Source organism: Diabrotica undecimpunctata, unplaced genomic scaffold, assembly GCF_040954645.1.
Source record: "Diabrotica undecimpunctata isolate CICGRU unplaced genomic scaffold, icDiaUnde3 ctg00000614.1, whole genome shotgun sequence".
Taxonomy (NCBI): Eukaryota; Metazoa; Arthropoda; class Insecta; order Coleoptera; family Chrysomelidae; genus Diabrotica; species Diabrotica undecimpunctata.
The window spans coordinates 6,815-583,530 of record NW_027311919.1 but is presented as its reverse complement, the minus strand read 5'-3'; the positions used below and the strand labels follow the sequence as shown (position 1 = coordinate 583,530).

The 576,716-nt window shown below is 32.6% G+C and overlaps 2 protein-coding genes across 3 annotated transcripts; one reads left to right on the top strand and one right to left on the bottom strand.

The window, feature by feature from the left end:
• Positions 1–164,644: 164,644 nt before the first annotated feature.
• Positions 164,645–217,259, top strand: LOC140431279 (uncharacterized). 2 transcript variants are annotated; one of them, XM_072519214.1, is made up of 2 exons: positions 164,645–165,515; positions 216,906–217,259. In XM_072519214.1, exons 1-2 carry the CDS (start codon positions 164,790–164,792, stop codon positions 217,194–217,196), a joined length of 1,017 nt encoding a protein of 338 aa, XP_072375315.1. In that variant the 5' UTR covers positions 164,645–164,789; the 3' UTR covers positions 217,197–217,259. The 2 variants fall into 2 exon arrangements, with proteins under 2 accessions (XP_072375315.1, XP_072375314.1); XM_072519213.1 differs by lacking the exon at positions 164,645–165,515 and adding an exon at positions 215,315–216,237.
• Positions 217,260–269,354: 52,095 nt separating this feature from the next.
• On the bottom strand, positions 269,355–518,375 carry LOC140431277 (uncharacterized). The gene is made up of 15 exons (XM_072519211.1): positions 518,357–518,375; positions 517,006–517,206; positions 475,174–475,372; positions 362,125–362,357; positions 345,886–346,093; positions 337,487–337,701; positions 329,510–330,808; positions 318,522–318,747; positions 310,367–310,560; positions 305,661–305,893; positions 297,485–297,494; positions 286,155–287,329; positions 283,906–285,372; positions 278,305–278,417; positions 269,355–269,713 (listed from the first exon to the last, which is right to left on the bottom strand). Exons 1-15 carry the CDS (start codon positions 518,373–518,375, stop codon positions 269,434–269,436), a joined length of 6,072 nt encoding a protein of 2,023 aa, XP_072375312.1. The 3' UTR covers positions 269,355–269,433.
• Positions 518,376–576,716: the final 58,341 nt, after the last annotated feature.

Genomic DNA, 576,716 nt, shown 5'->3' with positions numbered 1-576,716 from the left:
CGTTTAGTTTTAATGTGCGTTGTCCATGTAAGTTTTTCGTCCAGGTGCAATCCCAAGTATTTGACAACTAATTTTATAGGAATGGGAGTATTATTAATATAAATTTGTGAACATGTGGATTTTCTTGTTGTAAAAGTAATTTGTAATGATTTGCTAGCATTAACACTGATCTTCCATTTCTTAAGCCAATTTTGTAATTGATCTAAATGATTTTGTACCTTTTGTGATGCTACATTGGGGTCGATATCCACTGCCAAGATTCCCGTGTCATCGGCAAATGTAGCTAAGAAGGTATCATTGCTGATTGGAACGTCTGCTGTAAATATCAGATACAGAAATGGGCCCAAAACGGTACCCTGAGGTACGCCAGATTGTATGATGTGGTAATCTGAGTAGCTGTCTTCATTTTTGACTTGGAAGTAAAGGTCAGTAAGATATGATTTTAGTATAAAGTATAGTTGGTCTGTTAGGTGTAATTTCAATTTGTAGAGGAGACCTTTATGCCATACTCTATCAAATGCCTGTTGTATATCTAGAAACACTCCAACGCAAAATTTTTTCTCTTTGAGAGTTGTTTTAATTATATTTACTATTCTGTGGCATTGTTGGAAGTGTTCACATCTAAATCCGAATTGGTGTTGTGGTATAATTTCGTTTATGGGAACAACTTGCTCGATTTTATGTAATAGCAGCCTTTCTAATACTTTTGACATTATTGAGAGCAGGCTTATAGGGCGATATGAATTTGCTTGCGTTGCGGGCTTACCAGGTTTCGAAATCATAGTAACTTGAGCAAATTTCCATTGTATTGGAAAGTATCGAAGACTTAGTATGCTGTTGTATATTATTGTTAATAGCACCATTGCTTTTCTCGGTAGCTTCTGAAGTAATTCCCCTGTTATCAAATCATAGCCAGGAACTTTCTCAGGATTAAGCATTTTTATTTGTTGTAGAACCTCTGTCGGAGTAAATGTTGTCAGAGGAAGAGATAGTTGGCATGAAGTTTCGAGCTCTTCTTTTTTCTGCTACCAGTTCTCTTATATGAAGGGGGATATTATGGTTTTCTTGCATACTTGCATACTCTTGCAAAACTGTTGTTAAATAGTGTACTGCTTTCTCTACATCTTCGTTCAAGAGTTTGTATGAAATCATGATACTCTTCGCTTGAAATTGGATGTATAGGTGGGGCTGTAGACTGATGATACACCGAGGGAGGTGTTTGTTTCGATTTTAGTGATTGCTGCTTGAATTTTTTCCGTAATATAAGGTTGGACTGCATAGTATTTCATTTTTGATTTAATAATAACGGCAGAATGCTGGATGGTTTGCATAATACAAAGTATAGTAAGGTATCTTAATAACTGTTCTTTGTGTGGCATGGCTTTCAGATATTAATAAAATGTCTATATTATACATTTTTAAAAACAGTTATATCTCTAATATATGGTTTAAAATGCCATGAGCATTCCACGACGCAATTCGTAGTGACTTAAAAGGTATTTTGTTATTTTGTTAATGACTGTAGATAACATGGTTAAAATCATGCTATTTTGGTTTAAGAGTTGAGAGAACATATTTTTGAATTCGTTTAGGAAATTTGATAGTTTATCTGCTAATTAATTGTTGTTATTTTTGTTATCTGCATTTATGTTTCCAATGGAAGCATCTCTATAACTGATTCCGTTGAAATTATAAGCATGATGTTGGGTAGGTATATTTACATTGGAATTGTTGACAGGATTTTGAGCGGTGATTTGGTTTGATTTGTCATGGTATCTGACATTTAGTAGTTTACGATAAACAGAACATCCTCTGTAATTGGAAGGATGATCTCCATTGCAGATAGTGCAAGTTGGTGGCGTGTTTTTTGGTTTCTTGCTGTCCTTTGTGTTGTGTGATCCAGCGCATTTTACGCAATTATATGGTTTTGCACAGTACATTTTAGTGTGTCCATATTCTTGACATCGTGTACATTGTGGTATATTTCTTTTAATTCTCGGTGGTTTAACCCTCATTTTACAATGTTGTATATATTGTAGTTCTAATATTTCTTTGTTGTTCGTTTGAGGCCCGAGGTCGACAAAAAATAATGGTAATGGTTCACGGCTCAATCTGTGTCTTTCATCTATCGGAAAAGAGTGATGTAGATCTCGAATAACTGCTCTGTATGCTCTGTCTTCCTTAGGTTGGTATGTATGGTGGACGATATTTTCCTCTCGTACTTTTCTTGGTAAAATTTTTATTGTGTTGTTTGTTAAGGCTTTAGTGAAGTTAGTTTCTACTTCTACTGCTTGAGCTAAATTATTTATCATTTTACTATAGTCATTCACGTCATATATAAAAATTGGAGGGTGTTTTGAGATTGGAAGATTTTTATTCGTATTATTTACGGAGTATTCCTGTGGAAGTGGCTGAAACCTATTTGAGAGTGTTATTGGAGCTTCTTCTTCTCTTAAATCTGGACGTTTAAGCCTTTTTATTTTTGATCTTATTGTTTGCCATGAGTGTTTATTATTTTGAGAGGCTTCATGTTCTTCATCTGACATCGAATCATATTAATTCTGTGTTTCTGGATTGTTTTTTAAGTTTAAGTTAGCTTGAGAGTTTGCTGTAGAATGAGAAAAGTTGGTTTTCTGGGCAACTACTGACATGATATTGTTAATAATTATCAAAAGGTATCTTTTGGTTGACTGTTGGTTGATTTGAGCACACGGGTGGATCTTGAGTATTTATTTGACTTACTTGGTAATAAGGATGTATTAGATTTGTAGGCTCGTTCTGCATTACAGTTGGAAACTGCACTGTAGGGTACTGAAAATCATTTGATCCTGGTCCGTTCTCTGTTGGAAACATTTTCTCTTCACTTCTCACTTTAATTGCACATTAACTGGATAAATAAAAATTTATTTATTAACCAATACTCAATTTAAATATACCAAATTTCAAGAAGATTAATAATTAGTTGCACAATTACAATTATCTTCAGAAACCCGCCAAAAATTAATATTTTTCGGGGAGAATCCCATAACTCACATTAAGTTTGACAGTTTAATATTTTATAATGTACAAATTGTCATTATACTATATGAGTCTGGCTATAGTTCCGTCGAACAAAAACTTATTTGTATATTTACGAGATTACTTATTATTATAATTTTTAAGATATGCATGGAAAAACTTTAAATTCCCAAGTGCAGCAACTTGTGTTGAATTTATATGAATATTTTGAGTTATAAAGAAGTAATGGAGGGCCTTTGGAGCCTCTTACATCTGTTCAAGAGGTAAAATATCAAATTTATGTTTGTTAATCAGTTACTATTAAATAATTATTTTTTAAGAGAGTTGCCGCTGCTTTAAAAATATTACGGCGGGCAATATACTCGATAAAAAAGGAAAGAAAACAATCCCGTCCTTTCAAAACCAGGCAAACATAGACGTTGTCTTAAAAGTAGGACGATTGATATGCCGGAAGCATCAAAAATGGCAGTATGGAATACATTGTATGATATGTACCAACAGAGTAAGTATTGATTTCTTCAGTCAAAATCTTGAAAATGTATTTACAAGAGAAGTTGTTTTTTTAGATTAAACTTGGATTTACTTCAAAGAAAATACAACCTTTAATTCTTAGTAAGACCAAGTGGCACAAATAGTGCCAAAAGTGTCCGAAAACCAGGAGGTTATGCTGGTAAACGTTTTATAATTGTTCACTCTGGTTCACGCAAAGGATTTGTTTCGGGAGAAAATTTATTGTTTTGTTCAAAATCTAACGTAGCTGATTATCATGGAGAAATTAAGAACAAACTTTTTACTAAGTGAATAAGAACACAATTAATACCTAATTTAGAAGAGCGATCATTTGTTTTAATGGATAATGTTTCTTACCACAGTGTCCTTTTAAATAAACAAACTTCAACTACTCCAAAGAAAGATGAAATTATTAGTTGGTTGATAACAAATAATATTAAATATGGCATAATTTTCTAAAGCTAAATTGCTACAAATAGCCAAAAATAACAGAAAAGAAAATATATGTAATTGACGAGTTGCTCCGAGAATATGGCCATGAGGTGTTGAGACTGCCTCTTTATCACTGTGAATTTAACGCAATAGAAATAATTTGGGCAAATTGCAAGTCGTATTACAATAAGTATAGATGGGCATGGGCATTCTGATACTGCTGTTTTAAATATGTGGAATAAGGCACTGAAAAAGTGTAATGCAGTGGAGAAATGTGTCAGACATACTAATAAAATTATCAAAAAATGGTATATCCGAGACAACAGTATGGTGAATGTTGACATTCAATCAATTATAATAAATTCTGGTGATATCTCAGATTCAGACAGTGACGAGAAGTAAAATACATGAGTTTCTATTTCGGTTGGCATTCGGTTGGCAGTTTATTGTTATATAGTTACCCAATCTTTTATTTTAACCTTGTTTAAAGACAGGTTTGATACTTTCTCTAAGAATACGCTACGGCTTGGAGCGTTATATATTATAATTATTAGGAATGGTTCAGACAATTTTTTTAATAGTTGATTTTCAAACCACGATAAAAAATTTGCTTGATTCATTTCTTTATGGTAGTCCATTATAGCCGATTTAGAGGAAAATAGGCGCACCCTTAATGATCCCATTTTAATTTTAATTACCAGTATGAAGAATAATATATCTACAAAAAAAATAATTTCAACATCTTCATGTTTTCAATATGATTACGGTTATATATTATGGTGAATATAAATATATTACGGTTTTTTATGAGTTTTAATAGATTTTACACATACTTTATTCTCATTTTGCCATAAGCGACATACAGATCTATAGATCAAGTTTCATCTATAAAAACAAACTTGTACAGTTCTTCATGTTTATATTTTTTAAATAATCTCAAAAATTCTGCTCTCTTCCAAGCAATATGAGGTTGTTATATCCGTCCTCGCCTTGGATCATCTATTAGCCATTTAAAACCAATGTCTTTTAGTACAATATGAATATTGGGTGACATATGATAACCCCTAAGCAGATCTTTTTCCTTCAATTGTATCCATAAATGGGTTAAAGTCACATGAGTGACAATAGGAAGAGTTGCAATTCTGACTTTTGGGTCCCCAGACAAAGACGAGTATTAGTAAGTTTGTAGTGTTGATAACTCAATTTGTGAAAAATTTGTGTCTTTACTTAGTACGCACGTAAAAAGTTATACTTCTATTATATGATTTCAACGAAATAAATATATTTTAAACAGTATATTTGTATTTAGGGCCTGCGTAGCGCAAGCGGTAGGATGCTTGCCTCGCAAGCCGGTGGTCCGGGGTTCGAATCCTACCGCCGGCAAGAACATCTAGACATTTTAAAAATGTCTATAGGCCCCAGGTCGACTCAGCCTGAATAAAAATGAGTACCTTGGGTAAAACTAGGGGTAATAATAGACGGTTGAAGCGTAGCACTGGCCATGTTACCTTCCTTGTATACCGTAGGCCCTAGATATAGCAGACTACCCTGCTATACTCCCAAAGCTGCGACAGCGGTATAAAACGGGAGACTATTATTATATATTTGTATTTTTTTTAATATTGAACTAATTTTAATACTTACTATTTTCTAAAAAAGTTCTTAAAATAATACCAAGAATTAAAAAAAAAAGTAAGGCGAGGTGTTCCACAGCTACGTGGTTCCGTAGCGGCACCCATCCAAATCATAACCGCGTTCGACACTGCTGCTATGTGACAATAGAATGAAATTGATACAAAATTAATTATTTTGGCAGATTGTACAAATATTATTATTATTACTTTTTAATCTTCTTTTCATCATATTTTTATTAATCCTATTCCCTTCTTCTTCTTCTTCTTCTTCGGATTTTCCCATTATGAGTTCGCCGTTTTCGTCCTCCACAGCACTCTATTCTCCCAGTCACCTTCTCTGAGGTCTCTATCTATCATAACATTTCCGACGTATGTTTTCCATCTTGTAGCAGGTCTTCCCCTCCGTCTTCTTTCCGGCGGGTCCCAGTTTACTATTCTTTTCGGCCACCTATGCTCTGACATTCTTTGTACATGCCCATACCACTGCAGGGCTCTGTTTTCCAACTTTTTTGTAATTGAGCATTTTACTTCCATTCTGTTCCATATTTCTTCTGTTCTTATTCTATCCGCTCTTCTGATTTGTAGACATCTTCTCATAAAGTCCAGTTCAACTGTTCTTATTTTATTTCGTATTGTTGTTGTCATTGGCCATACTTCCGCTCCATATAGGGTAATATTCATCACTATGCTTTGAAAGATCCTCTTTTTGTTTTTTTTTGGTTACAGTGTTGTTCCATATCACTCCATGAAGTGCTCTTGTGGCTTGTTTTCCCCATGCTATTTTCATTTCTATATCTTTCATACAAGTACTATCTCGGCTAATCATTGACCCTAAATACTTTAAAGCCTTACAACTCTTAATAGTCTCTTCTTCTAAACTTAAGTTCAAATCTGCAACCTCGGGTCCAATACATAAGTATTCGGACTTGCACATATTTATCTTGAGTCCCCAAAGTTCATATTCTTCCTTTAATTTCCTTATCATATATTTCATATCCTCCCTGTCTTGTGCAAAAATGACTTGATCATCTGCGAAAAGTAGTGAATGTAATATATTCTCTTGTACTGGTATGCCCATTGTTCCGCATTTTCTATACCATCTTTTCAAATCCTGATCTATATATATGTTAAAAAGTGTAGGCGAGAGACCACATCCCTGTTTGAGGCATTTTGTTGCGGTGATTGTTTTTGTTATTTCATTACCTAACTTTATTTGCACTTGTGTTTCTTTATACAGTCTTTGTGTTATATTCACCCATTTCTCTCTAAAGCGCATTCTTCTCATTGCTTTCCATAGTTGTTTCCTGGGTACGCTATCGTATGCTTTCTTTAAGTCGATAAACATCATATGTGTTTCAATGTTTTTTTCTTTGTTCTTTTCAATCACCTGTCTCATAATAAATATATTATCTAAACATGATCTGGCTTTTCGGAATCCGGCTTGTTCTTCGCTATAATGGTCCATGTGTTGTTCTAGTTTTTCTTTTATAACTCATGAAAAGATTCTTGCTATCAAAAAGGCATTACACTGATCCCTCTGTAGTTATTTGGTGACCTTTTGTCACCTTTTTTGAAAATGGAGGACATGTATGATAAATTCCACTCATCGGGAATCTTCTCTCCTGCTTCTATTTTATTGAACAACATTCGGATAATCCTATTCCCGACGAATACTAATCCAAATACAGAAAAATTATAATTAATAATATATTTACTAAATTGAACTTTATAAAATACATCCACCGGAATAATAGCCATTTCGTTATTATTATATCGAGAGTAGTGGGTATAAATGATAATTATCTACACATCGACGTAAAGGCCCGTTTTCACACTACGTCTTATTGTACGTTTTGTGGGTCATATAAAACGTACGACAAAATGTACGTTTTGTCCAGTGTATACACACTACGTTTTTCCTTCCGTTTTCTACCTCATTTCTAATTCAGAGTCTTGAGTTGTGTGAAGTTTGTTTAGTGTTTTTTTTTATTATGGAGGAAACACGGCTGCTTTCTTTTATTTTTTCAACTATAAAGATACTACGACTGAGGAAAAAGGGGATGAAGAGGGAAAAGAAAAGATGGTCAAGAGAGTGGGCTTCTAAAAAGAAACCAGTATTCCCACGTCTCGTTACTAAAAGAGGCGAACCAGATGACTGGCGCAATTATTTGCGAATGGACACCTCAGCCTATTGTCAATTGCTAGAGTTGGTAACACCATACATATTAAAATAAGACACCTCATGAGAAAAGCCATTACACCCCATGAAAGACTCACAGCAACTCTCAGATATCTTACAACAGGACGCAGCGTCAAGGACTTGAAGTTCACAATCATAATATCCAAACCAGCGTCAAGCCAAATAATTCCTGAAACCTGTAATGCAATCTACTTGGTTTTAAAACATAACTACTTAAAAACTTTTATACAAATCAATAAATTCCCCGAGAAAATCGTGGGTGCATTGCCGCAAATCTGACATTATTAGGCTTTTTTGGGGAAAATGAAACGAACTGCAGTGGAACTAGTCGTCAAATAAGTCAAGATCGGACGACTTGTCTGAATATGTATTTTCACGTAACGTTTTATCCTATCAGTTCTCGCAAAACTATGCTTCTCCCATCATTTCTACGATCTGACCTTGGATTTCATTTCGATTCGACAAGACGTACGTTTTGCTGTTTACATGCCACGTTTTATTGTATAGGATTTGTCCTATCCAACAAAACGTACAATAAGACGTAGCGTGAAAACGGGCCTTTAGTTTCATTTAATATTTTGTTTTAAACTGTTTGAAAATGAATCATGACGCACAGGAAAAGATAGAGTGGACGTATTGTATTCTAACAGTGTTGACGATATGAAACATGCTAAGCCTTTTCTCAAATTCATTATTGATCATACTCGTTGTACAAAAAGGGTGTACATATGTGAAATTATAAATATAATTTCAGTAAATAAGGACTGTATTACATAGGGCTGGTTCAAATAAATTAGGATATGTGGTAAAAGGTTATACAGATTATAGCAAATTATGTTTATACAAAGTCTTACCAATTCTTCTGCTGCACATACACACACTCGCGGTATTTAGAGGCTTTCAGTCGCGGTTGTTCTTTATACGGGGAAACTGTCCGGTTACGGGTTTCTGAACACGTGTTTCGCGGTACTAACACTGAGATCACGAGATATAGCACATTTGCGTCTGTACACGATTTAAAATAGTACTTGCGGTATTATTCGCGTAACTATAAGCGAGAGAGATAATTAGAGTGGAGAAAAATCTTGGTAAGTCTGTACCAAGCGATAGAGAGATTATACGTCTGCCTAGTAGGACTCAGCAGACGAAAGAGAGGACGACTGTTTCTAGCAACAGTCAGCAGTCAAGAGAGAGTGTCCGTTATCATCGAGAGATAACAGGCAAGAGAGTGAGACTTTCTTTGCTATCTTACAACTGTCTGTATTTCTAATGGAGTGGGGTTAAAATGTGAGTAGGAAGGGTGGGAGAACGGGAAATAATTGTAAAATTGTGGTAGAATGGTAGCTAGTAATACAGCGAAAAAATGACATGATTTTTCGCATGTGAAAAAATTGAACATACTGGGGGCGGGCGAGAAGAGTTACGCCACTGGGATAGGGTATCAAATAGTTACTTCGAGAACGAGGGTAAACCAGTATACATTAGGGGTACTGTTAGAACTGTAATGAACTAAGATAACTAAAAACTATTTAAAATCTAGAGAAACTAAAGTCTAGAGAAAATATATACATATTTGGCAGAAAGTGCCTCTATTGGTTAAAGGGTAACCTAGCTACTTTCTTTATTGACCTAAGGTATTCGCCATTAGGTGTGGATACCCTAACAGTTCGAACAAGAGAGTCTTTGCCTGGGAGCACTTCGATAATCTTTGCCAGAGGCCAGAGGGGTGGGGAAGTCTCTTTATCTTTGATTACTACCACATCAACTATCTTTAAAAGATCAGTAGCGATGTTCCACTTAATCCTACTTTGTCGTAGTAGCATATCCGATACAAGCAGTGGGATCGTCAGGCATCTGGGAAATGGAATTTTAGATATTGATTGGAATGTATCCAATACTGATTTCCAGTCCGAGATCAATAGGTCATCCAGTATATCACTGTCCCAGTCCAAGGGCAATGACCAGATACGTTGTAAGAAAGATTTAGAGTGTACTCTAAAAGATAAGAGTTTTTCTAAGGAGTTATACATTCGAGAAACATAGCTACATAATTTTCTTTTTGTTAAGGGAGGCGCCTCTTCACAAATAGGCAACTTAAAAGAAAAATCGTGTTGATAAGGTGACCTGTTAATACCTAGGACCTTAGAGAAGCTATTAACTAAGTTAAGATTGACTTCTGAAGTGAAGATCATATTATGCTCATTTGAAAAGGCACGAGAATTTTTAAATATTTTATAGAGTTGGAAACCGTGAATGTTCAAAAGCGAGCGTAGTTGAGAATAAAGTATGTGTAACCTTTCCAAGTTATTGGCGCTGGTCACGAGATTGTCGATATTTGCATAATTTTTTATAGTATGAGAGGCTACTGAGTGTGTGGTTTGGTTAGCAAAATTTTGAACCTGAGGGACAGTAAACAACGGAGTAGGGCACGTTACATTAACGTTCACCATATCAGGAGGCGGCAATGCAGCCTGGGCCTCCAGTTACAGAATATTGTTGGACACTGCAGGAGCTGTTGTTACTTGGCCCTCTACGAATGGTAGGGCCACGGTAACAGAAGAAAAGGCAGGTTCTACTGAATCTAATGAATTAGATTGTGAGGTGGTATGTGTAAGAACAGTTTGTATTGAGAGAAATTTGATGACATCCGTGTCAATACGAGGCTGTGAGAGGAGTATTTGGTTTTCGTGTGTTAGTAGAGGAACAATGGATTTATTCCGAGAAGGGATAATTTTCAAAAAATTTACATGTACATCACCTTCACAAGGTGTTGCAATTAATAATAAATCAATAGATTTTTGTGTAGGAATTTTATTGAAATGTAAGAAAGTGGGAGTGAATATATTCTGAGCTTGAATAGAGAGTTTATTAACCTGTCGTATATTTAGAGCATTTAAAGTTTCGGGTTGAGAGATAATTTGTATTTGTATACGAGTTTGGGGAGGTATATTTGCCAATTCCGCTTGCACACCGCAAGAAGGCGGTACTTGAGTTAAGTTTTCAATAACCAATGGAGACAAATTGACAGTTTTTAGAATAGGAGCAGAGACTAAAACATTTTGTGTATGTAAAACTTGACTTGAAACCAAAGTATTGGATTCTTGTAATATTTGTGTTGGAGAAATATTAAGAAGCACGGGAGATGCAGATATTACAGTTTCAGTAATCATATTTTGTTCTGGAGTAGTTTGAAAAGTGACTGTTTGTGCTGGTAACACATTTTTTAAAAGAGGCTGGCCTATTACATCTTGAGTACTAATGTTATTAGAAGTGTTTTTATAAGTCGGCTTTTGAAGCTCTTGCGTCTGAGCTTGCCCAATTGCAGAACTAAACGAAGTACTTATGGTTATTTCTTTCATCTCTTTGAACTAATTGGGGAGGGAGTCAGAGTAAAATGTATTTTTAACTTCTTTTTGGCCATTTATATTCAAATCAGTACTTTTAACAATGTGTTTACTGGAAGTATTCGCCTTAAATTTTGTATCAAATTTAAAAGCCTGTTAGCTTCCAGTTTTTCTTCTAAGAAACATAAAGCATCCATATATTTTTCATAAGTAATATCTACTTCCTCACTTTCGAGAATAGTTTCGTCGTCAGCCAGGTTTTCCAAAGCATTCAAATACGATTTTTAAGCTGCCCTAAGCTGAGTAATATATTCCCTAATTCTACAATTAGAGAGGCCTAGTTCATTTGAACTAACAACGTTCGCAATTCTGGCGATATTTCTTTGTGAAACGTGCATTGCATAAAAATATTCTGCAATTTCTGCCATTTTGAATTGGAGTATATTATAGTTATATAGAGTGTAATAAAAGTGTACAAGTCAGAGATGAATGAGAAAGAAAATAAAACCTAGCGACTCTTGGAAAGAGTACAAAGAGCAGAGAGAAAAATATGTATATATAAGAGTGTAATCAGATTATCAACTTCTTGTTTTTTTGTGTGTGAAAATTATAATTGGTATCGTGAATTTAATTTAAATTGACACTAATAGAGATCATTTTCATTGATTTAATAAAGCAATTAATACGCAAATACTTTCTAAGAGCAGAGATTATTGTAAACATTTAGTTTGTTATTTGCTAGGGATTAATGACAATAACAGCGGAGAATTCTTGTAAAAATTTATTATTCAGAACAATAGGACAAAATCCCAAATTATTTACCTAGATATGTACCTCTGGCAAAACGTGTCAGAGAACAATAAAATTAGTTGGGATTATAATGAGTATTTTTTGTTGACAAAGGCTGGGATTTTTACTACGTCACAGGTATCTATCAATGGGTAATTTTACCTGACTTTCTAACGTCCTTTAACAATAGAATCATAAAATTGAAATTTACACAGATAAGAATTATTAAACAACGATCTATCAATATATCGATTTATCAATACATACGTATATACATATATATCAAAGAACATATACACATATATAGAAATACATAATTTCGAAGGACCAAATCTAATGAGATTTACAGCAGAGATAAGATTTATCTGAACCGAATTAGATCAAAATATGTTCAATCGAGCATGAGATAAAACAGAGAGAATGAGGATTTACATATGACTCAAAAGTGTACCAAACTATGTAGAATCAAGATGTGTGAGAGAGAGATAGAGAGTGAGAGAGAGATTATGATTTATATCCGTACAAAAAGAGTGTACATATGTGAAATTATAAATATAATTTCAGTAAATAAGGACTGTATTACATAGGGCTGGTTCAAATAAATTAGGATATGTGGTAAAAGGTTATACAGATTATAGCAAATTATGTTTATACAAAGTCTTACCAATTCTTCTGCTGCACATACACACACTCGCGGTATTTAAAGGCTTTCAGTCGCGGTTGTTCTTCATACGGGGAAACTGTCCGGTTACGGGTTTCTGAACACGTGTTTCGCGGTACTAACACTGAGATCACGAGATATAGCACATTTGCGTCTGTACACGATTTAAAATAGTACTTGCGGTATTATTCGCGTAACTATAAGCGAGAGAGATAATTAGAGTGGAGAAAAATCTTGGTAAGTCTGTACCAAGCGATAGAGAGATTATACGTCTGCCTAGTAGGACTCAGCAGACGAAAGAGAGGACGACTGTTTCTAGCAACAGTCAGCAGTCAAGAGAGAGTGTCCGTTATCATCGAGAGACAACAGGCAAGAGAGTGAGACTTTCTTTGCTATCTTACAACTGTCTGTATTTCTAATGGAGTGGGGTTAAAATGTGAGTAGGAAGGGTGGGAGAACGGGAAATAATTGTAAAATTGTGGTAGAATGGTAGCTAGTAATACAGCGAAAAAATGACATGATTTTTCGCATGTGAAAAAATTGAACACTCGTAACTATTCGAATGCCATTTTCATACAATGAATTGGTATAGTATCATAGTACAATGAATACACATTGTACCATGGTATAGTATTAGTCTTAATATGTTCGTAATTAAATTAGCCACATCGACAAAGTGATCTGCAAAATCTGCAGAATGTCGATATGGTTCGTGTCCGCCCATTTGATAATTCCTTATTTAATAACATATCTTCTGTTTCAGCCGAAAATCAAATGTTTTTAGATGAAAATCGATTAGTCTTGCTAAAATAATTTTATTGTAGCGACAACAATAAACGGAGGTATGGAGGGGATCAGAATTGTAAGACTTTAAATTCTGATAAGATATTTATTGTTTTGACTGTCCTAAAAATCTAAGATATTTAAGCGTAAGATACGCGTATTATGTTTTCCAAAAATCAAATCGCTTGTAATATGGGATTATCACTTTAAAAAACAAATGAAAAATAAAATAGTGTTAAAATAAATTATTGAAACAAACCATTCAATAGAAATTAATAAAAAAAATAATAGCTCTATCTGTCAATAATAAAGTCTAATGTTACAGAGTAATTTAATTTTATTATTTGTAGCTATTACCATTTATAAATCAATTACCTAATTGCGTAAGCAATTGGTGCACAACAATTTTATACACAAAATAACACGCAATAAAACAGTTTTATTGACTTGTCAAGAGTGTATTAGCTACATTTACACAGCAATGGCTATATATTATCAAAAATGTTTGTATAAGCTTATGTTATACTGCAGTATTTGTGGAATCACCAATAGTTTTCCTGATTCTGTACTTTTCAAAATCTACGCCACGCTTATGCTATGTCTTTCATTGGCTTTTTTCGGCATTGCTGCCGTTGCTAAAGAATCAGCTGAGTTCCGAGCGCATTTTAACGTCTTTATAAGACTCTCAGATCATATTTGCAGTTTTTTCCTGGTAGTAGCCACTGTAACAACTACTGTTGTAATGGTGTTCATGCACCCAAGGAAATTAACCGAAATTTTCATTGCTATAGAAGATTTAAAAAATAGTTTAGGAATTGACACTACGATCGGTGTTATGAAACTAGGTCTTTATTTGGTAGTTATTCATCTTATGGTAACTATTTTATGCACTTTTGATGCTTATGTGTGGATATTGGCCGAAAGCTTTGATATTTTTAAATACTACCTTGTAAGAATTGTTCAGTACCACCAAATGACAATAGTCATGTTTTTGCTATTTTGGTTGGTAAAACAATTGGCATATTGCTACAAAAATATAAACAAAGAATTACTTATGGTAAATAGTTCCAAAATTTCTGTGACACGTTTTCTTTTAGTATCTTCAAAAAGTACTAAGGTGTCAGCACAATATACTGTGTTGAACATTAAGAAATTTGGAAAGATCTATAACGATTTATGCGATATTGTGGATGTCATAAACGATTGTTTTGGATTGTCGTTATTATTTTACGTTTTGTATGTCATAGCCTTCGTGGTTCTTTACACATTGGTTTTAATACAAACCTCTTTACATGATAATAGTTCTGATGATGTATACGAGAAAAATATAAGAATTAATAGCATACTGTGGATTATGGACACTTTCGTAAGTACTTTTTTATACATATTGATTTTTTTGGAATAAAGTTTATTTAAAATCTACATCCTTATAGAGTGGATAAATTTCTGTAAGAAATGTATCCAAGTGTTGCTACGCCACTGGTAGCAATTAACTTATAATTCTTAACTTCTACCTAGGTAAATTCTGATGAAAGTCAAAAATATATTTAAAAGATATGTTTACCCGTAGATTAACTTTCTCAGACCAATTCCAAAAATTTCTCTGTTAGACAAGAATTCAAAAGGTCGGTTTTTACCTACCTCTGTATAGAAATATCGAAGTTGTCCCCCGCCGCTCTAAAATCGCTTGCAATAGTCAGGTATTAAAAATCGGAATTTTAAGTCAGTATAATGTTGTACCCCACCTTAGCTGGTCGCTCGCATATTAGTTAGTTTTTAGTTTCGAATTCGATATAATTTGACGCATTTTTGGTTTAAGAGTTTTTAGACTATCGCGTAATCGGTATCAAATTGTACCCCAGCTGAGCTGGTCGCTTCTTGTTTTTAGAGTTTTATCTCGCTCATTGTAGTTATCGCTACATAGTTTTGAGTACCAAGTAAATATATCATAGGTTTTAAGTCGTGAAGGAAAGCTATCCGTTGATGTTTCACCTTATTATCCGTTGGCTTAGTCGTAAAGTAGGTTTTGCAACACCAGGCTCTCTATAGTCGTCTTGTGACTATTTTTGTATACTTTCTAACTAGTTTATTTTCATGACGACTGATTTTATAGCTTTATAGGTCGCTAAATTTCATCTCTGATAAACTTACTTTACCATGGTGCGTTTACTGTCGACCTCATCACTTTAGGATAAAATCTTTGGATGATGTTTAGCGACGATTGTTTTGTATATCTCCATAGATGAAGCTACAGGACGAGATGATGTGCCCATCGAATTATTAAAACTCACTGATGAAGATATTATTGATGTAATAGTTGAACTCTTTAATCTAATATATCAGACTGCTACAATCCCCAGACAATGGCTGCAATCGACCTTTGTGGAAATACCCAAAAAATCAAGGGCAATATCCTGCTCAGATCACAGAACAATATCTGTAATGAGTAACACACTTAAAACATTTTTGAAAATAATACACAGCAGAATTGCTAAAACTCTTGAATACGACATTAGTGAAACACAGTTTGGCTTTAGAAATGGTATGTGCACAAGAGATGCTTTGTTCGGCTTAAATGTGCTGACATAGAGATACATGGATATGAGTCAGGACATTTACTTATGCCTTGTAGATTTTGAAAAGGCATTTGATAAGGTTTAATATAAAAAGCTTGCATAATTACAGAGAGAAATCCGCCAGGGTATGCGGGCTTGACTACTACTCTTTAAAATCTACAGTGAAGCGATATTTAAAGAAGCCCTCTCAGATCAATAGAAGGTATATCTATCAACGAATAAGTTTTGAATAACTTGCATTTTGCAGACGGTACAGTAATATTGACGGATAACAACAATGATCTACAAAACGTAATGCAACGACTAAATAAATGCTGTCATGAATACAAACTAAGGACGAATTAAAAAAAACTAAATGCATGATCATGACTAAATCAGCAGATGCAAACATCCAAATAATCATTGAGGATACTGCAATTGAGAGTGTGGATACCTATCAATACTTAGGAATATGGATAACATCTAATGTAGACCAAACCAAAGAAATTAAGACACGTATTCAAATAGGACGTGCATCACTCGTTAAACTTAAAAAGTTTCTTTGTTGTTGGGATATAAGGTTCGGACTACGCCTAAGAATTCTTTGATGTTACATATTCATTACTCTTCTTTATAGCTTAAAAGCATGGACATTAAAACAAGTGCATCTAAATAAGTTGGCCGTCTTTGAATTTTGGTAATACACAAGAATCCTACAAATATCATGGCCTCAAAGAATGTCAAACGCAGAAATTATTAGAAAAGTAGAAAATGGAGCTGAAAGAATATTGACTATCAAAAGAAGAAAACATGAGTACTTGGGCCATGTTATGAGAGAGCAAAGATACTCATTACTACTACTACTACTATTTGTCGATTTATAACGTTCTCCGCCGTTTTCCGACTTCCAATCGCCACTTAGACCGGTTGTTCCATAGATCTTATTTTATGGCCCTCTCTCAGTTCTTTATTTATTCCTTCGCTCCAACTTTTTCTCGGTCTACCTCGTTATCTCTTTCCTTCTGGTTGCCACTTTAGTATTTCTTTTGGCATTCGTTGTTCGTCCATTCTTTGTATGTGTCCGAACCAGATAAGTTGTTTTGTTGTTAGGTCATCTGTGATTGTTCGTTTGATTCCCATTATTTCTCTAATGCGTTCGTTGGTAATCCTTTCTCTTCTAGATCTTCCTGCGGCTCTTCTCCAAAAATCCATTTCCGTCGCTTTCAGCGTTGATAGTGTTTTTCCTTTAGTGGCCATACCTTACAGCTGTATAAAGTGATACTTTTTACTATAATTTCATATATCCACTTTTTATTTTCTTTGCTGATGGATTGGTCCCATAACATGGTGTTTAACATTGTGATGGCTATTCTCCCTGACGTATTTCTCTCTTGTATGGCTTTGTCTAATGTTCCATCTTGTGAAATAGTGATACCTAGGTATTTGTAGTCACAGCAGTGCTTTATCGTAGTGTTATCGTCTAATATGAGATCTTTTTGTTCTGCTCCAATGCACAGGTATTCGGTTTTCTTTTTATTTACTTCTAGACCCCATAATCATACTCTTCAATTAATTTTCGTGCCATATAGTTTAAATCGTCATAATCTTGAGCCATTATTACTAGATCGTCTGGAAAGTTAAGCGTATATACCATAGTATTGGTGAGCGGTATCCCCGATGTCCTGCATTTTTGTTTCCATCTTTTTAAAGCACTTTCGAGGTATATTTTAAATAAAGTGGGAGACAAGCAACATCCTTGCTATAATCCTTTTGATGTGATAAATCCTGTTGTTATTTGTGTCCCTGCTTTTATCTTTGTTATTGGTTGGTTGTATAGCACTTTGACGGCTTTTATTAATTCTATATTAATATTCGTGCTTTCCATTGATTGTAGCAGCTTCTTCAGTGGAACGCTGTCGTAGGCTTTCCGTAGGTCGACGAACAACATATGAATTTCTTGATTCCTTGCCATCTTTTTTTCTATTATCTGGGTTAAGGAGAAAATGTGGTCAATAGTGGATCGACTTGTACGAAATCCTGCTTGTTCTTCTGCTTCATAATCTAAGTATTCTCTCTCGATTCGGTTATTTAACACATTTCCATATATTCGACTCATAGATCCGGTTACAGCTATTCCTCGGTAATTTTCACAATTATTTTTATCACCCTTTTTATGTATAGTGCTGAGGTATGATATCTTCCATTCCGTAGGGATTTCACTTGTGTTTATGCATTCTTGAAAAAGTTGTCGAAGACATTCGTACAATTTGTTCGTTTTGTACTTTACTTTACTTTACTCCGGGTGCTTTGTTCCTCTTTAGCTGTTTACATTCATTTTTAATTTCCTCTGTTGTTAATCTTATTGGCGAGCCAACTATTGAAATTCTATCTTGGTTTTAAGTTCTATGTTCCTGAAATTCGACTCTATTCTCTACCAAAAGTCCTTTGAAATACTCTTCCCAGTCTTCAGGTTTTATGCTCTGTATTACTTCTTTATTCTTTTCTTTTGTCAATTTTTTTATCAGTTTCCAGCTTTCTGTGCTTCTGGTTCCTCCTAGATAAGTATTTATTCGTTGGCAGTTTCTTTACCAAGACTCGTTCTTCTTCTTAGAGATTTGCCTTCGTACTTCTGCTTGTTTTTCCTAATATTTTATTTTGTCTTGTAATGATTTAGAACTTAAATATTGTTGGTATAGTTGTCTTTTACATTTTATTTCTTCCTCTATTTCGCTATCCCACCAGTATGGTTTGTTTACCTTGGGTTTTATGTAGTATCCCAGCAAATGCTGCTTCGTGTAAATAGTTTTTTATATGTTTATATAGCTGGTCGATATTCTTGGGGGCGGGAATTTGTAGCTTCTCATCCAATCTATTTTTAAATAAGTCTTGGGTACTTTCTTCATCTAGGCTTCTGATGTTGTATCTTCGTTCCTGTATCTTTTCTGTTGTGTTTAGAGATACTCATAAAGATACTTATTATTGCAGCTTATTATGCAAGGCAAAATTCGAGAAAAGCGAAATGTGGGAAGACGGAAAATATCGTGGCTTAAGAACTTGACGGAATGCTTAGGCTTTGGTTAAAAACTTATAGAAAAAAGATAATAAACTGATAGATTCAGTTCATTTATAGAGTTCACATTCAGTTCACATAGAAGTTCATTTATCCGAGCATTCAACTTTATATCACCTTATAGAAGAAAGATAGACGAAGTTGCTATTATCAGATAGGTTTAAGTATTGCTTTTTAGACAATGATTTAATTTTGAATATAAAGTTTGTATTTTCGTCCTAGGAACTAGTATATTTGGTCAAATTATTTTGCGTCTGCAACTATGTATATGCGTACATTATTCGCAAAAAAAAAGAATGAAACAATCATATTAAAAGAATGGCGGACACAAGACTCGTTTAAATAGCAAGGGACAAATCACCAAATGGTAGAAGTATCGGCCGACCGCGCAAGAGATGGAGTGGGAATATTCTATAGAGGCAACAACCTACCAATGAACAAGCCAAATTGTTTATATAAAGGAAGAGACAGAAGACAAATGGCCACGGTTGGTAAATGTTATTTGAGTGGATTCTGCTTTATTTAATTTTCTTCGCATCTTGCGTACCAATCATAGTAGTTAATAAAAATGGGTTTAGATATTATTAGTTTCTGGTAAACTAGTTGGATCGGACGTTTAAAGACACTACCCTACAGGACACCGGAGTTAATAGAGCTTTGACAAGAAAAGTATTTATCTGATCTATAGGATTTAAGTGTGAGGAAAAAGTTCCTGAATAGTACGCATTTTAATTTGTAGAATATCGTTAATATCTTTTTTCTTTAATATTTTTTGAGGTAATAATAAAAATATTAAATCGACGTAAGATTCCACAACTCAGAAGATGTAGGTAGCGACTATATCCTAGTATGATGTAAAATAAGAATTATCATGAAATACTTCACACCTAAGAGAGCGGTGCCAACATGAACAAAAATCAGAATTAAAGGACTAAATACGGAATCCACAAAATTCTTATATAGAAAAAGAATATCAGAGAAGATTGCTAGGAATGAAATGTTAACGATAAGAAAATGATAACATCGAGGAAAGCTGGGAAAACTCAAAAATAACATAATTAACGCAGTAACATAATCGCCTGGAGGGAGGAAACTGACGAACACTACCATATCAAAAAAGAAGAGACGAGTTAGTTTGGCAAAGAATACGTCGACTAGCTGAAGTTAAGAATTAACGAAATTTACAACATTGATCGAAAACTTTCATCTATCAAATCTATCTATATAACTATCTATTATACATCTTCTTCTTCTTCTTCTTAAAGTGCCTATCCGTTCCGGATGTTGGCGATCATCACGGCTATCTTTACTTTATTTATTGCAGCGCGGAACAGTTCAGTGGTAGTCGTGTTATACCACTTTCGTAAATTTTGAAGCCAGGAAATGCGTCTTCTTCCCGGTCCTCTCTTACCATTTACTTTCCCTTGGAGAATCAGCTGGAGAAGGCCGTAACGTTCTTGATTTCTCATTACATGTCCTATATATTCCAACTTTTTAGTTTTGACGGTCATGAGAATTTCACATTCTTTCCCCATTCTACGCAGGACCTCCACATTAGTAACTCTGTCAACCCAGGATATACGTAAGATGCGCCTATAACACCACATTTCGAAAGCTTCGAGCCAATTCATAGATGCAACAGTCAGTGTCCATGCTTCCATTCCGTAGAGCAGAACTGTGAATATGTAGCAGTTCAATAGACGGCATTTTGTTTTTAATGATATGTCTCGACTGTTGAAAATGGTTCTCATTCTAACGAATGCTGCTTTTGCTTTTATTATTCGCTGTTTAATTTCTGTTGAGTGGTCCCATTGGCTATTTAAATTGGTGCCCAGATATGTATATTGCTCGACTCTTTCGATATTCAGTGGTTGATTGTAAGTTGAGCGTTTAGTATTGGTTTTTTACTAATTGTCATAAATTTGGTTTTCTTTATGTTAAGAGCTAGTCCGTATCTGTTGCTGACTTCTGTTATGCGATTTGTTAATATCTGTAAGTCATTCAGATTATCGGCAAAAACTATAGTGTCATCTGCATATCTAATGTTATTCAACCATTCACCGTTTATTAGTATTCCTTTCGCACAACCGTCTAAAGCTTCCTTAAATACCCATTCAGAATAAATGTTGAACAACAATGGAGACAAAATACAGTCCTGTCGTACTCCACGTTCTATTGCAATTTTATCAGGTAACTGGTCTTCTATTTTGATTTTGGCCGTTTGATTGTAGTAAATGTTTCTGATAATTCTAAGATCTTTGTTGTCAATTCCAATTTCTTGCATTAGAGTCATTAATTTGTCATGTTTTACTCTGTCAAATCCGAATTGTGTTCTTGTTAGTTATTCCTCACATTTTGTATATATTCTTTTGTGAATGACCTTTAGAAATGTTTTAAGTAAATGGCTCATAAGGCTTATAATTCTATAGTCTTCGCACTTTCTCGCATTGGGTTTTTTTGGAAGATGTATAAAAGTTGACACTAACCACTCTTGGGGAACCACGCCCGTATCATATATACTGTTAAATATATTTGTCAACCATTTTATGCCATCAGAGTCCATAAGTTTTAAGAATTCTGAGTGAAAATTATCAGGGCCTACTGCTTTACCATATTTGTTGCTTTTGATGGCATATTTTACTTCTTCGACTGTAAATGGTGGTCCAGATTCGCAATTGGTGTTTGTTGTAATACCAGTGTTACTTCGTATATCTTCAAAAGTTTTTTCTACGTATTTAATCCAAATATCTCTTTTATGCTCTATTTCCAGTACTATCTATCTATCTACTATCTATTATACATAGCCAGTATTAATATGTAAGATTAATATAATTCCCGATCTACGAATGGAAGCTGCAAAGTGGGTAATTTTGTCTATCTATACAATTCACAACGATGTCGAGGTCTGTTCCCTAAGCTTTAAAGCCAATGGGAAGGTTACATGTAAACTTAATTAAAAATAAAATAACTGCTGTGATATACTGTAAGAAGCTACCAGGAGGAAAACCAAAAGTTATCTACATAAATCGTATTGCCCTATACGCTAGCTTAAATTATGCATTTAGAAGAAATACAAGATTCGGTGTGACCATCGAAGTACAACAAGATGTGTCACTGTATCATCTAAGACCTCAACATAACTAAGGAAATCTCTTCAGTATTCAACAAAAAGTTTGGTCGTTTGGACGAGTTAAAAATCAGCAGCCCAGAGTTAGTAAACTGCTACTTGTAGAAGATGGCCGCCGATCGTTGCTTTAATTAGTGACCAAGAGATTCGCTACCTAAATAGCAAGCTATCAAGAATTAATTTAGTTTTACCGAAGATAGACAATGGGTTGGAAATAATAGAAAATTGTGAAAAGCATGGTTGAAGTTATTTTTTGAGAATATACCACGTTTTTGATTTACAAAACAAAAAATAAGGTCATCGATAGATTTTTATTTTTTCGGATCATTTTTGGTCGTAATCGTATTTATTTTATTATTTAAAATTGTACAACCATTATGCAACAAAAGTAAATTAATGACAGATCTCTACTGAGAAACAAAAATTTTGGAAGGAAAGGTGAATGTTAATTTGAGTCATTATCTCACCTTAATTCAGCCATTGATTTTTTTTATAAATAATACATTCAAATACAAAGTCTTATCGCCATAATTGATAAAAAGCCCTGAGCATACTCCGATTTAGTATAACGTAATTTTGTGTAATAAAGATTATTACCAATGCGATAAAAATGCCATCACGTTCAAATTACAAAACACAACACAGTGAAACTTCAGCAATCTCTTTATTAACTAATTGACAGTAAAACCGAAAATAGCGTCAAAAAAATGTCCGAATATGATAGTTTAAAATTTTTAAAGTTTCTTATTACCGGATGCTCCATTCTGGGTATCACTTCATATGATCCGAAATCAAAACTATTAAAAACATACCCTTTGATTCTGCTTTTATGTTCGGTACTTTGGTACTTCTATTGTGCTTATATGAAAGTTGTTGTGGGAAGATATGATATGCTTAGTATGATAGCCGATCAAGTGGCTGCATTCTTTATAACCTTGACAATTCTCACAGCCGTTATTGATACTACTCTCTTATATCCATCAAAAACAGCGCTTATTCTTGATAACATTGCAAACTTTGATAATCTACTGCCTTCGGAAAGAGACTTAAAATTTCTTAAGTACTACATGCTTGGAAGTATAGTCACTTTGCCTTTTGTTATATTATTTGATATATATGCCTGGATGCAAATGGGCAATTGGGATTTTGCAAAGTACTATCTACAAAGAGAATTTCAGTACTACCAGGTCACGTTTGGTAGTTTTTTGTGGATCTGGTTGGGCAATGAAATAAATGAAAGATTCCGACTTCTAAATAGTAAAATTTTAAGAATTTTTGAAAGTACAAACAGGGATGGTAATTTTATGGATATGAAAAATAAGTTATACCTTCAGATACACATTCATAAAGACTTAAAACATTTTGAAAAAATGTATCACGATTTATGTAATACTGTAGATTATGTAAACGATGTCTTTGGCTTATGCTTAGTGTTCTACATTATTTTTATTATTGCCTATGTTGTCTCCTACGTACTTAATTTATTGTACATTATTACTGGAAAAGAGCAACACTCTTATGGAAACTTTGAAATGTTTTTGATAATAGGGGGATGTTTCTGGGTTATGGAAAATTTCGTAAGTAGCTCCAATCTTTTTTTAACCTGTTACTGTATTGCTTTTTTTATCAACTTAAAAACTATAATATTTAAAAATAAAAATATTCCAGATTGTACGTCTGAACATTTACTTTTAGTCATAATTTAAATAATTCTCATATGTTAGGATATACAACTTTACGTTTAAGTTACTATGGTTAGATATATATTATTGCAGATTCTGTCTCTCTCTCTCTCTCTCTCTCTCAATCCTGAGATAGTGGTCATCGTGTTGTCGTGTGTTGTTCGTCTCCAAAGATCTCTGTCTCTTGTCATTTCTTTCACTCATGCATAGGTGTTTTGCATATGCTTGTAAATTGATCCATCCATCCTGTTGGAGATCTTCCTCGTGACCTTAGGCCTTTTACCCTTCCTTGGATAATAAGTCTTTCCATATTTTATGTGTCTGCTCTCATAAAATGTCCAAAGTATTTTGATTGTTCGAGATGGACTTTGCTCGATAGCCGTTTGTTGACTTTTGGCTCATTTAAAATTGAAATAATTATCCTGTGGTCCATCCACGAAATTCGTATCATACTTCTCCAACAGAATATTTCAGTGGCGTCTATAGTTCTTTATTCCGCTTGTCGTAGGGTCCAAGATTTACTTCTGTATGTCAGTATTAGGAATATTAATCAGTTGATCGACCTTATTTTTAGAGTTCGTTCTCATATAATAGATCACATCTACGTTTTAAGCAACCTACAAAACGTAGGTTGCGTATTTTTCGGCCATTTATTGAGATGCTCTTTTCCCATCCTTCAAGCGCTCATTTCATAATATGCTTCCCATATATATTAAATAATTGTGCGGACAGTATTCATCCTTGTCTGATACCTTATTCTGGATGGAATTCGTTTGAGAATGTGTCAAGCCCTTTAACTGTTCAAGTAGTGTGTTCGTATATTTCATTTATAAGCGAAATTAAGTGCAGTGGTATGAATACTTCTTTTAGTATCTGCCATAATTTGCGATAATCTATAAAACAAATGTATAGTGGGATATTGAGTTCCATAGATTTTTCTAGTATTTGTATTATGTTCAGAAGATGTTCTCGAGTACCTCTATCTTTTGTAAATCTAGTTTTGGTCTAAAGGCATTTCTCTTTTTAGGTCAGTCTTTTATTGATTATGTGTAGCATTATTTTGCTGGCATGCAAGATAAGAGAGATGGTTCTATAGTTGTCGCATTTATGTACTGTCGTTATTGTAGATTTTATCCAGTCGTCAGGCCATTGCTTGGAATGACATATTTTGTTACAGAGCAAGTGAAGCAATTTTATTCCGATGTCTTCTGTAGGTTTGACCATTTTTGCTGTTATTAAATCTGGACCTTAAGCTTTATTATACTTAAATTTTTTGACAGGAGGATACAGTATCGCCAAATACTTGGTTTCAATTGTTATAAGTTTCGATACTTTTCATTCTGGGTTCATTCCAATAAATCCTAGGTTACATCAGAAATGTTGGTTCATAAATGCCATAAATCTAAGTCATCTCCGTTTGGGTTCCACGAAAATAACACAATAATTGCTCCTGTGTTCTCAGAAATATTATAAAACTCTTATATTGTTGTATAGTGTCACAGAAGTCAGAGCTCTGCTTAAAAAACTAAAAGAGTTAACAGGCAAAAGCAGAATATACAGACAAAATATATTACAAGACTCTGGTGGTAGAATTTTAAGTGATATTAAAGAGCACTGTACCGAATGGGAAAATTACATAATAGAATTAAAATCCGTAAACCAATTTTCGAAACCAAATTCAAGATTTTTGCTATAATCTGTGCCTTCTAAGAATTGCAAGGCAAAACAGACGTTGATAAAGATGTTATTCGAGACATAGGAAATCTAAAAATTGCATTCCACAACATATCTCCTCAACTAGGCAAAAATATTTAGCGAATTGGTTCCTAGTACTCGTACAGAGTATATCCGAACAAAAGGAAAAAGACAGTTAAGATTTGATTTCACGTACAGTGCATCTATGTATGTACTTATACGTATTTCGCCCTAAATTTGCTTCCTAAGACAGAAAAGATTTATTTTCACGTTCAGAGCAACTGTAAATAGCCGTTCTAAAGAGCCCTTTTAGGGCGAAATACGTATAAGCGGATACACAGATGCACTGTACGTGAAATCAAATCTGTCTTTTTCGTTATAATAGAATTACTTAAAGATGACCAAAGAATCTACCAAGAAATAATATCTAACTAAGATACTGGCTCACTGATCCTGATCTCAGAAGTTCAGAAGGCCATCGACTTAGCGAAACGAAGGAAGGCTTCTGGTCCTGACGAAATATTTGCAGAATTGTTACAACGATTAGATAATAAGAGTATTGCGATTATCACCTCCTTTTTTAACAAGATATACAGCAGCGTTAAATTACCAGACAACTGGTAAAAATCAATAACATATATAATAACATAACATATATAATATAACAATTGTCAAGAAAAGGAATGCTAGACAGTGTCGCGATTATCGACTTGATCAATTTAATGAATCACACGCTCAAAGTTTTTATCATTATCGGATATATTATTATCTTTTTGAGGAGATATCTGGTAACGAATACTTTGGTTTACGGAACGATATGAGTATTTGAGAGGCTCTTGGTGCTTGTAAATTCTCTTAAAAAAGAGCATTAAGTTTAGAAAAATATTTACGTGTGTTTCATAGATTTCGAAAAAGCCTTTGATAGAGTACCACATACACTACTATTTCAATGCTTGAATTCAGTTGTTCTGGACACGTATGCCATTATAGATTGCTCAAAAATCTTTACCACAATCATATTGCTTGAATTAAGGTGGATCAAGAGGTTTCAATTAAAGTTACTATTAAGCGTGTTGTCAGACTGAACGAGGATGCCTACACTGAACCAGTTTTTGACATACCGTTAAATAATCGTAGAGAAGGTTTTAAAATCGTTAATGAAATTATTAATAGCATTAAATACGTAGATGACACTACCATAATAACAGAGAGTCTGGAACGCTGTAAACAACGAATGACCTTAAAACGCTTAACAATCAACGCAAAGAATACAAAATCATTCGTTATCGGAAAAATTAATATTGAAGACTCAGTACTAAAATTAGATAACTAATCCTGGAGACGGTAGAACACTTTAGATAATTGGGTAGTTAGATTGAATGCAGGGTTGGAAGTGGCGAGGAAATTTCGACCAGAATAGAACTTGCACGAAAAAGCTTTAATAACTGCCGTTCTGTATTGTGTAGTAGGAGTCTGTCATTGACCACACGTCATTGAAATTTCATCCGATACATAGTTATTATGGAACTTCGTGTTTAGTTGCAGTTTACAAGCCAATAGTTTTTTCGAATGTGGCCTTCTAACAAAGTATATCTTATATATTTTGTCAAACAGAATTGGTTTTATCGTTTGGACTATTTTTCTTATACATTATACTTTACATCTACTATTAGTTTTTTATTTAAAATTACCCTTGGTCATAAATGATCAATAAGATTTCGAACAAATTTTATTTCGTTTAGCCTAATTTTCAATTTTTTAGTCTTTTAGGAATGTATTTTGTTAACTGCTTTTTGCAGTTTATTTATTACCTCTTCGATAGTGTTACCTGCCGCTAAAATGACAGTATCGTCAGCAAAAGTGGCAGTGGTATTATGTTTTAATACAGGTATATCACACGTGTATAGTAAATAATGGACCGGGTCCAACACACTACCTTGTGGAACTGCTGCTCTAATTTCTTTTATGTCTAAATAGGTGTTTCCTAGTAATTTTAAAGTGTCTTTCAAATATACAAAACTGTAAAATATGCAAATATTGCTTGGGCATACATATATGCCATATATATGCCATACTTTATCGAAGGCTTGAACGATATCAAGACATATATTAAAACATAAAATATCCTCTTTCCTTCTAATGATTTTTCAATGATATTTATGATCTAAATTAATATGTTGGAATCAATTTGTTTGTGTCAAAAATTGTTTTCATTCTTTTGAGTAAGACAGTCTCGAATACTTTCGATATTACAGGACGTAGTGATATCGGTCTGTACAAATAAATTTCATTGGGACTTTTCCTGGTTTAGCAATCATTATGACTTCCGTTATTTTCCATAATCTGAGTACATACATTGACTTGAAAGCAGCATTAATAAGATAAGTTTCACATTAGCTATACGAGGTAGGTTTTTTAGTATCCCACCCGTGATTAAATTATAGCCCGGAGTTTTTGGGTTAATATTATTTTTTTTTGAGCATTACGTCTTCAAGAAATCTTGGTCTTATTACTTTCTCTACTTAAACCGGTTCTTCCCAATTTTGCTCATAATCTTGGCTTTCATTGGGTTTGATTGTTTTCAAGGTATTAAGCAAATCTGTCCGCTTTTTCTTCATTGCTCCTAGCCCAGAGCCATACAGATATTTTCTTTTATTTCAGTCACTACTTCTTTAGGAAATGTTGGTCTTATTACTTTCTCTACTTGAACTGATTTTTTCCAACTTTGGTTGTATTCTTAGCTTTCATTGGGTTTGATTGTCTTTTCAAGATGTTAAGCAAATCTGTCTGTTTGATTTTCATTGATACCGGCCCAGAGGCACACAGACAATCAATTCTATTATCATCCGTTAAATTTTTTAAGTATATATTAATTATTGTTTCATTCTTTAAGTTTTGGATTCATTGAACTTGCATTGATTAATCTTGTTTTATCTTGAGGAAAAACCTAGTTTGCTGCCATATTCTTCTTACTTTCCATTTATTGGTTATTAATTTTCTTATTTCTTCTTCTTCTACCTGGGAGGTAAATTGCCAACTATCCCTCCATCTTTTAGGTGGTCTTCCAGGAGGTCTTGAACTGGGCGGGTTGTTTTCTAGGGCAATTTTTGGGAGTCTATTCTCATCTATTCGTCTTACATGACTGTACCACATCCTTTTACGCTGCCTTACCCATCTTACAATATCTTGAATTTTGCACTGCTCTCTAACGTTTGTATTTCTCACCCTGTCTCTTCTTGTTTTGCCCACTATTGTTCTTAGGGTTTTCATCTCGGCAACCCTTAGCATCTGTTTTGTTTTGTTGGTATCTTCGAGTACTTCTATGCCATATGTCATGATCGGTCGTATGCAAGTCTTGTAGATTCTAATTTTACTATCTGTGCGCATATACGGATTTGACCAGACTATCTCCCGCAGACAGCCCAACAATGAGGATGCTTTGTTGATCTCACTCCTTAGGTCCTTTACTGGGTCGTGTCTGCTTGATATATCTATGCCCAGATATCTGAATTGCATCACCCGTTCTATGGGGTTGTTCTCAACCACTAACTTACATGATTTCCTTTGAATAATTCTTGTGAATGATTCTTATTTTCTTTGACTAATTAATTCGTTAGTTTATTAGTTAATGTTGTAATATTTTTTTTTAATAATCGTATCGCTTAGAGTTAATCCTATGGGTGAATGATCGAAGTTCATGTCCTAACCATGATCAGTGTCTAGGTAATTAACTAAAATATTTTTAATTAATAAGAAAGCTATTAGGTTGCGAATTTTACGACCAATAGGTTGGTCGGCCAGAAGATATTGATTCGCACCTATGTTCGTAGTTAGTAAATAGAAGTTCCTTTTTAATCGTAGTTAGTCTAGAACCCCAATGGGTATTCTTTGGATTAAAGTATCCTTCTACTATATATCTCTATCCGAAGGTTATATTGTTCTTTTTTAATGGAATGCCTAGGCGTACAATATATTGAACTAAAATTGATATCATAGTTTTTAGTTCTTACAAATATCATGTCGCTTGTAGATGTGCGGTTTTATACCCTAATTCTTCGTAATGAAGTATACTATTTTTATCACAATTAGACTATCTCTGACACACTTTATATTCTTTCAGTTTTATGTATGATTGATTTGTAAAATATGTCTCAGATATGAGGCAAACGTCAATTTTCTCAATGTCAACGATCGTACGAGTGGAGTAGGAGTTGTAGAGCCGAGTCTGATTCTTTCTCATTCTGGTTTTCCATTCGTAGATTTACATTGTTAGTTTTTAATGCATCGCTATATTTCTCATTTACAGTAGCTCTCCCTGTTTGTTTCCAATATGTATCATTTTCTTTATTTTAAGTTACACTTCTTTCTGGAGAATTTGGTCGGTTAAACTTTTTGTATTTCTGTTTTATATTTAATGCATCTCTTTTGTGACAACTCTGTAGTTAGCAGGATGCTTATCACCACAATGGACGTTTTGGACTTCTTCTCTGAAAATTTTTTAGAGAAGCATTTATTAGATTAGGACATTTTTATATTAATTATTTTTAAGATGTATTAGCAGCAATTTTTATTTACTAAACTAATTTTTATTTGGTAAGTTAACAAAAATTGTTTTTTCTTTCTAGTTCAACATTGTAAGATATTTTGTCTTTTTTAGCAGCTCTTGATAATAATTGTAAACACAATTGAAAGCTCGAGATATAAAAAATAGTTAACCAATAGCCCTTTTATTGACTCCAACCCATCCAAAACAGTTATATATTTTTTCCAAACGAGTCACAAGTACTTCTTTTTTCTTATTCTTATATATATATATATATATATATATATATATATATATATATATATATATATATATATATATATATATATAATATATTCATATAAGGTTTTATTTGTGTTGGAGGTGAAATGTTTTACAGTGGTCGGGTTTTTGGCATTTAAACACCGTGCTTGCCTAGCATGTTGGTGAGTATTCATATTTATTGCCACGAGTAGCTGGGGAACGTTGGTCGATTCCTGTAGAGCCCCGCGTACAGGAACAAGGCTAATATTCAATGGGATTTCGCCCGGTGTCCCAAGAGCATCGTTAGCGGCCGCGTGACGTGCAACCATTCAGTTTTTAGCACGATAGCTTCCACCTTAACTTACGGATTTTTTGCATCTGGTTTTCTCCATATTTTTGTTGGGTAGGATGGGGAGGGAAAGAAGGTGTGGATGGGAAGAATATATTAGAAAGAAATATAGTGACCCGTCTGCCTTCGGAAACCTAATCGCCATTCGGGGTCGGAAGAGGTCAAGAGTTAGCCAAGAGAGGCTGATAGAAAAGATTAAAGACATTTCACTCAAGACAAGTTGAAGAAGAGTAAAATGTGAAGGCTCTTATGATCCGCCAGGTGCGTTTCATAAGAGTATGAGTATTGATACATTTTGTGTTCCCGCTCATACTTCAGGGTGTTGACTACAGACTGTATGGCTCGTTCAGCATGCCATAGCATGGATGGATGGGGTGCACGCCATTTTACAATGTACACACCCCAAACTCCTTGGCCTGACAAAAAAAAATAGTTAATAGTAAGAATCACTTACCTTAACAAAAGCAGCAGCTACCAAACTGAGAGTCACGCAGAGAAGAATGGAGCGGTCCATGTTAGGAATAACTCTGCGAGACAGAATAACCAACGAAGACATCAGGAGAAGAACCGGAGTGACTGACATCATCGAGAAGATAGCCAGACTAAAATGGAGATGGGCAGGACACATAGCCAGAATGACAGATGGGCGATGGACAAAGAGGTTATTGGAATGGAGGCCAAGGGAAGACAAGGGAAGCGTCGGTCGACCACCTACAAGATGGACTGACGATTTAAGAAGACTCGATAAAAACTGGATGAGAGCGGCGCAAGATAGACGGGGTTAGAAACATGAGGAAGAGGCCTATGTTCAGCAGTGGATTCTTGAGGCTGGATGATGATGGAGGTGAAATGGACTTATTTTCGACGTATGGTGAATTGTGAAATTTAAAATATAAGGTAGAATTAAATTTTGTATGAATAGAAAAGTGTTTTGTTTCAACATTTAGGAGAAACCTTTTCAGATTGTTTTTTAATGATGGGATTATAAAACAGCGATTAACCGTATCCAGCTTTTATCTTGTCAAAAATGGGAAAGTTTGAAAATTTAATTTATGCAGATTCTATTGTTGGATATGTATCGAAAACACGAAATCTATAAATCTGATTCATTTCGAAGAAACGGAACTATCTGTTCAAAATACTAAAAGATTATTGGTTAAAAATAAAAAAAAAAATAAAGGTTAGGAGAAGTTACCTTTGATGGGATTTTGGAAGTTGAGGAAAAGACAATCTGAACTTGTTCGTAAAAATTAAATTATGTAGTTTAATAAGCCATTTTTGTTTTTGAAAGTGTTGGAAAAAGTGGTAGCAGTAGCGATTCCGTATATGCTGAATGGTAGCAGTGCAGAAGTTAATATTAAAAACATTTGTAAGTACTAAATTATCATTACATCAGGATAAGCTTAGGCTATGAGAATGTACTATCCAAGAGGAAATAGGGATTTTTGGTTAGAATGTGAGGTCGTGATTCATTTTTGAGAGCAGATCCAAAAGAGGAGTTAGCTAGCAAGTTGACAAGAGAGTATTCAGATCGATTTTAGAATTGAAAGAAATTAAAAGTTAAGCGGTTTATTAAAGTTTGAGAACAAGAGTACATAGATATAAAGTTTTGAAACAGAACAGTAACTTATTAAATTTATAAAGTTGTTTTTGTTTATAATTTCAATAAAGTAGTATAGGTATAGTAATGCGAATCAATATTGACTGCGCAGCTTTCAATTGTCAGGAAAGAGACGGACCGATATTTATATTTGGTTTGTTTTACATGTGTAATAAAAATGTTCAAGTTATTTTATCAATATATTTTAATTGCATCAAACATTTTGGCATTTCTTTTATTTGCTTCTATTTCTATTATATGTATTGAACATTATTAAAAGCCAAAGATTTTTTCAGCACTCACAAAAGAACTCTGGGATCAAATTTGAATAATTGATTTACAATTTGGCGTTGGAATTAAGGTGACTGAGAGATTTATTGAATAAAAAACTGAATAATTTATTCTCATTGTTTGTTTTATTAATTTTATTAAAATTCATAAAATCAGTAACTGTACTTACATCTAGAGAAAATTTTAATATCATTATCTATAAACGAAATATTTAAAAGTAATTCTAATTGAAAAAGATGAAGACGGAAAACAAAGAAAAATTTGTTAATTTTTTATAAATTTTCTCCATTATCTCCGGATTGATTATATTGTTATATACAAAATTAAATGTTATGATTATATATTTATTGATTTGTATTAATTGTAGTATTCATAATTGTAATAATTGTTTAATCTCAAAACACGCCATAGTATCATTATCAACACTACTTAAAATTAACTTCAAGTACATTTAAAAAGTCATTTTCAATCAAATAAGTTCTGTTATTTTTTGAGATCAAGAAAGAGCAAGAAAAAACGCCTTTATTATGGAAAATATAAAGCATTTAAAATTTCTCAGTTTTCTGTTATTCGGTTGCTGTATTTTGGGCATTACAACTTACGATTATAAGTCAAAACTGTTAAATATGTATCCATTAGTTATTCTATTTGTAAATGTAATAGTGTACATCTATTGTGCGTACATGAAATTTGTAGTCATGGTTATTCCCATAATGGCTTCTATAGCAGATCAAGCAGCCTCATTTTTCATTATACTAACAATTGGTGCATCTATCGTAAATACCGTACTGATGTATCCTGCAAAAGGAGCTCAGGTTCTTAAAATTATTTTGGATTTTGATTCCATACTGCCACCAGAAGATAATTCAAAGTTACTAAAATTTTACATACTATTTAGCATCTTGACTATACCAATTGTTATAGTTTTAGATTTTTATTCCTGGATTACAACAGAGACATGGGAGATTGCACAATACTTTTTACAAAGAGATGTACACTACTACCAGATCACATTTGGAAATTTTCTGTGGATTTGGATTGGCAAAGAAATCACAGACAGATTTAAGCTTATTAATGACAGTATAATCCAACACATTCACGATATCCATACAGATGGTAAATTTGCAAATACGAAGATTAAATACTACCTTGAGAAAAAAACTCACAAACAATTGAAGACTTTTTCAAAACTTTATTACGATCTGTGTGAGGTTGTGGAAACAGTCAATCAACTGTTTGGATTACCATTGCTGTTTTACGTTCTTTTTATTATTGCCTACATAGTTTCATACATGATATGTATACTATTCATAGTTTTCGACAAATATCAACAGTTAAATTATCATGTAGTTGACAACTCTTTGATAATATATGGCTGCTTTTGGCTCGTGGAAAATTTTGTAAGTACGTTTTCTTTTGTTAAAAGTAATTTGCCGGTATCGTTATAAATTTGCTATTTTTGAGATAAAAAGTCGGAAGCGATTTAAATTTTAATTAATTTTTAATTTAGATTTAAATTTAAATTCAATTTAAAATATTGCTACTGATAATGTGACGACTTTGTCTTTTTGTAGTTCTAATTTAATTCTAAAAATATTTAACTTTTTTAAATTCCAACTTTCAAAACAATTTAAATTAAGAATTAAAATTACCTATGAAATAGGGTAACGGGCACATTGATTGGCCACTTAAGGAATTGCCAATTGAATTAAAATTGTAAATTGGTATCTTTTAAAGTGAAATATTTTGTAAGGGTTTTTTAATACCAATGAAACATCAAATTTTATAAAAACTCAGGTTATTTTAATCAGAAATAATAATGTATATAAAAAATGAACACAAATTTAAAAACTTACAGAACTAAACAATTATTGGCCATACAAACATAGTTATTGGTATATAGAATTACAGTCATTAGCCATATATAATAATTCCTAATTTTCTTTTTTTGTTTGTGCAGGTAAGGAACACATAACTACTTATGTTTTCAATTTCTTATTATTTGTTTGAACAAGTACCGATATGGTAGCCTCTAACACAAAATAGACATTTTATTCCAACTTTTGATTTAGATATATTATAGGAACAAGAATAACACAATCATGTACATAAAAGGTTATTTACAGGTGGGCTGGTGTTGTCTGATTGTTTCAATATTATGTCGAGAGAATTTGTATTTTTTCGTGTTCTGGCTATCCCTCAGTTTCAAAAAATAACTTTCCTTTAGCCGACTCACCAGCACGTATTTCTTTGCGGTTTTCCAAATTTGTACATTTGCTTTGGGATACATTCTTCAAATTTGATGAATTCATATTGTTGCAGACATTATAAAATATGTTATCAATTGTGGGCAGATTAGTGTTGTTCTCTACAGAATTAGGAAATTAATTCCGTGACAAGTCTTGTTTTTGTTTAGGTTAATAACTTCTCGTATATGTACTCTAACTCAACTTTTCAATGTAGTGCTTTTACTTGTATGATCAATAAGTGCGTCTGCTTTCAAAATATTTGTATCCGCAATATCACCTGTATTTACTTTAACATTTTCTTTACTCTTCACAAAAGTGACATTTTTTGCTCCTTATGGCAATTTTTTTATTACTTTCATCTTGGTTTCCTTTTTTTTGACCTGTATTGTTTGCTTTTGCGTCAATTCGCTTTTGTTTTCGTTTTATTTTATTTTTTCTTGTTCTATTTTCTCTTCAATTTTACGCTTTTCTGCATTTTGACGAGCTGAAGAAGTGAGCACGAAAGGCAACCTTTCTGTTTGCTTTTTGCCCTTTTCTTTTGGGATTTTTGGCCAAAAAAAGAATTTATCGAATAAGAGGTCATTTCTTTAGATAATGAGTCTTGATTAACTAAAGCAGATTATTGAATGTATATTGAATATCTAAAGCCATTGTATTATCTGTGATATAACATCACCGTTTTCTGAATGTTAAACTCGAAAATCCGAAAGTAGATTTTTTTCTGTAATAACAGGAATATCTTGTACGTTGCATATGATACCATTGCCACCTACAGGGTTAAGTGTAATATCTGAAGATATATGAGTTTCTGTGATGATGGAGGTATCTTGTATATCATTTGTGATTCCACCTCTCTTCGTAGTCTGAATCGTGGGTATATTTATGGTATTTTGAAATATGTCAAGGAGAAATTTTGAATCTCCATTTAGTTCTTCGTAATTATCCAAACTTTGAAATTCTAATATTTTTGCGGCTCCAACTGTGTGATTAATACCTTTATTTGGGTCTTTGATCTTTCCTAAACATTTGGAATAGTCTATTGCTTCAGGGTTCCATTGATACATTCCAGATGCTTTGAAGCCATTACTTTTGGAATCTGATTTTAATTGACTAATGGCTGTGTTTAGGACCAATCCAAAATTCTCTTTGGCAACTACTGAGTTCAAGGTTTTCGCGTCTAAACTTTAATACTGCCCGGTTCCAATTTTCCTTTAATAGTTTAAATGCAGCAATAGCTGCAGGTTGTAGAATTCTGGTTATATTGGGATATTATCCCTTTAAAATAATTTGTCTTTTTGAACATGATTCACTGGTTTGAATGGTTAAGTGAGTTCTATTTTCATCAACGAACAAAATGACTGGAAATTTAGTGTTTTTCGCATTTAGATACTTTTATAAGACGTTTCCTATGTATTCATAGAAGGAATTTGTTTATAAGGGTAAATAATCATTGAAGCTGTTATTTCTTCAAATGCTGCAAAGCTAAACATAACCATCAAATTAACATTGGAATGATGCTCTATATGATATACATTTTTGCTTTCATTTACAGCCTACAGTCGTTTATTAAAAACCCTAAATTATAATAAATATTTTAATTTAAAGTAATTACAGCAATTGGACGGTAGGCCAATCATTATAACACAATTCTTTTCTATTCATGCCATTATTTTGCTTTCCTTTTTCCTGTCATAAAACCCTTGAGCCCTACGAAGATGAAGCTTTCTAAGTGCTTTTACTTTAATAATTTCAGTACGGTTTCTTTTCTGGTCTGTTTCAGCTGCTTTCATTTTTGCAGTAATTTTGTCACATTGACTGCAGGTATCCGATAGGGGATCTTCTTCTTCTTTCAGTGCCTACTCGTTCCGAATATTGGCAATCATTCTTGCTATAATTAATTATAGGGGATAACCGAAACTAATGTTTGTCTAAAAATTTCTCTAAGAAAACAGAAAAAACATTTTCATTATATTTTAAGTTTCAGGCAAGTAGGTTTTACCTTTATTATCATGTAAGCTATAGTGACTACTTCTTGATTTAAATGACTGGTTATGCTCGTGAACGCTATTAACGCTTCCGTTCCTTTTATCTTTAGGAGCCGTGCCAGACTGCTTTAACTCTTTCTCTAGATGTTGAAGTTTTGCCCCTGTAATACTATGAACTGCACGATCCTGCCTGCACGATGTTTAAACGTTGATGGCATTTCCTCCATCTATTGGGTAGGCTTGTCCATACTTCGAAAATGCGTCTATTATAGTTAGAAACTTCTGTCCATTGGCCCGAAATAAATCGATATGAATTATTTCTAGTGGTTTAGTAGGAGTTGGTTTAACCATACATTTTTGGCTTGGGAGTAAGTCTGTCATATTTATTTTCTTGGCATATATCGCAGAAGTTTATGACATACCTAATCTATGTCTTTTTTTCATTTTTTTTATTGGCCTTGGCATAGCCAATTGACCAGGTTTTTTTCATATTAGGCTAGTTATATTGATTTATTATTTGATTTTCTGTTTCAGCTATTCCTCTATGGTTAGTTTTTCCTTCATGATAGTTCCTTATAAGTTCCTTTTGTTTTTCTTTAAGTTACCATCTTCCAATAAAAGATTACATTTTACCAGGTCATATGCGTTGTTTTTAAACGTTTTTCTGATAATTTCGCAAATTTCTGCAAAGACTACTTTTTCTTCTTCGTCTTCGTCTTCGTTTTCAAATAAAATTGCATGCTTCTTTTTCAGGTTAAGGTGCTCATTAAAAATTTTTATCGGCTTGTAACTGGTGTTTCGATAGTTGAATAAGATATCGCTTTTTACTAGGTAAAGTTTGGGCAATATCTGGAGGCCTTGGGCTGTAGTGGGCGGTTTTGATAATTATTTGGTTATTGTAAAAGTTAAGGGGCTTTTCTGAAATAAGTATGCCAAGAACTGGATTTTCTGCTGCTGTATGTCTTATGTCATTTCCGTCTTCGTCTGTTTTGATCTTCTGTTTCAACCATATCGTCTGAGATATTTTCTGGGATTAATTGATTTTCGTTTTCCATTACAATCTCGTTGACTATCCGATATTCATCTGGATTATTATATGTTGACCATCCATCATCTTCCATATTGCCTAAATCATCAAAAACTTCCTTAATTTGTGAATCAATGTCCTTAATTTCTTTTGTGTGTATTTTAATTCGAGACAATGCATCTGCGTTGGTGTTAACTTTGCCTTTTTTGTAAATTATCTCGTAGTCAAATTACAATAAAAGAAAATAGGTATTGCAAGGGGCGATGATCTGAAAGTATTTTAAATTTCCTTTCAAATAAGTAGGGTCAAAAATACTTAGTTGCCACTTTGTGAGATTTACAATGTGTTATTGTAGTGATATTGAATACACGATTACATCGTCCATGTAGACGAGACATATCTCTCCTTGGAGTCCTTTTAATACGTTATCCATCATGCGTTGGAACGTAGACAAAGTATTCTAAAGTCCAAATGGCATTCTTACATATTCGTAATGTCCATTTTCCACATTAAATGCTGTTTTGGGAATGTCTTCTTCAGCCATCTCAATTTAATGAAATTCGCTCGGTAAGTCGAGGGTAGTACAATACTGACATCGTCCCAATTTGTCGAGATATCGGTAATATGAGGAATCTTATATAGGTCTTCTATTGTTTTCTCGTTGACCTTCCTATAATCTACCACTATTCTCTACATTATTTTACCAAACGAATCTAGTTTTTTTGGCACTATTCATATGGGTGACGACCATGGTGATTGGCTTGGTCTAATGATGCCTTGACCTAACATTAAAGATATTTGTTTCTTAACTTCTTCCTTATGTACATAAGGGTACCGGTATGATTTTGTATATACTGGCGTTTCATCTTTGGTTGTTCCTCTTCTTCTTGGTTAAGATATCTTGCCTGTATCTTGGTCCGGGGGTTGTTTTCATGGAATATATATGAAAATCTTTAATGTATATTTACTTAGTATCAAGTGGTTCCGCAAGGGAAAGATGAATAGGTTCTGACGTGAAGTTGGCAATTTTGGTCCAAGCGAGATGGTATTCGGCGTTGTTAAGACATTCTCGTACTACGACACCTTGCAAAATTTATCTGGGAATAATGATAATTCCATTTTTTTCTTTTACTGGAACTTTAACTTATCTAAGTAACTCTGGTTCCAAGTGAATGGAATACAATTGTGTTTTATTTGTTTCATAATATTTAACAGGGATTGTAGAATTTTTTGTGACTAGAAGTGATTGAGGAAAGTTTAATTGGGCTGGCTTCAAAGAGTATTAAATTGTCTCAAAAGTTTTGTGAAATTTAAATAGATAAAATTTTATTTAGTTGTCAGAATTAAATTCTGAAAATGAAGCAATTTCGGCACAATATTTTTGTGAATAATTTTGAAAAATCGATGTAACTACGAAAGGTTCATGCTTTACGTAATTTGGAAAATATGAAGAAACAATTTCTGGGTTAAGAAAAGATTTTGTGGATTCTGTATCGATAAGAAGTCGTAAAGAAGGCTTAGAAATTTCAATATAGGGGAGCTCCGTTTTATCTGAAAATGAATGGAGTTCTATTAGGTTTCAGCTGCTTCGCCTGGGTCCTCTGGAAAATGTACGTCTTCTTCGTACTCTGTTTGTTGATTGTCGTGAGCATCTTGGAAATTTTCGTAATCAGGTTCATAGTACTGGTATTTGGCATTATCTTCTTCCCTACCTGTTTGGCATTGTATATTGTATAATTCTTTGATGGTAAACTTTGGCTGTGGTTGGTAATTCGGTGTGAAGTTTTGGCGGCCCTTGTTTGAATTACCTGATATTCCACTCATAGGTGTCGGTCTAGGCTGCTGTTATTGTTATTATTGTTGCTGTTATTGGGTGCCCATACATTTGACTGGTTCTGAGATCTGAATGCTGGAGGGTTTGAGTGTTGTCTATATTTTTTAAAATTTGGCTGCCGGAGTGGCAGTTGGAACTGAGATTGGAACTGGTTCTGTGGGTAGAATTGCCTAACCGGTTGCTCCCATTGTAGAGATGCAAAATTTGGCTGTTGATAAAATGGTTTTGTGAATGATTACTTGATGAGTTGTTCTTTGCGGTCGACGTTCTTGGTAATTTTCGTTCGTTCCTGATGTTGTGGATTGAGTTATCTGACTTTTTTAAAGATATCGTACATTATTTTCTTCTTGCTTATACTGTATTGCTGTTGCTAAACTTCCTGGTCTCATTGCTCTAATAACCGAACTCATTGGTTCTCCTATCCCTGCTAGAAATGTAGTGAGAGCTTGTTGACGGAAAAATTCTTGTTTGCTTCTTTTTATATTAGCATTTACAGTATGAATTCTATATAATTGTTAATGCAGCTTAAAAGTCCCATTATTTTTTTGTAAAAATGCATGATAGATTCTGTTGAACCTTGTCTCAAATTTACTAGGTCCCTTGTATGCGAGTTTTCATCTCTCTGATCTCCAAAATTTTGAATTAATGCATTTTTTATTTCATTCCTAGTTTCACATCCATATAGATATTACTTCTTTTGCTCTACTTCTTAAGTTACTTATAATACCGTGAAGCAAAAATTTATTATGTATATTAGCTGGATTAAGTCTATCATAATAATAGTTTAGAAGTATTGTTGAAACTTAAATAAAATCATGTAGTTCATTCGGATTTACATCAAAATTTGGAAGAATACATAAGTTTTTTACGTCAAATTTTGGAACTGCCATATTTTTAAAATTGTTTATAGGTATAGGTGATATTCTTAAATTATCTTCAAAATTATTTATATTTATAGGTGATACCCTTAAATTATTTAATATTTCTATTAAATCTATCCCTTCGCAGTTATTTAATTTTTTTTCTTTAAATTAGCTTCTGAATAAAATAACCCAAAGTTATCTAAGGACTCAGAGGAGTCTGACATAAAATCTATTATCAAATTTATCAAAGAACACCCTGAGATATACATCGTCAGAAGTGATAAAGGAAATGTGACTGTTGCAATGTACAAAGATGATTACTATAATAAAAGTTATGAACTTTTAAATGATCCTAAATATTATAAAAAATTACAGAACAATCCCACAAGTACCTTGCAACAGAAAGCTAACAAAATAGTTACCGAATTGAAAAATAAAAAAATGATCACTAAAGAAGAATCCTCAACTCTCACTATGTATAACTCTGTCACACCACGCTTTTATGCATAACCAAAAGTACATAAACCTAACTTAACAATGAGACCAATTGTATCTTCAATTAATTCACCAAACAGTAAATTAGCAAAATTTTTGAATGATATTCTTACAAGGTCATATAACTTAGATAATACATAGTTTCTCTATACAAGATTCCTTTGAACTAAGTAATTTTATCAATAACTATCAACTACCAAATAATTATATAATAGTAAGCTTTGACGTTATATCTTTATTTACTAATTTAGCACTACATATTATTAATGATAGTATAAACAGACATTGGGATGAAATCAAAATAAATTGCAAAATTAACAAAAAAACGTTCTTAAGCACTTTAGAATTCATTTTTGATTCTAATGTATTGATTTTTGATAATGCATTCCATAAACAAATTTTTGGCACACCTATGGGCTCAAGTATATCGTGTATATTATGTAATTATGTACTAGACGATTTAATAAGAGATTCTTTAAATAAGTTACCTTTTCATATCCCATTTATCAAACGATTTGTGGATGACTTAATACTTGCTTTACCTGCAGACAAAATAAATGAAACTTTACAAACTTTTAATAATTATAGTGAACATTTCCAATTGACATGTGAAAAAGAGATAGAAAATAGCATCCCATATCTTGACATAAAAATCAAACGTAATGCACAAAATGTATTAAGCTCTGAATGGTACAGAAAACCTATATTTAGTAACAGATTTATTAATTATCATTCACAACATCCACCTCATATGAAAATAAATTTGATATTGGCTTTAAAAAACAGAATAGTCAAATTATCACACATCAATAACATCAACAAAAGTTTATTAGAACTTAAAGACATTTTATTAGAGAATTCATACCCAATTAAAATAATTAACAAATTTTTATTTAACAATCCTAATAATAGAATGATTGACATGAATCAAACAAGAGAACCAAATTAACAAATCGTGCAATTTCAATTTACTTTCACATCACTACCTTACATACCAACATTAACCCCCAAACTAACTAAAGTCTTTGCGCTAGCCATTCTGATATTAAAATTGCAACTAAAAATGTGAAAACATTAGCATCATTGTATACAAAAATTAAATCACCTATTAGCATTATGGAAAGCTCAAATGTAGTTTATATAATACCATGCGAAAATTGTGATAAGTCATACATCGGACACACATCTAGAAATCTAATAGGCAGACTAACATCACATAAAAGTGATCTTAGAAATAAAGGTATATAAATAAATGCATACCCCAATTGATAAAAATCATTCATTTAATTTCAATAAAACTAATATATTAAGACGTGAAAACCAATTAAATAAAAGAGAATTCTTAGAAATGGTATGCATAAATAAATATCAATGCATTAATAAAAAAACTGATACTGATAAACTAAGCAATATTTATAATTACATTCTGTGTGTAAAATTAATACTATAATTTTCAAATATTACATTTTCCGACTATAAATACTATAATTTTAAAAAATTTAAATATTCATATTTGGCGCCACTTTGTACGTAACCATAATAACAATCAAGAGCTAGTTATCAACAACAAAAAATATAATAAACAGAAACGAGTGTCTTTCTGACATAAATCAAACATCAACATAATCAATGTCATAATGAATTTGTACAAAATTAAATAAAATTAAAATATTGTACTTAGATAACTATATCATTTTAATAAGTTAAGTTTTAATGTTTTGTAAATCTTCTTAATTCTAAGTAATAAAGTTCGCTTACAAGACAAAGATGATGCTGCTGTGCATTCCTTCGATCTTAAAGACTTCTAACTTCTAATTCCCTTGGGTGAACTCTCTGCAGGCGGTTTTTACTGGGGCTGGTCCTTGGAATACTGGAGAAACACTTAAAAGTGACGAGGATCTTTAAAGACTCTTCCGCATCCTACTGACTGCGGCAATTATGAATGTTCTTTTGAAAAACACTTTTTTAAAAAGCACCAACACTCAAAATAAACTTTTATTTACACTAGCAAAGATTTTAGTTACAATTCCAAATATATTATTCAGACTTTAAATACAAATATAATAGATTATTATCACATTAATATTAGACTAAAAATGGTGGTTTTACAATGCTTTATTTATAATCATTACACTTAATGAATTTGCTTTCTTAGTAAGTCGCAATTGATGTTGCAAAGCTCTGGAATATTCGGTGCTGATAGGCGGTAACTTCTTATTGAATTCGTGTAGTCGAATATACTGGATTCTAGCGGTCATTTTACTATAACTCGCTACCCGTAACGTCTTCTCGTGGCGCTAGTTCCGTGACGATCGCCTTAACATTTTATTATAGAGAAAAAAGGTATACAAGTCGACGGTACAGTAGACTAGTGCGAAGCTTCATACTGTTTTCTGTATTTTTAAAATTAAATAAAGTAACTTTATTATTTATTTTGTTATTTATATTTTAAACAAATTATATGAGTATTACATTAAAATATTTTAATAAAGCATTATGTTTGCTCCTAACGCCACCTGCTTACGTATTAACAAAGTATACGTTGTTTACGCCTGACAGACCTGTCAAATATAGATGGGATATTTAATTAATAATAAAATTAAAATTAATATTATTTGATACTAAATTTAATTATTATATTAGATAAAATGTTTAAAAATAATAATGATATTCATATGAAATTGTCTTAAAAATGTAAACAGATGATTAAATATTTTTATTAAATGGATGACATTTATGAGTTTTGAATTTGAATAATCGTTAAGAATCTAATTTTTTATTGATGGGATATTGTTTTACTCTTTTACTTCTTTAGGTAGTTTTTATGCATTTTTTAATTGAAACCTACTTAAAATCAATATATAATGGCTACCGAGAGAAACAAATTGATGCGAAGAACCGCTATTTTATGACACTATCCGTGCCGCCTTCCCTTCGTGGCGCTAGTTTCGTGACGCTCCTCTCAGCATTTTACTGTAGAGAAAAACGTAATACAATGCCAGTATGGAAGCTTCTCTTTAAAAAAATCTTATATAGTAAGTATATTGGTCGGTAATTCTCGATGTTCGCTTTGTCTCGTTTCTTGAATAGTAGAATGACTAGTCTACTAGGTCTAGGATGTAGGTGGAGATAATTTAGAATAAGACAGGAAAGGATATAAGGACCTGACTCTCATAATAGGAAAAAGGGACGTCACCGGCTACCACAAGGCAGGGTCAGCAAGCTTTGCAGCTGCCGATCTCTACCGGGATCGTAGAGGAGTGCTATCTGCTATTTCTATCTGAATATCAGGTGAATATCAAATAAATTAAATATTAGGATATTAGCACATTGAGCCTTTCGTGCAGCGTATGTGCATTGGTACCATATAAAGTGAATATTATTGTCTTTACAATTATTAGTAGCTTATTATACCTGAATGACAGAGTCACTTATATGTACCGATATGCTGCACATAAGATTTTTTTTATTTAATAAAATCGTTCTTATTTTGTTAGGTACTCTAGAAATGTTTACAGTAAAATTATTGATTTGCCCCAAAATTGTCGTTGTTTTACAATCAAACGATTTATTTTATTATAAAATTACTAAATTAAATACTATTAAGTTAATATTTAATAATTATTAGTCAGAGATAAGATACCTATGTATGTAATCGTTTTAAGTGGGATTAAAGATTATTATTTAATCGTTAACACGCTATAACGTACTTAATATGAAATATAACGTTATTTATAATCAAATAAAACTGTAGTTGGAAATCATTAAGCAGTAATCAGTATACTAGGTTCCAGAACCAACAAATTATTAAGATTAGGAAATATTAACAGAAATGAAATTTAATACGAAAAACTTTAAACGTTTAAAAATTCTGAGATTTCTTTTCTTTAGTTGTTCCCTTCTGGGAGTAACATCTTATCATTATAAATCCAAACTAATGAAAATTTATCAATTGTTTCTACTTTTTATTTCTGTTTTATTCTACGTATATTGCTCATACAAGAAATCCGTAGTTATGAGTACACCCGTTATAGCTATCGTAGCAGATCAAGCGGCTTCACTATTTATGGTGCTTTCAATTATAACGTGTGTCGTAAATACCATATTTATTTATCCTACAAGACAAGCCCAGATACTTGGAAATATTTTAAATTTTGATACAATACTGCCATCTCAATATCACAAGTCAAAAGGAATGATATTGTACATTATGACAAATTTAATGATTGTACCATTAATTATCATTTCAAATTTTTCTACCTGGCACACTTCAGATGCGTGGAATATTATGAAATATTTTTTACAAAGAGATATACAGCTCTACCAAGTTACCTTTGGTATTTTTTTGTGGATTTGTATCAGTCTGGAGGTAATAAATAGATTTAAAATTCTTAATGACAGAATAGTCCAAGACTTCTGCGATATTAATACAGCTGACAAATTTTTAGACACGAAAATGAAGATCTACCTTGAAAAAAGATTTAAAAAAGAATTAATAGTTTTTTCAAAATTATATTACGATTTGTGTGAAGTTGTTGAAAAAATTAATGATTTATTTGGAATGCCATTATTGTTTTATGTACTTTTTATTATTGCCTACGTGGTTTCCTGTATAGTGTCTTTACTGTTTGTAGCTTTCGGTAAATTTGAAAAAATATATGAACTTGAAGGTAACAATCGCTTGATAGCAAACGCTTGTTTCTGGCTTGTCGAAAATTTGGTAAGTAAGAGTAAGTTATGTTTAAAGGCTATAAATATATATATATATATATATATATATATATATATATATATATATATATATATATATATATATATATATATATATATATATATATATATATATATATATCTGACACGTTTCCGCGGTTAGTACAATTAAACCTAGAACTAAGATTAATGCTATTAGAGGAATTAATATTAAACTAAACGGTCTTCCGGGTTGAACTTCGTCGATGATCATTGCGCCGAGATTTCGACATCCTCTTCGATGTCTTCTTTAGGGCTTCCGAGGTCTTAGTCTCCCGAGCCCCCAGACGCTACTACACTGATTACTAAGCAATGCATTACTGGTGCTGGAACTAGAGGACGGGTCATTTATACCGTCGATGGTGACGTGGTTTGGACGAAGGTTGGCTTGGGGGTTACGTAGGGAATGGCGCAAATATTTCTGACAGTAGGATTTTGATTGATGAATGGAGCATATGGTATTTTCTTTATGAGAGGTCTCTAAGTCGAAGGTAACCGTATGCCGTATTGATGGCACTCTATATACATTATGTGTACTATAAGCCTCACGTCGTTTGATTTGATGTGTTCTATGCTAGTATTAATCTAGTTATTTATTTTGTAATCAGTCAGAGGCCTTTTTCAGGTCAATAAAGCAAATTTACGTTATATTTACCTTATGCTTACCATATAAAGTAAATATGTCTATTATCATCTATAGTGTCATATGATATATAGTATGTCGGTATACGGTCATTTATAACGAAGACAATGTGTAACGAAGACCTTTTGGTAGTCTCTTTGTTTGTTTTTTATATCTGAGTATATTCTTTATATCCTCCACTTTCATTTGCTATGTCACATGTTAGGATTCGATCAGTTGTTTATTTTGTATTTAGTCAGAGGCCTTTTTAAAGTCAATAAATCAAAATTTGTCTTATATTAAATCTATTTGTATTCATCATATTCTATGATATCTCGTATATCGCTATAGGTTCGTTATTAATGAAGATACTGTGTAGTACCCTTTTGGTAGTCGCCTTGTTGGTTTTTTTCTGTCTTTATGTATTCGCAATAGCCTTCCCTTTTATTTAACTTATCAAAGGCTCCAATCGGACCAATAGCAAAGGAGATATGATGTAATGCCCTCTTAGCAATGCTGCAATGTATGATTTTTCTGTTTCAATATATTTGCTACCCTCTCTCATTTCCAATAATTATGTATTCACATTGCACAAAACGTTCAAAAAATGAGCAAATTGAACCTTAGCATTTTCTTATGAGATTTTAGATAGGAAATGAAGCAGAAACTGTATAGAAGCGTTCTTACTGGCATAATTTTTACTTAATTTTATTTAGTTTTACTTATTTTTATTAAATTATTATTTCATTATTATTTTTGTTATTTCATATTTTTTTTTAATTTTATTGTATTTTGGTAAAGCTTGTTTGTTAAACGTCATTTTATTTCTATGTTTAGTGTACTTTTATCTTACAAAATTTTACTCAATGACATATAATAAATATATTATAAGTCATTGATCTTAACTTAACAATTACAGTAATCTATATTTTTAGCAATTTTGCATAAAAAATAATAACTGCGAAGTAATCAAATTTCTGATTAACAATATTTGAATTATCAATTTGTAGAACAAATTAACACTAAAACAATCGTATTGATTCAAAAACAAAATATGATTGAAATGCCAAATGTTGGTAGTTCAGATGTCTTTTCTGGATGGCGTCTTTACCTTACTGGACAAATGGTGTGACTTGTCATCATAGCCTTTAATGTATATATATATATATATATATATATATATATATATATATATATATATATATACATCTAGCGGTTAATGTAAGCCCCGTTCTAAAACGGTATTATACTAACTCCAGTAAAATATACACCGTGTATACTATTATCTGAGTAGCGCTTTATGTAGACTCCGACCAACATGTAGGATTAAGTGGACTCCACAACAGTATAAATCATTTCTGGGATCCGTATTTACCATTCTGTGTACATTTCTAAACTCCTGCGATGTTGCCAATAATTGTATTAGTAGTAGATTTTTAAATTTGAGCAGGTACACTTTGGAACTTGAAATTTATTTAAATATCCATCAATTTAGTCATGGAGGAATTTCAGGATTATTTGGCTAATGAAGTTAAATATAAATTGTTAACCGACACATAACTTTATTTTACTTTTTAGTTTTAATAAACAAGGTGGTAATTTATATTACTTGCTTTATATATTTTCAAAAATAAAGTGTCTATTATAAACTTGGAAAAGTTAAGTTTCCATTTTTATTAATTAGTATTTTTTGTTAAAATGCATTGGCACTGAAACATTTAGTCCATAAATGTACGTACATCGGATAGAGTAATCGTGTAACAGTTTATGAAAGTAGAAGCCCCTTCGGTAGGATTATAATGTTTGTTACCCTATTAATTAAAGAAAACTGTACAACAGGAAGGTCTTTGTAATTTTTTGATTACTGCCGATTATGACATACAATATTTGTTTCATAGCGTAGTTGATTTTAAACTACAATAATTTATAAATCAATCTTTAATGACATAATTTTTTACTGTCTAATTTCAATAGGTATGTCGATTTTTAATTAAAATATTTAATGCATTAAAGTCGCGTAGAGATTTTCACTAAACATTTAATTTTAAAGATATTATTATAAAAGTCCAAAAAAAGTATAAAAGTCTAGGGAATTTAATATCCCACTATAGATTTGTTTTATAGATTATCGTAAAGCGTTCGACAGAGTCAAATGGATACACTTATGACTGATACTAAAAGAATTAGGTGTAGAACAACACCTAATTTTGCTTATAACTGAACTGTTCGAACACACTACTGGACCATTTAAACTAATATTAAAAGAAGATTGAACTTCAAATGGTAGATTAACTAACGAAATATAAGTATCTGGGAAAAATTTCTCAAACGATATTAATATTGAAAGAGACTTTAAAGAGCATCTGACACAGCATGCTAAACCGTAAGGAGCCTAAACCAAACAATATGGATATTTGAGAAAAATTACAGCTCGTTCCAGAAAGAATTGTAAATATAACATTAATCTAGATTAAGAAGAAACGCTGAAGAAAAAAACAGTAGCGGTTAGCCTATATAAAGAAAGGCAAAAATAGGTTATATTTGATGTTTTGAAAAAATCGATCCGAAAACCGTATGAAAAACATGTCATAGTATGGACATCGTGCGCGGCGATGCCTCTGCCGTCTGTCTATATCGGAAACTTTTACTACCATTTGACTATTTGTGTACGATTTTGTGTAAGGTTAAGTGGCACACCACAAAAAGTGTTTTTATTTTCTCTTTTGTTTAACAATTAAAATGTATTGCTATACTTTTAGATGTTCCAAAACAACAAAGGATAATAAACATAAATTATGAGGCACAAAATTCTATTATTTTCTATGCGTAAGTTATTATAGACACATAGGCTATCACACAGTTAAAAACTATGACCCCTATGAAAAAAATACAGTAGACTATGACTACATTTGTGTTTTAGCACTATAGTAAGAACAAGATAAAAATCTAAATACCTACATAATTATATTAACGAGAAGTTAATAAAACTTTTGATAGTTATCAGTAAGAGAAAGCCCATTTCAGAATAGATTATGAAAAATGTTGTTGGTTTTACAATATCAGGTACATTTATATAACGATAGGAATACAAAAATAAAAAAACAACTTGCTTTTTCAAAACAACAATCAATCACTTCATTTTATCACAAAAAATTTAAAAAATTTCAATGTAATTGAACCCATTTTGTGAGCTATAGCACTCTTATGCGCTTTAGGAGCACAACTATCAGCTAAATGTTCTTCATGTGGGAGTCCTGAGTAATGGTACTCCAACATGGTTCTCCTGTAAATTGTCAAACTTAGTCTTAGATAACAACGACAACCTTCTTAGTATTTATGTACAAGATACCGTCTACAATTATGTGATTATGTGTACGTGCCAATATTCTTTTAAAAGAGATTAATAAAATTCGCGGGTAGACACCGCGACATCGGTATGTCCCGTAGCGATAAATTTACCATTTTATTGTAATTAGCATTTAAAAATGAAATTTTCATCTTTCATACAAACATCGATAGTTTTTAGCTATGGATGTATTTGGGTCACACAGTCCTGTAGCAGATTTAGTCTAAAAAGTTTTATTTTACGCACAATTAGCACATTGGCTCTGGAAATGACCTATACATATACATTATTAATTATTTCCAATCAAGATTTTTAAGCAGCTCTGCACCTTTGGTTCATTTTTGTTGCTTTTTTTATTTGCCCTTTCTTTTTGTCGTCATTATTACATAGCGCTACAACACTGGGTGAGTCTTCGCTAACTACAACTTTTCTCCACGTTGATCGGTCTTCTATGAATCTGCAATCAAATGAAATATTAATTTTTTGAGATATCCGATTTTGTGTCCGATCTAACTTAGTCAATAAAATTAATTCTCCTGGACGTATAAGAGCTTTCTTCATTCAGTATCTGTTCTTAATCTATACGGATTTGTAGCAGTATAGTAATAAAACCTTATTTGTTTTAGTCATTCTTCATAATTCGCATCACTATATTAAAATAGGTCTGAAGTTTGTATTATGTTCTTTATTTCTTCAGTGGCTTTATTATTAACTGTGATTATTGATCCAATATATTTAAAGTCTTCCATATTTTAAAAAACGTAGTTGTTGACTTTAATGTTTTATCTAAATTCATTGAAATGGTCTCTTCTGTGTATTTGCTTGTATTTGGTTTTCACCTCGTTGATTTTAAGTGAAGCTTTTTTCATGCTCTCTGGACTTTGTTGAAGATGTCGTTTAGGATCGGGAGAGAGTTTCCTATGAAATCTATATCATAAGCATCATTCTAGGAGCTGCTTTGTTAATGGACCGTTAATGGATTACGTATTAAAAGGACGTTATTTCTATTTTGGTAAGCTGTTCGTTCATTTTTGATTTATTTGAATCAAGAATTTGTATTTTATTAGATCTCTGGTTTATTTATTTATATCTCTGGTGTTTTGTTTCCTGTATCGTTATTACAAGGAGTTTGCTGGATACCGAAATAGGGAATCCGGTGGTACGTACATGATCTTTTGATTACCAACATTAGAAAATTTGTCTTACTGTAAAATCGTGATGATTTTACTAGAAAATATAATGTTAGAGCGGCAGCGGAGTAATCGTCGGATTCACTCCCCGCCTCTTGACGCGTTAGTGTTCTGAGCTGTTGGACGTGAATCCCTGTCCTGGCATTTGGTTTTCACCTCTGGCTGCGTTAAGTAGTTGAGTTACTGTGACCAATTGCCCATCTTGGTAGTTAGTATTCGCCTCTGGTTGCGTTGAGTAACTGAGTTACCGTTGCTAACTACCCATCTTCCTGTCTTTTGTTTTTTTTTTCCTTTTTTTGTTCTCCTGAAGAAGCTACATACAATTGTAGCGAAACGTCGAGATGAACCCACTTTTGGGTCACTCACAAATGACACGGTCCAAACCCGGAAGACGAATAAACTATAATTCTGACTCTGGCCGTGGAAGCCTACGATTTCATTTAAATATAATGTTGTTTAATAATAATGAAGTTGTTTCGCTTTGCCTTCTCCATCGAGGTCGCAGTGAGACTGCTATCGTTATACCTTCTGGTATTTACTATTTTGCCGGTCAAGCAACAATTCCAAGAGTTATTAACTTGGTACTGATATCTCTGCTCCCCGATTTTAGCAAGCCATTAAAACTGCTACATTCATGCTTTCTATTATCCAACGACCAGCCAGACGATTATATATAATAGCCAAGGAAGGTTTTGGCAATTTAATAGGTTTTTTGTGTGTTAGAATATAATTTCTCCAAGAAAGTAAAGATTATCTATCCGCTATCCGGATTTAATCCATCGATTAAATATTAGAATACTATAGAGTAATGCTATTACATACCAGCAAAAAAAAACGGTATAATAGTCAGTAACGAGAAAACCAGATAAATGTTCATTAAAAGACAAAAGAGACGATGTAGAATAGGGCATATAACCCATAATAGACCATATAATTTTGAAAGGTTTGAAAGTTTAAATCCAGAAGTGTAATACAAACTACTAAAATCAGGATATAAAAAAACAATGTAAGTAAAACTCACAAGAAAAGCCCCAGAAATGTTTTACGACCGGGAACTAATGCTAAGGTCAAACAGGAAAATAAAGATTGGATTTAATTTTTTTGCTTAAAACTTAGCATTGCCAGCTTGTATTCTGTTATTCTCTTTTGGAGTGTTTTTGTTAAAAGTGCTCTTAAATCCCAAATATTTAGGCTGATGAACCATTTCAAAGTTGTACTGGTCTATTAAAATATTATGTCCTATTCTGTTTCGTAGTGCTCTTCTTATGATAGCCATATATTTTTTTTATTATCGTTGATTTGGAGGACCCTTTTCTGCGCTTTTTTTATTGAATGTATTAATGTTTTTTTGTTACTAATAATTATACTCGCTACTATATTAAACTCAACCTCGAAAGTCTGTATAATCTGAAGACCTTGATTATTAAACTGTGAGATTTTCTGTATTAGCTTTCTGGGCGATGCTCTCCAAAACGATCGTAAACACGATTGGAGATACGGCATCTTCCTGTTTGAGGTAACTGTACATTTGAAAGTAAGTTGACAGTTATTTCCTTAGGTATGCCTAGTTCTTCCATAGCATTTTAGTTACAATCTTATAATTATATCATATGTTTGTTTAAAATCTATAAATAACTAGCTTAATGTTTTTTTATTCCCATTTCATTTCCCATAACATTTTTCATTAAGTATATAATGTTCCTAACTTCACATTAATCTTTCCTGATTTCACATTTGTGGTTGCTGTATGTCAAAGAAGACACCATTTTCCATAGCGGGTGCTATGATTCCAATGGGATAAAGTACAACCTACATATTTATTGCCAAAATTACTTTGCTGCTGTATCGAGTACCGTTTACTGGTATATGAATTTTGTTACGAATTTATCTTGTGTGCTGAACTCTATTAAATCATTTACCGCGAATTGAAAAGCACCTTTATTTATAACATTTATTTTTAACGTTCTGTGGAATATTTTACGTTTATCTAAATAAGTATTTACTATAGTGTATAATAGTTGTAATTTTATTTTACTATTTGTATCTATATAGGTATAATTTATAATATATGAATTGTCTTATATTATACAAAATCATCCTATTTGCGTAAAGTGATATTTATGTGGCAATTAGTTGTAAAGTCATTAGTCTGTCCTGTCGTATCAAATTTTCCTGATAATTTTTGTAGACAAGCGGTTTAGTTTATGTAATATAATATCCCCAATTGTTCTCATAATATTTAGGTTTCAAAACAGCTGTTACCTACGCTAATTCATTCACCTTTTTAAAGCACTTTGTCCAGTTTTCTGTGAAAGCATATTTAATTTTACTTGTAGATTACTCCTTGTTAAAATTAATTTCTTAGGTAAGCCTTGTTCGGCATTAGTATTCTATGGTTTCATTCTTATGATTATATCATGTGTTTGTTTAAAATCTATAAATAACTAGTTTAATGTTTTTTCTGTATTCCCAACATTTCTCATTAACTGCCTAATAGTGAATAATTGATCAACGATTTATTAAGTTGTTCTAATTCCACACTAATGGTCTCCTATTTGATAGTTCACCTATTCACTCAATCGTTCCAGGTGTATTAGAAAAAATACTGTATATCCTAATTATTAATATATAGCTTATATATAGGTAGCTTTTACCGCTACAGTTTGTGCAGTACATTTTATCATCACTTTTGTGTATGGGTAGGTATACTTTTCAGAAAGTTGGTACTTGCTCTTACTTCTAAATTGACAGATCAGCTGTTTAACCGCCTGTACTGAACTTTCTTCTCCATTTTGCAAATATAAATAAAAATTAATAAATATCACTCTGAAATACCGTTGATTGAAATATTGGATACCCTATAATATTCAATCAACGGAAATATGTACTAAGATCACGGGGAGAATATTATGGGTTATTTCTGGTTTCGTCATAATTGACACTGGAATTACTAACAGGAAAGTGCTCTCACTTCCACATGTTGAAATTAATGTCAATTTCATTATAACACACCTGAAAAATATTGACAACAAATTAAAAATCGCTTATGCGTTAAAAAAATTAAAGAATTGTGAATAGAAATAGAGGAGACGTCCATAAAAGCAATATAGTAGCAAAGCTCACAGCATGAGAATATTGCCTCGTACTTTTATATAGCAATTTGCTATCACATATTTTGAGATATAAAATCTTAAATTTAGATATTAGACATTCTTATTAAATGTATAATCTAATATGTAAGTCTGTTTATGTTTTACATACTTGGAAAACACTGAACAGCCAAATATTTATTATTTTATGTACTAGGTTCTAAAAAAAAGTGTACTCAAAACGAATAAAGATTATCTACCAAGTATTTTATTCCAGTTTAATATGAAAGCATCAGATATAAAATATTATAAAAATTTCATCATAGGGGCAAATTTGAGATAAAAACCAAATGATAGAATATTTAGTGAAATCTAAATATCTTAGAATAGCTGTTTCGAGCTAGGATGAGGTTGTTGATGAGGAAAAAAAAGACCTATCGCTGGGGAAGTGAGAAAGCAATTGGCAAAAGCAAAGAGCATTTTAATTACAATAAATGAAATATGCATTACAACCTATCATGATACACATATATTCGTACCGCAGAAACAAGACAATTAATAAACACGTTAAGAGAATCTTAATAATAACCAAAATTTAAGTTTCAATACATAGAAGAAATAAAAATATACAGAAGATACACAAGATAAACAACATTAAAATAGCTGCAAGAAAGGGAAAATAATGAGTCAATCATATTAATATAGAATAGCAGAGGACAAAGTGTTTGTCATAGCATTGGACAAGTGCCCAATTGAAAAAAGAACACAGTCGTTCAAAAAAGACTGTACTCTAGAAAGAAGATAGAATAGATTATAAAAAATAAAGGCATAAACATGTATTTTCTTACCTTTTTAATATTAAAAATACGTAAATAAAACCTTGAATTAAAATGTGACCTTTGATAGCTGTGATAAACTCATCAATTGAACAATGGCGCTGATGTATGTAGTTGAAATTTTTTACACTTATTTTAACTGTTTATTTTCTTATTATCTATATATGAGTTGTGACCGTTATCACAAACTTATTTATTTTCCAAAAAGAGGCTCTTCAATACCTAAAATTATTATTACACAAATCTGATTCGAAATATCGTCAAAAAGTAATACACAGCATGTAAAATTTTAATTTTTAATAAAAAGTAAAAGATTAGGCATTACTTATGGGGTTCAAAGAACGAGCCTTTACGAAGATTGAAGTACTAATAAGACTACCGCAATCGGGCATACCCCGAGTAATGATTACTTAATTAATCGGCTAATTATTCAGTCACCACTTTAATATGATTTTGTTAAATTGGTCCTTTTTAGGACCATCTATTCTTATAACTATGTCTATAACTCTTAAGGGCATATCTAGAGATAAAGAAACTGTATTTTACTTAAACTTATCAGACATATGCGCTAAACACGAATCTGGCGAGTTTCTAGTGCAGAAGACAAATATAGGGCCTAACCTAGGGTATTTGGTATTAAGCTGATTGCTGAAAACCATATTATAGATATAGACATGCTATCTTTGTCGGAAAAAAAGCAAAGAAAAACTTAAAGCAAAACCAGTCAGCTGAGAGAACCTGTCAACGATATTGAGCTTGGATCCACCATCTACAAATTAAATGAAAAATAATGCAACTAGCGACATTGAGGATCTGAGCGTGAGCACAAAGCTAATTACGAAATCTGGAACAAAAACACTACAATGGATTATCCGGATGATGAACAACTATATTCAAATTATGCAGATACCCAAAGTCTATAGACAAGCCAAAGTTGTTACCTTGCTTAAAAGTGGCAAAAACTCCAACGACCACAAAAATTATCGGCGAATATATTTATTTTGTCAGCTATTCAAAATATTTTTACACAAGATCATTAATATTTCATCGATATTAGAAAAAAAACTTAAATTAAAAGACGAAAGTGGCTGTAGATAGTAAAGGTCATGTACATCACAAATATAAAATCTTACCCAACACAGCAAAGATGGGTACGAAAAATATCGGGTATCAGGGGTGGTATTTTTCAATAAAAATGCCGCTTACGACACCTTAAATTACAGGATATATCTCCAAAAACTATATGATATCCCCTTAGATAACTAACCCATTTGTATTATCTGCGTATGCCTACACAACAGAATATTTTTCATATCACTCAATGGTATTGTAAGAATAGCAGATGACGAACGGTCTCGCTTGGGGTAGCATAAAGACACCTACACTGTATAACATTTACACAAACGATCAACCCATACCACTAGATACTAGGACTTCTATTATATAGATGATACACCTATTATTGCACAATAAAAATAAACTATGAATCAATTTTCAGCCAAAGCCCCTGAAAAACTCATGTGTGCTCCTTCAATTTCCTTAACATAGACGTTTCACAAAACTGAACATGCAGTAATGTCATGAAATCATTGAACTATAGACTTCCTATAAATTCCTTGAAAATAGTTTGTATCGTACGTGGTCATTCACAGATCATTGTTTAAAACTAAAAGGTAAATTGAGGCAAAGAATTAGTATTCTTCGCAAGCTTTTTAGCTAAAAATAAGGCGCACGTCCTTTCGCCCTACAAATTTACCATTCTTTCTTGTTGTATATACTACTACCAATTTTTACACAAAAATATCTATTGTAGCACTTAACCATATTTATTTTGAGATAACCTTCTATCGAGATATCATATGTACTACACAAATAAGACCAGAACTAAAATAATAAAAAAACTTTATACAAGATATCGCAGAACATTGGATGAAATAAAAGCAGTTTCTATTAATCGGATGCTTACATAAAACGTACAAAGACACACTTACGTAAACAAAATATATTACGCAATTTCTATAATTAAGAAAACATCGACTTCGGCATTGAACTAATAAAATTATATTAAATAAAAAAAATAACGTTTTTAAAAATACAGAGAAAATAAAATTTTCTATTCAAGTGACCATTCCATTAAATAATAAGACAAGTTCTTTTGTATCTGTATACCTGTTTTTTAAAGAACCAGTTCTGTTCTATTAGTCCGTAGTAATACCAGGTAATCGGATATCCTCTGTTACACAGTGTAATGCTTATGACATTACACTGTCTACAAAGAGTAGATAAAAATAAGGAGCCCATATAAACCGTTTAGGGTATATGTTGAAAATATACGGTATAATCGCACAGTTGCCAAACTCTCAGAGCTTACTTAAACCGATAAACTTATGGTTCAAATATACAATGAAGAAGATCTGAACGACCCCTATAATATATACACATGAACTAAACGATATACATTTATTATATAGGGGTACTTATAAGCTCCAAAAAATTTTTATAAATTATTAAACTCTACATGTTGACGAACCGACAGAACCAATATTATGGAATGGTCAAGTGAGCTCCGTATATTGGTGTCCACTTGACCACTGAGCTCACTTGAACCTGAATTTTAACATGGGCGGAGTCCACTTTATGCCGTAGATATATATATATATATATATATATATATATATATATATATATATATATATATATATTGAAATGAATAGAATATAGGAGAAAGAAAAATAGTGTTTAAAAGGTTAATTTACAAGTTATATACTAGATAATATTAGATATTAAAAGTATTTGGTTATTTTAATAAGTTATATACTAGAGAATTTTATAAAAATTATTTATGTGAGGGCATTTGTAAGAAATTAGCATGTAATAAGTGTGAAAAGTTTTATTTTAATAATTATAATTTTGTAGATGTATTTAAGTGAGCCATGTGCATAGACAACCAACTATACATTTAAATGACATTTGAATAAGAATTTAGGAATATAAAGTGGGGTTATAATAATATGTTAGTTTAAAATGTGTAGTTTATTAAATTGTAGTGTTTAAGTTAATGATTTAAGTTTATATTCTGATCTGAAAAGCCTAAATGTCAATAAAATTCTCGATAGAAAAGTAAGGAATTCTCTAGATCACCGAAGATGGCCTTGTTTGCGAAATGGATTGTTCCAGAAAATTCAGACATGTAGGAGATGGAACAAATCGAACATGATTTCTTGCCAGATGATTCTGGAACATGGAAAAAGATATGAATACCCGGTGATTTGGATTCAAGGATCAGTTATCAGTTATCAGTTATCAGTTCAGTTACAGTTACTATGAGGCCAGTCAGTTAGTAAAAAAGTTTTAGTTAGTGAAGTCAATTGTTCAAGATAGTCAAGTGAGAAGGTCCAGATGTTCAATATAATAAGTTCAATGAAGATTAGTAAACAGTATAAAGATAAAATTATTGAAGATTAAAAATTATGTTATGTAAAAATGGTAATTGGATAATGGAAGAAAGTATCAATTGAAAATTAAAATTATATAATATTTGGTGATTGGATATTGGTGTATTAAAAAGAAGAATAAATGCTGTTACTAAGAAAAATATTTTAAATTGGTGGAAGCTGATAATTGGAAAAAGTAATTTCACAAAAACAAGGATAACTGAGGCTGAGAACGAAGACATTGAGTGGTGATTAAAAGCTTTATTTTGGGAGAACATTTTCATTTAGGCATTCAGTGAAAGAAAGGTACAAAATTTTGTTAATATAATTTAGTTAGTGTCACAATTATTTCAATTTTAAAGATAGTTTGTTTAAATTTCACATTGTCTATATTAGTTTCATAAGAATTTCAATTTAAAGATAGTTTATTTTAAATTTTGCATTGGTTATGTTAGATATATATGTGTGTTTCATAATAGATATAATAAAGATAATTTAAACAAGTGCTTACAAACTAGTTCTTTGAGAACCGCGATAAAAACCCTATATATATTATTAAAAAACACTCATTGCTCATCATTCACAAATAATACATCATCACAATATATATATATATATATATATATATATATATATATATATATATATATATATATATATATATATATATATATATATATATAGGGTTTTTTTCGCGGTTTTCAAAGAATTACTTTTTGAAATTATCTTTATTGTATCTACTATGAAACACACATATATATCTAACATAACCTATGTAAAATTTAAAATAAGCTATCTTTAAAATGAAACTAATTAAATTATATAGACAATGTAAATTTTAAACAAACTATCTTTAAAATTGAAATTGTTATGACACTAACTAAATTATATTAACAAAATTTTGTACCTTTCTGTCACTGAATGCATAAATGAAACTGTTCTCCACTACATAGATTTTAATCACCACTCAATGTCTTCGTTCTCAGCCTCAGTTATCCTTGTTTTTGTGAAATTCCTTTTTCCAATAATCAGCTTCCACCAATTTAAAATATTTTCTTCTTAATAGCATTTATATTTATTCTTCTTTTTAATATACCACTATCCAATCACCAAATATATTATATAATTTTAATTTTCAATTAATACTCTCTTCCATTATTCAATCACCATTTATACATAACATAATGTTTAATCTTTAATAATATTCTTCTTAAAATATTATACTTTCCAATACTATCAAATTTTAATACTAAATCACTGATTATTGCATACTTTATACTTTCTTCCTAATAACTAACTGTAACTAACTGTGTCTGTCTTCTTAATAACTAATTTTCTGACTGCTTACTGACTGACTGGCTCCGACTGAACTCTCTTGAATCCAAATCACCGAGTATTTATATCTTTTCATTGTTCCAGAATCATCTGGCAAGAAATCATATCCGAATTGTTCTATATATGAATGTTCTCGAAAAAGTATATCTTCGATCCACAGACATAACCATATTCGAGAAAGTTCTACCGTAAACAAAGGTTAAATTCTGTATTCTAGAGAATTCTTTACTATTCTATCGAGAATTTTATTGACATTTAGGCTTTTCAGATCAGAATATAAACTTATATGTAATTAAAACAACCTAAATTAATAAACTACACTACCTCAAATTCGTAACTATATGTAAACTAAACATTTTAAATAACAAATAACCTCACTTTATATTCGCAACCATCACTTGAATGTCATTTCAGAGTATTTTTGGTTGCCTATGCACATGGCTCACTTAAATATATTTACAATATTATATTTATTAAAAAAAAACTTTTTACACTTAATATATGCTAATTTCTTAAAAATGCCCTCACATAAATAATTTTTATAATATTCCCTAGTATATAACTTATTAAAATAACCAAATACTTTTTATATCTAATATTATCTAGTGTATAACTTATAAATTATTTTTTTAAACACTATTTTCTTTCTCCTATATTCATATCATTTCAATATATATATATATATATATATATATATATATATATATATATATATATATATATATATTGTATAACACCTGTATGGTGTTTGTATACCTACTATCTGGTCACAAATGACCAATTATCAGTTATTGTCTGACCTAACTTAATAAAGAGCAAATACTTAAATCTAACGGCTTACCTTATGGCTTACTCTTATTATATCTATCAACTAATGCACTACAACTACCATGCAATACTATCTTAGCACTATACTCTGTTTTTACACTAATCTGTTACACATTTTAACTTAACTCAAATGGATTTGTCCTTATGAGTCTTCTCTTTAGTTCAGTGTTGTCAAGAAGCTGGATTGCCTCGACATTCACATGACTATGCAGCCTCTGCTGGTGACTTGCTGCTGTTCTCTTGATTACTTCGGTCACAGTTTTCATACCCAGTCCTGGTGGGGGTTGCTATTACGGATATACCATGGAGCATTAACAATGTTTCTTGGTACTTTGTTCGCAAATCTCTAGATAATATGTAAATTACTAGCTTTGATAGAGCCCCAGAGTTGGCACCCATATACCCATACTGGACTCAGTACATTCTTGTAAATGGATAGTTTATTATGAATGGATAATATTGTTGTGTATAATTTTTTCCAATCAGCCAATACAATTTCTTATATCTAATATAAAGCTTCCCTCTTTCCTTTTTGACGTAGATTTTGTAACGCAGCCGCGCGTCTAGGGTAATACCCAAGTATTTTGCTGATGTTGCATAAGGAACTTGGGTATCGTTTATTCCAACTGGGGAATTTTCTAGGTTTACCTGGTTTGGTAATCATAATGACTTCGGCTACTTTCCAGAGTCTGGGAACATATCTCAATCTAAAAGCAGCATTTCTTAGGTATGTCAGCTGAACTATGGCTTTTCTTGGTATATTTTCTAATAGTTCTCTTGTTATGAGATTATATCCTGGAGCTTCTTTCTTAGGATTTGTATTGTCTTTTATCTCTGTTGATACTTCACTAAATGATGTCAACGTTATTCTTTCTTCGGTTTGGTTCAGTTTTTCCCATCTCAGTTCTCCCACCATCATTGTCGTTGAGTTTGAACGTGCTCTCTAAATTATCTGCAAATCGTTTTGCTTTCTGTTCCTTACTTTTAGCCCAGTTGCCGTTTTTCCAACTTGATGGAAGGAGATTGAATAATTGGTCTATTCATTTGTTTTGTTGCCTTCCATAACGAATAATCTATGTTATGGTCAGCTGTTAAAATACTTACTAAAAAGGATTAATTGTTAAATTTTTGATATTCTGTATCTCCTCAAAAAAAAGGGGATAAACGCAAATGCCTTAATTATAGGGGTATAACTGTTATCAGCTCAGTGGGGAGGTTGTACGGTCGAATAATAAAAGAAAGAATAGAATCAGAATACGAAGACATAAAAGAACAAAATGGATTTCGTGCAGGAAGATCGTACACCGATGGTATATTCGTTCTGAAATGAATCTATCTACCCACCTATTAGTTGTAGATTTAGAGAAGGCATACGATACGGTACCTTTGGAAAAACTGTTTCAAACATTGACGAAAGTAGGTCTCAGTAGAGAGTATGTGGATGCTATTGCCAATATATACAAAAATGCAAGAAGTGTCGTTAAAGAAGGTATATCTGAATCATTTCCAATAACAAAGGGGCTTAAACAAGGATGTTGTCTATCTCCGACCTTATTTAAAATATATATTTAATCATCGCTAAAGCAGTGGAGGAAACAAGTATCCGGAATAGAAATAGACATAGGCGGTGGTAAATGTCTGGCAATTTTATTTTTCGCAGATGATTAGGTAGTCGTAGCGAATGATGAGAAAGACATGGACTACATGTTAAGAAAACTAAAGAAATAATATAAAAAATGGGGCCTCAATATGCATATGTCAAAAACAGAGTATCTTAAAACAGAAGAGGATGAGGAAGAAGTTAGAAATTAGAAACACAAAAATATCTAAAGAGGGCACTACCAAAAGAGACATCGAAAACAGAACGCAGCAGGAAAAAAAAAACGGTAAACATTCTAAACTCTCTATTATTGTCTAAAGATCATTGACAAGAAACGAAATTAACAATCTATCGAACCTTTGTAGAGCCTATTATGACTTATGGGGCAGAATGATTCACGAAAAAAAAAAAATAGAAAAAAATAGAAGTAGTAGAAATGAATTTTCTAAGGAGAGCGTGTGATGTATCCAAAAAAGATCATATCAGGAATGAAGATATTAGAAGGAGGACAAATACTGTTATAACAATGTAGACAGATTTGAAACGAGACAACTAGTGTGGTATGGTCACGTGAAGCGAATGAATGAAGATAGATGGCCAAAGAAAGCTGTAAATTACATAACACAATAAAGAAGAAGAAGGGGAAGGCCTTCAGTTGGGAAGAAAATCTACGGCACATAATGAGAGATAGAGCCATCAAAGAAGACGAATGGATGGACAGAAAACGATGGCTGTCGAAATGCGAGAAGCGGTAGAGGCTATAGGAACCTCGCTTATATATATGTATATCTCCATTTTTAGTTTTTGTGTGGCATTATTTAGACTAGTTTTGTCTCGTGGAGCTCTGTATTGCTACCATTTTTTTTCTAAACTTCCTTTTTTCTACTATGGGTTCTCTGATTTCTTTTGGATAGTTGTTCCCTTTTGTTCTAGAAGTTATTGTGGAAGTACTTTCTCAAGCTACCTGTTGGATATTTTTCATAAAAACTTCTAATTCGTCATCAAGTTGCCTCGTGTTACTCAATGGCACAGCAAGGTCAATTTTGTCTCAAGCTATATTTTGAAGCTCTTCCAGACCCACTTACACTCCGTATCACTCCTTAATTTTTTTTTCAATTACTTCTACCTTTTTTTATTTGATATTTGGATTTTCCTCATTGTGCTGATTTCACATGTATAAATGCTTAAAGTGATTAGTTTATAGGAGAAATAAATACAAAAGCAAGAACTGTATTAAAAAAATTATTATTTTAACATTTTATTACAAATATTAAGAATGAACATTTCACTACCAAAAATTTTTACAATAATTGTTTAAATGACTCGCGATTTATTTTTCAATCTCGTCTATTTACTGCACAGCATCTACAGCGATGCTCCGACTTCTTTAACCTTTTCGCCCGGCGAGTACCTTTTTCAAGTTTGGAAACAAAAAGAAGTCACAAGGGGCCAAATCTAGAGAATATGGTGGATGAGACAACAGTTCGTAGCCCAATTCGATCAATTTCACCAACGCGACGGCGGAAGTATAAGCGAGTCCGTTGTCATGGTGAAGGAGCTCTTTTTCTTCGCTAAATGGGGTCATTTTTTTGCAATCGGGCGTAGAGTTGGCCCAGTAATTCAGCATAGAAGAGCCCTGTGACCGTATTGCCTTTTTAAAGTTATTCGACGCAAATCTGCCCTTGTGAATTCCAAAAAATGGTGGCCATCACCTTTCCGGCCAATAGGATAGTCTTCACCTCTTTCAGAGCACGTTCGCCAGGTGCTGCCACAATTAGAATATATTTGTCCACTGCTGAACGTAGGCCTCCCGTAAAATTTTCCACCTATTTCTCTCTTGAGCTTCTTGCATCCAGTTTGTGGTGATGCGCTTGATATCATTCGTCCATCTAGTTTGGATTACACTTAAATAGCGTCAAACACTGCTCTGAAGTGGTCTCACGATTAAGCTTGTTGTTTGGAGTGAATAAACGCGGAAATCATCGCACCAATGTCTTTCTCATGCCCAAAATTATATGCAAAATATGACATACGAGGTCTTTTGAGATACCTACTATCTCAACTATCTCGCGCAACTTCAGTTGGCGGTCTACCGATACGAGATTTTTGATTTTTGTCACGGTATCCTCCATGGTAGCCGATTTTGGGGCACCTGGGCGTGGCTCATTAAAAACCGAGGTGCAAGAACGTTAAAACTCGTTAAACCAATTTTTGAGGGTTGCCATTGAAAGAGAAGAGTCACCGTATACAGCATCCAAGGGCTCTTTGATTTCGTAACGCGATTTACCTTGGAGAAACAAGAGAATCGAATCATCGACCCATATTACTCTTTTTCCATTTTTCTAAAATCCGCGGACACGCCCTCTTTTACACGCGATCACAACAAAACTACGAGTTCAATTGGGCTGAAATTTTGACATTAGCAGTCTACGGAAATGTGTTACACGGTATCATATTACATATCTACACGATAGTAGATTTCTCTTGAGATAGTTTCGCCATCGAGCGGTGAGGCAAAGTACTTATCGGATGTACTACACCACCTATGTACTACACTTTTGTGTTTACACTATCGGTGGGCTTCTGTGGGTCGAACCCACAGTGAGTTAAGGGTCTGTGTTATCAACCGTTGTCCCTGTGGGTTCCGTTGTTCTCATTGTTGGTTCCATCAGGAGTTCCATAGATTGACTGGTCTGGATCGCCATATAATGGCTGTATAAAGATATTTAAAAGGCATAGCAGGGTCTCCATATAATGCAAGAATAAAGGTATGTCAGGATAACTTGGTAAACGTATCCTGCATCTCATCTTACCGCCATTGTATAAATCAGTTGATGTCACTTCTCTAATGTAACTACATAATTATTGCCTTGGATAATGGATAACAACCACATATTAATCGATGTATCTATATACTCGTATATTAATAACTACATATAGTATCGATGACATTACTTAATATATTCATGACAGCTTACGAATAATTATATTTTGAATAAATGAAGTATTATGATTGACTTAATGACTGAACTGAACGACTGAACTCTAACTCTGTTCTTAATTCATTGTTTTTTGTTTTTATATTCGTCCTTGCATTACGACGTGATCAAACAATATTGTGTATCTGTAAGAAAGGCCACCACGCTTGGATTACTTGTAACTATGCTATGAGGTGTTTGCTGAAGTTTTGTGTTTACTAGACTTAACTTAGTTAGGGTGTCCTCGATTTTAAATTAAAAACAATTTCAATACACAATACAATACACAATACACTATGAGAAATGTACAAATATATGACTAACATTATTTAAGAATTTTATTATACTACGAATAATATCATACCGGCATTTAGAAAAACAGTTATTCTCAATAAAAAGTACTGAATGACTTAAAACCTAGAATATAATCACCAGCTATTAGATTTTTTTAGTCATATACGCGGTTTGTTAAAAAATATTAACCATTTAATATTTACTGATTGTATTTTGTGATTGTAGGTTTTACGACATGCAGAATTTTTAAAAAGAATTTTTTGAAAAGAAACTTTTGTTCATAAAACTAAAAATAAAAAAATGTCCCATATGGTTCCGACTTAATTGGACACACAGTGTATAACTAGAAAACTATGGTGATAATTATTTTTCCATTTTCAATTAATTTGTGACACAACAATATATTGTTTTTTTTTAATTTGCTACATTTAATGTTTTCTCCAAAACAAAATTCGCTCTCCAACACTGCAGTAATAAAATTGATCGAGTGTAAAAGTGACAATGAAAAATACATCAACTATATATGTGCTTATCAGTGCATCAATATAATGGTAATATTTGATAATTTTTTAATACGTAATACCACAAAGCTGCAATGTATCAACCTAAAGGTTTCAAACAAACTTTGATATATTGTTCTCTTTTGGGAGTAACAACATTATATCCTAAAAGCAAGTGGATTAAGTGCTATGCTATAACTTTGTTAGTTTCATTAATAGTGGCTTACGTATACTCTTTATATTGGAAACTGTTTTTGAAATTTTTTGCACGAACACATTTTGTAATTAAACTGTGTCAGCAAACATCTGATTTGTTTCTTATGCTCGCTGTTTTCTTTACAATAATCAATACAATTATTTTAAAACCAAAGAGGTTCATTCACATTCTTAAGATATTAAAAAATGTGGATATATCAACAAGGGAAACTCAGAATAGAAACACCCTTGTTACTTTTCTGATGTTTGCTCAAATCGAAACTATTCTAATATTGACTGCTGATAATTATTCTTGGTTATTAGGTGAAACAATAGGAACTTACAGACTTTTTTATACAAGAAATATACAGTATTTCCAAATAACAACAGCAATGTTCATCTGGATATGGCTAGCTAAACAGATAATTAATAAATTCAATGGCTTGAATAAACTATTAACTCAAAACAATACCAACACTAAAACCATAGAACCATTTACGAATTTTGAACGCCAAAGAGATATTCAACGAATAAATAAGTATTATTGTAGTTTATGTGATTCTGTGGACTTACTTAATGATTTATTTGGCATTCCATTATTATTTTTTGTGCTTTTTATTATTACTATCTGTCTTACATGTATGATCTTTATGGTGTCGCTCATACTTTCGCAAGGGAAGATATTTGTTGATAAGGGGAGTAAGGAGATCAATTTAATATTGGTTTGTTTGATTTGGTTGTGTGACAATTTTGTAAGTATATATATTTTTCATACATTTTCTATTCATCGTACAATTATAATTATGTGTAATAATATTTGTATATAATTTAAATTTGTATTTAATAAATTTGAGGTACATTCACAGCTGATTGAATAAAAAATAGCAAAACCACATGATCTACATAATTGTTAACAACGCTATTGTTAGTTATGATTTTGATTTTAGGTTGGCTTTAACTTTACATTTCAACTGGAGAATCTTATCGTTCTTTGATGTTTTCAACTCGAATTCATGAAAGTACGATTAGATTGATAGTACCAGAAGCATGTAAAGTAATTTACCAAAGACTAAAAGACGAATACATGAAGATGCCTCATACTGTAAGTGAGTGGCAAAAGGTGGCAAGTGACTTTGAAAATTTGTGGTAATTTCCAATGTGTCTTGTAGTTCAGTTCAGTTCAGTACAGTACTGCTGGGAGTATCAAATGCTGAATATAACTTCCTATATATTAATGTAGGAGCGAATGGGAGAATGAGTGATGGTGGTGTATTCAGGGAATCCACACTAAAAAAGCCATGAATAGAAATATACTTAATTTTCCTCCAGAAAAAAATTTACCCCTGAGCAACATTGTGGTGCTCCATGTATTTGTTTTCGATAATGCATTTCCCTTCATCAGAACACATGATGAAACCTTATCCCGCAAGAAATTTATCAACTGATAAAAGAATTTTTAATTATCGTTTGTCTCGAGCATGGAGAGTTATTGAAAATGCATTTGGCATAATGGTTTAGAGTGCTTTTATCAACAATACATTTGAGCAAAGATAAGGTTGAAACAATCCCTCTTGCCTGTTGTGTCCTACACAATTTTTTAATTTAAAAAAAAATCAACATATACGGAAACTGAGACAATAGATGCACACTTAATAAATCTATCTCAACCACAAGGTCCTAATAGGCCTGCAGAAATTGCTTTATCTGTCAGAGATAAATTTAAAAACCATTTTATGAATGAAGGTTCTGCACTTTCGCAAAATAAATGTCTTATATAATTAAAATAGTATTGTACAGATTCATATTTAATAAAACACAATTGTTATTATTTTTTAACAACTAGATGTATAAATTATCTACTAATTTTTTATTCTAACTCTTCAAGTTGGGCTTCATACAAAATATTGTTAATTTTTTGTTTCACTTGTAACAATCTTTTTTATTTTTTTTTTGAAAATCTCTCTGTCACATATTTTCCATAAATGGAGTTTTCATCCTCATTTGATGTACTACTTATAGCACGTGCAAGGCTGTCTAAAGAATCTGACGCTTTATCTGTTAATGTTAATGGTGGTTCCACCTTCTTCTTTTTTTTTTATTTGGTGTCTCATACACTTCATCTGGAATTTCTTGAAGCTCATTTGAAAGAGGTGATAAAATGCCATCATCACCTACTTCATACACCATATCTAAATCGTTACTTGACGTATTAGCTGTTTCATTGATATCGAATGATGAGACTGCCTTTCTAATGGTAAGGAATTCATTTAAAAATTAAGGCTTTTTGTTGTACCATAGTTGTGGGACATATGTCTGCAAAAATATAATTGTGATTAATAAACATATTACTTACAAATTCTGTATTTTACCTCATTTACTCCAGCACCACTTTTTTGCGATACTAAAACTTTTCTTCTCTCTGCACTATACGTATTTCGGATTCCGTTCCACTTCCTTTGTATATCAAAAATTGACTTTTGAATAATTTAGCTTAACTAATTTAAAGCCACATTTCTTTTCTGTTTATTATGATAATCTTTATGTTTAACATTAAACAAACATGGATTTGATTCATACCCTTCTACCAACTGAATTATATTCTCCTTTGACCAAGACATTTTCATTAATTATGTATTTTAATGTAAATACAAAACACAACTTTTGGATCAAAACAAAAACAAGTTAACCTTAAGAAAACCAACGTGACATTATAACCAAATAATATAGACGCATGTGCGTCAATATTCATTGATATAACCAAAATAACCTAACTGCGCATGCGTGTGTACTAATAATTGGTATGAAATAGGGCATGTTCTAATTTTTATATCATTTTGTGTTATCCATTTTCTATTTTACATTGTGCCAAAACTTAGTATACCATTTTTTCATATCATTTTATAGTATAGTCTAAAACAGACTTTATACCATGAATTGTTCCAATTTGGTGAAAATCACGTTTTATTGCCATTATGCCACCAAATATTTTATGGTGATCTAAAAGTGGACTTTTACCTGGACAAAGTGCTAAAAATTGATCGTCAGAATATGTAAGAATTTCGGCAGTTTTTATTTTTTTGTACATACAAATGAGTTTTAATCGTGGTTACTACAAATGCTGCAAAATACTTGGTAGGTAATCAGTGTTCAGGATGTTATGATGTATTTGATACTTAGAAATAACTACATATTGCTCCACTTCAATGATGTTAACTTTGTTAATATTTTGGTTAATTTCAATGGCGTCGCGGTCGTTATTAGCCTCTTTTCCACACTAAGTGGACATTAAAACAGCATTTGCTATATATAAACACAAACACGTTTGCACAGAGAAAGGTCCGTTCTCTTTAATATATCTATTTACTTCTGCTGTAATAACTTCGTCACATTCCATGGACGTAAAAGCTGCATGAGATAGATACTGCAGATGAAGATCTACCTTGTTCATTGCCTTCTGTAGTAGAATGTACTTCATCCTGTATCAAAGTTAAACTCACCTTGGTAGTTTGATGTGATAATACATTTTACTTCATATCGTTGGTCGCAGTTCCTGGTAAAATATTGTCTTCAGTTGTAAAAAGTACATCGTCGGTGCTTAAAACCTCATTTTCTTCTGCAGGAATCTATTCGGACGATAACGTAATAATATAGTAGAGTCCAGTTCTTCAAGGAATGGATTTCTATTGTACGAATTATTTTCTTAATTTTGAGAACTTAAATTTGAGAGATTTTATATCCTGATGGAATGGATTTTTAATATATAAATCGTTTAGAAATGTAATGGATTAGTAGAATGTCCTAAATGCATTGCAGCTTCAGGTACTCACTCAGTAGATTGCGGTTTAGAGGTGGCTCGGTGATAATTTCTTCATCTGAAGATAATAAATCCAATAGAATGTTGTAAATCTTAAGTACCCGTTAAAAATCGTTCTCATCAACCAAATTGTTAATTACTTTATCTGGTATACTATATATACTGGTAATGATATGAAATGTATCCCAGTTTTTACGGCACCAAGTACAACCTTATATGGAGTTTTTTTGGATAACCCAAAGAACAGATCGATTTTTTGGCAGTGAAAATAAAAAATACATAAGTACTTAAATACGAGTATTAATTTTTTATTTTAAGTAATTTTAGATTAATGGAATTTAACGTTTAACCAGTTTTGTAAAATTTAAAATGATATTTTCTTTCCATGGCTTAAAAATATTAATAATAAGAGAAAAGTGACAAACGATTTTGGCTTGTTAGACAAATGATTTCCAAAACTTCTATAAAACTGGTTCGGTTTCAGCTTTATAGAAAAGAGGCGGGTTAATTATGTGACGCTAATGTAAGAAACTGAAGATTTTAGCATTATAGACTAAAAATTGTCTATAAAGTTAGATTTTTCAGCTTTATAGAAAAGAGGGCGAAGACATTGAATTTCATTAGTCTAAGAAGCACCACTTAGCTAAGTAGCCTATTTTTGAGCTTAAAAGCTGATTCTCCAAGAAACTACGACATATACAGTGAGGTCCTAAAGTAACGGATAAATTCATTTTATACAATACTATAAATACGAATGGAAAATCCTGACACAGGGTCAATATCTATATTTTTGAAAATACACTTTTCCAATGACATGATTAAAATGTATCTTGAACTCCCCGGAGGTAGTAGTTACCCCTAAAAAACTTTTAAATTGAAGCATGTTCATAATTTCTTTAAATTATTCCCTTTAGTAAATTATTTTTACGCCGCCCATGCCTGCATATCTTCCTCAAATAACCGACACTACCGAGCGATTCGTTACGCCTTTTTTTTAACAAAGAAATAACTTCGCCAAATGCTCCTTCTTCTTTTTATCTTGTTTTGGTACATAAAAATCTTTCCTAATAACAAAGGAAAAAGGACTTATTGTGAAATCTCCGAGCTACCTTCTCAGAAAAACAGAAGAGTTGTTTTTCGTAGAAAGTTTACTTTCCATTGGTAAAAGCTATGAAAATGAACCCCAGTAGCCCGGCTATTTAATGTCAATTTCGCGTGGCATCCTTCAGCCAATATCCCCTCCCTATTTTCAACCTTCGCTTGTCTAAGCCCTTCTAAGTTCACAATCCGATGTTCATTTCCAAGTTGGTTTCTGTGGCAAGCGGTCTTATCTTCGACAATCGGCGGTAAGTGGATTTTCAATTTACCCTTATTTATTTTTACACAGTGTGTCTTATATTAATTATTTTCTCTTTTGTCAAACAGACGTCTTTCAATTGAAGTCACTTCTGTTTGCCGTTCAGATTCTACGCCGTTCAGATTCTACGCCGTTCAGATTCTACACCGTTCAGATTTTACACCGATTCATATTCTACACCGTTCATATTCTACACCGTTCATAGTTTACACCGTTCATACGTGTACACTATTCAAATATTCACCGCTACGTTCGTTCACCTCGATCATCAGTCATCTTCATTTTATCTCAACTACCTGTACTACTCCGGTCTAGCTGCCTCTTTTCGTCGGCCTAAGACAATCTAAGGGATTACGTTAGGAAGACCGCAATTTATTGTGGGCGTGTCATCCCAACTACCTGTTGTACGGACCGAAGTCAAGTGCCTTATTGAGGGCGTAATACCATTATCTGAATACACCTGTTTCGTGAGTATAAGTTTTATTGACTAAACTGTGATAACAAAATCTTTAGGAGTTGATTTATGACTCCAGTTCAGTGTACCTTCTTATTTATGGAGGTTTAGTTTGACCGAGTATAAAAATACAGGATAATATATACGTATAAATAACGTACAATTTATTTTATATGTAGATTATATTTCTGATAAATTCTATTCTTAGATTTGAAGTGATCACGATCAAAAACCTAGTAACTTCATGTTTAGGTATCCTCAAGGCATAAAATTCACTTGCTTGCCAAATATTGACGTAGATATAATAATTATAATGTTCCTTGCCTTTTTCTAATTCTTGAAGATACTAAATTATTTATAACTATTTTTCAAAGAGATATTTTTTGTTTGTAATTAATAATCAGTTACGCAATAATCATGCCATTTAACTGTTCAATAAAATTTGGTATAGTAGATTTACTTTAACAAATATACCTAAATATAATTTTGTTAAAGAACTATTTGCTTTTTATTTCTTTTATATTTTTTTATATAATTTGAATTTATATTTTTGTGTTTCTCTTCCAGGCATTTTTTATTGAATTATATTATTATTTGTTTGATCGTATATTTTGAGTATATGTGTCGAAATATTAGGAGTGTACCGCATAATTCCGATACCTTTTCTCTCACGGTTTACTTTATTCTCGCGTGAGTTCTCTAGATGTACCTTACCTTTCTCGTCATCCTTTTCTATGTGCCTTAAGGTTTCCCTGTTCCTCTAAAAATAGGGTGGTGCCCAAATAACTTTTCTTCTCTTATCTCTTATCTTCTCTTCTAACTTCTTGTCTTTGTGTTGTAAGTACTTCTTTAATTGATCCTGATATTTGAGCTGTAACAAGAACCCCGACCAAGATACCTCTACCAGACTGAAGCCCGAGCCTAGTACCGTTCTTTGTGTAACCTCCAATCAATCATCTAGAGGGTACAAAATGAAAAGGGGTAGCATGTGATACAGCGCTTATAAGGGTTTTCAATGCTCTATTTAGCAATGTAAAATTTTTTTTTGTGTGGTCAAGAAAAAAGTTATTTTATTTCATTCCATTAAAAAGCCAACGAGTCGAATATCTTATGTTTGACTGGTCTATTGGTAGTTTTGTTGTCAAAAAAGTTATATCGAATCTTTTTATGACATTTACATATCAAAAAAAGATTAGAAGTATTTAAATTTAATATTTTAACTGAATCCAAGAGAATTGAAATATATATATTAATTGGAGGCAATGATAAAACAAGAACGCATTTTGAGATTTGCAGATTATTTAATGAAAAGTATCCTGACTGTCAAGTTTCCTAGTTTACGGTGAGTAGAATAGAGAAAAAATTCCGAGAATGTGGAACTGTCAAAGATCTTCCCAAACTTGTTAGATCAAAATTGAATGATTAAAAGATGAATGATAATGATATAAGTAAAACTTCTGTATTGAGAATTTTGAAAAGCAATAAATGCCATCCATATAAAATTTAACTACTTCAGGAACTAAATGAAGATGATCCAGATAGTAGATTACAATTTTGTAAAGTAATTACGAATAGATGCCAATGGAATACGATGTTTCCCACAAATATTCTTTTCTCAGATGAGGCAACATTTACCGTATATGGAACAGTCAACAAAAAAATTGTCAATATTGGAGTACGCAAAATCTGCACTGGATGAGGGAAGGATACATTTAGTATTCTAAAAAAGTGAACATTTAAGCTGGCATATTAACAGAATAGTTAGACCATACTTCTTTGAGGGTACAGTAACTGGTCCGAGTTAATTGAACTTTCTACAAAATTTTTTAGCACCTGATTTGCGACAACTCTTCCCAGATACTGTTAACCTAGCAGACATTAATAAAACATATGGTTTCAACAAGATTACCATATAACGCAGCAGTAGTATGAACATTTCTTGATCAAACATTTTCGCATCCATGGATCGGTAGACGTGGCGAAAATGAATGGCCATCCCGGGTTTGCGATCTTACTCCACTGGATTATTTCTTGTGAGACTATTTAAAAACAAAAATCTTCATGAAGAAACCAACCAATATTGATGATCTAAAGCATTGCAAGAAATTAATGAAATCACTGAGAGATGCTGCAGATTGTTATCGAAGGTTTTCAACACTATCTAATTTTCTGTTAAGAGATAAACGGTGATCATTTTGAGCCTATGATTTAGATTCAATTATTGTAATTATTATTAATTAACTTAAATTAATTCTATGGCACTATTAAATAAACAAAAAGATCCGATGTTACTTTTCTGACAACAAAACAACTAATAGACAAGCTAATACTTTTCTGACAACTAATAGACAACTAATAGACAAATAATAGACAAGACTTTGAAAAGGCATTTGATCGCGTAAACCATAATAAAATGTTAAATTCCTTGCAGAGCATCAACTTGGATAGCAAAGATCTCCGACTAATTAAGAACTTATATTGGAGGCAGAGTGCCAAGATTAGGATCGACGATCATACATCTAGAAATATTAGTATAAATAAAGGAGTAAGGCAAGGATGCATACTGTCCCCTATGCTGTTCAATCTTTACTCGGAACTACTATTCAAGCAAGCCTTGGAAAACCTTTCCACAGGAATAAAAATTAATGGAGAACCAATATCTAGCATAAGATATGCAGATGACACTGTCCTACTGGCTGATACAGACACAAACTTACAGAGGGTTATAGACCACCTTAAGGATGCTTGTCGAGAGTTTGGAATGAAGATCAACGAAAAAAAAACAAAAGTAATGGTGATCCAAAGAAAACAGAATATCCCCTTACCTATAAAAATAAATGGGAATATTTTAGAACAGGTAAACCAATACAAATACCTTGGCTGTTGGATTAATTGCAAGCTGGACCCAGAACAAGAAATTAAAGCGAGAATTGCTCAAGCTAGGGATAGTTTCTTTAAGATGCGCGTTCTATTCTGCGATACACATATAAATATTAAATTGAGATTAAAACTTGTAAAATGTTTTATCTGGTCTGTTCTTCTCTACGGAGTCGAAACATGGACTTTAAAAATAAAGAGCCTGAATAGAATCGAAGCATTTGAAATGTGGGTGTACCGTAGAATTTTAAAAATTCCTTGGACAGCACGAAAAACAAATGAAGAAGTACTAGCGAGACTCAATTTAGAAAAAGAACTATTGAGAACAGTCAAAAGAAGAAAAACCAGTTATTTAGGGCATTTGTTGCGCAACGAGAAATACTACATCCCTCAGTTGATAATAAAAGGCAAAATAGAAGGAAAGCGAGGAATTGGAAGAAAAAAATTGTCCTGGTTACGTAATATCAGAAACTGGACAGGACTTGGATTTGAGGAACTCTTAAGAACAGCTGAAGATAGACAAACGTTTGCCACCATAACCGCTAACCTCCATTGATGGAGACGGCACTTGAAGAAGAAGAAGAATAGACAAGCCAATCGTGAAAGATATTTGACTCGATGGCTTTTTGATGGAATAAAATAAAATAAATTTTTCCTTCACTATCCCTGTACAAAAAAGAAAAATATTTACATTGCTGAATAGAGCATTAAAAACCCTTTTAAATGCCGTATCACACTCTACCCCTTTTCATTTAAATTTTTTTCAGGGGTAACTAGTACCCCTAGGGAGTTCAAGATACATTTGAATAATCTCATTGGGGAAAGTGTATTTTCATATAAAATAAAACTTGAGCTGTTTCAGGATTTTTCATTGGTATCTATAATATATATATATATATATATATATATATATATATATATATATATAATATAAAAATTAATCGCAAAATGTGTTGGTAAGCGCATAACTCAACAACACATGGACCAATCTTAACAATTCTTTTTTTAAAATGTTCCTTGAAGTCTAAGGATGGTCTTTATGGCGAGAAAAATTCGAATAATTACCGGGAAAACCCTAAAACAGCCCTTTCCTTTTTCCCATACAAATATTTTCTAACTAAATGTAGAGTCAATTTGAACTTTATTGCTCTTCAATAAAGTTTATATTAAATTACAATCACACACTGTTGTCTAAATAATGTAGGTGTGTTCCCAACGTCGAAGAGTCGTTTGTGAGGCATTGAAATACAAAAATGAAGTCAATGGATTGTGTTGCGCAAATGGGAAAGTGAAATTGATACCATTGGATCCACCACCAAAGCCATTGTACTCATTGGTTTCAGGAATAGGACCACATTCCGTACACTTTTTGTCAAATATCCAACAATATAAAAAATGCTTTCAAATGACGACGTTGGGGGCGTCCATCCAATAGTTGCACCGATAAAAACTATATGATCTCAACACTTTGAAAGAATTAATTAAAAAAAATCTGCCACTATTGAATGAACAACAGAAGTATGTATTTAATACACTTAGGCAAGTAACAAATGATAAAACAGGAGGGATTTACTTCTTAGATGCACCTGGTGGCACAGGAAAAACTTTTTTGATTTCATTGATATTAGCAACAATTGCACTTGCACTCGCTTCATCGGAAATTGCAGCAACTTTGCTTGAAGGTGGTCAAACAGCCTATTCAGCACTAAAATTGCCATTAAACATGCTAAGCAATGAAACTCCAACCTGCAATATTTCGAAGAACTCTGCAATGGCAAAGGTTTTGCAGCAATGTGAATTGATTATTTGGGATGAATGCACGATGGCACATAAAAAAAACTTTGGAGGCTTTAGATAGAACCTTCCAAGATCTACAGAGCCATCATAACCCATTTGGTGGTGCAATGATTTTATTAGCAGGAGATTTTCGTAAAATAGTGCCGGTGATTCCACGATCAACGCCAGCTGATGAACTTAATGCATGTTTAAAGTCCTCCAATTTGTGGAAACATGTTAAAGTATTACAATTAAGCAAGAATATGCGTGTCGAGTTGCAAAATGACCATTCTGGAGACATATTCTCTGAACAACTCATTGACATTGGTAATGGCAAATTTCCTATAGACACCTTGACTGGTTGTATTAACTTTCCTCAAAGTTTTTGTCAGTTAACTCGATCAAAAGATGAACTTATTCAAGAGGTGTTACCAGATGTAGCTCAAAATTACAGAAACCATGATTGGGTTAGCGAACGGGCTATATTGGCTGCCAAAAACATATACAGATTGAACGAATTTAAAACGGAACATACAATTTAATATATGTCTGTTTGAACTGCATTTGAAATAGTGGACCAATATAAAACTTGGACAAAAATAAATCCATACCCGGTGATAGACATTGTATAAAATATCGTTCAACTATCTGTCTCCTTTAAAGGAAAGAGGAGCTTGCCTAATAGTCGGAGAGATAGAGCCGAAATTTTGAACTGATCAGTAATATGACATTTCTCTATTGGAATATATTCATTGTAACTGGGTTAAGACTTTGCCTTACAGGCGGACGCCCCTCGTGGTACAGGGGGTGGCTACACAGGGATGAAGTTGTAATTTTTTTCGGAAAAATTAACGATCGATAAAATGGCTGAAAATTTGCCCAGAGTAAGATCTTGGTATAACTAGACGAAATCCCAAAGGGCGGACGCGAGAGTGGATACATAAGGGGTGGCGGACAGGGATGAAATTGCAATTTTTTGGGGAAAAATTAACGATAATTAATATGTCTGCCATTTTCATGGCTCATTATTTAGCCCCTAAAAACTCTAAATCCAAAAGGGCGGTCAGCTGAGTTGGTACAGAGAGCCATAAAACGGGGTCAAATGTACCACTTGCCTGCGCATTTTAGGTCTCGGTAACAATTTTCAAACTGATTTTATTATATTTTTATACCGATTGATTTGAAAATTTGTATGCTCACTTCTGTTACTATTCTGAAAAGCGTCAAGTAGAGCTTTCCTCAAAATTTTTCAAAAAAATTTCCGTAAATGAAAATTTTCGTAATTTTTTGAGGTAAAATCTAATTTGTAGAATCCTTTCGATTTTCTGTCAGTTATACCATGAATTTTTCCAAAAATTTTCAAACGATTTTTCCGATAAGAAAAAAAAATTTAGAAAAACTTTAAAAATTTCGTCATTTTTCTCACTCTCACTGATGTCATCACATTCATCATCTTCGTCACTTTCACTTTCAATAATATCACATTCATTATCTGCTTCATTTTCAATCACTACTTCTCGAATTGATTCTGGCATCTGAGGTCCACTAAACCATTTGAATTTATATGTTTCATCTTCAAACTCCCAACCATGTTCTTCAACAATCAATTCTGTTGGTACTTTTTTATGAGCATTTGTCCAAATATTTGAAATATAATGGGCTCGCAGTAGATGTTGGTGTAATTCATCTTGACATGGTGGTAAGCTTGAAGTATCGAAATTTTTTAGTTTTTTTTTAAAAGGCTCGTTCCTATCATGCATCTTATACTGCCGGTTAAATAGTGAAAATCTGACATCGTTTACTTTTCTTTTTGGAATTGTTCTCGTCAGTCCTGTTCCATATAAGTGACATATATGAAAGTTTCTAATGTTTCAAAAACTTCATTACAATTGAAGTCAGTTTCACCAAGTTGGATAAAAGCATCCTGATACTTATTACATTTAGCGCATGCGTCTAGAATTACTGATCTAAATGGAACACGCATCATTATTATTTTAATATTTTAAAATAATAATGATGCAAAATTATTGTCCAAACAGAATTTGTAAAATTATAATTAACTAATGAAAAAAAAAATTCAATCAATTTGAAAGTTAAAAAAAATATTGAAAATATCTAAGTACAAAGTAAATTTCAAAACTTAAAAAATTGATAATTCCACTATTAAATTGATTTTTATTAATAATTATTTGTAAAATGTTAAAGGAATTCTACAAATTGAATTTTACCTATTGATAAACAGAAATAATATATTTGATTATTAATGTAATAATAAATCAAATTTTTCTTATATCTGAACAACCATTATTTATGCAATATAAATTTAAAAACCTTTTTATTGTAATAAAAAATAAGTAAAATTACTATTTGTTATACCAAAAATATTTAATAGTTAACATTATAAAATTACTTTAATTTAATAAAATATCAAATATCAAACATTTATTCAATTAAAAATGTAATTCGTAAAATATTTATATTTAAGAAAAAAATGTGATTTGTAAAGTAAATATGACTTTAGTTTGAAAAAAAAACATTATCATAATATCATTTTAAAACTACAAAATATTCTATAAAAGATTCGGACGATGACGTAGAGTTTTATCAAATGTTTTAGAAAAGTTTTTCTAATTTTTTTTTCTTATCGTACAAATCGTTTGAAAATTTTTGGAAAAAAATCATGGTATAACTTACAGAAAATCGAAAGGATTCTATAAATTAGATTTTACCTCAAAAAATTACGAAAATTTTCATTCACGGAAATTTTTTTGGAAAATTTTGAGGAAAACTCTACTTGACGCTTCTCAGAATAGTAACAGAAGTGAGCATACAAATTTTCAAATCAATCGGTTTAAAAATATCATAATAAACTCAGTTTGAAAATTGTTACCGAGACCTAAAATGCGCAGGCAAGTGGTACATTTGACCCCGTTTTATGGCTCTCTGTACCAACTCAGCTGACCGCCCTTTTGGATTTAGAGTTTTTAGGGGCTAAATAATGAGCCATGAAAATGGCGGACATACTACTTATCGTTAATTTTTTCCCAAAAAATTGCAATTTCACCCCTGTCCGCCACCCCTTATGTATCCACTCTCGCGTCCGCCGTTTGGGATTTCGTCTGGTTATACCAAGATCTTACTCTGTGCAAATTTTCAGCCATATTATCTATCGTTAATTTTTCTGAAAAAAATTACAACTTCATCCCTGTATAGCCACCCCCTGTACCACGAGGGGCGTCCGCCTGTAAGGCAAAGTCTTAACCCAGTTACAATGAATATATTCCAATAGAGAAATATTATAAATATATATTACTGATCAGTTCAAAATTTCGGCTCTATCTCTTGGACTATAAGGAAGCGATAAGTGGTTTGACAGCATAATAACTGCTTGTGTAGTCTAGTTTCCACAGTGAACTCGATGGATTCTAGGCAACCTATTTGGGTGGAGTTTTGACTTGTTCTTGAATGAATTCAGAATCCAGCAGCCCGCTGAAGTATTGGATTTTTATAATATAATTATTTGACAACCTTTTGTTGGCCAACCACCTAGAGCGGAATTGAGCCGAAATACATTGATTTCGTATGTTCCGTTTTAAATTCGTTCAATCTGTATGTAAATGAATTAAATTTCAAAATTCAAGAAGAAATTACAGGCGAATCGGGGATATATAAATCAGTTGATTCGGCTACTAACTAAGATGATGTCGTCAACTATCCGCCTGAATTTTTAAACTCGCTGGATTTACCAGGATTGCCACCTCACAATCTTCAATTAAAGATTGGATCGGTGTTGGAAAACCATCAGATTTGTTTGTATATTCACCAGGTAATCAAAACATTGTATATCATAAAGCACTACAATAAAAATAAAACAAATTTGTGTCAATAATTATAATTCACTTGATTTACAATAAAGCGATTACTGAAAATACTTATATACGTTTTATTTCATTATTCTTTATTACATCGGTTATTAACCGGATGTTAATAATAATAATAATAAATAATTAATTATCTCTATGTTTTGTCATTGAATTACCCACTTTATAAATACTTGTCACCTTTAGGTTCCCACTATTTCTTTAGATTATTTTTCAATCAGATTTGAACCTTAAGTTCCCCTCTTAGTTTGAAGCCCTCTGGCAGACATCCCAGTCGGGGTTTTTAGTGGGTCCAAAAGGGTGGCCAAAGTTTGTGGAAGCGAAGATACTTAGGTCACCCGAGTTGATCCTCACACACCACCCTATCATCATGGTGACGGTTCTCTTCAGAAGAATTAAAGAAATAAACTGCCACATTCCAAATCTATTTGACAGAACGAAGTCTGTCGGGTCCGCTAGTATTATATAAAATTAATTTATCCGTTATTTTAGGACCTCACTGTATACCTGAAAAGCTATAGTGGTAGCAATCTACTTTCCAATTTTTACCACGGCAGATAAATAAAATATGTAGATTGTTTCTCTTTTAAATTTTTAACATTTATTGTTGACTCTAAAACAAAATTCGCCCTCCAACACTGCAGTGATAAAATTGATCGAGTGTAAAAGTGACAATGAAAAGTAGTCGAGAGTGCATGATCCTATCAGTCCAGCAATGTAATCATAATATTTTATAATTCTGTTATACATACTACCACCGAGTTACGATGTATCAACCAAAGGGTTTCAAAGAAACTTTGATTTATTGTTCTCTTTTAGGAGTGACAACTTCATATCCTAAAAGCAAATGGATTAAGTGCTATGCTATAACTCTATTAGTTTTATTAATAATTGCTTACGTATACTCTTCATATGGGAAACTGTTCTTAAAAATTTTTGAAAGAACACATTTTATAATTAAATTGTGTGATCAAATTTCTTGTTTGTTTCTTATGCTCGCTGTTTTCTTTACAATAATCAATACAATTATTTTAAAACCAACCAAGTTCATTCAAATTCTTAAGATATTAACGAATGCGGATAAATTCGCGAAGAAAACTCAGAAGTGGAACACCCTTGTTACTTTTCTTATGATTGTTCAAGTCGAAGCTATTTTAGTATTGACTGTTGATAATTATTCTTGGATATTAATTGACACTATAGAAACTTACGGATTCTTTTATATAAGAAATATACAGTATTTACAAGTAACAACAGCAATGTTAGTCTGGATATGGCTATCTAAACAGATAATTAATAAATTCAGTGGCTTGAATAAACTATTATCCCAAAAAAATACCAACATCAAAACCATAGAATCATTTAAAAATTTTAAACGCCAAAGAGATATAAAACGAATAAATAGATAGGGGAGACCGGGGAGAGTTCGGACACAGGGAGACATCGGACACATTTGAATTTCGCACATTTTTGAAGATGCACTGTTGTCATTTGGTAAACACAACCTTATTTGTACATAATTATAGGTTATGTATTGACAGCTGTGATTTCGGTCGTAGTCACAGAGTTATCTATTGTGAAGTGTTTTGTCGAGTTTTGTTCTAAAAATATCGGTGCAATCCAGAAGATATATTTTAAAATACATAGACTTACCACGTATAAAACTTTGGTGCTGTAATCTACTATACTTATTTCATTAATTTGCGTTTATGTTGTTGCAATATTTAGGTAAGTTTTTTTATAAACCCATTGTATTACCAATGTTTGCATTAGGGGAGAGTTCGGACACAGTGTCCGAACTCTCCCCTGTGTGTCCGAAGTCTCCCCTGATCTGTAGTTATTCTATTTTTCTCTTACAGCTCATAATGCCCCGTACATATACAAGGGTAACAGAACGACAATTTTCTGCAGACACTATGAAAAATGCCACATCAGAGGTGCTTGACGGCAAATTGAGCATTCGGAATAGCGCCAAAACCTACGGCGTTCCTAAATCTAGTCTTCTAGATTACATAAAGAAAGCTAGAGCTGTGGGTATAGACAACGTAACATTCTCTCCAAATTTCAAGCAATCTCAAGTGTTTACCGATATAATGGAAAAAATGCTTGAAAAATATTTATTAGATTGTTCTTCCATGTTTCATGGACTAACGCCTAAAGCTGCAAGACGTTTAGCTTTTGAATTTGCCAAGAAAAACCATGTTAAAATGCCTACTACATGGAGCGAAAATGAAGAAGCTGGAACAGACTGGTTTTCAGGTTTCATGAAACGTCATCCTGTACTATCTATTAGAACACCTGAAGCCACTAGTCTCGCTAGAATGACGAGTTTTAACAAAGTTACTGTTGAGACGTTTCAAAATAAATTAGAAGAAGTTTTACGTCGTCATTCTTTTGGATCTTCAGCGATTTTCAATTTAGATGAAGTGAGTCAATTAACAATTTTGTTTAGTTATTTTGATAATTAATATCACTTATTTTTTAGACTGGGGTTACTACAGTTCAGCGTGTACCTAAAATAATTGGAAGAAAAGGTCAACATCAAATAGGGCAGGTGACCTCACGTGAACGTGGAGAATTAGTTACACAAGTGGGCATAATTTCTGCTGATGGAAAAGCATTGCCTCCTATATGGGTATTCCCACGGCAACGTTTTGATGAAAACCGCATGATGAAAGGGGTTCCTCAAGTTGCTTTAGGATTAGTATCTCCTTCAGGATGGATGACAAGTGATAATTTTTTGAAAGTACTTAAACATGTTGTCAAAAATACACTCTGCTCTGATACTAATAAAATTTTACTAATCATGGATAACCACGAGTCCCATCTCTCAGTGGAGGGACTTGATTACTGCAAAGAAAATGGAATTACTGTTTTGACACTACCACCTCATACTTCTAATAAGTTACAACCTTTGGACCGAACAGTGTTTGGTCCTTTCAAAAAGTTTTTTAATGATGGTGCTAATTCCTGGATGTTGTCTAATCCTGGTCAGACACTTTCTATATATGACTTGCCTGCTATTTGTTCTTCTGCTTGGGACAGAGCTGCCAATCCAGTTAATATTAAAAGTGGTTTCAAGTGTACAGGTATTTGGCCTTTTGACAGGAATATATTCGGAGAAGAAGAGTTCTTATCTTCTTACGTGACAGATAGACCAATGCCTACTACAGAACCGGAACTCGGAAAAAGAGATTTTGATAGCTTGTCCAAACCGGGGCCAAGCAAAGTTTTAGTTTCTCCGAGTCACTCAACTTCTCCAAACATCATTTCTCCAGAAATGGTTAGACCGTTTCCCAAGGCGCCAGAACGTAAAACATCAAATAGAGGGAGGCCTAAGGGCAAATGTATCATTGCCACGGATACTCCAGAAAAAGACGAAATTGCCAACAGGAAACTAAAACGATCTGTTACAAGGAAAGTAAATCCTAAAAAAAGACAGAAAGTCACTAAAAAAATTGTTGAAACATCTTCTTCTTCTTCCTCTGAAGACATAATGAGCAATGAAAAATCCTCTGACTTCATAGAGCAAGATGACGAAGTGGATACAGAAGAAACAAATATTGCAAATGGTCAGTTTATAATTGCCAGAGTTTATGGAAAAACACCAGCTACATTTCGGCACTATGTTGCAGAAATTCAGGAAAAACAGATAAAAGGATACGACGTAAAATTTTATAAAAAACATGCCACTTCTAATCGGTTTATCTCCACTGAAGAACATGCTTTTGTTATATTTGAAGACATAAAATGTATTTTACCGAAGCCCTTGAAAGATACACGTCAAAGATATGAAAATATGATCTATTTTAATACAGATTTAGAAGATTATTCATTGCATTAATTTTTTAATATCTAAACATGTCTATTTTTTTTAAATACATTTTTATAAGTAACATATGTTGTACTGTCCGAAGTCTCCCAGTACTGTCCGAAGTCTCCCAGTTCCTAGTCCGAAGTCTCCCCGTTTCTGGGGAGACTTCGGACAAATGACCCCCTGCAATATTTTTTATTTTTGTTGTTAATTTATTGATTTGATATATTCTGCTCTTGATTGGTTATGCCTGAACCTTGGAAGCTTAAGTTAACTACTTTAAAAGGTAAATATATCAATACACTTTTCTAATAAAAATTAATTTTTAAAAATGGTCCGAACTCTCCCCGGTCTCCCCTATTATTGTCGTTTATGTGATTCTGTTGACTTACTCAATGATTTGTTTGGTATGTCGTTATTATTTTTTGTGCTTTATATTATCACTATCTTCCTTACATATATGGTCTTATTGGTGTTAATCATGCTTTCGCAAGGGAAGATATTTGCTGATAAGGACAGCTATATAGTATTGGTTAGTTTGATGTGGTTATCGGAAAATTTTGTAAGTATATACGTTTTTAACACATTTTTTATTTATTGTACATTTATAGTTGTATGCAATAATATAACTAGCTCACACGGCGAACTTCGTACCGACTTAGTATTAAAAAAATGTATCTAAAAAATTATCATAACATAGAAGCAAAATAAAATGAAAAAAGTTGAATCAATTTAATGATTTCTGCTAAAATATTTTTATTTTTTTGCGTTGCATAAACATACAACGACGATGGTTATCCGACATGCGAATAATTTTCCATACCCTAAACATGGACATTCTGACATAAAAGTTAATCGTAAAATTCCAACGGTTAGCTTTGTGGCTTGTTTATTGTCATTGCAAAAGTCAAAAGCAGGCAAAATTGTAAACGTTTAAAATCAAATAGTACGTTCGTTGGAATCATCGGTATATGCAGAATCAATACATCCTCTTCTTTGTATTTTTCCTTGATGGTCGTTGCCTCAATGATTTTATTCATTATAGAGCAAGGGACCGTGAACTCCAGACCTTCGGTATCTTATAAAAATTTGTTAGCGCATGCTCCCAATGCAGGTATGAAAGATGGTACGATTATGAAATTTGGATTATCGTGGTCGTGGCGGGTAGATACACCCTAGAGTAGGAGGGGAGAAACTTTAAAATCTCAAATGGGAACCTCTGTTTCTTATTGCAGATATGGATTCCTCATAAAAAAGTAAGTACAGTTTATAAGGAACATTTCGAATTGTAGATAGATGGTGCTAGAATTGAAAAAAAAACGATTTATCTTGATACCCTAGGAAAATTATTGAAATGGTTTATCTCGAGAAATATACTTCTAAATAAAAAGCCAAAAAATATTTCTCTGATATTTTTCAAAAATTTACCGAATGGAGCTAAACACGACCCCGCACAAACACTCTCTGGAGCGGTGGACAACTTTGAAATCCTTATAACAGATTATCATTTGCTTAAAAAATTAAACAAGTTTTATTTGAATTTTTTTTTCGATTCGAGATAGATTGTGATGCAATCACAGAAAGACCCATACAGATTAGAAGTCCACAAGATAATTGTCATGGTACTGAATACAGCTATTTAAGAGTTTTTGGAGAATCAGAATCTGTAATAAAAAATAAAGGTTCCTATTTAAGATTTAAAGTTGCACCACGCCCACCCTCAGGGGTTGTGGTGCGGGGACGTGTTTGGTGACATTAGATAGAATTTTGAAGAAGATTACAACCTGTTTATTGGTTTTTCATTTGGAATTGTTTTTCTCGAGATATTAAACCGTTTTCATAATTTTCCGAGGTTTTCACGATAAATCATTTTTTTAGAGTCTAATGCCATTTATCAACAATTCAAAAACATGTTCCTATAAAAGATACTTATTTTTTATGTAGATTTCAAATTTGTAATAAAAAAAAATGGTAGTTCCCATTTTAAGATTTCAAATCCCAAAAATCTCAAAAATTTGAGGGATGTCTACCCGCCAAAGCCACGATAATCCATAATGGTACTTCATAATGGTTTCATATTTTATATCTGTATTTTGAGTTTGTGCTGACAAATTTTCATCTTTTATAAAATTAGAAAGATCTGGGGATCATGGGCTTTTACGTTATTAGTCTTTTCACAGTAAATCTCGTTCCACTGCACAGTCGAGTTTGATTAATGTTACGCGGCATAATGACAACTGATCCTACTTTTAATTTGTTGTATAGTTGACTACGTCATCCAGATTTATAACTGTCTCAACCGATTTGAATGAAAACATCTTTTCTGTTAGAAAATTCCGAGTGGTGTATTCAACCCAATATACATATAAAATTTCATAGAAATCAAGCCATTTCGAAGGAGTATAACAACTAACGCTTTGACACTAATGTGGCTTTTAAAAAATAGGGTTTGATGACAGAAGGGTGAAAATTAATGGTTGAATGTATTGTTTAATGCCACATAATAAAAAAAATATTTAAAAAATTTAAAACAAATGTTTGGGGTAGATCAGCCTTATCACTTTGTGGTGTTAAAAATATATTACGACCTATTCTTAGACCTACCAAATATACCTATAAAATTTCATAAAAAGAGGCCGAACTAACTATGTGATACTAATATTGCTATTAAAAACAGGACTTAGTGATGAAAGAATAAACATTAAGGCCTGTATATACAATATTTTAATTCTAGCTTTAAAGCTTTAATGCTTTTAATCATAAAAAAAGAAAAGTAAAAAACATTGGGCCAACCTTACCCTTTATGGGTATAAAAAATCGATTACGACTTATATTTACGATTTATTACAAAAAATTTTAACAAAAATCGGTGCAGCCGTTTTGGAGGAGTATCACAACTAACTATGTGACACAAATATGGTAATTAAAACATCTTCTTCTTCTTCCTTTGGTGCCTATCCTCTGTGGATGTTGGCAATTACGTTGGTCCATACAACTTTGTTGACAGCTACTCTAAATATATGTATGGTAGTCATTCCTGCCCACTGTGTGATGTTCTTCAACCACGATGTCCTTCTGTGCCCTTGAGATCTTTTGCCTTCTATCTTGAATTGTAAAATTACAGAAAATTCTGAGCACGCGGCGGTAGCACCACATTTCGAAGGCTTCTAACCGCTTGAATGTTGCCTCCGTCAAGGGCCAGGCTTCGATTCCATATAAAAGGGTAGAAAATACATAACATCTTAAGACTCGTGCTGCTAAAACATGGGGGTTAGTAATACAAAATAAAAATAAAAATTTTTGTAAAACAACGAAAAAAAGGTTTTGCGTCAATGATCCTCACCCCTTAGGGGATTGAAAAATATGTTATGAGCTATTCTCAGACTTACCGAATATATATGTAAAATTTCATAAACTTTGGTTCAGCTATTTCATAGGAGTATGGCAACTAACTATGTGACATTAATATGGCTATTAAAAAATAGGGGTTTCACCTAGTCCGATATTGTTCTTTTGCTTCGCTTCTTGATATGCCAACAAAAAGATTAGGACCTATACATGTTTCTTTTGTCCTTCCCCTGCAAGTAATTTAGCTGTTTCGTTCACTTCAATATAAGTATGTCCAGGTACTCAGAGCTAACTTACTTTGATACTTTTTCCATTTCGAATCAGATTCTGAACAGTTTCAAACTATCTTGGAGTTAATTCTATATCCTTTTGCCCTACTTCTTAGCCTACGCCTTCTAATTGCTCCTACGGGTTAACACATTAAATTACCATTTAATATCATTAGATTAAACAGAACAACAGAAACTAACAACAGAAAACAAGGATATGAGAAACCTAGAGATAGACGAGGGAAGACAAATAAATGGAACAGATAAATTCAAGTATTTAGGAACCATAATATCGAACCAGGGAACAACAGAAGAAGATATAAACAACAGACTGAGACAAACAAGAAACTGTATAAGACAACTAAACTCAGTGTTGTGGGATAAGAACATTACGATAAAGACAAAAAAGAGAATATATAATACCCTGACAAGAAGTATCCTGACATATATGGGTCCGAAAACTGGACAATAAACAAGAGAAATAGAGGTAGAATAAGAGCAGTAGAAATGGAGTTCCTGAGAAGAAGCTGTAGACTTACAAAAAGAGACAGAATTGAAAACGCAGAGATTAAGCGGAGAATGGGAGTGCAATCAGACATAATCGACTATATAGAGGAGAAGAGACTATCCTGGTACGGCCACGTCAGAAGAGCGGACAGAGGACGCTGGATAAACAAAATCACAGAATGGAGCCCGATTGGAAGAAGAAAGAGAGAAAGACCCCGAAGGTCATTCAGAGATGAAATCGACGAGGCTATGGAGAAAAGAACCCTGCGAGATGGAGACTGGAATGACAGGGAAAATTGGAGAAAACGGTTGAGTGAAGGAAGACAGTGAAAACTGTGGAAATCTTTAGTAGTAGTAGTAGATTAAATTAGCATCTGACATCATTGAAAAAGGTATTATTTTGACATCTTATCTGTAGATGTATATACACAGAAAACTATAGTTGTAGCAACCTACTTACCAATTTTTAAATAACTTATGTCAGATAAATAGATTGCGGTTAAACATTTTTAAAATTTAGTGTTTACTTTAAAATAAAATTCGTCCTCCAACACTGCAATGATAAAATTGATCGAGTATAAAAGTGACAATGAAAAGTAGTCGAGTATGTATGTGAATATCAGTCGATCAAGATGATGATCATATTTTACAATTTTGTAATACATACTACCACCGAGCTACGATGTATCAACCAAAAGGTTACAAAGAAACTTTGATATATTGTTCTCTTTTAGGAGTAATAACTACATATCCTAAAAGCAAATGGATTAAGTGCTATGTTATAACTCTATTAGTCTTATTATTAATTGCTTACGGATACTCTTCATATGGGAAAATGTTCTTAAAAATTTTTGAAAGAACACATTTTATAATTAAACTCTGTGAGCAAATTGCTGATTTGTTTCTTATGCTCGCTGTTTTCTTTACAATAATTAATACAATTATTTTAAAACCAAAGTTCATTCAAATTCTTAAGATATTAACGAATGTGGATAAATTCGCAAAGAATACTCAGAAGTGGAACACTCTTGGTATTTGTTTGATGATTGTTCAAGTCGAAGCTATTCTAATATTGACTGTTGATAATTACTTATGGTTATTAGTTGAGACAATAGAAACTTACGAACTATTTTATATAAGAAATATACAATATTTACAAATTACAACAGCAATGTTGGTCTGGATATGGCTATCTAAACAGATAATTAATAAATTCAGTGACTTGAATAAACTATTAACTCAAAAAAATACTAACATTAAAACCATAGAATCGTTTAAAAATTTTACACGCCAAAGAGATATTAAACGAATCAATAGGCACTATTGTAGTTTATGTGATTCTGTTGACTTACTCAATGATTTGTTTGGTATGCCGTTATTATTTTTTGTTCTTTATATTATTAGTGTCTTCCTTACATATATGGTTTTAATGGTGTTATTCATACTTTCGCAAGGAAAAATATTTGCTGATAAAGAGAGCTATATAATATTGCTTAGTTTGATGTGGTTATTGGACAACTTTGTAAGTACGTTGTTAAAACATTTTATATTTATTGTACATTTATAGTTGTATGCAATAATATTTATATATAATATAACTAGCTGATCCGGCGAACTTCGTACTGCCTTAGTTTTAAATATTATGTTTAAAAAATTAACAAAAAGTAAAAGCAAAATAAAACTCTCAAACATATGCACGAAAAAATTTGAATCAGTTTAATGCTTCCTGACAAAAATATTTTTATTTTTTTTTATTTTGCATAAATATACAAAGACGACGGTTTTCCGACACGCGTATAATTTTCTATTCGCGCAACATGGACACTCTAAGTTAATTCCGCAAACTTCCAACGGTTAGCTTTATGTTTTTTTGAAGTTATACTTCTATATGCGCGTTAGACGTTGGAAATTTGTACTTGAGTGAATTGGAAAAACCATTACATATGTAAGATATAGGTAAGAGAAAAACAGAAGATATATTTTCTCTCTCTTTCTCTCTCGAGAATAAAAATGTTCCTTTTGTAAATATATTTAATATTTATTAATATTATTATTATTTTATATTAATTCGGTAGATATATACATTTGGCCAAAGTCTTTTGCAAATAAATATTCTTCCTGGAACTTCTTTGGTTCGTAATAACCTTTCCATTTTTGGAATACAATAAATAAATAAACAATAAATAAACACAAACACAAAATACAACTAAAAAACTGACATAATGTTCTTATGACATTGATTAGCCAGCAGTGAGGCGCGGTATTTAGAACCAGAGTCTTAATGTGGGAATATATTTTTTTAATTGTTATGTTCTGATTTTTGTCACTTTGGTTTTAAAAATCAAAGAATGGAGAAATCATAATATATTTTTTAATATTGTTTCGCTAATTTTATACTTTATTTAATTTTCCACACTATTTGAATTATCATTGAATATTTAGTACATATAGTAGTCATGGGCGTATAGATGAAAGGGACAAATATATAATGATTGTTATTTTAAATTTCTTTTATCTATATGTTTATATGCATGACATAAATGTCAAAAAAGGTCGATTTTATTTTTAAATCATAATTTTTGGCATATATATGATACTAGTGACGTTATTCATCTGTTAAGAAAGAGTTATTCTTTCACTGAAAGTTAATTTAATAAGATTTTCACAATTAAGTGGGAATTTTGAAAGGGTGCCACAAAGAATCAAAAAATCCAGAGACCTTCTCCATGGTCCTATTTAAAAGTATCTTACAAAATGGCGCCAAGACGCTATTAATAAAACTGAGGCTTAGTTCAATGACCAAAAAAATTTAGGAATTTAAGTTTTAAGGTTCAGAAAAGAGTTGTTTGGGTGGGACTTATTTCGTTTTTGAAGTTATACTTCTATACGCGCGTTCAACGTTAAAAATTTGTATGGGAGTGAATCGGCATAATCATTACATATGTAAGATATAGGTAAGAGAGAGATAGAAGATATATTTTCTCTCTCCTCTCTCAAGAATAAAAATGTTCTTTTTGTAAATATATTTAATATTTATTAATACTATTATTATTTTTTTATTAATATTATTATCAAGGTAAATTAAACATATGCTTAAGTAAGTTATGCATATTGTCATTTTTAAATATTTATGAATGTTGCAGTGTATTGTATTGTATTTTTAAATTAATAACAAAATATACAATGAATTTTACTGCAGTGTATGTGTAAAAAAATTTTTTTGCATTCAACTTCTTTCATACATACCTATATGAAAATAAAAATATACATTTTCATCAAAATATTGATTTAATCCTTTATTTACTATACTCCTATTACAGGTCAAATGTTGTTTATATATAGCAAACGATGTACCATATACCTATATACATAATTCTATTTCTCTTTCTACTCTCTCTTACCTATAGCATTACATATGTGATGATTGTGCAGATGCAGTTAGCACATGCTTTTAATACAGGTACGAAAGATGGTATTATGAAGTTTGGGTTATCGCGGCCGTGGCGGGTATTTTTAGGGGGAAAATTTTAAAATCTTAAATGGAAACTTCCATTTTTATTGCCGATTTGGATTCCTCTTAGGAACATAAGTACCTTTTATTTTATTTATAAGAAATATTTTTTTAGAATTGTTGATAGATGGTGTTAAAATTAGAAAAAAAAACGATTTATCTTGATACCCCAGGAAAATTATGGAAACCGTTTAATATATTGAGAAATACATTTCCAAATAAAAACCAAAAAACTACTGCCTAAAAATTTTCAAAAATTTATCGAATGGCGCTAAACACGATCACGTACAAACACTCTCTAGTGGTTAAGATCGGGTCAACATTGAAATCCTTAATAGAAAACCACATTTTTATGGAAGATTAGGATTCTACGTAAAAAAGTAAACAAGTTTTATTTGAATTTTTTTTTATTCATGATAGATTGTGCTGCAATCACAGAAAGACATATACAGATTAAAAGTCTAGAAGATAATTTTCAGGGTAGTGAATACAGCTTTTTAAGAATTTTTTGTAAAATTAGAATCTGCAGTAAAAAATGGAGGTTCCTAAATATTAAATATCTGTTATTTGGTTTTTCGTTTGAAAGTTTATTTCTTGAGATATTAAATCGTTACCATAATTGTAAAATTTTATCATGACAAATCGTTTTTTCGATTCTAACGCCATTTATCAATAATTCAAAAACATGTTCCTTGTAAAAGATACTTATTTTTTTAGACGAATCCAAATTTGTAATATATAATGGGGTCCCCATTTGAGATTTCAAATCCCAAAAATCCCAAAAATTTTGGGATGTCTAGCCAAAGTCTGAATAATCCAAACTTCATAATATTCCTATCTTTCACATCTCGTAGGCTATTAGTATTTTCACTGTCAGTCTCGTTTCATTGCACAGTCGTGGTTGATGAATGTTACGCAACATAATGACAACTGATCCTACTTTTAATTTGTTGTATAACTTTGTTGCATAGTTGACTACATCATACAGATTTATCACTGTGTCAACTGATTTAAATAAAAACAAGTTTCCTGGAAGAAAATACAGAGTAGTATATTCAATGAATTATACGTATAAAATTTCACGAAAATCGGCCAAGCTATTTCTTTTATAATAGCGGTCGAATTATTTCTGTGATACTAATATTGCTATTAGAAATAAGAGTTAGTGATAGAAGGGTAAAAACTAAGGGCTGTCTATATTTTTTAAAGCTACATCATAAAAAAAGTAAAATTAAAATTATCTTTAAAATAAAAAAAATGTTTGGCATGGACCAACCTTAGTCCATGCCAAACAAAATAACAAAAATTTTTACAGAAACGCTCCTACAAATAAATACAATGACGGCTATGAAGCCAAATATGTTCAACAGACATTTGGGTTGGGTTTCAGTGGAATCGTGTCGGGTTTCTTTGATATTACACTATTTTATTACTTTATTAGGTACTACAAGTGTAATAAAAAGAAATAAACTATTTTTAATATAAATGAAAAGAAATTGTCCGAACGATGTTTCAGAAACCAGAAAAAGAATCTAATATTTCACTTTGTTAGTTTTAAATATTTGTTTGCTTTGAGTGGATGTACTCTTAAAAGTTCCGAAAGTAACTGGTATAACATACCGGCCATTGATAGTTAAAGTACCTAGTCGTTACAGATATTAAAAAGTAACGAAAATTTACATACAGTTTCATATATCGCCGACTGATTTTAGTTTTAAAAAACCGTCCGTCTAGAGGTTTCCGGTGAAGCGAGGTGTCCGTTAAGAAAGAGCTTAATGTAATGTAGTGTATTTGTTTATTGAAACCAAAAATGCTGAGACGTGTTTTAGATGTAGACAACTTTATATTTAATGTACTTTCTTATTTTACTGCTGAGAAAACCAACGGGCCGTTTGCGACCAGTTCAGTCCGTACATAAACGTGTGTATGATGCACTCTGTATTAGTGAAACAAAACTAAAGTCAGTTCTGCAAAAAGCAAAAAAAAAGTGGACAAAGTGAACAAAACGTTGCACGATATAAATCTCGCTGACAATCAAAGACTATAGATCTTCCCGAAGGTTGCAAATTTGAAATCCGTGAGACAATATATAAAATGCGCGAAAAGAAAGAACATGTTTCTTTAGATTCAGTACTACAAAAATTAAAACACAGAAATATAATTAAAATTTCCAGAACAAGTCTCTGGAGAGTTTTAAGACAGACTGGCTTTAAGCAAAAAGGAAGACAATAGAAAGGCTTTGTGTAAAAGAACTAGTGTCGTTCACAAAAGAAAAGAATTTTTAAGAAATTATAACAAATTTAAAAGAGAATGTTCTTTTTTTTCGTTTATTTAGACGAAACATGGATTTTTGCAAAAGGCGGTATCAAACGAATTTGGTAGGACAAGAGTATAAAATCCATAAAACTGATCGATAACGAGGAAAAGAGATATATATATTATAGTGCATGCAGGTGGAAAACATGGTTTTATTGAGGGAGCAGATCTTGTGTTTTCATCAAAATAAAAATCAGCCGATTATCATGACAATATGAATACGGAGATGTTTTTGAAATGGTTGAAAGAAAAACTGTTGAGAAGTTTACATGTACCATCCATTATAGTACTGGATAATGCTGCGTACCATTCGCAAATTTTAAATAAGCAACTAACAAACACCTGGACCGTCGATAAAAAAAAAGAATGGTTAACGAATAAAAATATTACATTTCCTCAATACTCTTTTAAGCCTCAATTACTAACGTTAGCTAAAAGTCATGCATAACCAAACATATATATGTATATATATATATATATATATATATATATATATATATATATATATGTATATATATTTATATATATATATATATATATATATATATATATATATATATATACATATATAGTAGACGAAATTATACATAGCTTTGGACATCGTGTGTTAAGACTACCGTCCTATCATTGCCAATTCAATCCAATTGAATATATTTGGGGAATATGCAAAACATATTATGATAACCATATTGGATACAAGGGTTAACAGTGACGAGGCAGTCTTGGAAACATGACAACAAGCATTGGATATTGCCACTCCTGAAATTTGGGAAAAAAGATATAATTTACATGGTTCATGGCAACCTGATAGTTGATGATAGTTTTAGGAGATTAGGAGCATAAGAGAATAAAAATTTTGTTTAAAAAATAAAAAAATATTGCAGATGATGAGAGAGCGAGAGAAACTAAAATGTAGAATTAACAATGAACACAAAAAGTTGCATAAGAATATACTAAGGGAAATAAAAAGAGCAAAAAAAGCATGCGTGATGGAGAAATATATGGTAATTTAAACATTACAACATAAACATGACGATTTCCATATGCACAAGAAGATTAAAGAGATAGAGAAAATATACAATTTGTATACATTCTACATACTATATTTGTATACATAAAAGCAATCAAAAATAAGAAAGCACTGGGACCTGGAGGCATCTCACCTGAGCTTATAAAATACGGATCAAAAAAATTACACCGGATGATACAATGGATATTTCAGAAAGCCATAAATGGAGAACAGCTCCCAAAGGAATGGACGGCGGCATATATGACATCTATATTTAAGAAAGGAGATAGAAAAAGATGCGAAAACTACAGAGGAATAAGCGTCATATCATCAATAGGAAGATTATATGGGAAGATACTACGAGAAAAGATAGAGCAAGCGATAAAAGGCAAAATCGGAGAGGATCAGGCAGGCTTCACGGCAGGAAGATCATGCATAGACCACATATACACACTGGAACAACTGTTGGAAAAGAAAAAAGCAAAAAATAGAGATATACACTTGGCATTTGTGGACCTGAGAAAGGCGTATGACTCTGTACCAAGGTCAGAACTATGGGAGGCAATGTACAAATTAGAAATACAGACGGAACTCATATAAGCTACAAAAGCTCTGTATAAAGAAAATAAAGTGTCCATTAAAATGGGAACAAGAATCATAGGAGACTTCACCACAACAAAAAGGCTCCTGCAGGGTTGTTCCACATCTCCAACCCTATTCAAAATATACTTAGAGAAAGCCTTGACTACATGGAAAAGAAAATGCGAAGGCATGGGAGTACCGGTACGGAACGAATACCTATATACATTAAGTTTTGCAGACGATCAAGTAGTGATTGCACAAGACCAAGACGACCTCAGCTACATGATGAAAAAACTACAAGAAGAATATACCAAGGCTGGCCTAGATATTAACCTCGCGAAAACAGAGTACCTATCTACAAGTGAAGAAGACATAGAAGATTTACAGATTGATGACAACGTAACAATCAAAGGAAAGGATAAATTCAAATACCTGGGGTTTATAATCACGAAAAAGGCAACAACAGAGGAAGAAATTACACAAAGATTAGGACAAACAAGAACAGCAATCCGACAACTTAACTCAGTATGGTGGGATAGACACCTAAATATGAAGACAAAAACGCAGATTTATAAAACATTAGTGTGAAGTATTATGACATATGGGGCTGAAAATTGGATCATAAACAAGAAAACCAGCAGTAAGATAGTAGCAACAGAGATGGAATGCCTGCGAAGATGCTGCAGAGTAACAAGAATGGATAGGAGAAGTAATGACGAAATAAAGCAAAGAACATCAATAGAAACAGACATACTAACATATATAGAACAAAAAAGACTAAAGTGGTATGGACATGTAAGAAGAACTAGCGACAGCAGATGGATAAAGAAAATAACCGAATGGAGCCCCATAGGAAGGAGGAAAAGAGGACGACCCCGAAAATCCTGGAGGAACGAAGTAGACGACGCCATGAGTAAGAGAGGACTGAACGATGGAGAATGGAACAACAGAGAGAGATGGAAACGGTTGAGCGAGGGAAGGCAGTGAATACTGTAGAATCCCTAAATATATATATATATATATATATATATATATATATATATATATATATATATATATATATATATATATATATATGTATACATCGAAGCAAAGATTTTAAATACAATTGAAGATAAATTAAGAATATAGAAAGAATACATGCAAGAATTATCCGGGGAAAAGCAAAAAAACCGACTGAAATCGACAACCCTTAAGGCTCAAAAATAACAAACGAAGAAGTAACTATGGCCATTAAGCGGATAAAAGTTGGGAAATCACCAGCAACTGATGAAGTGCATGGTAAATTTTTAAAGCTCTGAAGCACACTAAATCACAATGTATGTATATACATATTTATATATATATATATATATATATATATATATATATATATATATATATATATATATATATATATATATATATATATATATATATATATATAGAAAGAGGTAAGCGATCGACTTGAATGTACGAGTATATATACATATATATTAAGTTATTTACATAATAAAATTCCTCGTAGTTCACTTGATCATGCTTTTCAAAACCAGTTAATTCTACAATTATAGTTCTTCTACTAATTCTTCCGAATATAGGTTGAACAATAAGGAATCTTATTAAAAGATATAATATTGCTGTGATCTCATTTTATTGTAAAATGACTCAAAGAGAAATGAGAAAAAGAAAAAAGAAAAGTTCAAAAATTTTTAGTTATTTTTGCTAATAATTTCTTTATTTTCGATTTTACGATAAAAACTAATAAGAATAAAGTTGTACGTGGCGGCCGGAAGATAATTATGGCAACTCCACTAACTTAAACCTAAGCTTATATTTATTCTCCCAATATATTAAAAAAAAAAATTAATTTGCGTCCTCTAAGAAATGCACGCTAAGTCGTAAAAAAATGTAACATTTCAATGGACTAACGAGAGTTTTCAAAAACTAATAAATGCTAATAATATATACTTATTTTGAAGATTAATCACACTGTTACTATTATTTCAACTATAATCCTAAAAATGGTCTATCCTGGACTCTATCCAGTGTAGCAAAAGGGTAACTCTAAAATGTACCTTGATACACCAACAAACTAATATGTGGAATAACGGAAGATGGAAGGGGTTAGATAGAAATAAATTATGTAAAAGAAATAAATAAAGGGTAGATATGAATTTCAAAATATAGCAGAATTAAGTGTTGGCTAGCGACTATGCAGGAGAATGACCACTCGACACTCAAAGAAGGATTCGGCCAATTTGCATGCCCTACAGAGACCGTAAGATATAAGAACTAATGACAAGAAAACCACCAAGAAATAAACAGATGAAACATAAAAGTTGCTCTAATGAATGCTTGGGCGCCAGGAAGTTAAATGTTTTCTTCCGAGATATCTTGTATTGCTGAAATATGAAAGATAGGTACTAATTGAAATATTAAATTTTAACCACAACTTTAATAATTACCAAACTTAGGTACAAACTATATTAAATGCTTATATACTAAACCACCACCTCTTATGTACAGTTAACTATAGCTATATTTACAGTAAAATCCCTGAATATAATTATAAAACAATTTGCCCCTGATATACCCCTTAATTTCAAATCGTGACAAAAGTTATATCCAATAATAATGTATAAATAATAAATATAATTATATACTACTCAATAATAGTTTAGTTTTCGTTCAATAATTGTTTAGGGTTTTAAGTGAAAATTCTCCGGATATGTGTGCACACGATAACCTAACAAAGAGAAATTCAAGGGAGAGTTATAACCTCATCCCTTGGTAGACAATAAATAATTAAATTAAATTACAATGATAAATGTTTTAAAAAAAAAATTGAAGATATTTATTATTAAGGATATTTTTAAATTAAAGTGAAACCAAAAGTTAAAACCTTGAAGAGGACGTAGCAAAAGTTATTTAAAATCATTGAATGATAACAAAAATAAAAGTCAGTTCTTCCTGCTGGTTTCCGTAGGTTTCCCTCGAAGATGATCCGGTGGAGAACTAGACTCAGGTGGTAAAAAGATACCAAACCTGGATTCCCTGGATCAGGTACTATTGGACAAATAATTCCAACTAAAAATTCTTCTTAATTTCCATAAATAAACTTGAAATTTCTTCCCCTTGTCCTAAGTAAGGATAACCCCAAAACTAAAAAAAATTCTTCCCCTGACTTGCAACTGGATTCTTGGAGTAGGCTAAAAGGAACAATTGTGTTACTTCATGTTCTTTGTACATACAAAAGGTAAGGAAAAACACAAGGGTTATCAACCTCGAAAGGCGATACAAGAATTGTCAGCAAGTGACCTTAAATTGAAATAAAAACCTTAATATTTTTCGGTAAATAGTGACCTTCGAATGGTGTGACAATGTTTTTATAATGTATGGATATATTAAATAGATAATTTTAACGGGAAGCATGATCTTTATATATTATAGAATAGGAAAAAAAAGAAATATTAGCCGGTTTTAACGGTATGAAATTGAAATAAATAATTGTGTGCTTTCACTCTTGAAAGGAAATAAAAATTTGAGATATTGAATCTAATTCTTATAATTTATTTAGGTATAAAACTTTTCCTTAATGAAATAAGGTGAAATATGACATGTATAAAATATATGAAATACCTATCAAAGACGAAATTAAAATAGGTCTGAATTTTACTAACAATGGCGGATGATACAAAACAACAAAATAACTCAAATGATTTCTTCTAAAATAAACAGCTCTTCACAATAAAATGAACTTAAACTAAATTCGGGAAAAAGTGGCACTCCCAGCCGCAACTACTCTGATCGAATCGATCCTCTTTCGATCACATCCAGTTGACAAGTAAGCATTAAGGTCCTACACGTCTTAGAATGAATGTACTTTCAGAATCTTGCCACTGGGGGCGCAGTTTAATGCCAACCTTAGAAAATAAGATTTACTGGGAGTTATTGAAATATTTAGTTAAAGAATATTTCATTATGAATTTAATTTAGAATTAAATTAAAAGATTCCAGTCACAAAAAGAAGGTAAACGATTATTTAAGTAACGGACTCGTTACATTTTTTTTTGCTTTGGGGATGAATAGGTGACCAATCAAATTTAACAAAATTTTATCAATATTCACCCAAGCAAGTCGAGAAACAATTCTTATTTATGTATTTATCAAAAGCAAATAAGTAAAAGTAAGGATATATAATATTTTAAAGCAAATGGTAATTACTTTTTACAACTGAAATACTCTAAATATTAATTAAAAAGTGGATTCGGTAAAAATGACAAGATATATTTATTGAAAAGCTAGATAATTTAGAATTTAGAAACATTTCTATATAGAAATGGTAGTTTGTCAAAAGTTAATTATTATTAAAATCAAAAGATAATATTAAGGATTTAAAATTAATATTAAAAACTATAAAAATATTCGTAAAACATTTACATACTATATTAAAGAAACTATATATTTCTTATCGCTAGTTTTTTATATAAAATAAAAAACATAAGAAATATCCACAAAAATATGTACCTACTTACATAGCATAATCAGAAATAATGATCTTAGAATTTTCAAAGTTAAAATTATAAAAAGATTTTTAGACAACAGGTAGAATCAGGAAACCGATAAAATATATTATACTCTTACCTCCTAATCAGGAGACGACACAACAATTGGTTATTGTACTTTTACAGAAGTCATGAAGAAAATCGACATTTTTAGAAATAGAAGCAATTATATCGACTTTTGTATCGAACGGGAAGGGAGAAATGTCAACAAAAAGGAGTCTTTGTCACTAGCATTAAACTAAACAGAGAATAAAGATGGCACCTCTCGTTCCAAAGTAACAGAAATAGAGATGAAAATAAAATTCATTCTTTAGAAACTTGAGTAAAAGATAAAAATGATGATTATTAAGAAAATAGGAAAGGTAGATACTGAAATATATATATATATATATATATATATATATATATATATATATATATATATATATATATATATATATATATATATATAAAGAAGATAGATTTGGACGCCAACTGGTTTTTATACCAAATACCAGTAAAAATGAAAAGAGAATAATGAATCAATTAAGTAACGACATAATTCTGATACAATCTATATCTGAGAAAATATATAGAAAAATAAGAGATACAATGGAGGATAGAAGATAGAAGAATATGAATATGAATTATGACAGAAGATATGGAAATTGGAGAATAAAATTAACGAAATATATTAACATAAGAAAGAAAGCAGGCAATGTAGCAGTTATAACGCTACACCTCAACCACCTATTGTTCGGAGGACCATAGTTTACGTTAGTTATTCAAAATTATTTCCATATTAAATCTAGTGTCGTTATTGGTAAATTTATCCAGGGTACTGGGTGAGAAATGATCGTTTTGCATTATATGGACTGGAGGTAGGAGAATGGTTTCCTCGGTATGATATTTGGAGATAATCCTAGACTTGGTAGGAAGGTGCGAATCCCTAAGTAGATGTCACTCATCGGGATCATAGATGAGTATCTACCTGCTACCTTTGTCGCATCCCTGTCGCTCCCCTCTGCCAATTTTTATCTTCTCAATCATGCAATGAAGGTTTACAGCTGTGGCAGTATTTTTGTATATATCTCGAATAATATAATAATTGTATAACTGTGGTCTATTCTGCATTTTGATAGTGCTTTTAAGGTAGCAACTGCTTCCACTGTGTCAAGTGCTTTGTGGAAGTCAACAAAAAAATCAGAGGTCTATTATATTTGATAAACTTTCCGCGACGTTTCCACTACAATTTTAAGACTAATAATAAATAAATAAATAAATATAAAAAAATAAATAAATAAATAAAAATAAATCAAATAAGGTAAAACTTTTTACATTATTTGATTTACAGGATTTACGATCATTTAGTTATGAATATTGCTTCCGTTGAACTTAATAAACTCTCTCTGTCACTGCTTTGAGATATAAAATTGATTGTATATAAAAGCGACAAAGACAAGTCGTGAAATATATATCCACTTATCAGTTTAACATCAATATGATGTCAATAGTTTACTTTTTAATATAAACTCTACCATAAAGTTATCATGTATCAACCACAATATTTTAAAGAGACCATAATCTATTGTTCCCTTTTGGGGGTAACCACTTTACACCCCAAATGTAAATGGATTAAATGTTATGCTATAATTTTGTTATTTCTGGAAATAGTGGCCTACATATACTCTTCATACTGCAGGTTCTTTTTGAAATTATTTGAAAAGATACATTTTTTAGTGAAGTTATGTGATCAAATATCTGGTTTCTTTCTGATGCTAGCTGCATTGTTTACCATACTTAACACCATGATTTTACAACCAAAGAAGTTAGATACTATTCTTAAGACACTAAAAAATATGGATAAATTCTCTAAGAAAACCCAGAAGTGGAATACCCTTGGTACTTTTTTGATAGTTGCTCAAATTGAAGTTCTTACATTATTAACCGCTGACAATTACTATTGGGTATTAGCAAACAGCATAAAAATTTACCAATACTATTATATCAGAAATATACAGTATTTCCAAATAACAACCGCGATGTTCTTCTGGATATGGCTAGCCAAACAGATTAAAAATAAATTTAATGAATTAAATAAATTAATATCACAAAAAGATACCACCGTTTTACCCATAAATTCGTTTAACATTTTTCAACTTCAACGAGATTTACAACTGATAAATAGACAATATTGTAGTTTATGTAATTCCGTGGAATTAGTTAACGACTTATTTGGTTTACCATTATTGTTTTTCGTAATGTATATTATAAATGTCGTTCTTATAAATATGGTAATACTAGTAGTGATCATATTTTCCCAAGGAATTTTATTTGGTGACTTGGAGAACAATTTAAAATTACTTTGTTTGATGTGGTTTTCTGAAAATTTTGTAAGTATATAAACTTTTTACTCCTAGTACAGTTGTAATTATAGTGAACAATATCTATATTTTATGATTGACAAATGTGCATAAAGGTTTTGAAATCCAGAGAAGAAATTTTTGACAAAGATTGTACTTTTGGTATTTCTAGATATAGGCACAGATTAACAGACCATAGGTACGAAAGATACTCGATGGGAGTGGTGCAGAATTTGGTAACCTTGAAACTGAGGAAAACCGTTGTTGTGCTGGTGTTTGCACCAATACAATTAGCAACTTACATAATAATTCATTTGGTCTATAATAGTGACTTTTACATCTAATTTGATATTGATATTTAGTTTAACAACAGTAAAAATTAAGACAAACACAACTGGTTGGCATCCTTGAGATGATCAATATGAAATTCTGTATTGCTCCTTATTTTTATAAAGTTTACTTCGAATTTGGAAAATTAAATGCTAGATTTAGTGCAGTCCGGTGAAGTTTAATGTTGTGATTATTTTAAATCGCTTGGATTATGTTTTCAGTAGTAATATCCCTAGGACATTAATAACAGACGAGATAATTTCATGACAATCGAAAGCTCGTTCCTTGGTAACAGCACGAAGCCGAAGGCTGAGTCTTCGGCGAGCCTTTGGCTTCGTGCTGTTACCAAGCAACGAGCTTGAGAAATTTGTCATAAAATTATGAGGCATTCATCAATTATCAATATTCGGCGGATAATTTTTCGAAAAAAAAAATCATAACTCAACATAACGAAACATTTATTTAATAAAAGTACAGTTAGTGAAAGTACAATTATTAAAATTTTAGTTAACATTAGATTCGTTGCTGTTTTCTACTATAGAAGATCTATTACCACGCATAATATTTATAATCTTGTTGTGGTGTTCTTGATCGAGATTCAAGTATGGTTTTATAGAATTCTGATTGCCATGACCAGTAATTTTTAGCAATTGTTCTTCTATACCACTTTTTGCTAATTCGCTAACAACAGTTGATCTATTCGAGTGATTTTTTATCTTTTTCTCCTTTACATTCAAGCCAATTGCTTCAGCAGAAGATTTAGTCCATCCATTCATTGTATTTCTTCCAACAGGTACATTATCGTACCATTTGTCAGTTTCATTTTTCCAGTGTTGATTTGGTTTTAAGAACAGTCATGGTGAGGTAATATTGTCGCCTCGTTTTGATATCAGTTTATGAAAAAGACGTACAGGGCATCTTTGTCTCTCACTATTGATAACCAACCATTTACTACTTGCACAGCTTTTAGAACCACCTTGGCACGTTTTACTGAATACCGGATTGTATTCAATACGATTTGTTGGAGTCTCATCGTTATTTTTTTCGATTTGAAAAAAATCCACCAGACAAGCAACTGCCTCTCCTCCTCGCCACGCTAATTCTACAGCAGCAATATGGTAAAATTTACGCATAAGACCTTCAGGGGTATCTTCATCCCAAAGCACTATTATTTTGGTAATTTCAGACCAATTTAACGAAACTGAACTGGCCTTACGGCCTTACGTTTACATGGATCTGCTTGTAGTTTCTTCCTGATTGCATCGCGGGCATCTCAGGCTGGTTTAAACACTATATTGTTAAACGGGTCAATCATAATATTATAGTCATTATAGTACTTTTCTTGCAATAGTTTGCACGAAACGTTCCACATTGTCTTCACCGTTGCCTCTTTGAATTCGTCCCCGTTTTTCTTTCTCATATTGACGGCCCAATCTTTTAGTATCAACGCCAATTCTTCTAAGCTTCTATGTTCATTCAACTCATATTCTCGTCCGCAGCAAAATTCCATGAATATTCCCCAAATATATTTGTGACTGTAGATTGATTTCTGGGAATTTTTTCTTTGATTAGCGCATTTATACTTTGAACATTCTCATTGCCGAAACGTAACATTTCGAAATTTATTTGGATGAAGTTGTCCAACTCGATCGTGTTGTCATAGGGGTTGAAAATTGCACTGAATGCAATTATCAGTCTAATGTTGACATGATTGGGTGAAATTGTTCCACATGACACAAAATGACGAAATTTGAATGGTTGTTAGAACAGTCGAAAAATTATCAAGGTAATGATCAACTAATTATAAAAAACAAATATTTTAAGATTCCGTATCAGCTGATTTTACTGATAACCTGTTTACCAAATTTGAACACAACATCAATTTAAACTCAACACTGCAAAATTCACATATAGGCAGCACAAATTACAGGTTGTTTATTTATGTTATGGTGTGTCCGAATTTAAAACACAAGTTATTGTAATTACTACATACCCCACCTATATTTCTCAAGAGATAACTTAATGAATAATCGAAAAATAACTGATTTTTTTACTCCCAAGCCTAATCAAAAGAGACGAAAAAGTGAAAGTTCACCAAAATTAAATAATATGGAAATGGATAGTATTAATATAAATAAGGAGGAACTAAAATCAATTATTAAAGAACTTTTGTACAAAACATTAAACCCAGTTAACAAAAAATTGTCAAACGTATCTACTAGGGATGACGTAAACAGACATGAATGAGTCAGGACATTCAGTCATTGAGAGTAGAGAACCATCAATTAACATTAAAAGTTCAGATGTTAGAAGCTAAAGTTTCTGGGATATCTGATGAACTAGAAGAGTTGAAAAGGAGGGATACAGTTAGGGGGAAAATGCTAGATGATTAACAAGGAAGACAAAGGAGGAATAACCTTATTTTTAGAAGTGTTCGTAATTCTGGTAGAGAGCCTTGCGCTCTAGTGATTTCAGATTTTTGTACAAACTTTTTAGGTATTGAAGATCACTCTCTCTCCAATGGCGCTACAGCCTAAATCGGGCCTTGGCCTTCTCCAAACTATGCCTCCAACCTTGTCGGTCCCGCGCCGATCTTCTCCAGGTTCTCACGTCTAGCAAATTTTGCGCGTCCGCTGCCACTTCATCCTCCCATCTTTTCCGTGACCTTCCTTTTTGTCTTGCGCCCTGCATTTTACTATCAAGGGCTCTTTTCGGCAATCTTTCTATCCCCATTCTTACTACATGACCAGCCCAGCGAAGTTTCTGAAGTTTAACGAATTCTGAGATCGGTGTCTCTTTGAACAGTTGGTGAAGATCATTGAAAATCAAGTTATGATTAATCGAGCCACCCACTTGGACTTCCAAAGCCAAATGGACATTTAATAGCTCACGTACCGTGGGATACTGATATTTCTGAGATTCTGGGACAGACCAAAAAATTAAGAGGTACTGAAATTTACATTGACAGAGACTATATTAAAGAAGTCAGGGAAAAAAGAACGAGACAGAGTAAATATGAAGAAAATAAAAGAAAATAACAATGCGCTGAAAATGAAACTGGTCTTTGATTCTTTATTGGTGGAATCAGTTAAATACAGTTGGGACTGGAGGCATGGATTAAGATGTGGAAAATATAATGGTATGAATCGGTTGACGATGGACTGGAACATTGATTTAAATTTATTGTTTAATTCTCCAAGTAATAATAGTGATCAAGCAGAAGTGACGGATCATTCAGAGAACATAAATTAGGAAAACTACAATATCGAGTCGGGCGATCAGGGAGAGGGTTGGTGAACCAAATCTGATAGAGAGTGAAGATGATGATATCGTAGATTTGGAACATGGAATGGTAATTGGTAATGAGAGTTGGAACACAATGAAAATACTTATGTACAACATAGCAGGTTTAAAATCAAAACTCAATCAAATAGGATTTGTAAAATATGTAAGTAACTTTGAAATATTTAGATTATGTGAAACGCATGTAGAAACTGTATTTACTGATAAGGTTTTTAATAATAGGTATAAGTTATATGCACAGGCAGCTGTGAGATTTTTCAATTTTGGTAGAGCGAGTGAAGGGTGGTTGTGTGATGTTAATCATAAGATACAACATAAGCTGAGGGAAGTGGATGCTCAAATGATATAGATATAAAAGTAGGCGATGAAAAAATAAGCATTAATCCAGTGTATCTGAGGCCAGGAGAGTATTGAGAGAAGTGTTTTGAAAACGTTGAAAGGGTTTTAGTAGAAAATTTAGATCAAAATGTTGAAAATAGTTTAGTTGTAGGTGATTTTAATGCAAGGTTGGGGGAGGAAGGGATTCTAGGTAATAAGCTTGATGAAGATGATGTATACAGAAGGACAAACCTGAGTGAAAGGAGAGTTTCTAAAGATAAGTTGATTAATCATCATGGGAAAAAGGTAATAAGGCTGTGTAACGACTTTAATTTGGTTATTTTAAATGGAAGAACAAAAGGCGATATAGAGAGGGAGTACACATTCTTAAGGCCGTTAGGCAGTTCTGTCATAGATTTTGCATGTGTATTAAGACCGATGTTAAATTTAGTAGATAATTTTTTTTATAGGTTGTAAATATTATTCTAACCATATGCCTCTAATAGTGGAGTTGACCTTTGACGATGGCGGTCAGAGATCAACTAATAAAATTTTACCACTGCTTCCTAAAATTAGTTGGATCCCAACTGATTCGGTAAAACATAAACAAAGAATGTTTTGTGAAATTAATAGGGTAAATAAGTGGACTGATCAACCTGAGATAACTTTGAAGTTACTACAGCAATGTATAAAAAAGTCAACAAACAAAGGAGAATGTAAGATTTTTATGGCAAAGGAGGAGTGTCAACAAAGCCAGCAATGGTTTGATGGTAAGTGTGCAAGAAAGAGGAAGCAAGTAATGTCATATCTCAGAGTATCTAGAAAAATTGGCTAGACTTATGCAACGAACATATACAGGGATGTTAAACAGGAATAAAAGCGCCTTTGTGACTTTAAAAAGAAAGAATTTTATAAGAATGCTGCATTGAGTTTAATAAATACAAAAAATTCAAAAGAATTTTGGAAGGCTGTTGGACTGTATAACTTTGGAAGTTCGGCCATTGGGAAATGTGTTAACTTAAACAGTTTACTGCAACATTTTGAAAGACATTTGAACAGCGAAACATAACGGCGAATTCTGTGCTGTATGCAGAACCGTTTATCCTCAATGAACATCTAGATCGGCCGTTTAGTATGTAAGAATTTTAAATTGCATTGGATTCTTTAAAACCAAATAAAGTACTAAAGTAAAAGTAAAGTACTAAATACAGGATAGCATTGCTGCTGAGTTCTACAAGTTCCTTCTAGAAAACGGAAAAGTTGGGCTTGCTAATAATTTTTTCGTCAAACTGGACTTTTCTTAGGGTTTTTATGATGCAATAATTTTTCCTCTTTATAAGAAAGGAAACATGGAAAGTGCAGAAAATTATTGAGATATTAGCTACTTAAATGCAATAACCAAACTCATTGCTCATTGATTCTCTCGGACCTTTTCAACTCTTCATACAGCTAAACAGACGATCTTTTCTGAGCAGTAGCTATAGCGCGCTTTGCTTGCTTCCCTCTTTGCTACCCTGTATATATCCTTATCTTCTTCTCCTTTAAGTCTGTCATACCTTTTTCTTCTGTCGAACCTTCTGTTGCACTTTATCGTTTCACCACCAAATTTTTTTGTCTCTAGGAGGCTCTTTAGTAGATGCTTTTTCTAGTACTTCCTCCCCCACTCGCATCACAACTTTACTGTTAGCTTTTCAGCAGTCATTTACTGTATCTTTTTCTTCAAATTCTTGTAGCACTCTACTCATAGATTATTACCAAATCCTTATCCTATAATTTTCAACACTTTACTTACTGATGTCCTACTTACTTTTCTTTCCGCCTCACCTTCATCTCCGTATCCACTATCATCGATCAATGTTAACTAGCTACACACTCAATTTTTATCACTTTACAGTTGGTAACCTCTTTTAGCTGACTTCTTCTACACAGCACAACATCTATCTGACTTTTACTTTGCCCGTTACTATAGGTAATATACTGGCCTTTAGTTTTTATAAAGAACGTGATAATGACAGCCAAATCTCATGACACTGCAAAGTCAATCTCACTATTTCCTTCATCATTGCTTATTTCTATCCCGAAATCTTCATGAACTCTTTCTATTCGGGCTCTTTCTCTGCCAGGATGTTTATTTAAATCACCTCCAATAAAACACTCTTCGTCTACAGGAATCTCGAGCATCTTGCAATCGAGGGCCCTCCAAAATTTTTCCTTCTCCTGTTCTTCAGACTCTACCTGTGGGGCGTAAGCACACATGCGGTTCACGTTGGTATTGCCTGTATTCAGTTGGACACTCACTATTCTATCACTTCTTTGGGTTACCCTTACAAGATGTTCCTTCTATTCTTTGTTTAAAATAATACCTACTTAATTTCTGCCGTGACTACTTGAACTACTATAAATTAACTTGCATCCATCTCCAAAATGTCTTGACTTATTACCTTTTTAACAAGTTTCCTGCACACAAAATACACCAGTTCTTGTTCTTTATCCTCTCTTCCTCTCGCGACCTCTCTTCCTTTACCTCTCATGCTTTTGGCGTTGGGAGTTGCAACTCTCAGGATTAGCTACTGTGGCCTCTTCCGTCTTCTATTTATTTTTTATTCGACATCATCTTACATTATTAGTTTTTACACACCTGCTACGCTGTCAATTTTAAAATAACAACGTAGTTTATGCCACTTTCACAACTTCCAACGGTAAAAAAATGGTAATTTATTAACGCACGAAACATTTCACGAGTTAATTTTATCTTTTCACTGCAACTCAATTTTCGGGTCAGTGTAAATACATAAGTAGTAAAACATAACGAAAAAGGTTATTAAAAAAAAGAAAAAGTTTGAACTTAGTCCGAAGGCACCTAATAACACTCGGTGTTGCCAAGGCTTAAACCGTCGGCTTAATCGGCATAGTGCGTAACTCCTTTCATACATATTTTACAGGAGACACAAAAAACGATTTAAAAACGACTTTACCTTTAAATGTATTTACGTTGACCATAGTTATTGTTTTTTTTGATCAGAAAATATCATAAAGGTGGAAAGTATTAGATACTTTTCTAATATTTTAACTTAAATCGCAAAAATATAAAAAAAATGGAGATACGCAGTTTGCTTTTTTTATTTTAGCTTAAAAATTGGAGATACTTATTTTTCTTACCATTTAAAATGAAACATTATGCAACAAAAAATCAACATAAAAACATGTTTATTCATGAACGTATTAGATTTATGAACTTAAAAACTAAAAAGGATGAAACAGTAGAACATTAAGAAAACATAAAAACTAAAAAAAATTACCTAATGATGAGGTAAATTATTATAGAACTCGTGATAATCGCTTTCCATGCTCGTTTTAAGTTGTTGGGGGTGTGCATATTTTTCTGCTTTAATTTTTAGTTTTTGTTTGTGTAATGCCGGTATATTATCTGTATAAGTTGTTTCAATGCTGCTTATGTTCAGTCTTATTGGAAAAGTTTGTCAATCTTTCTCTGAATGTCGAAGTTTAGAAAACACTCCATCGTTAGAATATTTCAATGCTTCTAGGTCGGTTACCAATTGCCCAGAGATTTTTCCTGGTCGAATGGATTTAAAATATTTCAATTCATCATAATTTTTGAAGAAGTCGTGCATAGGGTATTCAACTCTGTAAGGAGCTTTTTGACATGCTGCTTTGCAGATAAATACGTAATCTGAGGGAATATTGATTTTCTTCTTTCGAATCTTTCTTTCGATAACGGAATGAACGCTGTTCACTTCAATTTGAGTATGGCCCTGAGTGCAAAATTAAATAGACCATTTGACAAAGTAATGTTTTGGTTTTGATAACCGCAGCCGTCACTCCATAGTATAATGTTAATGTTACTTTAATTTTCTAATTGATGTTCTTTCACATGTCCCTCCAAAAAATGAATTATTATACTTGTAAATTCGTTGCTTGTCAATCCGCCCTCACTCTCATTCCAAAGGTAACAGTAGCCTTGTTTCCGCTTAATGTCAAATAGTGTGAAATTATGGACGATAAGTTTGGTCTTGTAATAAAGCGCAGTAACATTGGATTTTGGAGAGAGCTTCATGTTGAGACTCCTTATCGGCACTCTTTTCATTTCTGGCTTCATTTTTTAGTGTTACGTGTTCATTGTATTTATCTTCTGTGGAATTGCCTGTTTGATAAGCGACACACTTGTCGCATAGATCCTTTTTCGGTTGATAAAGTGACAGCCGTTGCTTATCGAATTCATTGGAATGTGGCAATTAATACAGGTGTATGATTGTGTGTTTTGCAGTAGTCGTTTCTATAAACTTTATATAAATGGGCTTTAGAGTTCCAACTCGGTTCTAAATAGAGTTTACCGGTGGAAACTCTGCAGTAATGCAACTCTAATTTTGGTAGTGTTGTGAAAAAATCATGCAGCAAACGAACAGGTGGGTGGTTAATTTTATCAGTCATTTCAGTCTGATCTACATGAACTTGGTCATCTTTGTAGCTGTTTTCCAGACTATTTTTTGCCCATTTTTTTATAACCCTTTCTTTCACCCCTAATGTGTTAAGAAACATTAGCTTACACACCCTTAGTCGGGCCTTTCCCAAATAAAAGTTATTTAAGAACGATCTCCTAGAAATTTCCCTATTTCCCCTTTTTCTACTAGTAGTTTCTACTGACACGTGGTTTTTTACAAACATCTTTTTTTCTGTCCAATATATTTTTTCCAGAATTGTTTAAAGATGATTTATCTCTTATTTTGCGCTAGTTGTCTGCATTTCAACAAAGACTGTTGATTTGCACTCAACTTACAGTGACATGCACCTTTTTGTGATCTTGGTTCTTGTAGAATATCATATCTCCACTTTCCATTTTCCTTTCTTTTCCCTACATAGGATTCTCCTTTTTCTCTGCTGATTTAGTTTTTGTTTTCGTGCCATCTACTTTTATTTATTTCATACTTTGTTGAACGTTTTCCTTTTGGATTTTCATCCTCTGTTATATTGTCCGGTAACTTAGTTACAGAAATAGTGGCATCAGTTTCTGAGTCAGAGCTATGTAAAGTTGGATTGAAATCTGGATCGTTAATATCCGATTCTGCATCGATGTTTTCTTCAGTTGGTGTCTTGTAAACATCAACAGATGCCTTAATATCAGTAGACTGGGCTGCTGTATTTAACAGCGTCATGTTGGATGGTATTTCATCAAATAACTGGTCACATTCCATATTGAAGTTTATTGAGCATGTCATTCCTTTTAAACAAGAAAGTACATTGGTATTTAAATAGAACCTCTAAAAATATTGCTCCTACCAGTTCTGTCCCCATCCAGCATTTGAAATTCTTCCTTAGATGATTTAGGTTCAGAATTATTGAATTCAGTAACTATAATTTTGCTCATTTGTACGTCTACAAGTTGACTGTTAAAGCCCTCTGAAAAGGAATTACATAGGCAGTCAAATAATAACTTACATAATAATATAATATAGTTCCTACCTTTTGTGTCCTTGTCCAGCATTTGAACTCCTTGTTCAAAAAATGTAGATTCAAAATTATTAGACTCAGCAACCATAATTTTGCTCATTTATGCGTCTAACAAGTTACACTATTACACTCTTCTAAAAAAGAAAGGACATTGGTAGTCAAACATAAACTTTAAAAATATTGTGCGTAATACCACTTCTGTTCTTGTCCGGAATTTGAATTTCTTGTTCAGATGATTAAGGTTCAGAAGGTAATTTGAAGCATAATATTATAAAACAAAGTTAGTTAATTGTATGCCAGGCTTATCTTGTTACAGAGTTTTGATGATTACTTACCACCCTGGTTTAAAAATACGACCTCGGCTTCGCGAATAATTCTTGATAGATCTGAGTTATCATTATTCTTTAAAGCTAGCTAGCTGATATTTTATGAACGCTTTTTTTAACTGTCTCTTCCGTATTATTGCTTTTACGAACATCCAACGCTTCGAATATCCTATCAATTCGTCTTGCTAAGGTCTAGAATGAATAAACTCTATAAAAAGTTTGGAATATGTAGCTATATTTTACACGAATAGAAAAGCTTCGTCTCAGACCTGTCAGGCTAAAGTAACGGTCAGACTAACGTATTTTTTTTCCAAGAAAAATGCGATAAAACAATGCATGTCGCTGAATCGAATGTGTTTTTCTTAAAACGAAATGCATTTTAGGTCGTAATGTTTGCGTCTGCCAAATAGATGATATCCAACGAATTTCAACATGGAATGTTAATAGTCTTTACGAACCAGGAAAACTACACAACCTAATAAAGGAAATGAATCGGCTGAAAATAAATATAATGGGAGTCAGTGAAGTCCGATGGACTGGATCGGGACAGATTACGAAAGATAAAATTACTATGTATTACTCGTGTAGTGACCCAACAGATAGACATCACCGACATGGAGTGGCTATTGCTCTTGACAGGAAGACCAGTAAATCGGTGACAGAGTTTGTTCCAATTTCCAAACGAGTCATGTTAATCAAAATGACAGGCAAACCAGTCAACATAAATGTGACACAAGCAGATAAGTCAGAAGAATAAATAACTAAGTTCTATAAAGATCTGGAAAAAGCAATAAGACTAACAAAGAAAGAGGACATAAACATAATAATGGGCGACTTTAACGCCAAGGTGGGTAAAGGAAGATAGGAAGACATAATTGGAGAGTACGGCCTTGGAGTTAGAAATAAAAGAGGCGACCTGCTGTGTGAATTCTGCCAGGAGAACGGTTTTGTCGTCATGAAAACATGGTTTCAGCTCCCACCTCGTAAGTTATATACTTGGAAATCACCAGGAGATCGTCCAAATCGAATAACGAGAAACCAAATTGACTACGTTTTAATAAACAGAAGATTTCGTAACGCTATCAAAAGAATCGCAGCATATCCAGGTGCTGATATTGCATCCGATCATAATCCGCTAATAGCAGATGTGAGGTTAAAACTAGCAAAAATTAAGAGAACAAATACAAACACCAGCACGCCTATAAATACAAGAGAACTGATGAGAGGCGAAAATCTGTAGAAGAGCTATGCAAATCAAATTAATGAAAGAATGCGAATAACAGAACAAAATGATGATATCAAAGAGATGGTCAATGATATTAAAGGAACGATTCTGGCAGTAAAAAGGGAAGTTAAAACACAGATCAGAAAGAGAAAGCATAACGAATGGATGACGAACGAAATTATGGATCTAATGGAAAAGCGAAGGCAACATAAACAACAACGTAATCAAGACAAATACAAACAGATACTCAAAGAAATTCGCCAGAAAATTAAGAAAGCAAAAGAACGTTGGATGGTGGAAAGGTGCAACGAAATAGAACAATTCCAGGAAAAAGGAGATAGTTTTGGACTACATAAGAAGATCAAAGAAATATCGAATATACACAAAAGCCACCACAGAACAAGAATACGCAACGACAGAAACGAATACATAGAGTCAGAAGAGGAGATAGTAATGGCGTGGAAAGAATACGCAGAAAGACTTTTTAATGACGAAAGACCAACACAACCAACGCGTAAACTTCCTTCCGAAAACTTATCAGGGCCATCAATAATGCGAAGTGAAATAGAATATGCAGTTCGAACCACAAAGTTGCATAAAGCAACAGGTCCAGATAAAATTAATATAGAAGCAATAAAACTACTAGACGAGGAGAATATCGAAATCTTGGAAAAGCTGTTCAATACAATTTATGATACTGGTTACATTCCGCGAGAATGGCTGCAGTCATCCTTTGTGATGATCCCAAAAACAGCTAATGCCACAAAATGCAATGAACACCGCTTAATCAGTTTAATGAGTCACCTGCTGAAACTCTTCCTTAGGATATTACACTCAAGAATGTACAAGATACTAGAAGAACTTAGCGGGTTAACACAATTCGGTTTTAAGGGAGGACTAGGAACAAGAGAGGCAATTTTATGTTTGAACACTTTAATACAAAACTGTTTAGATCAACGAAAAGATGTCTACCTCACCTTCATCGACTACGAGAAGGCATTTGACAATATTAAACATGATATCATGATGGAACTACTACATAGGGCTAACATTGACCAGAAGGAGATCAGAATTATTCAGAATCTATACTGGAACCAAATGGCAAAGGTGAGGATTGATCAAGACCAATATACGGATGAATTTGAAATCCGGAAAGGTGTCCGCCAAGACTGCATACTCTCTCCGATGCTTTTTAATTTATATGTTGAAAATATATTTGCGGAAGCATTAGAAGACACGGAATTAGGCATTAAGGTGAACGGCATACCAACTAGCAACCTACACTATGCGGACGACAGAGTGATTATAACTGATAAATTGGAAGATCAGCAGTTATTAATTGATAGGGTGAATAGCATAGGTAAAAAATATGGCCTCAAAATCGACATTTTGAAAACGAAATATATGGTCATTAGCAGAAACCCTCCAGAAAACCCGATAATATGCATAGGTGACGATCGCATAAAACGCGTGAAAACTTTTAAATACCTTGGCACCACAATCAATGACCAACCGGATCCACAACAAGAGATAAAAACCCGAATACAAATGGCAAGACAAGCTTTTGTGAAATTCAGACCGCTCCTATGTAATCAAAACCTAAATTTCGAAATACGCTACAGAATGGTCAAGTGCTACATATGGTCCATCTTGCTTTATGGCATGGAAACGTGGACTTTGAAAAAAACATCTATCAACAAACTTGAAGCATTTGAAATGTGGTCATTAAGAAGAATGATGCGCATACCGTGGGTGGATAGAGTTCGAAACGATGACGTCCTTAAGAGAGCCGGCGTGGAAAGAGAACTCTTTAAATTAATTAAAAAACGCAATATTGGTTACCTTGGGCACATATTGAGAGGAGCAAAATATGAAATACCACAGTTAATCCTACAAGGGAAGATCGAAGGTAGGAGAGGAGCCGGCCGCAAACAATTATCCTGGTTAAGGAATATTAAAGAATGGACAGGAATACACAATACAGGCGAGCTGTGTCACGCCGCCAAGAACAGAATTCTAGTAATGAGATAGTCGCCTACGCACTTTGGTGTATGGCATGTTAAGAAGAAGAAGATAGAATTTTTTATGAAGAAAAGTACTTATCTCCTACACGAGAACACATTACTAAAGAATATATATAACACGAAAACTGCGTAACTCCATTGAATACAATATTTTACCCTACTGCCCTGTATAATTACTAATAAATAATTGAAAAAAGTTATGTTCCTTATATAATAAAAGTTAGTCTTACCTTATAACAGCTTGTTGTGTAAATTAAGCTAATATTATCACTGCATTTATGCTAATGATTCACTGTACACGTGCACAAATTGACACTTCGTAACAAACTGATGGATTTACGAAGTTTGCTGACTTAATTTGGCGGGAAAGGAGATACTCCGTTTTTTACTTAAGATATTGCAAGGCAAACAATTTAATCTTGGATTTATGGACTTTGCTAGTGTATGCGTTATAATATTTTCTACTAGATGGCACAAAAATGTAATTTTGTTAAAAAAGTGGAGTTACGCACTTTGCCGATTAAGCCGACGAAACTAAGTTATACCCCGTATATAATTTTTTTCCATTTTTTTGGGTTATTATAATTAAGATTGTATATCGCTTAGGTAATGAATACGATTATGTTCTAACGTTTAATTACTTAAGAGAGTTTTTATTTACTTTATTAGTATTAAAGAGTAGAGTATTAAAAAACAATCTTATCTGTATATGACTCGCTCAAATTATGGCTAAGGAAGTTAATATATCAAAATTTGTTCAAATCATATTTATATATCTCAATTTTTTTGGAATTTCTTATAAAAATTCAAAATTAATATGGAAAAAACTATATACTTTTATAATTTTAATTAGTTTAATCTCAACTTATGGGTACTGTACATACAGAAAATTTAATGAACCAGAATATCAAGATTATCATACTTTTACAATAATCATTGAACAAATCGTAAGTTTTTTGGTATTTGCGAATATGGTAACAACAACAATTGTAACTAATTTTATATACCCATCGCATATGGAAGATATCTTAAACAATTTCTTAGATTTTGATAAGAGGATAACACCGGAAAGGCCAAATAGAATTTTTTCTCTCTTCTGCCATTATTTTGTCGGATTTCATATATACTATTGTTTTCTCACAAGCATTGATATGTACTCCTGGATCAAGAGAGTATCGTTCAGAATATTTTGTATTTTTATTATTAAAGTGATTCACATAATTGTTGCAAATTACATGATGATTATTTGGTACTGCTGTGCTTTGGAAATAACTAGCAGGTTTCGAAGATTGAATGTTATATTACTACATTTTTCTAGCAATTTTCAAATAGTAAACAAAAAGAAGGTACCAGCTCTGGGTAGCACAGAGAAAGCTATTGGAAACGTACGGAACATAAGAAGAGCATACATCATATTATGTGATAATGTAAGTTTGGTTAATGATGTGTTGGGCTACTCGTTGCTATATTTTATATTTTTTATTATTGGAAGTGTTCTCTCCTATACCAATTTTATGATACAAGCATTATTGTCGACTTTACCGTCAGGTGATCAAAAACCAGGATTTTTTAAATTACTTGGATGTATTAATATTATAGATAATTTCGTAAGTAAAATTGATATTCTCTACTTATTTTTGTTAAAATTTTGTTTGTTGTTTAATGGTCTGTCAGGCTTTCCATTGGATAGGACTTTATCAAAAGAATAAATGATAATTACTATTTAAATGGGAATAAGCCACAATTAAAGGTTAAAGTAGGTTTATTGGCGTTTCAATTTCGACTTCGGAAATTGTTCTCAAACGTCAATAAACCTACTTTAACCTTTAATCGTGGCTTATTTCCATTTAAATGGTAATTACTTTAAAATACCACAAGAAAATAGCTTCAGAGCAATATTAAGAATAAATGATGTAACATTTATAAGTAATATTGTTCTAAAATAATTTCTAGATTTTAAACAATTGTATTAGAGTAGTAATTGTATTAAAAATAATGGAGCTGAGAGGATATATTTCAAAAAAGTTCATTTATCTCTTAAACCGAAACATATGTGTCTATAGTACATAATGGGACACATCCGGTCTTAGGGCCACGGCGCAGAAATATCTACATAGAAACATTTATTTTGATTTTGGATGCATAAATTTTATATTTTTACTCATAAAAGAAAATTCTGTTGCTACTATTGTAAAAATTTATTATTTAACACAGGGATATTTATAAAAATATTATAGGTAAAATTGATATCTACACAATAGGACAAACATGAAGAATGTCCTAAAATGAGATAGAGAGTAAAACATAGATTGCTGGTTACAAAATATGAGAGCTCTTACCTGTAATATTAGAATGTCTTAAACACTAACGGTTCAAAAAGCTATCCCAAGGTACAAAACGGTTTATTAAAGAGAAAAAGAGGGAAAAACAAATAGCATAAATAATATTAGTATAAATACATAAAGAACTAAACAAAATTCCTACTACTAAATACTACTTACTAGTTAACAAGTCTTTGAAAAGTGTATGTGCACTATTGTCTATCCAACCACTGTGTCTAAGGCTACCAATGCAAAATTTTTTAAAACTTATTATTAATTGCTTTTATACCATAAGCTGGACAAACCTTTTACAGATTCAGAGAGCACTGTATAAATGTGTCAGGAGTAAATCCTTGATGAGTTTTTTAAGGCTTCTTTCTGCAGAGATGTTGCACCGTGCGGGACTAAATTCGCTCTGAGGGTAGGCGGGGTGACTGATTTTTCGGTGAGTCTTTTTTGTAAGAGTTTTAAGCGCACAAAAAACTATATTTCTAAAAACTGTTGATATATGTTTCGACAATCGTTTGACATTTATGACATTTATAAAGTGGGTGCATTTGTGTCAAAAGTGGAGTTAAATACTAAATTAAAATATTTATAAATAGTTTTACATGTTCGAATGGATTTATTAGAACAAATATTAAAAAAACTTAGAACTATTTAAAGTTAACACACCGAATTTCAACAATTACTATTAACTATAAAGTTAGACTCCCATTATAGCACAATTATTGCACTGCAAGTAAATAGAATCGCTACATTTTATAAATTTGTATGATGTTTTTTTTCTTTGAGGTGGGCAGATAGAACCTGTTTTGCATTTCTGAAGTATACGTCAGATGGAAGTTCTTCGGTGGGATTTTCTAATTCTTCAGGAATGAGTTCACGTATAAGTGACCTTATATCTCTAGTAAGACTTAGAATTAATAGACATCTCCTCAGATGTGGTTCTATAACAGTCATAACCACACTTTAAATAAAGTGGATCCTTTTCATTGAGGGATTTTGACGGTTACACAAATATAATATGAAATTATTGACACAACTTACTTATATTGATTAAAGTGTAAAATATTACTAACGGCACCTGGTACTTATATTAGATGAATATAAGCAGTTTTTATATCCAAAATGTCTACACATTTTTAATAACAGACAATTTCCGGTTTATTTTTATAAGGGTCTGTTTCAATCCTATTATGCATGTACGATATAAGCACAACTGATCCGTTGATTTTCGAAACAATTGACAAGGGAGTTACAGGCATATTAGTAGCAAAGTGTTGATTCCACTTTGCCTTAAATTTTGGTGGTATATAAGTTTTATTTATTCTAATATTGCCGACATATTTTAGATACCGTAGATTGGGGATACTTTGAACTCGGGGGTTATTTTGATCAAAACTTTAAAAATTAGTTATATGCCTCAGGCGTGTGCGCTTAGCCACTGCCGATAACCGAATTTTGCCTAGTCGGCAGCAATGTTACTGTTATTTAGTATTTATGACCATTCGATACCGATATACACGCGTGTGCTAGAAGTACAAGCATTTTTTTGGAGTATTGAGTTTAACATCAATTTTGTTAAGTGAAAAACTTCGTACATATCACGGTAAGTATATTGTTTATACAACGTATTCTTTCATGTAGTGATTAGAAGTACTTTGATCATGAATCTCACTGAAAATAACGAAAGCAGGTTATGGGAGTGATTAAGAGTACGGCGTGAAATTACTGGGGGAGACATTGATCAATACAATGGGCAACATTGATCGTGTGATCAATGTTAACCCAGACGATCCGTATAATCGTTTTTTTCGAACAGATGAAAATATTAATCAAATAAATATTATTTAAACGTATTCTTTCTTGCAGGAAAATGCCCCGTAAGTATAAAAGATTACTTGGCAGCAGAAGTTACGCTGATTACCCTCCAGCAAATTTAGAAAGAGCCATTGAACGGGTAGTTGAAGGTACACTATCTATTAGAGAAGCATCAAGACAATATAAAATTCCCTTTGGTACCCTGTATAACAGATATAAAGGAAAACATATTGGCACCCCCGGACATCCTACTATTTTCACCAAAGGAGAAGAGGTAGCAATTTTAAAAGCAGCCGCTAAATGTGCTGACTGGGGCTTTCCTTTATCTATTCAGGACCTACGAATGATGGCAAAATGATATATGGATCAACAAGGAAAAAACGTGGCTATATTTCAAAATAATCTGCCTGGTATTGACTGGGCATACAGCCTACTTAATAGGCATAAGGATTCGTTTGGGCAACGACTAGCAATAAATATTAAACGTGCTAGAGCTGCTGTTTCAAAAGTTACACTAGAAGAGTTTTATAATAACTTGGAGCCAGTAATTAAAGATTTGCCCAGTTCCAACATTTTCAACCATGACGAATCTAATTTGTCAGACGATCCAGGGAAAAAACGTTGCATATACAAAAGAGGCATTAAGTACCCCGAAAAAGTGATATCACTCCAAAAGTTGTACCACTATTATGGTATGTTCTGCTGCAGACGGAACTCTTCTCCCTCCCTACGTCATTTATAAAAGCATTCACCTGTATGATACGTGGAAGGAAAATGGACCGCTTGGTTTACCTTGCTGCGATAAACCAAGCTGCAACCAAAGGACAAGGTATAATCGTACTCAAAGTGGATGGATAGATGGCGTAACTTTTAGAGACTGGTTCACAACTTGCTTTTTACCCCATGCACGACGTTTAGAAGGAAGAAAAGCTTTGATAGGAGATAATTTGTCGTCACACATGGATGTTGAAGTTCTTAAGATGTGTGCTGAACATGAAATTGACTTCATATGCTTAGTTCCAAATTCTACCCATTTGTGCCAACCACTGGACGTGGGCTTTTTCAGGCCAATGAAACAGGCTTGGAGGACGACGTTAACGGATTGGAAATTACAAAATTTGCGACTAAGTACAGTTCCAAAAGATATGTTTTCATCTCTTTTAAGGAAAACATTAAAAACTCTTGACGAAGTCACTCCTCGAGTTTCGAAAGGTGGTCCATCCCAACAAACGGATAAAATTGCGTCAGCAGTAAAGTAAAACTTAATTAGCTCCTTTCGTTCTACTGGTATTTATCCGTTTTGAACGGGTGAAGTTTATAAGAAATTGCCAACAGATGACGCTCCACAAAATGCATTAACTGCACTTCTAAAGGAGCAAAGATTTGGAGGACCAGAGAGACCAAAAATAAGAAAAAAGAAACTAGATGTAGCTCCCGGAGCTAGTGTGTCAACAGCAATAATTGAGCAGCAATCAGAAGATAGTTCAGATAAAGAAAGCCACATATTACAGTCAGATGAATCCGAGTCCGAAAATGAATCAGACTTGTTAGAAAATGAAGAAAACTACGAAGTGCAGTCTGAAGTAGATAAGGTTCAAGCAGGTAGATATATTTTAGCAAAATTCTTATCTCAGAGAGGAAAAAAAACTTATATCTATGTCTGTAAAATTTTGGAGGTAGAGCCGGAAGTAATAGTCATAGGCTATAAATCCTTAAAACCCAGCAAGACAGAATTTAAGATGATTGATGCCGACATATCCCAAATTAGTAAGGAGGATATAGTTGAATTTTTACCAAATCCCGCATCTATAGAGTGTTTAGATGGAAGCACCAAATGCATTTTTAAAAAAGACATTAAAGTAGTTGAAGTTTAGTTTAATTTGAAACACGTTAACATACCTTATTTTTCTGTAAAATTCGTAGTTTTTAAGTATTTGAAGTGCAGTTTCATTTCATTATCATCAAATACATTATTTTCTGTAAGTTTCATAATTTTTTTTTACCCTAAAAAGTCATAATAAAATAAGATTTGTCAAAATATGTTTTCAAAGTGAATAACATTGGGGATACTTTCATATTAAACTAAAATTACATGTGTGATCAAAATATCCCCATCTACAGTATATCTTTGATCAGGTCCTTTAATTTTTTTTTCTTGAAAAGTATCAAACATTTAGTGTTAATATTTATTGTGTGTCTTGATAAATGAAACCCGATTATTACTGATTTTTTTAGTCGATTTTAACTCTTAGATAAAAGTTTTGTTTAACATTAAAATTTAAAAATGATCAATGTATCCCCATTCTACCTATATGTTTGTCTATCAGCTTCAATGAAATGAACGTTCTCCTTCGGAAAGTCCAGTTTTGTCACTGTTAAATTTTTTCACATGCGAAAAATCATGTCATTTGTTAGCTGTATTACCAACTATCATTCTACCAAAATTCTACAATAATTACCTTATTACAACCCTTGATAATACCTTCTACTTCCATTTCCAACCCCCTTACTTTAGAAATACAGACAGTTGTAAGAGAGCAAATAAGAAGACGCTCCTCTTGCCTGTTGCCTATCATTAAGAACAGACGTACTCTCTCTTGCCTGTTACCTATCGTTGGGAACAGACGCTCTCTCTTCCCTGTTGACTTTTGCTAGTAACAGAGGTATTCTTTCTTCGGTTGACTATGCTAACAACAGATATTCTCTCTCTCCCGCTTATAGTTACGCGAAGATGCTGCTTGCCTGTTGCCTATCGTTAGGAACAGAGGTATTCTCTCTACTGTTGACTGCCGCTAACAACAGACATTCTCTCTCTGCCGCTTATAGTTACGCGAAAAATACCGCAAATACCGTTTTAAATTAATTACTATTTAAATGGGAATAAGCCACAATTAAAGGTTAGGGTAAGCTTATTGACGTTTCAATTTTCACTTCGGAAATCGTTCTCAAAATACAAACATTAGTAAATTAAACAAATTTTATTTTTTTTGTTAACAAAAAAACATAAATTAATATTGTGTTTCTTTTTGGTAATTAGCCAAAGTGCATCGATTATAGATGAGTGCATTTTTCCACGCCCCAGAAGTGGTTTCGGGCTAAAGACCAGCCTTACTATCACATTCTTTCTTTTATCTACTCCCGTCTATTTATTCACATTAACTATATCCACCATTTCGTCCTGGATTGTCTGTCGCATAATATTCGTTGCTGCTCTATCTCTAGAAACCTTCATCATTCAAGTAAGTTAATTCAGTTATCTGAACAGCTCATAGCAATGGTGTGGAACCTGTCTGGAATAACTTAAAAATAGTTTAAAAATCTAGTTTGAATTATTTTTTTATGGGACTTTAAAATATTGATTTGAAAAACTACAAAGCAAACAATGAACATAAATTAATAAAGAACTACAAGTATGAAATCTATATTGTCTACGACTGCAACATTATCCCCTTGATTATCTTTTACTCATTAAGTAATTGTATGAAATAAAAATAAAACATATTTCTAGTGGCACCCTTACAATGTAAAGCGTAATTAATATGCATTTAGAGTGAATTAGACAAACGCAGTAATAAAAAGTTGCCATTGACGATATATTAAATATCTTTTAAATTGTGCTGTTAGTATAATATGGCTCCTTTATCAAGTAAGAACTACTACACCTGTTTTAGATATACGTTTGTATACTTAAAACTTTGGGGCATTAAAATCCATCATTTGGACTCCAAATTTTACAGTTATTATGTTAAGTTGCTATTTCTATTTTTAACATTGGGATATGCAATTATCTCATATATCGTAGCAACAATTTTCAATCAAGAAAAGCTTATCGCTAGGATTGGAGACGTAGGTAAGAATGTTTGTCTGGCACTCACTGTGGCTGCTACCATATATATAACAAATTTCTCCAATGAAAAGCCTGAAAATCTTTTCGAATTTCTAAAAAATGTGGATGTGTTTCTTGGTGTCAGAATTTGACCAGTATATTCAAAGTTTCTCTTTGTTTTCAGTTTTGCAAACATACAGTCTCTTATTTTGTTGGTGTACTACGGTTATAGTTTAAAGCTAACCAATTCGTTTGAATTAAGCTTATATAATTTTGTAAAGGGTATTCAATATTTGCACGCAGTTATTTCAATTTCTACGACGATTTGGATAACTATGGAGATTTACTCAAGGTTTAAATCATTGAACCATGGGCTTGAACATATATTTAAAATAAGTAATTTTGACTCAATAACTGATATTACTTGCACAATACAAATAAAACCAAGTTACAGACCTCGAATAATAAGAGATTTAAGAATTACAATCAAATGCTATAACAGCCTTTGCAATGCATTGGACGTAGTTAACAGCATTTTTGGATTTACGATTTTGTTTTATGTGTTGTTCGCTATACCTGCTATTGTAGGATACACAACAAATTTGTTACTAAATGCACTATCTGGTTATCCAATAACTCAGTTATCTGAGAAAGAGATGATAAGCTATATTTGGATTATTGAGATTCTCGTAAGTATTTTCACTCTTTTACATCAAAAGTTTATATCAAAATGCTTTCAATTTTTTTAAATAAAATTTATGAAATAGTATTTATTATTTTCTTTTATTTATAATGTCTTGGAAAACGAAACAAATTATTTAATATAACTAGTAGTATACATTTTCCAAGGTAAATTCTGATTTTTATATTTATTATTATTTGTCTGTTTTTTCCTATATCCGAGGAAATGAAGCATTAAAAAGCACTAAACCTACCAGTTTTCCGCGTCAAGATGAATCGCTATGCAACTTTTTGCGTTTGATTCGGGTAAGAGTCAGGAAAGTTCGTGAAAAAAATTCATGGTCGTAACATGAAAATTTCATTTTGTGCATAAGGAAAATGCATTAAAAAAGTACATGAAAAATTTTTTAGCTTGGAAAGTAACGAGCGATCCACAATTATTTTCATGAAAGCTATCCAAGCAAGAAATTGCGTATGTCTTGCTTTAATCGAAATTTGTATCATTATTTTATAAATTAACTAGCTGGCCCGCAGAACTTCGTATTACCTTAAAGTTAAATAACGTATTATAATCAGTTCAATAAACTCCTCTTTCGAGTCTATTAAGTACCAGAAATCTCTGGGTAATAAAATAAATCCGGTCGAGGTGTCAATAGCGACTTTATCATTTCCAATATGTAAGAATTTTGATCTTGTTGCCAAAACACTAGCCTGTTATTTGTCTATTGGAGCGTCTTTATATACCACAACAAATTAGATGATGTTAGGTATGCGTTTAGTTTACCCGCCGCAGTTAATTGGGAAATAATTATTAATGTCGTCTCTGTCATCAAGTGCCACCAATCACGCACTTCGATGTTCATCGCCCTTCCTTCTGGAACAAATAATTAAATCTAATTGGTCGAGATACGAAAAGGTTTCATATAAAAGTTAATTTATCTTTAAATATGGGACATTTTCGGATCTCAACTCAGTCAAGTACAGTCAAGTGTTAGTGTGTGTTTTACCCGTGTAGGGTAGCTCCCTAGAGCACTTTGCTCGAAGGGCTCTGTTTCTTTCTAAGACTCTGAAGCTGAGTTTTTTTCTCCTTAGAAAGAATGTGTTTTATTTACCACCTTAATAAAACCACAAGGGCATTGACCTCCTCAAGGTCATGCCACAATAAGAGCGTACCGGCCAACTACGCAATATTACACCATATTGCGCAATAGTTGGACAAATTAATAAACATGGAAACTTGCACCAAGTTGCAATCAGTTTTTCCTACGTTTATTAATTCCCCCGGAGACGACATGGCGCCCAACCTTCAACGAACTCTACCACGACTCCGAGATGTCAGAGTTCTCATGCTCCGCGATCGAAAATCGCAAAAAGTTCCAACACGATGCCTGCATCAAAACCACTCAAGAAAACAGCGGGGAGAAGCATCGGATGTTAGTACACCACACTAACATGCCGATATCCACCTTCTGCAGCCCTGAAACCGTCGATGTGCCATATCTCCGACGAGCCAGCCTACTTGATGCTAAGTACCTGATGCAGTGGATGTCTCCGCAGTGGCCAGTCACTGCCTGCCCTACCATTATGTGGTCCAGAGCACCACGGAGGCTCAGGCAAACCCACCGGTGACATGCAGAGGGGAAATGTACAGCTAGAGAGGACGAAGCCGCCGTAGAACGAGCACGTCGCCGAGGATGGACCTGCAGATGCTGTCCACAACACCGATCACCGCCTGTGAGTGTTTTTGTGCAGTGTAAGTGCGCGCTACGCGAGTGTACGCGAGTGTAGTGTGTGTTAGAGGACTTGTAAGTAATTTGACAATATAGACATATTCATTTTGATATATTTCATCTTATATTTGATATAGTTTATGCATTTTTTTTCTTTCCTATATGTGATTTGTAAAAAAAAAATTGTTTTTTTAAGTTTTTTAATAAAAATCATCTTTTTTTTATCAGCCTCAGAGTCTCCAAAGCAGGGGGGATGTCATCAAGTGCCACCAATCACGCACTTCGATGTTCATCGCCCTTCCTTCTGGAACAAATAATTAAATCTAATTGGTCGAGAAACGAAAAGGTTTCATATAAAAGTTAATTTATCTTTAAATATGGGACATTTTCGGATCTCAACTCAGTCAAGTACAGTCAAGTGTTAGTGTGTGTTTTACCCGTGTAGGGTAGCTCCCTAGAGCACTTTGCTCGAAGGGCTCTGTTTCTTTCTAAGACTCTGAAGCTGAGTTTTTTTCTCCTTAGAAAGAATGTGTTTTATTTACCACCTTAATAAAACCACAAGGGCATTGACCTCCTCAAGGTCATGCCACAATAAGAGCGTACCGGCCAACTACGCAATATTACACCATATTGCGCAATAGTTGGACAAATTAATAAACATGGAAACTTGCACCAAGTTGCAATCAGTTTTTCCTAGGTTTATTAATTCCCCCGGAGACGACATCTCCGGTGTAATTAATAGACGTATGAAAATGTGTTAGCAACTTGGTGCAAGTTTCCATGTTTATTAATTGTTCTAACTATTGCGCAATAAGGTGTAATATTGCGTAGTTAGCCGGTACGCTCTTATTGTGGCATTGTCTTGAAGAGACAATGCCTTCATGGTTTTATTGGTGGTGGAAATAAAACACAGTCTTTCTAAGAAGAAAAAAACTCAGCTTCAGAGTCTTAGAAGTCAAAGTTTGCAGAGCCCTTCGAGCAAAGTGCTCTAGGGAGCTACCTACACGGGTAAAACTATACCATACACTACTGTACTGTACTCACTTGACTGACTTGAGATCCGAAAATGTCCCATATTTAAAGATAAATTAATTTTATATGAAACCTTTTCATTTCTCAACCATTTAAATGTAATTATAAGTTCCAGAAGGAAGGGCGATGCACAGCGAGGTGCGTGATTGGTGGCACCTGGATGACATCCCTCCTGCTTTGGAGACTCTGAGGCTGATAAAAAAAAGCTGATTTTATTAACAAACTTAAGAAAAACAATTTTTTTACAATTCACATATAGAAAAGAAAAAATGCATAAAATATATTAAAAATGTATATGTCCATATTGTCAAATTAACTTACAGTTCTCTAACACACACTACACTCGCGTACAATCGCGTAGCGCGCACTTGCACTGCACAAAAACACTCACAGGCGGTGGTCGGTGTTGTTGACAGCATCTGCAGGTCCATCCTCGGCGATGTGCTCGTTCTACGGCGGCTTCGTCCTCTCTAGCTATACGTTTCCCATCTGCATGTCGCCGGTGAGTTTGCCTGAGCCTCCGTGGTGACTCTGGACCACATAATGGTAGGCAGGCAGTGACTGGCTACTGCGGAGACATCCATCGCATCAGGTACTTAGCATCAAGTAGGCTGGCTCGTCGGAGATATGGCACATCGACGGTTTCAGGGCTGCAGAAGGTGGATATCGGCCTGTTAGTTTGGTGTACTAACATCCGATGCTTCTTCCCGCTGTTTTCTTGAATGGTTTTGATGCAGGCGTCGTGTTGGAACTTTTGCGATTTTCGATCGCGGAGCATGAGAACTCTGACATCTCGGAGTCGTGGTAGAGTTCGTTAAAAGGTTGGGCGCCATGTCGTCTCCGGTGTAATTAATAAACGTATGAAAATGTGTTTCCATGCAAGTTTCCATGTTTATTAATTCTTCTAACTATTGCGCAATATGCTGTAATATTGCATAGTTAGCCGGTACGCTCTTATTGTGGCATTGTCTTGAAGAGACAATGCCTTTATGATTTTGTTGGTGGTGGAAATAAAACACAGTATTTCTAAGAAAAAAAAACTCAGCTTCAGAGTCTTAGAAAGTTTGCAGAGCCCTTCGAGCAAAGTGCTCTAGGGAGCTACCCTACACGGGTAAAACTACACCATACACTGACTTGAGATCCGAAAATGTTCCATATTTAAAGATAAATTAACTTTTATATGAAACCTTTTCATTTCTCAACCAATTAAATTTAATTATAAGTTCCAGAAGGAAGGGCGATGCACATCGAGGTGCGTGATTGGTGGCACCTGGATGACATTAATTAAGGAACAGTCTGCAAATACAATTATGACATGTCCAAAAATGTTTTTGATTGTCACGAATATCTTTCAAAGTTTTGCCTAGTCCCTGTAATTACCTCTTGTGGGCGAATGTACAATAATCCCAAACGATTAATTTGCATACCTGTAAAATCTTCGCCATTTCTATATTTTTGGCAATGTTGCAATCTGGTATTTCAAAAATTTGCATCTCGTTCGCCTTCCAATTAAGTTGCAGATATTTCAGGTAAGGCCAACGCTAAGGTTACTGCGATCTGATCATTGCCAATAACACTAAAATTAGTAATGTCTTTTCTGTCCATCCCCAGCATCAAGGAAGTAAATTTCGCCAGATCCAATGTTCACAGCTTCTACCAAAGTATCGTGTTGAACTGTTGTTCTCTTTGTAACTGTTGTTCCCTTTCATAAAGTCACAAAGTAACTATTAGACAAATATAAATGGTGAATCATAAATTTTCTTTGAAAGATATAGTAAGATCCACTAAAAAAAATTTATTCTGTTTTATTCTATTTTATTCTATTTTATTTTGTATAATTTTATTTTATTTTATATTATTTTACTCTATGTATGGGTGCCGCTTGTGTATAAAAATTGAAAAAATAACTTTTTGTTTTGATTTTTTTTTATAATATAGAAGTAACCTATAAATGCCTATTTTACTTATATACCTAATCCAATAGTAAACATTAAAAAATCATTAAAAAGAGTAAACAGTTGAATTAAACTAAATTGTTATTTTAAGAATATTATGATCTATAAAACTCATCTTACAATATGAAAGAACTATTAGATACAGCTAGTTAAGCTGGCGCAAAAGATAAAGAAGATAGAGTGGTTAAAAATACTTACGAATATGATCGGTATGAAGTCAAATAATAATAATGAAGATTTACTAATTGAGAAAAAGATTAGTACTAACAATAATATTTATTAAATAAAACAAAACACACAACAAATTTGATTAAATACCTTTAAAAATATTTGTGAAGTGAAGTTAGACGACTTTTTTTCTTTCTACACGTAATTTGACAGGTTAAGTCAAAATGATGAATCTTTAAATTAAAAGTTTTCTAGTCTGTATTTAATTTAAATACAGGCGGCGTTTATTTTATTGAAGTACAGTCATAAAGGACGCACAACTGCCATGATTATGTTTCAAAATAAAAGTTTTATTCAAGCATTACGTTAAATACGTCTTTACTAACACTCTATTTATTTTGTTAATCATAGCTTCTTTAGTTATGGCCATCCATTGGTTATATTGCGATTTAAAGTGAGACAAAAACTGTTTTTAAGGTCTTTCCGTACAGTTTTTTGAAAATTATCTTTGACACAAACCATCTCCTGATGATATCGAACAACAAAAACAGAATTATCTAATTTGGTGCAGTCGTTCTGAAATGATGCCCGTACAAAAATTTTGGCGATTTATTTTTATTAATACATATAGATTTTGATTAGCATTGTAAAACATTAAAAAAATCAGCCAAAACCCTTAGCACAGAACTTTAATCAAAAATAAAAAAAATAACAAAAATTATAAGTAACAATTATAAATAAAATCAAAGAAGATGCTGTATATGTACACCATCCACATCTCTACATAACGTAACGCTTCTTCTCATTGCGTCTATATCTATAACTTTGTGAAGGAAGTATTATTTAATTATTTAATATGATTCTCTATTATTTGTCTAAGATCTTCCAAATTCGCTACAGGAGTTAAAAATCGAATGACCTTTTTGGTGGAAAAATTAATAATAAGGCTCAAATAATGTAGTGCTGTAAGAATTCCAGTCCCGTCTTACTGATTATGGCCAGAAAATAGATTTCGAAAACGCAAAAACCATCGCTCCCACTCGCTCCTTAAAATCGAGAATCATTCCTGAAACCATCGAAATTTAAAAACGACCTAACAGCTTAAACACGCGCAATGACAATAAAAGACTGCCGGCAACATGGCGACCGCTACTTCAGCGACCCCCGTCTCAACCCATCCCGCTCGCATGGACACTAAGGAGTAGGCAGATTGAGACCTCAGTACCCTCAGTACCCTCAGAGACCCCTAACTCGAACGGAACCGTATCCATTTTTATAATGGCTTCAAAATGGGTACCGAAACGTCGAGTTTTAAATTCTCAATGCAGTTCTTCCCGAGAACTTAGTAATTTTCATTTACCTGATCGCGGAAATTTATCCCACTATTGGTAATAGCCATGCCGGGATCAGACTCCGAAATCGAAAATACAAGTGGAAATACCGTCGCTCAGGCGAGTATAGCTGAAATTGTTCATACAGCGGTACAGGCAATCCTCGATTATGAAGAGAAAAAGAAAACTGCCGGTTCAGAAAATCAGACACCGACACATAACCCCATAGAAATTAGTAACAGTGAATTATCAACTTTAATGCCGGAATTTTCGAGCAGAGACAAAAGCCAGAATGTTTCAATGTCGTTAGAAAGAACTGAGAAAATCAAAACTGTGTATAATGTGCCAACTGATATTTTGCAACTGTTAGTCATTGGAAAATTAACCGGAAAAGCGAAGGAATGGTACCTCAGCAAACCAAATTTAATTTCCACAGATTGGACAGGTTTAAAAAATGAAATTAAGAGAATGTATGGGAGAACTTATATGATCCAGTGTTGTCGAGAACAAAGATGGAGTCTAGAAGATGGCAAAAGAGTGAAAAGTTTTGAGCATATTTCCATGACAAACTGTTACTGGGCAACAAAGCAAGAGTTGATGACGAAGATATGGTACATTATATGATTGATGGGTTTGATGATCGCCTACTTCAAAATCAAGCCAAAATGATGTTATCCACACTCAATAGCACTGAAGATTTATATAGGTTGATGGGGAGTGTTGTTAAAGACGAGTCATCGGGGAGTGGACAAAGGTTTGTTACAGCATCAAGTTATAAGGCAAGTGCCAACCAGAACCAAACTCATACCGCAACACAGGGTCGGATGCCAGTTCCTGTAAAATGTATAATTGTGGTCGTACCGGACATAAAGTGACGGAGTGTAGACAAGCCAAGCGTGATAGGGGATCATGCTTTAGATGTGGAAGCAAGGATCATATGGTAAGAGACTGTCCTAATAGAAACCAGCAACTGGTGCAACAAGTCGCAGATTCAACTACTAGAGATAGCAATGGAGCCATGGGTCTAGTGGAACGTCCTATGAGCCAAACGGATCCTTTTGTACTAAGTCTGGTTTTAGATAAGTATAGCATAACATTAAATGGTATAATAGATACAGGGAGTCCAATATCATTGATATCAGAAAATTTTGTAAAGGCAGAAGATATTATTTCTTCTACTAATACTGAATCTTATTCAGGTATAAATAAATCACCTTTGAAGGTTTTAGGGCTTTTTTATGACACAGTTACTTTGGATGACATATCAGTAAATCTAAAATTTTATGTTGTTGAGAAAGATTCTTTTAGTTGTAATTTACTTTTGCGTCCAGATTTTATAAACAATGAATCCATAGAAAATATAAATTTTTCAAATGGTTCTTTTAAAATAAATAAAAACTCTTGTGTACATAGAGAGGAAGACTATCAGTTTCCTTTTACAGATGTTTTGTTTATTAACGATATGGTAAATTTAGATGCAGACTTGAATATTAATTATTGTTTACCTTTTGAAATAACTACTAGTGTTCAAACTTTATTGAAGTCATATTACTTTGATTATGATAAACCATTAAAACCACAGTGTGATTTCAAAGCGCAGCTTGGTTTAACTAAAAATGAACCTTTATCAGACCACGTAGACTATCCTATGCAGAGAAAAAGTCATTGGATGAAATTCTTGCTAATTTATTAGAAAATAATGTTATTAGGGAAAGTGATTCACCTTTTTGTTCACCAGTAGTATTAACTAAAAAGAAGTCAACTGAATATCGAATGTGTGTAGAATATCGTAACAATCATTAAAAAATTCTATATTCTAGATTACAACTTTGCTGTAGACAGGCGTCCTCATTTTGCTAAAAAAAATTTTTACATATATACCGACGGTCCACTCTAATATATATATATATATATATATATATATATATATATATAAAATCTGCATATATGTGCTGGTAGTGTATCTTCAATTGCGTATATCACACACTGCTCTTCAGCAAGCATTCAATCTACCTACAGTTTGTTTCGTCTATTCCTTGTAGCCGAATAGCGCTTGTGATCACTTCGTACAATATGTTGCCGAATACTTCCTTTACATAAAACATTGCATACAGCCTGACCTCTTGGTTTTTCATAACATAATCTACCCTCTGTACGAGATGATGCAATGCCATTTAGGATACGAATCCAACTTTATACGTATAGTTTGCCTGATATATCGGACTTTCCATCAATACAGCATCCCTAATGTACTTATTGAGCAGTTTTTAGTAAAAGTTAAATCAGACGTACCGGTCTTAAGGACTTATGGTACCAGCCTTTATGCTGTTGGTGTATACCACAATCCACAATACCTTCTACTATATAATTTTACAGAAAGTTATTACCTTTCTATAATCCGGTGATTTGAATGGCTCAAATGAGCGTATTGTCCATTGAGAGTTAATAAGCCTTTTCAAGACTAAAAAATCTGATATAATTAATATCTAACCTTTAATTTACTCTCTATTAACTCTTATTTATCTTCTTTTTGAATAATTAATTGCCTTTATAACTTACAATTTTGATTAAAATTATCTTATATCTATTTCAATTTTTACCTCGGAAACCGACTGGGACATCCCATATACTGGTATATTTCCTCCCTGACTATTTTAAAAATAATATAAGTGTTTAATTATAGCTATATTTTTTATCCTAAATATTTTATTATGCGATTGATGATAATACACATTAAGCTCAAATGATTAAAAAAGGTTTAATGTTATTATTCCTACAAAATGAGTCTACAAACACGCAACAACAATTTTCATCATTTTCATAAAACGTTTCTGTATTTGTCATTTTGGGGAATCTCAACACATCGAAAAAATTTAAAAATTTATAAATCTTATCTGACAGTTTTGCTTATAATATCTACATTAGGATGTATTATTATAATATATAACAAATTGAACAACGTCAAAATGTCTTATGATGATCATTTTTTGGCAAAAATTGAAGAGGCTGCTACAAATATATTTCTGGCACTATCAGTAGTTGCCACCATTTGGATGACGAATTTTGGAGCAGTAAATCCTGGAATTTTTTTTGAATGTCTCAGAAATATAGATAAAATCCTTTTTATATCACCTGGACCAATATTTTCGAAGTTTCCTTTATTAATTATTGTAGTTCACTTACAAACATTGCTTATAATCGCATACGATAGCTATTCATGGATTGTGGTAGAATCATTAGAATTGTTCTTACATAATATTATAAGAAGTGCTCAATATGTGCACACGATTTTGTCATTGGGTCTCTTGGTTTGGATGACAATGGAAACTTCTGCAAGATATAAAAAACTGACTGAAAGAATAGAAGATATTTTCCAAGTAAATCGCTCGGAAATTATTACAGATATTACTTATAATATACAAATACAAGCAAATAATCAACTTAAACTCATAAAAGATATTAGGCTTATATCTAGAGTTTACAACATTCTTTGCAACGTAGTGGATACACTGAATAGTATATTTGGGGCAACCATATTATTTTATTGTTTATTTGTTGTATTTTTTGTGGTTGAGTATTTAACGCTCTTGATACTTTTTGGGCTTTCTGCTTATCATACCAGGTCCAATGACGAGACTATACTCAAGTGGGGTAGTTATATATGGATTGCTGAGAACTACGTAAGTCTTTTTATTTATATATTAGGTATTTTTTATATGCTCTAACGATTACAGTTATCCTTATAATATTAGCACAGATATATAATATTAGCATCAGATTGAGTATGTATTTAAAAATGTGAAGGTAATTAGCAAAGGTAGAGAATTAGGTTCTCATCGCAATGGTGTTTATGATGTTTTGACATATCTCTTGCAGTTACTTATACAGTAGAATAAAAGACTGGCAGCGGGCAGCATTCCACAGGTATAGCTTAAAATGTTATCCTTAAGTCGTTTAACATGTTGCTGCGAAAAATCCAAAAACAATAGTTTTTTTGGGAAAGTATTTAGTATTTATTTACATCTTTTACATTTAATATTTTTTTACTGTATTATAATATGATCTTGTTTAATGATATATTTTGACTACTTATTTACTTTAAAAGATTACAGTTAGTATATTATTTTTCTTCTATTCACTAAATACTCATAGTTAAACTGGCTAACACATGGTAATCTGTTTTTAAGTTCAAAGAAATTCACCTGTCTTTATTTGTTAACTGTCTCGAAGAAAACACAAAACCGCTACAAAATATCAAATATGAACCTTTTATTTAAATTATCGCCATTAAAAAGCGCAATACAATAGAGTTGCACTTAGGGATGCACTTGCTCCAATAACCTACGGACCACCATAGAAGAGTGGTCAGAGGATTTGTGCCTTTCTCATACCAAGGGTTTGGACATTTTTGAGATAAGACAGCGTGATGTAAACGTGTCCTCTAGTTTGACCAGTACGTATGCGTCCCTTTCATCGCGACGCACAGATGCCACTCTTCTGCTACTTGCTACAATTAATACACCATATTCAAAGGATTAGTGTTTTTTTCTTTGTACAGATAACAGCAATGAGTTAAGCAACGTATTTTCGTGATTTTTTAATCAATTGCTAATTTATTCACAATCAAAATATTGCATTTTCTTTGTTACTATTCTAATCATACTGGCCCAATAAACAAATTTGCCTCGCGGTACATTCCAAATCATTATAAAAAAGTAATTAATAATAGTGTTGCCTAAAAATTCCAATCTTTTTCCGTAGATTCCAAGAGAAATACATTCTTGTCAAAGGTTCTAAAATAATACAATTAATAAGAACATGCTGACCACTGAAAATATTATTTTACACAGCTAGATAGTAGTCACGGTAAGGGTCTGAAACTGTTTTTTTGTGGAATGTTTACGTAAATATTGTGTTTATAGGAGACTAAGCCACAATTGATCTAAATAATAATTACATTTTTAACTACAAAAAATTTGACTTTTCGACTTCCACCCTGAAATAGTTTTCAAATCAGCTGATTTAGAGTATTGTTAAAAAGAATATATAATCGCTAAAGTTGTTTAGGGGTTATGTCATTTTACACAATTAAAAAATTTAAGATTGACACACTTGGTCCCAGTTTTAGAGGCAATAGCCAAGCTTTGACTGAAAAGATATAAGGGTGGATTTTTGCCCAGTTGAACTTCAAATTTTGATTGTTCTAAGTTTTCTTCATTATTAATATGCAATATAAACATTTGTGTATGACTCGGGTTTCGTAAATTGCTCTTTAAAATATTTTATTATTGATATAAAGTACCTCGACAACTATGGTTGTCGAGGTATGTATGGTTCCCATAACAAGGTTCCCTTGTTATGGGAACAATAATATTAAATATATTATAAATAATAAAAACAAATTATAATTATATCCCTTTAACTTATGTCTATTAGGTTAAATCTTGTGGTATAGTTGAGCAGTTTTTAGAAACTGTATAGTTTTCGGGATCTATGTAGGATTGTTGAGCATTTTCATAAAAGTAGGTTTCAAGTCTTGTGCTTTATACAGGTTGGTGAATTGTTTGCAGTCGGTGAAGATGTGTTTCCAGTCAAGTAAACATTGTAATGGTGGCAAGTTGGACAAAATATTAAAGACATCAAGAAACCATAGGTGAGTTTGGTGTGGTTGTTTCGGAGTCTTCTAATAATCGATGCTTCTATTTTAGTTAAGAAATCCAGGGAGAGAAGAGCAATAAATGGTTGGAGTTCATGAAGTGTTGTTTTGCTCGTTTGCCATAAGTTTTGCCAAGTATCCTCTACTGACTTTTTAAAAATGAGTTTGAGATCGTTAGATAGTTGAATTGGTGAATTGTGGTGACTCTAGTACTATGGTTGGTAGCTTTTTGGCAAAATGATGCTGTTGCATTACCAGTAATTAGAGATTCCTATAATCACATCCATCTCTCGCTCACGTTGGAATCTAAAGAAAGCCGTTTGGGGCAGCTTTTCTGCGGAACTGGACAAGACTCTAGGCTGGATACCCCCTACCATCAGAAATTACAAAAGATTCATTGGAGCCGTAATAAACACTGCCAAAAATCATATACCAAGAGGCTACCGAAAAGAATACATTTCTGGTTGGTCCCATAACAGCGAAGAACTGTACCAAAATTTTCTTGAAAGCGGCGATCAAGAATTAGCCGATGAACTGCTCAATAGCCTAGATGCAGCGAGACAACAAAAATGGATGGAGACTCTAGAAAGTCTTAATTTGCAAACATCAAGTAGGCAAGCATGGACACTACTAAGAAAATTAGGAAGCGGAACTCCCATAACAAGGAACAAAACAATAATTAACCCAAACACTATTTCCTCACATCTGGTATCGACATCTAGGGCCCCGAAAGACAAGCCACACACAATCAAGGTAAAACGAGAGCTCAAAACTTTAAAATTTCAATCTGCAGAAACCGAATACTCTCGCCCTTTTACTTGCAAAGAAGTCACTATAGCTCTCAAGGATGTAAAGCCAGGTAAAGCCCCAGGTTTTGACAATATTCATCCCGAATTCTTAATTAACGGATGTTAAATATGCGAGAGAATGGATTGCCCACTTTTTCACAGATATTATGAAGACCGGTACCATACCACACGAACTTAAACGCTCAAAGATTATTGCCATATTAAAACCAGGGAAGCCAAATGATAACAACCCTAAGAACTACAGACCAATAGCCCTACTATCGGCAACGTTCAAGCTACTAGAACGACTTATCTATAACAGAATTAGTCCAAAGCTACTTGAATCAATACCGGTTGATCAGGCAGGTTTCCGACTGAAAAGAAGCTGCGCAGATCAGGTTCTTTCACTTCACCACATTTATTAAGGCAGGGTTCCAGAGAAAACTTAAAACTGCAGCCGCATTCATAGATCTAACAGCGGGCTACGATACAGTCTGGAGAGAAGGCATGATATACAAGCTCCTCCATACAATCTCCTGTAAATCCACCGCTCAAATAATCAACAGCATGCTAGCCGATCGAACTATTCAAGTAGTCATGGGAACCGACATCAGCACTCCAAGAAAACTGAAGAATAGACTGCCTCAGGGATCTGTCCTAGCTCCTCTTCTCTTTAGCCTGTACATCGCTGATATACCATAAACCAGATCAAGGAAGTTTGGTTATGCCGACGACTGGGTCCTTGCAACAAGGTGTAAGTCATTTGAACAAACAGAAGAAATCCTTACGGCAGACTTAGACACAGTGGAAAAGTATTTCCGTAAATGGAGGCTCCAACCAAACGCTACCAAAACAGAGGTTTCCAGTTTTCATCTAAATAACAAGCTTGTAGGAAGAACACTGAACATCCAATTCGAAAACACCACACTCGCTTACAATAAAACACCAAAGTACCTTGGGGTGACTCTTCACAGAACCCTATCTTTCAAGGAACATCTGTCAAAAACAGCGGAAAAACTGAAATCCAGAAACAACATCATCCAGAAGCTGTGCGACACAACATGGGGAGCATCGGCTTCCACCTTGCGATCATCTGCTCTGGGCCTTGTTTTCTCAACCGCAGAATACTGCTCTTCAACCTGGCTTAACAGCCCACATATACACAAAGTAGATGCCCAATTGAACAGTACAATGAGAATGATTGCTGGTGTTATCAAATCCACACCTACATAATGGCTCCCAGTATTGAGCCACATTCCACCACCCTAAACTACGGAGCATACACTCCCTCACTAGTGAGTACAAAAAGATACTTAGTAACGAGATCCTGCCAATTCATCAAGATATAGATGCTGCCAAGGGTAACCGATTACGCTCCAGACGACCGCCAATAAAAACAGCACAGATTGCTGTGGTAAATGAGTTCAACTTAGCGACCACTTGGACTAGAGAATGAATGGAACAACAAAATCATGTGTCACATTAAAAAACAGTGTCCCACAAGATCCTATCAAGGCAGGTCAGACGATTTCCTAATGGCGACTCCAGAGTCGATAGAATATATAAATAAGTTAGATGTTCGTTTGTAAACATATATGTAATGTTTTATACAAAATATATGTAAATTTAAATGTAAATGTGTCAAGTGCCATACGATAAATAAATAAAATACCAGTAATTCCAGTATGAGAAGGCAGCCATATGAGAAAGAGACTGATACATCGTGGGCAGAGAGATTTTGGTACATGTCATGAATGTTTTCCAACTAATGAGTGGTCACTGAAAATTGTATACCAACATAATACTGTATGTTTCACCTGTGTAAACGCTGCATGTTAAGGGTAACCGAGATGATCTTACAAGTTCATGTTTAGTGGTTACTGCACAGCCAACACCAGTGGTAGTTTTAAAAGCATGGATATAGAAAATTACATTATATGATTTTTTTGTCAGACTCGGAAAATACACAATACTAAAATTAACAACCAAAGTGTTAACAACCAAAGTGATAACAGATAAACTGAACGAAATCTATAAAATATAAAATATAAATTTAGAAATATATAAATATAATGAGGCAAGTGCAAGGGAAATCATTAGAATTCAACAAACCGGCATATCTATGTTTCGTGGACTTTAAAAAGGCATTTGACCGGGTCAAATTACATAATGTTATCCACTTATAGTATGCAAGAGGGATACCTTTAGGAATAATCAAAACGAAAATATCTAAAAAAAAATCCAATAAAAGTAAAAGTAGAAGAAAAACTGACTGACCCTATAAAAACAGGCAATAAAATAAAACAGGGAGATTCCCTGAGTCCTGTATTGTTCAACCTGATTATGGATGAAGTAATAAAAAAAGTAAGAACTAAAAAAGTATACATTATGGGGGAAAACAACTTAAACTAATCTGCTATGCAGACGACGCAATACTACAGATAATTTATAACGGCCAAAAAATTTTACATGTTAATTTTGCCAAAAAAAGACAAAATGCATATTTATAACAGCAAATTTACTGAGATGTAAATTGGAGCTGGAAGGTTAGATAATAGAACAAGTGATGGATTTTAAATATCTAGGCATCACATTATCTAGCTACGGAAATTTCGAAACAGAAATGGAAGATCAAGTGAACAAAGTAAATGGAGCCGCAGGTTGCCTCAATGAAACAATATGGAGAAATAAAAATATCGGGAAAGAAATAAAGGCCAGCATTTACAAAACAGTCATCAGACGAATCCTGAAATACGTGGCAGAAACACGACCTGACACAAAGAGAACAAAAATGATGTTAGGACCTGCAAAGCAGAGCAGAGATGAAAACACTTGTTAGAATTAATAGTAAAACACTATGGGATAGAGCTAGAAGTACTGATACTTGACGCAGATGCAAGGTGGAAAACATCAAGTACTGGGTAGGACATAGAAGAGTAGAATGGAACGATCATATAAGCCGAATGACAACAAATAGAGTGGTAAAGAAGGCAAGAGAAGTTTTCCCAATAGAAAGACGATCAGTAGAAAGACCACGAAATCGATGAAACAACAACTTACTGGAGGCATATTGAAAAAGAGACAGATTCATGTTTACATAAAAACAAAAAGAAGATTTTTTGTGTATAATTTTTAAAAATGCTTTCCTTATAAGAATGGTCCATATTTGTTAAAGATGGTGAGTGAGTAGTCTATTGATGGAAGATTTTTAGCCCAATGGGGAAGTAAAGCTAGAGTAAATTAACTAGTTAGAAGGAGTTCAATAGTTTTAAGTATTGTAGAAATTTATTAAGGTATAGGTTTTATGATAAGGTGTTGGATATTAATATTGGAAGAAGACGGCATTGTGGTAATTAGGGAATAAACGGAATTAAAGGGATTTGCGGATGTTAATGCAGCATACGAAAGTAGAAAAGATTGTCATCTTAAATAAGAGGAGATTCATTGAATTAACGGTATATGCTCTCGATAGGACTAGACCGAAAAGCATCTAGACATAGACAGAGAGCGCTATTATGAACAGATAAATAAATAAAATTTTTAAAACTTTTAGATCGATTGGTTATAAGCTTAGAAATGTAATTCGTTTAATTTAATCTGGTGTCAAATATCAAACCTAGAATTTTACATTGACTAAAGACAGATAGTAGAGAATTGTTAAATAAAATTTGGGGCTTGTCAGTTGAATCTAACTTAAAATAGAGTTACTATACTTTGTATAAGTTTACATGTAAGGGGGGCAGATTTAATATGTCAGTAAATGATTAGGTAATCAGCGTATTGGACATATTTGATGAGAGCGGGAAAGGACACCTGCAAATTTCGTTAATAGCAAGAATGAATAAGTTTGAGATTTATTGGAATTTTTTTTTAAATATATAAGGGATATCATCGGGACCAGGAGCAGACTTTCTACTCGAAGATAATGCAAATTTTGGTTTAAGTAGGGTAAACTGGGCGTTCTTTAACGTAACATCGTTTGGCGTGGACGAAAAAGTGGATAATTATTGATTGTGTTAAGGACTGGGAAGGAAAGTCATATTACTTTTATTGAATTATTATTTTTTTTTTGAATAATAAGCGAGTGCGTCGGAAATTAATTGGCTGTCAGAGATAATTGTATGGTTAAAGATGAGAGATTTTTATTGCCTTGGATTTGTGAAATTTTTGTCCATAGTTGAGTGGGGTTTGCATTGTGTTGTAACGATGCTCTGATCGTTTAACAGTTCGAACCGTGGGAGTGTCAATATTTGCGCATCCACTTCTACAACGTGAAGGCGAAGTGGGAATCAGAACGGCTATTTAAGGCGTGTGAATAGCGGAATTAGACAGTCTTGTAGCTAGCGCTCTAGGCTCCCTGACTCGCCGGTGTAGTGAACCAGCGAGCCATTCTGGACAGAGATAGTTCCGTATTGAGGATCATACTCTGTCCCTAACCAAGCGGAACCCATCGGTATTGCGTATTGAGCATTACCGTGGATCTGCACAGAACCAACCGGGACAGAGATTTCCGTATTGAGGATCATACTCTGTCCTTAGCCAAGCGGAACCCGTCGGCATTGTGTATTGAACATTGCCGCGGGTCTGCACAGCTAAATATTTTGTTTGCGAGCATATTCGGAGCTTTCGCTGAATTGAAGCGAAAGCGAGTATATTAGTAGTACTAATTAATTTCTTTTCTTTTATAGACGTTTGCCGGGGAATTCATTCATCGCGGGACCCAGACGGAAACGTAGAATTCATTTTATTTTTGTTTTATAAATATACAACGTAGAATTCCTTTTTTTAGTTTTTATTTATTGTATATATATACTTAATAGATTTATTTTTATTTCAAACCTGTGTTTTACTGAGTCTGTCGCCCCGAAAGAGCTACCCATCACAAACTGGCGCCCGAGCAAAAATTAATAACATGCCGACAGATAAAGACACAGACTCAGTAACAGGTACGTCGTGGATAAACCGACTTTGCAAAGAGGAATTGCAGAGCGAGGCCGAAAAATACGGCTTAGATCCCAAGGGAACCGTCGACGAATTGAGAGCACGACTCAGAACCTATTTTAAAAATCGTGAGGAAGCTACAGGAACAATCCCAAAAGAAAAAACTTCCAAGGGAACAGAATCCGACACACTGGCCCAGGAAATTTCGGGCATCTGAAGACAATTACAGGAATTAGCAATAACGAAACAAATGGGGCAACCAGAATTGCTAAATCAAGTACGAAAGTGGAACACACACTTCGACAAGAAACATTCGGATGCAATAAAATTCTTAGAGGATCGAGGATAGACGAATTAAGCTTGGCCTACGAGATCGATAAACAAGATCTACTAAGAGCATTACCAGAATTATTAGGAGACCACGCCTTGTTATGGTACAGAAACAATAACAAAAATTGGAAGTCATGGACAGATTTCAGCGAAGATTTTAAAAAAGCTTTCTATCCCAGGGGATATTTGCTACAACTAGAAGAGGAAATCCGAAACAGAAAACAGAGACAGAACGAACCAGTAGATAGATATATCACGGAGATTCAAACATTAATCAGACGAGAAGGATCTTTTTCTAAAAACCAAGAACTCGAAAGGATATACAAAAATTTGTTACCAGAATATAAGCTTTATGCTCGCCGCCGGGATTTCGGAAACTTAGCCGAATTACAGGATTTAGCCCAAGAATACGAAGCTCTAGAAGACGAAAAGACCCGAGCAAATCAGATTTGCCGTGGAAACTGGAGACGCACGGACCAAGCAGAGTACGATGCGAAAACGGCATGCTTTAGATGCAAGATGCCAGGTCACAGCCGTAAAAACTGCAAAAACCCATGGAAAAAGTTTTGTTCGCGTTGCGGCAGAGAAGGAGTTTACAGCAGCGACTGCTGTTTCAGGCGTCAGGGAAACGAATTACAGACTGGAGAAACAAGGAGTCGTCCCAGTCTGTAAAACAAGATTCGACTCCATTCGTTTTCGCCGTTACACAGCCAGCAAGCAATGACATTCGACTGTTCGCATCACTAAAAATAGGGCAAAGAACATACAGAGCGCTCATCGACACAGGAACTACTAAAAATTACGTCGGTGATAGAATAGCTCAGATATACAAGGACTCTCTAGATAGCTACAGCGGGAGAACAAGACTAGCAAGTGGAGCGTCAATCGAGCTTAACCAGAAGTTGACAATTGAATGCGAGATCGATAAGTTACAAACCCGACAAACATTCATAGTAATGCCAGGGTTGACGGAAGATGCATTAATAGGAGTAGAATTCCTCAGGAACCATTCTATCGAACTTAAATTTGATAAACATACGACCAAACAATACATACAACATCAAGAAGAGACATGTAATACTTTAAAAGACTCCACTCAAAATACGGAGTTAGAAAGGTTCCTAAGAAAAGAACTAAGGGAGTTTGAGAACATAACAGGACCCACCAACTTAATAAGACACGAAATAAAATTGAAGAAAAAGTGCGATCCAGTCAAGCAGCCTTATAGGCGGCACAATCCCGCAATGCTACAGATCATCAACCAAGAAGTGGACAAGATGTTAAAAGAAGGAACCATCGAACCCTCCACAAGTGGTTGGAGTTCACCGATTGTACTAGTTAGGAAAAAGGATAACTCGTACAGATTTTGCATTGACTTTAGAAAAGTCAACGAACTATCAGATAAGGACGCATATCCGTTACCCAGAATATCGGAAATTCTGGATAGACTTAAGGAAGCAAATTTTATATCGACCCTCGATTTGAAACAGGGATATTTTCAAATACCCCTAGAAGAAACAAGCGCCGCCCAGTGACAGCATTCAGCGTACCCGGAAAAGGCCATTTTCAGTTCAAAACCACCCCATTCGGACTGCATTCCGCAGGAGCCACTTTCCAACGCCTACTGGATAAGGTAATACCTCCCGATATGGAATTCGCGTTTGCCTACTTGGATGATATCGTAGTAATATCTAAAACGCTCCAAGAGCATTTAAATCACCTACATGAAGTTTTCCGAAGACTGAAAGAAGCCAGATTACAGCTGAACTTCGAGAAATGCACGTTTTGCCAGTCAGAACTCAGATACTTAGGACATGTGGTTGGAGCAGAAGGAATAAAAACTGACCCGGAGAAAACCAACGCTATAACCGGACTTACAGCACCGAGAAATGTGCGTCAACTCCGCCGGTTCCTAGGAATAACATCATGGTACCGCCGATTCATAGAGAACTATTCGACAATAGCAGGACCGCTAAACATGCTTCTGAAGAAGAAGATAAGATGGAAATGGACCGATAAGCAGGAAAACGCGTTTGAAGAGCTAAAATCAAAACTTACATCGGCCCCAGTATTAGCATGCCCCGATTTTTCGAAAACATTTTACCTGCAAACAGATGCGTCGAACTGTGGACTTGGAGTTGCACTAACACAGAAATACGACGGCCAGGATAAAGTAATTGCATATGCTAGTCGAACCCTCACACCAGCCGAGACAAAATATTCCACAACGGAAAAAGAATGTCTATCCATCGTGTACGGGATAAAGCAAATGAGGCCGTATATAGAAGGATACAATTTTAAGGTCATATCAGACCATCAGTCCCTCAAATGGCTGAAGAACCTTAAAAACCCGTCAGGTCGGTTAGCCAGGTGGAGTTTAGAACTGCAACAGTACGATTTCGAGGTAATATATAGAAAGGGAGTCCTCAACAAGGTAGCAGATGCTTTGTCACGACAACCACAAGAAAACCAGAGCGAAGAACCAGAGTCGGAATTATTAGCATCAGAACTGGAATCATGCAGTTGGTACGATAATCTATATAGGAATGTACTCCAGAACCCAGACGATTTCCCGGATTTACAAATATCAAACGGGAAATTATATAAACACGTTTGGAGCAGCCGTAATTTAGCCGACCCAGAGTTTAATAACCGATGGAAATTATGCGTACCAAGATATAAAAGGAAAGATATTTTGGAGGAAAATCATGACTCGACCACAGCAGGCCACTTAGGAATTGCAAAAACAATTTGCCGAATAGCGCAAAAGTACTATTGGCCTAAGATGTTTAAACAAATTGCAGACTACGTTAGAGCCTGTACGAAGTGCCTCCAATATAAACCGTCTCAAATGCAACCAGCCGGGAAAATGCAACCGTCCACTGTAGAAAAGCCTTGGCATACTGTCTCAGTTGATTTAATGGGACCATTCCCAAGATCTGCAAAAGGAAACATTTTCTTAATAGTCGTGCAAGACCGGTTTACCAAATGGGTCGTCGCTCAGCCAATAAGAGCAGCATCTACGAACTCAATCATCGACACTCTACGATCAAAGGTAGTCATGCAATTCGGTATTCCGAAGAAAATCATCTCGGACAACGGCGCGCAGTTCACAAGCGGAAGTTTTAAGGCGTTCCTAAAATCCTATAACATAAATCACATTCTAACACCGCCGTACTCACCTCAATGCAATCCAGTAGAACGAATGAACAAAGTACTGAAAACGATGATAGCTACTTACGTGGAGGATAACCATAAAGACTGGGACAAATTCATACCAGAATTCTGCTACGCCATAAATTCGTCAAGACACGATTCAACAGGATTTTCACCAGCGCTTCTTAATTTCGGAAGGGAATTAGACATAACAGAGGCAACAAATGGACAAGATATACAGGGGTATGCAGAAAACTTAAACAAGTTAGAAGCGTTAAGAGAACTAGCGAAAGTGCACATGGAACACGCTTTCGAGGACCAGAAGAAACATTACGATCTAAAACGAAGAGACTGGCAGCCACATCCAGGAGATCGAGTCATGAAAAAGGAACACCATCTATCATCGGCTAGTGCAGCTTTCACCAGCAAACTAGCGCCGAAGTACTCAGGACCATACATAGTAACGTCAGTGATATCACCAGTAATAGTAAAACTGAAATTGGCCGATAGTAGTAGCCGCAAGCAGATGACGGCGCCTGTAAAAGATTTAAAACCGTGGGGAGGAAGATTGTGATAAAGATACCGAGAGGGATAGATGACATCACAAGGCTGTAGACACCATATACACAAAAAAAGGTATGTTACTTTTTTTTTCTCAAAGAGAAGGGGGTGTAACGATGCTCTGATCGTTTAACAGTTGGAACCGTGGGAGTGTCAATATTTGCGCATCCACTTCTACAACGTGAAGGCGAAGTGGGAATCAGAACGGCTATTTAAGGCGTGTGAATAGCGGAATTAGACAGTCTTGTAGCTAGCGCTCTAGGCTCCCTGACTCGCCGGTGTAGTGAACCAGCGAGCCATTCTGGACAGAGATAGTTCCGTATTGAGGATCATACTCTGTCCCTAACCAAGCGGAACCCATCGGTATTGCGTATTGAGCATTACCGTGGATCTGCACAGAACCAACCGGGACAGAGATTTCCGTATTGAGGATCATACTCTGTCCTTAGCCAAGCGGAACCCGTCGGCATTGTGTATTGAACATTGCCGCGGGTCTGCACAGCTAAATATTTTGTTTGCGAGCATATTCGGAGCTTTCGCTGAATTGAAGCGAAAGCGAGTATATTAGTAGTACTAATTAATTTATTTTCTTTTATAGACGTTTGCCGGGGAATTCATTCATCGCGGGACCCAGACGGAAACGTAGAATTCATTTTATTTTTGTTTTATAAGTATACAACGTAGAATTCCTTTTTTTAGTTTTTATTTATTGTATATATATACTTAATAGATTTATTTTTATTTCAAACCTGTGTTTTACTGAGTCTGTCGCCCCGAAAGAGCTACCCATCACAGTGTATTAGGGAGAAAGTGTAATTTTGCCATAAGGATCTTTTGCTTTGCTTAATAATGAATTTGGCTTTAGCTTTAATTTTTTTGTGTATAAGATTTTCCTGGGTTTTATTTCGCCGATATTTATTTAAAGCATTCTTGGATAAACGGATCCCGTTATTACAATCAGAGTTCGACCAGTTTACCACTTTGTGAGTAAAGGAGTTGATTGTTTTACCAATATATGATTCGACATCAGTAAGTAAGCATTCGTTAAAAAAATTTAGGATAATGTTCATATTCTCTGTAATAGCTAAGAAAGATAATAACATTTTGATTTTAGAATTAAATTTTGACCAATCAGAGTTTTTAAAGTTCCGGAAACTTCTAGTAGTGGTTTGTTTATTTGATGAGCTGAATATGATAATAGGAAAGTGGTTGCTATCATGCAGGTCATCAAAAACTTCCCAGGAAAGGAAAGGTGCAATCTTGGAGTCACAAAGGCTAAGATCAATGGCTAAAAATGATCCTAAAGAGATGTTAAAATGGGTATTAAATCCAGTATTTAACAGAAAGGTGTCTGAACAATTTAAAATGTTTTTAATAACTTTGCCTTTATATAAAATACGAAATAAGCACTATTTTTTTATGGAAATTAAAGTAACCAACAAGAATATACAGGAGAAGAAGTTGAAATATTAGGGTATGGTCAGGAGGGATATATATATATGCTGCTAATGGTAAGTTTGTTAGGACACCAAGCAGTAACCGCTACTGCTTCTAAAGATGTACTTAACAGTAGAAGTAGAGTATAGATCACTAGATACAAAAATTGAGGTACCACCACTGACCTTTGTACAGTTTGTGCGAATTTGATGATATTCAAAGTTTTTAAGTTTGCCTTGATAGTCGATTTTAAAATTTCTTTCCTAAAGACAAAGGATGCCGGAATTGTTACAGGAAATTATCTTTTGAATTATTTCTAGGCGAGAATAAAATCCATTGCATTTCCATTGTATTAGACTAAATCTCTTTAATTTTAAAAATGATATCAAAGCCAGGAAAGAAAAACTAATACACATCAGGGAACGAAGGAGTCACTTTTGTTACCATCGTCAGTGAGCAGTTGTTCGGTGAAATCTTTTTGATTGGGATGGAGCTTTAGCTTAATTTCATTTAACAGACCTCTTATACGATTTTTTAACATCTTTCTTTTATCATATTATAGACTAGTGCAAGATCTTTCATGAAAGAGGATACGTCAGTGGTACCTTTACTGGCTTCAGTTAGAGGGCCGTTGGAACGGACGACCGAGGAATGGATGGGCTTACATTAGAATATTCTTTTGATAAGTGAAATATGTCTGCAGATTGAAATAACATTTGTATTAGTAGTACTGTTTTAATGATTGCATAGAAGATTGTCAACTTGCGTTAAAGAAGACAAGTAAATATAGATACGAGCAACATTTTACCAATTTCCCACGTTTCAGTTTTGGTATTGAAGACAGCAATTTAGGCCATCAATCTTGTGCTGCTTGGATAACTCGAGAACTCGTAACTAACTGTCTACTGGTGCATAGCCCTTGGACACAAAATATTTTTCTTATCGTTTCAACTGAAACATTTACATCTGTAGCTTCCAAAAGTTGCCTTTGGAGCTGTGAGTGAGAAATTTTTAGTTCTGTTCTAATTAATTGGACAAGCAAACGATTGTGACGAGCTGTTGTCACATTTTGGCGACATTGTCTTGGTCTATTCCTGGTCTATTCCTAAGCGTTCCTAATTCCTGATACCTAGCATAGGTTTTTGACATAACGCCCTGTGCGTTACTTACCACTGTAGCAATGTCCCTCTCAAACATTTATTGTGACACAAGACCAATAATCTTTCCCCTTTCAAAAAGGGAGTTTACTTACTTTCGTTAAATTTACAACTGAAGCAAATTATCTATAACGTACTGAGCTGTATTATCTGATTGTTTTATTGGTTTGTTTATTTTTAATAAAAATCTTTATTCTTCGCAACAATAACATTTTTTTTAAGAAATAAATATGGGTTTGAAATAAATAGTGACTTCATATAAGTTTGATTGTGTGTATCTAATGTTAGTGTTAATGTACCAATGGCTATAGTGGTCCAGTGGTCCAAGTACCTTATGTAAATAAATAAATCAGTAGGTTTTTAATATTTAAATGAAATTTTACATTACAAACAAAAAAAAGTTTAATATCAGCTGGTAAATATTTACGGACCGTTTAATATCAGCTGGTAAATATTTACGGATGCAAGTAAATGAGGAGAAAACTAAGATAATGGCATCAACACCCAACAATAGAGTCAGAAACATCGGCCACCAATTTACGGTTGATAACTCTACTTTTGAAGTGGTGGACAAATTCATATACTTAGGCTCCCTGATCACCAAGGAGAACGTCATGACGGAAGAAATCAAGCGAAGAATAATCCTAGCAAACAAATGCTATTTTGGACTGAGTAGACATATGAGAAGCAGAAACTTAAGCCAAAAAACAAAAGTAACCATATCTTCTTCTTCTTTTGCCCATCCTATCGGAGATTGGAAAGAGTATCAAGGCTATCCTGACCTTGTTTACAGCTCACCTAAAGAGTTCATTAGTGCTAGAGCCAAACCACTCTCTCAAAATACGCAACCATGACATTCTTCTACGGTCTGGATTCCGTTTAAAACCATTATACAACCAGTGTTGACATATGGGTCGGAGACATGGACCATTTCTAAGGCAGATGAAAATCTCCTGCTTATATTTGAACGAAGGATCCTGAGAAGAATATTCGGTGGCATCTGTGAAAATGGTGTTTGGAGAAGAAGGTACAACTACGAGATATATCACAGATATAAACATATGTTTGGTGGTAAAGACGTAGTATCATTTATAAAAATAGGAAGACTAAGATGGGCAGGACATCTGGCAAGATCACAGCAGAACAACCCTCCTAGAAGAATCCTTATGTCACAACCTGTGAGAAGTAGAAGTAGGGGTAGGCCAAAACAGATGGAGGGATGGTGTAGATGAGAATGGTAGACAAATAGGCGCAACAAACTGGCAACAGTTGGCAATGGATAGAACTGACTGAATGGCGTAATAGACTTGGGAAGGTCGAGGCTCTTTTATAGGGCTGTAGCACCAATGATGATGATGAAATATTTACGGAAAATACTAGTTTAATTTAATTTGACGTACATCTAAATATTTAAACAAAAAAATTTTAAATCATTATAATTTAAAAGTATGTACTGATTAAAATTGATACACACTTAGTAAGGAGGTTGCATGTCTTATTACTAGGTATAGTAGGTAAGTTATATCTTAAACAAGTTATGTTAAACAAGTAAAGTACCTAGGAGTGACATTGCACCAGAATGAAAAATGGGGGAGCACGTGCGGGAGGGGGTCCGGAAGGCTGCGAATAGTGCGGCTGCGTTGGGGAGGGTGATGGCCAACATTGGGGGACCGAAATCCGAAAGGAGGAGGATCTTACACGGTGTTGTACAGTCGATCGTCCTCTACGCGGCACCAGTCTGGAGCGAGGCGGTACAGATAACGGCCTATAGGAGGCTCATGACACAAGTGAACAGAACAAGTCTTTTGCGAGTGGCATGCGCCTACAGGACTGTATCTGCGGCAGCCTTATGGACCATCACTGGATGTGTTCCGTTGCATGTTTTGACGGTGGAAAGAAAAGAGCTCTATGAGAAAAGAGGCCCAAACCTTACTGTGAGGCCCAAACCTTACTGTGGGACTGCCCAGAGAAGACAGGAAAGGGAAAGGTACATTGAAAGATCACAAGAAGAATGGAACAACATGTAGGATGTGGCACAGTGGACGAAAATGCTGATCCCGAACATTGGGTGGACTGTGGTTACAGGCACTGGATTATTTCCTGACGCAGGTTCTCACAGGACACGGATGTTTTAGGGCCTACCTCTCTAGGTTCGGAAAGGCTGACACAGATAAATGCCTATACTGTGGATACTCGGACACTGTGACACATACGATGTTAGATTGCAGCAGATGGAAAGGAACAGAATGGAGAGAGAGACAGGTGTTAATTTTGTTACAGTGAGAGAAATGATTGAGAGAATGCTTAAAAATAAATTAGGTTGGACTAACATACACAGCTATATCCATGCAATGATCAAGAAAAAGGAAGAGGAAGAAAGACAGCTAAACCAACGGCGAGGGTAAGAGTGAAAGATGCTCGAAGTTGAAGCTAGAGAAGTGGGTCACACTGTATGAGTTAGGCGTGAGTCAGATTGTGGGGAAGGAGGAAATGTCTGGGAATGATGAAGTACTAGGAGCGATAAGGGTCTTCTATGCGCTACCTGGAACGAGACAGGGAGCCTTCTTGCTGATGAATGGAGTGTGGATGTGTATGAATGGAGAATGAATATATAAAGGTAGTGCTTCGGAAGTGATGCCGGCCTTACAGCGGCCATTTCGCTTCCGCATCGCTGGATGACAGAGAAGGGTCTGGTTTAGCAGGTAGGCGTTCGGCGTAGACTCGGCGACGAGAGGGCATTTTAAAGTACCTCGGGAACTATCGCCGGGAGTACGAAGAACGAATCCTGCACTAAGGTCAGTCAGGCGGCGTCCTGGACTGAGATGTCTTTTCAAGATTCCAGATCCCCCTCTATAAAAACGAAAAAAAAGGTAAGTTATGCCGAAATATGAATAGAAAAATTCTTATCCTTAAAAAACACCCGTTATAGTTTATAGAATATGTAATATGTTTTCTTAATAAGCGTAGAAAATAATTTACATCATATTTTTCATCCTTTGAGCTCTTTTCAATGCCTGTCAGTTTACGGCCTCCATTGGCTACGATCCTGTGCTAGATGGACTGCTTCATGTGAGGATTTTTTCACCAGAATCTTAATTTGGTCTGCCCATCTTGTTGGAAATCTTCCTCTTGGTCTTCAACTTTTACGTTTCCTTCTACTACCAAGAGTTCCGTAGTCTTTGTTCTTCTGACTATGTGTCCGAAAAAAATTAGTTATGCTCGGTTCATTTTTTTAATAGCCTGTATTACTTATGCTCTTCCAGATTTGGCAGCTTGACTCTGTATTTTATCCAGAAGATGCTGTAGAGTTCTTCTGTAGACCCATATTTCGAAAGTTTCGATCTTACTTCTATCGATTTTTTTAAGGGTTTATGTTTCATTAGCATATATAGCAATAGTAAAAATAAGTAAACATTAATCAAACTGTTGTGGTTCGGACCACTGCTAGTCTACACTTACAAAGTATACAAATATATAAATACATTACTTAGGCAAGTATACAAATCTGTCTACTACCTACTACGAAATTCGCCAGCTGGCGTATGAGCGGTAGATTATTATTCACTCTCTCTACGACCGGTATTTTTGTTTTTCCGGTGTTGTCCTGAAGTCTTAATTCTTTGCTTATTCAACTTTCAATTCAATGGTGGTTTTCTACCTGCTATGGTAATTCAATTTAAAATCAACAAGGACAATAAAATTCCTGTAGTTGGCGGTATATATGTAGGGCTAGTGTAAAGAATGATCAAGGTTTAAAAAAAAAACACTAAAACAAGGACTCCACTGTAAAGTATGGAAAGCTCTAATGTTATTTACTCCATACCTTGTAGCACGTGCAGCAAATGTAAATCGGTCAGACCTCACGTAATTTATCTCTTGGATCAACTTCTTATAAAAGTGATATTAAGAGAAATTTTAAATGTTGTGCTTTGGCAGAGTATGTGATCAATGAGGGTCATGTTTTTGTTTTTCAAGAAGTAAAAATTTTGGAAAGAAAAAATTAATTTACGTAAAAGAGAATTTAAGAAAATGGTTTGGATAAAATCAAACTCTATTAATAAGAGATCTGACATTGATAATTTAAGCATCATTTATAATAACATTTTGTCTTATTCATCATTAAATTTAAAAGTAACAAAGAAAAAATATAATAATAAAAATTTAAATTATTTTTTGATAGTTTGTTTCATTATCTATCCATAATTGATTTTTAGTTCATTATTCTACTAATTTTTACCTAGAGATTTTTATGCCTTTTATCATTTTGCTATAGATTGGTTTTTAGTTAATTTTTTTCCCAACCTACCAAATTATTTTATCAGTCAAACGACATTTGAGTGATATCAAATTAACATCTAATAATTATTTCAATTTGTTTAATTTTTATTTTATTTAAATTCTTAATATTTATCGAAGTTATTGTATTGCTGCAGCCTGCTCCAAAAGAGGCCCTGGAAGGTGTAGGATAGGCGACTACAGAACTTTTTGGAGCGGAAGTCAATAAAGTTAGAATAGCCATGTTGGTAGCCAACATCCGTAGCGGATAGGCATTGCAAGAGAAAACTATTCGTTATTTGGCTTAGAAGTCTTATTGTCGTATCAATTATAAATTATTTTTATTAATTTTTTTTATACGCTGGTTGAACAATAACTCATTTAAATAATTGAAGGACGAAGGATCACCAGCCGAGGGCTGAAAAGAAAAACGGATTAAACACTAACTTATATTTAATGCTAAGATTAAATAGCAATTTCTGATAGCGGTCCGAAAACACTGTGATATGGGATAATTCACTACACTTTTTACTGGGGCTATATTCACTATAACATATAATTACAAGTAGAATTGCTTAGCGAAATGTCGTTTCTATGTTTAAAGCGAACTACTGGCAACACTGCTGGTTTGAATAAATGAAAGTTTATATAAAAATTATAACTGCAGTTTTAGGAAACACTGATTACTATAAATGATTGGCTTGATAATATTTATGAATAATAATGCGATGCGAACTACTTAGTTACAAATATAATATATTATTAAGCGAAGCGAGTATTTTGCGAGCTAACGATTTCAGCTTACGTGATTTGCGACCGACTTTGGTAATAGCTTTTTCTTAACTGACTGATAATATTCAAATTATGTAGGCAGGTAGCTTAGGGTTCTTACCCCAAGAAGTACCGTTAAATATCTTCCTCTATTCCTTTTAAGAATTGCAATATCGGCATGGTTGAAAATTTATATCGAGTGGAATGGAATTTCACCAATACACAGTTCTTAAGATCCTGCTTGGCCATTAATTTGGCCATTAATTAAACTTCTTTATTTTGTTATTTCTCCTTATCCACTCTTTCGTGGATATCGTTTCGTCCAACTATTACTAGTATATCAATCAATCTATTCCTTGTTTGCATATATACCTTTTATAGCTATATATGCATTTCCCTTAATATATAGGCTTTACTTTTTAAGGTCGTGGCATATTATCATGCACGTTGCGTTTCCAGCCCGTGGCGTTTAGTTTCCGAAAAATATAATTTAAATGGTTTTAAATATAAACAATTTACACTGTCTGGAACGTATCGTATCATACACCTTACGTTTCCGTTCAGTATATTCGAAAACAATATTTTACGGATGCCGACCGCTACGGAACGAGTCGAAACCTGTTGGTATGGATAACGAGAATTTAGTCGAGTCCGTCGTTTTCTCTTCATTGTTTATTTAGGTATTTGTTTGATTCTGATACAGAGTATTTAAAAAAATAATTCTTGAAGCTATTTTGTCATTTATGCATGTGTTTTCATTGCTTTGTGACAATTAAACACGGAAGTGATAAGCAATTAGGACTTTTGCACGGAAGTGATATCTCTTCTTTTTTTAAATACTCTTTGGTTTGATATTTACAGTTTGATAGTACAAGTTAAAATGGATTTCGAAAAATTACTTGAACTCGTACGCGGTGAAGAAATTTTATATAATTACAATGATAAATGCTATCATGATGCAAATAAAAAAGAAAATATTTGAAAAAGTGAAAATACCGCACCAAACTGAAACCTCCTATGTATGAAAATGTGAACGCGCAGTCCGATTGCTCGACTGGAAACGCTACCTGCCGGAAAGTATACGTGCATGATAATATGCCGCCACCTTAAAGGTTATTATCACTAAATGTTTAACGGTATTACACTTATTTGATTATGACAGCAAACATTTTCTCGACAGACAGGAACAACTAAAGCATTTTAGCTTACACTTAAACAAATATAAATATTGATTTTCCTGTGAAGTACATTTAGTATTCCATCCCACACTAAACAGACATGTTGAATTCAAAAGCCAGAGATTACACTAAGTACTTGAGATATTTTTTAAATTATTGCACGTTTTTGGGGATGATGTCTTCATCTCCAAAGTGCACAGTGATTAAGTGCTATTCTGGATTGATTTTAATATTATCTACTGGTTTTTATGTTTATAGTGCGGTCGAAAAATCGGTAATCGGTGAACGAGACTATGGATTTTTTTATGCAATATTAGACCGACTATCTCGCTTCTTGCTCGTTTTAGGAATTGCATCAATAACATCTAAATCTGTATTTTTCCGATCTGGAAATCTTCAGAAAGTTTTAACTATTATAAAAGACTTTGACTTCGATTTAAATTTTTTGAAAACACAGCGTCATTTATTAGTATTTATTATAGCTGTGATGCATAGTATAGCTCCCTGTATTATATTTCTAAACGAAAGATTCTTGTTCTCTGCAGATTATGTTCAATATTATAGCGAATACTTGAGAAACACACATTACTTCCAGATGACTACCTGTATGAGTTTTTTTGGATTAATCATCTGGGAATTAAAGATACGTTATTTAGAACTAAACGAAAAAATATTTTTATTATTTAAAACACCCACTATCGTTACCCCAACATTCATGAAGCAAGATTTAAAAATGATCGTCAAGTCTTACGATAAACTTTGCGGAGCTCTGGACTTAATAAATGAAGTGTTTGGCGATCCTTTGCTAATTTATGTATCTTTCGTAATAATATACGTTGTTTTAAATGTTATTCAATTAATTGAAGAACACATGTTGAATTCTAAAAGCTACACAAATGATACGAAGAGCATAATATTAATTTGTTGGGTGTGGATTGCAGACAACTTGGTACGTAAAACTTTTTATTTTTACTACTAGTCTCTCTCGATAAATCTCCTTTAATATTATCAGGTTGTTAACTAAGAACTATAAAAAAGAAGATTTAGTTTAACGAATTGTGTTGTCCCTTTATAAACATATCTTATTTAACCGTTTCCCGCTACGTTAGCTTTAGCATTCTTCTTTAAATTTAAATTATATCAACGTCCTCTCTCTCATTTTGGCATTAATTATGGTGCTCTTATTTTATTATTACTTTCTCACCTCAAATATCTCTGAATATTCTAATATTGTCTCTGATCTTTTTCTTTAAATCATTTTATTCCATTAATGCCGATCTTAAGTACCTAAATGGAATACTTTTTTTAGTTAAAATTTGTAGTTGTAGGTATATCTTCAAATACACAATCCAGATTTATGTTTTTGTTATAACACGTTTAAAACTTTTTTAAGAGTCAGTTTTCACTTTTCGGCAATTTCGGAAATTGCCGGCAGAACGTCCCACGACATGCCAGTTGACACAGCGAACCAATGGTCCATCGTACCAACCAGTTGATGTTCGTTAAAGGGTTTAAAGTGTACTTATTCCGATTACGAGGCTTCGGATAAGTGTATGATTTGTACACCTGCTGTCTTCCTTGGATGTTGTGGCCGTTTCTCAGGCTCCCTCTCCCCCATAGAATCCTGATTCTCTGTTACCCATTACAACTATGGTAGCCGCAGAACCTACCATCGACAATTTATAAGGCGTGGAAACGTCAAAATAAACTTATTTTAATGTAGGTACAATTGTGGCTTATTTCCAATAAAAAAAGTAAATTGTATAAGCTAAAAAATAGCTTCAGCTTTTCGCTATCTCTTTTACTCTATTATAATCTTTTGCACTGTCTGAATACTCCAATGATTTGTTTAAAATTGTTAAGTAATTTTTCAGCTATTTCTACAAAATAATCTAATTTCATAGAATAAAATAGGAATATTTTAGTAAGTATTTTACATTATCTGAAAATAGCTTTCACCGATGAAATTTTATTTTTTTTAATTTACACTTTAATTTACGCGTTGGAAATACCGAAATTTGAAAATTTAGAAGTAAATACCATCCCAAAGAAAAAAAAAACTTGCTTCTTTTTATACTTCATTTGAAGTGTTAAGCCCGTCTATCCAATGCAAATGAATGTAATCGTAATAACTATCTTCTTCTTTACGTGTCATCTCCGCGACGGAGGTTGGCAATCATCATGGCTATTCTGATCTTCTTCTTCTAAGCAATAACTATAGATGGTCTTAAATACTAAAACTTAATGTAGATCATTTAAAGCAAATTAATTTAAGAGCAAAATTAAAGGTTGTTCAACCAAACCTATGTAAGAAGTTATAAGTAAAATACCCTTAATGGCGAGTGATTTATTGGATTGAAAAACGAAGATAATTTAAAATTAATAATTGTATATACTGTCTCTACTACAGACTATTCTAGATACCTATATACTAATATTCTAACAGTTTTTGTTTCACGGTAGGTATCCCTGCTACCCTCTGGATATCGGTTCTAGGAATATCAAGATAGCATCCCCCATTCGCAGGGGGGGCGCACATGATAGAACTGACAAAGTCTCCCACAAGTTAATATTATTATTATTACTATCTCGACATAGCTATACGGTTCTTTCTGATACCTACGGTATCAAAAGCATTGAGCTTTGGTAGGGCTTTTCCATATTATCAAGTGCTATGTGATTTGGTATACTGGAGTATCTTCCAAAAATTTTCTTACACAACTGGCCGTCGAGAGGAGTACAGTTTTCTGCATGGTCTTATAGAGATGTTCATTCACACCCAGCTTTTTTATATTTTCTAGGAGGTTCTTCGGAATGACTCCAGTAGTATAAATGATAATAGGTAACGTCTGGTACCGTCTTATAGAGATGTTCATTCACACCCAGCTTTTTTATATTTTCTAGGAGGTTCTTCGGAATGACTCCAGTAGTATAAATGATAATAGGTATCGTCTGGATACTTTTTATTTTCCATTGTCTCTTTAATTGTACTTCCAGCCCTTTGTACTTGGCAATCTTTTCATTGTATTTAACATGCAGATTATTGTTGTTAGGTATTGCCACATTGATTATTGTTATTTGTATCGTTAGATTATTAAGTAGTACCAGATCTAGTCTTTTGTGTGCTACTGTTTGTTCTGTGAGCACAGTGCGGTCCCAATAAAGCTTTAGATTGTCAAGCATACTCTCTAGTAGGACGTATTGATAATATAGAAAATGGTTTGCTTGGAGAAGTCCCAGTTTGATAGCTACTTCGTGATGAAGGATTTTCCCCACCAAATCAGGCTGTCTCTTGTAGTCAGTTGCAGCAAACGCCTGGCAGCCCCAGTAAGATTCTGGATAGTTTCTTGGGCTTAAAATCCATATCGGCATTTGTCATTTTGGTCTTTGATAATATATTGACGGTAATTTTTTGTTGGTATAAGCTAATCCTAAATGGCAAGTAATAAACCTTCTGTTCCAGGAAACATCTTTCCTGATGTCAGAAAAAAATTCGACACTACATTGTGGATAGTCTTGACTGACTTCATTGGGATATTGCCCGTGCAAATGTTTACCCATCCAGGTGAGCATTTTTTCCTTTTAGTCCTTTTTGCGTTCTCAGTAAGACTTCTTAGTAATACGGTTTATGCGTATTGCTGGTTTCCTCAGATTGATCGGTGTAGAGTGCGAATCGCGCGATGTAGAGTAAATGTCTCAGCCTGCATCTAAAAATAAGTTCTTAAATTAGTAATCTGTTTTTCTAATTGCTCACTTATATCCATAAGTCCTCGTCCTCCTAAATACCGCGGTAATCGTGGTAATCTCTTTCTACTGCACTTCGAGGATGGTATGTTTGTGCCTTTGTGAGGTGTGTTTGTACTTTTCGCTGAAAATTTTCTATATCCGTTTTTGTCCACTTACAATACCAAATAAGTAGCTAAGAGCGGAACATGCGTAGATGTTTAGTGCTTTAAATAAATTTTTACTGTTAAGGTGTGAACGAAACAGTTGTTTTACCCTTCGCATAAACTCAGTATTGTTATATATTATTATATTATACAACTCTCTATTAATATTATTTATTATATGTATTATTTGTGTCGCTAAATGAAATATCTTGTATAAACAATATATTATCGCTGAAAATGTAAAAAGTTAAACGCAAGTTTAATTCATTTGGAACAAAAACATTATAATATAACAAAATGTAAATGTACATTTTGTACTTATAATATCCCTTTTTTTATTTTAACAACAGCAATTAGACTGATTGATCAGATAAAGCGATATTATTGTGTACACATTTACGGAAATGACAATTAGTCTATAACACGCATATCTTCTCCACCTTTGTATTTAACATTGTAATACCACTTTAACAGTGTCTGTACCAGAGGGGTAAGAAATTTATTTATATGATCCTAATAATTATAAGTATACGATACTTTCTTTTGTAAGAGTCGTTTGTCTCCAAAATGTCACTCATTTTAATCGCCTTCAGTTAGATTTATTTTCTTATGATTATCTATACATTTGGTTTCAACAGTGTTGTAAGTCTACCTAGTCTTCTTCGATCCGATGGTCGAAGATTTTATTGGCTCATCGAATATTCTTTCTACATATGTTATGTATTCTTTCTACTGCATGAAGTAAGGTTAAATGCTCGAAAACGTGTGATAGTGCCTATGTTATCTAGAGGAAATCGCGCTCATCGACTTCAGTGGGCACAAGAACACGCAAATTGTGTTAGACGTGAGTAGGCCTCTACTTTGTTTACAGATGAGTCCCGATTTGGAATTGCATCAGATGCAAGATGGCCAAGAATTTGAAGCCGATCTGGCAATGCTGAACAATTGGCCACCGTGCAGGAGGTTCATAGACAGTAAGGCGGCAGTATAATGGTATGGAGTGGCATCACTCTAGGTGGAAGAACCAATCTCGTTTATCTGGAACGGCTTCTAAATGCAACATACTACCGCGATATTATTCTCGAACCTATTGTTGTACCCTTTGCATAAAAAGCTGATCCCCAATTTCAATCAATACACGTCAGCATATTGCCAGAGTCGTGCGAACATTCTTCGAAAATAATAAAATTGAGTTTTTACCATAGCCTACACAATCGCCAGATTTAAACCCAATTAAGCATGAATGCGACAATGGGACAGACGCATTTTACAACAAAATATTGCGTTCAATGCAAGACAGCAACTGTTTGAGGGCCTGTCAATGGAGTGGAACAGAATACCGCAGCAAGACATTGACCATCTGATCATAAGTTTGCCTTACAGATGTAGTACAGTAAACAACAACCGTGGAGGTCACACACTACACTAACTTAATCTAAGGACTACTTTGTTGGGAGTTAAGGGGCAACAAATTAGTTTTTAATTTTTTTTTTGTTACCATTTTTTGACATATGGAGTTCTCTTTGAATTTTCTTAAGAGCTATTGCGATAATTCTAAGAAAACATGTTTATTTTATATTCGGGACACTTCGGAAATCTTTTTTAAAATACAAGACATTAACTTAAACTTCCTAAGTGCATAGGCTGAAATCTGGAAACTGTATAGTTTCCGTTTTTGGCTAGTTATTCTGGTCAGCTTAGAAAGTGCGTCAATGCATTTTTCACCAATAAAATATTGAATATCTTTAACTTGTTCACAATCTTGAGCCACAAACACTCCGTTTCGAACCACAGCCTTTTCATTTTATGGAAAAATGGGGATGCTAAGAAGTTTCTACGTTTTGTTAGCTTGTAGATATTGGCAGAAGTTAACAAATCTCATTACGAAGGAAATACGAATATGTGGGATATAAAAGATGGACGCCCAATATTCAATAAAACTATGAGTAGAAACATGTTCAGTACAATTTTCCAATAATTGCGGGTCGATAATGCCAAAGCCAGAAGAAGAAATCTAGATTTATTTTGAAATCTAGATTACCCATTCAAGAAATATATATTTTCAAAACCAGGGAAGTGCGGGATAAAGATCTGGGCAGCATGCGACAGTCGAACTTCATAGATGTACAATTGCCAAATATATAGTGGTAAAACCGGAGACTAACGTAAACGCAACCAAGGCAAGCAAGTTGTCTTAGACATAATGTCAAGTAGACTAAAAATATCAGGACGAAATAGACTACCGACAATTTTTTCACAAGTCTTAATCTTGATTTTACAAGAGAACTGAACAAGCAAAACTTAACACTGTTCGAAACAATTAACGAAATTCTCGAAAAAATTAACTAGAACTTTCCTCAGGAATATTAAATGCACATAGTAGGGACTTTTAAAAAAGTCACTACTTAATAATTTAAAGTAATTTAAAACTTTTAAATTGATAATAAATTTTGTGTGTATTTCATATAAATAACTATTTTTTTTTACAAAAATTATTACACTATTTGATGAAAGCTTTGGAGTCACCATTGACCCCATTGGTATTAAGTGTCACAAAAAATCTGGTATTATAAGGGTTATTATTGACATTAAACAAGTCCATTTTATAAGATTTGCCAGCCAGAATATACGTCTACATCTAGAACCTCTCTTTTCCTTATATTCTTGCCTTGTAGAATAAACTGTAGAAGTCCGTATCTATTATTAAGCATAGAGTTGCCAAAGTGAGCCAATTTTCTTATATTAAGGGTGCTAATAATTTCTTAATCTTTTCTTAGTCTCTGAAGAATAAATATCTTAGTTGTGTAGTGTATATTCGGAACCTTTAACAAACATCGAGAGTACCACATTTCAAATATCTCTTACCGTTGTGTGGCATCTTCTGTAAGACTCCAGTTTTCTACTCTGCAGGAGACCACTAAAGACGTAACATCCAAGAATTTTGTTGCGTATGTTGACTCTACCCTGTCTACTACTATAGGTCATATTACCCTGTCATCTGTTATTTCTCTATATTTCTTATACAGCTTAAATATATATCTTCTTCTCCAGATACCGTTGTCACAGACTGCACCAAATGTCTTTTTTGTTTGCTCAATCCAGGCATAAGCTTCCCACTATTGCTTCGGTCTTAATTTTATTCCAGTTGACATTCTATGTTTTTTTAATCACTTTTTCTCACACACATACGCGGTAGTTATAATTACGTTTATACATCTCTAGTTATTATTGTTTTATTAATAGGGGGAACACAATTTATAAATTTTTGCAAGGTATATATTACAAAAAATATGGGGGAAGTTCCACAAGATTACATTACAAAAATACAATTTTAAAAATTCATACAGGGTGTTTATTTCGGACAGGAATGTATGGAGAAATAAGGAGTACCACAATCAATAGGGTAATAAAATCTGTATACAGATTCATGACTAGAGGGGTGTGGGGGCAGAAATATACTCCAGTAATCCAAGAATTAGCGAAATCTTTGCATTTAGGAGAAACTGCACCGTCTTTGAAGCGGAGATTTATGTGGTACTGCAATGTGCAAGGGAGATAATATGACAGTCCTTAAAAAATAGCAGATCCCAATATTTTCTATTAGTCAAGCGACACTGAAGGCACTGACGTGTGAAAAAGTGACGTCCGAGCTGGTACGGGATTGTATAAAAGAACTAAATAAACTTGGAGACCGCAACAAGGTTGAGCTTGTCTCGGTGACAGGGCATCAGGGCATCAAAGGCAATGAAAAATCAGATCAACCAACACATGGAAAAATCGGCGGGGCTGGAAAGAAAAAGACAAAAACTATATAAGCAACCAAGAGTAGACTCTGGTGTATTTAGGAAACACCAAGCAAAAGATCTGTATAAACTTCTACAGGGTGCAAAAATTCTATACTGGGTGTAAGAAACAATAATGGACAGCAAACACAATCAGCTTTAGCTTCAGTAATAAAAAAAGAGATCGTTGGATGATACAGACCCATAGAGAAAAAAAAAATTGGGAAACTTTTATATTTTTTAAATATTTCAAAATTTCACGTTGTTTTTCTTCTTTCGTTAGTGTACGCTTGTTATTCTAAAAGGATATGTTTTATATTAAGGATATTGTTTGGTATGGTATCGCCTTAGCAAAAGGAAATGGATTCTTTATTTATCTAATGGATGTAAGTTATTGGAGTATGAATTATTCGTTATCACAGTCTTATTAGTTGTTCGCGGTGTTTGATTAAAAGTGATAATGAAATACAAACAGTTTCTATAATCTTTTGACTTGTTAAATGTTCTTTTCCAGTTAAGTTAGTCTGCCATAAATTGAAGATGTGTTTATTCATGGAATAATCTTATGGCAATTTCTTGAAAGAATTTTTACCTTTCATCTAATATAGCTTTATTCATAAGTACGTCCATTGTTTAGCTGACCTTAATTCCTACGTATGATGTATATATATATATATATATATATATATATATATATTGTGTTGACAGTAATATGAGTAATACATTATTCTTATTTGAGGTTGCTGCAATGCGGTTAGCGTATTTAAGGAGACATACATAGTCCAGAACTACTTTTAAATGCTGTTGATATTTCTAAAATTGCTGGTGCTTCTTGTGTCAAAACATTTCATTTCTAAGAGAGGTGTATTTTAAATTTGTCAGGTCTTTCAGCCGGTGCTAACCTCGATTGAGTTTTTGATGCATCAGTAAAGATATGTTGGGACTTTGTATACTATGGATATTATTTCATGGTATGATTGATCAATATTTATTGGGTTTGTTGATGTTGTATGATAACTACTAAGAAATGTATTTTACAATAATTATTGATGGACTAGTTGCCGAAGGGTGAAAGTTTTGGATTCATTACAGGTGGGACTGAACTGGTTTATAAGGTAGCCACTGTATTTTAGTATTTCATCAACTTACACGGTGTCTGTAAATTTATTTGTCTATTGATTCGAAAATTTCATATTTCAAATAGGCAAATCCATCATAATCAATAATGCTTCAGCCCTATAGTAGAGCCTTGACCTTTCCAAGTCTATTTTGCCTATCTATTTTTCCAAGTCTATTTTGCCAGTCTATCTATTTATTTCTAATATTTATATTTTTATTTAAATTCACATCCATCCATATTCATATCTTTAGGATTCAACAATAAAGCCATATTACGGAAGCCACAATTTTCTTGCATTTAGCGTCTACGAGAATTAACTTACACCCGCAGATAAAGTCTAACGTCTTGCTGCTCTCCACCAAAATATCTCTCTTGCTCTTGCTTTGAGAAACGTCGTTTTATTTTTTTATAACAACTTGAGAACCACTGGATCGATTTATCTAATTTTGATTTTGAAATATTTGTATAAGTCCAAGGAACGTTTAAAATGTGAGAAAAAATGATGAAATTGTAATGAGAATAGAAAAAAAAAACAATTTTATTTTTACATACAAACAGTTATAATTATCCTTCTTTGGATTGACGTCACTAAATTCTATTTACTTTTTTTACTTTTCACGCATAACTCGAGTTCGATTACCCACCAAGGAGAGATTGTTTTGTTTTTTAATCCATTATAATAAAATATAATGATAATTAAAATGAAGTAATTAAACATACTTATAATGATAATAGTAAAAATGTAAAGCATAAATACATGCTATATTATACTTAACAAATTTTAAAAATTACTAAAATCAGTAATCAGAATTTTTAAAGAAAAAAATTACGATTCTTAAATTTTAAAGAACTCAAATGTGTGGTGTTATTATAAAAAAATTTAACAATTTAGTTATAAGCAGACACAAAATTTCATTAAACCCAAACAATAATAACGCCCTATAAGAAGCATTCACTTGTGTCGACATTCCCAAGTGCTACACACCATTTTTTTTTAAATCATTATCTTTTATTACCAAATTTTAGTAGTGATTGGGATTATATAGGAATGATTGTGAAATAATTTGTAATTTCTTTATTTTCAGTTTACAGTTCTGTAAAATCACCGAATGTTTTCGGAATAATTGAATAATTATATTCATTTCGCTTAACATTAGAGTACTTTTTTAAATGAAATTATAGGGATAAGCAAAAGAACAAACAAACAAAACAGCTCTTAATTTATTTTGAATTATGTTGATTGATTAGATATAAGTGCGCCTATGCTTGATAACTAGATACAATTGATCGTTCAAAGCTAATATTAAACACATTAACGACACATATCCAACTTGTTGAGAATAAACAATACAATGGAAAGCGCTTCAAATGAAAAAAAAGTTAATTATTTACTAAAGTACTTTTCAATTTTGGGTATTACAACCCGTTATCCAAAAAGCAGATTGTGTAAAGTATACGCGGTATTGTTGCTCATCTTAACATTATCGATATCCTGTTTTTGCACCTATATGAAGGGAACTCATATGAAGGCATTTGAAAAATATCATTTTGTCATTAAAATCGCCGATGGAACAAGCTGTATGATTCTTACATTTGGAGTTGCTGCTACAATAATCAACACTAAACTCATATATGCAGATAACTTAAACAAAATCTTGCACAGGATTAAAGTATTTGATTTTGTTGTAAAACCAAATTTGAACTGTGGACTCTGTCTGGCGATTTTGTTGGTAATGCACTTTTTTCTAATGAGCACTACTTTTTTTGATGCGTATACTTGGAGTACCTCAGAATCATTTAAAGATTACACATATTTTATAATAAGGGACATTCAAAACATTCAATTATCAAGCACTATTTGTTTTTGGATGTGGCTTGGCTCTGAAATTAAAAGACGATTTAAAGTTTTAAATGACATTCTAATAGACGAACCAATATACCAAGAGACCAATTTTAACTCTAGTAACTGTAAACTGGAAGGACACGATCTTCAGAAAATGGTTAAAAAATTAAAAACTGTCGGTAGACTGTATAATAATATGTGCGATACTGTAGAGTTGGTTAATGAATTATTTGGACTATCTATTATGTATTTTGTGATATTTGCCATCTGTTATGTTGTTTCGTATACCTCTGTCTTGGCGCTGGTAGCAGTCGGTTCAGGAGAAATAGCTGTTCTGAACAAGAAGGAAAATTTGAGAACGCTGTCTCTTGTTTGGATTGCTGAAAATATGGTAAGAAATATATTTTAATTAAAATAAATTATTTTATTTCATACAAGTAAACTAGTGAACACGGACTTTATTTATGTATCCTTTTGCCTTAAAATATGCGATATTATACAGACCTCCTCTTCACCCCTAATTTTTTCTATCTCACCCGCCGTGTTCATACAGCTCGAAATGGTGTAGTTTTTTATACAAGGTATCCAAAAACTCTCCTGATAAACGAAAACTGTAGATTCCTCAGATAGTTTTAAGAAGATTTAACCCAATTCACCTAGTCCAAAAATAATTCCTAATGGAGCTAGAGCTCTTTGAAGATGGCGCCTTGTAAGTAGTTTTTTTAATACCTCCAGAACACTTCTATATAGAAAAACGAAAACTAATACGATTATTTATCCTCCAGAGTTCAATCGATTTCAATAATTGCAAATTTTTGGTGCCGTTCATAGGCGCCCGTTTTGGGTAGGTCAACGGTTATTTTAACGCATAACATTTTGATCTGTAACTTTTCAGCATTTGCGATACTAGATTTTTAAATTTTCAGGTATTCTAGTACTAAAAGGTACTCTTACTTTAAGTCTGTAGGATACACCGTTTTCTAGAAAAATCGATTTGGAAATTTTTCGTTTTCTCGTCATAAAAGTTAAATTAATAGGTACCTTAATTAATTTTATAAATTATCCTTTGTTTCAATAAATGTAGCACACAATTCGCATAAAAATTTTTGGAAAAATAGTAGAGAAACAATTTGAAACACAATTTTATTAAAAGGTTTTTAAAAACAAAATATTCATTACGACGAAACGAAACTACAAGTAACACAAACGAACAAGAATCAAAGGCAGATAGTAAAAAAGGATGATCAATGCGATGATCATTAGTCTCTATGTATAAATTTCTCATTTTGCAACGCCGAATTCTTGTAAAAATTACAAAGTTATTTCTAAATTCGTTACAAGCATCTTGTATCCTGAGCCAGAGTTGTGCACGATTTTGTATCGGAATGGAATAAAAAATGATTTTATACATCCTCAAATATAATAATCGTAAGGATTTAAATCCGGCGACCTTACTGGCGAAGCAACTGGGCCGCCTATTCCAATCCAGTGGTCTTCGTAGTTATTGTAAAGAAAGTCTCGCAGATTCCTGCTAAATCTGGGCTGACAGCAGTCACGTAGAAACCAAGTTTTGCCACAATATTTAGAAGCACATCATTTAAAAAATCAGGTAAAATATATTGCAGAAAATGTGAATAATCAGCACCATTTAAACGAGCACGCAATTTCACGGGTCCAAGTAGATATTCGTCCACTACTCCTATCCAGACGTTTATGCTAAACCTATGCTGCTGCTTAAACTCTTGACCAACGTGGGGATTATTACCAACGATTGTTACCAATATTAATATGCATTATGTATGTACATTAAAAATTAAATTTTTTGAATGTAGCTTCGTCGAAAAATAAAATATGTCCGAAAAATCTTCATTTTGATTTGTCTGATTTGATAACCATATAGCAACCTCTTCAAGAGCAGGAAAATCTCCTTGTAGCAGTGCTTATACCTTTGTAAAATAAAATGGATATAAATTTTCGTTAAATAAGATATTTCTTGTGGAAGATTTTGAAATTGTGGGATACATGGCAGATAGTCCTCGACCGCTAATTATATAACTGATATATTATTATAACTTAATATACAAATATATATATATATATATATATATATATATATATATATATATATATTATATATATATATATATATAAATATATATATATATATATATATATATATATATATATATATATATATATTGAAATGATATTATTTAAAAAATTAATTTATAAGTTACACATTAGATAATATTAGATATTTGGTTATTTTAATAAGTTATATACTAGAGAATTTAATAAAAATTATTTATGTGAGGGCATTTTTAAGAAATTAGCATATAATAATTGTAAAAAGTTGTATTTTAATGTTGTAAATATATTTAAGTGAGCCATGTGCATATGCAACCAACTATACAGTGAGTGATAGACAGATATACATACTCTCCAAGTGACATTTTTAATAATTAGGAATATAAAGTGGGGTTATAATAATAATGTTAGTTTAAAATGTTTAATTTATATATATATTTTATTACAAAACAAATTAAGACGATTAATAAAAATGACAATGAGTAGAACTGTAGTGAGTATAAAAACTCAAGTAGGAGACACAGAAGAATTTGTCATAAATAAAGGGGTTAGACAAGGAGATTCGTTATCAGCAACCCTGTTTAATCTTGCCCTGGAATACATCGTCAGGAAAATAAACAAAGGTACCCTTAGAACTAGAGAAGGACAAATAATAGCATACGCTGACGATATTGTGCTAATAACAAAAAATAGAAAAACAATGGAAAAAATGTTAAATGAAATGGTAACAGAAGGAAAAGTAATGGGATTAAAAATAAACCAAGAAAAAACAAAAATAATGAGATTTGATAAAAACTTCGAAAACAAAAAGGTTAGACTAGGCGAATACATTTTTGAAGAAGTCGAAAAATTTAAGTACTTGGGAATATTAATAACAAACAATGGAGAAAGAGAAACAGAAATCAAAGAAAGGATTATTACAGCAAATAAGACCTTCCATGCAAATAAGAAATTACTAAAAAATAAACTATTGAGTAAGAAATCGAAAATGAAGGTATACAAAACAATAATTCGACCGACGATGATGTATGCAGCCGAAACCCTCAGCATGACAAAAAAACAAGAGGAAAACCTTAGAATACAAGAAAGAAAAATACTAAGAGCAATACTGGGACCAATAAAAATAAATGAAAATGAATTTAGACAAAGAACGAACCTTGAGCTACTGGAAGAAATTAAGGAAGATATAGTGTGTAAAATAAAACAACAAAGAGCAAAATGGCTAGGACACGTATGGAGATCAGGATCAACTACGACGATATTCTCAATATTGGAATGGACACCAGCTGGCAAAAGAAGACGTGGAAGACCAAGATCTACATGGTTACAAGAAGTTGTAAATGATCTCAACAAGGCGGGCATACGACAGTGGAAAGGAAAAACCAGAGATAGGACACAATGGAGAAAAATAACTGAGAAAATTAAATAAGGAACATGAGGACTGATCTACCTCAAAACATAGATCTAGAGAGCGTAAGCGGCGTAACCCCTAAAGGGATGTTTAGCCACACATATATATATATATATATATATATATTTAATGATTTAAATGTTTATTCTGATCTGAAAAGCCTAAATGTCAACAAAATTATTAATAGAAAAGAATGGAATTCTCTAGATCACCGGAGATGGCCATGTTTGCGAAATGGTTTGTTCCAGAAAATTCAGACATGTATTTAATAGAACAAATGGAACATGATTTATTGCCAGATGATTCTAGAACAGAAAAAAAAAGATATAAATACCCGGTGATTTGGATTAGAATCGATCAGTTATGAGTTACAGTTACTATGAGTCCAGTTTATTATGAAAGTTAGTAGACACATTTAGTTAGTGAAGTAAATTGTTCAGAATTTTCAAGAAGGCAGTCAGAAAAGTTTAGTAAGAAATATGAAAGTTAGTTGGAGTCAGTGAATCAGTTACAAATAGTCCAATTGTTTAATATAGTGAGTTAAATGAAGATTAAAAATTATGCATATATTTTAATGCACATTTATAATTATACTCAAATAATTATTGAAGATTTAAAAAAGTATATTGGAAGAAATTAAATTATATTATGATTGGAGATTAGTATAAATCAACTTATAATAATTGGATATTGGTATATTGAAAAGAAGAATAAATATAAATGCTGTTTTGCTGGTTTGCTTGGTGGTTTATAAATGCTGGTGAAGAAAAATATATCTTAAATTGGTAGAAGCTGATAATTGGAAAAAGTAATTTCACAAAAACAAGGATAACCGAAGTACGAAGACATTCAGTGGTGATTAGAATCTATATAGTGGAAAACAGTTCATTTAGGCATTCAGTGAAAGAAAGGTACAAAATTTTGTTAATATAATTTAGTTAGTGTCATAACAATTTCAATTTTGAAGATAGTTTGTTTAAATTTTACATTGTCTATAGAATTTAATTAGTTTTATAAGAATATCAATTTAAAGATAGTTTATTTTAAATTTACATTGGCTAGGTTAGATATATATGTGTGTTTCATAATAGTTATAATAAAGATAATTTAAAAAAGTATTTACAAACTAATTCTTTGAGAACTGCGATAAAAACCCTATATTATTAAAAATACTCATTGCTCATCATTCAAACAAACAATACATCATAACAATATATATATATATATATATATATATATATATATATATATATATATATATATATATATATATATATATATATATATATATATATATATATAGGTGTGGTTTGACCCTCGAAAGAGCTTAAACCAACATTCAAATGAAGCCATCGGTTAAAATTAAATGAACTAATGTTCTTACAGTTTTACTTGTATTTTTTGTTTCGTTTCTCCCGTTTAGTTTTTAATCTTTAATGTTAAGTTATCGTAGAGTTTTTATAACATCTTTAAAAAAACCCTACAAATTGTTTTTGTAAGTATGAACCCTGTTGGTTTGTTTACTTATATTCTAAAATCATTTTTATTTGTAGTGAACTGATGATGCTTTTAAAAATAAAAGCGAAACGTATTCAAATAAAGCAATAAAGTAGTTGACGTCTTTTATTTGCCAATTATTGACCAATAAAACCTCTGCTATTCAACCATTGAATATATTCCATATATATATATATATCCGATGGTACGAATAACATCTTGTTTTTGCCGATGGTAATATGGTTGCGATTTTTCTGTCGATGTTAAAAATAGTCTCTATTTTGTTTTTTCTTAGCACTCTGCTGATTTTGTCTGTCGTACCCTTTATATAGGGCAGGGTAGTTTTTCCCACTGGTTTTTCTTCTTTTTCTGGATCTTTGCTTTTCTTTCAAGATTTCTGTGCCCTTTAAATCGTAGACATGGAAAATTCATTTTTTCTTAGAGCCGTTTTGACTTTGTAGATTTCTTCGTTCTTATGGTCGTCATCTGCTAGTTTCATCTGCCTGTTATTAAGGTTTTTATTACCGAATTTAATTGGGCAGGATGATGGTGTGAGTCTGCGTGTAAGTATCTGTCAGTATGGGTTGGTTTTCGGTATAATGTATGTCCTATGCTTCCGTCTTCTTTCTTAATAACTAGCACATCTAGGAATGGAAGTTGTTGATTATTCTCTTGTTCCATGGTAAACTGTATTTTTGGATAATTATTATTAATGTGTTGTAGGATTTTATTAAGTTTCTCTTCTCCATTCAGATAATAAATGTGTCGTCAACATACCTAAGCCATAGTTTGGGTTTGTGCTCAGCTGTTTCTATTGCTTTCAATTCCATATCTTGCATAAAAAGGTTGGCTATTACGGGTGACAGTGGTGAACCCATCGGTGCTCCTTCGACTTTTTTGTACCTCTGGTCCTTGTAGATGAAATAGGTATTGTTTAAGCAATGCCTCGTCAAGTTTAGTGTATCCTGTGGTATTGGATATTTTCTACGTATAATTTCTAGTGATTCTTCTACTGGGACATTGGTGAATAATGAGATTACATCTAAGATCACTAATAAGTGTTCAGGTTCAAGAATAACGTCCTTTATACGGTCGATAAAGTGGCTTGCGTTCTTGACGTAAGAATCCGCTTCCTCCGCATATGGTTGTAGCTGGTCAGCAAGAAATTTTGCCAGTGATTGTAAAGGTGATCTGATAGAGCTGACTATTCTCGTGGAATGAGCTGGAACTGTTGTTCTTTCTTGATGTTTGACGCTTGTATTTTGGCTTTCGTTGTTTTCTCCAGATACGTTGTTGGGCTTGTTGCGATTTTTTGATATGCACTATCGTTTATAATTATAAATATTATGACAGTAGCGTTGCCCTTGTCAGCTGAAAGTACGATAATGTCTTTGTTTTTTTGTATAGTCTGCAAGGCTTTCTTTTCTTCATAAGTTAAATTCTTTTTCGGAGGTTTGGCTGTTCTTAATATTTGTGATACATCTTGTCGAATAATCTCGCCTGTTTCTGATGGTAGTTTAGTGATAGTCGTTTCCACTTCGCTAATGATACTTTAGACGGGAATTCGTCTCGCTGAAATAACAAAATTAAACCCTTTGGAAAGGACACTATTTGTTGCTTCATCCAAAGTAAGATTTAAGAAATTGTAGACTAAATTACTGGATTCTGTTGTTGGTAGTTCCTTATTCTTAGGTCGTTGTTGTAGTATCAATTTCTCAAACTTTTTGATTTGTTTTCTTTTGGTGATATCCTCATCTGTCTCCGATCGAAAGTTTGTGAGTTTGTCAAAGATGTTTCACAGAGTCGGATGTACTTTGTTACTTATTGTGAGATAAAGCTTTAGCAACTCTGAATTTACTCTATCGATGTCTCGTCTGGAGTCTTAAATCGCTTCTCTAGTAAGTGCTAGACTCTCCCTTTTTAAAATATTCTTAGTTGTGTAATTAATATATATATATATATATATATATATATATATATATATATATATATATATATATAGTCGTAGCTATTGGGAAAACATGGCTATTGGACCATAATCACTTAGTAAAATATTGATATTTAAAAGGGTTCTTTATATTTTTGCTAATAGTTTCATTCTATGTATTTTCTAGATGTATTTATAAAGCATTAACACAGTGGAAGAAAAAAAGAATAACGTATAATTATGTAAACATGATGGAATTCAATTTATAGTTTTGAACATTGTGTTAGGATTGATGAAACGAACTTCACACTTATTCTAAACTCTAAAAACCCAATATTATTACACAGATAATATTGGTCAAGCAAAATATCATACGTCTTAAAAAAATTCTCCGCCACTTCCAAAGGCATTTGTAACTTTCAATGAACTTAAGTTAATGAATTATCCTTTGATATATGTCCTTTAATATCTATCTATTTTCTATATAAATCGTCATACAATCGTATTACAGTAATTTTGCGAGGCACTAACAGGCGTTTATTTATTAAAATTATGGTTTAAATTGTTATTATTAATACCAGATATAAATAGAGTGTCATTAATTTGAACTGTACTATTTAGTTGAGATAATCTACCATTTTGATTAAGTAATTGCGATTCAAGTAGAGTTTTATCATATGAAATAGTTGTTTTCTTTATTGTACCCGTAGATTTAACTGCAGAAACGTAACTTCTTTTAGAATTTATGCACTGGCTTGCAGTAGTTCTTCTTTGATTTATATTAATAATGTTGTTTTGATTGGATGCTTGGGAAGTTAGCCGGATGGTATTGACTATCTTCTTTTCTATGATGATGTTTTGGTTTAGTTCTGCAAAGAATCTTGATATGAATAATATTGAATTTAAGATAACTAAATTTTATCCCTCTTGGTAATATCTTACCATCAAAAGTTATCAGAATTGTGCCTGTACGAGCATATTGAACCGAGTTATCATCGTTAATAATTTTCCTGTTTAATCCTTTGATGTCTATACATCTGAACACCAATTTTATTTATACCTTTGACTTTAACCTCCAAGATATCTTTTAAATTTAAATTGAAGAAGTCATTTGCTATTTGCAAGTGCAATTATATTTGCCTATTTTGGATTTTTTCTTGATTCCTTCTACTACAACTTAGTATGGCCCTCCAGCATTATTCTTGTATCTGTTGACGCTTTGATTATATATTTTTTTTCTCATTATCAGACTTATCATTTATTATCGCATTATTTTCATTATTCGAAATATCCATATTATCGTTTTTAATATTATTGTTGATCGCTTGAAGATCAGGTGTTTTTTTCTTGTCGCCATGCAGTGACATATCAGGAACTGATCAAAATTTTAGTAATATAAAAAAAAATATGTAATGGAAAAGATTTACCAATGTTCTATAAGGTATTTTATATATAAAGAGTTATATATAAAAGTACATTAATTATCTCTATCTCTCAAGACTCTTGTTTGAAATGTTAACCCAGCCAGTAAAAATCGTAGTATATTACGTTGTATATCAGAACTGTTGTTTCTACGCTGTAATTGTGTATTAATTTATTTTTAGTTTACTGTTGTAAGTGTAAAGACATCCAGTATTTAAATTTAGCCAGAAAGATTATCGATTATTACGAACTGTCTATAAAACATATTAATCAGAATAAGGTTAATGTAAATGTAGTCCAATTTTTGACAGATGTCAGTAAATAAATAAAGAAACTTTATCAGTATATGGGAATTATAAATTAAATATAATATATTAAATATAAATTAAATTGCTACGTTTTTTCCATAAACGCTAAAACTTCCAAATTTTTAAGTGTAATTCGTATTTTTCTATGCAGCTGCAGAGAATCGCATTCATTTATAGAACAGTGAGTGATACAAGTGGTTTAAAATAAAGTATTATTTGTCGTATAATCCTTTATAAAAGACGTTTACAAACGCCCCGTCGTTTTAAATAAATATCTTAATAGTATTAATAATACAAACAATGTATTTAGTAGCAGTACTCAAAATGCCTTTTTAATTTTTGTAAAAATGCATACGTGTTTAACTCTCATTGACCTTCCCTTTTAATTAATTTAGGTACAAATATCAACATTAACAATCACTTTATTTGTAAACTCTAATTTATTGTACTAAGCATATTTAATAAAATTAAAAACTGCCCAACTACAATTTTTATTTATTTATAATTTTATCGAACAATTTACTGAAACAGTGAGCACCATAACGTGCCGAAAATGTATTCAATTACATTACAATTACCCTAATACACCATAATAATATAATTGTAAATTGAACAAATTATTGATTTATATTAATACTGAAGTGATGTATGTTAGAATATTATGTTTTCATTATCCCATACATACATTATATGTGTTAGACCATAAGATTCGAAATAATGAACAGAAAAATTAAAATTTCTAAATCTGTCGAACATATTTTTTTCTACCTTAGTCTTCTAGGTATATCAATCATTGATCCAAACTCTAAATCAAAAAAAGTTTGGTCTGTGGTTGTTATATGTGCATCCACGGCAGCACATTGCTATTGTACGTACATAAAACTTACAAAACCAGAACTTCTGAATTTCGATACATTTGTAATCGTGACAGAGAATTTTGTCTGTTTAGTAATGTATTTCTCTGTTACAATAAATATGATAATAACAACTTTTCAATACCCAACCCACCTCGAGAAGATCTTGATGCAATTAACAGAATTCGACAAAAGAATGCTTCCTCCAGCCAATCGTAAAGTGTTTGTTCAATTTGCTTCCTTTTTTGTTGCATATCATTCAATAATACTATTTGAGATATTGCTAGACAGCTTTATATGGATCCATGCTCTCTCATTTGATCTTTTTAAGTATTTTATCATAAAATATATACATAGGCTTCTTCTTAATCTTGTCATGGTTATATGGTTTAGCCTTGCATTAGAACTTAAAAACAGATTCAAACGATTAAACTTCCTGTTAAAGAATTATAGTGTTAACTCTACATTTATAGTGTTAAATTTTTTTAATAAAAGAACCCAACTCAACTCCGACAAAATTGTGGAAAACCTACAAAATATTAGAAAATGTTATACTTTATTATGTGACACCGTTGGATTGGTGAATCAGTTGTGTGGCAATATATTATTAAATTTTGTTCTTGTTGTAATTGGATATGTTCTCGATTACACAACACTATTAATCCTAGTTGTGACCTCACGTGTGCCAAATGCTGAAGGACACACATATGTGTTAACAATTTTAGCTTGTATGTGGATATTAGATGATCTTGTAAGTATACTAGTTTTTCTTCTACCTTAAATATTGAGTTTTATTTACTAATAATATAATATTATTATTATGTTTTTATATTTTTCACGTCAAACACCTTAATAATTATCTTTACCTATGCTCTCACATTTTGGCGTCTAATGGTGACACCACTAGACATTTCCTAATATATCAATTCTTAATTTTAAAATTTTTTGTTACTCAACTCATTTACATAAGTATTCTTATTTACTGTACATGTACTCTTTGATCTTTTTTTTTAACTATCCAACATTCATTGCCGTACATCATAGCCCGTCATATGTCAGCTTCGTAGAATATTTCTTTTAGTTTAAAATCTTTCTATGACACAACACACCACTCGCCTTCTTGAATTTTACATATCTCTTTCTAATTAAATAGTTTATCTCCAAAACGTCTTAAATCCTTGAAATGGACAAACTCAGAAATCATAGATTTTTATTAAAAAAAGTAAATAAGATACAAAGGTTTCATATATATATACAAACATTTTCTGAATACTATATTTTCGCTGAAATATCAGCAAAAAATCCAGTGTACTTTGAGCCGTTTCGGAAGCTGTACTTATTGACTAGTGCTATACCGACACTTTTTGATAGACGCCAATATTGTACATACACCGAGTTTAAATAATGCTACTTGGAATAGTGACACTGTTTAAAATAAGCCGTTATTACAGAATGTTTTAAAATGAATTGTGTGACTTCGTAGCAAAAACCTTAGTTAGTTTTGTGTGTTTCTTTAAGAAATTCGTGGCAAAAGTGAAACCTTCATTTTTATTGGGTGATAAAGGTAACTATATATACATATATATATATATATATATATATATATATATATATATATATATATATATATATATATATATATATATATATATATATATATATATATATATATATATATATAATGTCCTAGAAGGAAAATTCGTTTAAACTTCCCTTGCTCGAATTGGTATCAATAAAGTGTTATGACTTATTTCGTCCTATCCCAGCCTCATCAGACACTTGGGCTGATACAAATTCAAACTCCGAAAGTCCAACGAATGTCTCCCAAAATTTCACCACAGCAGTGGTTAGCATGCAGAGGCGCCACCTGCTTTGGCGGCTATGAACGAAAACGATATAATAATATCGTTTTCTGTCCTCTGGGCTATGCGAAATATGTAAAAGAATATATCTTCTAGCAAAAGCTGCTATCGCTTTGTTGATTTAAATGGCCAAATATATGGCCTAGGAGAACAAATTCGTTAAACTTCCCATGCTCGAATCGGTATCAATAAAGTGTTATGACTCTTTTCGGCCTCTCCCTTTTTTGAGGAGACATTCGTTGGACTTTCCGAGTTTGAATTTGTATCAGCCCAAGTGTCTGATGAGGCTGGGATAGGCCGAAATGAGTCATAACACTTTATTGATACCGATTCGAGCATGGGAAGTTTAACGAATTTGTCCTCCTAGGCCATTAGCCTCCTATTTAAATCAACAAAGCCATAGCAGCTTTTGTTAGAAGATTAATTCTTTTACATATATATATATATATATATATATATATATATATAAGAAATACTGGATGATATATATATATGTTGTTTATATATATATATATATATATATATATATATATATATTTATATATATATATATATATATATATATATATATATATATATATATATGGAAAAGAATAAATCTTCTAGCAAAAGCTGCTTAAAATTATTACTAGAAATACCTATGTAGACATGTAGGTTTTCTGGTTTAACTGAAAATTTGTACAAGAAATGCATAAGTCGACTTAGGCGAGATTTAAATTTTTAATGTCAGAACTGCCTATGTCCTAATATTCACTTCTTGTTTAAATGTATCGTTTTTGCACCGGCAACATCGCAACGTTTGCTTAAGGGTTATTTTATATTTGAGATTTGTGTAGTGTATCTATATTAAATTTGAAAATTATAAAGTGCTCAATGTGATTTTAATTTTTGCTATTGATTAGAAGTTATGTTTGTGACTATATTAAGTTCCGTATAAAAAATTAAAATAGATAAGTGTATAAAATGTATTCACGGGGAGAAACTTTATTGCAATAGTGTAGTGTATAAAGAATTCTGATAATGGTAAGTTGATATAAGTACCATTCATTTAGCCATTGATTATAAAAGTTTTAGTTAATATTATACAATTATTAGGCTAGCAGCCTGTGCCGTGTACATTCTAGTCATTTTTTTTGTACATAACAACCTCTCTTCACAGCTTTGTTTATAGTTTAATACTTACTTAACTGCTTAAATATAAAAAAATCTCTATATGTTTTTATTTAAACATATTGCATCAGGAAAAATTTACATCCATTTCAAAAAAGTATGATTAACTCATTTATTTTGTTCCAGGCATATCCACAAACCAAGTTTCACCAGGTAATACCTATGATGAGAGTACTCTGTCTACTTCCACTGGATTATGAAGAAATTTATTGACAAAAAAAAAAGAAAACAAGGAAGAGAAATAGAAAGCCAAGTGGTTGGCAGAGTGATAAGCGCCGAGATGCAAGAAACAAGACAATTTTCAACGTCAAATAAGTTTGTTTCTAAAAAATTTTTAAATCCTGATTGCTCATGTATACGAAAATGTGCAGAGATACTTCAAGACAATATTAGACTAAGAATTTTTCAACAATTTTATGCACTAGATGTAAATTATCAAAATCAGTTTATTGCTCAGAATTTTAATGGAGTTGAAAGACTTGAACGAACACAATCTACAGTCAAGCAAAAGACAGTTTACAATTTTTTTTTCTAAATAATGAGAGACAAAAAGTTAAAGTTTGCCGTACTATGTTTTTAAATACTCTCGATATAAAACCAGAAAAAATAAAAGTATTAGCTAAGAAGAAAAGAGACTGTACAAGTAGTATCTGCCCTGAAGACCAAAGAGGAAGGCATGAACAACAACAGAAAGTCACTGACGAAACAATTACGATAATAGAATATTATCGTAAAAGTAAACAATTACGATAATAGAAGTATCATATTAAAAGTTTTTCTTCGTATGTAAGCTATTATTCAAGATCACATATTAAAAAAAAATATTTGTCTCAAGATTTAAATATTTCGAAAATGTATCGGTTATACAAAGATCATTGTAGTTCCCACAATGTAACACCTGAACTAGAGTCATTTTATAGAAAAATATTCGCCGAAAAATTTAATCTGTCATTTCACCCTCCCTCTAATGATACTTGTGGAACGTGCGATTGGCATAATTCATTAATTAATACAACTGATTTGCAAGAATAAGCAGTTCATAATAAAGAGAATTATTTTGCCATGGCAGATCGAGCATACAAGGAGAAAAAACTGATAAATTCCGAAGCTGTAATTCTGAAAGTATTGCATTTTTGTCATTTCATTTAGATAAATGCTTAGCTGCACCCATGTTTCAAAACAATATTTTATTTTATAAAAGACCATTATATACTTTAAACCTTACTATTCACAGTTGCATAAATAAAAATAAACATGCCGTTTGTTACGTTTTGGACTAATCAATAGGCACTAAAGTAGGACAAGAAATAGCATCCTATTTGAGACACTATATCCTCTCCTTACCAGCAAATATTAATGAATTTAACATGTACAGTGATTGCTGTTCAGGACAAACAAGAAATACTTATGTTGTCTCTTTTGAGAGAAGATTTAAACAGAAATGGAAGAGATCTTGTGATCAATCATAAATTTCTTCAACCAGGCATACTCATCAAAAAGCGGATACCCATGCAGCTATTGAAAAAGTCAAGAAATATACAACTGTCAAAATAGAAGTCGCCAGATACTGGGTGAACTTAATTAGAATGGTTCCGAGAAATCCTTCTATTGAAGTTATAGAAATGGAACAAAAATATTTCCTGAATTTCTGACACATTCTAAAAGTCACTACGTGCATCGCAAACTAAACACTGCAATGAAAATATTTCCTGGCTGTACATAAGATGGGTACAGCATCCCACAGATGCACTTTTATAAATCTGTTATAAAACTTCATTTGATTCATATTATTTTAAGGTAATGGTTTTATTAAGAAAGAAAGCAACATGTACTAGAAGTTTAGCTCAACTGCCTGGGCTTGCATCAACTAGTAGTCCATGCCAAGTTACGCTAACCCCACTAACCAATCAGAGAATTCCACTATCAGACAAAAAAATTAAAGACTTCAAGGACTTAATGCCTTACATTTCTATAGAAAGCAGGTACTTTTATAAATGTATTTTTGCTAGACCAGCATCAGCCAAGCTGTAGAGGATGAATATTTATCTAACGAGCGCATATATGAAGATGATATGTAAACACCAGGAATTTACTTACCCATCTTTATTTTTAAGTAGAATATGTATCACAGATACTTTGTATTAAATTGCCTATGTCAATACACAATTAATAATTTACCAAAAATAAATAAAAAACAAAATAATTTATTATCTCAACAAAATCACATGATCGGTGTCAAAAAGATATTAAATAAAATATTTGTCCAACAACACATTTTTAAGGGAGACAAATTTCGTCTTATTGAAAAACATCAAATTTTGACTTAGACACTTCTTATACCAAGCCACACATATATGTATAGATAAATAGGACACCCTTTATAACTTATGTGTCCTTACTGCGTGTCTGTTCGTTCGTGACAATTACTGAGTTATTATCTAAATATCTTCAATGATTAAATATTAATTAAGAATTATACAGTAACCATTTGGTAATTAAAGATTATCTCTGTTCTAATGATGAATTACTTAAAAGAAAGCTTTATTTATTTTTTATCAAATAACTACCCTATTCTGTATTAGACTCCCTAAAATTATGACCGCCAAAGTTGACATATCAAAATTTGTCCAAGTCATATTCTTATACCTTAATACTTTTGGTATTTCTACTAAAAATTCAACTTCCAGATGGAAAAAACTGTATGCTATTACTGTTTTAATTGTTTCAACTTTAATTTATGGTTATTGTACGTACAATAAACTAAAAGACCCAGAATATCTAAGTTTTGATCTATTTGTAAAAATTATTGAACAAATTCTAAGCTTTTTCTTATGTTTAGCTATGATAACAGCAATAACTATAACCAATTTTATACATCCATCACATCTGGAAAACGTTTTGAATAACTTGGAAGCATTTGATAAAAAAATGACACAGATCAGACCAAAAAGAATTTTTATTAATCTTTGCTATGTTTGTGTCGGATATCACGTAATCTATGGAGTTATCATAGGGTTTGAGAGTTACTCTTGGATCAACAGTATATCGCTGAAATTATATTATTATATAATTATTAGGTATGTGCAAATGCTGGTCATAAATTTGGTTATGATGATTTGGTACTGTTGTGCTCTGGAAATATCTAGCCGCTTTAAGAAATTAAGTTTTTTATTATTAAATTTTTTGAGAAATTTTCGATTCGAGAACAAACTGAATAAACCATTTTTGTGTCTCAATTATACCGACAGAGCTATTGAATACATACGAAATATACGAATGAATTATATATTGTTATGTGATACTGTGTGTTTAGTTAATGATCTTTTGGGAACATCGTTGGTAAATTTTGTATTAGTTACAATTGCACTTGTGCTTTCCTATACTAATATTATGATAATAGCATTTTTTTCAAATTTACCAATAAGTAACGAAGTGGAGGGATTGTTGAAAATACTTGGGTGGGTGTATATTTTAGATAGTTTCGTAAGTATATATTTTTATTTATTTTTGTGGTTTATTCTTATTTTTTGTTAGCGAATATATCGAAGCATAAAACAAACAAATAGAGAAAACTGCAAAATTGACTTAATGGAACTCTGCAATTTAGCCATCCAGTTAATTTTATTTAAAGACATGAAACTTTTGAATGGAATTTGTGAAAAAGTTGTTTTTTATGTATATTCTGCATAATTTTTGTCAAAAAACTAAACTTAAAAATGGTATCCATAACAGCAAACAACAAAGAATATGAAATATTACTTCCGTAGAGACGTAAAAGTAACTATCGATTTGCAGTGTCCATTTCCATAATGCAAGAACAATATAATTACTATTTAAGTATGCAGTCTACCGGGTAGCAGTTTTTCACAGATATAATTAATCAAAACAACTAGAATTGGACAATCATCTAAAGATACAGCAGAGAATATGAAACTTATCAACATCCCAATAAAATTATTTAATTAAACAGTAGCCTAACTTTACATTGACTGCGTTAATCGAGAGATGTTTGGCTTTTAACCAAAGTATATTGACGTCTGTTTCATAAATTATAATAAGGATATCAGCACAGACAGATGATGAAAGTCTTGATAGCAAAACAAATAGACCACAATGACCTTCAAATTATAAAAAATATATACTATAAATAACGAGCAATATCATTACCAATGTACACCAAATTAAAACACATTAGGAGGAATCTAAATCAAAAAAAGAGTGAGACTGAGTTGCGTGCTGTTACCACCTCCGTTAGTTAGTCCAAGTAGTCAGCGTTTTATTCGTCTTTGGGCTAGTCTGAGTTTGGTTCCTGTAGTCTAGGTTAACGAAAGTGTTTCGGCGCTGTATGTCATGTCATAACCTAAGTATTTATATTTATAAAATAATCCTATTTTGTTGCTGGACTTCTGGATTTTAGATGCGTACTAGATTTATCATGTAGTGTATCTTTCCAAAGTTTGTGTTCAAACCAACTTCATTACAGGCAACATCTAACTCAGTAAGCAAGGTTCCAATCTCTTTTAAGTTACCTGCTACAGAACAATGCACATCGTAGGTGGTAGAGTATTTCACCGTCTCCATTGATTCCTTTGGCTTCAACGGAGAGATAAGTGTCTCCTCTGAGTCTTTTGATTTTTGTACATTTTGTATTTTTGTGTAGTTTTTGTAGTCTTACGGTCATGGTTGCATTATTGTATATATTGTCGCAATTTGTTTGGACTACTGATAATATATGCAACTTTCCTTCTCTATCTATACAAGGATTTTTACAGCTGTCGCCGCCTTCCTTCTTTCAGCCAACGTCTCCAGTCCTTTCTGTTTTGCCATTTTCCATCTCTAAGATCGCGTCTTTCCATGGCCTCGTCCACTTCATCCCTCCATGATCTTCGGGGTCTACCTCTTTTTCTCCTTCCTATTGGGCTCCAATCCGAAATCTTTGCTATCCACCTTATACGATCTATTCTTCTCGCATGTCCATACCAAATTAAACGTTTTTCTTCGATGTAGCTGAGTATGTCTTGTTCTACTGCCATTCTTCGTTTTATCTCCTCATTTCTGATGCGATCCATTTTGTCACTTTCCTCCAACGCTCTTATAACACTGTTAATTTCCATCGTAGTTCTAACGTTTTGCGAAATTCTGCAAAAGTCAAGACCAATGGTGGGTTGTATTCAATGGTTTTTTTCATAAGTTTTTTCTAAAACTTGCCTGTTCTCTAGGTTGGTAAAAATCTAATTTTGTTACCAGTCTGTTTGTTAATATTCTTGTGAATAACTTGTAGAGGTGGTTTGATAGGCTTATGGGTCGGTAATTATCGAGGTCTGTTTGATAGCCCTATTTGTGAAATAAAATGGTAAGTGCACTACCTTGTATATGTTTTAATTTTTGTAGACATAAGTTGAACAATTGCTTTATATTCTCTAAAAGTGTATTTCTTCCGATCTTTACGGCTTTTATAACAATATTATCTTCCCCGGGGTTTTATTTCTTTTTACTTTTTTAGTGCGTTGCTTGTTTCGTCTGTTGGTATATCAGGCATCAATTCCGGTCAGGCATGATTGACTAATGCATACTCTGCAAGAAATTATGAGAAGGACTCTCGAGCAAGGCACTGCTGGAATAAAACTCAACGGAACCCCAACTAACAATAGGTATGAGAATAATAATACTATTTTGGCTGAAAGTCCCGCAGATTTGCAGATACTAATAAAAAAGATTGTTCATCATTCAAAAAAATATACCCTTTCGATAAATATCAAGAAAAAAAAATTATGAAAGTTTTAAAATAATCACAAAATCATAATTAAAGGTTAACAGTTAACAGAAAAACTTTTGAACAAATGAAGAATGACAACTATCTTGGTACTATAATCAATCAGAGGAATAAAGCTGCTCCAAAGAACTGACTGCGCGTAAAAAGTAAATATACAAATTTTTACAAACTCATAAAGGTGCCTCGTACAAGTGATTAAAAACTGCATTAAGGGTTAGATTGGAAAGGTGTTATATGTTCTCGAAACTTCTACCATAACTAGTGATCTAAATTATGAAAAATTAACCTTAATACACCGATACAAAATAGGCTCGAAAAATCCGTTGCTCACTACTGTTAGATTATGGACCTGGTCGTCCTTAGAGTTGAGTAACACAAATAAGAATAGATATAAAAAACAAAAGAAAACAGTAAACAGCTTTAGTTTTTAAATATCAGAATCCCAAAAAGACAGAATTTTGATATTTACAAAGCAAAGAAACAACAAAATATCATTATATTAAACAATGTAAGATTTACTAAATCAAAATGTATTCAAAAATATATGCATATCTTATATACCACAAAATTGTTACATAAAATATTCAGATATCGTAATCAGACAACGTGATCAGATAGAATAGTCATGCAATCATAGTCATATAAGTCAATAATCAAATAATCTAGATAATTATCATAGTGAATGAAAAAGTTGGTTATCATACCAATTATATCAAGTATCATAACTCTATAAAATATTCAATTCAAATATATCAGATAAAATATTCAAATATATCACATATTCATAAATTTATATCAAATAATATAATGAAACAAATCAAATAAAATATAATATTTAATCATATACAGTGAAAGGCTAAATTATGAAATATTATCATTATTTCCAAAAATGTCGAGTTTTGAGGGAAATCCCGAAACAGGTCGATTTTTGTTATAAAATACCCATTTTATAACGTACATGGAGTAGGGATGATGTCACCGGTGTAGGTGTAGTGACGTAATCGTTAATTTTTTTAAATAGAAATCGGTATAATGCGACACCTCATTTGAACGGGAATTTAATTCTCTATTTAACGACATTACATTTTTAATTGAAATATTTTTTAAGGGTGCAAAAATAATTTTTTTTAAATTAAATTGAACTAAATTACAACTAATGATTTAATTTATAATGTACTTTAAAGTAACCAAATTATGCATAGGTCACAATTATTTTAAATTAAATGTTCGAAATGCCATCCAGCGGTTCCTGCCATCAATTATCCATCAATTATTTAATAAAAGTAAAACGGCTGAAGGCTTTTGAAGCTGATAACACAAATTCCGATAATTTCAGAACAGATGCCGGCATCAGGCAGGACTGTATAATCTCTCTTATATCTGCAGCGAATACAATATACAAAAGGTACTAGACGGAAGGAGCAACGGAATATCCTGTTACCTAAAATATGTCGATTACACATTATTAATCGCGTCAAAATAAGAAGAAATGGAAACATAATAAGACGTTTAGAAAAGAAAAGCAAAAGTACGAGCTACAGCTAAATAGGAGCAGGACAAAAGACATGCTCTGCCTGAATTGGTAAGGGGTGAATTTAGTAGCTCTATAACCGATGCGGCCAGTCCCAACCTCGGATAAAAGAAGAGGGATAGAGGAGTAACCTCTTAAAAAAACCAGGGTTCAGCTGATAGCACCCTGTGAGGGTCCCTGGCCTGGGGTACAGATAAAAACCAGTCAATGGTCTCGAAAGCAGAGGATGGCTGGAAAAGTCACAATGGTCGAGAGGGCGGAAGAACCAAAAGCGTCTGATCCAGATCCAGATCCAGATCCAGAATGGGCGGCTGAAGAAAAGGTCCTCCAAACGAGGGTTGTGGCGTTAGGAATTAGCAACCTAACACACAAAAAAACATAATGGTAAGAAAAACAAAAATTGCAAGATAAAAAAGCCAGTTTTTCGGAAGACCCAGACCCAGGGAAAGCAGTGAATACTGTAAAATCCCTGAATATATATATATATATATATATATATATATATATATATATATATATATATATTGATTTATAGTATCAGCAATCGGTCTGTAGGAAATAAAACTCTATTTGTTCTGTCTCAATATTTCATCACGATTTTGTGACTTCTTCAGAAGAAAACTGTAAATTTATTAAACTTTATAATATGGATAATACTGTCATAATAATTGTTTATTTTAACTTATTCACTAAGAATTGTACAATGGGAATTCACTCTATAAAATATTGCGGTTACCATAAGTCCTAAATAAAAATCGAACAAAAATGTCATTTATTTAGATATTAAAAAAAATTTAATTTTTATTCTTATAGTTGTAACTATTCATTTTGTTTACATATAATAATTAATTATTCTAATAAATTTACAGTTTTCTCCTGAAGAAGTCACAAAATCGTGACGAAATATTGAGACAGAACAAATAGAGTTTTATTTCCTACAGACCGATTGCTGATACTATAAATCAATATTTAAAACAGTACGATCGAAAAATAATTTGAAATATATATATATATATATATATATATATATATATATATATATATATATATATATATATATATATATAATACCGTCATTCTGTTCTGTGATATATATATATATATATAAATATATATATATATATATATATATATATATATATATATATATATATTATATATACATATATATATATATATATATATATATATTATATATACATATATATATATATATATATATATATATATATATATACACACAAAAGACATGATAGTAGACAGAGTACAGAACAATCTTAAACATATTAAAGAGATTGTGGGCCTCAAAGAAATAAATAGTTTCATATACCTGGGTCTATTATAACAAACAAACGAGGATGCCATGAAGAGATAAGTAGAAGGATTACTATTGCAAGAAGAGCTATCATGAAACTGGTAACAATTTGGACAAACTCGACAATAACAGTGTACACAAAATTAAGACTGATAAGAACGCTTATTTTTCCTATAACCACATATGCATTAAAAGCGTGAACCCTAAAAAAACAGACAAAAATAAAATGGAGGCTTTTGAGATGTGGGGGTACCGCAGCATGTTAAGAATATCCTTGATTGCACATCGAACAAAAAATGTATCAATACTAGAAAAACACAAAATACAAGATTGTTCGGTTAAACAAATACAACGGAGATATTTTCAGTATTTTAGACACATTGCTAATCACAGGTAACATGGAAAAACTGATAATCGGGAATATAATTAAAGGGAAAAGACCTAGGCGAAGATCTCCAAGCCGTTGTGTGGATCAAACAAAAATACTGATTAACCGAGGGTTAGGCGAAGCCAGACAACTAAGCCCAGGATAGGGAAAGATGGTAGGGAATAATATTTTCTTCAATATAAATGCCAGTTGTATGCTATGTCATGTAACGATGCTGCTAATAAAAAAGCTAATGCAGCTGATGCAGCTAATAAAAAATAAAAAATTATTGAATTTTTTATTGTCACATAACATGTATGTAATAACAGGTCTGGCAATAAAATATCCCTAATTATACGTATTACAAATAAATGAAGCATTTAAAAATGCAGTACGAAAAACAATAGCTTGCGTGATGATTGCATCGATATTTTTTTAATAACAACGTACTTGAACATTTTTTAATTGTCTTTCTCTAATAATATTGTTAATTTGATGAAATTTGACGAAAATTAGGCTTGGTATTTTCTAAATAAAATAAATCCATTAAATTAAAAATTCATTTTCCAAAACTTACGTTTCGTATTTTGTGTTATAAACAATTTAATTTCTGCTATATTTGTGTTGTTAATTCACACTTGGTTTATAATTGATCAAGTCTTGCATTTTAAAATAACGTAAACAACCCTTGCCCTGCTTTACCCTCTTATGGATTATAACTTTAAGAAAAATTTAAATAAGGTTTTCCCAAACAGATCGGATTTTTTGATCGGCTTTTAAAAGAAAATAGTCGACACATAAACTGTCGATTTAAGTTTATCTCGGACCAAGATTCGGTTGAGGGCTTTAGGATGTCTGCAGGTGATTGTGAAAGATTCGATTCATTTTCCCATTAATTTGTCACTTTTTCTTTAAGGAACGATTTGTAGTCGAAAACACACGTTAAGGTGACCGTAGAGGCACTGTGTTTTGCTTCTCTGGCATGAAAATCTGCTTTTTTGTTTCACTGAAGTCCAATGTGTGATGGAACCCATACTCATAACTCAAATAAAATACCTATAAAATTACTTAAATATAACTGTTCTATCGTATGTAATGCACTGAGAGAGTCAGTAATTATGACAGATTTTGGAACTTTTTGAGTACGTATATAAATGAGAGCTTGCAGAATTGAGTATGGGTTTACGTATGTATGGTAGATATACGTATGTATGGAATATGTAGATGTTACGCATAAGTGGAAAATAATTTAAACTGTAATACAATGTTCAAAGCTATAACTGATCCCACAGCATCAATAGTTTTGGATGAATCAGTATAGATATCACAATGATCTGGGAAAGAGGCAAGTATGTTTTAAAATCATTGAATAATTGTTGCATAGGATATCTCAAGCTTATTGTATGTAAAAAGTGCTTGATCACATATTGCAGGAGGAAAAGTCCAGGGAAGAGGTGTGACTATATTTGTCTGATGAAAAAATTTTGGGAATTAAATGTTATGGAGAGAGAGATATAGCTTCTTGATTTTGTTGTAAAAGGAAGGTTCGTCCTTTTTTCATTTATTAAGTTTCTTTGCGATAGTCTGATAAAAGTTGAATGCGATTTTATCGCACATATGTATGATGCGTATCTTAACTGCAAGTACATTCTATTGGAATTTAAAGGTGGTTCCCCGGTAAAACATTAGAAACTTTTAATGGGGCTACTCAGAATGCTTAATGCTGTATTTTGTATGACGGTAGTTGAGCAAGAAGTGATTTCTTTGAAGATTAGTATACAACTGATCCATAATCGAGTTTTTGTCGTACTATTGATTTTAAAATACGTATCAAAACTTTAAAAATCTTAACTCCAATTACGATTACACAGTATTTGCATTAAATTGAGACCAGATTATCAAGATTGCTTCATTTAGTATTTCCAAGATAGTTACTTATCAAAGATCATTCCTAAAAATTTGAGGTGTTCCACAAAGTTAAATTGTTTTGATATAATTGAAGATCTGGATTTTTAGAGTGCCGTTTTGTTGAAAATAAATACATTTGGTTTTGGTTGAAGAGAATTGCACTTCCACAGCCTTCGACTAGTTTTCAAAGTGATTTATGCACATTGTAAGTTCTTCTGTATAGAAAGCATCTATCGAATATATAACTAAATCATCAGCTTATAATCTCGCCATAACAAGTTTAGAAAAGTTTTCTAAGATTTCGTTTATCGCTACTAAGGATATCCTAAGGATAAGGATAAGAAAGATACTTTAACACCATTAAGGTGTTAAACTAATAATAAAACCTTAAGGGATTCCAATTGTATGTTCTTTAGTGCTCTGATTAGTAGTCTTTTATTAGAAAAATATGAGTAAAATATAAAACTATAAAAAGCATGATACATTTGACACACCAATGACTCAATGTGTTAAGGATGTCATATATCCACGCCATGCCAAACGCTTTTATTATAATTGTAAAAATGATCCCTTTATTTTGGACTCTATGTCAATTACAGTATCTATGGTGGTTAGTGTTTCTGCGAACACTGCTTTGTTAATTAATTATTAATTTATTCTTTTCTAAAAACCACATTAGTTTATAATTCACCATTTTTTTAAAGATCGTGCACATTGTATTAATAAATTAATAAGAGAAATTGGCGTATAGGATACAGGATCAGTGCGAGATTTCTTTTGTTTTAGTAATGCAATTATTATTGCCGGCGTACATTTTGTGAGAAACTCATTATTTGTCCAAATTCTGTTGAATAGGTTAAGAAGATATTTTTTTCTATTATCTGGTAGATTTTGTAAGAAACTGGAATATCGTCTGATCCTGGCGCAGATTTTTGCTGGTGCTTAGAGAGTGATAAGATCTTTTATGGTAAATGTTATATTAGGAGGATTATCTTCAATGCAATTAAAATCTGTTAATTGATTTTTCGAAATCATCTTAGTATAAATAAAATCTTTAGAAAAGTTGTTATTGCTTGAGTTTATTTCAAATTGTTTTGCTACTAAATCTTCTATGTCGTTATTAGATGTCACTATCTGTATCTTAATGAATTTTTGTTTCTAGGCCGTTTTAGGCTTAAACGAAAGGTTGACGAAGTGTGAGGTGAAGCTGTGAAAAATTTAATATATCTTTGTTGCTCTTCCCCATATGGTACTTTTATATTTGCGGCGATAATTTTACTAAATTTTTGTGCCAACGCCCTTATGATTTAGATGAATATGATCCTAATTATTGTGCTGTTTCGTGTCATAGAATTTTCTTTTTGGGTTACATTTGGTCAGAAGTAGTTTATCAAAAAAATTGTTTAAGAAATTGACCTTGTATCGAATTTATTTAGGCTCAAAAATTTTACTTTTAAAAATAAAATTTTTCTCAAAATCTTTAATCTCCGGATCTCATCGGTTCATTTTAATAAACTTTATTACAATTTGACCAAAAAATTAATATTAAAATTTGTGACTAAAAAAAGGAAAAAAAAAGTTTATCAAATGCCTTCGTCATTTTGTTTTTTTTTTAAGAATCTTTAATTTCTCTGGTCAAATATGACGTAAAATCATTTCCTATTTAAAACACTTCTCGAATTGAAAACTTGATAATTAAAAGTTCTCCTATTAGTTTTTAATAATTTTGTGTATATTAAACAGTATTTAATAGTTATATTACAATTAATTAGTATTCAAGATTCCCATTGAGGTAGCCAACGAGTAAACATTACCTTGTGATGTGATAATTCGAATTATTTTGTGTGTTATGGAAACAGCAATTATTATTGGACTATAATATTATTATATTCAACTGAAGGGAAACTGCAGATACAGGTAACTGTTATATTCCTATTATTTCATCCACAGTGTCCTAATAGGACGACTGTTGCAATACTAAAAATTAAGTGAAGTGTTTTTGGTATCCAGGAACACTCACAAAAATGAACTCAAATCAAAACCTCACAACTCCAGAAGTCCTCCCCACAAAATCATATGTCGCTGCTACTTTATCCAAACCTCCACCTCCTACTTTCCCACGTAAGGAGCAAGCCATTTTAATGCACGCTATTCCAAATACTGTTTTATTTGACTATGTTAAAGCTATAGGGGACATTGTTATCCCAAAAAACATTACCTTTGCATCACGTATTCCGAATAACCGCATCTGTATTTATCTTTCCTCGCCTACAGTTGTCGATAACCTTCTAAAAACACATCAAAATATCTCTATCAACTCTACAGTAGTTCCCATCAGAAGACTTATCACCCCAGCTAAACGCCTTCTTATATCTAACGTATCTCCTTCAATTCCACATTCCATAATTGAGAAAGCCCTTAAAGATATTGGATTACAGCTGGACTCTCCTGTGTCATTTGTGAAATGTGGTGCACTCGGAGACGGTTATGCACACATAATGAGCATCCGAAGAGTAACGTATATTATCCCCGATAAAGAGAACTTTTCAGTAGATAGAAACTTCGTTATTACATACGAAAACACACCTTATAGAATATTTATTTCTACGGATAAATTGCATTGTTTTTTATGTAAAGAGGTCGGACATACCGCTGACTCATGTACCAATAATCCAACTACTTTTTTTCAAACTGAACTACCCCATTTAGAGCCCTCTACATCTGAAATTACTGATATAATTTCTGACGTAAACACTCCTGTTCAATCAGACCTAACTACATTAAATTGCACAGAAACCCACACTGAAATAGATACTGAAACTATACACCCATCAATTCCACCCACACAAGGACAAAAAAGAGCTATATCAACAGACAGCAATTCTGATATTCCTTCCCTATCATCTTCAGCAGGTACACCCGAACCAGCGTCTAACCAAATGCTTCCTCCGTTATCCACAAAAACAAACACTATCTCCAAACCTCACAAGAAAAAAACAAAAACTACAAAATCAGAGGAACATAATCTAACAGCTAGTTCAGTACAATCCGTAGCGGCCATTTATAAAAATAATCCATCTGGTCTAACTTTGACCGAGACTCAGTTTATTGCTTTCCTAGAAAAAACACATGGTAATCCTAGTCCACTTAATGAAGCTTTTGTTTTTACGTCAAATATTGAAGGACTATTACAAGACATAACAGTTCTCCATTCAGAAACTAAGGAAAGATCCCTTAAAAATCGACTTACGAGACTTCAAAAGAAAATCAAAAGACAGCTAAACCCAGATGACTCTGATAATATCAGCGTCTCATCTGAACTCCTAACCGATGATGAAACCAAAACCCTTCTCACCCAACAGCCAGAACAACCATCTCAGTTGCCCCTTACCCCTTCAACTCAAGATTCACCTTCAATTTAATCCAATGGAACTGCGATGATTTCTTTCCCCGTATTGAAAGAATCCAACAACTAGTGACAGAAAAACAACCCGATATCATATGTCTACAAGAAACGAACTCGAAAATATCTAAGCTTCCCACACTAAAAAAGTTCGAAAGATATCATTATATCAGAACTAATTGTGACAGAGCCAGTGGTGGGACATCTATTTTTATTTCAAGTGAAATATATTCATCCCATCTTCTCATCACCACCGAACTCGAGGCTATCGCCGTAACTACTTGGTGTCCTAATAAACTTACGATATGCAGTGTTTACATTCCTCCTAACTACCCCCTTAAAGAAATTGAAATTCTAAATCTTATATATCAGCTTCCCGTTCCATATATTCTAGTAGGTGACTTCAATGCTCATAACTTTATGTGGGGGTCAAACCACACTAATGGCAAAGGTAAAACTATAGAAAACGTTATCAATTGCACAGGCTCCTGTCTACTAAATACAGGCTCTAATACGCATCTGAACTTTTCCTCTGGCTCATTTTCGGCGATAGATCTTAGTTTTAGCGACCCAAAAACATATACTTCACTAACTTGGAAAACTTCCGATGATCTATATAACAGCAACCACTTTCCAATATTTGTATCATCTGATATCTCCAACCATCAACAAACTATAACCAGAAACTTCTGGCGGCTAAAAAATGCCGACTGGATAGACTATACTTCACAAACAGATAACACCTTACCTTCTCTATCCCTATCCGACAATATTAACAATAATCTATTATTAATCACAAATTCCATACTTAAAGCTGCAAATTTGCACATAGGCAAAAATAGTATTTCCCATAAAAGAAAGGCAGTACCTTGGTGGAATACATCTTGCCAAACTGCAACAGAACAACAAAAATTAGCTCTTAAAAATTACCGTAAAAACAAAAATCTGGAGAATCTTATTGAACTAAAGAAAACCAGAGTCAAAGCCCGATTTATTATAAAACAAAGTAAAAAATCATCTTGGAGAGAATATGTATCCTCTATTAATTCAAGCAGCAATCCGGCGGATCTCTGGAAAAAGATTAGGCAAATCCAAGGAAACAACACCAACCTCAAAATCTCAAGTATTGCTGTAAATAACACTACAATCACTGACAATCAAGAAATCGGTGAAACCCTAGCAACGCACTTCGACACTAAATTCAAAAGTCAAATAGATACCTCCTTACGAAAACCATTACCTAACGCCCCACCCTGTTCCTCACCCGAAACAATAATGGACATCACACATCTTAATTCTCCCTTTCTTTTTGAATAACTAGTATCAGTACCCAACCGCTGGTCCTGACGACATTCCTTACATATTAATCAAAAAGCTCTCAAACTGTAGCCTACTCAAAATACTTGAGATGTATAATTTAATCTGGTCATCTAACCAATTTCCCAATCAATGGCAAACCTCTATCGTAATACCTATTAAAAAGCCTAACCTAGAACGTTCCTTGGCCAACTCTTATAGACCTATATCACTAACTTGTACGATGTGCAAAATATTCGAAAAAATGATTAATAAAAGACTCTTATGGTTCATTGAAAAACATAAGATATTTGCTAGTGAACAGTCAGGATTTCGTCAGAACCGTTCAACCCAAGACAACCTTATAATCCTCCAAACACATATATTAGAGGCCTTAAACAAAAGACAAGAAGTAGTAGCTGCCATATTTGATATTGAAGGTGCTTTTGACACTATAAGTAGGCAATGTATATTAAACAAACTTATCCTTCTTAATATTAATGGTAATATATTTAATTTCATACGAAATTTCCTATCTTCTAGATCGTTCAGAGTCTCTGTCAACGGTATTTTATCTTCTACTCATACTCAAACTGATGGCGTACCTCAGGGATCGGTACTAAGTCCTACACTTTTTAATCTAGCAATAAGTGATTTATGCTCTCACCTCATTTCCCCTATTAAACATCATGTATGCTGATGACCTAGTAATTTACTGTCATGGACAAAACTCTTCTACCACCTCGAAGCTTATTTAAACTGCTGTTGACACACTTTTAAAAAAAACTAGTGACATGGGGTTATCTTTATCCTATGTAAAATCTAAAATTATAAACTTTAGTAGACGTCCCCCTTCTCCATCTCCACTTATTTTGATCAACAATGTCCCTCTTTCTGTTGTTAAACAATGCAAAATTCTCGGATTAACGTTTGACTCACGACTAACTTGGAAGCAACATATATTTGCAATAAAAGGAGAAACGAGCATAAGACTAAACATAATAAAAACTCTATCACATCATTATTGAGGATCTGACGAAAACTCACTTCTTAAAATATACAGATCACTAATACGCTCCAAGCTAGATTATGGTTGTCACATATATATATCCGCCTCCAAAACATATATTAACCTTCTAAACTCAATTCACAACACAGCCCTTCGTCTTTGTATTGGCGCTTTTCGATCTAGTCCTGTAGATAATCTTTATTGTGAAGCTAACGAACCTCCTCTTTGTATAAGACGAAAACAACTGCTACTCTCTTATGCAGCATCGGTATCAGCTAACCCCTCTAATCCAGTGCATCCCTTATTTGTAATGTCCACGTATAATTTACACAATACCAATTTCTTACCACCAATAAAACCTATTCCACTAATTTTAGCACAGACACTTAATGATATCTCTCTTACACATACCCTTCCTCTTTATCTCCCTCCATCTCCTCCTTGGATCATGTCCACGCCCAAATTTAACACCTCGCTCACTAACTTCGATAAAAATAAACATCCGAAATAGATCATTATAAATGCATTTAAAGACATTATAGATACAAATAAATACGACCTAATATTATACACGGATGCCTCAAAAAATGACACAGGAGTAGGCTGCTCTGTTACAACCTCTCATTCACTAATTAAGTCATCACTTATACCAGCCATCAGCAGCGTTCATACTGGCGAATTATTTAGTATATTGCAAGCTTTTAACCATATATCTCCACCTATTAAGCAGGTTGCCATATGCACAGACTCTTTAGCATCAATCTATTCCATCAAAAATATATTTACTGATCATCCAATCGTCCAAAAGATCCTAGACTCTTACCAAATTATCTTGTCCCAAAACATAACAGGTACCATAATCTGGCTGCCATCTCATATTGGTATAGAAGGCAATGAAACTGCAGATCACTATGCTAAACTTGCTACAGCATCACCTGAAATCACCGATAAAATTCAAATTTGTAAGGACCTAAAATCATATATTAAAAGAAGAACCAGACTCCTTTGGCAGCAGCATTGGAACTCTAACCGTTCGATCTTACACGAAATACAACCGTCAATAACCAGTCAGCCTACATTTGACTATTCAGCCCTCTCAAAACGAGATCTCATTGTGATAAGACGACTTCGGATAGGACATTCAAAACTCACACACGGCTACCTAATGTCCTCTAGCATCCATCCCTCCTGTCAAATCTGCCAATCATATTTGACAATTAAACATATTCTCACTGAATGCCATCAACATTCGGCCAGAAGATTACAATACAAACTCAAAAGTGAAGTACGAGATATCCTAAACAACCCTGACCAAATAAAAGCTGTGCTACAATTCCTTAGAGATGAACACTTATATCAAAAAATATAATTAGATTTTAATTTAGACTTATCATTCCGTATTATTGTAACATATTCTTAATGTAACACTTAATGTTTGTGTAATGAAAATTCATGTTATAGTACCTGTGTAAGTGGCCATACCATAGTAGCCGAGCACGTTAAAGTTGAAATAAAAAAAAAAAAAAAAAAAAAAAAAAAAAACGAATTGTATATTTTTAAACCTGCTGTTCCAGATATTAAACTGTCCGTCATGGAGCAGAAATTTTTGGACGAAAAATTTTTGATGCCAGTTTTAAAGTACAAAGAAAAAGAAATAAATTTTTTTTTACAATCTTTAAAAGTTGAATAATAATATATAAATAAGTTTAATTGTCATATATAATGGATAATATACAAAAACAATATTAAAATTGTGGCATTTGTTACTATTCTGAAAGGTAATAGTATCTTAATTTAATGTTAATACAAAAAAATAATAGAACTCAGCTTATAACATTTATTATTTCTAAGGTGGCATAAACTTTGCTGAGTCAGCTAGAATATGTATATTGATACGTATTCTCTATGGTAATTAAATTTCTCTACGTAATCTTCTATGTATCTACAGTTCTATAAATTAAATCTAGTAATAACATAACCTATACTGAGTGACAAAAAAATTTAACACTTACGTATGTTTATTAGAATTTATTAGTTTTTTACATAACGGCTTATCTTGAAATTAACAACAATTTAGAGAGAAAGAGAAATTTTCAGGTTTATCAGTAAGTTTTTGTGGTAGCTGGGTGAATTGTTTGGTGATAAAGATGCATTCAGTTTTAGTAAACTTACGGTGTCAGTTTAATTAAAAATTTCGTCTAGCTGATTTAGAAGGGTTGTTATTGCTTAAAGTGCCTAGATTGCATAAAATTCGCCAAGTCTCCCAGTTTTAAAATACTTTAAGAGGGGTCGAATTATTGGATTGCATTAAGTCAGTCTATCGATTATATAGGTTTTTAGGAGAATCAACAGATCCTTACGTAGTATACTGCAGTGTAAACTCAAAGTTCGCAGTTTTGAGTCCACTAGCGTGGAGCCAAAAAGGTCGAGAAATCGAGCGAGGGTTTGCATAGGTTTCCGATTAGTAGTTCCATTTTTCAGTATTGCTTACATTGGTTGCTACTTCTCACAGCTAAACATCGGCGCAACCGTTTGCTCTGGTATAGAAAAAGAATTCTATGTGACCAGGAATGGGATCAGGTGATCATTAGTGAAGTATACTTGTATTTAAGGATGTAAAATGATCGGGCAAGAGTGAGAAGGCGACATGGTAAAAGACGTGACCCTCAATTTGACAGAGAGTGGCACGTTTACCACACCCTGAAAGTTATGGTATGGGTTGCTATTACTTAAGTTATCAGAACAACTCTCTGCTCAGAAAGTATAGCAAATAGCAAATAAAACTCAATTTTTCGGCAAGACAATGCCAGACTTCATATTGGCGGAGAATGGTCAGCCTTCATAAATCAATATCCCATCAATTATTTATCCTGGCCACTACGATTGCCTGATCTATATTAAACTGAAAATGTCTAGGACATACTAGATCGCAGGCTCTTAACTTTAAAAACGACTCTCTACAGACTAAGCAGCTTTAACTCACGAAGTTGAAGTAACCTGGAATGAGATAGCCCAACAAGCGTGTCAATGAGTGTATAAGAAATCGTAGATCATTAAAACATTATTGAACTAGCTGCTGCAGTTAGTTGAATCAAGTTGAAAATTTAATTATTTTGCTAGTGACTGACACTGAACATGTTTACCAAAAATTATTAAAATCGGATAAAAATATATGTATGTGTTTCCTTTTTTGGCACTCAGTATAATAAATACCTACTGTAGTTGCTTATCTTTAATTTATTATAGGTTATTACCATATTACTTATTAACAATACGAATTTAATATCACGAAGTTAATCAGGTTTATAGAAGAGACGTTCCTTATTTATGAACATAATATGAGAGTGATAAATGCGCAGTATATATACTGACCCTGACATTTCTTTATAATTTGCACAAAAATGTTCTGATTTGACAGTCGTATTAAATCGATGGTTGGTTTTGCGAAGTAAAAGCTATTTCAAATTTTATCTTTTTTGCTTCTTTGAATAAGGAACCTTTGTGTTTCAGACATTTTCGTTTTACATATTTTACAAACTTTTTGTTTGCCCAAGTCCTTATGTGTTAGATAAATGTTATCGTAATTATTGTGTTTCCAGTCACAGGATATCCTCTTAGGTTACATGTGGTTTATCCATAAATTGGTTTTTAAGTCCAGAAGAAAAAAGGGTTTATTGCTTTTTATTCTCTATGTACTCGTATAACGTATGGTCCTAAAGTTTTGAGAAAACTTTCACCTGGTCTGATTGAGAAGCAAAATGCATTTAACAAAGAAGGCCATGGAATTGAAATGTCATCAGTTATTGACATTTAATAAACAAAGCAGAATATTTTGGTTTGTGCTCTGCAAAATGTCTTATAAAATTGATATTCGTCGAGGTGTTTATAATATGGTTGAGCGAATGTCGAAACAAGATATTGTTAATATTTATCGAGATCAAAACATAAGCAAATCGACAATTTATCGCACAATCAGAGAATGTGAAGAAGGGATACCATGTGTTAACTTGCGTAAAAGTGACCGACCGCGGATTTTGAACCATATAAGAGAGGCAAGACTGATTGAAGCAGCTAGGAACAAAATTGGGGTCTCACAGCGAAAACTGGCCAGAAGATTTCATGTTGGAAAGACTACAGTATACAGGACCCTATCGAGTAACAATATTCTTTCTTCTTTATGTGCCGTCTTCTACCGAAGGTTGGCGACCACCAAACGATAGGTTTCTCTGTTTCTCAGTAACAATATTATCTACCGGAAACGAAAGAAAGCTTCAAAATACACAGAGGATCAATTAGAGAGAATTCCAAGATGTTGCCGCGCGTTAATTCGAGTGCATTTCATCAACAAGTTGATCGTGGTGGACGATGAAAAATATTTTACTTTGTCCAACTCTGAGATGAAGGGTAACGATGGGTTTTACACGAACGATTACGAAAATGTACCTGATGAAATAAAATTCAAAAGAAAGAAAAAATTTGAGGACAAAATTTTGGTATGGTGTGCAATTTCTGAGGCTGGCTTTATCTCACAGCCCTACATTAGTGTTGTTCGAGGCGAAGCCTTAAACGCAAATATTTATACTCAAAGATGTCTCTCTAAATAGCTTCAGTTTGTGAACACACATCATGCAAATGATCAAATAGTCTTTTGGCCAGATCTTGCTTCATGTCATTACGCGAGGATCACAAGGGAAATTGTACCGAAAGCAGACAATCCCCCCAACCTACCTCAGGCTCGTCCAATTGAAGAGTTCTGGACAATATTAAGTCGGAAAGTCTATAATAACGGATGGGAAGCACAAAATCAGGAACAGTTAAGACGCCGCATATATACAAAAATTAGAGAAATTGACGCCGAGGTCGCCCAAAGGATGATGCAACGTGTCAGGGGAATTATTAGGCAAATCGAAAATAATGGTCCCTTGTCTGTCATTTGCATTTTGATTTATAATAAGGGTCTTCTTCTTCTTTAGATGCAAATCCACTAATGGATGTTAGCGATCACATTTTCCATTAATTCTCTATTTCTTGCAATATGTATCAGAGATTGTATGTCGTTAATCCCTGTCCATTGCCTTATGTTTCGGAGCCAGGACATTTTCTTGCGTCCCATTCCTCTCTTGCCTTCAATTTTACCCTCGATTATAAGTTGGAGGAACTGGTATTTTTTATTTCGCATTATGTGACCTAGATACGCCGTTTTCCTTTTCTTGATGGTTTCGAAAAGTTGGCGTTCTTGGTTTATTCTTTTAAGGACATCTATATTTGTGATTTTCGCTGTCCATGGTATTTTTAGGATACGGCGATAGAGCCACATTTCGAAAGCTTCTAATCTGTTTATATCCCTCGTTTTGAGTGTCCAGCCCTCTACGCCATATAGCAGCACTGACCACACGTAGCACTTAGTAAACCTTAGTCTCAGTTGAAGATCGAACTCTGAACAAGTCAGTACCTTCTTGAATTTTACGAAAGCTTGTCGAGCTTGCTCAATGCGACATTTTACTTCCCTGTCCGATGCCCAGTCTTCAAAAAGCCACGATCCCAGGTATTTAAATTTACTCACTCTTTCAATGGACTTAGTATTCAGTGTTATGGTGGAGTTTTCAAGTGCATCCAAGTTTCTGGAGATGATCATAAATTTGGTTTTTTTGGTATTCATCTCTAATCCCATTCGCTTACTGTGTTCTCCGATTATAGTGACAAGTTGTTGAAGATCGACTATGTTGTCACAAATTAAGACACCATCATCAGCATATCGTATGTTGTTGATCAGTACTCCATTCACTTTGATTCCCATCTTTGCATCCTCCAGAGACTCTTGAAATATGGCTTCCGAATAAATGTTAAATAAAAGAGGGGAAAGCACACATCCCTGTCGAATAATAAGGGTAGTTAAGTTAAATTGTTGAATAATTTAATAAAAACATAAGATTATTGTGGTCAGAGTTATATGCTTTTAAAATTTTTCCCAAAACTTTAGGACCATACGTTATAATATGAACAACTCAATATCATATGCATATTATTATTTTTGTCCCAGACTATTTGAAAACAATACAGACATATATACTTAATGTAACTGGTATATTTTTTATGCTGAATAGTTATTACGCGATTAATAAGATAACTATTAAGTTCAGCCAATTAAAAGCAAGTTTTATAATATGGTTATTCTTACAAAATGAGTCCAGAAACATGCAACAATAGTTTTCAATATTTTCCAAAAACATTTTTATATTTGTCATTTTGGGGAATCTCAACTCATCGAAGTAACTCAAAGATTTATAGATATTATTTAATAATTTTGCTTATAATATTTACTTTTGGATATGTAATTGTTATGTACAGTAAACTAACCTACGTAAAAAGGTGTTATGATGACCACTTTTTGGCAAAAGTTGAAGAAGTTAGTTCAAACATATTTCTGGCATTATCTGTAGTGGCCGCTGTGTGGGCGACAAACTTCGGCGCAGCAAACCCTGAAGTGTTTTTTGATTGCATCAGAAATGTAGACAAAATTATTTTTGTAAAAACTCGGCCGATATTTTCAAAGCTTCCATTGATTATTTTTGTGGTTCATGTACAAACTTTGGTTATAATAGCTTTCGATAGTTATGCCACGATCGTAGTAGAATCAGTGGAAGTTTTCCTATATCGTATTCCAAGAAATATTCAATATTTGCACACCATTTTGTTCTTAAGTCTCTTGTCTTGGATGACAATGGAAACTTCTTTAAGATTTAAAAAACTGACTGAACGAATAGAAGACATGTTTCAAGTAAAGCGCTTGAAAATAGTTACAGATATTACTTACACCATCCCAATAAAAGCTACAGATCAAATTAAACTCATACGAGATTTAAGACTAACAACTAGAGGTTATAATATTCTTTGCAATGTCGTGGATTTACTGAATAGCATATTTGGAGTGAATATCCTCCTTTATGGTGTATTTGTTGTATTTTTTATTGTTGAGTATTTGTCATTTTTAATACTGGTTGGACTTTCTGCTTATTCCATAAAAGACCACATGGACGAGAAAACAATGAAGTCGAATAGTTACGTGTGGATTGCTGAAAACTTTGTAAGTCGTTGAATACATTTTGTGTATCTTTTATTAACAGCGGTGTTTAAAGTTACCTTTATAATGTTTGACCATTTTTATTTATTGAATTGGTCTATTATAAACCGGTCGTAATGTAGCCAATCAGATTTTTGTACATCTTCCATTTTCTCTTCCTATACCAGTTTATTTAGGTCTAGTGGAAGGCCAAAATATATTTTTGGAGTCACTTGGTTGTCTCCAAAAAGTATTTGCCGCCTGAGATCTAATACTTGGCAGTCAGGCAAGATTTGGTGTTCTATTTTAGGTTCTCCTCTACAGAGTCTACAGCTTAAGTATCCATGAAACAATCCTATTATATGCAGGTCTCCTTTGACTAGCGTATGTCCAGTAAGGAAGTCTGTTATGACTCTAAAGTGATTTCTGCTTGTTTTTTGTAGTATTTCAGACCTGTTAGTACATATCCGTCTAATATAGATTTTGCCATGTGTTTTAACTAGTATATTTTTCCAGTAATAATTATGTTGCCTTCAGATATAGGCTTTTTTACGTTCGCGGATGTTTGACTCTCTTACGGCCGACTCTAAACCTAAGTATTTTGTAGCTGATCCTCTTCCGGCTAGGGGATTAGCTTTTTCATTGCCATATATTCCACAGTGACGTGAAACCAATAATAGTGTGACACTATTATGTTAAACCAGACTGTTGAGTTTCCCTCGGTATTGCCACATTAGCTTAGAATCCACCTTAGGGTTTATGAGTGTCCTTATGGCTGTTTGGCTATCTGTGATTATATTTAAATGATTCAGTTCGAAAATTATGTTAATTTTCCTTACACGCGGCAAGCTTACAAAGATCTCCGACTGAAATAGAGAGGTATGTTCTCCTGGTGAAATCTTCTTCAAGTGCCATCTTCGTTTCGAAGGTTGGCGATCATCAGGGCTATACGTATTTTCGAAACTGCTGACCGAAACAATTCGTTGCTGCTACAGCTATACCATTCCCGTAGATTCTTTAGCCAGGAGTTTCGTCTTCTTCCTATGGACTTTTTTCCTGCTATTTTCCCTTGCATAATTATTCGAAGCAGTTCATATCTTTCGCCTCTTGTAATGTGTCCCCAGTATTGCAGTTTTTGTTTTTTGATCGTAAATATGACTTCCTTTTCTTTATTCATTCTTCTCAAGACCTCGACATTTGTGACTCTCTCGGTCCATGATATTCTCAGGATTCTGCGATACATCCACAGTTCAAATGCCTCTAATTTTTTGGTATCAATCTTTTTCAACATCCATGACTCCATTCCGTAGAACAGCACAGAAAGTACGTAACATCTCATTAGGCGAAGTTTCATTTCAAGGCTCAAATCTCTTCCGCAGAACACTCTCTTCATTTTAGTGAATATGGATCTGGCTTTTTCTATTCTTATTTTGATTTCTGCTGAGCTATCGTTGTCTTCATTTATACAAGTGCCTAAATATTTGTATTTGCTAACTCGATCGATAATTTCATTGTGTAAATATAAATTTTGGACATTTTGTGTTGATTTTGATATTACCATAAATTTAGTTTTCTTTATGTTCAAAGATAGTCCATATTCTTCGCTGCAGTCTGCTATCTTATTCACCAATGTCTGTAGCTCTTCAAGTGTTTCTGCGATCAGAACGGTGTCGTCGGCAAATCTCAGATTGTTTAATCTAACACCATTTATTTTAATACCTACGGATTGCTCAGAGAGTGTTCTATTCATTACGTCTTCGGAATAGAGATTAAACAGGGTTGGTGACAGTATACACCCTTGTCTCACACCTCGCTTTATTTCAATTTCTTCAGTGGTATTATTCTCTACTCTCACTACTGCTTTCTGATTGTAGTACATATTTGCTATTAGTCGGATGTCTCGTTTATCTAAATCTTTATCTAAATCTAAATTCTTTTCTGTCAGGAGTCTGATTAGGTGATCATGCCGCACTTTGTCAAAGGCCTTGTTGTAATCTATGAAACACATGAATACATCTTGATTTATGTCAAGACATCTTTGAGACATAACGTTCAGTGCAAACAACGCCTCTCTTGTTCCAAGTCCATTTCGGAATCCAAACTGGGTATTATTGATGTCCATTTCCAGTTTTCTGTGTACTCTAGAGTGTATAATTTTCAGAAATAATTTCAGTACATGGCTCATCAGACTGATTGTGCGGTAATCACTGCATTGTTTGGCATCTATCTTTTTTGGTATAGTAACAAAGGTGCATAAAAGCCATTCTTGTGGTATTTTTCCTGATGTATAAATGCTATTGAAAAGTTTAACTAAAATGTGAATCAAGTCTTTTTCTATTAGTTTAAGGATTTCCGTTGGTATTTCATCTGGACCTGGGGCTTTACCATTTTTCATTCTTTTTAGTGCGTACATTACTTCTTCTTCCGTTATTTCTGGACCTTCGTCTCCGTGTATGTTACTTAGCTCATATTGTTGTCTATCATCTGCAAAGAGTTCTTCAATATAGTTTTTCCATGTCTTCAACTGTTCTTCTAGTTCTGTTAGTATGTTTCCGTTGACATTATACAGGGTATTTGGCTGCTTACGTTTTTGTGTACCTGCAAGTTCTTTCACTTTTTTATGTACATTAAAAATATCATGTTTTGCCTGCGATTGCTCTATTTCTTCACATTTTCTTTTATAAAAATCTTCTTTTGCTATTCTGATTTCTATTTTGATTTCTTTCTGGATTTGTTTATACCTTTGTTCGTTTTTTCCTTTCATTATTCTCCGATTGTCCATGAGAAGAAGGATCTTATCAGTCATCCACCTTTGCTTTATTTTTGGTTTTTCTTTAGTCAGAATTTTCTTCACAGGACCTGTTATCGCCATTTTTACGTTTTGCCATTTTTTATCTATGTTGTTCGTTGGCTGAAATGTTTCTTTTTCATGGAGTATTTTGAAATTATTATTAATACATTTTTGCAGTTTCTCCTTTACCTCCAGGTTACATAAATGACTGACGTCTATCTGATTTGCTCTTCTTTTCTGCTCCAATCTTTTTAGTTTAATACTCATTTGCGCTATTAGAGGGTTATGGTCTGAAAAGACATCTGCGCCTGGGTAAGCTTTAACGGATTTTAAGGAGTTTCTGCAATGGTGAAATAGAAATATTTATATTTTCAAAATGAAATATTCCTACTCCCGACCCCTCCCGACTACTATGTCCTTAAATACTAACTAACCAGCGCTTTTTCCAACGTATTCTCGCAATCTATATCTCATCCTCGCCTTTCCTCGCAGTCTATAATATCTCGTCCTCACCTCCCCCTTAATTATATGTAAAGGACGGAAATCTAGTATAGCTGCCATTGGTTTGCCTCTCATGTCCCCTTTGATTCCTTAGAAAGCAAGACTTTGCACGTAGCTCAGTTTTATGATGGCACTTTATTCCTGCATTTGTTTTTACCACCATGTTATAAATACAATATATTATGTCCAGTTTTTTATCCCACATTTTTTAATGAGTGCTTCTGGTTACCATTTACATAGATCTTATAGCTAGTTACCGCTCTCGGGATTATTCGTTCTATTTACTGATTACAAGTAAGCCTCGAGTCTAATATTACCCCAGGATACATTGCTTCACTTATGAGTTTCAAATGTGTATATGAGATAAATTTCATGATTTTGGACTGATTGATACTTATGAGGATATCGATATATTCGAGTTTCTATTTTAAAGAAGCATTGGAGGATTCCAAGGATGGAGTCAATGTGAATGGCGTAAATATCAACAGTATCAGATACGCCGATAATACAGTGTTAATTGCGGATTCCGACTTAGGTCTACAACGACTTATCGACAAGACCAACTCGACCTGTGAGCAATTTGGTATGAAAATAAACATTAAAAAAACCAAAGTGATGTCAATCTGAAAAAACCAAAACGTACCTCAACCTTGCACAATAAATGAATACATTTTAGAACAGGTCAATAGATTTAAGTACCTGGGATGTTGGATCGATAGCAGCCTAAATCCTGATCTAGAAATAAGATCGAGAATAGAACAGGCCAGAAAATCTTTCGAAAAAATAAAAAAACTGCTTTGTGATTCTCGAATAAAACTCGAAATTCGACTACGTTTATCAAAATGCTACGTCTGGTCGACTCTTCTATATGCAGTTGAAACGTGGACCCTTAAAACATCAACCGTAAATAAATTGGAGGCGTTTGAAATGTGGATCTACCGGAGAATACTCAAAATTTCATGGACATCGCATACCTCAAACGAAGAAGTGCTGCATAGAATAGGCAAGGAAACAGAACTTTTTAACACAGTACAAGTTAGAAAAACATCATATCTAGGCCACATAGTGAGAAATAATAAGTACCAATATGCCCCACTTATAGTGAAAGGAAAAATCGAGGGAAAGAGAGGCCTAGGAAGGAAAAGACTATCGTGGCTCAGAAACATTCGACAATGGACAGGGCTAAATTTTGAACAGCTAATAAGAACAGTTGAAGATAGAAAAGAGTTTAAAATTGTAGTAGCCAACCTCCAAGAAGAAGAAGATGAGGATATTAAGTCCTACATTTAATGTCCATTCTGTAACTACAGTCAGAACCTGTTGTATTATATTTCTGGCCATGCCATTAAATTTTCCGCACTCTGAGATGGCCAGGTCATCTGCATTACATAGGGTCTAGCTATCATGACCCGATTTATTTTTATTTATTTTATTTTATTGATTTCAACGGCAAAACCATTTACAATAAAATACAAAAAATAGTAAAAAGTAAAGTATCATGTACAATAAGCGTCAAAACAACAACAAAAAGAAACAATTAAACAGTAAAAATTTGTACACAAAATAGTGTATCAAATCACAAAAGGTAAAAAATATCACATATTTAGATTAATGACTTTTAAATTGCTTTTTCAAAACATTAATATTTGGACAGAATGGACCCAATAGGAGGTCAATGCAAGAGCTGAGCATTCTCGACAAGGGAAACTGACGAGCATAATCAGTCCTATGAAAAGGAATATATAAGAGTGCAGTGTGTCGAGTTCTGTGTATTGTGTTTAAATACACATTGGCTAATAACAGGGGACGATTAATAACGTTGTTTAAAATTTTAAACAAAAATAACATGTCAGCGGTCAACCTGCGGTTCTTCAGTGTAACAATCTTAAATTAAAACATTATTACAGAATAATCTATGAAGTAATTTTCAGTATTTCTTATATTAATACGTACTTTAAAATGAATTGGGTATAAACAACAGAGCAGTATTTAAGACCTGAGCGTACCAGAGGGCGATACAATAATTTGAATACAATAGTTAAAAAATCGTGACTGTTACGATAAATAAAACCAAGATTACGAAATCCTGTTTCTAGAAAGAAGAAAAAGAAAACGGCTTCTAAATGTCAATGCACAATCCAATAATACATACAAATTTCTAATCTCAGTAACTGAATCCAAGAGTACATCATTAAGAACATATCTATTAGCTATTAGATTATTTATATGACCAAATGAAATACAACAACATTCAGTTGGATTTAAGCTTAAACCATTTTGTTTCGACCATAAACATATATTATTTACATCATCTTGCAAGAGATCTCTATCCGATTTATCATGTATACAACGAAATAACTTAAGATCATCAGCAAATAGCAGAAAGTGTGAGTTTTTGATAGCCTGACCAATATCGTTAATAAACAAGTTAAAAAACAAGGGACCACAAAGAGACCCTTGTAGGACACCAGAACAACAATGAAATTCTTTAAAAATATGGTATTGTTAATACGAACTTACTGTGTACGTCCCATCAGAAAACTTATAATCCAATTAACAATGGAGTCACCAAAGCCAGATGCATGAAGTTTGTGGACCAAAAGAACATGAATAACCTGGTCAAAGGCCTTTGAGAAATCAGTGTAAATGATGTCGACCTGAATTTTATTCTCAAATGCCCCCAACAAGTATTGTTGGTGATTGACAAGGTTTGTTTCTGTTGACTTCCCGTTAGAAAATCCATGTTGTTCATTAATAATAATGTTTGTGCAAGCCCAGGTGAGATTTATCCATACCAATTTATCAAGAAGTTTTGGGATTGCTGATTAAATAGTTATACCTCTATAATTGTTAACACACCGACGATTGCCAGTTTTATAGATAGGTGTAAGAAGACTATTTTTGCAATATTGTGGAAATACAGATGATGACAATGATAAATTGAAAAGTTGTTGTAAAGGTGTACAAAGGGAAAAAATACAGTTCTTAATAAGTGCTGCAGGTATACCATCAGGCCCGGAAGAATATGTAGTTTTTAAACTCATAATCCCCTCGAAAACATCAGTCAGACTAAATTTCAGAGCCTGAAATTCACACTATAGTCCAATTCTAAATTAGGTAAATTATACCCACTATTATTAATGTACCTGAAAAATAAGTAGCAAATAGATTGACTATTTCATTACTACTCTGAGCTATTACATCTTCACCTTTATTAGACATTACGTTAGGATAAGTACTAGACCCACGTGTAGCACTAACATCCCTCCAAAAAGAGCGGGGACTACTGAAAAGATTTACTTGAATATTCTCTAAACAGCTCTATTAACATACCGCTTGTAATGATTTACATCTTTCCCTTAGCAACGAAAATTCCTCATATGAGTTGCTTGATGCTTTAAAATTCCTTCGAGATATTCTTTTTTTTGACAAGCTCAATTGTAGCTAAAACAAGTTCAATGATTTAAACAGATTTAAACAATTTGTTCTGATAATCCTTTTATATAGGGAAGAGACATATAGTTTTTCTTTACCGTGTTGGTTTCATTGTTATTATTGTTATTGTAAAATTTGTAAAATTGTAAAATTGTAAAATCAAAATCAAATTTATGTTTTTTTTCGTTTTCATGTTTTGTGAGGGCGTTTGAGTTTTTTTTTGTCATATTTGTGGGAACGTATTCTTGAGTTAAGTAGCTGACTGGTTTGTCCAATATAAACTCCATCACAATTCGAGCAGGGAATTTCATATACAACATGCGATCTTTTTAATAGAGGGGCTTTTTGTTTTTAGTCTTGTAAAATTCTTTTTCAAAAGATTGTGCCCTTTATGAGCAACCGTAATATTATGTTTGGACAGAAGATTTGCAATTTGTTCTGATAATCTTTTTATATAGGGAAGAGATATATAGTTTTTGTTTACCATGTTGGTTTTATTGTTATTACTGTTATTGTAAAATTTATGCAGTGTGGGTATGAATTAAGTGTTAGTGCTGTTTTTGCATTTTTAATGGCCTGAGGTCTATTGATAAGATCGGATAATCTAATAGCTCTATCGGCGAGTCCGATAACTACTGATTTCTTTTGAGACAGGGGATGATGAGAATTGAAATTCAGATATCTCGACGACCAGGTTTTTTTGGTGTACCATGAAGTAGTTATAGTACTGTTTTTGAACATGGTGTACCATGGTGTACCATGAAGTAGTTATAGTAATTTTGTAAATAAAAAATTTCTGCTAGCAGTCGAAACAACATTAAAGTCAACTTATTTCCTATATAAAAACAAAATCTTCCAACAAACAGATGGATGTGCTATGGGTGCTAGCATATCCAGTGCCATCGCTCAATTAGTTTTAGAGCATCTAGAGGAAATTGTTTTAAATAAAATAGATTTTGATTTACCTTTTTTCTATCGCTATATAGATGACTGCTTAAGCGCAGCACCAGAGGATAAAATGGATATTTTACTAAATGAATTCAATAACTTTCACCAAAAACTAAAATTCACATTAGAAATTGAAAAAAATTATCAAATTAATTTTCTGGACCTGACCTTACATAGAGAAAACAGTACTATAACTACTTCATGGTACACCAAAAAACCTGGTCGTCGAGATATCTGAATTTCAACTCTCATCATCCTCTGTCTCAAAAGAAATCAGTAGTTATCAGACTCGCCGATAGAGCTATTAGATTATCCGATTCTATCAATAGACCTCAGGCCATTAAAAAGCAAAAACAGCACTAACACTTAATTCATACCCACACCACCTTATCGACAACACTTTTAAATCGCGACTGCATAAATTTTACAATAACAATAATAACAATGAAACCAACACGGTAAAGAAAAACTATATGTCTCTTCCCTATATAAAAGGATTATCAGAATAAATTGCAAATCTTCTGTCCAAACATAATATTACGGTTGCTCATAATAGGCACAATCTTTTTAAAAAGAATTTAACAAGACTAAAAAAAACCCCTCTATTAAAATGATCGCATGTTGTATATGAAATTCCCTGCTCGAATTGTGATGGAGTTTATATTGGACAAACTAGTTAGCTACTTAACTCAAGAATACGTTCCCACAAATATGACAAAAAAAATCTCAACCGCCCTCACAAAACATGAAAACGAAAAAAAACATAAATTTGATTTTGAGAAAACCAAGATCCTGGGAAGTGAACCCAACAGGAAGAAGAGAGAGCTTCTAGAGTCTATACAAATAAAAAAATAATAATGCAATAAATGATAAAAAAGATGTCAAAAATTTGAACAAAACATGTTTTAACTTAATTTAAAAACACATAAAAAGACAATCTCAGAACGCCTATGATGTTAAAATAACTGATTGTTTTAAATGATAAACTAACATCAATAAACAACACATTAGATTTAAAATACATTTTACATGTAGTGACTTAATGGGTATGTCCTATGTTTTTAATATTATTTTAATTGTGACGTCTACTTGTTAGTACCGAATTTTTAAATGCTTGATAAGTCAAAAGTTTAACTTTTAAACCGTATTATGTATGTCATAAAATGTTTTTTTAGTCAATATTACTTCTTGAAAAAGGCATGGATTTCCTGCCGAAACGTCGAAAAAATATATGAAAATGTCTTAGTATCAAATCAAAATTTTTTTTATGAACCTAAGCCCAAGAAAATTTACTCAATATATATATATATATATATATATATATATATATATATATATATATATATATATATATATATATATATAATATATATATATATATATATATATATACAAAAGGAACATTTTTATTCTCGAGAGAGAAAGAGAGAAAATATATCTTATGTCTCTCTCGTACTCATTATCTTACATATGTAATGATTTCACCGATTCACTCCCGTGCAAATTTCCAACATGGAGCGCGCTTATAGAAGTATAACTTCAAAAATAATTTAAGAAATTGTGTGAAAAGAGTATAACCAACAAGTTGTTGAGCTTGTTATGTTTTTCAAAATAGGTGGTTGACTTACTTGACTGCGGTGTTATAGGCAACAGCCATGTTTTTTGCTAAAAAAAACCAAACTGAATAAATCATCTATCATGGAGCTACTAGGTAACGCTTTGCACATACCTACTTTCAACTAGATAATGTTTCGAAAAAAAAAAATTTACACAAAGAAGATAGACAACTTTCAATATAATGAAATATGTAAAAGATGTGTTCTATATTTCGCCTTATGTACCAGAAGTATTTAATACATTGCTGATGGACATCAACGATAACGAAGAATTAATCAAGTTGTGTATATGTGTGTGTTTTATAACCACTGGTTTTAACAACCAACTGGCCAGTCAAGATTCATCAAGTTCACCATGGAATAAGATAACAACAATTCACTTCCTTTTTTGGATATGTCACCAGAGTTTACAGAAAATCAAACCCACACCAACAGATATTTAAATTATTATTCAAACCAAATAATGAAATTGCATTTCAGGAAGAAACAGAACCCGCGAACAAATGTTTTAACAAAAAAAATAACTAGGACTACCCATTTTTATTTATAAACAAGAAACGCCTTCATTTCGTTTCAGTAACTGTTAGTATCTTTTTTTTTAAGCTCTGTGAATAAATGAAGCTTGCTTCATTTATTTGTTGTTAAAATTTTTCACTCTCAAACTTTGACAAATCTAGTCTCTGACTTGTTTCGTTTTTTCTGTTATTTTCTCAGTTTAATGTTAACGTTGGCAAGAAGTAGATTGTGGCCAAAGTCTACAAAAGGATATGTTTTCAAGTATTTAACCCCATTTCTAAATCTTTTGTTAAGAAGAATGTAATCGATTTGGTGTCTTATCAGATTATTTTCGTTGTTTCCTGGTGCACTCCATGTATAAAAACTCTTTGGTGGTAGGTACTTCTCCTAAACGGACGGACCGATTTTTATGAGATTTTACTCACGAGAATAGATCATTATTTATTTTTCATATCCTAAGAGGTAAGAGTAGTTCAACATAAATAATTTTTTTTTGTTAAAAATAAATTTCTTTTTAATTTAAATATGTAGATACTAAAATTTTTACAATATTTGAAGTTTAAAAATCAACCAACGTTTCAAATAAATCATATTTGTTAGATAGTTAACTGAATTAATTATTATGATTGAATGAAATTGCCTAATTACGCTAATGCGTATAAAATAACAACGTACAATTCTACTCAAATGTAACCTAAATAATTATAGATCAACATTAATAAACTGGGTAGCAGTACACGGTGCGTCATACATAGTATATTAAAAAATATATGTAAACGAAGTGAGAAAAGCTCTAATGAAATAGGAAAATATAAACACATCAAAGAAAAAATTACCAAATATAGTGACCGTAACTGATACGACAATAATTATCAGTGAATTTTGATAACAGTTTAAGATCAATAAGAGTACTAGAGGAATGAAAAATTAACGTTATAATGTCCCTTTATCTCTAGCTATCGCATACGCAGATGACCTGGCGATACTAGTCACGACTTACATGAACTGGAAAATCGAAGATAAAGTCATCACATGCTGCAGAAAAGTCAACAGCTGGATGGCTACAAACGATCTCACACTGGCAGGAAGCAAAACGAAAGTGGTCATACTAAAAGGACTACAACGAAGACCCGAGATGACTTTTCACATTGGTAGTACTATTATAATGCCTACAAACTGTGCAAACTACCTAGGCATATACATCGGCACAGGCCTAAGGTTCACGAAACACCTGACAGATGTAGTCCAGAGAGCGGAAGAAAGAAAGGCAGCCCTACAAAGGATTTTACCTGCAAGTGGTACAGTCTTATACAGGAGTGGTACCTTCTATATGGAACCCCCATCTGGGCAGAGGTACCAAATTACAAATAGTATCTTCTTCTTCTTCTTAGTCGTTAACCTGATGCAGGTATCGTGATATCATGAAGCTATTAACTAAATTTCCCAATGTTCCTTCACGTTTTTCTATCTTCTGCCATTCTAGCACATTCTGACAATGGAGCGCCAATGGTAGCAACAATACGGTCCGTGTATCGTGTGGGAGATCTACCTCTATTTCTTTTGCCTTCTACTTTTCCCTGAAACAAACCCTGAAACAAACCATACAAAAAGTATAGAGACATAATAACCAGAGCCCAGCGAAAGCCCCTATTAAAAGTGACAAGTGCGTACAGGACTACTTCAACGATGACCCTATAGGTAATAGCGGGTACGCTCCCCATTCACCTCCTAGCGAGAGAACGGTAGACGCTTTATAACTTTCAAGACGGTCACCTACCTCAGGTCAGAGCTGCCATTAGAGAACAATTACTAACAGAATGACAAGCCGAATGGGAGGTACAGATAGACAAGGCACAATGGACCAAAAAATTAATACCCAATGTGATAGAGTGGTACGTGTGTAAGTTCAAGAGAGTAAATTTTTATTTTATGCAGTTCCTGACCGGATATGGTTCTTTCAGATTTTACATGTATCGTATACGAAAAATCAGCGATGATAATTGTGTCATAAGTAACGTAGAAGACGATTTGGAGCATTGTATCTTCAGTTGCAAGCTGTTTTCATCAGAACAACATATAATGCGAACAACAAAGCTAGGAGAGATATCCTCTGACAACTTAATACGTGTCGCTATGGAAAGCAGAAAAAACTTTGAATTTCTTATAGACCAAGTAACAAAAATTATGAAGAGATAATCCATGATAGAGAAAGAATCTGAGACAGGATGAGAGTGATCTGGGGCAATCCGTCTCGATTCAAAATTGGTTATCATTATATATTATGTATGAATATATAGATATGTGTATATGTGTGTATATATGTACTACACTTGTTTACTATACTTACTTATTGTTACCTAGTATTACCTAATAACTAGTATTCCTATATCTTACTGTTACCTAGTCTACTTATACATTCCATATACTTTCCCCCTGGTTCATTACCGCTCTTAAGTAATACCATCGGCAAGGCCATGTCTCTATTTTACATACATTTTCTTCTGGTTCCTTACCGCTTCTAGCTAAGAACTGGCAATCTTCATTTTCAATTCAGGCAGCGCAAGACACCCCTAAGTTCCGTTCACTAACTGAACACGTACGGGGGTGTCTTGACAAAGAATGGGTGGTTTAAGTTGGTAGGCAGAGCAACAGGAAGGCATCCGTTTGCAGGACCTCCTCTACACAGCGAGAAATGGTCTCAGATATTTTCTTCTGACCTGAATCCAACACACACCGAACAATGGTATGTTGTTTAGAACATTTTCACCCTCATCCAAAAAAATAGATTGATCAGCTTAATGTTACAATTATCGAAAACATTTTTAAAGCTTATCCATGCAAGAATATTTAGAAAGTACGAAGCAGATATAATTAATAGACAGTTTGTCTTTCGTAATGGCTTCGAAACAATAGAAGCTCTGTATAGTTTCGCAACTCTTGCTCAAAAATGTCGTTATTAACAAAAATATCTTTTCGTAGCATTTATAGACTATGAGAAAGCTTTCGACAAAGTTAAACATAACATTCTCATGGAATATCTAAAGTGAAATGGACTCGAAAAAAAGATATTAACATCGTGAGAAATCTCTAATGGAATCAACAGGCTGTGGTAACATTGGATGGAAATAGCACTGTTTGCAACAGATAAGTAGAGGTAGGAGACAAATCTGTGTACTTTTACCATTACTATTTAATATGTACTCCTAAGTTATTTACACAAGCAATTGAAAAGTGCACAGAACATATCAAGATAAATTAATGGTAAAAATATAAATAACATTCGTTATGTCGACAATACAGTCATTATCGCTAAAGGTGAGGAAGAGCTACAGATACTACTAAACACAATTTGCGATACTGAGGAACAGTTTGGTTTAATAATAAACATAAAATATTGAACAAGTGGACAAAATGAAGTACTTAGTGGTCTGGATTACTAAAGATCTAAATCCAAAATGAGAAATTCGTTTAAAAATAGAGCAATCAGAAGTAGCCTTTTTGAAGACAAAATTTCTGAGTAACTAAAGACTTAATATGCAAATCAGATAACCATTAATAAAATATTACATCCACTCTATTCTTCTTTGTGATGCCGAATCTTGAACTGTTAATGCTGACTTAATGAGAAAGCTGTAAGTTTTCGAGGTGGCTGTTTAGAAGAATTTTAAAAATACCATGGACCAATCATATTACGAACTAACTGGGTTGCACAGAATGGTAGGGGGCAAAGAACTTTTGACCATCTTTTCAGCGAGTTAAACACATAGACGCTTTTAAGGAAAGCAGAAGATAGAGACGAATTTTGCAATGGTTATTAAAGTCAATCTTTATTAGTGAAGTTGGCACTAGAAGAAGAAGAACTTAGTAACATTGGAATCACACTATGTAAAAGAATACATAAACGTGGTATGACTTATTTAACGTTATTTTTATTTATACCTTTAATTGTAAAAATTATTGCCTTCATTTTTATTGAATATTCTTAAAATAATGATTACTGCGTTACCATTGTACTAAATACCAAACAAATTATGTGAAAAAATAGAGTCACCCTTGTTACACATTAAATTTATTGCTTTAATAAATTGAAATGAAATTTTATGTCATACTCTAGTTATCATTTCATTACTGTATGGAAAATAAAATATACACGCAACAATATTTTTAGTCAAGCTACCATCCTCCACAAATGATCGAAGATGTCTTGCGAAGCGAATTATGGCCGTTGTACAGGAAAATTACGGGGGGTATATGTTACTATGAAACTCTGTAGTTTGGTCGGTATTGTTTCTACCAATCCCAAGTGTAGAGCATATAAAATGTATGTACTCTTTTTAATAGTTGGTTCAATCGCTGCATGGATCCACTCAGCATACGAAAAAAATCATAACATGTTTGGAAAATATACAATCTATATGTTAATAGCTGATCAAATATCTAGCTTCTTTTTATGTATGGCTACCGTAGCTGTGAGTATAACGTCCGTCTTTCTTTTTCCAGAGAAATTTTTACAAACCGTCCAAAGTTTACGGAACTTTGATAGGATTTTAGGCATTTCTTGTCCACTTGAACTGAAACATTACCTTATATTTTTTGGTTTGGGTCACTTACTGATACTAATCCCAATTATGTTTGATGCTTGGACTTGGATCAGTAACCTTGGGTTTAGATTTTATTCTATATATGTAATAAGAAATATTCAGTACTACCAGTTGTCGGTGATTTTGTTTTTATGGTTTTGGTTGGCAATGGAGGTCATTAAAAGGTTCAAAATATTAAATGCTATTTTGGAAAAAGTAGTTGTATCGCCTTATATTTTGTTAAATACAGATTTGAAAAGAGGCCGCTATTCAAATTGTGTAGATGTTTTTAAAATGGAAGAAAAAATCAAAAATATTTCTGGTTTGTACAATGGAGTTTGTGATGTAGTGGACTTAATGAACGATGTCTTTGGTAAAGGGCTTTTGTTCATTATCATCTTTATTATATCTTTTATATTAACGTATATGATACTTCTTATTATTTATATCAGCTTTCCCATAAACGGTGTAGAACTTAGTAAAAATTCACCTGTAGTCAGTGGGGTTTGGATTTTAGAAAATTTTGTAAGTATTTTTATATTAATATATAAATTTTTATATTATTCTGCATTAATTTGGTTAATATTTATATAAAATAATGTTCAAATGCCGTTTTTTTTTCATAATAATGTCATAATAAGCTGGAAGTTTGCATAATAATGTGCTTCACTTTAAAATCTGGTTTAAAGAGCATGATATACAATTAGAAAGCAGAAACCATTTGATTTTTTTATCATTAGTTTTAAGGATTACATTGCATTTTCTGTTATGAATTAGATGTGCCAAAAAATATGGTTTTTATTTCTAATATTTATTTTTTATATTGTTTAATACTACTTTTTTGGTATTTTCTAAAATAAATTTATGTACTTACGTAACCAACTTCAAGAAGCGAAAGTAGGAACTATCATACATTTCTTAGAGGGCGTACAAACCGTCCTTCCGTTCTTGATATCGATATAGATATTAGCGTATTATTATAAACATCATATCTTTATGTTTAAAGTAATGTAAGTTTTCAATAAATTATGGCAAACCCTATATATATATATATATATATATATATATATATATATATATATATATAATAACGATTCTGTACTAAATAAAAAATTAACAGCTTTTACAGAGTTTCACTCTATTTTGTAACTTTATATCCATTTGTAAACATTAATAACTTTCTTTCTTTTTAGATAAAAATAATGGCCCTAGCATCGGCTGGCGAGAACTTATCAAGGGAAGCAAACAGAACGATAACTGTATGCTATGGCATTATCAACACTTTAGACAACAACCCGCAATACAATGTAGATGCTATCAAAGAAGAGCTTAATTTCTTAATTCAACAAGCAGCTCACAGAAAACCATGTCTCTCGGCATCTGGATTTTTTGTAGCTAATTCAACCATGATGGGATTTATCATTGGTAGCATCACTTCCTATGTAATAGTAGCCGTACAATTTTTAAAAGAAACTTCACCTTAAATTAAATAAAATAGTTTTATTATGTGTGCTTCTAGTCAAATAAACATTCTAATATCAACTGTAGTTCAAAATTAATCTTTTTTAGCTCTCTTCAAATATTAAACAATTTCACGAAAAATTTGGATATACATTATAAAACGTGAACCAAGTTACATTAGAAACTAAAAAACAAGCATGTAGTACAAAAGCAAAAAGTAAAAAATTATTGATGATTATATATTATATTGTAACGAATTTATATTGCCTACCTCAGGGTACGAACATAGGGGTAGAAATAGGGGACAGAAACTATGGGGGCGAAGATAGGGCAAGCAAAATAATTCGAAACGTATGCGAACGGCACTCAGGGGGTTGCTGGAGAGCTGGGGTCGTGGGTAAGTAAAAGACAAGAGGGTTGAGATTGGTGTAGCTACCAAAATATGAAACAAAGGGGATACTTACGTAAATCTCCTGGACAACTAGATTAAGACAACAAGAAAGGGCTTCTAGCTATTTTAAAGAAAAGGACGCCGCTTCGAAGAATCCTAGACTTGCTAGATTTAGGAAAAATATCCTACAATAAAAAATATATAAAGGGTTAGGAGGTTTTCTAAAATAAATACAAACAATGGATCAGAGAAACAAATCAAACGTTTATTTTTGTCTCATACAAACAGTTATGAAACATATAAATGGCACAAAAAATATACTATATAAATAGTTGCCAAATATAGAATAAAAAAACTTACATGTGTCCGTTTACAAACTCCAGGGGTTGGAGAAAATACAAAAACTTACATATGTTACCGCACAGAGATTAACCTTTTTTTTAAACAAACAAAACAAATAAATATCGAAAAAAATTAAGCTAGCTGTCATATGTTAACATTAAATTTAAAAAAAAGCAATTAAAATGACAGCTATAAAATATTACCATAAAATAGCACCATAAAATTTACAACTTATTAATTATTAGAAATCCTTTTAATGAAAGCAATTATTGTTTTAGCAAAAAAATGTCTGTCTTCACTTTCAAATTAATACGTTAAATGTTACCTTGTTTTTCACTGTTTAGCACTTAACTTTGAAACAACTTGTTAAACATCTATGGGACATCTATCTGGACATACCTATTCTCCAACAGGGACAAAGCAACCATTTCCATACTCAGGGACGAACAATCAAAAGATGTAGAATTAGGTTCGGTGGAGGAAGCAAGCTGACGGCGGGGACATCCTATATATATATATATATATATATATATATATATATATATATATATATATATATATATATATATATATATATATATATCTATATATATATTATTATTATTATATATTTTCAAAATTTCTTCAGTGCTGGTGTACTGCACAAATCTTACGATAATTACTCTGTTCTAAACTGCCATTATGCAAAGAGTATTATCACCTTAACCCATTAACGCCGAGAAAAAATTTTTTTGAATTTACGATTTTTTTTTTTTGAACTTTCATAAAGAAAGGTGTAAAATTAACCTACGTTTGGAAAAGAATAAATTTTTATTTCAAAATATACAAAAAACATGCTGTCACCATATGGGCCCTGTAGGCGTTCCAGGGTATACACAAAATATTATCTGAATTAAGTGTTTGTGTGAAATTTCATAAAACATTCTAAACATAAACCAACATCGCACTTGATACACATTGTACGCCCTTTGCTTATACAATTGAACCCGGCACATCTTCTTCTTTTTCCTTCTGGCACTACTACTACGTAATGGTTTAGCCCATCAAATCTGACATCGTCTCCAACACGGCTGTTACTTCCAGCAGCTTTAGGCATTCGACCTGGACCTTTAGCTGTCGTTTTATAATTTGCCAAATATGATGCTATAATATGATGCCAACTGGCTGATATTTCTGCCACTTTTGCGGTAGAGAATCCAAGCATTTTGTATAGATACATCAATAAGATATGTAAATATCGACCAGTACCACTTTTTTGATCTTACACCAATACGATAACTGAAACAATGTATGTTATTATATTATTATAATCAATATACTTTACATACTAAGATACATTTGCATCCATCAGATCGGTGCCTCCCATGTTTTTATTGTATTTGGAAATTACATCCGGACGTGGTATAGGTACGTTTCTTTTATCTTTTCTTCTCTCTAGAAAAATCTCTCTACAGATTTCACTGGAGTAACCCCAAAAACACGTACTGGCCACTGTTACCACATTATTGTCCATCCACCTCACATAAAGAATACCATCGTTCGTTTCAATAGTTGAAGTGTAGGTGCCTCGAGCTTCTTTGGCCATAATCTTTTTAGGCGGTATAGGAACTTCTTCTTGAATTCGGTCATCCCTAATTGTTCCAGTTGCTCCATACCCATTTGCTTTCAAAGTAGAGTTAGAGCTAACAGTTGACGACTACTCAAATTTTCAACAGTCTCACCCTTATCTTTATACCCTGAATCCTCATCGGTCAGATCCTGACAGTCAGGTGGCTGTATGTATATATCAGTGACTTCGTTATTAGATTCGTAGGCGATATCTAACGCTTCTTGAAGAGTTATTCCTCTGAAACTAAAATTATCGTATAAAACTATAGGCTAATACATATTGTCCGTAGTACGCCTACTGGTCCCATATGGTGACAGTGACGTTTACGACGAAATTATAAAAAACTAGAACCATATATTTAGAAAATCAACAAACAGTATTGCGAAAATACGTTTTTTAAATAAAATCGATCGCCTATATATACAATAAAATAAATAAGATCGACATAATTTAACTTACCGTAACGGGATGTCCATATTTTCGTCGTCGAAAATAATCTGTCCAATAAAAAATAGCACAACCTCTGACTCGCGAGTACAACAAGCAACTGATCTTGTCAGGCGCATCCGATGAGCATTTCGAACGATTAGTTCTCAGTCAGTGGCGTTCAAATTAAATTTGTCAGTTAGTACACGCACATAAATAGAGGGCGGTTTTGTGTCCCCATATGGTACCCGTAGGCGTTAATGGGTTAACCGGTCTTAAGACATAACACAAAATAAATTGAATCGACTCGCGATTCAAAATCGCCCAAACATCTATCTGCTCCGAGATTTCTTGCTTGACTCATCAATGCCTTACATTTTACAAAATTCAACGCAAAATAAATTCCCCTCTTGACCTAAATCTAATACCGGTGTGGGCGACCCTTCTTACGTCCATAACATAAATTTCTTGTTTTTAAAACAGGCCTTAACTATGTTACAAAGCGACCCTCAAACAAACTACTTCCTAATATGAAGAAATAACACGTATTATATTGATTTTTCTACCTCACAATGTATTCAAAGATTTGGGGGATTTGAATGTAAACAAATCGTTGTTCAGCGACAAAAAACCCTTGAAATATTATAGTTAGAAATAACATGTACGAAATGGGGAATTTTAACTTTGTTGCAAACAAACAAACAGGGGCGTCTTTAGCAATTTTTAACATATATATATTTCGTAGTTAAAAGAAAAATTTTAAACGCTACAATATAAAGAAAAGAAATTTAATCTTTGCAGATAAGTTAAATAGTAAACTCTTAAATATTGGGGAGATCTGCAAGAAAGACTCTAATGAGTATCAATTGTTTCGCCGAACGTTTTCGTCAAAGATAATTAATTTGGCTTCTTCAGGGCTTTCGGGGCTGAAAGAGAAGAAATTATAATTAGCTACCATATATTATCTATTTAAAAAACACTGGAGATCTTACCGTAACTTATAATTGTAGTGTGAGGATGTTAAAATAAAAAAACTTAGCTAGTAACAACATAGTGGTTTTTTGTTACTATGTGAAAAAAAAGTTATCGTAGGAAATGTATGGTAACTATGAAATTGAAACGCAAAGGTGTACCTAAGGCTGACCGAAAAAACCAATGCAACTACATTTAAAAGGAATTAATTCTTTGAGTTGTCGGCAATAATTAAATTTCTGATTGTTGGAAAGTTCACATGTGAGGTTCTGTTTTACCAGAACGCATGCGCTGACATGTCAAAGTAGTTCTTATGATAAATGTATTAAGGTTCATTGGTGTAACAAAATAAAGTTAATTCCCAGTTTAGGGTAATATTATTATTTAAGATTTTTCTTAATTAAAAATTTTTTTAAAACATTATATTGTTCATGTATTATTATTGTAATATCTTATTGAGATGTATCTAAGAAAAGCAAGGGAATGTTATCTTTTTTAATTATTGAAAATTATTATTTAGGTAGGTTAGTTGTTAATGGATATATCAGTCAAGTTCTGTGTGATGTTGTAGTGTTCTTCATAGCCATTTAAGTAAGTAGTGGTATATATCGCTTAGATTCTTAGTGTCACTCTTAACATTCATGGAGAAATCGTTAAGTAAAATATATGACATTTCAATGAACTCTCTTTTAGATTTATTGTTCTCACGGTGTAGTCTGATACGTGATTTCAATAATTGAGAGGTTTGGTCGATGTAGGAATTATTGCAAGAGAGGCATGGAATGTTGTAGACAATGTTACAAAGCATATCTATAGAAGTCTTAGAATAAATATTATTAATTGTTAGTGAATTAGATTTTGTTTAACACTGTCCATAAAGAGGGTACTTCACCTTCCTTCGCGACTAACAATGCTGATGCTGATCCTGGTGTCTTAAGTGGGAATCCAGTCTCGGATACTCCTACCAATAAATATTTTTCATTGCCATACTTCAGGGATATCACTCCGGGGTTAACAAGGATTCTGAAAAGTATTGAAAATAGCTTTGGTAATAATAATAATAATATCAAACTTAATGTGGCTTAAAGATCATCCCTAACAATTAATAATCTTTATTCTAAGATCAAAGATAAGACTTCTATAGATATGCTTAGTAACATTGTCTACAACACTCCATGCCTCTCTTGATAGAGAAGATTATTCTGGGCTCGGCCTCTCTTCATTCAGACGATCCAGCAGCGACACCGACCAATAAAATGGAGGAGCTGGTGAGACACTGCAGAAAAACAGGGATGCAGCTGCTCATCGGCTCCGATGCCAACGCACACCACAGGACCTAATGGAGCACAAACCATAACAAAATGAGTGAGTCGTTCATACAATTTATTATGACAAATAATTTAGATATATGAAATGTAGACAAAAAACCGACTTTCATAACCAAAAGTAGAAAGAAAGCGATAGTCTCAAATTTCCTAAACAATTTTATATTAGAATGGTATGTGTCTGAGAAGGAGAGCTGCTCAGACCATAGACACATTAGATACATCTTAGAGGGAAAAGCCACTTATCGTAACAAACGTTTAACCAACTAGGAGGTTTATAAAGAAGTTCTAGATCAGCATCTGTCGGGGATGAGGAGAACGATGAATGACGCCACGGATCTAGAAATGGCAGTGAATGATCTAAATGACGCTGTCATTTCAGTATTCCAAGAAACCTGCCCTCTCACAGGGCGCACTTCCCTGGATCAAAAATATTTGAATCACCAATTGACTGGGAATCAGTAGGCAACGATTCTCTGAAGAGGTCCTTAAGAACTAACTGTCAGACAGTTAAAAATATTGTAAACTATGAAAAAGTAGCATCGGCAATAAACGCATGCGATCCCTATAAATCACCAGGAATGGATGGTATTTATCCAGTATTATTACAAAGGAGACCGGATATTTATACAGCAGAATGTGCAATGTACTCAGAAGTAGTGTAGCCTTTGGGTACATACCTAAAGCATGGAGAGAGATTAGGGTAACTTTCATTCCTAAATCGGGGACAAAGGGACAAAGATAGGCAAAGTTTCTAAAACCAATACAGATACAAAATGTCATTCCTACAGAAGGTATTAGAGAAACTGCTTGGTAAAATTTTTGGTAATCATCTCGCAAAGAAAAGTACAAAACGATAGTCAGGGATCGCATAAACAAGGCCCGAGAATTAGTGAGACAATGCATGCACTTACAGAGAGGGGCTAATTATAAATCCCCACAAATCCACCATAGTCGCGTTCACACTTAGACGGAAACTAGAGGGATTGGGTCCTTTAAAGCTGCAGTGATAAGTAATTTAGCCAAAGGGAGAGTTAAAGTATCTCGGGGTTATACTACAATCGAAACTTACCTGAAACCAGCTATTGGGCAAAATAACAAGCAGTGTAGTTACAACACTTATGAGGGTCAGGCGTATGTATGGGAAGATATGGGGCTTAAAACCGGACTTGCTGCAAAAGGTGTACCTTGTGGTGATTAATTTCTCAGTTATATATGCAGCGACAATATAGTGGACTAAAACACTTTAAACAGCTGCAAAGCCAAACTCTGAGAGGTGCAAAGTCTTGCGTGTATGAGTATGAGGATAACTGGTGCCATACGTACTACTTTAACAGCAGCTAATTAGGCTCTATTAGGCGTGCCTCCTTTGCATTTGCTGAACTGAATGTTCAATGATGCTGAACGCATCAGAAACGGTGGGTGCCAATAGGTAATAATGTAGCTAGCTATGAAAGTTGGAAGCCAATTTAGAACAATAAAACTCACAACTTTCTTTATGAGCTAACTGTTAGGCTGCGTTGAGCTCAGTCTCTCAGGTGTGAGATCTATCTTAGAAGTAAATATGAAAACCTCAGTTTGGCTAGTACAAATAAATTAAGATATTAACTAATCATATTTATTGTACATAAATAAATATAAAAATTGAAAATTTTAATATTAAATTAAAATTAAACTAAACAATTTGTGCCTATAAAGCTTTACATAGAAATTTTTTAAATGATACTTAAATATGGCTTCAGGTCTTGTCTTCGATAAGCTGGACAGGATTGCAGTAGAATATAGTGCTTAGATGTAGTTAAATTTAGATACTTTCACGTTTGTATTTTCTGGTGGCATTAGGTTCTAAATAGCAGCTGCAGTTAATATATCATGGTCGACCATGTACTGCAGAATTCTTCACCCAAAAAGATGGACAAAAATTAGAACAGAAAACTAGAAAAATTAACCTTAGGTTAGCCACTGTATGTGTTTTAAAATATTTCCTTGCCATATGAAATTTGAAAATAATCACAATATTAAATAACAAACAGCAAATTTGCAAGGATAAAATGAACACAATTAATATTAAACAAATTATTAGTTAAGTTATATTAAAGATACTAACTGCGTATGGGAATAACACTTTGAAAAATAAAACATGGTGTGTAGTTTTAGGTTAAGACAAATACACAATTATAACAATACAGATATATAAGAGAAATGGATCAACCAGAAATGTCAGTACTCATCCCAGGAAAATATTTAATATTATAAATAAATTTTCAATCCAAGCATACCTTATTATAGATGAACGATATTTATAAAAAGTATGCTACTACAGAATTGAAATGAAAAGTGACATGACAGAGCAGAGATGACAACTGTCAAATATACTTCGTCGACTGAAGTGAGGTATAGAAATTCATATATATGTTCTATATTTCATATTTTGTTGATTGAAGAAGTGAGCGCCAACTATTTAAAATAAAATAGTAAAATATTAGAATTATTTTAAAAAAATAACAAATATGTGACGTTTATAACGTTACAGTATCACAAGGGCTGTGACAAAGGACATTTTTAATAAGAAACCAGAACACCTAACAAAAAAATACAATTTTAAAAATTCATATATCGTAGGGTGTCTATTCTAAACAGAAATGTTTGGAGAAACAAGCAGTAAGATCTGCTATACAGATGAATCCAAGAATACAGAGGGTGTGGGGGAAGGAATATACTTAAATAATCCAAGAATTAGTGAAAGCTTTGCCTTGTAGATGAACTGCACCGTTTTTCAAGAGGAGATTTATGCGATACTGCAATGTGCGAAAGAAAATATTGAGAGAGCTCTTGAATAAGAGCAGATTCATATATTTTCTGACTGTCAAGCAGCAGTAAAGGCACTGGCGTGTCAGGAAGTACCGACTAGACTGCATCAAAGAACTGAATAAAACGGGAGATGGAACAAGGTTGAGCTTATCTGGGTATCAAGACATCAGGACATCGAAGGCAATCAAAAAGCATAATTACTTGCAAAAGGAGGATCGAACGAAGCAAACGAAGCGGCTGTAACTCTGGAAATCAGCTGTTATAAATACCAACGGCTGCAGTTCGTAGGGCTGTAGAGGACTCCATTAAAGAGAATTACGAGATATATAGGGACAGTAGCCCAAAACAAATTGGATTATGTAGTCACAAAGGAACTGTTTCATATCGGCATAAACAAACTAAGAATAGTAACAGGAATGTTGACCGAGTATGCACCAGTAAGAAAATGCTTGAATTAAATAGGCATTTACAATGGAGACCTTAACTACAGACTTTGTAATAAGGAACTAGAAACTGTAAAACATGTATTATGCCATTGCTAAGCGCTGGACCGTAAAAGACAAAAACTTTACGGGGAACCAAGAAGAGACTCTGGTAGATTCAGGACACACCAGGCAAAAGACCTGTACAAACTTTTACAGGATACAAAAATTATAGATTGTGTGTAGGAAACAACAATAAGCAGCAAACACTATAAGGTTTAGCTTTTGTGATTACTAAGATGTTTTTGATCAGACGGGCCCAGAGAGAGAAAAAATCTTTTTTTTTTTTGCCCGAAGCATAGGCTTTTTCGATACTATCTAAACTGACGCAGAATAAGGAGGATTGATAATCTAATATTTTTTTTGTCTAATAATGTTTCCACTTATTTTTTATTTTCTTCCTAGAACATAAATAGGCTTTTCATCACGAGTTTCTATTTCGTGTGTTACAGCTGATGTAAATCATAACGCGTTTTCTTGTCGTAAAAAATATCTTTATATTTTTTACAAAGGGTAATAATATTCTTTTTTATTATTATTTAAATAAAATATGCGAACATTCGACTTAGTAAATTTCATAGAGCGATTTAATGTTTCGTAATTATTCAGTCGTTGGACGTTTACTGTTGCATCAAATTTCTTGGATAAGGTAATTCTACGTTGTGGATTAAACCATATTCAGCGGTATCAATAAAATGCAGCAGTGTTAAGTTCCGTAATTTGAGAGGAAGTAACACGTCACCGTCTGCTATAAAATGGTAAGAAATATTTTTATATAAGGTTTCAAAGTGTATTATGATCTTGAGTCTTGGGTTAATTAAAGGTCAGGATTCGCATATTAGAACTTAATATGGCAAAAAATCTTTGCATGCAAATCTGTACTTCCTAATAGAATTGCTCCAATCTGCCATACGAGCGTCGAAAAGATTCAAAATTCCGCATTTAATAAATAAAGGTGTTTTAATATTTAAATGAAATTTTGTCATAACTTTCATAGAAAATCGAAGAAAGTTTTTATATATGCAATTGGTCGAAATATTTGAGAGCTTTCAAAGAAATTATAGTATCAGATCGTCCAGAATCGATCAAAACTTTGAGTCGTATCTTAAGTGTAATAAAATAGGGAAGGCGTAGAGAGTTTTGTACATTATTTAGATTTATACAGGGGTATATTTTCTAGTGTAATTATTAGAAATTCTTGATGATTCATTAAACGAGTCTGATTTTTGTTCAAATTTAAAATTGTCAACATCATTGTCAGGATGCTCGTTATGACTAGAACGAATATTAAAATTATGGTTTCTGTTAGTGGTAACTGTCATAGGTTTATGATTTCTGGTTGAGATTGTTTGGACACCACTCATAGGAGTGGACAAATTTTGTTGATTTGGGGGATTTTTGTATTTGTTTAGTCTACGCTGGACATTTCTTGGTCAACTGTTTCTTTGAGGGATATGTCTTGAAAAATTTGAAAACAGCTGAAACCAGTCGTCAGCTCATTAGAGATAACGAAAAGGATATTTAGAAACAAAACAAAACACCTAAACTTTTCAACCTAAGGAATGGAGATAAGCAGAATTTAAATAATGCTTGTGTTTTCATCGAACGAAAAAATATTGAAAATGCCAGCCGTCTTCATCCCTTATTTGTGGGAGATATCTTACACAAAAAACTGAATGTTAAGAATATTAATCAAATTAGATCTGTTGGAAAAAAATAGAATAAAAGTTTGTCTAAAAACATGTTCTGATGCCAACGCTTTAGCAAACAATCCTCTTTTAACCGAAAATGATCTTGTAACGTTTATACCAAATCATTTATTAGAAATTAAGGGTTTGGTAAAAGATATCGATACTCAATACGATACGAAATATAGTTTAGATAACATAACATCTCCCTCAACAGTAGTTGATGTTAAACGTACACATCGTAGAATAGAAAAGGATGGTGATATACAGTATATCCCCAAAAAAACCATTATTGTAACTTTTGAAGGGAACACCTTACCTAATTATATTTCAATAAATAGTGTATATTTTTCGGTAGAGCGGTTTTTTAGCAGAGTTACACAGTGCTTCAGATATCTACGCTATGGTCACATTTCTAGGCAATGTTAAAATATTGAAGAATTATGTGTTAAGTGTAGTAATGTAAAAGCTAAAAATCAGGTTTGTCACGATTTAGAAATTCGCTGTTTATATTGTAAAACAAATGACCACGTTTCTATTTCAAGAAAATGTCATCATTATTAAAAACAACGTAAAATTAAGAATATTATGGTTGAACAAAATATTTCCTTTACTGAAGCAAAAGAATATTGTGAAATGTCTTATTCTGGAATATCTGTAAACAATAGTTTTTCTATTTTATCCAACTCCATTTTTCCTCCTTTCCCAGCGGTTGAATCTAATTCTGGAAATTCTAACTCCTTTTACACTCAAATTTTAAGAAAAATAGCAATTATGTTTTGCCCACACATCCTACACGTAGTCCTACTAGCAATACCAATAAAAAACGTCGAATTTCTAATGACACTCCTCCTCCACAACCGATGTTCCCTTTTCGGATTGGCCCTAATCAACCACTGCCTCGAAATAATAATCCACCAAATTATCAAAATTTAAATAATCAAGACATTGTAAAGTCAATTGCAGATTTTATAGTTAAATTTTTAAAAAGTATTCACACTATTAAAGATATCAAAAATTTGAATAATGATTTAATTCAAACAGGAATAAATACAGTGTTGGAGAACACTCACGTAAACAGTAACCTTCACTCCATTACCAAAAACGTTAATTATTAATTAATGTCTTTATTATTAATATTAATAATGCTCTTGAAAATTAATTTTAAATAATAATATTGATGTAGCAATAATAATTGAAACATGGTATATAGTTTCGTAGGTTGTAATATAATTCGTAAAGATAGACATGATGGTTTTTCAGGAATTTGCATTTTGGTCAAAAAGTCGATTTCACACCTAGAATTAAGCATAGTTTCCAATTTTAATGTCGACCTTCTTGTTTGTGGTATTAATATTAAATTCAATAATAAAACTTTAAGTATAATTTCCGTTTATAGGTCACCGGATATTAAAACCAACACAACTGATTGTTTTTATTTTTTCGCAGTTTTCAACTCCATGTATTATTGGTGGGGATTTTAACGCGCATCATGCTATCTGAGGATCGCATAAAAACGATTCTATTGGTAAACAACTCATTGAAGCAAGCAATAATTTTGATTTTGTAGTTATGAATACTGGCGAACCTACGTGTATTACCCGGCCAGGCTGCAATGATTCTATGATAGATGTTACCTTTTGCTCCTCGGATGTAGCTACTGATATAGATTGGGCAGTTTACTCTGATACACTAGGATCGAATCATTTTATGTTAAAAATATCTCTTGCAATGCAACAAATTCCGCAGGACATTACAATTCCGCGATATAGATGGAACCTACAAGGAGCTAATTGGGGGCAATATAAAGAGTTTGTGGAAAACTACTTTTATAACTTTGAGATGCTTAATTAATTGTATAAATAATGCACCACAAAGAATTTTAAAAGAATACAGATCATTTAAGTGCAAAAATCGAACACCTTCACCTTGGTGGGATGCAGAATGTGACAACATAATTTCTGAAAGAAAACATGTACTGCAAGTATACAAAGAAAACCCCACAAAAGATAATTTTCTTGCATACCAAAAATGCATGGCACTTACTAAACGAACATTAAAAGAAAAAGTTAAAATAGTTGGATTGAATGATGTTCCAATCTCAACAAAAATACTCCAGCTAGCTTGATATGGAAACAAGCAAAAAACTGAATCGTAAAACAATAAACCTTGGTAAGCCACATAATGATGATTTAATAGATGAGTTTTTTAATCATGTAGCTCCCCAGAGTGTTTCTTCCACTGTAAATATCGAACATACGTTCTTGGATGAAAATCATTTTTTGGCAAATAATTTTCACATTAATGAACTAAATTATGCTTTAAGAAATAAAAAAAGTACTGCCCCGGGTTTTGATCAAATAAAGCATCAAATGTTAGAGAACCTACCAATTATAGCAAAAAGGTTTCTTCTGCAAATTTTTGATGAAATGCTTGCAGGTGAGTGCATTGAAGATTTTAGAAAAAATGTAATTACACCGATTCCCAAACAAGGTAAAGACCCTAATTTGGCCCATTCTTATAGATCAATTGCTCTGCTATCATGTGTGCAAAAAACTTTCGAACGTATGATAAAACATAGGCTAGAATGGTGGCTACATAAAAAAGACCTGCTTACGCCCTGTCAGTTTGCATACAAAAGAGGAGTGGGCACTTACAACCTTAGTAACAAATATTCAAAATAATTTTTCTAGAAATAACTTTCTTCCAACAATTTTTATTGATATTGAGAAAGCATATGGCATATGAAAGCTTAAATATTTTGAGTAAAAAAATGATTATTGATTTTAAAATTCCTAAGGCAATAATATGTGCTATTATCGGATTATATTCAGAAAGATATGTTTATGTCAAGGATTTTAACAACCATTTATTAGGCCCAAGATATGTTGTTACAGGAATTCCACAAGGATCTGTCTTAAGTACTTTTCTTTTAAATTTATATACAGCTCACCTACATAAATTAAAGTTGGAAAAATATCCTTAAAAGATCATCCAATATGCAGATGACTTCAGCATATACTGTGAAACAAAGAAGAGAGATGAAGCTTTTGGATTTTTAATGGATACTTACAACGTTGTAGAAATATGGTCGGAAGACATTCAACTGTCGGCCACAAAATCAATAATGACCATTTTCAGTAGATAAAATATTCCCAATATAGAAACATTTATAGTAAAACAGAGACAAATTCCTTTTAAAAAGGTAATTAAATATTTGGGCATTATACTGGATCACTAGCTCACATGGAAATTTCACGTAGAATATATGTTAAATAGATGTGATAAAGGCCTAAACTTTCTGAAAATGACAACTAAAACTTGGTGGGGAACAGAGGTTCAGACTTACTTACTTTTTATAGAACGTAAATTCGCTCTATCGTAGATTATGGATGTTGATTATATGGATCTGCCAGCAAGAACTTACTAAACAAATTAAACATATTTATAAACCAGTATCTGCGGATGTGTATTGGTGCCATGAAGACAATTCCTATTAAGCCCCTTTGTGCAGAAGCACTTGAGCCTCCAATTTCTCTTAGAAGACATAGATAAACACTGGAAAAGCAAATAACAACCTTATAACAAGCATCTTATTCAATTGGGATTACTACAGTACTATCTACATGGATGCCTCCAGATCAGAAGATGGTACTGAATGTGCCTTTCACATTCCCATGGAGAAGGTAGAAAAAATGTTCAAATTAAAAGCAAATATTTCCATATCCCTTTCAAGACGAGCGCACACGATCGTGCACTTTATTTCAAAAAATTCCTGCCTCTTGTCCAATCAACTTTGTGATTTAAACACGGATGTGTGACTAAGACGGTATTTAGTTTTGGTTGACCTTTCTGATAAGATGTCGGTGTATTTTGTTGAAGAGACTGGTACACGTAAGTATTAAGTATTTTGTTATGTATTCGACATTTCACTTGAATTTTGCTTTTAATGTTTTGTTTCGTTAATAAAGTAATTGGGTGAACAATATTTTTGGCATTATTGACTTTATATAGGGAACATAATCTCTCAAAAATTTGTTCGCATGACCGTGACGTTCCGACTCAAACTCATCTTTCGGTGTCTTACTTTTTAATGCCATGAAATATTATTTTTTTGGTTTAAATTAAAATATTCATATTTTTTTGCTTTTAGGAACGGAACTATCGAGTGAGTTGGTACTCTAGGTAATGGGGGATGGCAACGATTCTGAAATTGAATAGAAGATGACGAGGGTGATCAAGAAGACTCGTTTCTGCCGTTGATGCATGTTAATGAGCCTGAGATAAGTTTAAACCCATCGTCTGCAACTGCTGCTGAAAAGTCTACAAAAAGCCGAGGCAGTCGCCAAAGGATCTGGAAGCAAATGCCATACAACCAGAAGGAACACTGGTATCCAGAGCGACCGCCAGCAGCGGTTAGGTCTCCCTTGGCCTATTTTGAAGACTATTTTGACCAAAAATTTTTTGAGCATGCCGCAGTTTGTACAAATAATTATTATATGCAACAGAATTAAAAAAAAAATTAGGAGTTTATTTTATCATGGGGTGTATTCCATACCTACGCATTCACATGTACTGGCGGACAGAAATGCGATTAGCTTTAGTTGCTGACAAGATTTCTAGGGATCGTTTTAAAGTTCTTCGTATGGCTTTTTACGTTGTGGAAAGTAATGAAGTTTCTACAGGCAATCAGAATTCAGTCTGGAAAGTGCAATCTGTACTTGATCAAGTAAAGAATGCTTGCAATAGATTAGAACGCCAACAAGGTTTTTATTCGATAGACGAACAGATGATTCCATTTTGTGGGAGATGTCCACGTGGTTTAAGACAAGTTATTAAAACAAAGCCACGTCCACAAGGGCTTAAAGCTTTTGTCGCCACTACTCACGATGGTTTGATGATTGACTTCGATGTTTACCAAGGTGCTAAAACAAACTGTGGAGAAAGTTCTCTAGGTGTTGAAGCTGCTGTCATTCTTCATCTATTTAAGTCTATTCCATGTGGTAGTTGTGTATATTTAAACCGGTTTTTTTTATCTATACCTTTACTGGAAAAATTAATATAAATGGAACTTCATGGGACTGGCACAATGATGGTGAATTGAATTTCTGATAAAAAAAATATTGATTTTAAGCAAGATAGCAAAATGAAAAGTGGTGAATCTCAACAGTTAATTAGCAATGATATTGTTGTTGTAAAATGGATGGGTAATAAATCCCTCCGAGTAGCATCCAATTGCACTTCTGGAGATGATTCTTGTCAAATCAACCGATGGGATAAAATCAGCAATCAATCAGCATTTACGGACGCTAAATGTCCAAAAGTAATCGCGAACTACAATAAGAATATGGGAGGTGTAGATATTCTTGATCAGTCCATAGAATACTACCGGACCTTCATCAAAACGAAAAAATAGACTCTAAAAGTCGTCCTTCATTTTTTTGACCTTTCAATTTCGAATGCTTGACGGTTGTACGTATTAGAATCATTTGCAACGGGAGCACCCAAAAATAAAATAATGGACTTATTGGAATTTCGAATGCAGGTGGCAGATGGTCTAGTCAATTCCCCACCTTCTGTGGCCAAAAAGTATGATGGGTATGACCATCTTCCATCATTTTATGAAATAGACAGTCCAAGATCGTGCAGAATGGAAGGTTGCAAAAGTAGATCTAAGATACTGTGTACCAAATGTGAAGTTTACCTTTGTTTTTCTAGAAAACAAAACTGTTTTGCAGGCTATCATACAAAGTAGATATGTTTAAAAAAATTTTGAGTGTTTTTATTATTTTTTAAGGAAAATAATTATTTTTTGTTATAACTTGATTTACCTTTAATATCTAAAGTGATAACTTAAAACTTCCTGCTACTATAAATATTAATTAAAAATACGTTGTATATGAAAAATATTTGTTTTGTACCATTTTACATTAAAAACCTGACGCAGTCACGATCTTGCACTAAAGCAGTTTAAATCTGAACATCATGATCGTGCAGATCCCCCCACGCTAAGGGGGACAAAAAGGAATTTTTAAAATATATATTTAGAGTACCTTATATAATAAATAAAGATAAAAATCAGACCTGAAAGGGATATTTAGTGCGGAAGCAATTGCCATATATCAAGCCCTACTTTTTGTTTCTAACAATGAATCATCCGTTATTATTGTTTCAGATTCCATGTCAGTTCTCAGAGCCATTAACCATTTTTTTTCCAACCACATACTCCAATCCCTACATAATATTAATTAAAAAATTAGTGAAACACTTTAAAGAAAATAAAAAAAATGTGATACTTATATGTACCAAAGCACACAGTGGAATTAAACATAATGAACATGTGGACCAATTAGCCAAATTAAGTGTTTATTCAGTGGATACCACAGAATATCTACCCAGTACTTCTGATTTGTTTGCTATACGCAAGGTAGTCTTGAAATATAAATGGAGTGATCTATGGTCTCAATTTTGTTTTACCAACCCAAATAGATACACTTCTTTACACACAACTGTCCCTGTTTCACATTAGCATAGAACTTATAATGTCCCTAGGCGTTATATAACAACTATATCTAGGCTAAAATTTGGACATGCTTGTTTTCCTACTCATCTTGCAAGAATGCATGTGATTAAGAGTAAAAACTGTGTGGAATGTGGAGTAGAAGGCGACCTACATCATGTAATTTTTGGTTGTGCCAAATATAATTTGGAATCCACCTTATTATATAATAATATAGTTCATATTACCGGTAAATCTCCGTTTAACGTTTAGTCTGCTCTAGCGACTCAAAATAGATTAATTTACGGTTGTATAATCGTTTTTTGGACCAACTGTAATATTTTTCTTTAGTTCTCAGTCTCACTTACTCTATTTTAGTCTATTCGATTGCAAATAATTGAAAAACGATACCACAAAACATTCGTATAATATTTTTAATTTTTTAATCAGTACATCTCATCAAAATTTTATCATATCTAGCAATTTTGATCATATCTCATTTTATCTTCGACATTTGATTATGTTTTGTACATCGATTTAGTTTAATTTTTGACACAGCTTTTTTAATTGCATCTGTTGATATATCTTTAGAATATGACTATATCTCTTTTCTGACCCTGCACTTTCCATCCCCTATGTAACAACTATTAAGGTCTTATATAGGTTTATATTTGTTTGCTTACTTTATACTTGTTTCTTAATAGGCTTCTATTCATTCCGTAGGTTTTTTTTGCCTTTCGGAATTCTTTCCTCTATTATTTCTTTTCCGGGTTTCCCTATTGTTACTTCCAAGTAGCTAAAGGTGGATAAAGTTTTAAATTTGTGGTTCTGTGTTATTAGATATTTCTGGGTTGTGTCATCCTTCCCTATCGTCATGTATTTTGTTTTAAGCTTGTTTATCTCTAGACATATTTTCTTTGCTTTCTTATCTAATTTTTCTATTGCTCATATCTAATTATCATCTTCATCTTTGCTATGATGACTAGATCATCTGCATATGCTATTACTTGCAAGTTGATCTGTAATAACGTTTTTGTTTAAGAAGTTTGTCCTCCTTATTATTGCTTCTAATATCAGATTAAACAGTGTCGGGAAAATAGAGTCACCCTGTTAAAACTTATCTTTGCTGTGGTATTCTTTAGACTCACTGTTAGCATATTTCTTAATTTTTTCTGGGATTCCAAGATGCTCTAGCCCTTCCATCTTTTTCATCTGATTAATTGTATCAAAGGGCTCTTGAAATCTATGAATATTCGTGCATTTATTTGTTGTATTCTCTCGATGTTTGAGTTATTTGCTCCACTGTTTGTATGGAATTAGTTGTCGATCTCCCCGGTCTGAACCCGCTCTAATATTCTCCTAATATTCGTTCAGCGCATGATTGAAGTTTCATGTTTCGTAGAATTTTGTATGTCATATTTAAAAGGGTTCCAATAATCTGGTAGTGTCTTTTGTTTCTGGTAGTGTGTTTTGTTATTTGTTCTATTAGCTTATTTATTTTTTTATTTTATTCATTTCCTGCGTATTTTGTTAGTTCTGCCGCTATTTTAATTTATCCTGCTGCTGCTTTTTCGTGTCGGAAGTTTTTAATATCTTTTCGTACTTATTCTCCTGTGGGAATTTCTGTTCCGTCGTTATCTTGTACTATTCGTCTTACTTTTTCATCGCAGTGTGTTTTCTTCGTAGTGAATAGCATGTTTTCGTAATATTCTTCCTATATTCTGCTGGTGCAGAATGTCTGTGCGAAGCGATAACACCGACGCAGTGGAACAACGCGGAAATCATCTTACTTCATAAGAAGGGAGATATCAGCGACCTTAGAAACTACCACCCCATTAGCTTGTTGTCACAAGTATATAAGCTATTTACAAGAGTTATTACCAACAGGCTAAGAAGTAAGTTGGATTTCTATCAGCCAAGAGAGCAAGCAGGTTTTAGAGCAGGATATGGCACGAATGATCATTTACAAGTAATTAAGAACTTAATAGAAAAGAGTGTTGAATATAACAAGCCATTAGTCATGATATTTGTTGACTACGAAAAAGCTTTCGACACAATTAGTCATCAAAAGATGTTAAAAGCCTTAACAGAGTGCCGTATAGATCATCGCTATATAAACATGATAAAATACATCTATCAAAATGGGACAGCAAGTGTGAAACTGGCAGATAAAAAGACCAACGTATTTAAAATAAAACTGGGAGTGCGACAAAGAGACACAATTTCGCCAAAATTGTTTACAACATTATTAGAGCATATGTTTAAGAACGCAAATCTGAGTGAAAAAGGAATTAATGTCAATGGAGAAATGCTTAGTCATTTGAGGTTTGCTGACGATATTGTCCTTTTTGCTGACAGAATCGATGATGCAGTATCGCAACTTTAGAAACTATACCTAGCCTCCCTACAAGTAGGATTAAAAATCAACCACACAAAAACACAAATCATGACAAATCTTGTGTTAAGCGAAAAGATTTCAGTAAATGGCATGCATATTGAAGAAACCACCTCATATAAGTACTTATGACATGAGATACGCATAGGAAGAGATAATTAAACGTGCGAACTAAGCCGCCGCATAGGACTCACTTGGGTGGCATTCGGCAAGCTAAGCTATGTTCTTAAATCAGAACTGCCTATGTGTCTTAAAAGAAAAGTCTTTAATCAGTGCGTGTTGCCAGTACTTACATATGGTGCAGAGACATTAACACTAACCAAGAAAGTAAGAAATAAAATTTGTGTTACCCAAAGAGCCATGGAACGATCGATGTTAGGCATTTCTCGTAGGGATCGGATCACGAACAAGGAAATAAGACGGAGAACAGGAGTGACAGATGCCATAGAAAGAATTATGACCCTTAAGTGGAACTGAGCAGGGCACATAGCTAGAATGTCGGATAACAGATCGACACAGCGAATAATACAGTGGAGACCGAGACAAGAAGCACATCGAAGTAGAGGTCGTCCACCAACAAGATGGTCTGATGACATAAAATGGATCGACAAAAATTGGATGCAAACAGCACAAAACAGAAATACATGGAAAAGACTGAGGGAGACCTATATCCAGCAGTGGATAGATCCGGGTTAAATGATGATGATGATGATTCTGCTGGTAGGTTTATCTTGAAATAAGGTTTCTCCTTTTTGGTTTTTGGTACTCTTACTTTAATGTTGGGCGTATTTTTCTCTTGCTTCGACTTTTTTGTATAATTGTTTTATTTTATGATTTTTTCTGTCTGTTTCAGTATCCTGTAGATGTTTATTTAATCAGTCATTTTTTTTATATGTAACGTTGGCTTTGTTTTTCGCTATTTTGTATTCTTCCTTGTTTTGCGGAATATTTTAGAGTTATCTCTGTTTCGCAGTTTTGATCGTACCAGTTTTTATTTCTTTTTGTTGTTTTTTCCTTTCTATTACTCAATTGTTGTTTTATTTATTTTGCTCTTTAATTCGTTCCATTTTTCGTTTATATTTGTGGGTTGACTAATTTTGGATATACTTTCATTTATTATTTAATGCTTTAAAATTCCATTTATTAGAGTTGGTTTTAGCTTGATATCTTTTTTCCATTTGAGCGCGCTCATTATTATTACTAGGAAGTGGCCGCGTTTGCCCTCTGTAAGATATCTTGTCCAGCGTTTTTTGTACTAGTTATATTATAATGATACCATTTTGTTGTACAACAATCTTATTATATGAATTTCACGTTCCACTTATTCCTGTTTTCTTTTAATTATTCTTTCATTCACATTTACGGTGTTGGTTTTAACCTCCTTTTTTCCAGCTTGTCTTATTACGTTAGGTATCTTCTTATAGTAACAAAGTGTATTGATTCGTATTGGGTTACCTTATTTTAAGTCAGATTTTATATTCCAATTTTTTTTGGCCAATATTTTTGTTATATTTCTTTATCTATTCAATAATTTTTCTTTTGCTTTTTATGTTATATTTAAAGATTAATTATGGGTTTATTTTATTTACATTGTTTATGTTTTTGACAATAAACTATATTTAATAAAACACGCAATTTTGAACAAACAAGCAATTTATTTTTAAAATATGAATTAGCACAGCAAATAAATTACATATAAAATATGTGCCTTATATCCATGAATATAACACTTATCGTTGAAAGACTTTTTTCGAAATGTACGACCGAATAAAAAGAGGTTATAGACCTACTAACAAATATAAGAACAGACTATTCGCAGTTATTATATCAATATATAAATGCTAATCCCTTCCAAAATATTTACCTATTTTTACTTATCTTTTATTAAAATTTTTCTTAAATGGATCTTGTCTAGTAAAATTTTTTTATATAATTAGCACAAGCTGTAGAAAAGAAAAAAACGTGCATTAAGTAATTAGTGAATTTTTGAAACCAGCATTGCATTATGAAGAGCAATTAATGCCTGCAATAAACTCCAGGTGGGTGCAACTCCAAACTTTTATTTATGACACGTTTAAGATGCAAAAAACTGTGTTTTATTATGTTTATTTTTATTTTATCAAAAATCCATATTTTCAAAAATGTCAATTTTTCGTAATTTTTTATTTTTGAAATAACTTTTGTAAAATTTTTTGTTATGCAAAAACAATTATATTTTAGCTCTTTTAATAACAAATCGAATGACACTTTGTAAGATCCAACTGGTTAAATTTTGCTGGGTCAGAACTTTTATTTTTTAAATAGAGATCTAATTTTAAACGGATTCTCTTCTTGGTCGATTATATTTTTATGTAAAAATAAAAATATTTGCTCAACAAATTTTTTTACACCTTGTTTTTTGCTATGAAATCGCTCTCTATATAAAGAAATATAGCGGTACCTAAAAATTTCACATATTTTTAACTTGATTCTTATAGCAAGTCAAGACAAAGATTAAAAAAAAGTTTTCTACGACAAAGAGAAGTGGAGTTAGCTTAATTTGTTTTAATTGTAGTAGAGGTTGCGGCGGTTGGCCCTCTTCACTTCCACTATGACGTCGATGTTCAGCTCGAGAACGGCTGATTAGAACGTGATGTATGAGTGGTCATTAGAAAGAGAGTAGCTTAAGAAGTAAATATTGAAGAGTTGGGGTCAGAGGGTGAATTGTCAAAAATACCTAAAGCTTATTGTACCTTAACGACTTTACATACAGGACCGTGCTATATGTCATACGACAGGATATAGCAGATCAAACTAATTACATCAGGCAAGTAGAGATAGTGTATCAGAATCTGTGATAAGACTGTCCTAAAGGAGTGCAACGTATTGAACTAAAAAGTAGCCACCAACTATTCTACAAAGGGGATGAAAATCAAGCAGTAGGTGGCGTAGGCCTACTGATTAATAAAAAAGTAACATCCAGCATTACACAGTATAAGGCTATAATAAAAAGAGTAGTATCAATAGACGTCCAGATTAACCAACGTTATACATGTAAAATTATTCTGACCTATGTTTCGGCAACAGATCACGAAGATGAGAAGTACTAGACCCAGGACTCCCATGTATCAAGCATTTTGCCGATTTGTAGCATCTATAGCGCATTAGCTTACAGTTGGGAGGTAAAGAATGGTCTGGAGCATTGGGACGAAGTGGAATGGTTCCTGATCTGCTCGGATCAATCTCTGTCACAAAATAAATTGTAACTTGCTTGCTTGCTTGCAAATGATGATCACAACTCAGAGGATAAACAGATGACATAAAACAACATGATGAACCTGAATGGATGTATGGATGGCAAATAACCTACAATAGATATCGATGAAAGAAAAAGGAGCAGTTCTATGTCTAAAGATTAATGCTTTTTGATGGTTATACACACAAATCATTTTGTACGCTGTTACTACTTTCGAGAATGGCAGACCAGCGAGAATATAAACAAAAAAATCTATGAAATATTTTAGATACATACTAGGATAAAATGGGTAATGTTAAAATAGAAGATATCTTAAACAAAAAAATTGGATAATTGCAACATAATTGAACCTGGTCACCATACTGGCTGGCAACTTTTCATTATATTCCCTTTTAGTTAAAACCTTCAAGCATCTCCATTATGTCATAATTTTTTAAATTTAAGCAACATTTAACATGTAAAAGCAAAAGTTTTTAAACCGAATTGTAGGAGACTTTTTGCACCTTTTTAAGTATCACTGAAGATGCTCTAATTAGACTGAAAATGTTTTAATGTTTATTATTTCCTTTTGTATATTTTATATTGCAAATTAAATGTACTAGTTTCATAAAGAGAAGTTTTGATACGTTTTATTTAGTTAAATAAATGTTTATTATAGTATACAGCCTAATAAGGCTAAAACACCACCCACACATATTAGTATAAATTATCATCATGTGATAATGATCATATGATAATGATCAGACAGGAAAACAGACAGATTAAGATTAGCAGCCGCTTTAACAAAAACTTTTATCTGAAGCCGTGGTAAATATTCCTCTACGATTCAGATTGTATATAATACATTTTTACAAGAATAGAAGCATAGACGTAAAACAACATAAAAATGTTGAAAATTTTGAAATGTGATGATAATCTGATACTAAAGATAAGATGGGTTAGTACAGTGCCAAATATAGAAATGAAGGAAAAACTAATCTGCATTTGAGAAAACGGATTGGCTGCATAACTAATGAGACGTATATATCAGCGATAAATACATTGGGTATATCCTTGATGATTGCAATGACAAGAAGAAATGTTATGGACTAAAAAAAAAACAATCAACTGGATTAACGACTTACGACTAAAGGCGAAAAAGGCTGGAGTCATCACAAAGAAGAGAAAGTTATAAGACATTGGTTGCTGTCCAATAGTAATACTAACGTCAATAAAATTGCATAATAAAAATAATGGTTATTTCGTTTTAAAATGATAGTGATTTATATGGGTAAATTGTTTATGCATAGTGGAATATAAATATTCATAGCATCGCTCCTAATGGCTTGATTAAGCTTGGGTATACAGTTTACATTAATTGCTATCGACATTCACTTCATCTTCCCTCGCTAGAGGTCGCTAAAAGCTTACTCTCGTTATTATTTTAATATGATTGCCATACTAGCTTTTAATTTAGTTTTAGTCTCCTAACAAGTCTCACTGATGACGGGTAGACCCAGAAACACGTGTAAGAGAATGGTAAGAGACTCAAATTAAATCGAAACGCAACGTCTATATATATATTATATATTAATTTTGGTTATTTTTATCTTTCCTCTTTTGTTATACTTAGTTGGAAAAAATACTTTTTTTCAAATCGATATCGAAGTAATACATAGTAAAACAAATAAATATTATGATTTATATTACAAGATATATTAAGAAACCTTTTCTACAAGATTGTTCTTAGATGTATTAGTAGGTCTAATACAATAGATAGTTTAGTGCATTATACATACTAAGTATATGAAATTGCTTGAATTGTGCCTTGCTCCCACTAATATATTGCTGTAGACGTACACCGTTCTGAAGAAACAATTCAGAAAGCTATCACAGTGTTTTTATTACAACATACAAATGCTATTTTTGAAAATAAAAAGGGTTAATATTTTCACACAAAATTTTATTCAACTGTAAAAAGTCACAGTAACAGAAAATAAAAGTTCTTGCTTTTTTCGTGTCATGTTCATACTTAGTATCCTAAATTTCCAAATATGTTCGATCTGAAATCTTATGTTGTACAGTATAGGGAAAAATTATGGAATAAATTCATTTTTTTGAGAATCAGCGACTTTGGGGACATGTCCCGAAACACGTGGATTTTTAAGGGTCATGTGCTAGCTCATTTGAAAAGTTATTCAATTCTCTATTCAGTGGTATAAACAATACAATAATTTTTTATACAGGGTAGCCAAAAAATATTTAACTTTTCAGTAAAATTAATTTACACAACAATAAGTACTTATTTTATTTATTTAATATGCATGTTATTTGGCAGTAATTGAACTGACAGAATTGAATCGCATTGTTAAGTGGCAGTAGTTGAACCAACAACGATAATCTTCTTGAAAATTGTGATATATTATAAATGTTGTAGAAATAAATGTTAAACTTACTCACAATATATTTACTAAACCTAGGAAAACCGGTTTCGAATACCACAATTTGCTGTTCATCTACAGATCTGCGGCAAGTTTGATATTAAAAATTACAAATTGTAACTAATAGAATTCTATCAGGTCTTGTATAAATATTGCCAATATTATATATGTATGGTTGCAAAGAATATGTATAAAATACTTATATGCCGGTTCAAGGAATGTAGTTACATACACGTAAATTGAACGCTCTTTTATGCTATGACGGTGTCTGATGGTCTTCAGCTTCATCGTGCATCTAATTATGTGTAAGTAGTTATGAGCTCTAGCGTCAGGAAATTGCAAAACTCAACATATCGTTTGTACAACTTGGCTGTAAAGAGTGCTTCCAGTGTGTATCATATGATCTCCATAAGACCGAAGCTAATCATTTTAATCCAACAGACAATTGTGTATTGTGGAAAAACTATATATCTTATAAAAATAATAAATATATTACTGCCAGGAAAGAGTACGAAAGAGATGAGGAATCGTAACTAAAATCAGCAGATCTTCAAAAAGTGATAATACTTCCAAGAGCAGATATGTTTAAAGAAGTCATTTTTATTAAGCGCATAATTGATTTTAACGAAAGTTTTTTTGCTGTCATTAAAGGGACCACAAAACAATAAAATATAAAAACTCGTATTACACAGAAGATTTGACAGAACTGAACTTTTTAACTGGAGGTGCGTTTAAAACTGGTGTGGCAACTTTTGGAAAGAATTACCGGTAGATGATGCAGCTGAAGAGGAAGAAAATGAAAAATTTGAATTTTTTTACAATATTCGAGGGCTACATTAAGGTTTTTCTATACGTAAAACAATGTCTCGTTATAAAATCAATAAAAGTTCGTTATAAAAAATCTTGTCCTATCTGAGATGTTTAATAAAATCCTAAGCTGAACTGTCCTATCTATCAAAACTCACGTAAGCTTTAAACTAATTACTTGCGTGAATTATGATAAATTGTATATATACATATCATGTTCATTTAAAATTACAGTTTGATATTATGAACATTACGGAAGGCGCAGCAAACTAAAGTAAGTTGCATTTTTCTCAAAATATCACAACTGGTAGATATGACCTTTCAGCTTAGCAAGGCAAAATAGTTTTGATCTTCAATTCGCAAATCTTCCTGTCCGCTCAGATGACCATTTAATTATTGCGTATTCTAAGGCCAAATTGAATAGAAAAGGTGATAAGGGGTCCCCTTGTCTAAGTCCTATTGGTATACTAAATGCCATCGATGTGCTGTTTTCTATCTTTACCTGTGCATATGAGTCTGGCACGAACATTTGAGTTAGCTCACTAATTTTCTTGATAATCCCATTCCCAGTTGTTAACCATAGTCAGCCTCTTTTTATCGAATCATACGCTGCTGGAAATCTACGAATACATCTTGGTTGAATTCTAAGTTATTTTCTAATATTTTTCGGATCGTAAATCTTTAATCTATTGTCCTTCTAGCATGAAAGCCGCATTGGTAGGCCCCTAGAATATCTTCCTAATATGGAGTAGCCTTTTTAGCAAGCTAGTTGATAGAACTTTATATGCTGTGTGAATAAGCGATATGCCTCTATATTTTCGAAGGTGTTCTTTATCTCCCTTCTTATGTATGAGCATTATAACGCTTTTATTCCATTTCCTAGATATTTTCTGTTATTGCCATATTCTCAGAATAATGTCAGACAATTTTTAATGTAAAACAATTTCTCCATTTATACCATCATTTCCTGACGCTTTCTGACCTTTATTTACTAATTGAAGTGTTGCTGCTGGTATTTTCACATCTGCAGAATGGAATTTAATACCTGTTTTCTCCATCTCACTTCCAATATTTAGTAAATTCCGAAAGTATTCCTTCCATTGTTCAAAGATTTCTGTTTGTATCATTATTAGTTCACCTGTCTTATTTCTCATAGCTTGTGTTACTCCAACAGTCCCACCTTTTCTGACTGTCTTCGCTTCCCTAAAGAATTTCCTTTCTACTTTTACTACTTATATGTTCATTTCTCATATCTGCTGTTCTAAGTAATTCCTCTTTTTTCAATATTTTTTCAAGACCATTGTCGTTTTTTTCGACGGTTTCCTTTGCTGCTTGTTATATAACTGATACCACTTGCTGCAATGCTTGTCGTAAATCTATATTATACTGTTTCTCTCTCATAAATTGATAGCTTATTTGATGTTTAAAGAGCTTCTATGTCCCATCTTTCTCTTTGTTCTTGTTGCTCCACTTTCTGTACTAATATTCCTATTATCAACTTTTATTTTACCAGAAAGTGATCACTATAGCTGTCCGCTCCTCTCATACTTTGCTAATTAATAATACTTGGTTAGGTGTTCTTCCATCATTTGAAACTCTTGTGACCTTGTAAATATCCTTTCTTTCCAATTGGGTGGATTAGGTACATAAATGGGCACGGATAATCATGTATAATATTAAAGACCTCTTTTTCTTCGGCGAGCATCTTACGGGGTAAAAATATCTTGATTTTTTACAAAATGAATTTATACTTGCGCTTGCAAACATTTTTCCAAATAAAAATGATCGCAATTAAATTAAATAAAAACATTGATTTGAGCAAGGCAGTGCACCTCCATACTTTACACTTTCTGTTCGTGATTTTTTAAACATATGTTTTCCCAGGAGATGCGTTGACAGACGAGGAAAACTAGTGTGGCCCGAGATCTCAGGATCTTAAAGCTACTTAATTTTTGATAAAAGATTACTTAAAATCGAAAGTTCACATCGATCGACCATAAAATTTACAAAATTTTAAAAAGTATGATTAAATTGATCCAAAATATTGAACAATATCGTCGTCGGTTCAATTATTACCAAAAGGCAGGTGCAATTTCACTTTTTAGAGCAGCAGTCAACAGAGTCCACATAGCCATGATGATTTCCAACCTTCGATAGAAGATGGAACTTAAAGAAAAAGAATTTCAACATTCAATTTAAAAGAAAAGCAATTTTTATTTCTCTGTTTTCATTTTTTCTGTATTCTGATATATAAATATTTGTTGTGTAAATTAATTTAGTTTAAAAATTAAATATTTTTTGGCCGCCCTATATCAATAGTTATATTAATGTTTACATTACTGAATAGAGTATTAAATAACCTTTCAAATCTCATTTTCTTATTTAAAAGAATCCTTGATTACGTCATCACGCACAAAAGGATAACGTTTTTAGTATAACAAATATGCCAAATTAGGGATTTGTCTTGAAAGTAGTCAATCCTCGAAAAATCGATATTGTTCCATAATTTTCTTCCTTACTATATAAATATAATTGTGTAAGTAATTTATATGAAATATATTATATGCTTAAAATAGTCTTTAAATTTGTCAAAAGAAACCTTTATTTATTCACTCAAATGCACTCAACTAGTACAAGTGTCATTTTTGGGAACATAATAAAAACGGTTTACCATAACTACTTACTATACATTATACTGCTATCGAGGAAAATGTTTGTGTGAATATATTGTCCAAATTGTGGTTTCATACTTAAAATAGAAAATAAAAATAGAAACATGAAGTTTAAAATTTTTTTAAAGATTATCAGTAAGTTTAAAATTTTAAATAAACGTCTTAAAGTTTATCTTTAAGACGTTTAAAACCTGAATAGAGAAAGAATTGGATAGTAAATAACAAGGTTAACGCTGCTATAGAGGCAGAAAAAGAAAAAAAGCATGCACCAAACTAGCCTGAAGTATCTTCTTTCGAATGCAGTACTTCTGGCTTTTGTAAATTCTGCATAGTCTTCCGTCGCATTAGAGTTATTCATTTGTCTCGACGAACAATAGTGTAACAATAGAGCAACGAATTATTGTGAGATTTAATACAAAACTTCGTAAAACTGCTACTGACTCATTTAATTTTCCTAATAAGTATGTGGCTGTTAAACAACAAGCCTCTAAAAACACTTTATGGTAAACACTTTTAATACCTTTATCCAAACTTATAAAAACTTATCAAAATCAATAACACAGACGAATTGTGGATTTTTGATCCATGTAGTGAAAGAACCTAAATTTGAAATAATCAAAAAATTTGGAGTAAACAATGCAAAATTACACATAATAATGATGGAATTTTTTAAAATATTTATGGAATTGTGAACCTTCATAAAGTTTAAAAGAACAATTCAGAATACGACTGTACTAGCAAAGTAAAGTAAAGGTACTTACAATTAAAATTACCTCTTTATTTTTATAAAATTTATTGTTGATTATGTTTTATCATTTAATAATCTTACCTTCATGGACTTACTGATCTCCGTTAAAAAAAAAGAAAAAAAAAAGCTGGTATTAGCTCTCCACCAAAACAATGCACGGGCTAATTCCATATTGGCTGCTAAGTGATTTATGGGATAGATACAAAATAACAATTTAGTCACAAAAACCGTTTCAAAACGACGTCTTTTCTGGAAATTGAAACTAAAGATAAGTGCCAAACTGTAAAAAGAACTTAATTTAAAATGTCATAAAATGAATGAATGAATGAATAGTATTTCATAGAATGCAAAAAGCAAAATTTATTGCACAATCTTTTTAACAAGAACAAAAATAGCGGGTGACCATATTTAATTTAAACACAAAGCTTTTTTCGTTTTTAAAAAACAAAAAATGGTTTTTATTTTCACTTTGGATTTAAATTCTTTGCAGATATTTATTTAAACTCATAGCATTGATATAAAAACTTAAAGTGTGCGGCCATCTAAACGTACAGCTGACTGTATTTAAGAATCATACAGGGGATGAATATATATCCATTTCAGTAGTGACACAGAAGCCAATTTTTTTTATGTCGCATGTAAATTGATCCTAATAAGACTTACAATATCATACATAGAAGATTCAATATTTTTGGTACATTTTTAAGTAAATTTGAATATAAAGATGAGACAGACCTATTTAAACTAGTTTTAATTTTCAGACTGATTTTTATCTTTAGAGATTTATTAATCTACAAAACATGAAGTTTTGGTCATTTGAAAATCTTCATTTTTCTGTAAAAGAACTACTGCATCTAAGAAGTTGGTATTTGTGCTGCAATGTATAAAAGTACATCATTTGGTCCCATTTTTTAAGGCACACTTACTGCTACACGACATAGCAGTGCGATGCCGGACCCATTAATATATTAACAGATAACATACATATAAAGAAAAAGATTTACGTATCTTTTAGATTTACGTAAGTAAATTACACATAACTTGAAATACTTTAAAAATCCATGAATTATCTCAACATCAGTATCAGTACCATTACAACAGCTGAGCTGATGCATTACACTGAGGAAGGCAAAGAAGCGGAACACGTGATTCTGGGTTCAATCAAACCGAAAGAAAGTTGATTTTATATACTGCTTTCGGAGGTCGAGATTCAAATAAGTTCTCGGGTTGCATATATTACGCATCTGAATTGACCATAAGGGACCTTCATTATTTGAATTTAAGATCAAGCAGAAACAGCCCCAGAATCTATAAGGCAGACAAACGTCAAGAGGAAACCGCCCTACAAAAACAGAGAGTGAACAACTGCGTAGTTTCCTAAGACGGCACCCAGAAGACGGTTGACAGCGATAAATCGGTCAAAAAAAAATCTTTAAAGGTAAGCAGATCTAAAATTTCCCTTGATCGCACATTATGGTCCCCAAGTCGTTAGGCATGTGCAAGTGACTCGCCTCCTCCCCCATCAGGCCCTGATGATTCTGATTCTGAGCAAGTATTAATAATTGGTCTGAATATTGATAATGTTTAAGAATTAGACAATTTTATAAATCCTAATCCTGATTAAGGTAATTTTAACTTCTCTTACCGAGTAAATGTAGATACAGAAATTTTCTTACTAGTATGCGAAAATGACTGCCATAAATGTAAAAACATCGAGGATTCAAATTCTATTAATTCTATCGGTTCCTTCCAAAGCACTAATGGCAGCGAGTCTGAAATTGAAAAAGAAAAAACTGCAAAAGATAACGCTCCAGAGGAGGTTGCTCAGATTCCAAGGAAGAAACCAAAAGAATACGCGAAAGCATGGGAGCTGAACCGATGTCTTAGTCAATGAAAACATTGACTGATGAAATAACCCATACGTGGCAGGAGATGAAGCAGCTCCGTTAGGAGTATAGTCAAATAGAAGATCTAATTAAAGAAATTTAAAGACTGCAAAGCACTATATAAATAAAGGACAAACAGAATAGAGAATTCTGTCTGACAGAATATTGACTCTGACGTAACAATCGCAATTCATGGCGGAATACATCAATAGCATTGACGACGCTAAAAATTTTACACAGAAAACATCCCGAGCAGCGGTGCAGAGCCTGAAAGCCGTGTAGAGGGCCTTGCACTAGGTGAAACAAGAAAGGGTGAAGATTCTGACTGAAAAATCAAATCCAACAGAATCTAATGAAAAAGAAATCAAGAAACAGCCCAATATACAAACAAAAAGCCTAAAGAAAACGAGACCAGTAAAAAGCCACCCAAAGTCGAAAAGCTAGCTAAAATTAAAAATCCAGCCAAAATTAAAACAATCAGCGCTGCTATAAGCAGACAAAAATAATTCAACAACGTAATGAACAAGATTTTGGCGACAAAGTCAAACAAAGACAAGAGCAAAACAAAAGTAAAAAACCACCATAGATCATATTAAAATCTGTTGACAAAAGTTAACAGATTTTAAAAATAGCTGCAAAAGGGGGAATAGGCTCCTCAACAAATTCGCAAATTCTGGCAGGTCCATATGAATACACAGACAGAATAAGACAGAAAAAATTACCTCGCAATGGTGAAAGTACCGGAGGAATACGATGAGAAACTACGTAAAAAAATAAATACTAGAATAGAATCCATTGCATACCCCATCGACCAGGAACGAACCAAGAGGTTGGTGATCAGAGGTCTGGGAGAATCAGCGGATCTCAAACTCAAATCGATTAAAAATAAAGACAAAACGAAGCTGCCATTGTTCCTCGTTACCATAAAAGAGGATGACGACAAAAAAATCAAAAGCATTCCATATCTCTGTTATATGAGGATCTATATCAAAGAAAAGATAAAGAATAAAAAAGAAATAATGCAATGTTTTACTTGACAGGGATTTTTCCACGGTTCAAAGGCCTGCCATTGCGGTTCGAGATGTGTTAAGTGTGGCAAAAATCACGCCAGTAGTGAGTGTCCGATCGGCGCCGTCGGCGATCGATCAATCGATTTTTATCACTGCATGATCGGATCGTTATAAACTATCAAAATTCGGTCGTTCAATACTTTGAAGTGATTGAATCAAATTAAACGAATCAATCGCGATTGATACAACACGTTGACAATTAGAGAATACATAAAAAAGCAATAAAATGCGCAAATGGCTGAAATTAGCTACGACATTAAAGCCAAGTTAAGTTTCTTATGATTGCAACTAAAATGGAAAATTTAAGTATAATATAGATCGAAAGTATAAGAATAATATTGATACTGTGGACGGTCGTAGCTCAGTGGCAAGATACTGGTATTCTGAAAAGGGAGCTCCCATACGAGCGCTATTGCCGTTACGTTAATGCCGTGTAAAATAGGGTGCAAAATTTCCAAGTTATACATGACTGTAGTTGCGCCGAATTATGCAACGCGTAAACTGCGCGCCAGCAACGCTTGATGTCGGGATAACGCTAACTCGCCGGCGGCAATGTCGTTCATATAATTTACTTCATAGTAGTGTCATTGTCTGTTTGGGCCGACGCTAGCACAGCGCTGCTGTCGCGACGACTTTAGCTCTATTATCTATTATAGCCAGAGCGCACGTTTTGCCAGTTTGCTTTTCGGCACCAACAACGACATTTTCATTTCTAAAAATGATACGAGCCATTCAAAGTGCTTCGGAAGGTACGTGAAGCCTAGCTACTTAAAACAGGGTTCTTCTTCACGTGTCATATCAGAATTTTCCGGCTTTGGCGACCACCATTGCGAAGGATACTCGATCTTTAGCACATTAAATTTTTGTCCTGCATTTGATATATGAGTCCATTCACGAATGTTTTAACCAAGAAACCTGTTTTCTTTCTACACGTCTACGACCGAAACAGGTTTAAAAATGCAATTAGCGCCGGAACCTGTCCGAAAGAATCTCACTGGAAAAACGCCATACGATATTAATATTATCTAGATAATAAGCAAATGTATGTGGAGAGATTTCCTAGAAGAAATATCTGTACGGATTGAAATAAATTCTAAGTGGCTGTTTATGCCAGCTCTTGGTTGTTAATTCTGTTGTGAGCCTTCCTCCAGCGTGAGGGGCTTTCGCAGGAGTGACTATTAATTCTAGAACTTCTCACGGACCAATAATAGACCAGGAACAAATAAATACCAACCACGATGAAGCTCATCAAGAACAGAAGTATATAAGTTATTGAAGTATAAGGTTTTGTCACAATTAAGGCTAGAAAAAAGGCGCTAAGCCCTATCCAAAGTTCACAAATGTAGATGATATTGTCGCAGTGTGGTACAAATTTAGGTGATCATACTCTATTTATGTGTACAGTGTACAGTCGTTTTACTTTGGCTTTCGACAGCTTTTTCCAATCTTGTGAAAGGTCTCAAAAGCTGGGTATTATTTTTCCAAAACCCTATGGTTTGAAGTCTTATTCCAAAACTTAACCATAATATATGTATACAAGGAAAATTATAAAATAAATAAGTACTTAAAAATAACGCCTTAGTCAATGCAAAAATTTGGAGGAAAAATATTTATATATTATATCGATGATTTTTTTAACCATACTTATATATTTGGGTTCTTTAATAATTGTAATTATTAATAATGATATAATTTAATTTTATATATAGAACGTATTATATCCTAACATTTTATTGCATTTATTTCTTTTTTTATCTTACCGCAGAATCTTTATAACTATTAAGCATTGTTACTTTCACAGAAAGCAGCTGCAGATAACTTCATAAAAATACGAAACCACAATTAAATCCTTTACTATCTTAATACAAAAAAATCTTACAATACATATATGTGGGTGACAGGAGTAACAGGAATGAAAGAGAGTGCAATACTAGTAATATATATAACAAGAAGTAGTTTTAAACTTTAGTAGAAAATCAGTCTCATATACAAGCCTTGATCACGCTGCCTAAAAACAGCATAAATACTTTTTCTCTATCATTCAAAATAGTATATACAATTGTTATTACGCTGAAGTAATCTTTCAGTACTACGAGTAATCTTTGTACCAGTAAAACTATTTATAATATTGTTGTTATATCTGCGACTGTACCTTGTACTGAATAAATGTTTAATGTTTATGAGCAGCTTTTTACTAAATTGGGCTTATAGTTTTTCTGCTTAGCGACGTTGTCTTTCAGATTCTATTGGTAGGCGTCAACCTTGTTCTTGTTGTTCTTGTTCTGCAGGTGCCATCTACAATAATGGAGGTTAGCAATTGCAACATAAAACTTGGCTCTGTAACAGAGGATCTAATTAACTCGTCTAACTTCCTCGACTAATTCTGTCCAGTTTCTAATGTTAACGCAGTGATAAGAAATTTTTTTTACCTTTTTCCATTTTTCTATCTTTCTGGCCTTTTGGTAAGCGAAGTGGATTTAAGTGAGGAATCTAATTTTTTGATTACGTACCTAATAGGTAGCTTAGGTATGCTATATTTCATAATTTAATTATTAAAATAAGTTTTCTATCATGGTTGACTCTTTGCAGGACTACTTTGTTACGGATTTTTACGGTCTATGGTATTTTATGAATATCGAAATGTCGATAGAACTACATCTTAAAGGCGTTTAATATGCTTAGACTTTTTAAGGTCCATTTCAGCATAACATTGGTTATTAGAACAACCGGCAGACGCTAATTACGATACATTAACCCCGATTGTCAGCAGTATTGCAGTTCAATAGTCCAGCCGATCAGCAGTTTCGACACATATTGCAGACAAGTTGTCATCAATTAATTTCATATAAATACTGTAAATTTTCATTTTAAAGTCAGTTGTAATTATATTAAATAAAGTGCTGTTACTCTGTCAGTTGTACCTTTAAAAGGGCCTTTTTAAAAAGTATCTTCGGGAGTGACAACCCTTAAGTGGCGCATTCAGTAGATTAGTGGGAGAGTCTCCAGAAGATCCTCGTCGTTCTCAAACGTTTACCCGCTACCGAACCCAAATCCAGGGAAAACTGCAGCTATTTAACCCACGGATTCCAGGCAAATTGGCACAGAAACATATTTATGAAGAAAGCTGAAAAGAAACTTAAAGAAGAAAAGAAACTTGTACCTAAAAGGAATGCATCCAAGCATCATCCTATTACTGTAAGCAAATTTCATCTTATTTCTAATTCTAATATCAATTCACAAGTATCATCCTTTAGAATAAGCGATTCTCTTTCAACAATTTTTGAATCTAATATAGAATCTAGTGAAAATATTAAACCAGATTTACATTTAGTTGATAATAATCATATTTTTAAAACCACAAATTTGTTTGAAATACCTTCTATAATTATTACACCAGCATCCATTTCAAATAATTGTAATATGGCACCCATTTTTGATGTTAATAAAGACCTTTCTATCGTACCAGAGTACGACGGCAATCCAAATGAACTCCACAATTTTATTGATGTTATTTCCATGCTTCTAAACCATTTCTGGGATCATACAAATCCCGAAAATTTTCAAAATCATATGCTTACCCGGGGAATTATGAACAAAATTAAAGGAAGAGCCAGAGAAATTATTTCTGTATACGGCTGTAAAGACTGGCCGTCAATAAAATCAATTCTTGTCCAAAATTTTGCAGACCAACGAAACGAAAACTCATTAACTAGAGATTTAGTTAACCTTCGGCAAGCTCCAAACGAAAACCCCCATCAATTTCATGAAAAAGTTATGAGTCTTTTAAATACCATTTCAAATCATATTGAATTACACACGGAAAACGAGGAAGTTAAAAGAAGTAAAAAAGAATTTTTCCAACAACAAGCTCTAACCACATTTTTGGCAGGCCTAAGAGAACCGCTAGGATCAACGATTCGATCCATGAGACCACCCAATCTCGCTCTTGCTATCCAATATATTCAGGAAGAAAATAACATTAGATATCTCCAAAAAACTCATAATTATTCCTTGCCATCTTCTAATAAACCATCTGCGACTTCACAAACACAGAGATCCAATTTAACTCATACACCTGCTCCTACACGATGGCAGCCTGAGGTGCCTAAGCCCCAATGGCCACAGCCATTCTTTAGACCAAATCAAATTCCTGTGCAACAACAATCATTCAATAATAGTCCAAGAGGGACATTTCAACCCCCTAGATTCCAACAAAATCATCAACTCACTCCATATGCACAAAATTCTAGGGCTAATCAACCCAATTTTCATAAACCAGTTCCATCTCAATCATATAAGCCAACACCTATGAGCGTATCTACACGCCAAACCGGCTTTAATAGACCCCAATCTCAAAGAAACTTCCGCTTTCAACAAACTGCCAGCCCCCGATTCACCGTAGAAGAACTCTTTAATATCGAACAAGAGGAAAATAATTACGATGAAGGTATAGACAATGACACATACCCAGATTACACTTATTATGAGCAAGAAAGCCAAGAATATGAGGAAGATGTAAATTTTCAAACGTTTCAAGACGAAAAAGAAGAAACGTAGTAGAATTGCATTCCTATGCCGACAAAAGAGAGCTTCCTTACATTAAAATTCAAAATCCCCCTCTTAAACTTCTTATTGATACAGGAGCCACTAAATCTTTCCTTAATCCTGATATAGCCAATAAATTCTACAAGAATAATATTAAATATGAACCATTTATCGTTACATCAATTTTTCAAAATCATTCACAGGATTATTGTGTAGAAATCCCAATTTTTCCCGAATTTAACTCCGATATTAACCTAAAATTTTATCTTTTCAAATTTCACAAGACATTTGACGGTCTTATCGGCCTCGATAATCTTAAACTTCTAAAAGCAAATCTCGATTTTACCCAAGCTACTCTTACTACAGAGCATTCTATTCTTCCTATTAATTACTACGTCACAAACAAAGCCCAATTCTATACAGTCCAGCTAGAGCCCCAATCAATTACCCAAGTCCGCTTACCAGTAAAGGAAACATCAGGTACAATCGTCATCCCAAGACAAGAAGTCGAAGGTGCCATCCTAAGAGAAACTCTCACCATTGCCTGTAATCAACTCGCCTGGACCGAGCTAGTCAATAACACCGACGAATACATCCAAGTAGCATTAACTGATCCCATCAAAAGTCAACCCATAAATCTCGAGGAATATCATATATATACGTCAGATATCATACCTACCGAAGACAGTAATCTAAAAGATGTCGATCCTCTCCTTAGAACCGATCATCTTAATACCGAAGAAGAATCTCACCTAAGACGACTGTGCAGGAAGTTTGCAGAGATATTTCATCATCCAGACGATCCTTTAACATTTACTAACCAAATAAAGCACCATATACGAACCAAAGACGAAGTTCCAGTTTATACCAAGTCATATCGGTATCCACACATACATAAAGAAGAAGTACGTAAGCAGATCACTTCGATGCTTGATCAAGGAATTATCAGACCGAGTCAATCACCCTGGTCATCTCCAATCTGGGTCGTTCCAAAGAAACCAGATGCCTCAGGAAAAATTAAATGGAGAATAGTTGTCGACTACCGGAAGGTGAACGAGAAAACCATCGATGACCGATATCCAATTCCAAATATAACAGACATTCTGGACAAACTAGGACGCTGCCAATACTTCTCAACCCTAGATCTAGCCAGCGGATTCCATCAAATTGAAATGGCCGAAGAAGATATCCAGAAGACTGCATTTAACGTTGAAAATGGCCACTATGAATACATGAGAATGCCGTTCGGACTCAAAAATGCACCCTCAACATTCCAGAGAGTAATGGAGAACGTACTAAAAGGACTAATAGGAGAAATATGTCTGGTCTACATGGACGACATTATTGTATTTTCAACCTCTCTTCAAGAACATATGGTAAATCTTAAGAAAATTTTTGAAAGATTAAGAGAAACAAGATTTAAGATACAAGTTGACAAATGTGAATTCCTTAAGAAAGAAGTCGATTTTCTAGGTCACGTCGTAACCTGCGAGGGAATTAAACCAAACCCGACTAAGATTAAAGCCATCATAGACTATCCTGTACCAAAAACAACAAAAGAAATTCGAGGATTTTTAGGATTACTTGGCTACTATAGAAAATTCATAAAGGACTTTGCCAAAATTACAAAACCACTTACCATATGTCTTAAAAAGGATGCAAAAATTGAACACACCGAAGAATTCTTAAACTGTATCAAAACCTGTAAAAGCTTATTGATTAATGAACCACTTCTGCAATATCCAGACTTCACTAAACCCTTTAACCTCACGACTGATGCAAGCAACTTCGCTATAGGAGCCATACTATCACAAGGTCCAATAGGAAATGATAAACCTATCGCCTATGCATCCAGAACTTTAAATGAAACAGAACTGAAATATTCGACTATCGAAAAGGAGATGTTAGCAATTGTGTGGGCTACTAAATACTTCCGCCCATACCTTTTCGGACGAAAGTTCAAAATTTTATCTGACCATCGACCTCTACAATGGCTATTTTCACTTAAAGATCCAAACTCAAAGCTTGTCAGATGGAGATTAAAGCTGGAGGAATTTGATTACGAAGTAATATATAAAAAAGGCAAATCCAACACCAATGCAGATGCTTTATCCCGTGTCGAAATTCACACGAAAGAATTAAACAGTGTAGACGAGAATATGGAAGAAATAATGAAACTCCTCTCAAAAGATGACGATGATATCTCCATGATTAATCACCCCAGTTCCTTATCCGATCTGGAAGAATTTCTAACCGACCCAGCCGAAGAGTCTCAAAAAACTTTGAATCCGTCAACCCCTTTAGGTGACTTAGATAAAATCATCAAAAAAAATCAAACTGCAACGTTAACTCCCGAAGAAATAAAGATAATAGACGAAATCCTACATGAAGACAGCAAACAGCAAAAATCTAAAGCTCAGCCATCAAACTCCCAATACTTACAAGAAGATAACGATACAGATGTAACCAAACATTCCACGGCAGAAAATCCAATAATGGGAATTCCAATTAGCGAGAAACCACTAAATTGTTACAATAATCAAATAATTCTCAAGATAGTAAACTATAGCCCGGCGAAACCAATCATAGAGCAGTGTTTTGTAACAAAGAAGAGAATGTATGTCCAATTGGGAAAAAATGATCTTCACAACGACATTTTCCAGTTTTTCAAGAACTATATAGATCCGAAAAAGAAGTACGCCATTCTGTTCGAAAATGATGAACTCTACAAATCCCTATGCAATATTCTACGAGAAACTTTTAAAAATTCCGCATTCGATCTTGTCAAATGCAACAGCCTCCTAGAAGATATAAACAGCACAGAGAGACAGAAAGAAATTATAGAGAACTACCATCAAGGGAAGACTAACCACAGAGGAATTAACGAAACCGAAGCTCAAATAAGAAAACGCTACTACTGGCCTACGCTAAAGAAAGACATCGAAGAAGTTATCAACCTTTGTGATACGTGCCAAGCTAACAAGTATGACAGAAATCCAATTAAGCCGAAATTTATGGTAACACCAACTCCAACAAAACCGTTAGAAATCATTCATATGGACACATTCCAAGCTAACGGACAAAAATTCCTTACAATAATTGATGCATTCTCGAAATATGGCCAAGCATATCCCATAGAAGGATCCAACGCAATAAATGTCCTTAATGCCTTCATGCTATTTATAACCCACCATGGACTCCCACACATGATAATCGCAGATAGTGGAACCGAATTCAAAAACGGCCTTGTTCAGGAATTTGTCGATACACACAAAATTTCGATTCACTACACAACACCAGATAATCCACAATCGAACGGAATGATAGAACGTTTTCACTCTACAATTTTGGAACACCTAAGAATACTTAGAGAAAAAAGGAAGACTCTGGGTATTAAAGAACATATGTTGTATGCTATTTTAGGATACAACAATTCCATTCATTCATCAACTAAACAAAAGCCAATCGAAATTCTAAATGGCCATATCGATCCCCAGGATCCATTTGACATCGATATTAACAGAACTCTAATAAATAACTATACACAGAGCCACAGATTAAAGACAAAAGAAATCTACAGTGAAATAAACAAAAAGCTACAAGAAACCAAACAGAAAAATATTGAAAAAATAAATCAAAAAAGACAAACACCAATAACTTATAAACCCAGCACAAAAGTTTACACTAGAAAAACAGTAAAAAGAAATAAACTCCTTCCGAGATTTTCTTCCCGCATTGTGAAAAATAATAATCCCGTAACAATAGACACTCAAGATACGTCAATACACAAAAAGAACATCAAACACCAGCCAAAGACTAATGCTAAAACTGCTTTACAGATGTACCTTAGTAGCAGCCCAACAAGTTCAAATTCAAAACCTGAAGGACAATCCAGGAATCCTCCCAGTTAAACTTGGACAAGCGAGGATACAGACCAGCACTCATGACTTCATCCACTATTTCCATCTAGAACCCATCGCAGAAGAGATTGAATCCATAGAATCTCAGTATATCACCACCAACAGAGCAATAGAAAATGGACTTAGTCAACCATATTTTGACAGCCTACAAAACTTTGATAAAACTGTACAGTACCTCCTCCAAACAGCAAAAGAGAAACTAGACACAATATATCCAAAATCCAGAAGCAAAAGAGGACTTATAAACGGATTGGGAAGTGTAATAAAATCTATTTCTGGTAATCTAGATCAAGAAGATGCTGAAAGATACAACGCTGCCATTAAATCACTTGAAAATAACCAACAGAACATTATTACTAACATCAATAGCCAACTCAGTCTCAATAAAAGAATAATGACAAATTTTAACCAAACAATTTCATTACTTACACACAACCAAGAAATCATAGCTGAAGAGACAAGCAAAATTAGCTTAGAGATGAACCAATTCGTTTTCGATTTTAATGATTATATGCAAGTTCGAAATATCCTTGACCAGATAAATCTAAATTTACAAACAATTATACAAATACTGGATGATCTACAAACAGCAATTACATTTGCAAGAATCAAAACTTTACACAACGGTCTCATTAAACCTGAAGAAATAAAATGGACCGTGCAAAAGATGCTTGAACACCACCCTGCATCACAGATTCCCTATATTCAGGAAGAAGACTTAACCAAATACTATGAAATCATAGACATTGATGGTTACTACACGAATCACACCCTTGTTTTCATTTTACATTTTTCTATTCTTCATTCCAAGTCGTTCACATACTTCCATTTATACTCCCTTCCAACTAATAATCACACAATAATCATTCCACCTGGTCCATACCTAGTCCACAACTCAGACCTTTTTCAGTATATGGATGTACCATGCAAAAGAAGCGAATCCAAATCATTCATCTGTCCTGAGAAATTTCCACAAGAGAATGACCAGACTAATGACTGCATCATCCAAATTCTCCAGTTAATCAATGATGCTGCCCAATGCCAAAGTGTTCCCGTCACTGTCACTACAACGATCATTCAAAAAGTATCCGATGCACACTACATTGCCGTTTTTCCAAAGGCTACGAAAGTATCTACCCATTGCACCACCACTGAAATAGAAGTACTCGAAGGGACCTATCTAATTGAGTTACCGCCAGGATGTGAACTACGAACCAATAATGAAGTTTACATAAATTCCAAAACAACAATTAAAGAAGAACCACTAACATTACCAAAAGTCAAGACCACCACCATTCTGAAGAACCACCCAATAGTCAAACCCCTAAAATTGGACAGAATTCCTTTAGACGAACTACACAAGTTATCACAGGAAGAAGAAAGGTTCCAATCCATCCTTCCAACACAAATGGACCACAGCTACATATGGACACCACCGATATATATCCTGGTAGCAATCCTTTTAATTTTTGGTTTTCTCAAGCTACGCAAACTGAAAAAAGAAAAAGATGAGCAGAATCCAACCACAGCAGAAGACATCCCTGACCAAAGCCAAGAGTCCTCAGAAACAGTTCACAGAGTTTTGTTCATCCCTCACAAAACTTCCCCAGGGGATGGAGAAATTACGATACATTAACCCCGATTGTCAGCAGTATTGCAGTTCAATAGTCCAGCCGATCAGCAGTTTCGACACATATTGCAGACAAGTTGTCATCAATTAATTTCATATAAATACTGTAAATTTTCATTTTAAAGTCAGTTGTAATTATATTAAATAAAGTGCTGTTACTCTGTCAGTTGTACCTTTAAAAGGGCCTTTTTAAAAAGTACCTTCGGGAGTGACAACCCTTAAGTCGCTACTAGACACAATTTGCGATACTGATGAACAGTTTGGTTTAACAATAAATATAAAGAAAACAAAACCATGGTTATTAGTGATAGGAGTAAAGTCATGACAAGGATCCAGATAAAAATGAAGATATTGAACAAGTGGATAAAATAATTTGGAGTAATAATTCAATCTGCAAATCTGATACACTATGATAAAATGTTACATTCGCTATATTATTTCTTTTGTTGCCCTAGCTTGGACGGTGAATGTTAACTTAATGAGAAGGTTGGAAGCTTTTAAGATGTTGTTTTTCTGTACTTGTAAATAAATACACAGAATGGGAAGAGACAAAAAAATTTCGATTAGCAATAAAAGGATAAAGGCAGCATATTTAGGGCACATACTTAAATGATAAGTATAAGTTATTGATGATTAGGTATGGTTAAAAACATACGCGACTGGACCGGATTAAACAGAAACAATTTTCAGAAAAGCAGAAGATAGAACAAAAGAAAGGCAACCTTCATTAGTGAAGTCGGCCCACGTCTCTTCTCGGTACAGTAAACTCACCATATGTAATGTTTGAACACAATCTTATAATTATTGTTAAAACAAAAGTTATAACCGTGTTAAAATTTTTCTTATCGCCTTGTTAAACCATGTTTTACTTCTTTTAAATGATTTTTCATCATTTTTCGATATGTTATAATGTAGATTCAATATCTTTTTCTTCATATTTCCGAGATTATTTGGTCACAATTTCCATAGTCATGTAGTCAAGTTTCTTTTCTGTATTTTATCTTTTTGCTTTGTATATTTATTTGATCATATATTGTTATTCATTTACGAGAGTATAATGCGTATCACAATTGCTATTTATTGTGTCCTGCTTTAGTTTTAACGGCAGATCTTGTCGTAGCTCTTAATATAATATTAGCTTTATGAGTACTCACTTTATTAGTTCTAGTAGCCAAACACCATCTTCAGTAGTTCTTGTGATACATAACATACTATAGTACCTAGAGATTAGCCATAGCGTTTTTATTATTAATATTTTAACTTCGTTAATGGACAAATTTATATACAACTTTTATGGGTAATATTTTGATGATATTTGAATGATTCTGCACAATATGCCAAAAATATTACATTTTTTATTTTGTCACTTTGTTGTATACTTCAAGTTACCTCAAGTATAATCTTTTGCTCTTTGTATGTTTTAATAACAGTAGCGAGATCATTAGTTGATGAAAATCCATTATTTTTATAAAATAAATAATATATAATTCTAGGCAAAAGGTGAAAAAGAAAAACAGTATGCAAGAAGGAAACCAGAAAAGTAAGTAAATCGTAGATAAAAATCGCAAAAAGTATTTCGCTACGTTAAAGTAGTAGAAGAAGATTTGTGTTATATATAAACTATATTAATTAGGTCGCCTTTACATTAATTTAAATTAGTACGTGATAAAAAGCTTCTGAAACTGTTTGCTTGTGGCATGTCAAATATTAGGCTTATACGAGACTAAACCACAATTTATGGGTAATGAAAGTTACATGTATAATTTGACCTTCCGATTTTCTCTCCGGAACCGTCAAAAAACAAATTATGAAATATAGTTTTCATACCAATCAATTGTGGTTTAATCCCATATAAATATAATATGAATAAACATATTAGTAAATAGTTTCATATACCTATGACCCCTAATAACAAATGACGGAGGGTGTTTTGGAAAAATGGTAGCATAACAATACACACAAAACTATGGCTGGTAAGGGCATTCATTTTTCCGTTGGCCACATATATGCATCCGAAACGTGGACCTTAAAAAGAAAGCGGATAAAAATAAACTAGACGCCTTTGAAATTTGAGTATACCGCTGCATGTTAAGAATATCCTGGATTGATCTAGAACAACTTAAAGTAAAGGATAGATTGCTTAAACAAATAAAACAGAGATATTTGCAGTATTTTGAACACATTGCTAGAAGAACAGTTATGATGGAAAAACTGATAGTCGAGGGTACAGTTGAAGTTAAGAGACCTAGGAGAAGATCTCCAAGCCGTTGGGTAGATCAAACAAAAATATTGATTAACCAAGGGTTACATGAAGCCGAACAACTAGCTCAGGACAGGGAAGGATGGAAGGAAATCGTGAAAAAACTGTAAATTCCTGATGATGTCACCACATCCCAAAAGGGATTAGGACTGAGGGGGAGGATATTATTTAATATTATGTCTGTTTATTATTGCAAAAAAAAATTTAAGTAATTTTTTAAAACGTAAAATTTTTTTACATTGGATTAGCTTGTCAGACTAACATGAAACATACAACAATGAGTCCTTTAATTTTTTTGGCATGTTTTTTGTTTTATATACGTTGTAACTAACGATACTAAATAAGGCCTATAATCAACGTAATCCGGGCAGGGACCGCACGAATTGAGCATGTAACAAATTTAGGTAAAATACTTTTTTCTTTTGTTTTCTCTTTGAAATATTGCACATGGAATTCTTAATTTATGATTGTTCGATGTTTAGAATATTTTTTTATTATAATTTTTTTATATTCATTCCTTTTTATTAGTTTTTATTTTTTAACCGAGAATATAGTTTAACCTACTCAATTATGCATTAAATAGAAAAATATTAAATGTTTCTTATAGGTATATATCTTGGTTAAATTTTTTATAAAAAATAATGTTTTAAAACTTTAGTTTAGTAGTTTAGTTTAGTTTTCTAAGCAAAATACTTCAAAATATTTTATTTAATAAGTGATAAAATGTTACAGTGATTCTCACTATTAGCTAATAATGAAAATATGGTATATGGGCATAGCCAGGCTCTCAAAATTTCAACAACGAGAATGTTTGCAACTCAAATGTGTGTTGCGCCACTTTGATAATCCCTATTGTGCTTTTTATTTACCTGTTCTCCAAGGCCATCACTACCTGTTAATTACCTATTGATTAAAAACGAAACACGTATAGTACTTTTTAATTAATGCCCCAGTTTGTAGAGCTGTACATTCGATTTTTAAATAAAATGATACAAACTATCTTCTTCTTAGAGTGCCATATCCCTACGGAACGTCGGCGACTACCATGCTTATAATATTGTTATACTGATCTCGGTCGTGCGCTACGTGTAGCAATTGGTCCGCTGTCAAACCTGTCCACTGCCGCAAATTCCTCAACCAAGAGAGTTTCTTCCGTCCTATCCATTTCTTTCCTTCGATTTTACAGTTGAGAATTAGCCGAAGGAACTCATATCTTGGTCCTCTGATTATATGTCCAAGATATTCTAGTTTACGCCTCTTAATAATATTTAATAGAGTTCGTTGATGTCCCATTCTTCGAAGAACTTCTTCGTTTCTGGTTCTGCTAGTCCATGGAATTTTTAGTATCCTTCGATACAACCACATCTCAAACGCCTCGATTTTGTTCATGATATCGGCGTTTAAAGTCCAAGTTTTACATCCATACAAAAGTACAGACCACACGTAACATCTTGTAAACTTTTCACGGATTTCCAAATTTAATGAGTTATTGGATAATAGAGGCTTGAATTTTTGAAATGAGTTTCTTGCCTGTTTAATTCTACATCGAATTTCGAAGGATGGATCCAGATTTTGGGTAATCCAACATCCAAGGTATTTGAATCTCTAAACACTCTGCAGCGGTTGTTGGTTTAATATCAGTTAGGTTGCGCCGATATCCACTTTACTGGTCACCATGTATTTAGTTTTATCGATATTTATCGACAGTCCCCAATTTGTGCATTCCATGTCAACTCTATTGATTAGCTCCTGCAGATCGTCGATGTTTTCAGCTAGAATCACAGTATCGTCGGCGTACCGTATATTGTTAATTATTTCTCCTCCTATGATAATTCCTTTTTGATCTTTTAAAGCTTCCCTAAATAAATTCTCAGAATACACGTTAAAGAGGGTGGGAGACAGTACACAGCGCTGTCTTACGCCTCGTTCAATACTGATTGGCTTTGATTCTCTGGTATTAATAATGGCTGTTTGGTTCCAGTAAAGTTTGGCAATAAGTTTGATGTCTTTCTCATCTAGTTGGATGCTCTGCAAGGCGGTAATTAGTCTGGTATGCTGAACGCGATCAAATGCCTTTTTAAAATCAATGAAGCACATATATACGGGTTTTCTTACCTCCCAACATCGTTGAACTATATACAGCTAAATATAATTTGAATGGATTATTTAATAATTTAAATTATGTTTAGCTGTATATAGTTTGTATCATTTTTTTTTTTTTTGAGATTACACTACCTCTTCAAATACGCGTTTTTTATTATCACTGATAAAAACTTTTGCTTGACTACTAAAAGAATTTTTACGTTGCTCTAACAATCTTAGTGTGAACAAATTTCTTAATAACCGCTAGTCATAAAGCTTTACTCGGCGTTGCTTCGGTTACCTTCCAAAATTTCTTTCAGAATTGTCTTAAAATTTGGATAATATTCATTCGGCTCCATATTACCAGAAGTAATGCTCTACTATTATTTTACAGTGGTTTACAACGTGTTCTAATGTCTTTTGATTTTTGATCTACACTTCGATCGTTTAGTCCATAAATCCTCCTTCACTTCTTTTGGTACACCTACTTGTAACGAAAGCATCTTTTCAGAATGGCGAGTTCGGTTTGATCACATACCACAACCGACCTTTGTTCGTTGTTGTTTTATCACATCTTCCCATATTTACATATTATAAGACCTTATCTTTCCTTTCTACGATACTATTAAGATCTCCCAATAGTATAAGTTCTGTTGCAATTCTGATTTTTCTTATTTCATCGTGTAGTTGCTCGAAAATATATTTTTTATTTTGTTCCCACGGTTACTCTTCATTGACCGTTTGTTTTGATTCCTCTAAAACTTATATTTTGTAAATCATTAGAGAAACGTCTTCGTAAGCCCTGTTTTCTTTTGTGACTTCGTTGTAGCAATGATTGTAATTCCCTAAATTTTTCGACCCTTTCCATGTCTTTTTAGTTTCATGATTCTTGAAATAATAACTTTTATTGATACTAATATGTCTATAACTTCATTTATCTTTTTTGAGAGACCCTGAACATTTTAAATAGCTACACATAATTATAATCCGTTTTATTTTGCCACTCCAAGTCAATCTTGTATCTTTTTAACAATTTAGTTCGTTTGCGAGTATTGATGGCTTGGCCTAATGCTTCAACACGCAGACTGGGAGAGTTCATGTATAGGGGATTGTTGTATTAGCTGAGTTATAGCAGTTTTTATTAACACCATTAATCCTTCATTGTTTATTACATCACTTTTATCTAGTGTCCGCAATGAATCAATAATTACGCAATGTTCTAATAACATCGGTTAACAAAAATCAACTTTTTTGTGATGTGGATAAAACTGGGTGTTTATTATGCATAATCATCAGAAAGCCGCAAATAAACTTGAATTTTTTTCTATTATCCACACTTAATTTTCTAGATGTTTTACGACTATACTTATTCGCTGGAGCATCACAGATTAATGTCCAACAGTAATCTGCTGGCAGACTAGGCCTTTATGTACCTTGGTAACGCTTTTTCATATCTACAACGTCTGGGTGAAAATGTTCATCACTTAAGCACCACCAAAATTTTCTGGAAAGAAATTCAGATAAGCACATAGGAGGGAAATTTTTAGAAAGGTTATTTCTCTCTAGGCAGTAATTGATTTAGTCACAAGATCTTTGTAATTGTCAGCTTTCACATTGCGACAAAAATTGTACATAACTATTTTAAAAGCTCTCTCTAAATCATTAAATTCAGCTTGTGAAATTAGATGGTATTTTTAGGAATATTCTGGTTCTTAAAATAATAAATCATTATGCACTTTCTCTTCTAATTATATATCACCAGATGGAACCGTGATACTTTTAGGTTTTTGTTAAAATGTTTGTTTGGGCTGTTAGGCCGTTGTCTTCTGAGATTAGTTCTCAACGTTTTGCAGTTTTTGGGCGTGTCGTCGTTTGTTGTGGGGCCCCCTCATGCTACAATATCATTGTACCATGGGGCCCCATGCCAAACAAGTGGAGGGGAGGCGAGTAGAGAATATAAATATGGCCTCCGCAGTACAACGCAGCGTTAGTTTCAGCGTACAAGCAAAGCAGTAAAATCTCCAGAAGATGCCAACCCCTAGTGTTAACGAAACGTCGAGAACTAATCTCAGAAGACAACGGCCTAACAGCCCGAACAAACAGTTTAACAAGTTAGACGATGGCCTTGAAAGCCTAATACATTTTAAGTTTTTCTTTGTTCACACTAAAAGTCTTTGGTGGTTTTAGCATAGAAAGGGTTTTGCTATGCTATGAGTCGGAATATCTGATGATAAATAGGAATACTGCACAATATTTTCGCTCTGAATGTTAGCGAGACCAAAGTAACAATCTATAACATGGGTTGTCGGTTCTCTCCAGATCATTGGTACTTCAAGCGCATTCGACATTTTGTAGTTTTTAATCAAGCTTTAATTATGTTACACAAGTCTTAAATATATAAGAGACCCATGGCTATCTTGATGTCCTACTTTAACTCCGAAAGATAGGTTGTAAGCTCTACATACAAGTAGGGTAAGAGTACGTTTTTGTGATTTAAAAGTTAGTTGCTCACACATATCTTAAAAACAGTTATCCTGATTTACACACTGCCTAGGCATTTTACTTTGTTGGTAATTCACAATCAACACACTTAACTGCATTTTACGTATAATGCATTTTATGTATAAAATTGGATGAAGCATGTACATCTTGTCTGTACAACTGAGATATTTGTCCTGCGAAGACAAGATACACAGTGGCTGCGGGGGCCAATATTAATATCTCACTTATCTATATATTTTCAAGATACAATAGCTGGTTATTCAGGATTGGTGGATGATAAACACATTTTGTTTTTAACTTTGATTTTAAGATACCGAAATATATTGAAAATACCAAAAAATCTCCGTATTAGAAAATATGTGTTGACCAGTGTAATCACCCTTTTTATCGGATAAAAAAACCATAACAACAAAATTAACAACGTCAAACTAAAAACCATAAACATATAATACAAGATATACTGACTGCTGCAATATAGTCGCATTCCCCCAGCGAGACAGAGAAAACTGACGCAAAGCAGTACCTGCATTTTTGTCTATTGGGCCAGGTTTATCGATTACGTGACCTTCTCGTTGGTCATTTAGATCACGTGGTCGATAAACCTGGCAAATTAGAAGATGCAATGTCAGCTTTGCGTCAGATTTCTCTGTCAGACTGAAGAAACGGGATGGTAATGCAACGATCAGTATATCTTGTATTATATATCTATGCTAAAAACGAACAATATGTTAGCCAAAGCCCTTTTTGGTGATGTCCTCTATGGGAATATAAACGAATTTAATAAGGGTATCATATTTCACAAAAAAAAATCACATGATATGGCATATAATATTTTAATGAAGATAAAAGAAATGCATCAGATGTTAAACAACGCAATTAGTATAACTTTTAACGATTTCATGCTATTGCTCTATTTTAACGGAAAAACTGTAGGTTCAGATGAAATACCTGCGAAACTACTGAAATGTCTAGACGATGAAACTCTACCTGTACTTCTGAACCTATTTAATGAAGTATACAAAACTGGAAAAATCCCACAGGAATGGTTGGTGTCCACCTTTGTAGCAATACCAAAAACAGTATATGCCAAAGATTGTTCAGACTATAGGACAATATCACTAATAAGCCATATCCTCAAAATATTTCTAAAGGTGATTCATGGAAGATTATATAGAAAACTAGAAGATGATATGGATGATACTCAGTTTGGGTTCCGCAAGGGACTGGGAACGAGAGAGGCATTGTTTGCTTTTAATGTCCTCTCTCAAAGATGCTTAGATATGAACCTAGATATTTATTCCTGTTTCATCGACTTCGAGAAGGCATTCGACAGGGTCCGACATGAAAAACTAATAGAAGTACTGAGAAACAAAGATATAGACAGACGAGACTTACGAATCATTATCAATCTGTATTGGAATTAAAAGGCCAATATAAAGTTAAAAGAACAAAAGTCCGAAAATATAAATATAAAGAGGGAAGTAAGACAGGGCTGTGTTCTGTCACCATTACTGTTTAACGTGTACAGTGAAGCCATATTCCAGGAAGCGATAGCGGATCTGGGTGATGGAATCTCTGTAAACGGAAGAATAGTAAATAACATAAGATTCGCTGATGACACCGTTATAATGGCAGACACCCTGGAATCGCTACAAGAATTTGTAAATATAATTAACGATTATTGCATTAGATACGGACTAAAAATAAATAAAAGAAAAACTAAATTTATGATTGTCTCAAAAATGCAACATAGAAATGAAAGATTAATGATAGAGCAAACCCAAATAGAAAAAGTAGAGACATACAAATATCTGGGAACCTGGGTTGATGACAAAAATGACCAAAGCAGAGAAATCAAAGTCCGAATTGAAACTGCAAGGCAAGCATTTGTGAAAATGAAGACAATGCTTACCAACAGAGACCTTCAGTTGCATCTCAGATTGAGGGCTCTAAGATGTTACATATTTTCTATCTTACTATATGGAATGAAAGCTTGGACATTAAAGAAACAACACATAAGAAAAATGGGAGCGTTCGAAATGTGGTGTTACAGAAGAATATTAAAAATTTAGTGGGTTCAAAGGATTGCCAATGCTGAGGTACTACGACGTCTATATAAGGAGTTAAAAATTATGAACAGCATAAAAAGAACAAAACTAGAGTATTTGGGTCACATAACCAGAGGAGAAAAATATGAGCTGCTGGGAATTATTATGCAAGGAAAGATCCAAGAAAGAAGAAGCATAGGAAGAAGACGCATCTCCTGGCTGAGGAACCTTAGAGAATGGTTTAACTGTTGTAGTTCACTACAACTTTTCAGAGCAGCAGCCAACAAAGTGACCATAGCCGTTATGATATCCAACCTCCGATAGGAGATGGAACTTTAAGAAGAAAAGCTCTATTTTAAGAGAAAACCTTTTTAACCTTTTTTATAATATTTCTATTTTTCTAATAAAGCAATAAGTGATTTTGTCACATGTTTTTTTAAATTAGAAATCATTTAATGCATATTGAGCAGGTATATATACATATTTTCGGTGACTTAACACACAAAATGTTAAAAATATATTTATTATTTAAAAGAATATATATATATATATATATATATATATATATATATATATATATATATATATATATTAGAAATTAGAAATGCCAATACTCACTAAAGTAATTTATTCATAAAGAACGTTTTAGAGAAGAGTTTTAAAAAATACTGAAGCATGTGTACTGGCATTTGTGATAGTTGAAAACAAAGTTTGTGAAAAGTGCGCACCACGCGATGAGAAATATGGGATTTTTTATTAAAACTGGTAAAATTGTATTTTTTTTTATTTTTCGTGCTAGATTTACCCTGCATGTAAATAAATCCAAAGCTAACTAATATAAAATTAACTTGGCGTGTGGTTCTTGCTGGTATAGAAACATACAAGCTGTTCATAGAGTAGTTCTTATGGATTATTTGTACATGTAAGCTATGTCTAGGCAACGTTCTTAGATTAAATATTTTTTTAATAACGTATATCTATAAAACGTTTCAACAATGTCGTTTAAAATATAGCAAACTTCTATACTACACAGACTTCACTTATAAAAAATAAATAATTAAAAACAGTTTTTATATAAATATTCTTCAAAATAAATCACCATAAATATTTTTTATAAAAATGTAGTCAGTATAGTTTATCGTCCCAATAATAAAATTATAAATTAACTCGTTAAACGTAACATCTGAAGAAGTTACAGTGTTGTGAAATATATCAGATATAAATACAAGAGAAATTCTTTAAAAATATAGTTTTGATATAATGTTTGACTAAATATATTATTCAAACATTTGTTATGTATATTTATATTTTCTGTATGATCCTAATTCCTTATCAAATTTAAAGAACTTTAAATTTGATAAACATAGCAATTAATACTTTTTGTCGATATTTTATAATTACATCCTTGTTTTACTGAAAATATGCATGGTTGTCGTGTATCAAAAGATATTATCAATCAATAATATTGTTTTTTGATCTCAAATCCCATCTTTCCTCACTCGGAGTACCCACTTCCCGTCAAAACAACTTTTAGCGATGATTGCTCATGTGGCAGAAAATCTCCAGGTTTGACGTATCTTCCTCTTCGTTTCTCCTTAAGGTTTCCTTGTAGCTTTCCGATGCTGCTGCTCTTCCTGATCTCAACTTTACTGTTTTTCGACGGTTGCAAAAGTGGAGAAGTGGCTCGAGGAGATTCGTCGTCACTGTCGAAGCTGTCCGATGGACTGACCGTCCGGTCTTTCTTTTTTAGACTTTGCTCGAGGCGTCTTAAGAACCTACAACATAATATTATGTTATAAATATTTATATATTTTGAAGTTAAATAATTATGACATTTTAATAGAAATCACACCGTAGTGTGATGATACCAATTTGCCACTTACAAGACTTCCTTGTTTATCTTACTCTTGTGACAGTAGCCACATTGTCAAGTAGCCGTATGGTTTTGAAATTAATATATTAAAAAAGTACCCCTTTGTAATATATCTGTAAAAAGTTTTGAGGATCTGGGTAATGTTGCCAATTTACTATAAAGCTCACTATTTCTAATATTTGCACGAGCATTCACAATACTCATTCCTTTGTTGTAAACTTAATGGAGAATATATATGTTGAAATAATTTCTTAGCTTATATGCCAGATATACAATTCATCATCATTATCATCAACCTGTATGCGTCTACTGCTGAACATAGCTCTCCCTCAGCTCTTTTCATCTATAGTCTGCAACAATATATAGAGGCTAGTCTAATTGTAAAAAATTTATTTAATTTCTTCGTAAAAGCTTTTTGAATTAATTATGTTGGGAGAGTTTGGTAATTCAGTTATTAAAAAATTTTCTTATCTATATCGGGAAAGAAACGAAAGGCAGAATTTACAAAACAGTCATCAGACCAATATTGACATACGTAGCAGAAAACAGACCTGACACAGAGAGGACAAAAAGGATGTTAGAAACAGCAGAGATGAAAACACTTAGAAAAATTGATGGTAAGACATTATGGGACAGAGCTAGAAATACAGATATACGACGTATATGCAAGGTGGAGAACATCAAGAACTGGGTAAGAAATAGAAGAGTAGAATGGAACGTTCATATAAGCCGAATGACAACAAATAGAGTAGTAAAGACGGCAAGAGACGGTTCCCCAATAGGAAGACGATCAGTAGGAAGACCACGAAAACGATGGAACGACAACTTACTGGGAGCACATTAAAAAACAGACAAAGTCATGTGTATATAAAAAAAAGAAGAAGAAGTTACTAAAAAAATTTTTTTATCAGTGGTTTTACGTTAATTACACCTGTCGTCGAAGACCTATATACCTGTTTTTGGGGAAGTTTAGGGTTGAACTCTTTGTGTCTACAAAATGTTAAATGAAATTAATTAACCACGGAAATTAAAATTACTGCAAAACAATCTAATATTCAAAAGCAACAAAATGCCTCAAAATCATATTTCTCAGCAACATCAAAAGTTCAGCTTCCGTCCAATTATTTTTTTAGCAAACTGGATGATAACAGACTCCACTATTGGTTTATCCCATTTTATCCCATTTGGAAATATAATTCAACACAAAAATATTATATGGTAGTAGTATATATGTATTATATAATAGTAGAAGATTTCATAAACAACAGTGGATACATTAAAGTTCAAGATGCAATTTTTTGAATCAGAAGGTTAATAACACCAGCACAGACGAGGATACACGTAAACTCATCACCAAGCATATATACCCTCGTACATAGTACAAACTCATCACCGGCATAAAACTAGGGATTTTAAAATAGACCCCGAGAGATTGGTAAACTCATCACTGGCCTATAATTCCACAAAATTCTATTGACAGCTAAGTAAAACTATGCGAAAAGAAAAATTTCTCTTCATTTGCCGTCGTTCCTTTAACATGGATAGTTAATTGCTCGTTGATAAGATTTTGAGCCAACACGGACGAAAAATAATAGTTATCAATAATTTCAAATTTGAATTGCTAAACACTCTAAAATCGAATTGCCTTTTGTAGACTTCTGCAACAAAATAGAGTAAGGCTAAATGTCATACAACTGGTGAGTAGATTTTCTACCGTTGTTTTAGTTCGCCCTGGTGGCGGATTATTTTGATCAAACAGAAAAAAATCAGCTTAATTAAGTTCTTTAATTCAACTTTACAAGATGTTTCTTGTAGACAAGGCATAATATTACGTTATTGCTTTAAGTAGATTATCCTTTTTGATATTACATTTTTAAATTTCTGAGTAAACTGTTAAGGTTACATTGTCACAGTTTTAAATTTAAGGTAGATCATCTTAAAACATTGAATATTTTAAAACATTGATATTTAGATGTGACGCAAAACAAATTTGGGTTTTTTATTATGACAGTTTTATACCAGACACCATTTAATTAATAAAATTTGATTGTTGCTTAATTTTTTGATTTTAATTGCAATAAAAATAACAAAATTAATATTTACAAAACTGTTAAATACAAACCAAAGTATGTATATAAAATACGTATGTTACTTATAGATTATCCATTTGATAAAAGTACGCCAAGTGCGAATCGCTGTAGTATTGAAGATGGTGGTCTATTAAAAACAATCTAAACATGCCACATGTAATATCTTGTATACTCGAAACTAATTTTTGGTGATAGACCACTTAATTCTAGAAAATTTTGATATTTTTCTTACTTAACACAATTTCGATGTTTTGTGAACGGTGGTAGAGTGAAACACCCTGCATATTTAGAAGTTTATCTCTAAACAATATACGTCAATATTGTTCTTTTAAGTTTGTTAAGAAATACTCTACAAATAACTACAGAGGGATCAGTGTAATGCCTTCAATAGCAAGAATCTTTTCATCACTTATAAAAGAAAAACTAGAACAACACATGGACCATTATAGCGAAGAACAAGCCGGATTCCAAAAAGCCAGATCAAGTTTAGATAATATGTTCATTATGAGACAGGTGATTAAAAAGAACAAAGAAAAAAACATTGAAACACATGACCTTTATCGACTTAGAGAAAGCATACGATAGCGTGCCCAGGAAACAACTATGGGAAGCAATGAGAAGAATGCGCGTTAGAGAGAAATGGGTGAATATAACACAAAGACTGTATAAAGAAACACAAGTGCAAATAAAGTTAGGTAATGAAATAACAAAAACAATCACCGCAACAAAGGCCTCAAACAGGGATGTGGTCTGTCACCTACACTTTTTAACATATATATATATATATATATATATATATATATATATATATATATATATATATATATATATATATATATATATATATATATATATATAGATCAGGCTTTGAAAAGATGGTATAGAAAATGCGGAACAATGGGCATACCAGTACAAGAGAATATATTACATTCACTACTTTTTGCAGATGATCAAGTAATTTTTGCACAAGACAGGGAGGATATGGAATATATGATAAGGAAATTAAAGGAAGAATATGAACTTTGAGGACTCAAGATAAATATGTGCAAGACCGAATACTTATGTATTGGACCCGAGGTTGCAGATTTGAACTTAAGTTTAGAAGAAGAGACTATTAAGAGTTGTAAGGCTTTTAAGTATTTATGGTCAATGATTAGCCGAGATGGTACTTGTATGAAAGATATAGAAATGAAAATAGCAAGGGGAAAACAAGCCACAAGAGCACTTCATGGAGATATGGAACAACACTCTAACCAAAGAAAACAAGAAGAGGATCTTTCAAAGCATAGTGATGAATATTACCCTATATGGAGCGGAAGTATGGCCAATGACAAAAACAATACGAAATAAAATAAGAACAGTTGAACTGGACTTTATGAGAAGATGTCTACAAATCACAAGAGCGGATAGAATAAGAACGGAGGAAATATGGAACAGAATGGAAGTCAAATGCTCAATTACAAAAAAGTTGGAAAACAGAGCCCTGCAGTGGTACGGGCATGTACAAAGAATGCCAGAGGATAGGTGGCCGAAAAGAATATTAAACTGGGACCCGCCGGGAAGAAGACGGAGAGGAAGACCTGCTACAAGATGAAAAAGATACGTCGGAAATGCTATGATAGATAGAGACCTCAGGGAAGGTGACTGGGAGAATAGAGTGCTGTGGAGGACGAAAACGGCGAACTCATAATGGGAAAAGCCGAAGAAGAAGAGAAGAAGAAGAAGAAATACTCTACGTTTCTCTTGCTAGATATTTTTGATAAAAATTCAAAGTGCCAGGATTGGAAAACCATTTAGTATAAATAACTAATTTCTATGTAGAATTGCAATTGTACTCTTATAATAAGTTTTGCAATAATAGCTAAAGATTTAATTCAGTTCCATGTTTTAAGTTTTTAAGACATTTTAATTTTTTAATTTTTTTGCTGTTTCACAGAATAATGTTTCATCTAGTAAGCTGTGATCGTTTATAAAAGACAGGAAGGTAATAAGTTTTGGACTATTTCCGATATAAACAGAAACTGCACATGCTCATCAATATTTTCATTATAAAGTTCACTATAGAAAATCTATGTAACTGAATTTTCTGATCTCAAAAGCGTTTAGATTGGCAGACACGTCTAATAGGCGACACCGTAAGAAACCCGATATTAATATCTATTTTAAAGCAATTTGCTTAAAATAATGTCTAATTTCTTTAATAAATTACCACATTAACGAAAAGTGTAACAGGTAACAGGCAATCTTCTGCATTGGAAACCAGAGTATTGGGGCAAAAATACTGGTGATGAGTTTACCTATCTCCAAAGGATGCCGGTGATCAGTTTACTATATCTCGGAGGGTCTAATAATTTTATGGGGGATATAAAGTGATGAGTTCGTACACGTCCAGAGACGATTGCTCTCTCCAACATGTGTCAACAGTTCTCGAAGATCAACGCCCAAATAATTAAAAATCTTTACTCAGCCTAGATAATGCAATTTGGCAACCAACACATACACTATCACAAGAACAAGTGTCAATTTCTCACGTTTTAAACACTACAACTCAAATAACGAAATATTTCTCAAGAATCTTAATTTCAAAAACGCACCGTTAACGATAGAATTTCACCTGACATTGACGCCTCTTTAGTACAATGTAAGACATTCCCTAAATTCGTCCAAAAATCCAGAAGACAAAAACTTTTTCAAAGAAAAGTAGTAGTAGCTCTGTACCACGGCTGCTAGATCCCACAAAAACGTTTATTGAAAATCATTTTCCATCTAACTTTTTTGAATATAAAAAAATAGATATGAAAATTTGACAGAAAGTAAGACAGAAGACAATTTACTTAACCTGCCTTTTACTACTAAATAACTGAATAATGCCCTAATGGAATTAAATAACACCAGCTCTGGGCCTAACGCCATAACAGTAATATTTTTAAAACATCTTCCCCTTTTCGTTAATACACTTCTCAACAATTGAAGTGGATATTATGAAAATGTTTATTTTATTTTTTGTTCATAAGGTCAAATAGAAAAATAGAGTGATATAAATAAAGATTTATTTTTACTTCGTATTTTCGTACAGATGAATCGAAAGAAAGAAATTCATTAAGAAAAAAAAAAATAGAAAATAAACAAAAATTGTAAAATTAACAACCTAAAATTTCTATTCCTGCTCATTTTCTAATATCCTGAAAAAAAAAAAATTAATAGTGTCTGAGTCCACCACTGTGTCGCCTTAGTTACTCTAACTCTATTTGGAAGACCTCTTATTAAATGATTGATGAACTGCTGCGGTATATGTTTCCAAATCGCGTGTAATGTATAATATTAACTGATCTAAGGTTTGGGGCTGTTAAAAGAGCCTGTTTTGTTGCCTAGACATTTTGGCCCAAACATGTTCAATGCAATTCATATCAGGTGAACACAATGGCCACTCCATTCTTGTAATGCCATGAGCTTCTATACACTCGTTGACAATTCTCGCACGGTGAGGGCGAGCATTATCATCAATCAGAACAAATTGTCCGCCTATTGCACCAAAAAATGGAACAACTATCGGTACTATGACTCTGTCTTGATATCTTGTAGCAGTCATTGTCTCATTAATTAAGACCACTAAGTCCGTGCGACCGTCAAAACATATGCCTTCCCACACGCAAAGGGATCCACCTCCAAAAAGAGTGGCTGGAACTCTCAGATTTTCGTTGTAACGCTGTCCTCTTTCCCTCCACACTAATATTCGGCCATCATTCGTATACAAACAAAATCTGGACTCGTCAGTAAAGAGACAATCCTCCCAATTTTCGAAATTCCACTGATAGTGTTCCATCGCCCAGCGATATCTGTATGCACGCTGCTCCCTAGTTAGTCGTGGATGGGTAGCGCGCCGTCTAGCTCTTGAATTGGATGCATGTAACCGTCTTCTGACAGTTTGACTGGAAATCGCTCTTCCAGTAGCATGCCTAAAGATACTCTTAATTCTGGAAGCAGTGAATGTTGGGTTTTTTCTTGCCGTCAGAACTACAAAACGTCTTGCTGACGAGTTGCAGATCTTGCTGACGAGTTGCAGATCCAGTTGCTACATACCGATTCCATGCACGACTTATCACACTTTGCGACACATTTAGCCTCATAGCAACCTCTTGTTGAGTTATGTCTTGTTGGTTCCAATGAACTAATTGCTCGAGCTGCACTAGTTCTAAACGTCTTTGCGGCATAATGTTTTTGAGATAAATAGATTTCTTAACTTATTGACAACTGGTAAAGTCAATACAAGCCCTTTTATACGAATAATATATTCATGTTTGGAACAACATGTCTTTCTTTGTACGAGATAAGGGCCAATAAGAATAGGGAGAAAAAAACCGCATGCAAAAAATATTAGCAATAAAGATAGCATATAGAGTATAGTACAGGCAATTATTTTAAAAATGTTAATTTTAGGAATTTTAAAATTATCCACTTCAATTGTTGAGTAGTGTATATACCTAATTCAGATCATCAATTTAATTTGTCTAAAGAACAAATTCCTAAAAGTTTGGTTAAAAGCCTTGTCCTTTTTATAATCGCAAAATTTCAGTTTAGAATCTGACTCTCATAGGACAATCAGCCTAACATGCTCTACAAGCAACTTAATGGACAAAATGGTAAACCATAGACTAATTAGGATGATAAACACGAACGTTTCCATATAAAACAGTAAACTTCTTGTGGAAACCTTCCCAGATTGGTGTCGAAGGTAATGTAAGTGCTCGCGATGCTATCGATAACGACGAATCAGAGGCCAAATATGGAAGTGTACCAAGTGATTTAAAAGCCTTTTTCAAAAATTAAGTGTTAAGTACGTGGAACCGGTAGTGGCAAAATTTGACTCGAGATCTACTTTTCTAATTCTTTGCGATCTACCGACTAGGAATTTTTTAGGGATACTGACAAGCAATAAAACTTTTAATCCAGAATTTTAACGTTTAAAGTGAGCTTAGTATCTCAGAGTCGCTCACTATATCTCAGAAAATCAATCACTGATTCTCTTTTTCTTCTTCTTCTCCTTTTTATGTAGACATGACTCTGTTTGTTTTTCAATGTGACTCCAGTACGTTGTCGTTCCATCGTTTTCTTGGTCTTCCTACTGATCGTCTTCCTATTGGAGAACCGTCTCTTGCCATCTTTACTACCATTCGGCTTTTATGATCGTTTTATTCTACTCTTCTATTTTTTACCCAGTTCTTGATGTTCTCCACCTCGCATCTACGTCGTACATCTGTACTTCTAGCTCTGTCCGATAGTAACTTACTATCAATGTATTAGGTCGTGTTTCTGTCGCGTATATCATTATTGGTCTGATGACTGTTTTGTAAATTCTGCCATTCGTTTCTTTCCCGATATTTTTATTTCTCCATATTGTTTCAATCAGGAAGCCTGCGGCTCTGTTTGCTCTATTCACTTGATCTTCCACTTCAGTTTTGAACTTTCCGTAGCTAGATAATGTGATGCCTAGATATTTAAACTCCATCACATTATCTGACCTTCCAAATTCAATTTACATCTTAGTAAATTTGCTGTTGTAACCATGCATTTTGTCTTTTTTTGGGGAAATTAACATGTTAACTTTTCTGTTGGTTATCTTAAATTGGTGCAGCATACGTTGCAAATCATCTTCACTTTGAGAGAGTAGTATTGCGTCGTCTGCATACCAGATTATTTTAAGTTATTTTCTTCGATTTGGTACCTATCCTTTTTTAATTTTTACTTTTTCTATTATTTCATCCATAATTAGGTTGAACAAGCAGATCCTTTGCATCAGTGCAAGTTTTATTGCACTGACGAGCAATAAAACTAACTAAATAATTAGTTTTATTGCTCGTCAGTGTATATTAGCAATACCTTATTAAAACAAAAGTATTAATTCTTATTTATTTATTTTTCCAACTATATTAGATTGGAAAAAAATAATGTGAGTCGCTCGCGATGATCAATGCAAGATTGCTAGCACTCCAATAATTTTTGCAATATTTAGGACGGAAATATACTATATTATACTGATAATTTTTTCCCTGTGCGCGATCGTCTGAACTAGGGGCCGCGATCGACGGGTTGGCCTCCCCTGGTATAGATCATTTCCCAATTGACTGTCCTAAATTTACCAACGAAAAACGCATATATGGTATCTCGAATTGCTTGCAAACGTTACTTGGAAATAATTTTGGCTACAGAAAACTAATAGGGTATCTATATAGTATAAATATGTTGTATAAAATTTTATCATATTAGTACTGTTAATCGCATTTAAATATACTGTACTCGTTATGTCGCCAAAATCCTTCGAGGGGTGTGGCTTTTTTTTAATACAAAAATAAAAAATTTGACGAAGGTAAAAATTTATACTTATGGCTTAAACATATAATCTTACCTTATTTGATGACTTATTGCTCGTAATCTACTAACTTTTTGATGACTGCCATAGTGAATTTTAGAAAAGTCTGGTGATGTAGCTAAAGGCAAGGATTCAACTTCTTGTAAGTCCTAAAAAACAAAAGTTAATATTAAAATATTTTTTGGTAATAGCACTTTTAATAACACTGGTCTGCAACCAAATCCTCCTTCCAAATATTGTATCATAAATATGAAGATATCTATGGCTAGGCTTACCATACGTTCCGGTTTAACCGGGATTGTCCCGGTTTTAGACATCGCATCGGTCCCGGAGTCCCGGCCGGTTTATCATTTTGTCCCGGTTTGACAAAACTGTCGTAATTTTGAATTTTTGTTAAGTGATTTCACACGAATGATTTTTTTTCCTCCTGGATTCATATTTACTGATATGATAATAAATAAGATTATTCACGTTCGTATTATATAAACAATTCTAATAATGATGACTGCACATCTGATTGATAAGATATTTTAATAGGGTTCCCACAGAAGACGTACTTAATTCTCGAAATCATCAAAATGACCAATTCAGCAATTCACCGTATTACATTTCTTAAACACATTATTTCAGTGAGTCGTTAACGAATATAAACATTAAAAAATCAAGAATTGATGAATTAAAAAAAAACAGATCTCAGTTTACCCTAATCATTTGCAGTGCGATTACATTTCGTTTTTTTGTGAACGGTGGTAAAATACGAAACGAAACACTTTGTGTTTTATTTAATTGCTGTGTTTGATTTAAAATGCCGAAAAGAAATTGCAAATTCACAAGCGAACTTGAAAAAGATTATCCTTTTATAAAAAAGCTTTGTAGTGACAATAGCAGGGTGAAATACCAGCAATGTTTTTAAGAATTTTCAATTGCACACGATGGGCGAGCAGATATTAAAGATCACTTAAAGTGTTCAAAACACAAGACTGGTGTAACTGGGATTGCAAGTTCTTCTATCAAATTTTTTTTTTAAAATGATGATCCCATTCAAAACGATTTAATTATTCGCTTATCACACGATAATGCATGATATAAGCTTCAAAACATCTGATTGTACGTCGAAATTGATTTCAAAATTTTTTGAATCAAAATTTGGGGTTGCGAGAACCAAATGTAAAACGATCATTTTAAATGTGTTGGCACCTTTGTCTTTGTCAGATTTACACACCGACTTACAGAAGGTTTTTTTCGTAAGTGTTACTAACGACACCCGACACCTCAAATAAAAAGCACATCAAACTGGCACCGATTATTGTTAGATACTTTTTACCATTAGAAGGTGTACATGTGAAACTATTGAATTTTGTATCCGCTCAAGGTGAGACATCGGAAATATATAATTTCAACATTACGTCGTTATGACATTACAAAAAAAGTGGCTGCATTTTCTGGCGACAATTGTAATAAAAATTTTGGAGGTGTACATAGAAGAGGACAAAATAATGTTTACAGAAGACTTAAACAAGAACTCGGTGTAGATATTGTAGGAATTGGATGTGGCGCACATATTGTACACAATGCACTTCAAAATACTGTGGATGGTTTACCAATCGAAATTGAAGCACTAGTTGTCAAAATATATAAACATTTTCATATCTACACAGTTCGAGTAACTCAGTTGAAGGAATTCTGTAAATGTGTAGATGTGGACTATAAAAACCTAATCCAACATGGAAGTACCAGATTTCTTTCTCTTTTGTCGGCAATTGAGAAAATTCTAAATATATTCGAAGGACTAAAAGCATATTTCCTTTCCCAAGATAACTGTCCACGTGCAATGCGAGATTTTTTTGAAAGTGAAACGGGTGAGTTATATTTTTGGTTTGTGCATGGACAATTAAACAATTTTAACAAGACTGTACTACTCATGGAAAAAAGTGAAGCAAGTGCGACTGACATTTTTTTGGAATTAAGAAGATTGAAATCTAATCTTCAAGAACGCATGGACAGCAATTTTGTACCACAAAGAGCGAAACAATTATTATTAAAGAATCTTGGTAGTAGCCAGGATATTGATAAATTTCAAACAGAAGTAACTGATTTTTACGGACGATGCATTTCATACATTGAATTGTGGGAAGACAGTTTCGGAGGAGCCGACATTTTCGAATGGATTGGACTGAATCACGTATTGAAATGGGACGAATTCGAAGGATCTGCTGAGATTACATTAACATTATTAACAAAATAAACGGTTCAGACGATCGACAAAATGCTAATACTGACAACCTTTTTGACGAGCTGTCACTTACGAAAGTTTTTATAGCATCAAAGAATAATGAATGGAATTCCACGACGATACAAATTTATTATGTTGACAAATGGGTTCTACTATTTAAACATTTTCATGAACAACACATCGATACACCCAACCTGGTAAAAATGGTGCAATATATTTTGTGCTTACCAGGCACCTCCGCTCCTTTAGAGCGCGTCTTCTCGAATAATGAAACATATTTGGTCGGACGATAGAAGCCGTATGTTGGAGTCTACCGTACAAGCATTACTATACTGTAAATTAAACTTTAATATGACATGTAACGATTTTTACGAAAAAATAAAAAAAATAACATTTTATTAAAAAAAGTACATACAAGCGAGAAGTATGAATGGTACAAAAAATAGGTATTTTATTAATAAAAATTTTTGGCAGCAACTTAATAGTTTTTTTTATACTTTACCCTATCCACCATTTACTGTCCCGGTTAAGAGTTTCATAATTATGGTAAGCCTATTATGGCAATATGGGCTTTTCGATTGTAGTCACTTGAATAGTGAATTTCAAGAATAAATAAATATATCCACTCTATTCTTCCTTATGGTGCCGAAGTTAGGACTACTAATGCTGACTAACTGAGGAAGCTGGAAGCTTTTATGATGTGGCTTTTTAGAATAATTTTAAATTTTAAAATTAATTTAAAATAATTTTAAATACCCTAGACTGCTCATATTATAAACCGATTAGTGTTGCACAGAATGAGAAGAGACAGAGAATCTTTGATCACCATTAAAATGAGACAGACATAATATTTAGGGCACATACTTAGAAATAAGAAGTACGAGTTGTTGCAGCTCATTAGCCGTTTTGCGTCCACTGCTGAACATGATCCTTTGGTAAATAATTCCATTCCATCCGATCTTACGCAGCCTGAATCCAGTCGTCTGATTGTCGGAGGACGTGATCGATTACGATATGCATCGTGTCTAGGTCTACATTCTAAAATTTTCTTGGTCAATCTTTCATCTCTGACTCTGGCAACATGTACTACCCAGTTTAATTTTAGCTTTGTAATTCTTTTACCTGCTTCTGAAACACCAGTTTTTCACCTAACTATTTGATTTAAAACTCTTGATATTCAAGACCTGTACACTGGTCTCGCTGCAACTTGTATCTTATTGATTACTTTTCTGGCAAGGGTCAATGTTTCAGCTTCATACTTTAGAACTGGAAGTACACATTGATCAAAGACCTTTCTTTTCAGTTACATGGGAATATCTGATCTAACAACTTCCCTCAGTTTTCTGTAAGCTGCCCATGTTAGTCCTATTCTCCTGTTTAACTGTGTTGTTTGATTGTCCCTTCCTAATTTAATCTCATGGTTCAGATACTTATGAGTATAAACTTCAATTTGCGTACCATTAGTACATTTGACCATTACAAGGGTGGTCATGTATTTTGTTTTGGGAAAGTTAATTTTAAGGCCAACTCGTGTACAAGAGCTCTGAAGGTCTTGAAGAAGTTAACAGGCATGATCTAACTGGTCAGTACTAAAGATTATGTCGTTTGCAAGCCTTAAGTTATTCAGATACTCCCCACTTATGTTGTCTATAATATTTTCCCAATTATTGTTGTTATCTGGTAGCTGAGTCTATACATTGACGTAACTTCTATTTTTTCTTTTTGATGATGTTTATGGTTTCAGTTCATTTATTCGTTTGGCTTAATATATACTCATATCTTTTTTTAATGGCTGTTTCTTCTTCTTCTTCTTTAGATGCAAATCCACTAATGGATGTTAGCGATCACATTTTCCATTAATTCTCTATTTCTTGCAATATGTATCAGAGATTGTATGTCGTTAATCCCTGTCCATTGCCTTATGTTTCGGAGCCAGGACATTTTCTTGCGTCCCATTCCTCTCTTGCCTTCAATTTTACCCTCGATTATAAGTTGGAGGAACTGGTATTTTTCATTTCGCATGATGTGACCTAGATACGCCGTTTTCCTTTTCTTGATGGTTTCGAAAAGTTGGCGTTCTTGGTTTATTCTTTTAAGGACATCTATATTTGTGATTTTCGCTGTCCATGGTATTTTTAGGATACGGCGATAGAGCCACATTTCGAAAGCTTCTAATCTGTTTATATCCCTCGTTTTGAGTGTCCAGCCCTCTACGCCATATAGCAGCACTGACCACACGTAGCACTTAGTAAACCTTAGTCTCAGTTGAAGATCGAACTCTGAACAAGTCAGTACCTTCTTGAATTTTACGAAAGCTTGTCGAGCTTGCTCAATGCGACATTTTACTTCCCTGTCCGATGCCCAGTCTTCAAAAAGCCACGATCCCAGGTATTTAAATTTACTCACTCTTTCAATGGACTTAGTATTCAGTGTTATGGTGGAGTTTTCAAGTGCATCCAAGTTTCTGGAGATGATCATAAATTAATGATTATAAAATGGCTGTTTAGAAATCTCAAAGGACTGTAGGCTTCAATACGCGTGGTAACATTTAGAGACAGCCACCGAAAACCATATAAGCGACTATTAAAAATAAACTAAGTGATAGAGACATCCAAACGCCCATTAAAAATTATTTCATTTTAATAAAATTTGGTATAGGTACCTACAGGCTTATCCTGGCTAATAGGTTAGGTTTTCGTTTTTTATCCATTTTGTTTTCTAAATTTGCTAACCACAAAAATTGTAATTTTTAGTTTAATACCGATTAAAGTTTAAGTTCTTTACAATGACTATGCCTACCCCAATGTTATCAGGTATGGCGTCAAGAAGGCCGATCATGAAGACAGAGGTACACATGTCGGCGCTGAAGAATAAGACAGTCAAGATCGTCGCCTAAGGTTAATTGTCAAGTCTATTGTAAATCAATTGTTTGCAAAACATGGCAGACTAACTTATTTTAATGTAATGTTGTAATTATGAAACTAATGTGTTAGTTGTAAAATGTAAACGTATTGTAATGTTGTAAAAATTAAATCACCTTTAGACAAATGTATCTGATTTTGTAAAGATTGCAAAAACAAATTAAATTATTTGTAAATTGATGGTCTCTTGATAATACAGAATTGTAACATAGAGAGGATAGAATACGTTTGTTAGTTGCAACTCCATTGATAGCCACGTCTGTTTAAGACCTTCTCTCAATTCTAAATAAATGTCTCAAATGTAAATAAATGTAACGTAAAAGAATAACAGATAAAACAGGCATAAATCACCCGAAAATTTGATCACAAGTTAAATTAAACTTTGAATGTTAAAAAAATCTATCGTATCTAAAAACCATTTGTGGAACAAAATTGTGCGGCTTCAATAAAATACATTAAGTGTTAAAAGTGTAACACACTTACCTGGGCTATTTCTTCTGCCGGCTTGGAGCATTTCTCTCCTAACCATGCCACAGGTGATGACCATCGGATAGTATCTGGACTTGGACTTGAAGAGGAAAGCCTTACTTCTTTAGTGGTCGAAGTAATACTATCAGAACTAGAAGACGAACTAACTACCTGAGAACGATTTATTCTACGTTTTGGACTTAACTTTCTAGGCGGAGGGACTTTATATAAGTCCTTATTAGGTATATCTAAGTGACTATATAAAGTGAATTGGGAATGTTTTGTAGGACTAGGCGTTTTGCAATTGCGCAGAACTTTCTTTTCTCTCTTCCTGCCGGGTTTCTTGTGGTGCGTACAGGTAGTAATGTTTACTTTGTCCGAACTAGGAAAATCGTATAAGCCATCGGAGTCAGTGAATGGTAGTAAGTCTTTATGTCTCCCGTAAAATTGGGGTGAAAATCGGCTTAAGCCAGACGTACGATCGCTTAAAGGACTCTCGCTTCTGGAACTCATCGGGCTAAGGTGTTTTTCACATCCCGGTGATTCGCATTGCACTATTATTGACGGTAATTGTAGGGAATTCTTGCTAGAAGATAAAGGCGGTAGCAGTCTGTCAACATTTTCTTCTAAGCTAAGACATTTAGCCACTCTTGGAACAGGTGCTATGGGTAAATCAAGCAAAGTCTTACATGTTTCTCCTTCTGTAACCATAAACACCTCTAACTCTTTGGCGCTTTTAAGATCACCATCATCTATCTTTTCATCTATGTGGTCCGTTCCTATCCCTTCATCGTTGGACTCTACCAACGGATCATCCGATAAAGTCTCAGAATCAGATCTTCCACGTCGTTCATCGGAGTTCCCTTGTTGCGAAGAGTTAGAAGAACCAGGATTTAGTTTTAAGACCGGTGTTAGCGATTGCCGTCTGTGAAACCCACCAGGCCCTTGATCATCCATTTCTGTAGGACACAAGGGATTGTTTGAGCTACATCTTGAAGGACCAGGACTTGCCATAGAGCTGTATCCAGAGCTACTTAAATTACTTTCTGAAGCAGTGTGCTCCCCTCTTGGATTCATTGAAAAAGGACTTAAGTATGTCATCCCCCCAGAAGGACCTTCCAAACCAGCAGATGACTTTACAGCTGGTGAAATAGATTCTGTATCAGATTCTATCTCGCTCATGTTACACGTAATAGTAATCATTGGTGGAGCACAGGGCAGATCCAACGATGTAGGCTTGTCAAAATCCTTCAGCATTTTTCGGGACTGTTTGGGAGAGGGAAATTGAAAACAAGAAGTATTCGGAATAGAAGCTCTATGGGGGGGAGGGGACCCGGGAAAAGTTGGTGAGGGCAATTTGGGAATAGTTGGTGATGGTGTTTGAACGGTTAAGGTTGGGATCACTAAAGGTGGAGGATCAATGGTAATGGTAATTGCTGGTTTGCTTCTTTCTTGCGATTGGCCAATTGGAGGTGGTCGATTCTAAAAAAAATACAAAAAAACGGTTTAAATTTTACTTTTGCAAAGAAACAGAGGGTTTCATATTTGAGGGTTTTAAATATTTTAAGTTGCTAAGAACTAAGATCAAACAAATATCAGATCAAGTAACAACAAACCTAAGATGGAAAATAATTAAAGAATTACTTCATGAGGTTAAAAATATAGTAATTAAACGCACAGACAAACTTCACCATATTTTCAATTCGTCTAAGGGTAGAAAAATTATTATATGTCCAAGTAAGATAATCATAAGAAAATAATAATAGTGAACAAAAAAATTAAATAATTAAAAAAAAAGTGGGATAAGGAAAATATTATGACATGAAAAATAAGCAAAATCGGTGTATCGGCGAATAAGCCTCAAACAGCTCTGGGTCATATAACTCCAAGAAAAAAAGGTAATCGTACCTTTTCACTTAATGTAATTTAATCAAACTTATAGAAAAACAATAAGGGCATTCATAAAAAATTTAGGTAGAAATCTATATTTGATTTATATCAAGAACCAATCCCAAAGGTGTCCTATATGAGCAAAAGAAACGGATAATTATTGAGCTAACCTAAAGGTACGGTACAATAAAAAAAGTGATGGAACAAGAAAAAAATTTTTTCCAACTATTTTAAAATTTATTAGTTTGACTTAAACTAATTTATTACTCTTGTATTTAAATTCAACAATTACTAAAGATAATTAAGAACCGAGTCAATAAAAAAATAATATAAATTTTATAAAATATAACGTGTAAGAGTTCTAGCAGGCTTACCTTTGATCTATATAAATTTGATTGTTGTAGAGCTGCAGCTTCTTCTAGAATAAGCCCGTCTTCAGCCTGGGGATCGATCGGAATATCGGGGCAGTGAATTTCGTCGTCATCAAAATCGGTGCTGATAGAAATATTCGGTATTTCTACTGATATCCTGTCATCACTTAGCTCAGCGTCGTCCATTGAGGATGATGCATTGCTACGTCTAGTAAGTATCGGTGTCAATGCTGGAGATGGCATGGGAGAGGGTAGCGGGGTAGGCAATTCTCTAATAGGCGAAAGGCACTTATTGATTGTGCTTGGTATTTCCAATAAGATAGTTGGTGGATGCAACAAATTACTGCCGCTATTGGACGATTTATGTGCGCTTAACGGATCAAGCACGGGTACTTCAATTGTACCTTGTCCAGCGTGACGCTGAAAGATTGGGCTCTCGGGCGCTCCACTGGAAAAGGAAACTGGTGTGTGGATAGAAGAAGTGGACGAGTCGTCGTCCCCAACAATGTCGTCTTGCGGACTGGAAGCTGTCGGCGTAGTTGAAGGCGTGATCTTTAAAGAAGATGGGTAGTTTGCCGCTGCAGAACTAGCAGAAAAGTTTCGGAACATCGCTAGGATAGAATCAGCGCTAGCGGGCTTCTGTCGTCCATTCGGCAGCCGGTTGTGTCTCCTGTTGATCAGCAAATCTGAAATACTTGTACTCAAAGCACTGGGAATAGCTAGATCTGAGCTGGTGAACGAGTCACTACCTTGGTTACTGGATGTGCTGTTTGGAGACCTGGCGTCCACGCTAGGAGATGGCGGGGTACTGGAAGGTCTTGCAAACATACATCCCAAGCGATTGGTTTGCATAATACCAAGTTCAACTTCGCTACCAGAGCTCATCTCTGCTGAAACCTTATTAAGAAGCCTTGCAAATGTGACTTTCTTCTCCAGCTTGGGATCAATAAGGGCTGCTTGGGCACTGGAGCCTCCAAACTTTGTTTCTGTTTCTTTTCCGTTTTCGCCCTTGATATCAGTGTCTGGTTTCATTTCACTCAACTGAATTAGCTCCCCCAAACTTACTTTTTTCGTGTTCGGTTTGGGGGACACTAATTGTTGAAGAATTTGTCTCTTGTCAGCTATGTTTTTCTTAGTTGGAGTTGAATTATTTCTCTTCTTTTTAGGTGAAGGAGTGCCTAAAGAAGTATTAAAATAAATTTTAAAATAAAGTTTAAAGTAATAAAAAAAAAAATGAAATTTGTCGCTTGCAATTTGTACAAATATTATACACATATAGTTAATTAAAATACACTGTTAAGAATGCCAAAAAGTTCAAGATGAAATATAATAAACACACAATTTTCACCCAATATAAACCCTGAAGCAAATTAATAAAAACATAATTTTTCGTACAGTCAAGAACTTTACGTAAGTATATCAAATAGAATAAATTCGATAATAAACTATTAGGTAATTTTTTTTACTCGTAGACTGCAAAATTGGATATATTTGTGATTTTATTATATATACGGATTCGAGTACTTACAGCTCTGATATTGAAAATTTACGAAAATTGGGTTATATTACAACAACCCTAATGAATAAATACTAAGACAAAGGTCAGAAGCTATTCCTAGATAACTGGTACACAAATCCAGAACTGTTTGATTGGTTATAGAATAGAAATACTGAAGCTTGTGGCACGGTAAAGGAGAGTAGGGGAAATATGCCTGTATTTTCTGAAAAATTGGCTAAAAATAAATAAACTTTCAGAAACGATGGCAAAATGTTAGCTATGAAGTGGAAAGACAAAAGAGAGGTATGGATGCTAACTACTCTACACGAAGTTGATATGGAAAAAACAGAAAAAAAATGCACAGATACTGGACGTACAAAAATGAAAAGAACTTGTATTATAGACTATAATAAATATATGGCCGGAATGGATAAAAGTGATATGCTATTGTGTTCAATTGAACGTGTGCGGAAAGTGACAAACTGGTATAAAAAACTTTTTTTTTTAATTTATGGATATGTCTCTTCTAAACTTTTACTATTTGTACAAATTTCTAAATAATAAAAAACAATTAGAAGCAGATTTTCAAATCAAACTAATTTTCGAGAGTTTAGAAAAATACAGGGGAAGTTCTGGTACTAGTGGCCGTTCTTTATCTATACGTGTTATGGAAAATTTTTTGAGGTGGAGCAGAATAAGTCTTACAAATTTTAAGTATTTAAATTTATATATATAATAAATTTATTTAAAATGAGATAATAAACTTTAAGAGTCGTATCAGTTTATTAGGAACCAGCTATATATACATGAAATTTTTAGAAAAAATAATAAACAAACGATTAAGAACAGTGACAGAACACACCTTAGACGAAGCATAAAGTAGATTTAGAAATGGTATGAGTATGCAGGAATATATATTTACTTTAAAATGGATAACACAAAAAGTGCTGCAAGAAAAAAGAAAATATGCGTAGTATTCTTTGACATAGAAAAAGCCTTCGATAAAGTACCAAGACAGAAACTATGAAAAATATTAAGAGAAAAAGGACTGGAAAACAAGTTACTAAGTATGATACAAAAAAATATACAGTGAGAGCAACAATGCCGTAATTAGTAATAATACACCATCTGGTACGTTTACAATAAATGAAGGCCCACTTAGCTTGGTGCTAATTGCAAAAACTAAAGACAAACTTTAGAATAATTTGGAAACATGAAAAGAAGTACTCACTAAACATGGATTAAAGATAAATATTAACAAAACAAACATTATGCAGATAGGAGAAACAAGACAAGAACTTAATATAGAAATTGAAGGAACAAAAACAGAATAAGTTAAAACTTTTACATACTAAGGAGAAATAAATAGAAGAAACAGGAGCTATAGAAGCAGAAATCTAGAAGCATACTACACTCCCCGGCACAAACTTCCACCACTAAAAATGATTTATTAAGTTTGACAATTTATAACTTTTTTATTTGTATTTGGATTGTCAATATTCTTACATGAGTTTGTAGGTACATATTTTGACATCGTTTAATATTATTCTGGTAATAATACAATATTTTTCCTTATATGGCATTATACGGGGGTGAATAGAAGCGTTGTATTTTCTCCGAATTTTAAAAAATTCTGTGGAAAAATTTAAGAGCTGATTTTGTTTCATAGTTCTTAAAACAGTGACTGACTCATAAATATTATGCCTGGTACGTCGATAAAAATTGAATGACAATGACAGCAATCTACTATTATAATAGTATCAATAATTTTAATTATAACAAGAGTAATTACAAAATATTATATTCTATCAGTTATCAATGCCATCAAGGGGAAAGGTGTAAGGTGTAAGGTCAAAAATAAATAAAAATTGGTCAAAATTAATTTTAACACAAAACATAATTTCCTGATAAAGGTATTTACCTAAATAAAAAATAAATACTATTAATTACATATTTAGTTACCGTTCTGGCGCCAATATCTTATTAAAACCTACAAATCTGAGAGTTCTACTATATTTCTATACGAAAATGATATCGTCAAATTGGACAACTAACAAGTATCGTGCAACGGGTTTATTAGGGAAACTTCAATATCTGACTATGTGTTTAATACTTCCATCTGTTTAATATTGACTTTTTCTGATATAAATTATTTTATTCGTTTTAGTTTGTGATATTTACTAACAATAGTTTCTTGTATGTATCAAATTGAATGTACTTAGTATATCTAATAAAGTCACTTGGAAAAGTGATTATATATCCGAAACAAATTGTTCTGATAAATATTAAAATAAAATGTTATATTTTAATTTTATTAAATTTATAAATATTAATATAAATTAATATTAAAATTATATTAGATTTTAAAAATTTCTTTTTTTTTTTTATTTTAAATTAAAGTGTCTCGGCAACTATGGGCCATTGACACTGGTACAAGTTTATTACAATATACTTATGTTTACATACATATACAATCTGTTATGTACAAGTTAAGATACATTAACAACATCTTAATATAGTTACACTAAGTAGTAAAGGTGACAGTCTTTTAGGAAACGAATTATGGCACTGTACATGTTTGTAGAACCAAGTAGATCACTTAAATTATTTGGAAAGTTGTAGTAGTCTCTTTGAGGTTTGTAGTGGACGCATTCTAGTAATATGTGCTGGACTGTTAAGGACTCATTACAATGTTCACAGCGAGGATGGTTTTCAGACGACATCAGATATCCATGAGTAAGACGAGTGTGACCTATTCTGAGCCTTCTGATGATAATATTGTCTTTTCTGCTCATTTGTGGCATGGTGGTGGAGGTAACAGTTGGTTGAATTGTGCGTAGTTTTGTATTTTGTACATTCCAGTGTGTTTGCCAAATGCTTAGTACGTTGTTCTTGATATTGGCCTTTAGGTCTTGGTGAAGTTGTATGTTTTCCATATTTTCTAAGGAGCAGGCCAGTTTTGCTGCATGATCAGCGTTCTCATTTCCATTGATACCAACATGGGATGATATCCAGATGATAGTTACTGAAACACCATTCTTTGACTGCTCTTGGCAGATACTGTGGATGCACTGTGCAATGGGATGGATGGAGTATATATTTCTGATTGAGTCAATGGCGGAGAGAAAATCGGTGCAAATTGCTAATGATTTCTCATTAGCAATGGGCAAGTCTAATGCCTTGAGTATTCCATACAGTTCGGCTGTGTGTATACTGCATCTGGGAGAAAGCCGATATGATGCTACTGTTGTATTTGAGGTACTGACAGCACAACCGATGGCCTGTTCTTCTTTGGAGGCATCTGTGTAAAGAATTTTGTCATAATGCTGTGTCTGTATAAGTTCCTTAAATGCTTGCACCAAGAGAGTTCTGGGCGTTTCTTCTTTTTTGTATCGGTTCAAGCTGGTAAGGACAGTAGGTAGCTTTTTGGTCCACGGGGGGATTCTGGACGTAGTAAACGGAGTTGTGAGTTTTAGATCTGTGTCTTTTAGCAAACTTTTTAAAATTTGTGAGAGAGAATGTGCTCGAGGGTGACTATTATCTGGGACAGAGTGGGGAGTATTAATTAGTTTAATTACTGGGTTTTTTGGATTAGCAGAAATTCTAGAGAAGTAGGATAGAAGTAAACGTTGCCGTCTTATAAAAAGTGGAGGTTCTGAGGATTCGATATAAAGACTTTCAGAAGGACTTGATTTAAAGGCGCCAAGGCTAATGCGTAAAGAAGTGTTGTGAATTGTATTCAGACTTTTAAGATGAGTATCGGAAGCAGATATGTAAAGAATGCTTCCGTAATCCAACCTAGAGCGGATCAATGTTCTGTAAATTCTTAAGAGGGCTTTCTCTTCTGCCCCCCATTGATGATGAGCTAGAGTTTTTAAGATGTTGATTCTATTTAGGCAGTTTGTTTTTGTATTCTGTATCTGATCTCTCCATGTGAGTCTTTTATCGAATATTACTCCTAAGAATTTGTGTTTATCAACAACTTGAAGAGGAGAGCCATTTAGATGAAGTAGAGGAGGGTGAGTGTGATGTCTTCTAGAGAAGTTTATGACTTTAGATTTTCCAGATGAAAATTTGACTCCAATTTTAGTGGACCAGTTATGAAGATTGTTAAGAGTGTTTTGGAGTAAAGAGCATGTGCTCCTTGTAACTTTACCTTGGCAATAGAGAACAAGGTCATCTGCGTATATTGAGTATTTTATTGGAGGGAGAACAAGAGAGTTTATATCGTTGATGCTAAGAAGGAATAGTGTGGGGCTGAGAACTAAGCCTTGGGGTACTCCATTTTGTGAGATATGTGATGTAGATGTTTTCCCATTTGTAACTACTTTGAATGATCTCTCTTGTAGGAAATTGTTTATAAAGGTGATAATATTACCCGTTAAATTGAGTTGCTCAAGTTTTCTAATAATAACAGCTCTGTTTATTGTGTCAAAAGCGCTTTCTAAGTCTAAGGCAACTGTGATGACTTCATTCTTATTTGATATAGCTTGGGTTATTTCTGTATGGAGAAGTACCAGGTTATCCATCGTACTTCGATTGGGTCTGAATCCCGACTGTGCTGCATCTATAAGATTATTTTCTTCAAGAAACCAAAGCAAACGTTTATTTATCATCTTTTCTAGTAGTTTGCACATTGTGCATGTTAGTGAGATTGGCCTGTAGGCACTGGGAAAGTTAGAAGATGAGTCATTTTTCTTGATCGGTATGATAAGCGACTGTCGCCAAAGACTCGGAAAGCTTTGGCTGAACCATATCTTATTGTAGAGCGCAAGTAGCTTCAGGAGGGTTCCTGCCTGTAGATGTTTGAGAAAGATAGACGGGATGTCATCAGGACCTGCAGATGAGTTTTTTATTGATGAGATTGCCAACTTTAACTTTACTTCTGTGAAGGCGAGGTTTATTGGATTGGTTTGGATAGGGTTAGGTGGTGAGTGGTTTGTGGGGTACGAAATGGAGAGTTCAGACTTAGTTTTGTTTTGAAAGTATTTGGCTAGCGTTTCGGTTATTTGGTTATCATTTGTAATGATATTATCTCCATCTGTTATTGCGGATATTTTACGATATGTTTTTAAACCTCTCATTTGTTTAATTTTTGTCCACACTTGAGCGGGAGGGGTATCTGAAGTTATGCTGTTAACGAATTTTTTCCAGGATTCTTTTTTGCTTTCCTTCAGAATTCGTTTGGATTTTGCACGCATTTTCTTAAAATGAATAAGATCTTCGATGCTACGAGTTTTGCGATATCTATTAAGGGCCTTTTTGTATTCTTTTATTGCGAGTTTACAGGAGTCGTTCCACCATGGGACGGCCTTTCTTGGGGATTTATGGTGCATTTACCTATACATTGGTTGGCCGCAGTTATAATGCAATTTGTAAATTGCTGTACGGCAGCGTCGATGTTTTCCTTAAAAATAATTTGGTTTGAAAGGTTTTCTAGAGTGTCACTGAATAACCTCCAATATGCCTGGGCAATTTTCCATTTATTTATGACTTCCGCATTTTCGGGTATGTGACTTGAGATTAAAATGGGGTAGTAATTGCTATCATATAAGCTATCTAGTGTTTGCCACTGAAGCAGGGGAGCGGTTCCAGGATCGCAAAAACTTAGATCTATGCAAGAAGAGGTTCCAGACTGGATGTGGAAATATGTGGGGCTCCCTGTATTCAAGAGGCTAATGTTAGAGTTGCTTATGATATCTTCGATATGTTTACCTCTCCCAAAGGTGCGCTGGGAACCCCATGTTGTGCTATGAGCGTTAACGTCCCCAACTAAGATGAAAGGGTTTGGCAGTTGTTTTATGAGGTCGCTTAGTTCTGAGCTAAATAAGTTGTAGTTTGGAGGAATGTATATAGAACAAATAACTATCTTGTTGGGACACCATGCGGTTATCGCAATCGCTTCTAGGCTTGTGTGTAAGTCAAACTCTTGATGGAAGATATCGTTGGAAACAAAAATAGATGAACCGCCACTTGCTCGTAGGTGTGTGGGTCTTAGGAAGTTGTAGCTAGTGTAATTTTTTAGGTAGGGGTTGTGATCTTTGGTGAAATTGGTTTCTTGAAGACAGATAAACTTGGGCGAGCAGTCCGATATAAGTTTTTGTAAATATTCTAGTCTGGGGTAAAAGCCATCGCAGTTCCATTGAATTAGACTTAGCATAGTGTTAGTATTAATAGGAGCTGAATTGAGAAGATTGGGATAGTTGTGAGCTGTCAGAATTGTAGTTATCTTCATTAGAATCGACGGAAAGATTTGGACTGGGCGTACTTTCGGATTCTTCTGGATCAGTGCCTAAGGCCTTTATCAGTTTTTTGGTTAGACGGGTTAGCCTGTTTTTGATAGACCTCTCCTGACAAGTTGGGTATAATGCTTGAATGTTGGAAATTAGCCCTGATACATTTTCTGTAAACTTAAGAGCTTCAGCGTAGGGGTCACTACAGCCGAAAGTGTTTTCGACAAAGGCTATCAAGTTTTCTAGAGGAATAACAAGTGATTCTGAGGTTTGCTTAAAGGATTCTTTGATAGCGTCTTTTGTTAAATCGGAAAGGTAACGTTCTGATGGTGAATTTGTTCTGGGTTTCTTTTTTGGTTTCTTAATGTCTCTACTAGGAGGAGGCATGATGTTGTCCTCGGACGGATTTGCGACCGAGAGGTTATCGGGAATATCAGTCTGCTCACTTGTGCTCTCGATTTCAGAGTGGCCACGTTTATGTGTGGGCGTTTTAGTCATTATGGAATTGTTTGGTTCTGTAGCAGACATATGTGGTGATGTTGCGGGTTGTATAGAAGACTGTGGTGGTAAGGGATCTATTATCTGGGTTGATATTAACGGCTGAGGCTGGGATGTTATATAATTAGGTGGAGGATTGGGACAATTTGAGGCAATATGCCCTGACTTCTTGCATATGTAGCATTCCATTTTGTCTGTGGACAAAAATATTCTATTTTCATTACCTTCGAATGGGATAACTAAAGAAGTTTGCAGATTGAAATTGTCATCAGAGGTAAAAACATATACTTGCCTTCTAAAGCTCATGATGTGCGAATATTCATCGCCGGGGATACCTGCTCTTAAAAATGAGACGGGGGAGGCCAGTTGGAGCCCAAGTTCTTTTATAGCATTTTCTGCAAGGTCGTGTGGTATACATGGAGATATATTGGATATTATTATTCTTTTTGTGGGAGAGACTAGCCTGCGAACATTCATCACAGAGTTTCCTACTGTCAAAGTCGGATGGGATTTTAGAAGTTTGTCGACGAGTACTGAATTAGTTAAATATATACAAATTCTATTATTAGATATTCTGGATGCGAATAGGATTTGTTTGGGACCAATAGCGTCACCTACTGCCTTGACGTAATCAAACAATTTTAGATTTTCATCGGCATGCAGTACTATGGCTTGATCCCTCTTTGGAAAAGTTGATCTGGGAGTTGATTTGGTTGCAGTTGCATATGAGGAAGTTGAAGTAGAATTATGCTGCATATTTTGTGACATCTTGACAAGTTGTGAACTGTGAGGATCTGATGTGAGAACTGTATTTGTTATCGGTACCCTTGTAGTCAAAGGTAGACGAGAAATTTATTTATTTGTTAAATTTAGTTAGGTTTTATGTATTTTCTTCCAAAAATACATATTAAGTAGGCCTACGCCACTGGTAGCTGACCCAGTTATTGACGAAATTACTAATTTGCTAATTAACTAATCGATCCAAAAAAATCATGCAATTAGGCTTATCGATACATACGGTAAAGTCTGGTCTTACTAGTATTTAAAAGTAGTTGTTTGGTTTCACAAAAACACTAAAACTCGGAGCAAAACACTGATACGATGTTACCTCGTTCAAGTACACACTCGGAATGATTTTAAAAATTAATAAAAAAAATTTAGTTGTTATAATATAGAGAAAAAATTAAACACTAAAGATGATCTAAACATATTGTATTTACCTATTACCTAGAACAAGTAAAACCGGATAAACGGAGATGAAAGATACTACGGAAAATGGTTAGTTAAAATTGAAGGATGAAAAAGGGGAAAACTATGCAAACAATAAAGCTAATTATAAGCAAAAAAAGATGGAATAAAAGAAAGAACATATTTCTAAACCGTCATTTGAAAAAAATTATAAAAAACAAAACGTAATAAAAGGAAATTTCTTTCTGATAAGCAAATATAGTGGTATGAAATTTAGCTGAAAATATGACACAGTACATCAGAGCCATGGACTTGGTTTCAGAAATAAGAGAGGAGACCTCCTAGAAAAATTCGCAAAAGACGCCGAACCAGTTGTCACCAGGATATTCTTCCAATTACCACCTCGAAAGCTGTACACGTATAAATCCCCCCAAGAAAGACCCGGAAGAATCATTAGAAGTCAAATAGATTACATTTTAGTAAATACAAGATTCCAAAACAGCTTTAAACCTGTTAAGAATTATCCTGTAGCAGACTTAAAGACGGACCACGTTCCACTTATACCGGGTCAAACTCAAAAGAGTGCAGAAAAGAAGATCACAATTGTACGATATACGAATGCTAAACGACTTTAATACGAAAATGATGGACCAAGCCACATTAAAAGAGCAAGTGACTACAATTAGAGACGAATCAAATGAAGAACAAACGATTAAATAAATAACAGAAATAGTTTAAAATGTAAAGGATTAACACTTGACGGCAGGTACATTAATCAAGAAAAAATCGTGAATGACAGATAAGATTTTAAAACTAATGGACAAAAGAAGAAAAGCCATAAATGACCCAGACATATGTATCATACGATAAATATAACAATAAGAAGGAAAACCAGGGAACCGACAGAAAGGAAGCAAAGGAAAGATGCGAAGAAATTGAGACTCTACAGTCAAAGTACAAAAGTCACAATGTACATAGGAAAAATAAAGAGGGCACAGGTGGACTAAGACGGAGACAGAAATGAAAAATCTCATTGATTCTGACGAAAACATCATATTGGACAAACAGAGTAAAATACGAACAAGGACAGAATATCTTTGGAAACTATTTGAGGCTCAAAGAGGCGACACCTTTGAGTTATAAGAAGACGTTAATGATGGATCAAGAATATTACAACAGGAAGCTTATTCTGTAATAACACAGCTAAAGTATGACAAAGCAGTAGGTCCCGATAATATACAAGCAAAACTACTCAAACTAATGGACAAAGAATCAATTTCAATAATATCAAAGATACTCAACAACATAATACAACTCTCGAGAAATACCAACAAAACGTTTTCAACACAACACTAAGTCTTCCTACCACTGCCCAAGTTATTCAGATTTTTCTAGTTATCTCTGCCCTTTGATTCTATTTGCCTAGTTTGACCATATGACTTAGGTATATGCATTCTTTGAAATTTTAAATCTTAGTATCATTCTACTCTTACTATTAGGTCTATTTTGATACTTTGATTTGATATCACTTTTATTTTATTTAAATTCATTTTTAAAACGACTTTCTCAGATTATTGTTTAAGCTTATTTAGCATGTGGACTCCTACTAAAATCTACGTTAAACTATACGGCATATTATAAGATGTACCTATCGGCGATAAAGGCAAATGATAAAGATGACATTGAAAAGATAAAAATAGAGTAAGTGACACCAAAACTTAATAAAATTCACTAATTTTTTCTCATTTGCCCCTAAAATATTTATCCTACATTTGAAATTACTGTTAGTAATATAGAAAAGCATTCTTAACATCGTTATTTGTTCAATTCAAATTGTTATTTACATACATAGTGCTGTACACGTACAACATTTATAGCCCTATGGTGCGACAATATTTTAATACTGTGCAACCTACCAGCCACACGCAGGAGAGTGAAGGGTTAGTTTCTACAACAGAGAAGTATAGAAAAGAGTTCAGTTTTACACAAGTATTAACAGGTAATTTAAATTTCGTATCAAAAAAAGTAGTATTTTTTTTCTAATTGTAAATAAAGAAAACATTACATTTCTTCCACTATTTTATCTTTGTTTATATAAATTAGCCTTAATATGATCACAAAATGTGGATAGATAGAAAACACTATGATTATGTGTCGCATGTGCCGCAACGACTAGCTCGATGATTTTTAGAATATTGACGATTAACTACAACAAAATTCCATCATAATGTGTTCTTAGTTTGGAAAGTATTTTTTGAGATAACTGCGACAACGCGAGTGTATAATGCAAATTTGCATAATGTAAACAGTGCTCCATCAAAGTTATTGTAAGTTGATCGGTAAGTCTCCAAACCGACTTCTTTACCGACTTTCGTTTTGTTTTTATTAGTTTGAAAAAAAAAAAACACAACGAAATAAATAAAATATACGTAGTATTTTCTTGATGCAAAGTTAAGATATGTCAGTAGACTTATAAACAATACTTGTCTTCTTCTTGGTAGTAGGGTTGGTTATCAAATTGGCTATACTTATTTTGTTTACGGCAGCTCGGAAAAGGGCTGTCGTCATAATATCGACCAAAAACTTATTTTTTGTAATGCTTCTTTTTAGATTTAAAAATAATAAATACAAAATATGTATGATTTATTTGCATAAATTATTAAAATACTGATTTATTTTACGCAAAACACATACAAAAACTTCTAATTTTGAATTAACGCTTCCAATTACTTTCCTGTCATCAGTGCTGCATTCTTGACTTGACATAAACTTTCCAAAACATAAATTTTTTATAAATACCTTGCAAAGATATTATGTTTAAGAACATTTATGGTCATAAGGGTCTTTTAATTTTTTATACTTGCCTACTCAGGCGTCCCAACTCGTATATATCAATATCTGCAATATTACAGGATAATAATTTGAATATTGTTCTGAAGCTATTTTCTTGTGGCATTTTAAATTAATTTATATTTAAATGGGAATAAGCCACAATTAAAGGTTAAAATACGTTTATTGACGTTTCAATTTCCACTTCGGAAATCGTTCTTTCAGAAATTTTTCAGAACGATTTCCGAAGTGGAAATTGAAACGTCAATAAACGTATTTTAACCTTTAATTGTGGCTTATTCCCATTTAAATATAAATTAATAATTTGAATAATATCAACTTTTCGTGAAAATTAGGACTCAGCGCATATTAATTATTATACGAGATGGCAAAAATTTCTGAATAACAAACGCGAATATCAATATCGAGATTGCCAATTTTTTTACAAATTTTAGGAATTAGCATTCGAAGATTAGAACTTTTAAAATGCTTTCAGAATCAAAAGTCCTTTAACGACTTTCATAATTTTGTCTTAAAAGTTTGAAAATATACAATAATTATAATATTTTTAGGAATTAGTAGTCGAAGATTAAGAACTTTTAAAATGCTTTCAGATATTAAAACATTTTAAATCAGTCTTTGAAGGACTTTTATAATTTTGTCTTAAAAGTTTGGAAATATACAATAATTATCATATTTTTATGATTTTGCGTCCTAAGCTTCTGAATGTACACTAGTGACCAAACTATGCAAACTAAAATGGTACGACAAACTGACTTCAGGTAGTTGTTACTAAGGTGATATTTTTTAATTGTCGAAAAGAAACACATGTGCCGATTCAATGAAAATGGTTTCGAGAAACTCAAAACATTTTGACCGGCAATTACCTTTCGTGGAGAAGGTTACGCATATCAATAAATAGCAAACAAATCGATGGGGGTGGTATAACCTCAGGAGTAATGAAAGTTTATACACGTTATCTTAACACTAGAAAGACAAAGTCCGCAAAAAACAGGCCGAAAAACTGAAGTTAGTCAATACCATGACCATAGCATATTATGCAGTATGTCTTTAAAAGGTAGACGCAGATCGACAAAAGATAATAATACTATTGTAAAATCAACTGGCTTACAAATATGGGACCGCATTATCAGAAGAAAGTTGTGTGAAAATGGATAACGAGCAAGAACCCCTAAAAATAAGCCGCTCCTGAACAAAAACCAAAGACAAAAACACATTGATTAGGCTTTGACTTACAGAGAGTAAATGGAAGAACAGTGGAGTAAGGTATTTTGAAGTGATTAAATTAGAATCTTGATCTTTGGAAGCGATAAAGTAAACTTTGTTCCGATCGGGGAGAGACCTTTTGTAGACCCAGTGTACTACGGTTACTATAAAGCACCCTGTAAGTGGCATGGTATGGACTTGTATGACCACTAGCAGAGTTGGATGTTCGACATTAATAGGGGGCAATAGTAATTCAAAAAATATCAGGAAGAAATATTGCAAGTCAAACTTCATCCTTTCAAAGATTTGTTTAAAGTGATGCAGTCACACGTGGCTGTATGTCCAAATATGCCAATAAGACCAATAAAATTTCGATATGTCCAGTAAACCAATAAATTGTCCAGTAAACTGTCCAGTGAACCAATAAAGTTTTGATATCTCCAATGAAAATAAACTGTCCAGTAAGGTTTTGATATGTCCAATAAACCCAAGAGAATTTGTAGACCATAAAAATGAGTCTTATAATAATTTTTGCCTTCTTTTATAAATTTCAAAAAGAGGCAAAAAATAATCCCACTACAGAAAAGTTGTTTTGACAGAAAGTGGGAGACTGAATGAAGTTAGCACAGATGTCATAGAATGTTGCTATAGATATCATGAAACTAGCTTGTCAGTCAACACAGAACAGAATAGTCTGCCGAACAAAAGTGAGAGGGCAAATATTTATTCTATGGGACAGAAAGAGAGAAAATAAAGACAGAGGAAGAAGAGAAAAACAGGGGCGCCAACTATTTTTATAAATAAAAAATAGTAAAAATTAAACTGAAGATAAAGAAATTAAAATGAAATAATTATTAAAATATAAATTAATAAAGATGTGACGTTTATAACGTTACACACTCCTACCACCCATCAGAAAAATTTCGAACACAACTGAGAAATTTTTCTCAAAGAAAACAAGAACACAATGTTCTACCTAAGAATAAATATATGCAGTAGTAATCTGTAGTAACAAATCAAAAATAAATACTTTATAACAAAGCAATCAAGTTAATGAATATAATAACAAAAGATTGATCATAAAAAAAATTTAGAGTATTACTCAGGGAAATTAAATACTTCCCAACGAATTGTAGTATCCGTCAAACTAAAATTTGTTATATGTTATTTAAAATATTATAACAAAATAATTAAATTAATGAATATAAGTAATTAAGTATACATTACTATTCATAAAAAATTTAAAGTATAACTCAAATTTGTCTTATTTGCTATCAACTGAGAACTCAGGTTCAATCCCTAGTTTAAGACAAGACGAACTCACCCTTGAGATACTGAGCTAGGCAAGGTATAGATGATAAGCTCCCATGGTTGATCGAGGTATTATTTTTACAATAGTACTTCAATTCTCTTTGGTAGTCTCATCGTTACATAATAGATAAACAACCGTCTGTATCGTACAACAATAGGCCACTCCATTCGAGCACTTGGTGTAATTATGTTATTTGTTTGTCTTTATTATAAAATGACTTCTTTAATAATTTTTTTTGCAAAATAAATTTTGAATTAAATTTTAAGAAATACGAGCACTGTTTTTTTTTACACTTAGTATACTGAAGTTTGAATGAGATGAGTTTGGTACGACTGTACTCAGAAAATATGGGGATTTAATTTTTTAGCCCTTTATATTTATTAATTAATCCTCCGTTAATCGCGCGGTCTATGATCGTAGGCCACTCCCCTTTAACCTTTGGATTGTCTCTGGGTACGCCTGGACTCAGTAGTAAAATTCAAATGTTTATATATTTATTATATCGTAAATTTTAGACGTAATGTCCTTAAGATAAGGTTTATATACAGTTTAACGTATTTGCGTTTTAAAATATTAGTTTGGTTTCCTTTGAAATGAAAGAAACACATCTGTTGTTTATGTGTCCACCTGTACCCAGAAGTGTTTCCAAATGTACGTGATGTTTGTTTTGTTTATTTTTCTGAGAAGGGTGATTAGATTTTACGGGTTCTATTTTCGGAAGCGTTTGTCGAGTATCTTTAGTGTTATACCAGACTTGATCGCTTGAAGTTTAGAGTTGAGAGTGTGGTGTACAATAATTTGTGAAAAATAGAATAATAAGCGCTTCATAAAAGATGAGCTCCAGGAAAGGACTCACGGAAGAGGAATCACGAAAAATCCTTGAAGAAGACACAGAAAATGAAGATGAATCTACCAATTTAGAAACCGTCACTAGTGATGAAGAGTTAGTAGATGAAGAATTTTCTGTAAAAGATCATGTATCTACGGTTGATGATGACAAAGATGAAAGCGAAAATTCGGAAAATGAAATAGAAGTTCCTAGACAAGAAGATTTACAATATACTGCTTGCGATGGGACAATTTGGAACAAATATTCACTACCTCAGTCACGTGTAAGGTAAGTGGTGGCTCAAGTGCTACACATATTTTCTTACTAAATTTGTGGGTTTTATCCTGTGCCAGGTCCCACCAGATATGCCTCTAAACGAATTACCGATGAACCTATATCTTCAATGAGATTGTTTTTCACTGCTGCAATCCTCAATTTACTCTTAGTGAAAACTAACAGAGAACATGGTCGCATCTGTAATAAAAAAATGTTAGCTGTAAAAAATATCACTGGAAGAGTTAGGAGATTTTATAGGTAAATACTTCCATTACAGTTATAAAATAAATTAACTTGAAATTTTGCATTTTTATTCAAGGCTTACTTCTTCTGGCTGGTGTTCATAAATGTACCGGAGAATCTCTGCAGGACCTTTGGAGCAATTCTGATGGTAGGCCCATTTTTAGAGCTACTATGCATCTGAAACGATTTTATAACATCAGCGGCTTTTTGCAATTTGATAATAAAGAAGATAGACCTATTCGACGAAGGCACTACAGGTTAGTTCCAATTAGAAGTTTTTTTGATTTATTTGTAGCACAACTTCTCAAAATGATTGTTCCATATGAAAGGCTCACTGTCGACGAACAACTTGTACCACGTAGAGGTAAGTGTCCCTGCAGACAGTATATTCCAACAAAACCACGTGAGAAATATGGAATTAAATTATGGCTTTTATCTGCTGTCAAAACTGCGTATGTGTATTGTGCAGAAGTGACTACAGGAAAAGCAGAAAATCAGCCCCGTGGCGTACATCAGTGGATGCAAAGATCATCAAAATCCGCATTAGTGGATGCAAAGACCTTCTACACATTTAATCTCGAAACCTACGTTGGAACACAACCCAAAGGACCCCACAAGCTGAGTTATTCTTCTGAAGATATAGTTCTGAGGTTAGTACACCCTGTAGAAGGAACAAACCGCAAGATACCTGGGGACAATTGGTTTACCTGTGTGCCACTAACAAAAAAAACTATTGCAAGAGAAAAACTAACTTACGTTGGTACCATGAAAAAGAATAAACGTGAAATACCACCAGAGTTCTTACCTAAAAAAATAGAGACGAAAGAACTTCACTTTTTGGTTTTCAGAAAAAAATTACCATGGTTTCCTATTGTCCCAAAAGAATAAGGCTCTTCTATTGATTTTTTCAACGCACAATGATAATGTAATTGTCCCGGAAACTGGTGATAAGAAGAAACCCGAAATCGTCACCTTTTACAATTATACTAAAATAGATGTAGATACAGTTGACCAAATGTGTGAAAATTACAATGTAGCAAGAAACACAAATCGGCGGCCCATGGTCATATTTTATGATCTGGTAAATATGTCTGCGATAAATGCCTGCTGTGTACCTATATAAAGCTAATAGCATAAATGAAAAAGTGTCAAGAAGCGATTTCATTGAAAACTAGCATGGGAACTAATCAAACCCCAAATTGAATATAGATCAACTATACCTTCCCTGCCAAAAAAACTTATACGACGAGCTCGCATACTACTCGGAGTTCAAGAAGTCGTACCCCCTCCTCCTAATATTTCAATAAATTACGTGGGACGATGTTGTATTTGTCGACGAGATCGCAATAAGTCAACAAGAAGGTCATACCAAAGATGTGGCAACTTTGGATGTTACGATCATCTCAGGGATATTTGCACTGAATGTTTCACGGACTAAAATTCTGCCACTTTTACCATTTATTAGTTTTGTTCGTGGTTTACTTTTTTGTTATATTCTCTATTATTCATCACTATTGGTCATTTACTAAGTTCAAAAATATAAAAGTTTTGTGTTTATTACTAAATTGAGTTTATTTTTGTAACAATTTTCATTTATATGCGAATAAAGACACAAAAAAGCATGACCTCGTTTTTAATTTTACCACTGTCAAAATTACCAAAGTTAAGGAACAAAGCATATCTAATATCAAAGTACAGACATAAATAAATATTTTTTTAACCATCACTTGTTTAGTTTGTCAAAATTCGGTATTATACAATAAAAAAATATTGGTCTACGATCGTAGACCGTGCGACTAAACTCGTCAGCAAAAACCACGCGACTAACGAAGGGTTAATCTAAAATTGTTCATGACGTCACATCCGCTAAGATAGTGGGGGTAAAAGTTCAATTCAAAATTTTTTTTTTCAAAAAGATTAAAAAACAAAAATTAAAATTGACCTGTATGAGCTTTAACTCTAAAAATAATTAAGTCATGAGATAATAGACTGTTTTCACACTTTATGAACACACTGTATGAAACTGACTGTGTATTTTTAATTAACGTAATTATATTTATAGTTAGGTCCTAACGGAGTGATCATCGTCTATTTATTTCATTTTATTTTTGGGATTTGATGACCGTAATTTTCGTGATCATGTACGTTATGGTCGACATTTTTGTCTTTTGGTCTATGGTCTTTTTTTATTAAACTGACATTAGCACTGTTTCCGAGTTGTAAATAGTCAATGTTTTTTAAACAAAACTATAAATCTATATATATATATATATATATATATATATATATATATATATATATATATATATATACTACTCTTTTCTTCTACTATTTTCATAAACTATAAGGAATTAAAATTTAATTTCTTCCCTATGTATATTTAGAGAAAATAAAATCACGTATAACGGTTTTTGAAATTTGCTTTAAATTACCTGTTAAATACATTAAAACCAGTTCTAGTTTAAAAACAAGTTAAATCAGACATGTTTATAACAATATGGTCCTAAAACACCCATTGAAAAAATTGTACTGTATTTTACTGTATTCGTACGGACATTAATCTCTTTTCGTAAGTTATTTGCTACTCCACTTATTCACCTTACATTTTTATGACGTTTAATACAACTTGAACTAAAATATGATCCATATTATAATTATTGAATTGGTATCTGTTTTATCTACTCTTCTAATCAACTTTGTCTCTAGTCGGGATTTTGCAGGATCATTTTTGCCGTTTCGGTGATCATCATTCGATTCAGCCTTACCTTCTCTCCTATTTTGTTGATTTTTAAAATACCCATTTAAAACTTAGTAAATTTAAATACATGTTATACTTAATACTGTATTCTTAAGAATATTCACTTTGCCTAAGTTATTTGCCACTTTGCCTCAAATTACATTTTCCCAAGAAATGAGCTCCGCTTCACAACAATGATTTTGCTTACGATTGTATTTATAAAAGTATTTGGCGGTGTACAGTACGTTTCTATTACTTTTCCATAATTTTGTTTGTTCAAATATTAGCTAATGGTATGCTAAACATAAGCCTGAAGAAGGAAGGGCTAATGAGCTACCCATGTGATTTTGCTTATAATTATAAATCAGTTTAATTAAATTATCGACAAATACATTATTATTCAAGTAAACTAATTTTTTAATGAATATATGTTGTGTATATATTTATCGTTTTATATTGAATATAATATCCACTTAAAATACATATGTATTAACTTGTTTTTAGATATATTTTTTATAAGAACTGGTGTTAAAGGAAACGGAAACAAGAAGACGATTAAATGCGAAAAGGGTTAATCAGCAGAAGAGAGACAGACAGTCAGACAGGAAGTAAAAGAGAGTGAGGTAGCCGCAAATGGGCCTTACGTCTTGGGGGAGGTTTTAACAGATCGTCCAAACTAAATGTACGGGCGGCTGCCGCCTCATAGCCGCTGGCGTGTGGGCTGGTGAGGCTGAGAATTGACGGCTTTCGAATACCCAATCTGCCGAAGAGTGATCGCGAAGACGGTCCTGAGCTCTGGCTTGGAGTGGTCGCCGTGCCGCCCGCTGAAGCCGCTAGTTGTTCTCTCACTGATGAACTGCGCAGGGATGACACTGAAAAAATTTCAAATATTAATTTCTGTTAGAGATTTTTGACAAAATTAAATTACAGCATTTAAATACAAGAGAATAAATGAAAAATAGCAACTAAAGGTTGTTGTGGAAAAAAATACAATAGTCTAAAATGTTAATAGATAAGTTAGTAATGAAATCAAATAATTATAAAAAAAAGTAGGATAAAGTAGCTAAATAAAGAATATTTTATTGACGTTTTAATTTCCACTTCGGAAATCGTTCTCAAAGTACAAACATTAGTAAAGTTATTAAAGTAAATAAAGAGTATTTTAAAATAAAAAGGGAACAGCAACTTAAAAAACTAATGTAAATATCAACTAACTATCTTTCTACCTTACAGTTTAGATTTAGAAAATGTGAAAAAATATATTACAATTATTAGGCGCTTTTGAATCATCTTATGGATGGTAGTATCATCTACATAATGCACTGACTAAATCGACTAGATATCGGACTGTTGGTGAAATTTAAATATTTGTAAATGTAATTCAAAACTCAATAAATACATTTTCTTAACATAAATTATTGCAATTTAGGCATTATCAGGAGCTGCGACATTTTTGAAAACCCAGCACTTCGATTTTTGATTAGGGGGGAAAATTTTCCGCCATTTTTGGTTTCTTTTATTTTGATCAGCCAGGGTAGGAATCACCTCAACATATTTTAGTTGCAATGGGGGTCAAGTAGGATATCGTTTTAAAGCCCTGGCAAGTCTTTCAATCTTTAAAGTCGGCTCAATACTGTATCTGATTTATTTATTATAGTAAATAATATTTTAAAATAAATTTTCTTACCTGAAAAAGTAAGTACCTGAAAATTTATTTCAGTTAACTTTACATCTATTTTGGTAATAAACTGAGCTAATTCTGTTGCTGTTTTGAGAAAAACAACTGAAACCCAGTCAACGTTATTTAAGCCTTTTTTAACATAATTACAGTCTTTAATTAAGAGACTATTTAAGATGTCATTACTTGTTTAGATGCCATATGTCATATGTATGCATTACCACTATGACTTTATTCAGATTTTGTTTTTATGTACAGAAATTCACTCAGAGAATCTCACAGCCTATGTTTCTTAAGATGTTACCTAAACAAGTTGCTGATCTAGTTGTGATTCTGGTAAATTCATTAATCAATATACGCCCCAACATCAGGGCACACTACACAGGTCTTTGTTCTAACAAAATATTTATATTATTTAATATTTTTAACTTGTTACTTATTTCCTAGTTGACCAAATCAACCACCTAGTTGAAGCTGATGACCTTTGGCTTCTATACAATGATAAAGGTTTTGTTCGAAATATTTTCTCGTCGTTTTCTGAAACATTTGCGGAATGATTCGTCGACGAATAAAGATGCGGGTGGTGTTCTATACATTTTACTTTGTAGGTGTCTCCACAAAAAGAAATCCAGGGAATATAAATCTTGTGATCAAGAAGGCCATTCGATGCTGCCTTTTCTTTTAATATAAATTAATTAAATGCTGTTTTGTCTGTTAAATGCCGTGTTCTAAATTCTATTGACGAACAAGCAAAGCATAACGCGAAAAAGCACTGTCCTGTTGAAAAGTGAAATGATCAGTATATTGTTGATCATTTTCAAGAATATTAATTAAGGCGGTATTAATTACGTCTTTCATTAATTGTAAATATATTGTAAATGATCCCACCAGTCGATCTCCAAAAATAGCAGCCCATATATTTAATTTTTCCAGTTGCTTTGTATGCAAATCGTTAAAAATCGTGGAGTTTAAATAAGACAAATAACAGTAATTGTAATTATTTACAGTTCCACTTATAAAAATATTGAATTCATCGGATAAACAGATAGTAAAGAGTAACTGGATCGGTCACTGCTCGCTCACCTATTATTTCACAAAACTGTGAACGATGGTCATAATCATCTTTATGAAGTTAGATGGAAAGAAATAAAAAAAAATATTCCACCGAATTTAAGAATTGAATACCTAATATATAGGGTAATGGTTTAAAACGATATCTTCTTTGAACCCTATTGTCACCATAAAAAGGTTGGAGTAACCCTTAATATGGCGTATGGGCCAAAGTAATATAATCGAAAATACCGGAAAAATGTGTCCTCTATTAATCAAAAATCGACTGGTTATTCCAAAATATTGTTACATTGGCTGATAATGGCTCTGTTTTGTTTTTTGGTTGGCCAACCTTTAGAATATTCAAAGAACAAACTTATATATTTAATTTTAAATGTAAGAGTCAATTTTCTGATTTTTAGGTTAGTTTAGCAGGGCACAGAAGACGACAACTTAACAACAACAAAAAATAAAAACATAAAGCTTACTTTAATCGACAGGACAAGTATTAAAAAGTTCAACTGAGGAACCATGGATTTAAACGTTCAATGTTTTTTTTTTTTGAAGAAAAAAACAGAAATAAGTGAGTTTTTGTATAGGTCACAAAAATCGGACACTCTATCAGTGTTTAACGGATTTGATTCTCATCTACAATTCACTTGTGATTTAGAGGACTCAGCCACCAACAGCATACCCTTTTTGAATATTCACGTCTTTAGGAGAGTAGACAACACTTTAGTTACAAGTATAGAAAACCAATGGCTTCCCACAGGTTTGTTATTTATTATTATTGTCATCCATTTAAATATAAAATTAAACTCATTCAAATCCTTAGTTTTAGGTGACACAGGTTTACACATGCGATTTATCAAAGGGAATCTCTTCTTTTATTAAGAAGGATTGTTGTTAAAAACTACTATCCTCCTTCTTTAATTATTAAATATCTTTGCTTTAAGAGTTATGGTACTTTACGTAAGGATTTACTCAATGGTGACCAATTAAGATCAATCCTAAATAATAAAGTTCTGCAAACTACAGCACTTGAAACTCCCTTGTCTTATTCAACACCCCATTTTTCATCCTTGTCATACTTTTCTTAAGCTGTAGATTAACTTACTAAATTGTTTAGAAATAAACTGGTCAAAGTAGCCTTAAACGAAACATTAAATATTAGAGAGGAAGAGGTAAAAGAAGCATCAAGGAAATTAAAAAACAGAAAAACAACCACTAACACTAATCCAAACAATAATAAAACAAAACAGAATTCCTCAAGAATGGAAATTAAACCTAATCCTAATACTTCTTCTCAAAAGGGGAGACAAATTGGACTCGAAAAATGACAGAGGAATTAATTTAGTAAATACTACACTACAATTAACAACCAAAGTTTTAACAAATAAACTGAATGAAATTATAACACTAATAGAAGAACAACAAGGTTTTAGACCTTAAGAAGGCATTTGACCGGGCCATTAAGAATAATTAAAACGATCGAAAATATCTACCAAAACAACACAATCAAAGTAAAAGTAGAAGAAGAACTAACTGACCCTATTTAACTTGGCAATAGGATAAGATAGGAACATTCCCTGTCTTATCCTGTATGATTCAATCTGGTTATGGATGAAATAATAAAAAAAGTAACAACTAAAAAAGTATACCAAATGGGAGAAAAACAACTTAAAATAATCTGCTATGCAGACGACGCAATACTACTCTCTCAAAGTGAAGACGATTTACAACATATGCTGCACCAATTTAATATGACATAGTTATAATAAAATAGAGTAGTAAAAAAGGCAAGGGACGGTTCCCCAATAGGAAGACGATCAGTAGGAAGACCACGAAAACCTGTGACGAAAACGATGGAACGACAACTTATTGGAGGCACATTGAAAAACAGCTAACAGCTAACTTAAATACCTTATATATTTATTTATTAATACTATAATGCTGCAAATACCAAAGGAATGGCTTAACTCAGCATTCATAGCCATACCAAAGAAATCCAGTTTTAGCAAATGCGATAAATTTAGGCTCATTAGCATAATGTTGTTCAGTAAATGTTGACTGAATAATGTTGCCTATTTTTTATTAAAAATTCCCGTTTACATATAAATCAAGAGGAAAACCCAAAAGGAGATGAGACAAATAAATAATTTAACGCTCTGGCCGGTAAATTTCGGGGCTGAAGATCCATATACAGAAACTGAAAAAAATTGAGGAATATATAAGAAACCAAATTACACAACCAGTACTAGGTAGTTTAAATATTTATTTAAGTAACGGACATAGTGTGTTAGATTACGTATTCTGTATCAAAGTTGTATTTTTAATTAAATAAACCGTCTAAAACAAAACAACAGTTGTAGTTATTGACTTAAAAATGGACCATATGGAAGAAAAACTTCGACTCCGAATTACCTTCTATAATGTATGTCTTAACATCAGAAAAAAACGATAAAAAAAATAATTTCACACTACGGTCTATAAGTCCAGAAAACAATGTTAAAAATCTCAGCTGCCTACATTTCTTTTCATTATAACACTAAGAAAAAGTAAAATATCTGGGATTTTGTTTAAGGAAAAAGAATCATTACGTATGGTTCAATATTACCTGTGCTTCTATTTCTACTATCTTCTTCAGCCAGCAGTTTTTCAATCTTCTCTGGAAAGTGCCTTTTTGCACACCATACCAAACCAATCACTCCCATAACGACGAATACAGTCATGAGACCTAGCCAAAAAGGTTCGTGAAGCATTCGTTCGCTCAGCGGTTTGTAAGGAATGTGCAACATTCTCTTTTCACATCTAAAAACAAATACAAATATCAATAAAAATACAATATAATAATAAACACACAAGAATTTAATGTTTCACGAATTTTTCTGTTTCTGTTTTTTTTTGTGTACTGTATGTATTGATTGTTTATAGCCTTGTTAGTATGTAACAGTGGAAGATATGATTTTCTGGCTCGGAAATCATTTATCCTCACGGTAAGGCGTTAAAATGCCAGAAAATCAGAATGTTAAGTATTACTGCAATTGCAAATTAGACAGGAGCTGACATGTAAGAAATTCTGTTGTAATAATTAAATTAAAATTCTGCTGCATTGCAAGACGTCAAAATGAAATTTTGACGCCAATGTTTCTATATTTGAGGAGAATGCTACATTTTTTTCGATGTCTTCACTCTTGTTTCGGCCTCTTATCATATTTCCTGCAATGTAGTCTCATCTCCACCGTTTCCAATAGCCCTTGTATTGTGGTCAGGTAAAGTCTTGTTTATGATGCAAACGTCATTATTAGCACTCTACTGGCTTTATAAAGGGTCCTTATTACATCTTACTAATGATATATAAGTTTTGTCATAAAGTGTTATTATTGCAAATTGCCATTCTATTTGCTTTTTGTACTTAATTTCTCCTTTTTCCCTCCAGGTCCTTATAACTCGACGGTGTAAGCCGACGTTATTTTAATCCCAGTACTTGTTCAATGCTGGCGTCATTTTTATAAACATCTAAGTTGATTTTTTACTGATTACTATGTTTTTGATTTTCTAAATTAAGATCGATAGATACGGTCTTATTCCTTTTACGTCTGGCTGTATGACGATAAGTCTTAGCCAAAAAAAAAATAAAATAATTGTTTTGCTCTTGTGTTGAATTTGTAAACTATTCTTTGTAGACTTTCTTCATCTTGGGCTATTAATATTCCGATATTTTATATAAAAATATTTTGACTTTTTTTTTGTCTTATATCCTTTTTTTATTGACACCTTATCCATGAAAAGAGTTGCCGTTGCATATGTCTTTAGATTCCCTATGTTGTTCATCTATTCTAACTTCCATCGTGTTGCTTTGGTAAATCATTTAAAAATTGTTATGATATTCAAGGGAATTTTAGAATAAAAAAAAAAAGATGAAATACATCTTTGAGTGTTACTTTGTTACTATGTCGAATGCTTTCTTTAACTCGATCCGACATAGAGATACTGGTCTATTATACTCCAATATTTTTTTGGTAATTTACCTTGAAACGAATACTTCATCTGCACACTATCTTTTAGTACGAAAACCTTGTTATTTATTTGCTAAGCTTATCTTCTGATTTATTTATTACTAGAGAATTTTATTTAGATCAGAATTTGGTTTTTAACCAGTTACCAGTTGAGACCTCTATAGTTTCTTGATATTTTATTGTCTGTATCAGTTATTTAATTACTGCTGTTCCTTGTTCCGTCATGGTGGCTAGACAATATTTTAGTAGTTCATTTGTCATAGTTTCATTTTAAACTCACCTGTAGTTTTTCTATTCTTCAGATTTTCAAGTGTTTTTAAAAACTTTGCACAAGTTTGTATTAATTTCTTTGTTTTTACATATTTGAGGTGTTTTTGGTTCTAACGCGATTGAATTTCCTCGGTATACACCTTTTTTAGATAGTTAATCTATGTATTTTTCTCTAATGAATTTTCCATGCAAATCTCATGGTGAATCTATACGCTTTTGTTTAACATAATTAAAGTTTTTACGTAAACAAATATTGATATTGTTCGGAATATTGTACCTGTTGCGTTCATTTACGAAAAGTGACAGTCAATTAAAAAATCTTCTACACTATTTGTTTCGTCAGACATTTTACATTTAGGAGGATTATCTCTGATAAACAGGTAAGAGTGCATATATCTTCTATGTTCTATACTTAGGCGAGTACGGGATTTTTACACTTCGTTACATCTATTTCTATAGTTTCCGATACTTTATAGGCGCACTGGTCTGCCGCTTCATTTCCATCAATACAACTAAAAGACGGGATCCATATGAAGATACTTAATGTATCTGAAATTTTCTCAAGCCTGTTGTAGTAGTTGTAGTACAGATTTTACTATTTTCTTTAACGGGCATTTTGGATACACCTTTTTTTAGGTTTCTAAACCTAAACCCACCAGGAAATCGCTTAGGATCAAGCATTTTGATATTTTATTGTTGTTGGCACGTTCAAGAGCTTTGAATATTGCATAAGGTTCAGCAGATAAAATGCTGAAATATTTAAAATTCTTAATTGAAGTTGATTGTTCGTTGAACTCCATATTTTCATGTAATGTAAACAATTTTCTCCATGTTTGTGTACGATTGAGTTAAAGTTATTTTTAAAAAACATCCAGATTTGTTGAATGTTTACTAAATGCAGGAAGATCATAATTTATTTGAGGGATATCAGTTTTCCAACATGAAGGATAGTCCAAATTTATTTGGAATATATCTGGAATTTCAAGGTATAAATATCTTAGATAAAATCAAATTTTCCCAAAGAAAGGTTTGTGTGAATAAGATATATTTTGGAACGTATATTTGTTATTAAACGTAGTATCAAAAAAAGGTCTCTTTCGATTAGTAGTTATGAAAGTTGCATGAGTTAATGTTAAATAAATACGACGGTGTAAAAAAAAGTAAAGTTCGTGTAACCTTCTGGCTAAGGTCTAGTGTTAAGGTTTTCAGGTCACGCAAGCGCCCCTAACATGACTTAACGACTACTTTTGTAGCCGGGACCGACGGCTTTACGTGCCCTCCGAAGCACGGTGGCAGCTCAGTTAAATTTGAAATTGAAAATTTTGTCTGTGCCGGGATACGACGGTGTAAAAAGATGGTTCTTCAGTTTTAGTGTACAAACTTTCTACCGGTGCTGTTCGAAATGCTCCTAAAGCAAGTCTTAGTGCTTCATTATATATAATGTCTATGATGGTTTCAGTGTTGTGTTAGACGTAGATGTGTGTGCAATGGAGCCATAATCTATGTTAGATCTAACTAATGCTTTATATAGACTGATTAGACTATTATATTCAGAGCCACAATCCCTGTTAGATCATTTTCATAATATATTTAATCTTCTATTACAGGTTGTAATCAGTTGATCTATGTGTTTTCTCCAAGACAGTTTTTGATCCAACCACATTCTCATAAATTTTACGTGTGTTTTAAACGGGAGCTCTAAAATATTCGTTTACTGAAAGCACGTTGGTTGGTGAAAACCATTCCTACTGTTTTAGAGACTAAAAATTTACATCCTGTACCGTATCACTCTCCTTCACATTGTCTTAGAAAATTTTGTAGTTTGCGTTAAGACGGGTTTTAAAAGGTTTTTGTAAATTTTTAATCAAATCATTTATAGCGAATGAAAAAACCGTCAGGTTAAATATAGAACCTTCAGGAGTCCCGTTTTCTTCAATATATTCTTCATAATTTGAACTTTGGACTCTTACTCAAAGTGCTCTATGCTGTAAAAAGTTTTTTTATAAGTATAGTTTTTTCATAATATTGTATCTTCAGCACGATACGTGTTAAATCCTTTCTTTAATTCGAAAAATACTACTATAGACATGTTGTCGCATTGCTAGAGCTTCCTTAGTCGCTTTCTAAGTCTAGTATAATATGATCTATGCCCGATCGATTTTGTCTAAAACCATTTTGTTCATTTATCAATAGATTTGAACTTTTAAATGTCCAGGTGAGCCTTGCATTCATAATTTGTTCTAGTAATTTTCCCATGCAATATGTTAAACTCATGGGCCTCTATAACTCGGGGTCCAGACGGGGACTTTGATATTTGATATCTTAGAAAGCGTCATATTCTTTTTGTAGAATACCACTTTTAAAAATCATTCACAATAATCGTCTTCCATTATTCTTACAAAATATGTATTTTTCTTTTGTTGTCTTGTATTGTCTGCTTGTTGTGTTTTAGTTAATATATGTATAATCTAAGTCCTTTTATTTTATTTATATTTATCTTTCTTTTGTCAAGAAATTATTATGCTGAGTATAAGCTATTTATAAGACATTTGCGAAGTTTACCAATCATCAAGACTATACATACTTTCGAAACTGATATTCTAAAAATATGTCTATTAGTTGCTATTTTAGACGTTAGCACAGTTTTTTGATGCAGTAATATTGTCTTCTTCCTATTGATAATCGTCCACTCATTTCTCCTTACAATACAAATTGATATAACTGATACTTATTTTCTTTCATAATGTGTTCCAGGTACGGTAGTTTGCCAATATATTTCATTGTCCTTCTTTTTATTCCTGATAACATCTTCGTATTTGAGATTTTCTTCATGCATGAAATTCAAAGTATTCTCCAATACACCCTGAGCTCAAAATCTTTTACTTATGTTTACGTTGCTCTTCTTTTTTGTCCATAACTTCCTGTCGTACTATAGAAATTACACAACCTGGAATTTTATAAAACGTATTTTCAGTTCTAATCTGAGAAAAACTTTGTTCGACGACAAAATATTTGTTTCACTGTTTGTATATATTCTATGGATTTCGGTCCGATTTTGAAATAAGCTATAATTGGTTATGTTTGTGTCTAGTCCATATAGGGGAGAGTTACCTAAGACGGGATGGTTCCCAAGTAGGGACACTAGCAATTCTAGAAAATCTATAACAAGTGTCAACACCCGCACTGGAAGAATGAAAGCTCGCCATTCAGTCGTATTGTCACGTAAACGACACGAGGCTAGCATACCGGTAGCGTTCGTCAGAACAAGTTGTTAATGTTTACATATTTTTTTAAAATTTATTTACGTACAAGATTATAGTGAATATAGCGTTAATGGTAAGTATCTGTAAAACTTAACGTTATTAGTCAATAACAGAGTTTATAGTCATTGCATTTCACTGTAAAGTATTTGCCACTAAAGCTTTTGTTTAATATCGGTTAAGATTTTTACAAAATGGGTGCAAATCTCTTAAGATGGGACAAAGTTAAACTTCCTAAGTCGGGACGTCCCATCTTAGGAACTAAAATATGGCTACAGATATTCTTCTTATACCTGCCTACTTTCAACTAATTAAATCATTAATTACTCATAAATTCTTACATATAACGGTAATTAGAAATAGAAATCCAAATTCCTATTACAAAAGAAAAATTGATCGTGGAAACTGGTCCGTTCAAAATATGATTCTAGCTGTACAAAAAGTTCGGAATAACGAACTATCGCTTCGAGAAGCTGCTGACAGATATAATATTCCTAAAAGTACTCTTCAAAGACGAGTTACAAACAAAAATAAAATCGTGACCGAAAATGACAAATATCTTGGTCGGTTTAGGCAAATATTCTCAGTTGAACAGGAACACGAAATTTGAGATCATATTCTTGAAATGGAAAAGCGATTTTTTGGAATCACTTATAAAGAACTTCGTTGTCTGGCATTTGACTTTGCCCAAGCCAATAATATTGCTAACAATTTTAATAAAGATACTCGAATGGCCTCTAAAAAGTGGATTTATGGGTTTTTGAGTCGACATAGAAATATTTCTCTGAGAAAACCAGAAGCAACCTCATACGCTAGAGCTACAGGATTCAACAAGAATGCAGTCCAAAGTTTTTTCAACAACCTGGAAAGTATTTATATTAAACATCACCTCACTCCAGATAGAATCTGGAATATTGATGAGACCGGAGTGACCACCGTCCAAAAATTATCTAAAGTTCTTGCTCAGAGGGGTAAAAAGCAAGTGGGAGGTTTAATAAGTGCCGAAAGAGGAGTTAATGTCACTATAGTAGCTGCTATGAGTGCAAGTGGCAATTTTCTTGCGCCTGCTTTTATATTTCCTAGAAAGAAAATAAAACCAGAGCTGATGGACAATGCACCTAACGGTAGTCCGGCATTTCCACAGGACAAAGGATGGATGGATCGTGATGATTTTTTAAAATTCATAAAATATTTTGCACAACAAACCAGACCCTCGAAGGAGTGCAAAATTCTTATTATTTTGGACGGCCAGTGTTCACATACAAAAAGTTTAGAAGTTATAAACTTCTGTCGCGAGAATGGTATTATTTTATTATGCCTGCCATCACACTGTACGAATAAAATGCAACCCCTAGATGTTTCGTATTTTAAATCATTTATGAGTTATTATGATTTGTACCTTACTAGATGGCTAAAAAATCATTGTGGTCGTACATTTAGAATATATCAAATCTCAGGGGCTGTTGCAGAAGCATTCTCAAATGCATCTTCTGTACAGATAGCGACAAATGGATTCCGAGTAACCGGAATTTGGCCTTTTAACGAAGACGTATTTCAAGACTGCGAATTCGCGCTCCCTCTAAAACGACGGAACATCAGTGGATAATGAAACTACATCACAGGTCAATAAATTACCCGTAATGATGGCTCATACCGAAGGCGTAAATCAAGTTAAAATGTATGATAATCCGATTCCTTCAACCTCAAAACAGTCTGTTTTAAGGTCACCTAAAGATGGCGATTCCGAAGATAACAGACCGATACAGAGAAGCCAAATCATTCCTATCCAATTTCCGACATCCAAGGTAAAAGTGACTGATATTAGTCCGCTACCAAAGGCACAGAAAAAGAAAGGTAAGACTTCTTCTAGACATTCTCTGAAATCCACGATACTCACAGAATCGCCGTATAAAAATGAATTAGAGACGTTGCAATCCACAATCCCTACTAACAAGGTTAAATCTGTGAAACGAACTGTAGTTATGGACCATGGCGCTCGAAATGCAAATATTAGCAATATCACAGTTGTCACTTTAACTAAAGATGATTCAAACTGCATTGTATGTGGAAAGAAGTACGCAGAGAGTAGTGAAGACTGGTACAACTGCAAAATATGTTCAAATTGGGCTCATGAGTCTTGTGGAGTAATGGATGATCTCTATTTTATTTGTGGAAGTTATATAGAGTAATGTCCCTTTTTGAGAAACCCAACGGACCATCTTAGGATTCCGGTTTCTCATGATGGGACATTCACACTTTTTTTTAATAACAAAAAACGAAGCATATTTTTAATTTTTTATTTAGTTTATATCTAAAATGTGTTAATAATTAGAATAAAGTTTCATTTTATTACCTCAACTTTTTTTTAATATCTATAGATTTTCAAGTATTTGTTATAAAAAAAAACTGTCCCAACTTGGGTGACTCTCCCCTACTATATACTTTTCTAACTTTCACGACTGCAATAATAAGCGTAACAAGTTGATAATGTTGTAACAACAACTGGGTTTGTTTTATGTAAGCTTTAGTGCACAATCCTGACGAACACTTTTTATTTCGATATAAGGTTGAATGCTCGAATAAATGAACTTTGAAAAATTAAAGGCAAATATCGAGCACAATTTTAATAATTAAATCTTGCCCAAGGTACTTTCGCTTTCTATAGCATCATCAAGGACATTTCATCAAATTTGGGCTATCCAGCAAGCGCAGAATGTGATAAACATGAAATTAAACATAAATTGTACATAACACTACACTAAAACAAGGACAAACAGTTTAAAATTATTTAAAAATTATTCTACGCTACATTCTTATCGCCAACAGGAGACAGAATGAGATAAGGATGTTGCCGACAATCTCTACCGACAGTACAGAAAATATACAGGGTGCCTTATTAAAAAAAAACGAAGTTATAAGCAACTTTTTTCATAAATTCACTCATTAAATAAGTCGCTCTTCAAAACCCCTTCATTTCAATTTTCATTATTCAGTTACCTTTAGTTCTCGAGATATGTCAAATTATCCGTTTCTCTGCCGCACCCTGTATATTAAAAATATAAAGCAGCTAGACATATCCAGTGTATCCAGTTTAATTATTTAGAAGTGTAGTATGTATTAGTAATATCTTTATAATAAACTGACACTAGTTAAATAAATGTTTTCAGCTTGGTGTCAAATTTATTACAAAAATCAATATTTCCTTTCCTTATAAATATATTACCTTTGTCCTTCCCACCAGGCATGACACTGGCACTGGAAACTGTCTCCTCTCTCTATGCAGATTCCACGGCTTTCGCATGGGTTTCCCTCACACGGTCGGCGCTTTTGATCGCAAGTTAATCCAACATATCCCTGCTTACAATGACATTTGTAACTCGTCTCGGTCAATTCGCATGTGCCAAACGCGCATGGATCAAGCTCGCATTTCGTAAGAGCACAAAACAAGCCTAAAAATTAAAGCAGTACTAAAGGTATCGTTAATTCAAAATATTGTTTATTGCTTTTTAATAATTAAACATTCGTAGAATTATCTGAAAATTTTTAATGATAAGAACAAAAATCGGTAAGACAAGAACATAATGCAACAACAAAGAGAAGAGAATGACAATAAGTTATGGAAAATTGACATCAAAGATATCAAAGAGGGAGGGGTAAGAATAAAAACTTGTAAATGGCTACTATAAAAATTATGGATGAACTCGATATACAAGATAATGGGATACTTTCATGGGATAATGGATTATATCAAAACATTGGAAATAGAACATACAGGGTGTTTCAAAAAGGTATGTCATAAATTAAATCTCGCATTCCGGGGACAAAAATAAATTGATTGAATCCAACTTACCTTAGTACAAAAGTGTACACAAAAAAAGTTACAGCCAAACTGTAAACTAAATCCAAACTAAATCCCCCCAAACTTTTGAGTACGTTCAAATCAAATGAATTTTGTGGCATCATTAGTTCAACACATTTTTTTTAAACTTTTTTTGAGTGATAAGAGACAAAATAAAATTCTTTGTCTCTTATCATTTTTTTCAAAAAAAAAACAGTTTTTATTGAGTTACGGCCCTTTTCATTAACCATTAAAAAATTACGTGCTACTAAATAAATGGCTTAAGTGAATTAACAAGTACAAAAAATGTCTATAACCTCTATAAATGATATTACAATAAATGTTCAAAATGATTCCCATTTTCTTCAATACACGTTTTGTATCGTTATATTAAGGAAAACCGAATGCGCTAAAAAATCATATTTTTCTGTCGAAATTGATTTGTAGCTTCAATTATTCTAACCCTCAATTTTTGTTGGTCCTTTATTGTTACAGAATACACTTTCTCTTTCATAAACCTCCAAAAGCAAAAGTCCATGAGGTTAAGACCTAGACTTCTGGGTAGCCAAGAAATAGGTGCGTCACGACCCCTTCCAATCCACCGACCAGGATACTACCTGCAAAGGTATTCCCGGACTCCATTACTGTAATGCGGTGGAGCGCCATCTTGTAGAAACCACATATTTTGCCTTATTACAATATTCACTTCTTCCAAATACTCTTGTAAATCGTTTGTCAAGAACTGCAAATAATAATCACCATTTAAATTGTTGGGAAGAAATACTGGGCCTATTAGATTGTTATCCACAATTCCTGCCCAAACATTAACTTTGAAAGTCCTTTGCTGATGAGTCGTTTTTTTTGGCGTAAGGATTTTCATCGGCCAAATGTGCTCGTTATGATGGTTTGTTATTCATTTCGAGTGTTTTCCATTAACAACCAATCGCTAAATCGAATCCTTTTAGGATAATCTTCAATCAATAACTCTTGAACCGTTGTTAAGTGATAGGGTTTAAGCAGCTGATACTTCAAACGCCTCCAAACCCTTAAGTGAGGAACATTTAGTTAAGCAGGTATTACCCTTGTACTTGTTCCAGGGACTTCTTCAATGATTTCTTAAATGTCTTCATCTGTTACATCCATTATTGGACGACTACTATTGCCAGCAACTCGCGGTTGGAATGTACCCGTTTCCCGTAAACGACGATCAATGGTCAGAAATAATCGTCTATTGAGTGTATTTCAATTGGGGTATCTTACTGAATAACGCCTTGCGGCTGCTGCACTATTTCCTTGACATTCACCTACATTCCCGATAGTTTATTGAAATCATAATTTAATCTGATCCCACTTACCCAAAGTTAAATGCATATCTGCCTGAAATGTGTAGGCCATTGTAATATCAAAATTTTTAATATTAATCTTATTCACACAATAAATGATAGCTTCAAATTATTGACTTTTAATGTGGGAACTGTTTGAAATAATTGTAATTTTATGGCCAACTAGGAAAAAACTAGTTTTTCGAAAAAGTGGTAAGAGGCAAAAAAGCTTTAAAAATAATGTGTTAAACTAATGATGCCACAAAGTCATTTGATTTGAACGAACTCAAAAGTTTAGGGGGATTTAGGGCTGCACACCCCCCTTAAAATTTTTCTGTGCGCTTAGATTTTGTTGTTTCTTTTATATGAAAAATGCTTTCAGAACAAGAAAGTAACATGTCCATTTTTATTACAAAATGTCAAGTAGTTTAGGAGATAATGCAAAAAAACAATTTTTATTTTGTAACTTCAAAGGGCTGTAACTTTTTTGTGTACACTTTTGTACTAAGGTAAGTTGGATTCAATCAATTTATTTTTGTCCCCGGAATGCGTGATTTAATTTATGACATACCTTTTTAAAACACCCTGTATTAGTACGAATACAGAAGACAGAAGATAAAACGGAATTTGTAAATTATTAGGACATTATTATTAGTGATATGTACAATATTTATTGGGATAACACAAAAAAATACAGTAGACGGTACAGTCGACTAGAGCGAAGCTTCATTTTATGTTTTCTGTACTTTTAAAATTTAAATAATATTTTTTTTTTTAATTTAATTAAGTAATTTTATTATTTATTTAATATTTATACATTAAGCCATATTAAAAAGAGGCCACATAAAATTTTATAAGAATTTTTCAATAATTTTAAGTTTATCCAATTCTTTATTATATTGTTACTAAAATCGCACTATGCTGAAACACGACAGGTCAATTAATTTTAATAAGTTTGCAGAATTGATATCAGTTTTACGACTTCGGAGAATGCACATGTTGTTTGTACATTGTTTTTCTTTTAATATGGCTGTTCTGTTTTTCAAAAATCGTTCATTAGGTGGTTTAAAGAGTGAACTTGTGCAATATTTAAATTTAAAAGTAGGACTGAGAGATGTTCTAGATCTTTTAAAATTGTTACTGTGATTGATAATGGAATGAGTCAAAGAGAAGTCGCCAGACAGCTTGGAGTCAGTCGTTTTATGGTGCAAAAAAGATACTATTTCACGAACGACGAGCAGGATCAGGCGCGAGAACAATCACGACGGCCAGAGAAGACCGTTCTTTACAACGGATTTCGTTGTAAAATCGATTCTTTACTGCTATGGCAATCCAAAACCGTTTTTAATCTGCCAAAAATAAATTTGCCAGCTCACAGCCCAGACTTGAACCCGATTGAGTATGTTTGGAACCAACTCAAACAAAGAGTAAGAAACAAAATACCTACTGCAATAAATCGTGAGCAGCTTCAGTTGGTGCTCATGGAAGAATGGAAAGCTTTTGTTGAAGACAACATTTAGAATTTGATTAATTTAATCCCAAGTCGTATTAAAAAAGTATAACGTTGTTTACTTCTGACAGAGCTGTCAAATTCAGACGAGATATTAAATTAATAATAAAATATAAATTAATATCATGTGATAGTTAATTTAATCATTACATAAACTAAAAAAGATGTTTAAAAATAATGATTCTATTTATATGAAATTATTTTAAAACGAGAATTGTCATAAAAATTTAAATTGACAATTCAGTATGTTATTAATTTAATGACATTAATGAATTTTCAATTTTGAAAATTGTAGCGAATCAAATCTTTTATTGATAGATATTCTTTTAAGTTTCTACTTCTCATTTAATGTCTGTATTTTTTTATTTATTATTATTTTTTCATGTAGTTTTTAATTTTAACCTGCTAAATAATAGAAATGAATTGTTCAAAAGTAGTGAATCGATGTGAAGAACCTCCATTTTGGTTACGCTGTCTGTGGCGCCTTCTCGTAACTAAGGCTAGTTCCACGACGCTCATCTTAACAAGTTACATAAATAAATGGTTTTTATGGCGAAAAAAATAATCCTGATTATATTCATCGGCAAAGATCGGAAACGGTGTACTAAGCAGGTAAAAGTAAACTTATTTTCTCTTAGTAAAATCCCAAATATCACGATTAGTAGCAAAAAATAAATTACGGTTTCTTTACATTATATAAATTTAAAAAGGCTTTGTAAGATTGCAGTGAAAAAAATGATGAAATCAACAACGGATTAATGAATGTTAAAGAACAAATTCTACAAAATACTGAGACGGATAAAAAATGCTTATTAATAAAGACAGAAATAGATAAAAGTCAAAAAGAAATTCTAATACCAACCAGATTATAAAAAGAAGCAATGGATGACGAAAGAAATTTTAGATTTAATGGAAGAAAGACGTCAATATAAAAACAAAGATAATCAGATGTACAAAAAAGTTGATAAACAAATAAAATACAGAATTAAGAAAGCGAAAGAATAATGGTTAAGAGAACAATGCGCAGAAATAGAAGAATACCAGAAAAGACATGATAGTTTTAACACACATAAAATATTAAAGAATTAACTCATAACAATAAAACAAGAAAACCGGGAATACTGAAAGATGCAAATGGGAAACTTGTGTTGAATACTATCGACAAATTAAAGAGATGGACAGAATATATCAATGAACTGTTCAAAGACAATAGAACAGAACAGATGGAGATGGAAGAAGAAGATAATATGGTTTTAAAGATACTAAAAGAGGAAATTAAAATGGCATTAAAAAACAGCAAAAATGGTAGAGCAGTAGGTCCAGACCAAATCTCTACAGAAACCTTAAAATGCATAAATGATAAAACTTTAGACATTATAGTAGACTTATTTAACTCAGTATACAAAACAGGAGACGTACCGAAACAATGGTTACTCTCCACCTTTGGTACTATCATTAAAAATATAAACGCTAAATATTGCAGTGAATAGAGAACAATATTACTAGTAAGTCACATTCTCAAATTATTCCCGAAAATAATACATGGTCGTATAAATAAACCTTGGACACATACTGAGGAGTGACAAATATAGTCTTCTGCAGGTCATCATGCAGGGCATAGTCGATGGCGAAAAGGGAATAGGTAGAAAGAGTATAGTATAAAATCTATATAGTATAAAATAGTCATGGCTGCGAAATATTCGAGATTGGACAAACATAGCTGTAGACGAATTATTCCATGTTGCAAAAGACAGAGAAACTTTTAGAAATGTCGGTCGCCAACCTCCGTTAATAGAAGTAAGAACGAATAGATGATAGTCAGTTTGGCTTCAGAAACGGACTAGGAACCAGAGAAGTGTTATTTGCTTTTAATGTGTTAGCTGAAAGATGTATGGATATGAATGTTGATGTGCATGTTTGTTACGTTGATTTTGGAAAAGCATTTAACAAATTAAGACATGAAAAATTAGTCCAAATTCTAATGACAAAAAACATAGAGCATAGGTACTTACGAATAATAACAAACCTCTACTGAAATCAAAGAGCACAAATCGTAATAGATAACCAACTTAGTCCAGAAATAGAAATCAGGAGAGGAGTTAGGCAGGGATGTATTATGTCCCCATTACTATTTTTAATGTATATAGTGAAGACATTTTTGAAGAAGCATTACTGTCTCAAAGTGAAGGAATAATAATTAACGGAAGATCTAATAACAACATAAGATATGCAGATGACACCGTGATTATGGCAAGCTCTACTGAACAACTCCAATTACTGCTAAACAAAACAAACAGTTTCCGTGAAAAATATGGACTAAAAATGAATATAAAAAAGACCAAATAAATGATAATAACAAAGAAAACAAACATACCAACAAACATACATTTAGGAAATGTACCGATAGAAAGGGTTGATAAATACAAAGACCTAGGAACCTGGATTTCATACAATAATGATCAAATAACCGAAATAAGAGCCAGGATAGAAATAGCAAGAAATGCGTTTGTAAAAATGAAAACAATTCTCTGCAACAAAGACCTTAGATTAGAACTGAGAGTAAGAGCACTGAGATGCTACGTGTTTTCTATACTGCAATATGAACTTGAAAGCTGGACATTTAAGCAAGAACACATAAATAAGCTACAGTCCTTGGAAATGTGGTGTTACAGGAGGATGCTTAGAATAGCATGGACACAGAAGAAAACTAACACGGAAGTATTGCGAGAAATGGGCAAGAATGCGAAATAATAAACACAATAAAAATAAGAAATTACAATATCTGGGAAACGTAATGAGAGGACAGCGATATGAACTACTAAGGATGATAATATAGGGAAAGGTAAGAGGAGGAAGGAGTATAGGAAGAAGGAGAGTGTCATGGTTAAAGAATTTAAGGTACTGGTTTAAATACAGTTCTATAGAACTCTTCAGAGCAGAAGTAGATAGAGTAAAGATAGTGATGATGATATTCAACCTCCGATCGGGAGACGACACTTAAAGAAGAAGTAGTCTACAAACAATAAATTAAACAAATTTCGTTTTACTTGGTGAAAAATTATTTTAATAATTTAATTTTATCTGACTTCCTCTATTGACAATTCAGACATATTATACATTTTAAAGTAGACGACTTCAAATGTTACTGACTTACTAATAGTGGTATTTTCCTTTCTAACTTCCTCTTTTAATATAAGTAACCAGATCCTAGTGCATTCTACTGCTTTCATTCAAGTTGCCAAAGGAATTTGTGACACAAGTGGTCTAATTTAGGATAATTAGAGCCGTTTCTTTGATTTTTTTCTTTTTACCATCTGTTTCTTTTAGGACTTTACTTGAATCGTTCCATTGAACCCTATGTTCATTTTCCCATGCGTGTTTATACATTTAAGATCTGTCAAATTCTCTATTTTTAATATAAGAATAATGTTCACTTATTAGAATATTTAATGGTCTTGATGTTTCACCTAAATAAAACTGATCGCATTCTTAAGGTATTTTATAACTACAATTCTTTGTTCTTTCTTGTTCATTGTTAGGTTTAGTTTTAGATAAAATAGATGTCAACGTTTATTATTTACTTCGTTTGAAGTACCAGAAACTGAATTCACTACGAATTTTGAGCAGGATGAACGGCATGTGGAATGCAATTTTAGATTCCCTTGCCGAGTAATTTATCCAGCTGTTTGTTTCGCAAATTTTAGAAAACACAGTGGTTAAGATTTGAATTCGGTTTCGCTAGGTAGAAATCGTTTGATTTCTCTTTTTGTTTTTAGATGGCGTAGTTACGTCCGTATATAGTTATTTTAATAACTATTGTCTAGGACGGGAGAGATTTTTGTTTTGGTTCAGAGCAGTGACTATACCGTTCTGACGAGACCTAAGGAGGTCGAAATACGTATCAGCGGTTGTCGCTGCACTGTATCGAAACAAAAATCTAATACCGTCATTCTGTTTTATTATTTACTTCGTTTGAAGTACCAGAAACTGAATTCACCACGAATTTTGACCAGGATGAACGGCATGTGGAATGCAATTTTAGATTCCCTTGCCGAGTAATTTATGCAGCTGTTTGTTTCGCAAATTTTAGGAAACACAGTGGTTAAGATTTGAATTCGGTTTCGCTAGATAGAAATCGTTTGATTTCTCTTTTTGTTTTTAGATGGCGTAGTTATGTCCGTATATAGTTATTTTAATAACTATTGTCTAGGACGGGAGAGATTTTTGTTTTGGTTCAGAGCAGTGACTATACCGTTCTGACGAGACCTAAGGAGGTCGAAATATGTATCAGCGGTTGTCGCTGCACTGTATCGGAACAAAAATCTAATACCGTCATTCTGTTTTATTATTTACTTCGTTTGAAGTACCAGAAACTGAATTCACTACGAATTTTGACCAGGATGAACGGCATGTGGAATGCAATTTTAGATTCCCTTGCCGAGTAATTTATCCAGCTGTTTGTTTCGCAAATTTTAGGAAACACAGTGGTTAAGATTTGAATTCGGTTTCGCTAGGTAGAAATCGTTTTATTTCTCTTTTTATTAGATGTCAACGTGTTTGTTGTTTTGAATGTTGGATTTATTTCCTATCTTTTTAAGTTTTTCTGATAATCCTTTAATGTATGATATTGCTATTTTCCTCGTATTATTTCTTGTGTACGTCATAGGAACTCGTTCTAAGTTGTTCAATTCTATTCGGTCGATTGTTGAAAATTCATTATTTATAAACGATAAAGGGGAATCATCTTTTAATAAAACAGATGTTAACAAATAAATCAATATGCATGGGAAAATGTACATTGAGTTCAATGGACTGATTCAAGTATAATCCTAAAAGAAACAGATGGTAAAAAGGGGCAAATCAAAGAAGCAGCTCTATAGTATATTTGAAAAATAAGCTGGAGTAAATTCTTAGAAAAAAAAAAACTAAATTGTTAAGCACATTGTAGTACGTGTGCTTTTTGTACAACGTCAATATTTTAGCTTATTTTACGTTGGGTTTGACTATTTAGATAGAAATTTTTCCACGTCACATGGACTATCGTAAAATTTAGTTACCTGCTATTGTTAGAACAGTAGGCGAGGGTTTATTCAGCTGGTAATAGACATAGTTTAAGGGAATTACATTATTTGTTTCGGTTTATTAGATATTTAAACCATTTTCAAAGCATAATATATTTATATAAATCTGTTTATTTTAGTAACCCTATTTATGGTTATTGTTGTCATTATATATATATATATATATATATATATATATATATATATATATATATATATATATTCGTTTGAACTAAAAATAATGATAATAACAATAATCAATAAGAAAACACAAACATAGAACATAAAAAATAAAATAAAATAAAATATCATAATGACCCGTTAAATAACAAGAAACTCTTAAAATAAATAGGTATTTACTTAATGGTCTTTTGATAGTTTAGATAGAAAAAGTCGATTAGCAAAAGATGATTTCCGATAAATGTGAACGCTATTTTAAATAGTATAAATTTCGATTTTGTTTGGAAAACCAGTGATTAATAAAATGGTTAATTGTCTTTAAATAGTCATTCACTAATATCAGAATATTTTTGTTCAGTCGATTATAAGCGAGTGAAGAGATCTGACACAGTTGTTTTTTGCAAGAGTGAATAGTGAGTTTATAGAATATGAAAATAACGTGTGATTATACTCCAGTTAAAAAATTAAAGTTGAATCATTTATCACTTAACGAAAATAGTGTTCTCCTCAATGTCTACATTTATTTTAAGCAACACAATCCTCCCAATACTGTTAATAGTATAGTTGAAATTTCCTCTAAAGTAATGAGATATTCAAAATCAACTGTATATAACATTTTAAAAGAGGAAAAATCAGCTGGTATAACCCCACCCAAACCGCGAACAGGAAGACCAAAATTGTCGAAAGTTTGGAAAGACAAAACTATAAAAACATGTCGACAAGCATTTTTGGAAGAATATTCAACTGGTTTCAAGGAACCAACAGGTAAAGGTCGACGATTAATTCTTACCCATATAAGTAGTATGAATGGATTTCTTAAGGAGGGTTTACTTTTGTTTGAATCAAAAAGGACTTGTGATTATAACGAAGAAATGAACGGAGACGTGTTTGAAGAATATTTCGAACAGATGATTAAATTCATACCTAAAAATTCAGTTATTGTGATGGACATTGCAAGTTACCACTCTAGAGTAGTTGAACGTTTACCAACTACTCAATGGAGGAAAGATGAAATTGCAATGTAATTAACTTATAAGAATTTAATCTTTGACGATACACTGACAAAAGCAGAACTATTAAAGCTTGCTATAATTAATAAACAAAATTATAAAAAATATGTCATTGAGGAGATAGCCAAAAAACGAGGAATTGAAATACTTCGCCTACCACCGTATCATTGCGAGCTAAATCTGATTGAATTAGTATGGGCCGAAGTTAAAGGTACCGTTACTCGAAATAATACAACTTTTAAATTGTCAGATGTTACTAATCTTTTTCATAAATCAATATCCGAAGTAACGACTGAACATTGGCAAAAATGTATTAATCACGTTATGAATATTGAGAAAAATATGTGGGAGCTTGATCATATAATAGATAGCAGTATAGAACCTATAATAATGCATCCCAGATCGGATAACACTTCGTCTGAAACAGAATATGAGGAAGCTTAACTTTAAACTGTAGTTCAGAAGTTTATTTTAAATTTGGACTAATTACCGTCAACTTCATTGTCTATTTTTTATTTATTAATTTTTTTACTGCTAATATAACTTTTATTCTTATTTCCAATATTATTAGTATTAAGAATATTATTATTTATTAATAGGAATATATAAACACTTACAGTTTTTGTTTATGTATTTTACGTTTCAGTATAATTTATTGTATTTTATTATTTTATACCTATTAACTGTATGTTTCACAATTAATAGAATTTTTATTCTTTTAATATGTACCTTTTTAATTTAAATCAGTATTAGATTAAATTAATTCCTTTGTTCTAAATATCCAAATAAATTTAACGCAAACTTTTCTTTTAAGATTACGTTTTAGTTAGAAGAAAATTTGTTTAATTTATTGTTTGTATTTTAAGAACGATTTCCGAAGTGGAAATTGAAAGGTCAATAAATTTATTTTAAACTTGAATTTTGGCTTATTCCCTTTAAAATAGTAGTTGTTGTAATATGCCACAAGAAAATAGCTCCAGAACTTATTAATGCTATTAGTATTTAATATTTTTTAAAATAATATGGCTTTGAACCTATATTTACGTTTAAAATAATGGTAATGCTAGTGGACTTCAAATCTTATTAGGTTAAAAAATTATTAATGTTTACATATCGAAGAAACATAAATACATATTTTAATTTTATATGAACATTGGTTGATAACGATCAGTAGCTAATAATTAAATTAAATACCTAAACGGCAAATACGAATTTTGTTAAACATTTATCAATATTCACCTTGAGTCCGTAATTAAATTATGTTAATCAAAGCAAATCCTTCTCTACTAACCTGTATAATATCCCGTACACTGACAGAATTTCGTAGAATTCTTAATGATACACTTTCCGCCGTTCTGACAAGGGCTCGGATTACATGACTCCACCTCCCACTCTTTGTAATTTATTAATTTATTCCTGTAATTACCATCGAACTGAACTTTTAGTGTTCCGTTCAAAGGAATCCCCTGGGAACCGTGTATTTGCCGTAAATGTAGGGTATTTAAATAAGAAGAAATGTATATGGGAGATACGGGTAATAAAGAGTCTTCCATTTCAGGGTCGTAGCAAAGTTTCCACACAGTACCGTTGGCGTCTGAATAGCTGTCGAAGATTTCTATGAAACTCGAACGGTCCACGCAGTCGGCATCGACAAGTTTAACATTATGTAACTCCAAGAGTACAACATTTCCTAAGGGAGCGATAAAATGTTGCAAAAAATCAACGTTTAAAGGTGGTCGATCTGGGTAATTAAGATGTAACAATAAACCAGATGAAAAATTTCCTAAATTTACTATTCGCTCTTCCTTAACAGTTGTTGTTATCTTATAAGAAGCTCTAAATCCCGGACCTAGTGGGTGGTCACCAGTGTGCATTTTTAGTTTCATTTTTTCGTCGCTAGAGACAAAACTTCCCTCCGTTAGAAGACCGTCTGTTTCAAACGGCCTATATACGGCGGTATGTTTTCCTAACATAATTTCAACGTAAAAATCTTGTGACTGGCTAACTATTTCTAGACCGTTACCTTCCTCTGAAAAAAATTCTAGCCATATTCTTCTACCACTTGGAGCTAAGATCGTCACAGTACAGTCCAAATGGGCTAGTAAAAAATCTGGATAATTTGGGGTTATAAGAGTACCTTCTTTTGCTGTTAACGTTTGTATTGGACAAGCTGAGACATCCACAGCGTACCAAATTAAAGAAAATCCTTTGTCTGATATCGAGTAATCAGAATGAAACTTTACTTCTACTTCATTAGTTTCCGAAACAAAGTTAAACCTATCCATATCTCTTTCGTGGTTTCCACATAGCCTTACTGCATCATTAAAAGCTTTTTTCTCATTTTTGTACAAGGATTTTAGTTCGATGTAATCGTATAAACATTCTAGTTGTGATTCGATGTGAATATGAATGAACTTGATGATGATTCTGGTTTTTTCGGGTCCCGTTATTCGTATAAAAAAATCTAAGTTGTGGTAGTAGTTATTGGGATAATTGGGAGATGTTATGGAGCCCTCAGTTCCGTTTAGCGTTTGGTTGTAGTTGATACCGGCTACCATAAGCTGGTGTTGTTTCTTACACACGTATCCACCTGCAAAATAATAAGAAATAATTTTTTTGTTTATTAATACACAAAGCAGTAAAATTAAAAGAATAGAATTAAATTAAATATATTTAATTTTTGTATTGTTATCGTTAACTTCGTTGTAAAACAGTTCATTAGGATTGTTTCAGCGGCGACTAATATGGGTAAAGCTCTAGCGATGATCGAAAGTAAGGAGCAATACAATTTTTGACATCAACATTTAGAGCGGCATGTTTATGTTTCGTGAACTTTAAGAAGGCATTTAAAAGGGTCTAATTAAAGGACGTTATCCACTAGCATAACGTCCTAATGACGTCCTTGACGTTAATGACGTGCTTAATGACGTACTAAATAACGCAATAATCAAAACGATTAAAAATTTCTACAAACACCACAATAAAAGTAAAAGTAAAAGGCTAATTAACTGACTCAATTGAAGGTAGCTATGGAATAAGACATTGAATTCCTTAAGCCTTCTATAGTTTAGCCTAGTGACGGATGAAATGATAAAAATCTAATCTTTTAAAGTGAAGATGATTAACAGATGATGGAAGATAAAGTTAATAAAGTTAACAGTGTAGGTTGAATGAATGAAACAATATGGATAAATAGAAATATCGGTAGGAAATAAAAGGCAGAATTTACACAACAGTCATTGGATCAATAATAAGGTATTCTTCAGAAATACGACTTAGCACAGAGAGAACAAAAATAATACTACCAACAGTAGAAATGAAAACCCTCAAAAATATCGATAGACACTATGGGACAGAACTAAGACATAAGTGACATTATTACTGGCGTGTCCACAAAAAAACCTTAAAAAGTGTATGCTATAAAATAGAATAAAAAATAATTTATTTAATAATGAAGTCATCATTAATATTTAGTCAAAACTACAGATGGTACATTGTATTCGGAGTTTATATATTGTTTAAATTTATTTTTTCTTCTGATGTTTCATTAAACGAGAATTTACACTACATTTTATTGTTTCAATGTACACTGATCCACAAGTGTAGAGAATACGGTAACTTCCTGAAGTGAACAATAGTTTTCATGAATCTTTAGCCAATATTGGATTTCTTTCTGGGTTCGTTTTCATTGAAGTTCATATTTACCTATGGATTATAAACAGTCATCAAAATATACTTAGCAAATTTCATGGTTTAGTATAAATTAGTATAACAAAAACTAGTATAAATATTGAATTAAGTGAACACTGGAAAAAACAAAAGGTTTTAAAGTAGGACTTAAATAAAAATAAAGGGCCTAGTACGTCTTTACCTTTTAGTTTTTCGATCAACTCAACTACTCTCTAAATAATTGTACAGAATATGCCAAAATATAAAAATCATTGAAGTAGAAGTTTAATTTAAGATGTTGTTACTGTAGTAGAAGATGAATATATATTATATGCAACCAGAAAGGATTAATTTTTTAAATATTTTTTCATACCTCATAAATAACGCCTACGAAAATATAACAACAAAGAGAAAATATATTCTCCTTTCAAGCAGTATTACTTATTGACTAGAAGACTTTTCTCTTAAGCTTGTTATATGTTTTTTGAAATTTGATGAATTACGTTTACAGTAAAAACCACAAATCATAATAAAATGTCCTTCCTCATCGTTTTATATTATCTTTTTAGAACCATCCACTTTTCTGTAATACTTCCAAGTTTCCTACATTTGGATCAACTCTATTGCCAAATAGTTCGTTACATTTTATATTCTAATCCATTGCCAAGACTGGGATAATAACTATCAGACCATGACAGCGGATGCTTTATTTGTATAAAAAGCATTAAATATTGGCGAATTTTTTCCCTTTCCATTGTTAGAATGAATAGAAATCGGTAAGTAGATCCTTAACTTTACAAAAAGTCGACCACTTTTTACAACAGCATTCATTCTACATCCAACAAATTGTGATGTAAAATGGTCCTCGGGCGTGCCAATCATTCCTAAATCGCCTCCGTACGAATTCTTGGCAAACCTAAAATTTCTAATATCCGCATTCGTTCTTTCTGGCTTCACGGAGAGATAAGCGACAAGTAGGGAAGAAATATATTGTTTGTAACCAAAAGTCCTGACTTTCAAACACATTCTTTTAAAATTCGATAAAAAAATACATTGGTATTATCATGACAATCGTATACAGGTAAAATACAGTATATACAACCGTATACAGGCTTTGTCAATAGTGATGCAATATTTTTAGTTGATCTAGTAATACATTGAAAGTGTAATTAATGGCAAAGGTATTTATAATTTCTTATCATATCTTGGAACTGGTAAAAAAGGATATTTTTCAGACGGCAACCAAATTATTGGAAACTGCTGCGGAAAGTCGCTGATGACTTAAATATTAAACTAGAAATATTTACTTGTTCTGGGTTTTCGAGCGTTGACACAACTTTTCGGTAGCAACACTCAGCACCAACCAGCGTATTTTTTAAAACGCTAATCTACTTCAGACTTTTTACTACTACCATAAAGTTTTTGTTTTTCTGGCCCGCGCTGTGATCTTAACCCACTAGACTACTCACATCGAAGTCAGCGCGCTGATCCGATTAGCCATTGGACCGACTCTCTCTCTCTCTCTCTCTCTCTCTCTCCCTCCCTCTCTTCAGTCCTTATCCCTTGGAGGAGTGTAGTAGTCATCGTGATGTTGTGTATTGTCAGTCTCCAAAGATCTCTGTCTCTGGTGATTTCTTTTAACTCATGCATTTTGGGAAATACTTCAATGCAAAAATTGGGGATGGTCGACGAGGCCAACTGTAGGTTCTTTGGTCTTGAATAACCTAACAATCGACAATAGAGATTGTATGAATTTCATGTAGAGATAACGAAAAATTCATTGCAAACACCTGGTATAAACTATCCAAGCGACAACTATATACATGGAAAGCCCCATTTGATTATGGCAGCAAATTTGGGTCTTCAAGAAATCAAATAGATTATATACTTGTAAGTAAGCGCTTTCGAAATGCCGCCAAAAAAAGTCAATACACTTCCAGGTGCAGATATTGGATCGTATTACCAACCTTTTGTGGCAGATACTAAAATAAGGTTACAACGAATTTAGCGACAAGAACCAAAAACCAATATAATTAATTTTGACGATATAGGCATAAAAGATAACATTCAAAAAGAATTTAACAATAGTATAAAGAACATCTGAGAACAACTAAAATATCCAGGGAACTATCGAATGAATTTAAAAACCAAGTTAACAAAATATCCACAAAACAATAATTATTATAGAAGTAACTTAATCAAGGAAAATCAATGGATGACAGAAGACATCTTCAATGATGAAACAACGTTAACTTATAAAATCGAATAAAACAGAATATAGATATCTACAGAGAAGGATTAAAAGGGAGATAAAATTAGCCAATTTTATCAAAATTGAGGATCTGATATCTAGGCACGACAGAAATAAGCAACATAATTAAAAAATGAGTTCTCTTTGTACTAGTTGATAACAATAAAATTATTGTAAATGAGAACGAAATAAGAAGAGAATGTCAACTGTATATTATATCAGAGTTGTTTGAAAATGGCAGATATAAAATAATATTACCGAATCCTATCAAAATTGTACTGACGGCTCAGAAATTATGAAATTAGAGGTAAAATGCAATTAAATCACTGGAGTGATTCCCGCAGACTGGCTTAAGTCCATCTTTGTTATAATACCTAAAAACACAATACTAGAAAATGCTGAGAATATCGATTAATTAGCCTAATTAGACATACTCTTAAGTCTTTCATACAAATACTCCACAACAGAATTATATTCAAATGCGAAGAAGATCTCGAAGATACCCAATGTGGATGTAGAAATGCTTTGGGAACTATTGAGGCACTTTTTGCGCTAAATATCCTATTAGAAAAATGCTGCGATCAAAGAAAAGATGTATTTGCATGCTTCTTGAAATTCGAAAAAGCATTCGATATAAAATTAATCCAGATGCTAAAAAATATAGGAATAGACGACAAAGATATTCGTGTCATAAAAAAACTTTACTGGAATCAATTTTAATAATGCAATTATTAAAATCAACGCGAAACTACTTAATGTAATTAGATCGGACGATACAGTAATTCTGTCAGAAAATATTAAAGTTCTTCAAATTTTGCTTGATCGTACTCACAAAGTAGGAGAACTAAGACTTTATGGTTAAGTACTATATTTGGTCTATACTTTTATATGGAGTAGAAGTGTGAACACTGAAAGTATTAAGTATGAACAGAACATTGGAAATGTGGATTTAAAAAAGGTTGGTGAAGATACCTTAGACAGCAGGAGAAAGTAATGAAAGAGTACTGGCAGGGTCAATAAAGATAGAGAATTGCTAAAGGCTGTTTAACACCGGAAAATGTCGTATCTGGGACATATAGTGGGATGAAATCGATATAAAATACTTTAACTGATCCTTAAAACCAAAATAGAATGTAGAGGTGTAGGAAGAAAACAAGTTTCTTGGTTAAAAAACACACCCATGAATAGACTCGGATATCAAATGCAGGACAATTCCATGTGGCAGAAGATCGAGAAGCCTTCGCAATGATAATCACCAACGTCGGATATTTCTGATATGATAAGTGAAGAAGAAGATAGGTCTTTTGCATATTCCGGTAATTTAGTAAATCCATCTTGTTGGGGATCTTCCTCGTGATCGTCGGCTTTCTACCTTTCCTTGGATAATAAGTCTTTCCATGTTTTCTGATCACATGTCCAAAGTATTTTAATTTTTGCAGATGGACTTTTGCTAAAAAGCCGTTTGTTCACGTTTAGTTCACCAGCCTTTAGTTCATTTACGCTCATTTCGAACTGACTATAAAACTACAAATGTCTGTTTCATTTCGCGCTTAAATTCTTTATATATATATATATATATATATATATATATATATATATATATTTGCCTAATTATTATATTTCTAAATAAGCTTGTAGAACACGTAGGTTTATTAATTTTAAGTGTAATAATGTTTTAATTTAGTCTATATATTTATTTCCTAGACAGCACACTAAAAACCATTCACTACCAGTTCATTTTACTAGAGCAAATGACCTGACGAATTTTTATTTTTGCTTTTATCATATTGGTTTGGGAAAGTATTAAGTATTTATTTACAATTTCGCTTTAATAACTCTATTAAAATATCTTATGTTGTTATATATCTTTTAACTACTTCATTATGTATCGAAATTATCTTCTTTAAATGTCTGACGTTCAAACTGGCTAACACGTACTTATGTATGTCTGTTCTGACAGCCACTTGACAAATTTCCACATGTGTGCTGAAACTATTAATTTTAAAAACATTAGAAATCCTAAGATTTCGTACTTGGCGAAACTAATATTATAAATTGTAAGATTTCCTACTTGAAGAAACTATGTCGCTCTGATAATACCTAATGAGGTTGAAATACGTATAAGTGGGTGGTAGATGCCCTGAATTGAAATTAAATCTACGACCGTGTTTGTGTATTAATTTTAACTTCGAAAACCCAAAAGCTATTAAAATATAAAATTTCTTCTACGGAATTGTATACGCAATTTGGTATCAGGGCTGAAGGCCATAGTTTTAAAACCCTAGAGTACATTTTCTTTATCTCTTCTTGAGTGGGACCACCCCTGAGGATGTTAAGGTACGGATTTTTATCCCTACACACACACACACACACACACACACACACACACACACACACACACACACACAGAGAGAGAGGGAGAGAGAGAGAGACAAACCGAGTAAATCACAGCTCACAAGTATTCGAGATAGTCACTGCTCCCGTTTGGGGTTCACGATGATTTCTTCTCGCAATGGTACCTCTGAGCCATTATTACGTCGATCTTACGTGCTGCTTTCGCTACCTGCTAATTAATCCATTTAAGGTAAGTGATTATTTCACATATCTATAACATTTATTAAGTTACGCCAGATATTTTTCTTATTTACATATATCTATTGTATTTAATTATTAATTTTTTAAAGTTATTTAACCAGCTAGTTTAATACGTCCTATATAAACAATATTTGATGCTAAGATTTGATAATGTTTTTAATTAGATATTTAGATGTTTATTAAAAATATAATCATACACGGTGCTCTGAAAAATTTTTTACCTAATAGTGAAAGCGACAAATTTATGATTTTAAAAAAGTTTTGTATTTCAAAATTCCCTTCTCCTATATTAATATATTTCTTCCACTAAAGTTCCAGTGGTTTTCTCTTTATAGCCGAAAATTAACTAACAGTAGCCTATGGGTCTTCCGTGGCAACAAAAAAAAAACTTTTGTGAAATTTTTAAAATTTTACGCCACATTGTTATTGAATATATAAATAATTTGCAATAAGGGCATAATTTGTTTAACCTATTCTTGATAGAGTATTTATAAGTACTGCTACTACCTTATAAATACTTTTATTCTATTTTTATAGCGTTATGCAATATTGAATACAAAACATGTTCGACCTATTTGCATTTTACATCATCCCGAGCTTAATAATTGTTCTTCCTTGTATACATTAGCATATTATGTACTTAGAGATAAATTTCATCCTTAACCGTCTCGTGTTTCCAACAACGAACAATCAAGCACCTACTTATCTACTTGCCAGATTGGCTTATCACCAAGAGTGCAAAGTTCAACAAACCTAGGGCTTCGCATCGGTGAACTGTCCAATACAAGCCGCTCTGGAGGGTAGGTCCAGGCGCCGGCGTCCACTGCATGCTCAAACATGTCACTTCTTCGACGTGTCGGAGCAGGTCATTGTCGGTAGGAGCCAAGCCGGGAAGCCACGACGTGTATCTCATCGGCGAGCCGTCGATCCACTCGAAGTCCGTGGATGCTGTGGATATGGCCCCTAACCTGTGATTCAAATAATAAAAAAGTTCGTTATAGTTTGGATAACAATGAAAGAAAATTAAAACTTAATTAGTGGTATTAATTTTAAAAGAATTAATATCAATATTTATGTAAGCTCGATTTGTTTTCACTAACAAATATAATATTATACCAGGGTGGCCATTTAGCTGGCAAATTTGCAAAAAAGTTAAAAAAAAAACACATATACTAAACTTTGGGTGTATTTTTTTATGGCGCAAAAATATATATTTACAACATGCGTTCAGAATGTTTACAGTTTATTTCAATTCACTTTAATTATAATGGTTTTCGATTGTTTTCCGAATTAATAATGCGAACGAGCATCGCGGGAATTTCATTAATGATATCTAACACGATTGTTATCCAATGTTTAAAATATTTTATGTTGTCGATCGTGTATGCAAAAACTCTGTTTTTAAGCATGCCCCAGAGTAAGAAATTCATAAGACTAATGACTGGTGACCTTAGAGGCCACTGTTCGTTTTCACCTTCACCGTCCATCCACAGAAAATTTGGTTTAAGAAAGCGCAAACTTCCAGACTAAAACGCGTAGTATCGCCGTGCTGCCAAAAAAAATATGTTTCGTCCTTAGAATCTGTCGTTTTCATCTAAAGTTACACGTAATTCTTGTAACAATTTTAAGTACATTTTGAAAGTAAGAACCTGTCGAAAATAAGGCAAAACAATCTCCTCAAAGTCGGCTCATCGGCCCAATAAATGCAGTTCTGCCTATTTATCCTGCAATTAACCTTGATTTATGCTTAGTTACTTGGTTAGAAGTCTTGCGGTTTTAGTTCCTGCCGGATGATAACACTGCAAACCAATATATTTTATAATCATACAAAGCGTGCGAGATGGTATGCTAAGCTTTAATGATGAGTGTTTCGTGAAGAGGCTAGGGCTTTCAACGAATTGTTCCGCGACTGCCATGTATTCTGATCTGTGTGTACCGAACGTGATCCCCCTTTACTACGCTTTGCATATACAACACTACCGGTCCATTTAAACTGTGTGGCTAAATCCATCATGTAATTGCGATTTGAAAAACGTGCATTAGGTCATCTTGTTGTAAAATCTTCTTTAATGTCCTCGTAATCGCGATCCTGACAGCTAAACTGTTTTAATAAAAACAAATTTGTTCTAACTTAAACGTAACGAGAACGTTCTCTCCCATTTCACTCAAAACACAACCACTACACACAACTCACGACAAAATTGGCATTCGTTTAGCTATCACTGTTTATTTATTGGAAAAGGTTAGGATTCTTTATTTCGTATGACTATGAAGGAAATTTGTTCGAGTTTGTGGTTCCTCGATCTCTTCAGGTTTGTAGTTGGATGTGTTTGTGTCGCATAGTATCAAAGCAAAAGAGCGCCGATAACGTCACTGGGGCAAGTTGTTGGCGTTTGTTAGCGAAATATCTTGGACACTGTTGAGATGGAACCGCTATTATCGAATCAGTGGTGAGAGGTTCTGACTGGATTTGATGTTATTTCCAGAGGTGTGTTGTGTGGCTGTTTTAGGTCTAAGTGTGACAGGGGCTATGTCTCTAGTTACTATTGTTCCTTCAAACCGTTTTTACGTCTACGTCTAACTTCAGAACTAGTGTATTGTACTATAATTCTGTTATTTGACGTTTGCGTTAAAGGCCCGGCCTCATCAGCTTTCGAGTGACAGCTCTATCACAAATAAGCCTGTGTGTGTATGTAAGATGACACGACAGTCATTGACACTACCATTTCGACGTTACTTCGGTTCCATCAGCCGTTTTAACGCTTTAGCTGACTCTACAATTTGGGCGATGCGCAGGGATTTTGTCGTCGACTGACTTTGCCAACGAGGAGGTTACGTTCGGCAGCAAGAAAGAGGGCCCCTTTTACTGCCATGATATAGTGTGTTTTGTGTAAGTATGTAGTGTGCTGACTTGACAAAGACCAAAACTGTGTTTTCTAGTGACCATTGGTCTTAAAAACCGTTTTTACGTCTACGACCAACTTCAAAACTAGTGTATTGCACTATAATTCTTTTTATTGATCATTTTCGTAAACAAGATAGTAAAACAGAGCTGTTTATTTCTCAAACTTTTTTCAATATATACTTTTACGATATAAAGCGTAAATGAAAAACAAAATATGACAAAAAAAATTATCCCGAAAAAATACAATCTTCTGTCGTAAAATATAGATTATCTGGTATTAGCTTTTAAGATTTAAGATAACATAAGGAATTTTAAATACTTAGGATATGATCTGATATATGTTACAGTAACGATTACCACAAAAAATTAAAAAACTCAGTAGTATATATACGAAGTTATTAATAGAGGTCTAAGAAATATAACAAAGAGATAAGTAAATCAAATTTTATAAAAAGAATTGCCGTACTGACCCTAACCTACAGGAGTAGAGTCTGGACAATCACAAGTAAAAAATAAAAATAATATCGAAAACAGTTACCCACAAATTAAATATACTCGTCACCAGAGACGAAAATGCCACTGAACCCCTAAAAATCATATAAAGCTGAATTTTTCAAAGAATATCAATTTTGGAACTTTAAAAGAGATGCAAAAAGTTTACCTCTTTGACCTCCCAGCTTCCCCTAAATCGTCTTTTCGTAGGGGGAGGGGGGCGAACGGAAAAACTAGATTTACCAAGAATCTGTAAACCGTAGACAAAAATGTTTTTTTTTTTTTAAATGTAGCTGAGAAAATGCGTGGAGGCATTTTCCGTGACGTTCGTTTGTGCTGTAAATGTTTAAATTTTGCGTTTTGAGGCATATTTCAAATGCGTCATATTTGTTGCCAAAACTCAATATCGAAATTTTATGTTATAGGTTTTGAAGATTAGGCTCTAACAATGAAAATTTAACTACGACTGGTCATTGAAAGTGGTAAATTTTGTTGATCCCATAAGAATGATAAAAAATGGCAAAAATCGCACAACGTTTATTTATTTAACACCTTTATAAAAACTGATTTCATTTGCGACACAATACAAAGTTTGCATACAAAAGCGGCACTTTTTCCCTTGAAAATGCATTTTGATTTTTGTCGATCGGACACTCTGATCAAAAGATATCGAATGATTTACCGTCAAGTTGATGCAAGTTTTATTTAAAATTGATTTTGGGCGCGTGACTGTGATTTAAACGAACCAGTCGCTTCAAGCGTTGTTTCTGAGCGAACAATTCATTCTACATAAAAAGTGCTAATAAATATTTTTGTTCAAAATTATCTCATGTTCAAAATTTTTTTTCTACGGCGTACAGATTTCTTGGTAAATCGATTTTTTCCTTTTTCCCTCCCCCCTCCTACTAGGAGCCTTTTAGGGGAAAGCCGAAGTGTAAATTGGCAAATTTTTGGATCTTTTTTGGGGTCCCAAAATTGACATTCTTAACAAAATTCAGCGTTCGTATGATTTTTAGAGGTTAAATCTCTAACGACTGAACTAATTAGCGATATTTCTATTAATTAAAGCAGTGCTTCCTATATGAGTATTATACTGCTAATATACGTAGGGAGCGTATACCATTGTAATATATTTTTTGTCTGCTGTAGAATAACGACGTACCGATTTTGTAGGTTGATCGCCCAAACAATCTGAAGCCACGGGAACGATGGATGAATAGATGATCCTCTAATTTTTTATTGCCTTTTTTTTCAACGCGCATTTTCCCATTCTGGTATGTCTAATGGTGCCCGTGTAATCATATCCCAATTCACTTATGGCCCTTATTAGTGGAAGTCAAATGGAAGAAAACTTTTGTTAAACTTTATCAATTTTTTGTAGCTGAGTGTTATCTGAAAAATGTAAATTCTGCAAACTTTCTCTAAACCTATTTCTCGACATTGCGTTGGCGATTGCTTCATGTCTGAGATCCATATCCAAACTCCAGTACATATCTTTTCTCGGCCTTTGAGAATAACCATCAATCAGTAAGGTTGCAAAGAAGACTTTGAGTTCTTCAATCGAAATCTTAAATGAATCATTTATTTCAGAAACCCGTCAAGTGCAGTTTTTCATATTTTCGGCAAATAAAGAAAAACTGTTTATCTCTCACAAAACTAAAAATTGGTTTTTAAAATTTTTATGAATAATACTTAATACCATTCTAAAACAGATGCCATAGTCCATTATATTTTACTAATTTCCAATTAAATAAAAAGAAAATTAATTTTTCACTTGACAGGTTTATGAAATAAAAAATATTTTTAAGCAAATTTCTTTCAATTTTAGAACAAGACGTGCTTGTTAAATAAAGTAAATAACAATTAAATAAACTGTTTTTACTATTAGAATGCAGAAACAATAATATTAATGGAATAAATTATACAATAACACATCTGTAGTAAACAGTAAACGTAGTTCAAGAAAAAGAAAGGCTTAATCAACATATTGCCTGTCAAAATTACACTCTGCTTCTGTTGTGAGCCACTGTATAATGTTATTATAAAATCTCTCACATCCAGATGTGTATTTTGTTAACTTTTTTATGTCGTTAATTTTTTTAATGTTAATAGAAACTTTTCCAAACGGATGTGTAAGGTCTGTTGGAAATTCGGGAACATTAAGGTACTGCTTTAAGGTAAATGTTGAAGAAATAAAGCCCCCAATAAATTCCTTAACCACAACTTTTCCTGGACTAGTTTTTTTATAACAAAATTCCTCTCCCATATGTTTCATCAGAGTTCACAGACTTCTTGTCATATTGGGTCCACCAAGTACTAAAAGAAAATATCATATAACTGTTTACCTTATGGACAAAGCGACCAGTTTTACTAGCTTTGAGGATCATGTCAGCATATTGATCTAGTGTGTATACTCTATCAGCACGTTGCACAATACGTTTTATATTCCCAAAGTCACGGCCGCATGGGAAATACGAGTGTCCTCTGATCGGATTTCACACAGATTCATAAGAAACCTCACAACACAGTGATTTTTATTCTGGCCAGATGGGCCGTCACTAAAGAGTATAAGATGTTTCACTCTATTTGGATAAACTTCTGTTTGTACATAATGCAAGAGCATAGAACAAACCTCATCACTTATTCGCTTCGCCTTTATAATAGATATACATTTTGGCTTTATTTGTCTTCATATCATGAATGTAAAATATATTTAACCAAATCTGGCACATGAAAAAAACTTCTTGATCAAGTATGTATGGTAATGGTAAGTTCTGCATATAATTAATACACAGAACTACTGTATCATTGTCCTTATTTTGGGCCATTTCTTTTTATTTTAAATAAAACTTTTTGGCTCTGCATTGGTGTACGATTGTTCAGCGGCGACACTATGCTATACATTGTCAGATAGATCTGGATCTCTAAGTTTTGATTTAAAGTTTTCACACTGGATGCATACGTCTACTTGTAGTCGTCCAAAGGATAAGTTAAAATTTTCCTTAAAATATTTGTAAAAAAGCTATACTTAACTTTTTTCCCAACTGCATACCCAATTCAGGGTATGGAGTTTGAAACATTTCGTACATTTTTGAAATATTTAGTGATGCATCTAAATATTGTTTTTTCTTTGACCCATAATGAGTTTCTCTGACTTCAAATTAAGAGATGTGTTCATGTATAGCAAGACAAGTATTACCATCAATCGCACTACCACTACGGTTTTTGCCTCTCATATCAACGGGTGTTGTGTTTTTGGCTAATAGGTTGGTTAACCTTGCAAGTCGATCACAAGATACACCGTAAATTTGTATAAAAACATTTTTGCAAATTGGTATAACAAAACCTTTTATTTTTATGTTATATACGAAAGACTTATTTTTTATTTGTGAGGTTGGAGTTTTATCTAGGCCTAAGGTAGGCCTATTATCTTGATTTTGATTTTTGTTCACTCTTTGCTTTATTTCAGTAGCTTCATAACATAACATAACCTTTATAGTTTGTGTATTCCTTACATCTTACTCTTAATTTTCGTATTACATTACGCTTATATTTCAATTCATTAGTAAAACCACGTTTTCTTTTTATTTCAGGTTCATCGTCAGAACTTTCACTATGCATTTTTGTAAAGAAACTATTTTTTATGTTAAGGCCGGTTTTCACGATACGTCTTATTGTACGTTTTGTTGGATAGGACAAATCCTATACAATAAAACGTGGCATGTAAACAGCAAAACGTACGTCTTGTTGAATCGAAATGAAATCCAAGGTCAGATCGTAGAAATGATGGGAGAAGCATAGTTTTGCGAGAACTGATAGGATAAAACGTTACGTGAAAATACATGTTCAGACAAGTCGTCCGATCTTGACTTATTTGACGACTAGTTCCACTGCAGTTTGATTCATTTTTCCCAAAAAAAGCCTAATAATGTCAGATTTGCGGCAATGCACCCACCCATTTTCTCGGGGAATTTATTGAATTGTATAAAAGTTTTTAAGTAGTTATGTTTTAAAACCAAGTAGATTGCATTACAGGTTTCAGGAATTATTTGGCTTAACGCTGTAATATGTATGGTGTTACCAACTCTAGCAATTGACAATAGGCTGAGGTGTCCATTCGCAAATAATTGCGCCAGTCATCTGGTTCGCCTCTTTTAGTAACGAGACGTGGGAATACTGGCTTCTTTTTAGAAGCCCACTCTCTTGACCATCTTGTCTTTTTCCCCTTCATTCCCTTTTTCCTCAGTCGTAGTATCTTTATAGTTGAAAAATAAAAAAAGGCAGCCGTGTTTACTCCATAATAAAAAAAAAACACTAAACAAACTTCACACAACTCAAGACTCTGAATTAGAAATGAGGTAGAAAACGGAAGGAAAAACGTAGTGTGTATACACTGGACAAAACGTACATTTTGTCGTACGTTTTATATGACCCACAAAACGTACAATAAGACGTAGTGTGAAAACGGGCCTTTACACAAAATATAAAGTAAGAATGCAAAACACCAACTCTAAACTCAAACTAAAAAACTAAATGTTTTGTAAAACAATTGACTGTTGCTGTCTGTCTAAATAAAAATAAATTCAATCGTGCTAGCTGTGAAAATAGATTTCTACAAACCAGTAGTGTCAAAGTAGGAAACTGAAGTTTACTGCAGAAACTCATTAAGTGAGGTCGCTTGGCAGGTTTTTGCACTAAACTCAATATTTTTGTTGACATATGAACCAAAAATATGTTGAAGAGTCAGAATCCGTATTAAACTCATTTTTGTTAAAAATGTCAGTTGACGGGTTTTTGAAATAAACGATTCAAATGGTGTTATTTGCATTTTATTTGTTGGGCATACTTTATAATCTAGTCTTTTATGTGTTCAAATAAATTAGCACACCAGAAAAGTGTAAGGAAATCGATTGCATTTTCATCGTGACCTTTATTACGATTGGGAAAGTTCTTGATTTTTATCTTGGGGCAAGTTGTTTTTTTTTCAGTCATTTTTTCTATTTGATTTAATTTTTTTTATAAAATCGAGCAACATTTATTAGAGGTTCATTATCGCTTATGCTTATCTTCAGCTTCTTGTGTCTCACATTGTAAAATAAGAGTTGCCTGAGCTTGAGCGTTCAGTATCTTTAATGAAAAATCATTAAAAACATCATCAAATGATTCTGAATCTCCATCAGAATCTTCCGCTGTAGGATAAATGTATAAGTCTGCAGAATCAAACTACTTCTCATTTAGGTCATAGATTAAATTATTTAGAGTATCAGCTAAACAACTTGTTTTCTTTCTATGAAATATTTGAAGATCCATAATTCCAAACTAAAAAGAAAAACCTCAATTAGCAACAAATACAGCCAAGTTCTATTTTTAAAACATACAAAAACTAAAGGTTACTAGGTATATTTTATTTAAGGTTAAGCGTTTAAACGATACAGATATATTATATAAACCTATAATATTATTTATACTTACCCCGACGCAATATTTCATAATAGAAGATAGCTATGATTCAACTAGAAGTTATACTACTGCACCTTCCTTGAAATTTTGATATAAATCACACAACAAAAGCTACTTATACGAAACCAGTCGATAAATTTAGTATGCACGTGTTGTCTTGACACTAGCGAACACAAATAGTTTATCAGATTTGAAACCAACAGTGACATCTTGTAATCAGCTGCGAAACTCACAATTGTTCAAGAATATAGCAGCGAATGGGTTAAACAAAAAACCAGTAAAATACACAACTTACCAATAAATTGCACTTGTACGATACTCAGGTGCTCTTCGAATACTGGAAGAAATAAAACGTTCTTCTTCTGGACTTAAAACTGACGCCAAACTAGCTTTCATTCCTTGGCATATCTGCTGGGAGGTATTCCAAGTAACTTCTGGATAGCTGACGATGAGGTAGCACGAGTTGTTGAACATAAAAAAACGGTCATCTGCACACTGAAATGCTAAAAAATTTAATACATTTTCATTAAAAACTGATACTGTTATGTTTTCCACTAAATTTTTTATATTAAACCGAGGTGTTTTTAATGGAATAATATGTTTATGTAAAACCATAAAATTAACACTGCGGAAACGCAATTATATCGGGCACCAATTGCATTATTACTGTTTCAAAGCTATCAAAAATTACTTTTATTTATTAATTTATTTTATAAATTTATTTATTTATTTAATTTAAAATAGTCAGGGGTGATAACTACGTATTAAATTAACCATGCATGGTTTTGCCAAATAACGAGGCATACCGAGCCCCCAAAAGTTCACAATTATGAAATTAAGCAAAAGAATATATAATTGGTATAAATCTAAATATGACGAGTAAACTAAGATATCTTGGCATAATATTAGATTCGACGTTAACGTTAACGGGATGGAGCTAGACACCATAGGGGACTAGCTGATGGGGGCAATTAAAGAGCCTACTGACTCCTTGGTTAAATATTGGAAGATTTTAAATATTAGATCTTTCAGGGGTGATACGCAGGCGGATACTATCATTTTCTACAAGGCGGCCGCGGAGGTCATTCTACATAGAGTATTTCCGAGTGCGTATGATTAGGTGTAGTAATGAGACTAAGGGTGCCAAGATGTTCTAGGTGTTGGTCATATGACCACCGCAAGACAACTGCAAGGGACCGGACAGAAGTCGTTCCTGTTTTATCTGCGGAGGAACTGGCCATAATCCAAGAAATTGTAAGTATCTGGTCAAATGCGTTCTGTACCACCAACCACATAAAATAATATTGCAAAACGGTATACTATCATATACTAAAGACTACAATAATTGCACATAATCCTTCAAGTGAGAAGGTTCTCTCATTTTTGGTTTGGGTCCGACTGAAATAGAAATTTAAGCAATAGTTTTTGATTATAACTTTTTAAAATAACTGCACAAACTGTAGGGCAGCTCCCAGGTTGCTAGAAAGCCATGTTAATCTTGAATAATTAATCATTTTTTCAAACAGTTTACATAATGAACAGGTTGGAGAGATAGGTCTGTATGATTTTGTTAGATTTCAGGGTAGATCAGATTTTTTTTATTGGTATGATATTTTATTCACGCCACAGTCTGGGTAATTGCTGAGTATGTCATATCTTGGTATAAAGATTCAGCAGGGTTGCGAGGCTGGAATTAGATAAATTTTGGATGAATATAATTGGGATATTGTCTGGTCCAGCGGCGGAGTTCGTACAAGAGAATAATGGAAGTGCTAATTCTTCTTGTGTAAAAGGAAGGTTGATAGCGTCAATGTCGTGTCTACTAATTTGTAGAGCAAGAGGAATTTGTATATTCTGGTCATTTGGGCTTTCAGTCTGTTCGACTTCAGACCTGAATTTTTATATAAAACTTTCAGCCATGATTTGAGCAATTGTTTGGTTATCTGTTATAACTTTTCCATTCAATGATATTGCTGGAATTTTTGGATGAGTTGTACCTTTCATTTGTCTTATTTTTGTCCAAACTTGAGATGGTTGATGCTTTTTTTAAGGACATATTTGGCTTTGGCTCTTAACTTTTTGAAATAGATCAGGTTTTCTTGAGTTTTTCGTTTTCAATATCTGTTGACGGGTGCATTGACGTACAGTTAGTTCACCTTCTGAATTCCACCATGGTACTGCTTTTTTAGAGGGGCATATTGTTATTTTTTTTTACATGATTTTCTGCAGACATAATAATGCAAATATTAAAAAGAGTTATTGCCTCGTCCATATCTTCAGATTGTTAAAGAAATAAAATATGATCTTCGGCGCTAGTCTGAAAATTATTCCAGTCCGCTTTAGCGATATTTCATTTAGTAGTGGTGCAGAAATTTTTATTGCTATTTGTTATGACTATCGGGAAGTGGTTACTATCATGTAAGCTATCTAAAGTATACCATGAGAGTAAATCGGCAGACTTGGGATCACACATGCTTAAAAAAATGATATAAGAGTAAGTTCCTGGAGCAATGTTAAAATATGTACTGGCTCCACTCTTCATCAGACAAGTATTATTGCAACTCAATACGGTCTCTACGGATTTTCCCCTTCCAAATGTTTTCTTTGAGCCCCACATAGTATTATGGGCGTTAAAGTCTCCAACCAGTATAAAATTATTATATATGAATATGAATATTATATATGAATTAAGTCATCTAACTCGGTTTCTGTTCAGTTGTAATTAGGTGAAATATATGTACTGCATATGGTTATTTGGTCGGGACACCAGACAGTTATTTCTATGGCCTCCAAATTGGTAGTTAGGATATATTGTATAGAAAATAAGTCATTAGACACGAAGATAGATATTTCTCCACTTGCTCTTGTAAACGTAGTTCGAACGAAATGGTAACTTTCAAAATTTTTAAGTTCACGTCTATGTGTTTACTTAAAAGTGGTTTCTTAAAGGCAGATGATATCTGCTTTTGTATTATTCTTTCCTCGCTTAGCACTATAAGCGAGGGAAGAACCCATCGCAGTTCCACTGCACTAACGTGAAAGTAAAATATTTTTAACATTGAAACGTTGAGAGGTCAGAGAAGAGTCGGTTAAATAATCTTCATCATTATTTGTAGATTGCGATGTTGTGCTTCCAATTTCTGAATTGTCTATATTAAGTTGCTGTTTAATTTTCTTAGAAACTCTTGTAAATCTATTCTTGATTGTTCACTCTTCCAGTGAAGGGTATATTCTAAACATGTCGCCGAGTAGTGATCGAACATTTTGAGTAAACTGCTGTGCTTCTTGTAGAAGGTTAATACTGCCGAATGGATTTTCCAGAAAGGCAAGAAAATTTTCAACCGATAAGGAGAATAAGTTTGGATTTTCTTGATAAAGATTATTGATTGTGAGAACAGAAAAGGCGGTTAATTTGGACTGATCGGGTGCGACTTTCTGGGATTTTTTAGTTTTACGCTTTTTAGGCACGTTTGCATCGGGTGAAGGCATTTTTATGTCTTTGATGGGTAAGTTAGCAGATGTGTTTGTTTCTTGGGAGATAGAATCGCTGAGGTCAGAACGAGTTCGTTTCTGACCAGTGATAGGAGAAAGAAATTTATTGTTCAGTTTTATCTGTTTACTGGGAGCCGTATTTTGTGTTGTGTTTGGTGGTGCCATATTGTTTGATATTTGGGTAGCAGGGATGGGTTCAGCTGGGGACGTTTGTACATTTCGGAGAGGATTGCTAGGGGGATTTTGACAGTTATTTGCTGTATGTCCATGTTTTTTGCATAGAAAACATGCCATTTTGTCAGTGGAGAGAAATATTCTGTAAGAATTATTGACGAATGAAATTATTAATGAAGTTTAAATTTTGAGGCTATCTGGGGTTGTAGTAACGTATAACCTATCTTCTGAAGCTCATAATATGCTTAAATTCATCACCGAAGATTTCAGCTTTAATATATGATACTGATGAAGCAAGCAGAAGACCTAGATCTGGAAGGTGTTTTTCCATAATATCATGAGGTATTGATGGACAGACCATGGAGATTATTAGACTTTTGGCTGGGGTTACCAGTCTTCTTACGGGTAATTCTACAGAGTTGATTGTAATCGTAGGATATTTTGTTAAAATATGTTCGACAAGTTCAGGATTTGTTAAGTAGATGCATATTCGATTATTGGAAATTCTTGAGGGAAAGCATATGTTTTTGGGGCTATCAATGTTACCTATGGCTTTGACGTAGTCGAGTAGTAGTACGTTTGGTTCAGCATATATTAATATGGCTTGATATTTTTTGGGATATTTCGGTTTGGGTTTTGACATAGTATTTGAATTTGGATTATTACTGATGATGTTATTTCTAGACATGGTGTTGCTAACTGTTGAAGAACATTGATCTAAGTTGTTATTCATGTAGTCAAAATTAACTATTTTTGTTTTTCTTGTAATAAAGTTTCGACTGATAGGCAGCAATTGTAACACATATCTGTATTACTGGTTGCCTGGCTAAAACTTCACCTAGCCAGTCCTTGATAGGACTGGCTTATGTTAAATATGGCAAAAAATGTCAACACAGCTGAATATTTTGGTTAGAAAAATTAATAAACAATTTCTTACTAAATAATATTACAGCTCTTCTTCAAGTAAGCATTTAACTTTGTCTGAGATGAAAGACATTCTAAACAGTGAAGAGTTTTGGAAAGATTTGGAAGATGCCGTTGAAACGACAGATACTCTCCAAGAAGTAGAAAATAAGGAGCAAGCTGCACACAAATTATTTAACTATTCAGGTGAAAGTGACAGCGATGAAATAGACAATGAAATTTACAGTGAACACGACTCTGATAGTGAATTTGAGGTTCAACTATTGCATGAAAACACCTTAGACAGAGATGATGCCACGAATAACGCTTCAAGTAACAAAACAGCTACGTTGAACATTTCAAAATTAGCTTGGTATGGAAAAGATTCTACAAAATGGGCAAAACAATCGCCAAAAAGGTCCAAAGTAAAATCATAACATTATAAGAGTTTTACCAGGACTGAAAGGTTCTACCCGTCAGAATCCACCACTGTGTCCTAAAGAAGCTTGGAAATTATTAATAACTGATGACATGTTGGAAATTATTGTTGAACATACCAACACAAGAATTGACTTAGTATCCTCAAATTACGCTACATTCAAACGACGTAAAAACTCTCTCTCAAAATTTGCCCCAACTTTCATTGAAAGAACAGATAAAATTGAGATAGAAGCTTTTATTGGACTTTTATTTATGCAAGGTATATTTAAGTCTAACCATGAAGATTTAAAATCATTATGGGTAACAGATGGTACAGGGAGAGATTTGTTTAGATGTTCGATGTCACTTGCACCATTCTTATTTTTGCTAAGCTGTTTAAGATTCGACAATCATCTTACAAGGTCTGAAAGAGTGAAAACTAATAAATTGGCAGCTATATCCAACCTATTTGAAACTTTTGTAAAAAACTCCCAACAGAACTATGTTCCAGGTCCTCACGTAACAGTAGATGAAATGCTGGTACCATTCAGGGGAAGGTGTGCATTTAGAATGTACATGCCTAATAAACCTGCGAAATATGGTATAAAAGTGCAGATCTTAGCCGATTCCCAAACACACTACATGTATAACGCGGAGGTCTATACAGGAAAAATTCTCCAACAGAAACAAAAATCGCTATTTTCACATCCAACTGAGGTTGTTCTTCGAATGATAAAATCTATTGAAAATTCCAACCGTAATGTCACTGGAGATAACTGGTACACATCAATGGAATTAACCAAAGAGTTAAGAAAACGAGGAATTACATATGTAGGTACAGTGAAGAAAAATAAAAGAATGATTCCTCCAGAATTTATGGCCGACAGAAAGAGACCTGCTAGTTCTTCAGAGTTCGGATTTACATCAGACAATACTCTGGTATCATATGTCCCAAAAAAGGGAAAATCTGTTGTTTTAATATCATCAATGCATCACGACAGTACTGTTGATCAGAGCACTGGGAAACCCGAAATAATTATGTTTGATAACCAAACCAAAGCAGGTGTAGATGCTTTGGACGAAAAATGTGCAACATATTCCACTTCTCGAAGGACCCGTCGATGGCCTATGGCAATTTTTCACTGTATTTTAAATGTGTCTGGTGTAAACAGCCGAATAATATATCAGTTTTCCCGAGGAAAAGAAATATCCCGTTACAATTTTTTAAAAGAACTACGCATTGCACTGTACACGCCACATATGAAGAAAAGACTTTACAACGTAAATGTACCCCGGAAACTTCGATGTCTCGCAGCGAATATCCTTGGAGTAGATATAGATGACACACCTGCACCATTGCCAATACAGAATATATCTAAAAGGAAGAGATGCGCAATTTGTCCCGGAAAAAAAGACCGGAAAACAAATACATACTGTTTTGTGTGCAAATTACCTATATGTTTACAATGTGCTCTAAAAATATGCCCAAATTGTAAATAGGAATTTATTTTACATTAAATTAGTTTACCGTTATATAAAAAAGTGTTTATGACTTAAAATAAATGTATTAGCTAATGTTTTTCCTTTATTTCAGAATTTTAAAACTGGGTCACAGTGACCCGTCAATAGCAGCTGCGAGATAACTTTTTGTCGGTAGCAGTTACGGGTTAAATACTTTTAAAAACTGGTATTTACTGTGATAAACAGCCAATTTCTACATTGATTCACAGAGTGGTATGTACTCGTTCGAATCATCGACTTAACTCGACTATAAATTTAAAATGTTATTATTTATCTTTTATCTAAGATATTTTACCAATTTAATGTGAATATTTAATAAAATTTAATAAAACCAATTGTAAATACGAAGAAAAACTTTCAAATCCCTGTCTCCCTTACAAATGGTAACAATAGAAAAAGCACTTTATCATGATGAACAAAAAACAAATAACTGCGTAAACAAAACACTGGCATAGACCGGTATTAACAGAACGTTTTAACTAAATACTGGGCTTACAAGTGCATCTGTTGCATGCTTTCTTTTGAATCGTTTCATCAAAACCAAACATCAAAGACGGCTTTGTATCAGTTGCCGGAGAAATATAAGCTTTTAGGATTTAGCTACTATATGTTTTCACATCGAGAAAAATATAAAAGGAAAAAGGCGATAACCGGCTAAACTAAAAATAAAGAAGGTGGTTTTTTAATCAAACAAAAATTTAAAAATATGAGAAAATTACTATGAGTAGTTTTGGGTTAAAATTTTTTGTTTCCTTCTATTTATTGTGTTTTAATTTGAAAACTGCAACCCACACATCTGGTAAAGTATAAATATGTTCTTTTCAAATGCAACTCTAAATCTACAACACAAAAGTATAAATAATATAACCAATTTTTCTGGATTACAGAAATAATTCCCTATGTAACTTTTACTTGCTTCACCGGACGTTCTCTCAGAAAACAGTGATTTATAGTAAACCGCAATCCAAACTGTTCCGTTTTAACAAACTTTATTAACCGACTGTTTGGCAAGTTGTATAGACGTAAATAAATCAACCCTTAAAACTACAATGTAACACCAACAAATTTATCTCAAAGGGACCCTCGTAAGTGCGTTGCCACATGCAAACAAATACAGCATTTGTTGGCAGTGACTTGTTTGAATAGTGGAAGTATTTTTTTACCCACTGCTTTCCGTTCAAGTTTCTTATGTTATCCGTGCAGAAAATATTTGTTATACGGAATTTCGAAATACGGAATTTCGAACAATGAAGTATATTTCAGTGAAGTAATAGTGCTATATTTTTCTAAAATGTTTATTTGCATAATAAAAAAAGGACGACGGTAAGGCTGTATAATTTCCTCAGTGTATTTCTACTAAAGTAAAGAAAATGGGTCGCCATTAGAAAAAAAGTATTAGTACTAACAGTGTACCAAAAAATTATTTATGCTAATAACTAAGCCATCGTGTATCAATAATGTTAAAGCCCTATAATAAAGCCTCGAGCTTCGCAAGTGTATTTCATCAGTCAACCCTATCCATTGCCAATCTGCAATACTACCTCTTTGTCTACTTCTCACCAGTTGTGATGTAAGGATTCGTCTAGGAGGGTTAGTCGACTGTGATCTTGTTATAAGTCCTGCTCATCTTAGTCTTTCTAGTTTGATTCCATAATTCTAGTTTTTACCTCGTTTATTTGTAGGCCCATCTTTTAGGCATTTAAATAGGTAGCGTACATTTCTTCTAGCGTACCTGTTGTACAAGCAATTAGGTCTACATTTGTTCGCCTATTTTGGCGTCTCTAACAACCTTTTCCAAGACTATGTTCAGAGCACTAAGACAGCGCATCACAACAACCTTACCAATTGTAGCCCTTACCAGTCATATTAGTTTATCGGAAATTTATAACTCGTCCATGGCTTCATACAATTTACTTCGTGGCACACTATTATAGACTGATTTCAAATCTATGAAGAGGTGGTAGGTATCGATATTAAATTCGATGGTTTTTTCCAGTATCTGCCTTAACACAAACATCTGGAGTATTGTTGATCGAAAAGACCTGAAACCACACTGATATTTGCCAAGAATCTCCTCTGCATGTGCACTTAAGCGGCCATATAGGATACTCTAATTTTTTTGTTGGCCATCTATTTTTTTTTGTTATATGCCTTCCGGCAAGAATAATGGGACAACTCAAAAATGGCGAATTTCGAATTATTGCTACCTCTTGTTACAGCTTTTAGTGCTTGACAGTTCACGATAATGTAATTTCTGTAGTTGCAATTAGCGCCGTAGGGGAGCGTTAGGTGCACTATTCAACCGGTGCTTGGAGGTGGTAGACGGTTCAAGAATAACGCGCCATCTCAAATTATCTCAGTCAGGTACAAGCACTGTAAGGGTATGCGTCGTAGATAGTGGGCCTTTTTGAGTTGTCTCAGTATTCGTGCATAATTTCGTCTGTTTTTTGAGTTAGCCTTTTTTTGTTTTGAAATGTCCCACTACGCAAGGAGCAAAGTAAGTACCATTAGTCATGCATCTTCAATGCTTTCTCACTATTTATAAATTCGTATTTATACAACAATAATTATCATTTTCAAATTAAAGGGAAGATCCCAGTGATTGGTTGTATACCATAGTTTAAAATATCGTAAAAATCTTAACTAAAAATTGCTTATCTTGTCATGTCATGTCATTTTGAACCTTACTCAATACTTCATTTCCGTCAATAGCAGTCACTCTGTTAAGAACCACTTCAGCTTCGAGCAATGTAGCCGTGCTACTAGTATTTTACAAATCCATTGTCATCGACATTGTGTCATGATTTTAATGTCTGTTTTATATATCAACGATGTAACTTTGAGTATCAATTAACATCTGGTTGGCTAGTTTCAACTACTATACGGAATGTAAGTATTTACCAAATTTGTGTTTTTTTCAACAGTCAAATTTTACCTTTGTATTCATTTTAAAGTAGTAATACTTCATTCCAGGTCACTGAAGATGGTCTGATAGAACGAAAACGTTCTAATGTTTTACAATCCTTTTCGATGACTTTTTTAAAATTTTTGAAATAAAAAATATTTCATTTTACAAATTTTGAAGTTTTTACTTCTTTATAAGTTAATTATCATTTTGTTTTCAGACATTAGAAGATTGTGGACGGGGGCGTTATCTGGTCTCGCTATGCACAGATCCCATCGCATCGACATCTAGCCAACTGTTACCCTCAAACAAGGTTGAAGAAAGGTATTTACTAAAGACCCAATCAAGATTTGACTCAGCAGTTCCAATTTATGATGGAAACGTATGGCAACCATTCATTTTCGAATATGATCGGTTCAGCACCTTTATCACTAAGGAACACTTGAAAAGTTTGCAAGAATTTATGCATCAAGATAAAACTGGGTCCCCACTCTTGAGTCTATTACCGGCTTTTAATTTCCTCAATACTGATGAATATGATGTTCCGAAACCACTCCGTGAAAACTCTACCAATATGGATACCATTTTTGATAGTGACGACTCAATAAAAGATCCTGATTTTGAACTATTAGATTCTAGTAACAGTGACAAAACTGACGAAGATAACTTCATTGCTTCTACAAATGAGGTTTTCCAAAATACGTGTGATGCGCATTCCGAAGAAATCTCAGAAGGCAAGCCAAAATTAAAAAGAGGGAAAGAAGGATCGCTTGTCCTTCAGAGTGGGCGGCAAACAAAGCCAAAAGACTTAGGAATTCTGGAAAGGACTCAATATGTCTCTGTTAAAAGCAAAAAAACTGTTGTTGCCAGATCGATGAAGCGTTCGTGCAGAGAAAAATGTTTACACAGGTGTGGCACCAAATTTACGGTGAACAAAGAATGGCAATATTCACACTTTATTGGGAAATTGGCGATTTGGAGAAACAGCGTAAGTATTTGATTCGCCAAACGACTCAAATTAAACCTCAGTATCGGTATGCCACAGAAAAATCTAGGAAGTTAAATCAGGCTTTCTACTTGGATCATAATGGGTCCCAAGTAAGAGTTTGCAAAACGTTCTTCATGTCTACATTAGGAATCAGCAAGTGTGCAATTTCGACAAGCTTGGAGAAAAGAGTAGAGGGTTTCATGCATGTAGACCAATGTGGCAAACACAATAACAGAAAGGTAGTGGATGAATCTATAAAGAATGATATGAAGGCTCAATTGAGTCCGTTCCAAAAAAGGAGAGCCACTACAGAAGAGCTGACATTACTCGAGAGTTTATTGATGGAAGCAAGTCGTTGGCACAAATTCACCGTGACTATGTTGGTTGCTGCCAGACACAAGGGAAAACGTTTGGAAATCTGACGATGTTTAGCAGAATTTTCAATAATGAGTTCAACTTGTCATTTTTCTTGCCAAAAAAAAGATCAATGTCAGGTGTGTGTCGCCTTCGAGAATGGTGACGAAAACTTTCGGCAACTCCACACGAATGAAATGCAACATCATCTAGAGGAGAAAAAATTGTCTCGTCAGGAAAAGGAGAGGGATAAAGCTCAATCAAGAAACAATGTCATCGTGGCAGCTTATGTTTTACAAGCAGCGTTGTCAACTCCTAAAGAAGAAGTTTCTGTATTTTACTACAAAACGAAACTCTCCACTTAAAATCTCACCATTTATGACATTAAAACAAAACAGGCCATCTGCAATGTGTGGCACGAGGGTGATGCTCACAGAGGAGCAAACAAAATTTTCATGCATTTTTAAATTCATAAAAGAAAAAGCAGCTAGCACCACAGAAGAAATTGAGTTTATATTTTTTACTGACAACTATTGTGGTCAGCAAAAAAACAAATACATGCTAGCAATGTACATGTATGCTTTAACAAAATTCACCAACGTTAGAAGCGTCGTTCACAAATTTCTCATCGCCGGACACACTCAAAACGAAGGAGATTCCGTTCATTACACAATAGAAAGAGAAATAAAAGAAACCTCTAAAGGGGGGCCCATTTACGTTCCTACTCAGTATTACCAGTTAATGAAGAGTGCAAAGAAAACCTCCCCCGTTTATCAAGTAAAAGAATTTTCATACAACACGTTTATAAATTTTAACAGAAATATTGATTCAGAAACGTTTCTGTTTCTGAATCAATGAATGAATTTCTATTCATTGGCATTGTTTCTTTGCTCTATATATTCTGTGTTCATAAATCTTTCTGCATAGTGCCTCCCCAGCGTATTTTACAAGTTCTGCACATATTCCTTCTGTCCCTGCTGTTTTCTTGTTTTTAAGTTTGTATATTTTTTCTTTCACTTCTATATATTCTCCTCGTCAATTCTTCTTCTTTAAATTGTTTCTTATTATTATCTTCTTGTGTTATTGTTTCTCTTTCATCTTTTCTATACGTTTTCTGATATATTTCTTCGAAATACTTCTGCCATTTTACTGCTTCTATAAGTATATTAGCTGTTCGTTGTCGGTTACCTAGTTTTAAGGATTAGTACAATGGTTCTGAGTTGTGTCTTTTATTTTCTGTTTCTATTTCGTTCATAATTTCCTTTAGTTTTTGATTTTTTTCTTTGATCTTTTAGCATTGATCTTTGTTATTTTTGTCGTTCTTTTTTCATTCCTGTGCTTAACAATTTCAATTTTATTTTATTCTTTTCTTCCACTGCTAATTTGCACTCATCGTCAAATTAATTATTTCTTCTTTTATTTTGCATTTTGCCAACCATTTTCTCTCTTGCATTGTTTATAATTATTTGATTTTTTTCCACTGTTTGTCCAGTTGTTGTTCTTTAAACTGCAACTCTGTATTTACTTCTTGTACAAATCTTTCTCTTACTTCTTTTTATTTAAATTTATCTACGTCCCATTTTCTCTGTGCTTTTTGCCTTTAATTCTTCGTTGTTTTAACACGAAGTTGTTTTTACACAAAATAACATGAATGACTTCCTGGTCTCATCCATGTTATTTTGTGTATGTCTTTGTGTATATATCTAGTGCTACTTATGTCTATGTTTAATGCCTTTGCTAAATTACACAGTCTTTCTCCATTACTGTTTGTTGTGTCATGTATTGAGTTTGCACCTGTAACCTCTCTGAAGCAATTTGTTGCAATCTGGACATTGAAATCTCCTATAAGGATTAATATATCTTTTTCCGGGGTTTTTTCGGCGTTTTCCTCAAGTGTTTTATAGAACTGCTGTTTTGTCAAGTCATCACTGTTTTCTGTGGGTGGCATTTTCTTTTCGATTTTTCCATGTCTCTCGCATTTGCTTTTCTGAATTCCTGCAATATCTATCTTGTATTATTTTAACTGTGTCGCTAGTTCTTCCGTTTTTCCTGTTTCCAACAGCGTCCTCACGTTCCATGTTCCAATGTTTTTTCCCATTCCCTTAATTATATTTCTCTTTTTTGTATTTTTTTATTATTCTGAATATTCCTTGACTTATTTTCCTCTTTTTTGCATTGTTTGTTTCCTTTTCATCCATCCATTCTTGTTTTTCCAGTTTTTTGGATCATTTTTTATCTCTGTTAGTTTATTTTCTTTTGCATTTCATTTCAGCACCTTCTCATCCATTTCTAATTTCTGGTATGTGATTTTTACTTTTGCTTCTCTTCTTTTTGTGTTCCCAGCTCCTTATTTCTATTATACATAAACGCACATAAACGTTCTTAAATCATATCTTAAACGCACTTTTAATTTCTGTTTTCAGTTTAAGCTCTTTTTCCATAATTGTTTATATATCTTTTCTTAGTCTCCCTTTATCTTCTAGGTCTACCTCAATTCCTGATATGATTAATTTATTGCGTATTATTTCTTTAGCGATCTTTTCTAATCTATTTTCCGTAAGTGTTAATGTTTTTTTGAGTTCTTAGTTTTCTTTCTCCCATTTTTTTCTTTCCTTTCTACTTCTCTTTTTAAATTTTTTGTTTTTACTTTGTTTTGCTTAAGTTTCTGCTTTATACATACCAGTTTGTTTTTCATATTCTTGATTTTATTTTTAATCTCTGTTTTGCTTTCCAGAATATCTTCTTTAATTTCTTGCCTCATATGTCTCCGTATTGTACTGACGTTTTTTATGCACTTGTCTGGAGCTTTCTTATTTTTATGTTGCTTTTCTTTGTCCTCTTCAATCGAACTGTCGTTCCGGTTTGTGACTTTTTCCTTCATTTTTTATTTTCTTTGTTAATCATCTATTTGTATTGTTGCTTTTTTTCTAGACTAAAAATACTATTCTAATAATTCTCCTTCTAATAAATTTGGTTTTATCAAAATAAAGCCATAAAAACCTATTTTTATTTCACTTAAAATAAATACCAGAAGTATTAAATATATTTAATATTAAAAAGCAATATGTATGTGATCGTACGTGATGTTACGTCTTCCTCTGTACTATTGTGTATTTAAACCTATTGAACGTATATGGCATCAAGTGAAAGTAAAGATGGGGGCGGAACATAGTTTTCCTACCGTGAGTGCCTCTGTCATATCATATTAATCATATGTTTTTACTTTTATTTTTTCGAATAACTTTCTGATATTTTTAATCTAACCAGAACACTCACGTAGTTTTTGAATTTTGCAAGTATACGCTTTAGTAATTTATAATTGTTTTCATGGTATCTTAAACATTACTTGGCCTTTCGTTTTTAAAACTCTATAATTGTCAATAATAATCAAAGTGTGATTAGTAGTGTCTGGGGGATAGGAAGACATAGGGAGGATAGAAGACCTCGGAAGTCCTAAAGAAGACATCATAGAGGATGTCGAAAGGTCGGCGCATTGAAAATCGACGCGGTACAACCCGGAAGACTGGCTTAGAGTTTATTATTTATTCCTGTAATAATATTAATCTTAGTTCTGGGTTTAAGTTGGCTTCTTGGGAAGACTGGCTTCTTCTTCTTCATGTGCCCTGTCCGTTCCGAACGTTGGCAATCAACATGGCTACTCTGACTTTGTTTACGGCAGGTCTGAATAGTTCAGCAGATGACAATCCGAACCATTGCCGCAAGTTTTGGAGCCACGAGTGTCTTCTCCTCCCTGGACCCCTTCTGCCGTCTATTTTCCTTTGAACGGTCAGTTGTAGTACTCTATATTTATTATGTCTCATAACGTGACCCAAGTATTCCAACTTTCTTTTCTTTATACTTATTCCTACCTCTCTCTCTTTACCTATCCGGCGTAGTACCTCTTCGTTGGTCACGTGCTCAGTCCAGGATATACGTAATATACGTCGGTAAGCCCACATTTCGAAGGCCTCTATTTTTTTCATCAATGTTGCGGTCATTGTCCACGCCTCCATTCCATATAACAAAACCGGGAATACATAACATTTCAGAAGTCGAATTTTGAGAGGTAGGGTGAGGCTTTTAGAGGTGAAAATTTGCTTCATACTAGTGAACGATGCTCTTGCCTTTTCTACTCTTATACGTATTTCCTTCGCTTGATCTCAATTTGAGTTAACTGTTGTTCTCAAGTAGATGTACGAGTCCACTTGTTCAATTCTTTTATTGTCTAATATCAGTTGCTGTGGTGGTTGTTGGGTTTTGCTTACTAACATCCATTTGGTTTTTGTGATATTTAGTCTGAGTCCGTATTGTGCACTTGTTTTTTGTATCTTACTCATTAGGCAACTCAGTTCCTCCATGCTACTTGCTAGAATCACAGTGTCATCAGCATACCTTATGTTATTAATTATTTCTCCATTTATCTTTATGCCTTCTGTGCTTTCCTCCAGCGCTGTCTTAAATACTTCTTCTGAGTATATATTAAAGAGAATAGGAGACAAGATACAGCCCTGTCGTACCCCTTTCTTGATTTCAATTTTATTGGTCAATGTAGATCCTACTTTCACTTTAGCTGTTTGACCCCAATAGAGACTCTGCCATATTGTTATACGGCATGGAGACATGGACGTTGAACATATCTTCCATTAACAAGTTGGAAGCCTTCAAAATGTGGACCTTGCGAAGAATGTTCCGCATACCATGGACAGATAGGATGAGAAACGAGGAAGTCCTAAGAAGAGCAAATACTGAGAGAGAATTGCTCAGCTTAATCAAGGCACGAAAGATTGGATACCTGGGCCACATCCTGAGAGGGGAAAAATACGCAATCCCTCAACTAATTATCCAAGGAAAGATTGAGGGCAAGAGAGGAGTAGGTCGCAAACAAATGTCGCGGCTGCGAAATATAAAGAACTGGACAGGCGTAACTAACACTGGCGAACTTTTGCATGCCGCAAAAGACAGACGTCTGACCTTAAGATAATTCGCCAACGCACTATAGGTGCACGGCACCATAAGAAGAAGAAGTGACTAGCTATTGTTCGAATGTCTCTGTAGTCGACTCCGATCTTATGGAGAACTTCAATTATCTTTTCGTGCTTTACGTTATCGAATGCTTTTGCGTAGTCTATAAAGCATATGTACACGTCTTTGTTCATATCTCTGCAGCGCTGGATGAGTACCTGTAGACTAAAAAGTGCTTCTCTTGTCCCAAGAGAATTCCGAAACCCAAACTGCGAATCTCTAATGTTATCCTCGCATTTTTTGCTTATTCTGTTGTAAATAACCTTGGTGTATGCCTTCGAAATGTGGTTAGTTAGACTTATTATCCGATGTTGATCACAAGACTTTGCTTTTGGTTTTTTCGGTATGGCAACAAAAGTTGACTCTGAGTTTATAAGACTGGCTTAGAGTTTATTATTTATTCCTGTAATAGTATTAATCTTAGTTCTGGGTTTAATATATATATATATGTATATATATATATATATATATATATATATATATATATATATAAAATGTTTAAAATTTTTATTATGAACTGAAGAAATTTAAAAACTTTACTGTTAAATATAATCAATTATCTTTTAAAAGAAAAGTAATGAAACTCTAAGAAATAAAAGCAGCAATTAAGTTTATATCTCCAAAACAAGCACATTCTCCAAGAGTTTCATTTAACGTTTTAAAACAATAATCCCGGATACTAAACGCGCGTCTAGTGCATCTGTTGCTATACCGACTGCTTCTGCGGAAAACAAACATCAAAGAAGCCTTTTTACCGTTTTCCATGGAGACGCGGGCTTTGAATCCTCCGAAATGGTGAGAGTAATCGGCACTAAACCTCAGCTTCAGTCTGGAAGAGCGACTGACGTAACGTAACAGTTTCAGTTTGGCGCTCCAGTCGCCGCACAGCCGAGGAGTCGTTGCGGATGTGTTTTTGGAGTTTTCGGTCGACGACGAGGATGTATCATTCCAGGTAGTTTCGAAGATCTGGAGGTAGTCGTAACTGCATCTGAAAAAAATATTCTCTTTGAATGAAATACTATTAAGAAATAAAGAGTTTAAGTGTTTTACGCGAAACAAATAAATAGTATGACAAAGTTAAAATACTAAGTTTATTTTTGTTAAATATAAGATGTACATTTGAAATATGAACGAACTTAAGAGGCATACTTAATATCTGAAGGCTATAAATAATTTGTATAAGGGAATTTTAATGATAAATCATTTAAAATTTATTTATTAAAATTTTAAATATTTTAAATTTAATTTATCTTTACAGTAAAGTTGACATATTTTCAAATTCAATATCTGTATCTGCATACCTTCACAAATATTCGAGGTATTAGTGTTATTATAATTACCGCCCATGCATTCCTTGCAAAACATTAAACAGATTATTCACTGTTTACTACATCTAGAATTTTTGTTCTAATCTTTCATTCATTCACAAGCAACGCTGTAGCAAACTCTGGAGAGAACGTTGGTTAGTAGTAGGGCAGAGTGGTCCACAGCGAGACAATGCATTTTCTAAGGACATATTAACAGTGCTTTGCATGCTATCTCCATCATAAGGTTGTCTTATCACGTAGAGTCCATTAGCAAATCTTAGTCTGCGTTTTAGCTGGTAGTCTGATTTTTGCTCCCGAAAGTAATTATATTGTTCCTCACATCGATCGATTTTATTCGCTTGTGCATTGAGTTATTACTTTGATATTGATGGTAAGTGAAGCTTGGGTATTTTTACATGTAATTAAGTAGCGATATTATTTTTATTTTATCGAATTTAAAAAAAAACAATAATACACTTTACCCGTCTCACTATACCCCATCGAGGATGTTGGTTAGATAATACAAACTCATACTATTTGTTTTTTTTTTGTAGATTATGGCAAGGAATAGAAAAATGAAGACTTACATCGCTCCTTTTTCTGATAGACAAATGGAAGAAGCCGTGTAATTAGTCACAAAAGAAGGGTTTTTATTGCAAACAGCAGCAGGGGTATCATTTCAGACTTTAGCAAGGTAAATTGTAAAGGAAACGGAGATCGATTAGATTTCACATAAAAGATTATATTTCTTTAGTAAACAATAATCTTTCTATTTCAGATACGTAAAAAAAATTCAGGAATAACCCTGATACCGAAGTGAAAATGAGACCTTTCTATGAATTCCGCCACATTATGTCAAAAGAACAAGAATTTGAACTGAGAGAATACCTCGAAATGTGCTCAAAAATAAACAGACTATTGTCTACCAACTCTTGGATGTCGCGGTTTAGATTACGAAATGGTTCAAAAAAATAATATTCAGATTTCAAATAATTGGTCACAAAATAGAGCTGCTGGCTCAGAATGATGAGAGGATTTTTAAAACGATCACCTAACTTAAGCATCAGAGAACCAGAAGGATGTAGTCTCTCGCATACTACATCTTTCAATAAACATAATGTGTCAATTTTCTTTGATAAATTGCACAACGCCTTAAGCAGGCAGTAGATAAAACTGCGACTACAACTGTCCAGAAACCAAAAAAAGTGATCGCTTGTAAAGGAGTTAAACAAGTAAGTTAAATTACTAGTGCCCAAAGAAGGTCTTTAGTGAAGACCTGCTGCTTCATAAGTTCTCCAGGAAATACGATTCCACCGGCTATTATACCTCCCAGGGCTTAATTAAATCATATATGCTTCGTAATGCGCCAACTGGTAGTTTGGGACTGGAAACACCTTGGGTCTGGATGAACAGCGAGTTGTTTGTGAAAGTTATAAGTCATTTCATAGATCATAGAAATTCCTCAATCGAAAATCCAACATTTCTGTTGTTCGATAACAACGAAAGTCATCTTTCAATTAAATATGTGGATTTAGCCAAATCAAATGGAGAGACTATTTTAACCTTTCCGTTTCATTGCAGTAATAAACTACAACCATTAGATGTTAGCGTTTATTTTTCATTTAAGGCACACTGTAACAGAGCTGTCAACTCTTGACTCATGCACCCGGAGTTTCAATGACCATACACGATATACCTAAATATATTACGACTGTATTTCAGCATTCAATGACTCCGATTAATATAGCATCAGGATTCCCTAAATCAGGTATTTTTCCTTATGGTCGGAATGTTTTCGCAGAAGAAAATTTTCTTCCTAGTTCTGTTACAAATCGGCCTGAATAGTCAAGAGGTTCAGATTCTTGCACAAATGAAAAACATGGAGAAAAGGATCCTACTTCGTATCTTGATACTGTGATAACAACACTTAGTATTGACCATGATTCTGAAGCAACCGTTATGACAACATAATCGTTTTCTAGTCCTCAAGATTTTCGAGGATACTTCAAAGCTACTTTAAGAAAACAAGTGCAGAAAAGAAAACGCTGAAAAAAGTTTTATTCTAACAGACACTTCAGAAATAATTGAACTTCAAACGAAGAACGACGAAAAACGGAAAGCTACAGCTAAGACAGTATAAAACGATTTATCGAATCTGAAAGTAGTTCTTTAAGTAACCAAGCAAATTCCCTAAACAGCTCGTCTGAATATGATGCCAACCATAATGCTCCAATAACAGGATTCGCAGAACTGGATGGAAATGCAGTCAGTGATGAATATATTCTAGTAGTTCGCAAGCAAAAATTTAGTAAAATATTTTGTTGGCAAAATTTTGACCAATATTTCCGATAATTTTGAATATGAGATCAATTATCTGAGAAGAAAAAATAAATCGATCGAGTTCTTTTATCCAAACGTTCTTATCCAAACGTATCCAAAGTTGCTAGAGTTTTATCGCAAGACATAGTGATAATTTTACCTGTACCAGTGTTATATCAAAAAACATAGAGGCAAAATAATTGTGTTCAGTTCGAAGTTATTTTGGCGCACTACATGTGCAGTGAACGATGCCTTGTTGTGAACCACAACACAACGACAAAACGCCAAAAAGATTTTTTTTACACTTATGTTTTCAAGTTCAAATCTATTTCTGTTGTGTATTTTTGTAAAATAAAGGTCAATCTACAGGATTATTTGTTTGTTTTTAGTATATATAGAAAAATATGTAAAAAAAACTCGAATGACTAAAAACCGTCTTACTCTTTACTACTTTCCCCTACCTAAATGAAAATTTAAAAATTTTTATTTCCAGTGTTAAATTTTATTGTACATTATCAATCCATGTCTTCAGTTGTTTAGTAGTATTAACACCAGTCTTCCGGGTTGAACCGCGTCGATATCCATTTTGCCGAGCTTTCGACATCCTCTCTGATGTCTTCTTCAGGGCTTCCGAGGTCTCAGTCTCCCGAGCCCCCAGACACTACTACACTTACTAGTCACTTCTAGTTCACTCACTAGTTCACTACTACGACTGGGACCAGGGGACGGTTCATTTATACCGTCGATGGTGACATGGCCTAAGTGGGGGTTAGGGTGGGGATTGGCGCGAGAGTTGGCGCGAACATTTCCGACAGTGGGATTTTGATTCGAAGATGGAGGGGGCGATATTTTGTTTATGAGAGGTCTCCATGTAGAAGGTAACCGTATGGCGTCATCTCTTTTATTAATATTATTTATAATATTATAATATTATTTATTAATAAAAGAGATGACGCCATACGGTTACCTTCTACATGGAGACCTCTCATAAACAAAATATCGCCCCCTCCATCTTCGAATCAAAATCCCACTGTCGGAAATGTTCGCGCCAACTCTCGCGCCAATCCCCACCCTAACCCCCACCTAGGCCACGTCACCATCGACGGTATAAATGAACCGTCCCCTGGTCCCAGTCGTAGTAGTGAACTAGTGAGTGAACTAGAAGTGACTAGTGAGTGTAGTAGTGTCTGGGGGCTCGGGAGACTGAGACCTCGGAAGCCCTGAAGAAGACATCAGAGAGGATGTCGAAAGCTCGGCAAAATGGATATCGACGCGGTTCAACCCGGAAGGCTGGTGAGTTTAATATTAATTTTTATAATAATATTAATCTTAGCTCTAAGTTTAATATATATATATATATATATATATATATATATATATATATATATATATATATATATATATATATATATATATACAGTGGTACCTCGACATACGAGTGTAATTCGTTTCTAAATCTTGCTCGTATGTCAAAACAATTTTCCCCATTGAAATTAATTAGTTGTTTTTGTTAAGTGTCTTTAAATAAGAAAAATGTACTTAAAAGAAAAAACATTTATTTATAAGTTAGAAAAAATACATACACATTCTGTAAAAACATAAGAAAAAGTGAAGTGCTTACGGAAGCGTTTATTTTTCGTCAGTAGTCTTCGCTTTTTTCGTCACACTTTGCTCAATTTCATCTGCAGATCGTTTAAAAAAACTGTCCAAGGAGGTATGTTTCTTGCTCCCTTTCAGAATAATGCGGAAATGTGTTAGTGTATCGTGCATCGGTGTTGAACAACACCGATGCACGACCAGTTATAACTTTTTCGGGTGATTTATTCACGAACTCTGCAACTTTCTTTCACATTCCCAGGATCTCCTTTATATCTCTTGTAGAGACAACGTCTTCCAATTCTGGCTGCTCTTCAAAACTAATTTTTCGTTGAACCACCGCATGCTTCTGCGAATGTAGTTCATCTAACTCCTCGGTTGTCAGCTCCTGAGACCATTCCTCGACAAGTTCGTTCACATCTCTTTCATGCACCTCCAGTCCCCATAGATTTTCCAAGTGAAACAATCTCATCTACCACTGACACTTCGGATTCCAGTACTTCGCAAGCCCTTTTGTCTAGAGCCTCAGGCCACGGCTTCTTCCATGCAAAGGTTGAGGTCATTGTAACACCTAGCCAGGCCAGCTCAATAATTCTAAGGCATATTACTATATTAAAGTGGTCCTTTCAGAACTCTCGAAGGGTAAGGTTTGTGTACTCCGTCTTCTTGGTATACAACTTCTTAGAATTAGAAATCATTTGTTGATCCATGGGCTGCAACATAGGAGTGGTGTTCGCTGGTAGGTAGAGAATCTTTTTAAATTTGAACTCTTGGAGTAAATCATCTTCGAGATTTGGTGGGTGAGAAGGGGCATTATCCAGGACAAGAAAGATTTTCATGGGAAGGTTGTTTTGCTGTAGATATTTTTTAACAGAAGGGGCAAACACCAGGTTTATCCATTCTACAAAGAATTTCCTGGTGACTCAGTTTTTGGAATTGCCTCCACATAACTTGCAGTTTTTCTTTCAAAATCTTATGTGACTTAAGGGCTAGGGTACACTAGAAGAGGTTTGAAGTTACAGTCGCCACTCGCATTGGCGCATAGTAGTAGAGTTAATCTATCTTTCATAGGTTTGTCACCTGGCATCGTCTTCCCCTCTGCCGTTATGTAAGTCCTATTCGGCATCTTTTTCCAGAAAAGCCCTGTCTCGTTACAGTTGAAGACTTGCTGGGGGATTTGGCTTCTATCAGTTCAGAAAAAGTTTTGATGTAAACCTGAGCTGATTTTATCTTCTTCTTCCAACTTATGGTTGTAAACATAAATGTAATATTGTAATGTACAAAAAGCACAAAACGCGAACCCAAACTTCGAAACAACAATACTTCGAAAATAAGGGAAACAAGCAAAGCAGACAGACTGAGATCTATAGTAAAAATTTACACAGTGTAAATTACACCAACATCGAGAGTGCAATATGGTTAGTATTAGAATCCGATTTTTTGTCGGATTTAACTTCCAATGACCATTTAATTTGTCGGTCCAAGTAATAGTCACGTACAGACCAGTGATCTTTATGGCGAGGCTGTAAAGATCTATTACCAGTAAACCTACCTTTTATTTTTAAAGCAAATTAGAAGTAGTCAAATAAGAGATATACATTTGAATAAAAACCGATTCCTCATATCTCAAATCTTGCTCTCATCTCGAAATATATATATATATATATATATATATATATATATATATATATATATATATATATATATATATATATATTTATTTATATTAATATATATATATATATATATATGTATATATATATATATATATATATATATATATATATATATATATATATATATATTTTACACCTATTGACGATGATCATTAAATAGTTGCTGACTTATGGTATACGCAGGGCTGAGACATTTTACTAATTAATCATGGCAGGCAGGTATAAATAGAAGGTAAAGTGCAAAGCTGGATAAAATTCATCTCTCCATAAAGATTTTAATTATCCTTATAATTAGCAAGCTGAAAATAATATCATGGGTGAGGGCTTGTGGTGAACTGCATTCTCCTGAGTTGAAAATCGTGCGGTAGCTTTTTACAACTTTAATTAAAAGTTATGTTTGAACAGAAGTTTTGCACTTGGATGATTTATGCGCTATAATGGTAGTAATTATATTAATCATTGTAAAGTTTCACATGTGGAACTTTCGTAAAGTTTTGGTAAATGTTATTGTATATAATTTGTAATATATATTTTGTTAGGAACACAAGTTACCAATTTTAGGTCTACATGATAGTATGCGGTATTAGTACAATACGTTTTAATATAAATATTAAATGTTAAAAATATACAGAAAACTAATAAAAAAAGAATATTAGATAAACAGATGACAAAAAACTATAAAGCGCTTTAAGCACATTAAACAAATTCAGGAAGCCAAAATGAAAAATCTAATTTAAAATACTAAAGATATGAGACGCAAACAATCACACCATTTGAAAATTTCAAGAATAATAACATTAAAATTCAACAATAAAAATGGAAAATTAATTAATTTAGGTAACAAAAATCCGATTGTAGGGATAATACTCAAGTACTATTAAATTACAGTAGAATCTGCCTTATTCAAATTAAACCGGGCGGAGAGCATTTCGGATAACCAATGCTCGGTTAATCTTGTTGTCCCGTTCAAGCAACTACACAAAATGTGCTTTTCGGGTCAATAGGCCAATATATCCTAACCATGGTTTACGCCCCTTATTAAATACAATAGGTTAATGATACCAAACAAAATTTATTGACAAAAAGTTAACAAAAATGGGTAAATAAACAAAAATAATGGTTTTAAAGTAAATTAAACCTTATTATCTTATTAACAAAAAATACATCATTTGATTAATGATTTTTTTTCCTTTGTTAACCAGAAAAACCAAATTTTTTATAAAATTTAATTAGGTTTACAGCTGCAACAATAATAAAAGGAATAGGTTTATACATTTTTTATGATATAATTAATATGATATTATGATCATTTTATGATATTAAGATCAAATATTGATCTAACTATAATATTAAGAGCAAAATTTACACCGTGCTCGTTTAGCAGTCGGAGTTGGATTGTACATAGACCATTAGATTTTCCGTCTTGTCTACTTGCTTATACTCGTGTCCTTTTTATCATTCTTGTGAGTCTTTAGTTTTTGGTATATTTTTCCTGGAAGTGATAAGTGGCTTTGGCATCGTTTTTCCCAATTCTTTAAGAAAAATTTGTTGTTTTGTCAGCTTGTTGGTATTCCATGGGAAATTTATTTTATTATTTTTTTTATTTTAAAATAAAGTCGCATCCACCCAATGGATCTATATGTATGAGTTAATTCATATAATGACATTTTTTTTATTTAAAAAGGGCTTTGTAGGGTGTGTTTATTTTTGATACATGCAGTTCACCTAGACGACTTTTCATAATGTCATTACCCATAGCCTATATGTATTGAAATTGATACACATTATTTATGAAACTTTATTACGAAAAAACATAAGCAAACATCTAAACAAATTATTTTAAATATACATTATGTGTTTAAAAAAAACAAATGTTACAAATAAATTTTTGTTCTCTACATTCAGTGCCAGTACACCTAGTGTTGCACTGTTTGGAATTCTTAAATGCATGTGCGCGACCAAAGGATTTTGCCAGGGTGGTGTAACATATAACACATCGTCCTCTTTTGTCATATTCTTCCAGTCTATGGTGTGTTTGTTGAGGGTTTGTAACATTATTGTCTTTGCAAATGGCAGTCACTAATTCTTCGCGAAATTGTGTTACATCCATTTTTTTGTTCAAAGCTTTGTTGTACAGAATTAAAGCATTCACTACGGCTGTATTTGTTAATAACTCTACTCCCACTTTCCGGTACCATTTTATAGAACGTCTGATGGGATTACTGTAGGAAGCTTTTTGATCAGAGACGTCAATATAAGATTTAACAGAATTATATTCTACTATTGTAGACGGTTTTCTTTTTATTCCTGATTTTATACGAACGTCGACCATTTCTGGACAAGATTTTGTAGTCAAAAATATTACCTTTCTTTTGTCGATCCATTTTCCTACAATAAATTTTATGTTGCTCTGTAGCGCCATCATATCTCCTTTATTTAGCTTTGCTTCAAACACTGACTTAGGATTGTATTTCCTATTTTTACGAAGTGTTCCAACTAGATGAATATTGTTATCATTTAGTTCGTGTGCCAAATTGACACTAGTGTAAAAATTGTCTGTAACCAAAGTTTTTCCTGAGTATAGAAAAGGTTGCATTAATTCCATGACCACTAGGGATGCTAGTGATTGTTCCTTTGGTCTTTTTTGCTTTCCGCCATACATTTTTGCGTGATATGTGTAGCCGCCTTTTCCGCAGAGTTTGAAAACTTTTACTCCATATTTATTACGTTTGCCAGGTATGTACTGTAAAAATGACAAACGTCCTCTAAAAGGAATCATCGATTCATCAATGCAAACGTATTTGCCTGGTACCAAAGCAGATTGAACACTTCTATTGAACATCTGCAACAATGGTTCAACTTTAAACAATCTGCTTCCTTCAGGACAAGCTTTATTATCTGAAAAATGGAAGCAAGCAAGAAGAGCCTCAAATCTACACCTCGACATGTTTGTCGTTTTGTATATTGAGCAATGATGGATAAAATTAGTGCTCCAGTAATTTCGTAGTCGTGGTTTTGTATTCAAACTCATCCATATCAAAATTCCCAAAAATTTTAATATTTCTTCTCTGTTAGTATCATTCCAGTTAGTGAGATATGAATTTGTCTTAACGTTTTCACGATTTATAGCATCAATAATTTTTTGTTCGGCATATCGATTTGTTTCCTGCAATAAAATATCGAGTATCTCGTCTGTTAGGAGTAGTCTATAAAATGTTACAGGTGTATCATTTTCCCTACTTTCTACAACTGTACCAAAAGAAGTATTTTCATGTATAACGTCGAATGTATCCAAATTTCCATCAACATTGTTCCATATAACATTTGCCTGTAAATTCCCTATATGAGGATTTACCATATCTATACTATTTAGATCTTCAATTTCAGATTCACTTTCGCTTATTTGCAAATTTAACTGTTCATCTTGAATTCTAGGTTGACTTGTAACATTATCATCCTAAAATATTTCAAAATTAGATATAACATTTGAAATTTATAAGTAACTATAAACTTATCTTAAATGTTTCCACTTTCTGCCGTTTTGTTTGTGGTTCACAATCTGAAGAGTATTCACTGCTATCGGAATTATCAGTGTATAATGGATCTACATCTAAGTCATCAAATTCACAATCACTTATTTTCAGCCAGATGCTCAAGTTCGTGTAAAGGAAGGTATCTCTTGTTATTTTTAGACATTGTACATAAACAAACCTGACTACAATAAAGGTTTAACAGTAACTGGTATGCCACTCGACGATTTTGTGTTGTAAAATTTTTTAATTAATATATTAAATTAATTTTAATTCCTTTTACCCATGTGGATGATACGTTGATGGTCATGTTTACGATCAGAAATTTTTATTGGAAAACTACCGGAATATGACTGAAGAATCTACCTATTAGTATTTATTCAAAGACGCCGGTCTGGCGAATCCTTAGCTAATCCTCTTTTTCATAAATGCGGTAATTGTCATCGAACGCCCGTTGTAATGTTTTTGGGGAAAAACCTAATCTAGGAGATTTGATATTCCATCACGTTTGTAGGTAGAAGTATACCGTTATGTTCAATGTTAATTAGAACAATCGGTAAGATAGTTTCGAAACAAATTCAGATTTCTGCTTTAATCTGGAGCCTTCTAAAAATTGCAAGACATGACCAGACGATGATAAAGGTGTTAAAGAAGACATGGGGAATCTAAAATTTGCATTCCACGACATGTCTATTCATCTAGGCAGAAATCCTAACGAATTTGTTTCTCGTACTCATACAGAGTAGATCCGAAGAAAATGAAAAAGACAGAAAAGATTTTATTTCACGTTCAAAGCGTCTATGTATCTATTGATACGTATTTCGCTTTAATAAAGCTCATCAGAATAGTTATTCATAGCCGTTCTTAACGTGAAAAATAAAATTCTCTGTCTTATTAGAAGTAACAATAACATGACTTCGTTATGGACGCAATAGCGACATCTGATAGAAAAATCGGTAAGATAGTTTCGAAACAAATTCAGATTTCTGCTTTAATCTGGAGCCTTCTAAAAATTGCAAGACATGACCAGACGATGATAAAGGTGTTAAAGAAGACATGGGGAATCTAAAATTTGCATTCCACGACATGTCTATTCATCTAGGCAGAAATCCTAACGAATTTGTTTCTCGTACTCATACAGAGTAGATCCGAAGAAAATGAAAAAGACAGAAAAGATTTTATTTCACGTTCAAAGCGTCTATGTATCTATTGATACGTATTTCGCTTTAATAAAGCTCATCAGAATAGTTATTCATAGCCGTTCTTAACGTGAAAAATAAAATTCTCTGTCTTATTAGAAGTAACAATAACATGACTTCGTTATGGACGCAATAGCGACATCTGATAGAAAAATCGGTAAGATAGTTTCGAAACAAATTCAGATTTCTGCTTTAATCTGGAGCCTTCTAAAAATTGCAAGACATGACCAGACGATGATAAAGGTGTTGATGAAACAAATTCGTTAGGATTTCTGCCTAGATGAATAGACATGTCGTGGAATGCAAATTTTAGATTCCCCATGTCTTCTTTAACACCTTTATCATCGTCTGGTCATGTCTTGCAATTTTTAGAAGGCTCCAGATTAAAGCAGAAATCTGAATTTGTTTCGAAACTATCTTACCGATTTTTCTATCAGATGTCGCTATTGCGTCCATAACGAAGTCATGTTATTGTTACTTCTAATAAGACAGAGAATTTTATTTTTCACGTTAAGAACGGCTATGAATAACTATTCTGATGAGCTTCATTAAAGCGAAATACGTATCAATAGATACATAGACGCTTTGAACGTGAAATAAAATCTTTTCTGTCTTTTTCATTTTCTTCGGATCTACTCTGTATGAGTACGAGAAACAAATTCGTTAGGATTTCTGCCTAGATGAATAGACATGTCGTGGAATGCAAATTTTAGATTCCCCATGTCTTCTTTAACACCTTTATCATCGTCTGGTCATGTCTTGCAATTTTTAGAAGGCTCCAGATTAAAGCAGAAATCTGAATTTGTTTCGAAACTATCTTACCGATTTTTCTATCAGATGTCGCTATTGCGTCCATAACGAAGTCATGTTATTGTTACTTCTAATAAGACAGAGAATTTTATTTTTCACGTTAAGAACGGCTATGAATAACTATTCTGATGAGCTTTATTAAAGCGAAATACGTATCAATAGATACATAGACGCTTTGAACGTGAAATAAAATCTTTTCTGTCTTTTTCATTTTCTTCGGATCTACTCTGTATGAGTACGAGAAACAAATTCGTTAGGATTTCTGCCTAGATGAATAGACATGTCGTGGAATGCAAATTTTAGATTCCCCATGTCTTCTTTAACACCTTTATCATCGTCTGGTCATGTCTTGCAATTTTTAGAAGGCTCCAGATTAAAGCAGAAATCTGAATTTGTTTCGAAACTATCTTACCGATTTTTCTATCAGATGTCGCTATTGCGTCCATAACGAAGTCATGTTATTGTTACTTCTAATAAGACAGAGAATTTTATTTTTCACGTTAAGAACGGCTATGAATAACTATTCTGATGAGCTTCATTAAAGCGAAATACGTATCAATAGATACATAGACGCTTTGAACGTGAAATAAAATCTTTTCTGTCTTTTTCATTTTCTTCGGATCTACTCTGTATGAGTACGAGAAACAAATTCGTTAGGATTTCTGCCTAGATGAATAGACATGTCGTGGAATGCAAATTTTAGATTCCCCATGTCTTCTTTAACACCTTTATCATCGTCTGGTCATGTCTTGCAATTTTTAGAAGGCTCCAGATTAAAGCAGAAATCTGAATTTGTTTCGAAACTATCTTACCGATTTTTCTATCAGATGTCGCTATTGCGTCCATAACGAAGTCATGTTATTGTTACTTCTAATAAGACAGAGAATTTTATTTTTCACGTTAAGAACGGCTATGAATAACTATTCTGATGAGCTTTATTAAAGCGAAATACGTATCAATAGATACATAGACGCTTTGAACGTGAAATAAAATCTTTTCTGTCTTTTTCATTTTCTTCGGATCTACTCTGTATGAGTACGAGAAACAAATTCGTTAGGATTTCTGCCTAGATGAATAGACATGTCGTGGAATGCAAATTTTAGATTCCCCATGTCTTCTTTAACACCTTTATCATCGTCTGGTCATGTCTTGCAATTTTTAGAAGGCTCCAGATTAAAGCAGAAATCTGAATTTGTTTCGAAACTATCTTACCGATTTTTCTATCAGATGTCGCTATTGCGTCCATAACGAAGTCATGTTATTGTTACTTCTAATAAGACAGAGAATTTTATTTTTCACGTTAAGAACGGCTATGAATAACTATTCTGATGAGCTTTATTAAAGCGAAATACGTATCAATAGATACATAGACGCTTTGAACGTGAAATAAAATCTTTTCTGTCTTTTTCATTTTCTTCGGATCTACTCTGTATGAGTACGAGAAACAAATTCGTTAGGATTTCTGCCTAGATGAATAGACATGTCGTGGAATGCAAATTTTAGATTCCCCATGTCTTCTTTAACACCTTTATCATCGTCTGGTCATGTCTTGCAATTTTTAGAAGGCTCCAGATTAAAGCAGAAATCTGAATTTGTTTCGAAACTATCTTACCGATTTTTCTATCAGATGTCGCTATTGCGTCCATAACGAAGTCATGTTATTGTTACTTCTAATAAGACAGAGAATTTTATTTTTCACGTTAAGAACGGCTATGAATAACTATTCTGATGAGCTTTATTAAAGCGAAATACGTATCAATAGATACATAGACGCTTTGAACGTGAAATAAAATCTTTTCTGTCTTTTTCATTTTCAGTTAATTAGAACCTTATCTTCTTAGAAATAGATACAGGCTGGCCTATCATTTTTGGGGGGAAGATACTCTCACCTTTTCTTGGGTAGCTTGGTAAAATTTTAGAGGAACCAAGTTACTTATCGGTGGGCATTCGTCGAGTTAAGACGCTTAGTTCACATTATCGTATCTGCTACCTTACCGTCTCTGTGCATTTTTTTTATAAGTGTGTATACACTTGTTTATTAGAGTTTTTTTTATCTTACACTATATTAGATTAAGTATAGTTGTAAAGCACCTTTAAGGGTAATTAAATTCAGTGTTTAATACAAGTACAGTATTAACTTCAGTGAATTAAAGCAGCAGTCGCCAGGAATTACTGTAAGTTGACATAATCTTAATATCTCCACCTATGTGGGCAAGTAACATGGTATAGCATCATATCATCTTCCATTATCTGGACGTATCCAACGATCATACATGTCATCAAATGTAGTTGAGAGTAGCTACTGAATTTTGCAGTCAATTAAAGAACATTTGATATACTTTTTTTTTGTTACGAACCAAATAATCGACTTAACCAAGTGCGGTTTGGTTAAATTTTTATGTTTTCACTTCAGTAACCCATTTTGTATTTTTGTAAATTTAGATTTTATTAATTTTTGTTATCTTTGGTTTTTGCTATAATTTTTTATTCATTTTTTTTGCTGTAATATTTTGAGATACGCCAAAACTTTATTTGTGCATGCTTGTGTTATACTTATATCTTTGTAAAGATATTCTCTAATTATATTTCTGCCTATTTTTATATGTATACCACCATTTTATAGTTGTTGGTGTATTTTTATTACTTGTGTTGCATTCAGCAGCGTCATAATTCTATTGTTGTTTAATATATTGTTATTGTTTCATGTATGTATTTTATTTGTCGACTCCTAACAAAGTTCCCTGATATATTTGCTTTTTACCTTTAAATATATCTATACCTGTGACCAGTAGAAAGATCAGGCTAATTAAGTTTCGTAGGTAAGTATATGTAATATCTTATATATTTATTTTTTGTTTATGTAGAGTGTTGAAAAAATTTATTCAATAACTAACTGTTTCTTTTCTTGGGTTTGATTTTTGAACCTAAATATCTTTCCTTACCTCTTCTCTTTTCTAAGGTTTCTTAATTTTCTCCTTAAACCCCAAAAAATTAAGTGGCGCCCTGTTCCCTATCTTATCTTTGGTAATTTTACCCATCTATCTTTTTGTTCATTTCTGTATCTTTTCCAATATCTCCTATCGTATCTTTACTTATTTCGTCCGTTGGACCCATTCCTAGTTCCAAAAGCTAGTTTTAAACCCACGACTCGCTCTCCACCAACCATCTGGCTGCCGTCCGCAGTGTCTCCATTGGTGACCTTTCTAGCACCATCCAAAAAAAGGTTTCCGAGGTTACAGTGTCTCCAAATTTTATCTACAATGTTGCCGATTTTAGTATGCTAGGATTACCGAACTAACATTGAAAATTGGTTACCACAGCCTAAATGAATGATAATACATTACAACTGCGTTCGGACCACATACACAGTCGCTTGCATGCATTCTACTCTTGTGTATCAAATTCATACACATAGGCTCAGGGAGAGTACCTGTTGTGTATTATATATGATACACATAGGAGTCAAAGTGTTAAATCTCTATTTTGACTTGCATAACTGATAAATTTAAATCTATATTATAAACTGTTTGTTCATGTTTGAATTTGACACAATTGATGATATGTTTTACTGTTAAGTTGTATTGCAGTGCTCGCATATTGATGGGTTACCTTTTAAAAATAGATAAGAGTGTAGGTAAGTCTAGATGGCCTAATCGTAATCGGTTAACTACACCCTCTTCAGGGTAATTTCTGTAAAAAAGTTTAGTCTCTGTAACTGTGCCTTTAATTTGTCGTAGTTTAGACGTTGATGTTTACCATTCGTTATGCGAAACTTCCAAGATTTTTGCTTTAATAGAAAGTTTTTAAATCTTCCGATACGCACTTTAATATTATTTCCGAGTTCGCACTAAAAACTGCACTACGCTTACTTAACCTTCCACTATACAGTGGAACTGGACAGTGCGCGTTTGATTGAAATATAGAATTTCTCGCATATCTTAGTCTTCATCCACTTGGCTGCTTTATATTAGCATTGATTGATTTGGGTTATTTAATCAACGATATTAGTCTAGACTGAGAAGTTAGTACGTTAATTCGTTTCCAAATTAAAAGCAAATGCGGATTGAGAGTCCCCGCGCATGTACTGGTGTAACTGACATTTGTATATTTATTGGAGTATTTAATTAACAAAAGGTGAGATCATATTTTTTTCAACTTATATTATTCTCGTTAATATGTGAGCATATATTTTCATAATATTTATATGTAAATTAATCTTTTTTCTGTATAATCTTACAATCAAAATCAGCTATTTTTATAAACAAATAAACTTTGCAAATAATGAAAAGGTAACGCAATTTTTGACTAAATTCTAAGACTAACTATTTTTTACAGATGGTGTAAAAAAAGACGTACCATCAAAGATTGTTAAAACCAGATCTGTAAATTTATTGAAACATTCACCTGGAGTGAAAAGTTCAAATAAAATATTGAATCCACTTGAAATTTGGAAATACTTTTTTTAATACAGATATGTTAAAAATTATTGTCGAATATACAAATCAGCTAATGAGTATTGCTCCAACTGTAGCTAATTATCCTCGTGAAAGAGATACATTACCTAGGGATATGTACGAGCTTCAAACACTCCTTGGATTGTTAGACGAGATTTAGATGAGATTGTTAGACTTAGATTTTAAGACGCCGCTTAGCCGGCGTCTTAAAATCAAGTCGCTTAAATTTACGAGACTTATAAAATACCAAGGAACAGGAGTGGATTTATTTCAAATTGTGATATCTCTAAACAGGTTTTAATTTCTTTTACAATACTTTAGATTCGACAATTCTGAAACTTGCGAAGAACGCAAGAAGCTGGATAAGTTAGCACCCATACGGAAAATATTTGATGCCTTCCTTACCAACTGCAAAACTGCTTACAGTCCTTTTTATTTGGTAACAGTGGATAAGAAACTGGAAGCGTTTCGAGGACGTTGCTCATTAAGGCAATACATTCCAAATAAACCCAGTAAATATGGGATTAAAATTTTCGACCTAGTTGATGTCAAGTGTCATTACTTTACTTCAAATCTTAAAGTCTATGTATAATAGCAACCTGATGGTCCCTACGCTGTCGGCTATGTCTATCAATTTACTAGAGTCGTTGGATGCGAAAAAACCGATGTTAATTGGTACAATTCTTTAAAACAAAGCAGATTTACCACCTGGGTTTGTCAATCCCCCAAATTTGCGGTTAGTTAACAGTAGTTTATTTGACTTTCGACAAAATGCCACTCTTGTGTCCTACAAACCCAAGCAAAATAAAAACGTCCTACTGTTATTCAGTCTTCATTATGATCATAAAATAGATGAAGTAACAGGTAAACCCGAAATCATAATGGATTAAAACAATACTAAAGGTGGTGTTGATACCGTGGACAAGCTGTGCGCTGCCTATAACACTACAAGAAATACCAGGAGATGGCCAATGGTAGTTTTCTATTCGATGTTAAATATTGCAGGTATTAATGCAAATGTCATTTTTCATTACAAAATTTTTTGTTTTCAAAAAGTTTAGCTAGACAACTAGTTGGTTCTCACCTTCGGGCACGTGCTACTCTTTCTTGTTTTCCATCATTAATGATATTAAGAATTACAGAAATGGTTGAATCTAAAGATCCACTTCCGCCTTCAGCTGGTAATATTGGCCAACAATGGGGACGCTGCAGTTACTGCGACAGAAAAAAGAATTGTCCTACCAAGTATTTATGTCTTCATCATCATCATTGGTGCTACAGCCCTATAAAAGACCAAGACAAAGACCTAGACCTTCCCAAGTCTATTACGCCTGTCAGTTCTATCCATTGCCAACTGTTGCCAGTTTGCTGCGCCTATTTGTCTACCATCCTCATCTACACCATGCCTCCATCTGAGTTTTGGTCTACCTCTATTTCTACTTCCCACAGGTTATGACATAAGGATTCTTCTAGGAGGGTTATTCTGCTGTGATCTTGCCAGATGTCCTGCCCATCTTAGTCTTCCTATTTTTATAAAGGATACTACGTCTTTACCACCAAATATATGTTTATATCTGTGATATATCTCGTAGTTGTACCTCCTTCTCCAAACACCATTTTCACAGATGCCACCAAATATTCTTCTCAGGATCCTTCGTTCAAATATAAGCAGGAGATTTTCATCTGCCTTGGAAATGGTCCATGTCTCCGACCCATATGTCAACACTGGTTGTATAAGGGTTTTGTATATGGTTATTTTTGTTTTTTGGCTTAAGTTTCTATTTCTCATATGTCTACTCAGTCCAAAATAGCATTTGTTTGCTAGGATTATTCTTCGCTTGATTTCTTCCGTCATGACGTTCTCCTTGGTGATCAGGGAGCCTAAGTATGTGAATTTGTCCACCACTTCAAAGGTAGAATTATCAACCGTGAATTGGTGGCCGATGTTTCTGGCTCTATTGTTGGGTGTTGATGCCATTATCTTAGTATTTATCAGTATTTATGTCTTAAATGTGGAAAATATATGTGTTTACAATATTGCAAAAATATTTGTAATGAATGTGTATAACATGCAAAATAATTAAAAAATAAGTGTTTGCAATAATAGTTCATTTTATTTTATCAGTAGAATTAATTAATACTTGCTATTTCAATATGAGGACTCACATTCCACCGCGTGTACTGACGCAACTTTTTGAGGCGCGTGTACTGAAGGGTTAAGTCTGCCTCTTCAGTTCAGGGAATGCCCACATTGAAGGGAATCCATATGAAGTCAACTGTTCTACCTTTTTCTTGACATATGTAAAGTTCTGATTTGATCATTTGGTCATTTAGGTGTTTAGGATATACTCGTTGAATTGAAAAAAATTTAGAACTAAGAGAATCAAAAGGAATCACCGCTTTAACGATATTGGTCATCGATCATTAAGAGAAAATAGCGAATAATTTGGCTGTGTATATGCTACAGTGGGGAGATATTTAAAATAGATGTTTACTCGAATTGATTACAAAATTGACACCAACTAGATTACTAGATTTTAAAATATCTGTAAATATTTTAGAGAAATTTTCATAAAATTGGAGCACTTTTGACAAAATAGTTTTTATTACTGAGGGATTTATTTTTGACTTATTGTATTTGCTCAAATATACTTTACATTGTGAAATATTGATTGATTAAAAGGTTTGAGGATCGACTATGTTTAGATCTAACATATCGGGAAAATCAAAGTTTAATTTCTTATAAGTGTTTTAGTGTGTTTTTTTAGTTTATCATTAGAATTAAAAAGTTCGCTATATTTATATGTGAAGTGTTACTGTAAATAGGTTTTTATGGATTACAGTATACACAAGATAAATGTGTTAGTGTCAGTTGAATTGGTCTGTAGTAAAGGGATGTCACACCAAGTTCAGCGTATATGCTCTTAATAGGTGTACTTTTAAATGCTCGTAGGACGATTCATAGACCAATATTATAAATTGAAAGAAATCCTCCTAGAACCCATCATGAATTTAGAAAAGCCTCTAGAATAAAATGGGAGAATCTGCCACAGGAAATCTTTGATCGACTTGTTAGTAGTATTAGAGTTCGAATCTAGGCTTTCATCGATGGCCGTGGTGAAAATACACGATATTAAAATTGTTAAATACAGTTTAATTAGAAATATTTTTTTTAGTTTTTAGTTTTTTTTAAACAGCATCTCTTTTAAAACAAAAAATATCTGTCAATGTTATAATTAAAAAAAATTAAATAGTTAATACACTCTGGGCCAAAATTAACCGGCCACCTTAAAAATGAGTAATTTTTGATGTCTTATATCTCCCAAACCTGTTGTCCGATTTAAGTGATTGTTTTAATATGTTATAGCCTTATTCCTTAACAATACCGTTATAATAACATGGTTGCTAAATAGGTAAATTTTCATTGTATACCGGGTGTACGAATTAAACTGTGTTTCTTTCTTAAAGTTTGCATCACCCTGTGGAATATTCTAGCATTTATAAAATATTGAAATTAAAACCTAACTATATCCTCATGTTTCCTCAATATTTTGTTTTTTGATTTATTCGCTTATGTTGGATAATACAAAATTAGGTAGTTTAACAACTAGCCACGTTTTTCATCAATACAGACGATTTAACTCACCAGCATAATTAACCCTACCATCTTTATTATTGTTTTGTTTACATTACCTGTGACAGTTTGTTTCCTAAATTTGTGTCATCGAAGGATATTTCACATATAGTCGTTGTACGACATTGTTGCAAATCTGCTTCCGTGTAAATAACAATTCTTGAACAATTTTTAAATAAAATTAAATTTGTAATTAAAATTAACAATTAAAATTATAATTTTCCATCATTGTGAGCTAATATTGTTTAAGTCGAAATTTTGGTGCTTATTAATTGTTTGTGATTTTAAAAATACCGATGCTGATACTGATGCTGCTAGGGCAGTGGCTTTAGTTGATTCTGGTTACAGTCAACGTCATATCGCTAGTACATACTCGATGTACCCAGAACTACGGTTCGTACAACCGCAGGCTAGGTCAAGGCCGAAAACGATGCACTTCAGTTCGAGATGACTGCTTTATTTTCACTAAAGTATTGAGAAATCGCTTTTGCACCGCTCCTGAAGCTCGTAGGTGTCTTCTTGAGGTGATAAACGTTAGTGTGAGTAGACAAACGATTAGAAGAAACTGTCAGAAATAAACTTGAGGGCTTTTCGACCAGCTCGCGCACCACAACTGCTCCCACAATACCGTAGCGCTAGACTTCATTTTGCACAAGAATATGCTAACTGGACTATGGCGGAATGGAAGAATATACTATTCTCAGATGAGAGCAGAATAGCTCTAAAAGGTCCAGGTAGACGCCAACGTGTCTATAGGCGTCAAAATAAAAGGTTTGCTGCATGCGCTATAACCGAAACAGTGGCTTACCGAGGAGGGTTAATAATGATTAAGGGAGGTATTTCTTACAAAGCGTGTACTGATCTTGTTGTGTTCGGTAGAGGCAGTGTGAATACCCAAGTATAGGTGCAAGAAGTTCTCCAAGACCATGTCATGCCTTTTGCAACATTCATTGGTGATACCTTCAGACTAATGCATGACCACGCACGTTGCCATACAACAATATATACCCATGAGTACCTTAATGAGGTCAGGGTTTAAGTTCTACCATGGCCAGCACACAGTCCCGATCTTAACCTAATTGAGCATATCTGGGACAACCTCAAAAGACGGGTAAGAGCAAGAGTACCAGCCCCTGCATCCTTTGAAGAGCTGACGACAGCTGTGATACAGGACTGGCACAATATCCCCCAATCTGATATCCAGGATATCATTAATAATGATATTATTACCTGAATATAATAACCCATTATTAATACCCAATTTTTTTCAATTAGACTTTGATTTCCAAAATATTGTTAATTTGAATTTTCTTTGAAGATTTTATTCATTGGATTTTTACTGTAACAAATACCTTTTTTTCAAAAAGATTATTTTTTCTTTTTCGCGGAGATAAAAATTGATAACAAACATGTCTAGTTACAAAATGTTGAGAAAGCATGAGGCTATAGTTACGATTTAATTTTAGTATTCTGCAAATGCTAGAATATTCCACAGGGTGATGCAAACTTTAAGAAAAAAACACAGTTTGATTCGTACACCCGGTATACAATGAACATTTACCTGTTTAGCAACAATATTATTTTAAAGATATTGCTAATGAATAAGGCTATTAACATATTAAAAAAAAATCACTCAAATCGGACAACAGGTTTAGGAGATATAAGAAATCAAAAATTACCCATTTTTAAGGTGGCCGGTTAATTTTGGCCCGGAGTGTAATAGCGAAAATTTTCGGTAATCCATAGCTATTGAAACTATCTGTATTTAGGATTCACAGTACCCGAGTTATTATTTTTCAATTCTCCACCCACACGGTATATTGTAGAAGGTCCTAGAACTAATTTTATGCAAGATAGGATTCCTCAAAGTTTTCTAATGTTAACGAATTTTGCTATAAGCCTATTTTTTAATTTTTTCAAAACTTTTTTTCTTGTAAATTTAGGTATATGCTTTACTAAAAATATCAAAGAAAGCTTATTTTACGTACTTTAAAATAGTCTATTGTAAAATATTCTAGGCCTAACGGTAGTCGGTAATCCAGATAATGGTTCGTCAAAATGTGCTGCTTGCAAGATTTTCACTAAATTTTACGGATATTTTTTTAATTTTTAGTTATAACTTATTTCCTTGTAGATTTATGTATATAAAAATCGTTGCAAGTATCACATTTTGACGAACCATATGTTGGTTACTCTTGATCCAAGAATATTGTACAATATCCCATTGTAAAGAATAGAAAATAAGCCTTTTTTTATTTACTGACGCATATATCTACATAAATGAATGAGAAAAAATTTAAAAGAAATTTAAAAATAGTTGAAAAGCAAAAATCGGTAAAAGTAGAAAATTTGGAAGAACAGCATCTTATTTAAATTTAGTCGCCGTACCTTCTACTATCGACCATTTTAAAGGTAATTGATTTTTCTTTATATCAAATGTACCATAATATATAACTAAAAGTGCAGAGAAAAAAAGTTATGGAACAATGTTTGAGAAAAAAAAAAGGACAAATGGCCCAAAAAGTGTGAGTGTGTGGTGTGGTGTGAGTGCCAAACTTTGGAAAATCGTATCCCGGTTGCTGTAAATTCGAAAGACTTTTACCAAATTTCGTTTTGAAAAGAGAGGATAAACGTTTTTTTTTACAACAATGCGTATAACTACACCTCCGCAAAAAAGGAATGGGTCAAAGAAGAAAATTCGCGTGTTTTCGTGTTTTTTTTTTTTGTTTGTTTTTTGAACATATTTTTGTCAAAAAAAATTATTTTACACTTTTTTTTACAAATGTGACGATAGGCAATTTAATTTAAAACAACTTTTTTGTAAACGTATATGTACGAAGAGGGCATAAAAATCACCCAAATGCACCCTAGTGTATAGGGACTATTTCACATCTTACTCAAAAACGCACGCCTTTGAATGGCAGTACTCCACGGTTTTTTCATATTTGAGGGTCCATTCACCACATGAAACCATAAAACCCTTTTAACGTTGTAGTTCCTTTCTTAAGTACATAATAAATAGCCAATTAGGAAATAAAGTGAAAATAGTAATGTTAGTCACCAAAAATCTGTAGTGGATAAGCATCTTAAGAAGAATAATTGATTATCATGGATGTCACATAACTTACTTTTTTGTCATTTTTAAATTATGCGTTTTTACGATATCTTTAGCTGTTTATTACATATTTTAGTTAATTTTAAAATATTAATTATTTTTCATTTAAATATGAAAATTAATTTATAAAAATTCTGTCATTATCTTTCGCAGTCCTCAGTTGTGTTCTAATCGGACTTTTAGTGTTAAATTGTTGTGATAATTATTAATATAATGCTCGTAATTAATACTTTTTTATAGTAGTAGTTCCCACCACTGACGATATAATAGCTTTTCAGTTAACTCATTTATTTTGCTCAAAGTCCCAGACTGATTTAATTAGTTTTTGTGGCACTTCTGGAGTAGTTTCTTGAAATGCTTAAGTTCAGTAGTTTAGTTATATGCAAAGTTTTGCCTCTTGACTTGCCTTTAATTAATAAGCTAATGCACAAATGATAATAGACAAATAAGACCATGCAAAGTTTGCAACAAAGAAACGTTTTGGTTTATTAATGTATTCATCAACACACTAAAAAGCCAAAAATTATTTTAAAGTGGATTATAAAATTAAGCGTTTTTGTTATACATATTCTGTTGTAATTTTAGACAGTTTATTCCAGAAATAAGTTTGACCATGCACTAATTTTAACAGGAAAAAATTCAATATTGAATTACAACAATACGTAACGTACGGTTGTACGTTATTCAACGTACAACCAAGAAAGAGTATAATTATTCTAGACTTTGTAGACTTAAGATTTCAAAGAGGTCTCTGAACTCGCAAACCTTACCATACTACTATCTAAAAGAACTTTTGAGAACATTAATAAATTAAACAAATTTTGTTTTTTGTTACTTGGTGAAAAATTCTTCTAATAATTTATTTTCTCTAACTCATTCATATTGACAATTCAGAAATACATTATACATTTTAAAGTAGACGACTTTAAAATAATATTGTCAATATTGCTAAGTTGCGTTCCTCGGAACTTTTAATCGTCTATCGTCGATAGTTCAATCGATTACATAAAATTAACTTTAACTTGAGAATATTCATCAGAAAAAAAAAATTATAGCCTGTGATTCGTTATTAAAAAGACAACCACACGCCATGATGACAGTACAATTTCCCTGTTAGTGTTTCCTAGTAAATCGTGAGGCAAAATATTTAAGAAAAAAAATATTAATTACCAGAGGAATTTAAAATAATAGAAAATAAATACAAGATATATTTTATCTAAAACTAAACCTAACAGTAAACAAAAAAAAAAACAATTAATTGTATTTATAAAATACCAAATATGTTAACACGCTTGTAAAAATGAACATAGGGCTTAATGGAATGATTTAAGTATAGTCCTAAAAGAAACAGATAATAAAATGCGATTGGAATTCTCCAGAAAAGGGTCAAATAAATTCGTTGGCGACTCAAGATCAAAGAAGATTCGAAACAATTCGAGGGTCAACACAGGTCAACATCCATGGGCTTCGAGAGATTCCAGGCTAACGGCTGTTCGATATAAATAGAGGAATTATCATGGTATTAGGCTGTCTGAAAAATAATATCGAAGTTTCAAAACGAGTTTCGAATTGTAACGCGTATTGTAATAAATGTAAATAAATTATATAATTATTAGTGTGAAATAAATTAGTTACATTGTACAAATAAAGACTTTAAATAAACTAAGTGTTCATCATCATTTAACCCGGATCTATCCACTGCTTGATATAGGTCTCCCTCAATCTTTTCCCTGTATTTCTGTTTTGTGCTGTTTGCATCCAGTTTTTGTCGATCCGTTTTATGTCATCAGACCATCTTGTTGGTGGACGACCTCTACTTCGATGTGCTTCTTGTTTCGGTCTCCACTGTATTATTCGCTGTGTCCATCTGTTATCCGACATTCTAGCTATGTGCCCCGCCCAGTTCCACTTAAGGGTCATAATTCTTTCTATGGCATCTGTCACTCCTGTTCTCCGTCTTATTTCCTTGTTCGTGATCCGATCACTACGAGAAATGCCTAACATCGATCGTTTCATGGCTCTTTGGGCAACACAAATTTTATTTCTTACTTTCTTGGTTAGTGTTAATGTCTCTGCACCATATGTAAGTACTGGCAACACGCACTGATTAAAGACTTTTCTTTTAAGACACATAGGCAGTTCTGATTTAAGAACATAGCTTAGCTTGCCAAATGCCACCCAAGTGAGTCCTATGCGGCGGCTTAGTTCGCACGTTTGATTATCTCTTCCTATGCGTATCTTATGTCCTAAGTACTTATATGAGGTGGTTTCTTCAATATGCATGCCATTTACTGAAATCTTTTCGCTTAACACAAGATTTGTCATGATTTGTGTTTTTGTGTGGTTGATTTTTAATCCTACTTGTAGGGAGGCTAGGCATAGTTTCTCCAGTTGCGATACTGCATCTAGATTCTGTCAGCAAAAAGGACAATATCGTCAGCAAACCTCAAATGACTAAGCATTTCTCCATTGACATTAATTTCTTTTTCACTCAGATTTGCGTTCTTAAACATATGCTCTAATAATGTTGTAAACAATTTTGGCGAAATTGTGTCTCCCTGTCGCACTCCCCGTTTTATTTTAAATACGTTGGTCTTTTTATCTGCCAGTTTCACACTTGCTGTCCCATTTTGATAGATGTATTTTATCATGTTTATATAGCGATAATCTATACGGCACTCTGTTAAGGCTTTTAACATATTTTGATGACTTATTGTGTCGAAAGCTTTTTCGTAGTCAACAAATATCATGACTAATGGCTTGTTATATTCAACACTCTTTTCTAGTAAGTTCTTAATTACTTGTAAATGATCATTCGTGCTATATCCTGCTCTAAAACCTGCTTGCTCTCTTGGCTGACAGAAATCCAACTTACTTCCTAGCCTGTTGGTAATAACAATAACTCTTGTAAATAGCCCTCATACTTGTGACAACAAGCTAATGGGCGGTAGTTTCTAAGGTCGCTGATATCTCCCTTCTTATGAAGTAAGATGATTTCCGCGTTGTTCCACTGCGTCGGTGTTATCGCTTCGCACAGACATTTATTGAACAGTTTAGCAAGTATCAGTAAGAGCTTATTTCCTCCTAGTTTTAGGCTTTCGGTCACTACCCTGTCTTTACCTGGGGATTTATTGTTCTTCATCACCCGAAGTGCATTTTTAATTTCGTCAACAGTTATGTTCGGCATTAATTCTGAGCCTTGATTCTCTATCTTTGGTAATCTTTGGTCTTTCATCGGATTCACTTGTTTCATAGAGTTGTCTGTAGAAGTCTTCCACTGTTTTCACTATTTCTTCCTTATCAGTCACAATGTCGTCTTGTTTATTTCTTAACTTATGTATGTTCTTTTTTCCTGTGGACATGTTGTGTCTTAGAACTTTCAGACTTCTATTTTTCTCTATCACCCTTGTCACCTCTCTCATGTTATGTTGCCATATGTCTTTTCGGATTTCTTTGTTTATTGTTTTACTGAGTTGACTAAATTCTGCGTAGTTTGTGTTATACCTGTCCTTTAGCCTTCTTCTTTCTTCGATCAGATTTTTAGTGTTGAGACTTATTTTCTCATGTTTTTTCTTCATTTTAGGACAGCACAACTTCTCCGCTTCTTTAAGGGCTTTTACGATCTTTCGTTTAAAACTTCGACCTGTGTTTCTAACTAAGTGTTAGAACATTTTTATAATAAATAAAGTTAATAAGTTAGTCTAATAAACTCAAAGTACAATTGGTGTCAGAAAAAGTGGAATAATTTTAAATAAATACTGAAAATATCTACGATTTATGAGCTCACAGTTACGAATTTAAGAAGATATCTTGAGGACAGAGGATTAGCTTCTACCGGAAAAAAGGCAGATTTAGTCCAACGATTAAAGAACGCTTTTGAGAAAGTAGGATCTGGTCACCTACATTAAACGAGGAACTTAATAAAAGAAAAATACCACTATTTGTAAGTCAGTAACATATCGAAGATACATGATTTATGTTTTTAAAAAACATACATATAAAATCAGACTTTGGTGTTTATTGAGCAAACTAAATGTAAGACCAAATACTTACCATGTCGGGATAGTATTACAAAGTTTTTTTCCTGGTGTTTTCTTCATGATTGACTATGGAATCACTAACAGGAGAATTTTACTATCATCATTGGGTAGACTTTTCTTTTTAACCCTTTCACCACTGAATTTAGTTTTACATGTAAGAGACTGAAACTATTTAGTTTTATAGTCGGATTAATTAATTTAAACAAACTGTGTATATTATTAGTCGTAAAATTCACATTTGTTCGTTCTAAGGAGATGGGATCTTTTGACCCCAACAGTAGTTTTTACTGAGATTTTAAGGTCCCATCAGTAATAAAAATAGTAATTACAAAAAAAAATATTCAAAAATAAGGTATAATTAAAACGCACTTATGAGTGGAATGAAATTAAAGAACACTTTTTGCACAATGGGACATTGCATCTAACACATAAAGTTTTTGTACGGCTTTCCTTCTTCTTTTGAGAACAACTGAAACATCTTCTTTTACTGCTAGTTTGTTTTGGAAGGTGATCACCTATATTTGTCAAAATTTTTAAAATTTTTGTATGCCTACCTGGACGACCAGAGACTCTACTTTTAGTTTTGGCTTTGTATCTCCCCAACTTATCAACTGCTCAGCTACAGGTACAACATAATGAAGAAGAACTTTCTTCCTTTTATTCTAAATTTTCTAAAATATTATCCATGAATTAATTACAAATGCCATAAACAATTTGTAGAAAACTTTACGCCACTATGTAAAACTTCTTTAGTTTAGTCATCTTACTGCCATTACGCCTTATTATTTACCAATGAATCCGATTTACCTTTAGACAGCTTCTTATCAATAAATTGTGGCGTATTCTTTCTGCGCTTCATGTATGTACCAACGCATGGAAACTCAAGATTATTCTTGTAATCAACAGTGGTAAAAAAACCATCAATATACAAACATACGTCTTTGAATTGAAGTGTTTGACATAGTGTCGCTACCACCCTCTCTCCAAGAGTCCCCCCTAGTGCTGTGATTTCCTTACCGAAGTAGATGTTAAAGTCGTATATGTAACCAGTCATGGAATCGCATCGTTGCCATAATTTAATACCTCTCATTGATTGGTTTGTTAGGTATGTATTGTTTAAGAGATGATCACCGTTTGAATTTTACCATCGCCTCATCAATGGATTGGTAAGAAGATTCAGATCTTGCCTTTTGAAATTGTGTTTTAAACAGTATACGACGTCTTTTAAATAGTATGTTTTAGAACAATTTTGAGGTTTTGTTGGCTCAATTTAATACATTTTTGAAAGTAGGAAAGTACTTCGAACTCTACCGATTGCATTTTTTATTAAACTATTTGACAAAGATAATTTGTTGGACCAGTAATAATAAATAAACTCCTCGCAGTTAAGTTTCAAATTATTTTTTCTTTTTAATAGCTTTATACGTTTATTAGTACTATCAGCATTATGTGTAAACAAGCTTCTTGGAAATAATTTTAGAAACACATCTAGCTCAGAACACTGTCCGTTGAATTCCAAAAGATTGACACCCTTCGTTTTCTTAGGCAATGTTCTTCTAGGTATAAAATTATTCGAAGGTATTTTCCAAGTTACAACATGCGTGTTTACATTGGGACTCACGTCAGTAGCTTCACCACTCCCATTATTACCGTTTTTTTTTGTTCATTGAATGGCGTTCATCATCGCTGCTTATATCTGCTTCTTCAGTACTGCTGTTATAGATGTTTCAAAACCTCGTGGACCTCATAAATACGAATGCCCGAAAAAATAAGTGGACTCTAAAAACATTTACCATTTTAATTTCATAGGAAATTAGGCGACTGGGTAGGATTTGCACGTGCTAATGATGTCAAGTATTTCCAATAAACATGACATATTATGTTTCTCTAATCTTAAACGGCATGTTTTTAGTAATGCCTGATATTATTGGTTCGTTCGTAGATCGACGTCACTAAATGATTACGTCAGGGCCACGACGTTATGAATTATCCCTACCATCCTCTTCGTCGCTCATTTAAACTCCTCCTTCACTTACATCTTCGCTGTCTCCAGGAATATAGCCAGACTCATCAGATGCTGAAAATGGTTCTTCTTCTGAGTCATTTATATTATTTATAGCTCCTTCTAACTCTTTTTCACTAAGAGGCTGGTTTCGTCTCTTATTTAAAAGGGAAAAAGTTTATTATTGACGGGTAATTTTAATCACATATAAAATTACTGAAGGGAACAAACGATCCCACTAGATTATTGTTTGCTAAAACACCTTACATTGTAATTACTATTTATTATTTTACTTACTTGTAATAGTATTAACGTCTGAAAACGTTATTCCTGAATTTTAATTAAAATAAGCAACGGGTTCTTGCAATTTCATAAATAATAACTCAGACAGCCATGCACGTGACACAATATATCGATGTTAGGTTAGGAAATTCAATCATGTGATGACATCAGTGTTTCCAAATCACAAGAATAGACTAAAAAATCCTAAAATATTTCATTTGCACGTAAAAGCGGTTATGTTTATATCAGTAAACATAAACACACACACACACACACAAGCGCGAAGCGTTCAACCCAACCCCTAGTGACATGTGTATACCACTGCTAGTCAGTAGGATCCACATGTCCGAAGATCAAACCGGTCTCGCTCCAGAAGAGCTAATCATTCTGGATCGGTACCTATCTGACCCCCAGGTTTTTCCTCCACCCCTTCACTACGTCTGACATACGCAGTGAAGGCTTATAACCTTTACGTCGGGCGATTTGGGTAATGAACAACACCCTCCATATCTACATGGTTGTGGTTAGGCCACCTGAAATTAAGGGGTAGCTAAAAGATTTTCTCCCTAGTTACTTTACTGAATTTACTTGGTATGAGCATTACTTTGGACTTGATGTCCCTAAAAGTGCGTGCCCTGCACAGGAAAAGTGTGTGTTCGGTCACTTAGCTGCCGATTTGGCAAAAATTAATTTGTTCTCCTCGCCAGCTGAGCGCCCGACTGGTCTGGCCATCGAGCCCATGCTTGCCGCACATGGCCTCGATGCTCAAAAAGTCGCGTTCGGTCTCCCAAATAAACCTGCCTTAAGGGCAAGTAAACATAAACTAGCGGCTAAGAACTAAAGTCCCCCGCAGGGGCGAAAGGGTTAAAGACGAATCACATGCTATGATCTTTTCCTGACGCGTATTCTCAAGTTAAAGTTGATTTCATGTAATCGAATGAATTATCTTACAAAAAAGGCGTCCCAGGAACGCAACTCAGCAATATTGCCAATATCATTTTAAAGTTATCTACTTTGAAATGTATGAAATAGGTCTAAATTGTCAATATAAATAAGTCAAATACAATTAAATTATTAAAAGAATTTTTCACCAAGTAACAAAAAACAAAATTTGTTTAATTTATTAGGGAAATATGTTTTGTATTTTGAGAACGATTTCCTAAGTGGAAATTGAAACGTAATTAAACTTATTTTAAACTTAAATTGCGGATATTTCCCAATAAAAATAGTAATTTCTATCTAAGTTCGGTTTTCTGAAGTTTGAAGAGTATTTTTGAAAGGCGAATAAAATATTGCAGTAACCTAAAGTTCCGTTTATGATGTTTAGATATCTTTCATGGTGCGATTTTTCTGAATATCGCCTAATGACTCTGTTCTGTCGTTTATCATAAATCTCAGTATAAAGCGATAAAGGCGAATGATAAAGATGACATTGAAAAGATAAAATAGAGTAAGTGACACCAAAACTTAATAAATGTCACTAATTTTTTCTCATTTGCCCCTAAAATATTTATCATATATTTGAAACTACTGTTATTAATATAGAAAAGCATTCTTAACATCGTTATTTGTTTAATTCAAATTGTTATTTACATACATAGTGCTGTACACGTACAACATTTATAGCCCTATGGTGCGACAATATTTTAATACTTGCAACCTACCAGCCACACGCAGGAGAGTGAAGGATTAGTTTCTACAACAGACAAGTATAGAAAAGAGTTCAGTTTTACACAAGTATTAACAGGTAATTTAAATTTCGTATCTAAAAAAGTAGTATTCTTTTTTCTAATTGTAAATAAAGCAAACATAACATTTCTTCCACTATTTTATCTTTCTTTATATAAATTAGCCTTAATATGATCACAAAATGTGGATAGATAGAAAACACTATGATTATGTGTCGCATATGCCGCAACGACTAGCTCGATGATCGAAATTGACGATTAACTACAACAAAATTCCATCCTAATGTGTTCTTAGTTTAGAGAGTACTTTTTGGGATAACTGCGACAACGCGAGTGTCGCAAATTTGCCTAATGCAAACAGTGCTCCATCAAAGTTATTGTAAGTTAATCGGTAAGTCTCCAAACAGTTGTTTGCCGACTTTCGATTTGTTTTTATTAGTTTGAAAAAAAAAACACAACGAAATAAATAAAATATACGTAGTATTTTCTTGATGCAAAGTTAAGATATGTCAGTAGACTTATAAGCAATACTTGTCTTCTTCTTAGTAGTAGCGTTGGTTATCAAATTGGCTATACTAATTTTGTTTACGGCAGCTCGAAAAAGGGCTGTCGTCATAATATCGACCAAAAACTTTTTTTTTTGTGATGCTTCTTTTTAGATTTAAAAATAATAAATACAAAATATGTATGATTTATTTGCATAAATAATTAAAATACTGATTTATTTACGCAAAACACATACAAAAACTTCTAATTTTGAATTATCGCTTCCAATTACTTTCCTGCGAGCAGTGTAATACTAAGGTTGTGGTTTGCCATTTGCACAAGTTAATGTTTTGAGTTTAAATCGGAGGCATATTTTGAAGACATTGGATTTTTAAGTCAAGCTCTGCATTTTTTAAGGCCTATATACCCTTCTCAACAATTGAAGTGGATAGTATGAAAATGTGTATTTTATTTTTTGTTCGTAAGGTCAAATAGAAAAATGGGGTGATATAAATAAAGATTTATTTTTACTTCGTATTTTCATACAGATGAACCGAAAGAAAGAAATTCTTTAAGAATAAAAAAATAGAAAATAAACAAAAATTGTAAAATTAACAACCTAAAATTTCTATTCCTGCTCAATTTCTAATATCCCGAAAAGAAAAATTAATAGTGTGTGGGTCCACCTCTGTGTCGCCTTAGTGCTCTAACTCTATTTGAAAGACCTCTTATTAAATTATTGGTGAACTGTAATTCCATTCCATTCTTGTAATGCCATGAGCTTCTATACACTCGTTGACAATTCTGGCACGGTGAGGGCGAGCATTATCATCAATCAGAACAAATTATTCGCCTATTGCACCAAAAAATGGAACAACTATTGGTACTATGACTCTGTCTCGATATCGTGTAGCAGTCATTGTCTCATTAGTTAAGACGACTAAGTATGCCTCCCCACACGCAAACGGATCCACCTCCAAAAAGAGTAGTTGGAACTCTCAGATTTTCATTGTAACACTGTCCTCTTTCCCTCCACACCAATATTCGGCCATAATTCGTATACAAACGAAATCTGGACTCGTCAGTAAAGAGACAATTCCTCCAATTTTCAAAATTTTACTGATAGTGTTTCATCGCCCAGCGATATATGCATCCACGCTGCTCCCTAGTTAGTCGTGGATGGGTAGCGCGCAATCTAGCTCTTAAATTGGATGCATGTAACCGTCTTCTGACAGTTTGACTGGAAATCGCTCGTCCAGTAGCATGCCTGAAAATACTGTTAATTCTGGAAGCCGTGAATGTTGGGTTTATTCTTGCCGTCAGAACTACAAAACGGTCTTGCCGACGAGTTGTAGATCGTTCTCTTTCTCCTCCATGCCTGTATTTTGCAGATCCAGTTACTACATACCGATTCCATGCACGACTTATCACACTCTGCGGCACATTTAGCCTCATAGCAACCTCTTGTTGAGTTATGCCTTGTTGGATCCAACGAACCAATTGCTCGAGCTGCACTAGTTCTAAACGTCTTTGCGGCATAATGTTTTTGTGATAAATAGATTTCTTGACTTATTGACAACTGGTAAAGCCGATACAAGCACTTTTATATGAATGATATATTCATGTTTGGAACAACATGTCTCTCTTTGTACGAGATAAGGGCCGATAAGAATAGTGAGAAAAAAACCACATGCAAAATATATTGACAATAAAGATAACATATAGAGTATAGTACAGGCAATTATTTTAAAAATAGTTTTATATGTTAATTTTAGGAATTTTAAAATTATCCACTTCAATTGTTGAGTAGTGTATTCTTAACAACAGAAATTTATTTATAGTAGTTCAGCTTGAAACATTGTAGGGGTATCAATAGTACAGTATTAAGATCCCTACATCATGTTCTTATTCCTTCATGTGTTTTTGATCTGTACCATTCAAAATCACCGGTCGCTTCAAACGTTATTTCTGAGAGAACAGTTTATTTACTTTATTTTTGAGAGAACAGTTATTTACTGCAGTATTATTTATAATAATGTAGGGGTATTGATAGTATAGTATTAAGATCCTTAAATCCTGTTCTTATTCCTTTATGTGTTTTTGATCTGTACCATCAAAATAGAAAATATCGAATTTTTACCGTCGAGTTAATATTGATTTCACGCGCGCCAAATTGAACTGGCATTTAAAATCACCGGTCGCTTCAAACGTTGTTTCTAAGAGAACAGTTTATTTAACACAAAAAGTGCCAATACATAATTTTTTTTTAAATTATCGCTAGATACATTTCTCGATGAAAATATTTTTTTCTACAGCGTACACGATTCTTGGTAAATCGATGTTTTCAGTTTCCCCCTATGAAGGGGTGTTTTGGGGGAAGCCTGGGGTAGAAGTGATAAACTTTTTGCATCTTCTTGGTGTTATAACATCGACGTTTTCATCAAAATCCAGTTTGTTCCTATGATTTTTAGAGGTTCAGTGATATTTTTGTCCCTAACGCCCTAAACCTTCTTCTTAATTGGATTGCTACACAAAAGTTCTTCATAAAATCTGATAGTCACAAACATTTTGGGACAATCCGTATAAATCGACCTATAATATGATAATCTAAATAATTTTATTGCCAACAACAATTCCAGACGATAGATTTTATGCGTATTCTTTATTTTTATACATAAACTTAAATTCTTAGAACGAAAATTTATTAACTTAAAAATAGAATAACAACTTCCTTTTCCTTAACTGCGACTTATTTATTTTTTGTGCCAAATAAAAAAAACTGAAATAGTTCTCTGTAAAATAGGTAGGTAATCGTATATCTGTCAACGAGAGTAATCAGTGTCTCGATAGCAAAAATAGTGCAAAAGACACACTATATTTTATGTCATAAAAAGGAAATAGGGTACTGGACGGGGTCAAGGAAAATAAAAATAGTAGCTTAACATTCTATATTAGATTTCCTTCTGTTAAATATAATACAACATGTCTGGGAGTTCCTTTAATAAAGAAACTGTCAATAACACTAACATAGATTGAACGGCTTTCGAGAAAGGAAGTTGATAGGAATGTGAAATGACTGAGAACAAGCAATGACTTATTTTCTATTTATAAAAATAAAAAGTAGAATTGCAAATTTAAAAAAATCATTTAAAATGTAAATGGTGACAATAATTCCTAAAGATCAATAAGCTTTTTCTTTTTGTTGTTTTGCAGATACATATTTTGATTCGCTGGTAGTTTTTGTGAATAGAACTTGTCGTGCTTTTTTCAATATTATATTCGATTGACATTTTACAAAACAGTTGCTAGATATATCAGACTTGAAGTCTAAGAAATGAATGTACGAGAGAATAATTTTGCAACAAGGTATAGTACAACCATCCACACTTGTTTTAGTGGGTAGTGCCACCAACTTTATAAACATTACAAAAGTTATAAAAAATATATTATCAGTTGATGATTTAGTTAAAATTTGGTGAAAAATATAAGACTATTTTAATTTATTAAACACTTCTCTTTGTATTAACTTTTAGTTAAAAAAATGATACTTATTCTATGGAAAATAAAAATAATAATTCTCATAAAAAAAAAGAATTTTTGAGTTCGAAACTAAAATTTTTATTTAACCAATTATTGTTATTTATTTAATAAATGTTTTGTACGCTGGTTTATTCGACTACCTAGCTTAGCTTTAAAAAATACCATCTTATTTAGCATCTAATATCCAAACCCATATAAAATAATCCTTGTCCTTTTTCCACGACTGACGTTAGAGATCTCAAAACTTCGGAAATCTTCGGTCTGAGTTATTCTAAATTTAGAGTTCTATCATAAAAATTATCATAAATTTAATCGTGGAAATATCACCAGAGAAAAATGTTTCTGCCTAGGGCGACAACACAAGGAGGCAATTAAACCGTTCTGTTCGTCGTTATTATCCACTGAGTAAAAGTGTTGTTCTGAAAATCCACATGAATTGTAGAATTATACCCAGGGAAACCATCTTGTTAAAACCAAATATTCTGTCTTACGTACTTATTTTTTTATTAATCCTTCATTAATAAACTACATTCTTTTTATTTAGCTTGGCATCGAGGAAGAAACAATTTTCTTCCACAAATTCACTGTTGTAAAAAAACTTTGCCTTAGGTTTTGACAAAAAAACTTAGTAAGTTATTTTTATTCTATTGGTAGAAGACTAATATCGTCGATATTTTACCTTGCTTTGTACCGGTCTTGAAACGTCACAAGATTCCTCAGCTATTTACCTAATCAAAAATGCTTAATTTCTTTTACCAGTGGTATAAATTAAAATGTGTTATTCTAAACGTTCCTCTGTTCAGCCCATGGACGTATAAATAAAGATCTTTATTTATACGTCCATGGTTCAGCCATAATTCTACTATTATCTAAGCAATATATAGTTAGAAAATTATATTAAATATTATTTGTAGCTAACGAAATTGTTCACATCTTTATGTGTATTACTTTTAACGGAAACTAAATAAGTTATAAACAAAAACAATTAAAAATTTTTGAAGTTTTAGAAATGTTTGAAATTTTTTTTTGTGCCTTATAACTTTCTTTGTGATAATTTTATAAAAAAAAATGACATGGAAGCAATATTATAGAGGATTTTTTAAAGAATAATTTTCTCTACAAATTTCATTAGTTTCTCTGGATTTCACAGTACTCCGATATTGACCGGGTCCTTGAATACTCGCCATCTTGGAATAAGGGGTGTTAAGAATAATTTTAACAACAAATAATTTCATTAATTTTTCTGGGTTTTACAGCGCTCCGAAGTTGAAGCGGTTCTTGATTTCTCGTAAGAATACGATAAAAACGAACCATTAGACTTAGTTTTCTATTATACAGTGTGTAAAAGCCAAATGGAATAAATTCATTATTTATGTTACTGTACATATTTATAAAAAATTCCGAAACACATCAAATTTAAATTATAACTTGACATTCTTTAACTTGAAAATGCAACCCCTACCTTCAACCCCCTTAGAATGACAGGTACAACCCCCAATTTTTAAAATAGGAAGTATAGGCTTGTGATACATCGTTTGAAAGATCTTCTTCTCCATTCAAAAATGTTGTCGCTTTCAAGTTTATTAAGATTAATTAAGATAAAATAAATTAAAATCATGTGGTTACCGAAATTCGCTACAATACAATCAAAAACTAAAATGTAATGCAAAACCTAATAAAATGTAGAACACGAAAAAGAACTATGAATGTTAATGAAGTAGATGTTCAAAATGTTCACCGCGAACGTCTTGGCAACATCCTAATCTCAAATAAAACTGTCTTTTAACATTATTTAACATAACAGGCGTGATCGACCTAATCGCAAGCGTTATTCGTTCTTTTAAGTCATTTAAATCAGAAGGTTTAGTTTTGTACACATGGCTCTTCACATATCCCCATAAAAAGAAATCTAATAATGTAAGATTAGATGATCGCGCTGGCCATTCAATCGATCCTCGCCTCCCTATCCACCGATTGGGAAATATTGTATCCAGGTACTGCCGGACATTAAGTTGGTAATGTGGTGGTGCTCCATCCTGCTGAAACCATATCGTATTCGCTGGAACTTAAGGGGTTTCCTGGATCAGGATATAAATTTGCCAACGTTAGAATGACATCATTTTGAAGTAGTGCCAAATAATTGTTGCCATTCAAGTTGCCCTCAATGAAAAAGGGACCAATGATATTATTTTCTACAATCCCTGTCCAAACATTAACCTTTTGAGGGTATTAAGTGTGTTCTTCTCTCATCCAGTGAGGATTTTCCGTGGCCCAGTAGCGGCAATTTTGCCGATTAGCATGACCGTTAAGTGAAAAAGTACACTCATCAGAAAACATAACGTCTTCTAATTGGATAATATTGTTATCCAACATGTACATCATTTGCTCACAAAAAAAGTTCTCCTATGAAAATCGTCTTCCATGAGCTCCTGAGTAGGTATCATCTTATAGGGATGCAATTTATTTTCTTTTAATATGTCTACTATCGATGTATGGCTAGCATTGAATGTAGTGGATGGCTGTCTACTCGATGTATGAGGATTTTCCTGAAACTCAAGCAACACATCTAATTTGAGTTCATCACTCAGTGCATTTTCAGCTGCTTTTTTATCTGCCTTACATGACCAAACTCGTGAAACTGTTTCTCTATTTTACTTATTGTTCCTTGGGATATAGGCGGTAAATTAGCAAATTTCTCATGAAATAGGCGAGTTACTTCCTGTTGTGTTCGGGTGTTATTTCCGTAACCAATCATTTGTAAAACTGTTATTTTATGCATTTCCGTTAATCTAACCATTTTTCAGAATTGAATTGAACGAACTTTTTACTTAAATTAAAATACTGACAACTTAAATAAAACAATTTACTAATGCGTGTTAAAATAACGTTGCCACGGAAATTCTTTAAAGTTTTTTAATGGTTACCATTTAAAAACCACATTGCTATAGTTTTTGTTCACTTTCTCATTATCAACACCTAAACGGGAAATAAGTTTTAAGTATATTTTAGCGAATTTCGGTAACCACATGATTTTAATTTATTTTATATTAATTAATCTTAATAAACTTGAAAGCGACAACATTTTTGAATGGAGAATGAAAAGACCTTTCAATCGATATATCACAAGCCTATACTAACTATTTTAAAAATTGGGGGTTGTACCTGTCATTCTAAGGGGGTTGAAGGTGCGGGTTGCATTTTCACGTTAAAGAATGTCAAGTTATAATTGAAATTTGACGTGTTTCGGGAGTTTTTATAAATATGTACAGTAACCTAAATAATGAATTTATTCCATTTGGCTTTTACACACTGTATATATATCTTTTTAGCCAATTCATTTTAAATCAATTTATCATTTTCTTAAACTTATTCCTAGTTAATATTAATTTATTATCGACCCTTTTCGCCACCACAAAACTTATAATTATTAATTATCTTAAGATAGGAGCAGAAACTGTCTATAGTTTTGAAAAAGTGACAGAATTTGAATAGTGCATAACGAACACGGGAAAAGAAGAAAAAGAGATAGACAAAAGATTAATGAAGGGAAGCAGAGCGATAGGGACCCAAAGTGATGTATGCCAGTGAAACGTAGATTATGAACAAGCAGAAAGTAGAGATCTAGGAAAGAGAGGCGCTCAGAAAAATCTTCGGTGGAATAAAGACGGCAGAGAATATTTGGAGAAGACGAACGAATAAAGAGATAATGAGGATGTATGGAAAACCAGCAGTTATGGTAAAAATACGAGCCCAAAGAGCTGGATGGTTTGGTCACATTATACGAATGCCAGAGAATCGAATGTTAAAACAATACTGAAGGAGGGAGAAATGGGAAAAAAATGAAGGGGACGTCCAAAGAGGAAGTGGTTGGAGGCAGTAAAGTAAGACTTGTCAGAAATAGGCGTAAGAAATTGAAGACAGAAAGCAAAAGACCGAAAAACATGGAGGGAAATAACCAAGTTTGTAGAAGCCAGGGGCCTACAAGTCTCGAAGCGCTGTAAGATATATTTCTTGGTAATGAAAAGAACAAAAAAAATTTAATAGACTTTCTCAACACTGCTCTTCAATTTAGGCACTTGGCAACCTGAAAAATAATAATTTTTATTTGAGTTTTTCAGTTAGAAAGTGCCTATTTTCGCTTTTTAAAATTTTGAATTGTTTATAACTTGAAAACTATCAATTTTAGAGAAAAATGACAAGAGACTCGCTTTGTTTAAAGCGGACATTTTTGAACAGGAATCCGTAAAGAAACTGAATCAGAAACATTTTTCTTAAGGGAGCGGCCTCCCAACTTGGACTATAATACTTATACAATTTTTTTGTACGTCATTTTGTTTTTGTTGGTAACTGATGTCAATATTAACAAAATATGTCAATGCCATACAGAAATGTTTGATCGTAATATCTCACTTATCAGAGGAAAATTAATTTTCCTCTCATAAGCACATATACCGTAAAAATGTACAGTATGTCCAAAAATGTTATTATTTGATGCAACTAAATTTAAATCAGTGAGTATTATATTGGCTCATGACCTCATTTATACTACTTAAAAATAGAGGGGTGCGCCATAGATTTCTCAGACCCGTACCAGCCATATGTACGGCACTGCAAAAAAAGTAATCTAAATACTTAATTAATTACCCACTCAAGTTAGAAATGTCGTACAAAAATTTTTGATCAAAATATCCCCACCCTTAAGTGGAAAGTTTACTTTACCTGTATAGCCACCTGTACCGATAAAAATTGACGGTATAGTTTCTAAAGTTGTTATTACATATTTTAATATTGATTTATATGTGATGCATGCTTGGTGTCAAATGACCCCTTAAAAATGTCCCATGGGCTTGTAGTCTATTGTACTGACTCGTTAAATAACACGCAAAACTATTATTTTCCTTTTCAAACAATAATGGTTACACGATAAGTCCTCTTTTATGGACAAATAATATCATTTTAATCAAATATTTATGTTGTTATTCTGACTCAAACAACAAAATTCAGCCGAATGAAAATTAACATAGCTTAACAAGTGTTAACATGGTATTAACTTCTCCTTGACCATTATCTATGTTAGGATGATTCAGATTATTTGCTGATTTTTCTTCGTTAGAAATTTGTTCGTTTGATAAGAATGTAGCTGCAGGAAGAAGTGATAAGTTAAGTGTTATTTGAATTGATTAAATTGATTGTTGATTCCAGTTTATCGAAATAGTTGGACGCGATGTGTCCAGATTTTTTGCAGTTGTAACAGGTCATAATTTCTTGAGATAAAAATATTCGATATATTTTATTATCGAATCTTAAGATGAATGAGTTGAATACGGAGATATTATGGAAAATAATGTATATCTGTCTTCTGAAACTCAAAATATGATTGTATTTGGAAAGAGTGGAAGTGAATTTTCAAAAAGTGTCTGAGGAAAAACCATATTTACCCAATTTTGTATACAACATAAGCAAATAACATGTTTCGCTGGTGAAATTAGTCTTCTAGATTGTACAATATTGTTCTTGATTTTTATTTGTCCATGGTTTTGCATAAATTTGACCATATCTTGTTTGTTTGCAAGGTACATCTGGTTACTAGATAGTCGAGAGGATAATATAATATTTTTTGGAATAATTGGATTGCTGAAAGAAATTAAGTAATCTTGCAGACTCGTATTTTCTAAAGCGCTGAAGACAACCCCTTGATGCTTTGAGAGAAATTGTGTAGAAGTTGGTGATGAATAGGTTTAATTAGAATTTGTCTGAAATTGTGTTACATGTGGTATGTTAGAGAGACTCTGAATATTAGGTTCCATTTTTGATTTTAACACGAGAGATGTGTTTAAAAATAATACGGACCTAACCAGTAATTAAACATGTGATGAATATACCTAATACCTATGAATATACCTAAGGTCATACCTTATTGATGGTTGTTAAATTACAAATCAACCAAAAACTGGTTACAAATCAACAAAAAAACAAAAAATCACGTTATGGTAATCAAAACTAATATGATGTGTTCACACACTGGTACATATAATTGGCACTTAACTTATTACAAATAAAATGTTAATAATTACTTCAGCAAAATTTGCAAATTTGTTGAGACCAAAATAAACACGCCTTTTGGTAACTCAATTAGAGCTGAACCCAAGTTATATCTTAAAGTTTAAGAACTGTACCGGAGAGGTTGCGAATTATTTGGACAAACAAAAAGAAAAACAAATTATCAAAATCGGTTAACATCTTTTGATTGCTCGTATTCCCTAAATTTGGCAAAATATGACAAAACATCATTTTTGTGATTATTTTTTGAAATTTTTGAATTAAATGTTTTTGTTATGTAACAGTTTTAATGTGTTTAAATAGAGCCTGTAAACATTGTTTTAATATGGTTTAGATAAGTTTATATCTTCCAATCGCGCGTAAGTCCCAAAATGTGTCAAAATAATTTAATAAATTACTTAAGGAAACCTCTACAATGGGCAATTTGCCTCCTCCATTTCAACTAGTTACGATTCCGCCACATGTTTCAGCATCTGGACGACAAGGGGGCATAATAATTCCGTAGGACCAATAGGTGAACAGTTAGTTTGCTGCCAAAACCTGCCGATTATTAACTTCCCGGGAATTGATTGTCAGGCCCACAGAAAAATAGAAACGCACTTAGCAAAGATCAGCAATATCTACTTGATATTTAAAAGGCAATAAAATCAGGAACCTGTACAGAAGATTTGGCTCTACGTGATCCTAGGCTTTTATAACGTTCGAGATGGTTGACAAAAGCAAATCGAATTCTCAGATTGTACGTAAGTGAAGAAAACTTCTCATATAAACTTAAAAAACTAGTTTTATTTATATTGAAATCATACATCCAGATGTGGTATAGGGTCTAAACAAGTCAACACTTTACAGGCGGCCTTACACTTTTTATTAAGCAATACAATCTACCAGTTATTTGCCAAAACATTTGCTTGATGTTATCGAACTTGTCATCGAACGGAATGGCTGTTTTCGTCCATTCGGAAAACGTGCTATTAACTATGACTTAAGTTGACAAGAAACTCATAAAATAGCCCGCACTGCGAAGAATTTGAAGACAAGACATGTAGATGCAAGAAAGAAAAAAGTAAGAACATTCACGCCACCAAAAATTAACTTCAATGCACAAAAATACTATGAAATCATTAACTGGATGAACTGCAAATTATCTTCTCCTTTATTGCTGGCAGAAATTAAATCGTACATTAACAGGGACTCAATCCCTGACTGGAACAATATTTTCAAGCAATTCCCAGTTCACACGCATGCTGCCTAAAATTGTGTAAAACTCGTTACGGAAGCCTCGAGGAAAGTTTGTGTAGCTGAATTTCGAGACGAATTTATAAAAACCACTTTTCTGTCCAGACCATTCATGCCTACTTCAACAGAAAATCTGTCTCTACTTTCGGCTATAAAATAGAGAACAACATAAATGGACAAGATCAACTAACATTGACTATTTATTCAGAACTCTGTTTTTTTTTTGTTAAGTAAGTTTATAATTTATACTATAACTTAAATATAGAAGTCCAAAAGTCGACTTCTATATTAATGTTTGTTATTATTGATATTACCTATGATGTCATAGCCCTAACTATCTTTTTTCAGTTACTTTTTTCTATAGCATTGGGGTCATTGCATTCTTCAAGAATGTAGCGTAGATTAATTTTTAAATAATTTTAAACTGTTTGTCCTTGTTTTAGTGTAGTGTTGTGTACAATTTATGTTTAATTTCATGTTTATTACATTCTGCGCTTGCTGGATAGCCCAAATTTGACGAAGTAAGTCTAAAACGTTAATCACAAAAAACTTTTATCATCCATTAACTTCGAGTTTTTATCGAAGTTAATCAATTTTCTTCATTTAAAAAAACGTTTCTTGGTTTATTTCAGATGCCCCTGATGATGCTGTAGAAAGCGAAAGTACTTGGGCAAGATTTGATTATTAAAATTGTGCTCGATATTTGCCTTTAAGTTCATTTATTCGAACATTTAACCTTATATCAATTTCTTCAGTTGTTGATTGATTCTCTGTAGAAACTGAAGGGACATTTGTATTTGCGCAATTGTTAGCTACATGTCCAGATTGTTTGCATAAAAAAACAGAGCATTTTATCGGTAGATAAAAATATGCGATGTGCATTACCTTCAAATAGACTGACCAATGAAGTTTGGATCTCGTAGTTATCATTTGGTGGGACTATGTAGACATGTCTACGAAAGAAAAGAATATGGTTATGTTCGTCGTCTGGAATTCCTGCCCTTAGAAACGAGATGGGTGAAGCAATATGTAGGCCATAATCTTTGAGTGCTGACTCAATAAGCTCATGTGGAATAAATGGACATATATTTGATAAAACTAGACGTTTAGCTGCTGTAACTAGTCTTCTAATACTATGGTCTACGTCTCCTACGCGAACAACAGGATTATTTGTAAGTAATAGGTCCACACATTCTATATTGTTTAGGTAAATGCACAATCGGTTGTTCGAAGTTCTGGAAGCGAAGCTGATGTTTTTCAGTCCAATAATAATTCCAATTAATTTGACGTAGTCAAATAATTTAAGATTGTTATCAGTTATATGGAACACTATAGCCTGTTTTTTTTTGGGGTACGTAGTTTTGGTATAGATCTGGCAGCAGCAACATATGCAACTGGACTTTCAGTTGTATTACTGTTATTTGCAGTTGGAGAACTTATATTCGATTTCATCTCGCCCCTGTAGTCAGAAGCGATAATGGCTTGGTCGCTAATATTTATGGGTTGTGTTTGCTATCTTCTTCTTCTGGTTCATATCACTTTCGGATGTTGGAAATCATATTGGCAATCATGACCTTGCTCGCTGCGGCTCGAAACAGCTCCGTTGAGGTTTTCTTAAAGCATGTTCTTAAATTCCGCAGCCATGATATTCTCCTTCTACCGGGTCTTCGCTTACCTTTGACTTTACCTTGCAATATAGACTGCAGCACGAAGTAACGGTGCTGATTTCTCATAACGTGTCCCAGATATTGCATTTTTATGCGTTTGATCGTAAACACAATCTCTGGTTCCTTCTTCATTTTTTCTAGAACTTCCTTGTTCGTGATCCTTGCTATCCATTATATTCTCAGCATTCTTCTCAGTGTTTGCTATAGGCAAATTTAAATACGGCATGCCGTAAAACTGGTTGCCTATACGAACCAGGAAGTTAGCGACTATTAAGATATGCTAGTATCACAGAACAATATTTTTATTAAATTTGACAATTTTAGTGTCTTTGTTACTTAATTAAATTAACTAAATTAAATTAACTAATGTAAAATTCACTTTGAGTCAGTTATAACATCATTTCACGATTCACTGTGTTCCATCAACTATATGGTTCAAATTTTAGATATAACAGTTTTGTTTATATCCGAAAATATTGACAAAATTTTGGCACTTCACACACAGAACTTAACTCGTTCAGTTCCCCTTGACCTTCCTGTAGGCTCTATTTAAAGACGTTACAAACTATTAGAGATAGTGCAAGCACTCCTGACCACGGCGCAGTAGACGAAATTTGGTTTAGTCCCCACTTCCATGTGAAACGCATTGTACTATGCATTGAATATTTCCACTTACAATAGAACCGTTCTGCCTTTACGTGAATTTGACTCCGCCTTCGCGCAGCTCCATGGTCAGGAGTGTTTGAACTATCTCTACAGTACGATGATATCTAATTCACCAATTTAAAACAAATTAACTTCGAAATACAAAAAGTGTTTTTTCGGCCCAACAGTCTACATATAATCAATTATGTTGAAAAGCATTAGTCCCCTTCAAAAAATTTGAAGGTTGCCAGGCGAAATTTTTGGGCAGAAATTTTTTAAACAATTTTTGTTTTAAATTGCCAAAAGCATTTTTTTGCTACGGAAAATATTTTTTTAGGTTATTTGACAAATGCGCAACCCTATCCCTAGTAGAAAACTAACGGATAATTAACTTTTTAATAAAAAAAGGTCTGTCCGGATCCTGATATATTTTGTACTGTTTCAGGTTTTATCTTTTAAGCTAAATTTAATTTTCTTTTGCGCTTTTGTATAATATGTCATTTGGCAAGATTTTTCTTTTGAAGATTAAATAATCTTTCCTTACTTTTAGAGACTATTTACGTGTCCAGGTTTTTAAACTATATGTAAGTACCGGTTTTGTTAAGATTATTTATTTCTGGCATCTTTTTTGCAACGTTATCTGATCCTAGTTGCCTAATAAAGCCATTGTAAAATTTATTGGGAATGAATATTTGCTTCCTCACTTCCTCTGCAACGTTGCTCTCAGGATTCCTAACTATGTAAAGATTTTTATGCACAGGATGTTGTATTCTCCTATTATACGATTTTGTAGTTACTTTTTATATATTTTAATTTGGCCTGATTGAGTTTAAGGCTACTATTTTGTGTAGCTTTTCCTATTTTATTTAATACCTCTATTATTTTTCTTGACATATCGATTATGTCAGCATCATCTATAATTGCTTGCACACTTTTGTTAATAATTGTTCCTCGAGTATTAAGTATTGCGACTTTTATTATTTTTTCGAGCATGATGTTGTACAGGATGTTGTAAAGGTCTCTCCTTGGCGTAGTCTATTATTGTTTCAGTGAATTCGTTTTCTATCCGATTTTTACTTTAAACTTAGAGTTTCTTTTATAGAAAATATAATAAAAAGTTTACTACTAAATTTACGTTTAAAAATTACATCAATAAAACGTTTTCTGGTTACTGGATAGAACTAAAAGGTACCATTTGAGGAGCTTTATGGTTACCAGAGTTAATTTTTTTTTTGGAAAAATTAAAAAATTATAGTTCAAGTACATTGAAAGATTTGTGCCTTCATACTATTTAAAGATTACGGTTGAAGAACGGTGCTATTTAAAGATAATAGTTAAAAGTGTGAATATGTGTCAAAATAAAAAGTTCGTAAAACATTGGAATACTAATTTGACATACTAATGGAACATATGAAATGTTTTTGGTAATTTCGTAGCCATCATAATGTCAATACTGTTTATATTATACTCTTTTCTACCTATTTAGCTTATATTTTTCTAGAAATATGTTTATCTCATCTCCAAAACATGTGCACCGAACTTTATCAGCACCAAAAATTAATATGTATTACCATAAAGATAGTTTTTAGACGAGGTTTTAATTAACCCTTTATTCAAATTTAAATTTTTGGTGATTATATTTACAGGGAGGGAGGGTATACTTTAGTTACACCCAATAAAGCTGGTGGTCTTTCAGGTTTTTTTTATAAGACCTGTTACGTTTTAAAAATTCATATATATATATATTTAGGGATTCTACAATATTCACTGCCTTCCCTCGCTCAACCGTTTCCATCTCTCTCTGTTATTCCATTCTCCATCGTTTAGGCCTCTCTTACTCATGGCGTCGTCTACTTCGTTCCTCCAGGATTTTCGGGGTCGTCCTCTTTTCCTCCTTCCTATGGGGCTCCATTCAGTTATTCTCTTTATCCATCTGCTGTCGCTAGTTCTTCTTACATGTCCATACCACTTTAATCTTTTTTGTTCTATATATGTTAGTTTGTCTGTTTCTATTGATGTTCTTTGTTTTATTTCGTCATTACTTCTCCTATCCATTCTTGTTACTCTGCAGCATCTTCGCAGGCATTCCATCTCTGTTGCTACTATCTTACTGCTGTTTTTCTTGTTTATGATCCAATTTTCAGCCCCATATGTCATAATACTTCCCACTAATGTTTTATAAATCTGCGTTTTTGTCTTCATATTTAGGTGTCTATCCCACCATACTGAGTTAAGTTGTCGGATTGCTGTTCTTGTTTGTCCTAATCTTTGTGTAATTTCTTCCTCTGTTGTTGCCTTTTTCGTGATTATAAACCCCAGGTATTTGAATTTATCCTTTCCTTTGATTGTTACGTTGTCATCAATCTGTAGATCTTCTATGTCTTCTTCACTTGTAGATAGGTACTCTGTTTTCGCGAGGTTAATATCTAGGCCAGCCTTGATATATTCTTCTTGTAGTTTCTTCATCATGTAGCTGAGGTCGTCTTGGTCTTGTGCAATCACTACCTGATCGTCTGAAAGTATAATAAGCTTAACGTATATAGGTATTCGTTCCGTACCGGTACTCCCATGCCTTCGCATTTTCTTTTCCATGTAGTCAAGGCTTTTTCTAAGTATATTTTGAATAGGGTTGGAGATGTGGAACAACCCTGCAGGAGCCCTTTTGTTGTGGTGAAGTCTCCTATGATTCTTGTTCCCATTTTAATGGACAGTTTATTTTCTTTATACAGAGCTTTTGTAGCTTCTATGAGCTCCGTCTGTATTTCTAATTTGTACATTGCCTCCCATAGTTCTGACCTTGGTACAGAGCCATGCGCCTTTCTCAGGTCCACAAATGCCAAGTGTATATCTCTATTTTTTGATTTTTTCTTTTCCAACATTCAATTTCCAACAAAAATTCAATCATCTACATAAGATTACTCCATTCTCCTATAATATGCAAAAGTCATTACAGTAAACAGATTGTGCCCCACTTTCATCCATATTAATGATATTTGGGTAATAATCTTTTTAATCTGATTATGGTGGTTTTTTAGTCGTTTTTAGTCGTTTCTGGTATATGGCGGAAAGTGAAACATAAGTTATCAGGCAATTGGTTCTGTATAAATCAACCTCTTTAAATATATCAGCCTGAACTTATTTCATAGAACTTAAGCATATTGGAGTGTTGCTGAAGGCATATTTTGTGTAGTTGCCAAGTTCTTGTCGTATTTTAAGGGACATATTTCTATGCCACCATTCCACAGACAGACTGTAATGATTCCTGAATCCACCGTAGAGGAATATAACATCAGGTATGTGTAACACATTTTATCTTGCACTACAATAAGCCTATTGTTGATATACAAGCATATTTTTGTGTATTCTAAGAGTTATATTTTTTTAGTGTAATTTGTAGACCTTAAACTGTCATCGTATGCCATAGTCTATTTATCGCTCGAACAGCGCATATAAATATTGCTGATTTTCAGGTCAGCCAGGTCAGTCCCTTACGGGCCCTCCGAGAGTTTAGTGCTCTTGGGGCGCTGCTTCCTGCTGTTCCAATTATACTCTGTGGCTGAGAATTATGTTAACTTAACTTGGTGTTTTATTTCGACGAAGAAATTGTCATGTAAGAAATATCTTGCCTTTTTCAAGGTAAGACACCGAAGATAAATATTTTCTAAGTCCAGAACCCGAAAATAGACTTAAGTAGAGGAGCTCTCGACGATAACTCCGAAGTCCTCTACAGAGCACCCGGGGATATCAGAAGGTGGTTAGACCCTTAAATTGTTCCCCCGAGGTGACAAAACCACCTAATCGATAGGGGTAGCCAATGGTGATAAATACGTTGTAAAAAAGTAGATATTGGAACCTGTACCCTATTTAAAACCCTTCTGGCCAAAGGCTAGTACATGGTCATATTGTAGTTTTAATTTTTGTTTATTTGTAATGATGATAAAAATTAAATTTTAATTTTTGTTGCTACAGAAATTGAATTATGCCTCTTACGTAATTTTAAGATAGTTTAGATTAATTTATTAGTTTTAGATTTAACTTAATGTGTTAGTGTAATTAATATACAGTCAGCAATTCTAATACTTTTTTCTTTGTAGGGTTTTCTCTTCATTTCATTCTATTTTTTTATTACGTCGTTCTTCGTGGTTACTTTCTTCGCCATTACCTGGGCGTTCTGGGAAAATCCACTAACTCACAAAAGTAAAGTTTTGAGAAAAACGCATTTAAAGATTTCTATACCTCTTAAAAATCAGGAACACTGGTTGGTCAAGTTCTGGTACCTGGATATTATTTGGAAGTATGTTATCCACATGTAGTGTTCACATTGATACATTATTTTATTGATGAAAACTGTGAAAAAGATGGAGTTAGTTGATTTTCCTTGTCATTGAATGCACCAATTTAATATAACGGTTGAAACATTTAAATGTATAAATTAATATTAAATATATAAAATAACATATTAAATGTATAAAATAATATAAAGAAATTAATTTAATTTCTTCCAGTTTATGGACTTGGGAATACATCGTTAGTTTTATTGTAAGCACTTTGTTAATTGTAAATGTTCGTATCTCTTTACAAATTTAAATTTTAATTATAAGTAATACCTAGTCCGTTTTCGGTTCTTCGTTTTTTTTATTGTTTTATGTTGTACAACATTTTCGCCTGAGCGCACGCGACACTTATAACGCGAATAATTTTTTGTAGGCAAGAAGCCCTATTTGTTTTGACGCAACTAGTTACTGTGCAGGTTATCCTAGTCAAATCCTAGTGTTTGTTAAATAGCGTTACTTTTGTATGGTTTATTTTATTATTAATTATTTCATATTTATTTACAGGCCAAATTTATCATTGGTTTACTTATTATTAATATATAATTTATAAGTAAGGTGTCGTTTTATTTCTCTTGTTTTATATACCATTGATTTATTACTGCAACCATTTGGTAGGTTTGGAGCTGTAGTCTACTTTAGGCATGCACCGTGGGGCAAATTTGCCTGGCGCTCAATTAACATTCATTCGATTTAAAAGAGTCCCAACGAATCACCCCATCTTCACTTGAACATAGCGCGCTACGACTTTGTTGTCATCCGACAGCCGGATGTAGCAATTTAGCGCCCGCGCATGCGCGGCGAGTTGTTGCGGACCATTTTCTTCCTTCCACTAAACTTTAAACAGGCCACCGTGTATCTATTTATTACATATTCTTTATTGTCATCCTCTATTTTATCCTAACTTTATTTTGATTTATTTAAAGTGGACCATCCTTTAACTAATTATCTATTCAACAAATATACACCTATTAGTAAGAGTTATCTATCTGTGATAGGTAATTAGTTCCTTCAGGGCATCATAGAACAAGTTCGTAAGTCTAATGACTTGCCATAGTAATCCTATACAGTTTTTGAGCTTTAAATATTAAAAGTTTTAATGGGAATCTTAAATTCATAGCAGTGGCACTATTTGAATGAAGACAAAACTTTGTGGAAATGTGCACGCTATGCAAAATTCTAAGGAGTAAGATTGTTTTATTAAAAATAAAATTTCAGGTGGATCGTAACAGAATGATATGTTCTTTTAAGATTAAAAACTGTTTATTTATTAGCTGGATTAATGATATGTCTTTATATCATGATCATCATTACTTCCTTCTTTATATTTTCCTATATATATTTCCTTCAATTTTCCCACTGCTGACGTGGTTCTTGAGGATCTTTGCCGCTTATACTTTAAAAAGAAAGAAAAACGAAGGACAGTGTACATTATAAAGCAGTATTACGAGCTATTGTGTACTTAGCATCCTGTGCTATCGTGTATACTGATTGGTGTGAAGTTCAAAAGACTGTCAAAAATTTAACAATAAAACCGATTAAAATTTCCTCTCCCTTTTTCACTTATTTGATCTTGTTCCATGGTCGCCAATGTATTATTGAATTATTTGATCTTACTTCGTCTTCTGATTTGCTCAGATTCAAATATAACATCGAGAGTTTCAGTAATGATTTAACACAATCCATATACCAGATAAGAGTAGCCAAAAAATTAAATAGACTAAGTGAAGGATCGCCGAATGCAATGTACAAAAAGAGACATGTATGTATGTAGTAGCAAATGAAGCTCTTCGTCAAGTAAACAATGGAAAAGCATCAGGACTATACACATGACACATATATTTTGTGAATATATAAATGTAGAGGAGCCGCCAAATCAATGAAAAAAAGACATTATTTTATCAATTTTTCAAAAACGGATGCACAAAATATTACGCAGTGTCACGCCTTTACTGTTTCACAATAAGGGCTATAAGGATAAGGGGTATCAAACATCGTGATGTAACGTAAATAAATAATGTGATTTAATGACCATCATAAGTTTTATGTATAAAAAAATGTATAACCAACCCCAATTACTTCTAATAAGAAATAAGTCCCTACTAAAATTATTCACGAAATATGATTATAAATTAATGAATTAAATGCTTTACAATCTAAGTAAACCTGGTATCCCCCAAAATCTAGGAATTAAAATCCAAGAATGGAAAGAAATCCAAGTAGAGAAGAAAATTTACGAAGACAAAATATCCAGGTAAAAAAATGCTCTAAAAAGGAAAACAAATTTAATAAAATATTAATCATAACCAAGCCCTTCTAATACATTTAGTTAAACACTGATTCTCAGTTGCTAAACCCATTGCCTACTCAAATCCCAATTGCCAGCTGCGTCAAATTACTAATTTTATTCAAACACGGCTACAGCTCGTAAGACCCCTGTATAATTTATACAGGGCTGAACACCCAAACTAAATCCATAAAATTATACTTCGATGAATTATTACTGAATTCCTTTTATTCTGAATAATCTGAAAAACTACCCATCATTATAAACAAATTACAAACAAAATCCATCTCTATGATAAATAATTATTAATGTCGGTTCGGTAATCCCAGTCCGAACTGTCTAGTGACTTTAGTAATTTTTTTTTGCCAAGTTAGTCACTTTTTGACAGACTAGAAGTGGCTGGAAATTACTATACAACCAAGCACACGTGCTGATAGCCAATATTAATAGTAAACAGACGTAAATAAAATAGAACTTTCTTAATTACCGACTAACTGGATAAACTTTAAATTCTGGATTAAACTTGTTTAAACTTTATTCGTTTACTGAAACAATTCTTAAGAAACTCAAGCTAAATGCTACCAAAAACTTTTAAGTTGGTTGCCTACAATTGGAGCAACTCAACGATACAATATTTATTAGCTGTTTTGACTGTTTTATAAAAAATATATTTTTATATATAATAGAAATTAACTTTCTTCATACATGGGATAAATTTCTAAGCGAATTTGATTTTTGACGCTATCATTTGTCACTTGTTAATTTGATTTTGCGACTTTTCTTCTTTGATGTGAGGATTGTATTAGGCCCATATATATATTTACGCACATTTTTTCCTGAGACTTCCAGACATTTGGATGTTAATTGAAATGTTTTTGTTATTAAGAACATTTGTAACATTTACATAATTCGATAAATACATTTTAATGATCAACTTATCTCAACAAGGTTTTCATTCGGCAAATAATTAAAAAAAAAACATGTTAGACATTTTAAATAAACCTTTGTGCAGTTTCATTACCTTGTTATTTAACAGCAACCTTACTCATCTAAAATATTGACTTTTAAAAAAACATTTTATCATATTTATTTAAGAAAAACTTACCAACACATTAGCTGATGGAACAAATAGAAAACTTTGACTATCCATAATGATAAAATTCAAAATAGAACTAAAAAAGAAGTAAGCAAAAATAATAAAACAATAAAACTATAATAAATAAAATAATACAAACAACGCGAATAATACAAATATTTACTACAATATGTTAAATTGTAATACCTCAAATATTATATTTTAAATATACAGGGAAAATTTTATGGGTTTAGTATACACTTCCACTATTTAGAATAATTCTTCTTTTTTCAAAGGAAGAAGTCTGTAATAGTAGTATACTCGCGATAGCCAATTCCGACAGGGGGCGCTCAAAATTGCAAAGATGGACGATCACTTTCGGGAAAACAAATCATTTTGTCATTTAAGCTCGAAGCTATAAAACGTTTAATATAAATCATTTACACGTGTGTTTTGCCAAAGTAAAAGTTAAATTATGTTCTTCAAAGTTTATTTGTTTGTGATTCGAGTTTATACATACGGTAATTGACTCACAAACCTGAATAAAAATAAAATTTAATGTTTGTTTTTTACAGTATGTCTGATCTTTATTTGAGGATGAGGCAATTTTTGGAGCTTTTGGCCACGTTATATTTTGTAAATTACGCCTTACGTTTTCTACTAATAACTTCATGAGACCTTTGGGGCAATTTAGCTGATGAATTTTTCTTCAGTCTTCTCAATTTAGTTTCAGGTGTTACTATAAAGTAAATTAAATATAAATATATTAAAATATAAATATTATTTTAATCAACACTTACTTGGAAAGTAATCATTCTCAGTAAAATGTTAACTGCACACAGTCATGTGCTTGGTTATAGGTTTGCCAATTCGCAAAATGCATTGCCAAACTTTTCTCATATTGTCGTCCAGCAGAAACTTATGTATGGAATTTTTTTTGTGAACTATAATAGGATGAACATTGAGGAACACTGCAATAGTTTTTGAAGTCGAAATCATTGTTAATTACAATATAAACCGGTCGCTAATATGTATACAAATTAAAGACCATTTTAAGCTTTTCCCGAAGTGGATGCTTCTGAAATCCACCACCAGGCGTCGCCCACTTTGCGGTTCCTCGCGAATTTGGGCTATTAATACTGTGGCTAGAAGGCAAAAGGGGATAACTCTCATTTGGAAGTTTTTCAGTACATACATTTTTAGTTCATATGGTCTTTTTGTTACCTTATAGACGTAATATTAGTAACGGTTGTATATTTCTAGATCCGACTTAAATTCTGTTAGATATATTTAAGTGTTTTTTCTTAAATTAATATCTATGTGTCCAATATTTTGATAAATAAAAAAAATATTTTAGGATATTTATTATTTTTAATTATTTTAAGAAAGCATAAGGAGATAAGTCAAGTTATAGTTGAAATGAACATAAAATCATCTTGGTAAAGGGGGTTATGTAGATTTATACCCTTATGCTCGGTAGTAACTTGGTTAACATTATATGTGCACTGTAGTGTTAACTGCAGTTATTTCTACTTACAAAGGGCAACCACAATAAAGCAAAGAAAATATTTTGTTCTGGATATAGCATTGACAGAACAAGAAATAAAACGTAAATTTTTTCAAAAAGTTTATTAAACATGGCGGTTTCTATAGCAATCTGATGATACGTTTACAAATTAACAATTGATCAAGATGATACTTAGAAAGAGAATTAAAGGCGCATCCTAAACACAAAATAAAAACATATATTCTATATAATACGAACAGAATAGCTTTCGCAGGAAGAAAAAAAAAATTTGATGAACACAAATATTTTTCGGAAGCTGTTTCTTTAAAATAATAAACTACACAAATATTTGTTTTAGAATATTTTATTAAAAATCGTCATCACTAAAATAATTATCTATATCTGGATCTGTGTCAGCAGTATTATCCAGATCTTGTGAATTTCGTGGGATTTGGGCAAGTCCACGATAACATTCTTTTGCACTCTCATCAACTAACATAATAAGCTCTGAAAGATCGCTTACTTTTTTTTCACTTATTTGTCTTGGCTTATCATACAAATTATCTAAAGTAATGTTCTTGATATCGATGAGTGTATCTTTTTTTTTGTTTTCTAAAATTTATTTCTTGAAATGGCTGATATTCCTGAAGCGATGTTTTAAAATTAATAATGCCAAATTCCTTGGTGTATCTTAGCCATTTCATATTTCTCCAGCAAATTTCAGTCGTTGTCTCTCTTCTTTCTCTTTATTAACATTCCTTTTAGCAGAAAGCATTTCAGAAGGTAAATTAGCAAAACTCTTAAATAAACAAGAAGCAATTTCGTTGGCACGTAAAACACGGTATTAGTTTGTAAGTAAGGAATAGGAAAAACCTGTTGTAAGTCAAATACAAATATTTTTTGACTTTTGCTGTTTATACATTTTAATTTGTATAATCTCTTTGATTCGTAAGCAGTTTCAAATTCTATATGACGATCTGCTAATAAATTCTCAAATTTTTTTTTTTGCATCAGCTGTCTTACTGATATTAATATGATTCTGAAAAATATCACAATTGTTACAGGTATCGTTGCTTGGTTTTTTAAACTTTAAGCCTAATTTATCGATTGTTTGAGAGTCAACTTTATAAGAAACCGGTTCAGATGTTATGTCCTGGGTACACATTAGATACATCTTAGCTTTTGTTAATTCTGCTACTAGATACTTTTTACTAGTATGTTTTCGTGAGTAGTGAGACCCATAGGCAGGAAATTTTGATATGTGGCTATAGACGAGTTCCATTCTAGATTCGGAAATTTTGTTTTTTGGTTCATGCCTGCCTCTGCTATCAGCCATATTAATACCACAGTTGGATGACATTTTCTTTTTTGTAACAGTTTCTATAAATTTATTACTTTTGTCAAAAATAGCACAAAAACATACCTTGCAGCATTGGATTCTTCCTCCTTGGATTTCTATAAAATATGTAAAACACTTTTCCCTATATTTTTTGAAGGTTTATCAGTATCACTTCTGTTAGTAGTAATCTTCTTGTCAGAAATTTAAATTAATGAGGCAATACAACTTACCCTTCTACCGGAGTTGCCCATTCTCCAGTAATTTTGAAACAGAGATAATCTATGTTCACCAAATATTTTTTTTTACACTTTCTTCTACAATCTCGCAGTGACCGTGACTGCCTAGCTTTATTGCGTTTCCTTTGTCTGTTTCATATCCTTTACCCGTATTTCGTAAAACCTGTCTATTTTTTCTTTTTCCCACTTTTCGTTTCAATATTGTGTGCATTGGTTGGCCATGTTCTTCATTGTTTTCCAAAGTTGGTTCATCTGAGCCATTTTTCTCCTGTTCGGTGTCAGAATCACTATGGTGGTCTTCTGGAATGTGATCATAGGCCGGGTCTTTTACGCTGTCGTCTGAGTCAAAATCTTGCTGTATATTTTCTTTTACTAAAAAAAAGTATGGAATGTAGTGATCAATAATCAACAATTATACCACACGTGGAGGAATAATAATTGTTATTTCGAGTTGCCATCGTAGTCAACGTTCCTTGATAAAATTTGCGTGTGCTCTCTTCACAATCTAGACAAGTACTGACAAGAAACTGATACGAATATGATTTGCGTAGACACCGCATTCTTGCAAAAAGGGATAACTTTGTATATCCTAGCAATACTTTCATATATATTTCTTCTATCACATTCCGGCAAAAGGGGTTATCTTGATTTAATCCCTTTTACTAGCACACATTTCGAATAATTCTCAAGTTAACATGACTTAAATCGTTTTGCTTCTCAGTTAATTTCATAATGTTAGAAAATATGTGCACATATACCATTTTACTAGTAATTACTATTTTGCTCTCCAGAAGATATCTTGAGTTATATCCTTAAAACAGTCGTAACGATTAAATTGTAGCCAAGTTACCCCTTTTTGATCAATAATAATATTTTAATTAGTAAACTTTCACTTAACTCTCTTTACCAAGATTGTGCAGAATCAAAAATGCTGTCGAATGGTATACATAACACTATTTCGCAAAAAATCGACTTATCCCCTTTTGCCTTCCAGCCACAGAATACTGAGAAGTGGGAATTTTTGTGTTGTAGGTTTCCGACTATGAATCTGTCAAAATATGCTTGAGCTAAGCGAATGAACATATTTATATTTCTACAATTATGATAAAAACAATGCTAGATTGTAATACATTTTTCTAGAAATGATAGTAAAAATCGGTAATCACAAATATGTTCATTCAAATGTTAAACAGGCTTTTACCCCTTATAAAGTAGACTAAACGCTAGTTTGGAAAGTCTCCTAAATTTAAGGGTCTTAGCAACAAAATAAGAGGCAATCTCTAACTAACGGGCTTTAATAAACAATCATATTTAACATACTGGTTGTCTGTCTCTCGCTACTTAAAGAATTTAATCAACACGTGTATTACTCACTGCTAACAAACTAGTTATGGGTTTTGATTCGAAAAATCAGCGACAATACTATGGCATCCTACTGGAGCTCCACAAATGCCTATAACGATCCATACAGACCTTAACTACAGCGCTGCATCATGTGATAAATATGTGCTCTTGTCTTAAAAAATACAATTCCTCAACGATATGGGCTTGGAAAAATACACTTTTCAATGACTTTTCAAAAGAAAAACATAATCCGAAGTTGGTTATAAAACCGACACCTGTATGTCAAACGCGGACCACTATCTCAAGCATGCCACGAAATTACACACGTGTAACTGATTAGAAGCAAAACTCGATTTCTATCAATCAGAAGAACAGGCAGGATTTCGAGCGGGACACGGAACAAACGACCATTTGCAATGCCTTAAAACTCTAGTTGAAAAGTCTATCGAATATAACAGACCCCTTGCTCTTATCTTTGTCGACTTCCACAAAGCATTTGACACAGTCGAAACAGTTGCTATCTTAAAAGCACTATCAGAATGCAGAATAGATCACAGGTATGCAAATATTATTCGAAATATATACGAAAATGCGACAACAACCGTTAACCTCCATTGCATGACTGAGAAGATAAAAATTGGCAGAGGGGTGCAACAGGGAGATACCTTGTTGCCAAAACTATTTATAACAGTTATGGAGTACGCATTTAAACGGCTAAAGTGGGAATCAAAGGGTATTAGCATCGATGGAAAGATATTCAATCATCTCAGATATGCCGATGATATTGTTCTCATAACAGACAACTTAGGAGAAGCCAGAGTTATGCTACAATAACTACAGCAAGTAACCCAGAAAGTCGGTTTAAAAATAAACTATGGAAAAACAAAAATGATGACCAACCTCGTCCCCAATGAGCTAATAGAAATCGAAAAGTCGCTCATAGAACTTGTGGAAAAATATGTGTATTTGGGTCACGAAATAAGGTTAACGCGAGATAACCAAACATGCGAGCTACTCAGAAGAATAAGTCTGGGTTGGGCTGCATTCGGAAAAATGAGAGACGTATTTAAAACAAATATACCGATCAATTTAAAAAGAAAAGCTTTTAACCAGTGCGTTCTACCAGTCCTTACATACGGAGCAGAAACCTTAACTCTCACAAAAACATCAGCCGAAAAATTGAGAAGGACACAACGAAAGATGGAGAGATCAATGCTTGGAATAAGCTTAATAAATAGAATAAGAAACTAGGAAGTTCGTAGACGAACCGGAGTGGAAGACATTATCGAACATATTACAAGGCAAAAATGGAGATGGGCAGGACATGTTGCAAGAATGAAAGACGACAGTTGGACAAAAAAATTGCTTGAGTGGAGACCACGGGCTGACAAGCGAAGCCGAGGAAGACCCCCAACGCGATGGACCGACGACCTTAAAAGAATCGTGACCAATTGGATAGCAGAGTCGCAGAACAGAAGCAGATAGAAAAGTCTAGAGGAGGAGGTCTATGATGATGATGATGATGATGAACTGATTAGCTGTAGCTGTAACGTGTAGTTTGTCTAGTCCGAAAGTAGGTCAACGTCGACCAATGAGCTGATACCATAGCCTCAATAAAAGAATAACACACCTGTTACTACACTAAACTAACTTTACAGGTATCGAAGGATGAATAATTGATTAAAGATTAAGAATAATTTTATAATTTGTAATAAACTACGAGTAATACAATGCGTTCTTAGCAATAATTAAAGTTTATAATCTCTAATAATATATCTTAGGGATACAAATAAAAGTTAAGCAACGACGCGACGCAAGGTTTATTTTGACAAATACCAATACCGCAGATTAGACCGCAGCCAAGGGTATTTATCTTTTTCATATTATACGAGGGTCAAAGAAAGATTGCAACCAGAATAGGAATCTAAAAATCGATCGCGTTTAACCTTCGGCCAAATACGCCTTAAATAATTACAAAATCGGGCGCGCGGCAGCAATTTGCTGACATGTAGTTTCTTAATATTTTGTGACACTTTTTTTATTTTTGAGTAACTGTATCGTTATTTATTTTGTTACAAAATAAAAAAAGCTTTATTAACTTAACTTATTTTAATGAATTGTGCAAAAAAACTTAAATTTATTTGATTGTTACATCAACAAACGTTTATTGATATACAAACGTACATTTATACAACTTTGTGATTCAGTATAAAGGTGTTCTTTTATTAAGTTCATTTCAAGATTTTTGAGAAAATGTGTTCTTTTGAGTGATTTTCCAGAATTTGCAGTAGAATATAGAACAAAAGTATTAAAACCGCTAAGATTTATTAAATTATAGAGTATAACACACGGCCATCTTTCGTAATAATTGTTGATGAACATAATTTATCCACAGTATCAACCCCTTCTTTTGTTTAGCTGTAATCTAAAATCAACTGTGGTTTCTTAGTGTCTATCTCAACTTTACTTTCGTTGTGCATATACGATAGTAATATGACTGACTCACTTTTACTGGGCACATAATAGGTAATTATATGATCTTTTTGAAATCCGAATATGCTAGATTAAACTGCTCTTGATTTATGTGGAAGACATTTTAGAGGAATTTCTCGGTTGTTGGTATAAAAATTATCGGTTGTTATGTTTCTTTCCGTTATTTCTATGAACTCTATTAGACGTTTTACAACTTCAAATGCCAAATTTGATTGGACGTATGGGCCACTTGGCTGCTTACCGCAATATATCATCTCTAAATTGGTGGTATAAAATGTTCGATCATCACACAACGCATACATTTTTATTCCGTACCTAGTAGGTGTATAGGGTTAGTAGTATAGTATTATAAATATACAGGTGGTGTATATACACCTACCTCTGAAGGGATAGAGCGTTTCATCAATAATTGTTGTATAACAAGGAAAAGACAGTTAAGATTTTATTGTTGTATACTCTGACAAATTATAGGAGTTTTAACAATTTTTTATAAATTTATCAAGAAACGATCTAATTGCCAACATCTTTTCTACTTTATGTCTTTATTCCTTATGTGTTCATCAGTAAATCTTAATGAATGTGCAACAAATAAAAAACGTTTATAGCTCATAACTGCTTCAAAAATTTCAATCCCGGTATCATCTCTTTCCCAAAGTTCCATCACGTTTGTAAGATTGATGTGCTTTATTTCGAGTCCGAAGAAGGGTAACAACTCATACTTATTCACACTCCTGTAATCTTTATCTCCTAGATTTTGCGTTTTATTTCTATGTTTATTTATATATTTATTGGTAAAAAATAGGACTTCATCAACCATATCAATATTGATAATAGTAAAAACCGCATCAATTTCTGTTTTTATTTGACACGCAGTTCCTTTGGAACCAATGTTTCCCAGGAAACATTGAGTTTATGCAGCAAATTACAATGCCGTGCCCGGCCGAAAGTTAAAGATGAAATTGAGTTTAGGCAGGAAGGTTTAGACTAATTTAAACTGTACTATTCGCGAAGAACCGCAAAGAAGGCAACGCCTGGTGGTAGATTTCAAAAGCATCCACTTCGGGAAAACCTTGAAATTGTCATTAATTTGTATATGTATTAGCGATCGGTTTATATTGTAATTAACAATGACTTCGACTTCAAAAAACTATTGCAGTGTTCCTCAATGTTCATCCTATTATAATTCACAAAAAAATTTCCATACATAAGTTTCCGCTGGACGAGAATATGAGAAAAGTTTGGCAATGCATTTTGCGAATTGGCAAACCTATAACCAAGTACATGACTGTGTGCAGTTTACATTTTACTGAGAACGATTAATTTCCAAGTAAGTGTTGATTAAAATATTATTTATATTTTAATATATTTAATTTACTTTATAGTAACACCTGAAACTAAATTGAGAAGACTGAAGAAAAATGCTGTTCCATCAGCTAAATTGCCCCAAAGGTCTTATGAAGTTATTAGTAGAAAACGTAAAGCGTAATTTTCAAATTTTAACGTGGCCAGCTCCAAAAACTGCCTCACCCTCAACTAAATATCTCTGCCGACCTTGCAACCACAAAAATAATTGAGATAATGTAAATTTTACTTTCCGTGTTTCAAACATACTGTAAAAAAACAAACATTTAACAAATAAACGTTGAACAACGTACTCCAACTTTTACTTTGGCAAAACACACGTGTAAATGATTTATATTATATGTTTTATAGCTTCGAGATCAAATGACAAAATGATTTGTTTTCCCGAAGTGATCATCTATCTTTGAAAGCTTGAGCGCCCCCTGTCGGAATTGACTATCGCGAATAAGAGGCGAGATTGTAGCCACCGTTGTAGCACAGGGTTTGCTGCGTAGATTTTTAAACGTAATAGTAGTTAAAGTGGCGCACCTAGGATTTGCCTGGGGGGTTTGGGTGGGAACCTCTATTTTGAGACCTTAAAATTTGGGTTTTAGTTTAATTTAAAGTACTAAAGATATCAGTGCCAAAGATTTAGGGAACTGATACCCTGCCTATCATTTAAAATCACCCTCTTCTCCTTGTGCACATTTGATTGTCGCATGTACCGTACTCCGAAAGTGTCGCTGTAAGGCTGACGACATTTTTGGAACACTTCCGTCTCTTATCTAGATCTTATCTCTGTCGTTGGTCCGGTTGGTGTTTCTCATCTTTTCTTTTTTTTTTAAATACTGTTCGGATGTAATTGTGAACACTATTCCATCCTTCTTTACTTCCCGTCATCTTCACGATCATCTCTCTCACAGTTACAGAGTTTATACCTATTTCTTTTTACATGCTGTTTTTCTCCACTCTACATATATTACACTCCAGCATTTTGTGAGTAACAGTGTCGGAATATTCACAGTATAGGCATTTATCTGTATCTGTCTTTCTGAACCTATGAAGATACGTCCTAAAACAGACAATCTACCCAGTCCCTTAGGCTCGGGATCAGCATCTTGGTACACTGGGCATTGGGCAACGTCTTTCGTGTTGTTCCACTCTTCTTGCCATCTTTTCATTAATCTTTCCGTTTCTTCTTTTTTATGGCTCTCATAGAGACGTTTCCTTTCTACTGCTAACACATGTAGAGGAACACAACCCGTGATAGACGACAAGGCCGCCGTAGATACAGTCCTGTAGGCCCATGCTACTCGCAACAGACTCGTTCTGCCTACTTTTCTTATGAGCCTAATATTAGGTATCTATACCTAAATATAATGAAAAATATTATTAATTATTGTGTATTTATACAATAATTATTATATTCTACATATTTAAAGTGGTAATTTAATTCTTAAATTAGCGTTTTGGATTTTTGGTATTGTGTGTGAAAGACAAGTTATATTTTCCTAGGATTCTTTATATATTTTTTTACTTTATATGCCCACCGCCGAAACTCCTCCCCCCTCTGGGTGCGCCACAAAGTAGTTAGTGTTTTTTGTAACAGCTCGGCTGTAGGCCAAAGTAATAAAAAATAAATAAGAGGTACAAATAACCGACTTACAAAAGGAATATGCAGTCCCACTAATTTGTGCAAAATTTTAGTATCAATGATAAATATATCCAAGCAATAATAAAATTACACAAACATTGTACACAAACTATTTCTCAGGAGTTCTATATGAATAAAGGTTTAAGGTGGGAGTGTTCATTAGCACCGATTTTATTTAAAATATATTCAGAACAGGTGTTTAAAAAATTGGAAACGAAAATGCCGCAAAATGGGAATTCTCGTAGGAGATGAAACCTTGGACAGTTAACTCCTTGCAGAAGCTCAGTCGGGTAGCAGGAAACAGAGACGACAGCAGTTATATGTTTAGAAAATTATACGAGGAATCTTTAAAATTGGATGTTACAATAAATACAAAAAAAAATGGAGTACATGGTAGTGGGTAAAGATGATTGACAAGGCTTTGGTGCAGGAATATTCAAAATTAAGAATGTTTATTTGTTTAAATATTTTGGTATCTCTCTTACAGCAAATGAAAAAGCAACCAAAGTAGGACAAGTAAAATTGGGCAATGTAAGAGGCAATAGGTCTACCACATTCGTTACTGGAAGTGACAAAAATAATGCTATACAAAGCAATTGCTTGCAGCATCACCACTTATGGCTCAGAAATATGGGAGCTAAACAAAGACGGAGAAGTTACCATAATAAGTTCTATTAGCTCTTCTTTTATTATTTATGTTAAATGCTTGCTTAAAATCTATAAGAGGATATGTATTATGTACTTCGATATCGGGTTTATATTATTGATCAATTTACGTCGCGATTATATAGATCAGGGGTTACCAATTATATTTCTCGGGTCCGTTTAAAAAAAACTACTGCTCTTAGCACTAAACCAGGCAGTGGCGTAACCGGGGGGGAGGTTACCCAGAAACCCTCCATTACTTGTAACCCCCACCCCCTCAAGAGATCATCCTGGTTACGTAGTTAAAACCAGGTAAATAGGCCACCTTGTTTAGGGAGGGGTATAAAATAAACTCAAGGAAAAAGATGATTATAAAGCTATTATATTGTTTTTTCTCCCGTCTTTGTTTAATAAAGTTTTGCGGCGTAATTTGAAATATTTGTATCTTAAAAGGTAAAAGAAATAATAAGTTAGACTTACTCACAATCAATTTAATTTAACTAATCGGACGACCGGTTTCGCTTTCTATAATATGCAAAGCATCTTCAGGTCACGATACAAAGTTAAAATGCTGAAAATAATAATCCCATATTAGGGTGTTGTCTAATAAAGATAAAAACAAAGATAAAAACATAGGTAGGTGATATAAATTATATAAATTACAACAATTATGCCAATATTACATGGCTGTGGTTTTATAAATGAATAAAATGTTTAAGCAGACAAGGTAAGACCCACAAATTGGTAACATAGTCTATTAAACTGTAATGAATTAATAAATAAACCAATAAATAAACATTACTTACATGCCATCAATTAATAGAGTACCGGCATGTAAGTTATGTTTATTTATTGGTTTATTTATTAATTCATTACAGTTTAATAGACTATGTTACCAATTTGTGGGTCTTACCTTGTCTGCTTAAACATTTTATTCATTTATAAAACCACAGACATGTAATATTGGCATAATTGCTGTAATTTATATAATTTATATCACCTACCTATGTTTTTATCTTTGTTTTTATCTTTATTAGACAACACCCTAATATGGGATTATTATTTTCAGCATTTTAACTTTGTATCGTGACCTGAAGATGCTTTGCATATTATAGAAAGCGAAACCGGTCGTCCGATTAGTTAAATTAAATTGATTGTGAGTAAGTCTAACTTATTATTTCTTTTACCTTTTGAAATGGACTCACACAAGCAACACATTCATGATTTGTATCTTAATTGAACTGAACTTAATTTAATCGTTTAATGATACTGTTTCTGATTACTTTTCTTCTGCATCTATAGTGTTCAACAATTTCATGGAACATATCTAAACCTATTTAAACATTTAAATGTTAGTAACAGCTTACTTTAAACAACATTTGTTTACTTTACTTTACCAGCTTCGCTGGTCCGTACACCATTACGCTTGAGTGAAAAACTGTTGCTTAACAGTTGCACAACATTTGCAATTTTGTGGAAATCAGCATATCTCCTTTTTAATACATTCCAAATCAAGTTCATTAATAAAACGTGAGAACTAAGTAATATCAATATCTTTGTTACTATCACTAACGGATTGAGAGGAAAGTTTAAAAGTTCTGCCTTAATATCCTCAGAAAAAAGTTCAATATTTTAAGAAAATCTTCTAATATCCGACAAAAGTTCACAAACAAGTTTCTCCTTGCATTGTAGTTTTAAATTCAAAAAGTTCAGATGTCTGAAGATATCCGCAAAAAATGCGATATTTGCAACGTTTTTTGCGTCCAAGAGGAAGCCCAAATGGTCATTTACAGCTTCATTATTAATAGTGGATAGAAATTCTTTTATGTTGTCAAGTATTGCAAATAATCTTTCAATCACTAAACCTTGAATTGACGATGCCTCAAAGATGATTTTGCACGTGCAAAGTTCACTATCTTCATGACGGTTTGCATTTTACTGTAAAGAATTGGATTTAAACTGCAACACAACATACTTTGATGAATAATACAATGATACGATATTAGATATTGCACATAGAATCGCTACTTAGTTGCTGGATCAAGAGTTTTCTGCACCCAACCATCGCTGCAGCGCCGTCCGTAGTGATCGAAATAACTTTTTTTTAATCCAAACCATCCTTGTCAAAATCGTCCATCACAGCCTTGTGTAAATCCTCTCCTATAGTAGTTCCTGATATTGGCAAAATAGTCAAAAGTTCTTTAACAAACTCTTCACTGGTTCTGTCCAGGTACCCCCCTATAATTACAAGCTGTGCTGTATCTATAATGTCGCATGACTCATCCAATTCCAAAGCAAAAATATTTAGTGACAGCCAAGATTTGTTTTAACGTTTTGTATGTTTCATCTGCCAATACCTGTGTATTCCTTGTGCTTGAAATAGTAGATATTGGAATACGCTGAATAGTATCGACAACATCCTTTTTATTTTCAAATACTGAATTTCCTGATTCCAGAAAACACTCTTTAACGACAGCCGCGTCAATAAATGGCTTCATATGTTTGGCAAGCGCCCAGGAAATGCGTAAAGAAGCATCAGAACATTTTTCTTAATCGGTCATTGATCGCTTAATAATTTCCGTACATGCAGCGTAATTTGAAAGTTAACTCACAAGTTTACTTCTACGAATTAGAGTTCCTATTCTGTATTTTTCGTCAAATATTTGATATTTTGTTTCGTAATGCCGTTTAATATTCAAACTTTTAATTATTGCCACAGTCTGATGGCAAATCAAACAACAGGTACTGCTCCAACTCGGTTTGGCAAAATGAAACAATATAAAGCTGTCCATTCAGGTTGAAACTGCATGTTTTCTGATTAAATTTTTCTTTTCTTATTAATATTGATATCAATGTAAAATATAAACAACGCTAGAATTATATAGAAAACAACACTTAAAAGTATTAACTAGAAACACTTAGCCCCCTTTCAGACGAGGATACTGTATCCGAGATACTGTATGCGAGATACAGAATTTTCGATGGCGGCTGTATCGGATTCACGGGCATGCTCGTCAGTGTGAAAATAGTAGCAGTGCAGTGCGGTTATATTTTTGGATTATGGATGTAGAAGAGTGTGTTATGCTGTGCTGAACATATTAAATAAAAAGAAACTGAAAAGACGACGTAATTTGTGGGTTCATCCTATTGTAGAATTAAGAGAAACCCAGGGGACCTATAGTTTGCTGTATCACGATTTATTGCAAGATCCATCGAAGTTTTTTAATTATTTTCGAATGTCTGTGAAGTCGTTTGAAGAACTTCATAAAATTTTGGAAATTGAGTAAGAAAGACACAACTATGCGTAGAATTATTTCATCAAAAAACGGCTTTCTATGACTTTTTAAAGTTAAAGTCTATGACTTAAATTTAAAATAAATATGTGTACTTATCTCCAATTTGTAAATTGTTTACCTCGTCCTAAATAAAAAATGACCGTATTCCTTTCACAATAATGTAGTTTGATATTCGTTAAATAATCAAAATTCCAATTAGCAAACTTTTAAAACTAAACTGTATACGTATGAAACAAAATATTAAAATATTCTACTATGTATTTATAATAAAAACACGTTTATTTCTTACCATATTCATTTTGCTGTACTGCAGTCATGGCCTCAAAATTGTCGCTTAGAATTTTCGACCCAGCACTGCTGCTTTTTATTTCTATTGCAGTAATCTGGCGATGCTGTATCCCATAGACAGGGATTTGATTGTACCAAACAAATTAATTTGTCACTATCAAATACAGTACGCTCCATTATTTAACTATATTCAGAAAACACCGTCTTTCTTTCGTTGCTCATTCACAATTATTAGACAGAAAATCGCGCGTCTATGGAATGTGGTGCAAAAGTATTCGTGTCTGAAAGCGTTCATTTAACGTAATGTTTCTTCTGTATCTGGGATACGCATTCAGTCGTCGGCGACAGGAAAGTCCGAGATACTGAATTCGGTATCTCGCATACTGTATCTCTCGCGCGTCTCGTGTGAAAAGCTCCATTTGAGTCTATGTAATATCTGCGTCTCGGATACGCGTATCTCGAATACAGTATCCTCGTCTGAAAGGGGGCTTAAACAACACTCAGAATGACGACTGATCGAAGATTGCGATGCGACAAGCAAAACTAAGACTGAGACTAGGTATGCGGGATATTCATCGATGATTGATAAACATCGTACTCCTTGGATAAATGGTCGATGTTTTGCCATCGACATTTAGATATTCGATAACATCGATGTTAAATGAAAATATCCAACATCAACCCCGGTAATCTTTAGTTTTATTAAATACAATAGAATTATTATAAAATTCCACAGAATGGTTACGGGCGGGCATGTTTTCGACGCTGAAGTACCTGAGGGTCTTAAAAGTACCCTTGTTTTGGACGCTGCCGGAAGGATTATCGCAGGTGCCAGATATTAGATATAATTAGGGTTTAATGATGGTCATTGAAATTTACTTAGTTACTAGTTATTAGTTTGTCAGAGAATAGTGAAAAGTGAACATGGAAATTTCAACGTTAGTAAGTAATCGTGGTAAAATTTTGTTCAAAGTGAACAGTTTTACTTTTTCTCAAGATAAAGTACTAAAATCGGGAGAAACGTATTGGATGTACGTAAAACGGTCGTGTAAAGCGAAGATATTCACGAAAGGGCCAGAAAAGTTAGTGATCCGAAGTAATCTAGAACATAATCACGAGTGTGATATCAAGACGCTTAATAGGCAGATTGTGCGTAGCAGTGCCAAAAGGAAGGCTAAGGATAATTTGACCGAAAGGCCGTCCAAAATCATACATAGTGCGTTGAAAGAAAATATAGTTTGCTTGAGTCACATGTCTGTTAAAGACGTTAATTTAATACGAAATCAAATATACAGTGAACGGCGAATGGCTCAACCGAAACTGCCCAAAAGTAAAGAAGAAACTATTGCTGCGGTAAATATTATGAATATCAAAATACTTAAAGACGAGAATTTTATATTTGCGGTTGAACTAAGTTCTAACATTATCATCTTCTCATGTAACACTAACATGCGTTTTCTGTGCGGCAGTGAAACGATTTATATGGACGGTACATTTAGTTACTGTGCTCAATATTTCAAGCAATTTTTTACCATACATGTATTTATCAATGGACATTATATACCATTGTGTTATTGTTTACTTCCCGACAAATCGGAACAAACCTATATAAAACTATTTAATGTTTTGAAACGCAAATGTGAAGTAATTGGTCTAAAATTCAATCCAAAAATCATTTTCTCCGATTTTGAAATTGCTATCCACAATGCTGCGCGTTTTGAATTTCCAAATGTGCACATTAAAGGGTGCCGTTTTCATCCCAAGGTGCCCATGGTTACTATGTCAGAAATATGCAAATTGAAATAATGTTATTATAAAATACAAAAGAATTTCAAAATTTGAAATACAAAAGAAATTCATTTTGTTATGGTTCCATTACCTGAAAATTTGGAAAAAACATTTTAGTTGCATTATAGACTGGTTACTAGGTACGTCATAGAAAATTTACAAACTAAAATAATTTTAGTGTTCAGGCTGCTTCCCTTTAGAGTTTGCTAAAAGATTATTTTGGGCGTGCATGATTTGGACGCTAAATTTAAAATTCGACACTGAAAAATAAAATTACCTGTTTCTGCATACATGATTTGGACGCTGGGTGTAATTGAAATGTAAATGGAAAGTCAGGTAATAAAATTCTAGAGATTAAGCTTGATAAGGTTTATTTGTCACTTTGAAATAAATACGACATACATTTTACGAAATGGAATCGATCGATACAGTTAGTTTGATACTCATGTATCCTATTTCATTGTATATCTAACGAACATAATTTTTTTTCTACTCTTTGGATCTTCAAGTCTATTACTTTCACTATTACAGACACTATTAATTTTAATGTAAGTTTCAGTTTGAAATTTTTTTAAAACATCAATAAAATGGAAAATATTTGGATGAGCATGGTAAAAATTATCATTAAAACGCGAGTGGAACGATTCACAAGCATGAGTTGTTAATTGTAAACTCTCACTCATCGCAGCCCACATCTCCGACGGAAATGTTGCGTGGTCGCCAATGTAGGTGTCCAATAAGTAGTCGGAAAACTTTTCAATTTTTGAATCCTTTGGTTGAATAGCCATAAAATCATATATGAAAGATTCTTCGACTTCTGAGGGAGGTAAAAATGGCAGCCCAAAAATATATTTCAGCCATTTAGATATTTCACTGTCTGCCAATTTATATTCCCGAATTAAGCCACAACCACCGATATTACGATACCAAGCTTGCATAAGATGAAAACGGCATTCTTTAATGTGCACATTTGGAAATTCAAAACGCGCAGCATTGTGGATAGTAATTTCAAAATCGGAGAAAATGATTTTTGGATTGAATTTTAGACCAATTACTTCACATTTGCGTTTCAAAACATTAAATAGTTTTATATAGGTTTGTTCCGATTTGTCGGGAAGTAAACAATAACACAATGGTATATAATGTCCATTGATAAATACATGTATGGTAAAAAATTGCTTGAAATATTGAGCACAGTAACTAAATGTACCGTCCATATAAATCGTTTCACTGCCGCACACTAAACGCATGTTAGTGTTACACGACAAGATGATAATGTTAGAACTTAGTTCAGCCGCAAATATAAAATTCTCGTCTTTAGGTGTTTTGATATTCATAATATTTACCGCAGCAATAGTTTCTTCTTTACTTTTGGGCAGTTTCGGTTGAGCCATTCGCCGTTCACTGTGTATTTGATTTCGTATTAAATTAACGTCTTTAACAGACACGTGGCTCAAGCAATCTACATTTTCTTTCAACGCACTATGTATGATTTTGGATAGCCTTTCGGTCAAATTATCCTTAGCCTTCCTTTTGGCACTGCTACGCACAATCTGTCTATTAAGAGTCTTGATATCACACTCGTGATTATGTTCTAGATTACTTCGGATCACTAACTTTTCTGGCCCTTTCGTGAATATCTTCGCTTTACACGACCGTTTTACGCACCTCCAATCCGTTTCTCCCGATTTTAGTACTTTATCTTGAGAAAAAGTAAAACTTGAGCAAAATTTTACCACGATTACTTACTAACGTTGAAATTTCCATGTTCACTTTTCACTATTCTCTGACAAACTAATAACTAGTAACTAAGTCAATTTCAATGACCATCATTAAACCCTAATTATATCTAATATCTGGTACCTGCGATAATCCTTCCGGCAGCGTTCAAAACAAGGGTACCTTTAAGACCCTCAGGTACTTCAGCGTCGAAAACATGCCCGCCCATTATTTTTAGGTAGGTATTTCCCGAAATTTTGAAAAACCCTTTGGTCGAAACATATTGTTTAGATTACTATATGTTTCTATAGAGTATTTCGTTATAGTATTAGTACGGTGCATTTTAAAAATGTAAAGATATTTATACATTTAGATTTTATCATAATTTTATACTATAATTTTATTACTATATATTGAATTTAACGGCGGTCTCCAAAAAACAAGCCCATGGTCCGGATGCGGACCTCGGTCCGCCATTTGGTGACTCCTATTATAGATAACGTGTATTGTTCATCCCAGCTTACTTCATCCCTACTGGCAATGTTATATTGTGGTTTTTGTATAATTTACGAGTCTTGGCTTAATCAATAAACAAGCTATGGTTAATAATAATATATAGTCGCTAATATCTATGGTTGATGAGAATTTTTTCTCTAAATAAAAAAAAATAAAGTTATTATTTTTTTCAAATTGTTTTATAATAATTTAATTTACAGTTTAATTTTACGAGTTCATTTGGAATTTGATCATTTTTATTCAGATTTCTTCTTTTTGCTATCTTGTGATGCTTCTGCTGAATATTTGTAATTGTCGTATATAGCCAAATAACTTTTTGAAATGCATTCCCATATTTTAGATCAATATTATTTTGGACTATTATATATTTAAATAGGTTTTTTATCTTTTCTATTTACTTATAACTTTTGTATCCACAAAGTTCATCAATCCATATTTCCTTTTTTCCCATTTCTGTGATTCTTTGATTATTTCCATTTTAATATTTTCTTGGAGTAAAAAGTTCTCAGGGTTATAAAGCGTCATGGATTGTTCTGCATTTCTTTATTATGAATATGGCCTGCTTTCTTTAGTTGTTCCTGGTGTTACTCATGTTTGAATTCTTTTTTGTGTTTATGCTCATTTTGATTCAAACTTAGGAATACTTGGTATACTTAGGAATACTTAATATAATTGATGGATTCGACCATTACTTGATGGAAATTTATTTTATGTAACAATAAAACACTGAAAACTTTGTTTTCAAAACTTCCACAAAATTTATTTTAAACTCTTATCACTACAGCTGTTTCGGCTGACTGCCTTTCTTAAGTGATCTATTTTTGGCATGCGTTTACACTTTATAGTCTCTAATGAAATAGGTTGAGGAGGGGAGAACTGTTTGTTTCAAGTTGGTCATTCAGAATTATATCTGTGTTTTTTAATTTGTCGATTTCCATAGATTCTAACAAAGATAGTTTAAGGCCTTTATTTTAAATGTGAAGAATTTTAAATTCGTCATTAAAAGAATGATTATGATCTAGAAGGTGAAGTGCGTATGTAGAATCTGTTTTTCTATCATTGAAAGCCCTTTTATGTTCTGCTATTCGTTTATTAAAATTTCTTCCAGTTTGACCGATGTAAGTTTTTGAGCAGTCGCCACATGTAGGTTTGTACACACCACTGTGTAAGTGTTTTTTATGTCGGTTCTTGTTGTTTTTAATATATTTGAATATGTTGTTATTTGCCACCAGCTTTCAGAAGAAATAGTTCAAACAAACAAACTAAATGACCAACTTGAGACAAACAGTTCTCCCCTCCTCAACCTATTTCAATAGTGACTATAAAGTGTAAACGCATGCCAAAAGTAGATCACTTGAGAAAGGCAATCAGCCGAAACAGCTGTAGTGATAAGAGTTTAAAATAAATTTTGTGGAAGTTTTGAAAACAAAGTTTTCAGTGTTTTATTGTTAGTATTATATAATTAAATACTTAATGTAATAGACGCAGTCTCTAAATTACCCTAAGTGGTAAATATGTATGAAGGAATGTTGTGTTACAAATGAGAAAAGCTGTTGTCTATTTCCCAATTTTTTTCAATATAAATATAGAAAAAGCTTTAAAAAACTAAAAATAAAATCCTGCTTTTAGGTTTAGTGACTATTAACGACACTGATATAAAAAATATTGTGGATTTATGTCATACGCGTTGCAGGAAGAGACCGGTCGAACGAACTGGATCATGATTACATCGTCTGCATATCACAGATGATGTCGATGAAAATTTATTCATTTAATGTATCACTTCGTTCCTCTCAGTGTAGATTCCTGAAAAAGACATTAAATGACTTAACAAATTTTGGAGATTACTCCAGTCGTCAGAGACGAAAATGCCACTGAACCTCTAAAAATCATACGAACAAGCTGAATTTTGCCGGGAATATTAATTTTATGGTCCCAAAAAAGATGCAAAAAAGTTTACCACTTTTACCTCAGGACTTCCCTCTAAAACCTCTCTCGTAAGAGGGTAAAAACGCAAAAAAATCGATTTACCAAGAATCTGTACACCTTAGAAAAAAATATTTCAAATAAAAAATGTGAGGCATTTTAAATATATAGTTAAAAAAATGCTGGATTTCAACTTTCACATAACAAACGATCTAAAATATTTAAAACTTTTTTTTAATTACACTAGTACGTTTTTCAAAAGAACAAAACTTCTGCAATAAACTATATCTAAAACCGTCTTCTTAAATGCATTTCCCGTGACGTGTGATCGTTTGTAATGTAAAACATTAAATTTTGTGCTTTTTATTCATATTTCAAATGCCTTATATTTATTACCACAACTCAAAATTGAAATTTCACGTCATAGGTTTTTAAGATTGATATCTAAAAATAAAAAAATTACTACAACTGGTCAATAAAAGTGATTAATTTTATTGATCTCACGAGAATCGTAACAAATGGCAAAAATCGCGCCACGTTAATTTATTTAATACATTTTGGGGTTCCAAAATTAATATTCTCTGCAAAATTCAGCTTGTTCGTATGATTTTTAGGGGTCAACTTGTAACGATAAGATTACTTTATCGTTACTTATAGATATAAAATAACTTAATTCTGCCTGTATGCAACCAACTATACATGGACTTGTATTAAATAATTATCTCTGTATCTTTAGGTAAAAGGTATGTTTATCAAGTGGTCAAACTGTTTACCTGTCGTTTCCGCTTAGCTTGGAACTGACAGAAGTCAATCATTTTAAAAGTTTAAAAAAGCACTTTACATTCGACCTTTGAAGGGGACAGAAGATTCTCCAGCGACCAACGCCACGTGGTTCTCGAGTTAGGAAAAATTTTAAGTTTATTCGGAGGCCAATTTAAGTTACAGAAGGCATGTTTGTTTTGATGAGTATTTGAAGTTTTGGAAAAGAAGGTTTTAGTTTAAATACTGGAATATTGTTGCGTTGGGTGAGTGTCATTTTAATTAAAAAAAAAATAATTTTTTTAAACCATTTTTAGTTTCATATTAATACCATTTATTCAATAATTTTATTCTAATTATATCAGTCTAATCACGTTCAGAATTCTTTCTATTAGAAATTCTCCTAAGTACATTTTCTCATACCAATATCTAATCAATTCGATAATGTAAGGAGATCCTTCATTACTTTTTGCATATAATATATTCATCAAGGTAAGTTAAACTTTATTTCTTCCTTGAAATATTCATAATAAAATCCCAATATACTTTTTATAAATACATAGTTTTCGGTTAATTTTTCAAGGTCACAAAAAATGTACGAAACCTTTCATTAATTATCATCATTCGGGCTAGGTTTTATTGTTCTAACCGCCTTTTATTTATCAAATCAGAATAAAGCTAATGAGAGCTTTCTTTGATTTTATTTTTAGTCGCTGGAGGAAGAAGAAAGAATATAACAGTCAATTTTCATTTTGGATTTGGGTACTGGATGGAGTTTGGTTTATTTTGAGTTTTTGGTTTTTTTCCCTGGATTCTGGAGTTACTGTTTAGTTTTTGGTGCTAGGAGAGTGAGACTTCTAACTTTCGCCCGGACGAGTCCCAGCGGCGTTAAGGCTTCCGGAAGAAGAACCTTCTCGGTTTGAGAGTAGTCAGGTTTTTAATTGTTCTCGTACTATTTTAAAAATAAGTTACCTAAATTTTGTTTAAACTTTTAATGAGCTGAACGAACCAACCTTAATAATAATTACAGTCAATTTTCATAATCCATATTTGCATTTCATTATCTATATAACATTTAATTTTTCTTAATATCATTTGTTTATTTTTGTCATTAAATAATTTAAATATATATATGTATTAGTTATAACAGCGCACAGGGTATTGAAATACAATTTTTGTAAGGTCATTTGTGCACAAAGGTCCATTTGGTATTTTTACAGCCCTACTGGTAACGTCATTGGTTAATCTTGGACCTGTTCCTTTCCAAACAGACCAATTTAAGTACATTTACAGGTTATCTGATTTGAATCAAATCAGAAATTGTCAAACTGATACATTGGGTTAAATATAGGGAAAGGTTATAGTTGTTTGGATATATAAATATTTTGGTTGTCAGTAAATTTAGTTCTAATTAGTGAATAAAACTTTATCGAAGGTTAAAAGCATTCAATTTGAAGTGTAACCAGAAGTTCATACTTTTCTAGTACATGGGGGAATGTAAAATATATTGTATATAAAAAAACAAGGTTAATAGGATTTTCATATTATTTCATTTCATTTCATTTCATTTCATAGGGATTATACTTTATTATTATTAAATTGGGTTGTAAGTGATAATCTGTTTTATTAAACCACCTTCTTTTATATATAAGTGTATATCTAGTTACAGAAAATCATAGTTATCGGCAGCCATAAAGTCACTAGGTGAAGTGTTTATTAGATGAAGAGTCCAGTAAACATCTTCCCTGGCGCCCTAATCATCCTTCTTTCGTACATTCCTGTTGTCAGTACTTACTCTTAGTTCGTTTTAATAATTCTTATATTTTCTTAGTTAATATCTATATTTACCATTCTTTACTGTTTTCTCAGGACATGCAAATAGACCTAACCCTACCTTGAGTATTAACTGGCCAGTCTCAAGCATACCCAGCTAGCTGAACTGCATTCAGTTTCAACTTCTACTTTTAACTTAGTTTGAACCTTCTTCACTACTACTCTAAAGATCTTTATCACGTATTTGTTACAAACTATCTGACGACTGAACTCATATTGTGCCGCTCTGTCTAAATTTATATTTTAAATGATTCCGTTCTATGTGCGCCATACTTTTGTTCTCGTTGAACTTTTCTACGTATGTTCTCTATAATAATAGTGTTCTTAGTATCATCGATTTTTTGTAATACAATTACATTAAACCAGAGTTTTTACCAGAGATTTAGTTTTTATTCTAAGTGGAGATCTATTCTAAGATTAAAAATAGCTCAAAACCCCTTATACTGACCGTGAACGTTGACGGTGAACATCAATAATTTTTTCACGAACAACAGGTTATTCTCCATCGATACGTCATGTCTACGTCATAAAAACGGATTGTTTCCTTAGAATGTATTTTGTGAAAATTAATTGACTGTCTGATGCTCTTTATTCTCATGCTCTAGTTTTGGAACGTTATAAATTATATAGAACGTAAAGTAGGTGAAGGTGGGCCTTATGAGCTATAGTGAATATCAGATTACAACAGAATATCAGAAAAATAACAATATAAATATAAAACTATAAATTTTTTTTTAAATCTATGGAATACAATTAAAATAGTTCAGAATTTTACCAGAAGCTTAAAATATTTTGTAAGAAATACCAAAATGTCAGGTTTTATGGACTTAAAACATCATTCTGTTTTAAATAAAATGGTTCCTTACACCTTAAATAATAAACAAAACTTCTTTTTATAATTTTCAAATTTTATTTTCATTGTTTCCTACTCATAATACACCAAATGGAGGTAACTGCATATCATAATATTATTATTCTGGTTTGTAGTCGCGCTTGGTTACAAATAAGGCATAATTTTAGGGTATATGAGACGTGCTGATGCGTCGCGCGTCGGATACAACTTTAATAGTCCTTTATACCGTCTACGTATGATAAGGTAATTTAAAAGAAAAATAAAGAACATCCAAAAGAGTAGTTTTTGAATCGACATCTGTTAAATATTGTGTTACAGAGGCTTCACTAATAGTGATATTTCAATGAATTACATTAATATAAATCTGAATAGAAAAGTTTATTACTGGAATAACAAATTAGTAACAGTTAACAAAATTCTTAGTTCAGGCGAGACACATAAATTGGCACTTGGCCATCAGACTTATATACCAAATCCTGATTTTTTTAACAAACTACAATAAGCTCTTTGGCCACAACGAAAGCTAATAGTCTTATCATTGGTAGTTTAAGGATGTCTTCTGGTTCACTCCTCTGAAATTTTCTGCACCATGGTTCATTCACCTTGTCTATTTTTTATACTGTTTTCTTAAGCTACAACATCCAGTCACCATTTTGATGACCGTTTTATTCTCTCGTTTATTGCGTTCTATCAATTTGTTCGAGAGTTTTTTTATCAATATTATTGATGATTTTCTTCTTTGAATTGGATATTCCCTTAAATGGCTTACCATTTCTGTTGATGATTTCTTATCAGTCACATAATATTATATATATATATATATATATATATATATATATATATATATATATATATATATATATATATATATATATATATATATATATATATATATTGTTATGATGTATTGTTTGTGAATGATGAGCAATGAGTATTTTTAATAATATAATATATAGGGTTTACACATATATATCTAACCTAGCCAATGTAAATTTAAAATAAACTATCTTTAAATTGAAATTGTTATGACACTAACTAAATTATATTAACAAAATTTTGTACCTTTCTGTCACTGAATGGCTAAATGAACTGTTTTCCACTATATAGATTATAATCACCACTCAAATGTCTTCTTCTCAGCTTCGGTTATCCTTGTTTTTGTGAAATTACTTTTTCCAATTATTAGCTTTCACCAATTTAAGATATTTTTCTTCACCAGCATTTATAAACCACCAAGCAAACCAGCAAACAGCATTTATTTTTATTCTTCTTTTCAATATATCAATATCCAATCACCAAAATATCATTTAATTTTAATATTCAATTAATACTTCTTCCATTATCATCATTTATACATAACATAATTTTTAATCTTCAATATTATTTTCTTTATACTGTTTCTTAATATTGATTTAACTCACTATATTGAACAATTGTAACTGATTGACTGCCTCTAACTAATTTTCATACTAAAAAACTCATAACTGATTGACTAACTGAATGGACTTTCTTACTAAACTGCCCTCTTGAATCCAAATCACGGGAATTTATATCTTTTCAATATTTCAGAACCATCTGGTAAGAAGTCATGTTCGATTTAGTTCTATTTCTTCTATATGGATGTTCTCGAAAAAAAGTATATGTTGGATCTACAGACATAACCATTATTTCCAGAATGTTCGACCGTAAACAAAGGTCAAATTCTCTATTCTGGAGAATTCTTTAATCTTCTATTGATAATTTTGTTGACATTTAGGCTTTTCAGATCAGAATATACACTTAAATCATTAACTTAACATTCTAATTTAATAAACTATACATTTTATTATTATAACCCCACTTATATTCACAACCATTCCTTAAATGTCACTTCAGAGTATGTATATCTGGTTGCCTAGTCACATGGCTCACTTAATATATTTTACAACATTATAATTATATAAAAAAAATACTTTTTATATGCTAATTTCTTAAAAATGCCCTCACATAAATGATTTTTATTAAATTCTCTAGTATATAACTTATAAATTATTTTCTTTATATATAGATATATATATATATCTATATATATTATATATAGATATATATATATATATATATATATATATATATATTATATATAGATATATATATATATATATATATATCTATATATATATTTATATATATATATATATATATATATATATATATATATATGTATGTATATATATAATATTATATATATATATATAAATATACAATATAATAATATATACTAATATTATTATTTATGTGATATGTTTTATGTTATTTATTAAATATTCATAATTATTTTATTATTAGAATTCAAAATAATAATTACAATAAATCATTGTGTGACTGAGAACTGTCAATTTTGAAATACGTTAGTGTCATGTCTAATCGGCAAATTTTTTACGTGTTTTGTTCATACGCTGGTATATGTAAGTTCGAATCCGAGTTGTTGGTTTTTTATTTTTATCTTCCACAAACATTTTTTGAAGTTATACTTCTATACCCGCGTTCGACGTTGGAAATTTGTACTGAGTGAATCGGCTAAATTATTATATATGTAAAATATAGGTAGACAAGAGAGAGAGAGAGTAGAAAGAGAGAGACAGAAGATATATTTTCTCTCTCTTTCTCTCATGAGAATAAACATATTCCTTTTGTAAATATATTTAATATTTATTAATATTATTATTATGGTAAATTAATTATATGCGTAAGTAAGTTATGTATATTGTCATTTGTAAATACTTATGAATATTGCATTTTAATTTGTATAGTATTTTTATATTAATAACAAAATAAACAATGAATTTTACCGCAGAGTATGTGTAAAATATATATACATATATATATATATATATATATATATATATATATATATATATATATATATATATATATATATATATATGAAAATTACTGAGTTCTCGGGAAGAACCGCGTTGAGTTTTAAATTCTCAACGCGGTTCTTCCCGAGAACTCAGTAATTTTCATTTATCTGACCGCGGAAACTTATCCGAAATATATATATATATATATATATATATATATATATATATATATATATATATATATATATATATATGTCCATTACTCAAATGTCCATAATATTTTTCATATTCTACAGTGTAACTAGAGTACGAAAGCCTTGATTCTTTTTATATTACATTTTTTTTAAGGTCCATGTATCAGCTCCATATAATAATATTGCGAATGGTACGTAGTCTGCACGTTAGTTGTGGCTTCATTCGTATAAGTGCTGATCTAGCAATCTCTATGCAACTGTTTATTTTATATTTTGGACATACGTTAGAAAGATTTAACTTGACTAATTAGGGAAAAGAGCTTCTTTATCAATCATTAAAAAAACTTAAGAAAAAAATTAAAAAAATTACTTTGAATCATCTAATAAAGATAAATCGTCCCATTTGAACCATTTTACTTCTAATTACGATCCAAATACTATTGATATAAATTCATTATATGAGAATAATTGGCATAAAGAACTGAATGACTATTTGAAATTTGAGAGAGCGAATAAACATGAGGATATTTTAGAATGGGGGTCTAAACATACGAATCTCTTCCTTTGTTTAAAGAAAATTGCAAGAGACTTGTTGGGTATTTCTGATGGAACATCTGTTCCAACGCAAAGATTAGTCTCTACATACAATTATTATAAAAAAACTTAGCAATAGATTATGCAAAGATTTAACGAGTTCCTTTCGAGAATCTTGAACTCAACATCTTGTCTCGTCTTGAATCTAATACAAAATTCTTGTTTCCATCTCCTCCCGAATTCGAGACTAGACGAGATTTTCAAAGTCACGAATCTTGTCGGCATCCCTACTGGTTATTCATGTTACAATTTGGGCATATTTTATTATCGCAATAAACCAAATATTTAAATAAAGCATTCAGATTTAAAAACTGTAAAACATAAAACGACAAATTACCAATTCGATCTTGTCAATTTTCTTCACTAATAATAGTTTATTTACACCTAAAACTATCTACAGCAACACTCTCATAAATTTCAGTCTGGACAAATAAAACTGGATATTTCTTTCCAACGTGGAAAATAGAGCTCGGAAACAAGGAATATATTCAAATGACTTTATAAATTTAAAGGTAGACAAACTCGTAGCATGAAGTACGGCCAGCTGAATATCCTAATAAAACTTTTGTCTCCCTGAAAGCTCTACCATGAAAGTTTTATGAGAACGCATGTAAGAATGCTATACGGTCTAGAATGTGTTTTGAGGGTAATATAGTACTCTAGAAAGACTAGAAAGTTTAAAATAGGATATATTGTTGAAAAAGTTATACCTAATTATATATGTATGTATAGTTAAATTTACATTTAAATTTAAATATACTTTTGTAGTAGTTCTGTTTGCTGCAGCTAAAATAATGTAATGATATTGAACTGAGTTTATTAGCCTAATTTATTAATTTTAGTAAATATGTACAATATCATACTAATTTATTTCACACTATAATTATATAATTTATTTACAGTTTGTATTCCCTACAATACGCTCCTTACATTTCAAACTCGATACGATTATATTTTCAGACTATCTAACACAATGAGAATTCCTCTATTTGTATTAAAAAGCCGTTGTTCTGGAATCCCTCGGCGACCTGTGTTGAACTTTCTCGAACGGAAGGGAGTGCCAAACAGATTTCTAGCGGGTCGGAGAATATACTAGAACACAAGTTAGAATAACAAAATGTTACAGGTTAAATATGACTCATATTGATCGTAATAATATTCTAAACCAAGATCTGCAAAGACATGAGAAGTTTATACGTAGGTAATTAATAATTTTAATGAAATATTAAATAAATCAAATAATATTTACGTTGATGTGTTAAAAGATCGAATTATTAGAACTGAAATAGTAACTTTTTTTTCTTTTTCTTTAGGTGTCATTTCTAATAGCGATTTTTGATAACTTTTACAAACTCATCTTTATTTTGCACTTTTCTTATTAAGGTTTGGAGGTATATTAATGTCCATTTCTTAATGTTACGCAACCATGTCATTTGTCGTCTGTCAGAACCGCGTTTTCCTTCTTTCTTCCATTATTAGTTGACGGAAGTTAATATCTTCCTTGTCTGAATATATGTGCAGGATAAAATGTTTTTTGTTTTTTAATAAATTCTACAATTTAACGAACTCTATTTATAATAGGGATGGCGGTTGTTGACAAAACACCAGTTTTCGGTTATACCGTTTTTACTAACGGTTTAACCTGGCGGTTATAACCGGTGAAAGAAACCGGTTATTCCAAAAACCGGTGTATGGTTTTTTTAATAGATACCCAATAGGTTACAATGTTACATTTACATTGCACTTTAGCTGGCGATACTCTATTCGAATCAATATTAAGGTAATACATAAAATGAGCACACAAAATCCAATCATATATATATATATATATATATATATATATATATATATATATATATATATATATATTATAAAATTGGATAGCCATTATCACCAAAAACTTTTCTCTTGTTGACATAAAACAATGTCTAATTCCTCGTGAAAAGTCTTCCAGAACACCACACATATATATGGCCTATTTAAATCGAAATTTACGAACCCTCTATGTTTCCTCTACGTCCCATTGTCAGTACATACAACTGTCTTATACAACCATTGGCCAAGTACTTGGCCAAAACTCTACAACCTCTCGCCGAAAATACTTCATCCTTCGTTAAAATTTTTTTTTATTTCATCGAACTTCTTAAACAATACCCTATCTCACTCTCAGACATTCTAGTATGTTTCGATATCGTTTCATTTATTACAAATATTCCTATAGACGAAACTATAAACATTCTGAAAACTAAATACAGTATCCAGCAAGACCACTTATCTCTCATTAAACATTGTATATGCTACACTTAATTCACCTTCCAAAACCAATTCTACAGACAAATAAATGGGGCCCCAATGGGCTCTCCACTATCTCCAGTAATTGCCAATATCTTTATGGAAGACTTCGAGCCCCGAGCACTATCCACATCAATGCTCAAACTCACATGTTGGCTACGATATATTGACGATACATTCGTCATTTGGTTCCATGGCAGGGATGTTTTGGTGTCTTTTCAAACATAACTGAATGGTATACATCCCAGTATCCAGTTCACGATGCAGGTGGAAGCTGATTCATCCCTACCGTTTCTTGGCGTTATTATAAATGAAAAACCAATTCCAAGGTTTTCATCACTCTGTTTATCGAAAACACACACATACCAATCGTTACGTGCATGCCAACTCTCAAAATTTTCACAAATTAATTTATTCTCAGTAATACGCTTATTTTCAAATCAATATGCCCTTTCGATGGTGCAAGTTCAAAATCACATCAAAAGGTGCATCCACAGACATAAATCTCCCTCTCAATCTTAATCCAAATACTTAGATCCTCATCATACGAAAGCTTTATTTTTTCTTACATCAAGGTGTCACTGACAAAATCGACAAAATTCTTAAATCAAAAGGAATAAAGATAATATTTAAACCCCAAAAAAAATTTTCTGATCAATCAAAGACAACATTCTAAATCAACAACACGAAGTTTATGAAATTTCTTGTGCAGACTGTTCTCGATCTTATATAGGCCAAACAAATCGTAGAATCCAAAATGGGATTTATAAACATTCAATTTATGTTCACAACTCCGATTCAATTTCAGCCCTGGCTCAAGACCATCTTCATACAGCTCACAAAATTGATTTTGAAAACTCCTGAATCATAGCCCCCATCCGCTTCTATAAACCAAGAATTATCCGAAAATTCATGGAAATTGAAAAAAGGCCAAATTTTCTCAATAAAAGAGATAACGGCATATCGTTACTTTCGACATGGAGACCGATCATAAAGATAATATCGTTATCTTGGCCCATCAATCAAAATACAACTGTTAGAAATATTTGCACCAACCCCTCGCCAATCTCTGCGAAAAATCCCACGCTAACCCCCACGTCAACCGCCATCCAAACCACATCACCATCGACGGTATAAATGAACCGTCCTCTATTCTCAGTACCAGTAATGCATTGGAAAGTGATCAGTGTAGTAGTATCTCTGGGGGCTCAGGAGACTGAAACCTCGCAAGCCCTGAAGTAGACATCGAAAATGTCTTCTTTGATGTCGAAAGCTTGGCGCAATGATAATATATATGTGTGTGTAGATAAAGTTTTAATATTGCAGTTTTATTTATGGATTATATTTAATTATTATTAAATACAAATTCGATTTCTAACATCGAAAAGATTGTAATAGATATGTTCGTCCATTTAAAAAGCTGGGCAAGGATCGATCCAACCGTAAAAATGCGCGAATCGTAGCGAACTCCGATTGCCTAGTAAAGTCACACTGTTTTGAGCCTTTCGACCCTTGAAACTCCAAGAGATATCGTTGTCACCTTTGACTAGAAAGGAGACGGCCATAATTCCACGGATGGTAGCCTCGCACCATTACCCGCTCGAGTAAGTGAGTCAACCAAATGTCCAAACCTGAGGCTCCTATCGTACTGAGCAGGATTACTTTCGCAACGACGAGTCATCAGTAGGGTAATACTAACCTGTCTCACATTGGTCTAGTATGGTAGTAGATAATAATTTAAGTACGAAAAGTAACTAACATAGGTTGTATTATATAAAAGGATTTCGCATTGTGTTGGCCTGTATTTTTCATGAAGAGTATTAAGGAAAACTCATTCATATATATGTTGGTTGGTTAAGCAGCTTCTCATCTGACACAAAGTCGTTCAACGAAGACATCAGTCTTTCTCATGCCACCAAACTTCCGACTAACGACATGTTGGCCGGCCAAACTAGCATACAGGTTCTGCTTTGCTCTCAGAATACAATGGGTCGCTTAATCTCAACAGCAAAGTCTGCTATAGGTAAAGAGTAAGTTCATTTGGAAAAGAACTTTGAATCTGTGTTTCTAGGAAACCTGAACTGGAACCACTGTTCACCAACACCATCCCTAAATTGTGTGAAGACCAAGAAGGATTTGATTTATTTTGAACCCACTTTGGCCTCTTCAGTCTGGCAAGTGCAGGAAACAGAAAGTTTTCCAATTTTGGAAACGTACTTCCTGATTTCTGAGCCTGAATTGGACGTGGCTTTGCCCGCTACTACTGGAATCATATATAATTTTTGAACGTTGGATCCGTGAGTGTAGCATGGCACAGCAGAGGTTTTTGTTAAAGCTTGATACATTTCTCTTGAAAGATAGTTACAAGTTTTTAGCATAGCCTTTGGGCTGCATTGTTTTTTCTAAAGAGATTTTTTAAAATTCTTTAAAGAAAGAAATTGATGATGGACACAAGGGGGATTACATAGCTAGCAGTAATGTACTGGGAACCTGAAATCTCCTTTGTGGCCTCATTGAAAGACAATAAAATATTTACAATTTCATTGATCAAGTTTATGTCGGCACCAGAACTTTTATTCTCAGTGCTTTTTTAATTGAGAGATCTGCCAATATTGCAACTATGGAAGACTACATTAGTAGAAACCATTAGAACGCCCCGCGTAAGCGGGGGCGGAAAACTACCCAATTCTTTCTATGAACTCATTATTTTTTCCAGAGATAACTTATACGGTTTTTCACTGGTTATTAATTTAAAAAGACAAAACCAGTTATAGCCGGGATAATAAAACAACCGGAAAAATCGATTATTGTGGAGTAAAAAATACGGTTTTAGGTTTCAGTTTACTTTTATTCTTCGGTATAGACTTTTTATCTGTCATATTTTCTATTTCTACGAGGAATGTTTTGTCAGCAATTTTATTGCCTTCGCTCAGTTTAATCTTTACCCGAAATTTTGTTTAAATTAATTGTTTTAGTTTGTGTTTAATATCCTTGTTATCTTTGGTCTCCACCATTAAACCTTTAATTAGTATATAATTTTCTCTTTTTTATCTCTCAATTCATTCTATTTTATCATTTGTTTTTTTAATCCTTTTTCTAAGTCTATTTCTAAGTCCATATTCTTTTCTTTCAACTTTCTGTTACATTTGTAAGTCTTCCTTAAGTACTTACTGCGTTTCATTTCTCTTATCATATCATCGTGCCTTGGCATATTTTCACGCATCATATGCAACATTATTATCTTCATTTTAGTTAGCGCTCTTATTTGGTGATCGCTCCGTAGCTTTGCTCTTTTCAAATACTTCTTCTTCTTCGTCATACCCATTTGTTTCTCTTTATCTAATTCTCTTCCCCGCTTCTTTTATACTCTGTTCTTGTCGTTACCGGTGTACGGGTAATTTATATTTTGTATATGTGTTTTGAATTCGTCGTTTATTTCTTCAAATGTTGCTAGATGGTGCCCTTTTTATGTTTTGTTATACTGGTTACTTATACTGGTATTTTCCTTTTATTAACTTCCTCTTTTAATATGTGTAACCAGATCCTACTAAATTCTGGAGAGGATTTTGCGACACAATTGGTCTCATTTAGTATAATTAGTTCCGCTTCTATAATTTTTTACTTTTTACCATCCGTTTCTTCTAGGACTGCACTTGAATTATTCCATTGGACCCTATGTTCATTATCCCATGCGTGTTTACATATTTAAGAACTATCAAATTTACTATTTTTAATATACAATTGATGTTCACTTATTCTTACATTACATGGCCTTGATGTTTTACCTAAATAAAACCGATCGCATTCACAAGGTATTTTATAAGTACAATTCTTTATCCTTTCTTGTTCATTGTTAGGTTTGGTTTCAGACAAAATAGATCCTAATGTGTTTGTTATTTTGAATGTTGTTGAAATGTTAAATTTATTTCCTATCCTTTTACGTGTTTCTGATAATCCTTTTATGTGTGGTATTGTTATTTTCCTCGTATTATTCCTTGTGTATGCTGTAGGATCTCGTTCTAAGTTGTTCTGTTCTATTCGGTCAATTGTTAAAAATTACTTATTTATAAATGATAAAGGATAATCATTTTTTAATAAAACAGATGTTAACAAATGTTTTTCCTCCAAAAACGAATTTTCCTTAGAACAAGCAATTTTTACTCTATCGTATAAGGATTTAATTATTCCCTTTTTAATAATAATATTGTGATTTGATTTAAAATTTAAATATCTGTTGCTGTGTGTTGGTTTTCTATATACCTGAGTCTCATTTCCAGTATCGTTCTTAGATATTAAAACGTCCAGGAAGGGTAGTCTGTTATTATATAGAATGTAGTAGGATCTGGTTACCCATATTAAAAGAGGAAGTAGTTATAAGGAAAATATCAGTATTAGTAAGTCAGTAACATATCGAGGATACATTATTTATATTTTTTAAATAACAAACATATAAAATCAGAGTTTGGTGTTTATTGAGAGTAAACTAAATGTAAGACCAAATACTTACCATGTCGGGACAGTATTATGAGGTTTTTTCCTGGTTTTTCCCTTATAATTTACTATGGAATCGCTAACAGGAGAATTTTACTGTCATCATGGCAATCTTTTTAAGGACAAATTACATGCTATGATTTTTTCTGACGGATATTCTCATCTTACAAGTAAAGTCTTCCCAGGAACGCAACTCAACAATATTGGCATTATCATTTTAAAGTCGTTAACTTTAAAATGTATAATGTATCGCTAAATTGTCAATATAAATGAGTTATAAAAAATTAAATTATTAGAAGAATTTTTTATCAAGCAACAAAAAAAAACAAAATTTGTTTAATTTACTAATGTTTGTATTTTGAGAACAATTTCCGAAATGGAAATTGAAACGTCAATAAACTTACTTTAACCTTTAATTGTGGCTTATTCCCATTTAAATAGTAATTACTATAAAATGACACAAGAAATTAGCTTCAGAACAATAATTCTTTATTCATTTATAAGTTTCAGGAATTCCGAGTATAAGTTAGCAGAACCTGCTCTCTTACAGTCGCTTGTTTCTTTAATTCTTTGTAAGTTAGTGGTGGTCCAGTTCCACAATTATATTAGTTATTTTATTTTGGTTGTGTTGAAATGTTTTTCTACGTACTTCATTCACGCGCCTTTTTTATTTAATGTTTACTATTGGTTTTTGACACTAATTCTTTAATAAGTCGACCATTTTGGTTTGGATAAACCTGCGATTTCGTTTGTGACGATTAAACAAGTTGTGTTTTGTTGTAGATACCAATAATATTTTTAAATACTGTTTTTTTACAAGTTTTTTAAAAGTTAAAAACTAATACTATTATTAGTTTTTCACTTTTCTAATCGCACTCTTTATTCCCATATTTATTCTATTGTACAAAATTTGGTTTTTACTTTGACTTGGTGTCGATATTTGATTATGTTTAAAATGTCATTGTTCATCTAAACTATTTCTTTTTTTCTTAAACGTTTATCGTTTATCTCGAATTTTTTGATTGATTACATCCACTTCTTAAACCTCATTTTACAGATGTAATTTATAATGATATTTCATAATTTTGCTGATACTATGTGCCACTGGCTTAGACAGATTCACAATGTTATATAAAACAAATATATTAAAACTACATTTTTAAACAAATTTTCCCCGGTATTTATTAATACATGACAAAATTAAATGTATCTGTTAAGAATCTTATATTTAGCTACTAGTTATAAAATTGTCTTGTTGCAATTGGAACATACACTGTTAACGCAATAAATCAAATATCTCAACCTCGCATACACTTATAAAAACTTTGAGACATAAAATTACCAATTCATACAATTCGATCTTGTCAACTTCCTTCACTAGCTTCACACTATTTATACGTAGAACTATCTACGAAACTCCCATAAATTTCAGTCTGGACAAATAAAATTGGATATTTCGTTCCACCGTAGAAGATAGCTCGGAAACAAGGTGTATATTCAAATGACTTTATAAATTTAAAAGTCTTGCATGAAGTACGGCTAGCTGAATATCCTAATAAAACTTTTGTTTTCCTGACAGATCTATCATGAAAGTTTTATGACAAGACATGTAAGAATCCTTAAGGCCTTGAAAATAATATAGTGCATAAATAAAGTTTAAAATAGGATAATATGTTGTAAACGGTATGATATATCTATAATGTAATTAATCAAACATTTAAAATTAAAATGACTTTTTTAGTAATTTTTTTTTCATGCAGCTAAAGTAATTTAATATTGTTTTAAACCAAAGATATCAGGGATTATATGTATATATTGATGAAAAATTTAAATTTTCAGGTAATATGCAGTAAATGGGAGAAAGTATGTAAGGTAGGTAAACCAAAAAATGGTTCCAAGACGGGTCTAAAACTGAAAAAGGGTCGGATGCAGAAATATTTAGAGTTTTATATATTTAGAGATATATTTATATTTAGAGAATATTTAAACATTTATTTTACAATAAGAGAATATACATGTGTAATTCAGGTAGAGATTTTTGTAATATTACACTATGCAAGAAAAATTAACATAAGGGCTTTAGAACTGAAGAGGATCAATATATGCACAGATAGCAGCCATAGAAGCATTTATAAGTCCCAAGGTATACTCTAGCTTTACGGAAGTGTAGAAATGCCGAGAGTAACTCAACATACTATCGGACCATAATAATGTCACACTAGTATGAGTTCCAGGTCACCGAAGAATACACGGCAATAAAAAAACTTTAACAAGCTATCTCGTAGACACCATGGTCTTCATTGTGTCTTCACAAGATACCTTGTTCCAGTTGCCCACGTACATACATAGGACAGACAAACCGACTAATCCATAATCGTATTTACGAGCATTCTATATCAGTCAAACATTGCGATACTACTTCAGCCCTAGCCCAACATCATATTGAAACAGGCCACAAAATAGATTTCGAAAAAGCAAAAACCATCGCTCCCATCCGCTCCTTAAAATCGAGAATCAATATATATATATATATATATATATATATATATATATATATATAAATAAATTGTTGTTTCATTTTATCAATCAAAGATAGAATAAAAATTTTATTTTGTTATAGAGAGCGGGCACATAAATTTACAACGCCCTGTACATCGATTTGTAAATATTTGTTATAAGTTAGTTTTAAGCAGTGGGTTTATCCATAATGAGTTTTACCCTGAAGGACTGAAAAACATTAGTAAGTACTTTAAGCCTTTGCTTTTGTTTCGCTGGAAAGGCCAAAGCCACCAGATAGTTATTGTATTTAGAAAATATAAAATAAAGCCGTTATCATTTTCAATTTTCTGATGTAAACTAAGAGGATTTGTAGCCTAACCTAATCAGTCTTTTTGATATGCCAAAAAAATTAAAAATTTAATTCTTATAGTTGTAAGTATTAAAATATTCATTTTGTTTACATATAATCATTAATTATTCTAATAAATTTACAGTTTTCTCCTGAAGAAGTCACAAAATCGTGACGAAATATTGAGACTGAACAAATAGAGTTTTATTTCCTGACCGATTGCTGATACTATAAATCAATATTTAAAACAGTACGGTCGAAAAAATAATTTGAAATATATATATATATATATATATATATATATATATATATATATATATATATATATATATATATATATATATATACATATATATATATGTTTTATAGACCTGGCAAAGGCTTTCGATAGCATCCAAGTCGAAGATGTCTTACACCTACTGTATAAAAGAAACATACCAATCAATATTATACAAACCATCGAAAACATCTACTTACATAATCAAATACAGGCAAAGATAAATGAAATACTAACACAGTCTATAAGAGTACAAAGCGGAGTCAGACAGGGTGACTCGTTAAGCCCACTTCTTTTTAATATAATAATGGACGAAATAATACAAGCAGCACGTAAAGGTCATGGTTGCAGTATGGGGAACCAAGAAATCAAAATAATATGTTATGCAGACGACGCCGCATTAATCGCCGACAGAAGATGAACTGCAAAGATTAACACATATCTTCAATACAACAGTCAAGAAATACAATATTATGATAATATCAGCAGAAAAAACCAATATCTAAATACCCACTACGGTGTAAAATTGAAATTGATGGGAACATAATACAGCAGGAAGCAAAGTTTAGATATCTGGGAATAGATATAACTAGTTACAGAGCTATTGAAGAAGAAGTACGGCAACAAAGCTTAAAAGCAAGTAAAGCGTCGGGATCTCTTAATGACACAATCTTAAAAAACACACACCTAAGATAAGATACAAAAACAAGAATCTCTAAAGCAGCAATTAGACCTATATTAACATATACGAAAACATAAGAAGAGCATGCAATATGGAAGATATAAATGGATGGGTGACAACACGGTAACAGGAGTGGAACGATAACATTAGTAGAATCGCAGAGGATAGGATAGTAGGAATAGCATGAGATAAGTCACCAAATGGACGAAGAAGTATTGGCAAAACCTAGAAAAAAAATGGTGCCATAGTTTAAACAATTTATTAGGCTAATATTAAGGAAGAAACAGGCTTCAAAGCCTACATATAAGAAGGAAGATGAAGAAGGAGATTGTTACCCCATTTGCAAAGCTACATCAATTTATTAAAGGGAGTACCCTCCATTAACTCATTCACGAGAAAGAGGTGATGTCATATCTAATTGTAGAATTTTTAGGGGGGATTTTTGGGAAACATCAAAATTTTTAATATTAACGAAGATGCTAGACTTAGGGATCACAACCATAAATTGAAAAGTTAGTCTTTTAAAACCACTGTAAGGCAAAACATTTTAGTTAACCGAGTTTTTGATAAATGAACAGTTTACGTGAAGACATACTAGAAGCTACTAATTTGAATAATTTCAAAAACAAATTTGATGAAAACTAACAGGATATTGTACCTAGTCTTATGTCAACTACAATGTTTGTATTTTTTATTCTTATGAAAACTATTAAAATGGTGAGGATATATTTGATATGATTTCTTTTTATTAAAATAAATTTTGTAATCTTATAATATACTTAAAACAATATCTTTGTAATTTGCTATTATTGCAAAAACTTTCTAAGTACTAATTCTTTTAGATATTATTTTTATTTTTACTTTGTGCAAAAATTTGATTTATATTTTATATAATATTTTGTAATTTGAGCCACATAAGTTCTTCTTTGGCTCGATATCATTTTATAATATTAGTAATAAATAACCAACTATATAGAGCAGCAGCAAATAAAATAACAAATGCTATATTTGACTCCAATCTTCGTTGAGGAGAAGGGACCCAAAGAAAAAGGAATGGAAAAGTTTATTGAAAAAAAATTGTTGTTAAAACAATGCATCTAATTAATAAATAATTAGTATTACCATTATATAACCCTAACAACAGAATATGATTTTTAAAACATCAAGTTGTGTTTTTAATATATTGATAATAATTTGACAAATTACAGAGTGAAGTGTTAAATTAAATATTAAGACTTTTAATTTTAGAATTATTTGTTAAGTAAGAGCACTTTAAAGAGTAAAAACAAAGATCTAGCTTATATCTCATTTTATTATATGGTGGCCTTGACGTCCACGCTGTCAGCCGTAAAATAAGAATAAAAATTATATTTTCCCTCTTTAATAGACTCATAAACCATATGAAACACTCCACAGCGCATATCACCTCGTGCAAAAAAGTGTAAGCCAACTCAAGTCCGTAATAGCATCATGGAAAATTTATCGCCGAAAAAAATGTGTCATATATCAAGATGAATTGTTATATCAAGATCTTTTTTCAGAGCGGGTGTGTGGCACAGAAGAAAATTGAGTCACAACGATGACAAAAAAGGAATACTAATTTCGTTATGGTCTCGTTGATTCCGTTTCAACTTTTTCTGATGTAATTGTGTTAAAATGGGATTATGTTGCGAGTAGGTATATGTAATTACTCAATATAAAAAGCAGATTAAAACCTATTGTTTGAGAAGTATTATTTGAGTAAGAGAGATACTAAGAAATAATATAAAAATATTCAATTAGGAAGCGTAGGCTTTCACAGTGGATGTTTTTTCTGCGGCTACGGTAATCATTATTAAGACGTTCACTGCCGGTGTAAAATCTGAATGGACCCTCAGGTGCCGTTAGCATATTTTTAGTATTTAAGCTTCTTTTGAATAATAGGTTTTTAATTGAGTAGTATCTAGTTGATAATTGAGGTATAACTATCAAATTACGTCATCACGCATACGTGGCGTGGTCGGCACCGAACAAAGAATTGCATGTTAGGTGCCGGCTACGCCACAGTGGTGTTTTAGTTACTTCTGCTGTAGTTTAGGGTAGAATAATTCAAGTCAGATATGTCAGAAATGTTTAATTAAAAATAAAAGAGTTAAACAAAACAAAATTTGAACATAAAAACTAAATTGTACATGAAATAAAATCAAAAATATAAAATATAAGATTATTTTGAATGTCACATTCTAAAACAAGGGTTTAAACATAATCCTGGTTGACCAACGCATAGATTACAAAAGTAAGGAGTCATCTGTCTCTTGTTTTGAGTTTTACACACTCTACAGTCTTTTCTTCGAGCCCGTTTATGGTCAACCGTTCGTTCAAATTTTGACGGCAAATGGTATGATTCGTTTGCTTTTATAGTTTTTTTGGGACAATTTTTAGTTTGGGCTCCCTCCAAAAGTTCCTCAATAATGGCCAAACGAAAATCATATAAATTTTTTCTTTGACCAGAATACGCATTGAATAAAAAATGAGAATTTATGAGCATTACTTGAAAAAAGTGGATAAATATTTTTTTGTACCACCTTAAGCTTTTACGCTCACATGGGTTGTAAGCCAACATTTGATCTTTACGATCTACACTCGACATATTTTTATTATATTGTGCAATGGCCTCAGGCTTTTCTTTTTCAATACCTCTTCTGTTCGAAACCGTCACGAAATCACCAGAATACTCTGTAGTAATAAATGAAACATCCCTTTTATCACGTCACTTTCCCATAAGAACACCAGAATTGTTATTACACTTTAGAATTATTTCACCACTTTTGAGTTTAGAACTTACAACTTCATGAGAATTTCCTTTACGATTCAGTCGTAATGTTCCTGTGCAATAAGTCTTCCGCTCGAGAAGGGCAACCGACAATGTGTAACTATTGTAGAAATTGTTCATGAATAAAGAATGACCTTTATCCAGGTATGTCTCCATTAGTTGAAAAACAACGTCTGAGGTATGCCCCCTTTCACTAGATTGAACTTTTGCTCCAGTATACACAGCTATTTTTAGAGTAAGTCCGTTAGGTTCAGCCAGAACATAAAGTTTCACCCCGTACTTATGACGTTTGCTCTTTATATACTGCCTGAACTGCAGTCGGCCTCTCCACAAAACCATTGATTCATCAATGCATAAATTTTTAGACGGATAATATATTTGAGACATTTTTTGGTTGAAGTAATCGACAATCGGTCTCAATTTATATAATCGATCTTGAGGAAATGTATCTCCAATACCTGGATTTTTTACAAAATGTAGGCAACGTAAGATTAACAGGAAACGATTTCTTCCCATATAGTTACTGAAGCAAGTAAGATTGAAAAATTTGTGTTTCTTTCAGTAATCATTTATTCGGTTAATTTTAATTGTTCCCATATGTAAAACCAAACCAAAAAATATACGCAATTCCCCTATAGTAATTGGTTTCCACTCCGTTATTCTAGATTTCTCTTTTCCAGCAGAACTTAAGAAAATTTCTTCAGCATACCTATTTGTTTCATCAACGACAAGTTGAAAAAATGTGTCATCTGCTAAAAGATTAAAATAATCTATCGGATTATTGCCTTCAGGTTGAACTAATAATCCACAATTTTCCGTAAAAATGATATTTTGTTTGATCATAGGTGGATCGTCCCATATATAATTATTTTGATTAGTAAATATCGGTACCTGTACCTCAGCAGCGATGCCAGTATCTTCATGGTTAGAATGCTGTGATTCACAATCCGAATCCGTCAAATCTATTAAATCTTCATCGTCGGCGTATTCGCTTCCACTCGACTCATAATCATTAAAACTGTCATCATCGGATTCTTCCAGTATTTGTCGTAATTCTTCATCCGTTAAAGGCTTCTTCAATTCGAATTCTGTTCTTCTTTTTTTAACGCCAGACGAACCAGGGTTATTGCCAGAAGCCATAATCAAACACTTTTAATTACTTACAAAACAAAATCCTGACTTTCGAACCGATATGAAATATGAGACACAATAAACCTTCTCGAAGTGCCGATGAAGTCTGATAGCTATAAAGCAAGTGCCGACTACTTAAAAACTTTGTTATTAGCAGACATGTACACCACGCACCTATGGCGTGGTCGGCACAGGGCGCATATAGCCGAGCACGCCACAGTGGCGTGACCGGAAGTGAATGAGTTAAAAGAGATGAGTGACAGTAAAAGTTGTCTATCAGACAGAAAAAGTTGAACTGCAGAGGTATTGGATAGGAGTGAAGTACACAAACAAAAATACCAGACAGAAATAGCTACACAATTATCACACAATCGCAATGTTGCGAAAAAAATGTTAGATAAAAAAAATTTAAAAAGAAAACACTGGCATGACAAAGAATTCCAACTAGTGCAAAATATTAAAAACAACAACAAATGAAAGATATTAAAATGCCCGAGAGATAAAAATGGAGAACAATTTTACATAATATATGGGGGAAGATAAGGAAACTCTTAATAGGCCAGGTTGTGGCCTATTTGAGTTGAGGTTGAAGAGTGTGCATTAATTATAATATTGGAAACCTACTATGTATTATAACTGAAAAAACTAAAACATCTGGAAATAATATAACTGAAATAACTAAAATAATTCAAGAAAACAAAAGAACATAGACAACAAAAATATGTACACAATAAGAAACAAATATGGAAACATTTACTGCTGTTTTGTATAACAGCAGTAAATAAAATTAGAATCGCCCTAATGATATCCAATTTCCGATAGGAGAGGCACTCAAAATAGAAGAAAGAATGGAAACATTGCTACGGATAGAACCGAAATCTTTGAGGTTGTCGAATCATTTTATCGCGAAATGTATGAGAGCACCGAAGAAAGGCTAGATCAGCCCCTGCTCAAAATTACAAACCAGGTATTATTTTAATGCCAGAACTAACACCATACAAACTCAAAACGGCAATTTTAGAAAAAAAATTAACAATTCCCCTGGCTATCGCGGAATAGTGATCAAGGCGATCTAACTAATTAAAAATAAAATTATCCAGGCTTTGGCCAAGCTACTTACTAAATGCACCTACCAAGGAAAAACTCCTTCTCAATAATAGTACAGTCATTGTCTTAGTACATAAGCAAGAAGACATATCAGATCTAAAAAACTACCGTCTTATCAGTTTGCCCTCATACATTATATAACCTTTTTGGAAAAATCATCAAAAAAAGACTGGACGCTAAGTTAGACTAACAGCACTAACAACCAGTTATTAGTAATAAAGAACCTAGTAGAGAGGTCTGCAGAATACAACAAACTATTGGCACTGATATTCTTAAACTACAAGAAAGCATTCGACACCATAAGCTAGCAGAAAATGTTAAAAGTATTAGCAGAATGTCGAATAGACCATTACTATACTAATAGAATCAAATATATCTACCAAAATGCCACAGCTACCGTAAGATTATCTGAACAAGAACCAAATAAATTCTGTATACAGCGAGGAGTACGATAAGAAGACAATATTTATTAAGCTATTCACGAGGCTTTTAGAACATACTTGTAAGAAGGCAGATCTTAACTAGCATGGTATTAGCATAAATGGAGAGAAACTCAGTCATTTGGTACTCGCCGATGACCGTCCTTATAGCCAATCATATGGAAGATGCAATAATAATGTTAAAACGATTATATCACGCTTCCTTGGAGGTCGGACTAAACATTAATATGAACAAGACGCAAATTATGACTAAGCTGGTGCGAAAGTCGAAATATTGCTGTTGGTGGATGGGATATTGTGCAGACTGCATCGTGTAAGTACTTAGGACATGGCATGTGGTTGCGTAGAGATAACCAGATCTATAAGCTCCCACGTCGCAGATTAGCCTGGGCAGTGTTTTGTAAATTGAACTATGTATTTAAATCTGATATACCCATATGCCTTAAAAGGAAAATCTTTGACCAATGTGTGTTACATGTACTCACTTATGGGGCGGAAACATTAACAATCCAAAAACTAGTGAATAATATTCGAGTGACTCAGAGGGCTATGGGGCGTCAGACTTTGGGTGTCCCTCTGAGAGACCGAATCCCATACATAGAAATACGTCATATAAATAAAAACAACAGACGCCATCAAAATAATCGGGTCGCTTAAATGGAACTGGACAGGACACGTCACCAGATTATCAGACAACCGATGGACAAAACGTATTGTCAAGTAGAGACCAAGACAAGAAGTGCTACGGAGCAGAGGACACCCACCAACCAGATTTACTGACAGCCTGGCGAGTGTTAGTAGTAACTGGATGCAAGCCGCACAATACAGAGACAGATGAAAAGAGCTGAGGGAGACCAATGTCCAGCAATGGACGCATACAGGTTGTTGATGGTAATGATGATGATTACTCTGTACTAAAAAGAGCTGTACCAGGAACAATTGATTTGTTGGTTCAAAAATTGATTGGTTCATTTTTTGCCAAGATTTGATAATTTGTTAATCTTAAAAATAAAAAAGTAAAAGGCTCTATCTTTTTGAAAAACATGAAAGATACCTAATTTTAGATACATTTCCTTCTTTTACCTTCTTAAAGATTTGTGTTTTATCAGAATAATGTAAAACAAAACGTAAACATGTTTTTACCTCTTGTTTCTGACATTAAAAATATGGTTATTTTTTTTACAACTCATAGATTATGATTACTGGTTTCAAGACTTACTATTGAAAAAAATTAACTTAAAACAATAATTAAGTTGTTATGACTAATAGGATCCGAGATAGCCTTTTTTAATCTCTGCCGTTTATAATTAAATTCAAGAAGGTACTGACTTGTTCAGAGTTCGATCTTCAACTGAGACTAAGGTTTAATAAGTGCTACGTGTGGTCAGTGCTGCTATATGGCATAGAGGGCTGGACACTCAAAACGAGGGATATAAACAGATTAGAAGCTTTCGAAATGTGGCTCTATCGCCGTATCCTAAAAATACCATGGACAGCATAAATCACAAATATAGATGTCCTTAAAAGAATAAACCAAGAACGCTAACTTTTTGAAACCATCAAGAAAAGGATAACGGCATATCTAGGTCACAGCATGCGAAATGAAAAATATAAGTTCCTCTAACTTATAATCGAGGGTAAAATTGAAGGCAAGAGAGGAATGGGACGCAAGAAAATGTCCTGGCTCCGACACATAAGGCAATGGACAGGGATAAACGATATACAATCTCTGATACATATTGCAAGACATAGAGAATTAATGAAAAATGTGATCGCTAACACCCATTAGTGGATTTGCATCTGAAGAAGAAGGAGTTTATAATGCCTAATAAAGCAAACTTCATCAAAAATAAACAATTAAGTTACCTACGGAGTGATGGCGTAGTCATATTAGAGGAAATATCTTTCTGACCAACGCAGTGCACAAGAAAATTGAATTTGGAACTTCAAGTCGGCTGAGCTCGGGAAAATTTGTGTTATCATGGTGAAAACTAAAACGATTCCGCTATTTTTTTTTTAATCTGACGTGGTGTAGCAAAAAAAAGCTTTGAAGTTTGATGACTGAGGGAGCACCCTCCCTTATATTTTATATTACAAAAATTTACATTGTTTTTTTAATAATTACATTTTCTATAATTAATCATATCGTTCGTCTTAGTAAAAAATAATGAACCAGTTTTAAATGAATAAATTTAAAATACACACACATGTGCAAAAAATAAACAAAGACAATAATTGTAATAATTCTCCGACCATAGATACCATTTTAAATCTTGATACCACTACTGATAAAGCTGCAGATCATGTTAAAAAACAAAAGAAATAACTAATTAATAGGCATTTTTTTAAAACTTCAAACAAAATATTGTTCTGAAGCTATTTTCATGTGGCATCGTAATGCAATTTACTATTTTTATTGGGAATAAGCCACAATTTTACTTTAAAATAAGTTTATTTGACGATTCTATTTCCACTTTGGAATTTGTTATAAAACTCATTAAGACTTACTCACAATCAATTTATTTTACCACCAACGACCGGTTTGGCATACTATAATTTGTATGCAGCTTCAGGTCAACGGTACATGGTAAACTAAATACTGAAAATATAATAACTCGTATTAGGGTGCTGTCTGGTACAGAAAATACAGCAATTACGCCAATATTATATGTGTGTAATTATTAAATATGACTTTAAATTGATTAAATAAAACAAAATAAAACTTAAGTGAAAAACCAATCTAGTAAAATTAAAAAGAAATAAATAAATAACTAATAAATATTACTTAAATGCCGATACAAGGATTATTACTTAATGTTTGAGAAAAAATATTAAATAGATTGTGAGTAAGTCTGTTATTTATTTCTACTACTTAGTGCAGTCACACTATTATCCTAATACGCTGATCAGCTTAAGTCACTAACTTCCTAATGTCCTAATCAGCTTAAGATGGAATACTGGTAGTTCTGTTATGACATTGTGAAGTCACACTCAACTTCTAATACGGTGATTGGCTTGGGTCACTAATTGCCTTATATGGTCACGAGTAGTTCGGTGATGACACATAAACACAGCGGAACGAGAGATAATAATTTGGTGTGATTTAATTATGACCATTGTGAACGAGTTTGATTTAATTTAATAAAATAGCTATATTCACGTAAATACGTGTTTTAACTATTTTAATAGACGATACTATTTTAATAGACGATATCAGAAGTGTGTTAAAGAACCTACGGTAGAATTTAGTGAACTGTTTTTAATGTTAAGTGATTGAAAGTGTCCAAAATGCCGAAAAGGAAAAAGTCCAAGCGAAATAGTAGTTCCAGTAGTGAAACCACAACAATTTCGTCTACCGATTCTTCGCCGAGAAGGTAGTCAAGGTATACAAAAACGAAAAGAACACGTAGAATGAAGTAAGTGTACTTAAAGGTTTTTACTAGTCGATATGGAAGAGAAATTTTAATAAATCATACACGTAAAATGTATTAAAGACACTTATCACCTTTTTACTGAATATGGTTTGCAGTAGTAGAAATATATTGTTGTCCGGCATAATAATATATGTGGGCTTACTTTGTTTTACATGCAACAGAACTTTAATTTTATGGAAGTAAGTAGCGATATATTGTTTTATTTGAAAACGAAAAGTTGATTAGGTGTAACTTATTTGTTTATTACACAAATTATCTGCTGAATGGTAAGTCGTATTATTTATTTGGTTTTACCTGTATGTAGAGCGGAAAAAGCTGAGAATTTTGGTATACTTAACTCAATATTTTAAAATTTGTCATTTACCTGGTTTTCGCAGTATACCGACGATATTTCAAGCGATTTCTAAGCTTAAAAGTACCTCTAAAACATGGTACGCTAGTTTTATTGAAAATGAAGTTGCATGGTCTCAATTTTCTTGGGCAGAATGGAGATCAGTGTTAGAAAATACTTTTCAAAGTACACGAAATACTTATGATCTTTTTATGGACGTAGCCCATCATAAACCAACAGTGGGTTCTTCATTATATGAATTTTATTTTGAACATTTAGCAAAAATTAATAAACTTAAAGTAAATTTTTCCGAGTCAGATAAGAATTCTTTAATAATTGGTGCTATTGGAGACGAACATATTAAATCTGCTATTGAAGTTGCTCAAATCAAAGATTTCAATTTATTGGCAGTTTATTTAAGAAATAAGCTTTATCACAAAAGTCCAGAAAAATTGCCTGATTTAACAAATCTAATCGTTTTTTCCAAATCAAAATTTGTACATAATAACAAATTTGTTAATAACAAATTTAACAAGAATAAATCTTGTATGTGCTGTGGAATTCAGGGTCATTTAAAAAAAAAAAGATTGTCACCACAGAAAGCAAATATGCAGGTTTTGTAAAATTAAAGGTCATATTGAACAATACTGTTTTAAAAAGAACAAAGAATGTCAAGAGACAAAAGTAAATAAAACGAACAAAAATTTAGAAAAAAATAAATCTGTTAAACAAATACAGTTTGATTCTTCCGAAAATAAATTTAATAAAATTATTTTCTTAAATGAGCACAGCCATACTGCATTCATTGATTTTGGCAGCGATTGTTCGCTAATTTCAAAAGAATTGGCAGATAAGTTTAAATTAGAAATAAAATCATTAACTAAAGATGTAAAACTTTCTGGATTTTTGGGAAATTCTTTATCAGTTGAATATTATGTATTTGCTAAAAGAAAAATCGATTTTGTAGAATTAAATATTATGTTGTATGTCATGGATAAAGATTGGGTTATAATGACCTTCTAATAGGAAGAAATTTTACAGAAGATGTAAATATTATGTATTATAGGATAGATAATAGTTTAACATTTAAATTCCTTAGATAAAGAAAGACTTAGATAAATAAATAAGTACAGGAAATATATCTAAATACGAGAAAATGGTGTTGGAAAATATTTTGCTAAATCACGAGGACTGTTTTTATACAAATTTGAAAGCTCTAAAAAAATCGCATTCTGTTGTTATGAGAATCTATATTACAAGTTCAGATGTAGTTAAGCTTCGTCCCTACAGAACACCTGCAGCTGACAAAGAAATTTTACAAAAAACAGTACAAGAATTATTGGATGCAAATATTATTCGAAAGAGTAATTCATCGTTCGCAAGCCCTTCTTTTCTTATTGATAAAAAAAAAGATGTAAATTGGACATGGACATAAGAAGAAACAAAAATTGTTAAAGAAATAAAGAAAGTTATAGTCTCAGAACCAATTTTAACAATATTTAATCCGAAACATGACATAATAGTTTACACGGATGCAAGTAGAGAAGGATTTGGAGGCATAATAACTCAAATTGTTGATGGTCGTGAAAAGTCAATTGCCTATTTTAGCAAGCAAACCACAAAAGAAGAAAAGAAATATCATTCTTTTGAATTAGAGCTTTTGGCTATTGTCAAAACCCTAGAAAGGTATAGATAATATTTAGCAGGAAGATCTTTTACTGTAATAACAGACTGCAATTCCGTTAAAAATGCATTAGTAAAATAAACAATAATCCCAAGAACAGCAAGATGGGTTTTGTGTTTACAAAATTTTTGTTTTGAAATAAAACATAAATCAGGAGTACAACTACAACATGTAGATGCCTTAAGTAGGAACTTTGAAAGAACTGAAGCAGAGGAAAGTCTTGAAATTAAAGTGATGCTCATCAAAGAAGACGACTATCTAAGAGAAGCACAGGATACAGATACGGAAATAAAAAAAAATTAAAGATATTCTTTTGTCGGGAGATCAGGAAAATCATAAGGATACTTTCAAGAAATATGATTTAAAAGGAAACAAAGTTTATAAAATAACAGAATATGGTAGAAGATGGTATGTGCCTAAAAATCGTCGTTGGCAAATTGTCAAAATGAATCATGACGATATTGGACATTTTGCGTTGGATAAAACAATTGAAAGAATAAAAGAACGGTATTGGTTTCCACGAATGCGAAGATTTATTAAGAAATACATTGCGGCTTGTCTTGCCTGTTTATACCATAAACAACCGGGAGGAAAAAAGCCTGGCTATCTACATTCCATTCCAAAATATGCTAGACCGTTTCATACACTCCATGCCGATCATTTAGGGCCATTTGTGTTAACGAAATCTCAAAATAAATACGTCTTGGTTTTGATTGATGCCTTTTCTAAATTTGTGTTTGTTGAAGCTGTCCCAGATACATCAAGTAAACATGTTATTCGTGCTTTAGAAGAAATTTTTAAAATATTTGGTAACACCAAACGAATGATATCAGATGCAGGATCAGCTTTCGTTTCAAAATAATTTTTGAATTATATGGCAGAGAGAGGAATTAGAGTGTTTACAACTGCAGTAGGATAGGCAAGAGGCAACGGCCAAGCAGAAAGGGCAAATAAAACATTACTGGATACCATGGCCACAATGGGTGCAAAGTTTGAGTCCGATATGTGGGATAAGAATTTAAAAAACATTCAACAAGGAATAAACGAGACAAAACACCGAATAACTAAATCTTCTCCCAGTGAAGTGTTTTTCGGGTACAAATTAAGAGTTGATGTAGACAAATACATAGATGATAATGATATGGACATTATTGATGTAACGTTATCGAGAAAGGATGTAGCTAAACGATTAGAAGAAAACAGAATCAAACAGAATAACGAATTTAATAAAAAAGATGCTCTCCAGTGAAATATGCTGTTGGTGACCTGGTATTGACAAAAGTTACAAGTTTTCCAGCAAACAATGAAAGTAAGAAGCTTTTAGAAAAGTATAGAGGGCCATTCAGGATTGTTGAGGTTCTACCAAATGATAGGTATCGTGTTAAAGAAGATGTACATTCATCAAGAACAAGGCGTCCTTATGAAGGAGTTGTTGGTGGAGAAAACATCAAGAGATTTAAGATTCAAAGATCTTAAAATTATTCAGGTTAGTTACATGATAGTTTAGTCATTTTGTAGAATGACATAAAGATATTCTATTGTTTAAAAGGAATTTGTTTGAATAGCTGGAACTAAAAAAAAATATATTTTAATTGTCATTCTGAAAAATGACAACAAAGTGTTTCAATGATCTGAATGGGTTTATTTGAGTAGTTCTGACTATTTGAAGCAAATTTATTTTATTCGTCATTCTGAAAAATGACAAATAAATGTTTTAATGTTCTGAATGGATTTTCAGTTCGTCATTCTGCAAAATGACAAATAAATGTTCTAATGTTCTGAATGGATTTTCAGTTCGTCATTCTGAAAAATGACAAATAAATGTTCTAATGTTCTGAATGGATTTTCAGTTCGTCATTCTGCAAAATGACAAATAAATGTTTTAATGTTCTGAATGGATTTTCAGTTCGTCATTCTGCAAAATGACAAATAAATGTTTTAATGTTCTGAATGGATGTTCAGTTCGTCATTCTGAAAAATGACAAATAAATGTTCTAATGTTCTGAATGGATTTTCAGTTCGTCATTCTGAAAAATGACAAATAAATGTTATAGTGTTCTGAATGGATTTTCAGTTCGTCATTCTGAAAAATGACAAATAAATGTTATAGTGTTCTGAATGGATTTTCAGTTCGTCATTCTGAAAAATGACAAATAAATGTTTTAATGTTCTGAATGGATATTCAGTTCACCATTCTGCAAAATGACACCCAAATATTTTAATGTCTTGAATGAGTTTGTTTGAATAGCCGTAGCTATGTGAAACAAATTTATTCACATTGTCATTCTGAAAAATGACAGCCATATGTTTTAATGTTTAAAAATGAGCTTGTATGGATAGTTGTAGCTATCTGAAACGAATTGATTTAGACTATGTCATTCTGCAGAATGATGGAGCCTTTCTATAAATTGGCATTCTTAATAATAAAGAACATATTTTTTTTTAATAGGTGTTGTACGATCGAGGACGATCGTGACGTCAGGATGGTCGAATGCAGTCACACTATTATCCTAATACGCTGATCAGCTTAAGTCACTAACTTCCTAATGTCCTAATCAGCTTAAGATGGAATACTGGTAGTTCTGTTATGACATTGTGAAGTCACACTCAACTTCTAATACGGTGATTGGCTTGGGTCACTAATTGCCTTATATGGTCACGAGTAGTTCGGTGATGACACATAAACACAGCGGAACGAGAGATAATAATTTGGTGTGATTTAATTATGACCATTGTGAACGAGTTTGATTTAATTTAATAAAATAGCTATATTTACGTAAATACGTGTTTTAACTATTTTAATAGACGATACTATTTTAATAGACGATATTAGTTCGAAATGGACGCACACGAGCAACGAATTTATAATTTATCTATAAAAATTTCTCGTCTTGTTTTGGTTTCTTAAAAATTCCAACCTCTAAAGCATTTAATCTTATATTTTCTTTTATTTCTTTTATATAACTTCATATGCATTTTTTATTTAATTCCTGTTGATTCTTTACTTTTAAACAGACTTGTGCCTTTATGCAACTATTCAACTCATCTATTCATAGGATTTGGTACCATTGGTTGCAAGTAAACTTGAAAATATAGTAATTTCTTCTACTCAGAATCCCAAAGCTTCTTTTTAAACATACGCTGGTTCAAATCTCGTTTGATTTACGCCTCAGAGTTATTTAAGATATAATATTGCGATAAATTATTATTTTTTATAATCGCTTAACAAATAAGACATTTTTGTTTGAATAAATTTACCACCTATTTAAATGTGCAATTTTAGTCAGTTTTACTCAGTTAAACTTAAATAAACATTATAAGGTAGACAGTGATATCACAATTAATATTTTCTATCTGCACAATTCTAAAACTTTATTAAAATAATACAACCCCCTTACTATGCAGATTTATCGCAATTTTATAACTGAAACGACGGCCCATTTAAGTTTGAACAATGTCCTTTTGCCGCACTCGCTTTATCATAATGTTTCCATTATCTTTATCTACAGCTAAAGTTTTCTACGTTCATTATATGCAGTTGGCTAATAATATAGCTTTCCATTAACATTTATGTTTATGGATATTAAAACTAGCTATGTTTGGGACATAGTAGTTATATATAGGGCTTTTAAAAAAATAGTAATATTATCTATTGTTTTTACCTATGGAATCGTAAGTTTACCGTAAATATTGGTTTTCTTGGTATCTGTTCGCTCTATTGTAATATTTTTGTTTGTAAAAGGTACAATTTGTTACAACTATGAAAAAATTATAGGTAAAAAATAGAAAATGGAGAAAAAATATACTCGCAGTAAAAGGAAAAAATTAGTAGAAAATGAAATCAACAAAAATTCAGAACATTCTTAGAATAATAAAAGTACACAAAATAAAATCGTATCTAAAATATACTTTCAAATTTTTTATCATCGATTTATATCATCAGTTTTTTTATTTATTTACTTTTAAACATATGGACCAACCCAATGCAGCGATAGTTCGTGGAGAATTAAAATGAACTACGAGCTGGATGAACTAATGGAGAGCGCAGATATTGTCAGATTTGTAAAATCACAAAGACTAAACTGGCTTGGTCACCTAGAAAGAATGCCAGATAATCGAGCTGTAAAAGTAGTCCAGAGATGGAAGCCCCAAGGAAACAGAACAACAGGAAGGCCCCGTAAAAGATGGATAGACGACGTAGAGAGGGATCTTAAAACCATGAACATCAGGCAGTGGCGAAGGAAAGTATCCGACAGGGCAGAATGGAAGAACATTGTTAAGCAGGCCAAGACTCACAAAGGGTTGTAGCGCCATTAGAAGAAGAAGAAGAAGAAGACTTTTAAACATTATAACAATGATTTGAGTTTCAAACAGATAATAATATATTAATAATAATAATAAAGAGCTAAAGAAATAATGATAACCACCACAGGACACTCACAATATAATCCAGCAAACAACACAGCACAACAGTGCCTAGATAAATTGAAACAAAAACTTTCCCTTTACTCAGGCCGACTAAGGAGATACAGAATTAGTAACAAACGAAAATCCGACATTATGCTTTTTGAGAATGCCAAGGCGTTCTATCGGAAACTCAATTCTACTGCAGAAAGTGCCAATAAATCGTACCCAAGCCAAGAAGAAATCCATGAGTTTTGGGGAAATCAACTTTCCACACCAGCTGCTCTTAACATCAATCCTGGATGGATCGAAGATACGACGCACAACTGCCAACACTACGTTACTGCTCTCTACGAACCCTTTACTACTGAAGACGTTTCAAATATTATCAAAGAGCTTCATAACTGGAAATCTCCTGGACTAGACGGCATTCAAAACTTCTGGCTTAAGAAGTTCTGGAGTATTCATGAGTGCTTATCAGCAATAATTAATCACAGTATTTCCAATACGCAGGAAATATCATCTTTGCTAACCCAGGGAACAACTTATTTAATACCAAAACATCAAAGTAACACCCAAGATCCAGCCAAGTATCGCCCAATTACTTGTCTTCCAACTCTGTATAAAATGCTCACATCTTGTGTAGCCTGGCGTATCTACCAACACTGTACTCTAAACAATATCATAGAGCCTCAACAGAAAGGGTGCGCTAAGGGTTCCATGGGCTGCAAAGAACAACTTATTATCGACTCTGTCATTTCTAATCAAGCATATAGTAAAAAAGGGAATCTCTTTACTGTTTTCATCGACTATAAGAAAGCGTTTGATTCAGTGCCGGATGAATGGCTTGTAGATATATTCAAAATATATAAAGTCGATTATAACATAGTGACCTTTTTAAAACATATAATGTCAGATTGGAAGACAAAAATTCACCTCCAAATACCTGATGAAAACAATATCGAAACTGAAAATATTGCAATCAACCGGAGCCTATTTCAAGGAGACTCGTTGAGCCCACTGTAGTTTAGTCTAGCGATGAACCCCCTATGCCAGCTACTGAACATAACTGACACAGGTTTTAGCATCAAAAATAACACTACTGGTGTGGCAAAGCTTAATTATCTATTGTATATGGATGATTTAAAACTATTGGCTTCTACTCAATGCCACCTGGATCAGATGCTGAAAACAGTGGAAAATTTCTCTAATGACATTAGTATGCACTTCGGCATCGACAAGTGCCGTGTCTTAAATATAATTAAAGGAAAGGTTCAGCCCGGTGGATTCGATATGTAAAACGGCCGGAACATCGAAGCCATGGGTGAAAATAATATGTATAAATACCTTGGAATAAAGCAAGCGCGGAAGATTGACCATAAACAAATGAAAACTGAGATAACTACTGAGTTTATACGAAGAGTAAAACAGCTGCTTCGTTCATACCTTAATCATAAAAATTTGTTTAAGGCACTAAACACCTATGCATGTTCCGCGCTTAGCTACTCATTTGGTGTCGTTAAGTGGACAAATACGGATATAGAAAATCTTCAGCGAAAAGTACGAACACACATCATAAAGGCACAAAAACAACATTCCTCGAAGTGCAGTAGAAAGAACGACATTACCACGGTATTTACGAGAACGAGGACTTATGGAGCAACTAGAAAAACATATTACTAATTTAAGAACTTATTTTCAGGTGCAGGGTGAGACATCCACTCTACATCGCGCGATCTGTGCAGTAGATGATACAACACCGATCAAACTGAGGGTACCAGAAATGCGCATAAACCATCTTACTAAGGACGAAAAAATGCGCACCTGGATGGGTAAACCTCTTCACGGGCGACATCCTAATGAGGTCAGTCAAGACCACGTCGACAATAAAGCGTCAAACTATTGGCTGACATCAGGAAAGTTGTTCCCTGAAACAGAGGGTTCATTACTCGCCATTCAGGATCAGGTCATACCAACCAAAAATTACCTGAAATATATCGTCAAAGACCCTTGACTCCAAAATGACAAATGCCGATATAGACCTTACCGGGGGCTGCCAAGCATTTGCTGCAACTGAATATAAGGAACGGCACGATTCAGTAGGAAAGATCCTTTATCAAGAGATAGCCATCAAACTGGGACTTCTCCAAACAAACCATCTCCCATATTATCAATACGTTCCTAAAAGTATACTTGAGAATGATAACTACAAGCTATACTGGGACCGCACTATGCTCACAGACCACACAGTGGCACATAAAAGACCAGATCTCCTACTAGTTAATAAACTAAAGAGACAAACAACACTTATTGATATAACGATACCCAACAACAATAATCTTCGTGTTAAACAGAACGAAAAGATCGCCAAGTACAGGGATCTGGAAATTCAAATACGAAGACAGTGGAGAATGGAAAGTACCCAGACAATACCTATTATTCTCTCTACTACTGGAGTCTTTAGAAAGAACCTCCTAGAAAACATAAGAAAGCTAGGTCTGAATGAACATCTCTACAAGACCATGCAGAAAACTGTACTTCTCTCAACGTCCAGATGTGTACGAAAATTTTTGGGAGATACTCCAGCATAGCAAGTCACCTAGAGGGAGTGTGAGCCATATGGCTAAAAAAATAATAATAATAGGAACAAACATGGTTACTCGCTTCTCGTCTAGGGACCCATCAAGACATTAAATTAAAATATAAACTAGACTGGGTCACGGATAGTAGGTTTAAAACAAATGGGATAAAACAAAGGTTACTATTTCAACTGGTCTTACAAATTAAGGTTACATTTCGAACTTGTGTGACTTATAAGATCAGAATTATTGTTGAATATCCTAAGTTCACGTTGTTCGTTCATTCTGTTTTTTAATGCTATTATGAATCTTTTCACCTGGGTTGTATGTTAGAGATACTATATAAATATTATAGCACTTATATTTTTGTAAATATCTTGATATCCTCATATAAATAATTTATTTTTTCTTAAAATAAAAAACAAAAAGAAGCTGAATTCTACTAAGCAAATATTTAAAGAGATCTACGTAATGTAGATGAGTATTAAGAAAATCTACGAAAAATTAAGAACAACTTGGAACAAATTTAAAAAGTTGAAAAACAATTAGCAAAATAAGTAGAAAACACAAACATATCAGTCAAAGTCAAAATTAGTGTTAAAGTCGAAGAATTCTACAGGGACAAACTCATCTGGAGAAAAACATGTCCTTTGTATAAGCTAAATCTTTTTTAAAGCTTTAATTAAAGGTTAAAGTACGTTTATTGACGTTTAAATTTCCACTTCGGAAATCGTTCCGAAAAATTAGAAATTTGAAACTGTGCATATGGTTAGGTTGCTATATTAGGAGTAAATTAAGAGTTATTGAGAGAATTGAGATATTTATTAATGGTCAAGTAACATTGACATATAATAAGCTAATTATGCCTGTTTTCAGTAGAAGATTTATCTTAAAAAATCGAAAATAAGAAGAATCAAAGTTAACAAACAGTGGTTTCTTTTATTAACGCATAATCTAAATTAAATACGGGCATCCCACGCGTAGTTTTAGGATTTGGCAGGACCCTTACTATATCTTTTATCAAAATTGTGACTTTGTCAGCAGCGGTGAGAAATACAAAACATTTTTCTTTCTTCCTCAGGAAAGTCACTGCAACTGAATACCTTCGGAAATAATTTCTGCTACCGTTCCAATGTAATGATGGATTTCATTCCTACGTTTATAAACTGTAAATTTTGCCAAACCCAAGAGTTAATCCCAATTTTGGTAGAATCATGTTATTTCGGTTTTGCCACTGTATTGGAAATATATTCTTTATCTTCCAATAGAGGCACATTTAAGTCTGAACTTTTACATTTACTGCGCTAGTAAGACATTCAGCAAATTTTTTTCGTACTCCATTCCGTTACAGTGTTTCTGGTCTTTTTCTAAGGTTTTTTCGGTGTCACATCTTTCTGTATGGTAGCTAGACGTACTGGTAGAATTTACATCATCTGACTGATTTGCGATTAACCTGAAGTTCTAACTTTTCTGGAAAAATTGTAGCAGCTCCTTCTTGTTGTAGATCTGGAGTGGACACGTATGTTAATTGCATTTGCTTTAGTGAAGCATCCTGTCCCGACGAATGTTTTAAGCAATGAAGGAAAAGTAATTTTGTCTACATTTTTGCATCCCGTAGCACAATAAAAATTTTTGACACATTGCGCCTCGATTACTTTACGCTTTTAAACACTAAACCATTCTATCCAATAATATTATTTAGCTGTCGATAAAAGTCGCCTAACACTTCATCTGAACAGGCTTCACCGAGGTTCTTGAAAAGGTTTTGAACAATTCTACAACTTAGTAGGTACTCCCTTGGTCTCTCAAACCCTGTAATATAAACAACTTATTAATTATTAAATTTACCATAACAAATATGTTACCAGCAATCCAAAAAGGATTTATTCTGTCAGTTCGTTTTAGGTAATCTTGTACACAAGTTTTTAACTTCATTCGATCAAATCCAAATCCCTGATCTACTTACTAATTTGGTTAATGCATGAAATATTAGTACCTCCTCTTCTTTCGTAAGTACAGTAGGCTTTCCAACATTTTTACATTTAGAATTATTTACATGATTCAATAAAGGTGTCCGATTAATGGCATACATTCCAGCAGCTCGTTTTACGCTTATACCGCAGTTTTTAACAGCACTCACAGTAGATTCCATTCTTTCTGTGCCTGTAGTGTATGTTTTGTAGGATCTGTTTTTTCCGACATTGTTGCAAAAAATTTGTATGCAAGTAAGTAGGTACCTACTAATATCAAGATTTTGGAATTGATACTATACAGTAGTGTAACATTGACATATGGCAAAGTTAACTTCAAAACAAGTTTTGGATGGTTTCTTTTAATTAAAGCAAAATATAACACAATGTTTCAGTAAGTTATACAGAAAACGCAAAAATTCACCAGGATGACTTAGAATAATAAAGATTTGTTTGTGTGAAGAGATATTTGTTTGGTATTTGCGAATGAGTTTAGATCAGCCTCTAAAAAGTCATAGGTTCTTTTATATTCCAGATAGTTATGGCATTAAGAGTAAGTGGTAAGTGCAGATAATATATTTGGCCGTTTCCTCTGCATTTTTGAAGAATCAACATGTTGCTTTGTCCACTTTGCCCATTTTATACAGATGATATCTTATTGAGAAATTTATATTAAAAGCACCCGTGATTGAAATACCCGAAAAATATTTTTGCGTAAAGAGAACAAGATTGTAGTAAGCATTTTACTTGCCTTAGACCTGAAATATTTTTCAGCAGGCAAAACTTCGTGATTTTTAGATTTCGAAATGGTATTTTAACATAAGAGGCATACCATTTACAAGACAATTAAAAACGAAACACATGCACTTGCAAGAAAAATAAGAAATAATCACTGGGAACGCTTCTCAAAAGCAATTAAACATGATTTTTACGGTCTGCAAAAGGCAATATGGCGCTTTATAAGAGGCCAAAGAACTAATAGAACCAAGGACATTGAAAAAGGTACATGGAATGAATAACTAAAAAAGTTGTATGCAGAGGAAGAACAAACGATACTAGAACCGGAAACACTAATAATGACCACAAATGAAGAACTTAATATAAAAGTACAGGAAGTTCGGAAAATACTTGTAAACCTGAAGAACAAAGATGCAGCAGGTAAAAACGGGATAACAAACGAACTACTGAAATATTGTGGAGCAGCTATGATATAACAATTAACAACATTAATTAATAAAATTATATAAAACACAATATAAGACCGGAATAATGGAGAACGAACGAACTATTTCTACTATTAAAAAAGGAAAAAAAAAGCCAGAAAACTACAGAAGTATTTAAACTACAACTAAAATTTTACAAGTGCTAATAAATCAGAGGATAAGTTAAGTAGATGAACAACAGGGTTTTCGTAGTGAAAAATCGTGTACATATATTATATTCGTTATAAAACAAATTGCTAAGAAATCAGTAGAGTATAATAGACAAGCATTTCTGTGTCTGATTGATCTAAAGAAAGCGTTTGACAGAGTAAGACTCAAATATAGAATTCATCTTCTGTATAATAGAGAAGTTCTCCTAAATATTATAAAAACTATCGAAAATATCTACCAAACCAACGAAATGGAAGTCAGAATAGATGAACAACTTACACAACCTATAAAAATAGGCAGCGGAATAAGACAATGGGATTCATTAAGCCCCATGCTCTTCAATTTGATCATGGATGAAATCATCAAAAGCGTTAATAAAGAAGAGGATACAGAATGGGAAACAAAGAAATAAAAATAATCTGTTACGCAGAAAACGCAATATTGATAGGCCAAGATGAAGATAGTCTGCAAAGACTGGTCCACAGATTTAATATAAGAACAAAAAAATTTAATATGACAATCGCATCTCAGAAAACTATAACAATGGTAATCAGCAAAGAATCAACGAGTTGTAAAATAGAAATTGATGGCATTAATATTGAACAAGTAATGGAAATAAAATACGTGGGAATTACACTGTCTAGCTGTGGAGACCTGGACAAAGAAGCGAGAGATTAAGTACAAAATGCAAATAGACTGGCAGGGTGCTTTAATAACACTATATGTCGAAACAGACACATTAACACTGAGATGAAGTAAGAATTTATAAAGCCAGTGTAAGATCAATATTGACATATGCCTCAAAAACAACACCCGATACAGCCATAACGCAAAAGCTACTGGAAACAGCTGGGATAAGAGTACTGAGAAGAATAACAGGAAATACGCTGACAGATCGAAAGAGAAGTGAATATATTAGAACAAAATGTAATGTACAGTATATAAATGAATGGATACAAAATAGAAAAAAAGAAGAATAACCACAAAAGAAGAATGGAGGAGACCCGTGTCGTCAAAATAGCAAGAGAGAAGTCACAAATCGGGAGAAGAAGTATCGGACGACCGTGCAAAATATAGAGTGACATAGAGGTATTAATCCGACAATGAACAAGCAGAATTGATTATAAAGATAAAGAAGAAGAAGAAAAAGTATTTGATTACATTTGAGACAGTCAAACATATAAAATTAATGGATATGGATTGAAGAATTACGTAGTAGAATTTTGTACAAGGATAAATACCTACAGTAATTCTATTAGACAGCTTAGAAATAAGGACTCTAGATTCAATAGTATCTTGGAAGTAAGAGATTAAACACGTGAAAGTAAAATAAAATAAAATAATTAGTATTAGATGTACAGTGCAAGTTAAAAAAGGGCAAATTCAGATATTTTGGAATTATCATAACGGATAATCATCTAAATATTGAAATAATATGCATAAATGCAATAACTGAAGCCATTCTTTTTTCAATTTTAGGTAATCCTCTACCATGCGGCTTTTTGGAATGTCAAAGAATTGTTTGGATCCAATAGAGGAGTATTATTGCTTTTTTAACAAAAATATGTGATATAAAATCAGTACAAAATATAATTATTTAATAAAAGTTTACATTAAATTCGTAGACATTGTAGAGATTAAAAAAATTAATGTCCATAATATCCACCTTTTGCATAGCTAATGATAAGACACTGTTCTAAATAAACAAAAAGTAAACATTCACATGAAAATGGCTGCAAGTTAGACACGTGTTACAAACAATGTATTATCAACTGTCTTATATGTCTAATTAATGTACTTACGAAGGTTCATTCTCCAACACTAACTCCTCAAAATCTAGAATAATCCGGTAGCCAGGTGAGGCAATTATATCGATGTCGCAATTCGCGTTGTCTGGATATTGTCGAGGGAATCCGGGACTGGAAACTGAAGTTCTAGGTTGATCTCTGGAGAGAATAACTGTTTTGTTACAATTCGGGATCCAGCTATCTTCTAGTGGCTCTGAAATAAATTATGTCATTTAAATATATATTGCATCAATTTAAAAAAGCGGATTTGTATTCTTATATTATTTTATGTCAATGAACTTTTTTAAAAGAGTGTTTTCAAAAGAGTGTAATTTAACTTCTAGAACGATATTCAAACCAAGTTTTTTTACCGAATAAAATTTTAATTAACGTATTGGCGTTATTCAAAATAATAATATTCCTATCCACACGGAATCTTAGTTCCTGTAGTTGGCTGTATACCATATATAACAAAAAATTTTACTCAAAATCCTTTATAAAAGGTATATTATTTAAAAAAAACCCAATCGGGCTATATCAGAAAACGTTTTCAGAATCCATATTCCATCATCAGTGCACTTAATTAAAAAGAACGTGAAATTTAAATTTTGACCAAGGTTAATACAAAATGTGGTTAATACTTACTAGGTGGGTATACATGTATTGAGCCACTAAAGATGTGGGTAAAAACCCGTTAAAAGTTGTTTTTTAAATTTAGTTTACATTATATGGTGGTAAATATTGTGATGTTAAAGTTACCAATGGATTTGGTAACATGGCGACGTATGACTCCACGTAAAGTTGCTGGTCCTGAAGACCTGAAAACCTTGAAATTCTTAAAGAAAAACAAAAAAGTCCAAATTGTGTTAATCGTCATGTCTCATTCAATCGAGACTTCCTCCCCCTCCATCGCCAACTATTCTCATAACCCACATCCTTAATTTACTCTTACAACAAAATCTATATTTATTATTATTCGTTCGTCAACTATCCATCTTCCTTAGTTCACTCCAAAACCTCTCTTTCAATACATCACACTCTCCATCTTTCCCCACTTCTTTCTATCCAACCTAAACTTTAAGTCTGGCCTCTATACCTAATGTTTTTCATGCTTCTTTTCGACACCTCTAAATTCAGAGTAGATTATTCGTCATCCCGCTCCTAAACTATTCAGTTCTCATTTTACTTATCCACACATCTAACTCAGGGTTTGGTTTCGGATCCCTGGAGACCTCAGCCTTCTGTAGTCTTTCCTCTTCTCATAATTTTAAAAACAGCACAACTTTCTTTTTTACTTAAATTTAACAGAGCCACCCACAACCATTTTATTTTTACAGTTCTTGTCAAGATATACCAATAGTCTATTAAGCTCATGAACTTTATCCTTTTATATTTCTCATTTACCTAGTGTTGCTTTAAAACAGATTGGGCTTTTTCTTCTTAAGTTATAAGTTGAGTACTGTACGATCATCATATTACAAAAACCACTTCCCAACCATCAATTTTTGTTCATTTCATATATTTGTCAACACACACAAAACAACTAACCAACTTCTTCCGTGAACACCTAATCAGATATTTACGTTCATGAACTTGTAACTTAAAAAGTTTTACATTTACCAGGTACCAAATGTTGTTTTTTAACATACAGGGCCTTCTATGCTAAGCTATAACTTAAATATTACATGAACCTTAGATTACACAAGCTTTTATTTTATTGACTCAACACCACCTTCAAATATAAAATATATCAATTCCTATTTCACCCATCAACAATAAATTTTCAAGAATCCAACTTCTTACATATGTCTATTTTCCATTTTCCAAGTACCAAATGTTGAAAAACCATAAGGGGCCTTATATTAGAATCTCTAATTCACCACTTTAAGACGTATGTATAGTTGGTTGCCTAACGATACCCACACAATTTTTCTCACCACATACAATAATTAATAAAACAATGTCCACCATGTTCTTAAAAATAAATTCAGGACAAATTAACAACTTAAAACAACATTGATGGTTGCTACTGTTACATTATTTTAATTTTACCTTTTTAAATAGCGTTGGCTTCTGTCTTAATTAAACTAACACATAAAGTTACACTGACTGCTTTGTTCGGACTTCCGTCATAACTTGTCAAGACTGTCATTCAATCAGTTGCTTTCATCAAGTCCTCGTAGACACATCGTCTCAGGACCAGCAACATCACGTGGAGTCATACGTCGCCATGTTACCAAATCCACTGGTAACTTTAACATCACAATATTTACCACCATATAATGTAAACTAAATTTAAAAAACAACTTTTAACGGGTTTTTACCCACATATTTAGTGGCTCAATAGATGTATACCCACCTAGTAAGTCATAACCACATTTTTTATTAACCTTGGTCAAAATTTAAATTTCACGTTCTTTTTAATTAAGTGGTTATATACTTTTTAGGTGCACTGATGATGGAATATGGATTCCGAAAACGTTTTGTGATATAGACCGATTGGGTTTTTTAAATTATATACCTTTTATAAAGGATTTTTAATAAAAATTTTTTAATAATATTACTGATTGCTCATATATTTTTTACAGACATATAAGAGTACTTCTGAATATTCAGTTTTTACTTACTTTTACAATAAATGCTGCTTTTTTAAAAAACTTATTATTCAAGTCCAGTATTTTAGTTTGGGCTAAAGAATGTTATAAGGGAACTGACAAAATCGAAGCCAATAAATTCTTTATAAAGCCTTTATACTGTGCCCTTTTCAGGCACGCATAAGATCCAAAAGACACCTGACCGTATTGTCGCCAATATTCAGTAAATTATTAAGGAAGTGTAAACCTCAACTGGTGACGTGTGCCACTCAGTACTAGTAGCCCAGAGAGTGGTACGAGTTTAGTAGTGAAACGGTTGCGCATTTAAAAACATGCGCGAACTTCGAGATATTGTATCAACCATGATAGAGGTAATGGATTTTGACAAGAGCTACGAGTCATGCTGATGCAGTACACAAGTTTACCTGGTGTTTACAAGGTTACAAGCTCTTGTCAAAATCCATTACCTATACTATGACTAACAAGATAAGATGTTACGCATACTGAAGAGAGGGGAGATTGAAGTCGTGACGTAATTGGAGAGTTGCAAGTTTGTAATTTCCATTTAGTTTAAATAGTTCGCGATTGTCATCTAAGTTTATTTTATATTTTATTTGTGTAAAAGTGAGATTTACCTTACTATAAAAATAAGGTGTGCTGTTTTCAATTGTGATAACTATAATTAAAATAAAGGTTTGCTGGTGAAATGTATAGATTTTTTCGGCTTCCCAAATATAACGTTTTATGTAAGAAATGTGCTCACTGCAAGAATGTGTTCTGTACATTTTACTCGTGATGAATTTGAAAAAGATTTCGTGACAGAATTATCAGAAAATGCCAGAAAGTGTAGAAAATTTTGAAAAAATATTCAGTACATCCCCTTTTAGGAAACTGATTAGAGGAACCCTGTAAAAAATTACATAAGGCTAGATTAGCGGAGAGAAATGTTAAAAAACAGTGGTGGCAGATATTAGAGAAGGAAACAAAGTAGGTCTCATCATAACTTGTTTTTATTGTGTTGGATTGTGTGTTTCTTAATTTTTTCTGAATGTTTTTAGCTATTAACTTCCTTTTTTAATAAAAAAAAAAAAATAAACGGAAAATACCACTATTAGTCAGTCGGTAATATATCGAGGATACATCATTTATATTTTTTAAATATCAAACATATAAAATCAGAATTTCGTGTTTATTGAGAGTAAACTAAATGTAACACCAACTACTTACCCTATCGGCATAGTGGTTTTTTCCTAGTTTTTCCTTATAATTTACTATGGAATCACTAATAGAAAAAATTTACTGTTATCATGGCATGTGGGTTGTGTTTTAAAGACGAATTACATGCTATTATTTTTTCTGGCGGTATTCGCAAGTCAAACTTGATTTCATGTAATCGAATGAACTATCTTACAATAAAGTCGTCCCAGGAATGCAACTCAGCAATTATTGGCAATAACACTTTAAAGTCGTCTACTTTAAAATGTATAATGTATGTCTGAATTGTCAATATAAATAAGTCAGATAAAATTAAATTATTAGAAGAATTTTTCACCAAGTAACAAAAAACTGTTTAATTTTTTGTTTGTATTTTGGGAACGATTTTTGAAGTGGAGATTGAAACGTCAATAAACTTCAATTTTAACCTTCAATTATGGCTTATTCCCATTAAAATAGTAATTACTTTAAAATGCCACAAGAAATTAGCTTCAAAGACGCTGGTAACATGTATTGAAATTACATGTTATATTATTTTATAGTGATTAATTATCTGTATAAAAAGTTTAATTTGTATATTGTACATATTTGAAAATATTTATATTCTGTATGTATCAATAAATAATCTTTAATAAATAGTTTTGAGATATCCTTATGTGTTCGATTATTCTAATTATTAAACCTCTTAAACTTATTTCCGTCTAGTTTCTTCTTATAGTTTTTTATTATATTGTTCTTGTCTTTTATAAACAAATTACAGAAAAAAGTCGTTTAATATTATTTTGCTAATTCAATAATTTGATCACAGAATGCATTCACATCCCATTTAACTTTAACAAGAGTTCAAATTCTACTCTCCAATTACGTCATGCGCGAACACGACCGATTTTGCGCTACGGGAAGATCCTATCTTCCTATTTTGTTATCACGGTATTAACTTGTCAGTCTGTCGGTCATCAGTGAACAGTGCAAACGTAAATTACTCTGATATTCTCGGTACTGGACAGGTAACATGCGCTATAGTCCGCAGCTATAAAACGTCACCATGAATGCAATATTTCCTTCAAACTTTTTTGTCAAGAAATGACCAGTATAAGTAAGAAATAGTATGACGAATTGGAGGCTGATTCGGAAGATGATATAGTCGACACTGATCAAAATATATTTGATGTAAGTTGATGATGATACGACAGATTGTAAACAAAATGTTTCTGAATCTGAACAAAATACACAAGAGTCTGTTATTGAGAAAGAACAAAAACCGCTGACGGTGAACATAATTGACCAAGAATTGGATTCTGCAAATGTTGTAGAAAGGGCGACAAACGGTCGATGATGCAGCTTGCGCAGAAAACGAGCAGCAATACCAAAGCAAATGATTTTTCAAATTTTTTTTTAATAAATTCTGGTAAATCAATTTATCGTAAGGAACAATTTTAAATTTTTATGTGAAGAAAATTACGAAAAAAAAATGCAACTCAGCAATTATTGGCAATAACACTTTAAAGTCGTCTACTTTAAAATGTATAATGTATGTCTGAATTGTCAATATAAATAAGTCAGATAAAATTAAATTATTAGAAAAATTTTTCACCAAGTAACAAAAAACTGTTTAATTTTTTGTTTGTATTTTGGGAACGATTTTTGAAGTGGAGATTGAAACGTCAATAAACTTCAATTTTAACCTTCAATTATGGCTTATTCCCATTAAAATAGTAATTACTTTAAAATGCCACAAGAAATTAGCTTCAAAGACGCTGGTAACATGTATTGAAATTACATGTTATATTATTTTATAGTGATTAATTATCTGTATAAAAAGTTTAATTTGTATATTGTACATATTTGAAAATATTTATATTCTGTATGTATCAATAAATAATCTTTAATAAATAGTTTTGAGATATCCTTATGTGTTCGATTATTCTAATTATTAAACCTCTTAAACTTATTTCCGTCTAGTTTCTTCTTATAGTTTTTTATTATATTGTTCTTGTCTTTTATAAACAAATTACAGAAAAAAGTCGTTTAATATTATTTTGCTAATTCAATAATTTGATCACAGAATGCATTCACATCCCATTTAACTTTAACAAGAGTTCAAATTCTACTCTCCAATTACGTCATGCGCGAACACGACCGATTTTGCGCTACGGGAAGATCCTATCTTCCTATTTTGTTATCACGGTATTAACTTGTCAGTCTGTCGGTCATCAGTGAACAGTGCAAACGTAAATTACTCTGATATTCTCGGTACTGGACAGGTAACATGCGCTATAGTCCGCAGCTATAAAACGTCACCATGAATGCAATATTTCCTTCAAACTTTTTTGTCAAGAAATGACCAGTATAAGTAAGAAATAGTATGACGAATTGGAGGCTGATTCGGAAGATGATATAGTCGACACTGATCAAAATATATTTGATGTAAGTTGATGATGATACGACAGATTGTAAACAAAATGTTTCTGAATCTGAACAAAATACACAAGAGTCTGTTATTGAGAAAGAACAAAAACCGCTGACGGTGAACATAATTGACCAAGAATTGGATTCTGCAAATGTTGTAGAAAGGGCGACAAACGGTCGATGATGCAGCTTGCGCAGAAAACGAGCAGCAATACCAAAGCAAATGATTTTTCAAATTTTTTTTTAATAAATTCTGGTAAATCAATTTATCGTGAGGAACAATTTTAAATTTTTATGTGAAGAAAATTACGAAAAAAAAATGCTTAATGTTTGGTTAATAAGGTTATTTTTCTCTAAACTTAAATGCCAATTTAAATTGTTTAAACAAGCCGTTTTAACTGAAATAACTGCGTAATCAGTATTGAGTATTCCCCGCTCTAGGTCTTATTATTTCTTGCATTTTCTCGGCATTATTACAAGTAATTTTTGGATATAACCTTTGAAAATTGTGAATTAAACAATTTATATTTATTTTAAAACAAGTTCCTAACACTGTATGTACAATAAATTAAATTTACAAAACAATTTCATTTATTTCCTCTGCAGAAAGTAGTATTTTATGTTGTAAGCTCTGATTAAATCAATAAATCAAAACATTAGTGTAATCAACATTTGTCAAGTTGTGAATTCGGGCGATTTTTCAAGTGTCAAATTTAAGTGAAATATACCCTTGTTGGTTATTACCACTAAAAGCATTCAACTGGCTATAAATACGTTTTATCTGTGACTATTTTGAGAAGCATAATTGTATATTTGTCCTGCAATTTAAAGGAGTATTCAACGAAAATATTTTCACATTTGCGATAAATGCATGAATTTATCGTATGCGAGAACATAATTGTACATTCAATGGTACACGATACCCGAGGAAATGATGCCAATAGAAGATAGTAAATGATCACTTAATGACGTCCTTTAAATCAGATATGGCTTTTTCTTTATTTATATATGAGATATTTAAAATTCGCATTAACTAAAGCATTTTATATTATAAAATAAAAGGTAAAATCTCAGTGGTTGGCTGTATACCATAGTTTAAAAGAACTTACAAATAAGTAAAGACATCTGATCACATGGGCAAGAACAAACTGAGAACAGTAACAGGAATGTAAACTGGGCATGCACGAGTAAGAGAATTCATGAATAAAATATGACATCTACAATAGAGACCTTAACTGCAGACTCTGTAATATGGAGCTATAAACTGTAAAACATATATTATGCGACTGCGAGGCGCTGGACCGTAAAAAACAAAAACAGTATGGGCACTCAAGAAGAAACTCTGGTATATTTGGAACACACCAAGCAGAAGACCTGTACAAATTTCTACAGAGTAAACACATTCTAGACTATGTGTAAGAAGCAAAAATGGGCAACAAACATAATTAGCTTTGGCGTAATTGATAATGGAGATCTTTTTGATCAAACAGAGCCGGAGAGAAAAAAAAAAGACTTCTGATATATGGATATTTCAATATTAAAATTTACCCAAAAGGAATACAAATAACATCAAAACATTTTTGGTTCAGTCGGACCATAATCAGTGACATATGACTCACACACAAGGTCAATGTTATAGAATATGACTTTAAAGGAACATACATTTTCTCTTCTCACACTCCATATGCTATCATCAGTCTAATTGCTGCTCTATATATTTTTGCCATTGTTTTTGCTCAGGTTTTGGTCTTCAAGTAGTCAGTGATATTTTCAGTATATTCCTTCATCATGTCATTGTAATTGTTTCGCTTATTTCTTTACTGCTTCTACATATGTTGTCCAAATATTTTGCATTATTTTGATTAAATATTAGCCTTGTTTTCGTTGCATCTCTTATTACCTTTAGAAATGTTTCTTTTAGCTTTTGTTGGTCATGCGGTACCAATGCTAGATCGTTTGTGTATCCTATTATTTGTATTGAACTTTGAATAATTGTCTTTTCCAGCCTTTAAAACTCAGTGTCTCTGATTACTTCTTCTAGTATGATATTACAAATATCGCCGTTGACAAACTATCTCCTTTATTGATGTCGTTTCTATCTCCTTTGTTTATTTTAACCCTTTCTAATGAGTTCTCCATTTTCATTCTAGTGAGTCTCATTAAATTTACTGGTATTTCCTCTTTTTCACTTTTTACTTTTTCATTTATTTTAATAATTATTGTTTGTGTACGCTGTCGAAGGCATGCTGTAAGTCGATAAACAATATGTGTATATACTGTACACAATATGATACTGTACTATAATTTTTTTCTATATAACAGCTCTATAGTTGTTGCACTTATATTGATCCCTCCTTCTAAAAATTGGTGTGATGTGTTCGATTTTCCTTTGTACAGTCATATTTTCGTTCTCCCAAATTTTGACCACTAACTTGTATATCCGTGTCAGCAGCTCCTGTACTCTGTTTATAATCAGTCATATGGCCCCAGAAATTTGTTTAGTTTTGGTTGCTTTACTATATCTATGAATTCTAGATCAGCAGGTGCGTCTTTCTCTGCATTACTATTATCTGTTACTCCTTCATGTTTGCATATATCTCTTGGCTGGTTTTGTATCTTCTTCTTCTTCTAATGGCGCTACAACCCTTTGTGAGTCTTGGCCTGCTTAACAATGTTCTTCCATTCTGCCCTGTCGGATACTTTCCTTCGCCACTGCCTGATGTTCATGGTTTTAAGATCCCTCTCTACGTCGTCTATCCATCTTTTACGGGGCCTTCCTCTTGTTCTGTTTCCTTGGGGCTTCCATCTCTGGACTACTTTTACAGCTCGATTATCTGGCATTCTTTCTAGGTGACCAAGCCAGTTTAGTCTTTGTGATTTTACAAATCTGGTTTTGTATAGATCCGTAAAATATTTTCTCCAATCTTTTTTGTTTACATTTATGGTTGTTTTTTTGTACTATATTGTTTTATATATATACATATATATTCGAACAGTACTTATCATTATTTATTCTTATCTATTGCATTTGTCAAAAGCTCCATGCCACTTCTGTATCCTATAGCGTATTGTGGCTTCCTGCTATTCTGTTCGATTCTGTTTCAGCTGTTCCTGTCGTCTAATGCTCTAGCGATTTATTTCTTGCGAGGTTTTAACATTGACTTTTTTGTGAAATTCTTCATCAATGATGCTTTTAAATTTTTTGTTTTCTTGTGTTCTTATTATTTGTTTTGAAGTTTCTATTATGCCCTTTTGTATGTCGCTCTATACTTTTTCTTTATCTTTGTTGTTGTATCTTATCAGTATTCATTTTCAATTTTTCTGTTCCATTTCTATAACATTCCATTTTCACTTTTTCAAAATTAACACATGGTCTATTTAATTTTCATCCGTTCTTCCTAGTACTATCTATGTTATCCTGTGTTCTTTTTTGTGTTTATGTTTAGAACTAACTATATATGTGACGATTTTTTCTCCAGTATCATTTGTGACTATATCTATGGTTTATTTGTCTGTAAAAATTTGATTGTAATTTTTCCTTCTCTTCTTTGCATTTAAGTCATCCATTTTTATTAAAATGTCATTCATGGGAATATTTTCACAGGTTTAATTTAAGATATCACAAAATTCTACTTTGTCGTCTTGAGTTGTTTCTCCAATAGCACCGTAGCAGTTAAGTATCCATATGTTTGCTTATTTATTCTTTATTCTGATATAGGATATTCTTTCATTAACTTTTTTAAATTGTTTTAGTTTTTCCCTCTCCCATTTTTTCTCTATTTGTTTTCTTCTAGATAGTATATTGTAAAATCTTTCTTCTTAATTTAGCCGTATTCTTCCAACATATTTTCCGCAGAGCTAGAATTTCTAGTTGATATTTTTTATTTTTAAGATTATTTATCGTATCGTAACTAATGCTAAACCATGATTTTGATATTTCAAAATCCAAATCAATGGGCTTAATTTTTTTTTAATTAAAAGTGAAACTGGAACAAAACTATGAAGTGGAGATATCTAGGATTGGCTAGTATACCTGTTGAATACAAAGCATGTGATGTTCGTGTGTATCAAGGTATAAAAAATGCTTATTAAAAGCTTAAAAAACTTTTATTTTAAAGAAGATCTTTTCGGAATTAAATCATTCCAGTTTAATAAAAAGTTGTTAACAAACATTGTTTGGCCACAGAAAAACACTGGAAGGACATCAGTAACGTGAACAATCCTCATAAAATTTACAAAGGTAAGTTAAATTAGCTAATTATTAAAAACTAAAAATGGGGGCATCTAACGTGACCCCCGGAGCTGGTGAGATTTTGTTGACTTACATTACCTCTGATCTGTGCTATTTTGTTATTTTCATAAGCCATTTCTACTGTCGGGTCTGTTATCATAAACGTCATAATCATAGGTATCGACTCTCTGCACTCCGTTTTAATTTTTGAACATCCACTTTCGGTACCTTGTGGTCTGTCAGTTAATTTCTCCTTCTCATTACTTGATCCCTTATCAGGGCGTAATGACACTTTTAATATTATTGGCTTGCTGCCTCCATTGGATGCGATCCTGTGCTATATGGACTGTTTTATGTAAAGTTTTTTCCACCAGAGTTTTCGTTTGGTCCATCGTGTTGGAGATCTTCCTCTTGGTCTTCGACCTTCTACTTTTCCTTCTACGACCAATAGTTCTATGGTTCTCATATTTCTGACTATATGGCCAAAGTAAATTAGGTATGCTCGTTTTACTTTTTTAATAGCCTGTCTTTTATATGAAGCTTTTATATGAACCTACAGGTTGGTAATATGTTCTGTCCAGGACATGCGTAGAATTTTTCAATAGATTTACATTTAAGTTTACCATTATCCTTATCCCCGTTAAATTATTTCCGTAAACATTCAGCATCATGTACCCTATTTTCTTTCTAATTCCCTTATCATTTCATGTTCTATTTCCCTTATCTTTTTGTTTCTTTTCTAATTATTGCCCGTGTCTCTCGTTCAGTTTTTATTATGCCAGACTCTATATATAAGTTTTTCCAGTTTAAAGTCTAGTCTTTATCCAATTTAATGACTTCGCTCAGTTTAGCATTTATCTGAAGTTTAGTTTGAATAGAGTATTCTAGTTTGTATTTAATACCCTTCTTATTGTTGTTCTTTATATTTAGCCTTTAGTTTTCTTTCCCTTTGTCTCCTTAATTTTGTTCTATTTTATCAATTACTTTTTAAGTTCCTACTCAAACTCCATATTTCTTTTCTTCAATTTTATAATAAACTCCAAAGTCTTTCTTTTCTATCTGCGCAGGTTTTTTATTTATCATATCATCGTTCTTTGACAGAATTTCACGGATCATTTGCAGAATTTGGTTATTTTGGTTAAAACTCTTTTTTTGCCTTACTCTTTTTAAATACCTATTTCTGCATCTATATTCTTCTTTTCTAATTCTCTTCACTGCGACTCTCATACTCTCTTCTTGTCGTTAACGGTCTGCTCCATACTGTCCAGGTGGCCATTTAACTAACCGTAATAGTATATAATATTACTTATAATGACATAATCTAATATTCAGCCAGAAAACTACAGGGGTATAAACTTGTTAAATGCTGCCCCAAAACTTTCTAGACTAATGAATCAAAGGATAATTTTAGTAGATGAACAACAGGGTTTTCGTACTGGAAGATCGTGTACAGCTGCAGTATTCGTCATGAAGCAAATTAATGAAAAATCACTATAGTATAATAGACCAGTATTTGTGTGTCTTATTAACTTGAAGAAAGCACTTGACAGAGTAAGGCTCGAAGATGTATTCCATCTTCTGCGGAATAAGACGTCAGACAGAATATTCATGGATGAAGTCATCAAAAGTATCAATAAAGGAAGAGGATACACAGAATAAGAAACAAAAAAGTAAAAATTCTCTGTTACGCAGACGACGCAATATTGATAAACCAAAATGAAGAAAACCTGCAAAGATTAGTCCACAAATTTAACATAACAAAATAATAATTTAATATGACAATTTCATTTTGGAAAAATATAACAATAGTAAGTACCAAAGAACCGGTGGGATGTAAAATAGAAATTAAAGGCGTCAGTATTGAACAAGTAATGGAAATAAAATACCTTGAAATTACACTGTTTAGCTATGGAGATCTAGACAAATAGTCTAGACGCGTCTTGATTTTAGCATAAATTTAGGGTGGCAGTAAATAATATCAATATTGTTCTAAAGCTATTTTCCTGTGGAATTTTAAACTAATAACTATTTAAATGGGAATAAGCCACAAATAAAGGGTAAAGTAAGTTTATTGAGGTTTCAATTTTCAATTCAGAAATCGTTTTTAAAATATAAACATTAGTAAATTAAACAAATTTTGTTTTTTTGTTACTTGGTGAAAAAGTCTTCTAATAATTTAATTTTATGTGACTTATTTATATTGACAATTTAGACATACATTATACATTTTAAAGTAGACGACTTTATGCTAAATGATATTGCTAATATTGTTGAGTTGCATTACTGATCGACTTTACTTGTAAGATAGTTCAGTCGATTACATGAAATCAACTTCAACTTGAGAATATCTGTTAGAAAAAAATCATAGTATATAATTCGTCTTTAAAAAGACAACCACATGCCATGATAACAGTAAAATTCTCCTGTTAGTGATTCCGTAGTAAATTATTAGGAAAAAACCAGGAAAAAACCTCATAATACTATCCCGGCATGGTAAGTATTTGGTCTTACATTTAGTTTAAACTCAATAAACACCAAACTCTGATTTTATGATTTTATATGTTTATAACTTAAGAAACATGATGTATTCTCGATATGTTACTGACTTAATAATACTAAATAAACTTACCATCAATAAACTTACTTTAGCCTTTAATTGTGTCTTATGCCCATTTAAATAGTAATTAAAATAAAATTAAGATAGCTATGATGGTAACCAACGCTCTAAAGGGACATGGTACATAAAGAAGAATAACCAAGTCACTGGAAAACAAAATAAAATATACAAAATACTTCACAAATTTAAAAAATATCTGACAGACTACCAAAGAAGATCATTAACACCACACTACAGCAGGACACCACACTTATATGGAGTTCCAAAAATTCACAAAGACAACGTATCCCTTAGATCGATTTGCATCAGCATGGGTTCTCCTTACAATAGACTATCAAAGTTCCTCCTACACAATAATACAGCCTCTAGCATATAACACAACATGTTTTATCAAAAACTCACAACAACTATTGCAAAAACTGGCAGAAATAAATTACAATTCTAACAATATGCTAGTCAGTTTTAATATTGTCAATCGTTTTACACTAACAATAAAAACCAAAATAAATGTATCAGCTATCTTGGAGCTACTTTGCACTTTGCACGGATAACACTTATTTTTTACTAGATAATAATTTCTATGAGCAAAACTTGGGATTAGCTGTAGACTCATCTGAATCTCAATTATTGGCATGGCTATTAATTCATCTGCCGTTTAAAAAATTAAGATATTTATCTCAAACAGTTGTTAATTTTCGTAATGAATAATAGTTAAGAAAATGTATAACCAAGAAGAACACTTCTTTTAAAGAAGTGTAAGTACTTTTTTAAATTAAAATCTGTGTTTTGTAAAACATTAATCAAGTAAATGACAGAGCTTTATTTAGCTCCTGATTGACAAAAACTCGTTATAGAAAAATCTAAAGCATACTCTCTGAAACACTCAAAAACAACTTTTTGTCTTTATTTAGTCCCATTAATTATCGATGAGCTTTTTATCTTTCAGTTTCAATGGTATTTATAAGGCTGATGAATAATTCAATACGGTTTGCTTTTAGCCCATCCATAAGTTAGCAATCTACAAAATCCACATTTTTATATTTTTACACAATTTGAATACTCAAAAGCTGAAAGAAAATTGTCGAAAAGCAGCTTATAAGAAAAAATCGATGGATTCTTTAAAGTTACCTCAAGTCATGAACAGAGACGGGGAAAATTATTTACAAAGGGATTTTGAGGATAAGAGTATATAATATATATTTACTACTACTAAGGATTTCCACAGTTTTCACTGTCTTCCTTCACTCAACCGTTTTCTCCAATTTTCCCTGTCATTCCAGTCTCCATCTCGCAGGGTTCTTTTCTCCATAGCCTCGTCGATTTCATCTCTGAATGACCTTCGGGGTCTTCCTCTCTTTCTTCTTCCAATCGGGCTCCATTCTGTGATTTTGTTTATCCAGCGTCCTCTGTCCGCTCTTCTGACGTGGCCGTACCAGGATAGTCTCGATATATATTTGTATCTATTTATTCGCTAAATAAGGACTGGTACTTGCTTTATTTAAGCATTATGTGCTTCTAGAATGATAACTGATTGCATGATCTTCAGTTTATATACTGCTGCTAATCGTTTAATATGTCCTTACTGCCGACGAAAACTAGTTAATCAAATGTTTTTGTCTATCTTGAATTATGCATTTGATATGCATGATAATATTTTTTATGTCCTAGTTCCAGATTTAGCCATACGGCTCACACTCCCTCTAAGGGGAAAATTCACTCATCCCAGATACCTACGGTATCAAAAGGATTGAGCTCTGGTGGGACTCTTTCCATGTTATCGAGTCCTAGGTGACTTGGTATGTCGGTGTATCTCCCAAAAATTTTCGTACGCATCTGGACGTCGAAAGTAACACAGCTTTCTGCATAATCTTATATAGATGTTCATTTAGACCCAGCTTTTTTATGTTTTCTAGGAGGCTCTTCGGGATGACTCCAGTGGTAGAAAGAATAATAGGTATCGTCTGGGTACTTTCCATTCTCCATTGTCTCCTGATTTGTATTTCTAGATCTCTGTACTTGGCGATCTTTTCGTTGTATTTAACACGTAAATTATTGGTGTTGGGTATCGCCACATCAATAAGTGTTGTTTGCTTAGTAATTTTATTAACTAGATGTCCTAGTTTATTATTGTGTTTTTATTGCTCAGTTACCAACTACGTAATAGTGTACTTGATACTCGCGCGGGCATAAAGTGTACTTTATGGCCAACACAGGCGTAAAGATACAAACAAAAAGATAATAAGATTTCCGTAGCGTAGAAACATAACACGGACGATAGAATGTCTACTAGTAAGTATATTGTAAAATGAAATCGAATTTTCGGATTTTTAGAACATATTTATTTGTAGATGCAATAACGAACTAGTATGACATAAAAGTTTGTACGCACCGCTGGTATTAATAGATGTACATGCCCTCGTGTGCGTTCATAACGAGGCGCCGACCCTCGGTCGGACCATAGGATAGATCGCCACGTAAAATAAATGCATTACTTTAAAAATTCCAGTGTTCACCGTCAACGCGCAGCGCCCAGCCTAGAGCCAGGTATCAGACCATGGAGTTGGACCCATGGTACAAGTACCATGAGTGGGACCATAGTATTCCATTCCAGGTAGTATTTTTTCAATTCTCGTCCGTAGTACTCTACGATCGACACTATAACACGGCATCTCGACTTATACGAGGTGCCGAGCACCGAGTCTCGCTGCGATCAAATAAATGCATTTTATTTTAAATTCTAGCATTCACTTCACTGTCATAGGCCAGAGAAATAAGCAAAAAAAAAGTACCCTGTTTTTGACCCTCGTCCGGCAGGCAAACGATAATTGTTTTGAGTAGTATGGTCCTCTGTAACAAAAACCTATATGTTTCCTGCAGTCGATTTTTTGGACTTAATTAGTTATTAACAAATTAAGGTCAAAAAACGAAACATTTTTGCTTTTTTCGTCTATCAGCAAAAAATGAAGGATTTTAAACAAATTTTAGAAAAGAAGAAACTTATCAGTTACATAAAAACTTTTAAAATAACGTTTTCTAAATATTTCTATCTTTATTTGTTGCTTAGGAAGTTGAAAAATAAGTAAAAAATTTTGGTTTTTTATAAATACTTTTTTGAAAATAAACTTATAACGTCTATATTTTATGGAATGCTGTGTCTTATAGTGCTTAAAATATAATTAAAATTTCAAAGTGATGGGTAAAATAGTTTAAAAGTTATTTTATTTGTTTATCCCAAAATAATTTTTTTTGCAACAATATAAGTCAGAAAATTATATTTTTAGTAATTGTAAGGGTAGTTTCTGAAAGAAAAATACTTGTTCTAATATTTACAATAAAAAAAAATTAAGAAAATTAATTTTAAATATTGCAAAATAATTTTGCAAAAACATGTCGATTTTTTACTTATAAACAATTCGAATAACTTTTAAACCATTTCCTGTAAGAATATTATTTTTTTATATTTAGAAAGCATGAATTTTTTTACAAATTCAAAAGTAAAAAAAATTATTATAAAATAATTTGGGACAAAGTTAGCCTCTTTTTTTATTTAATTCATAGCAGCTTTGTTTATAACAATTAAGAAATCTAATTAGCCTTATTTGAAAGAATATACTTTATAGTTTTTATGTATTAGCTTCTAAAAATATTGCCTTTTAATGGAATCGTCCAAAAAACTTCAAAATGTGTTCTTTAAAATTAGACGACTTTGAAACTCGCGGAAGCTGAAGGGAGGGGGAAGGAGCTGATAACTGTATCGCTGGTCCTTTTTTATGTATTTCAACGTTTCTTTTTGAACTTGTATGTACTTTTTGCGTACATTACGAATATGCATTAGTTTAATAAATAAATTGTCAACTAAACCACCTAATTTGTTTATTTTTTTTTTAATATTATTTAAGGTATTTATTTTAATAAGATTTAAATGTAAAATAGAAATATTTCTGAATAATGTATACTTCTTTAATAAAATTGTAAATAATTTATTAATAATTTGATATGATAGAAATAAAGTTAGAATAATTTCTTTTCCCACAAATTTTACTTATATATTTTTTTATCCTATCTATGTAAATTTATCAATATATTTTTTACAATATTGTAAGTAAATCCATGGTAGGTCCAATGGACCTATGATTAACTATTTAATTACTAGCGGATTTTTTAAAATATTTTCCTTATTATTTTAATGTTACAACATAAATAAATGTATTTTATAAGGAAGTAAATAATTAAACAGATTTTGAATGCGTAATATTGTCCATATATGGAGAAAAACAAAAAAAAAACGAAACTATTTATAAAATTAATAAAAATATATTTAATAAGTGAAAAAAACAACATAGATATGTGTATTATATTTATTTACAGATTTAATATATATCTCATTATTATTTATTAAAACATTCCTCGCACATTTTTTTAGTATGGATACTCAAACATAAAAATTTGCTACACCTTTCGCAAGAATATTGAGTCTTGCATTGTTTCTTCGTTTCTTTGTAACAAGCTGCACAGTGTTTTCTTTTACTTCGGTTTGAACTATTTGCTGCTCGATCCTTTACATGTGTCTCTTCTTGTTCAGGTTTATAAGGTTCTAAAAGAGTTTTCAGTTTAGTCGGTAAACTTTGTATTGTTGATCTCCTCTGTAAATGTGGAGTTACTACACTTTTTGCCAAATTTTTCAAAAAGATCCGCCTCGTAATATACTCTGCCCCATTTCCAAAAGAAATAATCATGGAGTTAATTCCGGCTATATTTAACAAGTGGTAAAATATCACCATAGGCCATCTTCTCGTAGCTCGTGCTGTATCATAAGTGATACATAATTTATCCACAACGTCCACGCCTGATTTTGTTTCATTGTAAAATTGTATTATCTCCGGTTTCTTATCGGTGTCAGACGATACAACTGAACTTGACATGTGATAACTAGACAACAATACAACTGTCTTGTTTTTTTTTTGGTACATATGATACAAGTGTCTCGTGTTTAGTATAACCAAATAAGCTATCATATTCATTGCGATTTTTGGGCAATGCAAAATCTGCCGGAATTTCTCGTCGATTTTTCCTCACGGTTCCTACGAAGGACAATTTTTGTTTTTCCAGTCCTTTTACAAGGTTCAAACTCGTAAACCAATTATCGGCAGTAATATTCCTGCCTGTGCCGAAAATTGGTTCTGCCAAACTGCATACAATTGCATCTGCAGAATTACTCTGCCTGTAAGGTCCTTCCGGTCGTTGCCCGCAATAAATTTCCATATTATAAGTATAAAAAAGGTTTGCATCACATAAAGAGAATATCTTGATTCCGTACTTTCTCGGTTTGGTTGGTATGTTCTGTCTAAATTCGCAACGTCCTCGGAATCCTGGCAACATTTCATCAATTGTTGTGTTTTGTCCAAGGCTATAATAGTCTTGCAATTTTCCAAAAAATAGTTAAAAATATTTCTCACTGAAGCTAATTTATCTGTTGCTTGTCTTTGAGGCCGTGTGGTTTTTTCATTGAAACAGACACATCTTATAAGAAATCTAAATATTTTTTCAGACATTGTCATTCTAAATATATTTATACTAAAGTCATCAACTGAAAAATAATCTGAAAGGTTTTGGTGACTACCTTTAAAAAGCCCTAACAAATACAGAAGGCCTAGAAATGCCTCCATTTCTATCCTATCTGTTTCTCTACAGTCGCTTATACGCGCAAACTTTTCTTTCAAAACATTTATATAAATATTTGTTTTCTCCACCAGTATAGACCATATTCGGTCATCAAAGAATAATCGCCAACAATCCAATTCACTTCTGGCGCCTTTTGCGATTTGGCTTACAACACCTGCCAAGTTTACTAAAATATTATACCGAGGAGTTTGAGTTATTGCCCAGGACTTCTTCCTCCATTTTGTTCCATCTCCACCTGCAATAATAGCATAATTTATTGTTAACAATTTTTTTTTAATATTTTGAGATGAGAAATTGTATTTAGATAAAAAATATACTGCACGATTGTCACAATTTATATGTATTATACAAATTCGAGAGGAATTTCAAAAAAATGAAGTGGCACATGAAACACTGTTTATATAATAGCAAAAAAATTATTACATAACCTGACTTACCATTATAAAAGTTTTCGCTTTCGGCGCCCACCATGTCTTCTGTATCTACGTCGTCGATTTTATGATCGGTATCAGAATCCATCGACCTTGTCTCCAGATAATCCTCTGTTGAGGATTCATCTGATTCGTCGAAATCTTCTTGGGGTAAAGTATTTGTGTCACATTCACCCTCTTCGAAAACAAGACGATTAAGACGTCTGCCGGATTATCAAGTTTGTAAATGCGATTACTCATTTTCTCAAAAGTGTCGCCAAATTATAATAAAATACTTTTTTACGTAATTGTCACAAAATAAGTAAGGTCGATTACTCACAAAATACACTATTCAGCGTCAGTAAAAGACAATAAGCACTAGTATATAACTCTCATACGCCACAGCAGACGTACCAAATAGCACTAACGTGGTTGAGCGGGCTAGGTTCGGCGGACCTATTCTGTGTACGGTCGAATTTGTTCGCAAATTTCCCGAAAATCTCGGCGGTTATTGGAATGTTACTTTGGCAGGTAAAAGAAGACTGATCATCATTAGATGTCATTTAGGCTCAATGATATATATATTAATTTTATTTTAAATTACAGGCAAAAAACTGGGGTCTAAGTCCACTAGACCTATGCCCGACTAATGAAGGGTTAAATGAAATGTTTTCAATATTTCAAAACTATACCGAAGAATACATCCTATATATAAGAAGATACAAACAAAGCTGCTAAGTTTGTCCCAAATTATTTTAGTACAATTATTTTTTCTTTTAAATTTGTGAAAAATTCAGGCTTTTTAAATATAAAAAATAATATTTTAACAGACAATGGTTCAAAAGTTATTCTAATTGTTTATAAGCAAAAAACGACATGTTTTTGCAAAATTATTTTGCAATATTTAAAATTAACTTTCTTAATTTTGTTTAATGCAAATATTAGAACAAGTCTTCTTCTTCCAGAAACTACCCTTACAATTACTAAAACTATATAATTTTCTGACTTATTTTGTTGCAAAAAAATTAATTTGGAATAAACAAATAAAATAACTTTTAAAATATTTGACCGATTCCTTTAAAATTTTGACCGTATTTTAAGTACTATAAGACACAGCATTCCATGCAATATAAATATTATAAGTGTATTTTCAAAAAAGTTATTAACATTTATAAAAAATCAAAATTTTTGACTTATTTTGAAACTTTGTAGCAACAAATAAAGATAGAAACATTTAGAAAATGCTATTTTGAAAGTTTTTACGTAACTTATAACTTTTTTCTCTTCTAAAATTTGTTTAAAATGCTTAATTTTTTGCTAGTAGACGAAAAAAGCAAAAATTTTCCGTTTTTTGACCTTAATTTGTTAATAACTAATTAAGTCCAAAAAATCGACTACAGGAAACATATAGGTTTTTGTTACACAGATCCATACTACTCAAAACAATTATCGTTTGCCTGACCGGACGAGTGTCATGAAAAACTGCTTATTTTCCTGGGCTATCAGTGCTATCTTCTAGGCGAAGATACCATGCGATGGACTCTGTAATGAACGCACTCTTACAAACCGTCGGGCCGGAGGCCCTCGGGTTTGTAACGTCGTCGTCCTCTGGCATAAACATCTATTTAAAATCCTTGGTACATAAATAACTATTAGTTCTCATAACCAGCGAAAATAGTTTAACACTTTTTTGATGTTTTTAACAAATTCGGATTACATCAATAATTCATAAACTTCTTTAATTCTGTATCTAGTTTCTTCTGATTTTAGCGTACATTTAAACAGCCACCAAAGTCGTTCTTCTTAACAATACATATAATAAACTGGCCTATAGAGAATAAATGTGTATGTATCGGTTTGCAAATTGTAAATCACCATGTAAATGTGTCGATTTATGCAATGTAATTCCCATATCTGCAGATAAACACTTCTTATACTGTGCAACATAATATGAACCAATCAGAAATTTACAATTTAATGGAGGGAATATATCGTTAAACCAATCAAAAAACACGACAAATCCCCGAATAATCCAAATTTTTACCATCCCACTTCACTAACATGCACCATGTGTAAGCAGTAGAAAAAATAATAAACAAAACACTAATGTGGTATCTATAAAAGCACAAAATTTTAGATTAAACTCAATGCGCATTATGTTCACCTTGAAGCATGGCTGACAACTTAAGGATGTTACAAAACAGAGATCACAACCACTTTTTAAAACAAGCTTTATTAGCAACATCATTTGTCATTGAGAGCGCCTTCGACACTCTATTACGTTTTACTTTATTTACCAAACTAAAACTAACAGAATACAATATTACGGGAAACACATTATCTTTTATCAAACAGTTTCTCTCTAATCGCCACTACAAAGTGTTAGTTAACAGACAAGCTTCATCAGTCTACGTTCAGGAAAACGGGGTACCATAAGGATCGGTTTCAAGTTCTACTTTATTTATAATAACTATTAATGATATTTGCAAGAATATTCACAACCCAATAAAGTATAACCTTTCTGCTGATAATCTGATTTTATATTGCCGCAGTAAAGATACGTTCACAAGTACAAACTTAATCCAAGAAGCAGTAAATGAACTCTAGTTCTTGGTCTATAAGTTTTGGCATTTATTTTTCTGCTGAAAAATCAAAAGTACTTAAATTCAGTCGAAGAACACGTAGCACATTATTACCTCAAATTAAAATAAATGGCATTTGGTAGCTAATGAACACCATAGGTTTAAATAGGCAAAAAGAAATAAAATAAGACTTACTCACAATCAATTTTTTTATTTCTTATTTTATTTCTTTTTACCTATTTGAAATGGACTCACACAGGCAACACATTCATGATTTAAAATAGGTTTAATTTTTGATAGTTGACTACTTTGGAAACTACAGATTACAAACGTCACAGCTAATTGCTTAACTATATTAAATCTATTAAAATCTCTAGCAAATCAGTTCCCCCGAAAGTCTTCGCTGTGAAATAGGTGATTTCCCTTTCGCTTCGCAACCAAAAACTTCTTCTGACATACTTTGCTAGATTGTCTTTAAATCAAAACAACCTAATATATAAGCTACTTTACAAACTCCTTAATTATGAGAATAACAATAAATATCATAACACTTCCTCAAATTTAATTTCCTCTTTCACGACCTGTTAATCTTTTAATAACAGATACTCGTACACTGACATCAACTCCTCCTTGGATTTTAACAATTCAGAAATTAACCTTTTGCTTAATAATTATCACAAAATAAAACCAATAGCCAAATTCTGAGACAATCTTTTCTAGAGCTGGTCAACACTAACTAATAAGAGGAGACTTTCTACACAGATGCATCTAAAACTAAGACAGGTGTCGGATAACCACTGCAACAATTGCAAATAGTATCATTCAGAAGTTTTGCCTTTTATCATCCACCTCCATTCATACAGGAGAGCTGTACAGCATCCTCCAAGCAATAAAATGCTTATATAACCAAAAAAAAAGCCGAAAATACTGCAATATGTACAAATTCGATGTCCTTGATCGACTCGAATACAAATATATATTCCGAACATCCATTCGTTCATTCCAGATAGAAAGCTACAAACTGTCTCACTTCTTCTGGAACAAATATAAGAATAATCTGGATTCCTTTACACGTTGGCATTATGGGTAATGAACCTGCTAATACTGTTGTAAAAGAAGCAATTACAACCAAATCAGTTCAACTAGCATCAGATCTAAAACCACTTTTAAGGTCCCAAATTAAGAAGTCCTGCCAAAACCAAAGAGAGTTCAACCTCGAAACTACTCAAAATACAACCTACCATAGAAACCTTTTAGCTACTTAACTTAAGTAGAAGAGACAAATTAATCGTGCGCAGGCTAAGAATTGGTCACAAATGGGTGACACATGTACACCTCATGGGTTTAGAGAAATCACCTGTTCATGAAAAGTGTGAATTTGTATTAGAAAATTCAATCTTTATTTTTTTACATTCTCTTTTATTCTCTTATTTTATTAAATTAAAAAATTAAATTAAATTTATTAATTTTATTCTTTTTATTATAAATTATAATGTAATAAAAAATGTATAGTAATAAAATTGACCCAGTGTTAATAACCTTGTAGTTGAGATGCAATAAACTAATTAAACAAAAAAATACATATTATTATTCACTGTGATCTTATTAGGACGACCATTAGTGTTATTATTGTTGTTATCTATCATCTATTTGATCACAAAATGGATGGGTAGAAGGAGATGCGTTTTATCGTTGTTATTATTTAACGCGTACAGTATGTTCAGTATCTTTTTTTAGAAGTATGTTGCTTTTAATGGGTTTGTCGTTTAAGAAACCTTCGTTGGACACTTATAATATTTGCGATTAATCTAAAATGAAAATAAAAATCGCCCCAGCACAAGAAGTAGGAACATTTCAAAATGAATATGATGTCCACTTATTGTAAGCCTATACTGCTTATGCTATGAAAAATGCTAAGAAAAGTCAATGCAATTAGTAAAACAGAGTTTATTGCTTTGACCTTCAACAGTCTCTTCTAACTCCGTACCTAACCCTCTATTGCATCAAGGACCCAAATAGGAACTCAAAATATAAAATTTGCATACTGAGTATTTACTATCGAAAATTTTAACCGCGTACACATCTTATTTCCTCTTGGGAACATTCATTCTTAGATGTGTATTGTGTGTTGCTGATATGCCTAGCGGTTGTTTGAATAAATAGCAGTTTTGTTTGAAGTGGCCTTGGAGTAGGTTGTTAGTGTAGTAAAGGTAAGTTTGAGAAATAAAAATTATATATGCGTTTATAATTGTTGTAAGGATCTACTGATATATTGAAATAATAAATTTACTTTGTTGTTGTTAGTATTTGACCAAAATTGTTACTGTTCCCGTACAGGAACATTGTGCACTACAGGTAAATTTTGACACTGAAAAAAGGAAATATTTTATAGTTTGTTTTTTGCAATTTGGTAGACTTTTTTATGCATTATTGGTTTAAATACATTAATTTGAATAAACCTGAAGTAAACTTTCTTTTCAGAAAAAAAATGGATGAATTTGAGAATATTTTAACAAGATCGTTTTACAACAATAAAGCAAAAACTATTCAGCCCTATAAGTTACGGTAGATTCCCTCTAAAAGTAAAGATTCGGAACTATCTGATGAAGAAAACGTTGAGCCAAGAGCTGCACAAACCACCAGTGATAGAGCAATCATTGACAGTCAAGAAGATTCTGATAATGAAGATGATGATTTATCAACCGATGAATCGCATACTGAACTACCTACGAAACAAAAATCTATAAAAAACATGACATGGCTTCAAAAACTGTGCGTAATGTAGATGAACTACATTTTGAAGATAATAAATTACTTCCAACCCATTCTTCTTCTTTAGGTGACATCTCCGCTACGGAGGTTGACAATCATCATAGCTATTTTAATTTTAGAGGCAGTAGCTCTAAATAGTTGTTTTGAGCTGCATCCAAACCATTCTCTCAGGTTCTTGAGCCATGAAATTCGTCTTCTTTAGATGCTTCTTCTGCCATCTATCTATCCTTGCATTATGAGTCGCAGGATGGCATACTTCTCGCCCCGCATTACATGTCCGAGATACTGTAGCTTTCTTTCTTTAATTGTAAGTTCAACTTCCTTCTCTTTACCTATTCTTCTCAGTACTTCATTATTCGTAACTCTATCTACCCAGGAAACGCTCATAATTCTTCTATATGTCCACATTTCAAAGGCGTCATTGTGTCTAGATTTAACGTCCATGATTTCACCCCATAGTATAGTACACTGTATACGTAACATTTTGTTAGGCGTATTTTAAGAGCTAATGTTAAATCTTTGCCACATAGGACCTTTTTCATTTTCATAAAATTAGAACGTGCTTTTTCGATTGTGACTTTGATTTCTGCAGTGTAGTCATTATTTTCTGTTATAAGTGTTCCTTGGTAAGTGTAATTTTTTACTTTTTTGATCTGCTGGCCTTCTACTGTCAAGATTTCGTTAGTATTATGGTTGTTTTTACAAATTTTCATAAACTTCGTCTTTTTGATATTGAGCGAGAGTCCGTACTCCCTACTACACATTATTATTTTACTTATGAGTCTTTCCAGGTCTAACCAACATATTGCAGCTCAATTCTCCCTACAAATTGTTTAGTTTTTTTTTGACACCAGATTTTATAATTAAGGTAGTTCGACAAACTTGTATATACAGCGCTTAAACAAATCTACAAAAGCCAATTACCATTTGTCCTGTAGAAATTAAAAATTTTATGAGGATATTGCTGTAGATCTAATAAGACAACCTACTACAAGACGCTTTTGGGGTCCGACAACAAGAATTTCACAAGTTGTAGACATAATGCCTATCAATCGTTTTAAAACGATCAAAAGATTTCTTCATTTTAGTAATAATTTAGAAAATACACGGAGTCTTGATACAATCTCACCCCTGATTGAACAAATAAAAAGATCGTGCTTGCATATACCTTTAGCAGAACACTTATCTTGTGAAGAAACAAGTTATATGGTTTAAAAGACGTTCGAGTATGAAGACATACAATCCCAAGACCCAAAGCCTCATTATTGGGGATACAAGATGTGGGTTCTCTCAGGAATCTCAAGATTTTCATATAATTTTGAAATTTTGGCTGGAAAAGATGGTTACAGAAAATTACCGAATGAAGTAAATTTGGGAGCTGCTAGTAATGTTGTAGTTCGATTGAGTAGAGAAATACCGTCCAATAAACACAACAAACTCTTTTACGATAATTATTTTTTAATTTTTTGAATTTAATTTTAATTTAATATAACCACTAGTGTCATTTTTGTCAAAACGAGTCAACACGAATTATAAAGGTTGGCAAAATAAAGAAATAAAAAAATTACAAAAAGGTAGCATTTAGGAACACTCTGGTACTTATGAGAATACTGCAATACATACAGTCCAGTGAGGTGACAACAAATCTGTGTCTTTACTGTCAGATTATTGTGCAACTCAACCAACAGCCAAAGAGGAAAGATTCTTTTGCACCGTAAGAACTAGGAAAGAAATTGATTGCCCAGACATTGTACAACAATATAAACGGCAGATGGGCGGTGTAGATGTGCAAGATTCCATATTGGGATTATATCCAATCAAAATCAAAAGCAAAAAATTGTACCACCGTATTTCCTATCATATGCTGGATGTAGCAGTAGTCAATACTTGGCTATTAGACAGGCGAATCAAAAAACAAATTGGCAAAGGTGAAGAGATTATACCACTGCTGAATTTCAAAACAATTTACAAAAAAGAAAAGTAGGTCAGCCTAGAAGATCCACATCCGAACACCCATCCAAAAGGAGATGCATTGAACCTAGACCCAATATATATGTACAAACAGATCAGTTTTTACACTAACCAAACTGGTCTGTAAACATGGAAAGATGTAAGATTATAAACTGTAAGGGAAAATCAAGGGTCCAGTGCGAGAAATTTAAGTTGCATTTATGCTTTCATTCTAAAAGTAGTAACTGTTTTAAAAAGTTTCACAATTTGGAATAGTTTGATACTGACAATACATCGATCTAATATGTATGACAGTTAATTCTAATAAAAGTTTTTATACATAATGTTCCCAAATGGGTACAATTGTTTTTTTCTCAAAAACCAGATCATTTAAAAAAACATGTGTAACGATGAATTCTACATACATCTATTAGGAGTAAATTAATATAAGCATATAAGAAATCTATATGCTGCCTACATGTGACACGAAAGCGAAGGAGGACGCGAAATTAATCAAATAGCTTTCTGTCTTTATCAGCTTTTATTGTCATTTCCATCACATATAAAGCAGGTGATTTTATTTAGACACATGTGGTGGTCAGAATAAAAATAGTCATGAGGCTGCAATGTTTCAGTGTTTTAACAAAATTAGACCAGATTTCAAAAATTTATCAAAGGTTTCTGATTCCAAGACACACACATAGAATGAGACTTCATGCATGCTCAAACTGAGCTTATATAGAATTGAAAGAAGAAGAAAAACATGTCTATTCTCTTGCAAAGTCACTGGTACAATCTTGTGAGATTGACAAGTCACAATATTACAGTTGTGGTTATGAAGAACAATATCTTTCTTGACTTTGCAGATTTATACAAAGGTCCATTGCAGTTACGAACAGTCGATACTTCTGGTAACAAATTTTTGTGGCATCAAATGGTTGGGCTTTTGCATAGCAAATTATAACCCTTTAAACAAATTTAGTTAAAGAGAAAAGTCTAACAGTCCTTTATTACCAAAAAAAAAAATGTTATGGCAATACTCTTCCTATAAGCCAAAAAACAAAGAGATATATTATCAGCATATTATACCTATTTTAAACTGAGTGTCATGGGTTTTATAAAACGTTACCTTGTCATGCTAATGCAAGTAATGTGGATCCCAAATTAAGGGAAGTATGAAGAAAGTTTAAATTACAAACAATGTGTATTTACAAGTCTATTAGTTTCTGATTTTTTTTCTATAATAATTAAAGATTTGAAGAATTATATTTATGTATGACTAATTACCTGTGCTTATATTTTAATCAGTCATATATACATTATTTCTAAATAAAATAATCTAATTGAAATAAGTAATTTTCTTACTTTTTGTTTGGTAAGACAAAATGGGATATGTCAAATATTTTTTATATTATTAAAAAAATATATTTAATAATTGACAGGACAAAACAATATAACTTCTTTATTTATATAAACGTAAGAAAATAATAATAATGATTGTTACCAATTAATTAATCAAATTTTTATATTATGAATAATGATGTACTTTTGTTTTAATGCTCTCCTGAACATCTATGATTTTAGACTCGTCTCCTTTTCCTTTGACACGTAAGAATTGTGCTTTTCTGTGAATACAATCACAGTCTAAAATTTCGTGCCACCTCAGGTAAACACAGTTCGCCAAATTACGTATATTTGCTTAAATCTCAGAACAGAAATTATTTTCACAAGCGACTTTCGGACATTCGAGTAACACCACCCGGAACAAATCCAGCTTTCTAATTCCAGACAAAGCATGTCGCGAACGTTGGCTGAATGAATAATTGTCGAATTCCCGGGTTAGAAATTCCTCTACTTGCCTAATAGCAATTTACTTAAAGTAATAGCTTCTCCACAATAAGACATAATGGCATGAAAAGAACGGCGTCGGCCCATTAACCTCTCGCCATTATTTACCTCGCGCCACAACCATCTGTGTCAGGTTTGATTCTCCACATTTCCTGGAAGTTGAAAGCGCGGTTCTATTTAAAGTCATTAGAGAGATCAACCGTATCATTAATTTTAAAAACTTGATCGACCATTTATTCAAAAGTTATCACAGCTAATGGATTTTAATAGAACTATTTAATGGAAATACGTTCCATCAGAGTATCAGTAACTTCGTCGTCATAGTAATAGAATTTGAGATTTTTGTTTCGTTTAAATACTATATATTTTTATATATATATATATATATATATATATATATATATATATATATATATATATATATATATGTATATATATATATATATATATATATATATATATATATATGTATATATATATATAATATATACATATATACATATATATATATATATATATATATATATATATTATATATATATATATATATATATATATATATATATATATATATATATATATATATATATATATATATTCGCTCCGTGCGTGACTGACTCGACACCTACCCTCTTTATTTGACAATTTTGGACCTCCCAATTTGAGGTTAAACATGTGTTAAATACATACGAGATTGACAATTATTATTAATTAGTTGTTTAATTATATTCATAATTTATCTTTTCAATCCCAAACGGAAAAGAAAGGGAAAAATCTGGTAGTGGCAAATCAAGTTTTTCATGTGGAAAAGCACGTAACTAAAAACAATAATAGTAAAAGTTATTATATAAAATAAAATAGTAAAAGCACAAAGAGCGATGGAAAGATCAATGCTCGGGGTGAGACTTATAGACAAAAAAAACAAACAAATGGATTAGAAGCAAAACCAAAGTAAAAGACGCAGGAGAACATGCTGCCAAATTAAAATGGAGCTTCGCAGGGCACAATGCACGACTAAAGGATAAAAGATGGAACCACAAAATACAACAATGGAGACCATGGTTGGGAAAGAGAAGTACAGAAAGACCACAAATAAGATGGGCTGATGATATTAAGAAGATCCGAGGACACAACTGGAAGCAAGTGGCGCAAAATAGAAAACACTGGATTGATTTGGGGGAGGCTTATGTCCAAAGTTGGATTACTTAAGGCTGAAGATGAAGAAGAATGATATAAAAGATAAAGTCATCAGGCAGGCTGCAGTTAGCTTGAAGCCTTATGAAGTATCATTTAAGGTAAATTATTTAAATTTTTCATATTCATAAAAAAGAAGAAGAATTCTTCTATTCTACCTTTGACATGAAGTTGCGGTTTTTGTTGTTTTTTAGATGTTTTTGTGTTGTATTTGTAAAAATACCCTTTTATGTTCTAATGTTTTTATTTAAAATTTTAAATGTAATTTTTAACATAATTGTGACAATGTTCTTCACTACCAGGACTAACTGAACATTTTTAATGTAAGTTTTAGATGTTAACTTCACCGAAAATTTCACATTTCAAATTTCACATTACGAATAAAGTTCTACACCAAACTGGCTTATACCATCTTTAGCCAATCCTTGACGCTTTCCCGAATGTTACCTACCAAAGAATATATATATATATATATATATATATATATATATATATATACATATATATATATATATATATATATATATATATATATATATATATATATATATATATATATATATATATATATATATATATATATGGGGGACAAAGGAGTAGGATGCGAAAATATGGAGTTGATTTCAGTTTACTCCACTTAGCCTCTTCTACTCAAATCCGACTCTCACCTTCACGTTTGTGTCCATCGTTAAACCGAGCAACCCAACTGGAGATCCGGTATCCAACCCGGGTGGAAGGTTGGGTCGGCAACTCACAAGAGCGGATAAACTGGTCCTCCAGGTTGGGGGTTGGGCAGTGGGTTAACACCCCCCTCTTGTAAAAATTCTTCGGAAAAATAACTGGAGATGGAGTTTGAAGACAAGAATTTGTGCTTTTCCCTTTTCTTTTTAATATGTAATCAGAAGAATTGTTTAAAGAGGCATTAGAAGACGTAAGTGAAGGCACATTTATTAACGGAGCACTTCTGAATAATCTTAGATACGCAGATGACACAATTCTCCTTGCGGAAAGCAGAGAAGGACTACAGATCTTGGTTGATCGCATTACCCAATACTGCGAAAGGTATGGAATGGCTCTGAATACAAATAAAACAAAAATTATGGTGGTAAGCAAGAACAAAATTGAGGAAGACAGTGTTTATGCTAAAGGAAAACTTTTAGGCATTGTGCACAGATATCAGTACTTAGGTCGCGAACTAAATGAAGAATGGGATAGAAGTACGGAAATAAAACGGCGTACTGAGATAGCTAGAAGTGCTTTTAATAAGATGAAAGCAATATTATGCAATGGAAAACTCAACATCGAAATTAGAACTAGAGTATTGAGATGCTACGTGTTCTCTGACCTGTTGTATGGAGTTGAGGCCTGGACAATTACAGAGACGACAAAGAAAAAACTCATTAACTTTGAAATGTGGTGTTATCGAAGAATGTGAAAAATATCTTGGACACAACACATAACAAATGCGGAACTGCTACGAAGAATGAAAAAAGAAATACTCAACACTATAAAGAAAAGAAAAATTAGCTACTGTGGTCACATACTAAGAAACGAGAAATACGAATTGATGCGGCTGGTCATACAAGGGAAGGGGGATGGCAAAAAAGACCGGGGAGAAGACGAACGTCCTGGCTGAAGAATCTGAGACAATGGAGTGGGAAAACGTCAATAGAACTTTTCAGAACGGCTGCGGATAGAGTCAAATGGGCCAGGATGATCGCCAATGTCCTTAGGGATGGGGTATGTTAAAAAGAAAAAGAAGGAGTTTGAAGAAACACTGTTAGATATGTGACAATAACTGAAACTAAGAAAAAAGGATAAGGAATGGTAAAAAGAGAAAATTATCGTGGATTTATATAAAGTGGAATAAAATAAAATAAGAGAGCAGTGGCAGGGTGGGACGCATAGGGCACACCAGATTAATAAAACAAATAACTACTTGAGAAGCCAGGTCAGAGCCCTATTAGCTGAGATGAAAGACAAAATCAAGAATTTATAAACAATAATAATTGTATATGGTCCAAATGATGACGATTTAGCTTATAATAAGGATAAATTCTGTGAAGAATTAGTATTTGTTACGGAATAAGCAACAGAAAATACATATTTAGTAGATGACTTCAATAGCGAAATAGGAGTAAATAACCAGATATAAAGAGGTGTTAGAAAAGTATGGAGAAACAAAACAGAATAATAATGGCATAAGAATGCTAGACTTCTGTATGATGCACAATTTAGTAATAAGTAATATATTTTTTGAACACAAAAATATTCCCAAGTACACAAGAGAAGCTAAAAGTAGAGAAGATAAATTGGTAATTGATTACATGCTATTAGAAAAAATATTAGATGAAACATAATAGACACAAAAGTTAGAAGGGGTTCAGAAATAGGAAGTGATCACTATTTAGTAGTAATGAAACTTGATCAAACTATGTCAGATAATAACAACATTAACGAACTGTAAGAAAAGCAACAAGAATATGAAACTATTAAATTATATAAATCAGGAAATAAAGAAATTACCAAGAAGTACCACATGTCCATAAATCAATATCTAGGAAATACCAAAGAAAAGATAGAGGGTCGAAACGTAGAACAACTATGGAACAACCGCAAAGATCTTATAATAAATACAGCGACAGAAAGATGTGGGACAAGTAACAAGAGCAACAAAAGAAAGCAATATGCATGGAGGAATGAAGAAATTAAATAACAAATTAAAAGAAAGAAAATTGTTTACAAAAGTAAACACCAGAAAGATATGAAGAATACAAAAAATACAGAAGATTAGTAAAAGAATTTGTTAAAAAAGCAAAAAAGAACAAATGCACAGAATTTGAAGAAAAGATGGAAACAAACAGTAAAGAGAATCAGAAAGTGGTCTATGGAGTTTTAAAATTAATGAGAAAAGAAAAAAAATCAAGACATAAACAACATAAAACCGTCGAACTTCTCGCAAAATAAAATGAAATAATGAACAGATGGAGAGAATATTTCTAAGCGATGCAACAAACTCACTGCTATTAAGAAGAAAATAACCTGTTGCAGAGGTTACGAATATTATTATTTATTAATATAAGATGATATTGAAGATCTTACAACCATAAATAAGCTGAAAGAAGCTAGTGCAGAAATGGAAAGGCGCCAGGCTATGACAGAATAACAAGTGAGAGGATGAAAAAAATGGGACAAAATGCTATAGAGTTATTAGTTAACATATTTAATGCCATATAGAGAGATAAATAGATACGAATTGACTGGGAAAAGGCCATAGTATTAATTTTTATGTTGGAAAAATGTTCAGCCGAGGCTTTTAACATGCAAATGAATACTATTCTCAGATTTCTGGAGTGGTCATGGGTTCGCCTATCTTAGCACCAATAGTAAACATAGTAATGCAAATATAAGAAACAGCAGTCATCTCTTAATTGAAGTAGAACATACATGTCTACAAACGATATATTAATAACTGCTTACTCTGCATTCCAGATCATAAAATCGGTTGTGCTCTTCGAATGTTTAATAATTTACATAACATTTAATTTACTTATGAACTAGAAGAAAACAAAAAATTCCTTTTCTTGATTTAAGTTTAAGTATAACAAAAATAACCGACTGATGTATAACAACTTAACTGGTTTACAAAGAATGTTTGGTCCGGAAGACATCTGAATTTTAATACTAACGCACCTATGACCCATAAAAGAAATGTAGTATTCAATCTAACTGACAAAACAATTAAACTATCTAGCCCACAATAGAATTCCGAAAATCTGAGATAGGTTAAAAATATCTTACAAAACAATAATTTTTCACCAGAATTTTACAACCATCTAATTAAAAAAGAAATTGCATTATCAGAAATCAATCTAATTCCAGTACCAATAAAAAAAAACTAAACAAACCTAGCAATAATAATAGTAATGTCACTAAATCAAACAAAATATATCCTTACTACACATTAATGGATTCTCTGAACAAATGTCAAAAATGTTGGCAAAATATGATAGTAATGTTGGACATAAATCGTTAAAAAAATACGAAAAATATTTTTCAAAATTTAAACCCAATATTAATAAAGATCGTCAGTCAGATTTTATTTATAAAATAAATTGTAGAGACTGCAGTTTAACATATATTGGGCAAACACGCCAGTATCTGCATAAAAGGGTTGTCACACACAAATATAGTGTACAAACCAACAAATCAAAAACAATAGCCTTATCCAAGCGTTCTCTGGAAAATAGTCATTCTTTTGATTTTGAAAATGTACAGATTTTGGAAAAAGAACAAAAAGATGCATATTCGAGAATATTAACATAAAAAGATCTCAACTCTATTAACAATAAGACTGACATCAAAGATCTTTGCAATATATATCACAATTTAATAAATTGAGTTGTTTTTTAAATGCATCATGGCAGATGTTTAAAATACGACACTAAACTACTGACAATTTAAAACTTGTAGAACAAAAATATATTTGTGTACTGTAATGTTTATAAAATAAAATGCTTATTGAAAATGGCAAATAGCCGAAACATTTAAGCAATAATTAAGTGTTTTTAGTTATAACAGACCGACAAACGCAGGAATTAAAAAAGTTTATATTTAAAAATTCACGGCCAGGATATATATATATATATATATATATATATATATATATATATATATATATATATATATATATATATATATATATATATATAAGTTAAGAAACCAGAACTGCTAATTCAACTATAATAAAAGGACAGCGTCAGCATGCCACACCTCGGCGTCACCGAGCTTATAAATTTACTTTTGCATTATATAGCGTCACTCTTATTTTGCATTTTACTGTAGTAAGTAGTCCCTTGTAAATAAAGTTCTTTTTTAAAAATATCGTTCTTGGACTTAGAAACATCATTGGCGCAGTCAGTACAGATTTTCGGGAATTACGTCGCTAACCGTTACAAAAATCGAACCGTTTCGCGTAGTTTTTCGTTTTAACGATTTACCGGAAAACCGAACCTTTTGTGAAAGTGTCCAAGATCAGCTTTAGACAAGGTATCACCAAGACCTGGGGAAAGAACAAAATCGTCGAACCCCATAGGCAGCAGATTTAAGCAGTAGTTTCAACAAGACCTGGGAGAAGAACAAAATCGTCGAATCCTATAGGCAGAAGTGCTGAAAATCTACATTTTAATGTGTTTCCTATTTTTTCCATTTTATTTTCCATTTTATTTTCCATTTTATTATTTTCATATTTGAAAATACTTATAGTCAGAGAGCTAACGAGAGTAAACAATTTTTAAAGATTTTATGATGTTATGAGATATTTTTAATAAGAAAAAGATTATTATTACTATATTATATTATCATATTTTTGAAAATATTTTATTATATTAAAGTTGAAAGTTTTATATTGAAACATATTTTATATTTTATTACAATTTGATATATTATCTGAATAAAAAGAATAAATATTTAATGAGTGAAACTGATAGTAAATTGGATTTAAGTAGCCTTGTAGCAGAATTAAATTCAATTTTAGAACCAAATAGCGATAAAAATAACGAAATGGCTCAAACAAACTACCAGTTGTTAAAACTTTACTTAGATTCTATCCCAGCATATGATGGTAATCCACATACCTTAACCATATTTATAGAAAATTGTGAAAATTTAATAACTAATTTTGCTAGCCAAACAGACGGCATCTTAAATACATTTTTACTTCGAGCTATATTAGGTAAATTAAATGGAAGAGCTCAAATGTTAATAGGTTCTAGGACAGAATTAAATACATGGCAACTCGTAAAAGATGCCCTTAATCTTAGTTTTGGAGACCAGAGAGATCTCGATTGCCTTATCCAAGACCTGATAACGTTGAGGCCTTTCAAGAATGAAACCCCTTATAATTTTGGCATGCGATGACAAGAAACACGTAGTTTAGTAACACAAAACTAAATACGCTTAATATTAATGCACAAGAGAAATTAATTAGAATAAATAGTTACGATGACTTATGTTTAAAAACTTACATTAGAGGCTTACCCTTATCGTTTCAAACAAATATACGATTGAGAAACCCAGACAGTTTAGAGAAAGCTATGAGCTTCGTTATCGAAGAAGAGAATTTTCTATATTCGTTACAACGTGGAAATAATTTAAACTCACAAAATTCTTTTAGACCATCATCGAGACATAATCCTACTAGAAACAGTAATCCTAATCGAACTTTTATTCCTAGAAATAATTTTCAACAAAATCGCCCTAATATGAGAATTAGAATAATTTCAACCCAAGAAATTTCGACAATAATAATTCTAATTTCCGACCATGGAACTTCCATACTAATAACCCTAATTTTCAACAAAGAAATGTTAATAATCAACCCCAAAATCAAAATCAATACCAGCCAGAACCGATGGATACAAATTCACGAAATACTTCTTTAAGATCTAGACCACATTTTACCTCCACCCAATTATTTAATCAACAAATTAATAACGATCAAATACAATTCAAAAACCCCTTTGAAAATAATATTCCCACTGATTACGTACACCCAACTCAAAGTTCATTACCGCCTTATAATAATATTTATGAAACTCAATCCAGTCCTTATCGCAATCCAAATGAGACAAACGAAAGATCATATCACAATCCCACTCAAAATGTTGAAAACACAAATTTTTGCATGCGCCAAGAAAATTACAATCCGACATAATATATTTAAATACAACGATAGCAGATTTACCACATAATATTATTATTCCTGAACTCAATGCCAGATTTTTATTAGATACAGGGTCTTCCAAAAGTTTGATATCTCCACAGTTAGCGCATAAATTTTATAAAAATTTTATTTCTTATGAAAATTTTAATATACAGACTATATATTTAATATACAGAATAATTCAATTAATGTCAACATGCGACAAATGAAAACGCCTTATGTAACGATACCCATAATTTTTGAACCCAGTAAAAAGAATATATTATATCCCAAATCAACTTTTAATCATACCATAATTATTCCCCCTAGAACTAAGCAAATAGTCAAAATACCGGTAAAATTAAATGTAGGATTAGGTATATTAGAATATAAGAATTTCGGTAAAGGAATAGAAATGCCTAAAGCACTAGTTAACGTAAAAAATAATTTTGCTATAACCACTATTACGAATATAAGCGAATATAAGACAACGTTAAGTATTACTCAACCCTTTGATATAGAACCATTAGATATAGTAAATATTAATTTTATAAGAAAGATGGAAACTGATGAAGAAACGTCTATTAATGATGATAACATGTTAAAGAGGAATTTAAAAAACATAAGGATAAATCATTGTAACAAAGAAGAAAGAGAATTACTAAAAAAGCTTTGTTTCCAATATAGAGACATATTTTATTGCGAAGGAATACCCTTAAGTTTTACTAATAGTATTAAACATAAAATTAAACTCACTGATAATTCTGCAATATATACAAAATCATATCGTTTCCCGGAAGTTCACCGAGAAGAAGTTAAATCCCAAATAAATAAAATGTTAGCAGAAGGTATAATAGAAGATAGCAATTCCCCGTTTTCGAGTCCCATTTGGGTGGTCCCGAAAAAACAAGATGCTACAGGAAAAAGAAAATGGCGTCTAGTAATAGATTATAGAAAATTAAACGAGAGAACCGTAGATGATAAATACCCGTTACCAAACATAACAGAAATTTTAGATAAATTAGGGAAAGCAAATTACTTTTCGACACTAGATCTTGCAAGTGGCTTCCACCAAATAGAAGTAGACCCACAAGATGTTGAAAAAACAGCCTTTAGTACACCACAAGGTCACTTTCAATTTAAAAGAATGCCTTTTGGTTTGAAAAATGCACCCTCGACTGTTCAGAGAGTTATTGATAATGTTTTAAGAGAATTAACAGACGAAACATGTATAGTATATTTAGATGACATTTTAATTTATAGTACATCTTTACAAGAGCACCTTGAAAAGTTAAAAATAGTTTTCGAAAGACTCAGAAAGAGTAACTTAAAAGTACAATTAGACAAGTCAGAATTTTTACAAAAAACAGTTATGTATTTAGGACATGTAATTACCCCTCAAGGCGTTAAACCAAACCCTGATAAAATCTCCGCCATAAAAAGATTTCCTATTCCAAAAACCCAAACTGAAATAAAAAGCTTTTTAGGATTACTAGGTTATTATAGACGATTTATAAAAGATTTTGCAAAAATTACTAAACCGATGACCAAATGTTTGAAAAAAGGTTCTAAAGTAAACCACGATAAAGATTTTATTGATTGTTTTGAAACTTGTAAACAAATCTTAACAAACGACCCCATTCTACAATATCCGAATTTTTCCCAACCACTTATTTTAACGACAGATGCTAGCAATTTTGCAATTGGAGCTGTATTATCACAAGGAAATGTTCCAAATGATCGACCTATTGCATACGCCTCGAGAACTCTAAATAAATCAGAGACAAATTATTCAACTATAGAAAAGGAGCTATTAGCAATTGTATGGGCCTGTAAACATTTTAGACCATACCTTTACGGAAGAAAATTTTATATTTACACGGATCACAAACCATTATCTTGGCTTTTCAGTCTAAAGGAGCCAAACTCAAAATTAATACGATGGCGTCTAAAACTAGAAGAATACGATTACAAAATTATTTATAAAAAAGGAAAGCACAATACAAACGCAGACTGTTTATCTCGCATTACAATTAACGCATTAGAAAATGAATCAATAGTAAATAATCCTGGAGACGTAGACGAAGATATTTTAAAATACCTCCAAAATTTTGCAGAGAATCCATTAGACCCACAACCTTCAACCAGTAACAATAACGACTCAAGACAAATTAACATTATTTCTGATATAAGAATACCTCCAGACAAAATAGATACACCAGACGAAACCTCAGATGAATCTACACAACATTCAACCGCAAATGAAACAACGACTCAAGGAATACCCATTTTAGACGAAATAATAAATAACAAAGTTCACCAAATTTTAGTGTACCCAAACGTTTACCCAAAAACCGATATAACTCATGAAACTTCTCAAAGCCATAAAATAATTAAAGTCAAAATTCCTGAAACTGATAATGAAAAATATATTTTTGAATTTCTTATGGCATACACAGATCTTAACAATACATTTTATTTATATTTCAGTAAAGACAACCTGTATAATGATTTTAATAAGTATTACCTAAAACATTTTTCTGAAAATGGTCCGAAACTAATTAAATGCACTAGATTAATTAATACAGTAGCAAACGAAGAAGAACAAATCATTTTATTAAAAAATTATCACGAAGGAAAAACTAACCATAGAGGAATTAATGAAACTTTCGAAAAATTACGTCAAAATTATTATTGGAAAAATATGAAGACATCTATTACTAATTACATTAACGAATGTTCTATTTTCCAGAAAAATAAATACGGTAGACACACACCCTATGTCTCGCTAATGCTTACGGTAACCGCCAGCAAACCTTTTCAAGTTGTTCATATAGATATTTTTACATATGACGGTAACAAATATTTGACTATGACGGACGCATTTACTAAATTTGCCCAAGCTTATTCTATTCCAGGTAAAAACGCGATTCACATTGCGAAATCCTTAATAAAATACTTCACTTCTTTCGGCATTTCCCAATTAATAATAGCAGACAAAGGTAGAGAATTTAATAACGAAGTAATAAAAGATTTATTAGCAATACACAAAATCAAAGTTCACTTTACTACTCCTGGCCACCATGAATCAAATTCAATAGCTGAACAAATACACTCCACTTTAATCGAACATTTAAGACTTCTAAAACAGACATATCCTAACGAAGATGACTTAATGGACTATGCTCTTATAGCCTACAATAATTCTATTCATAGTTCCACAAAATTTACCCCATTTGAATTGACTTTCGGACATACAGACTATAGAAACCCCAACGAACTATTTCTTTCTCAAAATTTCTATTCCGAATATATAAATAATCATAAAGACAAATTAAAAACACGTTTACCAAAAAGTACATGAAACTCTTACAGAAAATAAAACTAAAGTAATTAATAAAAGAAACGATCAAGGAGAAATAAATTCAGAATTCAAAATTGGACAAGTAGTTTATAAAGTTAATACCCAAAAACGTAACAAAAAACATCAACCATACTTAGGTCCCTACAAAATAACTAAAATTCTTGACAGAAACCGAGTAGAACTTGTACGACAAAGACTTAAATATAAAAAAGACATTAACCAGACAGAAATTATACATATCAAAGAACTAAAGAAACCTCCCGTTGCAGGTTCATCCTCTGGACAACAAACGTCGACGCAAAACGTTACGACGACGCTATATCAACTCTAACAAATAATCAAAATAATATTAAAACTATAGTTAAAAATCAAATTACCTTATTAAGATCTTCAATAAAGAATTTTAACCATATTAAATTTAAGAATATTATTATTATAACCAATTTAAATCTTAGCCCATAACCAGTTAATTTTAAGCTCACGAATAACAGAAGTTCAAAACTTAATTAAAGATATAAAGATAGAAAAAGTTGAGACATTTCATTATTTTGCACTAGAAAGACTTGTATCGCAATTTTACACTAGTTTCCAAATTATTTATGACCTATTAGAAAAAATCGAAGTTGCTATCAGCTTTTCAAAACTAAATACCTTTCATAAATCAATAGTCGACCCAAATGAACTATTTATCGAAATCTTAAACGTTAGTAAACTTCTTAAAAATAACAAACTCCCTTTTGAATTATCTTTGCAAAATATTTTGTTGTTCGAAAAATTAATTAAGATAAAAAGTTATAGTAAAGCAAATAAAATAATTTTTGTACTTGAATTGTCTATTGTTGAGATCAATGACTATGATTATTATCATCTTTATTCCTTTCCGACCAGATACCAAACTCATTTTAGAACAATTATTCCAAAATCCAAGTTCCTACTTTCCAATCGATACCAATATGCACTTGCCAACGTTCAATGTCAAAAATTGGTAGAAGAAGAATATTTATGCCACGATGTCCAGTCAATTGAAGTAACACCAACAGCCCCTTGCGAAGTTCAACTCATACAGTACTCAAAGTTTGTAAATCAATGTCAATCAGTGCCAACAGAAATTAATAATATAAAAATTCAAAAACTAGAAAACAATAAGTGGATCGTAATAACGCTAAACAAAGTGATCAGTATTCAAAAATGCGATAAGAATTCGGACAATATTCCATTAAACGGTAGTTACTTAATCGAACTCAATAGTGCGTGCGAAATATATATAGACAATTACGTTTTAAAAACATTTGAACTAAAAACTCCAAATTTTGTTAAAATGGAACTGCCAAATTTAGAAGTATTACTAAAAATGCCGGTCAGTGATCTAAACTTTAAACCAATAAAAATAGACTCGATAAAATTAGATAAATTAAATAATGTGCAAAGTGCTTTAGCAGATCAAGAAAACAAAATAGACAATCTAGACACAGTTCCTGTTCATTTTCAACATGTCAGTTTTTATACCATAATTTTATATGTCTTAGCAATCATTTTCCTTGTCTACACCATTTAGCGAATATACATAAAAAGGACAAATCCAGAATCACAAAAAGAATCCACAGTACGAGAAAAAAAGGTACCAGATAATTTTCCATTTCTTCGAACTATGCCACCCCATAGTTCTCATCTAGCCCCGGAGGAGTTAAGAAACCAGAACTGCTAATTCAACTATAATAAAAGGACAGCGTCAGCATGCCACACCTCGGCGTCACCGAGCTTATAAATTTACTTTTGCATTATATAGCGTCACTCTTATTTTGCATTTTACTGTAGTAAGTAGTCCCTTGTAAATAAAGTTCTTTTTTAAAAATATCGTTCTTGGACTTAGAAACATCATTTATATATATATATATATATATATATATATATATATATATATATATATATATATATATATATATATATATATGTATATATATATACTTTTAATTTTCACTAGTTTGAATCTTTTCACTTAAAATTATATTAGTTCACTAGTATAATAAAATTTGTGTAATTTTAATTTAAAACATCGTTCATTAAATGTTAGACAATTAAGTAAAAACATAATTTATTTGAGCATGTTACATTACCGTAAAAAGAAGTTCTTAAATCAAAGTTACAATAGGTATATAATTATTCATTGAACACCAGTCGCGTTTTTAACATATGGACTACACGATTATCCTGCTTTATATTCATAATCCCTAAATATCTCTAACAGCCACTCACCACTGCCACTAAAAGATACTTACCGTCATTTTGCATCCTCTCACAAATGAAATAATTCGGCTTGGAACAATCTCGGTCGTTCCACATGAACGTTGTGGCCAGTCGTGCGGTGGAGGCGGGCAGAGGGTAGATCCTGCGAACCTCGACACAGTCCTGGTCGCTGAGCCCGTCGTCGTTTGGTTGTTTGTTGTAATGGCCGTGTTGAGCCCAGCCGGGGAACCAATCTGAAACAACAAGAACGATACATAAGGAAACTGAGTTTATAGCAGCGAACTTGGACAGATGCGATTAGGAAGTTGGAATCTCATTGAGGTAAAGTTCTCTTAGAATTGTAAATAGTTTAGTTCCACGTCCTTATGATTCAAGTTGGTAAGAAAACGACTTATATGAGGGCTACCATATAACTTTATATACGGAATGTAAATGAAAAAAATCTTTGAACTCTTTAATCTAGTATATCACACTAGAACAAATTTTAAACAATGGCTACAACCGACCTTTGTAGTAATCTCTAAAAAGGTAATCGGAACAATTATCTCAGATCACAAAACAATTGTGTTAGTCACACAACTCAAACATTTTTGAAAATCATAGACGACAAAATTGGTAAGACGCTTGAATGCCCAATCAGTATCACATAATGTGGGTTTAGAAACGAAATGAGCACAAAAAAAGCATTGTATAGTTTACAGTGATAAACGAAAACAGTTACTTGTGTTTCGTTTAGAGATTATGACTATGGAAATGCCTTAAAAGTTCAACATGAAATGCTTAGTATAATTTAATAGTGAAGTTTAGTTATTAAGTTTATTAAAATAAAAAAATACATCCTCCTAAATTCCATACTAGGTGATTTCTATAACAAAACTCTTATATTTACAGATGGATTTAAGACCAAGGAATGTGTTGGTTGTGATGTATTTATCCAAAATACAAACCAATAATTGATATATAAATTATCACCTGTTTGTAGCATTTATACTGCCTAGTTTTTTGCAATTATAAAAGGCGTTACCTAACATCCAATAACATACTCGAAGGAGTAATACTTATTAACAGATTCTACATCTACATTAGACTCTATAAAAAATACAAAATTTGAAGGAATGACGTGTCCTATGATATGTTGCTAATGGAGTCTTTTGCAATATTTATATAGTAAGGGATATATTTAACACAATAAAAAACAAAATAAGTCTAAAATGTGGGAACAGCAATGGAAGAATATTGTTGAAAACTCGCAAAATACATGTTTCCAGATACACCCCACTTTACCACTCCCATCCCAGTACATATTCAATTACTCGACTACCAAATTCTTCTCGGTTTAAAAACGAATCATGGTCTATTCCCGTCGCATTTATTTAATCTTACCGGCACCATCCGGCACCATCCTGCAATTATGATAAAAGTTCCCACGGAAATCTTAACCATATTTTCTTTGGATACAACAAATATTTAGAAAATTCTAATACATTAATTTAAACTCTTATTGAAATGAAATATTGGTTTCAGTTAATTGTATCACAGATGGCACCTGCTAATAGAGAAACCTTAGAATTGCTAATAAATTTTATTAAAGATGTAAAAGTGGAAATATAAATTAGTATAACTTCAGTGATTTATACATATCTAAAAAAAATTACAAACAAGAAAAAAAAATATCTTTAAACATAAATACACACACATATACACACGATGTAAAAATTGTTTCTGGTCCATATTTGAATTAAACTAACAAGTGAGAGTTGGCAAGAGTTGACTACCAGAACAACAGAGACATCAAACTACAAATAGGAGTCCTCCTTGATACATGTTGCCTACACTACTGTGTCTATTAAACAATGTAGTGAATACAGAATAATATCGTTAATAAGTCATGTTGTTAAGTCATTTTTGAAAATAATATATGGTCGTATAAATAAACAAACTGAATGAAGGAATATATTTTATCAGTATATATTCAAAAACGCACTAGGAACCAGAGAAGCATTATTTTCTTTTAATATGCTCAAAGATGCATGGATATGAATTCTAAAGAAAAAAAGCATAATCCAAAGTAACTTAGGAACAATAACAAACCTTTACTGGAATTACAGAGCATAGATTATAAATAAATAAATAACGAATCCTGTTCGAATTGGAGAAATCGGAGAAATTGCCATCGGGAGAGGAGTTAAGCAAGGCTGTATTATGTCTCCATTACTATTCAATGCATATAGTGGATCCATTTTTGAAGAAGCATTACTATCTGAATGTGAAGAAATAGTAATTAACAGAAGAGCTATTAACAACATAAGATATGTAGATAATATCGTGATTCAACAACTGATAACAAGTGATAACAATTTCAACTGCTACTTAACAAAACAAACAGTTACTGTGAGAAATATGGACAAAAATAAAAATAAATAATATAATATAATGAAAAATATATACATTTGGGAGATGTGCTGCTAAAAGGGTTAAAAAATACAAATTCCTGGAAATCGGAATTTTAAAAATTATGGTAAAATAACAAAAATAAAGGCCAGATTAGGGCCACAGTAAATATAAACAACTCTCTGTAATAAAGACCTTGGATTAAAACAGAGTAAGAGCTCTAGATGTTTCGTGTTTTCGAGACTACAATAGGAAAGTATTGTTATGAAAGTGCAGTAGGATTTATCCCACATAGAAAAAGTCCCTTGACGAAAAAGAAGAAGTAGTTCGAGAACATTCAACATGACGTCATGACATCAGAAAATTCATGAAATGTCTAGTGAAGTTTGGAACGTCAAAATAAACAGATGTTTTTGATAGTTTAGAACAGTATCTTGAGTTTTCAAGTTTATATAAGTTATTATAGTTATTATAGTTATTATAGTTATTATAGTTATTATAGTTATTATAGTTATTAGAGTTATTATAGTTATTATAGTTATTATAGTTATTATAGTTATTATAGTTATTATAGTTATTATAGTTATTATAGTTATTATAGTTATTATAGTTATTATAGTTATTATAGTTATTAATTGGCTTAATTGAAGGCCAAACGATTCCAGACGATTGGAATTTGGCCCACATTAGCCCCATTTATAAAAAGGGAGACAGAAAAGAATGCGGAAATTATAGAGGCATTAGCGTAACTAGCTCGCTGGGAAGGTTATATGGTCGTATATTGAAAAGAAGAATAGAAGAGGAGTATAAAGAAATTGAAGAACAAAGCGGCTTCAGAGCAGGAAGATCGTGCGTGGACAACACATTTACCCTTCAACAAGTAATTGAAAAACGAACAGCTCGAAACCTCCCTACGCATCTGGTATTTATAGATCTGGAGAAGGCTTATGATACAGTTCCTTTAAAACTCTTATTTAGTGTCTTGACGAAAACGGACCTTAGTAAAACATATCTAAAAGCAATACTGAACATCTATAAATGTCCTCAAAGCACTGTAAAAACAGGAAATACTTTCTCAAGGGTATTTACAGTAACGAAAGGCTTGAGACAAGGATGTTGTCTTTCCCCTACCCTATTCAAAATATATATCCAAGAAGCACTGCACCAGTGGAGACAAAAATGTGCGGGAATGGGGTTGAAGCTTAACAACCATTATCTGACAACGCTGTTCTTTGCAGATGATCAAGTACTAATTGCAAGCTGTGAAGAAGATGCAGATTATATGCTTAGAAAGCTCAAAGATGAATACGAAAAATGGGGGATGAGTATGAATATGTCTAAAACAGAATATATGCGAATAGGCAATGAAGACGAAGACCCGGATTTGGAAATTAGACAAATGAAAAGGTGCTACGAATACAAATATTTGGGAAGTATTATCTGCAGTAAAGGAACAACGGAACGAGATATAGACTATAGAGTGCAACAAGGCAGGAAGATTGTTCAAATTCTGAATTCGATACTTTGGTCCAACAAAGCTACTATGAGAACTAAAATGACTATCTACAAAGTAATTGTAGAGCCCATTCTTACATATGGAGCAGAATGTTGGCAAATGACAGTAAAAGGAAAGAAAAAAGTTGACACGGTTGAAATGGACTACCTAAGAAGAGCTTGCCGTATATCAAGAGTAGAACGTATACCTAATTCTGAAATTAGAAGAAAAACAGATAGAGTACATACAACTTCTGAAAGAATAGAAACTAGACAGTTAATATGGTATGGACACGTACAGAGGATGGACGACAACAGATGGCCAAAAAGAGCTATGGAATACAATCCAAGTAATAGAAGGAAACGAGGAAGACCAGCCAAGTCTTGGATACAAGGTGTTATGGAAACCATGAAAGATAGAGCAATTGATGAAGACACCTGGAGAGATAGAAAAAGATGGCGATCGAAATGCGGGAAGCGGCAGAAGCTGTAGGATCCCCGCTTATATATATATTATAGTTATTATAGTTATTATAGTTATTATAGTTATTATAGTTATTATAGTTATTATAGTTATTATAGTTATTATAGTTATTATAGTTATTATAGTTATTATAGTTATTATAGTTATTATAGTTATTATAGTTATTATAGTTATTATAGTTATTATAGTTATTATAGTTATTATAGTTATTATAGTTATTATAGTTATTATAGTTATTATAGTTATTATAGTTATTATAGTTATTATAGTTATTACAGTTATTATAGTTATTATAGTTATTATATTTATTATAGTTATTATAGTTATTATAGTTATTATAGTTATTATAGTTATTATAGTTGTTATTCAGTTAAAGTTGTACAAAGTATTTTAAACAACTTTGAGTTCGAATAAAGATAATTTTAAAAAGTGTAACATTGGTGACAGTTTGACAAAGAAATGAATACATCCAGACATCCCGCGTAGTTTTTAAAAATGGAAGAAGAAACGGAGAAGCGGAGGCAAGAAGAGAAAAAGCTTAGACAAGAAGAGGCAAAACTGAAGAAGAAGCATAGACAGGAAGAGAAAGAGAAACGTAGACAAGAAGAGAATGAGAAAAAGGAGAAGGAAAAAAGGCGTAGAAAAGTAGAGGTAAAACTCATAAATGGTTTATCCAAAATTCACGAAAATTTCTAGTTAGAAGTAATTCAAATCACTATTTGAATAGATAAATTAAAAGAACAACACAATATGATTTAGAAAATAAAATAGTACCTAGATCAACCAAACAATTTGAAAATCGATTTAAAAAATAAATTCACACAATATCAAACTGATTTAAAACAACACCAAAACTATTTCAGAAATAATTTAGAACAAGAACAAAAGATTTAAAATTAAATTTAAAATGCCAAATAGTTGAGTTAGAAAGAAAAATTAACACCCAAGCTTCTATATCTAATATTGTTTCGGTAACTAATGTCGAATCACAACAAATGACATTATCATCTTCCATATCTGAACGAGGCACAATTATTCACATTTGATGGTCAAACAGTATGGGTAACTTATCGTTTTCAATTCGAAGCTGCATCTAGCTGGACAATCCCATATCTAATGAAGATCTAATTTTAGTTAAATTAATTTTTATGTTTTGATTTTCACTTGCGAAAAACGAATTATTTGTTTACATTTGTGACTTTATCGCTTCGTACTCTAATCGATTTTTTTAAATTTTATTACTTACAATAATAAATTACCTGTAGTTGTTTGTGATATATGTTTTAGTTAAGGGTTCACCTGATAGTATATAACGTTTGCGTTACAAGGTCCTGTGTACATTCGGAACATAACAGCTTTCGGATAATTATACGTATACCTACTCCTAATGTTATTCTAAATCTTGTGTAAACGATGTATTGTTTGTATTACAACGCAAACAGTAATCAATTTATACCTGTGTATGTACAGAAAAAATGGACAATTTTCATTTGTGTTATATAATAATGTGTTATGTCTCAAATAACAATTTCAAAGTACAGATACATTAACAGATTATTTGACAGATATATTTAAAAATAATGAATGTCAGTTACCCAAAATATTGCAAAAATATGGAAATATGTCGTTGGTAAACCAAATTACAAAATTATAGCTAGAGACTTAGTACACCGGCGGTCATATTAAAAAAAAAGGTAAGCAGAATGCTTACAATAATTACAGAAACATAAATATTTTAAATACAATTACAAATTGACTACCAAAATGGTTACTAACAAAAAAAAATCTTCGATAACATTAGAAGATCAACATTTAGATCTGGCAGATCATGTACAGACGATGTTGTCCTGGTAGCAGAGAATGAGGAATATCTTCAAAGGCTCTGACATCCTTTTAACACAAAAGGAAAATGTTTAAATATGGCAAATAAATTAATTATTACTGCTGAAAAACTGACATTATGTAAATTGAAAGCTTGTGGAAAATTAAAAGTACAAACAATTACCTTATGATAGAGACAAGCATCACCTTAAATTCATTACAACACCAAGCTACTTATAAGGTAGCAGAGTGCCTTAACGACTTAATGTGGAGCAATAATCTTATTGTAGTATATATATATATATATATATATATATATATATATATATATATATATATATATATATATATATATACAGGGTGGTACTTAAGTAATTGTACAAACGAAAACCGTAAATTATACACTTTAAAATATTACGATTTAAGCCAAATTGCTTTAATAAAATGTTGATATTAAGAAAGATACAGGGTGTTAAAGTGCAAATTTAAATTTCTATTTTTCGCTATAACTTTTATGTTTGTAGAGATTTATGCATAAAAATTTACAACTGGGTACTTTTAAATATGAGAAATTATAATTTGATACACACTTTGATGTAACTGATAGAGGGCGCCACATATGCCACATAGGTGGCATAAATTTGCACTTAACTTTTTTGCTGTTTGAGTTACCTGTATTTTTGATAAAGAATATTAAAGATACATTATTTAAACAAAAAAAAGGTATACTTCTTAATAACTTCAAAACTTAACAGTTTTCGTGATAATCGCATTTTACAAATCAGCTGCATAATTCTGATTTAAGGCAATTACTCCAAGCAACGAAGGAAAAATAGACAAAAACATTAATAAATCTAAATTTTGGTATAAAATACCTTTAACTAAAGTCAATAGTTAACGAAATAATAAATAAAATAAATATATCAGCAGGATAATTAAGAATAGGATTTTACAAAAACAGAATAATAGGGATTTTACATCAAACATTTTACGTTTTATGTTAAATTAAAGTCATAATCAAAACATTTTGTTTACAAACCAAATTAAGAAATAGTTAAACTAAATAACATAACTTTTTGTCAACGTAAGTGTTCGATATGTCTACCATTTTATTTAATTCATTTGTCAATATATTACATAAAAGATCGTCACATGATAAATAGCATCATTGGTTCTAAAGAAACTGCTGCAGTATTTATTTCTTTTCATAGTTGGTTGCGAATTTTTATGGGATTCTTATAGACACGTTGTTTTAAAACGCCCCATACACCAAAATCAAGCGGATTAAATTCTGGGCTACGTGGTGGCTATAATGTATAATGGATGAATATATTCTTTTGGATACATATCCAAACCTTATGGTATATTATGGAACTACATCTTATTTGTGGCAGAGGTTAAACTGTGATGTATTTGATTCATTGGTTACTTATATAAACACGGAATAACCTATAGATGTCATTACTTATTTATATGATTACGTTACAGCTTACGAGTAACTATAATTACCTCTCGAACAAATGGTCTATTATGATTAACTAACGAACCAATATTATGCTGAACTAAATTACCTGTGTGTTTATTATATTTATAACAATATCGATTATTAGGCCAACGATGATGTTTTTGTAAAAATGCTGAATCTTTAAGGTTAAATTGGTAGCAGAAGTATTATGAAACAAGACACATCTGTGGTATTCAATACTTGGGCTTTAGTTTCTAATTGTCCTAATAAAAATGGTTAAATAATTTACGTAATGAATGATAAGTATTCTTTTGGGATTTTATATAAATTAAATAATTATATATTATAATTATAAATAATTATATCAATATCTCACCACATTGCAAAGGAATATGACTGCCACGATAAATCCAACGTTCAGAACATTTATATTTAAGTATGTTCTCACTGCCTTCTCTCTAGAATGTGGTGGTGTACCATCTTACATAAACCATATATTTTGGGTTTTCAGCATTTTACAATAGAAAAAGTAATACAACTCCAGTAGGTATAGAAACTTAAGAATCGATATAAAAGGGAAAATGTAAAGATGATGACGGCCAACGTCTGAATACGAACATGGTACCTAAAGAAGAAGATGAAGAATATTTTCATAAGACATTTAGCAGCCATAACAAAAATGTTGTAATGTTACATTATCATCTTTGAGTTGTTGTAATAAGAATAAACTGTGAATTATGCCTATCTACAGGTATTCAGTGCTTCACCGCACAAATATTACAACTAAGAATTATTATGCAGCTGACTTATAAAATGCGAATATCTCGAAAACGGATAAATTTTGACGTTATCAATAAGTATACCTTTTCCTTGTCAAAATAATGTATCTTTAATATTTTTTAACACAAATAGAGCTAACTTTAAGAGCAAAAAAGTTAAGCGCAAATCTATGCCACACATGTGGCATATGTGGCGCCCTCTATCAGTTACATTAAAGTTTGTATAAAATTATAATTTATCCTGCTTTAAAGCATCCAATTACAAATTTTTGTCGAAAAATATTTACAAACGTAAAAGTTATAGCGAAAAATAGAATTTTAAATTTCCACTTTAACACCCTGTATCTTTCTTAATATCAACATTTTATTAAAGCAAGTTGGCTTAAATCGTAATATATTAAAGTGTTAGAAGTGTTAGAATTTATGGTTTTCGTTTGTACAATTACTTAAGGACCACCGTGTATATATATATATATATATATATATATATATATATATATATATATATATATATATATATATATATATATATATATATATATATATATATGTGCATTTGTATCCCTTTTGCCTCCGTATATACAACAGGCGTCCCTCACTCCACCAAAACTAGATGTAGTGTGTGCACATATAATGCATCATTAACCTTATTTTGATGTATATTATAAAGGCAAAGAAAGAGGGGTAATTATTTATTAACCTAATTTTATACAATTATTTTATTTGTGTAGTTCTTGTTTGCCTCCATACAGTGAACGTACTCTATGGACTCATTTGCATATTTTATATGATGTTGCAAGTGCGGGTCCACCTCCGTAGATGTTGCCAAATTGATCGTGTTATTATAGTGATCGCGAAATATGATTCATACTTCTTATACTTAACTCTTTCTTATTTCTAGATTGAAATTTATTTGCCCTTTTTCATTTAGTCTTTTTATTATGTACTGTACAGTTATTAGGTTTCTGTTCTGTTTTTGTTGTATTTTACCTTCTCTGATATTTTTTAATAGTATTGGTATTGATAAAGATTATTAATGCGTAATCGCTTTCCTCCGGTGGTTTCCAGAGTTCTATGACTTTTTTTCGGCGATTAACAAGCTGGTCGAACTCTGTCTCATTTCTCAGTATAGTACGATTATACACATTATACAGTTTACCTATTTTAGAAATTCGTTTTGCTTTGTGTATAAATACATGTGGTTGTGGTATACATGATCTATTCTGACTTTTATAAATATGTCAGAACTGCCAGGATTAAAAAGGTAAGTTTAAAAATAATTAATTTTAATTTAGACTATAATTTCAATTATTATTACATTATTGTCTTCAGTAAATCAAACAATCAAATGGCCAAGGTACCTCGAACAAGAGGGAGGATTTTATTGGAACTTGCTAACGAGTTACAGGAAAATAAAGAAGGTGAGTTATTTTTTTCCAAAAAATTAATAAACGCGGCCAACGATCCCAATCATTTTAACATTAACAGTGTAAACATTTTTCCAAAAATATAATTAGTTTTCTACTTCTTTTATGTTTAGTTAATTAGTATGCCTTTGTAGTACAATCGTATTTTAATCAACGGTACAATTTATACAGTGGCTCACAGTAAATATGATCATTCGTTTAAAATATGTTTATTGCGAAAAATATCTACATTTAAAATTAATAAATTCAATGTTGCAACACAACTTTTAACATAAATAATATGAAAATAAATTAAACAAAAGTCTTCCAACTAAAGAAATTTTAAAAAATTAGTGTGGGTATTTGTTAATACTAATGCTCACAATAAAAATCGCCAGTCTCCACTTCATTACCATAATTTAACAGTAGGTAAAATTTTTATAAACGTCTTGTTAGTACTTTGGAGATAATACCTCCTTTGAGCTCGGTTGGAATTGATTTCACTAATTTTTTACAATAATTAGGACTAATTTTACTCCATTTTTCTAGAAGAGAAGTTTTAAGATCTTCTTTATTGTGAATATCATGTTTACGGATCTGAACTCAATAAGGAAAACTAAATTACAGAAACAAATTACTAATTGCATTTAAGTCAGCTGATTATTTCGGTGTTTGAATTACCTTCCGTCAATTACATAATAGCCATTATTTAACAATTTGTGCGGAAGCTTTGAATCGTTATCATTGTAGAAGACAAAAGTATCTACAATACCTAACTTCTCAACGCTTTTATTTAAATTTGTTTTCAATCTAGTATGATACAATTTGCTTTCGTCAAGAAAGAGCACATGTTTGAAGAAGGAAAATCTTTTGCAAGATGGTTCTTGGTAAATTCTGTTAATTTTTGCGTTATTTTGACTGTCGTAAGATTAGGTACTTACTAGCTATTCTATTATGAAAGTTATTCTTTCGTAATATCCGTTGTATGTTTTATCTTGTTACAGCACTTTTGTACTTCAATAGTACGCAGTTCTTGAACCATTTTTTATTTTTATAAAAATACATCGTTCTTTTCTTATACTTAACGTTTTCGTATTTCTAGCTTAAAATTTATTTGCGACGCTGGTGAATTCCCCGATATTCGGATTATGACGATGTTTGTTAGTATGTATTAGAATTAACAAATATTTTATTTTTTAAATTTAGTGTAGTCGAGATGACTTTTTGTTCCTTTTCATATTATTTACGTTAAAAGCTGTGTTCCAACATCGAGTTTATTAATTTTTTAATGTTCTTATTGTACGTACTATATTTTTTACAATAAATATATAATGAACGAATGACGACATTTATTTATCTTAACGATATCTATATTATTGACGAAGTTACCCTCGCAAACACAATAATAATTATTAGTTTTGAATATTTCAAGACTGTAGTAAATGACTGAGTTAAAATACGTTAATATTTTTGGATGTAGATACGAATACCATTATTATAAGTCAACATCAAGAGCCCGAGCCGGAATATTCTGCTGATAGAAAAAATAATGTGCTGGTAAGATTGTTAAAATTCCTTATTTTGCAATAATGTTATACAGTATTGTACAAATATAAGGAATAAATTCGTTATTTCTTAAGCCGGCGAATTATGATAGTAGGAGTCGTATAATAGCTCATTTGCAAGGTAATTAAGTTCTCTATTCTGTGATATAAACATCAACATAATGATTTATACAGGATGTCCAATTTTTTTTTAATTAAATTAATTTGGACACCCTGTACAAATAATTATGATAATGTTTATACTACTCGATAAACAATTGACTAACCATTGCAACTGAGTTAGCACATGACCCCTATTTTCATTTAAAAAATCATCGATTACGTCATCACGCTCAGGTGGGTGACGTCATTAGTATGGTATGTATATGTCAAAAAATCATAATTTAAAAAAAAACATCGACCTGTTTCAGGATTTTTCGTTACAGTCGCCGGCTTACGAAATAACGAATTTATTCCTTTCATTTGCACCATACTGTATAATCAAAAACAGTCTTGTTACACTTATTGTTGACGAGATAATTACGCTTAATTTGTAGGAGTGGGTGAAGTCAAATAAATTTAACGTCTACGAAAATGATGATCCCCAAAACAGTCATTCTGTTTTCAAAATTTAGAAATCACGTTGTAAACTGCGCAGAAACTAATTTTGAACTCTTACAGCAAGATTGGACAAATCAACAAGCTTTTAAGAAAGTAGTTGATTCTGCATTATCACTAACTATTCTGTTTAATAGAAGGAGGATAGGAGATGTTCAGTATGTAACTATAGATTCATATTTAAAAAATTTCGCATGTGTTGACCAAACAGAGTACTTAGAGCAACTAACTGAATCTGAGAAGCTTTTATCAAATACATACAAGAGAGTTGTAGCTGGCGGAAAAGGTAGTAGACCCATTATTATACTCTTTCCAAAAAATGTACAAGCATATATCGACTTAACACTGCAAATTAGAAATGAAACCAACATGCTATCTAAGGAAAATCAGTATCTGTTTTCTTATCCTAGCTCTAAATCTCAGTGGGTTAGAGCAGATGTCGTCATAAAAAAATTTGCGAATGCAAGTGGCGCAGAAAATCCTGTAGCACTGACGTCTAATCGCTTACGTAAACAAATAGCAACAGTAATGCAACTAATTAATTTATCGAAAGAAGAATACGCTCATTTTGCACAATTTATGGGACACACCGAAAAGACGCACAGGGAATATTACGAGTAAGTTATCTTATTGATATATATCATTGAAAATGCTCAACAACTAATTAAAAAAAAATTAATTTGTTAAATTTTTTGCTACTACTAATTAATACTTAAAATTTTTTTTATTTAAATAAATCATTCGTAAATAATAGCGGATTTTCATTAGAATTTTCATTCAAAGTAAGACATGAAGCAAAATACCGAGGTGCAAAAAAGTTAACAGCAGAATTTTACAATAATGACAACGACAATAATTTGAGTGACAGTTCGTGTCGTATGTGTTTTGTCAGATAACATAGAAATAGCAGTAATAAAAGTAGTTTTAGACTACGTAGTACTCTGAATAGAAATTCTAACATCCGATATAAGGTAAACATTATTTTTAATAATTTTTTCCTCTAGTCTAAATTACGCCATTGAAAAATTTGTAATGATTTTTTTTCTTGTTACTTGCTTGCAGAATAACGCAGGACGCTTACCAAATGGCAAAGATGTCAAAAATACTTGTGTTATTTGATAAGGGTCAGGGCCTTTAATATAAGGGAAAGTCTTTAGAAGATATTGATATTAATCCTACCAAGGATTTGGTCGAACCATGTGATAATTTCGATGATGACAGTCTATCTGAGCCACCAAACGATCGACCAGATAATTATGTTTGTGAAGACAGTGAAGTATTGGACAGGGACAATAGCGATAACGAGACAACAACTAAGCAGAAAAAGCATAAGAAGAAAGATTGCAGTACTTCAGGTATGATTAAAAAGAAGGCGAAGAATAACAAAATACGTTGGACAGAAGAACAGAAAAAATGTGTTAAGTCATATTTTAAAGGTCATATTCAAAATAAAATTGCACCAAAAAAAGAGGAATGTCAAACATTAATTGATGAACAACCCATCCTATTAAAAAATTTAGATTGGGTTAAAGTAAAAACTTTTGTTTATAATAGCTATAGAAATACAGTGTTTTAGGCGTTTGCGGTAGCTTAGGTACTTATTCTACATTACTAAATGTTCTATTTTTTTACTTCTATAGTAGTTTTTATATTAGGCACTAGATTACTTTTTATATGTTATAGTTTTATATTTTGTAAGCTCTATTACAATTAATTTCATTAATGTTTAAATAAAGTTGTTAAATTTACATTATGGTTTTTAATCTTAGCACCGATAGAAAATAGACCATATATGTCAACCTAGCAAGGAATCTTCGAAGTAGTAAATAGTTTCATATGCCTGGGGTCTCTAATAACAAACGATAAGGATGTAACAAAGAGATACGTAGAAGGTTGACTATTGCAAGAACAGCTATGATGAAACTGGTAACAATTTGGAAAAATTCAACCATAAAAATACACAAAAAACTACGGCTGATAAGGGCACTCATTTTTCACATAGCTACATATACATCCGAAACGTGGACCTTGAACTAAGCGGATAAAAAAAAATAGATGCTTATGAAATGTGGGATACCGCGGTATGTTAAGAATATCTTGGGATGATCATCGAACTAATCTATCGATGCTAAAATAACTCAAACAGTAAGAGATATATTGCTTAAACAAATACAACAGAGATATTTGCAGTATTTTGGACAATTTGCTAGAAGAACAGGCACGATGGAAAAACTTATAATCGGGGGCAGAGTTAAAGGGAAAAAATCTGGGAGATCTCCAAACCGTTGGGTGAATCAAACAGAAACACTGATTAACCAAGGGTTACATGACGCCGAAGAACTAGCCCAGGACCGGAAAGGATGGAAAGAAATCGTAAAAAAAACTATAAAATCCTGATGATGTCACCAAATCCCAAAAGGGATTGGGAAGGATGAGCAAGGGAGCTCGCATATTTATTCACAACGTAAAATTTTGTCAGGTCAGAGAGGTACATGTAGCAAACACTTTTGCCACAAGTTGTGCGTGCCGATGCTTTTAGATAAACCCAAAAACGTACCGAAGTTTAAAAAAACTGTACGCATAATATGAGCAACATTAACATCAAAATAAAGAAATAAGAATAAGAACAATGTTAATAAAACATAAAATTGTAAGGTACGTTTATTACAATAAAAGTATGCTTCAAAATAATGTAGGTGCTATTACTATTGAAAGCAATGTACGCGGAAAAAAAGTTAAATCTTGTCCTTTTAGACTTTCTAATTTAAATCACGGGCATGAAAACTTACACGATTTTATAAATAGATAAAATAGATACCTACTTAGGATCTGATAAATTTAAGATTACCCCGTAACAATACCTATTTAGTCAAATGCATACTTGCATGACATTTTCTATCGCGGTTCTCAAAAGTGAAACAATAAATATTAGCGTTTCAGTTTCTTATGACTATTCATAATAATTATTGTATATCAGGTCCCGACTACATTATGCGATTAAATTATTGCGATGTTGCCACCGCTAAGAGGCGAAGTGAACCGCTGAACATAGCGTGTATATCGGAGGCGCCGTCTACCTTTGGCTAACGACAGAGTATACACGTGTAACAAGCTGCGCCTCTGACGCCAGATACGGTGAACTAAAATGTATATCGAGAGATGATTTTGACTCGATTTTGCCTCTAGTTAAAAAATTGTCAAACGCCTTATACAGACGAGTTAGCAACTAAATGCACAAGAAACATGACTGTACGTGTTCGCCTCCGATTTCGGAGGCGAACCCGTAAAATCGGAGGCAAACTCGAACTAAGGATGTAGCAATCGGAGGTGTATGGGTAGCAAATGCATATATATATATATATATATATATATATATATATATATATATATATATATATATATTTATATATATAAACTAAAGGGAACAAGATCAAAATATAATATATTTTGACATGTTCAGAAACAGGGCCTTACATAAGTAAACAAAACGAATAATGAAAACAACAAATATAAAAATACTAAGGAAAATAACCGACAAAAACAATATAACGAAGAAGTAAATATAAAGTGCTTTAAAAACTTTGCTTTTTAAGAAAAATAAGGTAGAAGTAATAACTGAGGTGCAGAATGACATCTACATATTACCGAAAATCGTACAAAAATTATAGGTATGTATCTATTATATTAAAAAAGCATGACAATAAGGCATTAGATAGTAAACAAAGTGTTTAATTTTGTGCCTGCATTTTACTCGATTATTGTGCAGTTTAGCGAAAACTAAATACAGAATAGGAGAATAAGATAAGATTAAAATCGTGTAGTAAAAATATGAAGTTAATTCAAACATAAACAGTAGGTAGGTAGTTCTTTTTCTTCCTGGTCCCCTCTTTCCGTAGACCTTTACCTGTAATATAAGTTGCAGTAGGTTATATCTATGATCGTTTCGCATTATATGTCCAAGATATTCTAGCTTGCGCTGTTTCACTGTGGATATTATTTCACATGTTTATTTATTTAAATGACGGGGTAAGAATATGAAATAAAGATTAGGAACAATTTGAAAAAATAGAAAACCAGAGCAGAAATTCCATTTCTGTTCGCAATTCCGATTCAATTTCAGCTCTCGGTCAACACCATCTTCATACAGGTCACAAAATTGATTTCGAAAACTCCAGAATTATAGCCCCCATCCGCTTTTATAAACCAAGAATTATCCGAGAAGCCAGAAAAAAGACCAAATTGCCTCAATAAAAGAGATGACGCCATCCGGTTACCTTCTACATGGAGACCTCTCATAAACAAAATATCGCCCCCTCCATCCTCGAATCAAAATCCCACTGTCGGAAATGTTCGCGCCAACTCTCGCGCCAATCCCCACCCTAACCCCCACCTAGGCCACGTCACCATCGACGGTATAAATGAACCGTCCCCTGGTCCCAGTCGTAGTAGTGAACTAGTGAGTGAACTAGAAGTGACTAGTGAGTGTAGTAGTGTCACTACACTCATTAATTTTCATTAATTTTGATAATAGTATTAATCTTAGCTCTAAGTTTAATATATATATATATATATATATATATATATATATATATATATATATATATGTTCCGAAAGGTTTCCACAGTAAGTACAATTAAACCTAGAGCTAAGATTAATACTATTAAGAATTAACCTCATCAGTCCTCCGCGTTGAACCGCATTGATTATTATAGCGCCGAACTTTGTCTTCTTCAGGACTTCCGAGGTCTCAGACGTTAATACACTGATCACTTATCAAAGAATTACTGGTGCTGGGAATAGAGGACGGATCATTTATACCGTCGATGGTGACGTGGCTTGGGTGGAGGTTGGTGTGTGGGCCAGCGTGGGGATTGGTACGGGAGTTGGCGCGAACATTTCTGACAGTCTGATTTTGGTTGACGGGTGGAGCGGATGGTATATTCTCTATGAGAGGTCTCCAAGTCTAACGTTACCGTATGCTGTCATCTCTTTTATTGAAACATTTTTCAATTTCTATGGCTTCTCGGATAATTCTTGGTTTATAGAAGTGGATGGGGGTTATGGTTCTGGGGTTTTTAAAATCAGTTTTGTGATCTGTATGAAGATAGTGTCGATCTAGATTGAGTCGATATTGGGAACACAAATGGAATGTTCATAAATCCTATTTTGGATTCTACGATTTGTTTAGCCTATATAGGATCGAGGGCAGTCTGCACAAGGAATTTCATAAACTCTGTGTTATTTATTTGGAATGTTGTTTTTGATTGATCGGATAAGAGATGACGGTTTTTGTTGAAGTTTAATATTGTCTTTATTCCTCTTGATCTTATAATTTTGTTGATTTTGTCAGCGACACCTGATGTAAGGAAGAAAAGCTTTCGTATGATGATCGTCTGAGTCTTTTTGTTCAGATTGAGTGGGAGATTGATGTCTGCGGATGCTAATATTGATGTGATTTTCGCGGTAACCGTTTTGGTTGAGGGCTTGTTTTAAACTAGAGAGTTCAGCGGGTCTACTTGCATCATTGCAAAGGTGTATTGATCTGGAGACAAGCGTATTAATACCTGAATTAATTTGTGAATGGGGTGATGACAGTTAGCATGCAAGTAACGATTGGTATGGGTTGGTTTTTGATAAAGTATTAATATTTATCGCTGCGGGGCACTTTTGAAGAACCTGGCTCAAATTCTTGTTACGTTCTTATACCTCTCGACACCCTCGTCGATGTGGTGGATTTAAAGGGATACCTCTAGTTTTCCCTGACCAGTAGGGCGGTGGATTGCTTGTCCAGGCAGAGTTATCGGAGACTGAAGAACCCTGACGAAGTTCGTTACCACTATAGCCGTCCTCAAGTTTCTGGCTCAACTAACGTGCGATCGATGGTGAACTGCCTGAAGTAGAATGGGTTCATTTTAGGATTTTCTGCCAAAGACGTGACATATATGGTAATAAGAGGATAAGTGCTGTAGCTTCATTTTCTAAGCTAATCAAATTTGTCAGTATTCGTCTCATAATATCCGGGACGCTCTGACCACCCTTCTTAGTATAAGCATGTATATAAGCATCGGCACACGTTCAGTTGAGGAACAGACTCTTCCAATCCGCTATTCGCATGGACCTGTGAACGCCCTTCAGCGTTTTCATAGTAACGGTAGGGCTCTGAAGCTTGTCATAATATCTCAGAGTAAGTAAGTCTTCAGTACAAGCAGTTTTTGCGCTGGTTTCAACTCCGCTCGATGAATTCGATCAAGCTGGGTTTATCCGAGTGCATTAAACCTTCGACCTAGGTATTCAACCAGCTCACTCAGTTGCCACTGCCAAATACTGTCGTTGTTACTTACATAAAGAACACAAACAGGGGTTAGGAGACTTTTCTAAAATAAACAAAATGGTTCGGAGAGATAAATTAAACATTTATTGTTGTGTCACCACAAACAGTTACAAAAATACAGATGGCACAAAAATTACTATATTAGTAGCTACAGAGATTTATACCAAAAATAACAAAGAAAACTTACATGTGTTCTAGTCATTTACAAACTAGTGAGATGCTACAAAAACTTACAAATGTTACTGAGCTATAAACTGTGGCAAATAAAAAAATTATTGCAAAAATTAAAGAAGAAAAAGAAAAGTGGATAAATGAAATCTGTGACGAAAGAGAAAACCTAGATAACAAACATGATACATTCAATCTTTACAAAAAAAAATTAAAGAAACGTGCAATAACAACAAAAAACATAATATTCCCACCCTGGCTGACAATAAATAAAAAACAATTATAGTGTGGAAAGAATTTATCGAAAAATCCTTTGCGAATATCAGACCTGAATTGCAACAGACGTCGATGTCGGAAATGAAAGGACTCCCAATCCTAGACATAGAGGTAAAACATGCGATACAATGTGCAAAAAATTGAAAAGTATATGGACTAGACGAAATAGAAATATATGTGAATATATAACTAACATATATGAAAGTAGCGTTATACCAAAGGAATGGCTTAACGTAGGATCCATAGCCATACCAAAGAGATCTGGTTCCCGCAAATGCGACTAATTTAGGCCCATTAGCTTAATGAGTCACTTACTAAAAATATTCTTAAAGTGCATAAATATTAAATCGAATTTATAAAAAATTTGAAATAGGCAAAGTAGCTCTAAGTTCGGATTTAGAAAAGTCTTGAGAACAAGAGAGGCGCCGTTTGCGACTCATACATCATTTAAAATGTCTTGATTACCATAATCCAGCATAAAAATTTTTTGTGTAGACTACAGAAAATAAAGTTAGACGAAATGGATCTTCGCATAATTAAAAACCTTTATTGAAACCAAGAAGCAACCTTAAAATATTCTAACCACAGTAGTAAAAGCTTCGGAACTTTTTTATCTGTATTTTTCTTAAAACATAATGTGTTCATGTACATTAACTCCTTGGCTCCTTTGAATAGACAGTAATTCGACAAGTATTTTTATATGGTAAGCGATACCCATATTATTGTAGGCGATAATTATTAGTGTATTTATAATTATTAATGTGATATTTGTTATTTAATGAGTTAAGTAGAGTTAAGTGAGTTATATAAAATCAGTTGAACTGCGTTTTTTTGAATCAATAGAAAAACGTAACAGTACACAACATAGATCCTGATCCTCAAAAAATGGCATTAAAGTTTACACCTTGAAATTAGAAATATTAAAATTTAGCAGGAATTACTTAAGTTGTTTAACACCCTGAAATATAATTATACTGTCCACTTTTGACTTTAATAAAACATAAAAAATCATAGAACTACTATTTGATCAGAAATTAAGCTGGCGGTTGCTACATTATCAGTGGCAAGCTAAAGAAAAAATATTGATAAAAATATACAGGTATTTATTTCGATTATTTTCTTTACATGGTAACCTCACTATGCACAGCCTGGTTTCAAGTGTATGCTTCGAAATGTTCAAATCCAGTCCAAAAAATGGTTTGTATGTTAAAATCAACGAACATCTAATTTTAAGTAAATGTCAGTAACTACTTTTGAACTATATTGCTAGCCTGCCAACAACTCCTAATAACTTAATACTCTTCAATACTTTTCAATAATCCCCATTTTCCCACTTCCTCTAATAAGCTACCCACCTTTCGACGACTTATCTCATATCAGCTATTAAAGACTTGTACAAAACAGCCTATAACAAAATTTTCTCCCTTTCACCATTAAGTATTGAGTAAATATCTAAAACACGATACACATTATTTATCTCTGCAAAAATCTTTTCATAATATTTTTAATGAATCTTGCTTTCCTGGGATAATAATACACTAAAGATTCTAAAAACAATTACAAAGTTAGTTGTGCCATTCGTTCTTTTGCAGCATTTACACAGCCAAGCAACTGAGAATACATACAACATGTTTCTCCAGCTACTCTCCCGCACTGAGTTTCTAAAATCTGTCAACTTTAGTCAGTTCCTCGCCTCCTAACAGGTCTTCTGGCCATTGTCTGGGTAGTCTCCCATATCGGAATTCTCGAACAAGGCCGCCAATTGTGCAGCAACATGCAGAAGAGTGACAAAAAGAAAATTAAATGTAGTGCCGAGAAGCCTAAGAATTCGACATAAAGGGTTAATATATGGATATATGATGATGATTGTGTGGGACCCATCTTTGTGGAGTTTTATAGTCTTGTAAACTTTTCAATACTTATAGTAAAACCTATGTGGATTAAAGTGTGACCTTAATTAAAGTCTAGTCTCAGCTTTCTCCAGGCTATAAATACATTGTATTTTTAATAATTTACTGTTATGTTAAAATTATTATGTAATCTTCTGCATAATACGTATTATACCTATGTCTATGATTTATGTGATCTAAACACACCCATTCAATTAAAAAATGTTTAAAATATAAATATATTTCTAGCTGAGTAATTACTACTTACTCCATTTTAGATAGGACTTGGATTAAATATGTATTACAGATGAAAAGACAAAAATTAATAAGTTCCTATTTAAAAGTTATTATTACAATGTAGGTAATAAATATTTTCTAACGATTTTCTTCTCAAATAATAATGCACAGAACATTCCTTATAATAATATATTAATAATAATATTTCCCACATTTATGCTCTTGTTTTAATTACCTGAATTTCTGCTGACAATCTGACCTATTATGAAAATCAATTATTTATCAAAATAAGCATGAAACTTCACAATAGACTATAGTCTGTTGTTCTGAATAATTATGCAAATTGTGTTATCATATAATTGCTTACAGTTCAGTGTTTTTAATTATTAATATAGCTCTAGGAAATAATATGTAGTTCCAGCTACAATAACTATAAATGATACTGTTGAAAATTTTTATATTAACTTCCAATACTAAATATATTTTTGGTTTGTTGCAGTTGCAGTTGCAGTTGTAGTTGCTTTGCAAAATTATTATATTATGTTACTGATTTCACATATTATCCATTTTGTACGCAACAATAATGTAGTTTGGAATATACTGCAAATAAAACTATAGGGTTTACCTAAACTATTGAGAAGAGAGAATATGGATTAGTAAGATTTCTTAATAAAAAATAATAAATTCTTAATATATCTAATTGAAGTTTCTGACTAATAACACGAATTATACAACTACTTATACGAATAAAGCTACTTCTAACGTGGAGAGATCTTAATTTTGAAATCAGACTATCAGACTGAAATCGATGTTATTCAATGTGTATATGGAGCTGAGATATGGACATTCAAAAATTACAATTTAAAAAGAATTAGGACTTTCCAACTTCGCAGAGTATTCAAAGTATTATGGACTGATAGAATTTTAAATAATAAGTATTGAAGAGGGTTAGTAAAGAAAAAAACTAATCACCACTAAACAAACAAGAAAACTGGATTACCCAGGCCACGCGATGAGAGGATCAAAATATGAAATTTTGAAACTAACAATACTGGAAAAGATTCAAGGAAGAAAATCGGTTGACCGAAGGCAAAGCATTGATATCAATGCAGATCGATTAATTTGTTTAGAGCAGTAAGTTTAAAAATAAAAATAGCCATTACTATTTTCTAACCTTCGTAGGGAGGCGGCACAGGGAGACTTATAACTAGACTTCGGCAAATATGCAAATAAAAATGTAGAAAATATGCGCATAAAAAATATGCACGGGTTTACCCGAAAATATGCAAATATTTTACAAAATATGCATACAAATAAATAAAAAAATCGTAAAATAGTAACAATTTTATTTAAAAAAAAAGTGTACATAACTAAATATTTCCTACTATTCATTAAGATTTACATTTATTTTAAGTAACTACATCATTTTTAAGTATGAATAAACTTATTTAGAATTATGGTAACAATAAATGACCAAGTGGTGTTCAAAATTTTCTAACAAAAACTTGTGGCTTCTGTCTGAGTACATATATTTATATATGGAAAAACTTCGTTCAACATCAACTGATGTAACGGGAGCATTTTTCAAACTAACCAAAACATTTGGTTCTAAATTAATTGTTTCCGAAATATTTCCAGCTAGAACACTGACTATTTCAGAAAGAATATGGTAACCTTTATTTTTTTCCATAGTAGCTTCAAATTTTTTTAAAATATCTTTTCCAATATTACCTCTAACGTTCCGACAACATGACGCAAATTCTTTTATTAATGCTGTACTTTCGAACAATGACAGTTTTGGTGATTCTAACTGAGTAATTGTTTTTTGAACAAAACTAAAATTTGATTTTATAAATGAAAGTTCTTGTTGAAGCAAGTTACTCTGAAAAGTTTGTTTAGAATCCAAAAGAGATTGGGAACTTTCATCTGTTAACGTATCAATTATGTTCTTTATTTTAACAAAATGATCTGCATAAAAATTAGCTGCTTCTAACCATGTTCCCCATCGCGTTAAAATAGGTTGTGGTGGAAGAGGAATGTTAGGTAGCATTTCTTTATAAAGTTGAATTCTTATAGGAGATTTAAGAAATACTTTTTTGACACTGGATATCATGGTATTTACAAGAGGAAACTTTTTTCGTATTTCCTCTGCAACTCTGTTTAATCCATGCGCTACACAAGTAACATGTATTAAATCTGGGAAAAATATTTTTAAATTTTGTCCTGCTTTCACCATATAAGGAGCAGCATCCGATAAAATAAGCAGCAATTTATTAGAAGGAATAGTTGTCGGAAGAAAAAAAGTTGCTAATGTTTCTTGTATAAAACGCGAAATTGTTAAAGCATTTGTTTTCTCAAGTTGCTGGCATGAAATAAGATGAGATTTTGGTAAGGTATCTTCTTTAAGAACACCAATCAATAAATGAGCAATATACTTTCCTGAGGAATCAGTGATTTCGTCTACAGATATGTAAAAATAATTATCTGCAATTTCTTCCTTAATATTAATTAACACCGACGAGTATAGCCCGTTCACATTATTTCTTCTTAGAGACCGATCACTTGGAACATTAAGTTTGCAATATTTTTTTAGAAACGAACTAAAATTTACATTTGCTAATTTTGAAAGCGGTATGTTTGCAGACACTAATGCGCGACACAAGTATTCATTAAAAGTTTCTTGCTCATCTAATTTTTTTGAAGTAGATTGGAAACATTTAGCCATTGAAGTTTGATGTTTTCCTCCTATTTTTCCTTTTTTTGCAATGTGTGAAGCAGTTCTCACATGTTGGTCTATCTGAAATTTCTTCTCACATGCTATCTATAAATAAAAACAAAAACCTTTATTTTAACCCAACCTTTAAAATATAAAAATATACAAGGTGTTTTTGTTTAATCAAATAACTGGTTTGGAAAAAAAAAACACTCGCTAAGTGTTTTAAATGCAGTATTAATCCACAAATTAGTTTTTGTTACTAACCATTAGTACATCATATAACTTATTTTAAAATTCAACAAAAGTTTTTTTTTTGTTAATTCAATTAGAATAAAAATAATTGTGTTTTAGAATAGCTGACTTCATAAAAAAAAGTAAAGGTGAAAAATTTTTCTAAATACACACCATTGTATTGTACCATGGACAATTTTTTCTCACTAAAGGAACTATTTTTCATTTAAAAACAACCTACGAGTACTAAATTTCAAGTAAATACGTTTATTGGTTTTAAAGTTATTGTTGTTATTAACTAAAAGAATTTAAGTAAGTATCTACAGTCAAACGTTGTAAGTGTCATTTGAAAACACCCTGTATGTATGAAATATTAGATATTTAATAGAAAATATTAGATACTTACAATTTTGCCACAGACTGAACAGTAGATTTTTCCCATATCCATAGACAGCTCTTTATAAGGTTTAATCCAAGTTGAAGCACTGGTTGTTTTAGGCATTATAAAATCACAATCTTCCTTTTTGTTACGCACAACGAGTGTTTACGCTTTGAATATCAAAACAAAAATGATTTACAAATCTGAGCATCAAATTAGAAATGTTTAGGTACCTAATTCAATAAACTGGGAGATTTTGGAAAATCCCTAAATTAGGAACAAAACTATTAGCCGTTTACCTGCTGTTAAGATACAATAAATTGTAGATAGATTTGGGGATTAGATCATAAAATGCAAATGAGCGAACCCTTAGCGATTATCCAATAACTGAATGCCTCAGTGACCGAGACTTTCTAAGAATGTTGAGGGCTACTTAAATTGATCTTCTTTGAAATTGTAAATGTTTTGTACCTGTAGAGATTACGTACTTAGATCATTTCTTGATTAAAATGACTACAAAATTTTATACAAGAATTGAAATAAATTGGTATGTTTAAAAATTTTCAAATACAGTATAAAAATCTGAACTTTTATGCACTTTATGCAAACTTTTATACAAATATGCCAAAATATGAAATATTTGCATAAAATATGCACAATATGCAAAATATGCAATATGCATATTTGCCGAAGTCTACTTATAACACACCAAATATGGTAAGTAAAGTTTACTTTAAGATATATACCCTTTTTCTTCTTCTTCAGTTGTGGTATAAAAGTGCATTTTTCAGCAGATTTGGGTTATTGGAAGTATTGCAACTGTATCACTTCAATTATGTCCTTGAAGTTCTATAACAATCTCTTCTGTTACTCTTTATTTAATCGTTTGATTGTTATTTTATTACAGATTGTCCAAGTTATTATCGCAGTATCACATTCTGAATGTATGTTGGTGAGGATATTACCACTATCGATATGACATTAAATAATAAAACGATCATTCTAATTATCATTCTCTTTGCCTTTATAACTATACGGAACTGGGGTCCCAATTAAATTTTATCTTGACTCATATCAATATCAATCCACTTTACCGACATCTCCTGACTGAGCGTCTCCCCCCAGGTCTTTTTTGTCTTTCCCTCCTGCCACTGTCAGGAACTTGCAGATCAGCACTTCTTTGTATTGGGTAATTTACATTAAGTAAGTAATAGACATATTATATAAAATGTATACCTATGATGTTTATGCCACACTTCGAGAAAAAATATATTTGTTAGTTGGCAACTCTATTGTGTCATGTCAGTTTTAGTTCGTTGCAGAAATAGGCAAAATGTGTTTGTAATATGTATCATCTACTATTTAAGAAAATGTTTTAGCTAATACATTTATTTATATCGTCAAAACTTCTCGAGATATGTTAATATTACTTTATATTCAATATTTAACCAATATCCATTGACTTTTACAATAGTTTTTTATATTTGTCCTATAGTTATTTTTTTGTACACATCCTACATACCCTGTGTTTCTTCTTAATTTATAAATCGTTTGTATATGCTTGTTGGATCTTTATCTAAATCATTTTACATATTTATTTTAATAATACCTATATGCATTTAATTATTCTTGCCATCAGCTATGTTGTTTAAAAAAATTGTTTTGTTCTACGGCAAGGAAATTTTAAAGGAATGCAATCGCTAACACAAGGTTTCTCATTTTAGTTTATTGATCTTATTATTTTTTTTTGTCCAAGCTTTGGTGGGACATATCACAACCACAGGTGTGGAACTTCCTGAGCCTCGTGGTTCTTCAAGGACTTTCCAAAACACATGGTCGTTCATGGGATAACAACTGCAGCTGCTATTGATAAGAATCATTTCTAAATTTTTTTACGGCTCTAGGCAGGTTTTGTTTTAACATTTTATTTAATTTTTTTTGTACAATAAATAGGATTAGGTAATATTTTAATTTATTTGTCTCAGCCAAATTTATTTATCAGATTTGTATTTGAGGGACTGAGCTTGACGAAGTATTGATAATTGGAGAAAAAAATCGCCAAAGAAAATTATCAGTTTTATTATTACACATTCGCTACCAGCTTTCAGAGGGTAAATAAATTGTTACAAACGTTTACTTTTATCGTTAACTTTTAATGAGTATTATATCGTGAGTCATTCAAGCATCTCTCTGGGCTAATAAAAAAGACCCAGTTTCAATAATATCGAAAGTCTTGTCGATTAATGTCAATAAATGTCAAAAAATACGTAGGGAAACAATATATTATGTGCTTTTTTTAATCAGTGTTCTGATGTTTTGCAGTTGATCTGTACATAGTACAGATCACCTTTTTCTAAGTCCCGTTTGCTTTGATTTGTATAAGTCTGACAACAGGCTTATAGGTGTGTAGTTTTTAACCCTCCAGTACATATAAAGTTGCCTATCTCCTTATACCTTCAGGGCATAGTATAAGGAACTGTTTTGTATGCGACTGTCGCTTGACGTGTGTAGCTTGTAGGTGTTCTGTTTCTATAAAAATTATATTTTGTATTCGGCGGTTAAGTTTTCTGCGTGATAAAGAGTAACAAATGTTTTTTTTTATTTTTGTTTTAGTTATCAGCAATGTTCGGATCAAAAAAGTAAGATTTGGAGACTTTAATTTTAAAAAAATGCTGATGGAATGGAATAATAAAATAGGGAACGAAAAGAAGCAGAGTATAGATGGTAGTGACGACGACATGCTCAGATGAATATAATGTGTCTAAACATGTGTCATGTCTAAACAAGAATTGGAACAAGTCTGTAATGAAAAGGTTCAAGGAAAAGATGATGAAGAAAAAATAATTTCTAAATACTATTTTGGCAAAGACAAAAAATAAAATGGAGGTGTTCTGCGTCTACTTCAAGAACTCGTGCAACAAATATTATTTTGAAGTAACCAGGATCAATAAAAGAAGCTAGAAACGCAAAAAACACACTTTGAATGCTTAAAATGTATGCTAGATGGTAATATCGTCAAAGAAATTACGCGTTGTACCAGCGTCTATATTAAGAAGGTAAGAGTAAATTTCCAATGCTACAGAGATGCTAAAATGACGACGGCGAAGAGATTTGGGGACTTATGAAATACTTCTTTTAGCAGGTGTTCTAAAATCTGGAAGACTAAATGTTTTGCAAATGTGGGATAATAAGAAAGGTACTGATGTTGAAGCTATTTACTTGACAATGTCTTTAAATCGTTTCCGATTTCTACCGATATTTGAGGTTTGGTGACTTTAATTCTAGGCATCAAAGGAGACAGCTGGATAAACTAGCTCCTATACGAGACATTTTAGAACTTTCTATTGAAACTTTTTAAAAAAATTAGACACCTTCAGAATATTTAACAGTTGGCGAGCAATTACTTGCTTTTGGGGAAAAATGTCAATTCCGTCAATACATCCCCAGAAAACTATCCAAATATTTTATAAAAATGTTTGCGTTAGTAAATAGCAAATATGCATATACCTATAATATGGAGATTTACTATATGGAACACAAATAACTTGTCCTTTTGAAAGTGATTGGAGTAGCGCAGAGGTTGTTAAAAGAATGGTTAAACTCATAGAAGGAACGGGTGGAAATGTAATCATGGATAACTGGTTTACCAGTATACTTTTGGCCATGGACATGCTTTAAAATCGATAAACTATGGTTGGTGCAATTCGTAAAAATAAGAGGGAGCTACCACAAGAATTTATAAAGTCTAAAAACAGAGACATACATTCTTCACTATTCGGATTCCTCCGAATTTCGATGTTCTGATCGTTTAACAGTTCGAACCGTGGGAGTGACAATATTTGCGCATCCACTTCTACAACGGGACGGCGAAGTGGGATTCGGAACGGCTATTTAAGGCGTGTGAATAGCGGAATTAGACAGTCTTGTAGCTAGCGCTCTAGGCTCCCTGACCCGCCGGTGTAGTGAACCTGCGAGCCAACCCGGACAGAGAGATTTCCGTATTGAGGATCGTACTCTGTCCCTAACCAAGCGGAACCGATCGGTATTGTGTATTGAACATTACCGTGGATCTGCACAGATCCAACCGGGACAGAGAGATTTCCGTATTGAGAATCGTACTCTGTCCCTAACCAAGCGGAACCCATCGGTATTGTGTATTGAATATTGCCGTGGGTCTGCACAGCTAAATATTTTGTTTGCGAGTACCTTCGGGGTATAAATGCGAGTATAAATCTGCGCGCGATCGATTTCCCCCATTTCATTTCTTATTAGTACTAATTAATTTCTTTTCTTTTATAGACGTTCGCCGGGGACTTCATTCATCGCGTGATCCAGACGGGGACGTAGAATTCATTTTATTTTTATGTATTGTGTATATACTAAATTAATAGATTTATTTTTATTTCAAACCTGTGTTTTACTGAGTCTGTCGCCCCGAAAGAGCTACCCATCACAAAGTGTATCTTGATAATATACGTTCAAAAAAAAAAATAATGTCGTATAAGCTGTTTCAAACATACACCATGATGACAGTATTGATTCTGAAACAGAAAACAAGAACAAACCTGAAATAATAACGGATTATAACACAACAAAATTCGGTGTGGATTTGGTTGACCAGTTGTGAGCACAATATGATGTTTCCCGAAACTCTTGACGTTAGCCACTCACCGTGTTCTTTCATTTATTAAATATATCAGAAATTAATGTATTTTCCCTGTATAAGGCTAATAATATCAGTGCATCACTCCCAAGAAGCACTTTTCTTTAATACATTTCGTTTGGGTTAATAAAACCGCTGATGTTAAGGCGACTAGACAACACTCACACATCAACAGAAATAAAAGAAAAAATTAAATTTCTTTAAAAAATAAATAAGCAAACTCCAAAAGAAGTTCCGATTCGATCTTCGGTCCTTGTGCGTTGTCATATTTGTGGACCAGCAAGGAATACAAGAAACTAGTGCAGCAGCTGTGATCAGTGGCCTTGCCCGGACATTTAAAGTAAATATGTGTACATTGTGCTGAGACAAGTGCAAGAACATGAGTCTGAATCAAATTAAGATGTTATATTTAGGATATTATAGAACCTAGTTTGGTTTGTAACGTTTGGTTATGGGTAACAATGATTTAGAGTATTTATTTTTTAATTTTCATAGTTTTTGTAATTTTTTTTAATTTAATGTACATTTTACTTATAAAATAAAGCCAATTATAGATTGCAGTGGTATTATTAAAACCGCATTAAAACAGTAATACTATTTTCAAATAATATTGCTTTTCTAGAGCCCCATTGTATGGATTACTAATGTAATCCACGCGTGTAGTCACATAAGAAAATAGAGCGCGTGTACTGGAGGGTTAATATTAGCAGTTTTATTTAGTAAGATTTTAACCACATATACAGCTATGTTTAACAATTACATTTTACATTTTACGATAATCGCAAGTAGTTTTTTTTTTGTTTTTCATTTGTTGTTAGGGATGTCTGATTTTCTAAGATGATATTTCTGGTATAAAGAATGTATGAATACACTAGTTTAGTCAATTATAACAAATTGATAAATATTCAAAACTACCTTCGTAAAAGACGTAAAGAAATATGACATACCTAAATCCGAACGCTAAAAGCTGTAAATTCAAAAAATTATGTATTATTCTTAGCATCCATGTTTCTCGTAAAGGTTCAATTCTTTTCAGCGAGTGGTATAATGGAGAGCGCAATATCTTTTTTTCTGTTCTGAATTTATAGTCGGATGCTGAATATTTCATGACGTTACATGCGGAAACGGCAGTTTTGAAAGTTACGATTTGGATGACATGATAAATTGAAAAGTGATGTTTGTTTTTTAAAGAGTTTCGGCTGTATCAGAAGTTTCTACTACTTTTTATAACTCATGTTTAGAACTATGCGAGTCGGAACTTCCGCATCATTAAATGCAGATGAAACAGTCGCAGGAATAATTTATGGAAGTCGACATTTACCTGATGAAAAGCAATTTTTTAAATAGAATACTGCAAATACAATTTCTTTAAAATCTTTTTCTGAACAGCGTGAAGGTGGTGTTAAATAATTATTATAAAACAAAACACATAGGTATACGCTATTGGTTGAAATTATTTTTTTTTATTTAGAATTAACATGCTCAGCCACTTATGGTCAGTTATAAAAGCAGTGTAACAATATTTCATACAGTAAAATATGTACTATATAATTTATTAGTGATTATATTTTTGAAGCGAAGCTTCTATACTACTAACGTTGTAGTCCTTTTTTTTTTCTATAGTGAAATGCTGAGGCGATTATCCCGCAACTAGCGCCACCAGAAGGCTTCACGGGTTCTTTTCTGGTAAAATCGTCCTTGATAAAGTTTTTCCAGAAAATAATATGCTTTTTATATCATATTTACCAAAGGCTGCACCTACAATTCATTTTCTCTTGGGTAAAATATTATAAAACAAGGAAAAGACAGTTAAGATTTATAAAACACTTACCTAAAAAGTTAACTTGAAAATAGGTTATAAAAAATTAAATAAAAATTATCTTCTGTTATATTCTGTGGACTATGATCTTCTGTAATAACATTTAATTGTTGTTTAGTAATTACTTTTTTTCTTGAAGGTGCAAATTGCAAAAGTTTATCCAAGGAAAGTAAACTGAGTGTTTTGCTTCTACCATAAAAATATTTATTGAGAAAAATATTTATGTCTTAAGTGACTTCCTGATTTTGAAAACAGATCGCATTATCTTTGTACACCCTGCAAAATCATGAATAACTCCTTCAAACTGTCTTAATTCAAGATTTACAAATACACACACACACACACACACACATATATATATGCATATAATATATATATATATATATATATATATATATATATATATATATATATATATATATATATATTTATATATATATATTACATGTATACATATATATATATATATATATATATATATATATATATATATTTATATAATTATATATATATATATATATATATATATATATATATATATATATAAATATATATTGTTATGATTGTTTATTTTGATTTCAAACTTAGTTTATTGAGCCAATAAAAAAATTATAACTTATCTGTTATCAAAAGTAAAATAATCCTTATATTACCTGTGTTCGATGGATTCAAAAGATTTTCTAGTTGTCTTTTATCGGGAGAGAAGAAGAAAGGATAATAATACAAATATATTATATTACGAAGATTTACGTTTCTTTATTTTATATGAACGAATAAAACAATTATTAAATTCTGTCGTTATTTTATCAATCAGCATACAAGAAAATAAATCAAATTATTATGATAATACGATTATAAAGCTACATACATTTATATTACGTGAAAAACCAATTTTACTTAAAATTTTCTTTACTTGAAAAAAGAAACCACAAAACTTTAAACTTTTGATTAGCCTAACAAAACCTCAGTTCTTAAATTTGAATGCTAATGACCATGATGTCGAAACGATCCTTCACAGATATAAAATTCAATTGTACAAACACTTACAGTTTATTTTCTTCTTGAGTTGTGTGTTGGAACATACCCAGAAAAGTCCAGTCTCCTCAAAGATGTGATCTCCCCTCTTTGGCACCTCGGCTCTTTCTTTACGTCTCTGCAAACCTCCTTCAGACTACACAAAAAACACCTGATTCACTTCTCCAAACTCCGCTACTTATTTATGACACCAGGACCTCCTTTTGTCAACTTGATGCCGTAAGAATACTTTCACATATACTTTATAAAATGCCCACGGTAGATACAAGGACCTCTTTTAATCTACTTGTTATCTCCTTCTTCAAACTATTCACTTCTTTTCGTTACGCCGGTATCCAAACTCACGAACCACACCCTATCTTGAGACACACGACTGTTTCCTTTCGATGACCAAAATATGACTGACTTCTCCTGTCTCATCATCGACTCCCAAATTCCCATTTAAAAACGACCGTCCAATCAAAAAGCTTAAATTGTGTTTACTATGATATTGGAAAAGCCTAATTTCGGTTTCAGAGAAAACTAAATAGCTTACTTTAAAATTGGTTTTTTTCAATACATCATTTATACATATTTCAAAAGATTAGAATATGGTCATTTAATACTCGACTCTACAAACAATGAAGAGATTAACTTACAGGTAAAATGTCTTCTAATTCTAAACAAAGGTTTTTTGATAATTTTGTTTGCAACGGAAACAGGTCGTTTGCCAAACAAATTTCTATTCTTATCTACACTAAATCTTATCTTAAATTAATATATACATTTTTGTTTATGATTTCTTAAAATTTTATTTCGATGGTTTTTTTTTATTTATTTTTCTTTGGTTGGAAAAGAAAAAGTATGACAAATCCCCGCCTTTGCATATGATAAAAATTACTGAATTATGCAGGGATTTTTCTCTATGCAAAAACAATACCAGCATTTTATTCATAATATTTGTAAACATCGTTGATATTATAAATTCCCCTAATCTTGTCTGATTCTATGTGCTTCAACTCATAACTATTTATCCCATTCTCATTGTTTACTATGTACGGACCCTCAAAAACAGGCATTAACTTTCCGCACACGTTGCTAGGTATGTTGGACACGCGCAATGCTCTCACCATAACCTTCTCACCTTTTTTGAAAGTAACTGGTCTTCTTTTTCTATTTTGGTCTTGCCTCTGGATATATTTTTCGTTTGCTCTCCACAATCTCCTCTGCACATTTTCCATTATCTGTGTGTATTCCTTTTGTTCTCTTTCTTCCCATGGTCTTAGTGGCATTATACCCTTCATTATATATTCTGGGGTCTCTTTCGTTACAGTGCTCGGGATGGTATTTAGATACGTTTCTACTTCGGCGACTTTCCTATCCCATCGTCGATGTTGACCCTCTGTTGTAATCCGTAGAAACTTCGTCACTTCCTGTATAAAACGTTCCGAAGGATTACTCTGTGGATGTCTGATGCTAACAAAATTTGTCTCTATTCCCCGTTCTCGAAGTTGTCCCTTGAAACGATCATTTCTAAAATATGTTGCATTGTCTAGAAGAATCCTTCTTGGTGTTCCTACGGTGGCTATAAAATTGTCGATTTTTCTCATTATTTCTTCCCCTTTCGTGGTACGGCAACTGTATAATTTTACGTATTTGGAAAACACATCTACCATGACTAAAACATGTTTATTCCTCTTCGTCGTCATAATCGCTTAACATATCTATTGCTACAATATCTAATTTGTTCCGGGATATAATATTTTTTGTAACGTTTTCATTTTTGAAATTTCTAATTTTATATTTTTGACAGATCTGGCACTTTTGTGTAATTTCTTTTGCGATGCGGTAATCTTGTCGGCAAATATAATTTTCTCGAAAAACCAGCCAGACTTTTCTGCTACCGATATGTCCATTGTCTTCGTGTAATTTCTGTATGATCCTTTCTGCCAATGTCTGTGTTATCACGTATAGTTCCTTTCCATCAATTCGTTTGAAAAATATACCGTTTTCCCTCTCCGCTCTTCTTTTTTCTCTTTCTTCCAGGTCTTCTTGATTTGTTCTAATTTCGTTTAACGAAAATACCCCTTCCTCTTGTGTCAAAATGTTCAATCCTACATGAAAAGCAATTGCTTCCTTTTTCCCCGAGTCTTCATCCCTTGTGAGAGCGTCGGCTATAATGTTGTCTTTTCCTTTTATATATCGAAACTCAAAGTCATACTCCTGTAGTAACAAAATGCCTCTATGTATACGATTGTTAACCAGACGATTTTTCATTATATGTACCAAAGCTGCATGATCAGTTTCGATTGTGAATTTTGCTCCCAACAGATAAAATCTTAACTTATTTACACAGAAAAGTACGCTAGCAAACTCTAGTTCAGTCACACTGTATTTTCTTTCGTGTGTTTTTGTCACCCGGGAAATGGAACAAATCGGCACTTCTTGATTGTTTTGTATTTGCGACAAAACTCCCGCAAATTTTTGTATGGATGCATCAGTTCGTAGTATGAAAGGCAAATTGTACATGGGGTGATATATTTTCGTTCCTTTCGAGAATTCCCCTTTTAAAATTTGAAAAGCTTTCTCTTGTTCTTCTTTCCAATTCCATTTAACACCCTTCTTCAATAATTTGATCAGAGGAATTTCCTTCTGGCTTAAATCAGGAATTAGTTTTTTAAAATAGTTGATCGTCCCGAGAAAACCTCTCAATGTTTTTAAATTTGTTGGTCTTGGGTATTCATCTATGAGTTTTACCCGGTCCTCGGCTAAACTAACTGTTTGTGTGTCCAATTTAAATCCCAAATATATCACTTCTTTTTGAAAAAATTGACATTTTTCAATATTCAGTTTTAGTCCGGCCTTGTCCAATTCTCCCAAAATAATCTTTATGTGTTCCAAATGACTTGATGTATCTGGTGAATAAATGAGTAAGTCGTCGATGTAGTGCACTATGAAATCTTCATATTTATTTAATATTGTATGGAGAGCTCTTACCAATGCTGCACACGCACTTTGTAATCCAAACGGTACTACTTTAAATCGGTATACAATACCATCGATTGAGAAAGCGGTGTAATTTCTACATCTTTCTGCTAACGGTATTAACCAAAAACTATGTTTCAAATCAATTTTAGAAAACATGTGTGTTCCCGTAATTCTCCCAAAAATAGCTTCGATGTTGAGGGGTGATTCATACTGAGATACCGTGTGTTGATTTATATTCCGGGCATCCAAACAGAGCCTCAATTCTCCACTGCTTTTTTTCACAATCACGATTGGGTTGATGTACGGCGAGTCACATCTCTCTATGATTTGATCTTCTAACATTTTGTTAATTTCTCCTTTCACCTCCTGTCGGTATTTATATGGGATCGGATAAGTTTTCGATCGAAAATTTCCTAAGTCTTTAACCTCAAATGAATGTTCATACTCTTTGGCTACTCTGTTTTCTTCATTTATTAAATCTTCATACTTTTTTAATATTACACGCAATTCCTTTTCCTTTTCTTCTCCACATATCAATTTTCTTTCTTTTTCCTCAATTTCTTTACACATATTTATTTTGTATTCTGCCTCCTCCATTTCGCATACTTCTTCAAATACCACTGTTTCAATTGTACCTTTTTCGTCTTCTTTTGTTAATCTTTCTTCTTTTTCTTCTTCTGGGCTCATCTCTTCTTTTGAGGAAACCCACTTTTCACTTTCTTTTGCCAATCTCCTCTTTCTTCTCTGTCCTTGTTTCATTGCCAAATTCATTTCCACCGTTTGTTCTTTGTCTAAATCATTTTTTTGGTTCTCATTTTCCTTTTCCTTTTTCTTACTGTCCTGTTCTTCTTCTTTTTCCTCTGTGATTTTCATCGTGTTATTTTTGAAATCTATCACCACATGTTGTTCTGCCAATTCATCCACTCCTACGATCATATCATGCAACATGTTTGGCATCACAACACATTGTAGTGCATAAAATTTCTTATCCAATCGTACTTTTATTCGTATTCCTTCATTTATCGTTGCCAAAGTCCGTTTATTTGCGCCCACTAAATTTACCTTGGGAATTTTGTAAATCAAATTCGTTAAACTAACTTCCTCTATTAGTTTTCTGTTGATCAGTGTAATTTCCGATCCAGTATCAATCATAATTTTAATCGGTGTCTCGTTGATAAAACCATCTACAAATTTCAGATTTGCTCCACTTATTTTGTCCTTATTTTCTGCCAATTTAATAAATTCCTTCGGGTGACAAAAAATTCCTGTTTGTTTCTTTGTCTTTAGTGAGCGCCTTCGTGAAAAGACGCTTGCTGTTCTTGTTCGCTTCTACTTCTGTCGCTTTGTCTCTCATCCTCATATTCCTCTATGTGTGTGTTGTTGACCGCTCTTCTATTTTCTCTTGGTCTCTCGGACCCGTATCGGTTTCCGCGATTTTCCGGTTCATTCGTTCTATTATTATTTCGGTTTTCCTGATATGTGCGATTGTTGTTTCTATTCTGGTTCTCTCGATATCTGTTTTCGTTCCATTGCCGATTTCTTTGTTCATAATTTACTCTTCCGTTGTCTCTACTTTCGTTTTCCCTCCTCGGGACAAATTCTCTTCTTGTGTACTCTCTCCTAAAGTTTTGTCCTCTATCTCTATAGTCTTGATTTTCTCGTTGTCTATAATTTTCTTGCGTTCTCCTCATTTTTCTTTCTCTTAATTTTGCTTCTCGTATTTGTAAGAATTGACATAAACTGTCAATATCTTTGTAGTTTTGTAGAGTTATGTGATCTTCTAAGGTATCTTCAAAATGTCTGGCTGTTAGTTCCACTAGCTGTTCGGACGAATAGTTGTACTGTAAGTGTCTTGCATTGTTGTATAGTTGTAGGGCATATGTTTTTTCTGATATACCTATACTATCCTGGTATCTCCCATTTTGTAATTCCTTGTTTATCTCTATCTGTTGTATTTTCCCTCAGAAATAGTTTAGAAATTTTTGTTCAAATGTTTGCCAATTTTGCAATTCTTCTTCTTTGCTATCAAACCATAAACTTGCCTCATCTTTAAGATGGTTCCTTATCGTTTCCTTTGCTGTTTCGAAATTACCGATATGTCGTACTTTCTTTTTTAAATTGGTAATGAAAATTACTGGGTGTAATTTTTTTACGTCCCCGCCAAACTGTATTTTTGCTTCGCTTGTTCCATGGATGATAACTTCTTTTCTCTCTACTCCTCTTAGTTCAATTTCTGCCATTTGTTTTTCATTTTGCTTTAATCTTCTTTCTACTTCTTTCCTGTCTTCTTGTAGATTCCTGTTCTAATTCCTTTTTCTAGACAGTCTTAATATCTTTCATTTTAGTTTCTATTTCTTCTCTTTGCATCTCTAGTTTACTCTCTGTTTCTTCTCTGATTTTTTCTAAACAGACTTTTACATCATTTTCATATTTGTCCAAACGCTTTTCCGTTTTCCTATCATTTTCTTCTAATTTTTGTTCATAGTTTTCCAGACGCTGCTCTATATTCCTGTTATTTAGTTCTATTGCTTGACTTGTTTCCCGTTGGTTTTCTTCCATTGTTTGTTTTGTTTCATCCATTATGTGTTTTGTTTCCAGTTGATTTCTATCCATTTTTTGTGACTGGATTTGCATTAGTTGTAATATTTTATCTATTCCTGATGGTTCTTTTCTCTCCTCGACTATTGTAACATTTCCTTCATTATCCGATCCTTCTTCCAAAATTGTTTTATCTTCTCTGTTATCCTCCTTCCTTTCCTGCATTTTGCTTTGACTCCTTGTGGTCGACATGTTGGTTAGATTATTTATCCCCGCCAAATATTGAGCTTTGAAATTTGTGCAATAATATCCCCGCCAAATATGAAATTCGAGTAATGTTGCAAAGACGAAAACTTTTCCTCTTATCCCAAATGCAATAAATTCAAATAAATGCAATAAATTTTTAACATTTTGTCAGTTGTAAAAATCAATCAAATATCATAAATTATATCATGTAAAAATTTGTACCTAGAGAAATTTGAAATGTAATGTCATAAAAGCAAATATTATAAACTTTAACCATCGGCAAATAAATTTTCAATCAATCTGCTTTCTTTCTCTATCCGTTTAAATTTTAACTAGAAATACTTTCTACGCCTTACACGTTGGGGGCCATTTGTTATGATTGTTTATTTTGATTTCAAACTTCGTTTATTGAGCCAATAAAAAAATTATAACTTATCCGTTATCAAAAGTAAAATAATCCTTATATTACCTGTGTTCGATGGATTCAAAAGATTTTCTAGTTGTCTTTTATCGGGAAGGAGAAGAAAGGATAATAATACAAATATATTATATTACGAAGATTTACGTTTCTTTATTTTATATGAACGAATAAAACAATTATTAAATTCTGTCGTTATCTTATCAATCAGCATACAAGAAAATAAATCAAATTATTATGATAATACGATTATAAAGCTACATACATTTATATTAGGTGAAAAACCAATTTTACTTAAAATTTTCTTTACTTGAAAAAAGAAACCACAAAACTTTAAACTTTTGATTAGCCTAACAAAACCTCAGTTCTTAAATTTGAATGCTAATGACCATGATGTCGAAACGATCCTTCACAGATATAAAATTCAATTGTACAAACACTTACAGTTTATTTTCTTCTTGAGTTGTGTGTTGGAACATACCCAGAAAAGTCCAGTCTCCTCAAAGATGTGATCTCCCCTCTTTGGCACCTCGGCTCTTTCTTTACGTCTCTGCAAACCTCCTTCAGACTACACAAAAAACACCTGATTCACTTCTCCAAACTCCGCTACTTATTTATGACACCAGGACCTCCTTTTGTCAACTTGATGCCGTAAGAATACTTTCACATATACTTTATAAAATGCCCACGGTAGATACAAGGACCTCTTTTAATCTACTTGTTATCTCCTTCTTCAAACTATTCACTTCTTTTCGTTACGCCGGTATCCAAACTCACGAACCACACCCTATCTTGAGACACACGACTGTTTCCTTTCGATGACCAAAATATGACTGACTTCTCCTGTCTCATCATCGACTCCCAAATTCCCATTTAAAAACGACCGTCCAATCAAAAAGCTTAAATTGTGTTTACTATGATATTGGAAAAGCTTAATTTCGGTTTCAGAGAAAACTAAATACCTTACTTTAAAATTGGTTTTTTTCAATACATCATTTATACATATTTCAAAAGATTAGAATATGGTCATTTAATACTCGACTCTACAAACAATGAAGAGATTAACTTACAGGTAAAATGTCTTCTAATTCTAAACAAAGGTTTTTTGATAATTTTGTTTGCAACGGAAACAGGTCGTTTGCCAAACAAATTTCTATTCTTATCTTCACTAAATCTTATCTTAAATTAATATATACATTTTTGTTTATGATTTCTTAAAATTTTATTTCGATGGTTTTTTTTTTATTTATTTTTCTTTGGTTGGAAAAGAAAAAGTATGACAATATATATATATATATATATATATATATATATATATATATATATATATATATATATATATAAATATATATATAAATATATATATATATATATATATATATAAATATATATATATATATATATAAATATATATATATATATATATACATACATATATATATATATATATATATATATATATATATATAATATATATATATATATATATATATATATATATATATATATATATATATTTAACGTGATTATTTCGACCAAAAAACAATTTATAAATATGTTGGAAATATCGGGTATGTGGTCTATATTAAAAAAAAAATCTTTGTTTTTTCTAAAGCTTAATATTTCTCCATTTATTTAATAGCTTCATCGGGAGTAACTGTAAAAAACAAACATTTCAAAAACACTGACGTACACTTAGATTTACAATACTTACAGAAATTAAAAGATTATACACATAAATAAAATTGAATATTAAAATAACATTATTGTTGATGAAACTGTACATTTAATAAAATGCATGTTAAAATTTAAAATATCTTTGAGCACGTTCGTTAACAATAAATAAGATGGAACAAGTAAAAATTATTTCAAAATGCAAAAAATGACAATGTAAGAAAACATTAGAGGAATAGTATTTCTTTAATTAATCATTAAGACTAGTTAGTATGATTAATCATTAAGGTGAGTGTAGTTTTAAATTTTGTTTAATATATTGCAATATATGTTGCTTAATTGCCCCGTGTCTGTTTTATAATTTAAAGTTTGTTTATTTTTGTTAATGTGGTACATCTCCAAAAATAACCTACTTTTGTAATTTTTACTCTGTGCCAAAATACGAGCATTGTTGTAGTCTAAGAGATGACCGGTGTTTTTGTAGTGCTCGACAACTGCGCAAGAATTTTTTCCTAAGCGGCAATCACTTTTATGCTGTGTGATACGTTGTTTTAGCCACTGCGATGTATGGTCAATGTAGCTTTTTTTACATCCTAGACACGGTATTTCATATACCACATTACTCCTATATAAGGTTGGTACTGGGTCTTTAGTTTTAGAAAAAAGTTGTTCGCTATTTATGGTATTATATTTAGCTATATTAATATTGGAAACATCTTTAAATATGGATACGACAGACTGAGTTAGACCATTAATAAAGGGGAGTTTTTTGTATTTGATTGACTCATTGTTAGAGTCAAGGACAGGACCATCATAGAAATTACTGCTGTAAATGAGTTTTTACTCATTTACTCAACTCTAGCTCAGCTTTAGAAAAAACAAAGATTTTTTTTTAATATAGACCACATACCCGATATTTCCAACATATTATATATATATATATATATATATATATATATATATATATATATATATATATATATATATATGTCCTCGGTTTATTCTACCGTTCCATTAGCATTTTTTATCCATTTTGTCTTTAACGAGGTCAGGCGTGCTTTCATCCAATTGTAGTGGTATTTTAAAAAGGCCGTAACTGCTTTAAAGGAATTCTTTTTTTATGAACTGGCATTTAAACAAAAGCAAAATGATTTTCCAGTTGAACACAACCGGTTACAAAGGAACCCTTTTCGTAATAAACTTTGCTTTTAAAAAATCCATAAAATTGTTTTCTGTCCGACGGTGTACGGGGGTGATTCTTTGTTTTGAAACGTTCGACAATAAAAATCACATTTTTATACCTAATATTTCACTTAGTCCAGTTATTGAAATATACACTGAAATTCATATGTGAATTGTGCAGGACATAGTACTGACAGAAAAGGCATTCAGGCATCAGGTACCCAAAAATCTTTTTCCAAGCCCTTTCCCTTTTCCAATGTAACAAAAATTATACTAAAATTATGTCATATCCCTAAGTAAAATATTCCGGAATTAAACAGAACCCCCGTTCGAATTTCTGGGTAAAGACTATTTTAGGAGGAACAGTATTACAGGATTTTTCTGGTTGTTGCAGTTTTTTAACTGTATATAAACATTGGTAAAATATTAACAGATTTTTTGTTAGTTTTGATTCTTCCGGTATATTTAGCCAAGATTTCGCATACAAAAGCACACACGCTGTCGAACAATAAACGGCTGTTAATACATTGTTTCAGATAAAATACTGTCCTTTCATAGAGACCAGTTCCGTCAGTGAATTGCAGACAATAGTTTCATCCTGTAGGGATGGAGGCCTGCTCCTATATCATCAATACTTTTGTGGTTGCTCCACAGAAGATATAGTTTTCGATAGCGGGTGCTATCATTCTATTGGAGTAAATACTCTACTGATTTCTTTTGTAGACCAGCGGTTTAGTTTGTGTGGGATAGATATTCAAAATAATCACATAATATTTAAATTTGTAGCTATTAATATTTTATTATATTTGAATGCATGTATTGTTGCGTAACAACAACATTTAATATTTCTATTTATTTTGTATCATATTATCATATCACACTGTATAATAGTTTTAAGGTTTAGATTTATAAAATTCCCTTGTACAAATAATAATCTGTTCTAGCGCTGAGAGCTTGTATTTAAAAGAATTTTCTAGACATAAACTTTTAAAGTCGTCAAAGACTCATAACCATGAGACGATCATTAGTAATTTACAAATTATCGGTTTGAGACATCCGAAAAATCCCTACAGCAACGAAGACAATTTACTTAGGTAATTTTACCAATGAATGGAGAGTTAAAGGTTGCGAAATGTAAACAGATCCTTCATGTACGTCGAGGGTCAAGGGGGAGATTTCTTAATTTTAAGAAACCGTTATGGTCCAAACGTTATTCAAGGGGGCTTGGGTGAGCTCGAAGCTCCTGTTCGCGCTAGTCTTACTTCAGAAAGTTCGGAATATTAATAATCTTACTCAACCTGTGTCTATAGCATCACCGACAAGTTCTCTAGTTTTTTCTGCACATAAATTCAAGTTATCGGCATCCAAAATACGTATTTGTATTTTTTTAGATAGACTTGTAATGTTATTAGCGAAACTTTTATTTGTCTCAGTTTTCTGAGTGGTCCTTCAAAAAAGTATAGAAAAGTGAACCCATTTCTCTAAGGACAAAACTTGTCTCCTAAGGAAAATACCAGTGACCTATGACTGGTACGGACACAAAGGTATCAGGACGAGGTGTAAGGACAAACACACCTGAATCTTACGCATATGTATGTTTATGTATATTTGTCTTTTGTTTTTACTTGTTTTTAAATAGAATTTTATATAATCTTCCTGCTTTTATTCTTCTATGGTAATATACATACCCAATGCGAAAAGCAGAAACCACCGAGTTCTGAATTGAACACAGACCTTCTCCTTTCTTTTTGGTGGCTTTATATGTTATATAAAGGTCATCGTATGTGATAAACGCAACACGGGTAATCGATGGTTATTTGTGGATAATTTTTTTTAGACTGTAAAATCGCTCACTTCTTTTATATTTAGATCCTTTTCACGGGTCTTTTCTTCGATATCATTACTTGATGTTTTCCTAATGCTGCAGTATGTATTTCACATTGACAAAAATCAACATGCATATGTAATTGTCTTCTTTTTAAAGTTATTGCAAGTCGAGTAAATTGCAGAAAAGAGATCCAAGAAATAATTTAAACGCCCCTTGTAAATTTTTATTTTAGAACGCTTTTTTAACTTTATTGTTTTTGTTTCAGAATCTCGCTAGAATTATTTAAAATGTACTCAAAAGTTTTGTTTGCCTTTCTCCAATTGCTCAAGACAAATGTCCTTACGACAATGAAAACGAGAAGGCTCGAAACCAGAGTATTTTAAATAATTCAAACTTGCTGCTTTTTGTATAAATGAGATAGTGATTTTTTTCTTTTTTTGATGATATTATGTAAATTATAGAGCAAAAATAGTATCCAGATATTTAGTAAATGAGGTAAAAAAACAAATTCTTGTAATTTAGGTTGCTATTCTCTCTCTCCCTCTCTCTCTCTCTCTCTCTCTCTCTCTCTCTCTCTCTTTTCTCCATTACAAAATCTTCCCCATAGATCGAACATTAGACAATTAGATAATTAGATGTGAAATCCGAAAAATGTAAAATTTCTTATAACTTTAACTTTGATAATTAATGCCTGCAATATTTATCATTTCTGTTGATACCGGAAATTGCCAGTATTTTATTTTTAGATTCTACATAAAATGTTTGACATATGTTATCAAAAATTTGACATAATTTTATGATACTATTGTGACATAAAATTATGTCGAATTGTACAATATTATGTTACATTGATTGTCTGAACTTATTCTAATTTGATTTTGTTGTGAAGCAGTCAAAAGAAGCCAATAGCACACACAGGTCTTGGGGCCAGGTTCTATCTAGCTTTCTTGTGGCTGAACCATTGTTGAACAATTCCCTTACTAGTCTATTGCCATGGTACGTTCATTTTGTGACTCCGTGGCTCGATGGATTTTTTCTCTGATGAAAGGAATCTTTCTTTAGATAATGTTCAGCGACGTTGGCTTTGCACATCCCCATAGGTGTAGCCCTTAGAACGAAATAGGTTTAAGTATGGTTTTGTTTAAAAGGATTTTGTTTTGTTAAGTTTTGATTTTCATTCAAAGAGCCCATACATTTGCCGGAATTTTAAATCGAGCTGTCTTCTTTTGGTCTGCATATGTTGTTTGATGTGAGACGTTGGTCAAGATTTGGGCCACGATATCAAGGCTCTGTTACTGTTGTTGTGGTGATTGGTAAATTTTATTTGATTATAACACTAATGAAACTAAAATATACCAAGGGTAGATATAGAATAGAATATAGCAAGAATGAATAGATCAAGAAACATAGCTGGCAAAACTAAAAGCGACCATGTAGATGAACAAATAAGAACGCTGGAAACCTAGAATGCCAGATTAAGTAAGATGGAGAAGACAAAGGAGGTGCACTGCGGCGTCAATCTTATGGTTACGTAAGGGGAATACTGAATACGGACTATCGGGAACTGCCAATTAAACGACGACGCAACAACGAAAGTATCTGAATACCTCTTCTCCTTCACTGCAGAAATTAGGTTTTGCCTGTTTCGTCTTTACAAGTGTATTATAATCATCTTTTTTGGAGTCCTTTCACATTTCCCGCCTTCTGCCTTTTGGATTGTAAATTAAGTATTTTTTAGGTAATTTTTGATTTCCATCCTCTGATTATGTTGTTTCCATTTGTCTATGTGATCAGCTTGTTGTATATAGCGTATACACTTTACGTATATATAATTGTGTGCAATTTGTTTAATGATAAATATTCAGAAAGACCTATAATGCGTTCAACAGTCAGTAAGATTGAAAAGAAATTTCGAGAAACTGGTACGGTTGAAAATGCACGGAAATCAGGTCATTCCTCTACAAACGCTGATGCAACAATAAATGTTTTACTTAGTTTTAAAGAAGATGCGCACACTTCTTTGCGTAAAGTTAGTCGTGATATCGGTGTTAGCAAAACAACGGTACACAAACTATTAAAGCTTGAAAAATGGCATCCTTATAGAATCAAACTTGTACAGGAATTAAACGAAGATGATCCCGATAGAAGAATGCAATTTTGCGAAGCAATAATGGATAACTGCCACCGAGACCCTCTCTTGGTACAAAAACATTATTTTTTCTGATAAGGCCACTTTCACGTTAAATGGCGAGGTTAACCGTCAGAATTGTAGATACTGGGCTAAAGAAAACCCCCCACTGAATGCGTGAGCATCAGGATTTTGTGAGTATCTACACAATACTCGCAAAAGGTAAATGTATGGGCTGCAATTGTAAGAAATCGAATCATCGGACCCTACTTTTCGAAGGTAACTTAAACAGGGCAACGTACCTTGAGTTTTTAAGGGGGTATCTCGTACCTACTTTACGTAATTTGTTTCCCAGCAGACGTAATCCTGGAGGTTTTGATGAAAGTTTATGGTTTCAACAGGATGGTGCACCTCCACATTATGCTGTAGATGTTAGAAGGTACCTAGATAAAACTTTTCCGAACAGGTGGATTGGTAGACGTGGACCTATTGAATGGTCAGCGAGGTACCAGATTTCAATCCTTTGGATTATTTTATGTGGGGCCATCTGAAGAATGTTGTGTATCAAACGAAACCAGCAAATATTCAAGAATTGCAACAGAGAATTCGGACCGCAATAAACAATATTTCTCAAGAAACAATAAACAAGGTTCAACAAGAATTTGTACAACGTTTGGGTTACTGTCAAATACAGCAAGGGCTGCAGTTCGAACATTTATAAAGTCATGTATTTCATCATATTCTGTTCGCTAGACAATAAGTATTTTTGATAATATTGTTAATTTAACTAACGCGTTACTTTATGAACACACACAAAACTATTGTATTTTTGTCCACCCTTTACCAATTTAAATCAACATGTGATACATTTTTTGTAAATGGGGGTGTTCCATATAAAAAAAAAGATGGTGACGTCATTACTCGAAAGTAATTCACCCTATATATTAGAATATTATTTTAAAATACGGTAAATTAGAATCAAAAATCGACGTGTTTCAGGATTATTTCTTAAAATGCTCTGTTTTGCTAAAAAACTGCTTGCTGTTTTGTCCATCCATTCGTCTTCTTTGATGGCTCTATCTCTCATTATGTGCCATAAATTTTGTTCCCAGGCCACTGAAGGCTTTTCCTGTCTTCTTCTCTGTTATGGTATGTAATTTAAAGCTTTCTTTAGCCATCTGGCTTTATTCATTCGCTTCACGTGACCATACCATACTAGTTGTCTCGTTTCCATTCTGTCTACACTGGAATATATAGTATTTGTCCTCCTTCTATTATCTTAATTCCTGATATGATCTTTTTTGGATACAACACACGCTCTTCTTAGAAAATTCATTTCTACTACTTCTATTCTTTCTCTATTAAATAAAAAAATACTATTTAATAAAAACAAAAAACCAATAAACAAAATAATGGTATAGCCAAAATAATAAACTGAGCAGAAGTATAGGGCTTTAGTAAAAGAAATGGGAAAAAATTACGGGCTACTGAGATGGACTTTATGAGAGAAACTTCTATACTACTGACGATGAATACAATCCGTAATGATGAGATAAAACGAAAAATGGAGCCAAACAAAGACATTCTAGACCAAGTTCAAAAACAAATAAAAAGGTTTGATCACGTAAGCAGAATGGCAGAGAAGATACGGTCAAAAAAAGGTTATTGCATCCAATTATTGCTAACACGCTTTAGGTCGTCAGTCCTTTTAGTTAGTGGACGTCCTCTACTTCGTAGTGCTTCTCGTCTTGGTCTTTACTCAACAACGCGTTTTGTCCATCGGCTGTCTGATAATCTGACGAGGTATCCTGCCCGATTCTATTTAACCGACGCGATTTTTTTGATGGCGTCTGTTGTTTTTGTTCTACGACGTATTTCTTTGTTTGGTATTCGGTCTGTCAGAGAAATACCCAACATCTGGCGCTACATAACCCTCTGAGTCATGTGAGTCACGCTACCTTTTTTGTGAGTGTTAATGTTTCCGCTCCATAAGTGAGTACAGGTAACACACATTGGTCAAAGACTTTTCTTTCAAGGCATATGAGTAGTTCCGATTAAAATACATAGCTTAATTTACCAAACGCTGCCCAGGGTAATCATATGCGACGAGGGAGCTCACATGTCTGGTTGTCTCTGCCCAACCGAATTTCTTGTCCTAAGTAGTTATGCGATGCAGTCTGTACAATATCCCTTCCATCAACAGCAATATTTCGTCTTAGCACCAGATTGGTCATTATTTGGGTCTTGTCTTGTTTATATTAAACTTTAGTCTGACAGGCTCCAAGGAAGCGAGATATAATTTTTTAAACAATATTATTGCATCATCCATATGACCGGCTATAAGGACGATGTCATCTGCGAATCTCATGACCGAGCTTCTCTTTATTTGTGTTGATACCGTGCACATTCAGATGTGACTTCTTACAAGTATGTTCTAAAAGCGCCGTGAATGGTTTTGAAGAGATGGAGTCTCCTTGCCGTACTCCTCGCTGTATACAAAATTTATTGGTTTCTTGTTCAGATAGTCTTACGCTAGCTGTGGCATTTTGGTAGATATATTTGATTATGTTAGTGTAGCGATGATCTATTCGGCATTCTGTTGACATTTTCTGATAGCTTATGGTACCGAATGCTTTCTCGTAGTCCACAAATATCAGTGCCAATTGTTTATTGTATTCTGCAGTATTCTCTATCAGGTTCTTGGTAAGTGGCATTAGTGCTGTATCCCGATCTAGACGCCAGCCTAGTCTCTTTTTGATAATTTTTTAAAAAGTATATATATATATATATATATATATATATATATATATATATATATATATATATATATATATATATATATATATATATATATATATTAATGCGTGAAAGAAAACTGATATCTGTGTTAGGGTTATCTGTTTTATACTAGTTTTACATTAATTAACATATTTTTTGTTTTTTAAAACGTTTTGGCTTTCATTCCTCAGGTGCGCAATCATCCGTGGTTGTATTAGTTGTAGCTCTAGAACTGTAGGGTCTTCTGACATTATTGTCACATATGGTATCATTGCGCCTGAGTAATTATTTCCTCAGGTAGCTGTAGTTTCCTTGGTGGCTGTGCAAAGTCACCAGGCTGGAATGCAGGGGCGTCTTCTACTACAATTGGTCGCATGGTTCCTCTAGATCATTTCCAAGTTAATTTGCTTTTTTTTAACTTGGCTGCACCGTAATGATGACGACCAAAATAGTCAAAAATACTTATTTACGATTGCTATTCATCTACTTTGTTTTCTAATGGATTGCGAGTCTTGCCAATGATTTTTTCCTTATCTGGTCCCAGATTAATTAACATCGTTTTTTAAAACGGTATATACATATAATATATATGTATATATATATATATATATATATATATATATATATATATATATATATATATATTATTGCGATATTTAAAGTCTTGGTGCGCCAAGCAATAATTAGCTAATTAATTTTTTTGATTAATTAAAATTATTTAAATGATATGATTATGACTCTATCACAATTTTTAATTCTTTTATCTCAGGGTTAAATTCGTGCTTCAATATCTATGCTATTACATGTGAAAGGTAAGGTCCAGAGAATACCGGAATAATAAAAAACACATATGATCTAACACTATATATTGAAATAAATAATGAAATAATTCACACTCAAAAGTTTTCAATAAACAAATCTCATATAAGGATTCTCAAAATTTTGTTCTCCGTACGTGAACAATCAAAATTTATGGTACAAACAATATTAATTGAAATCTCAAAATTCCGAACTATTCTAACTCTCCTAATCAAAATATTTATATCCTTTCTAAATTAAGTGTAAAAATTGTGTTATCAATAAAAGAAAAAAAACTGCAGAAAACAAAATATCTCTCTCTGATGATGAGTGGTCCAAATCCTTGTTCCTTGTAGACTATATTATCTCCTCTCAACCGCTCCCTATGTAATCAGCAATCTTACACAGATTGTTGCAAGTATATCGTCCTTAATGATCTCCTTCAAAATCACAAATCATTCAAATTATGATAGCCTTTCTCCTCTCGATAAACTGAATCTCTCGTTGGCCCGAGTGAAAAATGACTCTTGGAATATCTTCTCTTTACGATAAACTGAATTTCTCGTTGGCCTGAACAGTGACTCTTGGAATATAAGTAGAGAAATATGACTTACAATATTTTGCTTCTTCAGCTTCTGCCAGATACACTAACTCCACAAAAACTCACTAACATTCAACACTACTGCTTGCTACATTTCAGGAACCGCCAGAGAACAATCACTGTTCCTCTCACAGACTTGGAAACCAACTGATGCTATCTTTTCTCTCTCCTCAATCTCGCTAAACTTTTTCCTACATACTTATCCAACCTTTTTCAATCTCCGCCAATCAAAACTCGTCACAATTCCCCCATTTTTTCATTTCGATAACAAACAAATTTTTACCTATAATTATAAAATTTCCTAAAACTTATTTACAAATAATATTTTCTATAATTCTTAAAAACTAACAAAAACCACTTTCTATAATCCCTTCTATTGTCTTTAATCACTGCATTAATGTATTTTGAAAAACCCCGTTCAATTGTCTGTGGCTTTCACTTAAACTTATGCGGGTCACTCAAGTATAACAAAGAAATAAATGCAAAGTTTACACTTTGTTTAGTACAGGAAATCCAAGGATTTAATAACTTTCCTTCTCCGAAATGTTTGTTGGATATTATCCTACTTATCTGAATTATTTTAATGTTATTGAATTTTGAAATATTTTTAAACAAACCAATATTTTTCTCGATTTTACATATCATAACAAAATATATATATATATATATATATATATATATATATATATATATATATATATATATATATATATATATATATATATATATATATATATGTATATATATATATACTACTGTTCGATTCTTTGAGAGAGAAAGAGAGAAGAAAACACCTTATTGACACAGGATAAAATCAATGGATGATTCGTAATACTTTGGTTGGGTTCAACATCTTTGCAAAAAATGAAAAAATGATGTACTTATGAGTATTTTTCTGCATTCAGAAGATTGTTGAAGGAAACTACTCAATTTCTTTGTAGAACTGAACTCTCAAGCTCACTGTGAGTAACTTTTTTTAGATTAGTTATTACAATTATTGCCTAATCTGCCTGCCAACAAAAATAAAAAAGTTCAAAAACAATTATTGATATATTCTAGATGAAGTAAAAAGAACAATATCCTAAGCTCACAACAAAAACTTTGAAATTATTAGTTTCTTTATCCATTGCCTATCTTCGTGTACTAATTGTCTCTTTTAACAGTTAACATAAAACCTGGAAACCGAAGTAAGCTTCATTTTAAAAAAAATTATCTATTTTTAAACGTTTAACCCAAGATTAGAAAAAATATTAAAGAGTAATCAGGCGTAATCTTTTTTACTAAAATTGTTGTTTATGGAACCTTCAGCCCTTTTAATTTTACCTAGCGTGCGACAGATTCCCCCTTAGTAAGACTTCGGTACTCCTTTCGGGATGGCGGCCCACATTTTACAAAACACCATATTAGTGTAGAAGTCTGAAGTCTAGAAGTCTGAAGTGTTAACTAATTGAGGTTGACAGTTCCCTTGCTATTTTTGTTACTTTATCAGATATCACATCCGTATGTATCGCTGAAGGTATGTATAGAAATTTAATTATTATATTTTCGTTAGTTCGTGATTTAAAATGATTTTAAATCAAGTGGCAATATATACGCTTCTCAGTAATACTGGTTGTCTACGCATCAGTTTAAGAGATATTTAAAAATATACTTAATATATTTCAGGACCAAATATTTAGATATTTGAACTCTTCTACCTCACTTGAACTATCAATAACTAAATTATTTAAATGCTTGGTTTATTAACATAGACTTAATTATTTGAAATTATGAATACATAGTAACTGAAATAAGGTTTGGTCAATTTGAAATTACACGACAAAAATAGATTTTTGTAATATCTCGTGAACTGTTTGCCACTTTATTTCACTGAGGGCAATCAATAAAAGAAGAAAAAAAAGGAAAATATGCAATTATAAAACATCCACGTTTTATAGAGATACGTTCTTTTTTTTTATTATACTTCAAAAGTACCTCAGCTTCTGTATCCGGCTGGTACAGGTAAACAGTGGAATCAATGATATTGTAAATACTAAATATTAAGCTTCCGTCTGTTGCGCATTTAATGTAAAAAGAAAGATGAAATTTTCTTTTACAATACCATACTTTTTACTGGCATGGCGTGGTTTTCATAAATGACATATTTGCATTTAATTCTGGGATAAGTTTTTTAAGCCACTCACACCAGTTCTCACCATTCAATCTCTATTGTCTGAAACTTTTCTTGTGGCATACTTTTAACTGAATATTTAGGTATGCTAGTAAACCACAGTGAATTGTTATTAAAATGACATTGTGTTTTTTATATCTATTTAATGTCGTCCGAACCACTGGAGTTATAGCCATAGCATTTGCCGAGTCACTGTAAAATGAGAAAAACACAACAAGTTTCAATATTAACTATTTACTAAAATAAAAAATGGAGTAATATAATTTGTGTTATAAACTAGATTTTAATTAAAATATTTCTTATGCATACATCAGTTAGAAACTTTATGATGTTCTTTAAGATTGTCTCTAAGAAGACTAAGATATGTCACATAGACGTATATCTGTTTAAATGAGTTTAAATGAGTTTAAATGCGCTAGAGAGAGACAGATCCAACAACCGCAAAAAATGTTGTCGTTACTGTTCGTTGTTGGCATGCTCAGTCTATGTTAATATATACGTCTATGATATGTCATTGGAAAAGCTGAGCCTACTTCTAGTTTCTTAAAATATTATTTGATATTCGGTTAAAATATGTTTTACCCTAATGTATGTTTCACATTGGTTATAGTATGGGGGTTGCCTACTATGATTTGGTAAAAATGTGTATGGCGAGGGTAAATAAGTCACAGTCAAGTACAGTTAACCTGTTTTTTCTAGGTAGTAGAAAAGCTGATATTTGTAAAACTTTGTCTTTAATTTTTGTTAGGTTTTCGGAAAAATGCGACCATTTGTTTTGCCATGCACTACTAACTATATTTTTTAAGAAGAGTTTAATTACTTGAACAGGACCATCACTTTCCGCTACTTCGTGAGCTAGGCGGTCCACAACCTACACAACCACAATGAGACAATTGACATTAGAATTAAAAGTCAGACGTCCGAACAACTTCCTGTTACAAGAGAAGTTTAACAGGGATATATGCTGTCACAGATTTTGGTTAATTTATATGCAGAAAACATTTCTCATAAGCAGGAAAGCTGTGGAAGATAGAACGGAAGGTATAATTGCCAAGGAACTAGTCATCAACTGTGTCACCAGCATATTAAGATACTATCGTGGTGACATAGTTTTGCTAGAATTTGATAAAGATAATTTACAGATACTTCTATCAGTGGTAACAAACCATAGTCAAAAAATGGGTTTGAAAGTTAGTACACAGAAAACCAAATGTCTTAAGCAAAACCAAAAATATAGCTAAAAATCTAACTGATAAGAGCATAGGGGGAGAAATCGTGGGGAGAGAATAATCATACAAATATTTACTGTTGGGTAAATATTAAATGGGACTTACCTCAGAAAATCAAAAGCAGAATAGATCGAGCTAGAACATTATTTCAGAAGATGCAAAAGGTATTAACAGAATCCTAAAAATTCTCCTATAAATGCGGTTATTATGTTGTTGTGTCTTCAACATTCAGCTATATAAAATGAACGCATGGACTCTCACTTATTGTTGTCAATACTATTTTATCAATACTGTATTGTAGTATTGATAAAACGTGTTATTGATAACAAGAGTGATATAGTTTGTCGTTTTATAGTAAATTTTTAGTTATATTTTGTGATTATTGAAATACAATGGACGAAAAACCGAGTTGTTCCAAGGGAAGACAGCAAAATTCTGATGTTGATTCCAAAAATGAAAAGCCGCAAAAGAGACGGAAAATGCTAACGTCCGAAGAGAAGGTAATGATACGAAACGTTTATGAAGGAATTGTCGGCAGAAAAATGGCATTAAATGTTAGCCAAGCGGTCGAAATTTGTAGCAGTTTAACAAAAGTATCCGTTAGCTGTATTTATCGTGTACTTAAAAATACATCGGAAAATAAAAAGCAAGAAAAAGGTAAAACTAGAGGTAGGAAAAGCATTGTTTTGGATGACGAGACAAGAAATATTATACGTCGAAAAATTCATTCATTTTATTTTCGGAGTGAAATTCCAACACTAAAAAAAATTTCTCAAGAGCTCGAAAACGATGACTCCTTACCCAAGATATCTCGTAGAGTCTTAATCAGGACCATGCGCGAAATAACCTTTCGATATGTAAAACGCAACAGAAAAAATATGCTATTAGAAAAAAATGAAATTAATCTGTGGAGAAGAAAATATTTAGAAGAAATACGAAAAATTCGCAGCACTGCACGCAAAATATATTATTTGGATGAAACCTGGATTAACGAAGGTCATACAGTTGACGTGGACCTTGAATCTGGACACTGTAGACAGTGTCTTGAAGAAGGAATAAAAGAATTCCAAAAGCTCGACCAAAAGTCAAAAGAGTGTTTCTATAATATCCCGGCCAAACCTACTGACTGTAGCCCTAATAAACTGTGTTGTTTGTATATATATATATATATATATATATATATATATATATATATATATATATATATATATATATATATATATATATATATATTATTAGTATAATTTTTTACAGAATGATTAGGTGAACAAGTTTTAACTGCAAGATATTTTAGACCAAAGACTTTATAAGAAAATTCACTGTAATGTAAAGCTTATTCTTTTGTTTTCGAGACGTGCCTTTTTCGAAAGAGATTAACTTTGCCTAACCTTTGACTTTTACCTTTTCACATTTACGACACAGGAATTTGTTAATATTCTGCCGTAGCTTGTCTAAATATTTGTAAAATAAATACTCCGCAGTAATATATACATCCCTGGGTTGTTATCCAATTAGTGATCTCATAGATATGAAAACAATAGATTTTTGGATGTGTTGATTCAACTCAAAAGTTTATGATTCAACTCAAAGGTATTTAACTTGGAAGAATATGAAATAAAATATATGTTTAAAACTACTCACAATAAGACTAGTAAGAAGTATTGATTATTAAAAAAGCAATAAAAAATATAAAAAACTAGAATTTCATAGTTAATTTTTGGAAATAATTTAATTCGTTGTTCATATAGGACAAAGAGGTAAACCGTTTATAAGAAACTGTATTTAAATAAAGAAATTAAATGTGATTTCAAGAAATAGTATATAAAATATTAGTGAAAATCTTCGAAGAGATATTTGAAAATAGAGACCTTCGTGGTTAAACGAATTAAAAAAAAAACAAAACAAAATAAAAATCTGAATAAGGAGGGACAAGAAAATAAGTCTAATAATATTATTCAAAACTATAAACTTGTTAAAATTAAAGTAAATTTATTTGTAGTACAACTTAAAATAGAAGCATTTAAAAATGTACGTAATAAATGTATAAAATAACCAAATATGGAGCAGGGTAAACACACGATTTTATCCGGAGTGGAACTAAATGCAAATAACTATAAAATGCTCTTCATAAAAAGTATATACAAATTTTTTGAAAGCAATATGTTGCTAGTATATTCGAATTAGATTAAAGAAAACAAGTTTTTAATTAGTGTGTGTTGCGGCCTGATGAGACCTTAATAACCATATGTAATAATAATATTACCACAATACCATATATAAAGGGCTTATCAGAAAAACTGAAGAGGATATGAAATAAGTAGAACATCACAACAAAATTCAATACAACCAACAAACTGAGCTGTCCAAAAGCAAACCCAACAACACACAAGAAAGATCAAATAACTGCGTCTATAATATACCCTGTGAATACAAAAATTTGTACGTGGAAGGAACCGTAAGACCACTGTCAGGATAATTGTAATAAGTGTCAGGATAAACGAGCATAAAACATACATCAAGAACAAACACTTCGAGAAATCTCAGATAGCACAAAGTATAACGGAAACATACATCAATAACATGAAATAAACAGACGTGAAAAAGAAAAAAGTTAAAAAAGCAGCACTTATTCTATAAAACGAAGAAAAATGTGTAGCTAACCCATCAGCAGAATGAAGCAGGCTTTGGTTGTCAATACTAAAGGATGAAGTCAACCACAGGAGTATTCCTGATATATATTTTTTTTTTTTTTAGCCCTTTTTTTCTATCCGAATTGTCGAATAAAGGCCTCTCCCATTTCTCGCCATTCATCCCTGTTGTGTGCTAGGCGTTTCCACATTGGTCCTGCGACTCTTTTGATATCGTCGCTCCAGCGCATTTGAGGTCTTCCTCTTGGTCTCTTCGCATCGTACGGTCGCCAGTTTCCGACTTCTTTGTTCCATCTACCATCTTCGAGACGTTCGTTGTGTCCAGCCCATTTCCATTTTAATTTAGCTGCTTGATATATTAATATGGTCAAAAAAACACTCTTGTAATAAGTATAAGAACAAAAATAATAAAAACCCTGGTTACAAACAAATCTTCTACTATACTACTAGAAAGAGTATTTGTGTAACTTAGGCGTTGGATCCAAGAAATATCAGCAAGAAACTGAAGATTTATTATGAAGGGATAAATTCGAAGTATAATAATATTCTATGACAAAAACAATATAATACTCTCTACGGTTATTGTGTACACAATTACCTGGCGGGCGAGAGATAATGGGGGATTAAACCATATCCTAATACATCATTTACTAATAAATAAAATTATGTGTACCCATTATTAAAAACAAATTTGAAGCCTTAAAAATTAAGTTGTTTAATAAAATTAAACAGCAAATGTAATAAAGAGCAGTATCCACTGAATAAATTAAAATTTACTAAACTTACAACCTGTCCAAATAATTAATTTAAAAACTGTTGAGATTTGTCTTGTCAGTTTCTGTGTATCTTGGTATGCTTAAGTCTTGAATGTATCGACAATAGAAGAACTCCAACTCCGGTGAAACAGAAACCAATCCTTGGTGAAAATAAAAACCTTATGGAAAAAATAGTTCCGACTTAAATAAACTTCTTACCCGTGTGACTCAGACTCATGATAATGAATTGTATTTTTCTAGATGTTAAGGATAGGCTAAAAAACAAAAATATCTCCAATTAGTTTCTGTTTCTAGTTATGTAGGAAAAAAACGGGAAAAGCAGACTAAGGTTTTTAACCTTGTGAGGAAGATAAAAGGTTGACACAAAAAGTGAACTAAGGTATAAGAAACCTTATTTGTTAAACATTTGTCGAACACAATCATCACTTTGGAGAATTTAGGCCTATTCAATATCTTGTTGACTTAACTATATGAACGAGAAATATTCTTCTCGAAATATTTAATATACATGAGCGAAGATGCAGGTGTTTCTGTCCTTACACCTTGTCCTGATGCCTTTGTTTCGCGCACCAGTCATAGGTCGCTGGTTTTTTTTCTTGGGGAACAAGTTTTGTCCTTAGGGAAATAGTTTCACTTTGTATACTTCTTTGAGGAACCACCCAGAAAACTGGGACAAATGAAAATTTCGAAGAGCACGTTTTAACAACTTACGATAGCTGATTTATGAAACTAAACTTTATGAAACTATAAAACTAGATAACTTGTCGGTGATACAATATTGCCACGAACTGAGTAACTTATTAATATCCCGACTGTGTTAAACCTTCTCAAGTGCGGCTGGCGCGAGTAGGAGCCTAGAGCTCATCCAATGCTGGATTCGAACTCGAATGTATTATCGGTATATTTATTATTGCAGATTTTTGTTAATGGGAAGGAAGCAAATATTACACTGACACTTATTTTTGATATTTAACAATAAGTATTCAACATGTAGGCATTAGTATACCCAGAAGGAACTTACTGGTCAAATTGTGGAATAAATCCAAATAAACAATAAACTCACGAACAACTAAATCAAATTGTTTGCCAATATTTTCCGCCACTATTTTTCGCCAAACTAAGTCAAATCTTCTTAAAAAAACTTAAAATTTATCTTTGAATAACATTTCCAAGTATATCTGACTGCTTACCTAGTCAGAACGAAGGTATTATCGGAAGTAAGAACTGAACCACCGTATGTCAAACCTTTTAGCGATAGTCTGATGATGGTACTAATCAAAATCTTGAGGATTCTACGTTAAATACAAAAACTGAAAACTTCCTTATTTCGTGCGACGAGTTATAGGAACTCCAGTAGGTAAATATAGATATAGATATAGATATATATACCTACTTCTTAGTGATCATGAATGAATATATAGTAAATATAAACCAATAATAATTATATATTATTGTTTGGGATTAATGACGTGACGACATATTACAGAAGGCCATGAAGTGAGTACACGTATCTGATAACACTAATAACTAGAAACAATGACTACAATATACCAGATATATTAGTTCTTAATATTGTGCTTATTCATTCTGCATATTTGCAACAATCATGGAAATTTTAAATTTTTAGAGCTGCTCGAAACAGGCTTACGGTCGTTATAATAAACCAAGTTCTTAGATTATGGAGCCAGGATATAGTTCGTCTTTCCTCGCCCTCTTACCAAACACTTTTCCTTCAATTACCAACTTAAGAAAACTATATCTCTTATTACTTTCCAGGGTACGTCCAAGTACTCAGTATAAGAATATGAACATTTTGACTGAGGATACTGGGATAAGAGGCTGGGAAAATGGCGTTGTGGGAACTGAAAACAACTTTTTAGAAAAACGTCTTCGAAATCTAGGGTAGCAATGATGATTTGCAACACCCATAGCCGATATGACACTTAACGAAAAATTAGCTAGACTGACAGATTTTATATGGACAATAAACCAATATAATTAAGATCGAAACAAACGGAACATAGGAAGCTCTCACATAGAAGATATAAGATCTAGTAAAAAAACCAACAAAAATAAAATTATTTGAAATTACTGGAGGAAACCTGTATATAAAGCAGTGGATGTGGATAAGTTGGAAAATAAAATAAATGATCTAGTGTTACTATTGTTTTCTATAGTTTGGTTTATATATATCACATGGCTTCTTAGTGGCAATGCCATTCTAATATTTTTCTTAAAACTCTAACTGCATTCATATTCTATGTTACTATTTTTTATACGCTAAATATCAAGATAGACATTCAAGGTTACAAAAATTCTCACAGAGCTCAAAATTGGTATAAATGTTGAGGACACCGTTTTAAGTGAAATGTAAAAAGTCACCATCGATCCCACATGACAATAATTGTCTATACAACATAATTTTTAATGTCCAGTATCATAAGCTTCTTTACACATTTTATATCTTTGACTGCTACATATCTTTTTGAGGTAACCAACTTATAATAACTTTTCCATGAATGTTTGGTTTTTCATATTGTTCTTTTTGGATGAACTGATGAAGCTTCTTGATTAAGAAGCGAAACGTCTTCAATAAATAGAAGAAGTATAGAATATATATATAAACAAAATCGAGTCAAAATACTTTTTAATCTTACATTTTATATTTGGTTGTTCATTGATGTTAATTTAAAGTGAATAATTAATTTAATATAACTAAATAAATAGTATATTGTATTAATATTTATTTACTAAACAAAAACAAATATTTTATTTACATTTTTTTATATATATTAAAGTAATTGATAGGCAACCTTGAATTATTAATAAAATGATCAACAAAGTAAAAATTCGGTCAAAAATTCTTCCTGTTCGATGCCAATTCGAACTATCGTTAGCCGTCTATTTTAGTGGATCTCAGATATACACACCGATGCTAAAATTATCAACCATGTTAATGTTCTCGCTGGAGATTTTTTTCTATAATGTTTCCGTCATTTCGTGATCGATGCCATTCTTCAACATCTTTTAACATTTTGGATTTTTGAAGATACATAAAAAATCAAATAGTTTATTTAATTTATTTAACTGGTCTTGGAGGCCTAAGATTTAAAGGGGACAATCCTAAATTATTCAACACTAACCACATAATTTTGAAAACAAAATAAAATTATACTAATTACATAATCACAAATTATTTTATTCTATTTTTATATTTTATTCTGGTCAGAGCTCCTCCTACACTTTTAATCACTTTTTTTGTGCATGGGGCGTCGTTCTTTCGATATACATACAGTTTAACTTCTCCATAACGGAGACCAACGGGGAAAAATAATTCTCTGTTGTGTAGAGTTGTCCGTTGTGTAGAGTTTTCCATTGCGTATTGTTACCCTTTGTGAAAAGTTTTGATTTGCTTGATCTTTAATTATACATTTTCGTACATATTTGCATAAGCATATACACAAATAAAACAAATGAAATACTTGTAGGGGATGTAAGTTAAATCTTATTAGAATTTCACGTAATACAAAAAAAACAAATCACTAAAACTAAACTGTATTGAAGTTATAAAAAAAAAAGGCACATGTAAAATATTTCGTAACTATAAATTAAAAACTAGCGTCCTTATTGTAAGGATGTTGTGAAGAGAGTGTTATCTGTCTGCCACCACCTGCAGCCCCTCTCTCGGGGTGTAAGCCAGATGTCGGGTAAAATTCCAACTAAAAGTATATTGTACAGGGTTGCTCGAAAGTTTTAACATTTAAGCCGCCTCCCTTGAACGCCTGCAGGGGTTCAACAAGTACTCGAGTTGAGTTAAAAGTTTGTTTCACTGAAGCTTAAGTCACTGATCTGTGGGTAGGACGCACACCTTTGTCACTGGTCGCTTGAAACAACCTCTATTATTTTTAATTGTCACTACACGAACTATTCCGTCACTACCCGCATGTAAATGAGTCACTCTACCCAGGCACCATCTTAAGGGTTCAGTCCCATCTTCCTTCACCGTCACTAGACTT

Coding starts and splice junctions, on each gene's coding strand:
- LOC140431279 (XM_072519213.1), top strand. CDS start 215,332: ATGTCTTGCGAAGCGAATTATGGCCGTTGTACAGGAAAATTACGGGGG. Junction 216,238..216,905: donor TTTGGATTTTAGAAAATTTT/GTAAGTATTTTT, acceptor CTTTCTTTTTAG/ATAAAAATAATGGCCCTAGC.
- LOC140431277 (XM_072519211.1), bottom strand. Junction 346,094..362,124: donor CCGCGTCTCCATGGAAAACG/GTAAAAAGGCTT, acceptor TAAATTTTTTAG/CATTTCAGTGTGCAGATGAC. Junction 318,748..329,509: donor GTGTACGGGATATTATACAG/GTTAGTAGAGAA, acceptor TTTAATTTTTAG/GCTTGTTTTGTGCTCTTACG.